At 41.5% G+C, this 546,180-nt stretch overlaps 6 protein-coding genes and 1 long non-coding RNA gene across 17 annotated transcripts; 4 read left to right on the top strand and 3 right to left on the bottom strand.

Moving 5' to 3' along the window:
* Window positions 1-59,363: 59,363 nt before the first annotated feature.
* On the bottom strand, window positions 59,364-235,107 carry MED27 (mediator complex subunit 27). Of its 7 annotated transcripts, XM_067541940.1 has the most exons (9): window positions 234,773-235,107; window positions 230,802-230,946; window positions 171,561-171,691; window positions 111,092-111,185; window positions 96,594-96,701; window positions 88,314-88,355; window positions 76,930-77,007; window positions 62,789-62,869; window positions 59,364-59,596 (listed from the first exon to the last, which is right to left on the bottom strand). In XM_067541940.1, exons 1-9 carry the CDS (start codon window positions 234,976-234,978, stop codon window positions 59,573-59,575), a joined length of 909 nt encoding a protein of 302 aa, XP_067398041.1. In that variant the 5' UTR covers window positions 234,979-235,107; the 3' UTR covers window positions 59,364-59,572. The 7 variants fall into 7 exon arrangements, with proteins under 7 accessions (XP_067398041.1, XP_067398042.1, XP_067398040.1 ...); XM_067541941.1 differs by lacking the exon at window positions 62,789-62,869; XM_067541939.1 differs by lacking the exons at window positions 59,364-59,596; window positions 62,789-62,869 and adding an exon at window positions 73,686-74,292 and having other exon boundaries at window positions 234,773-235,102.
* Window positions 235,108-269,196: 34,089 nt separating this feature from the next.
* On the top strand, window positions 269,197-338,992 carry NTNG2 (netrin G2). 2 transcript variants are annotated; one of them, XM_067541912.1, is made up of 7 exons: window positions 269,197-269,509; window positions 298,505-299,148; window positions 315,906-316,078; window positions 318,067-318,093; window positions 334,918-335,085; window positions 337,078-337,212; window positions 337,866-338,992. In XM_067541912.1, the coding sequence occupies exons 1-7, from the start codon at window positions 269,297-269,299 to the stop codon at window positions 338,087-338,089; spliced, it is 1,584 nt and encodes a 527-aa protein (XP_067398013.1). In that variant the 5' UTR covers window positions 269,197-269,296; the 3' UTR covers window positions 338,090-338,992. The 2 variants fall into 2 exon arrangements, with proteins under 2 accessions (XP_067398013.1, XP_067398014.1); XM_067541913.1 differs by lacking the exon at window positions 334,918-335,085.
* Window positions 304,085-305,528, top strand: LOC137148836 (uncharacterized). Its single transcript, XR_010918599.1, has 2 exons — window positions 304,085-304,249; window positions 305,059-305,528. It is a non-coding gene; the product is annotated as an uncharacterized lncRNA (long non-coding RNA).
* A 6,336-nt stretch (window positions 338,993-345,328) lies between the features above and the next one.
* SETX (senataxin) lies at window positions 345,329-396,378 on the bottom strand. Of its 2 annotated transcripts, none has more exons than XM_067541910.1 (25): window positions 396,214-396,378; window positions 388,144-388,324; window positions 386,723-386,933; window positions 386,399-386,508; window positions 383,310-383,529; window positions 382,074-382,193; window positions 380,010-380,181; window positions 378,275-378,362; window positions 372,554-377,224; window positions 371,377-371,479; window positions 370,445-370,621; window positions 368,332-368,561; window positions 367,635-367,802; window positions 366,542-366,698; window positions 365,596-365,697; window positions 364,908-365,023; window positions 363,970-364,041; window positions 362,838-362,987; window positions 361,439-361,546; window positions 360,425-360,612; window positions 359,922-360,014; window positions 356,272-356,436; window positions 355,620-355,718; window positions 352,347-352,434; window positions 345,329-349,306 (listed from the first exon to the last, which is right to left on the bottom strand). In XM_067541910.1, the coding sequence occupies exons 2-25, from the start codon at window positions 388,321-388,323 to the stop codon at window positions 348,500-348,502; spliced, it is 8,595 nt and encodes a 2,864-aa protein (XP_067398011.1). In that variant the 5' UTR covers window position 388,324; window positions 396,214-396,378; the 3' UTR covers window positions 345,329-348,499. The 2 variants fall into 2 exon arrangements, with proteins under 2 accessions (XP_067398011.1, XP_067398012.1); XM_067541911.1 differs by lacking the exon at window positions 396,214-396,378 and adding an exon at window positions 388,537-388,586.
* Window positions 396,379-399,781: 3,403 nt separating this feature from the next.
* On the bottom strand, window positions 399,782-420,998 carry TTF1 (transcription termination factor 1). Of its 3 annotated transcripts, none has more exons than XM_067541906.1 (11): window positions 420,918-420,998; window positions 418,063-419,019; window positions 416,832-417,082; window positions 416,070-416,255; window positions 415,027-415,105; window positions 412,783-412,913; window positions 408,051-408,264; window positions 407,117-407,206; window positions 405,810-405,875; window positions 404,958-405,043; window positions 399,782-402,941 (listed from the first exon to the last, which is right to left on the bottom strand). In XM_067541906.1, the coding sequence occupies exons 2-11, from the start codon at window positions 418,953-418,955 to the stop codon at window positions 402,808-402,810; spliced, it is 2,130 nt and encodes a 709-aa protein (XP_067398007.1). In that variant the 5' UTR covers window positions 418,956-419,019; window positions 420,918-420,998; the 3' UTR covers window positions 399,782-402,807. The 3 variants fall into 3 exon arrangements, with proteins under 3 accessions (XP_067398007.1, XP_067398009.1, XP_067398008.1); XM_067541908.1 differs by having other exon boundaries at window positions 416,070-416,171; XM_067541907.1 differs by lacking the exon at window positions 420,918-420,998 and adding an exon at window positions 419,312-419,531.
* Window positions 420,999-424,285: 3,287 nt separating this feature from the next.
* Window positions 424,286-515,927, top strand: CFAP77 (cilia and flagella associated protein 77). Its single transcript, XM_067541614.1, has 6 exons — window positions 424,286-424,471; window positions 479,141-479,240; window positions 479,702-479,930; window positions 498,830-498,932; window positions 500,996-501,097; window positions 514,815-515,927. Exons 1-6 carry the CDS (start codon window positions 424,301-424,303, stop codon window positions 514,935-514,937), a joined length of 828 nt encoding a protein of 275 aa, XP_067397715.1. The 5' UTR covers window positions 424,286-424,300; the 3' UTR covers window positions 514,938-515,927.
* Window positions 515,928-529,276: 13,349 nt separating this feature from the next.
* On the top strand, window positions 529,277-540,018 carry BARHL1 (BarH like homeobox 1). The gene is made up of 3 exons (XM_067541612.1): window positions 529,277-529,802; window positions 534,362-534,584; window positions 537,757-540,018. The coding sequence occupies exons 1-3, from the start codon at window positions 529,346-529,348 to the stop codon at window positions 538,049-538,051; spliced, it is 975 nt and encodes a 324-aa protein (XP_067397713.1). The 5' UTR covers window positions 529,277-529,345; the 3' UTR covers window positions 538,052-540,018.
* The last annotated feature ends 6,162 nt before the right edge of the window (window positions 540,019-546,180 follow it).

Genomic DNA, 546,180 nt, shown 5'->3' with positions numbered 1-546,180 from the left:
CCTGTGGGGTGCCAACGCTCCACATCTGCCCGCTTCTCTCGCCAAGCAGGAGGTCGAGGCCCGTTTACACCAGTCAGTGACATCTAGGAGATTCCGGACAGGGAGATGTAATTAGTTTTAAAAGAAACAGCCAAGGGACAATACATGGGCTGGATGCATAAAAACCAGCGGGACGGGGTGGACTGCTCTTTACAGTCCGTCTGAAATGTTTAACGTTTTTAGTCTTCCTTCCTTTCACTGTTATTCTTTAAGGGCCTAATTCTGCTCTCAGATTCATTTCAGCGGTGTCAATGCAGAGTAATTCCACTGGCTTTCGTGGCGTAATTTGAGATATTTTTACTCCACCCAGCGTGGAACTACACATTGTCTGAAGGCCACCGTAAGGAGTTCTAGAAAGCAAAGGTAGCTGCTCCAAGCCGTCAAGGTTTGCCTCCTGCAAGAGGCTGAATTCCTCAGTTCCTGATAGATTCAGTGGGAGTTGAGGATACTGTGTGTCTTCCAGCATTGGGCTTCTAAAGCTTAATCCTGCTGTCATTGAAGTCAATGGAAAAATTCCAGTTAAATACAATGGGAGCAGGTCTGTAGCTTATGCAACTTCCTGCATATTTTAAGCCTTAATTGGGCACTTGCACTGCCAGGAGACACCACAGAGCATCCAAATAACAGGTCACGCAAGCCTAAACCTTAACTCATGTTGCATTCTCAGCTACACCAGTGTCAATTCAGAACAACTCTCTGGATATCAATGGAGTTTCTTTGGATTTACACAGACGCAAATGAGATCCAAATCTGCCTCTTTTTCTTCATGATAAATAAGACCCCTTTGCTAGAACTAAATCTGCAATATCAAAAAAAAAAAAAAAAAAAAGCCTGCCGTAACACTCAGCTGTGTTAAAGCATCTAGACATTTATTTACCAAATATCGTTATGCATGCACTCATTTTAATTTCTGTTTGGGAACCATGGTGACATCAATAAGCCCTAAAGATACAATCTTTACAAAGAAAGGAGAGAAACTCTGGTGTCCTCTAGTGGAGATAACAGGATAATGTCACAGTGTTTAACAGAGGATGACACCAATTTGCACTGAAATTAATAGGATCCTATTTGAAGATGAATTCATCTATGAAATTTGGGTAGAGACAAGCATCACATAAGCACCTCCAAGTTATTGCTAATGCTTGGTATTATCAGTAAATAAATCTGTTGTGTTTTTAGACCATAGATGGTGCTTTCTACTCACATATCAAATCAGGTGTTTGGTATCTAGATATTTTTCTAGGCTTTGGGCACTTTTTAAAGAGACAGAGCCAAATTGTTGAGGCCTCACATTTCATGCACCTAGGTACAGTAATGGGAGGCAAATTCCCACTTTGCTGCTTTTTAAAAAAATTGACCCTATGACAATTATAATTTTTTTAAATTGCTGTAAGTTCCATAAACAAAGCCAGGCCCACATATAGCTTTGTCTGTGTAGAGTCTACATCCAGGGGGATGTTGTGTGTTTCATTCCCATTACTGCTCAGAATGAGAGTTCTATGCCTGCTCCAAGAGGAGAGAGAGACCCCGAGTGGGTTTTTTATTTGTTCTTTGTTTAAAAATCAGAAGAAATCACAAAATTGAGACAGATTCTCTCTTTGTTCACATTAGTGTAAACCGAGAGCAACTCTATTGATTTCAGTGAAGTTATACTGCAATTGCATTGGTCAGTAATAACAGAGGGCCCAGTCATGACCCCTAGATCTGTGCACAGAGATAGGCAGGGGTGGGGGAGAACTGTGTCTTTAGCAGCTTTCCCCCTGCATCACAATGGGTGCTCCTTGGGTCCTGGATCCTCCCCACCAGCCCTACAGAGCGCAGGTGGAAAGGTAAAACTCTGTAATGTATTATCTTTCCACAGCACTCTCTCTGTGATGAAGATTCTCTTCCACACAAGAGAGATAGATCCCTGGGCAGCTCCCAGCTGGGGGAACTTTGTCAGTGTGGCTCACCTGCAGCCCTGCTGAGATGTGATCACTCTGCAGGACTAGTAAGAGTAAGAAGTAGCAAACACATATTGTAGTCAGTACTGTAAACAGATCTGATTGTGAATACACAGAGGAATCAGGCCTACTCAGTCAGAAGGGCTATGCTTACATGATCACTTTGCAGGGGCCCCATTCAGACTTGGAATTGTCGCAGCAATGCCAGAGACCCCTCTGCTTGGTCAATGCAGGGTTTTAATGTGCTGCCTTTTCAGGCAGTGAAGATCCCTCAGGAAGAGGAAGGAAAATCAGGAGCGTGTCTCAGAGGGCTTGGGGAGCTGACTGGTGTTACGCTATGCTACTATGCAGAACAGTGTACTGACTCCGTTCACCTCTGTATCAGAATTTGAAATAGGGACTAATAGCATCAGTTCATATAACAACCTGGGACTGGTCTCTCTGGAGATCTCTTCTTCACTGGGAGAAGCACACAGGAAGCAAATTCTTCAGGGACACTTTGTCAGCTGTCATAAGCCTTCAAGAACAAGCTGTCCCAATTGCATTTGCTGCATGCTTGTCTATCTGTAATGACAACCACTAAAGAAGGTTAATAGCCAATAAACTATACCCTGTCAAGGTCATTTCCTGAAATGATTCATTGAACTTTACATCACTGAGCATGGGAAATTGGGCAAGAAATATGAAAGCACTGAGCGGACATAATTAGAAAGAGCATTGCTGCCCTCCAGCGAGCATTCAGTGTATTAATGCTGAACGTTCTAAGAGTCACACACACTTATTATCTGTGCCTGCTCTTCGTCTTGCATTCTGGAATAATGCTGCCTCTCCAGGTGCCTGCTGAAATGTGCTGAGAACACCTGCTAATCCGCCGTGGAAAGGGCAATGTGAGGAGGAGGGCTTGTGCTTGAAGACAGCTGCCCAAACTGGTTATAGAAGGAGTGCTAGACAGTAACTAGAACTATATAGTCAAATACAATCCTAGGGAGTCAGACAGCTGCGTTGTTTCCAGCCTCTCAAGATTGCTGCTGAAACAAAGACTCTCACTAGAGGGCCTACAGGAGCAGGCCAGCCACACACAAGGCATTGGCAGAGTCTGCAAAGAATGAATTACCAGTAGTTGTAATCACAACTTGGTTAGGAAACAAACAGATCCATACAAAGACTTTATATGGTGCGCACAAGCACCCAAGAGCCCAGTTACTGCTAGCTGGCATGATAGCTCCTGCTCAGTGTACTATGCCCAGCACTTCAGTTTACAAGATACAAAGCTTCCCAACTAGTATGAAATGGAAAACTTTCATGAGCTGAAAAGAAGACTAAAGACAAGGGGCCAAATCCTCATCTGATGTTAATCAGCATAGCTCATTTGATGTCATTGAAGGTATGCCAATTTACACTAGCTATGGATCTGGCTAAAAATGTTAGATGATTATAGTGGGTTCATCTGTTTATCAGTTACTCTTTGATAAATTTGTACTTTATAAGTTAAGGGCTCATGTGAGCAGCTTCCCCCGTTTCATTGTTTTATCTGAAGGATCTATAATACAATTACTTTCCAAATCAGACACCCAGAGAAGCAAATTCTCCCCCTTGGGAGGAGAGAGTGGATTCTACTGGGCATATGTGATCCAGAGTTGAATGATCACTATATGCTATGTTCGCTAGAACCTAATTCTTCTGCATGTAGGATATTACATATACACACCGATCAGGAGGTACTGATAATAGAGTAAGTATGGCAAAGGAGACACAGACATGAGCTTGGGTGTGTATAAATGCCCATTTCCCATATGAGAATACTAGGTTCGCCAGGACAAGAAACATGCTCATGTTTTCGCAGATGCCTTTATTAGACAGACAACCAGCTCATTTCTCTAAACCTGAGTGAGGTTAATGGAAAGTGCTCACATTTTTCTGTTGAAAGTTGCAAACAAAAACTACCCAGAAAGATCTCTCCATCTGCCTAGACAAAGAGATTTTTATGTCATTCCAAAAGTGCATCCTCTGCATCCCATTGCTGTGGACCACATTGCCTCTAGTTTAATGCAATGATCTATCTTCTCAAAGGAGAATTTTGTGCTGTTTTCCTTACACTGAACCAAACTCCATAGTTCTTACTCCATCAAATCTACTAAGAAGCCAATGGGAATTTTCCCTGAGTAAGCAGAGCAGGATGTGTCCCAGAGTGGTTAATAATTGACAGGATCAACTTTATATTGAGTCTTTTTGACATCAGTATAGTTGATGCCTCTAGAGGGCAGCACAGTATGATACATTGGAATGAAAATAAAGACACAGGGCCAAACCCTGCTCTTACATCCATGCCGACCTATTGAAGTCAGTGGGGCTGTTTGGGCATGCCAGTAGAACTGAGCCCACGTTCAGTTAACCCCTTTGCTGCATGCAGAAGTACCGCAAAGCACCCACTTGCATTTCTAATGACTAATGACTTGTCTAATGACTGACTTTGATTTAACATTTCTACTCTGAAAAATGGCACCTTCCCACTCCACAGATCTGCTCCGTGTGTGTGTTTGGCATCATCCTTGCTGACTTTTGAGGGATAAACGTAAGTTTGGATGACGTTTTCCCTTCATGAGCCCTGCAGATGCAACTCAGCTGTGGGAGCAGGAGCTGGTATCTATTCTAGCTTGTGCACATTCAACACAATTGTTAACTCCATTCCACATGCAGGAGAGTAGAGAGACAAGGTGGGTGAGGGAATATCTTTTATTGGACCAACTTCTGTTGGTGAGAGGGACAAGCTTTCAAGGCACATAGAGCTCTTCTTCAGGTCTGGGAAAGGAACTCCCAGCCTCACAGCAAAATTGTCTCACTTGTCTCTCTAATATCAAGGGACCAACATGGCTACTATTACACTGCATACAGCAAATACAGGATAGGTCAATGACACCCATGCAACCACAGTACTAGACAATGGAATCACACAGGGGTGAGGGCAAAATTGCCCCGCCTCTCAGTTTCAAGGTTGAATTGGGAGGGCAGGAAGATAGAAATCCCACCCTTTCACTAGGAAATGAAACCAAGTAAACATGGAGCCCTCCAATCCCATTTCTACAGTCACTGTTCAGAGGGGAGTTGTACTTTAAACCTGGAAGCTTCCAATGAGCTCAGGAAATGCAACCTCCTTCTTGTTCAAAGGGAGACTATGCTCAGAAGAGTATCTGTGGGAAAGGAGTCTGGCTGTGGACATGCAGGGCCAAATCCTGGCCTTTGGGAAAGTGGCTCGCATCACTCTGTCAGCATAAACAGCCTGAAGGCTGCCCTAATTGGGCAACTGGGGATTCCCCAGCAAAGGGGTATCCCTACATTACCCACTAATCCATATGCATACAGTGCAGGGTGTATGGCAGGGAGAATATAAGGGGAAGGATCCATGGCTGGAGCTCACGCTGCTTTGGCAATGCATGGGAAGCACGACAACCGCTTGGGGGCCTTTATAAATGTGAACCAATTAGAGCAGCCCTGAGGTTGCTCTGACTTATGCAGTGCAATGAATTGGCCCTCCCTGCTCTGGGGATCAAGGGAGATGGCAAATAGTTATATCTCTCTCCCTTCTTTTTCTCAGATCTTTTAATGAATCCAGCTTGGCTGGACCCAGCAATTTAGATCTGATCATTTAAAGCCAAAGTCTGAGTGGCTGGCTGGATCTTTTCTGATGCCCATTGGTGCATAATTGGAACCTCATTAACGTTAGGAACAAGGAGAAATCCCTGCACTCATGATGATAAATGGGTGGACATAGGGAAGCTAAAGGAAAGATAAAGATCATGAAGGCAGCCTCTGGGGATAGAGGTGTGAAAAGAGGCAGGTGTATATGCATGATAGGGCCAAATAAGGAGTAGCATTTTTTGAGTTATGAGGGGAAAGATGGTTGTGGTTAGGGCACTCGTCTGGATCTCAGGAGACTGGGTCCAACTCCCTACTCCACCACAGACTTTCTGAATGACCCTGAGCAAGTCACTTAGTCCCTCTGCACCTGAACTTCCCCACCTGTGAAATGGGGATACTGACACTTTCCAACCTCTGAAGGGTGTTGGGAGGATGAAGATATGAAAGATTGAGAGGCCTTCAGATGCTATGGCAAGGGGGGGGGCATATAAACACCTAAGAGATCTATAGTGCTTTCAGACACTTTTAACGTTTTTCTCAGTGCAAAAGTGAAACTGTTCAAAATTCTACCTTAATTTTTGTAAAAGAAAGTGAATAGAAAGTAGCTCTTGGGCTGCAAATTGCTGAAGAAGGAGCAGATGGCGTTCAGGGGAATGGGAGAAGGGAAGAGAGCTCCAAAGAATCCAGGGACCATTAAGAGAGAGAGAGAGAAAGATTAGAAACATTAGGCAAACATTTAGCTAAGGCCAAATAGGAAAGGGGTGTTATAAAGGGCTCCCTACTAATCTTATCCTTTTATTGAGAACTACTTTTCCACAGTTGGAGGATACATTGTATAAACAATTTTTGAAAAACGAAGGAGATGAAGGAGCCATATTCTAACAGCAATTCAGCATGCCAGAGACACCTGAGTCAGCTGCTGGTGCACTTCCTTTGTGGTCAAAAGCAAACAGCCTTTGTCCTTTATACCTCACAATGCAACCAAGGCACGTGCCAATGGCTCACCGTCTTGTGGCTTATTGATATAGTGGCAGCTTGTTCAATAAAGCTCCTTACTGCATCTTCAGGTCACATCTGCTGACTTTACTGACCAAAACATGTCTCTATTCCTGATAGCCTTGAAGGGCCAATACAGCTACACGTGAGCACGCTGGAGTCTGTTCTGACTGATGCATTGCCAGCTATGTTCTGGCTGTGGCATCTCTATTGCTGACGATAGAAAAGGTGAAAAGACTGAGCTTGGTTTTCAGATCCCAGGGAATGTGTAGTATTGGCAGTTCCTTTTAACGTGTAAACTCTAAGATCACTTTTCCCAAGACGCAGACGTTTGTGGAGTCCATCCCCGGAGGCTGGCACACGCCTCTTTCTCAAGGTCACTCAAAACAATCATAAAGGAAGTACACTTAGAACAAAGGGAAGCATTGTCTCACGCTATGACGAACAATCAGCCTGTGGGGTTCTGCATCGTGGAGGCCGTCAAACACAGTCACTGTAGTTGGATCTTTAAAATAGGCTGCATAATTTTACAAGACTCTCAACAAAGGTGGCCGCTCCAAAGCAGCAAGTGCTTGTCCTGTTTTTCAGTAGTCGATGCAAACCTCACAGTGGGACAGAAAGGGAAGCAACGGAAAAGGCTCGACCCAGAGGAAATAGTAACAATACATTGAATTTGTCTCCCCACTTTCAGATGTCACCAGCCTCCACTCATCACTAATAACCCGAGTTAGGCAAACAGCAATAATATAAGAGCCATCCAATTTCATGCTTGATTGACCTGCTGCAGGGGATCAGGAAGGAATTTGCCCTATATGTAGCATTGCGCAATTGGCCAGCTGCACTATATGAGGGAATTTTCCTTCTTCTGAAACATCGGGTATTGGTCACTGCTGGAGATAGGACACCAAGGATGATAGAGTGATACCTGCAGGGCAAATCCTTGGTTCTGATCAGGAATTGATTGATAGTAGAAATGGGCCTGACTGAAAACACTGGATCCAAACACCCTGGAACTCTGAGGAATATGCGGTCCAGATCTGGATGAGACCTAGGCAGCTCAGGCCCATCTTTGTTTATAGTCTGACAGGCACCTTCCATGAAGAAAGACAAGTTGTTTTGTGTATTAGTGGGTTATTCCTGGGGGTAAGAGGTTGCTATAGTGACAAGTACAGCACAGCCCATCCAGAGGCTTGTTAACACCCCCCACACAGCTACAGCTGGGGCTGGGTGAAGAGCTCTTTGCTAATCCAAGTCAGCCCAGAAATAGCAGATTTGGGCTGCTTGGATTAAACTGGAAACAGAAATGTTCAGGCTTGGCTCTTCCCTGCATAAAACCGTATGTCTTGGTGGCACTTCTGCAAAAGGCGTTTCATCCTCCTCACTTCTCTGCAAACACTCTGCCAGCCAAGTCCTGCCATGCATAGAGTTAGAGGAGTTGGAAGTTCAAATGCAGAAGCCTTATATCAGAGAGGGCCCAAACTGTGCATGGCCCCTACTGTCTTTAGTACTAGAAAACCTATTCTGCTGCCGTAGCGAGTCCACTGGTGTGATGTGGCCAACAGGAGTAGTATAATGCACACCAGGAGGCAGAAGCCTCAGGGTGGTTCTGGCAGGTCCCAGCCTACGCAAACCATCAATGGCATGTTTTGTATTCTCTGTTCTTGCTTTTGTCCTTCCTTTTGGCTCTCACTAGCTTCTCTTCCCTCTCCAGAAATGGAATAGAATGCAAACACCAAAAGTCCATGAGAAACCATCTTCCTGCCTCTGCCTGGAAGTTGGAAGGAACTTCTTGGATCATTACTAAGCACTTTCTGACAACAAAGCTAGATCTACTGATATCTACATAAAACCCACCCTCTATTGCCAGTTTCTTTGGTATTCAAGTGCTCAGTGAATGCCCAGCTTTTCTTCCAGGTTACTTTCTATGGACATGGACATGAGCTCTCACACACTGTAAGGCAGGCAGGCAGGCAGGCAGGAGAGGAAGGTGACCTTGGCTTTCTCTGCAGAAAGGAGTGAAACTAAACCAAACCAAAACTGGAAATCAAAATCAATATTCCAAAGTCAAATAATAAAAATTGTGTTATGGAAACAGAGGTCACCCAGAGAGAAACGTTATCAGACATGACAGCACTGCTCTCTGATTTCTTCTCTCTCTCTCTCTCTGCCAATCCCAGGTGAAGAGAGCTTGTTCCAAAGCCAAAATGTCATCTGTTCACAATACAGAACCACTACATGATTTGGCATGATTGACAGCAGAGACACAGACCTGGAGCGAGGGAGACAGGATTGAGATACACTAGCAGAGCTGTGGGGTGCTCTGGTTTGGAATAACATGGGGCGTTGCAGGGCAGGTTGAGCTATGCTGGCAGAGCTGCTTGGGGAAGCCAGAATTGAACAACAGGGGCTACTGCAGGTGATGACTGGGATGCACTGAACCCTGAAGACTGCAAGAGAGAAAAGGTCTGAAGTTTATGAAATACAGCACTCTCTCTGAATAGTGAGTGGCATAAAAAAAAGAATGAACAATGAAGGGAGAGAAGAGTACTGTTTGTTCAAGAAGGATAATCACATTCAATAAAAAAAAAATTACCCTTGGGTAAATGAATCACTCAATGCCTCAGTTTCCCCTTTGTAAAATGGGGGTAATAATAGTGACCTACTTTGCCGGGGCCTGGGAGACTTAATTAATTTGATCCTCAGAGGAAGTGAACATTATGAGCAGTTAAAATGTGTGTATCCTGATTTGTAGAGCCCTGCCTGGATACAAAATTTGTATCCGCATCTGATCTGCAAACATGGCCTGTGGATAAAAAGTGGATATCTGCAGATTTGCAGGGCTCTACTGATTTGGACCTTCCAAACTACATGCAGGTTCTTTAAGAAGGGACTGGCCATCTCCTATGCAGATTCCATTGTGCAAGTTCCAGCTCGCATACATTTCAAACAACATTATAAATGTGGGGCACGTAGCTCTGATAATGATACAAACGTCAAACCATTATTTCTCAGCCCAGAGCGCTTCTTCTCATCTTCAAGCCAGCATTAATGGGTTGTTTTGTGTGGTTTTTCCTTTTTCAACCTGACCTGTTTCTAGCTGGGAATTTATGTTAGATTTTTACTCAAAGTTAGCAGCAGGGAGATAAACTCTCAATAAAGTCTATTTGTCAACACAGATTTCCTTCCTTAGCAGACAGACAAGGGAAAGGCAAAAACAATGCTCTGGATGGACAAGAGATTTCCAGCACTATGGAGCCTGCAGAGGTTGCTTTCTCTGCCCTGCAGAGGCCATAGGGGTGGCCTTCAGCCCCATAAAAAGTTAAACTCACTGTCAAATTTATTTCTATATATTTGAAGAATCCCCACTGAGTCGAGCTGAAATCCTGGGGATTGTTTGGCTTTCCCCTGCCTTAGAAATTGCCTCTGGGATGTCCTATCCTTGGCTTCATTGTTTCATTTCCCTTCAGAAATAAAACTCCATTTTCACTAGGGCTCATTATCACCCTGTAGCTTGAGGATGGTTTCAGAGGCTGCTGCACATCACCTGTCTGTTTCTGGGCCTCAGTGTGCAATCTAGGGATTGGGGGGGATTTAAAGGGCAAGCAGAAGGACTGGAATTTAGGTCAGAAGAGTCTGCGTCTTGCCTGAGCTAACAAGGAAACCCCAGGGCACTGGAGGGAAGGCACAAAGCCCATTGGGCTGAATTCTCCTCTCCGTCATTCATTCTGCTTCCACCGAGCAGACCCTAGTGAAAGGCCCCAACAGTACAAGTCCAATTAGAGGGAGGGCAAAGCAGCACAAGTGAGCACCCACAATCCCCATTCCCCAGATGCTCACAGCTGGCCAACACCCCCATGGTCAGGCAGCACTGGCTGGGGAAAGGGTGCAGCCAGGGTTTGCAGATGTGCTGACTCTGTGCATCCCCAGGGCAGCCTATCCCAGTGTAGTTCCCATGGTGCCTTAGCTGCTCCCCCCCCCCCCCCCCCGAGGGAAGGCAGAGATGCAAACAGCACCTGTCCTCCCCGCCTCCCCCCGTATGGGTAAATACCCCCTGCTCCCGCACCAGTGAAGGTGAATTAAACCCAGATACTGTAATCTCGGCCAAATCCTGGTCCCCCTGAAGTCAGCAGCAAAACTCGCCTTCATTCAATAGGACCAGGATTTGGTGCCATATCCACCTCCAAGTCCTGACCCTGCCCATTTCTCTTTCCACACTTTGACATTTGTTGCTATTCCAGTCAGCTATCTTCTCACTGGTGCAATGTAGTGCATGTTACTTCCCAGTGCCAGGGAGCTGCGGGGACAGCTTGGTTTCCAGGACAATCCAAGGAGCACCTCATAAAGGGCACAATCCAGCACGGTGCTGAGCGCTTCCTGTCAGGTTCTTCAAGTCAAGGGGGGTTGAGAGCGCTCAACACCTTCCCAGGTGGGCTTCTAACTTGCCATGGCGCACACAGTCCCTGCATGGGTTAAACCCCAATTAGGGTCTCATTCCACACACATTGTTAACTATTTTAACCTCACAGCAATGCCTATTGCCTGGCCAACAGCAGGAGCAATACACAGTTTGTTTCAGTTGACCATTCAGATCCAGTCCCAGGTTTCCTTGCCACCATGACAGATGAAAAGAAATCTCTCATTAACCCAGCTACTCTACCAGAAGGCTGGGGGTAGCCAGTATCAAACATAGTTTGAAAGAAGGCAGCAGGAGTGTTTCTGGGAATTACAGACCAGTCAGTCTTACTTTAGTATCAGGAAAATTCACTGAAACAATAACTAAAGGCAGAATAATAAAGCACCCTGAGGAATACAGGATGGGGACTAACAAGCTCTGCTTCTGTAAAGGAAACTGTACCTCTCCAATCTATTAGAAATCTTTGAGAGTCACCAAAATAGTGAATAAAGGAAAACCAGGAAATACTATGGGCAATGGATCGATCCTCATTTACACCAGCTGGCTCAGTTTATTTGGACTTAGCTCCTCCACCCTTCCAAAAAACCTTTGACAAAGCCCCTAACAAGACGTTGTTGAGGAAAGTGAGGGGGTATGTCCATTGCCACTGGAGGTGTGACTACATTCAGGTAGACATACCTGTGCTAGTGCAGCCAAAAATACCAGTGAAGCTGTGGCATCCTAGACTCTGGTATGGGCTACCATTGTATGTACCCAGGGGTCCTGGGCCGCCAGGTACAGCCCATGCTAATACCCCCAACTCCCTGTCTTCATTGCTCTTTTTAGCCATGCTCATGAGATCAAAGCTAGCTCAAGGATACCTATCTAAGCGGCAATCACACCTCTGACTGCAGTGTTGACATACAGTTAGAAACTGGGTAGAACAGAATAAAGTAGGCCAAATAAATGGTCAATTCTCATCATGGAAGGAAGTTCATAGCAAGATGCTCTGAGGACCAATATTGTTTATTCTATTTATCAAAGGTCTGGAAAAGGAGAGCAAACAGCAAGGTGACAACATTTGTGGATGGCACAAAATTATTTGAGTGAGTGAAGACTAAGCGATTCTGGGGGACCTAACACAGATAAACAAGTAGGCAACATAATGGCAGATAAAATTCACTGTGGACAGTACAAGGCATGCACACTGGAAGGAACCATTTGAATTACTCCTAAACATTGATAGGATCTACATTAACTGTAATGATTCAGGAAAACAAACCTAGGCATAACTGTGAAGAGCTCAATGAAAACCTCCATGCAACATGCAGCAGCAGTTATTACAAAAAAAAATCCTCCTAAATATTAGAATGTCCAAAATTAGGTACAGAAAATAATGCTTAGAATATTTTCATGCCTTTATGTGCTTCACATTTAAACAATGCTGTAAGGACTGCAGGGTCTAGGATAACCACCACCTCCATGTCACCAGTAACAAGCAAGGCAAACCAGCACCCAACAATTACTGGAAGGTTATGTACCACCAAAAGAGGCCAGTGTGACAGAATGCCACAGTCGCCCGATTGGTCCACACCATCTTCTTAAACCAGGAAAAACAACGAGAGTCCCCTAGCACTTTAAAGACTAACAAATTTAATTTCTGCAGGCATCAGCTTTCGTGGGCTGCAACCCACTTCGTCAGATGCAAGAAATAGAAATCAGATGGGGGTATATATATACATCCAAGGGTAAGGAACAACAATGGGGAGGGCAGGTGTTAGCAAAGTCCATTCAGTTAGAGTAGTTGAGGCCTATTCACAAGCAACTGATTAGGAGATGGGAATGTGTGAACAGTGACAATTACTTCTTGTAATGAGAGAACCATTCCAAGTCCCAACAATGCAAACTTTGCCTTGCTACTGTCTCAGACCTCATCTTTCACCATCTTGCTCCTGACTCCTGCTTTTGACCCCTGCCTAGCTTGATGTTGGTACCTGTCTCCTGACTCGGCTTGGTAATGAATCTCTATTACTGCTTTCAACCCTGCTCCAGCAGATGCTACTGGTCCAGCCATCTACACCCCAGCCACTAGAAATGGATTCATTTCTGGGGTCATCACATCTCCTAAAGGATACAGAAGAAATGGAAAAGGTCCAGAGAAGTGCAACAAAAATGATCAAAATCATTGATGACAGATTAAAAATAGTAGGACTGGTCAGGTTATGAATAAAAGGGGATGGAAGTGAAGGAGGTCGTGATAGGGGCATTTAAAATAATGAGTGATGCAGAGAATGTAATTGGGCATGCTGATTTACCCTTTTTCATAATACCAGAACAAGAGACATTCAATGAAATTAGAAGGCAATACATTTAAAACTGGTAACAGGAAATGCTCTTTTTACACAATGTGTATTTAACTTGTGGAGCTCACTTCCATAAGATACCACTGAGGCCAGGAACTTAGGATCTGTAAAAGGAATGGACTTACACAGAAATAATACAAATGTCCTCTGTGGTTACATTAAACATGATACAAACCTTCCCGCTTCAGGGCATAAGCCAAACGCTAAGTGCCTGGGGTTAAAAAGAAACTTCACCTGTGGGCATGTTATTCCATGTTGTCCATTATAGGGATTTTACATCTCCTTTGAAGTCTCTGATGCTGGTCACTCTTGGAGATATGACATGGGGCTAGGTAGAACAAATGGGTAATTCCTGTGTTTGTAGGTTAGCTAACAAGACGGCCCTACTGTCCAACAGGGAGAAGGCTAGCTGGGTTAAAGTTCATCTGGAATAATAAGAGAAACATGAACTGGATTTCAGTGTCTGCCTGGACTGGACTCTGTCAGCGTCCTTTATGGATGGGGCAGTTTCAGGGCCTATAAAAATCTACATTAAACAACAACGTTTAGCATTTGCATCGTGTCCTTCATTCACGGAGCTCAAAGCTCTCTACAAAAGTGATTAAACACAATTGTCTCTGATTTACACATGGGGAAACTGAGACAGAGAGATGAATTGACTTGCCCAAGATCACAAATATTAGTGGAAGAACTCAGATGAGATCCCAGGTCTCCTGACTCCTCTGGTGTCCTATCTACTGGACCAAGCTACCTTCCTAGCGGTACACATCTTCCCCAATCAGAGGTATATGACTAGCAGATCTGGAGAAAGGAAAAAGTCCTTTGAAATCAGGACAGGTGGTGGCTCCATGCACAAAGTGTGGTTCAATCCTTTAGGGGTTTGGCTTAGAAAAGGCTCCCCATAAATTCAGCCCTGGAGGGCCTGTCCCACTAGTATCTTTGCCCCAACTTCCAAGACACAGCAACCACCATGCACACAGTATGCTCTGGCTCTGTGAACTGCAGTGTCTGACAGGAGAGGCAGTGAAGGGTGCTGGCAGCTGCTCTCCCCCCTTCCCAGGTCTTTCTTCACAGTAGGGGAGGAGGAGGAGGGAGCGGTTAGCTCTGGCTCTAAATGAGAGAAATAACTGGAACAGCAGGGACCACCCACTCCACCTGCTTCTGGTTTGTTAAGAGGGTTTTGCTGGTTTGCTGCGAGGGGCTGAAGAATGAGATTATACAGGAGCCTGTCAGGAGACCAATGACATTTATAAAATATTAATCCTCACAGCGTGTCACTCATCAGCAGGTTTGATAGTTGTTCTGGGCTGGCTCCCATGGTCTCTTGCTTCTGTGCCGTTCAGGAGCAGTTTTGTGATGCTTCAGGGGCTTGTCGGATTTTTATTTTTTTTCCCTTGTCACTTTTCCTAACAGGAATTTGCTCTCCTCTGCCCCATCCCCAATTACTCCTCTAGGGTTTATTGCTTTGGCTGTTTTAATCATCTGCTTCTTTTTCTTTTCCCCCAAGACCCTCCCCTGCTCTCCCTAGACACAATCCCAAGCGCTTTCCAGCCCTTTGCAGCTCAGCTCCATTTCATCTTTAAATGAGGCTTGAAAGATCTTTTATGGGGGAGGGGGAGAAACAAATATTCTGCCTCCGTATTTGTGTTCCCTCCTCTCCCTGGTACACCCACATTTTAATTTTAAAAGCATCCAACCAGTATAGCCTGAATACCTTTAAAATCCACTTGGGCTGAGTCTAAATGCTCTACATGTTGGTCTTGGGGTGGGTGGAAGCAAAGCAAGCAGCAACTTCAGTAGTTAATCTGCCTGCAGGGAAGAAAAAATGAGCAACTATAGCTTTAAAACAAAGATTAGATGCAATTCCCCCCTCCCCTTCTCTCCCTCCCTTTCTGTCTCTCTCTCTCTCTCCTTTTAAAGGGAACTTGTCAAGGTTTCCATCAATAATAGATAATGGTGCATCACTCTGGCAGGTTCCACCCTGAGGCTGTTTTGATATTTTCCAGAGAATTTGTCAGCAATCTTACTGCAAAGGAGGTGAGGGAGAGGTGGGGAGGGGGAGAAGGGGCCTCATTAATTTTTCGTCATTTGCATTCCTCCTGTTGAATAATGTATCGATTGCTCTCTCACTCTCTCTTTTAATTCTTCCTCTTTTGCTGCATCTCGCGTACAATGGTCCTCGCTCCATGACGGATGAGTTTGTCAGAGACACCAGACAGCTCACGCACAGCCTGAAAGTGTTGGGATGTCTCAATGTGACCCCCATGGCTATCTCCGGGATAGTTCCATGGCCTAGACAAGCCCTTTTTACAATTGCTTCTCTAGGATGGCTACAGCGGGCTCAGGCCATCTAGTCTGGGCACTCTGTGTCCAGCTGGCTTGTGAGCCAACTAGGACCTGCATCCTCACCATGCTGGAGCAGTTTCAGTTTGCACTGCAGGTTCGATCCAAAGCAGCATGGCACAGGGAAGACAGGACATTCCCCAGGCATCACTGGCAGGACGGATCTTGGAAATGGAACTAGCACCAGGAACCCACTTCCATCGCAAGCCAGTATGCCCCCCGTATATACACAGAACACGTGAGATGCAGTTTTTCAGATGAGACTAAAAGCTGAGGACCGGACCACTTGTGATCATTAGAAATCCCATAGCATTTTCATAAGACTAGGAGATCTCTATGCCAATATCCTGGCCAATTTCTGCTCTGTTCCATAAGCTCCTCATACGGTTTCTGTTAGGCATGGCATGCACTTCCTGTTCTCCACCTTCGCACAGCGCGTCTGTGCACTGTTCAGCAGCTGCCTCCTTCCGCTTCAGTGGTGGCTGCACTTCAGTGGCAGGTAGAGAAGTTTCCTGGGTACATTGGTTTTTTCAGAACTCTCCCTAATGTATTAATTGAGAAATTCTCAGAATAGAATCATAGAATCATAGGACTGGGAGGGACCTCAAGAGGTCATCTAGTCCAGTTCCCTGCACTCATGGCAGGACTAAGTATAGACCATCCCTGAAAGGTGCAGGACTGGAAGGAGAATTTTCCTTCAGACCCAAATAGATGCCACAAGCCAAAGATTTCCCAATGTTTTTCAGGCCATAAAATCTGCCATCATGCTGCTCCCAATAGCCACCTGGCCCTGTCCATTAGGCAAATGATTCTGGCCAGCTCATCACATCCCCTGTGAAACTGACTTGTGTTGGTATAAATAAAAGCCAAAAAGATCAGCAGTGGTGAAGCCAAACCGAGACACAGATAAGATGGAACAACCAGGATGACACGACTTGCTTCTTCACAGCAAATCCCCAAAAGGGATTACAACACAGTGAACCCCTCACTGCTGGACCCCCTCAGACATGCACACTGCCCATTTAAATGGACATGCCCTGAAAAGTCATCATGAAGCAACAGTGAAGTGGGGAGATAATTGTAGGATGTCAAAAAGTCAAAGACGCACATCTCTTAAAAATCAAATGAGCAACATGGTTGAAATTTGATGGGATTTAGATGCACATCTCCTATTAAGTTCAGTGGGCACTGCACCTCTAAATCCCCTCGGTGGCTCTAAAAACTTCAATCCAAATTCTTATGAAATCAAATACAAGTTCCATGGAGTCAACAGCTGAACTAAACAAGGCTTAGGGTTTTGCGCCTCTTAACGCAGCTGGCTTCCTCTTTAATTAATAAATACTTATTTACATAGTTAATATTTCAACATTCCCTTTAAAAATCTGATTTAATGGCATTCCTGCCAGTTATTTGTTTTGTGCGACTTTTATGTTTATCTTCCTTTTTTTTCTCATTTCTCCCCCACTCCCCACTGCAATCCTTGTAGTTACTTGCTGATCTTAGCAACTGAATATTAGCAATTGGGCTCCCAGCCCAAATCGAATCTGGCCTTTGAGTGTGACATGCATCACCGAAGGTGATAATGTGAGTTATTAGCACTCCGGTGTTTCACCGCACATATACAACCTCTGTGAGGGATCAAGGTGAAATGAGATGCTGCAGGGAAGACGGGGGTGGAGGGAAGGAGGGAGGGCAGAAGTGAACTAATGTAGCATGGGGGGGATGACTAAAAGAAGTCAGTGATAATGGTGAACAGAGGGTGTTGGGTACAAAGGGATGGCTTTATACTAGAGCTTTTTCTTTGCTGAAAAAGGTAGTAGCACCCCTAAATGCTGGAGGAATATGGAGCTCTGATTTTCCCTGGTAACCCAAGTCTCTCCATTAGCACACCCAGTTTGCCTACGTAATGAGGTCTGTGGGAAGCATGGGGGCATGTAGTGGCGCATGCTGGAAAGAATGGAGAATGGTTCCAGTAAAATGGAGGGGAAACCAGTACAAGAAAGGTGCTGACATATACCGCAAAGAGGCATGCAGGAACTGGGGATGGAAGAGCACCCCTGATGAAAGAGTTACACGGTGACAAGGTGGAGAGACTGGGTATGAGGAGTCCCTGGGCTCCAGATTAGTAGGGCTGAGATGGGAAGAAGTCCTGGATAATTCAGAGGTGCTGCAGAAAGCACCAGAAAAGCAGCCAAGTTTCAGAGGAAGTGAGATCTAAAATCTCTGAGAAGTACCACAAATGCGGCAAAGCAGGGCTTATAAGTTGATATACGCACCCATAGGGGAGGCAGAGCTGACCCAGTGGAACCAGTACAGCACACTGGGAGGGGGAGGCCGCTGCTGTTTCTGACCCCTCCGTTAGGGAAGATGAGGTGCATTCTAGAAAGAGCAGGCCTGAGTCTGCAGAAGAGAAGAGTGAAGGGGGATATGATAGCGGCCTTCAACTACCTGAAGGGTGGTTCCAAAGAGGATGGAGCTAGGCTGTTCTCAGTGGTGGCAGATGACAGAACAAGGAGCAACGGTCTCAAGTTGCAAGGGGGGAGATCTAGGTTGGATATTAGGAAAAACGTTTTCACTAGGAGGGTGGTGAAGCACTGGAAGGGGTTACCTAGGGAGCTGGCGGAATCTCCATCCTTAGAGGTTTTTAAGGCCCAGTTTGACAAAGCCCTGGCTGGGATGATTTACTTGGGGTTGGTCCTGCTGTGAGCAGGGGGTTGGACTAGATGATCTCCTGAGGTCCCTTCCAAGCCTCATCTTCTAGGATTCTATGATGCTTATGCTGCTGCTGATACTGGGGAATAGCAAGCTTCTGAGGATTACCACCTGCTACAGCGGTGGTTTTCAATCGTTTTTTCGTTTGTGGACTCCGCTGGAAATCTTAGTCTGTGGGCGCCAGAGCTCCGAGGACCCCGGGTTGAAAACCAACATGCTATAAAATCTACAGGGTGATGGTGTTGAAGGGCACCACCTAAAGGTTGAGTGAAGAAATAACAGCCCTGCGCTCTGGCAGGAGTTCAGGGGACTCAGAGATAGATGGGGGTTCTTGAAACCCAGTGTGGCTCTCGTGTTCAGCTGAGACTCAGAAGCACTGAATCAGAGACCATGCTTGGGTTCCTAAGAAGGGTCCTTTGGACTGGAAACTTACTAAATAAGCCACAGTGACAAGAAGAACTAAGAGTGAATGAGAGAAATCGCTAATGGGTCAGGAAAAAATTGCAAGCTGCAGACTACACATGGAATGGTTCAAAGCACTGGGGCTGAGATAAGAGTCATAGGTGGATGGTGGACAGTATTTTTCTTTGTGTAATATATGTAAGCATTTATACCATGATCATCACAATAAAGAGAGGGAGAGTTTGTCTAGGGAGATCCAGAATTAAAGCAGCTTCCCCATGCTACACTCCCCTCCTCTCCAGATGGCCCGCCTGCCTCTCCACTCAATACAAAGCACAATTTCATCTTGAATAAAACCTTCATTCAGTGAGGGACATCATCTTGGGACCTGTTTGCCTCCCAAACAAACAAGAAATTCAATCTCTACTGCTCCTCTACTCTGGAGTTCATGTTCAGAGGGGCACGGCTTGTAATCTGAGGCCGCTGTACAGGGGGATCTCCCCAGCCTGGATCCAAATGGGGTCTCATGGCCTTCTGCATGAGATGTTTTTACAGACAGAGCTCTTGTCCCTCATGGGTTTGAGAAGGGAAGGAGCGGCAGATGTTACATTTGGTGGCAATATGAGCCTTCACAAAGCAGTAGAAACAATGCTAGTATTCATCATTAACTGAGAAGGAATGGGGGCAGGAGATACAGTTTCTTAAACCCTGGGACTCTCAGAGTGGTCCTTCTCCACAGGGAGAAGCTCTCCAAGATGGGGAGGAACTAGACAAACTCTGCTAGCTATAAAAACACTAAGTCTAAGATCACTAAAACTATTTACAATATCTATTTACAGATTCTGAAAGCAGAGGAAGATTGTAATGGACACAGAGCAGTGTGAGTCACGCCATGCAGTGGGGTAAGAAGGAACTGGAGAGGCATCGGTCTGAGCCACCCTTTATTCCCTCAGTTCAGAGCACAAGGAGGGCAACCGCGCAGGTGCAGACCAACGGACACTACTTGCAACAAATCTATTGTCTCAGGTGTTTCCACATGTGGAATACACATAGGGACCAGTACTTGAAGAAGAACCAACAATATCAATTTAGACCCTGTCTACACTTACCTCTGACAATCAGCGGCAGTTGACGGGAGTTACGCAAGCTACGCAAAAAACTTGCGCAACTCCCGTCGACTTCTCTGCTCCTCTTCTGCGCGCCGTCTTCACTGCACTGCGCCACTTGTGCAGGTGGTCTTAGTACGTCAATTTCTGGATCGACTGAGCGGGTCTTCACTGACTGCTCAGTCCATCCAGAGAAATCGATCTGATGGTGGTGACTTTGCTGCCATCAGTGTAGCCATAGCCTTAGACTCAGTCTGCCAGGGAGAAGGGAGTAGAGCTCATGATTCCTGGGTGCTATTCCCAGGTCTGCCGCTGACTTGCAGTGCAACTCACTTCACTGAACCTCTCTGACCTTGTCAACATCGTACCAGTACCATGCAGCTCCACCAACGGAATCACTAGCAAAGACCAGTCTATTTCAACTACTGTGTCTCCTGGACCTGATCTGAACAAGGACAGCTGTCTTGGTGATGAAAACACCTAAGCCCTGTCTACCCTAGTATTCCCAATGGCGGAAAACACTGGTGCCAGTGAGGCATTTAAGGAAAATGCTAGTGTAGACACAGCCTCTGCGACTTAGCCTCCCATACATCAATGGATATAATGCTGATTTTAAAGGTTAAATTAGGGCTTGTCTATACTAGAAATGCTTTGTGGGCATAGTTATACCTATTATGCCAGCATAATACACACACACACACACACCCACACCCACACACATACCCACCCACCCACACACACACAATGGAGAGACAGTTCATACCAACAAATAAAGTTCTTTTGTCAGCATAGTTAAACCACCTCCCCGAGGGCTTGTTTACCCTAGAAATGCTTTGCGGGTTTGCCTATACCATCAGAGCCCCCTACCTGAGATGCAGTGTAAGCCAACAGATGGAATTCTGCTGGCATAGCTAAACCACTTCCCTGAATGACGTTAGCTATGGTGACAAAAGCACTCTTTTGTGGCATAATTGCCTCTATACCAGGGTTTTTGCTGGCATACCTATGCTGGCTGGGTGGGTGGGTGGGAGATAGTTTTTCACACTCCGTCTCCTAGTTGACATAGCTATGCCTGCAAAAATGGAGACCAGGCCTTCATGTTTGCAAAGTGCTTTGAGATCTGCAGGCAAGAGGTGCTATAGACAGGCAAAAGTACCACAACTTGGAGATGGGGCTCTGGAACAAGCCCTGCAATTAATGAAAGGGATTGTTTGCTTCAACTGAACATACAACTGGAATCTGGGGCAAAAGGGCACAGCATCAGGAAAGCAAAAGATAAAATAAGTTGGAATGCTAAATTAATGGAACTGTTAAGTGCTCCATATTCTTAGCTAATGAGGCTTCTGTATGAGAGAGGGTGAAAGAAGAAAGCCTATTGTGAGATGATAAAGCGCCGTGACTTTAACTGACTGGAGGCATTGAAGCTAATGAAGTCACCAGAGAGTTGGGATTCCTTTGGCAGATTTGACATTGTTCTGTGTAGCTGTTACTTTAATTCAGTCTGAGGAAATAACAATAATAAAAGAAAAGGCACGTGCCAATGTGACATGCCCAAGTGACAGCAGATCAGCTCTGATTTGCCTAACAGATCTGCAGAGCCCCAGGATGGGTTGTGGAGTTCAGACAAGGTGGCTTTGAACTTTTTAAGCAATGAGATAGTGGGAAAAACAACCTCCTTGAGGTGTGAGATGCACCTGCATATAGATGTGCACAGATACACACACACACAGGCAGGCATGTGTAAAAATGCACACAGACAGAGGCTTTTATTGTGTGCACAGACACACAATCAGAGGCACACATGTGCACACATACAGACTGAAGCATGCCCCCATAGAGAATAAGTGCATAGAGATTACAGCAATGGTGTTCTAGAAAAAACAATGTTAGACAGATAGATTCGGGGGTGGATGAATGGGTGGATAGATATATACCTTAGCATCTCTTATCCCAAATTGCTTCATAAACTATATATTCACAGCACCAGTGAAAGGCAGCCATCTCTGGGGTGAAAGATAACAGCCAACCAAAGCACAACAGCAAGGGAAGGGCAAATTTTGGCAAGGACACTGGCATAAATCTCTCTACTCTTCTGAACAGAGTGCCCCAGGTGCTCTAACGTCCATGCATAGCAAATAGGAGCTTGGCGTTTGGTGTCCACTAGAAAGACCCACAGCCAGTACAGTATCTGGCACTCAGGGTAGTTACCTCAGAGGGAAGAAGGGGTTGGTTAACCTTGTTATGATTTGAACCCATGATTCCAGGGAATCCAAAGGCGATGCACAGGTCACAAAGCTCTAAAATGGATAGATACACAGATGCAAATATCGACCTGAGATGGACAGAAATGCACAACTCGTCTCACATACAGATACACACATGAGAACTGCAAGACCACTTCTTTCTCCATGCTTTACCTTGACAGTTGAGATCAGATTTACAAAGGAGAGGGCTGGAGGCAGAACATTTCCTACGGATAGGGCTTCCCCCTGGGTAGTTCTAATGGAGGCCAAGTTTCATGGAATCATAAAAATGTAGGGCTAAAAGAAACCTCAAGATGTCATCTAGTCCAGCTCCCCCTGCTGAGGTGGGACCAAGTATCCCCAGACCATCCCCAACTGGTATTTATCTAACTTGTTCTTGAAACCTTCAGTGATGGGGATTCCACAACTTCCCTCAGTAACCTATTCCAGTACTCAACTATCCTTAGAGTTAGAAAAGTTCTTCCTAATATCTAACCTAAATCTCTCTTGTTGCAGATTAAGCTGATTACTTCTTGTCCTACGTTCAATGGACATGGAGAACCAATGACGACTGTCCTCTTTATAACAATCCCTAACATATTTGAAGACTTATCAGATCCCCTCTCAACCTTCTTTTCTCAAGATAGAACATGCCCAGTTTTTTAAAACTTTCCTCAAAGGTCAGGTTTTCTAAGCCTTTGGTCATATTTATTGCTCTCTTCTGGACTCTCTCCAATCTGTCCACATCTTTCTTAAAGTGTGGTGTTCAACACTGGACACAACAGTCTAGCTCACCAGTGCTCAGCAGAATGAAACAATTACCTCCTGAGTCTTACATATAACATTCCTCTTAATGCACCCCTGAATATTAGCTTTTTTTCGCAACTGCATCATGTTGTTGACTCAGATTCACATATTCAGATCCTTTTCAGTAGTACAACTGCCTAGCCAGTTATTCCCCATTTTGTAGTTGTGCATTTGATTTTTTCTTCCTAAGTATGGTATTTTGCACTTGTCTTTATTGAATTTCGTCTTGTTGATTTCAGACCTATTCTCCAACTTGTCAAAATCATTTTGATTTTTAATCCTGTCTTCCAAAGTGCTAGCAACCCCTCCCAGGTTGGTGTGATCCACAAATTTTATAAGAACACTCTCAACTCCATTATCCAAGTCATTACTGAAAAGTATTGGACCAGGACTGACTTCTGTAGGACCCCACTAGCTACATTCCCCAGTTTGACAGAAAACTATTGATAACTCGTCTTGATGTACAGGCTTCAATCAGTTTTGCACCTATCTTGTAGTAGTTTCATCTAGACCACATTTCCCTAGTTTGCTTATGAGAACGTCACGTGGGGCTGTGTCAAAAGCCTTATGAATATCAAGATATAGCACGTCTACAGCTTCCCAAATCCACTAGGTCAGTAACCCAGTTTGCAAGATTCAGGGGATGCTGCAAAGCCCTTCCAGTTTACCTAGGTATCTTTGGAGGAGGTGAACTGAATAGCAAGGGATTCTGTTTTAGTAGACGTAAGTTATGAGAGGCACATCATAAATCAGAAATAAACAGCTAATTAAGTTTGGAGAAGTAGGTGCGAACACTCATGTAGATGCACACACATACACACAGACACACATAGTCATTACATGGGAAAACCCAGCTGGCCAAAAATCTACTGATATTTCTCTTTCCACCATGAGACAGCCCAGCACATGAGCGCAAGCCATGATGCCCTGTTCAAAGGGTGACAGGACTGCACTAGGCCTGCTGAGAGCACAGCCAGGCTGACCTGGGGAGGTCACTTCCTTATCCAAGATACTCTTAATGAATCACAGCTCTCAGGCTTTCCGCCCCAGCCAGGACTTTCCTAAGATGCAAAGTGAGACGTACAGGAAAGAATTATCACTTGACTGGAAGTTTCCATTCCTTCTCCTCAAAGTCCTGGCAAAATCACCTCCATATTCATAACAAGGAGTTGGGAGCCTGCTCCCAAAGAACCCACTCCAGACCTGGCAAGGAGACTTTCACAAGCACTATCGGGAGTCAGAGACTTCACTACCAGTTATGCCTTTGAAAATCAGCCCCAGTGGGCCTGGTGCATGCTGGGGCAGACATGGGGGAATTAGTTAGTACAGTGGAGATAGCCATGCAATGCAGACATGCTCAGTAAAGTTGTTTCTATAAATAAAGTATTTCTACTACATACATAATATAACTGGTGACTTCAATAGCAAGTGTCAGTGTCTTGGTTCAAGAAACTCTCGGCCAGATGGGACGCCTTCTTCCAGAGTCCCCAAATGAAGAGCCTCTCCTATCCCAGAATGAAGGCTCCTTTGGGTTCCCCTCATCCTGCCATTTTTTTGGACATCCTTTTCTCCCAGTTCTTTCCATATCTGTTCTCCTTCCGCCATCAGCCAGCCACCATCACAGCACTCCACACTGAGGCTACCTGAAGTTCAGGAGAGAATAAAAAACTAGCACGGTCCCCTGACAAGGTAGAGGTGGGAAAGGCGAGCAGCTGGTTTCTGTAACCACACAGTTCAATGAGAATGGTGGCTCTTACACAAACCAACACAAACTCCCTTCATTCCACCTTCCCACTGGTGCTGTCCACTGAAAATTAAGGGCCTGATCCTGCAAATCCTTAGTCAAGAGAGTAGCCCCATTAACTTCACACAAGAAAGGCCTGCTCGTATGGGTAATAATTTTACAAGATGGGGCTCTGAGTCAGACAACAGCTGCATTAACTGAACTTTGGCTGGGACTTGAGACTATTTTGGGAAGCTACACAAATCTCCAATGATCCATTGATTCCCCTGCAGCTTGTTTTAGTTAATCAGAGAAGTTAACAAAAATTTCATTCCCTGCTATGGAGCTGTCCCCATTTCTCTGCTCTGGCCATCAAATTTCCAGCCAAGGAGTGGATGGAATTCCTTTCAGTGTTCTGCAGTGCTGCTCCTTAATTAGAAACCTCTTCTGTAAGTCTTACATCTTCTTCCTGCAGGTTTAGTCTCTATCACCTGCTTAATCTCGGGAGATTACTTTCTGGTCGCTAAGAAAAAACCTTCAGTTCTCTTTTAAATCTTTTAATTTCACCTCATATAATTCCTCCCCAGTTTAACAACTTGGTAATAATGAAGAAGATTAAAATTAGGCTTTATAAGTGTTAAGGAAAGAGTTTTCTTGCTGATTAAGAGTAAAGTAGAGTTCAGAGTCAGCCCAGGGATAACGCTAAACCTTGACACTGACCTTTCTTATCAACGAAAGAGAGAGACTGTGGTCTGGATAAGGGGTAGTGTGATTGGAGAGTTTCCAAGAGAATAGCAGGAGCTCGGTGTAAAAAGCACATGGCAACATGAGGAGTTGGGGACTAGAATGGATGGAATCAAATCACCTGCCTGGATCTGAATATCCTTGGCGAAGGTTTGTTCTTGGTAGCTCAGGCCCATCTAACAAACAACAATAATCATACTCTGCACTTCTATCACACCCACGTGAGGTAGGTCAGTAGTATCCCTATTCCACAGATGGAGAAACTGAGGCACAGAAAAGTGGCTTTGCCCAAGATCACACGATGAACCGGTGGCAGCTGCTAATAGAAGCCAGAAGTCCTGACCCTGCTCTGCCTATGGGAATGTCTGCACTGTGAATGGGGGTGGTGGTGTACCTTCCTGCTTGAGTAGACAATGCGAGCTAGCAGGCTAAAAACGGACGTGTGGCTGTAGTGGTGTGAGCAGCAGGAGGGGCCAATCACCTGAGTCTGAACCTAGGATGTCAGATGGGATCCTATTCAGGGCAGTTATACTCCATTTTCAGTGCGCTAGCTACATCAGAGCTAGCACGGAGAAGTCTTCTCAAGCTGCAAATTACACTTGGAGCTCAGAGTGTAAGTGTCCCCTAAAACGCTAGCTGTTCTCTCATCTTCTGGACCTGCGGGCACAGGCAACCTGCTTAGGCACAGCCAGAAAGGGAATGCTTCGCATTGTTCAGCAGTGACCCCTCTGGCCCAATAAGCAGCAGCATTGCTCCAAAGGGGGTGCCAAAGTGCTGTGACAAAGAACCCTCTTGAGTGGATAGGAAAATGAGGAGAGGAAACAGGAGGGATCTTTAAGAGATAGGATGGAAGGTCCTACCTCTAGGCTAGAGCTGTTTTCATTTATGGCTCTGAATCCCATAAGGACGGAGTCATGCGGCCGTGATGTATCAGGGCCCCATATCCACCGCATTAAAGATTGATGCACAAACTGGTGTTCTAGGGCTTCATTATTCCTGCCTGTGTGTAGAGCCCTATGCAATTATCACAGATCCAGCTCCCACTGGCAGGATGGTGTGTGTGTGTGTGTGGGGAGGGGATGGTACTCACGTGGGTGGGGGGGAGATGGGGAAGAGAGGATGGTGCTCAGGTGGGGGTGGCAGGGGAGGAGGGGATAGTGATCAGGCAGAGGTGGGGGGGCAGACAGTGGGAGATGGTGCTGAGGCAGGAGTGGGGGGGGGGCAGGGAAGAGAGAATGGGACTCAGGCAGGGGGGCAGGAGAGGAGGGGCGGACAGTAGGGGATGGGGCTCAGACCCATTATGTGGAACATGAAATGGAGAGAAGGCAAACAGACAGTTTGTTTTTTGCTAAGCACGGGGCAAACCTAGCCCCACGCTGCAAGGTGCTGGTTCCAGATGTGCCATTCCTCCCGTCTCTCTCTGTGTGAGCACATCCCACCTTGGGAGTGTTTGTATTCAGAGGTCGGCCTGTCTTTTCCTCTCCGTTACCCAATCTGGCTGGCCCGCTATTAAGAGCGGTTTGTCCGAGAGCTCCATGGCTCGTCACCCTGCTCTCTCCCTTCCCCTCACCTCCTGGTTTTGGCTGCATCAGCTGAAACGTGGTCGGAGTTCACCCCATTGGTATTCACTGGGCTCTTTTTCATGTTGATTGCTGAGGTGAAGATTTCTCTATCATCCTCTTTCTCTCCCTCCCTCCACCTCCCGGCTGCTCAACAGATCTGTCCTGAGGGCTCATGATTAATTCCTGCCCATAAACTTTCTGATGAGGCTGTATGCTCACGACAGGCAGTCCTCCAGGATCAAGGATTAGCTCACAAAGCAAATTTCTCTGCTCTGGCCCTGCTCCGTCAGGGTTTCATTACATACTGCAAGGTTCACACGGTCGCTCTCTGTTCTGCAGAACAGCTACATAACAAGCAACTCCTGCTCTGAAAAGGTCAGGGCGGCCTGAGACGGACCTGGATGGTCACCTCCATCGCTCCCAAGTCCCACCAACTAGCCTTCTTCACTGCAGTAGGACTGCACTGCCCTCCTAGGGCCTGAACAACTGTTTCTCGGACAGCTTCAGAGCTGTTATTTAACCCGTGTCTCAGTGCTATCAGAGCTGAAGACCACTTTGTTTCTGCAGCAATACAGAATTTATTTTGAACCCAGCCCCTGTGGCTGCAGTGCATAAATCAGGAGTACCAAACTCAGCTGGAACCTGACCCAGCACATGTGCTGAGTGTTGCTTGTAGAAGTGCAAGGCCAAAAGCGATGAGCAAGCACAGGGGAGGCAGAGCGCTGCTGCACAGCCACCAAATTATTCCTGCCTATAAGCTAGAGTGAGGCCTATTGGAGTGCACAGTGAAGAGCTTCCTCAGCATGATGAGAACTTAGGCTACACCCATGTCTCCTCAGATGTGTTTATTCTCTGTCCATGCCCCACCCAGCACATTTGCAGCTGAAAGCGTGGGCATGCACGTCCTCAATGCAGAGGACCATGATTAGTATTCAACCCAGTGGTTCCCAACCTGTGGCCCGTGGCTCCCCTCCCGCTGGCTGCAGTAGGGAGCTGCTGCCAAAGTACCCAGGCCGAGCCTGTTGCCGGGTGCAGGCTCCTTGCTGCAGCCAAGGGGACGGGAGATCAACACGCCCCTGCCCCTGGCTGTAGCAGGGAGCACGGCAAAGCGCTCTGCCTGGATCCCTAGGTGCTGGGATCCCTGCTGGAGCCAGAGGGAGGGGAGCACCGATCTCCCATTCCCCTGCCTGTAGAAAGGAGCCACTGCCTAGGGACCCAGATGGAGCGCACAGTTTCCCTGCTGCAGCTAGAGGGACGGGAGATCCTTGTTACTGAACTCCTTCCCTCTGGCTGCATGTGAGGGAAGCGGGGAGGGGACTGCTGGCAGAGATTGGTGGCCCTTTAGGGTTGTAAAAATTATATTTGTGGCCCTCGAGCCAAAAAGGTTGGGAATCACTGATTTAACCTAACCTGCATCCCTACCTAGCCTCCCCTTGCAATGGAGCTCTGCAATCTTGCACACCCTGGACTATGCAAGGACTTGGAGAATGAAAGCCATAGATTACACAGGAATCCTTTTATGAAGGTCAGTTCTAGCAATCCTTTGTTTCTTGATCTGTTAGGAGGGAACTACTCCATGAAAGTTCCCCCTCTCCCACCAAAAGTGATCTGCAGGATGAAATAGCTGGAGAACCACTGCTACCTGAACAATCCCCATGTAATACAGGGAACATGCTAAATCAGATGTTCTTGGAAGCAAAATCCCTACCATCTAACAAAGAACTAAGTTCCAACAGGTCTTTACCTGCAGCCAAGTAGCACCTAGAAAGGGATGAAATTCTCTGCTACCTTTGAAGATGTCAAACAAAACCCAATTGTTCGTTTCCCATTTGATCCTAACAACAAACAGCCCCATTGATCTGTTGGAGAGAAACCACCTCAATCCTGATAGGAGCTGGAGTTTGGGAAGTAGTTTGAACCCACTCTGAAACCTGTGCGTCTCTATATACAAAGGGTTCGGGGAAACTCTGCTTGGGTTTGGTATTTTGGATGCCCCACTATTTTACACTCACAGAACACTCCTGTAACACAGTGTGTTACAAGATTTGACTGCATCATGGCATGAGTGCCACACCGAACAGTGTTACTTTCAGTAACAGCTCACCTCAGCCAGTGCTGTTTGGCTGAGTTTGACGGTGTGACGTTACTCCACTAACACGCCCCAGAAGTGGGGCCTTTCTGAATTGGTATTGTAGCTTCCTGGAGATTAGACAACTGGACCAGGCACAGGCGTGCGGTCCATCCTTAATTTGGAGACGGAAATGCATTAGGCCAAATTCAGCCGAAGGGAGCCTAGTACTTAAACAAGTGCATCTGTTGGAAATCTCTGATTCCAAATTCAGAGATAACCTAAACAACTGTGTAAGTTACACTGTGTGTGTAACTTGGTCAGAAAAGTGTGTAAGCAACAAAAGTGTCACTTGCACCAGTTTAGCCTTTGGCAGATTTGCATAAAATGCATCCTTTACACCACTATTGTACCAGATTCTAGAATCCTGCATGGAGCTGCAGCGTTCTTTCAGCAAACTCACCCTGAGGTCAGACCAGGTGCCCGCAAGAGAACTAAGCAGTCCAGTCTGCCATTCCTGCACTCTAAACACGGACCCGCACTCCTCCCATTGTGCAGCGCAGCCAAGCCAGTCAGTGTTCCCTATTTCTAAGTGTTCTGAGAGAATCTCAGTCAGAGTCAAAAAGCCTCTGGACATCAAGGGAACTCTGGATAGCTGGCTGATGAAAGATACACTAACTCTGTAGGATAGTAATGTGAATTTCACCGTCCCTGCCTGAAGGAAAGGGGAAGGGACGGTTTTGCATCAACACCACAACTTTGCCCTGGCAGAGTAGTGGAGAACTCCCACACCCACACCCTGATTAACTACCGGCCTTTACAATGAAAACTGCTAATGAGAAGAGGGCAGACTGCTCACGCTGTAGCCGGGCGTATGTTTCAGTTATCAATAGATTGGTACAGACAGGGAGATTACAAAAAAGTGTGGCAATAACTGAGTTGTCAGAGGACACGTGTGACATGACTCCTGCCCCCCTACATACCTGGGTGTGTATAAAACCCTAACTAAAAAATAATTCTCTCCCCAACCATTCCTTCCCCCTCCCTCCCCTGAACGCTGATGCTCAGGGCAAGCCTGTCAGCAAGTCTGAGCCACTTGAATTGCAAGGATGAGGGCTGCGCATTGGCAGGAACGGATGCCTGACTACTGATGATACTGATGACTTCCTAATAGGGAATGAGCACCATTTCCATCTCCTTGCCATCCGCTGAATTATTCAAGAGAACATCTTCTCTATTATCTTGTTTGCAGCAGCCCTTGACCATCCCAGCACTGTAACCAACCTGTCAGAACAAGGCTGGCATCCTTTCCTCCCTTTTCAGTGCACAAAGAGTCTTTTCTCAACAATTAGTTTTTTACTTCTCCTTCGAGGCACTGTCACTTTAAAGATGCTGGTCATTTTTTAAGACATTTTTTTGCTTTCTTGATTCTTGTTCTCATTCCTTGTGGACCAGCTACACAATAAAGGGCATGATTGAGTGATACATGCTCTGGGTATGAGCCCTGATTAACTTGTTCACATTGATCCGAGAAGCGTTTTGATTGCAGCTGAGGTTAGGTGTTGAGGAGTTGGGCTGCTGTTTTTTTAAACTGCCAGAAAGCAACCAGTAGCATAACAAACTGGCTCACAATCTCAATTAACTCTAATACTTAGCACTGCTCATCTGTGCACCTCAAAGGTAGGTATCATCTCCACTTGGCAGATGCGGGGGAAACGAGGCACAAAGGGGAATTATTTTCACAGTCGCTGAGCATCTACAGCTCCCTTAATGAGTCCAGTGGGAATTGTGAATGCTCAGCACCTATGAAAATCAGGCCCTAAAGCCTCAGTTCAGCAAACCAACCCTATTCAGCAATGAACATATACATGCTTAATGTTAAGCACATGCTTAAGTCATATTGGCTTTAATAAGTCTTAAGCACATGCCTAAGTGCTGTCCTGAATAGGGATGCTTCTTTGAATCAGGGACTATGAGCTTTGAATAGGGATAGACTGATGCATAAGCCTATGTGCTTTGCTCATTCAGGGCCTTAGTGAATTGCCTATAGTCAAACAGCAAACCAGGAACAGAATCTACATGTCCTGACTCACATTCCTGGGTCCTATCCATTGGACTAACCTGCCTCCCCTAGCACACACGAAACCTGCAGTTCAGTGCTCTGACACCACTGGGTGAAAGATGCCATATATATGTGTGAAGTATTACTACTGTATTGTTAAGTATCTCTTTGAATGCACATAGCATCCCTCCTGTTACCTAGCTTAATCTCGAGCCCAGGGATGACCAAACTTTGTGATCCCATAGGATGCATCATCGATTTGGCAGGAATCCCAGGGCCACACCTACTTTACATCCATTTTATAGGCATTAAAAATAAATGCACAGCCCCATCACTTTCCAGTTTTGCTCCTCTCTTTCTGAACAGCCTAACAGAAATTCATCATGCATCTGACGAAGTGGGTGCAGCCCACGAAAGCTTATGCCCACAGAAATTTGTTAGTCTTTAAGGTGCTACAGGACTCTTGTTGTTTTTGCTGTATACAGACAAACACGGCTACCCCTCTGGAACTAGCAGAAATTGCTTATTCACCAGTTTATTGCTGCTCACCAGCAATGAACATGAGTATTTGATCCACTTTGTCCTCCCCAACAGCAGCACACTAGAAAATTGCTGTTAGGGAGTAATTCTGTACTGGGTGGAAGTGACCAGATGGGACCTTGGAGGTCTCCTCCACTCCCAGTAATCACTATCATCTACATTACCTTCCAAAATAGCGAGGCAGAATGGTGTGCTCTCACATTTGACTGAAGATTCCAAAGCTGGGGAGTATCAGGTGCATTTTCGTGAGTGAGCTCTCCTTTTGCTGACCACAGTGATTTGGGATTAAACCATTAGCTAGAGAGAACTGGGGAAACAGAGAGGAAAATGAGGGACTTTTGGAAAAAAACCATAAAACATCAATCTTCACTTTGCAACATTGCACTCCAGGGCATGCAGGGACATTGGGCTTCTGAGTGACAAAGCTCAACAGGCCGAAGTTGGGGTTGGCCCTGCTCTGAGCAGAGGGTTGGACTAGATGACTTCCTGAGGTCCCTTCCAACCCTCATCTTCAAGGATTCTATGAAAGGGGGAAGTGATGTAAATTACAGCTTGTACATGGGTGTCAGGGAGTCTGAGCTGCTGTGATTTTGGCCCAGCGTGTTGGTCTTGTGCTCCAGTATGGACCTGAGGACTGCTGGCCTCTAGGACACCTGCATGCTTACCATAGTCATTACTGACTTAGGGATCAATCCTACAGTCTGGTGAGTGTCTCTTGAGAGGTGCTGATGATTCTCAGTTCCCACAGGCCTCAGTAGGAGCAGACGGTGCTCAGCACCTTGCAGGATCCAGTTCAAGAGACAGACAGCTGTAACATCCGTCTCCTACTTCTTCCTCCTTCCCCCCCTTTCCCTCCATTGGCTCCATTTCCCCATCCTTGTTCACCTTACCCCTCCACAATTCCCACCAGCTCTTCCTGCACCTCGTCCTCTCTCCATCCTGAAATCCCCCCTCTCCCACCAGCACAAATCCAGATCCCACATCCACATCCTCCTCTGCCATCTGCTCCTCATCTCTGGTGACATTTGCCCAGCCCTGTCCTTCCCTCTATCTGCCACAACCACCGTCCCTCTCTTGTTACCATTTCTAACCTCACACCCATCACCCTCCTTCCTCCCCTTCAGTTGCTGTCTCTGGAACATTCCCTTCATCTCTAAAAAGACCTCAGTCATCCATGCCCTCTCCATATCCTGCTCCCTCAGACCTTGTCTACACTAGCACTTACGCCGTCAAAACCTTTGTGGCTCAGGGGTGCATCTCTGAGCGTCATACATTTTCCTGGCATAAGCGCTTGTGTGTAAGCGCTATGTCAGCGGGGGAGTATCTCCCACCATCATAGCTCCTGCCGCTCATTTAGGTGGTTTTATTATGTCAGTGGGAGAGCTCTCTGCCATCGATATAATGAGGCTACACAAGCACTCTTACACCAGCACAGCTGTATCGGGACTTGACTCTTTTGCCCCTTGCTCTCATCCAAGATCCCTGCACTGGCTAACCCCCAAAATCGACTTCCTCCACTCCTGCTCTCACACTACAGAGTGTCTGGTGAAAATCCCAGGACCAGGCTGACTTCCTCCACTACAAATCCATTCTCTTTTCCTTCAGTTCTGCCACCTTCCTTGCTAAACATCTTTGTTTCTCCAACTTCACTGAATCTCATGCCCACAATCCCAATGACCTTTTCGCCACCTTTGGCTCCCTCCTCAAACCCTCTTCTTCTCCTCCTGCCTCCTCTTCTCTCTCCACATAAGATCCCACCCATGTCTTCCAAGAGAAAACTGACCAAATATGTGACCTTCCCCCGCCCGTTAGCTCGCCTTCCCTTCCCCTCCTACAATTCCTTCCTCCTCCCCTCTCACAGACGCTGAAGTTTCTCATCTGCTCTCACCTTCTAATCCCTCCATTTGCCCCAGGGGCCCCATCCCATCCCCTCTCTGATCTCCCTCGCACCGATGCTTACCCCCATCTTTACTCCTCTTTTCAAACTCTCACTCACTGCTGGCTCCTTCCTTGCAGTACAAACATGGCTAGTCTTACCAGTTTTAAAAAACACCACCCTTGACCCCATGTGCCTCTGCAGCTACTGCCTTTCTGTTCATCTTAAATCTCACTGAATACATTGTTTACAATCGGTAACTGGAGTTCCTCTCCTCCGATTCCATCCTTGACCCTCTCCTGCCTGGCTTTTGCCTCTTCTGCTCCATTGACTTTCCTTGGAATGTCTAATAACTTATTCCTAGCTGAAGCTCAGAAACAGTACTCCATCCTCATCCTCCTTGGCCTGTCAGCAGTCATTGACACCATCCACCATGTTGTTCATCTTGTCCTCCTTTGGCTTCCATGACTGTCCTTTCCTGGTTCTTTTCCTTCTTCTCTCACTGCTCCTTCAGCATGTCCTTCAGAGGATCCTCTTCATCCCCCATCCCCAACTTTCTGTGAAGGTTCTCCTTCCCAAGGCTCTCTGTCTTTGGTCCCCTTCTCTTCTCCCTCTACATCTTATCTCTGGGTGATCTCATTTGCAGGTACTAATTCTCTATGCTGATGACTTCAGATTTACTTCTCTTCTCCAGATCTGTCTCTTTCTGTCCAAACTCAAAGTCTTGGTCTTCTCTCTGACTTTTCCCTGTGGATGTCTAGTGGTCAGGTCAAGCTCTGCCTGGCTAAAACAGAGCTCTTCATTCGCTCCTGCTCCAAGCCTTCCATGCTACCTCCTGTCTTGATCACTGTACAACAATACAACCATCCTCAGGCTGTAATCTGGGCACCATCTTTAACTCAGACCTCTTTTCTGCACCTTCCATGCTGTATAGGAGCCTTCCTTCAGTGGCTTCACACTTCACTAAGTGCCCAGGAACCTTTGCTCACTGCTTTGCACCTTACTAGGTTCATAAAAATCTCTTCCATCAGTCCCAGAGGTTTCTACTAATTCACAGCAACATATGTTACTACATTTTGCAATACAGAGCTAAGTTAGTCACACAAATGAGCCCAAATTCTTCTTTAGCTGCTCACTTTTTGATCACTGTACATGGTAACTATTCATGTTTGATATGTGCTTTCCAAAGGGTCATTTGGTCAAATCATAATCAATTTTCTCTGGAATAACCAAAGGAATTTCTTTCAATAAGGACTATATCCAGGCCAAATTTCAACTTCCACTCCTCAACTATTTCAGCTACAGGCCTATTCAAAGTAAGGTTTGTGGCAAACAGCCGGCTCCGCTCTAGGGGGGTCTCACACTTTTCCCTCTCGTAGTGGGTCAGGGTGTCACCAGTTACCCCATCTCTGGGGGACAGAGGGTGGGGGAATGGTTCCTCCAATGTGGTCCCATGGAGAGAGGAGGGGGAAGGGATCCGGGCCTGCCTGCTCCTCCGGTTCCCAGCCCAGGGGCCCTACAAATGGCAGCTATGTGCTGCTGACAGTGTCCAAGGCTGCACTACTTTCCCCTGGGCTATTTCCCCCCTCTGTCCCTTCAGCTCTTTGTTTCCTGCCCCTCTCTGCCTGGACAGGGCTTCTTCACTCAGGTCTCTGTGCCTGGGGTAGTATCTCAGCCTTCTTAAGCAAGTTTTCCCCCTACTGGGCCCGGTACTTTCCTCCAGACTCTTCTCTGCTCCTCCACACAACACAGACCAGTACTCCTCCTGCTCCTCCTCCAGCTCACTTCCACACGTGTCTGGAGCAGGGGTTTTTTATCAGGCACCTGGTGGGACCTTAATTGGCCTTAGGTGCTCCTAACTGCCCTGTAATAACTCCAGCTAGTCTGCAGGGAACAAAGCCCTGAGCACTCTAGTCTAGAGCATATATACCTCCCTTCTCCCACTCTCCTGCTGCCCTCGATATATCACAGGTTGCAAGAATTTTCCTTTTATTAATGAAAAATTTCCCCATTGTCAGACATGGCTGATGGGTATTCATTCAAATTTTCCAAATAAAACTTTAAGAAGAAACAAAAAATTAATCAGCATAGTGCCAAGATCAAGCCTAGAAAATTTTAGTCTGAAAGGTGAAGTTGTCAGGTTGGCTATAGTAGTTGCTGCCATCCCCATCATCAAAGGAATAATAGAAATGTACAACTGGAAGGAAGTTGGTAGGTCATCTGGTCCAGTCCTTAGCACTGAGGCAGGACTGAAGCCTGGTCTTAACTACGTTGCTCAGGGTGTGAAAAATCCATACTCCCATGTGGAGTAGTTAAACCAGCCTAAATCCAAGTATAGATAGCGCTAGGTTGACTGAGAAATTATTCTGTCGCTCTAGCTGCCACCTCCTGGAGAGGTGGTTTACCTATACCAAGGGGAGAACCCCTCCCATCGGTGTAGATAGTGACTACTCTAAAGTGTTAAAGTGGCGCAGCTGTGCCACTGTAGCATTTGAAGTGTAGAAATACCCTCAGTCTTATCTAGCTCATCCCTGACAGGTGCTTGTCTCACTTGTTCTTAAAAACCTCCAATGACGGAGATTTCACAACCTCCCTAGGTAGCTTGTTCCAATGCTTACCTACCCTTACAATTAGAAAGGGTTTCCTAATGTCCAACCTAAATCTCCCTTGCTGCAATTTAAGCCCATTGCTTCCTGTCTGTCCTCAGTAGATAACGAGAGCAATTTATCACCCTCCTCTTTATAACAACTTTTTGTGTCATTGAAGATAGTTGTGTCTCGCTCAGTCATCTCTTCTTCAGACTAAACAAACCCAGTTGTTTCACTCTTTCCTCATAGGTTATGTTTTCTAGACCTTTAATTATTTACATTGCTCTCCTCTGGACATTCTCCAATTTGTCCACATCTTTCCTGAAATGTGATGCCCAGAACAGGACACAGTACTCCAGCTGAGGCCTTATCGGTGTTGAATAGAGTGGAAGAATTATTTCTTGTGTCTAGCTTACAACACTAGTACTAATACATCCCAGAATGATGTTCACTTTTTTTGCAACAGTATTACATTGTCAACTCATATTTAGTTGGCAATCCACTATAACCCCCGGATCCTTTTCTGCCATACTCTCTCCTAAGCAGTCATTTCCCATTTTGTATTTGTGCAATTGATTATTTCTTCTAAGTGGAGTACTTTGCATTTGTCCTTATTGAATTTCATCCTATTTATTTCAGACCATTTCTCCAGTTTGTCAAGATCATTTTGAACTCTAATCCTGTCCTCCAAAGTGCTTGCAACCTCTCCCAGCTTGGTGTCATACACAGACTCTATACATGTACCCTCTATACTCTCATTGAAGAAGATATTGAATAGCACTTTGTGATGATGAATAGAACTTCATGAGGAAGTGGAAGATGCATGACAAAAATTGTCATGGTCCTGTTTAAAAGTGACTGTTTAGAGTTGTAATCCTTATCTTGGGGCTAAGAAAAGAAAGTTTCTACTTTGTATGTTCCCATTCTATAGTGCTTTACCTGTTCAAACCATTGTACAAACATTAACTCATTAATACTCTCAGCACTCTTGGGGGGGAAATATTATTATTCCCACCCCTCAGATGGAGAGAAAGGGGCTAAGTCACTTGTCCAAGGACACACCACCAGTCGTTGGTAGCGCTAGAATTGCAGGCCTCCATAGCCTCAATGTGGAGCTAGGTTCTCTAGACCTCTTCGCCCCCTCAATAAATATCAAGTTAATGGTATCTAGACAGGAGCTGATTTCCCCTGGGACTCACTTCCCAGACAACAGTTAAATCCTCTCTGGGAAATGCCTCCCAGATACCTATAGAGTCAGGCTGGGTATCCCTCCCGAGCAGCATGCTGACCTTTACAGCGTAGAATTACGGCCCACTGGATGACAGCTGTGTGATCTAGTGCCTATTAATGCTTTTGATGTATGGCTTTCAAAGAAGGCAGAGCTTAGGTCCTGTGTGTTTCCCTTTAAGACTACCCTGCTACAGCCTGTCTCTACCTCACCAGAATCACTGTCCTCTCCAAGCATGTCCAGCTCTATCCATTTGATCAGAGCCGGTGTGGGCGATGTTCTGTAATGTGGTTGATGCAGACCAGGCGCTACCAATCTGGGACAACTGAAGGAAATTTTTTATTACCAAGTATGAAGAAGATTATAAGTCTCTCAGTGGGAGATGACAGCAAAATCCTTCTTTATGTGACGGAGACACCTTAAAATGAATACAAAACGATGGAGCTTCCTTCCAGTAGGTCTGCAGATATATGCCATACAGGCTACATTATTTATTTGTAGCATTATTTCTATTACAACAGAACCTAAAGGCCCAACTGTGATCAAGACCCCACTGGGCCAGCCACTATATGAACACATAATAAGAGACCCATACTGCCATGAAATGCTTACAATTTAAATAGACAAAAGGTGGGAGGGAAAACAGTCACCAGGAGACGCAGTGACTTGTCCAAGAACGCACAGCTGCTCAGTGACAGAACTGAGAATAGAATCCAGGTCTACTAATTCCCAGTCTAGTGTCCTATCCACTGGACCCCACGGCCTCTCAATGAACCATAGGCAGCTGGCTGGAGCGGCCAGAACACATCACCTGGGATGCTCCTCCTCCCCCTCTCAGCAGATTCAAACCTGCCTTTATGGAAAAATGGGCCCAGATTGTTCTATGGCAAATTCCATGAAAAAACACTTTGTGCAGTGGACACAGAGAAGCTCTGAATCCTCTTGTCCTTGAGATCCATTAGCTTAGTGCAAAGAAGCAGTTCCACCTGGTGGCCAACTGGAAGAATGACTGAGAGGTTTGTGTGCCTATGTGATCAAGAGCATGTATGTCACTTTGCAGAGTGAGCTGTGTTATGAATGGGTGGGAACATTATTTTGAGGTGGAGCATGTCATGCAGGGAAAATAACTTACTTACATGGGGAAATGTATTCCTGCTGGCACTGCATACTATAGACTCATAAATATATAGCCCTTAAAAGCAATTGCCTGAACTAAATCAGAGAGGAACAAACATTCAAAAGCTGCTTAACTAATAAAAGAAAATTACAATGTAAAGGATCATCTGTTGCTCTCCTTTGCTTCTCCATTTCCCAACAGCTAAGAAACAAAAAACCCCAGAAGAAAGCAGTCCATCTGAAAGAAGACGCTGGCTGAGGGCCCTGCTGAAAGGTGCTTGGCTCTTAACCTCAGCTAGAGCTTACGCATGAGAAAATGTCATTGAAGGAGAAAGTGGTGCTCACCCTCCATTTCTGAGGATGCAAACATTACCCCTCTGAATCACTTCTGCAGCCGCAAGAACACAGCCTTGCTGCACACAAGACTGAGTCTCTGAACTGTGCTTTGCTGTCAGTGGTACATCATCCGGGCAAAATATTCCGTCACCAGCTTTGTGCATGTCCGCCTAATGATACCCTTTGATCTACATGCTTTGAAACATTCCAAGGGCCGAAGGAGGAGGGCCAGGGGAGGGAGCGCAGAGCTCCCTTCACAGTGTTGTACTCGTTTTGTTTCGTCCATGGTAAATTTACTCTTAGCAGTTTTACTGCTTCTCCAGGTTATTCATCTAAGCGGTGTGCTCCTTCCAAAGGCTTCACATCAGTCATTGCTGGATACAGGTTGAAGCGACAGCAGCTGTCAGCTGTACCAAGATTATTAGCCCCATCCTGCCCTGTGGAGAGCTGCAGGGCAACAGGATATAACAACAGTAATAACAGCTGACATTTTACACAGCACCTTCCATCCTGAAGGATCCCAAAGCACTCTGCAAACAGTACGCAGTGCACTGCTTTACAAGCTGCGTACCCATTGCTTCACTCCTCTGTGGGTGGAACTTGGCAGCTGTTCAATGATACACAGCAACAATATATGAGAGTAAAGGAAAGACATGAAGAATGCCAGACCCAATTTCAATTGCAGTTTGTGTGTGTATGCTGGGGGTGGGTGACGGGAGAAGCAGAGAAGCAGCACTATGTACCCATCTGGAATTTGGCCAAGCCACTGAAGTTAAGAGTCCTATTCTTGTCCCCCGCCCCTCCCAAAAAAATGCTGAGGAACTTTAATGGGGGTCTCCCATACAAACACTAACCAGGCTCCACCATGCTTTCTGCATGCTATTTGAGATCACAGCCCAGAGTGATATGACAGTAGACAATGTAGTAGCTATCTATCCTAGGGTTTTATACTACCACCCAGCACAGCAGTATCTGAGCATGGTCCACATAAAATTGATAGCAATTGTGAAATCCCTAGTGGAGAATCTCTAGAGCGTCTCCCTTTTGAGGTAAAAATTCACTTTGGGGAGGGTTTGGTTTTTCAGTTTTATGCATGTGCTTCTATTGGTTTGTTGTTGTTTTAAAGATTGGTTTGTTTCAGGGTTAGGTTTTTGTCTGTTTGCGTCTTTTCTTCCTTGGGAGTTTTGTTGTAGGGAAGTGTCAATGCTGTGAGTGTCATTCTGACAGTGGAAAGGCCGTTTCTGAGTTAAGTCTATGATTTATCATGAACTATTGTGACACACTGTCACCGAGTCATTCCATTCCAGTCAGTGGAATAAAAGATGGTTACTAACCTTCTGTAACTGTTGTTATTTGAGATGTGTTGCTCATGTCCATTCCAATTAGATGTGCGCGCACCTCATGCACCGTTGCCGGAAGATTTTTCCCCCAGTAGTACCCATAGGGTCGGCTCTAGAACCCCCTGGAATCGCGTGTCCATAGTGCTCCATATAAAGGCCTGCTGACCCTCTGCCTCCTCAGTTCCTTCTTGCCGAGAGACTCTAACAGAGGGGTGGGATTGGAATGGACATGAGCAACACATCTCGAAGAACAAGTTACAGAAGTAACAGTCTTTTCTTCTTCGAGTGCTTGCTTGTGTCGATTCCAATTAGGTGACTCACAAGCATTCCTTTAGGTGGTGGGGTTGGAGTTCAACGTAGAACTGACTGCAGGACCGCTCTGCCCACTGCTGCATCCTCTCTGGCTTGTTGGGTGATGGCGTAGTGTGCCGCAAAAGTGTGAATGGAAGACCATGTCGCTGCCCTGCAAAAATCCTGGATCAGGACCTGGGCTATGAAGGTCGTCGAGGTTGCCTGGGTCCTTGTCGAGCGGGCTGTCAAAACAGGGGCCAGCACTTTTTCCAGCTCATAACAGGTCCTAATACATGATGTAATCCACGAATAAATCATCTGGGAGGAGACCAGAAAGCCTTTCATTCTGTCCGCCACTGCCACAAAGAGCTGGGGAGTCTTCCTAAAAGGCTTTGTTCTCTCTATGTAGAAGGCTAAAGCCCTGCTAACATTGAGCGAATGAAGGCTTTGCTCATGGTTGCTAGCATGCAGCTTAGAGCAGAAGACCGGGAGGAAAACGTCCTGATTAAAATGAAACTGGGAGACTACCTTTGGGAGGAATGCCGGGTGTGGTCGCAGACGAACCTTGTTCTTGAAAAACACTGTGTAGGGAGGCTCTGACATCAGAGCCTTCAGCTCTGACTCCCTCCTAGCCAATGTAATGGCTATTAGGAAGGTCACTTTCCATGACAAGTACAAGAGGGGGTATGTCACCAGTGGTTCAAATGGTGGTCTCATCAGTGTGGACAGCACCAAATTAAGGTCCCACTGAGGAACCAGCAGACGAGTTTGAGGGAACAATCTGTTGAGGCCCTTGAGAAAACAGCTATGTGGTTTGAGAAGATTGAATGCCCCTCCACGCACGGATGGAACGCTGAGATCGCCGCTAGATGGACCGTCAGTGAGGATACTGAAAGCCATTGATGCTTAAGGTGCGAGAGATAATCCAGGATCAGTGGTATAGATGAAAACTCTGGAGAAACTCCTCTCTGCTAGGACCAGAGGAGAATCTCTTCCACTTTGCCTCATAGGTAGCTCTTGTGGAAGGTTTTCTACTACCCATTAGAATCTCCCTAACTTGTTCCAAGCATTGCAACTCCTGCTGACTTAGCCACAGAGCTTCCAAACCGTGAGATGAAGAGATTGTAGGTTCAGGTGACAAAGGCAACCCTGATCCTGAATGATCAGGTCTGGGAGCAATGGGAGACTAAAAGGGGTCTCTATGGTGAGCTCGAGCAGCATGGTGAACCAATGCTGGCATGGCCACGCTGGGGCAATCAGGATAATCACCAACTTGTCTCTTTTCACTTTCAGAAGCACCTTGTGTATCAACGGGATTGGTGGAAAAGCGTAAAACTGGCTACCTGACCAGGGAATGAGAAAGTCATCCACTAGTGAGCCTCGACTGTGTCCTTGGAACGAACAAAACCGGCCTACCTTTTAGGAAGAATGGTACCCCTTGGGTGTCTGACACACTGATGGGGTTCCACCAAGGACTGTTTAAAAGCAGGGGCGTAGCACAGATCCTGTGGATCCATGACAAACAGATCAATGGCCTCCAAAGCTGTACTGGGGTGTGTTTGCATGCATCCAGCACTCCAAACAAGACCCAAACTATATTTTTAGCTAGCATGACCAGAACCTCCCCACCCCCACCCCGTGAGCAGCTCCACACCCCCGCATATTTGATCAATCCAGGCCATATTATGCCTTAATCCATCCTTGCAAACAAGGTCTTTGAATCATTAGCAGGCCTAAGATCGACGCTTTGATTAAAGAGATGCTTCCCTCCCCCCCCGGTTTAAAGTGATTACTTGAATTCCCAGACAGCCTTCCATGCCCAGCTCTGTCATGACAATCGGGTTCAAAGTTGTCTACATTAAAACCCAGTGCTGCTCCCTCACAGCCCAAGATCAGAAACACCTGCAGTGTGGATTGATTGCCTGATTAAGGGGGGATTGATTGCCCTCTCCTCATTAGCATATCGTTAGCAATGACCCCATGGCTTGCCCAGCTCTAGCTTGCCGTGACCTGGATGGATTAGAAGGTGCAGTGCGTCTGTGAGGGATGGAAAATCAGTAAACAGGAGAGGCGGAGGGAGAGGGGGACTGGGAGCAGGCTCCTTGCAAAAACCCAGTTCAATAATATTTACATCATTAGCCCACTGAGATTTAAAGTAGCTCGGATGTCAACCAGCCCCATGGGGACTTGCATCCAGCAATTCCACCTGTGGCCTGACTCTACATTCATTGCCTTCCAGTGGGTGCACAGAGGGGCCTGATTCTCCAATGCCTCGTACCTTCTAGAGTCATTCATACCTGTGCAAGATAAGTGCATGGCGCTACTGCATCAGAATAGCAGAATTTCACACCCATTTTGCAATGATGTCAATGGATGACACAAAGTGCAAGGCAACGGAGAATGGGGCCCAAAGAGCAAAGAATCAGGGTCTTTCTGAACGGGGCACAATGGGGGAGCCACTTCTTTTGGAGGTTAGGGTAAAGAACAAAGGCTATCCTCTTTGGAGGAGCAGGGGATGGCTAGACAGAACAGTGATAGATCCATTACAGACAGACAGGGGGCCAAGCAAGTGAATGGAACAGGTAAGACTATGGCTGAACAGAGAACAAGCAGGACTGGTGTAACCCTTCTGCCAGGTGGAGTTGGCAGGAATCAGGATTAGGTTCAATCCCGAGTGGTATTGTATTTCCAACAATGCAACAGAACTGGCTCGAGCCCCCACCCAGTCACCTAGGAAATTACACAGCACCCTTGGGCGCCTCCAAAAGGCAATACTTCCCCTCTCGCAAGCACAGTGTAGAAAGAAGACCTTCGAATAAAGGAAAGAAGTAACTCAGCACTAGTTCGGGAAAACAGAGCAAGCAGGATTCAAACACAAAAAACCGTGAGCAAAACCCCAACCTCAGAGCACGTTAGTGTCCTTTGCCTCTCCCTTCTTGCTTCACCACACCTCCACTCACAATTGTTGTCCTTGGTTGGTGATGACCTAGAGTTCCAACGTGCATCTCAGTGAGTTAACCTCCCACCGTGCTAGGGGAAGAAGGCACCTTGCCTGCCCTGCTGGCCGCCACTGCTGCACCCTCACCCCTCCACCAGCCACCCTGCTGGCCGCACCGCCTGCTGCTCCGTCAGCCACTCTACTAGCTGCTGAGGCTCTGCCGACTGCCCTGCTGGCCACTTTGCCCACCATTCCGCTAGCCACCCCACCAGCCGCTCTGCCACCACCTGCTTCTACTATGACCTCTGCGGGTCGGTCTCTCAAGGTTCCATCCAACTCTCAGTGATTTCAGATCTCGGTGATTATCAGTTCATGGTGGAGAAACCTCAGTGCTGAAGCAGGCGGGAGCGCTGTCCCACAGTAGAGAATGTCAGCTATAGCACGCACTTAACAAAACCAACACCACCTAAATGGAATCTTAACTAGCTCCTTCTTTGAAGAGGGGAAGGGAAGGTTAAACCATATCCGGGGCTCTTACCAGAGTCCACACTTCCAGGCAGGAATACCTATCCCCACCTCCATCAACCTTCACAGGGCTCTGGCATCCAAGCCCTTGATTAGCCAGTTCTGTTCAGCTGAGAGCGACTCTTCCATCAGAACAGCTAAGCCCAGTTCTGCTGCCATTTGTTCATACAATAAGGGGGACAACATTCGATTACCCCTGCATTTAACACTAAAGTAATTTGTAAGCCAACACCAGACAAAATGATCATTTGGGGAAAGCAATCCCATCATGCTGCGCACCTAGGCAGGGTGGGTGTGCTCATGCAAATACAGTCTGGTCCTGAAGCCTTTTGCCTCCTCCTTCCCCAGCTGGCTCAGAAAGGGAGAGTTCATTCAGGCCCTGCTTAGACTGGCTATTGCCTAATGCAGGGGCCCAAGGAGGGCTCAGCAGGAACTGAATGTGGAATTGTTGGCAGCAGCAAATTTGTTCCCTGCCCACTACTTGATGCTTGGTACCTTCTGGCTCTGTGACCTCCCGCGGCTATTCAATAAATAAAAAAAAAAGACCAAGAGACCGCGTGTCCAATAATGACACATGGCAACAGCTCCGATTGGAAATGTTTTGTGCTAAGCTGCAGCCCTTTTGAACATTGACTAACACATTTTTTTTAGCGCAGTGAGTCAGTAGCCTCACATAGGATTTCCAGCTGCTCACTGTTAGGCCTTGCCAGGCTGTGTTTTAGGACTCTGCCAATTAAAAACTAAACGAAACTAGTTTGGTTTAATTTACTCTTGCAATAGGTGTTAAACAACGTGCCCCTCCCCCCTCCCTTCCTCCTTGCACATTCGCATTCCTCATGCACACACTCTTTTCATGCTGGCCGGTTCAAGATAAAGAACATTCGTCTGAGTTACAAGATATGTTCATGAGACAAATATGGTTCTAGGCTGTGTCTGAAATCTGCCATGGGACGTCTGAGCACAACTAACTTCAGATAAGACAGAAAAGTAAATATCTTAATCGTGAAGCTACAGCATAGCTAGCATGTTACTCTCATTGTTGGCAAACTATTGTCTCTTCACTTATATGGTCCCCATCACCACAGTATCTCGCACCTCACAATCTTTTATGTATTTATCCTCACAACACCCCTATGAGGTGGGGAAACATTATTATTCCCATTTTACAGATAGGAAAGTGAGGCACAGAGAATAAGTGACTTTCCCAAGGTCACACAGAAAGTCTGTGGAAGAGCAGGGAATTAAACTTGGGTTTCCTGCATCCCAAACTAGCACCCCAATCACTGTGTCACATTACTACCAGAAATGGTGAGAGGCAAAGCTGCCTTTGTGAAGCAAAGTCTGGATTTTTTGCAGCTCCAATAAAATAGACAGTTTTGTCGGGTGGTGGGATGTGGGGAAAAATGGACTCTGGAAATATAGGATTGAAGGACAGCGTACCTTAGTATATAGGCAAAACTTCACGGTGGCTGGGTCAGTGGTGGCTGCTGCTCTGGCCCAGAAAAATAGTGAAAGCTCAGCTCTGAAGGCATTGGTGGGAGATGGCCAAGTCTGAAGAAGCATTTTCTAACTGGCAAACAGAGGGCACAGATCTCCCTTCTCAAAGGTATTTCCCTGTTTTGTTTTGTTTTTCAGGACATGATGCTACTTGCCGGAGAGCAGTAATACACAGACAGGGCACAGGGGTGGAACGATGTTGCGCCAGTTTCAGGCTGGAAATAAATCTCCTGTTTATTCTGGTTTGTTTTCTCTTATCAGATATCTTGAGTTTTGCAACTGAGTCCAAGTTCAATTTTACAAGTCTGATGGGATGCCCAAAGCTTTCATTAAATGAAGGGAACACACACAGAGCCCTCTCTGACTGGAGGGCACCAAAGGCACTTCCACTCTTTTCTGTGAAACTGGAGGTTTCTCTGCACTGCCTTTTGCAAAATCAGGGATTCACACCCCATTAGATGCCCTTGCGCTGGGCCCAGTCCTGGCCAGCACCTCACCAGCCAACATAGGCATGCAAGACTTCCTGCTGGGCTGATTCACACCAGTTCCCCTCAGTCTCTTCTTTGCTTCTGCTGTCTGGTATTACAAACACTTCCCAACTCCCAAGACTAAAAGGAAGCAAAGAACAGGGTCATGCATTCAAACAAGCTGCACCAGCCCTGCCACTGGAAACTAATGAAATTCCATCAGCAAGCAGTGGCAGACTTGGCACTTCTCCAAGGCCACTTTAAGAGCTCAGGACTTTTACATGAAATAAAGTCCCAGTAATGAGAAGGGAGGGTTCACAACACCCTCCTGACGCAGTGGGATAGAAGAAGCAAGAGACCAGGCAGCTCTTAGTGGGAGTCTGGGAGATGTTAAATGCACATGGAGCAGGGTGTCCAACTTTTCCAAGTATATAAGAGTATCTCTAATTGGGGCAGTAGGTGCTCTCTGTTGGCAAAGCAGCTGGAGAGAAATTTGTTTCCAGTAAGAAATAGGGGTACTTGAAGAGGACCCATGTTGTCAAAAGCTCTCTTCTGTAATTCCTGTTAACAATTGAGATGTGTGGTCCAGTAGGTAGAACAGATCGGGAGGCAGGACCTTGGGTTCTGTGTTACAGCTCTGCCACTCACATCAGGTGACAGCTTGGGAAAGTTATTTTTCCTCTTTGGGCCTTAGTTTCCTCATCTGTAAAATGGAAATAATACTTCCTCACCTCACAGGATAGTAATAAGGCTTCACCAATGCATATAAAGGGCTTTCCAGATGGAAAAAGTACTAATTATTAACACCATCAAGACTACAACATTTAAAAGACATTTTACTGAATTTCCTCTACATCACTTTCTGAAAATAGTAAAGGCATGATCTTGTTTTGCTGTTGGCTAGAAAATCATCTAGCATGATGGTGAACCAAACAACACACTTTGTAACATGCTGTCCCGTTCTAAGATCTTCTTCCTGCTGAAAAAACATCCCAGCCCTGCAAGTCGATAATAGAGTCTGGCCTAGCTCTGGAATATTGCAACTGCAGCTGTAACGCTGTCTGCAGAAGTATGGAACTACACTAGTTCTACCATTAAAAGGATATTTTGCAGCAATTTATTTTTGGCTCAGGTATTCTAGGGCAGGTTCAGTCTAGTCTTTGTTGTTGTTGAAATAGCATGTTCTTAGCAAATTCTAGTTTAGGATTTGTGCCACAGAAAGGTGCTGGAATGACTAATAAACTGAGGGTGCTTTGAGTCACTTAATAAAAGAGGGAAATTATCCCACCACCACCACCCCCCAAACCTGATAGGTGCATAGGTGTTTTTAATACACTGATATTCAGATTTTGGCTTTATCAGCATAAAAGAACTAATCAGCCCTTTGCTCAGGTTTAGTTTCCTTCCTCCATAGGGTCTTCTTCAAATGTCACAATACAGTTGAGGAGCTGAAAGGTTTGTCTACCTGGCAAGTTACTGTGCTGAACACCATGATATGAATCTATAGCAGACCATTTTGCCATGTGGTAGGTAATGCCCTGTGTGGAGCCTGCTACAGCAATGTGGAAGTCCTGGAGTGTGGCTTAGCATTCTACTACTTGAAAGCGTAATATGCCAAGCTGGATTCTAGGACTTTCACAGTGCTGGAGCAGTGCCCATCAGGATAATACTACACAGAAAGCCGGTGTGCTGTAGATTCACACCCTGGTTTGTTGCCAGGTAACCTGCCATACACACAAACCCAAAGTCAATATCTGAAAAATCTGTGGTGAAAAGGTTGGACCTGCTGCCATCAGGGACAGTATTATGGAAATAGCTCCTATACAAGTTGCTGGAGATACTGGGCACAATCTCCTGTAGTCCATTCAGGCAGTACAATAACATGTAGGCCCGGTTGAAAATTCTCCACCAAAACTGTTTTGCAAAGAAATGGGGTTTTTGACTAAACAAAATTTCTCACAGTATCTGCTTTCCTTGACATTTTTGTCAGAAAACTAAAAAATTGAAAACAGAGTTTTCGGCTGAAAACCAATTTTTTTATGAAGATTCGAAACCTTCCATTTAAAAAGAAATGCAGATCAATAATAGTAGTGGACACGGATGATGCAACATTCACATTTTATGCATAAGGACACTAATCTGCCCTCAGGCCGTAGGTGCCCAATATTATTTCCCATTAGCAGATGGAGACACTGAGGCACAGAATGAGGTTAAGTGACTAGCCCAAGGTGACACAGTGTGCAAGCAGCACAGCTGGGAGGAGAACCCAAGAGTTCAGACTCGTCTGAGCTTTAGCTAAAAGACTGTCTCAGGGCAGAAGGGTGTCTCTGTCAACACTAGGTTTTGGTTTACTGTACTCCAATATCCAGTGTACAGCATTATAAATTAAACATCATTGTAACAATACAAAGGAGGAGTGTCCAAGGAGAACGCTTCAATTTTGCACATATTGTTTCGTATCAGACAGAGATTTTGGTGGGAGTTGATACTGTGTCCATTCCTGAAAGCCTGTTTTAACTAAATCACTATTCAAAAATAGACCTCCTCGGGCTTCCTAATAAGGCAGATATGCCTCTTTCAATTGCTCTTAGGAAGGAACATTGAGAGAAAGAGGGACTGTTTCCACAGGACCCTGGCATACTATTTGATGTCAAAGTCTTTGAGACAGTGCTTTGCACCACTGAATTCACATGACAAGAGGGAGAATCTTTGCAAACATTATATAAAATGTAAGAGACCATGGAAGTCCCTTGAAGATGGCCAGTTAGATGTCTTCTGGTTTCTTTAAGATAATATGAAAATAGCACGGGAAATATCTGAACACGCATCTCACTGTGTGGCGGTACTCTTTCCAGTATCCCAGCATAGTGGTAAAGGGGTGCTGTAAAATAGGAGGCATCATCTTTCAGTGAGACACAAAGCCAAAAGCCTGACAATCTGTGGTCCTTAAACTTTCATATCACTCTCAATAAAACAAGGGTGTTAGAATTTAACCAGGACACCAGGGATTAACTTTGTTAAATTCTACTTTCCTGAAGAATCCTTGCAGTTTCAGCTGGAACAGGTATTCTTCACGTCCTGTCCTGTACTGTCATATAATGTTTGCTGCTAAACAGCTGCTAAGTTCCACTTCAGAGGTGGCTGCACTGCAGTGGGGAGAGTGAGGGGAAATGATCCCTGTTTACAATTTGTCTGTCAGTATGCTAAATGTAAAGTGCTTCAGGTTGAAAGGAACTAAATCACTGTGAGATCACTGTCATTCTCTTTGAAAAGAGCCCAGGAATTCTAGTGCCAGTTTGTTTTAAACAGAAGGCAAGTTGGTGTAAGAAAAATCTGTTCAGAAGAATCCCTTGATGGGAGACATATCATAGCCCTTTGCCAGGTACACTAACCACAGCAAATTAATTAGCAGCATGTTAAGTACCTGTGAATCTCATAGATGTAATTGAGGTGCAATACTCTTGTGGGGAAAATTTACTTCGCCATCAATTAATGAAACACGTTTCCTCCTTTCTCAAGAGGTTTTGTTCCCACTAGGGTCTGAGCCACTATTGTAGAGGAGGAATAATTAGACTAAGGTTGGAAGCTGAAAGACAGAAAACACAGCTTTCAATGGTTCTACAGCGTCTGATCCTGACAAAACTTTTGATTATGCCCTTCCCAGTTTCTTGACATAATTTCATCAATGTCAGAATAAACACAGACAAGATAGACAATGGCTGAATCCTGTGGATGCTTGGGGACAAACTCACCTCTGGCATAAGAAGGAGCAACTCCACCATGGTGTGCAGTCCTGTGTATATATGGGATGGAATAGCAACCAATGCCTCTCTGTGCAAGGTTTTTAGGCCATTTGATCCATTAGCGCACCCAGGTTGCATGGATGCTCTGACTGTGCCCCTTCCTAGGGCCTCATCCATAGCCATTAAAGTCAGTGGGAATCTTTCCATTTCCTTATGTGGACGCTAGGCACCTGGGTAGATTTCACTCTGGGAGCATGTCATATTCGTCCATACATGGAGATTCATCAGGTGCTGCAAACTGGGCAGCTAAAGGATGAGTAGAGCAATGGTGCAGCAGCTGGGAAATGGGGTAGAGATTGGGGAAAACTGGTGGCTGCTGGAATGGTGACACATTGGCTTTTGTCTTTGCTCTGCAAACAGTGGCAGTTTTTTGGTAGATTCACCTCCATTCCCAATGGTTTACTGAAGCAGCCAATCAGCACAGGTTCCCTATTGCAAAGCGCTCTCTACATACCTAATGCCCATCTCCTCAGACAAGTATTGATCTATAGGGACAGTATTTCTCCCTTATATTTCCAAGAATGATCCTCTTGGGTTCTGTTGCTATTTCTCTAACTTCCAGAAGCCTACCTTGCTTAATTAAATCATCTTGAGCTTGGCCATCCTTCAGCAATAAAAAGACCTCCACTCAACATCAATATCAACAAGGATTCTTTTCAAGCAGCAGAGAAATTGAAACAGGTAAGTGTGATTGATTTGAATTGCAGTGAAAACGAAAACAACTGTGGTGCTTCTTAGGAATGGTTAGAGATTATTTTATGAATAAGTAATACAAAGCCATAGATCTCTAACTGTTCTGAGCATGTGTGATCTTTGTGGCTTTCAGAAAAGGAGCTAGAAACAGAAATAAATTTTACAGACGGCAAAGATGTTTGAAGCCGCCTTCGTTTCTTATTTCAAGTGTTTATCTTGTTCTTTCCACACAGCTGTGCCTCTTTCTTAGCAGGCTGGTGTGACTGAGTAACCCTAACACTCAAAACAAAGTTTTAACTATTGTCAGTCTACCACTCAGCCCAAAACAAAGCCAAAACAAACCCTGTTCTATGGGCAAAGAGAAGAGGGGTTGAGACTAGACATGGTTCTCATCTGTCCAAACTTGACTGGCCTCTAGACCAAGGAGTCTGTCTTTTAACCACAGGCCTAGCTATCCATGCTTCCAACATGGAAATATTTCTTCAGTTTGCAAAAGATGATCAAGCACTGGGAACATGAAGAACACTGATTTTACGTTGATAATAAACAATTTCACATACAATCAGTGTGTTTTAACATTATTGGAAGAAATTGCTCATGGACTAACCAGGGCTGAATCAGCTGACAATAAATCATCATCATTTTAATATCTTCTTTCCCTTCTATCTTAAATATAACAGGCCAGGAGTGAAAGATAATTGCTCACTAGATGCTATTTGCTACTATTACAATAATAAATAATAAGAGTACATTTCCCTCCTAAAATATCTCTCATTTGAGGAACTCAAAACACTTTATATACATTCATTCATTCTTACAGCATCCTTGTGAGAATGTATTATCCCCATTTTACAGATGGAGAAACTGAGGCACAGACAGGTCGAGTGACTTGCCCATGGTCACACAGGGAATCAGCAGTAGAGAAGGGAATAGAATAGAGCAATCCTTTTTCCTTGGCCCCTGATCTAACCACTGATGTATTGTTAATAGCAACAATGAACACTCCCAGATCTCTCCTCTGATGTAGGGGGGTAAAGGAGCTTTTAATAGGTATTTCTGTTAACTTAGAAGGAAGTGAGAGGAATCTCGCTCAGGTGGGACAAAATAATGACCACTCACCAACCCCACTGTCATATGAAATCCTGAAGGCAGAGGGATCCTGTACACCTAGGGTGAAATCCAGGACCCACTGAAGTCAGTGGAAGTTTTGTCAATGTGGATAATATCTCACCCCTTCAGTCCACTGCTTACCCTACATGAACTTACGCATCAAAAAAGAAATCTATGGAGCCAGATAAAAGATGTGAAAATAACCCCACCCAAACACTCTGCTCCTCATTTGCCATAAGAATATTTCCTCTATAAAAGGGCTTGAGTGACTGCATCTAATGAGCAGTTGTTAGCTTGGACAGGTCTCCTTTTGGTTCTTTCAGTGCCAAAATACAGAAGGAAAAACAAAAACAAAAAAATCCCAGCCCAGAAAGCATGCCATGGGATCAGTATGTTAAACAGGGAAATCCTGCCTGCTTTCTGAAGATGGGCCAATGTACTCGCAGCCACATGCAAGATCTGCAGTCAGACAGACGTCCAGACTGTTCGACAACAGCCAACTAAGCATAACTATCCCACAAGAAAAACAAAGGACCTCGTCCAGCTCCTGCTCAAACCCATGGTAAAACTCCTATTGATTTCAATGGGAGCAAAAGCAGGATAAAAGAAACAAACTACAGGTGTATTAGGTATGAAGGGTCCCAATGGACACACTTGTGTTGAGTATCTGCTCATAGGAATCTGCTCTTTCCTTGCTGCAAAAGCAACAATAGCTTAACCTTGTTTAGCTTTAAACAAGCTAAATAGCTTAGGAGGACTCTGAAAAAGAATTTGTAATGAGCTCATGCCTCTCCTTTTCCTTTTTGTTCTGGTCAGAAGCGACGTCTATGGTAGGCTTCATCTCATCTCAGGTTTATGACAATGCTGATACATACTCAGCTCAAGGGGTTTCAGTTCAGACAGTTTCAGCAGAGAGGCTGGGTTTTGTTTTCATTTTCTTAAATAAACTCTTCGGAGTGAAGATTTTTCTGAGCTGATTTTTATTAGCATTAGTAGGTCCCCACCAGATTTAGATGCAGCTGGAGGCCTCCCCAATGCACTGCCCGCTTTCCATAGCTGCCAAAACTAATCCAGGTACACAAACCTCCTTAGAATGTTGAAGCCTATAACTTCTGGCTGGCTTAAATCTGAAAACTGTTATCATTAGTTTACCACCATGACATTTTCCAAACTACACTTCACCTTCTTTGTGAGGCTGCAGGCTAACCGGGATCCCCTGTAGTTAATATGTAGGAGTGCAGTAAGATTTTATCACATGTCACTTGGCAGGGGTTATTTTTTCATCAGGTTAGGCTTGGAAGCTCTTTTTGTCACGACATTTTCAACTTCGCAGAGCTAATTGTAAACAACAATAGCTCAGGCTTTGTAAAGCTATAGTCATGGATCGCAGCAAGATTAGTACATGCTAGAAGATAACATGGAAAATGTAAGTCACTTAAATCATTGATCGATGGTCACTGATTCTCAGTGATGCCAAGGCCATAATTATGCCAATCTGGCAGGGTAAAGGGGTCTTATAGTGGGCAGAAGTTATAGTTACATTATGTTTTTAGAGGATTCTTCCCCCCAGTTTCTTGGATCGTTTTTTATGTTAATGGAAGCAGGTTTTTTTTTTTTTTTTTTTTTTAAAGCAATGGACATAGCCTAGTGTCTGTCTGCCTATCTTCCACCCTCTGTTCTGACAGTGAACGTCAGTTCTTACCTGCAAAAACACCTGCCATTCAGCGGTGTGATCGATGTGGGGGAGGCAGACACTGCTGTGTGACAGTGCTGGCAGCATGCAAGTTTGTTGGGTGTTTCTGACAACGTGCTCGTTTCACTCATTCACATGCCCCCAATGCTGCAATACCTTCCACTCCTATGGCACTTTCCAACCAAAGAATGTCAAAGAATTTTACAAAAACCAGCTAAGCCTCACAACCCTACTCTATGGCAAGTGTTATCCTCATTTTCCAGCTGGAGAAGCTGATGCATGGATTGGGGGAGTGATTTGATCTGCCTTGCAAGTCAGTAGCAGAGTTGAGATTAGAACCCATGACTTGCATTCCATTGCTGACCACTAGATAACATTCCTTTTATAGGGACAACATCTCAATTGATTGTGATTTCAGCCTAACTCCCAGATTACTGCAGTATTCTACCAAGTCACTTCTCAGCCTGGCCTGCAATAACCAGCAGCCCGAGATGAATCCGATATGCTCTCAACATGCATTAATATCTCTGAACAGTGCGTGGGCAGGTGGCCTGTCATCACAAAATGCTCCCCCTTGAAAGGGGGAATTATTTCACCACAGTCTAAGAAATCATATTGTGCTTTGGCAGGGCTCTGCCGGTGGAAATATTTCACTCATGGCAACTTTCTGGAACTGCCAAAGCAACCTGCTGAGAGCCAGATGAACAAAACAGGCCTTGGAAGAAAAGGGAGATTAGAGATTACAAACGGCAAAAGACAACAACACCACAAATATGCAGCTCTCTCCTCAAACTGCTCAATGTCTGCTGTGCGGAACTTGCTTTTCAAAATTCACAGCGGCTTAGAAAGCTCATGAATTATTTATCCTTGCTCAGATCAATCCTTCAGCAGGCTGTCAGTTAGAAATCAAAGCCCAAACAAGCCAGGCACTGGAGGAAACAGCTTTCAAACCCCCAACATGCAACCGTCAGAATGCCCGTTCACATGCGGGCGGCACCCTAACAATCCTTCCCCTCCACCCCACCGCCCCAAACACTATGTCTTCGCCGGCGGCAGACTTACAGAGCCTTAAAAAACCTCATACACACCCAATTTTGAGCTTATTCCAAGATTCTGCATATTAATAATTGATGTCAAAAGCAAATTTTAAAATGGGAAAGTCATCTTGTTTGTTTTTAAAAAAAAATCCAAATCCACTTTTGTTTCAACTAAAAACAGAACAGTGCTAAATAGAAAGGCTGCTTCATTCAGCCAATGTGCCTTTGCCACATTGTGGCTCGGTGTTACAACTGTAATCTTTTAAAATGTAAAAATATATTACCTCTCGCTGTCCCCAGCAGCCAACAGCTATTCCACTCTGAAGGTGACAAGAAAGCTAAGAGTTATTGAGGCTGATGAAAAAAGAAAATAACGCCACTCCCAACCCCCCAGCTGCCATTCAAACAAGCTCAGAGGTTTCTTGTATTTGTGTATAACTGGGTCTCAGTTGGACGTTGAAGAGGTGGGGATGACATTGGGGTAGTTATTTTCCCTGCCATAGGGTTGCAGAGCTCTGCAGTCACTGGAAAGGTACCCCTGCCCCAACTGGCTTCCAGGAAGCAGAGTTTAGGGGAGGTTACAATTTATTTTCATTTTGACCTTCAGAGACATCAGATCTTTGTACATAGAGAAAGAGGTTTGTGTAAGTGCTTTACATATATTAGCTCTAAAAACCATGTCTCAACTCATGGAAATGCCTTCTGGGGGTAAGTCCGACAAACGCAAAGGCCAGATGCTGGTCTCAGTTACACTAGTGAAGGCCCAGAGTAACCTCACTAACATCAATGGGATTATTTCAGCTTTACACAAGTACAAGCGCAATCCAGTTCTGGCCCCAAGACGCCAAGCACAACACAAGACAGCTCTAAGACACCTAACAACATATAGCAATATGTTGTCTCTCGTTATTAGCTCAAGTGCCTTCACAGGAGTGCATCACAGCTCATCATTCAGAACGATAGGTGCTCTGCTTGCAATAAAAGGCTTTTTACCTCTCCCTTAGCATGAAGATTGCCACAGAAGCAAGGTTTTTCAAAAAAGGCTAAGCACCCTTAAAAGGGAAGGTGTCATCTTACTCCCTAGATAAAAAGAAAACGAATGGCAAAAGCTTTTTTCCCTCCTCCAGATGGAAAAGTCAAGACCAAGATCTGGAAGCACAATCCTGCTCACTTGTAACCTCAGTTCTCTGAAGCTAAGGTAGCCTCTGTCTAAAGACTCTTGGGGAAGTGACACCTTGCATGTGGCCTCAGAAAAGTCAGTTCATAGCTTTCTTAATTGAGGCTTTGTGCCTTAAGGAGCTGCTCCCGGGTCTTTCAGACACTGGACTTGAGTGTACAGTACATGGCTGTGTGTATTACACCTTTTCTTGGCCCTTTCACGAGCTGGCACAAATTTGGAGAGAGCTTTACACCAGACATGTTGCTGTTTTTAATTTTTCATACTGTGCATGCACTGCAGCAGAACCAGCTGGTGCACTACACTTTTGGAGCTCACAAACTGAGCAAGGCTGACTTGGGTTAACACTTCTGTGGAAGATCTCCAGCTACCCAGCACACTGTTGGGAAGCAAGTTCATGACATGTGAACAAGCAGTAAAACCAACCATGCTGCATGGTGCTGGGGGCAAATATGCTGCTGGCATGCTGCCTTTCACATGGATAAAACAGAGGCCTGGTTTACCTGCAGTCATTAAAGATCCCATGGCAGCTTTTCTAAGAGAGAATGGGTTACTCCCAGTATCCTGACCCAATTTTAGAATGCTCTGACTGCCTCAGCAACCCCTTTGCAGTCTTCCTCACTTCCCACCCTCCACAGCTGTGTTGTACAGAGATGCCACGTTCTACCTGGAGGTGTAGCTCTCTGTTGAAATGCTACTTAGTGTTGGCAAAAGGCCCCGACCATCCATGGCTGCAAGGCCCTGTAGGAAATACGCACTATTACCAGTGCTTTTATTTCCAGTCTGGATCATGGTTGGCCACTTATGTTCCTGAAATAGGTACTCAATCTGATCTGTTTGCACATCCATGATCAAGCAAGACAGCCGTTAATGTGTGCTCCCTTTCTCTTGGATAGGATACGGTACAGCCCTGGATTCCAGCTGCAGCTCCTCCTGGTGCAAACCCATTTATCATAGCATAGAAACAGCTTGCCTGCTAAAGGCCACACTATGATAAAATGCCAGTAAGTATATTTACATTCAATATGCCCTGTTCATCTGGCCATCAGAAAGCGACTGCTGAATCTGTACTTTCATTCCTGAGCATCACCCAGCCTTTTAATCAATCCCTTGTTACTGATTACAGATTGATTCCATTTCCAGTAGCCAATAGTTTTTCTTTTAATTTTCAGCATCAGGTTTAATTAAACTGAGGTATGCCTGACCCTGTCAAATCATATCAAAATCTGTCTTGATGCTGGGTGAGTGAAAACACCGGCATAAATTATTGATTAATCTTTGTTCAAATTAATCTATCAGTGACTTTCTCTGGATAGAATGAGGACAGAGCCCATAAAAGTTTGTCTGATAACAGCTGCTATTACACTGCAGGCTGAAGAGAACAATCATAGGGTAGTTCAAGATGCAGTGACATCCTCAGCCAGGGATGTATGGCTGAAGAACCATTACCAAGTGGAGTTGAGTCACTCATTCCAGCTCTTCTGAAGAATTTGAGTTCAAAGCCAAAGTGTCAGTCTTTTAACCTCATGAGACTTAAACTTCCAGTAGGTGGCAATCAAAGTAGAGAGAGACAAAGAGTAAAAAATCCCAAGTAAATGGACCTCAGGCAGAGGTTCTCCAAAGGAGCATGAAATCTTCCCATGGCCAAGAGGCCATGGACCCTCTCTATAGCTACTTCTGTAACTGCATGGGAGCTACTGTCAATGTAGGAAGTCCTTTTCCTCCCTACCTGGCCTCCTGCAACCTCAGAAGAAACCAATTTGCAGCTGATCATATATAACACAAACTCGTATCTGCAGTTATTCTACATCCAAAGCAGCAAGGTTTAATGGCCAGAGAGGAGCAAACCAGCTCCTAGGCATTGTCTACCATTGTGTGCATGTGAGACCCCTGCTCCAAATTCAGCAAAATAAACTCTCAAGTCAGACTGAACTCCCACTCCATGACAGAACATATTTTGAAGGCAATGCTCTTGAAAGCTGGAGGCTCCATTGTGCTTGGTACTATACATATACCTGAGAGACAATAAGGCAGACAAAGCAGGGTGGGAGGAAAGAAAGCAGTATAATTGATATGAAGTGACTTGCCCAAGGTCACACAGGAATTGAATCCAACTCTCCTGAATCACAGTCCAGTGCCTTGCCCACTGGACCATCCCAACATCTGGAAGAGCTCTTTCTTCCCAATATGCCTCTTTCATTAAACTGTTTGTATTTGCCATCAAAGTCATCAGTGCTGAGGAAGCATCTTCAAATTACATAATCACATGCATCTACTTGTCAGGGAAAAAGGACCTAGAGAAAACATATCACGAGTGCTAGCCAAATCTCAGAAGGTTTGCTTTGGAAAAGCTCCTATAAAAGGGGAATGAAAATTCCCCTTTAGTGAGGTCAGGAGTGGTTGTCTGAAACAGTGGGTTGTTTTTTTTTAGTGCTCCAATAAATATATATATAAATAAAAATGCTTCTCTTGGGTTCGGAATAAAGGCCAGGAAGAGGCGCTCCCTGTTGCTCCTGTTGACACGTGGCTATCTTGAATGCATACTAATCTTTGACCAAAATTGAAGCCATTTAAAAACAGGTTAGGGGCCAAGGCAAAGAGGGATGGATGACTGTAAAGAGCAAAGTTGCATCATCATCATAAAGAGGAGGAGATTATTTTGCAGCATTTTCCAGGAGGTTCCTACTCTTTGAATAAACTTTGGGTACCACTAACTCCTGAAATGTTTTTTTTTTTCCTATTCCTATCCAGCCCCTCACTTTAAAAAGTTTGGAGGGTTTTCCAAAAGCATCAGCTCAGATTGAGTCAGCAGCATTAGCACTAACCTGCAAACGTCACAGATCTGCTTTTCACAGATCACATACCCGGCTAAACTGCCTCAATATTATAGCTTGGATGTGCCCTGGTGAAAATGACTGGAGTTAATGAACAGGTGAAAGGAGGGAGGGTAACATTTTAAAAACCCAATAGCTTTGTTTTTATATTATTTGGGTAGATTGCTTTGCCAACATGATGTCTAGGGTATATGTCACGCTGTGTTCCACTGATCTCATTTTATTATTACATCCTTAGAAACACCTGAGACAATTTTTCATCAGCAACAGTCTCCCCATGTTAGACTCTTCTGTGCATATCACATCCCCTTTCCTTTCCTATTTTGATACCTGTTTGTTTCAGCTGCCATTCCTTTCTGAACTCCTGCTGCGTGGAGGAATTTTTTGATCATATAAAGATTTCCAATCTTTTAGGATTAGAACCCTCACCTCATCAAACTTGAAACTGACAGAAGAATGGCTCTATGAAAGGAGAAGATGAAAGGCATGATGTTTCCCCTCCCACTGCAAAGTGTCAAGATCAATAAAAAGTTTTCATCAGGCCAACAGACCTGGCTCTCGTGTAAGGGAAATTGGCTGGGAAGAACGCCGAGTGAAAATGCATCAGCAAAGTATGTTGCACTAGAGTTTATCTTTAAAGTATTTTTAGCACTAGGCTTGGGAGAAAATGCTGCAACCACATAGTTCAAAGCAGGACAAATAGAGGACATTGGCATGTCACAGATACCTTTGTACAAAAGATTCCTCAAAAGTAGGGCTGTGAAACTACATAGAAGTTTAGAAGAAAAGATTAGGCTGCAACAAGTGACATTTTATTTTATTATTTTGCATTGAACTTCTGCAAAGTGTGAGAAAAAAGTATGGTGACTTTAAAGTATCTCTTGGGCTCTAACCCTTTGACTTTTAGATTTTTAAAATAAAAATCTCAGTTCTTCCTAGCTATCGTGTGTGTGTATTCTTTTATCCCCCTGCAGATGAAATCTGTTCATTTGTGATCCATTGGTGATACACTACTTGATAATCTCCACCTCTTCATCAAGTAGTACCAACATATGGCCCCTTTGATACCTCCCCATGCCCTGAGGTTGTAGTACTCTTTCTCTGCTTAGGAGCACAAATGACCATACTTCACTCCAGGACATTTTTAATGTTGACCCACACTTCATCTTGCAGGAAAAGTTTACACAGGCAGGGACAGTCAGTCATTTTTTCCCCACAGCAACCAGGTTAGGTTAATCCCCTTATAGTTCTTAATTGAAGTGGTGTTTTCTTCTGAGATGGTGCCATCTTAATGTTCCCGAACTGGTTAGTATTAATCTTGCCTCAAAAATGCACAGACCATTATAGATGAGAGAGAAAAAAAACCTGTAGGACAGAATGATCAACCAAATTACAAAAACGCAATGATGATTTATGTTTATATTACACCACACCTTAAGATAGTTCTTTAAACTTCATCTAGAGCAAAAAAAAGTATTTGTAACACATACCAGAGTATTTTGTTTACATAGCAAGTTAAAGAGACACTGAAGTTTAAATTTAATATAATTATAGACTGGTGGGAGAAATGTATTCCTACAACCATATTACATGTTTTGCTGTCATTGTCTGACAGCTTATAGATTGAGTAGTGTCAGGTTTGGCCAGTATTAGGATGAGAGACCAAAGAAAAGCCAAGATACTGCAGAAATGATGTTGGCAATGCTTCAGATGATGCTCTTTCCTCAAAATGGCTACTGGTCTAATGCCCTCTGTGGTGTTAGGTGGCATAGTGACCTGGGAAGAAGTGGTCTCTTTTTGGATGAGTCAAGCTAAGGATCTGCTGATGTATGGTCAACAATATTTTCTTAAGAGCAAGGGGTGCCAGTCCTGATGTCCCAGCCCAATTTCACTTTGGGTACCTACATTATCTACCTATATTTCTCCTACTGTTTCAACTTGATACAGTACTGTTCACTTGTAGTCCTGAACTTTATTACTTTACAGTGTTTAATAGATACTGTTTTCCACCCCAGAGATGGCTGCATTTCTGACAGATGAACTGATTACTGTTATCCAGGGGCTGATCCAAATCTCACTGAAGTAAATTGAAAGACTCCTGTTTACTGACGTTGGCAATGCTAGAGTACAGACAAGGAAATCAACAAAAAGGAGCAACCCTGCCTATAGCTTGTTTGAAATAGTGGCAAAAAAGGTCAATGTGCTTTGTAGCTGGAAACGAAGAGTGATTTGTTTGAGCTTCTAGACGGGAACATGGAAACGAAAGGTTCTTTTTAAGCTTGTAAAACACTGGAGAATTCATAGTGTTAAAAAGTAAAATGAAAAGTGGTTGTTAAGAGTTCTTTTAAGAGATATGTTTGGTCAGCCACACCAGTTTCAAACCAAGCCAAAAAATCAGTGTGCTGTAGTCCTTTCATTTATTTTTAAATTACTTTGCCTTCTGAATGCTTTATTTATTTATTTCCTACTATTTTTCTATCAAATAGTGCTTCATTTTTGTACACAGAGTTCTTATGTCACAGTAATCGGGGAAAGAAAAGTAAATGCACTTTTAATCTTAATGGCTGTAGGTGTTACTTTTTGTTTATATCACTGTTATTTAATGATAAATATTTTTAGTGTTTCTGATAACTTCTGTAAGGCATATTGATTTCTCTGCCTTCTGCTGTGAAGTGGCTCATATTAAAAAGAGACCCGACTCAGCTCTTTTTCACTGTTTGGTGACTGCGAAAAAAAAGGCACACGTTAAACTGCTTTTTAAGTGGATGGGAAAAAAGTGAGCTGTACAACAGTACAAAATGGCCAGACAATGAAGCACAGAATTATCAACATCAGCTAACAGCAGCAACAAATGACGGCAAATCTGTATGAAAATAATGTCCTGAAATAAATAGTTCTATATCATAGGAGTATATCCTAGTATTGTACCTAAACTTCAATTTTTGTTAAATATTCCAAAAATCTAGAACTGGGAAAAAAAAAGTCAAGTTTCTCATGTTAATCCTACATCACCCACATTATTTATTACTCAGTTTTGCCCTTATATATTGTAAAATAAATAATAGCATTTAAATAGCATGTTTGTTCATAATAAACATAGAAATGTAGGGCTGGAAGGGACCTTGAGAGGTCATCTATCCAGCCTTCTGCACTGAGACAGGACCAAATATACCTAGACCATACCTGACATTCATTTGTCTAACCTGTTCTTAAAAACCTTCAGTGATGGGGATTCCACAATCTCCCTTGGTAAGCTATTCCAGCACTTAAACTGCCATCTCTCCTGAACTCCTTTTCCCTTAGATTTTCTTCCCATGGGACCCCACATATCAGTTCTCTGAGTTTGTTAAAATCTGCTTTTGTGAAGTCTATTGTCTTATTCTGCTGCTCTCACTCCTTCCTTTCCTTAGAATCATGAAATCTATCATATCATGATCACTTTCTCACAAGTTTCCTTTCACCTTCAGATTCACAACCAATTCCTCTTTGTTAGTCAGAATCAAGTCTAAAATGACTGTAACCTAGTTACTTTCTCCACCTTCTGAAACAAGTTGCCCTCAACATATTCCAAGGATTTTTTGGAGATTTTGTGTTTTGCCAAATTACTTTTCCAACAGATGTCTGGGTAGTTCAAGTCCTTTTTGAATATTTCTCTTATTTGTTCTAGAAATGCCTCATCCACCTCTTTTTCTTGATTTGGTGCTCTACAATAGATCCCTATCATGACCTCACCCCGTTTTTCCCCTTTATCTACACCCAGAGACTTACAACTGGTCTGCCTTTCACCACCTTCTGGACCTCAGAACAACTGAATACATTCCTGATGTATAATGCAACACCTCTTCCTTTCCCTCCTGCCTGCCCTTCCTGTCAGCACTGAGCACCTTCAGCTGCACCTGAGGACGAGCCAGCCCAGCCCCCAGGCAAATTAATGAGCTCAGCTGGGTTGCAGTAGGAGTGTGTGATTGGCCAGCCTGCCTGAGTTACTGACAAGAACCAGCAGCCCTGGTTTTAAGCTCAGTAGCAGGTTGCTGGCTGCTCAGTGCTTCAGCCTGCATCAGTCTAAGTCCCATTCCAGCCTTGCTCACATCCTGCATCAGCACCAGTCCTGCTCCAGCCTTGGCTCTGGTTCCTGACTCCAGCTCTGACCCTTAGCCCTGCTTTCCAGTCCCCTCAGGCTGGTTCTAACCATTGAGATGGACTGCCAGTGCCCAGGCCTGATGTGGCCTGAACAAGGTATATCCCTATATGCCAATATTCCAGTCATGAGATTGATCCCACCAAGTACCTATGATGCCAATTAAATGATAACTTAGCTCGTATACTAAGGCTTCCAGTTCTTCCTGTTTATTCCCCATGCTCCTTGCATTCATGAATAGACATCTAAGATGTTGAGCAGATTCCCCTACTAGTTTCCCTCTTTTTTGCTTTTATGACCCTATTATAATTTTTCATTCCCCCCAACATCTAGCTGTCTGTCAAGGTAACTTTTTTATATACTTATCTGTGGGCTTTCGTCCCCTGCCCGCTTTGAACCTAGTTTAAAGCCCTCCTCACCTGATTGGCAAGTTGATGCATGAAAATGCTCTTCTCCTTCTTGGTCAGGTGGACTCCATCTCTTCCCAGCCATCCTTCTTCCTGGAACAGCCAAAGCTCTCCCATTGACATCATCTGCATAGCCATTATCTCCAGGATGTCTGTCCCTGTTGGGCCCCTTACCCTCAATGGGGAGGATAGACAAGAACGCCGCTGCACTCCTGACCTCTTCAACCCTTGCTACCAGAGGTCACTACTGACTTGCTCAGGGTCATACCTGGCAATACCATTAATGCCCACGTGGATGAGCAGCAGCATGGGGTAGTGGTCAGTGGGTCAGATAAGCCTTGGCAACCTTGGCAACCTTTCCTTAATGTCTGATGCGAGCTCCAGGAAGGCAGCACACTTCTTGGATTGTCAGTTTGGGTCAGCAGATGGAGGCCTCCATCACTCTCTGAAAGGAGTCCCCAACCACCACTGCTGCCCTTCCGCTTAGATAGCAGCATTGTATAGAGGCTCAGCCATTTTGTGGGCCCATTATGCAAGGCACTATAGGAACATACCATACAAAGTAAATTTAATTATCCCCAAATACCCATGCAAATCCCACTGACATCAATTAGAGTAATCTCTGAGAGCAGAATTATCCCCATTTTAATACAATTATTTTATATTTAACATCAGTGCCATCTGATTTTAACTAGAATCCCCCTTATTTACTGCAACGGGGAGTTCTTCTTAAGAACTGATGGCAATACTACAATAACCCAGAATATTCCAGGGACCTGATTCTTCACTCTGTTACATCAGTTTTACACTGATTTAACTTCATTGGTGTTGATGGAGTTATACTAGGATAACTGAGTGAAAAATCAGGACTAGATGTGCACCGTGAGTAAGTTAAGACTACTACAGCAGCTTTTACTTTTGGCATCTCTTGATGTTTGAATGTTAAAATACAAAAACTGTTGTTTTAATTAGTTCCTCAGGTTTCCATTAAAAGATGCATGAAAAGACTGAAGTTATTTCTCTGTATACTGCCACAGCTGCATACTGAAAACTTACTCTGTTACAGAAATCCACAGTGAAACAGCAGTGCAAATCTATACCACCTATGTGACCAAGATCGATATTACATATTTATGTCACTCCATAATCACAAAAATAGTATCAATTCTAAATTGACTAGAGAATCCATACTGTGCATGTGCAGAACAAGTTTTTCCATCAGTTGGTATTGGAACGCAATTGCTTCTTAGTCTGGACAAAGCTCCTTTTAACCAAAGCTGGTGTTGAGTTAGGTAAAATCCCAGTTCTGGAACTGCTTCATATTGTGAATCACCAGGGATTCCTCAAAAGACTATGATTTATTGGAGACCTAACTAACTTTTATTTTGTTTGGGAGTTTCTATGTAAACAATGAATAATAAAATCTCTATAGTAGGCTCTGTCCCTAGAAATTTTTGCTCAAAGCAGCGCCTTCATGATTCAACTCCATCTAACTAATGACAGGTTCTGAATAGACTGTATTATTCTGGTTATCCAAATTTGAAGGGTAAAGTTTATTTTCTTTTATCAGTGTTTACAATGCCCTCAAGCTCAGAAGGAAGTTTCATTATTTGCCACTTTGATCTAATCTCCAACTTCTGTTCAGATCACATGGCAGATTCCATCCTCTGTTCAGTTTTAGGAAACAACTCCTGCATTGTATTTAGTTTCCTATGCAAAAAAAATGTTTCCATGGGTCATCGCTACCTTCAGCTCCTCAGCCCTTGCTGATAGAGCTTCAACTATTCTTTTGAAGACTTTTGCTTTCCTCTGAGCATTTTAAAGAGGCCATTAAGAGCAGTGAGGCTACAAGGAAGAACCCCCCCCCCCCAAAAAAAGCCAAAATTCATGCAGATCATGGGAAACATGGACATCTTGGATCCACTCATGAACACATTTGCCCAGTGTCAATGTTATTTTTCTTCCAAAAGAGTGTAGTGAAATTTTTTGCTAATAATCCTTGGTCTATAGATTCCACATAAACAGCTTGTGAGAATTCAACAGCTGAAATCACATGCTATATTTCTGTTTAGTGACCGGATGAGGGAAACACTTAAAATCAGGTTTCCAATGCTTATGTATTCAAAATTCATTTTCCATTAATATTCTCCCATATTTGCTGTTTTTGGAAACATTCCTGAACAAATTTGCTACAGCATTTGTAGAAAATGAATACGATAATGAAGAACATAATCAAAGCAGATTTGTTTAAAAATTTAAATGACAAATTGTTTTTCAATATTTGCCCAGCTCTAATACAGATCTTTAAATCCTTAGGCTACTCAGACGATTCACAGTTGCTGCAGTAAACATTAAGGGCATTGTGCGCTAGTATGCTCGGCTTTTGAATTGGTTAAATGGGAAGTGTTAAGAAAAACAAGATGTTCACCCAGCATCAGATGTTCAGGTTCTGCATTCACCAAAGAACTTTTCAATACTCATAATAGGAGCATAATTGGCTTCTGTAGGACAAGGGAATATTTGGTCCTTTTTCTGTTGTAAGTGAATCCTGGCCTACGTACAGATTTTGTACTGCTATAACTGTGGGTTGATTCTACTGAAATAGTTATGCGGGTATTGCTTATTCCTCTGCCACCACAGGAATCAGTAATACAAGTAAAATCACATTTATATCAGTGTAATTGAGTCTATACTAGGAGACGTTGCACTACTTTAATTATTTCACTAAAGCTAAGGTGGTACGACGTTTGTGTGATGACAAGACCTTATGGTCAATAAAGGTATACTGAAGACCTTGCCCTTCTTTATATTCACCAACAAGTACAGCCTGGGCAGCAGTAATCAGTTGTCCAAGCTCTCTCAGACAACCCAGCTAAAAAACTCCAACTGTGACCTACAGGGACTGCCATTAGTGTCTTGTCTTCACAACATGATCCAACATAATAGGATTTTTCAGTGAAGACAAGCCTTAGAAGTGGAATGGTAGATAAATCTCCATGACTTTGGCTTCTGGGTAGCATGTAACAACCATGTCAGGGACAGACTGCTGTCCAGAAAGACATTCCTGTAGCCTACTTCTGATTTGGAAGCCTCCAAAAGGATAACATAGGAGATTTTTAAGGAGCTTTCTTCCTTCTTCCTCCCTGGGCTGGGTTTTGAGGAATTATTTTGGCAACAGAATTAGGTTTGCTTGCTGAAAATAAGAGAGAACCCTGTCTTTTGCCACAAGTAAAAAATTGCGTAATGACATGTCTCCTGCCTGATCCAGCAACCCCTTGTATTTTAGAGCAATGTGAACTTTTTGGTAAACTCTACACATTACTGGGTTCTCTCTTAATACAAGGTCCTACATTTCTAATTACAACAGATCCCATTATAAATTACCCTCATTATTAGTTTAAAAATTAAATTAAAATAAAGTGTATGGCTCCCACAGACATTCTGAGGATGGAATGTATAATAAAATGTAATTTATATTCCTGTAAAGATGCCTTCAATTTCTTCTCTCCCTTTATTTTTACAGTACAAATGTGGCAATTGGATGCTGCTGCAGCTGCTGTGCTTTACAGATGATAAAAAGCCAAGTGATAAAACAATCTGGTTGTTACAAAGGAACAAACCAAATGACCTCATACAGAGTTCATTGCTCTCTCCTTATTAACAAGCATCAAAACTGAAAACTTTGTTTTGATCACCCAGTTTTAAAAAGGAAGAAAAAAATCCAGATTCTAATAGCTTCACGAAAAATACTCACTTTTATGGAAATGGATTATTTTATGTCCAAACCAGATTTAGAATCCCTAAAAAGGGGGGGATGCAGGAAACCATACTAGTTTAATCTCCAGTATATCACTCACAAAGCAGTAGACTGTAACCCTACCCCACACATCTTTGGGCCACTGAAATGCCTACATGCAGAACAGAATGTTTTTCATGATGGAACCCCCCACCCCCAAAACAACAAACCACTCAGTTTCTCCATTTCCTTGTGGAGAATCATCTCTTCTGAAGAACACCAGGTGAATGCTGAAGACAGAAATCCCTGCCTAGCAATAACACATTAGCAATAGACATAGGAAATTCAACAGTTCCACAAGAAATGCTACACTCAATCTGGATCAAGGAAACAGTTGCCATACGTAAGCCAGGGGAGGAGTCCAGAAAATGGCTTGCGGTGTTAACACTGATGAAACCAGCATTTAGAGCAGGCTTTGAGATTAATCTGTCACCTCCCTGCGTATATTTGAACTAAATCCATAGCATGAATCCATAATAAGGTCACACAGGTAGAGATGCAGACTGCAATGAGAGCATTTAAGGTTTGCACTTTATTTACCATGATAACCCAGCTATTAAATCAAACAACCAAGCTGTCTGACAGATCCTAATTATAGGCATATAAAGCCATACCTTCTCAGCCATACCTGATCTACCCCCTATTTTTGTACTATGTCAGTTACGGGTTACCAAAATACTTATAGTGGTACAATCTAGAGTGGACACAGTTATATTGGTATAAAATTGCTTATTCCCCTTCCTGTACAGTAATAAGCTATACCAGTATAATGGGATCTACACTAACAGGATTGTATATGTAGGCTTGACAGAATTCCATTTTTTAAATATAATTGATGAATATTATCGATTTTACTTTTATGCATTTTTTCAATTTTTATCTATTTACATTTTCAAAGTTGTGCAAAATTATGGGTTTTTAAGCACTCTCTCCCTGCCCACATCTCCCTGAGTTTTTAAATCAGTTTTCGTAGTTGTGGGAAATTATGGAGGGGGTCAGACAATAATTGTTTAATGACAGTAGAGCTTTCGAACCATTAAAACACAAACTGCCAACATCACATGTCAAAATATACAAAGTAAATATCCTTAAATAGAGCTCTAATAAGTTCTCAAATTCTTACTTGGCCTATCTGTAAATCTCAATCATCATCAATGGAAATTTTTTTCATTGGTTTGTTTATGTATGGTGAAATCGACATTTCCTGATAAAAATCTAATTCTGGTAAAAAGTGCTACATCTTGCAAGTGTAGACAAGCCCTAAGTACTTATGCACCCAGTTCCTCCAGGATTCTCATATTCTACCATACTGCTGTAGCTTATATCTTTTTAAAAAGTATGAAGTTGGCTGGCTAGATAGACTAGAGCCAGCAGCCGATTCACAACCACAGTTTGAAATTACTATCTTGCTCTCTACCCTAAATCCTTCAGTAACTCCACAAACCAGCACTTGTGCCATCACAATCTATTGCCATTAAGGACAGCAACATCTCAAACAGTGGACTGCAGTATCATTACCAAGCTCAGAGATGTGAGGGTTTCCACTTAGACATAAACACATTCCTATTTAACCTGCATTATTACCCTTAAAAGTGGTTGTAAAAACTGCACTGTGGGTTTGCAGAACCACTATCTCCATTGAACTCTAAATAATATCTGACCAGTTTACAAACAAAAAAGATGCTCTTTCCCAAAGCCATTCTTTAAAAGTCACCTGGGGAGGGTTATCTGATAGTTAAACTGAACTCCTTCTATCTCACATATCAACATCAACAATAGACACTCTTTAAGCTAAACTGTAATCCCAAATCGTGTGGGAGGAAAAACATTTTAATTTGCATATTGAGCAAATCTGATATGGAAATTCATGAGACAGTTACTCAGTGCCATTTTTACAGTCTTTTGGGGGGGGGGGGGGCTGTATAGCATTTTAAAGTGACAATGAGATGGAGAAGAAATAAAGAAAAAGGATTCAATGAAGCCCCTGGGGGGGACAGGAGATGTCTTTTTGCTCTGTGTTTGTACAGCACCTAGCACAATGGGGTTTTAGTCCATGATTAGGACTCTTAGACACTATAGGAATTAGACAGACATACAGGATTTCTGCAAGCTTAATTTCTTTTAAGTGTATCCAATGCTCAAAGTTGATTCTGTTCGAAGATGAACCCCCCCTTCTGCCATCCTGGAGCCCTAATGAATGGCTGCCACCAAAACAGAGGTCTGATTATGAGTATGTGGGCAGGGGAGATGTGTGACATGAGGGGCTGTTTGGGGTAATACATAATGACATTCTTATTATGTCAACTCAGCACTATGAACTTTAGCTGCTCTGGGTGTAGGAGTTATTGGTAAGGTTTGTCAGAATATGTGGCCTCAGTCAAAAACTAAGTAATTTTTATCACAATCTGTATTTGATACTCCTGAGTACTATAAAAGCAACTGAAATCACTTTTACCCATACAGGTATAATTTAATTGGCTCCTGCCCCTGAACTGGTTTGAAATAAAACCCCAGTGCTACATATTTTTAAAGGCTGTTAAAGACTTCAAAAAGCAGCTCTAAATTTGAGCCTCACACTGTTCTTTTACCAATCCCTATGGCTAATTTTGAAACACTGCTAGCAGACTCCATGGCAGGTCCCATGCAGTTCTGCAAAGCTGGAACTTGTAAGCTTTAATGGGTTCTCATCCCAGGACAGTAATCTCTCAGACACGTCTGCCAAAGCAAAGTCTGAATCAAACAATCCTGATCTATTGTAACACATGGGTATCACATGTGAAATACTTGGACAGGATGAGTCGTATTACACTCCTGCTCTGTCCTTCATCTTCTTCACTAAATACCCATTGCTTTGGGGCTGGTAGCCTCTTTGGAAGAGAGCAACGAGAACAGGAAAGCACTACTCCTACTGTTCAGGCCTCCCAAAATGCTTGGGTAGGAGAGATCCAGAGTTTCTCTGAATCAGGTGAAATGATGATCAGGTGATCTCGCATCCCCAGCTTTAGCTTTCGATGTTTCATTGGTTGATATTTTAATTGGCATGAGTAGGGCATAAGCCCTTCTGGTAGCCTACAGCATATTTAAAAAAAACAAAAAACTTGTTAGTAAAGAAAAATGAAAAACTCGATACGAGGGTAACAGCTATACAAGAAAAGCAAGAGAACTAAAAGGCTTTGGTCAGAAAATTAAAGTTGTTTGCCATGGCTTGATGGCTTAATCAGTCGATCAATACTGTTCACAGGGCAGGCAGGGAAAGAGCTGTGAGTTGTGATGAAAAATGTATGAGGGGACAAAGGAGACCTGGGAGTAGAAAATTAAAAAGTCAGCCTGTTACATTTGTCCAATATCGGCAGAAAAATTAAAGTGGTTTGGGTGTTTGCATGCTGGTAGGGAAGAGGAGAGCTGGCTGCAATATGTACTGCATATCTGCTGAGGGTTTCCTTCATGAGAGAAATTCACATTAATTAAGTTGCTTTCTTAGTGAAAAGATGGATTTTGTAACCTTTAGAATTTACAAGCTACATGAGAATAGGAGGGGGGGGTTGCATATGAGACAGAAAGGGAGATCTCTTCACATCAGGCATTCTATTGAACGCTGAACAGCTCTGACCTAGGGTAAAGGCAACAATAGGTACGATGGACAGTGTGTTTTCTTTGCAATATCAGGTTAGACTAAAGTATCACAGTGTGCTGTAGTCTGAATGCCGGTATAATACAGCTTCATAACACAAAACCTGCCTTACCTTCTGATTTACCATAGAAAGCCATTGCAGCAGTGTTATTTGATAGCATAAGTAATTTCCACCTCTCTCTCACTCCCATTGCTGAATTTGACTGCCGACCCATTCCACAAAGCATTTTGTCTTGCTGAAGTAAGGAATCATGAAATATGCAGTTCTGACTTTTCTCCAACGTTAAATATTCTAGAGGGGAAAATGGCCAACCATTCCCCAAGAGACACCTTCATTATCATTTTTATTATCAATTTATTTTTGCCTTAAATAATTTGAATGGTTTTGTGAAGGCTGCAACAAACGCAGATTGTGATAAAATGCAAGGTGACACAAACTGCAAAAAAGCCACATCTTGCTGCCCATTTCTTCACCTAGGTCTGAACAAGAAGAGCAACATTCATTGCCTAAAGCAGTGGTTCTCAACCAGGGGTACGCATATCCCTTGGGATACACGCAGAGGTCTTTCAGGGGGTACGTCAACTCATCTAGATATTTGCCTAGTTTTACAACAGACTACATAAAAAGCACTAGTGAAATCAGTACAAACTAAAATTTCACACAGATCATTACTTGTTTGTACTGCTCTATATACTATACACTGAAAGGTAAGTAAAATATTTATATTCCAATTGGTTTATTTTATAATTAAATGGCAACAATAAGAAAATAAGCAATTTTTCAATAATAATGAGCTGTGACACTTTTGTATTTTTATGTCTGATTTTGTAAGCAAGTAGTTTTTAAGTGAGGTGAAACTTGGGGGTACGCAAGACAAATCAGACTCATGAAAGGATTATTATAGTCTGGAAAGGTTAAGAGCCACTGGCCTATCGAATAAGGTTGGCAGATGCAGCAATGAAAAATTTCCACCATAAGAATGTAATTTTGATTAGAGTTGACCTGAGGCTTCAATTCCTCAAATTCAAAACAGTAAACTAGTTTCTCCATATCATAGGGGATTCATGACCTAGTGATTAGCAGCAGGTGAACAAAGAGCAAGCCAAATTTTTAGGGACAAATTCTGAGGTAAGATTAAGTGGAGTCTAAACTATTGTATTTTACACCTTTTTCCAGTCCCTCAGATCATAAGTTGGACCAATTTAGACAGTTATGTTCCATTTTCCCTTAATGCAAATATTATAATGCTTCCACTTCACCTCTGAAACTGGCTTTATATTTCATTCCCTGGAGTCTTGTCGACAAGACATGATCTGCCAGGTAATATGGTAGATCCTTTGCGTATGGGAGAACATCCCATCTACCTTGGACTTTTTGAAAGAGTTATGCAAACTGAATTTGCATTAAATGTCCACGAGCAAGACAATTATTCTTCCGCTCAGGTACCTACACTAAAATGTTATGACTTGGCACCAGGATAGCCAATTACAGGCTTAAAATTTCAAACTCAATTAACATACAGACTGGCTGAGTCAGTTTTCTGCAACTAATTATCTGTAAGTGCCAATATGTTATTTTACATGCAATCTTCGTGTGAACTTTGGGATTTGCTTTCTACAGTATTATCAAAGTATAAATAAAATGGACTAGATAGAAGCCTCCAAAGCCTGCTGAAAACCATATCATGATATTTAAAAAAAGCTGACAGCATAAGAAAATTAAGCCATCTAATTATTCACAGGCCAGGTGCAGTGATGGCAGGACCACTTCTCTCTCACACTACAATGTTCACTCTCATCTGGGATGCACATACTGTTCTGCCCTGGATGATCTTTGCACCCAGAATGCTAGATGGGTCAAATAGTAGCAAGTGAGCAGGAGCATGTGCAATGGGAACAGTTTCACTAAGCAAATCAACTGTACTGACATTGACAGAGCCTTTAAATCCAATTTGGCAATCTCATGTTTGGGGTCATTTGTAGAGGTTTTAAAAATTAAAAGGTAAGCTAAAACGTATACAATTTCACTCCTATTCATCAATGTCATCAATCAAATGTGCATTCACGCCTCACAAGTAGGTATGTTGTTGCTTTAAAAGGAGTAGCAGGGTTAGAGATGTATATCTTCTTTGAAGCCTCTGTCTCCTCTCTAAGGTGGGCTGGCCCGAAAAAGTTCCAGATATAGAATCACATCTGGAATTCTTAAATTCTAAACAAAGACCCTGTTTTTACATTAACACTGAAAGGTTAATATTGTAATGTTTAGTCCTTCACATTAGGAACAGACTGTAAGAATGTTTCACTCAGTGCTATACCGGTATACAATGACAGCTAGAACAAGCTGAACCTCTCCATGTTTCAGTTTCCATATTTATTTCAATAATACTATCTTGCAGAGCTGGATTGTAGACTGAATCCACTGATATCTGGAGAGTGCTTTAAACTCTTTGCATAGAACAGATAATGTGCAATACCTTTTTTAACATGGCCACATACAGCTGGTAACGTTACTCAATAGTTTTCCCTAAAAACAAAATCCTCAGGAAGAAATTTCTCACTTTTTAGCAAGAGGCACTTTCCACACAACTGAAGGAGCTACAAAACTGAGTTTTCAGCATTAGGTTTCAACATCAAATCTGCTGAAAAATAAACTATTAACAGAGTGGCAGCCCTTCTCTAGCCTTTCCGCTACTGGCTTCATTAGATATCCAATACTGATATATCATTACTCTCTGTGGTTTGTGAAGGTAACTAAAGGTGCAATAAAGAGAAGCACAGCCAAATGACTGATATGGACAAATACAGTGTATGATCCTCCAGAAAAGTATGAGAGGCTACCTACACTCAATCAGCATTTGTTTGCAACGACCCCACCCTTAGTTATCAGTGAAGACTGAACCAGAGACTTTCAGTTCAGGCTTATTAGTTGTGCTATTAGCTGATAGCAGAAACAGCTCTTATGCACTATGTGGATCAGCCACTATAGGTGGACATGTTACACTTAGCTAGAGTGTTACAGGAAAATACACATCCACACAAGTTTTAAATCACCACAGTGCTGAATGTGTCTGCACTACAGAAACTGTGCTTCAAGCCTAAATTTATTTTAGAACGTTTAATACTAAAACAGGGCAAATGAATTAGACACACTGTGACTGCTCATCACATATTTTCTAACCATTCAATACATGAAGATTTTAATAACATTTTTCATTATAATTTTAGTAAAGGGAAACATCTGTTTCTTCTCTCCAAAAGTACAATTCATCTTCCAAGCTGCCACATGCCTTTGAAATTTCATGTTTATCAACACTGTAATCTCTTCCAGAAGAGCACCAGAGAGAAGGAGCCATGCAAAGAAAAAAATTCTAACAGCGTATTTAAAAAAAAAATTATTCCAGTGTTTTAAAATGTCAAAAACTGTGAAACATACGCTGAACCTGAAGTGCATTATAGGGTAACAAAGTAAATGACACGTGGTCTTTGAATACAAAGTTATTTATAGTTCATAAAAATAAGTTCTCCTCCATTGTGAATTTTGTAGCAAAATGTACATGGATAGTCTCATTACAATACCAGTTACTCGTGACAACAACTACAACTGACAAATCCCAGAGAATGACTTCAGCACAGATGCCCCAATTCAACCACATATGATCTGCCTATAACAATAGCTTTTCCCCACCTTTTCCCTTGTGCATTAGTTGAAGTAAAAAAGAAAAAGCCTCATCAGTACCTCCGTCAGAGACTTCTTTTTTAATGGCCAAATGCATAATGCAGCTTTTTTACTACTCAGTAAAGAAGCTTCAGTAAAGGAGGGAATGTTCATATTGATGTTCACAAAGGGAATCAACTAATGAACAATCAGCATTCTTCAGAGCTTATCTGAAGGCCTGTTATGTCCATAAGTCCCAACTGCTTTCCATCTCACAAGACCAGTGACTGGTTGTGCTACTACTGTCTGCAGGTGTCGTGAAAAGCCTCAAGTGTTCGGAAATCTCTCCACGTGGGTGGAAGGCCATCCTGCAAAAACTTTCCGCAGCGCTGGCATGGAGCCTGAAACAGCTTTATGTAACTTCTTAGCCAGGTCTAAAAAGAAAAGTGTAGAGAGAAATTAAAGAAACTGGATATGGATGCTCCCCAATGTCATCATTCCTGTCAAACACAATGATACAGAGGACAGAGAACATACCTTGGCTTGGGCCCAGCAAGATAGACAGTGATTTTATAGAAATAGAAGCATGCAGAAAATCACAAGGTCACAAGATAGCTGATTTTCCATTTTGCTGGAATCCCTATTCTCTCTCATTAAGCAACTTTGTAAACAGAAATTCATCCTGCGAGAAGAAGGTATTTGTAGCTAACAGGCCACCATGGACAACCAATGCGCCTCACATTCCAACTGGCAGGATTATGCTTGACCATTCTCTGATACTTGTGCCTTGGTTTCTTTCTTTCTGGCATTCCTCTACCACACCTCTGCTGCAGTCACAGTGCAGAAACCTGAATTCTTAATAGATGAAGATACAGTATATGACTTTCACAACCATGTTAACTAATTTTTTTTCTAATGTGATTTGAAGATAATACTCATTGGTCATAAAAATACTATAAAAATCTTATATTTGATGACACTGATGCAAAAGAAAAAATGTTGTCAAGTGATAAAACAACAACTTAAAACATTCCCAGGTAAAGGTTTGTCTCTTAACTGGGTGTCATATATAAGAATGAGCATTGCATAACTCAATTCCAAACTCAAAGAGATATGCAACTAAAAAACTCAGACAAGCAGATTCACGCTGTGAAGGATGCACATGAATCTTGTCATTTAAAGTCCTATTGAATTACATCAATAAGAGAAAATTGTTCTCTGAAGAAGAGGTCAGGTGAATTTATTGAAACAAATCCTTCCATCTTCATCAGAGCCTTCTCTATAGCAGCAGAATTTAAGGCAGTCAATAACTCTACTCCAAAAGAACTAGATCATCTCTGGGTTAAGCAGTAACTATAGGGACATGGGCAACAGAACACTATAGTTAAGCTGCTGTTACTTACTTCAGCTCCGATGGCCTTAGCCTGAGTCAGAGAAAATTGAATTTTCAGAACCATAATATAGAAATAAGCAAATGAAGTTAAATTGCGCCCTTAAGAAACAGCTTTTGAAAGGAAAATAATGTTCTTCATTCCTGTTGGAAAATTAAGACTTCACTGCATTCTCTCAAATAGACCGCACACCTGACACGTGAAAGGACCGACATATTGACGCTTGTGATGAGCATCTGCTTTTGCTTTGTTAAAGTTTTCAGTAGTGTTTTATCAAATCAATATGGCAGGTCCATGGAATAGGCAAATGTGTTACCAGTTCTCTAAACATTAATCTTCAGGCACATGCTGCAACATGGAGTGGACCAGTAAGGTCTGCTTCCGCCAATTGGCGGCTGAAGACTCTCATTGTAAGATGTCCCCTAAGAGAAAAGTGCTTTACACAAGCATTTTAGCTTAGTGGCCTTTTTATGAATTAATTAAATAAATGCAACAGGTAATAGAGTTCAACTGTTTTGAAATCCGACTCCTAACAACAGGAACATGAAAGAGCAAATTTCACCTTCTGACAGGTGAATCTTTAAGTTTTCTCCAGGAGTGGTGGAGACTGATGGTGGACAAAGCAAACCAGATTTTGATTTTAAAAAATGCCCATGTCTCTATCACTTATTCTGGACAGTTATAAATAAGTTGAAATACATTTTGTGAGCAATGCAAAAGTGTTTCTCCAATAGGAGGTGGGGTAGATTGGGCCCTAACTGTTTTCCACTGCTAAACTATATTCTGCCAGAAAAAGTACTGAATAAGGAACCATTGTTCTCACTCACCAGATAGCAGGATAGTTTATACTGAAATCTGTTTTTACAAATGAAGTTATAAATCTATTCAAAATTATATACGGTGAATTGAAATCTGTATATTGAGCCTGAGAGATTGTTTTAAATAAATTCGATAATTCTTAATAAATACTACTACTTAATAATTAAGAAAAAATTCTTTCTGATAAAAACTGTGGAACAGGTTTGTGTGTGCACGTGCATGGGTGTGTGCTTCACCCCCTCCCCCTGGATTCTGAGAGCCAGCCTGTGCCAGCTATGGCAAGGGTTATACCAGAGGTATGTGGTCTCATAGGAAACAGGTGTGAACTGAAGACTGATGTACCCTCAACATGTACCCCATACCAGAGGGTACAATTGTTGAAAGACATGGCTCTGCTGGTTTTATGCCTGTTGGGAGTTCTCCTCAAAGGGGAATTCTCAGCTGGCCAATTACAGCCAGAATCCAGTGCTTTTACACTGTTTGAGTTCAGAGAATGCATCATAACTGAGAAGAGGGCCTCATTTGCATGTTAGTTTCAGAACTGACCCCAGACCAGCTTCACAGATAAGTTTTAGCAAGCAAATATTGAGAGCTATAATCAGTTATACATTTGTATATATAGGAACCTTTGAATACCACCCATCTCAGAGTACTGGGGATGGCACTGTTTACTTTAAAGAATATTAATTACAAATAACATTGGCTACTTTCTTCAGTTGTGAGACCAGAGGGAATTTACTAAATACTTATTTTTAACCATTTTAAATATGGGATATTACACTCTCTAATAAACTGCCTGGTATCAATCACTCTCACCAGGCTGAAGTCAAGCTGGAAGAATTTCTTCAAAAATAAGCTTACCATGAAGGATCTGACCACCACATCTGGCATCTGGGGCAGCTGGTAATGCAATAAAGCAGTGGTTGCATGATCTGTCACCTGTGTCAAAGACAGAAGACAAAAACCTCTTTATTAATTCATTATTTCAGACAAAAATGTGTCACTTTAAATGTAAACAGCATAACATCTCAAAGGGAAGATGTGAAGAAAGAATTACATAACACCCAAGATATTAGATAGCAACACAAAGATGTTTGTGTGGCTTTCTCAAAAACGGTGCCATCTTCTACTCTCTATGCAAGCGAACTCATTAAGATACAAATGTAATCATTGTTTTCATGCACAAATACTAAAAACTAAAAGCACCTTTAAAATGCATTAGCATGGTGATAGCTAATAATATAGGGAGGAAGCACAGTTTAAATCATGAAAGCAGGGGACTGGAAGCCAAAAGTAGGTTGTATTCCTAACTCTGCTAATGATTCACTGAGTGACACTGGGCAATCGCTTACTTTTTCTGTGCCTCAGATTACTGACCCATCTTTTAAGGCATTTTGAGATCTTTAGGTGGAAAGCACTATAGAGGTCCTCTATATAACTTATTATGATAGGCAGAATTCTGGAGAAAACAACAGTGTAATACTAAAAAAATAGCTACATCAAGAAATTTGCCTAATTTGTATTTTAGCCTTCTACAGTGAAGAAGAGTAGAATAATTCCCTCTTGGCTGTGACTCTACGAATGAAATGCAGTGTAGCACTAGAGAATCGTTAACAAGCTGAATCACTAGCAAACTGCTTCAGAGGAAAATCTTAAGTGTTCTCATCTTTATAGGCCTGCCTTTCCTTTTTGCCATTTTTCCTATGTTTTATGTTCCCTTAAGTCATGCTGATGTGCTCTATGGAGGAACAGATCCATAGCGATGTAGCAGAGAATTCTCTAATGTTATTCATTCCACAATAAATTATTTTCCCTTCTCTGGATGAAGGAAATTATTTTCAAGTTTCAATTCCAATACCAAATTAAAATTGTCCAGGCAGACAAACTTGTGGGAAAAGGTTGGAAGACCTCTTAAAAATCAAGCTATTTTATACTATTTTAAAAAATGATTCCACTCTTCCCCACAAAGATTTCATATTTGACAGAACTATTTATCTGTATAGTACCACATTTTAATGAAAAAATGGATGCCCTCCTCTAACTGGAAAGGAAAGAAAATATAATTATTGAAATCCCATTTAAGGTTATTTACATCAAACCAATACAGATTTAGCGTTCTTCTTCGTCTTCTCTGTAACCAAGAGCCCACAAATATGTTCACGGTCTATAAGAACGTACATAAATAGAAGGTTTCTGATAGTAGAAGGCTTTTCAATCTACCAGACAAAGGCCTAACAATAACCAAATGCTGAAAGTAGAAGACAGACATATTCAGACTGAAAAGAAAGTGCAATTTTTTTTTTTAATTTTTTTTTTTTTTAAAACAGTGATGGTAATTAACCATTGGGACAATTTACCAGGGCTACAGTAGACACTCCATCACTGAAGTCTTTACATCAAGACTAAGGGGCTTTCTAAAAGATATGCTGTAGCTCAACCAGAAGTTATGGACTTACAGGAATTACTGGTCGAATTCTCCTGCTTATGTTATGCAAGAAGTCAAACAAGATAATCACACTGATTCCTTCTGACCTTAAAAATCTATGATTATGATCTTATGGTGCTCATTAGCATCACCACAGATATATGAATATCAAACTATATTATTGCCTAGGGGTTAGCAGTATTCTTGTAGCTTTTCAAGAAAGAGACGAGCTCCTCTCTAATTCACACTGCAGTTGGTTGCCTCAAACTTCCTATATTGTTTGTTGGACCAATTTAGTCTATTTTTCATCAAGCCCAGTTTTAACACATTTAATTTCATTTAAACTAATACCATGAAAATACCAATTTCTTTGGGCCAGATTCTGCCATAAATTATTCATGTAGACCAATACCTTATTCTGAAAGTAGTCCCATTTAAATCAGTGGGTAACTGTGGAGTAAATTACTGCTAACTCTGAATAGAATCTGGCCTTTAGAGTGTAATCTCTTTAGGGCAGGGACTATATCATCCCATGAATGTGTACTGTGCCCAGCACAATAAGTCCCTGAGCCTAACTGGGGTGTTTGGGAGCTTCCATGATATAATAATGATTAGCAATAAAAATAGTTAATTATTAATAACGAACAATAGCAATTTACAGCTTCCTAATTTAAACCAGTCAGTCATTTCTTTAATTAAATCTCATGGATTTAAATAACCTCATCACACTTCAAATCCTACCAGCTATTTGATTTTTTTTTTATTCTCATTTTTTGTAAAATAGCACTTAGATTTATAGGATAGTACCAGACTTTTAAAAACAGGCGGTTCTAAAGATATTTATGAGTAACAGTTCCCCTTCTGCTGATATTTGTACCTCTAACGAACAGTATTTTTCTCCCTGAAAAACAAAGCTATTTTCTCTTGACATTGAAGATGTGGGAAAAGTTGCTTGAAAAAAAATATTGCCATTAACAAATTCAAATTGACCAGCTACTTCGGCATAGCTGCACATATGCTGTTCCTATTGTGATGTAAAGCTAATGAGATTCCACAGGGAGATAAAAGCCATCCCAGCACTGCTGGAACACTAATAATGTTTTCTGAACAAAAAGGAGGGGCTTCATACCGTAAGCAAGTGCTGATAAAGAAAAAAAAAGCTTCTAAAAAGATCAAAGTGGGTGTCAATCTTTGGTAAGAAGAGGGGGAATAACACCCCACAAAAGTAGCAACAAACACTGTGATGCTGAACAGAGCTAAGAAGAGAGATGGAAAAATGTCAAACTGGCTAGTGGGGGGGGGGGGCGCGGCGGCGGCGGCGAACCAAACAAAACACAACAAAACAGAGATGAAAAGACAAAGCGCAAACTGTCCAAGATAATAAAAACATTTAAAAGGAAGGTAAGAGATCAATACAAAAGGCATTACTAATGGAAATATCATTTCACGCCAAAGCAAGGCAAAATAACACATGTAGCAGCTCATTTTTGGGATATATTTTTCTTCCATTCAAGTTGGAATTGCAAGATAATTTATTTTGTGTATTGGATGACACTTTGTATATAACAGGACTTGTTTTATTAACTTCTCTTTTACAGTTCTCTCTTCTCTACACTATCTAACCAAATTCCTGTTCCCCTCAGTTGTTCCCCCATCCCTTTTTTCATGGTTAGGTAGAAGAGTGTCCTCTAGCGCACAAACTGATTAGACAACTACTGCTCTGGGTTACAGAAAAAACTCTTCCAAGAGATTTTGCAGAAAAGCTTAAATTGTTACAATTCACCTACTGAAAATTACCTACACAAGTTTTTCCAAATAAAATGTAAGCCTCACCATGGAAGTTAAAGACAAGCTTTGCTTAAATGAAATACCAGTCACTTAACTAAATATATTCACATTTTATAGCTGAGTCTCAAAGCAAAAAGAACGCTAGTTGCAATAAAAAAATTTGACTGGTAGAGACATGCTTTTGGCCCTGTCTTCTGAATGAATTCACATTTCTGCTGGACTGGATAAGCATATTTTGGTTTATCAAAATACAATCGTGTTTAAATTTGAACAGAATCATTTTCCCTTGCTAGCAGTTATTTAGCCTGTTCTCTGGCACCAAAGTTAACATTTTTTGCTCATTTCTGTTTCCTAACTGCTTATAAATGTGCACTTCTTGAATTAATCTTTCTTCCAGTCTAGAGATATGCCTGCATTCTGAGTTCAAATTGCAGATCACCAGGCTTCTGTAGGATCAAACCTAATCTTTAATATGACTTTGTGCGAATGAAATTTTAAATACTTTTTTTCTAAGAGTAACAATTAGGTCCCAGCAAGACAGTAGGGTTGTCTGGGTATTTGCCCACTTTGAGAAACTACATGCTGAGCCCACATTGCTGCTCAGCAGTAGAGTGGAAAGACAGGTACTCCTTAGTTCCTTATTACATCTGACTGCTCAGCTTGCTTGCTTGGTTAGGTTATATAAATAGCTCATGAGATCAACATACCTGAGTAGCAAAAAAATCCTTGCTGTTTGCCTGAACCAACCCATCCTCAGGGTGTCCCTAAAAGTTCTTATCATTCAATGGTACTATAAATGGCAGTACTACAGTATTATTCCTGTAGGTTCCACTTTTCAGAAGGGGGCAGTATCCAGAAATGACAAAATGTTAATCAGAATTTCCAGTGTTGCAGATTCATTCAAATGCACAGTCTTGCTAATGGGTGGGTAAAGGTAAATGAGTGCTTCCACAAATTGTGACAAAAAGCACAAAGCAGGGGTGTAGGGGTATTACACTGAACTATCATGAAGGGACCTGTTCCATAGTCTGGTTTCTTACTATTGAGGCTGACAGGGGCTATAAATAACAATAACTAATCAGGTAAGATGTTGGAGTATAGGAATTGCTATATTGGATTATACCAGTTGGTCTTCTGTTCTAGTATCCTGTCTCATAATGGCAAATAAGAAAGGTTTCAAATGTACGTGCAACATCCCTGTAGTGGACATAATTTTTCAACCTAGTGGTTGGTTTATGCCCTCAAGTATAAGGGCTAACATCCCAATCTAATATAACTGTGAAAGTTCTCAAGATCCATATAAAGGTCTATTGTTTTAAAATCCTACTAAGCTCTTGTCCTCCATGAGATACTGTGGCAATGAGTTCCACAGGTTAATTATGCCGTGTAAAAAAAATCTATCAGTTTTTAACATGCTGTCTTTCAATTTAATTTAATGCCCCTTAGCTCTTTTATTATATAAAAGAGTGAAGAAGAATACTCAGAGATTAATGAGAAGCAAACAGCCCCTATCTTCTCAATCTCTCTTCAAGGAAAAAGCCTGAGAGTCCCTGTCTTTAATAAAACAGGGGAGCAAAAGCACTTTGGCCAGGTCACAAAACACAGCAAAGAAGAAATAACGTATTCATACATAAGCTTGCATTCTTAGCAGCTCAGATTTTCACACAGCTCACTTGATATGCTTCATATGAAACATTCAGCTTGGCAGAGAGAAAGACCACTTCATCATGGAACTAGAGCCTGGAGGCAGCTCTGAACAAGAAAAACATAACAAATGATTGAAGTTTCTTAAGTAACTGCTTCCTCAATATAGCATGGCAGAATACAGGAGTTTTCCTAAATGGTAAGATTTGGTGGGTGTGTCCAAAACCTTTGAGAGAATCAGAAATATTTAATTTGCTTGGTTCTCTTATTTGGACTTGTTCAGACATTTTATCTTTACTTAACCAGCTGCTTAAATACAAACAAATGCTGATCATGCAAACAAGCAATCATTTAGGTGACCGTGGAACAGTCCATCTCCTCTCTTTGAGCAGCATCATCAATAGCCCAGTATTCATCTCATGCATGCATTCATCCCACACATTATTTTATTTAGAGATTATTGACAAGACCACATCTTCACACATTACAATATTTATGTGTCCTTGTAATGGTGAAAATTGTGCACTGAACTTCATCAGTTTGGGACTGCAAACCTCAGAGACAAGGACCTGGATGCACAGCAAGAAATGCAAATAGCATCAAGCACTGTCAATGATGTACTAATTTGTCTGCTCCCGGAAAGAAATTAGCATTAGAAAATTTGGAGAAATAGAACCCCAAACATTAAGATATATATGACTACTCAAAGTACTCTTTTGTGGAAAGTATATTTTATTTCATACGTTCAGTTCTCCTGTGGTTGCATCTTGCTTGTCTTACTCATAGACTTTAAGATCAGATGGGACCATCATGATGATCTAGTTTTGTTGTTGCACGATTTTGTACATTGTAATTTTTAGACTGTGATCATCTTCATACATTACAAACAGCTTGTTGAATAAAATATAGAAGCATGACTCGCCTTATAAAACATGTACACATGCATACATGTCTACATGCTTTATTTTATCATCCATAATCTCCTCCTACCTCTAGATATTTTAAAGATCATAACTAACTGCACAAAGAAAAAATCTAAGCAACCGTTTAACCATTAACCAGAAAATGATGGAACTACCTGGTTTGCTGGTTTTGCCAACCATCTTTTAATCTCTGGAAACTTGGGTTCAAATGTAGGTTTGATCTCAACGAAGTAGTCTAGAGCAGTGTTTCTCAATTGGTGTTCCGAGAGCAGCTGTTCTCCGCGCCGCCGAGAGCAGCTGTTCTCCGCGCCGCCGAGAGCAGCTGTTCTCCGCGCCGCCAAAAAAGGGAAGATGTCTCAGATTTTCTGGCGGAGGGTATCCAGTGTAAGTGTAATTTAAATGAGAAATGCTGACCTTTGCTTATTTTGACATTTGAAGACTGCTAAGAGTTTGGGGGGTTCCGCAATTATTTATGGAGTTCAAAAGGGTTCCATGGCCAAATTTAATTGAGAAACACTGGTCTAGAGGATTGTTTAGTCCCTGCTGTACATGTGAAACCGTCACATAACCAACTTGCAGTCTGACATTTGGGCATCTCTGTTTAGGGGTAACACACTATTAGGCTACCAGTTTTGCCATAGGTCAAGACTGAATTGGCAGGAATACATGGGAGTTTATGGATCAAATAGCTAATTTGGAGGGTAGAGGGATAAATTACATTAGATAGAAAATCTAAATCTTGTTACTGAAGGGCTCAACTGATATAGTTCAGGCTTGAAGCTAGCTGCTGGTAGAATGTTTGATTCACCGCACTATGATAAAGACAGCCACTGTACCATCTTTTATTCTTCTACTTTCCCTTTGAATGAGAAGCTATGAAGCTTGCTCCAATCACTACAATATTGTCTTTCACTTTTCTGCCCACCAATTTGGTGTTCTATACCCCTCACCTCTATTTTTTAGATTTCACAGCAAAATTTAAACACAGTAAATATTTTTAAATTTCTTATCTTATTCTTCTCTGATGTGAGGTGTTAAAATAGAGAGGTTGTCTTATTCCTCCTCTTACGTGAGGTGTTAAAATAGAAAGGTTAAGGATTAAACAGTCACCGCACCTGCAGAGTCTAAATGTCAGAAAAATATGGAAACATGTAAACCTTTTCTTTACTCCTTATGGTTTTGCTCTTTCAGATATTCCTCCCTTATTTTTAAGTTTCATTCTCTGAGACTAACCCTGCTGGTACATTTGATGGCTATAAAAGCTTATTCACCCCAGGACGAAGTTCAAGAAGTCTCCAGGGAACCTTAGTAAATGACTGTACACTCTAGCAGTAATGGGTCCACTGGGAGCTCTCCCCTTGATATTATACACACATGGGTATCCTGTCTAATAAGGAGGAGAGAAAGGGCTTGCTGACACTGCCAATGGTTGCAAACAAAAGTCAGGACAAATTTAGCTTCATTTGACAGGGTTGGATAAAGGATCACAGGTCTCTGGTCCTTAACCTAGAAAGTCGTGCTGCAGTCCTGTGAGAATTTGACAGGTTTGCAGCTTCCATGAGAAGATATCTTGCGAGCTCCAGGTGTTGTTATATTGTCATTGAAGAGAATTTGGGAAGTAGGTCTGGCTTTTAAAAAATAAATGTCCCTGCCCTTCAAAGCAATAATGGATTCTGCAGTGTTAAAGGAAACAGACACAGTCAAAGGGCTTCCCAGTCTCCTTGTGCAAGTTATTGTGCTTTTCTGAGAAGGAGAAAACAGCCATTTCCACAGAGGGTCAATGATTGCACATAGAGAAAGATTTCATGGACATACAAGATATGCTGTGACATGTTGAGATAAATTCAAAAAATGGTGGGGAAACATTTACTTTGGAGATTTAGGAGTATCAGAGCACTGCCAGAATAAAATCATTTCTCCAACACTACTTTATCTGATACCCTTTAGCTCATGCTGCTATATCACTATTCCAAGGTATTTAAAAGAATTTCATGTGAACATATCATCAGAGAACAAAACCACAAAACCACAATAAGAGCTGAATATGCAGAATCACAGCATTTTCCACCATCTGTTTTGAAATGTTGACTATATTTTTCGTAGGTCCTGGATTTAACTTTTTTCACTGTTAGTGCACAGGTTATCTGACCTCCTACTAGTCAGACTCAGGAAGTAATAATATCTTGCATTTCTATAATGGAACTCACAGCAAGGCAACCAAGATGCAGAGCTCCTGTGAGGTAAGAAAGTACAATCCCTTTCTAAACATGGGGAAATTGATCCAGAGGGAGGTTAAGTGATTACGCAAGGTAGCACAGTGAGTAAGTGGCAAAGCTGGGAACAAAACTAAAAAAACCCCGTGTAACAGATGGTTACTCAAACCATTAGACAATCCTTCCTCTCTCCAGCAGCCATGTGTTTCTTATTTGAAACTAATCTGTTTTATATTATTTGATTAGTTTTCCTGGATAGGAATGATAAACAGTAATTTAATATTCAGATCATATAATGCTATTTCAAATATGCATGAAAAGTGGTAGATTATTTGCAGTGAAAAATGAACGTAAGAACAGCCATACTGGGTCAGACCAAAGGTTCATCTGGCCCAGTATCCTGTCTTCCGACAGGGGCCAACGCCAGGTGCTTCAGAGGGAATGAACAGAAAAGGCAATCGGCAAGTGATCCATCCCTTCTCGTTCACTCCCTGGCTAATGGCAGTAAGAAGCTATAGATATCCAGAGCATGAGCTTGCATCCCTGACCATCTTGGCTAATGGTCATTGATGGACCTATCCTCCATGAATTTATCTAATTCTTTTTTTAATCCAGTTATACTTTTGGCCTTACAACAAGTTCCACAGATTGATTGTGTATTGTGTGAAAAAGTACTTCCTTTTGTTTGTTTGTTTTAAACCTACTGCCTATTATTTTCACTGGGTGACCCATGGTTCTTGTGTTATGTGAAGGAGTAAATTACATTTCCTTATTCGCTTTCTCCACACCATTCATGATTTTATAAACCTCTATCATATCTCCCCTTAGTTGTCTCTCTTCCAAGCTGAAAAGTCCAAGTCTTTTTAATTTTTATTCACATGGAAACTGTTCCATACCCTTAATCATTTTTGTTGCCATTCTCTGTACCTTTTCCAACTCTAATATATCCTTTATGATATGGGGCGACCAGAACTGCACGCAGTATTCAAGGTGTGAGCATACCATAGATGTATATGCCAGTTTTGGTGGGTTTGTGTATATCATGTGCACTTGTGCTTTGAGAACTGGGAAGAGAGACCAATAACTTATTTCATATACAGCCCCTAAACAGGTATAAGACAGTTAAAGCTTCTTTTCACTACCGATCTGTACTCAAACCAGCATTCTAGATATTTTACTGAATGTAATTAACTTAATATTTTAAAAGAGAACCTAGCAAATTAAATGTGCTGCAATGACAGTACTAGAAAACAAAGACTTCCCGTTACCCATAGGCGAGTGGTACAGGGGCAAAGGTAGTACAGGCTTCTCCCATACTTTCTCACCACACTACCTCAGTTCTCACCTGCAGGGCTACCACTTAAGAGTGAGGGGAAGTTCACTGTACTTAAGGTTATGCTTATGCTTAAGCCTCTGGATTCTCAACTGAGACTGGCAAACTAATTTTTATGCTCACTTTGCACCTAGATATTTCTATGATTATTGCCCTACAAATATCTTCGTTAGAAGCTAGCTAAAATTATAGGGCCAACTAGCATCCAGTGTGATGGTGGCTAGTGTGTAGATTCTTAAAAAGTAAAAACTGGACTGAGATCTCCAACATGCTTCACTAATTATTATGCAGCCATTGGGCTGGTTTTGAACTGGTGGCATAAAAATTAAAGGATTCCTCATCTTCTTTATCAATTATAATTACGTTTTAGAATGTGTAGCTGCTACTTCTACCCATTTGTTAACCTAAGGTGAGAACTATTAAGTATGTTGGTTGGTCCCTTTTAAATAGGAACACCTTTTATGATCATTTGTGATAGATTTATGCCCAAAATGTGGTAGGCACTGTACAAACATATAGGAGGACCTCTCCCTCGTGAGATTGTAGTATAAAACACACACATGGAGAATATTTCAGAAGATACACTTAGTTACAAAAACCTTAACCTGTTCCATGGCAATAATTACTTCAAGGTGTTATTGATAAAGGATTATTAAGGTTAATTTTGCACTAAATTACTTTCCACTATATTCTTCTCTACCTGACACAATAAAGAAAATATTTTTGTGGAGAGAGAAGAATTAACAGATTAAAGAATCCTTTACCTGTCTCTGGAATAAAGAAAGAATTATACTGGCATTCTTTCTGTCTTAATGCTAGTCAGGGAAGGACTGCTACCCACCTCCCCCAAAGCTGTGCCTTTGATCTTTAGCAGGTTAATATCAATAAGTCAAAACTTCTTTTCTTTTGACTGCACATGATATCCTGGGAGGGAGTTCTGAATCTTGAAAACATTATTCACAAATACAGGTGATATACCTTTAGTTTTGACCCCTGCTTTTATGCCCTTTAGAGTCCCTGACCCATAGGTGTTATATAAACTACAGAAGTAGATGAAAGAAATATAGTAGCTTGAGCCTTAAATTCCTTGAACTGTGGTTTAAATATAATAAAATTGGAATTTAAAGCCAGTTCAGTTTGAACTTACAGCATTTTGACCAGAGATCTTAATGGAGACATTTTATTTCACTTGCCTTGAAAAAAAAACGCTATGTCTAAAAGTATCTTTAAACTCTTAGGAGGCTTATACTTAGTAGGCTTATCGTCTTCTCATACCATTCTTATGTTCAAGGAATGCCACTGATTTCAGTGGAATTACCCTAGTTTACAAGAGCATGAGAGGACAAGCAGGCCCAATAGCTAGCTTTAGGGTAAAATTTTCAAAAATGCACAAGTCCCATTGATTTATTCAAATTAAACCCCAGGAAGTGGAAGGTGTGGAATTTGTTTCAGAGCAGCTTGGAAAAGGGACCTGTTGACTTCCCTCCCCATAAAGGGTACACTTTCCCCCTTCAACTGTAAAAAGCAAAATAATAGATTTTTATACAAACTACTTAGAAAGAATTACTCAAACTAAATCTCAAAAGTAACTAAGGAGAAAGTCCCATAGTTTGGTCTCAAATCACCTTGGCTGGGGTCAGAGATGTGATGGGATATATGTGTAAAGTAATCTGTGAACAACAAAAAAGTATGTCCTATTTTTGTCTTACTTACTATCTTGAATCATTGGAGATCATATTTTGTTCTTTGCAAATTGCAGTGGAAGTTTTATAATCACATTAAAGACAGCTGACAAATAATACAAGACGTAATTGTTTTTGCAAAGTCTTTGTCTATTCAAAAACAAGAAGTTCTGCAAGTCACAGAATCCACATTTCTTTTATAGGCATTGGGTAAAAAATAAATAGTGTGGGATTTACCTTCTGAAAAACCTGGTAGTTGGATTTGGACCATATGTCAACCTGTAGTAAGAAAAAAAAAAGTTATATATTACCACACATGGATTCATATGAACATTTTATTAGACTAACATTTGTCTTGAAAAATCTATAATCCCCGAAAACCAGAAATGGGCCATCTAAACAAAGAGACAGAGGAGCAAATGGGTTTCTTAACATTAGCAGAGACCCAATCTCTACCTTGTTTTCCAGTGTGCAGTCTGATTGTGACTACTCTTATTTAACCTCAACAGAATGTTTTAGGATTTCTCCGTTGCATTCATTCACTGGACTTTACTGGATTAAATTGAGTTAATTGCTCCACAAACTAGTCTATAAAGCCATTCTGATGTCCTCTAATTCATCAAGACCCACCTAAATTGCCTAAAGGATATTGACAACTGATAATGGCTAGGTGGAGGACCAGTAGAGACTTCCAATATTTATTTCTATATATCTATAGAGACTTTTTATTTACATTTTAAAAGTGCCAGGTGCATCTATGTTTTGTAATGGGAAATCCCAACAACAGTTTTAGAATTTGACATTTGTTTAGACTCAAAGCCAAATTCTATTTGCATTCTGTCCCCTTTGTGCCACTGACGTGGAGAGATTCTGGTCACAGCTGTCATGCCCCTATGTCTGAATGATGCAAAAGGGATGGAATGCAAGCTAGACTCTCGCCTTAAGTTTAAAAAGATGTCCAAACTTCAGCCAGTTGTTGGGATTTCCAATTACTAATAGCAGATGGCCTGGCACACAAAATTTATACATTTAGCACTATTAATTGAAGTGAAGAGGATATCAGCTCATATTAATAAAGGAAGTCAAGTTTTGTGTATTTCATGCTGAAGATATACTTGAATCCTTGGCACTAAGAATTTAACACAAGAAAACTCGTCATCCTTAGTCACATGACTATCTAAGGTATTATATGATCCCATTACTGTAGTATCTTTGTGACTCACTATCTTTACTATATCTGATCATGTATTTAAAGACTACTCGTGCAAGCAGGGTCTTTCAAGATATGGTACAGCTCAAACAGAAGTTTGATGTGGGAATTACTGGGTGAGGGTCTATGACCTGCATCATGCTTAAGATGAGACAATCACAATGGTCCCTTCCAGCCTTAAAAAAAAAAAAAAAAACTTGTTATCTTCTCAGACTCTCCTGAGAAATGGGTATATATTAACCCCATTTCACAAGTGGCAAAACTCAGGCACAAAGAAGTTAAGTGACTTGCCCAAGTTCACAGAACTGCAAAAGATTTCCAGGGTCCTGACTCTCTACTGTGTTGACCACTAGACAACACAGCTGCAACCTGGACACACATCTAAGAAATGGATTTAATGAAATAAAACAGTCCTTGTTTTGCAGTGAAAAAGGCATATGGTGTTTAAGTTTGATTTTATTAATGCTATACAATGAAATCTCATAAATGAGTCCTGTTGAACCAGTGTGCCTCCTCAGAGCCAGCAAGATCTGCTAAATTCATTTGTAGGAGATTGTGCTGATCTATGCGAATATTTATCAGCTTCAACCTGTCTCTATAACAAGGGCATTTCTTCTAAGCTTTTGCTGGTCTTGTGTCCATGAATAAGTAATTCAGCAACAACTGACACAAAATACACTTCGCTGAATTAAGACCTGGTCTACAGAGACCAAATAAAATGCCCCTCTGTATACTGTACTTAGATTTCCAAATAGGGGAGGGGGTTGTTTGTTTGTTTTTTGTTAAGATAGATACTGTACCCACAACCTTAAATACATCTGTGGTTTCAACACATTTTACTTTTTAAGAACACAGGAGCTAAAAATACCAAACAAATAGGAGTAAAGATTGCACTTTTCAAACAAGGGATTGACTCTCACATTTACAAAAGCACAACTGATGTGCTCATGCAATTTTAACACAGCCTTCAGAATATACTATCTTAGGGAGAGGGTAGCAAAGATGGCAACTTCCTCCCTCCTTTCCTGACCTCCAGCTTATTTTCTTATTACTTACAAGGCCCGTATATTCACACTTTCTCATCTGTAAATCTTACCATGGAAATTCCTCTGACTGCAAAATTGTGCTGCAGATACTTAGCTTTCATTTAAAAAAAATTGTTTCCAACATTTAAGGTTGGGTAAAAAACATCAATAACATGAATCAAAAGTAAACTGCTGCAGCGCATCTGTACAGTATCTGAAATGATATTTGTTTGGCCTGATCCATTCATTTCAGTTGAGCACTGTGGACTCCCATGTTTCTGCAGCCACAAACACTGGCATTTTCCCCAAATGCTATGGAATTCAGCATTTCTGCCACAGAATGCATTACTTTGTTGCAGCTATGTGTCCAGCATTTTGTCTTGTCTTTCTGCCCTTCTGGGACCTACCTGGAGCTATCTCTTGCCCTCCAACTTTCCCCCTAAGGGGGAGTCAACTGGATTAAAGTGCATGCTCCTCCATGGAGCCAGGCAGCAGGAAGTAAAAGGAGTCAGAGTGGGCATGTCCAGATTGTAGCCAGGGAGTGGAAGGAGCTAAAAGGTTAGGCTGCTGCATGGACAACAGCATACCAGCAGAAGCCCAGTGAGCTGGAGAGATGAACCGCTGAAGTCAGCTATAAAAACTCCACACTCCTGGGAAGGAATGAGGTTCTGGGCTGGATTATTTGACATTATGGGAGCCAAGAAATGGAGCCAGGCCACCTCAAGAGAATAAGGAAAAATCCATCCTCAAAAATAAGCACCATCTAAAGTAAAAGAATTTTACATCAATGAGTTTTTTCAGCTATGAGCGAGCCAGAGATGTGTTTGATTGTATATGGGTGGAAGATGGGAATTAAGGGCATATTATGGCAGTAGAATAAACTATGCTGGTACCTGAGTTAGCTAGATTAAAGGTAACTCAGCTATATCAACATGAGCTGCAAATCACACCCTGTGACAAAAGGGGAGGGGACTGAGAAGAGGAGAGGAAGAGAAGTTGTGGGTAACAGTAAAATTCACATGGTTACATAGGTTAGCAATGTATTTAAGTTAATAGTTCCCAATCATTTAAGAGTATTGTTTGGACGTTTTGGCCCCAGACCTAGACATTTTTAACTGGCCTACTTCTTGTAGACGTCAGAGCAGAAGGGTGTCTTGAGGAGGAATTTGGAGGGAGGAAAATCTAGAGTGGCCTTCTGGATCAGTTCACGGAGGATGTTTCATGCTTGAAAGGTGGCATGGAGTCAGTTGTCGGAGAATGGGACAGCTTGGCAGTCAAGGCTAGCATTACTGACAGAGCAATGAAGCGACATGATGACATACAAGAACGAAGAGATACAGCGGGCATTCTCAAACTTTTTTTGCTGGGACCCCCTCTGAAAATATTTCAGGCCATTATGACCCCTCCCCCCACACCATACCACCCTCATTGGCATGCATGAGGACTGACAACTGGCAACTCCTCCATCATAACCTTGTGACCCCTTGAGGGGTCATGACCCCCAGTTTGAGAACCTGAGAGAGAGTCATAAAGGACATTCAAGGTCAGGTTGGGAAACTAACTTGATTTGGTGGTGGTGGTGGGGGGGGGGTGTGAGATATCGGATTGCAAGATTTGGTGGGGAACATGAGTGAGAAAGATAACCTTGGGAGATCTCTTTTGTACGACTGGAGAGAGGCAACACTGGAACAGGGAAATGCATTCTTACATTTTAGTAACAAATATGCATGGTTGTAAAGCTAAATCTACAATTTAAGACACACAAAAATTAGGGTTTATTTTCTAGCTATTTTCATCCAGCTGAAGGTTGGTTGATTGATTGCAAAGGATATGCTATAATTGGACAGTATATTTGTTAGTCAGTTTTAAACTCCAGTGATGATCATTCTCCAAGCCAAATATATGATCCTCTCCAGTTTGATTCAAAATTTAAAAAAAAATTCTATTTAAGATGCTGCATTTGGATGAATTCAACAGGTACAGAGTGTTCATTATTTGGCATGAAGACTCAAAAGCAGCACAAGTAATGAATGTCTTATAGACTTGATGTCATCCAAGTTTAAAAATAAAAAAAAACACATGCAGGCATTTTTAATGACTGCCCACTTTTCTCCAGGAAAACAGAAGAATAAGGCAGGCGGAGTAAAGAATGCATTGTTACAGATCTATTATTCTTCAACTTTTCACTTTCAATCAAGACACACATTTGTATCTAAAAAACTGCTGAAAACACAATTTCAGGGCATCCTCTGCATCTGAATTAAACTGGGGCTCTTTTTCCCAGTGCCCCACTCTCCCCACCCATCCCTAGCATAAGTAACAAGAGACCATTTTCTGAAGGTCGTCTGAACAATTTCAAAGGCGATAACAAATCAAAATGTTCCCTGCATCTAATATCAAACACGGCTGGTGCCAACACTTATTAGAGAAATCGGATTCAGCCCCCCCTCCTTTCACCCAAACACACACACATCTGGCTTTGAAGTGGAAAGAATGCAGGGATCAGAAATTACCCAAGAGACAGTTCTGGCTGTCTTTGAAGCTTTCCTTTGATACTACTATTTCTTTTCCTCTCTTATGCTAGGAGGCTAAAAGCTGCCTTTTCTTATTGATATGGAGTAATTAATGGAGCCATAGCATTAACATAACCCAAGTTCCTTAACATGATAATTCAACTGAGACGCTTATGTTTCTTTAAGTAAGTCTAACTAATGCAGAATTAGGAATTTGGCTATGCAGTAATGTTAAATACCCACTCCAAATATGCCATGTCATGGTTCTTCCCCATCTCTGTATTTACAGAAAAGCAGTCTGTCAGCACGCCAGCCAAACCTGAAGAAGAGCTCTATGTAAGCTCAAAAGCTTGTCTCTCTCGCCAACAGAAGCGGGTACAATAAAAGATATTACCTCACCTACTTTGTGTCTCTAAACAAATCTTAAGACAGTTTTATTTCTATTAGCATACTAAATAATGGCTCAGTTCATGAAAGCCTGCCCTGCAAGGATGAGCTGCATGGATTTATTTTTTCAGGAATCTGGATGGCACTACTACTAATTACTTCCCATGTTTGGATTCCATTGCAGAATGAGTATGTCAAAGTTTGAAATTAAAGGTGGCACAATGCCACCACTACAGCTACAGGGCCAATTAAAATGCATCAGTATGTGGCAGATGTAATGGTCTAGTAGTAAAGCAGAGGAGACTGCTCAACCATCAAAATATAGAATATACTGTGTGGTAAAAGCTGTCAGGTCTCACCTATTGTTTTTCCAAAAATTCCAACAAAAAGGTCTATGTCATATTGTTTACAATCTTGCAAAGGCAAGTTCTGCAGATCTTTTGAATGATTCGTAATACAAATACTATCAGTCCTTCTCTACACTTTTCGGAAAATTATTGGTTCATATTTATTTGCCGGTATGCAAAAACATTTTTAAAAATTCCAAAACCGCAAAACAAACATTGTCCAATTTCTCCCCAGGCTAGGTTAAGACCATCTGCTAGATTTATTTTTCCTCTTCATTTTGAATATGGTATTATTTCTTTCTCATATAAAAAAAATGATTGACTAATTGCATTTGCTGCATTCTGATAGAGAAGCTGACTATTTGGAAGCTTCTTCATTCAGCACTGCCAATGTATTTCCATAATGATCTGTAACAACTTGGCTATTGTAATCTTGATTCTTTTCTGCATCCGCCAATTGTTACTAACTATGCCAATCTGTGTGGTTCAACAGTGTCCATAATCAGCCACCAAGCTCACTGAAGCTACAAATGTAAGACTTGTCTCAACTTTTAAGGTTAAAAGAATCAATATCTACCCCACTCCATCTCTCTTAATTTCTCTCATATCAAGCTTCTCAGCATTTGATATAACATTCTTCCTCTCAAAGATCAAAACCACATTAAAAACTTATTCACACCCCTGACCCACCCACATTTGCCTGCATGTCTCTCTTCTGATTCACCTTCCCCCCCAGCCTCAATCATCTCCTGTCCCTATCTTCACACTTTATTCTCCAGTTTGGTTCCTGTCTTGGAACTCTCCAGCCATGGGTTCCTCTTACTATGTCTTCTGTCTGAAACCTTCCCCACCCTTTCCTCCAAACCACTTTATGTGCACATTTCACCTTAAACTGTTACTGTACCTGCCTCACCAGGATGTTGGGAAAATTAAGTGAATGATGATCGTACAACTTTTGAAACACATAAAGCACAATGTAACTATTACTAGTCTAACTTCTCTTTCCTGTTTGGCTTATGATAAAGACAGAAACATAGGACATAGTAGATGAAAACCATTGGTACATTTAGTCAAGAATTTTCTCTCTCTCACAGTGGTGGTGAGTACTAGATACTGCCAAGAAACATGCAAGACATCATGAAATGGGCATGGGTGAAATAACTTGCTCATAAGGAAAATGTCTTCCTAACTCCTTTTGCATTCATAAATACTGACACTCACTCTCTCTCTCTCTCTCTCCACACACGCACGCACACGCACGCTGTTGGCTGAAATCTCTCCACAATTCTCTCCATTTCCTTCTATTCCTCTGTTTCTTCTGAATGCCTTATTTCTTAGTTCAGGCTGGGAGTTGAAGAGCTGGAGTAGCACTATGCAACTGCTCTAAAATACTTTACCCACAGCGTCTCTCGTGAGGGAAAAGAAAATGGAATTTACTATAATCACTCCTTCCCAGCAGACACAATAAGTAAAGAGCATTGCTGCAAGAGTTCAGCCCTACTCTTCCTCTATAATTACCAAAAAATTAAATTAGGGCTGCTTGTCAATATGCATTCCAGTTGGGCAAACTAGCAAGCTACATCATTTATTCACCCAGCATTTTTTAAGTTAAATATGCTGCTGGTTTAAGGGAATGCAACTCCATCAAACTGAAAGGAGATATGCCTGCTTATACCTGCAACTAATTTGGGCCTTCAGGTTTGGGATTGGTAAAGTCCTGGGCTAGCTTAGTGGAATAGTGAGCTGACAAGTGAGTGATACAGGTTCAGACAGTCTCATGCACATGTTGGCAAAGGCTGGAAGTGCCGTTGAAATGGTACACTCCTCTCATCAAGTTACCAATGCTTTTTAAGAAGAGTAAGATTATTATTTTACTTGCATGCAAAACCAGGCATTCTATGGCGTATAAAAGTCTGCTTTTATTCACTAAGATCCAGAATATCTCCTGTTCCAATGTGTATCTGTTGGATAAGTGAGGTTGTACCTAATCTGCAATACTAGGCATGCAGATTTAAAACTAGTGCGCTCTCAAGCAATTTCCATTCTTCCCACTCCATAAGAAAGAATTTTTCACCTGGAAAATACAGTTGTACTTCCCTTTAACAGACAGCTCCTAACCTCTTCTGTGGAAGAAAGGTTCAAACTCAGAACCACTACATTCCAGGGTCAGTACATAACATGCTGCTGTGTGCTAAAACACTGTTACATCTTTGAATGAAAAATCTCTCCTCATTATAACATGGCCTATGGGTGCTGAGTACTCATCTAGCTATAAAGAACTTTGTATTTTAATGGGATTCATAATAAGGGGAGAAAGCTCCAGAGAGAATGGGAACAACAGAGGTGCTCAGTACTTGTTACTGGCAAGGGTGAGTCATGATGGGTGTCTCAGCAAGAGAGCCTACTCTACTCTGAAAAGAGAAAAAAACCTAAGCTGAAGGCTGTCAAGACCCATTAACATCTGCCGATGCTCTACAAAGAGCTATATCGAGTGTGTGCAGTCAAAAGAAATTAGGGGTTCAAGCAGGGTGAATTTTTCATAAAGCAAATCACTCACAGAAACACAGGTTACACTTTCTTTAATAGCTGCTGTTCAAGACACACTATTACCAACAAGCAACTTATTGAGGGCTACCAATGATTTTCATAGCAGAGTTTATCAACTTGAGTATAAAACTAGCCCAAGATTTCCCAGTGGCTCTTAGAGAAGAGAAATGCTGAACCCTGGGCTATTGATGTGCTGGTACACTGAAAAAATTTTTCCTCAGTAGACACTATTAATGAGGCAACTGTGGTCTAAGGTGATAAATTAGAAATTCAGGCAAGGGCATCAGGGCTTAGAGAAAAATCACACGTTTGGGTATGAAAAATCTGAGTGAAGTGTGCTAAATTTAAAGCTGAATGCTTTGCAAAACATCAGCCCAGCTTTTTGCGATGGTTTCTTGTTCACAAACATATTTGTGATGAGACTTCTTTTTTGTAGTTTCTCAAAACCCAGGTATCAGATGTGAGTGCTAGAGATGTGAAAACCCTACCTTGCCATCTTCAGTGTAGACATTTTCATTATATCCTTTTACTATTGTCCGGTCAATGAAGAGACTCCGCATCACCACTATCACTTTTAGCACTTTTCCTAGCGTAACCTGTCAATAACAAGACAAGGACAAAAACAAAGCTGAAAGAGAGTTGGGTGAAGTGTGCATTCACAAGGTCATGAAGTTAATTGCTTACATTTGTGGGAATTTCAGTTTGCAACATTTTACAGGAAGATGAAAATAAAGATCTAAAACACTGTGTGCGTGTGTAAGGAAGAGAGGCAGATTATAAAATACAGAATAAGTAAATAGTGTAGACCATGTGTGTCTGAAAATGTCTGAGATCATGAAATTCACTTGTACAGATACGACACTGCCAAACAACTCTCTCCCCCTTAAATTAACAAAACTCAGTATGTCAAAAATACTGGGCAAATGTGGTTGTTTTTAATATATTTTATGCTCCCCAACATAACTGCACGCATAAAAAATACATTTTAAAGAAGCATCTGACTTTTCTAATTCTACCCCTGAAATGCATGTTGAGGGTTTAAAGCAAAACATTTTCACTTTAACAAAAATGTAAAAGGATAAAAAACATTTAAATGAGTGGGGAATCTTTTTTACTGTTAGCAGCAAAACTTTGTATCGCACATTATTAGAAATACATGACTTCTCCTATGCAATTGTGATGTACAAAAACATGGGCAGTCCTTGTAATGGAAAAAATGTCATGCTGTGACATTTTGGGGTTCACCCAGCCCAGTAAGGGGTTCCGCTCACTGTCTGCCTTGAACCCCTGGCTGTCTTGTGGTTGTGCAGCATTGGTCCAGAGTTCTGATCTCAACAGCTTGCCAACTAGGGTGGCCACTCTCATTCCTGGAATACCACACACTCTAGTACTTCCAGAATGGCGTGGGCTTGGCACTGCTGACATGACCCTGTCTCCCTCAATGTGACCTCGCGTGCACCATGTGTGCAAGGTCATAGTGCATTGGGGGTGCTATAATGAATAATTTTTGTTGCCCTTTTTTGTACCCTTTCCAACTCTAATATATATTTTTTGAGATGGGATGACCAAATCTGCAAGCGGTATTCAAGGTGTGGGCATAGCATGGATTTATAAAGTGGCAATACGATATTTTCTGTCTTATTATCTATTCCTTTCCTAATGATTTGCAACGTTCTGTTAGCTTTTTTTGACTGCCACTGCACATTGGGTGCATGTTTTCAGAGAACTATCCACAATGATTTTAGAATTTCGTTCTTGAGTGGTAACAGCTAATTTAGACTCCTATCATTTTATATGGTTAGGTCATAGGATCCACACTGACAATAACATCTTGAAGAACCACTATTACTGTAGTGTAAGCAATTGTTCTTTCTTCATCCAGTATATGTCAGTGAGGATCCCACTGTAGATGAATGGCAAATGATATCTCCTCAGGATAGTGGGAAGGAGGAATTTCAGCTGCAGCTGTCAAAAAGTGATTGTAGTGCTCTCTCAGACTTGGCATCTGACCTGGCTGCTAAGTCTAAGGTATAATATTAGACGAAGGTCAGCAGGTTAGTCCATGTTGCTCCTTAACAGATTTCCAGTATTGGTATATTTCTGAAGCAGGGAACACTGTCCAACCTCTGATAGAGTGACCTTTGATGTTCAGTGGGAGAGGCACACCAGCCTACAGGTAACACAGCAAATACATTGTATTATCCATTTTGATATTCTCTGCAATGAGATGGCCTGACCTTCAGAATGGCTGGCTACCACCAGAAATAAATGGGGAGACAATCTGAATGGTTTGTTTCTGTCAATGTAACAAACCAAGGTGCTGGAAAACATTGTGAGTGTGAAACTTCCTTTCCCCCAGACTTTGGGAAGAAGACAGCTCTGATGGATTGAGTCAGATGAAATTCCAAGATCACCAAGAACATCATGTAGGGAGGATCAGCTGTAAGTGTCTAAAGTTCACTCACTCTTCTGACTGAAGTGATGACAACTAGGAAGAGTGCGATGATGTGAAGACTATTCCAAAAGAAGTCCAAAGGGCGGGGCTCAATAAGCCTTAGTGGAACTATATTGAGGTCCTAGGCAGGAGTCGGTTCTCTGACCGGTAGGTAAGCATGTAATAACCTTTTCAGAAATGAAATAGTCAGATGGGAAGAGACTGAGCACACTGATCTGTTCTGTGGCTGAAGAGCTCTGTCCCTTTGACAGGCAGGTCCCCTATGGCGGTTTGCACCTCTTTTGGTATACCAGATGCTAAAAGCCATGAAACCCACCTCATTGTGACTGCAGTGGCCATTGATCTGACAGCCGTGTATGATGTGTTTATGGACACCTGCAATACTGTTCTAGTGACCATTTGGCTCTCTGATGATTTCTTTTAGTTCCTCCCTGTTCTCCTGTAGGATCTTAGGAGGGGAGTGATCCTTCCTCAGGGGATTTATTTATATTTTATGAACAGGGTCTGGTAAATTCACAATCCACATCTGCAATGAGGCAGAGTAGTACGCTTTGCAGAAAGAGAGATCCAATTTCTTAGGATCTTCATCCATAGGCATGCCCTTTATGGACTTGAACTTCTGCACTGCCAGTACCATCAGGGCCCCTGAATTTGGATGGTCATAGAAATGTTCAAAGCTCTTCAGAGTTACCTGGTATCTCCTTTACACTCATTTAGATGTGGGAGGAAGAGTGGCTGGGGTTTGCCAAAATCCCTTTGCAGGCTCAAGTATAAGCTTGCTGACAGGAAGAATGATCTTGGCTGCAGTTGTAGAGATTAGTATATGTTAAAGCTTAACTTTAAATTCTGATATATATTCCAGGGATCGAAGTAAGTGCTGAGTCTCTATAGAGAGGATTCCCAGGTCCTGATTCCAATTGTATAAACCTGCCATTTCTAGCCCCACAGGGTCACAATATAACAGCATTCAAAACTATGAAACTGCAATGTATTCAAAAGCTATCACTGACCCAGGACTGAATCTTGCCTGTTCTGAGCCTTGAGCAAGATGATTGCATATGAAATTTAATGTAAACAAGTGCCAGGTACCATTCACTGGAAGAGAGACTATAAACTACTCACACATACTGATGATGGGTTTTGAGTTAACTGTAAACTTCTAAGAAAGAGATGCATGTGTCATTATGGACAGCATAATGAAGATGTCTACTCCAGCCACAGACGTGGGCAAATAAATTAGTAAGAGTTTAGTCACACACACACACACACACACACACACACACACACACACACACACCCCCCATGTGCTCATAATGGGTAGTGTGTGGCACTTTGGCTACTTCACCTAAAAAAAGATGACTTGGCAGAAACAAAAGAGCCAAAAAGTCACGAGGCTTCCATTCCAGAAGAGATTAAATGGACCAAGGCTAGGTATTTTCTGTAAAGAATGAGGTAAATTAAAAAAAGAATAATATGGATAAGGCCAGTGTGGAGCTCCTGTTTTCCCTACCGTAAACCAAGAAGAAATTAAAAGGCAACAAGTTTTACACTGATAAAAGGAAACACTTATGCAAAGTACTAGCCGCCTGCAGAATTTACTGTGGCAAATATTCAGTAAGATTTAATATAGGAATTAGATATTTATATGAATAATTATGGCACCTGCAGATGTATTAACTAGAATAAAAGCACAAGGTGTCTCAGTGCTGTCGTCTCTGGTCAGAAGTAGATCACCACCTTGTGACCACCATCTGGAATCAGGAATCTGTTTCTCCCATGATTGTATAATTGATCCAGTTTATTATGGGGATATACAGTTAGTTTGAAAGAGGTCATAGTCTCTTCTGTCCAGTTTTTGCCATTCTGGCTAGTTAGACTGGCAATTTACTATTATATACAACAGCTGTGAGAAATAACTCTTAGAACTTTATCCAGACATGAGCTAGGAAGGGCAAACTGAAAAGAGCAGAGGAAAAATTTAAAAACGTGTGAAAGAAAAAAAAACCCAACCAAACATAAATATCTTCATGACAGAGTGCCTAGGAATCAAGCAGCAAGTGACCAGTACAAATACTTTTCCATCTAGATCCACATTTAGGGATCCCCACCACTTTCTCTCTCCATTAAGACCTCTGTTTATGATGTCTCACGTTGCTCTCAGATCAAAGAGAGTTGGATGAGGCTGACTTTGAATCCTGTACATGATGTGCCTTAAATTGCTTGGAATGGAGACTGGGATGGAGAGAAAAAACTTGTAGCTGAAAAGAACAGGCCAAATTTATCATCAACCAGGGGGCACAGAAGACAAAGTCCTGAAATCTACCCTGGGTCTTTTACCCAGTCTAACAGAGGCCACCTGCCCTCTTTTATAAATGATTTATCTATATACATGAATCTAATAAATAAAGGAAAGAACCCATTTATGTAATATATGCTGAAAGTTCTGAATTTTAGCACGTAAGTACACTGCAACTTTCACTCTCTCTAATGTTAGGTGTTAAGAACTATCATTCTAGGTTCTTCATAGCTGCTAGGTGTTGGAATATTAAGTTTCCTATTTCACACCAATGTTTTTTGACAGTGGAGTTTCAGCAGCTTTTATGATTGAAAAAAGAAGGAGTGGAGGTTTCAGCAGTTGATTTATTCTAGGAGTATAGTAATCCCAAAACTGGAGGGGTTGTGGCTCCTGTCAGGCAGATTAGGGAATGGAACAGAACTAGAGGCAGAAATTTTGGAAAGGTCAGTGTGGTAAAGAATGATTAATCATAATTTCTGTAGTGTCACTGAAAGAATGAGGCTAATAATACTGCAGTCAGCAATGGCTGTACAACAGCCTGCCACCTAAGTAGGGAATGCTGTGATATTTGAAAGCCACAAGAGCTCCTATAGCTCCTTTCAGTGTGGAACAGAGTCCATATTATTTACAAATATAAATACTTTTATTTTGTCTATAATGATCAAATGTCATAAATATCATAAGAAGTCATAAATTGCTTTACAGGTCTCTCTTGATCTCAACAGTGTTTTACAAACTGTGTTCTCCTACAGACAATCCTCAGAGGAATACGTTTTGTTCTTGCACACGTGGGGCTAACTTGGCCCACCCTATAAGAGTTCATGCTTGGAAAAGATCTCGCTATGGAGTATAATTTACATTTTCAGGCATATAGTTGTAGCCTCACAGCTCACCTGATAGTAGGGAATAAAACACTAATGGTCCTTACAGAGGGAGTAATTTGATAATACTACTCTGAGCTCCAGCAGTGTAGGTCTCTTCTTTTGAAGGTCAGGCCCCACCTGGCCAATCCTTTATTAATGAACACTCAATGTGCCCCCTGACCTCTACAGATGATAATCACAAGGAGCTACTGTCAGTGTAGAGATATGCTACTTTTCAATTTAATTAAAGCGGGCAACATTTTTTCCCTTCTAAAGCAAACTTTTCCCATTAAACTTCAACATCTTCTGTCGATACCCTGTTAGACAGCACTTGGCTTTTTAATATTTCGCCTGTAGGATATGTGCCAACTTGCCCTTGATGTAGAAAATTTTAATTCAAATCAATACATGTACAAGGTCACTTTAAAATTCAATTAATATGAATGGAAAAATATGCCCCACAGTTCTGTGAGCTGAAAATGGAACAGCTGCAAGTTAAACACTCATGTAGCTCCTGTTCTGGTTCTGTGTCTACTAACAATGCTGTTTTAACTTGGTTTTAAACACTATGTGCTCAGTCTGACAGTTGAGATATTCAGAGTGCCGTTTCCTAAAATGGAAGCTCCAGGATAAGGTAGTAGTTTTAAGGAGAGACAATGTACTGAAACATGTAACTTTACTGACAAAAATAGGGGTAAAATAAAAATCCCTTTGTAATATCCTAGATTTAAAAATATTTTGTCTACCACTATTAGAACTTTGAGAGCAGATGATTAACATTTTAAGTCAAGGATGAGGGACACTTATGAGAGGCAATCGGAACATTTGATTTGGTTATGCATAGATTCCCATAAAAGCTCACTTTAATTAATTTACTGATAGAAAAGGAAGCAAACAGTTTTCCTCACTCCAAACAAGGTCAAAATTTAGCTTTAATAATCAAACTTCTGTCTGGAGAAAATATCTTTAAAACTCTTCTTTGTAACTTTGTTACTCTACTGAAAATTATGACAATATGGGCTCTTATATGCACTAATTAAATACTATTATAAAAATCCTCTCAGATTTATTTTATATTTTTATATGAGGAGAGAGGTTGCTGAAGGCACCAATCTCCAATACTATGTAGGAAAATTCCCTAAACTCCAGATTGCCTCTCAGCATCCAAGGGAATTCTCTGTGAATTTGAAATGCAGATGCTCTGCAATGCAGAGCTAAATGGAAGAAACAGTATTTTCAGTCAACTTGCATACCTCACTGCTAATGTCACAAGAAATGTGAGTGTGTGTGTGTATATGCATGTGGGTGTTTTCATTCACCTTAGGAGATAGTAATGCATCAACAAATTAACAACAAATTAAAAGTATAACCAAGCTGTGCATGTTCACTATCAAAAGGCCAGCCCACCTGCTCCTTGCAAAATAGGCAGACAGTCTTTTTTCTCTTGCATCTTGATAATCAGCAGAAGAGCCACGAATCATATGGTACATGTATTGAGAATACAAGCATTAGTAAAGTAACAGACTTTCTATTAGTTATTTTTTCCCTCCATTTCTCTCTTTCATCAGAGGCTGGTATGAATGCTGCAATTCCCTTCACACACTCATTATTCTTTAATGATGCCTATTTGTAAATAGCATGATAGGATGCAATTAAGCCATTAGAGGCTAAATAAACCGACATGCTAATTAGGTTCTTTACAAGGATTTTTTTCTTGTTTTTAAATGTTGAGGCTGGAATTTACCTTTCATTAATCTAACTTAATTGCAGTAGCGCACGTTAAAAAGTCAACACAAATTAAGGTCTTTAAATGATTTTCCCATATTAAGGATGAGTTGGTGATCTTTTCCTTCAGTAACAAGGCACATTCTGTTAATAAGGAGACCAAACTGGCAAACAATATGACTAAAAGGTTAGAAGACCGGTATTGCCAGTGGGCCAGTTACATTTATGGTATAATTATCCCAGTCCAATGAAGATTAATTTGCTACTGAAGACAAATACATTCTTAAGTTTTGCTTTCCTCATTCTAAATTTTAATACCCCAGTAATATTACTGGGATGGGAAGGATGTCTGATTTCCATCAACAGATAAGAAACTCTACTAAAACGTCAAGATGGATTGGTGACACTCTGGAATCCGATGAATATTCATATATACTGAGGAACTGAAGCTGAGTGAACTCATCTCCAGCTTCTCTCCACCTCTCCCTGGCTCCTTTCCTTCACCTCCTGACCTTACTATCTCCTACCCACTAACAGCAAGGCAGAGAGCAACACACTAATCACCCAGGGCTCTACTGCTCAGATTACGCTGGTTCCATAGAAGTTCTTCCCTCCCTACAATCCACGATGTGACCTGCCCTCCACCACTGACTGCACAGGTTGTCCCTGACCTGAGGAGACAGTCATGTACCAGCTGTAGAGGGAGATAGGTCATACTGTGATGGTCAAAGAAGGTGGGGTTTGTTGCAGGGAGAAGGTTTTGAGACTGGTTTCTCTAGTTCTGATTTAGCAAAGGACCATCTAACTCAATGGCCCAGATAAATGCTGGAAACTGGACAAGTCTCCAAGATATTAAACATTTCATAATTAACCAGTGCCTTATTAAAGGCTTTCTGACATTTGGTTGATTATTCCCATCTTGCTTATGCACCACATAAAGTTCAATGTAAATACATAGGGGAGTTACTTACAAGTCACTTTTAAAATTTGCTAATTTTTCTTTCGATAAATAGAAGAGGGACTACTACAAATGCTGAGAGCATGTTAGTTATCAAGAACAACTGGCAGGCTTTAAGGATGAGGACTTATACCGATTAGCATTTGGGAAAATAGGGATTTTTTTTTAAGTCAAACATTAAATTGTTCCAACCAATCAGTGGATAATGAAATACAGAAAAATGTTTAACTTCTTTCAGGATAAAGATCCTATATACAACAAGATTCAATTTGATGTCTTTTTTAATGATCAAATTATAAACCTCAAAATGTGTGTTTCCAGTAGAAAATGGTAGCAATTTTAACTAAAGCACTGTAGTTACAATACATATAAAAACAAAAACTGAGCCCCCAAAAAGTCTTCCTTCTTAGTGAACAGATATCTAGCCCATGTGCAATTAATATGACCCATTTCCATACAATCAGACTGTTTAAAATGCCTGGAACAAGATTTAAAAGTTAAAATGCAAATTATCTGCTTTTAATGAGAATGAACAGAAACTATGTCAAAAATCTATCTACTTTTCATGCCCAAAAAGGAGAGGAGGAAAGGAGAAGGCAAAAATCTAGCTAGCAGTATAAATGTATACAATGAATTTATCATCAAAAAGGCTACTTGATAACACAACGTGAAAAGCAAATGCTATTTCTGAAATGAGCTTTGTTTTGGCAGAAAGTATTTTCCAAAATTAGAATTCAGTTATACAAATCATTATCTGCTAGAAAAAGCTTAAAACAATAAAACTCTTCCAGTGTCTTTTCTTTTATTATTAATTATTATTATTATTATTATTATTGACGAAAACACATTTTCCCTAGTGTTTCTAGCTGCTGTAGTGTTCCTTTATGTGCCTTTATAACATTAGAAGGTAGTCAGTCCTATGAAGCGTGGCGGCTGAGAGAGACAGAATGATCTAGTGCCATGGTTCCCAACCTTTCTGAGTGAAAGTCCCACTAGTTAACACTAGGTAAAACATATGCCTCCCTCCTCTTCCCCTCACTGGCCATAAATACATATAACCCCTATAAACACAAATAATGATGATGATGATAACACTAAATTACATAAATAAATAAATAATAATAATAAATTGGGGCAGGAGGGGGTTGCTCCTCCGCTCTAGCCAGTATGGAGCTCAGGGCTGTTGCACCTGGCTGGTGTGGGGCTTGGGGGAGGCCTGCTCCTTCACTCTGGCTGGTGCAGAGCTCGAGGTTGCTGCACCCAGCTGGCGCAGGGTTCAGGTGGCTAAATGAGCTCAATATTACTGAAGCCTCTTGGATCCCTTGTAATATTTGGCACCCCCCTGAGAGGATCGTGCATCTTAGGTTGGGAACCGCTGGTCTAGCGGTTGAAAGCAGAAGAACTTGGTTCCATTCCTGATTCCAGTACTGGCTTGCTGTGTGACTTTGAACAAGTCACAACTTTCCTGTGCCTCATCTGTAAAATGGAGAGAATGCTTACCTTAATTTGTAAAGCCCTTTATGATGATTGAATAAAAATGCTACTATACATTGGAATTATCATTAAAATGTTACACAACAAGATTTTGAATTTTGATAATGGTCACAAGATAGCTGAAAAAGAACCATTCTATGAAACGTCTTTATAGACACAGGGCAATTGCAATAGTTAAATTTTTAGACACTTCACCTTAAAACCAAAGATGACATTTACAATGGCAATCCTACTATTTCTAATATTGATATTCTCTTTTCCTAGTCTTATAATGATAGTATAAATTTAGGAAATGGTTAGTTTGCAAAGAATGAAAGGACAAATGATATTCTGTGGGTCTGCCAAATTCTGTGGGTTCTACTGCAAAGAAAAAAATCCTATCTGCTTAATCTGTATTACACCTACTGCAAATAAAGCCATACTAGTTTTGATCACCCCAGTAATACAAAAGCCAATAGGGAAAAAAGCTCTGATTATTTTGAAATACACTGTGCATTTCACAATTTATTAAAATTTTAGGGTATGAACCATTGATTTTTATTGGCGCTACACTGATTTACACAAGCTGAGGATCTGACTCAATGTACAACTGCATTCTGAAGTAATCTGTTGACTGTAAAACTTGTTAAAAAGAGACTTTGCATGTAATCCTGACATTATGGAAGCCCAGATGGGAGAGTACCTAAAAATGTCTATCTGCTCTGAGTCACACTAACTGGTTCACTACAGTCATAAAAAGGGATTTAAGTAAAGTGTGTGTGTTTTAACATTCAAAATTGAAGGTTTTCTTCTGATTTTTAAAACCAGCATTAAGGCAAACTGGAGAATGGTTAACAGTGACTTAGTGCGCTCACTCTGCAAGGGTTTTCCCATTTCAGCATGGCTACTGCCACCACAAGGAAGTTTGCCTGATATAATCTCTGAGGGTGCTCTAAATTACACTGAGGGCAGGGCACGTCCCTTCACAGCCCAGGATACAAGGAGCGCAAAGGTGGCTTTCATTCAATCACAGGAACAGAACTGAGAATCAATCCCACCCAGTATGTTTATTAAGATAGGGTCCATGCTCTGAAAAAGTTTGATTTAGGGAGATGAATACTTTCCCAGAAATGTGATTACCATGAATATAACAAAGAATATAATTGATATACACCAGCTTCACAAAGAATGTTGTGTATCCAGATATCTAACAGGTTAAATAATCAAAGAAACAACAAAAAGTCTAAGGCAATTCATGTATTCTGAACATAGTAGGGAAAGTTTATATGTTTACCATCCAAATTCAAATACTGCAAGCTCCTGGAAGTTGAGTAAAAGAAAAGTCAAAGAAAAAACCTTAGAGAGTCCTCTGTTCACGCCACTGCCACAGAAAATTAATTTTGCATAGCACTTATATTAAAAATGATATAAAGTGATTGTTTGTCTTCTTTCATGCATAGATACAAGTAAAAGATTAATTGAAAAATCAATAGTGTAGATTGGGATTAAACTGCACACTGAAATATGCTTTTAAAAGCAGTTTAGGATTTCACACAGCTCTGAAAGATTTCAAAGATTTATGCATTTGATCTATGCAGCGTAAATCCAAGCTAACAAGGTACAATTGCTGTATATAAATCTGAAACAGAGAAAGACTCAGTTGTCTGTAGGACGCAACAGCCACATAGGATTGCATGTAGCAATCTTTCAGAACCAACATTTATGCTTCTAGGAATAGTTTAGTATCTGACCCACAGGTTTTGTCCCTTCCACTCACAAAAAGGGAGGACACAATCTAGTTCAATGTTTGAAAAGATGGGCTTTCAAGGTCACAATAATTTGGGCCTTCTTAATATACTTATTCCTCGTTCCAAAAGCTTTATTAGTAAGTATATACTTTTCTTGGTCAACTGACTTATCATAGAGTGTGCTGGATGCCTTACAGTACAAAAGCAAAACACAGCCCCTTGCCTCAGAGAGCTTACAATATAATTTCACACATAACGTAAAGCTGAGGGGGGACAAAACAGTAGGGAAGGGATGGACAAAGATTGCATCTATGAGATTATATAACTGCTTAATAAAGACTAGTTGGTAAACAGTTTGGTGGTACAATTTTTAAATAAAATAAAACATGTCTTTTGAATCACTATTTGAAGTAAGAGAATGAACCAATAGTGTTGTGTCAAGGCAAAGGGTTCCTGTGCAGAAATTTTGAACTGTCTGACTTGGGACTCTCACTCACAGACTGACAAGTCACAAGTATTAGGGAAGACTCACTTTTCTCTAATGGCACAAGTACCAGTCTCACTGCCCATCACAGAGCATCTTTCACGGACTGATTGTGACTGAAACCAGCAAAAAGCTTTAGTGGCAGTCAGGGGCAGATGGAACATGCCATCACGGAGACAGACGGGAAATAGAGGGAATAGCGGCCCGAAAGGAAAAATGATCATTACACGACCACATACAACAAATAATGTTAAAACAAAGTTTCATGATCTCTGATTGTGGATTATGTGAATACCAACTGAAAGGTGAATACCACTGCCTTAGTACAAGTGCAGTAATCTGGTACCAGTAATTCCTTGATTTAGTCGTGGTACACAGAGGACAATTTAGTCATGCAATTCAGCAAGTTATTACTTATTGCAAAAAAGAGTCTCTTCCAACAACTCTTCCAACCTACTTACCTCTACTCCTTCAATGTGCCCAAATCACAGTGTATGTTTGGGACTTGATCCTAAACAGTGCTGAGTATCCTCAACTCCCACTACAATAATAAAAACTGAGGGCACTCAGGCTTTAGCAGGAGCTGCTCTGAAACCAGACGAGTTGGATTCAAAGTAAAAATAGCAACAAATATTTTCCCCTACAGAAACTATAATAAATAAATAAACCTAGAGCAACTTTAAAAGCATCATGACAACTCCCAATCTATGGCTCCTTAGATGTTATGTTGTTCCACTTGATTAATCAAACAATTGCAATTTACATGTTTTAATGCTAGTGAAAGCCAGCTATTTAACCTCTGACTCAGTTAATCTCTTATAATTTTTTGTCTGTTCAAGTAAAATTAATAATGGGATGTTAGGCACTTGATTACCTGAAACTAACTAACTATCAACACAGCTAGACTTATGGATAAATGAACTCATCCCTTTTAAGAATGTACAGGGAATCTACCCATATTGAGGATTTTGAAGTCTACAAATGCTACAGAAACAATCCAAATTCTAGATGGCAACTGAGTCACAAATAGGTTTACAGTGTGGTTTAGCTTTGGCTCAGACTGGACATTAAATGAAAGCTTGAATTCTTTTCTACATCTGATTAATTGAAGTTTCCAACAAAGTGACCAAAAAAGATAAGAATGACTACCAGGATATTATCATTATATATCAGCACAGCTTGTGCAAGTCTTTCCTTTCCCCTGTTGAGAAATACAAATGAAATCATCCGTGTAAAAATGGATTAAATGATCGAACATCTGAAACTGAAAGGCCAGTGTATTAAGTTGACTCCATAACTTCTTGTTCAATTTTGTCAAAGATTCTGATTTTAGATTCGTTTTAATATTCACTAAAACTATCTAGGATGAAATACTTTTAATAAGGTGCTAGGAAGCAAATTTGTAAATAAACCAAGAAAGGTGTTCTGTAACCTGAACAAGTGTACCTTTTTCTGGCCCCATATTCTATGTCTCCTGGGGACTATTTCCCACATGGATATCAATCTATCTAACACGCACAGTACCATCAGCACAGTATCCAAGGGTTAACGTTGTATGCCCTTGTAGAAGTTCTCTCTGAGGCCTTTTATGATAGTGTTTTAAAATATATACACATACCTACACACACAGCTGTTATATCCAATCTCCCCATAGTTGTGTATGTGGCAATGAAAAATTAATCATAAAAGGAAATGGAATGAGAAGTTAAATGAAAAAGACTGATGGGACCTAATCAGTCTCTCTCCCACATATAGTATATATTTTTCTGATTTTATTTTAAATGTGCCAAACGATGGATCTTTTATCACTCACCTAAGAGAGCAAAAGTAGCTAAATACATTAGAAGTGTCATACAGCCACTGCTCAACACCCTTCAACAGGTTAATCGTCTACACTAAACATTTTAAAAGCTTTCTTCTTGCCATTAACACAGCAGCTGCATATGAAAATTGATGTGGCTGATAGGTCCTTGGGGAATAAAAGCTTGTTCGCTCAGACAGAAGTAACTCTAATATCTTGGACCTATTTATCAATAATCCAGTCTTTAAAGCTTATTCACTCTGATGCCAAATTCCTGACTTCATCATAGAACAGAAACTCGCTGACCCAGAAATAATTTGAACAAACCTATTTCACGGAGAATATTTTCCCCCATTAAACTCTCCCTCCTTGATAATACTGCTGAAGGCATGGTTAATGTGTCTGAGCCTGGGTGAATTCATAGTCTTCCAAAATCTTATCTGATATTCTGGGTATTAAAGTAGCAAATCAATCCCTTTAAATGGAGGTGCTATATTTGACCATTTACGTTTCTTTTCAAAACAAAAAACCCTCTAAATTAAAAGATTAACCCATACACTACATCAAATTAAGAGAATATGGATGATCGGGAAGATTTTAATACTAAAAATATTTTCTTTTCCATTTAAGAAACAGCAACAAGATTGGATCCTGCTCGCACTGAAATCAATGACGAAACTTCCTTTCACTTCAATGCTGCAGGATCAGGGCCATACTCAAGATGGCAAAATCTTTTTACTGTGTCTGTTATTTATCAAACTTTTTATCAGTGCAAAAACACATCAATTAAAATAATTTCCCCCTCAAACTTATCTAATGATTTTTGCTTTTGTTTTAATTAATAATCTTTCGTGCAACTCCTCCAACAGAAATGCAAAGTGGTCCGGGGAATCACATTTTGTAATATCCATGGGCTGATTCTGACAAGTCCTCCTGATTCTGAACTCTGCCAACACGTCTCTCAGGACTGGATCAATATTTTTTGCTTTTGGACTTTTTCAAATATATTTTCCAATCTTCCTACCAAGAGGAAGAAATGAACTACATTATTGTACAGCCTCAGGAACACCACTACTCTGAAATGTACTTGAGTCTTTAGTAATGTTCATTTTAAAAAGAGCAAATTAGTCTGTTAAGCAATCAACCCCACTGGATTACCTCAAAATCAAATGGTAGAACTTACCAGAAGCATTGCAGAGGTTCCATTTGGCCTGGATAAATGGATAGACATTTCAGGGAACATCCTATCAATGCGGCTGATCACATCATCAACATACCTACCAAACAACAAGAAAAAAATCTCTAAAAATTGTAGACGTACAGATTTCAAAATATGTCATGACAAATCATACAGCAGGTAACAAGCCAGAAGTTTTATTCTAGCCAATGCATGCAAGGAATGATGGGGGAAAGGAAGAAGAGGTAGATGGCTAATTCCTTTCTGTCTTTCTAATTAGCTCCTGCATTTCCAAAGGTGAGAGACTTCCTCGTTCTACAGAGCACCTGATCTCAGCATACTCCCCCTGCACCCTTAAGGCAGATCTCCTCTAGAGTTTTCTAACATTGTAAGACTGTGCTTCTGACATATTTTTTTAAGTACTTGCCTATCATACCACTTGCCATCTGTGATTGGTCAAGGATTGTTCCATGACATTATGTAAACTGACTTTGTATTATATTGTGAGCATCAGCATCACTAATTCAGCTATCATCCTTCCACTCATCACTCAGAGCTGGGTGCACTTTATAAGCTTTTTACATTCCATTCAACCATCGACACACACCAGCAAAGCTCAATGCTAGAAGCGCAGTAAACTGGAAGATCACTTTGGGACAACATGAAAGTCTACAGCTCACAAATGCAATCTTTGAATAATATGCTAGAATGCACCAGGAAACAGAAGTTCAGCACTGAATTCCTAGCAACATGTTCTCATTGAACTCCATTCATACCAATGACAGCCAGGTTTACTTAGTAACTAACATACTTCAAAGAGTCACACAAGTTTAATATATTGTGGTAAACAAGGCAACCCAATGTAAAAGCAGAGAGAGGCTATAAAGAAATAAAAGTAAACTAAATGAGAATAAGTGATTGTTTTCAAAAATAAATTCCCTCTGCAAAATTTGATTGAATATGTAACACAATATGTGGGATCATGAAGCGCTATAAAGTTTAAATTGCCTCTTGTTTGAGAAGACCTACATAATTCAGTCATGGATTTACAATGCTGGAGTAATATAGCTATTCTGAAGTGTTGGTAATAAGATTTTATATCACCCCACATACATACACTATTTCAGAATGCAAACCCTTTGTACTTCATGGAATTTTAGATTATAAACACCTCAGGTCAGGAACTTGTAATTTTTGTCTGTAAAGCACTATGAACACTTATGGTGCATTAAATAATAATTATTAATAATAAATAAATATATCAACCCAACGGCACACTAAAAATGATGCAAAAGATATGATGCAAAATTATACTATCATTATACAGATGAATGCAAACATATACTAAAAATGCTCATGAAAATAGTTACTGCTTATGAGAAAAGTCAATATAACATGAATATTAAATATATACATATATGTTCAAAATACAAAACTGATTAGACTATTTTTTATACTAATAACTTTAAAGTATATTTACAAGAGTGAACTGAAATATTTTAAACAAAATCACTTTAGTAACCATCAAATTGCTTTAACTAGTTTTTCCAGAGTCCCTATACCCACATATTGATTGTTTTTACTTCTGAAGTGGTGAGCAAATTTATCTTTGATTTTTAAAAAAAATCAGTGTTTAAAACTAATCCAAATATCTTCTTATACCATTCCATGACTCAAAAAAGTTTGAAACAAAAGTCTGAGACCACATTTGCTAAGTAACAGCCTGGAGGGATTTACATCAAAGTTATTAGCCACTGACAACAAAGGTTTATAGAAAAGCTTAACTCTAGGTGGTGTGAAGTGTGACACTGGAATAATAAAAACTCCACAAAAAATCTTTGTATTCTGAAAAGTTTACAAACCTGCTCACTCCCTGGATAAGGACAGGATCAGAAGGGGTGCTACTAGATTACTGATGAACACACCTACAAGTAACATGACTTGGTTATAGAGCTACAAAGAGAAGAAGGTATATAGATGGACATGTTTTCATGTTAGCACACGGTTAGGCTTTGAAAGAGTTTTCAGAATATTAGTTGCCCACCGCAAAAGTGAAAGTAAAACATATTTGCATCTAAAACTACTTTTCACATGGAATTATTTGAATTATTTGAAGAGGATCCAGTGGTTCTTAACCTTTCCAAACTTCTGTACCCCTGAAGCCTGAGTCCCACCCCCATGGGGCTGAGGCATGTAACTTAGTTTCATGGCGCCCCTGTGGCTCCAGGCAATTGCCTTTCTTGCCACCCCCAATACCAGCTCTGCACTTGCGACCCGTCTAAAACCCCAGGTTAAGAAACACTGGGATAAGCAATCTTGAGATCTTGCTTTTTAAACTATTTTTTTATTATTATTCTTTTTAGTCTTACTTGTTTAAAAAAACCCAAAGGAATCTTTTCACTGGGGACATTTAAGCTCTGACTGCTATCTTGCAAAGCAGTAACCCAAATTCACTGTGGCATCATCAGTAAGTCAATGGAGTTGTATTTTCTCATGCAATTCATGAACTTGGCCATTTATTGCAAGTAACAAAGAATGGAACTACTGTTACAATTTCACATAAAAAACTGCTCCATCCTTCCTGTTAGAAGGAGGAAGATGGAAATGAATGGTTTTTTATCCATGCAGATGAAACTGACTCTCAACTTGCGAGCTGATAGTGGAGTCAGAATCAGTGTAAGTAAGGAACTTCTTCCTTAAGATGGTGGAAGAGGAGAAATGCATGACAAAGAAGCTCCAGGATAAATAGTCTACATATCAACAATATGTATCACTGTCACTTTAAACATTCCTGCATCTCATATATTTATATTCTAAGCATATATGTCTGTGTGACTTGAATCCAGTTACGACAGACTCAGCAAAAAGCAAATTCAGCTGTCACTTGTGTGTGAATAAAGAGGTCATTGCTAATCAAGAAACATGGAGTTTCTCCTAAACTGATTCTCAATCAATACACATCATAGCCTTGGATACAACAATGCAAATTATTGCAGAATTTAAATAAAAAGCTATGGCAACAGATTTTAAAGTTTAATGATAATTAAAACTGAATGAAAAATGAACTTTTGGAAATATTATGCCACTTGTCTGGCATATATAAAGCCAGGCCCACACTAACGTTGACATATTCTGTATTTTGCTATGTAAAAAAAGTTAAAAGAACACTAAATCTTATACCAGAAAAATCAGATTTTTCTTTGTTTTTAAGCACAGATTCAAATCATAACTAGTCTCTTTAGAACACAAACACAGTGGTTTGCATTAAAAAGAAGCAATTAGTTTACTGTGCTATTATAGCTCACCATGATATCATATTCCAGATATAGGAAATTGTCCCAATTTCTGACAAAGTCAATATACATTTAAGATAAATGTTGCCTACTAAATGTTTTCTCTTGTACATGCCTTGAAACCTCAATATAACAGTTAGTAAAAGATAAAAACTGAATATACATCAATTCTTGCAATCCACAATCTGACAGGAAAGGCCAGAGGTGGATTAAAAAAGGATCTTAAAAAAAAAAAATCAGACTTTATAAAATGTGAATACCTTTTTCAAACATCTGTTTAAAATTAAATTTGAAATTACCATAACCTATCATTAAGGCCTAAATTTACCAGAACATAATTTAAATAAATAAAAACACTGAATCTTTGAGTATGTCTACACGGCAATCAGACACCAGTAGCTGGCCTGTGCCAGCTGATTCTGGGCTCACAGGACTGTTTAACTGAGATGTAGACATTCCAGCTCATTCCGGTTTGGGCTGCTGCAGCCTGAGCTCAGATGTCTACACTGCAGTTAAACAGCTCTTTAGCCCAAGCCCCACGAGCTTGAGTCAGCTGGCATGGGCCAGCCACAAGTCTTCTATTGCAGCATAGACATACCCAATGAGATCTCCTGAAATTCTAATGAGTTAAAGAGCGATGATTTTTTAAGAAGATACAGAATCAGGGGAAAACATCTAACTTTTGAGGTCAACTCAAACTTTATAAATTCATCAGAATGCCACATACTGCATTAAGTATCTATATTATTTTCAGTCTTTACAATTGAGCAAATGCTGGTATCTTGCGCAAAATCTCACGGCTCCTTCTTTTTCGGCGGCAGCTCGATGTGTCCACCGAGAAAACGCGTGCCCTCCACTCTTTCAGCGGCAGCTCTACCCTCCACCAAAAAACACAGCGAGATGGCGCCGCGGGAAACATCAAAAAGGTACGCAGGCCGGATAGTTTGACACCCGTGCTTCAGGATGTGCCCGGGCATACCCAGTGCGCACGCCTATGATCTTGTGCGGAAAAGTTTTTGCCTTAATAACATTTGGGTTCAGTTTAGATAACAGGTGCGGAAATACTATTTTCTTCACTTGCACTAATTCGTTCAAATTTGAGAAATCAATTGGGTGTTGTAAAAGCAGGAAATCTTGTTTCCTCTTCCAATCTATGAATGAAAAACAGGTGGGAGAGGATCAGAGCTACTCAGTTTAAAAACTTGAGGCATGACGATGGATTTTCAAAGGTATTTAGGCACTTAAAGATGCAGCTAGGCACATGATGGGGTTTTCAAATGTGCCTAAGCAGACGTTAGGCACTTAACTTCCATTGATTTCAACTCTCATTGATTTCAGGGGGTGTTAGTAGGAGCATAGGAGCTTTTGAAAAATCCCGCTAGGCACCTGTCTGCATGTTTAGGTGCCTAAATACCTTTGAAAATCTGGCCCACAGAAACCAAAACAGTTAATTCACTAACTACGGTCTCTTTTCCTGGTTAACAAAAATAAGTATCAAATTTAGTGTAAAGACTGTATTTGGTTACAAATCAACATATTTTAATGGTTACCAACCAATGAGAATGAACCTTTCTTTAGGAAAATAACTAATTACAAAAGTAAAAATAAGATTTTAATCCATGATTTAAATCAAGGTTTCCTGCTTGCTGATTTAAATCACGATTGAAACTAATTAAAATAACTGATTTAAATCAATCCACTCCAAAAGGTCATGTTTGCATGTTGCTTGTTAACGAAAAGATAATTTAAACTCAATCCTATATGAACCTCAGTTGGCTCCTCTGAGTTCTCAGGTGTGGCTGCTCCTAGGGGTCACTTACCCCAGCCTAAGCCTTTGCACTCCTCACTTGTCTGCCCCGATGGCTCCTTCCTTTGGGATTTACTCTATCCCGCTTCTTCTGCTAGGGAGCTACTCCCACCTCCCTTATATTCTACTCTGTGCTGCAGAGGTATTGAATTAGTCTAGAGCTTGAGTTCCCAGTTTCCCACTTCTATAAGATTAAAGCAGAAGATAGTCAGTCATTTTCCCATCTCAAGGCCCTACTCTTGTACTATTGGCTAAAATGAGCAATGAGTCATAAATTGCACATTTCTGTCAACCTGTTGTAATTTAGAAAGATTACAGTTCCTATTTATATTTCAGAGAACCTCATGCAGCCTCAGAGAGACACATTACTAAAGGATGAAAAGAAGTCAATTCTGCTTTTGTAACTGCTATCTTACATATTCACAAACCAGAAAGGAACTGTTCTAATTTACTTACTGTTTCTCTCAACTTTCTCCAGTTTATAGATTTAAAAGCTTCAGGTGCTTATAAACATGGGTTAGAGAAAACATGGGTTGAGAAAAATACAAGAGGGAATAATGGAAAGGAGAAAAAAAAAGTGATGAAAAATTGGGCATCTTTTGATATAAGGGAAGAGGTCAGAGAATCCAGAGGTTTTGGAGCTATACACAGATTGAAATAATTTGGTAATAAATGCCCCCCAATAGACGTTGCCCCTGTGCCAAGTGGAAACAGATTTTGGTGTCTTGAGGTCTGTCTCCAATGTTGAGTAGATGTCAGTGGTGTGGAGCTAAGTATTTTCCTTGTGCCATTTGTTTAGTTACAAAATGTATACAAGTCCTATTTCCTTGCACAGAGGTAGTAATAACCTGCACACAGGCAACTCCCTTTTGCAGAAACCTTAGGTCAGGCACCTTTGCGCTGTCCCAAAAACAACTGCTTTGGGTCTCTGTCTCTCTTTAAGACTCACAAAACTCAAAAAAGATCCAAATGGCTTAAAAAGAGACATACAACTACAGTGCATCCAACTGCTTAAACATACTCTGTGCTCCTTTTCCTCCCTCAGCCTCTGCACTATCCATCTGGGAGTGGGAAACACTTGGTCCAAAGCTCTCCTTGAACCACACTGTCTGGACAAAGTGGTGGTCTTGCCTTTAACCCTCCTTTTCTAAAGGTACTCTGCAACACAAGAAAAGCTCAGAAAGGTCTAGAGATACAGACAATGTGGTTTAACCCACACAACATCTAACACTATCGAGGTATGGTTACTGCATGGTGCTCGGAGAGTTTTATTCTCGGTGCTTATACATGAATGCTTTACTGGGAAAGCCATTAGCACCTTCCAACGTGACAATAACTCCCTTTTTCACTTTGTTCCATCTTCCGCAAAGGAACCTAGAGCTTCTTCACAAATATCCGCATCTTCATCCAGATTTGTACACATTCCAGACAGAGAAGAAAAACAGACCCACAGGACTTTCAATTTTCAAATCTTATCGAATACTAATGCAAATTCAGCCAGTCAGTCAAATGGTGGATTTTCTAATGAAGCTGTAACAATAGGTTTTAAATACTGTTCCCAAACCTTACAAGTTTTCTTTTGGTTTTAAATCAAATTCCCTGCTACACACATATTGTACCATATTTGTTTCCCCATTGGCTTTAGATACATCTTCCTGCTCTTTTCACTGCACTTGTCCTTCTGCCTCTTCCCCCACTACCTCACTCTTCTCAACACTTCTCCACTCCATTAAAACATAGCTTTTTCATCCAAGAGTAAAGTTGATTTGTTTCTGCATTTAATTTACAGATGGGCCGAATAAGACCAATTCTGAAATCAACAGGAACTTCAAGTTCCCAGCACATCTGAGGATCATGCCTTGAAGTGACAGCAGTGTGAGACTCCCAACTTCACAACAAAAGGACATACACCTTTTAAAGAATATCCTCAACAGAAAATCCTATAGTCTAAATGGTGAATAGTAATTATTCATTAACATGCATTTAAACATGCAGTAAAATTCAGCAAACAAAATTAGGTCTGAGTTGGAGTGCTGTGCCCAGATTATTACCATTGCTGGCTGTTATTCTGAATCTATACTCTGTTTTCAGGTGATGAAATGGTTTTCCCACATACATGTGTTGTATTAATATCAGTGAAGTTAAAGGCAGCCATCTACTTCATAAACATTAGCAGAGACTCCAAAGGTAATTCTAAATGCTATAATCTTTTTGTTATAAAAATTCATAAAAATCAGTTTCTGGGAAGGCAAAACAGAGAGTTAAGAGTTCTTTGAAAACCTCTGTAGTGTTGCCAATAAGCATATAAAAATCCTGTAGCTTGTATTAGAAGAGCAATGCCTGGAACACACAGTAGATACTTCTGAAGCCATGCATTATGTTATTACCAAGCCAGTTACAAAATGTTGTTTCTAATGCACTAATTAGTTCTGCAGAACAATGAGAGAGAGTTTTTTGCTAGAAAGATTAAGTTTACAACGTAGGAGTTATTCAGAAGCCAGATTTGCAGCAACAGGTCCTGTAATGCTCTTTGATTCCCTCCTAGCTATCCCACTTCCCCAAAAAGAGAGTAATAGGGACAAGTAATTCATTATAAAAGCCTTTCAAATTCTACACTGGACAGATGGCTTAGTTTTCTAACATGACCTCTCTTTTTTACTAGATTAGAGCCAGTGCTAGTGTGATGTTTAGCAACTCAGGCAAGATTTAAACAGTATTTATCTCATATAGTGTTTAAGATGCATGATGTTCATTTTTTCCACTCAGTCAAAAAATCTAAAAATTAAGAATGTTTGTATTGATAATCAGCATTTTAGGGCTGTGGCTGGGATTTGGGGGAGAAGGGAGGGAGAACAGATATTACCCAAAACATGTTAGAAAAAAAGATACATTTGTAAGACTTGTTAAACTCTGAATATTGCTCCACCCCTGCCCAGACGACAGGGTTTAATCATACAGTAGAACCTCAGGAACACCATAGTTACAAACTGACCGGTCAACCACACACCTCAACTGGAATCAGAAGTATGAATTCAGGCAGCAGCAGACACCAAAAAAAAAAAAAAAAAAAAAAGAAAAAAGCAAATGTAAACTACAGTACTAAAAATAAAGGGAAAGAAGCATTTTTCTTCTGCACAGTAAAGTTTCAAAGCTGTATGATGTCAATATTCAGTTGCAAACTTCTGAAAGAACAACCAAAATGTTTTGTTCAGAGTTATGAACATTTCAGAACAACCACCAACCTCTATTCCCAATGTGTTCGCAACTCTGAGGTTTTACTGTATTTGTATAGTGGGTGGAAAACTGTACTGCATGGCATAAAGAAACTGTGCTGCTGTCCTTCCAGAACAGTGATTCAGTGTGTTCTGGAGACCAGTAGAGAAAACTCTCCCAAAATAAAATCACCTGTGTATTAAAGGAGCTTTTTTGTTTGTTTAAATTAACCTATTCTTCTAGGTTCTGTTTTTTTATTGATTAAATATTGCCAAAGTTATTTCTAACCAAGCTTCGCTCTAAGTTTTTCTTCAGCACAAGTTTTGGTCCCTTTTCCTCAGGCTGATTAAACCAGAGTCAGCTTTCAGGGTGAGTAATAACTCAGCGTATCAAAAATTAAAACGTCTCTTTAGAGCTATGGAACAGTATTTATCCAAATTACTTATACAGCAGGAGGCACCAGATTCTGGTTCATTCAGGGTGCTGGAGATGCTTGACCTCAGACCAGACCAGACCTCAGACTAGTCAGACTGAGCCTGGATTTACTGGCTTTCAAGTGAAGCTGTATGGACTATTTATTTTTTCAGTCTTTTTCTGATGGGTGGGCTCACTGAGGAGTAAGTTAGATGAGGAGGTGAAAGTCTTATTTATGGTGAATTAGATATTTAGTGGACATTCATTCAACAGAATTCTCTACTGATTTTTTTTAAAAAATAAGTAAATGTATAAGAATCTATAGTGTGGTATAAGTACTTTTATTACATCTAGACAAAGACTTTTATTACATCTACACAATGACGTTCAAAATAATACTTTTAAAAGGTAAAACAAAATAGGTATTCGTTAGAGGTCCAGCCATGAATGCATTGGAGTTTTTAATATATTCTACCCATTTTCCACTTGCTTTCATCAAAAAGATTATGAGTATTAGCAAAAGATTTTAAATGGAGGGGCCTGATCCTGCTAAATTTATTACCAAACACCATGCTCATTAGCATAAGTAGTCATTAGACTGCACACTATTTGTAATTGTAAGCAATGTACCCAGGTAGTAAGTGTATGTGATTGAAAGTTATTAATAGTGGTGGAGTTTTAATTACAGTTCTGATAAAGAGAATAAGCAGATGTCAGGCATTATGTGTACTAAAGACAGTTTTAAAAATAGGATAACCACGGTTCTAGTGTATTTTTTTTTATACTGAATATAATTTTTTATTCTTGGAGTGACAATTATAAATTAATTCAACAGTTATCTGCTGCGCAAGCCTCTGCATGTAGCAAATTCAACTCCATAGCAGGCTTTCCAGCAGTACCCATTAACAATAATTATTAAACCAGTGATCTCTGCCAGCTCTCGTGAAATGACACTGTATGCTCAGATGGGCAGTGGAGAGAGCCTGAAGGGAGACGCACTACATTTACACATTGAGAAAGCAACTCCCAGACTTGAAACATTCAATTAGACAGCTGGCATGAGCAGAGGATTTGTGCTTTGAAGCTGGAAACACACCTCAGTCCCGTTCCCAAAATTCCAGAAGATTTTGGCTCTTATCAGAATTTCAACTATATCTCTAAAATCCACCCTTCATTTTCTGACTCTACTGATAAAACCCTTTACTATGCCTTGATCATTACACACCAGCTACTGCAACCTCCTTGCTCCTCTCCTCTTCATTCTGTAGCCCCTTTCAGCTGCTCCAATGTTATCTTCCCCTTTTTTAATACCTTCACTGGGTTCTTCTCTTTTTCCATATCTTCATCCTCAGAGCAACTCAACTCTGGTTCTGCCTTCATTTCAGCTTGTTTCATCCTATTCCCTCTGTCACACTGCCTAATTCTTTCACTGCTCCCTTCAGACTCTAATTCTTGCTGCATCATAGGAGAGAACAGCATTTCCCTCAAGCAGCCATCCAAAGCACATCATTGTCTCAATGAGGACAGGTAGATCATGTCGAGAGGCAAACGGAATTTTTTCCCCATGTCAAAAGTCCAATTTTGCTGTGTATGTTCACCTGAGTAATCAAGGGTGCAAACTCTGGTCAACCAAGCACCATGGTATGGTCTGCACTGAAAAGTTTAACGGTTAAAAGTTCAGTAAGGAGTATGATTTTTATTTTATCTTACTAAAATAATTAATCTACTAAAAGTCCTGGTGTGGACACACTGAATTAGACCAGTATAAGTTATTCCCCTTACCCTACAGGAATAGATGTATGGAACAAAGCACTTTTACACCAACATAACCAAATCCGCACTGGAGGATGAACTGCTTTAACTGTACAAGCATAGATAAAGTAGTGCAACTTTCTATAGTGCAGACAAGCCGCAGTGCAACATTTAAGTCATCAGAACATTCACCTACTCCAGGAACTAATTGCAGGATTAAAGCCCAAACTGAACTACAAATTTAAGATACATCCAACTTTTCATTTATCTCTTCCAGGAGAGGAAGCTCTGAAGAATTTTGAGTAGGTGACCCACGTGCCACTGAGAATTCTCACTCATTTCTCTTTTACACCTTCGCAAAATGATGTTTCTGAAGGCCTGGAAGAAGGAGGTGTCACAGGGCAAATTCAAAAGAAATCTTTTCTGCAGATTTACTTTCAGGCTTCTCTGGCAGTATCACCCTCAGGTAAGTGATTTGTAAAATAAGCACTGAAGTCAAAAGGCAATTTAAAAAAATGCAGCAAAGAACTGCAAATTTCAAATAGCTGAACCATCATGCATCTAAAAAGCCAAAAGGCTAACTTACAAACCCTAAGGGGTAGGAGTTTTTAATTGTTTCCCTTAGCTTGTTTGGACTCTACTGGCAGTGCTATTCTGGCTGTTAAGGAAAAGACAGTTACTTAACTGTACCGTAACTGTTCTTTGAAATGTGGTTGCAGATGTGTATTCCACTCATGTACACACCCAGCAAACTGAAGCCAGAGAACTTTACCTAGTAGTATCCATGGGGCGGCACTTGGGCTCTGTGGCCTTAGCCCCTCCCCTGACTATATAAGGACAGTGCCATCCTGACTTCCCTCAGTTCCTTCACACAGAAATCAAAGGCTGAAGACTCTGATAGAGGGACAGAGGGTGGGTTGTTGAATACATGTCGGCACCCAATCTTGAACAATACAGATAAATAACCATCTTTTCTTTTTCAAGTGGTTGCAAATGTGTATTCCACTCAGATAATTCCCAAGCATTTTTGGTGGATAGTGAGGCTTGGATTCTATTTAAACAGTGACTGCTGAATAGCTTTCTCAAAGTTCACATCTGATCTAGATGCTATGGTATTAGCATAATGTCTAGCCAAAGTACATATGGAAGACCATAGAGCAGCCGGGCAAACGTCTAACATTGAGACATTGCTGAGAAATATGATTGATTGTCACTTATGCACCTGTCAAATGGGCCTCTAATGTCTATGGGGGCATAGTCTGAGCTACTGTATAAACTATGATAATATAGGAATTATCCGCCTGGAGAACATGTGAGCAGAGGCAGGCTGACCTTTCATCTGATCTGCACAGGAGACAAAAAGTTAAGATGACAAACAAAATGGTTTAGTCTTCTCCAAGTAGAATGCCAAGCACTGCCTCACATCTAACATAGGAAGATGCTGCTAATCCACATTTGAGTGTAGCTTGGGAAAAGATATAGGTAAGAAAATAACTTGGTTAAGGTGAAACCTATTTAGACAAGAACTTTGGTTGTGGCCCAAAGGACACCTTGTCTTTGAAGAACTGAATATAAGGAGATTCTGCCAATAAGGCCTTAAATTTGCTGATTCTTCTCGCAGATGTTATAGCCACCAGAAAGGCTCTCTTCTGGGAAAAGATAGACAAAAGGCAGATTACTATTAGCTCAAACAGAGGACCCATAACGGCAGCCAGCACAATATGGCACAATTTCCTACACCAGTGAACAGAGGCAAACAATACCCTTCAGAAATGGAGTTTGAGAAAACAGATTTTTCTTGGATAGGAAGATGGAAAACTGAGATCACTGGCAAGTGAACTCTCAAGGAGCTAATACCTGGGTCTGAAGACTAACCGACAATCCAAAATATCCTGAACTTGAGCTAATAATACGGGTTGAAATCCCTTTGATATCGCCCAAGTTGAAAAACACTTCTATTTAGTCAAATAAGTGCCTAGTACATGGCTTTCTACTATTTAACAGGACTTCCCAAACGGCATCTGAGCATTGGCCTTCCTCTTCATTTAGCCATGGTCCATCCCTTCTACGAGGAGTAGATTGCCCAATACAGGATAACCTGACCATTGTGCTAAGTCAGCAGGTTGGACAGGAGAGGGAGAGACTTGGGTGGCTGAGGTGACAGACTGAGAACGTCTGAGAACCTGCTTCAGCCAAGCCAGTGCAATAAGAATCTGCCTGGCACATTCCAGCTTGAGTTTTAGGATAACCTAAGGAATCAGAGGGATAGGGGAAAAAGTATACATCAGGGCCTGTTCAGCATTGGATAGGGACCATGGAGCAAGTCCAGTTTGGGAACAAAACCGACAACATTCCTTGTTGTCCTTTGTGACAAAAAGTTTGATCGAAGGAGTGCTTCATTCCCTGAAAATGGACCTCACTGCACTGCTCTTCAGAGACCACTCAGTCTGTACAATGAATGGACTGGCACAATAGACCAACCTTCACAGCTGAAGAAAGTGAAGACGCAACCTCACATACTGCACCATGTAAATACACACAGCCATACTGTCCAGTAGTGGCAGGCATACATGGACCATGGTCGATGGATGTGACTGGAAGTCAAGATAAAGATGCCAAATTATCTGGAATTGTTTGCCTAGGAGAAAAAGTTTGAATTCATAGCCTAATGGGGCCCCAAAGAAATTGATTTTTTGAGTTGTGTTCAGTGTTGATTTTTCTTTGTTCAAGGCAACTGAAAATGTCCAGCATGAACTGGATCTGACTGAGGACTCAGTGGGATACTGAGAGAGGGGGCAACCCAGGCCCCCAGGTGCTGGCCAGGGAGGGCGGGCGGCTGGGCTGGGCTGTCCCTTCACAATGCGCAGGAGGCACAAGAGGCTCAGACCCCTGTGCCCCCTGCATGTCGTGAAGGGTCGGGGGTGAGGCCACCCCCGTCTGAGCCAGCATTGGGCTGCGGGGCTGGAGCGGGAGAGGCGGGTGCTGCGCAGCGGGTAAGTGCGAGGGGTGGAGGACGGCAGATCCAAGCCTGCATTTGCACCTCTTCCCCAGGCCTCCCCCACTGCATATACAGAACCCCCCCTGGAGTTCCCACAGGGACAGAAGGGGAAGCGCAAATGTAGGCTTGGCCTCTGGGTGCCAGAGACCCCTGGTATGCCACTGTGAGGACATGTTCCCTGGATCTGCCTCTCACCAGCCAATTGTACAAGTCTGGAAAGACACGATTTCCCCTCCTTCTGAGGTAGGCCGCTACCACTGTTATGCATTTGGTAAAGACGCTTGGGGACAGACCATGGGGGAGAATCCTGTACTGGTAGTGCTGGCCAGAAACAAGGAATTTCTTGTGGCCTGGGAAAATCGCCATGTAGAAATAATCTTCAAGATGCTTGAGAGCAGAAAAGCAGCTATAGTGATTCATTCAATCCAGGAAACAAAGTTGCCAAGATAACCATGAGGAATTTCATATGCTTGGTGAACCTGTTCAGACCATGGAGACTGAGGATAGGTCTCTCGGACTTCGAGATCAGGAAGTACTGGGAGTAAAATCTCTTCTCTTATGATGATGATGAGGAGGAACTTCTTCTATAGCTCCCAGAGCACATAGAGTTTGGACCTGCTGAAGGAGCAGTAACTTGAGAGGGGTCCCTGAAAAGAACAGGGTAGAGAGATAAGATGGAGGGGGAATAGAGAGGAACTGTACAATGTAAACCAATCCCAAAGTACTTAGGACCCATCTGTCCATCACTACTGAGATCCAAGTGCTGTAGAAGCAAGCATGTCTGACTCTGAACTGAGGAGATGGGATTGAAATGTCCACAACTGGTATGCTGCTCTCACTGCACAATCAAATCGGCTCCCTGCACAAAGGTGGAGGGGGACATGCTGGATGGATGAAAGTAGATCCAGAAGACCTCCTCCTGCGGGACTTTTTCTCCTTTCTGGAGAAGTCCTGGTGACTCAACTGATATGGTGCCTGTCTAAAATACTGTTGAGGGTGATATTGCTGCTGCTGACCTGAGAAATGACACATTTTCATAGCTGGGATGTAAATTTCGAAAAAGCACATGGGATTTACACCTGCAAGTCCTTAAACAAATGAAGTCTCATCCATTTTATCAGGAAAAGAAATGGACCAACAAACGGCAGGTCTTCCACACACTGATGGCTATCTGGCACTATTACAGAGTTCTGCAACCATGATGACCTTCTGTTTGTAACCACTTATGGCATAACTCGGGCAGCTGCATCAGCTATGTCCAATGCTGACTGGAAAAACATCCTCGAGGTCAGATGGCCTTTTGTGATAAATGCCCTAACCTCCTCCCCTGGAGGATTCAGGATGTCAGAGAATTTGGCTAGAGTCCCAATTCACAAAACTGTATTTGGACAGCAGGGTTTGCAATGCACTTCTGCAAGGAGAAGGTCAATATATTTTCCTGCCCCTGAGATTCAACCTCTTTGCTTCCTTGTCTTGGGCACAGTGTTGAACCTCTCTTGTTGTGACCTTTTTTTGGTGGCTGTCACAATAAGCAAGTTAGGGACAGAACACGACTCAACTCCTGCAAAGGAACAGAACACTTGTCCATATAATTTGCCATAGATGTCAAAGAAACTAGGGTATGCCATGCAGCTGTGGCAGGTTCCAGCACTGCTTTGTTTATGGGGAGAACAACTCTCCCCAGGGTCGAAGACTGAAGAAGTCTACCAATGTGCACGTTTCCTTGCACAAAATCAGACTGCAATACAAGGCACTGAAATCATTTTTCTGAGGAACTTTTGATGCTCCTTAAAATCTTCAGGCACTGGGGAGGAAGACTCCAGCACTGTACAGTCATCTGACGATGAGGACAAAGGAAGAGGAGCTACTGGAACATCTTGCTGCAGTACTGGTACCTGTATAGTAACTGCGCAGTGTGCACATGCTCCAAGGTAGCTGCCTCTGCATGAGCTTGCAACATAGCTGGCTGAGGAGCTGATACCCCAGGTAGTTGGGTGGAGTGGATGTAGGATCAGGATTCTAAAGAACAAGGAACCTCTCATGGATTCCACAGAGGCCACTGAGTATGGCATTAGTGGCTAGCAGGCACCAGACCAACAGGCCATCTCTATTGTGGAAACACTACCAATCCTGGTACCAATCTGGCTACAAAGAAGGTCTTGACCACCTTCTAGACCAATGTCTCAAGAACAAAAGTGAGGAGGAGGATGACCGCCAGCTTGATCCCAATGGACCCTCAAAGTAATCCAGATTTCATATGGAAGCTCCCCCAGATAAGCGAGCAAACATACAGCCTCATCCAAAGTCCAATATCTTGGCCACACCACCACCAAGATAGGTACCAAAGTTGGTGACCTGAAGACTAGTAAGGGATCACACTCTCATTCGGTACCAACACCAAGTCTGGTACCAATCCTGACAACGTGATCTGCCCTGCAGTCACCATTGGTGCTGAAGATAGAGAGGACAGGTTATTCAGCACAGTGGCTAAGGGGTTATTGCAGAGTTCCTTCCTGAAGCGCCCTCTCATGCTCTACTTTCTGTTTTATATTAGCTCAGACTGTGCCTGCCCAGCTGTGCATCATTGTCCATCAGACCTCAGCTGCCCTGACTCTCCTCCAGGTGCAGCCTGTCATGGGTTTAACTGGCCCTTTTTAACAAATCACGACTTGTGTGGGGTGAACAATCCATCACACGTGTGAAGAGACTCACAAAAATAAAGAAAGCATCTCAAAAACTACAGTAACACAGTCACACACATATCCTGACATCTCTGCATTCTCAGTTGTAACATTCTTTAACAGCTATTTATGCTGAATTGTCTTGGGGCGGGAAGTTGGGTTTTTTATTTTTAAATATAAAGCAAAAAGATTCCTGATCACAGCGTTAAAAAAATCCATAATGCTACCATGTACATAAGTGATATAAAGTAACGACATGTATAAGTTAGAGAGAAGGACCCTGCAGTAAAATTCACATAGAGGATTTTAATAGTACTGAAAACACTTTCTTTCTAACTAGCATGGAATCTTCTTCCAGAACTCCTTAGCTCCACAATAATAATCAAAAGAGGGTTGTGGACATTAGAATGTGTGAATGTGCTTAGCAAAATAAGCATGTGTCTGTTTTACAGTCATTACTGGATTCCTGTCTAAGCCTGTTTACTACTCTTAATATGTTTTGTGAAAATTGTCAATAATTCCTTTATACATACCTTGAAAGGAAAAACAACCCTCCCCTAAATGTGCAGCATCAGTGGTAATAGGATTCCAGAACCAATACTTCACAGCACACAAACTCATTGTTTAAACTCTCCATATGTTTGTAAAAGTAGAACTTACTTCACAATCTAACAATAAACGCTAGCAGTAGTCATTTACTCCACATAAAAATAGACTACACATACAACACACTGCTGTTTCAGCCACTTTCCTTTAAAACAATTTCAGAGTACAAATGTTAGCTTTTTATATTGGAGAACATAAGGGGCAAATATTCATAAACAAATACATTTATATGGATTTTCTGGCATGAAAATCTTTACTACAGTTTCTTCAGTTTCACTAAATACCACTGAGCAAACTGCTTATGAGTCTTCTCACAGTCCAAAGATTTGATACCAGAACACTAAGAGACAATCAAAATACAATCCAATAAATCAGTATGAAGAACCAAGCTGGAGTAACCTAACTTTAAACTGTAACTTTATCATGGAGACGATGGTTAAAAGTTTTCTGTAGTAGCTACTGCTGAATTTTATACGTAAAGGACTGGAGAATGGGTTTGATTAGTGTGTGTAAACAACATGAATGCAATTACATTTGAACATTAGGCTAATACTTACATTACGGTATGTAATACAACTATCATTTCTGTGTACATTTTGGTTTTACGCATAAAATGGAGGGAAGAGGAATAAAAAAGACTGTATGAATGCGTACTTACACAATGGTTGGCATTATAATGGAATTCTGAAGTCTTCATGTGTTAGACATAACTGGATAACTCATGAGCAGAGACAGGAGAAAACTGCAGGCATGAAAAATTCAATGCCTGTATTGTCTGTAATTTTTCACAAAAAGAAAATACCTGAAATTCCTGTTCTCCAAGGCCCTGACCCTGCAATCAGATCCACGCAAGCAGGTCTTTGTGCCCACACATAGTCCTAATGAAGTCTGTGAGGCTCTGCCTAGGTGCAAAAATCCACCCCTGTTGGACGGTTTTTGCAGGACTGGGGCCTAAATTGTAACATTCTAAAACAAGAATAGCATGAAAAGTATCTGTATTCAGTATCAGGCAAATTGATTGAAAGTACGGTAAAGAACAGCAACAAGAGAAAGTCACCCCACCTCCCTCTCTGTGCTTCATTTCTCCCTCTGTAAAACAGGAATCATGATAACAACCTGCTTTTGTGAAGGGCTTGGAGATCTATGGATGAAGTGTGTTACCTATTATGCATTCTATACCCATTACAGGCCAACGAGATTTTACCCTTGGGTGGAAAGACTGATGCATAGCAAGCATACCAAGTTTTCATTGTTATACTTTTTTTTATGCACTATACTTGACCACATTATTAAGACTGCTGGAAGAAAGAGAACCCAGTGATCATTTATGTTATGAACAGAAGATTCAAAAAACCAAAAAAAACCCAAAAGACAAATGGGGGGAGGGAGAATTAGGAATATAATTCCCCTGACAGTTACTAGCAACATCATAAACCAGCAGAATACAGCTTTCACCAGACTCACAAGATTAGATTCTATTAAATTCAAATTTTGCAGTTTGCCTTATTTTACATAAGCATAGATCTGTTTCTGGCATCATTTTCTGTTTAAAAAAATGCCCTTTACTTTCGTTTGGATTAAGTTAGACTCTAATTACATGCACACAGTGTTTTGTAGATTAAATGCATTCTTTTAGCTATTATGAATGTAATGTTTGAAGTTTCCTGAAATTTGTTTTTCGGTTCTATGGAATTTCTCTTGCTCACAGGGTGTCTTTTTCACATTTAGCTATAAATATGACAATTCATTTGTCTTCACCATCTAATAAGGCACCAACATGCACGTGAGAACTTCTATTTTCATTATCAAGTGGATGGGTTTTGTATTTTGCAGTTATTCACCCTACCATTTCTAATATTTCATAACCTTTTAACACCTTTTGGGATGAAGATACTGAACTTTGATAAAAGGCTGACTCTTTTATCCCTATAGATATAAACTGAAAGTTAGCGTTACATAAATATCCATCTATTATTCTTCTCATATGACAATTTAGAGGAAGTAGAAGTGCAGATTCTACTTCTCAAGTATTTTCCAAGTTTCTGGAGAGTTATGAGACATATTCCCTTTGAATCTGTGCTGTGCTTCCTGATGTATTTTCCACATAGACCTCTAAAGCTTGCTTGCCCTCTTAGTTTTATATCAAAGTTTCACTTAGAAGGAAGCCAAACAATGCAAACACCAGAAATTAAAGAAATGGAAGAAGCAACACAGATAGTAGGAAAAACAAAACAAAACCTCCTAGATTTTAAAGGACAGACAAAGGAATAGCTACCAAAGGAATATCCTTTATCATCACTGCATTCAAGCCACAAGCAACTCACAATGATGGAATGTTACATTTGTAATCTGTTCCTTTACCAAGGTATTTTTCTCTCTTTTTAATAGAATACTTTATTGGGACATATAATTGGTAAAGTTAAAACAATAAAGATCCATTTGTTAGTACAAATTTCTGGGTAAAGTGATACATTTCAAGCAGCCACCCAAAACATCTTTTACTTTAAGCTCTAGTACACATTAAATTTATTTGAATTGGGAGCTAAGCTAAACTGGTTAATTTGCAGCATCAACATTTTTAAGGTTCAATACTTTTTAAAGATAAACATGTTTCTGATTATAAGAGAAATGTGTGTGGAATAATAAAGATTCAATATACTTGGACAAGGAATACTGAACTGTATTATAGCTCAGTATGTGTCATGACGTACGTGGTATTTCATCATTTGACTAATTATCAGTGATTCATAAATTGTGCTTTCTTTATACACCTTCAAAATCTGGAATAGAATTTTGAAAACAAATATATGTATTTAAAAGTTTTGGCTAAAAATATCCAGTAAGCCACTAAACCATAATATCCAACTACAGAATTCCCATCTATTTCTGTTTGGGTCCTAATGTGACTGCTTCAAAAAAATACATATTTATAGTATGTATGGGTAACGGCAAACATTATTAGTCACATGAACCAGTCAGTTTGCTCAGATTGTGAATGGAAATTTTCCAAAATGAATTATGTTTTTTATGACACATGAAGTCCCCAAGAGACTGCCATTTTGAAAAGCAATAGTCAACTGTATATACAAACTCACACACAGCTGTATACCCTCATTCTTTACAGAGACATTAGGCTCATATGACAAGGCCAAAATCTGAAAAATGTATTATTATTTAAGGTGACAATTTAGCTGTTTAAAGTCTTCTGATGCCGAAAGGGAATTAAAAACAGCCCTCCCAAGAAAAGGATGCAACAATGCTAAAATCTCAATACCTGTTTGGTGGCCCATCAGCAAACACCAACCAGCTGGGTTCACTAGAATTATGAGTGCTCACAAACACAGAACCAGCTATCCAAACTTCCTGTCTGCTTGTTTCTTTTGACTGGAATGGATGAGAACCTAGCTCTCCAAATGATTTTGAAAGCAGGGTGCTTGTAAATTTCAGTCTCCTATCAGCTCATTCAGACAGTATGAATGGATGGACGGCACAATAAGTACATTCATAATTTCAACAAACCAAGTCTTAGGTTTGCTGGGGGTGGGGAAAGGGAAAGGGGTGTCAAAGAAAAAATTAAGTTTCACAGCCCCCATTTCAGAATGCTAGTTTTCCACTGTGACACACTATGTCTCAAAGCAGCACCCTGAAACCCCTATATTCAGCACTGTCATAATTTTGATATGTTTGTGCAGAATATGCCTTGTGAAGTATCATTTTTTAAAAGTTCTGATCTGTTGAACATCAATATGCTGTTGGATTATATGTGCTAGTTATGTGAAGTTATGAAGTTTTGCTATGCATGTGCTACTGAAATATATTGTGGGGTCAGAAACGCCGATAACTAGCCTTTCAGGTATAACAGTGGAGTAGCCAGACAGCGTTAATGGCTCACAAAGACCCATCAAGGAGAGAATCCACTTCTCTCAGGAACTGTATTCAATGGAGGCTTCTCAGAGAAAGCACAGAGACAATGGAAACTGCTTGACCAATGGGGGTGAACCCCCATGTCACATGCAAAGGATCTTTCCAGCAAGTGGGAAGATGTTATAAAGGGAAATGGGGGCACCCAACACTTGAACAGTAGAAGGAAAGTCTGGAAGACAAAGATTTTTGGACTAGGGAAGGGTGGTCCTGGGCTGGAATGCAGTTGCAGGACTGTGTACTAAGGATGTATACCTGACTGTACCATCTGTCAGGGTGAGACATTGCTTGATTTAAATCTTTAGTTTATAAGAACTTAAACTGCAAATTTTACTTTGATTTCTTAAAGTAACCTTCTCTGATCTTTTATGCCTACCACTTATAATCACTTAAAATCTATCTTTCTGTAGTTAATAAATCTGTTTTATATTTTACCTTAAAACAGTGTGTCTTGGTTGAAGTGCTGGGGAAATCTTAGCTCGGTTAACAAGGGTTTGTGCATATCCTCGTCACATTGAGGGAGCAGCAGACGGTATAATTCTGGGATACAGTGCTGGAAAACTGGGGGAGTTGGCTGGTGCCTCTCTACTGCTGGTCCATGAGTGGCTAGGGAAAGCCTTCATGTAACTCAGTTGGGTGTGTCTCTGCCTGTGAATGTCTGTGCAAGTGCTGTGCCTGCCAGAGGTTTGCAGCAAAGGATACAGCACCACAGTGTGAGAGAGAGCCCAGAGGGCTCAGTGGTCCCACAGTTTCCAAGCTGCCCCCTGGGGGATCCCGTCACATCCACCTCCCCCTTTTCTCCATTCAATGGAAATTAAAAAACTATTTTTTATGATTATTTTGCAAAGGAAGGTTTTATGGGGTATATAAACTCTGCACTGGACAGGAAGGGGTTAAAGAGCAGCGCTCAGTTAACTTCACCCTACTACACCTGTGCTAGGTGTTAGGCTAGGGAAGGAAAGCCCAGTAACTGGAGTCTGGCTGGGAAGAAGAGTAGACTGGCCACTCCCACATGCTGCAAGAAGCCTGGCAAGAACCACAGAGCTGTCTGAAAAATGCAGTCTGCACGAGCCTCTCTGTGGGAGGGTAGACCTGGCCTCATCTGTAGGCCCATTGCTAGGCTTTAGAATAGGCTATTATAGTCAACGGCTTCCTCCTAGGAGGAAGCTAAACCCAGATAGGCTGAAGATCATTCTTTTGTCTGGTGTTTCTGCTGGACGTAGACTATTAACCCAGACGAGGCTGAACTCTCAGAAGTGACAGTCATACCACTATATAATACCACTATATAAATCCATGGTATGCCCACACCTTGAACACTGCATGCAGTTCTGGTTGACCCATCTCAAAAAGAGATATATTAGAATTGGAAAAGGATACAGAGAAGAGCAATAAAAACTATCAGATGTATGAAATAGCTTCCATATAAGGAGAGATTAAAAAGACTTGAAATGTTCATTTTAAAAAGGAGACAACTAAGGGGGTATGAATGGTGTGGAGAAAGTGAATAGGGAAGTCCCAAATTACCGCTTTAACCATCCTTCCTCTTTGAGCACTAGAGAAATGCACAAGGGGGAATGGAGAAATCCTTCCTACCTCCTCTACCCCCCTCTTCCTCACCAGACTATGCAGCAGTTGCAGAGTTCCTGTGTGGAAGCTACTTCAACCCAGTCTCTGAAGTTCACAGCATTAAATAGAGGGTGCTTGCACTCCCAAATAGTAGAACTGCACTGGTTCCACTCCACATTTGCAGGGGAGAGGACAAGATTTTCCTCTTAACATTCCAAGCTTTATGCTGAAATTCTATATTTATATACATTTTGACTTATAAAATAACTGAACAGACTTCTTGTTTGACCTTGGACAAGTCATAGTTCTCTGTGCCTCAGTTTCCCATCAATAAAATGGGGATAGGGATATAGTACTCTTCCACCTCACAGGGGTGTTGTGGTTATATGTACATTAAAATAAAAGCAAACCGCTCATACTACAGTAAAATGGGGGGCATACACATATGTAAGACAGACTGATAACAGCCTGGATTTAGGCCTCGATGCACCACTCATATGAAGTAGAGCACTTTATAAATGATATGCTAAAAAGCAGTTTACGAGAGTCAAGAGCTGGGTTTGTTACAAAAGACTAAACATTCGAAATCTAAAGAGTTAAAGCAATCAATGTGTTTAATTCAAGATTTGTTAATTTCAAATTGTAAGTGCACTCATCATTTGCGTAGTGATCAGTATTCTAGTCACAGCCTTGGAAACATTTCTGGTCTGCACACTTGTTAGGGGCCAAGTACTACACTCACTTAGACCCAATGCAGCCCTGTCAATTTAGGGGGCAGAATCTGACCCGACATGCTTTACAAAGGAATATTTCAGGCAACGAATTCAATGCAGAGCCACGTTCAGTCATTTAGACTATCAATATTTGCAGACCATCTTTGGAAGTGAAGAGCTGAATGAATACATAAATGTAAAGCTCAGTTTCTTGCCTATTTAAAATAATGAACGTGACTAGCCACCTGTTACCTTACCCAAAACCAATATGCTTCACCCAATAATATATGAGATGGCAGGATTGATACCAACCATAGATACCATTGATGTTTCTTGGTAAGAAACATAACAAAAAAAGAATGACTAAATACATAACATATGTACTTTACCTATAGAACTCAACGTAGCCAAATTTCTGGAGAAACTTTTAATTAACATAATAAAAATCTGTCTATTTTAAGCTACATGAGCTTCTACTTTAAAAGTTTTCTGATGGGATTTTGCAATCAACCCATGAAGTTTCTCTTCAGGATTATGTTTTTACTAAATATTTCAATTTAACTGTGATGTATCAGGCCTGAGAAATCTCATCTTAAAACACTAAGAAGCCAGAGAGTTCTTTTCCCAGGTGTGTGTGTGGTGTGGTTTTGTTGGCTGATTTTTTTTTTTTTATGGGGGTTTGAATACACCAAATAGGCAATTAGGCGTTAATAAACTGGATTTCCCTCTAATGCCAGAAAGCATGATATACAATTCAAAATTTCAATTTTGCTTCATAAATCCCACACTTTATATCTGTGTTACTTATTTCTCCAATGCAACTTTATACAAGAGTTTCACTATTGTACAGTATATTAGATCAGGCTGGAATTTTCAGAAGGCATGAGGGAGTTAGTCACTTAGCTTCCACTGAAAGTCTATGTGAGTTGGGTGACTAAGTCCCTCAAACGGATTACTTCTGGCACTTATACATCTCAGTTTGTTTCATTTTAAAAAATGGGATTTGGTAAGAAAATGGTCTACATTGCCATTTACTCCTGGGCTTGCCAAGTACAGCTCACAAACTTATGCAAAGTAACTTAGTAGAAACTGACAAAAAATGTTTGGCTGTTTTCCCACTCTTGCGGTCAGGTTCCTTCTCACCTGATGTTCTGCCCCCTGACATCACAAGAAATCAGTCTGTAGTCACAGCAGAGGTCAGGAAAGACAATGTAGTAATACTGCTTTTCTGACATTCAGGTCCCTGTATCCCTTCCCTTTTTTCTTCCCCCACATGCTGAACAGCTGTAGTACAGTTAAAGCATATGGAGAGGAAAAGCATGTCAGAAAAAATTCCTCTAAAAATAACAAAATATCATAGCTAGAACCTTTAAGTATATTTCTATACCTGCTCTACATTACCTGTAGCATTTTCAAAAAAAGGAAAAAAAACAACAATAGAAAGCTGAACTGCATTATTACTCCTAGGTCCAGTGGAGTTACATCAGAGATGAATTAGGTGACTCAAGTAATATATAAATCCAACATTTAAAAATTTTTAAGATAAATGAAAAGCTAGTTCAACTGACTGTTTAAAAAATAAACTTGTATTTATAAAGGTAAGTTAACAGAAAAAATATTTTTTCTGAATACTAAACTAAAATGGAAAACCATGCCATTATTGTTTCCTAAATGAATAGAGCTAAGATTTTCAAAAGTGGCTAGTGATTTTGGGTTCCTCCATTTCTGAGTGCCCAATCTGAAACACCTTATGGTTTTCAGAGAGTGGGCACTCAGTTCTTTCTAAGACCCTGTTAAGGTACCAAAAAGTAGAAAACTCAAACATAATGCATCCAAATCACCAATCACTTTTGAAAATCTTGGCCTACTTGTTTTTGTAAATGTTTTTCTATGCAATGATATTCCATATTTCAACTGTTCTTGTGCTGCAAATGCCGCCTGCTCCTGTTGCTGCACCATAGATAAATAACTGAACGGGAGATATTCTTTCTGGACATACAGTGACATTTCTAGAGTGGCAAATAGAGCTACATACATGCTAAGAAGTACTGAAAATGTTGCAGCGATGCAGATGGGGATTTTTCGCCTTCCTCTGTAGCATGGGGCACAGGTCACTTGCAGGTTTAAACTAGTGGATTCTCTGTAACTTGACATCTTTAAATCATGATTTGAGGACTTCAGGAACTCAGACAGAAGTTATGGGTCTATTATGGGAGTGGATGGGCAAGGTTCTGTGGCCTGCAATGTGCAGGAGGGCAGACTAGATGATCATGATAGTCCCCTCTAGCCTTAAAGTCTATATCAGTGGTTCCCAACCTTTTTGGCTCGAGGGCCACAAGTATCATTTTTACAACCCTGAAGGGGCACCAGTCTATCAACTCATAAAATGTATTGACTGATACACCATTAAGGACTACAAACCACTACATATTTAAAGTAAACATTTTGATGCTACTGTGCTCATTTTTACATTCACTATTTTACACCTACAAATTACTTACAGTATGTCACACACTGACAGACAAAGCACTAGCGTAGATGAGTGACTGTCACTACACACTGAAGCACTTGGCCTGGCAGCTAAGTCAAGGTGGGTGGCCTGCGAAGGCATTGATTTTTAGAGTCCCGCCCCTCTCCTCAAGCATGGTGGGTCCCAGTTGCTCTGCCAGCAGCCCGCTCCTTCCCCCCACTGCAACCAGACAGAAGGAATTCAGCAAGGAGGCTGCCTCCTTGCTGATCTCCCATCCCCCTGGCAGCAGCAGGGAAACATCACATGTCCTGTAGTCCCTTGTGTTCCACCTGGGTACTTATAGAATGGCTCTCTTCTGCAGCCAGGGGGACAGGAGATCAGTGCTCCCCTCCCTCTGGCTCCAGGTGAGTGCTGATCTCCCGTTCCCCTGGCTGCAGCAAGGAGCCTACACTGGTCTTGTAGCCCCGCAGCAAAGCACTCTGCCTGGGTCCTTAGGAAGCAGCTCCCTTCTGCAGCCAGCAAGGGGGGAGCGGTGGGCCACTTTGAAAGACCCCACAGGCCACTTTTGGTCCCCGGGTGACAGGTTGGGAACCACTGTCTATATGAACCAAGTCTTAAATGCACCATAACCAGATACCAATAGGACAGTAAATACAAAGCCAATAGGGACAATTCTGTGCATTATAACACACCAACTACTCCTGTTTAGTATTCTTATGTAGTAAAGAAGCACCAGAAGTGACCACATATAGTTGCACCAACAATCCTGATCCCCTTCCAAATAGTCTCTCAGAAGTCCTGCTTACTCTGTAGCAAGAGCAATAAAGGACTTCTTTTAGACTCTGAAAGCACCACCAGCCCAATCAATGTTTTCCTAGTCATCAGTCCAAGGGTTGACTGCAGTCTCTCTCTCTCTTGTCTGCCAGTAACAATGTCTCTCAGCAGGGAGTGGTTTATTATTCTAATAGGATGACCCAATAAAGAGAGGGTCAGCTGCAAATCATTATCATAGAAGATTTAATTACACTTGTGCTCTGGCTAAGGACACTCCCTGAACAAAGATGAGACATTCAATATGTAGATGATTGACAGTGTATTTTAATGCAAGGTTACCTCAGCTTCCTTCATATTAAACACACATCTTATGCTCGGCTATTTTTCTTTTTTTGCTGCCTGTATTTGTAGTTACATTTTTCAGCTCAAAACCTCTCTGTAAGAAGAGGCCATGAACATAAGAGATTTTTTTTTAATAATTAAAAGCTTTTTGGGTAAACCTTTCAAAATGTAAATCCCAACAAACAGCTCTATTTTTCCCCCCCCAAAGAAAGATCTTAGGTTAGCCTAAATATCCATGTTCCATCATGTAGCACATCTACAAGCTGTAAAGAGAGGGTCAGCTGCAAATCATTATCATTAGAAGATTTAATTACACTTGTGCCCCAGCTAAGGATACCCCGTGCACAAAGATGAGACATTCTATATGTAGATGATTACACATATGCACCACGCTCTCAGGCTACATGCAACAAGCTTTCTTGTGTTATTTTTAATGTGTCGTGTATAAGAAAACAACAATAAATTAATATGTAGTTGGAAACCAAGCAAAGCAGATAAGACTTCTGTTAGGAGCAACCTTATAATTAAAAACAGTTACTTACCTTCTTGTTGTTCAAGACACATTGCATATGTCCATTATGCTGCAAGCATGCACGCATCTTGTGCATCAGCGTCAGGGAGTTTTCCCTAGCAGTAGCCAGGGACAGTGATAAGAGCATGGTGACTATTAAATGTGTGGACAGAAGAGCATATCACTGCTCTGTAAGTGGTCGTAACAGGGATGTGCCCCACAAATGCTGCTGAAGCTTCATATGCTCTGCTAGTGTGCGCTGTCAACCTTCCAGGTAGCATCCTGCTCACTGATATATAAGACAGAGATGCAACTGATAATCCATTTTGAGGATGTGAGTCATATTTGGGTAACCTTTTAAGCATTCTGCGTAGGAAATCAATAACTGGATAGAGACTCTAAAAGGTTTTGTTCTATTCAAATAAAAAAAAACAAAGCTTGATGCACATCTAGGATGTGCAACTTTTGTTCACCCTTGTGAGGCTTTGGGAAAAAAAGGGTAAGTATACAGGTTGATTAAGGTGGAAACTGGAAACCACCTTTGGCAGACATTTAGGATGAGGTTTGAGCTAGATGTTGCCCTTACAAAAAACAGTGCACTACATATCAATGAAAAGCACCTGCAATTCCCCCACTCTCCTGGCTGGTCAACAGGAGAGATGCAAAAACATGCAAGATACTAGAAGGGGGGCCTCATAAGAGCAGACTACGCTAAATTTAAAGTCCCAGTGGCCACTGGGTGACCAGGGACAGAAGGGAATATCTATCTAGACTTTTAAGAAACCTGGTTTTGATAGGATTAGTGAACCCAGTTTTACTATTGATTTTAGGATGAAATATTGAAATTGCAGCCAAATGAACCCTGAGAGAACTGAGGGACAGCCTGGATTGCTTGATGTGCAAGAGATAGTTTAAAATTTTTTGAATCAACATGTGTCAAGGTGACAGGCTGCAGGTAATTGCCCAGAAAGAGAAACATTTCCACTTATACAGGTAAGTGGCCCTTGTAGAAGGCTTCCAGCTATTAAGTAGGACATCTTGGACTGCCATAAAGCAATGTGCCTTTTCCACATCTAACCACTGATGAACCATCTGAGATGCAGCATCTGAAAATTTTGGTGCAGCACATGCCCATGATTCTGTGCGATCAAGTCCTTCACTATTGGAAGAAGCAGAAGTTCCCTTGTGGATAGCTGACAGAGCTCAGAATACAATACTTGTCTCAGCCAGGTTGGAGCTACATTGTTTTAGCTTGAGGATGACCCTGGGAATTAGGGGCACTAACAGGTAAGCATATAGTAAGACCTTACTACAGGAAAGAAGAAATGCAACTGAAATTGACCCAAGGCTATGACCTGCCCTGGAGCAAAATTGGGGACATTTCCTGTTCTGTGGGGTTGCAAATAGGTACACCTTCAGAAATCCCCCTATACAAAATCTCCCCTTCATAGCCAGGATGTCTGAACTGAGTGACCATCTGTTGTTTGAGATGAAAGATCTGCTCAAATGGTGTGCCAGAGCATTATGAATTATCTATAAGTGAGATCCCTGAAAGCTATAGAGTTCTGAATGCAGAAATTCTACAATTTGGTTGCCTCCTGGCAAACTCTGTTTGATCTGGCACTCCTTGCCTGTTCATGTAAAACACCTCTGTGATGCTGTCAATGAATACCTGGAGAATCTTGCCACATACATGAGATAGGAAATGTTGGCATGTATAGAAAATGTCTCTTAGTTTAAGATTTTGCTTCTTAGGGAGACCAAAGCCCCTGGGCTTTGAAGATGTCCTGATGAGCTCTCCACCCCATGGTTAAAGCATCCTTTACCAGAGCCATGGATCAAGTAGAGGGAGCGAATGGGACTCCACAACATATATTGTCCTGGTTCATCTACCAATCTAGTGCTGAATTTGGGGGTGACAGACTGAGCTGAGCCTAGCTTGCATTGCTCTGACGTGCAGTCTGGAATGATCGGTCATCATGTGGCCCAGAAACCTAAGGCAATTCCTCACAGTAGATACTGAGTGATCTTTGAGGGATCCACAGATGTCCTGAATAGCCTGGAACGTGGGAAGGGATAGGACAACTCTGGAGATAGTGGAATCCAGAGTCACTCCAACTAACTCTATTCTCTGTATGGGAGATAATGTTGACTTTTTTTTTATTTATTTTCAGGCTTAAAACACTGAACAATCAGAGAGTTTGATAAATAGCAATCTCTACATATTGCTTGGAATGACCTTGAACCAACCAATCATTCAGGTAAGGATACATCTGAATATCCTTGTGTTGAAAGTAGGCTACTACTATGGCCATATATGTGGTAAGAACCCTCAGTGACAATGACAGACCACAGGGCAGAACAGTGAATTGGCACTGATCGTGATCTATCATGGACTTTAGGAACCTTCTGTGGTTAGGATGGATTGCCACATGTAAGTAGGCATCCTGCAAGCTGACAACAACATACCAGCGTTCTGAATCAAGGACGGGATACCATGTAGAACTTCAGCTTCTTGATGTATTTGTTTAAGTTCTGAAGGTTTAGTATGGATCTGAGACCTGCTCTGGCCTTGGACGTTAGGAAATATTGAGAATAGAAACCTCTTCCTTGATGAAGCTACAGCAATTTTTCTACCAAACCCAAAGAATGTAGAATCTGCACTTGATGTTTTAGGCTTGTGAGAGGGGTCCCTGAAAAGGGACAAGAAGGAGGGTGGGATAGGGAGAAACTGCAGGGTATAACCCTATTCTACCATGTTTAGCACCTAGTTGTCTGACATTATGGCCTACCATGCATGTGGGAAGTGGGATAACCTGTCCAGAAAGGGAGGGAAGGGGCAAGCAGAATCCAGGTTGCTAAGTACACAGTCCTTGACAGAGCAGTCAAACCTGTTGTTTTGAGGCCTAGGCCTCATCTATTTGATGAAAATGAGAAGGCAAGAGTCACCAAAGATAACTATGTCCTCTTAGACTGGTTGAGCTGTCAAAAGGGGAAAAGCTGCTACCTTAGCTGCTGCTGAAGATTTGATCCTTCTTGTAGAAGATAGAGAGCCCTAAGGATTTCAGAACAGCTCTAGAATCTTTTAATGTGTGCAGGGCTTCATCTGTCTTGGATGCCAGGCATCAAGGGAAGCACTGAAGGCTTTGTTGCTGCTGATGTCGTAAGAGAAATCATTGTTGGCATAAATGCAGAGGTTGATTGAGCTACCAGGGAAGGCAGCAGTGGGGCTACATTAGAAAGTACTGAAGCTGAGGCATGAAGTACCTGCATTGGTGCCAGACAAGAGCTCTTGCCTTGAATGAGAGGCAACAGTCACAACAAGAGATACAAAAGGTCTCTTGACAGCATAAGCTCCTGATGTAGTCTATACCAAGAGAGATGGTTGCTCCAAGATCAGCAAAGACTATTGCAATATCTCAGCCCCAGGAAGAGCAGGTCTCAGTAGCCTCTCAAAGGGCACCGGAGTCAATGTCTCAGAGTCAAGAGAGACCACATGAGCTGATACCAGGGAGCAGGGTGAAGGGCACACTTCAAATAAAAAACAAAACAGTAAGAGGACCCCCCAAAAAAATGCCACCATAGGTAAACAGCGTAAAAGAGGCGTTTAGAAGCTATTTATTCAACTGGGTGTTCTGTGAGGCTTTTGAGAACAAATTCAGGTCCCAACCCGGAGTAGGAATCTTTATCTGTGGGAAAAGATTCCCCAAGTTTTTCATAAATCTCATGGCTGTGGAGTAAGCAAAGAGAGAGGATCCCTCAATAGTAATATGAAAGGCTATTAGAGCCACCAGGTGAATATTGATGGAACTGACACTCAGTCCTTATTTCTTAAGCTGTAGCAGGTACTCCCAAATGACAGGAAGCAGGGAGATTCAGGAGCTGCATTGTGGAGTTCATGCCAGAGGCCAAATCTTGTCCACTTTTGGAGGTAAGTAGTTCTAGTGGAAACTTTTCTACTATTTAATAGTATGTGTTATACCTCCACACAGCAGGAAGACTCTAGCCCCACAAATCATCTAAGAACCATGTCTCATTTGCCCTGGACTCCTGCTCCTCAAATGTTTCCTCTTGATGCTGGGGAGGAGAAGCTTGGGTCTCCCTATCATCCAGATGGATTAGGGTTGGGGACCTAGAGAACTGCTGACAATAGGCTGTCCAAGGATCCCAATTTGGCTATTGAGGCCAAACACGGGAAGGGGTGGCATCCAGTGCTGCTCCCACAAGGAATGAGGAGGTGACTCCTCTAAAGAAAAATGAAACCAATTTGTGATTCAACTTCTCAGAAAAGTTGGTGGGGGATGAAAAGGAAAGAGGAAAAATGACTCAGTAGCATACAACAGCCCCATGGTGCCCATGGTCAAAACCAACCAACAAAAAAAACCAACCCCAATGAACTATACAGCCTATTAACATCAACGGAAATGTACAACCACTCAGTTTTCAACTTATATTTATTTGGATAAGTGAGTGGAACAAAGAAGTGTATGGTTGGAAAACCAATGAGGGATCCAGCAAAAAACGGAAGGAAAGGAAAGGATATAACATAATAAAAGCAACAAAAAGCAGGATGTGCTGAAGTCAACAAGAATACTCAAGTGCTTAAGTGTCTTCAGCACTTTACAGAATTGAGCCCTTCGTGACAAAGCTACCTCAGTAGTGAAGGCAGAAGTAGCACAATTTACTTCAAATGCAAAAGAGGCAATTTAAGAATGCCTGGATCTTGACAGATGTAATGATGCATAGGAGATATGCTTCTATCCTGGCTATGTAGGTTGCCAAGAGTCCCTCTACTTCCTCACACTTTACAAGTGAGATTAAGTACCGGATTTTGCTCTCAAAGTCAATAATAAAATTCTTGTTGACTTAAATTGGAGCAAAAGTAAGCCTTGAGAAAGCCTGAGAAAAGGAGGTCATGGAAGAAAGCATATGCTTAAACTTAGGCATATATTTAAATGCTTTCCTAAGTAGGGATGAATTTAAACACATTTCAATTGTCTCCTGAATTAGGGCCCTACTTAAATGGTAAATGATCTAAAAAGTGTTAAACAGCTGACATTGCTATACAGCTGTACCAGCATGATGAATGGCAGAAAAGCAGAGGCTGGGGGCCAAAGCAGCATTACACACACCTAGAGCACTAGGTTTCAATATAAGAATTTCCATCCACATCAACAAATGAATTACAAACAAAAGGAAGTGAGTGATTGTAGAACAACAAAAATGAATTAGCTGTTGAAGATAATATTTTAGCTGCACTAGCAAAAATTTATAATTGATTTTCTGTCTATGGTACTGGAGTAGCTACTTTTACAATGAAAATAAATTTTCTTTTTAAAGTACAATCACACATTAATGAAGTTCCACTTGGTATTTTCTGCAAACGAGCAGGCTTTTAAAATGGACATGGAACAACCACATTGTTTCTACATGTCAAGAAATTAGTTTCACTTCCTGAAGTGCCTCTTGAAAATATCCAAGATTAGACTATCAACTTTTATACTAGCAATTAAAAAGTTCTCTATGAAAATAGGCCATTGATGTTGCGAAGCTACTAGGGTCTGAATTAACACTGGCAAAGTGAGGGTCAGATCAACCATCTGTTCCTAAATTTAGGGATCAGCAAGAAAAACTGCAATTCTCCAGAAATCATGATTTGTAATAGAAGTGCTAACAGATCTCTAACCCAGAAAAATAACACACCCAGGCACCACTGATCTAAAAAGAATTCACTGAAAAAGACAACTTCATTACCACAGAGATACGGTTGCCTGGTGGTATCTCAGAAAGATCAGCAAGCTTCACAGACAAAGTACCATCAGAAAAAGGAAAAGTTGCATGAACAGGAAGAGACTATTGCACGTTTGCAGAAGGAGCTCCACAAGGTTGGGATGGAAGAGCACAGCGAGTTGCCACACAGAACAAAATGTTCTCCCAGTTTTGCAAGCAAGCCCCAAAGTCTCTCTTGGATCAACAGTTTCTTAGTCTAATTGATTATTATGAATCTCAGATTAATCAAATGAAAAAGGAGCTAAGATATGAAAAAGATACAAATCATGTACAAGGAGAAGGAAAAGGCAAAGAAGAATTCTTAAATCTAGAGGCCACACTAACTATAGAGCACTGCTTAAGTCTTTCCAGAATCAGCCAGAACATCAAGTTCATCAAACCACAAGCTGTTAAAAACCAGGAAATTAAGAGTTAAGATACACGCCTGCACAATCTTAATTCAGCCCCACCGCTCCTGGCAATGAACACTGGGAATTACCTGCATTTACTGTGTTAGGTGTAGCTGTATTGAAGGATGGAGGGATTAGTAGGGAGCAGTTTGGCAGAGTTGTGACTGTGATGTGAGGTGATATGGGGGCTTATGCCATTTCAGAGGCGTGGGGGGGGGCGCGCCCCCCCCTAATCCCGTGTGATCAAATGAAAGAGGGGCTTATGTTCCTTGAGAGATTCAGTATGCCTCATTTCAGCATTATGTTATGTAGGTTGTCAGTAGCAGAGCACAGGGGTTACCTTGCCATAGCTATTGTCAGCAGTTAGGTGGGAGATGAGTGTGATCTGTGGGTGTAATGAAGAGTAAGTGAAAATACATTGTTAGATGGCAGTGCATGCACAATGGTGAAAGGGTCATAACATTTAGGAAACAATGTTATTTTGGTGAAGTAGGCTAGTGTTTGAGCGTAAAGCAGTTGTAGATCGATCCTTTTCAGTACTGCGCAAAGGCAGAGTGCAAACATGTGTTATGGACCTACTCGGGCATGTCTCAAAAGGGTCCATTAATCTCAGTGTGGTGTCTCAGATGAACAAAAACACCTCAAAGAGATGAATACAGCCTGAAACAATAGCTATAAGATACATGAATTGCTCCCTTCCTCTATATGGGTGTGTGTCGTCCCCTCTACAGTTCTTGAGAACCTGTGATATCCATCAAGCATGCCCATTCTCAACTTCTCAGCCCTGTATCAGGCGTGTTTTCTTGGTTCATGCCTGTTCTCAGGTCCCCCTCCAGGGGGGGCAAAGCTTCCCAGATGCTGGCTCACATGAGGGGCAGAGGAAGGGCTCAGACCCCTTCAGAGGGAAGAGGGTCCCCCAGATCCTGGCTCACATAGAGAGCAGGGAGAGAGGCTCAGATACCTTAGAGGGGAAGGGACCTCCCCCAGATCCTAGCACACACATGGGAGGGGATAGATAGGTGCCCTGTGCCCCATAACCCTCCCACTTGCCCTTCCACTCACCTCCATGTCACCCCTCGCAGTTTTCCACTCCTCACCTCCTACTCGCTCTAACTGCCATCCTGTCCTTCTGGCCTGAGCCTCCAAGCCTCCTCTCCTATCCCCTACGACCCATCCCCATTGATCCCCCTCCCCCACAATTCCCCCTCCCTTCGCTGCAGCCCCAAATCTCCTACCCACCTCCTAATTTCCCCTCCCCTCAGCAAGCACTCACATGTAATTTCTTTTTAAAAATAGTTTGAATGCCATCTGAATTTTTTGCTGTACTCAGATTACATTTGCCCAAAATAAAAAAAAAACTCTGAAAGAGGCAGATTGTAGCAATATACGTACTCCTTGCCCCTGCTTCCCAATCTTTATTGAGGGTTTACAGTGTCGATAGTCCCTTGAGAGAGACAGGTCTTGTGAGTCATGGCTCGCTAGCAAAACTGATGGGCACTCAGTTTGCACATGCACAGCGTAATCTGTTAGGCATGTGAAGCACATACTCATCTAGAGTACACCTTAACAGAGCCAAACTCTTCTTTTAACATTGTTTTCAATGTTGCTCCTGGCAAAGGGCTAGTAGATGCCAAGCACGAACTGGATAAATGTTAAGCGACAGACCATTTTGAGCATATCAGAGCCATGTTTTTATCCCTAGGTTTTCGGGGGAGGAGCACCCCACTGGTAGAATCTGTCAACCTTAAGAAAAGCTGTTTTGTAGCGAGGGCTATATGTCAGGAACTCCTTGGTCAAATGACCCCAAATTTAGGCCATTAACCCTACCCCTTACCACATTAGAAGGCAGATTTTAGACCACTACTAACTAGTGCAGATTTTAGAGCACTCAAAGTTGACTTTTAAACATAGAAGTTTTTAATCTTACCCTATAGCGGAGCTGGCATGCTGCTATAATTTAAAATGTCAGAAGTTGTAATATTTGGAAATCCAAATGCTGATTTTTATTATGGTCTTCTTCAGAGGACTGGATATCTACGTTATGTTTATTTTTCTTAATATCTCAACATTCATCTTTAAGTTGGAAGTTTTCTATGCTTATTCTCCATCCAAAGATGAACAGAAACACTGGACTATTTACTGGATTTTAATTTACGGAGACATGCCATTGTAACTGGATTATTCTATATTCCATGCATTTACAGCATTCTTCAATTTTAGTCTCAAAACAATGTGTTAGTCCTGGCTTATTTTCCAATATGTACAATAAGATACATTATTGAAAAGATAGCTTTCTGACTGACAGACGGACGACATAAAAACTTGGATATGCTGTTTACCCCAGTGAAACTACTAAATGGAGTGGGCACTGAGTCAGCCAGAGACAACTTTAGACAGAGGTACATGTGATTGGAGGACATCCTAACCTCCTCCATAGGACACACAAATAGAGATCCATTTCCTGGGAAACTTTGTTTTGTTTTCAAAGGGTGAGGAAGGACACATTCTTTCTATAATGTGTGGCACAGCAGTAGGAGAACTATTAAAGAAGTCAGCCAAAAAATTAAAAGAGGAGTGAACCACTCAGTTTGTTCAGTCTCTGGCAGAGGAAGCGAAGTAGGCTAGAAACAGAGTCAGAGGTCACAGAAGTCTGTATTGCCAAATATCTTGGCCACTACTTCTTTGCTGTTGTAGATTGTTGAACTAAGGGAAGAAAAGTTCAATAAAGCATGCCAAATTGACTCATCCAAGGATGCAACATTTATTTTTTTTAGTGTGCCCCCTCCACCTCAATCCCTAATAAATCAGATAAGAATCAAAGTTCGTAATTTTAGCAGCAACAGAGACCATCTTTAACATTTATATGGCTAGCAAACCTGGAAAACTTTAGCAGTCTGAGGGTTAACAGATATAGTGTTTGAAAGATAAACATCTACAGACACACACCAGTGAATTAAAAGCACAGCTCTATTATGAATGAGCTCATTATGAATGGAAGCCATGGTCTAGAATATTTACTCATTCATACTTAGACCAGACAGCTCACAATTAGAAAAGAGCAGGAGCTCTATAACCTGTACTATAAAGCCATCAGAGTGTGGCCGATGCAGTTACTCATTTGCTAACCACCAGGAAACATTCAATTTTTCAACTACGATAGGCTATACTAGCCAACACTGAGAGGAAAAAAATGCAACTGTTAATCACAAAAACACACTGTACAACACCTACTTATTCACAAAATCAGTTATTCTGCTATTTATTATTGGCCAATTTGCAGCAGTTATTTGTCTATGGCTGTACCTCAATACAGTAACTAAGAAACAAACCATTACCAGTTAATCATGACTAATTAGTTAGGGATTATTCCTTGAGCTCACTTGGTCACTGTAAATCTAGTTGATGTCTAGGTAATCAAGCTGCAACCTATTTTTGGTTTAAAGGGACACTAACAACATAAAATCTAATCAATTTTTTAAAATGTTAAGAGCAGTTTCTGGCAGAACACCCATCCTGTCTATTTTCATACATTTTTTTAAAATGTTTTTCTTATTCTTCTTGTCACATGAAAAATTCACAAACAAAAATGGAAACTGAGTAATTCACTATACAAGGATAACTATGAAATTGATTACACAGAGTGCTGTTAAATTCACAAAGTCAATCTGAAAGAATATGCTTTGTTTCCACACTGATCTTTTTCTGTTATATTGTTAGATGTTTCTTGTAACAATTGTAAATAAATTCTTTTGAGATACAAATGTGATTTTTCAGGTTGATCGTTCCCATTAACTAATTAGTCCCCAAACCCAGAACTAAGTTTAATTTTTATTTTAGGATATGTCTACCCAGGGATCGATGCAGCAGGATCGACTGAGTGGGCTGTGGAGACCTGCTCAATCTATCCCGGAAGTGCTCTCTGGTCGATGCCATTAATCCACCCCTGCTGAAAAGAGTAAGGCTGCGTCAACCAGAGGGCATCTCCAGTCGACACAGCTCAGTGAAGACGCTGCGGTGTGGCAACATAAATAAGTCAACAGGAAATACGCAAGCTACAATATGTAGTTTGTTTATCTCCCATCAACGGCAGAATAGACCAGGCCTTAGTCCTTCAGAAATAGTTCTTTTAAGATTCTCTGGTCTATAAGACACATATAAATTTGTCACGAACAAAAGCATCATCTTTGCTGAACCACAGTCAAAAATCTGAGAGCTACAAAAATGAAGTGAATAAGGATCTACATGTAAAAGATACAAAAGTAGATTAAAATAAGCATGCTTGATGGTAGCTTAGTTTTATAGTGCTTTTTTGGGACAGAACTCTTCTATTTTTTAAAAAATACATCACACACCAAGATACTTCTTGCATTTTAGTACACACTTGTTTTTAACACCAAACACTGAATGTAATAACCAGAAAAAGAGCTCAATGATTATGAGACTCAGGTAGTCTAGGGAGCTTGAAATAGACTCCCAGGTTCCATTCAAGCTTGCTGTGCAAGAATTTCATGCATCTGCACTTTGTCTTTCTATAACTGAAATGGTACCTAAAAGCATGGAGACAAGGGGTACAAAATAATACATCACTCTTCAATAAGAATCCTGGCAGAGGGAAGTTAGGCCTCCCAATTAGGTCTTGAAAACAGGATGATATGGTCATTCATTTCTTAGGATGTATCTCTAATGCACTTTGAATTTAAAAAAATCTAATTGATTTTGAATGTTACCTGACAATGTGACACAAAAACCAAGACTCTTTCCTAGTGAGGAAGCATCCTCCTAATATTAGTGCTTTGTCTCATTAAAGCTCTGTACAAATACTATCTAATTCATTTTCAACATCCTTGTAAAAATGGTACTATTCACATTTTGCAGGTGGGGAAACTGAGGTACCAAGTGGTTCAATAAATTAATAATCATTTGAATTTATATAGTGCTTTCATTTGTAGATCTCAAAGTGCTTTTATAAAAGGTATTATTATCCCCATTCTACAAATGGCATAACTAAGGTAGAAGGGTTAAATGAAACAAAACAAGTCAGTGGCAAAGTATGACTAGAACTCAGTAGAATGGTTCTCAGACCTGTTCGCAGTCCCTTAGCCCAGATATGCTGCCTCTAAATCTGCCATCATCATTCCCTATAAATGTGGAGGTAAAGTTTCTGAATGGTTTGCCCTTTTAATACCACCATTTAGAACAGACATCTATCTTGCTTTCAAATGCAGGAACAGGGTACTGGATGAGTGTGCTGTCCAACATTCTGCAGTGAAGCTTTGTGAGGGATTAAACAGTTTATTAGAAGGAACCATGAGGCAGACTGAGGATGCCAGACAGACATAAACTGTATCTTTTCTATACCTATCATTCAGGAGATATCAGTGGATTTAGCTAAAATTAAACAAAATGAATGATCCAGTCTTCTCCCATAAATCAAGTGGACAGTTTGAAACAGAAAGATTCCTAAGAACAAACACCAAAGAGCAGTGTATTTGCAACACAAAAGAGAAACATAATTTCAGAGTTGAACATTCTACATGAACATACAAGGATCCTTAGAGTTTGAGAGTTGAGGAAAAGAAAATGCCTGAGCTTTAGCACAATAAAATTAATCTGCACTCCACATTACATTGGTGCAATGAAGCTTTGTAGATTTGTTTTAAAATTATTTTTAAATAAGCACAATGTCTAGCACAAGTAAAAGAGTCACATGCTATAGCCAACACATTCAGGTGACCCGTGGTGAACTGCAGAAGGTTGCTGAGGAGACAGGGAATGTCAGTGAGAGCCAGGAATTTAAATTTTGATATATCAGCACGTTGATGGGTGACAACATGGTCAGTACCAGAACTCTGGTATACAACAATACTGTGAAACGATGTAGGATCAAGAAAAAAGGCTCCTTCAAAAAGGAAGCCGAGATGGAAATTATAGTGGAGCAGCTTTTCTAAGAAGTATACAAGGATTAAGTCACATCATATAACAAACCAACTAATCATCTAGGAGAGTTCCAGAGAGGTACCCGTGTTAGTCTATATACAGCAAAAACAACGAGAATTCTGTAGCACTTTAAAGACTAACAAATTTAATTTCAGCAGGCATAAGCTTTTGTGAGCTTCAGCTCACTTCCTCAGATGCAGTTAGTTAATCATCTGGGGTTGCCTATAGCCCCACGCAGCACACTTAAAATATATTCCTAGTTTGTATAAAAAGCTTCTTTTCTACGGAATGTATTGGTATGTCACTCCCCGCCCTTCCCTCCTTGGGGTGTAGGGAGGGCAGAACATGAAAAAGCAAAGGATGTGTACCAAAAATGTTTTAAAAACAGTTGAAGAGTGATCATCTAAGAACTGTGTTTAAAAGACAGCTCCCATGCAATCATGGACTAGAATGCTTCTCCAAGCTTTTTTATTTAACCCAACCACAAGGTCCCTTGTAAACAAATGAATGCACAGAGTAGTAGTAAAATAAAAAAATAATGGTTATTTTTAATGTTGAGTAACGGAAGCACAGCAAAGTAATTTGACAACCCTATACCCTTTCTTATTAAAAGGATATTAAACATTCTTTCTGTAACTATATAAATACAGTTATTACTTAAGTGGGTTTTCCTTTTATTTAGAGTTGTTGTTCAAACTGCAAAGAACTCTCCTTACAATAGGGCTCAAAATTGACTTTGCCTTGGTGCAAGACTAAGATATCTAAGTTTATTACAAAGATAAATCTAAAACTTTCTCCCATCACATTAACAATCATATTTTAAGCATCTAAAATGTGTAACTATTTAGTACTATGCTTTTGAAACTCTTTAGTATTACATTTTTGAAACAACTAGCTTTCATTTTAATTAATGCAGAAGTGTTTAAGTGTATTCATCAATAAATAACTTCATTATGTAATATAATTCTGTTCTGTACATAGGAAGAAGAATTTTGCTAAGCCACATTTGCTAAACCACAAAATAAAAATTGATGGCTTTTTTTATGTCATTAGTATGAATTAGTGAGGACCTACTCTTTTTTGTTTATTATATTTGACAGCATAATATACTGTGGGTGGAGAGGGAAGATTTGCTCACATGCATTATATCTCCTGGTTAGTATGTAATGGTTTTAATTTAACCCATTCAAAATTCTCTCCCCCGTTAGCAAAACAACCTCTTACTAAAACAGCAACTACAAACACTCATGATTAAAAGGGTTAAAACACTCACATGATGAAATCACAGGCTAAGAGAAAAATTTGATTTGATTAATTCCTAATAAATTTCTCTAGCCAATTATCTCAATCACCATTTTTTGATAACCAAACAAGCAGTGAAACTAGAACTTGCAATCTTTAATTATATATCTTTATCCCAACTTCCTTTTTTACTGAAAATACAGGGATTCCCTACAGTGTGTTATTAGTGTACCACTTAACTGCTGCAAAGGCATGTTTTAACAGTTGGGCCATGGAACAACTTTTAATTAATTGCTACCTCTTAATGGTGTTGTTCTCACACAAACATTACCTTTAAGGCAAACATACATCAAAGAACCAGAAACTTGCTTCTTTACAATATAGCTACAATTCCCAGGACACTAACGCTCACTAAGGGCCATGCAGTTCACTTGGTCTGTGTGCATAAGAGGAGACATATATGCAGGCTGAAGACAATATATGGCCTAAAATTTAGCTCTCTTTTTTCCAAAACCTCTGTCTAGCTATTAAGTCTTCCAGACAGTCTCCAGTCAAGCAGATGGGAGTTATGTCGAAGTACTTTGTGGATATGTCTTCACTGCCGAGGCAGCAGGGATCGATCCCAGAAGTGCTCTCTGATCGACGTCATTAATCCATCTTCCCGAGAGGAGTAAGGCTGTGTTGACCAGAGGGCATCTCCCATCGATGCAACACAGTGAAGACGCCATGGCATGACAACGTCACTACATTGACGGGAGATACGCAAGCTACATAATGTGCTGCCGGTGGCAGTGTAGAGCAGGTCACAGTCACATACAGCTGCACATCAGACTCAGAGTGATCTTATTTGCTGGATTAATCTGTAGAATGTGGATCTAAATACCAACAGCAATCATTAATCCCCTCATGTAGCTAGCTGTGATTTAACAACATTGAGGACTTCATTTTCTGAGTGTCCAAAACAAGAAGAATGTGTGTTCACCTAGTATCCAAACAAAGACAGCAGAGTCAGGGCCATCCTACCCATGAATTAAGCACACATACTACACAAGTAGTAAAGATATGTAATTGTGGCAAAAATGGAGCTGATATATAATAATTTTATGAGATGAAGTTACTGTATAGTTCCAATGAGTTATTAAGACTTAATGGGGAGCTGTTCAAAAAACCAGCAGGAAGGCAACACAATGAAACATCTCCACACACACTTGAAAGATAATGAGGATCCTATATATCCTGTCTTTTAACAAGTCGTAAACCTAGTTTGTCAGTGCTGGGAGCTAACAGATCAAAGGGCTATAGACATTAAAAATGTGACCTATTATCTGAGAAGGGAGGTGATCAAAGGACTGGGCAAGTTTTTAAGTGACACTCCCTGAAGCCATGGTGACTGAATTGGTTGTGAGTTAAGGGAAGAGATTGTGACCCAGGACTAGCAGTCTCAGGGGGTCTATAAAAAGCTTAGCCAGTGGTTCTCAACCTGCAGCCCAATCAGCACATAGCTGTGTCCCATGTGACATCCTCAGGGCCATACAGGTAGTATATATATTGTGTAGATGCGGCCCACAATGGTAAATAGGTTAAGAACCACTGGCTTAGACCTATCACACTTCCCACGTGGAAGATAGATACCTGATAAGCTTGACATTATATAGTCTGTTTTATTGTTTTAAGATCTCTTTCTCTTATAGTTTTGTTTTAAATAAATACTACTTTACTTAAAGAAGGTTTTTTGGCTAATAGCTGGCATTGCTCCCTGAGTGAAAAAGAACTGAAAGTACTGAAAATAAGTCAGGACTGCTGAGGTAATTATGGTTGATCAGATGGGATTGCAGGCCAGGGCCTGGTCTGAAAGTGGTAATATCAAGTGATTCCTCCATAAGAGAAGTGACAGCTTAAAGCTGAAGACCTGAGGAGGATGCACTTGAAGAGAGCTGGAGGGATCAGAGGTACAATAAGACTGGTAATTCTGAAAGTAATGAACATCCATCCATTTAAAAGAAGGGAGAGGCTGTATAATTACTATGGTTGACCTCTATTATCTATCCAGTACAGCTCCAGCAATCACAGTTAAGTATACGCATACACAAATGATCTGATTACACAAAGGACAGTTTATTATTTCTAATTACTAGGTACTGTGCCACAAGCATACAAGATGCTTTACAGACACAAAAGACACATGGCTGATAGGGTTTAATTTGTAAATAGGCAAATATATATGGGTCCAAAAAAAAAAAACCCCAAACAAGATGGTATACTACTGGCATGGAGATCAAAATTAGAAAGCTTCAGAAAATACATGGGAGATCTGAGGAATAATATCAAGGGAAAAAAGGGCATGATTTTGTAAAGTGCTGAGGACCACCAGCTCTTACTGATATTAATGGGAGCTGAGGGTGCTTGGCACCTCACAAACTGGACCCTGGATGGACCAGAACAGGGATGACATTTTAAGTATTCAGGATCACAGAATCAGAGTTTAGGGCTGACCAGATCATCTAGTCTGACCTCCTGTACATCACAGGCCACCAACATGATCCAGTACCCTCACATTAAACTCAAAAAACAAAATTAGACCAAAGTCTTACAATCCACAGGAGACCAGACTATTATCTGCCTCAAGCAGAGAATAGAAGGGACTGAAGTACAAAAGCACCTGAGACCCCAATAATGGCAGGGAAATGGTTAACTAAAACATACCCAAATAATCCTGGCACGAGACGTGCAGCCACACACTGCAAAGGAAGGTGAAAAACCTCCAAGGTCACTGTCAATCTGACCTGGGGGAAAATTCCTTCCCAACCTCATATATGGCAATCAGGCTCCAAGCACATGAGCAAGAACCAGCCAGAGAAAGAATGCTCAGTGTCACCTCAGAGCCCTGGCTCTCTCTATCCAATGTTCCATCTCCAGTTGTTGCCATCCCTGATGCTTCAGAGGAAGGATATAGATATTACAGGGAAAACCCTTCCTGACACCTGCAGATGGCTAGCTGAAACCCTAAAACATAAAACATAAGCCAGAAGTGAACGACAAGACTTTTGAGCTCTGCCTCCTAAAAATCAGACAACCCTATCAAACAATTGCATTCATAAGTCTGTTCAGCTCTCTTAAAAGTAATTTAATTGTTTGCCCTCAAAACCCCTACTGGGGGGCTGTTCATAATTTTACCCTGCTAATGTTTAGAAATCTTCTAATTTCTGTCTTGAATTTGTTCATGGCCAGTTTATAGTCATTTGTTCTTATACCAACATTGTCCTTCATCTTAAATAGCTCTTCACTCTCCCTAGTATTTATCCTCCTAACATGTTTTATAAGAAAGCAATCATATCCTCTCTCAGCCTTCTTTTTGTTAGAGTAAACAAGCCAACCCCTTCCAGTCTCTTCTCATAATATAGCCCCTCCATCTCCCTGACCATCCTAGTAGCTCTTCTCTTCACCTGTTCCAGTGTAAATGCATCTTGGAATGAAACAATGTGAAATATTAATAGTAACATGAAAAGCAATATATCATCATGTGCTAGCAATTAGGTAGTAATACAAACATTTCACTATTGTTTAAATATTGTTAAATTTTATTAAAAACCTAAGCAATAGAACTTCACTAATTTGCACTAACGATCAGGAGACCCATTGTGATTTACTGAATTTTACAAGTTAGCAAAAATAAAAAGAAAGGATAACGTGTCACATGATGTACTTGAATTTTGTTTGATACACAGATTATTAATTATTTATAATACTGCATAACATACTAGTAAATGTAAATTGTAAAACTAGTGTTTATACACACACACACACACACACACACTTAATTAGTTTTACTATAATGTGAATCCCTCATTACACTGCTGCCTGTTATGAAATAGTTGAAGAGCGGAGAGACAAGGCCAATTTTTTGAGCAGGTTATAAGATGCAGAGAAATTCTACCACACCATGAATAAAATACAAGTTTCTATATTTTATTGGAACTAAAGCAACTTTTAGTTGTCTTGTCTTTTTGTAATATATACAAATATAAATGACTATCATAAGCAATATTTGGTGTGGAATAGTCAAAACCTTCTATTTGGTCAGTCTGTGTTGATCAATGCCTGCTGATTTTTTGTAATTGGTTTTGTAAGAAAATGCACAATTGTGCAATTCTTGAATGGGAGTGAAAAAAAATTCAGCGTAGGACTACAGCAAAAAACAATCAGTATTGTTCTGGAGTCACAATATAAAGAGTATTAGTAGAGGGACTCCTGCTGCCAGATACATCAACACATTAGAAGATTAGATCAAGATTGAAATAAAAATATCATACCCCTAAAGTTGCACAGAACTGCAAAGCAGATAATTACTTCCTCTTCTCTTCTAACCACTCACCAGTGAAACACACATCTGGGATAAACTTCCCAGCCAGTTTAGGGAATTGTTCCCCTGACAGAATCATTCATTGGGATACAAGTCCTATTTGGATCTTGCACACCTCCCTGACAATTCACACAGCTCAGAATGGGATATGTACACTCTCCTCAAGACATACACAACAAATGCACATTGTGACTAACTCTTACCCAGGCTTATAATAAATTACTACATTTTTTAACTGTAACCGAGATGTGTTCAAACCTTCAAATGGAACGTGTCTTCTCTGATAGTTAAAAGTATGAAAAAGTGTACATTTCTCAAAGCAAGCACTGGTTTGAGTTACCAGCTGCCATAAATGTCTCCCTCACACACAGTTCTAAAACTCAAATGATTCTTTTGATTTTTATTTTTTCAATCAGTAAAAAAATTCTCTCTTTAGGCTTGAGACTAAGCATTAGAAATTTTATGCCAAAGAAAGTTTGTACTTTTATTTCAAGAAAGTAAAAAGGGATTAAAAATAAGGTTTTCCAGAAGGACAGGATTCTTGAATTCTTAACTATGGAGTTGCTATGACTCCATAATATGCAACTGAGTACATAAAAAAATTCTCTGGTTCAGACTATTAGGAATTACTATATTTAAGTAAATTATCAAATACTTACGTTTGCCACATATAGAGTTCAGTTTTATGCACACCACTTCATATTATCTTAGTAAACATACTATAGTTTAGTATAGTTACAGTATAGAATAACAAACTTAGAAACAAGAGACATCACTCTGTCATGCTACTAATTATGAGTTTGATTGTACCAATTGTTCATGGTCCAGAATACATTGTGCTTTCGCTCCACATTGCCCTGGGAAAGGTCAGTGAGGCAGAATTAATCTCAGAGTTCCCAGTACTGCAGAGGTGTGTATTTCTTACTACATCCCTTAAAAGGGTGCAATATCTCCCCAGCCCCTTGCTGTCCCTCTTTATCCCCTTGGGGGTAAAACTACATCCCAAAGAGCACACAGAAGGCCCTTTTCTGCTCCTTGTTCCACATCCCATTCCCAGTTTTCTTAGGTAAAGGCCAGCCACAATCTGGCTCTAAATCTCAGTTGAAAAGTGTATTGATATAGCCAGAATTTTTGCCAGAAGTATCAGGTTTGTGGATTAACAATGTAAATGAGAATTAGGTTTGATTGTATTATACTGTGCTACCTAAACTCAGAAGTCAGTGATGGAGAAGACCTACTTGGTCACAGGGTATATCTACACAGCAAAGAAAAACTTACTGCTGGCCTGTGCCAGTCAACTCAGGCTTGTGGGGCTCAGGCTAGGGCTGTTTCATTGCTGTGCAGACTGCTGGGCTCAAAACTCTGGGATCCTCCAGCCTGAGCCCAGATGTCTACACAGCAATGAAACAGCCCGACAGCCCTGTTGACTGGCACAGGCCAGCCGCAAGTTTTTCTTTGCTGTGTAGACATATCCACAGCATCCAGTACCAGCCAATACAAGACTTGGTCCTTACACAGTACATTTTCTAGTGTTTTGCAAATTTTAAAACTGGAACACACTATTTTCTATTATTTCACATCTGCTCTTTAAAGCATGTTATGACCATCTAATCATAGCAAGATTAGACTAAAAAAATTAACATGCAGTCTTAACTGAAAAAGAATAGTCAACGACCATAGCAGTCTCTGGTCAGAAAATTTCCTTTGGTCTCTCAGACAGCTCTAATTACGTTGCACAAGCCATGTGTGGTTTCTGAGTTAAATGTGATGAGTATGAACCAACTAGAAAAATCATTGACATTTGATATGACAAACGAAGTACAGCTGATTTCAAAATGTACTTCTTATTTACTATGAAATCAAAGTAATTAATTTAGGTGGAGCTTTTCTTCTCTCCTTTTTGTTGTAGCTGTTGGTGGCGGGGGTGTTAAACATACTCAAGCAACTGATAATCAGAAAAATATATATTAGACCTGTAATACAGAAAAGGAGTTAATGGGTAACCCTGATTAAGCCAAATCCACTAAAATCCCTCATGAATCAGAACAAAATTGTTTTTTCTTTCCACTGAAATAATACTGATTGCTTAGTAATACCAATTAACTCAAAGGAAAAGTTTGTGGTTACTATATATAAAATATATAGGCTGATTTTCATTATTTAAATAATAATGAAAAAAAATCACTTCAAGAAGCACACAATAGACTGTTAGCAGATCCATATTCCCTGTTAGGCCTCTGAACAATGGACTGTTTTCAGCTGTCGGGAACAGAACAGAGAGGAAGCAGAGATTAAAGAATTAGGAAGAGTAGAACAAAAAGGACAAATACTTATTGCACTAGAGGCAGTTAAGAAAAAGTTTGAGAACACTTATCTAAGACTATTTGAAAAAGCTGATTTCACAGGACAGGATCAAAGATATAGAAATTAACCTCAAAACTTAAAACTCTCATATTTTCAGTGGTTGTGAATGGTATTTGAATATTTTCAGTCCTAATTTACTTCATGAAACTATCAGAATGGTGGCTTCCTGTCTGCTTGTTAATTAGTTTTTATTATATTTCAGACACTGTAGAAGTATTCACTTAGTGACTCACTCCTCAATGAGCAGTGGTTAGGTTTGTTTTCCTTTAATGAAATAATATAAAACTTTCAAAAGTGATTCTTGGAGTCCCTTAATAAACTGAAGTACTCAACCATTATAATTTCATTACAGACTCCTATTTAGAGTGCAACCTCTCTAATCTCCTAAAAGCTATTTGATAATAGTGATAATTTCCCAGATTTAACAAGTATGAAATCAATGATATGAAGGTATACTAAGGATATGTATATTCCCTTCTGACTACTGAAAGATGTATATGTGAAACATGACTCAATGAGGAAAATGTCTTTGTTCCATTTGCCATATGTACAGTAGTGTATAGACACATGGACATAGTAAGTCTGAAATTCCTAAATTATTTCCCTCTCCCCACCCCCCCACCCACAGAAAGGTCACAGATACGAGGTTACACCACACATACACACATGTCCACCAATTAGAAAGTCTAACGGACACAACAAAATCTGAAATTCACAGTTCTGCTTTCTATGCATCTGGTGGCAGATTTTTCTCTAGCCCAGTAGAAGCCTACAATGCCAATTCAAACAGCCTTTTAGCAGAGGTTACTAGGTACTTACAAAAGCCACAGTAAAACTAGATAATATTTCAGTTTATTTTTCAAAACACTTGCAGATCTTATTTCAAAGCAAATGAAACAAATATTTAAAATAATTACTAGTTATTATAATGCTCTGGATAGAAACAGTGCAAACCCATCGGATAGTAACAGCTCTCTTGGTGAAAGTAAAAGGTATTTAACAAGTTGATGATGTCAAATAGTCAACACAGAAAGATTTGCAGTCACTTTCTATTTAGGCTTCTCCAGAGTAGATTTAGGAATCTAATTAGCAGAATTTATAATAAAGGTGCACAAATATTTGTGAACACACTAATATCAGCATACCAATTAATGATTAATAAAGTGTGCCCTCATCCTATGTTACTGCACTGCAATTCGCACAAAAATAGCTCCACACAAAACCATCTGAAGGAAAGCTAGTTGTTAATAAGTTTGTTTACCAAAGAGAATGAGAAAGAAAAAAAGTTTAATATGATGCAAACCATGCATACTCATGAAGACACCAAATATTAAAGTAAATGACATAGCTACATAGTGCAAGAATTATACACTGAAAGGTAACTAAATCTTTCCATGTAAATCACTGCCATCTTGCACTACAAGGACCTAACTTTTAATATTTTTCATATTAAAAAAAGATTAATTTAGAAGCAAAAGGGTCACTGAATTGGAGCAGCATATATCCTTCTACAGTTGCTGTTTCACTGTCTTGCAAGAGTAAAGCTAAAGGAATACCGTGAGAAACTTAAACATCACTGAGGATATTAAATGAGCTCCTAGTATTGAAAGTTATTGGAAACTGATCTCTTCCTTATTAATGCAATTCCCCATCATGTACAAAAAGGAATCTCCATGTTCCAGAATGCAAACAATGTTTTAATCTTTAATTACTTTCTCAACTTTAACTCTTCTGGAGAGAAGAATAGACATGGGCCCGAGGATTATTTCTTTATTGCATATAATCTATGTGGTATTTAATGAATATTGTCACTTAATACAACCCTGACAGTAGGGGCAAAGCAGAAGTTTAGAAGTGCACAAAGAAGTTTGGATGACTTTTCCAAAATAGCAACAGAAGTTACTGCCACAGACTTTTAGCTCTTTCCTTCTTGAATAGTTTTAAGAGAAACCTTTCCAAAAATTAAACTTGAGACTAAATACCCAACTCCTCTTTATAGGATATAAGTGGTGGAGGACTCTTCATGCTATTAGTTAGGATTATGTAAGGCCTTCCATTATAAATCTTCCTTTTCCCAAGTATTTATAAATTAGCTGTCACAAGTAGCAGGGAATCTAAAATTATTGAGCTTAATCCAGGAATTACTGAGAGCAATTTTATGACCTGTATAATGGAAGAGGTCAGATGATCATAGTGGTCTCTTCTGTCCTTAAAACCCTATAAAAGTTTATCAGCTTAGACAATCTTTATCATGTAGGAAAGAATCTGTTTTTGAAATACAAAAAAATTTTTTAGAATATATATGGAACAAGAAAAGATCAAGAGTGGCTGCATATACTTGTACAGACCCATTAAGCAGCTGGGCTAGCTGTTCCAAATATTCTGTATCTTTAAGATATTCTTTCAATGATACTTCACATCAGTCACCACAAAATAGAGCAAGAGACTGAATGGAGATAAATGTTGGAGAAATTGTCTAAAAGAAGAGATTTTATGCATAGATGTTGGGCATGTCCACTCAGAGTGTATTGCGATGCAATCTATAATCAAATATCACAAATTGCTGCCTACTGTGGCTTCCTAGTGGAAATGGTAACACATGAGAAAATAAAGAATTAATCTCTCATCTGCTAGTAGCTGCTTGGCTATTGGTAGCTTCTCACTGGAAAAAAGTAAAATAGCCCAACTGTGGAGGAATGGTTCAGAAAGAAATAGGAAAGTTATGGTTATGGAAAAATTAAAACACCAACCACTTACCCAGCAAAACAGGCGGAAGACAGAAAGCTCTAATGACTACATTACTGTATGAAGTATCTAAACAAAAGGTAACTCTTGTAATTATTGATTTGTTTCTGATATTTACATATGATTTGTAAACTTGTTAAAACTTCTTAAACAAATAAATAAAAAAATCAGCTGCTTTTTATTTCAGTAAGGAAGGCCCCAAGTTTATGAAGTAAACAAGACAATGTTTATGCTGTAAAATAATGAAAGAAGTCACTAACTTGCCCCTCAAGAAACACTGGCAGAACTGACCATTAGAATTTTTCATAGTCATGTCACTAATAACTAGGTTAGAAAATAAAGATTTACACATGATAGGTTCCATTTAATCTATTCTGGCACATTTAATCACTACGAACACAGTTTATATGTGCAGACACTTTTTAGTTAACAGATAAAAACACAGTAATGCGTTTTAGTATATTACATACAAATTATTGACTATTTAAAAATATATATTTAAGCATTTAAAATGTATCTCCTCAAGACAGAAATGGTTCAAATGAGCCATTTGAAGCCTGAATAAATAAGATAAAATGTTATAACTTTCAAATATATATAAAAATATAAAGGCTATGCTTTGATAAGAACATAAGAACTGCCATATTAGGTTAGACCAATGTTCCACCAAGTTTATCCTGTCTCTGACAGTACCAGAGCTTCAGAAGAATGTACAGAACAAGGTAGTTGGAGTGACCTACCCTCGTCTTCCTTCCCAGCTTCTGACAGTGAAAGGTTCAGGGCTGCCCTGAGCAAGGGGTTGCCTCTCTGACTATAATGGCTATTAGCCATTGACGAACCTACCTCCATGAATTTATCTAATTGGTTTTTTGAACCTAGTTATACTTTTGGCTAACACAACATTCCATTGCAGTGAGTTCCACAGCTTAATTGTGCATTGTGTGAAAAAATAAATACAATTAAAGCTGATAAAAACACTGACACACTGAAAGAAGAACTGGCATGTCAATAAGTGATATGTAATACGGAACAAAGGAAAGGTAAAAACTGAGTTATGGATATCTGTAAGTTTATTTTTCTAAGCCCAGACAAAGAGATCTCTGCTGAGCCAGTGAATTAAGCGTTTGAAAGAAAGCTGCATAACATCAAAGGACCTTCTTCTCCCTAGATTCATTGAGGATGCAGGAATGCATGTACACCTATTGCATGCAGATACCTGAAAAGGATTACTTGGGAATAAGGCAGGATGGGGAGAAAGACTGTCTGATATGATGATGAACTTTGGAAACCATCCTAAGACTTGCCATGGGCACAAGGGCTTAAATAGCCAGTTAGGTGGGAGATGGGCAACTCCCAAAATCTCCAAGACAGAGAATACTCAGGCTGAGCAGTAAGTGATGAAAGAGGAATGATTTCAAAGATATTCAAGGTTTTATTTTCATTTTTATGTAACAAAGTGAGAATGCCTTATATAGTTTAGTTTATGAGAAAATTAAATCTAAATCTGATAGGCAAACCACTTCTTTTGGCTTACAAAAACATTAATGTTGCCTGTTTGAATGGTGGGCTGTTGATTGTTCAATTTCATGCAGAGGGCCCCACAGACATGAACTCCTCAACCTTTAAGGAGAGGCAGTGAAGGAGTTTCTAGAGCCTCCATCCCCCAACTGACATCTTAGTTGGAGGGGCCCACACAGAGGTGTTTTCTCCTATTAATGTGTGTACAAAGTGCTGCAGTTATGCACCCACAGGAGAAAAGTTTAAGGAGGAGCAGACATTAGTGAGAAAGGGTGTAACTGACAGATCCCACTGGGCCATGTTCTTTCTACAATTCCCTGAATTAAGACAAAGATTAAAGAAACTATTTTCATGGCTTTTGGTTGTGCACGTTAGATTTCTTGAGCAATTTTATAGATGTCTTTTTTTATTTAAAGGAGTCATTTTCCTGGTCCTGTTTCATACAAAACATATTAAAGGCCTGAATTTAGATTCACAGGAACTTTCACCTAATTAGTTCAGATGCTTTTTTTGTCAGTTTAGGAAATATATCGGAAACTTTTATATTCTAGTGTAACATAAAAAGCCCTAACGCAAAAAACAAAACAAAAAACACACACACAAAAACTTTACTCCTCATTTATACTCAGGCCTCTCTGTCAATTGAGTCATGAGCCAAAGTTCTGAGAAAATAAAAACCTATTTCCCAATATTATGAATGTCATAATGGAAGACTCTAAACGCCCAAAATGGTGAGAATCTCAATCCCTATATTAGGAATAATTTTAAAACTTTAGCTACTGTTCCAGTTCTAGGAAAGAACTAAAGTGGAGTACTGAGAAACTATTATCTATAAAGCTATACAAACTACTGGATCTAGTCTGCACTTGATACCTTTAAAAAAAATCTCACTAATACTAATAGACCACCCTGTGTTTGCCAACAAGTATAACTCCAAGAACAAATTAAGTGAGCTCACTGTGGTTACCCTGTTCTGTCTTCACCATATCAGAGTTTTTCATGCTGATCTTGTTTCTCAGCTGTGCAATAACACATCAGAGAGTCTGCTGTGCTCTCAGCAGGGCTGTGCATTGGCATGGAGTGCCTTCCTAAGGCTAACTACTTTCAGCAGTACTGAATTCCACATGCCAAGGCGTGCAGATTCCAGGACTATGGAGCCTTGGAGCCAATTTAATGAGTGAAAATTTACTTTCAACATATGATGCCAAAAGAAAGAATACAAAATAAGTTCTTATATTAACCACATCAAGTATTATTTTAAATGTCAAGAGAACTCAGAACAAGAGTCACTGTTTTCTGTTAGATTTTTAAAAACCAGACTTGTGGTCCTAGTTTTCAGAGGTGTTGAGTACATCTTACTTCCTGTTGTCTTCCTGGAGCTGACGGTGTTCAGCACTTCTGAAAATCGGGTCCATAATTTCTTCAGGGGAAGGAAGGAGAAAGATAGTAAGTTTGTTAAGTAAATGTGTCTCCTTAGTGAAAACAAGGAGAAACACTGTTAGAACTGAGGAGAGGAGAAAGAAGCATATCACTAGCCATGTTATTTTGTAGATCTCTACTATCAGAAGAGAGATGGACCACCATCATAACATTCCTCCCCCCCTCAACTGCCAAGGAAATTTGCTACTGGAAAGCAAACCAAAGTAGAGGTCTCTTGTCAAGAATGAACCTATAGCAGAACAAAAGCATTACCTGCACTGTAATTATTGTTCTTTGAGACATGGGTGCAGATGTGCATTCCACTCAGGGGTTCATACATCAAGTGCGCCCAAGTCAGGTAACTTTGCTTAACAGCAAAAGAGAGGCACACACATCCTTTCGCCCTGTAGCCCTTTCCCTGGCTATGTAAAGGTAGCGCTTCACCAACCCCCCCGCCCCCCTCACTTCCTTCACACCAGAATCCAAGACTAATGATGCCAATACAGAGGGAACGGTGGATAGAATACGCAACTGCACCCACATCTTGAACAGCAAAAGTTACAGTACAGGTAAGTAACCATTTTTTTCCTTCTTCAAGTTGTTGCAGAAGTGGAGTCCACTCAAATGGCTCACAAGCAGCACTTGGAAGAGGTGGGGCCTGGAGACTCACTCAAGAACGATCGTAAAACCACCTTCCCAAAGTTTGCATAATGTTTGGTAAAAGTATTCACTGAAGACCAGGTAACTGCTCTGCAAATATCTAATATAGGAACAGCACTGAGGAATGAGACCAAAGCAGCTTAGGCCCTTGCTGAATGAGCTAGCAGTCTCTGAGGTGGTGTAGACTGAGGTACTCTATATGCTGCTGTAACGGAGGAAGTAATCAACCTAAAAATTGTCCACTGCCTTTACTTGATCTGCATAAGAAAGAGTTGAGATGAATGACTAAAGAGTTTAGTCCTCTCTGAGTAGAGCCCAAACTTTGTCTCACATTCAGTGTAGGAAGGAGCTGTTCCATGGTATTGCAGTTCAGGAAAGAATACAGGTTAATACATTGTTTGGTTAAGGTGAAGTCATGATACCAGTTTAGACAAATTTTGGATGATGCCTTAGGATCACCCTTATCCTTGAAAAACTGTGTATAGGTAAGTCCTGCCATGAGAGCCTGCAACTCCACTCACCCTGCTTGAGGAAGTTCTGGCTATAAGAAAAGGTACATTTTGGAAAAAAAGGCCTAGAGAGCAGGTTGCCAAGGGCTCAAATGGAAAACCCATGAAGGCAGCTAATGCTGTATTAAGGGCCAACAATGGTGCTGTTTCTGTAACAAGAAGCAAGAGATGGACTATCCCCTTAAAAAAATATACTCACCAGGAAATTAGAAAAATGGATGGAACACCCATTTCACACACCTGAGTGGAATAAATATTTGCAACCATTCAAAGAACTGGCAACACTTACATGCCACTTCATTTTGTATGTAGCCTGCCTTTTAAGTGTAGGGACTACTGGAAGTTTGTACAAGCACATGCTTTTCATTTAAGAAATAAATGATGGCTGCATGGTTGTTTCTCCTTTTAAACAGATAAGAAACCTTCACCTTCTGACAATAATACCCATCCTCAGTCAAATTCATAAACCCATCACATATAAGTAATACTGATGCTTCAATATGTGCATCTGTTAAGAGTAATTAAGAATAACCCCTCTCTGCCCAAACACTTTATGTTGTCAAAAATTATGAATAATCTACCAATTCTGTTTTCCTTGCACTTGTTTGTTCCACTAGGAAAAATATTTTAGATTACTACTGCTTTCTACTGGCAGTTTTCTAATAACATTTACTCAAACAAATGAAATATTCTATATTTTAATCAGCTAAATTTAAGAACATAAACATAAGAATGGCCATACTAGGTCATATCCATTGATTATCCTCATTCTACCAAGTTTCTGTGATGCCTATTATATCAGTATCCTCATTTGATATGAGGCACTCAAGTTCACCCATCTTAGTATTTAGACTATAGCATTTGTATATAAGCACTTAAAAATTGTCACTTTTTAGCTGTCTGCCATTATGTGATGTAATTGAATGGGACAGTTTTTCATTTGACTGTTTCGCACCAGATTCTACCCATATTTTATCCTCTTCCATCGTCTCCTCCTTACTAGGATATAGAGAATCTCCATTAATAGACCCTCCCCTAACGGACGTCTCTGTCCAAACCACATGCTTCTCTGCACGTCAACTTTCCCCCAGCGCTTAGTTTAAAAAATGCTCTACGACCTTTTTAATTTTACGAGCCAGCAACCCGGTCTCATTCTGGTTTAGGTCGAGCCCATCCTTCCCATATAGGCTCCCACTTTCCCAAAAGGTTTTCCAGTTCCTAATAAATCTAAACTTTCTTTCCTATATCATCATCTCATCCACGCATTGAGACCTTGCAGTTCTGCCTATCTAACTGGCCTGCACTAGAGAGGCATATTCAGAAGCTTCCTGATATGCAGTTCAGAACGGAAAGGATTTAAAAGACTTAAGGGGTTATTGAGTAAATATATTGGTGCTAGGTATAAGAGCATGTGTAATAGGTTCTGGTTGAAAAATAGCTTCCTAAAATAGTTTAGAAACCCTGAGATAATAGTGAGGCTATTTGTGATGTGCTGTAGTGCATTGCACCACCACATCTGGGAGACTCAAGTTTTGAATTGCCAACTTCACAAGGGAAGGTAACTGCTCTATTTGCTACTAACTAATTGGATGTAATTCATCTTTAGGATACGTCAGCCTCGCCATCACAACAGTGAATTGCAGATATAGACTACAAAGGTGATTTCTTAAAATGCAAGATTCCTGTTAAAAGCATAACATGAACAAATATCAACCCCAAAAATGTTACACACAGTTTTCTCCAGAAAAAAAACTTCAGTGGTATTCTCTATTCCCTATTAGTGACTGAACTGAAGGCCATTTGTTTAAATAATGAAATGTCAATCTGGGAAATCTGCATGAAAGGCCTTCAGAAGATTCTTTACCCATGTCATTATCCGTGTTACTTCTTGAGACGTACGGAGATAGTTTCCTAGAATTCCTTTTCAGTCTGACATCAATTACTGCATCAGGTACTGCTCCAAAGTATGATAGAGTTGCACCTGAATTCATGAAACATCTGGGCTCTCGCGCTTGGGAATGGCTTTTGTTTGGTTTTTCAACACAGTTTTGCAGGAATCCAGACTGCCTAGAATCTGGCACCAAGCAAATGTCATTGCCTTGTTGAAACCTGGGAAAGAGCCACAATTGCCTTCAAGGTACAGACCAATTTCACTCCTAAGTCTTCTAAGTGTCTGCTTTAAGGTGCTTGAGCATCTGATTTTGCAAAAAAGTTCATCATCTGTGGAAGGCATGCTGGCACATAGCAAGCTGGTTTTCGCCACAGTCGTAGTACATGTGAGGAAATGCTGGCACTTACAACTTTAATCGAAAATGGATTCCAACATAAGCTGAAGACCGGTTCAGTTTTCCTTGACCTGAACACAGCGTATGATACAGTTGGCACACAGCCTTTTGGTGAACTTTCAACAACTATACCAAGTTGGGTAGTATGTACAATGGCTCTGTTTTTGAGAAATTGCCATTTCCGCATGCATATTCATACTAGAACAAGGGCTTGGAGGCATCAGAAAAACGGCCTCCTGCAAGGATCAGTATTATACCCAACATTATTCAACTTGTCTTCGAATGACCTACCATATACCGGGTCTTGCAAGTTTGTTTATGCAAACGACATATGCCTCAGCACTCAGTCACACTCCTTTGACATACCTGAGAGTGTTCTGAATACAGATATGGTGGCTATGGCCCATTATTGTCGTCAGTGATGCTTGATATCAAGAGGAAGACTGAGTATTGCATTACAGTATGGGCTCATACGTTTCACACAAAGATGATTGACAACTTAATTCCACCATGCACATTATTTCAGGCACACTTAAATCTACTCCTCTACCATGGTTCCTGGTTCTCTGCAATATTGCTCTGCCCAGTGTCCACAGAGAGGAAAGCACAGCAAAGTTCGTGATGAAATTAGATGACATGCCACATCTACCATTAAATAAAGACTTGTTTAATCCACCACATGGTCATCTACCTTCACATCAGCCATTGTGGATAAGTTTACTGAATGAGGGATTTATGGTAAAGGATGCATTCCAAGCTTCATGGTCCTCAGAGAAAGTGACAAATAATTATCTTGTCTCAGACCCGCACTCAACATCAACCTGGGTTAGATTTACCTTGAAAGCAATGGAGCCTTCTGAACCAGTTTTGTACTGGATATGAAATTTGTGCTGCAGCAGAATTTCAATGGCATTTTAGAGACAGTCCACTATGCCAATGCAGGCAGCCACAAACCATGACACTGATATTGTTGAGGGCTGCAAAATGACAACCTTCCTGGAGGTTTTCATGCCTTGAACATCGTTGATAAGCACTGTGGCTTGGCTTGACCGAATTGCATATGCCAAATAAACAAACTGCTGTGCTACTGTTTGTTCCAATTTAGACTTGCTGCCCTGAAACAACATGCTGAAGTGCAGAGCTAGTTTTATCTCCCCTTGCTCTAAGAAAATCTTTAGGTAATGCTACTGCGCTGAACAACATTTAATTGATACTGAAACCATAAAGACAATGCTACTAAAGACCTGCAACTTAATTTAATATTTTTGATGAAACAAGAATATTTGCCAAACTAAAAATACACTCATTATTTTCAGATACACAATAGATCCAAGATATCTGAATTTCCATGCCATAAATGATAGCAAAGAGGTGGAAGAGTTCTTCACTCCCTAAAAAGCCTTTTCAAGGGCACATCTTGTTTGTGCTGAAGATTCTTCTCATGTTGCTTCTGCTGTTATGAGGAATGAGGAAAAATGAGAAGGGAGAGCTCATCATTATTGCCATGAAACTGTAGTACCATTGGGACAATATAATTCATTTGTCACTCCATTTTTATACTTTGATACAAGATGTCAGACTAAACATAACAATGGGATTGTCAAATACAAAAATATCAGACAGAACAAGCGGATCAAATATTGATTAATTAATGTAGCCCAACATGTAGTCATCTTAAGCCATGGAAATGCAATTATGTGTTCACTATTAAAGAAGCCAGGACTACTGCCGATTGTCTGCAACAGCACCACAGCATGTGCTTATACAATATGCATACAACAACTGAGGCATCAACTGATCTCCAAACAAGCAACATAGTTTTGCAAAAAAAGCTTACTCAAAATGAACATTTGGGCACCTGGAAAGCTAGTTTCCTCTGTGTGCTTTCTCACCGCAACTGGAAAATATTAATAATGTACCCTTTTATCTCAATAATCCTTCAATTGCTGCAATCTATTTTGTTGGCCCTGAATCACTAATCACAAGCAGGAAGGAACCTGAATAAGAGATGTTCCCAGGGTGATATTTTTATGCCAGCCGCATTTTCAAACAACTGCATCTTTCAAATTGCCAACAATTCAGACATGTCTTAATCTGCCACAATTCTATTTTCATCACTGGCCAAAGGAGTTAGACATTCAGCCTACTGGACAGATCCCACCCTTGTCATGAATTTATGTGGTTAATATGAAATGCTTAGAAACTGCATACACCCAGCATCCACTAAAAATGTTTCTAGCCCTCATGATTAAAGCCCTGCAAATCTGCAGATATCTGTGGACCATATTTGCAGATCAGATGCAGATACAAGTTTTGTACCCGCGCAGGGCTCTACTCATGATTGAGAAGAAAACCTTCCAAACATGCATCAAATATAACTGATGCAGTACTATCTGAGTGTGGCAGACAGCCCGCAAGAGGTGAACTTCTTCCCCCTGCCTACCAATAATCTCATTGGCATGTTGATTCTAAAGCCTAATGATAGAAAGAGTAAACATTAACTTTTTCACTGCTTATTTAGTGATAGCATGGGGTAGAAATGGGAGTAAAGCCTAAGGGTAAGAAAGTGGGAATTACAGATTGATGCAGGGAAGGAAATTCAAAAAGAAGAAAGGAGAAGTGACACAAGAACAGGGAAAAGGGAGAGAACAGAAAGGTGAATGAAGAAGAAAGAAGGGGTGTGTTGGGGAAGGGAGGGGGAAGAGATATACAGCTGATCCTTAAAGTGAGCATATTTTCCACTTGAGTGATGATGAACGTGGCAATAAGGTACTGAACAAACAACAAGTAATGACAGTAACTAGAAGTTAAGTTACTACACTAAAGCTCTATTCTACCAATGATATATTTTGGTCACATTTTCAGGCTTTCCTCTGCAACCATAAAGGTTAGAAACATGATTTTAAAAAAGTAAGCTGAGATTCTCCCAATCATAGGATTTCAGAAGCTGGAGCTTTGAGGAAAAACACCAAATATCACATGACCCACAATAAAATTGTGCGAATTGGCAACACAATATTCTGGCCCATGAACCATGATTAAAAATTGAATTTGTCTCTCTCTACCAAATAAATTTGACACCTCTGCCAAAGAAATACACACATTCAACCAAACTCTATCCACGTTACCACCGCAGTCCAAAGTCAGTGCTGTTATACAGATATAACAGAGTAATATTTGGCCCTAAATCGTGCAATTTTGCTAAAGCAGCCTTTTCAATCATCTTACCTTTGCTATATTGGTAAGGAGATACTACAGTTTATAGATTTTTGAATTAACAACTGTTTAAAGTTACTATATAAGGAAAAATCTCTTCTGATTGCATTCTGTTCTCATTTCATTTTATCTTTAAAAAGCTTGGATTTCCTTTGTGTCCAGCGCAGACTCTGTGCCGCAGACTCTAGTGACAACAGGGACACTGATTATACTAAAAACTCCACAGTCAGTAAAGGATTTATACGTCAATGGATCTTGTTCTACGTAAAAGGCAGTAGTCCATTTATACCAGCTACAAGGATGTTCAGTATCCTGAATAACTGCTTAACACTTCATTTCCTACTATAATAAGAATTTTCTTATATGTAACTAAATATTTTAAGCAGTTTACTTATTTATAAGCCTAGTTGTGGGTGTCTCTATGTTTCTGGCATCACAACACAGATTGCCTAGAGTGCTGTTGTTTATGTCCTTAAACATTTTCTAGGTGTCCTCATAATTGTTTGTCACCTGTAAAGGAGGTTTCAATCCAATGAAAAATTAACATATGGTGAACAGATGGACTCAGAACAGGCATTTGTCAGGAAAATACTCGCACCAAAGACTTTTTGGCTCCAGTTATTTAGGACTTTCTGAAAAGACCTACACAAAACTCCTACCTAGTCACTGATCAGTTAGTGAATAATCTTGCTTCAATGTCAATTTGATCTTGTAAAAAAGACTTTCAAGGCCAACTGGAAAGGAGAATTCATGTAATTCAGATTTTGTTGTTGAGTCCAAAGTAACATTCTCCAAGAACAAAAGGCAGCAATACATTGTTTTCAGGGTACCAACAGTCCCAATCCAATCACTGGTATCACTCCTCTACAAAGCAAGCCCACAGCAAAAGCCTCTTAAAATCACATGGTTAATTTTTTTAAATTAAAAATAAAAAACACTATGCAATAGGAACTCTCAAAAAATGTTCCATTACTTACTGAGGTGGTAAAACCAGGGTTGTAGGTTGGGCTTTCGGTCTCCGTTTTGCAGATACTCCCATCTGGTTGGCAGAACGTTTCAAGGACTGTTGATTCAAAAGGCCAGATGCTAGCCCTGCATGGTACTGCAACTAGAGAGCAAAGAGAATCAGCAAAGAGACTGTATATTAAAAATCCTCCCCTTTGCCCAACTCCAATATTCTATACCTCTCAGACTTTCATCACACACATTCTTAGTAACACAATAGCTACTTGCTGCTAGTGAGACAGCAACTAATTCATTGCACTTTATAGCACCTTCCATACAAATACTTTGTAAAGTATAAATTGTATTTAATGTTTATAATAGGCTTATGAGGAAGGTAGATATTCTCGTTTTATAGACAAGTAAACTAAGACAGAGAGATAATGTAACATGACCAAAATAACACAGCAGTTCTGCAGGTGAGCCAGTTACAGAACCAATGTTTCCTAAAACCCTGTATTGTTCATAAAATCCTAGAACATTCTTCCTCTCTAACAACCAAGCATTCTGATTTTTTTTTTCCTATTTGAAGTTACCATGCTAGTTTTATAGGAGGCTCCATCTATGTGAATGATCTGTGAACAATATTGTAATTTCTGCTAGAATACACTTTTAGGCTTGGAAGAGGAGCCTACACTACATTAAAAACTGTAATATTTAATAAGCTACAGATATAAACTGATTAAGGACAGCATGCTAATCTTATAAAGACAGTCAATTTCTCTTAAATATATATTACAGGTGCCAGGAAAAGTGACTCCATAATCTGCTGCTCTATCCAAAATAACTTTGTGAACCTGTACATTTCAGAGGCCTGTACCAAAAGAATTTTAACAAAACCCCAAAACTTACAACCTTGATTCCATGGTCTATAAATACCTGCACGATTTCACTGATAGCATTAATTAATTTAAGGAAGCAATGTTTTACTATATAAACAGATTTTTAATGAACAAGACAGGACAAAAATTATTTGTGAATGGGTAACAGATCATACACAATAAGCCAACAGATTCAGGGATTCTTAAAAGAAGAGGATCAGGAAGCTGTCTACATTAGGAAAATCTAGGGTTTTGAGGTTTTTTCCCCCTCAATTGCTTGCACCTGCTTGTTTTGCAAATTAAAATTTCATCTAAAGTAGTGATCTTCCCCATGAATTTATTTTAGTTGCCAGTGAAAGACAATATGTGAACATGCAAGAAAATTTTACTCTGAGCACATTCTCAGATAGACATAAGAAAACATTCATAGTGGTGTCCTTATGTTGAAACCAATTATGAAAAGGATAAGAAGTTACAAATTAACCTTAACACTTCTTAAAGCATCCTGCTCAAGGAGGTTCACTCCGTTCCAGATTCTGAAGTAAAAAGCACCAAATATTTATTCAATGTTAGCCAAGTGGAATTCCTTCCATATCTGTAGCCCTGTATCTGTTTTGCCAAAGTGTCTATACATTTGCTTTGAAAAGGTCAGCTATTTTACAATTTAGGGAAACTAATCCCATGACCACCACGTAATAAAGTTATAGCTTCCTGGGCATAACCTAACAATGTTCAGAACATAAAATCCACTTAACAAACCACCATTCCACAGTGTACTGACTGAAAATGAGGGAAACAAAACCAACTGAAATTATCTCCTTGAAAATAGCCATAAAAATGAATGAAGCTATCCAGTGAGCCAATAAGACTTAAATGTCAGTGTTTAGAGCATCCATATTGCTTTTTAACAGGTTCCTGATTTACTTGGTCCATTTGCCATGTGATTTATACAGCTCTATGACACAGAGAAAGATGTATAGCATTCTTAATAAAAGCAGAACTACTCTCACCTAAGGAAAGGGAGGGGTATTATATTGCTCTAACAACTCATCTTAGCCCAATGAATTTTACTCAAATTTGTTTTTCTCCTACAAATTTCTTAAATGGGAAATCAATGAATGAAAGGGACACAACAAGTTTCAAAGACAATATTTCAAAATGTCACGTACTTAGTTTTCTATCTCCACTTCCAGAATTTGCAATGAGTGCAATATGCAGTGTTTTATGGAATTAAAGGGAAAGACAGCTTGGCAGGAGACCCCTATCTGACTCTAGGAACATTCTCTTCCTCCTTCTTCATTGCATCTTATTAAGACCACTGCAAACTCAGCCTTTTTGTCCCTGCTGACACCACTCTGGAAGAGTTATGTTCACTGTGCAGAGTGGCATGACAGGTATTTTACCCAAATGGCATCATTTTGGCCACTTGCTCAAAAGACAGAAAAGAAAATGGTACTATTACAGATGAATTCTTAATATTACCATTTTAAAATGTGATACTATTTGAAGACCTACTAGTGTATTTCACACTAGGGGCCACGTACAAGTAAAGTATGTATGATTTTTTTAAAATTACTATTCCAGAAAACAAACTATGTCCTTGAAGGCTGACTCCCAGTAACTCAGTGACTTTTGTTAATTAGGTATATAACACACACACACACACACACACACACACACACACACACACACACAACCTACCTACCTACCTACCTACCTACCTACGCTTCCAGGAACCCAACTGTCAAAAATCTATAAGGGCCAATTAAATATTTATCAAACCATCTTTATAATGAGAGAAAGGGTCAAAGTTAATAAATCTGACAGACAGCTCCTGTCCAATCTAATTTATACATTATTTAAGCATCACATACTGCATTGTACACAACGCATTTTTGAACGAAGAAGACTGGGAAATGTTTCCTTAGTCACAGGTTCTGAAGAACAAAACCAAGTCTGAAGGTAATTCAGAAATTATTACTATTTACAAACACAGACGTAAGATTTACTACATACAGATAGATAATGTTGAATATGCACAAATGTATGCTTACAATGCACACACTTATCTCCCAATGTTCCAAGAGAGCAACTCTTGTTTCAAAAAGGAGGACCATGAAAAGTTCTGTAATAGTTCTCTACTTTACAAAATAATATATTAATTTTATGTCAATGTGAAATGTGAGTACAATAAAGAATGGAGAAGGTGGTAATACACCTTTTCATAACATCTGGTTACTCTAGGTTTTCTGTTCTGTTACTCCATTTGTAGTTACTTTTTCTATTGTTCCAGTTTCATAGGCTTTTTAGTAAACATTAAATTATCACAGTATAGTTATTATGGGAGCTAATAAATAACTGCTAGCCATTCTATTATCAAATTTCCTGTACAGGAATTATCTTACAGATGGGATATACAACCGATATTGCCAACCTCAACTATTCAAAAGTAATGAGTCAGACCTTAAATTTTGTTTGTTTTTTGGGGTTTTTTTGTTGTTGTTTTTTTAAAGAAAATAAAAGTGTGGGTTTTTTTTTTATTTGCCTTTTAGTCTCTGTGCCTTTAAGGTGCTTTCAAGGTTTCTCTGCAACCATGAGGGTTAGAAATTCTCTTTAAATTCTCAGTTGCCCAACTCCAAGAAAACAACATTTAAAAAAAGACATCAAACATGAGATTTGCAACAAATTTGTGAGTAGCCAACATCAGGTAACTAGGATGACTTTAATAACAGGCTGCAATTATGTTTAAAATAATGCAAAATATATATAATTTCACACAGTATAATTCCATTGTTTTACTGATTGCCCTATCTCTGCTTTTTCACTTTAGCATGCAATAATTCAACGCCTTTATTTTGTTCTCAGTAGTACTACTATATATGGTGATACAGGTTACAAGCACATCTGTTGACATACATCCTCCATTTCTTGAAAAAAAAAGTCCTTTGAAACATTTTTATCAATAGTAATTATTAGTATTATTTAAAAACAAAACTTTGAAAGAATCATAGCCTTCACATTAAAATTTTTTTAAATACTTGCTATTATTTTTATTCAGTTCAAAGGCCAATTCTCGGTCTCCTGAATGGTGAAAAAATATTTGGCTTCTGTAGTTCGAGCCAACCTGGGATGTTTAACAGAAGGCATTGGTCAAAAATGGATGCAGTACAAGTAGGAAAAGGAGTGGAACCAGTTCAAGAAGTCTATGACTTAGTCCAGTGGTTCTCAACCAGGGATACGCCTAGTCCTGGGGGTACTCAGAGGTCTTCAAGGGGGTACATCAACTCATCTAGATATTTGCCTGGTTTTACAACAGGCTACAAAAAAAGCACTGGTAAAATCAGTACAAACTAAAATTTCATACAGACAATTACTTGTTTATACTACTCTTATCTACTATACACTGAAATGTAAGTACAATATTTATATTCCAATTGATTTATTTTATTATATGGTAAAAATGAGAAAGTAGGCAATTATTCAGTAATATGTGCTGTGATACTTTTGTATTTTTATGTTCGATTTCATGAGCAAGTAGTTTTTAAGTGAAGTGAAACTTGGGGATACGCAAAACAAATCAAACTCCTGAAAGGGGTACAGTAGTCTGGAAAAGTTCAGCACCACTGACTTAGTCCATCCCCTCCTTCAGAGCATAATTCAGAGAGTTTGTCATGTGACTGAAAAGATTTCTGCCTTCATTACTCAGGAAAGAGCAGCACAGCCTGGTCCAATCAGATGAGGTGTCAGCATCTACTGTGAGATTAGGAGTGCTTTCAACTCATTAATTTCAATTGATGCTGAGCATCCTGAAAAAGCAGACCTATAAACCATCTCCATGAGTAACTTAACTTTCCACATCAAAGATGTGACTCAGACTGATTTGTCACAGACATTCTAAACATTTCATTAAGGTATTTTGCGTAGATACCAATATCACATTGCTCCAAATAATATGTTCTCCAATTGTAACCAGAATTTTTCAATAAAAATGTATGTCCCAGAAATCAGATGCTATGGTTAGACTGTTTCTTGTATTCTGATATTTTCAGTGATCATCATTCTCAAGCTGCTGTTGACAGTTGTACACATTTAATTGGCAAAACAATAAATGGAAACAGTTGTCAGATTAAAATATGCAAATACCTGTTGTACCTGAATGTTGACAAATTGGACAGTATTATAAATCATCATCATATGAGCCACTCAGGATTCCCCATTATTTAGAAGTGCTATTACAGTAACTCATGCACGTAACTTTCAATTCTTTCAATTCTTCAATTTTCAATTCCAACTGGCTGGTGAGAAGCTAAGCTCTTTACCACCAGTGAAATGCTAAGAACATAAGATTGGCGATACAGGGTCAGACGAATGGTCCATCTAGCCCAATATCCTGTCTTCCGACCATGGCTGGAGCCAAATGCTTCAGAGGGAATGAAAAGAACAAGCAATTATCCAATGATTCATTCCCAATTGTCTAAGCCCAGGTTCTGGCAGTCAGAGATATAGGGACACCTAGAGCATAGGGCTACATCCCTGACCATCTTGGCTAAAAGACATTGATGGACTATCCCATGAATTTATCTAATTCCTTTTTTAATCCAATTATATTTTTGGCCCTCACAACATCCCCGGGCAACAAGTTCCACAGGTTGACTGTGTGTTGTATGAAGAAGTAGTTGCTTATGTTTGTTTTAAGTCTGCTGCCTATTCATTTCATTGGGTTACACCTGGCTCTTGAGGTATGAGAAGGGGTAAATAACACTTATTCACTTTTGCCACATCATTCTTGATTTTATAGACCGCTATCATATCTCCCCCTTAGTCATCTCTTTTTCAAGATGAACAGTCCTAGTCTCTTTAATATCTCTTCATATGGAAGCTGTTCCATGCCCCTAATCTTTTTATTGCCTTTCTCTGTACTTTTTCCAATTCTAATACATTTTTCTGAGATGGGGCAACCAGAACTGCACACCATATTCAAAATGTGGGTGTACCATGAACTTATACAGTGGCATTATTATATTTTCCATCTTATTATCTATCCCCTTCCTAATGGTTCCTAACATTCTGTTAGCTTTTTGACTGCTGGTGAACATTGAGCAGATGTTTTCAGAGAACTATTCACAATGACTCTAAGATCTCTATCTTGAGTGATAACAGCTAATTTAGACCCTACCATTTTGTACATATAGTTGGAATTATACTTTCCACTGTGCATCACTTTACATTAATCAACAATGAATTTCATCTGCCATTTTATTGCCGTCACCCATTCTTGTGAGATCCCTTTGTAACTCTATGCAGTCAGACTTAACTATTTTGAATAATTTTGTATCATCTGCAAACTTTGCCACCTCACTGTTTACCCTTTTTTCCAGATCATTTATGATGTTCCACTGAACAGTTCCAGCAAAATCTATCCTTTCCCAACACCCACGGATTAAACATCTTAAAAGCTAATTCAGAAAACTAAGTTACTAACTTAAAATACTTGGCAGCACTGTGTACCCCAGCTTCTAACTCTCACAATTTTATAAAAAAAATCTCACATTACTTGGTATTTCACTTTTTATGATGAGAACTTGAGCTCCAATTCTGTATTTTACCTACTTCAATTTTGCTCTTCACTATTGACCAGGAGTGCAATGCAAGGTCAGTAGACATTTTTCTTAAAATTTCAATTTCTGAAGTCATGTGAAAGCTCAGATTTTTACATTAACATTTTTCCCCATTACCATGAGGACTAGAAACAAGCATAAAAAGTCACCGGAGCATACCCAAAATGTTTATCTGGACTTTTTTTTTTTTTTTTTAAACTAAAGACGACGATTGTTTTTATCTCATAATTTTTGAGGGCCTGATTCATTATTTTTGAATGCTTGGTGTTGGCTATACTATGTACATCTTCAGGTATAAAACATCATCTCTAGTGTTGTATGGTTGTCAAAATAGCTTTTTCATAATCTCACTGCCCATGAGAAGACATTTATACTTCGTACATTGGTTCCCAGACATCTTCATATTGTAAGCCACATCACAACAGAGATGTTGTCTTACGAATACTTCCTCTGGTGGCTGCAAATGTACAGACCCATCACCCCTCACATTCAGAATCACACAACATGCCTTAACAACTACAAGAACTACTTACATGGAAAATGAGTATTAGGAAAGTATGTATGTAGTTTTGCCCATGCACAGTGCATTTTGTCCTTTAAAAAAATAAGTTGATTACGTTATCTTACCTCTCAATCCATTCTGTGCTAGACACAAGGAGAACTAGTGCAATATATGGTCTATGGAACATTGCTTGGGAATCCCTGCTCTGAAAGTTTTCTACTTCCAAGTTACCTATTGACTTATTGCTCTCTTCAGCAGCAATATACTGATGTCAAACTCATTGTGTTACTTTATCCTATAAAATTACTTCAATGCAAGTTATGGAAATTTATTTTAACAATTTTACCATTAGGATCATACTAGATGAAATAGCCGTTTGCTTATAGCATTCATTCATTGGAGATTCTGAACGTGTTGATGGCTGACCAAACAAGCCATTACACTCCACTGACTGAAGATATTATTTAGCTTGCAGAAATCGAAAAAGCACCTGGAGCATTCACTGTTTCTGATCATGTCAGTTCGCTGGCGGGCATGGATCAGCATGCATGTCATACTCCCAGTCAGTACCCAGCCCAAGCCAGGGAGAGCTAATGATCCAACCAACGGACCAAATTCGGTGATGAATCCTGGTCACGTGCCACCTGAGGCAAGTTGTGTATATGCTAAGATTATGTTAGTTCACAGAGTTCACTAAATTCACATATTAACATTCCCTAAATTTCTTTTTTGAGCAGTAATCACTTTGTTTAAAGAACTTTTAAAACCAGAAATCTAGTGCGTGTGTTCATTCATATAACCCAAGGTGACTTTTTCTAAAATCTTAATTGTAAATATTACAGGAACACAGATGTATATAAATATTTTAAATAAATATTTATTTATGTATTTTATTTAAATACTTAAATATTTAAAATAAATTTAAAAAATTTTAAATTTTTCAGGGTGGGGAGAAAGGGAAGCGAGAGGAAATTGTTTTTAAAAAGTATCTGGTTACAACCTCCCTGAGAATAGGGGCTTCCTAGAAGCAGTGATATAAATCCTTATCCATCACAGGACTTTCCAAGACCACTATAACATTAGCAAAAACATGCACATTTATCTCCTTTTAAGATGCACAGTACTTTGCCCCTCATTAAAATACTTTTCCCTTTCAGCTAATGAGGGAGTCTGTTATGATAAAGCTGTAGTAGTTCTTTTGAACTGAGTTATGAGCAAGCTAACAGAACACTCCCTCGGTTTCATCTTTGCAGACAAATGCAGGCAAGAGAGAAGTTACATTACTTTAATTGATATTTTTAAAAGCGTCTCTCAGATAATGAGGCCAGTTTGGAAATTCTTTCCCCCCCCAAACAATGTTTGATCATTTTAGGATAGCTGAATTCTCAACTTGGTCAAAACAGCATCAATAGACCAAAAGAGCAAGTTCTCCAATTTATTTACTTATTTATTTTCTCTTGCTGAACTAAGTTTCAGGCCTTTCAATTAATAGAAAGGCAAGACACCATGTATTTGCTCTAGGTTTTCAATTTAATTAGAACACTTTGATTTTTTTTTTTTTTAAATGTATCCCCCACACTCTTTCCAACTTGCTAGGTTGCCTAAGCACCAAGTATTGTACCCCATCTATGGAGGTAACAGAAGTTATCCCATTGCTTTTCTTCCCTCAAATCCCTGTATTACAGTTGTCCTTTTTTCCTGCAATCTCTGCTTCAGCAAGGCTGTAGAATTAAAAAGCTCACATTTATATTAAAAATCTCTTCCATACAACTGCTCCTATTTGTATTGAAGCCATATGCATAGTGCCACTGCCTCAGTTCCAAATGGAATATTTTTAAGATACCCACATTTGCTCCCCCAGTCCTGTAGAGAAGAGGTTTGAGTGGGTCCTTTCCGCTCTCTTTGAGATGCCATACTAGGGAAACAAAGTTTGTATTTTCCTCAGATGGTGTAGTTTTTAAACATTGTTTATTTTAGCATTTCTCTCCTTCATTATGTCTATTTTATTCCATTCTCTCTAAGCCCACTATTTATGCTGTAAGTGCTGTTTTAATTAGTGTCAGACTGCAACTGTCAAGTATGGTCTTGTTTCATATTTTCTTTCAAAAAAAAAAAAAAAATTCCAGTATGGAACTCTTGACTGTAAATCAGTGAACTGATCAACCTTTTCCTCGCTTACTGCTTTCAGAGAAGGGTTATGGTTTTGGAAAAAAGGAGGGAAAATTTATGGCACAACATAATTTTGGAACCCACCTTTATGAAAGAAATGAAAGGCTTGCAAAATCAAATAAAACAGTATATTCCTAATAGCAAGAGCTAATTAGATTAGCAAAGGAATTCCAGTATAATTTCTTCCAGTATTTAATTGTTGACTGGAATGTCTTTTTATTTTAAGTCTAATGGGATCAGGTAGTTATTTTCCTTCCATTTAAAGCGAAAATAAATAAAGAACTTCCTTTATGCGAACTGAAGAAGTGCAAGTCCCTCCTGATGAGCTGTAATTGGGAAATTTTGGATTTTAATCTGTGCAATAAATTGGCCTACAGCAGTTTTTTGAAGAGACTGAAAAACAAGAGCCAGGTAACAAAAACCTTATGTAAAGTCACCATGGTGGTGAACAACAGGAGAATTTCCTATCCTTTTCTACACTTAAATGTTCATATGTAATCTGGAAAGCTTGCTAACAGGTGTTTTCAAGATAAAATGTGAATAGCCACCACTGGTCTTGCAATTAAAGCACTGGATTGGGACTCAGGTGGTCTTGATTCAGTTTTCAGCTCTATCAAATACTTCTTGTATGCTCTTAATTGCTGTGTAAAAAGGGGACAATACTTCCCTTTCTTGACTAGGTTATTGTGAAAGGCTCATACAGGAAGACAATAAAGCCCATATAACATGGTAGATTATCCAAGGGTAGGCTCCTATCCAAAATTAAAACTGCAACATCATCCTAAAAGAGTGTTGGACCAATAAAGGTTCTGTCCTTCAGATGAGATATTACACCAAGGCCACCCTCTGCTGATCTTTGGTTTCTGTCCAGGTAGAAGTTAACAAATCCATCGCACATTCATAGAATCATAGAATATTAGAGTTGGAAGGGACCTCAGGAGGCCATCTAGTCCAACCCCCTGCTCAAAGCAGGACTAACCTCAGCTATATCATCCCAGCCAGGGCTTTGTCAAGCCTCAGCTTAAAAACCTCTAAAGATGGAGATTCCACCACCTCCCTAGGTAACCCATTCCAATGCTTCACCACCCTCCTAGTGAAAAACGTTTTCCTAATGTCCAACCTAGACCTCCCCCCCTGCAACTTGAGACCGTTGCTCCTTGTTCTTTCATCTGCCACCACTGAGAAGAGCCTAGCCCCATCCTCCCCTGGAACCCCCTTTCAGGTAGTTAAAGGCCGCTATCAAATCCCCCCTCATTCTTCTCTTTTGCAGACTAAACAAGCCCAGTTCCCTTAGCCTCTCCTCATAAGTCCTGTGCTCCAGCCCCCTAATAATTTTTGTTGCCCTCTGCTGGACTCTCTCCAACTTGTCTACATCCTTTTTGTAGTGGGGGGCCCAAAACTAGACACAATACTCTAAATGCAGCCTCACCAATGCCGAATAGAGGGGAATAATCACTTCCCACGTCCTGCTGGCAATGCCCATCCTAATGCAGCCCAATATGCTATTAGCCTTCTTGACAACCAGGGCACACTGCTGACTCATATCCCGCTTTTTATCCACGGTTACCCCCAGGTCCTTTTCTGCAGAACTGCTGCCTAGCTCATCGGTCCCCAGTCTATAGCTGTGCATGGGATTCTTCCTTCCTAAGTGGAGGACTCTGCACTTTTCTTTGTTGAACCTCATTAGATTTCTTTTGGCCCAATCTTCCAGTTTGTTTAGGTCCTTCTGTATCCTATCCCTACCTTCCAGGGTATCTACCACTCCCCCCAGCTTAGTGTCATCCGCAAACTTGTTGAGGGTGCAATCTACCCCATCCTCCAGATCATTAATGAAGATGTTGAACAAAACCAGCCCCAGGAACGACCCCTGGGGCACTCCTGAAAACGTTGGTCATAGGCCCACTAACTGAGCCTACATTCGGTCCCCCTCTTGTCCCCAATAAAATTGGTTGCAGTGTCCAAGTCTGTGCAAGACTCATTGCTGATCATGCAGGTTTGTAAAGTATTTTAAAATGTACTTGGTCATTATATTAGTAAAATTTAACTGCACTTTAGGATAATTTCAGCCTGAAGGGACTATATCAAAATCAAACCATTCCCTAGCCTAAAAAACCTAATATTTATGTAACCTCTTTGGGGTTTAAAGGGTATGGCCCCTTTAAAAGCTCATACACAGGTAGAGAAAGTGTTCGTTGTTCCAGAAACAGGAATTGCTGGTTGTTCCAGGAAGAGGAGAGCGGAGAGAGGGAGAAGACAGGATGTGTGTGTCTGAAGTTCCAGACAGGAGGGCCTACAGCGAGCAGGCCCTTACGCAATGAATCAGCAGAGAACCAGCCTGAAGCACAGGACAGAGCAGTTGACTAGTGACATTCTAGGACAGGAGCCAGAAGAAGCACTATAAGAAGGACAAACCGGATCCAGACCCAGTATCACTGTCACCAGAACTGTATGGGGCCGTGAGTACTGGGGCTTGTGACTTTGCATTGGGAGTAAAGAGTGAAGCTGTAGCTACTTAAGTGGGAAGGTTTTCACTCTGTGTGGGTTTGCAGAGAGTGTCAGAAGAGGGCACAGGAGGCATTTGTTGGGGAAAGTTTACTAGCGCTGAAGATGACCAGGAGCACCCAAGACTCACTGTTGGACAGGAACTCTGCCCAGGAGTCCTGAACTCTGAATCTAGATGCATTGCTCAACATCTATCTTTTCATGTTGTGGAATCACTGGACACGTGGGTCTTGTGTTGGATGTAAATCTTGTTTTGCTGCTCTCCCTATTGTCTTCCCCTGTTGTTTTTCTCCATTCATCCATCTATAAATAAATATTTCCCTTTCCTATATTCATTGTACTATTCTGGCGTGTGTAAATTTACTCTGGGAAGGATGTTGGAATATATGCCCTAGGGGTGGAAAGGAGTTTCCCTGCTGCATTGCTGCACGCGCCTTTTTTTGGGCCAGAGCTGCTATTGCTACATTTATATTGTACGTAAACAGCATAGGGAACTGCATATGGTGACGATATCCCATATTTTAGACATGGATCTCTGAAATCATTTTGAAAAAAAATCAATCATACAGTCCTCAAAACTGTCAAGTTGTCTGATACTGAAACTGATACTTACCTAGATATACAAGTACAATCCAAATGCATAAACAAAAATCCCTGGAGGGTCACAAATGCAAAAAAGGGGAGTGAAGCTATCACAATCATCTCCAGAATTCAAGGGATAGGCTAGAGACATATTCAGCAACAAAGGAAAGAAGATGTTTGGTACAGAGGGTGTCACATCCACCACTCCTTAGCTAAATAGTCTGGAAAGGGTACCATTTTTAATTGCTGCTTTTATATATAGTACGTTTATATTTGGATGTTATTCTTCATGGATAACGCTACTATCTGCTGGGCTAAAAATCAGACTCATACACAAAGCCATCTTCCCTTTTTGACAAAGGGATTCTTCTTGAAGGGGAAAAAAGGATCAGTAGCAGAGAAAACAGGTTTTTAAAACTTAAAACTGGATAAGGACACAATTAGCATCAGCCCCCATTGCTACTATGGTTCCTTAAAAGGCCACTGGAACTCGGAACTGAAGACTCCGCTCTTGTGCCCTGAAAGACTAAGATAAAATTTCCAAAGCTCTAGAATGAATCTTTGAAGTCACAGGCTCAGGTGGCAACTGTGGAGGTATATATGTGTATATAATGTCCCGAGTAGACAAGCCCAGACAGTAAATAAAACCAGGGTGTCCTAATCTTAGTGACAGACAACACAGGTCACTGAAAACATATGAAACACTGAAAACTCCTCATTCCTCTTAGCCTACCAGAATCTGGATCTGTTGATCTTCATGGCACATTTCAAAGCTCATCTAATTTTTTTCCTCTTGGAGGTTTAGGGGGTCTGTGTGGATAAGGGCTATAGGGTGGTTGCTTATTTTGCTGAAAGATCATTGTCTGTGTTCTGGGTTTTATTCTTGAGTATTGTGCATTTTATTATTGTGAAAGCAATCAGAGAGAAGCACTTTAAAGAAGTTAAAATAATCATTAAAGTATTATTAAATCACTAAAAATATAGTAGCAATAAAGGTACCCACTAGACCTGTTACAGGTAGGACTTTTTAAATGTATTACAAACACACATTATTATATTAGTTAATATAATTATTCAGGAATAACTCCCTGTATCGACACACTTTTTCTGGAGGAAGAGTGGCTTTTTCTGGTTTCACTTATATCACTATTGGTTACATCTGCAGGTCTCTACTTCTTGAGTAAATAAAATTTTCAGTTAAGCATTAAGTTTCTCTATTCTTCAACATAGACAGGTTCTACAATGGAATTACAGAGAATATGTTAGCCCTCACTGAGTACTACTGTGTATAGCACCCTTTGGCCAAACACATGTATGGATGATCACGTGGCTGCCCTGCATATTTCTTCATAGGGAGCACAAATTTCTCTGCCTCCACCTAAGACACCTCTACTAGTTTCAGAAAACATGCTCCAAACAGCTCAGCTTTATAGCTTCTATGCACCAGAGAAATTCATCTTGAGATAATAGATTTTGATGCTTTCTTACATTTCATGGCAGAGTTCCCTGGACTTACGGGTTACCTGGTTTATTTTAAGTGTCCTTCTCACTTCCAGTATGTTCCATGCCTCTTCCTTTGGATGAGACAGCCTGAGACATAATAATGGCAATACAATCTCTTGAAATTAATGAAAAATTAAGATGACTTTGGGAATAAAAGCTGGATTCAGTATTCACATCCCTTTATCAGCAAGTACAGTGCAGAATTATGACTCAATAGAGAGAGTTTCCAACTCCAAGATTTATCTGGTTATACATATCAACAATGCCACTCAAGTGAACCTTTCTACATCTTTGTGTTACATGATCATTTTTCTTCATACTGACTCCTGATACTGGCTATGACTGATATCAGTCCATTTTTGTGCAGATCTGTAAGCCCATAGCAAGACTGACTTTCACAAATCCCAGGATGTGTTGTGCCTTTCCACTCATCATTGGTGTATGCACAATGCGCCCAGCCATTTAATGGCATCATCATCAGCCAGGTGGAGAGCCAGTAGCCTGCCATCAAAATAGTGGGCACTTAACGATATACAACATAGCCTGAAGTTGACCCCAGCTGCATCGCTGGTCATTAGAAAAACCCCATTTAAAAAGATTGGCCACACAATTTCCTTTTCCTGTTCAAAACTGTTCAGAAATGACCACAGGTGCCTTGGCAAATCAAAACCTGGTGGACAGATAGTTGGTCAGTGATGAGAGAGTGATTAACAACTGTCAACAGTGACCACTCATTGCACCAAGCAGATTCCACTGTCATGTCCTGTGGTGGCATAAATGACCATAAAGGGCATCTAAAAGATAAGTGAGCTGGTGGGTGGCTGAAGAGGACTGTGTATAATGCCAGGTCGTTATTCTCACAGACCTTAGCCAGCAGCAAAACAGGCCTTTTCCTGGAGAATATGGGACGGTGTTATGTTGCTAAATATCGGTAGCCATGGCAATCAAATTGCCCGTAAAGTCCCGGTAACAATACACATAGTTGTTAAGCTCTACATCGACCAGCTTCATGTGAGACGAGCGACACCAGACAGGAGCACAGTAGTCTGCTGTTGAATAGCAGAGAGCAAGGGCTGATGATCTAAGCGTCCGGGCGCTCGCACCCCCAGTTGAACCAGTCAATTTTCGGAGCAGGTTATTCCGAGTGCCATCTTCTTCAGCTGGTTTCTGTACGTTAGTGACTTATCTAATGTAACACTATGGTAAACTGGGTTTGGATCACGTTGCAGGCGTTGGCCATTGAGGAAAATGTTTAATTCGTGGCTTGCGTTTGCATTATGCAGATGGCATACACAAGAAAAAGTCTTAGAAAAGCTCAGATGAAGGCACCATCAACTATATTAGTTTTCTATGAGATTCATATCTTCATTCAAAACCTTGCAATTTCTGAGAAGCACTGAGCTTGATAGCTGTAACAGATACCATCAGGACAGATAAACTTGCGTGAGTGTAGCTGGCAGATCGTTGATGTACACAGTGCCTTTGCACTGAAAGAGGCCTATTAACATGAGAAAAAATAATGCTTTGCACTTAATTAGGACATTAAAGATTAGAATTTGAGAGAACCAATTATAAAACTGCAAAACTATTGTCATTTGGATACATTCTAATGAAAACTCATTTTCATCCATTTACAATCTAAATTCCTCAGGATTAAAATATACTGTTGTATAATAATGTTTGTGTAACACTAATTTAGACTGTATATAACAGGAGAAAAACATGGCCAAGGTTTTCAGAAATACACAGTAATTTGGGGTGCCTCAATTTTTAGAAGCATAACCTGAGATGACATAAAGGGTCTTTATTTTCAAAAAGTGCTAAGTACCCTACCTCTAAAAGTTAGGGCGTTTAAAGGTGTCTCAAAATTGAGTACCCAGAAATCTGTAGTCATTTTTTAAAATCTTGGCCAAAATATTTCTCAAGCCTTCAAAGAGTTAAGTTATGAATGCTTTTAGAAAGGAAAACAAAATTCATCAGGTTTGATTGATAAAAGTGTAGTTTTTAACTAAAACTGAAAAAAGTGAAGATTGGCAACATTTTTCCACAGTATAATTTGCTTCCTTTGCTTTTTTTCCACCGGGCTGCACATAAATCAAAAAAATGTTAAAGAGGCCCATATATCACAAACTGGCATTTCAAAACTATTTACGAAGTCTGTAATAGAGGATGGAACATATAAAAGTGTGACCAGGAAACCAGAATATAAGTGAAAAGGCAGTTCCCATCTTCCATTTGGGGTTAATTAAATTTGGAAATAACTCTTCATTGAGAAGTTAGGATATTTAATAAGAATGCTGATAACGCAGGGTTACAAAAAACGTTAATATGTGCCCCCAAACAAAAACAACATGGGTTTGAACAACTTACTGCTCCATGATTAAGCACACAAATCTGAAAACTAAAGAAGGAAAAGATGCTTTAATAAGGTTTGAAATAAGTGTGCAAGTAAAGCTGGCATTACACTTGCAGAAAGATTGTAGTCCAAAATCATGATTCTGAAGAAACTCCAATGCTTAACTGTATAGCTGAACTAAATTCTTGAATCCTGAGACCTAAATGCGCAACATCCTACTTACATAGATGAGGCTTTCTTAACAGCAGAAAGTTAAACAAATAAGATTCTCATCTCCTAATTTGAAAGGATAAACCAGGATTATAAAAAATTTTAGCTGTCCATCTGTTAAAATATCACACACAGACTAGAGAGTGCAAAAAGCACAGACATGTTTTACAAGCAAATCCAAAAAGTACAGTACTCTGAACTGGTGTAATAAAGACATATGCTTTGGGGGAAAAAAAAACCTCTTTCACTACAGATTTCTTTCACCATAGCACAAAGAGTAACAGCTATGAATGATGTAATCCTTACTTCTGAAAAAAGATTACGTATTCTTACCCTCATCTGCAACACTTGGGTAAGCTAAATGATCGGAGAAACTAGAAAAAATAAGGACATACAACAGTGCAATTTAAACTAAGAAATGTATACTCAATATTCATTCACTAGCTGACTGAAGTTATCAGTATCTCATACGTAAAGAGCTCAGATGCCATAGCAATGGGTACAGTCCAAGACATTAAACAAACAGAAATAGAAGACAGTCACACCAGCACCTTTTGTGGGAGGGAATCAAAACATTTTTTTTCTGCTACTACACAAGATTTGCTGCAGGTGCTCATAATGATATTTGTGAGTATATAAAGCGTGTTCCTTTTGTATTATTTTCCTTGGGAAATTACAATGGTATTATAGGGTAACACAATTAGCCCACAAGATTAGGGGCCTTTAAAATGCCCTGAGTCACTCACGGGTCTAATGAAAATCTGCTTTATTGCTGAGTAAGTAACATATAAGAAACCACTAGCTATACAAAAAACGTGTTATATCTAGTCTGCCATTTGCTTTCAGGGTTTCTATTTAGCAAGCAAATTTATGTTTCAAATGACAGAAAGCAGTATTAAAGAAAGTAAGCATGCAAGTCAGTCACAACGTGAGGAAAATGGGTCAAGTTAGTCTGGAGGCCACACCACCTGTAACTACATATCAGTTTACTATAGTCAACCAATTTTATTTCTAGTTTTACTGCAATAGTTAAAGGTTTTTACAATAACAGATGCCTTTCCTCCCACACATCAATTAATTTGCAAATGCACTCAGGTTGTAGAAATAATGAAGTGCTGAATGCTTTTCTATTGGCAAGTTTTGCTATCAGGAGGTGGATGCTGTAGGCGAGGTGTTAAATGTGCTGCTGCTATATGCATGCCAAAGGAGAGATCTGCCACATGAAACCTGGTCGACAGCTAACAGTGCACATCAATTATTTCATTTACCCCTTCCCCACCATCAAGAGAAAGAAACATGATCCAAAAAAAGCTTATTACTATATTTATCTAGATATTTATAACATGCTCTTTATAGTGACATCTGAGATTTTTTTGCTGTCCTAAGAAAAGTTTCAAATTTGGACACCAACATACAGAGGGAGAGTGAAGTACTCAATTTCAAAACATATATTGTTAATTACATGCAAAAAAAGCTTACCTTAAAAAAATACTAAAGGTTGAAAAATCAAGCACTAAAGTTAGGAAATGCCTGAAATAAGGTTGCCCGTGCAACCAAACAAGCTGATGATATTTGAATGAACCTGTCATTGAACTGAACTTGTTGAATAGTCTGAAATAAATATAATATTTTCTCTGAACCTGCAGAAGAGGCTACTGCTGTCAAAAGCTGGTTTAGCACTTCAACAAATTCTGATTCCAGGTGTTCAGTCAGTGACTTGCACACCGCTGAACTTCTGTGAGCTTCTTTAAAACTTAAGCAGCAAACATACTGCTTAATATTATTTCCTTTATTTAACTGAAATTATTTTAATAGATTAAAGTAAATGTTAGGCCTTAACATAGGTTGTTCTAATTTCAAATATAAATACATTTTTCTTTTTTAAAAATAAACCTAATTAAAACCTAATTTAAATAAAAAATCCAATTTTTTCTAATCGATTTTTATCCGCCCTGCTTCTGTTGCAATGCATTGTTTGTCTTCTGAAATATGGAGCCTTCTCTTCCTAGTTCTTCTCTTACCTTGGTTGCACTGTCCCCTCCCCTCCCATCACCTCCTCTTCTATGCCCAGTGCTTCTTGGGTGGTTCCTTGAGTATTTCCCACAAATCCTTTCTAAATCCCTGCTTTACCACCTCCATTTCTTTTTTGGGAATTTTCCACTGTCCATTCCCCACTGCCTGCAGGACAAGTAGGAGGAAGTAGCTACTCCTAGGCTCCAACCAGCAAACCCATTGTCCCAAGGTACTTCTCCCTGAATAGGCAATCATTAATGACTCACCGTAGTACCCTGTCTGCATGTGACATGCTTAAAGCCTTGTCAGCCACAGTGTACACAGAGAGACATATAGCATTTCATAATAACTTCACAATATTAACCAGAATACATAAATTGTACAAACAAATTCCCCGCAATGTCTCAAACACCATAGTATCTTAGTTCTTCCCCATTTTACAGATAAAGAACTGAGGCACAGAGGTTTAAGCCAAAAGTATTAAAAGTATCCACTAATTTCAGATCCCCAATCTGAGAATCCAAGAGCCAGATTTTTCAGAGTACTTGGCATTTTATAGAACTTTTAAATTCAAACTGGAGCTCCCACTGACCTCAGTTGCAGTTACAAGTGCTCAGCACTTCTCCATAGATGTCTCAAGTTGGGTAGCCAAAAAGTGAGCAACACAAAGTGGCCACCTATGAAAATTTTTGTTTACATGACTGCCCAGCATCACATAGGAACTCTATGGCAGAGGCATGTATAAAATCCAATTCTCCAGCGTGGCATTCAACTGCCTTAACCATGAAACAAACTTTTCTTCTTCCAGTTCTCCACCTCATTCTCTACACACCTTGCTACTTTGGCAACAAATGAAGAAGGGATCCTACAGACAGCAGCCTCATTCACGACAAACCCTGATGTATGGCCAGAGCAAGATCCAGCCTATGCACTGAATGAGGCAGGGGTCGTGTGGATAACATAGTATGGGTTCATGCAATTGAAGACTATTAAAATGCACAAAGGAGCCAAATTAAGGTTGCCTCTCAAATTTTGGTGATTTTTTTCTGGGACAACAAAAGGCACCAGGGTGATTCCCCACCAAATATTTTATATATATAATATATAATATATATAATATAATATAATAATATATAATAATATAATAATAATATAATATATATATATATAATATATATAAAATATATATATATATAGGCCTAGACAAAACACCTATATGTATTTCCCTGCCTCAGTTTCCTGACCACTCTTGAGCATTCTTTGGGCTTTGGTCAGAGTCCAAGATCCCCACCAACAACTACACTTCGTTTTTCCAACAAATCATGGATTGTCTCTCTCCCTCTTAGTTTCCTTCTTTGTAGCACTTATATGCTACTGTGATGTGTATTGTAAAAAAGACCATGAAGAAAAATAATTCTGTGTTCAGTGCAGTGTTTGGCTGATGTGTGTAAATAAGGCATGTGGTAACACACTGAAAGTTGAAAATAAAATGAAATATTGAACAGCTATTCATTCAGCGAGCACTGTCCATCCTATATACTGAATGGGGGGGTGAGGGGGGGAATAACCTGGTGATCAAGTTTTTTAAGACATTTTACACACACCCACAAGGGGGCCAATTTAAGGTTACATGTCCAACTTTGATTCTGGCATTTCCTAACTTCTGAGTACTTGACTTTGCAACTTTTGTTTTTGATATAACTATTAATAATGGAATTTTAACACAGTTTTCAGTTTTTGAACTTAAAATTAGTCTCAAAATGGCAAAGACGCAAGAAAATACATTGGTAAGATTATCATTCCATTTTAGATCAACTTAATGTGCTGTACTATTTCAGCACGATTCTATATATAAAATCTCCAAAAGTTCTAAGATTTCTGTATTATTCAGGCAAAATATTTCCATAATTTAAAAAAATACCACAAAAACTTTTTGGAAGTAAACATTCCTCTATAGTGTTTATAAGGAAGCACTGAACCTTCTACTAATGCAAAGAAGCTAAGAAATGAAAATGGCTAGAAATAGTCTATTATCGTTGTTTACTTTCTTTACTTCTCTCAGCTTGGACAAACAGCATGACGTACTAAAAACCATAAGCAATCCAAATGCTTAAAACCATGTCACTTTTAATAGGCAAAAATGACTTTAGTAATACAAGTAAGGGAATTTATATTTTAAAAATGCATGATTTTCAAGCTGACCTTGTCCCTTTAAAATTTTTATAGCATCTTCCGTTTCAATTTGAGATTTTTATATGGGGCAAGTGAACCTTCTTTCTATATTAAATGAAAGACTCTTTCTTGGTACAATCAGTAATATTAATAATGGAATAGTAGCAATTTCAGAAGCAGTAATGTAGCATCATCACACGCATACCTACATGAATGGAAATGAAACCATTTATATCCCTGGAACTTTTAATACATTAGGGGGAAAAAAAGATCCTATAAAGCTCAAGTATTTGAATTTTCCTCTTTGTACCCTACAAGCACATGACGTTGTCACAACACACAAACTAACACCAGCATATCTGATGCTAGACAATGTGCGCTCCACTTTATTGGAATCAGAGGAGTGGAGGGGAAGAGAGAATGCTTCTCAAGGCCAAATCCAAGTTGATAAATACTAGATTTTCCCTGTCACAGTGTTCAGCTCACTGAAGAAGCACCCAAAAACACAAAACCCCAAAACACACAAATGGCCTGTACTATCCTATTTACAACAAAATGATCTGAAATAATGCAAACTCCCCATTTAACTAGTAGTTCACTCAGATGTCCTCAGAAGAGGTTTAGCTTAGAGACTCAGCCTGCTTTAAATTACAATGTCACAGAGTTAAAAACAAAGGGAAATCCTAAATGATTAATTTTACTGGATTTCAAAGCAACTGATATGCATTTGATTTTTCATGCATAAGCCATCTTGCAGTATCAAGGAACATCCAACCACTTTTCAATAACCTAATTATCACTTAAGTATCTTCCACCTGAGCCATAGACATTTTAGCTCTTCATTTAAAAGGGAGCCCTTCTTTTATCTCACACTATACAACTAGCAAATTCTGAGAAAATCTTAAAAGGAGCAAGAAACATTAATTCATCAGTGTACCAATTTAAAAGACTGAGCCTTCTTGCCTTCTGTTCTTAATTATTAATGACATAAATAAAGACCATTTATCTTTTGCTTCAAGTATCAGTAGTGACCATAGCAAAAGAAAGAAAAAATTCAATTACATTAATGTGGCTACCCACATTAGCTTCTTTGGCACACTCACTAGAAGGTAAATCACGTGTACTAACAATCAACAATTACTCCAGTAATACTGAACAATTGTATAGGCACCTAGTGAGTTTTGCTTCTGCAACTTTGTGCTCCGTTCCAGGCCAAAGTTATAGTCCTTCCTTCCATCAGACAGGAAATGGCAAGTCACAGTGGTTTCCGCTACCTATTCTCCCTTCCTTACTGGAAGTAGTATTCCTTTCAGAATATCACAGCCACCTTCACAGAAATGTCTTTGGCACCTAGAGGGCCACACACATCGTAATAGAAGAAAAGGTCCCATAGGTGAGAAAATTACTGGACATCACCAGAAACTTTTCTACCCTGCTCTCTGCCACAGACTTAGCGTGACCTTTCACAAGTCACTTAGGCCCACATTTGCAAGAGGCCACTGATTTTGGGTGACCATCTTGAAACACATTAGGCCTGATTTTCAGAAGTGTTATGTGAACACAGCCTCTACTGACTTCAGCTGGAGTTTTGGGTGTTCTGAAAACCAGACCCAAGTTATCTCAAGTTGGGAAAGAAAAACAAAACAAAACAAAACAAAACCAACCCCAAAGTGGTCTCTTTTGAAAGTATGAGTAAGTGACTTGTCAAGGGTTATAGTAAGCCTTTTTGCACTTTTGAAAGTGTGTACTCCTATTTCCTTACCTGTAAAGCAGGTATGATGTTATAACAGTGTTGTAAGGTTAAATTTATTAATGTGTATAAATGCTTAGAGATACTTGGCTGGAATATTCTATTATAACTGCAAAGTAGCATTATCCAACAAATGAAACATATACACGTAACTCCTCCTTGCACAAAGCTCCCATTCTGAGTGCCACTGGCAATGACAGCCCAATCTGAAGGCGTTCATTCAAGGCTTAGGAAGTAGAAAACCTCCAGCAACCACATTTTAGATAGCAATGGAAATAAACTTAGAAACAGCTGTCTTGGAAGCTCTCTCTTCACTTTCTCAAGTAAATTAAGTTTTCCTAATATACTAAACTCTTACTTTTATCTAAATAACCCACCTAATACCAGAAAGTAAAGCTTTCTCTCCTTTACATTCCCAGGAGACACAAAAGGCCTGTACATGCTAGGATTCCCCCTCCCCCTCATCTTAAAATCCCCCCTTGTTGCTATCACCAGTTCAGCTCCCCCAGTTGCAACAATGGTGGGAGTGCTACAGCCACTGATGTTTTGAGCACTATATCACACAGACCCTACTGAGCAGGGGGAGATGAAAAGGGGCTTAAAATGCTAACAGCTGCCTGGAGCAATGTCTATACTGGAGCTCCTATCATTGCTACCACTGATGGAATTGAAAAAGCAGTAGCAAGAGTGGAAAATCTAGTGTAGATACCCTTCAGTCTCTCTGACAATCCCTTAATGCTGTCACTAAGGGCTGCAATAATGGCAATAATAATCTATAAATGACTATCACCAGGCTTCATGGAACGTTTCTGCAAAAATCAGCAGAGATGTCATTAGTTGAAAATCTTCCAGATGGGGGGGGGGGGGGGGGGCGACGACGGGGACGGGACGGACACCCAAAAAACAAAACTATAAGGAGGAGTCCAGCCTTCCCTAGATTTCAGCTAAGTTTTAATTACTACATGTTGGGAGTTGTCTGTTAATCATTGCCTTTCAGTAGCCATGATGTAAGGAAGAGAATCAACAAACTGCAGAGTCAAATCTGCTTCTATGAGATCTGGCCTGTGCGGGAGCAACCCAGGACTGGCCATCATTTTAGGTGCCAACTCCTCCTTCAAAAAGCTGTAGTCAGTAGGATTAGGACACTCTTCTCTCCCCTTATTTGCTGTAGTAACCATGAAAAGTAATAGCAAAACACAGAAGGCATATACCAAGGTTTCTCCATGGTTCCAACAGCATCAGGCTTGTTTCACCAAAAATTGACTGACGGAGTTGTCCTAACTGTAATTTCATACTGATGTGGAGGCAACTGAAACAGGGACATCCTACCTTCTGCATAAATGCTGAAATATCTCTGGCTTTAAAGAAAATTGCCCAGAATTTAGTTGATGCCATATCAAAATTCAGGCAGATTTACCAAGTATGACGCAGTAACAGCAAGTAGTAATTTCTCTACCAAATGCAATAGCCAAAGCAACACCCAGAACAATAAATTGACAGCAGTATCCTTCACATTTCTCTGCGTAACGTGTGCCACTGCATTATTTCCATGCACAGACAGCTATAGCCTTCTCTCCTTCCTAGACAGACCAAGTACACTGCTTTGGTATCCAACATATTTATAGTAAGATGTTTCTCTTGTTGTCCATTTTCCTTGTACAATAGATTTTCCAAACAACTCCTGTAACCCGACAAGTGCATCTGTAAGTCCAATCAATATGGTGGGACTACAATGATCTCCCTTCCTGAAACATTTTATGCTTCTGCCACAATTTCAGTGTTGCTTTACTGTAGGCTGTATCCACTCAGATGCACACATGACTGTGAGCTAAAGTATCAAGTGGTTCTGATATAACACCCATGCACCTGATGTAGCAAAAAATAAGTACATGGCTTCTGAGAGGTACTAGTCCTGAAAAGCTACAAGGGCTCTTCTGTGTTCTAAGGAAAGGCTGACCTGTCATTGACAATCCTACTTCCCACCCACAAAAAATAAACAACAAAAAACCCACATCTCTCTGAACCACACAAAAAGCAGACCCCTCATGCAGATAAGCACACTATCCATTTGCATCACTTCCCACCCAGCTACTACACAAGCACATGTACCTGAGAATTACAAGAAATGGCTGGCGCATCCGGACCAGTGAACTGGAATGTATTTTTCTTGTATGTACATTATTCTTTTATAAAAAAATTTTAGATCTTAAAAGAAAAACAAGAAAATTAAATGTAAGAAGATACTATACATTATGTGACATTAAATTTAATGTTTTAAAAACATGCACAGGCTGGTAAATTCAGTGTTAAGGTTTCCCATGGTGACCTTAATTTTACCCCTTTGTGTATATGAAGCTATTGTAGGATTTGTCTCTATATGATCAAAAGGAGACAATGTGATACCAAAAAAAGTGTGTGTTTTGGGGAACATGAAGGGAGGGAATTTTAAAAAAATGCAAACAAAGAACAAGTTTATGGGTTGTAAAGTGTGAAGTTTTAATTTACTGTTTAAGCTAATAATTTCTATTACATCTCTAGCTAGGAAGCTTTGACTCTAACTACATGCCTCCCAATAGCTGATTTCTTACCATAGCCACAGTTCAGCAACATGGATATTTAACAGCTCATTCAACTACATTTACTGCCTAAGGCATTAAAAAAATAAAGAGACTAAGATCTGGTCTATATTACAAAGTTAGGTTGAGGTAAGCCGCCTTGCTTTGATCTAGCTGTGCATGTGGCTACAGTTAAATTTGTTTCCCATCAATATAAGTGCCCCATTACAGCAGTGCAGTATCACCACCTACCCAAGCGGCACTGAGGTCAACACAGTGAAAGTGTGCATTACTTATGTTGACCCTAACAGTCCTCCAGCAGCTGTCCCACACTGCCCAACACTGACTGCTCTGGTAACAACTGTGAACTGCACTGCTCAGCAGTCATGAAGACCAGAAGGCTGCCCTGTCCTTTAAAACCCTGTGAATTTTTCAAATGCCTGTTCCTGATTGTCCAGCTTGGTAAGCACACCTAGTAGCTCTCCAGTGTTGTGTGCAACTGCCCAGCTGACCATGCTGGGTATGCATTCCAGCTTGGAGTAGACAGGAGGTATTGGATCTTCTGGGCCTATGTGGAGAAGAGGCTGTGTAAGCGAAGCTACAGACCAGCTGTAGAAACCTGGACATCTAAGAGCAGATTGCAGAGGGGATGCAGGAGAAGGGGTATGAGAGGGACCAGCAGTAGTACCGTGAGAAAGTGAAGTAACTTTGTCAGGCACATCAGAGCCAGGCCGCAGATCTGCCACTTTTACAAAGAGCCACACGCCATGCTTGGTGGAGACCCCACTAGCACCCCACAGACCACTGTGGCTATCTCCTAGGAGCCCGAGTCACAGGCCCCTGACATGAACAATGAGAACGAGACAGATGATGGGGCACATGTGACCGGGGGTCCAGTTACACCACAAGCCAGGATCTGTTTGAGACTCCACCTCCATCCAGTCAATCCCGGCAGTCAAGCATGGGCAAACTCAATGCAAGGAAATGAACCTCAGGTAAGTGCAGAATTGTATTTCCCATTACAATGTTGTACTGAGGGCACCCCAACTGGACACAGCTATTGACTTTTCATTTATTCATACTAGCATCATTATCTGCTTTTCATTCACCAGCAGAGTTAGGCAAGGGGGAGGGCACGCCAAGCCATTTGTTTATATACTCAGGGATGTCCCTTGAATCCTCCTGAAAAATATCAATGAAAAACTTTTATGGAGGTAATTCTTCAATCCTCTCCCAAAATTATTTCTTCCTCCACAGTAGGACACTTTTCCACACCAGTCAGCAAAACGTCGGCTGGCGTCTTTGCAGCACACAGGTTAGCAGCACACAGACCCAGGCAGCTTTGGGATGCCAACAGCAGCTATGCTCTCAGTGTCTTTATTAACCTCAGGAGTGAGATATCAGCTAAAATACCTGCTGCCTGTGGAAAATGATGCCAGTATTCAGTGCCATTGCCCTATATTCATAGTTTCATGCAGTTGAGTAATTCCCTCATTTCCCTCACTCCTTGCAGGCCATATTCACCATGGCTGATACGGTGAGTGGTACCATGCACAAGCACTTCGAAGCAGTACTGTCAATAAGCATGTTCTGTTTAGAACATATGGGGAGTAAGGGAAGGGCATTCAGAACCTTAATTTTCACTTTCTATAGACTATATACTGACAATGGTATCGCTGTGTGTTTTATCTGTAGATGCTGCTGTTGCAGTCTTGAGAGGTTCCCCCTTTACACTTGTGGAACACCTGAGCCAGACAAGGAGAAAGAGGAATACTCAGGATGACATGTTCAGTGAGATCCTACACTGCATCCGATTGTGAGTAAAGGGCCTGGAGAATCAATACTGCAGACAAGAGACAAGTCCAGGAGCCTCAGCAGGAAAAGGAGAGAGAGTTGCATCAGGACATAATAGGGTTTCTCCAGCAGCAAACAGAGATGCTACAGACTCTTGTGGCAATCACGGGCTCACCTCCCTTTTCAGTCCATGGAGAACTCCATTACAGTACCTCCCTACACCCTTCTCTCTACACCCCCTCAACACTCCATGTGACCACTTCCCTATTCCTGCCATTCCACCGCAGGGGACATGAAGACAACCACAGCTTCACATACAGCAACTGTGGCTTTCACAGGTCAGTGTATGTGTAGGTAAAATGGACATATTCTTTCCTTGTTAAATTCTGTTCAATTAATTTATTATTAAGTTTTTAATGTGTTTGCTTTTAAATTGCACAGATTTTTCTTTGCACTGGCTTTGTTACTGAATACAATTCTATTATCTGGAAAACAATTAATCTTTATTAGTTCACAACATATGCTTCAAAGCACCTAAAAATTCTGAAAGGACTCACTTATTTGTTACTGTACAGTGTAACACAACTCATACGATCAGTGACAGTGTAATAATCATAAACTTAACAGCAAGCTTCACAAAATTAAAATGTGCATGGACTATTATATTCAGAAATGTACACCACGCACCACACAATTCCTAGCAGGCTCCAAAACACCAGAGGCAGGTGGAGAACAACATATCACAATGCATTACTCTGTCTCACTGTTAAAGTGCCCTTTCAAAGCCTCCCTGAGCTATATAGCTCCTTGTGGAGCTCTTCTAATAGCCCTGGCGTTTGGCTGCTCAAACTCAGCAAATAGGAACTCCACCTCCACCCTCTGCCCTGGAAGCAACTTTTCCCCCTTTGCTTCACAGATATTATGCAGCAGACAACATGCAGCTATAACCATGAGGGTATTTTTTTCATTGACATTCAGTCTTGTATGTGAACAATGACAAAAGCGCATTCAACTGTCCTGCAACTGCTCCGCTGGTAGTTGATTTTCCTTGGTGCTGTAAGGTGGCCGGCTTCATGAGCCACAGTAACAAGGAGTGGGCTGTGTCCCTCAAGATCACTATTGGCATTTCCACATCACCAATGGAAAGGAAGTCAAAAAAGGAAGTCCTTGCTTGTAGCTCTCTGAACACTCCAGTGTTCTTAGAGATGCAAGCATCATGCAACATCCCTCACCAGCGAACACTGATGTAGGCGATGTATCCCTGATGATCCACCAGTGCTTGCATAACTATAGAAAAGTAGCTCTTTCTGTTGACGTACTCCATGGCAAGGTGTTCTGGTGCCAAAGTAGGGATGTGTATGCCATCTATTGCTCCACCATAGTTTGGGAACCCCATTGTTGCAAATCCATCCACTACATCCTGCACATTGCTGAGAGTCATAGTCCTGCATAGCAGAAGGCGATTAATGACCCTGCACACTTGCAAGACCACAGCCCCCACAGTGGATTTGCCAACTCCAGAATGATTTCCCACTGACCGGTAGCAATCCAATGTTGCCAGTTTCCACTGTGTGATGGCCACTTGCTTCTCCACTGTCAGTTCAGCTCCTATCTTAGAGTCTCTGAGCTGGAGGGCTGGGGCAAGCTCAGCATGCTGATGCAGGAATGGGGCCTTAGGCATCTAAAAGTTCTTCAGCCAATGCTCGTCATCACTGCCTGAATTACAAGGTGATCCTACCTGTCAGTGCTTGTTTCTTGGGCCCAGAAACATCATTCCAACATCTGTACCTGCTCTGTAAATGCCACCAACAACTTTGAACTGATTCTCACTATGTCCCTCAGCAATCTGTCCTCCAAGAAAATGGTCATGTTACCCCTGATTCAAGATCTTCTTACAAGCCCTATCCATGGTGCACCACACTGCATCAACAAAGGCACTCCTGGTAAGTATGTACAGCACCAACACAAGGAGCCAAGTACACACATGCACAAGTGATGATATACTAACTGCAGTTGCTTTATGCCGACACAACTTGTATCACCTGAAGTTTGTAGTGTAGACAATGCCTAAGAGACTTTTAAATGGTGCTAAAAACAGTTGAAGACTTGCTCCTGGCACACTAAACAAACAGGAACAATTTAAAACCACGTAGCAGTTAATAATTTATGCTACTGAGCCTAATGCTTGGACAGTAAGGAGAACAGATGGCTATGGAAATAGATACATGAAAAACAATGGACACAGGGATGCAGCAGTAGCGAGCTGGAGTTGTCACGACAGCCATCGTGAGCAAAGTTGTATCATTTCAAGACAGTATCAAGAGAGGAGGAGAATACACAGAAGATACAGGCAGTAGATAATAATGTACTAAGAAGAATGGCAGGCAGATGGAGGGTAGACAGAGTATGCATGGAAGAAATTAGGGGGAAGACAAACTTGCAACTCTCAGCAATCAATAGGCTGGAGAGCATATTTAAGGTAGGCTGGACATGTGACACAAATGAGAGAAGAATGACCACAAAGAGAGCCTTCGAGGAAGAGGACAGCAAGAAAGATGTGGAAGACAAAGGATAAAGACTATGGAAAAACTGGGTCAAGAGAAGTTTGAAGAGAAAAGGACTGGAACTCTAAGATCTATGAACCCATGCTGTGGAATGGAAGGAGTGATGAAAAATTGTGGGAACTTCCAACCCCATGTAAATGGGAAAAGTAGTCAAGAAGTGAAGTGATCAAGAGAGAGAGAGAACATTACAATATAAGAGACTACTATATTGTGAATTTATTTCCAGCACATAAGTACGGTTTATTCAGGCTTTTTGGAACATAATGGCTATCCCACCACAATTTTGCACAAGTAAATGAGTTTACATGCCCAGTACTAGTAGTTTTCCCTTGTTGATTCTGCAATATGCAGAATGCCTATGAACATCAACTATTTAGGGATACTTTTAGCTCAGCTTTAGATGAGAAGACTCTTCAAAGCATACAGTGCATAGTGAGCACTCAAAATGGTGGATATGGCACAGACTGCAACTGGGCAGCATTAGCACACTGTGGGTTTTTCAATTTTTGTTTTTAATTCTGGCAGACTTATTTAATTGGATGGAACACAAACAACATTTGCCGAGGAACATTTCCAACTGCATTCTGGAGCAGACAAGCAGCTGGCTGATTTCAGATGTAATGTTTCAGACCTTGAGAACCTAAACAGATACAATGGGCTTTCTCAATGCAGAAGAGCAAGGGCATGCACACACACAAGCAGGATATGGGTTCCATGGCACATGTGTAAGAAGGTCAAACGAATTTAATTTTTGAAAACTCTGAATTTCCCAGATCACCGTAACTGAAAGCCAAACATTTAAAAATTCTCAAAACTTAAAATCTGCAACCTTTGGGAAAGGCTGAATCATTTGAATCTTCTGACCAAAGGGATACCTTAAAATAAATGTACAACATCTCCTAATAATGGTACATCTTGGATGAAAACCTGGGTTTAGAAGCAAGCATAAGACCCTTTCCCCTCTGCAGTTCCAATACAATACAAAAATGATATAAATGAGGGGAATAGCATTGAGTTGGATGGAGGAAGTGAGTGCAGCCTCCTTATCTGCACCCCAATCCAGCTGAAACATGAAGCATCAGAGTAGACACAGAGGACTAAGATGTGTTCTGTTTTCTCACAGAAGAAGAAACAGATTTTAAAAAAATCTGCAGTGAGAAAGGATGTTCTAGTTATTAGGACACTAGTCTAGGAATTGGGAAATTCGGGTTCGATTCCCTGTTATGGCAGGCTTCCTGTGACCTTGTGCAAGTTGCTTAGTCATTTTATGCCTCGAATCCTCATCTGTAAAATGAGGATACCACTACTTCACAGGCTCTTGTGGGGGAGGATAAACACATAAATACATTCAGATTGTGAGGTGCTCAGGTATTGTCAGGAGCTCAACTAGCTCCAGGCACGGTCACCTAGCAACCCAATGAGCTCAGCTGGACCCTATAAACCCTCACTGGACAGAAGGGTCAAGAGATCCCTATTTAAGCCTAGCAGCAGCTGCAGCACAGTGGTTGCTCAATGCGTTCTATGCCCACAGTTGTGCCAGATATGCTTCCCTGTCCCTTGCCTGCTCTGATCCAGCCCTAGTCCCCTCTGACTTTCTGATTCCTAACTCCTGGCTCTGACCAATAGCTTATCTACTGACCACTACTCCAGCTCTGTCCTCTGATTCTGCTCCAACCTCTAGGTCACACTGTCTACACCTTGGTGTATGACAGATATTATGGTAATGGGAGCCACATAAAAGAGAGATAGGAGAAGGGAAGCAACCATTAATGCAGTCAAGCTTTTTTCCAAGCAACGGTTAAGTACACAAGTCTCACAATCTTACAGCAACATCCATCAGACAGGAAAACAATCTTCATCAGGGTTAAACTGGTCTACTAAACAAAGCCAATCAAGTAAACCTTTATCAGAAAAAATTAATAAAATTGTTAGGGAATAAAATCTCTCCTTTCTCCCATCTTCCACATGAGTATGGAAAGTTTGAATGCCAAAGTCAAGACTGAAATAGGACTGTCTTCTTTAAAACAATCGTATACCCTTTATTTCTCCACCATTAAAGGAAATATTACTTATCAAAATGCCCTTATGAAGCAGCACCAATTTATGGATAGAAAATCTTCCACCTCAGCTCAAGACAGATTTTAGAGACAGATGAAGGAAATTAATCTGGTTAAGAGTGCATATTCTAGCATATGACTGTAGAGTGGTGAGGGATATCAATCAGAGGCTGTTACAATTCAAAATGCAAAGGATAAACTGATAAGTTTCTAAAGTGCCATGATAAAATACTATCTGAATTTTGCTACAGATTTAAAGTGAACAACAAGGGAGCCACTTTAAAAAACACACTCTACTTGTGCAGGAAGCAACAGTACTAATTTTTAATTTGCAATGAAAATGCATATAGCACTAAAGTAGAAAGTGTATTTTTATATCCACTAACCAGGGAGAGATAAGTTTTGTTCCTGAAAGAGCAACAACCAAATAAGAAAATATTAAATCAAATTAATCATAAGCAAGATGCTTTCAAAATACAATTCATTTTTTCTGGACTTAAACTTTGATTGGTACACTATGCAAGAAGAATTAAAACAGATCCTACAATAATTACCAGTAGGCATATTCATAGGGCTTGGCCTGCAATGACAGCTGCTACTGGTATCGTTCGTCTCAAGAATACAAATGATTAAGAAAGATAAAATACCTATTTTCGTTAAATACTCTTGATAATTAGTTTCTTTCCTTTTTGTAAAGGGTGTTTCATGTTGGCAACTAACGGATTTTGCGTTAAATTGTTTTAATTCGAAAACAGCACCATCTGTTGTTAGGATTACCAAACTCAAGAGAGGAAAAAAGCTGAAGAGAGGAGTGAAGGGAAGATGATGGAAAAAAAGAAAGGTACAGATTTATATATACTGAACATTCTTTCAGTGTTATATTCCTGCTGTCAATTTCTTACTTTGGAAAAGGTTGCAAATAGATCTCCATCCAACACAGGAAAATTCATTTACAATCAGAAAAGTCCCTGTAGTCTGGAAACTTAGTGAAGATATAATTGCACTCAGTGATATGTTCTAGCTTTTAAGTTACTGTAAAACAGTAGATTTGTAATATATTGATCAGAGTAACATACAACAACTTGTAATTAAAGAGTAACCACATTTCCAGTATTTTTATATATCCTTAAAAATTGTCACAGTTTTGACAAATAGCTTTTAAATGAAAATGGACCTCAACAAGGGATAAAAAACAAAGGTGTAAACATATTGCAAGAACTGGTCTTTCAAGTCACTGCTTGAATTCATCAGCCACAGGGAAATCACAAAGGACTTGCTGCCACTCTGATCTGATCATGCAAATTTCTGTGAAGACCTTGCCTGGTCCATTATTTATTAAAACTATATATTCTTTCCACATTTACTGCAAAGCGTGGCAAACATGAGACATTAGTTCTTCAGATCTCATGTTGTGGCTGTCACAGCAAAACATACACAAAGAAGCTAGAAGGCCATCAGAGCAATGTAAGATTCACTTTGAAAGGAATGCTCAATAAGTGTACCCTCAGTCCATTCAAGCACACACTTCTACCACTACTGTATGTCAGTGTCAATTTTAAAAGCGGGTCACTGATGTTTTGGGTAAAGTCACAGCAAAAATTGTACTTTATTTCTCTACACTGCTTCAGCATAAGCCAAAACAAAAAGCGGACAATGAAAAAAGCAAGGCCTGTCATTTTTCTATGTCATATTATATATTTACACATACTAGATATGCACAAAATGAAAGCATTACAGGGTACAAATGGCATAAGAGGACAAGGCAAACTTCATGAAAGGAGAGCTATGCAGCTATTTTAGAAAAACTGGTAAATCACAAAGGATTTGATAATAGTCTCGAGACAGTAGGGACGTGGTTAAATTAGGAGTGAAATACTAGAAATCCCACTTAATCCCTTTACCTATATCCTACTTTTCTAATTCCTCTGCAGGACAATCCCACACAGCCTCCAGAATTTGTGCTTCTAGTTAGCCACCCAGCATTTTTCCAGTGACACCAACAGCAGCAGAATTAAAAGAACCTTAATCCAGGAGCAAAAAGCAACCTACTAATTTCTTTTATTCATTATTATAAGTACATTTTAAATGTGAAGTTACCTCACACATATTCAGTGAAGGAGGAAGGAAATTAAAACAAAAACAACAGGAATAAAGAACTTAAAAAGTTATAACTTAAAACAAAAAGAAAAAACGAAATCTAACTCTGAGGTTGGCAGTGCAGCAGCTTAAATGGAACATGTAATGAATGTTCTCCTTCTTTGCTGCTCTTCTCGGTAGGTCCAAAAGCCAGTGACTAGAGACTGGACTACCCACCTGCAGTCACATCTTGTGCCAGCCCAAATTGGGCACCAAGCACAAAGTGGGGAGAGGGAGAGGAGGTCCGGTGCAATCCAGGGGAATTCTGACTATGAAGGGCATCTGGTGTTCATCCACTCAAAGCAAATTAAAAGAAAAGCCTGAAATTGCAGAGCTGCCAGCAGAAGTTCTTCCCTCCTGCTGGAGATAAGTACTGGAACAAGCAAACCCCTTTATATAAGGACAATGACATCTCCAAAAGCTTTGTTTTCCTGTTTCCACCTGCTAGAAACAAGAAACAGTCTGGAATACCAGACAGAAAGAACCCCAAACAATGAAAAGAGTGTGGAATTTAAAAAAAAAATTAACTAACTCCATTTTAACTTTAAATCCAACCTGTTTTTGTCCTATCCAGAGTCAGCCACCAGCATTGGTTCAAGATGGCTGAAGTCATACTGTGTTGTTATACTCTTTACATAATGGAACATCACTAATTCCTACTAATGATTTAATGTGAATTACTAATACACTTTAAAGCGTACTAATCTAAACCAAAACCACATTTAATGCACAGTAAGTGTGTCCACACAGGGAGCAAGTACAGAGTAGCTAGTTTCCTATAAATCCACAGCCTAGCTTGATACACACTAATTTCCCCATTCAGACAAGCCATAGATTTGCAAATTTGCATATAAGCAAACCAATAAGCTTAAAGGATACTGCAAATTAAAGTGCACTTTGTTCAATTATGTATAGAACTGTAGTTTTACTAAGGATACTATAATTAATATACCCTATAGCATATTTTAGGAGAAGAACTAAGTTTGAATACGAGACTTCATTAGAGCACTCTCTCTGCCATTGGGAAGTTACGCAACTCTTCCTTTGGTAAAATGATTCTATGTACTGACTAACAAAAGGTAAAATTAGTGAGGTACTACTAAAGTATGACAGACAGCACTCTTGCTCTAGACCATCATCAGCTCATATTCACTGCTGTCTGAGGGTTTGTAATTGTATCTGATACTTAAATGGACATTGTCAACTTTAAATTTTATCAATCTTTAAAATAAGTAATAAGCAAATCTATACCTGTCCCAAGACCCCTGCCAAATTTTGTAGTTTTAAAATTCCATTTTTCAATTTAAAATTTTTTCTCTTCCCACTGTGCCATGGAAGACCAACACAGGAATTCAGTTTAATACATACCGTGGAAATAGTGAAACATACTATATACAAGTATCATCAAATACATAAAGCTACAAAATGCTAATGAAAAAGATATTTTTTCTTAACATCTTCCAGTTACAGAAATCATAGCAGTAGGTTAAAAAAACTCTGATGGAAGTGTAATTTTTTTTTTTTAAGTTGAAAGCATCTCTAAATTTCATTGTGGTCAGTGAACCTAAATTTGATTTCCTCCCATCAAATCCTTTTTTATTTTTGCTGTTGCACCAGACTAAACTATATTAAACTATTTTCTCAGTCCTCCAATATCTGTTTTTCTTGGTCATTACTCCTTTCAGTTGATGCAATCTTCAGTGGGGAAGCAGTTTTCTCATTCTTGATGGTTGCAGAAAACAACAAGGAATTTATTCAGAGCTGTATATACATGTGGTTCTCTTTTAAATAGAAACATGATCCTGAAACATCATGCTTACAAAACTTAACATTCCAAAGCAGGTTGGTGTCTATGGACAACTACAGAGTACTAAGCTGTCACATAAACCACCACTAATAAACTGTGCTTTTGATTCCCTACAACCAAAAAGGCCCCACCTGCCAAAGACAAGTCATGCAGTCTCTCCCTTCCATCTGTTCTGCAGCAGCACACTCTGAATCAGAAGCCCTCTGAATTTGATAACTCCAGCAACTGTAAGGATGAGTTAACAAAAATGAGCCTGCACCCTTCCTCACACACTCCCACACAAAGGGAGGTATAACCTTCATTTCTACAGGAAATGAGAGAATCCTCTCATCTACCTTAAAAGTCCTCTAAAAGGCAGCTAATTGTGTCTCCAAGTCACTAACAGGCTCCCTCATTTATAAGAGGGAAAAAAACATGTTGGCTTGTGCTCTTTAGGCACTGATACTCCATCTGAGTAAATAAAGAGGTATACTGTGAAAAGCAAATCGCACCAAAGGAAGGTACATAGCCAAGTAAGGCATAGTAGCAATTTTATATCTTCTTCAATCTTCCTGAAATGTGATTAAGCTTGACCTTTAAATCTACTGGCTCAACCAATCAATTCTGCTAAAAAAAAAACTTGCATGTGATGTAAGTCCATACCCTGTATAAGGAGCAACCTTCAATGGCTGCCTGGCCTAGCCACTTCATTTTCACTGGAAAAGTTACCAAGATTTGTCTCAATTGATTTAACTTGCAAGAAAAACACAACATCAAAACTGCAGCATCAGCAGACATTAAAGGTCTTAGTTTCTTGCAGGATGAATGCAATATCAATAGTTATTAGGACGTATTCATACAGGGTACACAAGAGGAATGGAGAGAAGATGCTAGTAATCCACCTTAATCCTAAAGCAGCCCCAAATCAACCTCTTTAGACTGTGTGTGGAGAGGGGGGGGTGTAAAAAAGTCAAGGAAAAATTTAAATATTCCTGAGACTCTGCTGTGCAAAATGCTGGATCATAATATTCTGACATTTAAAGAAAGGAAGGACACACACAGATGTTAAGGAGTCAAGCACGCACCTCCTTCCCTTTATCCCTTAACATATAAGCACTTGAGAGGGGGCAGTACTGAGGTGTTTTGCGGAAGTATAATTTAATCTGTGACACTGTCACACAATAGAAATTCTTGCTAGGTCTGTGAGTTTTTGTTTTGTTTTGTTTTTTTCAAATGTATTCTGTATCTTCTGAATACGTCTTCCCTCAGAATGCATACTACAAAAAGCAATTCCAGTTTACCCCATTTCATATCTCTAAAATACAGCTTCCGATTTAAATTAGTTCTGGTACTACACAGCTCAAGCCAACATTGTTTCCAAGATGAAAAACAAACTACAATTTGAAAGATGAAGGAAGACTTTAACAAATCAAATAAATAATTGTATTACCTTGTATAGTGCTTATAACAAAGAGAAGAGGCAATGTACAAGAGTATTAAAATGTCCAAAAATCAAAGCAATACAAAATGTAAGTTGTAAAATGCCCACGTATACTTCAGTTTAATAATAATATAACCCAACTCTTCTATAGAGCTTTTCCTCAGTAGCTCTCAAAGCACGTTATAAACAAAGGAAATATATAAAGATGAAGAAGCTGAGACTGAGAAGTGAACGGATTTGCCCAAAGTCACCCAACAAGCTAGCTAAAGGACTAGGAATAAAACCCAGATCTCCAAAATCCCAATCTAGTGCCCAATCAGCAAGGCCATACATCCTTTCCCCCAGAATTATTTTTCCCCTTGTTAGAGAGCATTCAAAAGTCCCACACTGAGTATCATTATCCGCTTTTTGTTCACACAGTCAACTAGGTAGCAGACAGTTTACAAATTCTTTACATTAAGGGTCACTAGCAGACACTTTTCTTCTTTAAGAGTTCTTCACAAGCCTTCTGTCTTCCTTGTAAAGGCAAACAGAATTTCCTGATGGCATTCAGGACATCCTGCTCCAAGGCTGATCACTGGCAAAACAGAAAATACTGCATTCTTGGATGTCTGAGTGACACCAATAAATTGGAACTATCATGCTGTAAACCATAGGAGATCCTGCAATTCTGATCAGCTCTGTGAACTATTCATTACTACACAAGGCTTTACAGGATACACCAGGTAATCTAGCTGTAACAGGGTGCCTGGCCATTAAAAGGGAGATGGGTCCAGCCCAACCTGTAACACATTTAGCTCACCTCCTCAGATGGAGAAAACTAGCAGTCATATGACAGGCAGGTCACATGGCTAAATCAGGCCATCTTGGGTGGGGGGAAAGAGATTAAAAAAACAGGCCTGTGGACAGCCAGGAAGGAAAGGCTCCACTTAGAAAAGCTGGTTGATAGAGAGTAGAGCGAGACTAAAAAAAAGCAGAAGGGCTGCACTAAATTCTCTATGCAGAGAGACACTTCCTTGCTCCCAGGCAGAGGGCCTTGAGAGTGCAAGCCAGCAGAGATAGCTGGAGGAAAGCCACAGCAAAGACAGGACTAAAAACCCAGCATGGCGTGTCATGAGCTGGCTAGGAAAGGTTGAGGTGAAGTGTTTATGTTTCTTGTGAACTTTGTTAATAAACTTAGATCCCAAGAAATGGCATTACTCAACACATGAAATCCTTCGTCAAAGTTACTGGAGAGTCCAAAGGGGAGAAACTGAGGGAGCAGCTAGCCGAAAGCCAGACTAGGTAAGCAGCACTGCTATACTAGTCAACTCAATCCAAATGGCATAACCAAGTTTAAGATACATTCTCTGAAATTCTGGAAATGCAGGTTCTGCTCTGAATAAAACTGAACCATAAGGCAGGTCAGAAATCTTGTTAAATCTCAACATGTTGACAATTGCAGAGAAAACTATAAAGAGAATATAACTGAAAGCCCACGGGTAGGGCAATGAATGTTAGAATAAAAACCTAACCATTGTGAAACACGGATTTTTTTTTTCTTAAAGGAGCAATGAAGTCTCATCAGCAAGGCTAAAAAATCCCATCAACATTGGATATAACAGTAGAAGAACAACGTTTTTAATAAATCACACTTATTAGGTCTAAGTTAAAAAGTGACATTTCCTCTAACTGGGTTGTTCTTTTAACACAAGGAAAAGCCAACTTCTGAAATAGAGCGCAGAAGCACTGCTATAGTTGAGAATGTCATCATTTCCATCATAAAACTGTTTTGCAGAGATCAGTAGCAGCTGTTTCAAACTGAATTAGACTAAAACTGGAAACAAGCTGTCAAGACCCAACAAATTAAATCAGCTGTTTTTATTGTAACGGTCAGCCAAAAACACAAATATAGTAACATTCTATTATTTCAGATACTGAGAACCTCAAATAACACACTTTTTTTTTTCCTTTCCTTTTCTTTTTTTTTAAGTTCTGTTGGCATAAATTTATTGCTTCAGGCTTTTAGGATACAGAAAAATGTCAAATTGTGTATATCAGGGATTCTCAAATGTTTTCATATGTTAGAAAGCTTAAAGCAGAGACTCTCTTGGTGACTGTCTCGCCTAGATACTTCATCTTACCTGTAGCAGCTACAGGTGAAAAAATAATGTATTGTAATGCAGTGGGTGTGGCTGATAGGATATAGCCTAAAATTGCTTGTGTGCTGTTTGTTTCCTCTTCTCATGTAAAGGATGATAAAAAAGTAAAGCTCTTAGGGCACAGAGTGTGTGCGTGCATGTGTAGATGTGTGCATGTGTGCACACGCACACACCAGAAACAATGAGAAATATTTGTGCCATTGATTTCAATGAGACTTCATATGCAAAGGTAAAGTTCTATGTTCGGAAAAGTAAAGCACAGTATTGCTGCAGCTGCATATTATCTAATCACACATTCAATGAAAAGTTCATATTTTTAATTTAATTTAAATACATATTCGAGAGAGACGTCTAGATAGGACTAAAGTAACTATCATAAAAGCAAGGAAATTCACAAATGTGGTTGCCATTCAATCCTTAAATAATTCCTTTGTGTCTGCATACCTCAGATGGTAAACACAGATCACTACATTGTTCCATTGCAGGGATAGAAGAAAACTTATTAGATTCTCTAAGCACAATGGGGCAAACAAAGAAGACTGGTAGCTTAGCTTTGAATTTTACCTATTTTTGTAAGTGTAAAAAACAGTTTTGTATTTGTATTTCATATTTTAAAAGGTAAACTATTTGCAATCATGCTCTGCTTTCCAATCAAACCTTAGAATGTCTCTAAAAACACTCAATTTCAATGTTTTAACAGAGCTTATATCTCTTTTTCAGGTATAATGATAAACACTAATTCTACCCAATAAGTATCTTAGTTATTTTGTCAGATAGTCAATGTACAAACTTTTGAAGAAAGAGACAATAGCAATAATTCTTCATGAAACATACATGTTTTGGGTGAGGGGGGTTAAAGAAAGAATTTTTTTAAAAACCACTCAGACACCAAGCAAATGAATATGTACAATGATCTGAGATTATACTTTGTGTTCATTGAGAACATGCTTCTTTGTCTTAATGAATCAGTGTACAGATGAGACATAACTGTGCACACTTAGTTTCACGAGCTCTTTATAGAAACAGGTCTTTGTTTAACAAGCACAAAGTAACCTCTAATGCTCTTCTCACTTCTTGACATGGGATATGTTTTGTGAACACAAAATAAAGCTGCCTACAAATTCTTACCAACAAGTCATTTACCTGCTCTTATTTGTAAATGAACAGTAGACAAATTAATTTTTAGCTCTCCCAAACACATTCACAAAGCAAAGATGGAAGAATTCTTCTGTCAATGTAACTACCACCTCACAGGGAGGTGGTTTACCTACCCCAACGGGAGAACCTCTCCTACCATCTAGATAGTGTCTACACTGAAGTGCTGCAGTGGTGCAGCTGCGCCTCTGTATCATTTCAAATACAAGCGCTAAGACTTGAGAACATTAACCAAAACACTATGGATGTCATTTTTGTTTTGGTTGCAGCAAAGGTTAGCTATTGATATAGGGCATAGGTCAATTTCTGATGAAAATCAAAACTTTTATTATTTCAGGCAACTGAGTGGCACCCATCAATGTAGTATCAATGCATTGTGTGTATCTGTGTGTGTTTGTTTTATTAAGACAAATAAATATTCCCATGCTTGGGAAACTAATAATCTATACTTGCCCTTGGCATCAAGATTCCAAGAGAATATACATAGATGATAGGGGAGACTGACCAAACTTTTTGGAAAAGCCTGGCCAAAAAGAAGAGTCCTGCAGTGTTTTCCTAAACTGGCCAGATTCTTGGGTAAATTTCTGGAAGAAGGAAGATAATTATTTTTTTTTACCTTTCTAAATCAAAGCTGCCATATATGCAGAGCACATAAGTTACATCAAATGTTAAGATATAGCAATCAAAGTATTGGAGCTGTTTAAAAAATTGTAATAAACATAAATTAGCTTATTAGTAATTTTCTAACAGATAAAAGTACCATACATTTATTCATAGCACTGTACCTGCTTATTTCATAAGTTTTTTAGAACAAGTGTAAAACAGGAATATTTGACTGGTGAACCTACTTCATTCCTGCTAAATATAATTAGCCAGTAGTGATTAGGTACCACTGCCTCGTTCTATGAATGTACGTACATGCACTACAATAATAGCTTTAAACATTTCATCTACAGCCTAATGTCATCAAGCCAAGCCTTCAATCAGAGTTCACCTTACAAAGGGGTTAATGGCAGAAATACAATTATTGATCTCTTCAGGATGCTTCAGGAGTCTGTAAAACTTGTTATTTTTTATAAGAGGTCAAATAATGGCCAAGAAAAAGTACATGGAAGAGTGAGTCAGCTTAAAGGCCTTTATTAAACCTACTTTTATTATTACAGAAGATTTTACCAGAGCATGCTATAACTGCACTAATGTCACAGACAAAGGATTTTGTTTATGTCTTGTTGTTTTTTTCTGCAAGTGGAAGTCTTATAATTCAGGACATTTAAAATTAGACCGGATAAAGCACTAAAGTATCCTGCATTGGCAGGGAAATTAACTATATGCTTTATTCTACAATTCATTCAAGCACAAGCTCTCCCATGGTCACTTGAAAGCAAGAGTAAGTATGCAAAAGCACTTATGCAAAAGTAAGTATCACCATTGCAATGCAAAGATTTAGGAATCAAGTAATTCTGAGTAAGATGTTCACATTTTTACCTGTCCATTCAGTCTCAGTTTACCAGTCCCTTATCCCTGTCTATAAAATACCAAGAGGTGTACTGTGGCACCAATTATGCTGCCATGGAGTTAAGAAACGTCTTTCTGACCAAAATACCCTGGCAGTCAGTCATAAAGTGTTATGTCTGGTATTCTGCAGTCTTCAACCCCGTACGTAGAGCACTGACTTCCACCACGTCTCCAATCTAACTGGCCCAAGATACAAAAATACAACGAGGGAGAAAAATCAAGCGCCCGTCTCCCAAGAGACGGCACTCTGCACTAAAAGTCAAGTCAGCTCTTGGTTTTCTATGAAAGAAGAGTTATTTCTAAGACTCCTTTCCACAAAGCTTGATAACTCTTATAAAGAAATATATAATGAACCGCGTTAGATTAATGTATATTAAATAATGTTAGAGAAATAAATATATTTAATATTGTTATAAAAAAATGTAAAAGGGGACTTTTCTGCTTTCTGTATGAGACTTGTTCACATAGCTTTTAAATCTTCACTAAAACAATTTCAAAAGGTTGTAAAAATCAGAAGTTGGTTTGTGTTTAATCTACAGTAGATTCCTGGTCTGTATATATATTAAGGCAAAGCAAACCAGTCAAATGTGTGATTTACTAGTCAGGTGCAGATCCCCCCAATCCAACAGATTAGGGAGGATGGATACTGACTGAACAGAACTAGCCAACCAGCAACTACAAAACCACAAGCAGCAGATAAGAATAAGACAATTGTTGTAAGAAATAATGAAATGCATGAAAGCAATGGAAAGACAGTTGGACTGAGTGAGAAGGATTATAATTACTATAAAAAATAGACAAGGAGGTACCCGTTAGATTTTTAGCAAGATAAGGTATAAAGGATGTGTGTTTAACAAACTGGGGATGGAGCACTGCAGGATCTTCACCAGACAGTACCAGCACAGATCAGATGATGACAAAAAAACAGCTTACCTTACCTGCACCCCAGGACTGGGTAACTGATCAATTTACACTATCCAGCTCTGCTTTATTTAAGTATTATTCTTAATTAAGATGGCAATGTATTGTCCTAAAATTTCTTATTAAAGCTTTAAACTAGTTTAAGCTTAGCAATTGGCATAGCCTATGCTTTTCACCCAACACTCTAGACTGCAAGGTTCCAAAGTCTGTAAAATCCAGACTTCATGTGTCCCTGACTGTTGGACTACCTATTTATCCATCCCTCCAGCAAAATCCACCAATAAAAATTAAGCAATGCCTTTCCTCACTTAGAAAGATTAAAAGAAACTATACTGTGAATAAACGACTGCAAATTGTGAACTCACTGCCAAGTATTTCTAATGCAACTTTACAACTTTTCCACCTAAAGTAACCAACCCTCTCCTACAGTGCAAACAAACATTGTGTTACAAAGAAATAACAAGGGCATTTGGTTAAACATAACATTTTAAAAGGTCGCACTTGAGATCAACTACCAGGTTCTTTTTGCCTATCTTTGTAAAGGTGAACATTTTAAAAAGAACAAACCTACATCACTTTGTGACATACCGGGGTGTAGTCCAAACCAGTGAGGGGCTGTATCACCCCTGTCCTGCAACCAGGGTGTTTTTTGCTCCCAGCAAGGTATTGTCTCCCAACTGAGCCACTCACAAACAGCCTTCCAGCACACAATTCACACCCTGAGTGTCTCTGTGTAACTGAATCCTGCCAGCCACGCTGGGATTACACTCAGGCTCTCACCATCCTGGGTTATACTTCAGGGTGACCATAAAACACTCCCAGTGCTGGATTTTCCCTCAAATTGCATGTCTTGTACTGCTCAGCCCTCTCCTGGACTGTCCAAATATATTAAGTGTTATTCCTTTAAGGTAATAATATACTCCATCTTACCATTTTCAATGGAGTTACCCATACACTAAGTCAAACACACTGGATTAGATAAAACAATAAAACAAGTTTATTAACTAAAGAGTCATATTTTAAGTGAGTACAAGCAATGAAGCATAAGAGTCAGAAATGGTTACCAGAAAAATAAAGATATAACACTTTCTAACAAACTATATTAGTTTAAAACAAAGTTTCTCACCACATGCTTCTGACAGCATTACTGGCCAAACTCTTCAGGCCAGGACTGCTCCTCCAGAGTTCAATAGTTGCTTCTTGTGTTCTCAGACGCAAAGAATGAGATGGACAGGGGGAGAGAAGAAGGGTGTCTTGGGGTGTTTGCCCCTCCTTTTTTTGGGTTCAGTCCCTTTTTGAAAAGCCTTTCCAGCTGAGAATCAAGAGACAGAGGAAGGAGATCTCATGTCATTTCTTTGCTAAGATGCAGATCTCTTTGTCCCTGCTTCCCTTTCTGGCTAAAGAATGGTCATTTTACAGGTGATAGCCCATCAGCTTTGCTGACACGTGGCTGGGGCATCAGCTTGCCTTTTGTCTTGAGAAACTTGTTTAGCCACTCCCCATACTTAACTGGGAAACACACTTCAATCATGATTTCAGTTTACATTCATAAGTTTATATATAAAGTTGCTAAATGCATTTTAGCATGATATTACTGATCAGCAAATTATGAGTTCTCAAAATGATATCTCACAAGGCATGTCTTGTACAGAAATTACTACAATAGTGTGTAGGGTATGAGTGAATACAGGGGTGCATTCTGTCATTATCTTCTTTCACTAATAAGTGTATGTTGATGTCATTGTGAACAAGAAACTGTTGACCTTTTCCATTGGTCATAATACAGGTTCAACATTGTCAGAGCAGTAAAATTCCACCTCTCCCTTAGAGAATAACTGCCCTTTTCTTTCTTAAAACAGGGCTCAGCTTTATTAACAGAAACGACCTTCAAAGATGGGAAATCCTGTAAATGAAGTGGATTTTTAGGTTCCAAGTCTGTAATATTGTATTAATATTAATAATATTTGTATTAACTATTGCTGAGCATATAATGCTTGTGTCATTTTCCCATAGTCGCTGCACCAAAAAGAGTGTCTAATCCACTGGTTTGCAAAGTATTTTGAGTGTGTAAGGAACTATATAAAAACTAATTTCTGCTCTATGACGCTTTATGTTATTGGCATGATTTGTAGCCTAACTAGTTACCAGCAATATCTGACTGATTTAAAATGTCTGGAAAGAATTACTTCATTTTTCATATGTGGTTCAGCTGTGGTTCAGCTTGTTGCTCTGAAAGAAAAATCCAATGATGATTAGGAAGACAAGCTGCCCTCCTGCACAGATGACAAACACTAACATCTATTAACAACAACAATGGGGTAGGCAGTGGGGAAGGTTATTAAAACTTCCATTTTATTTGAAGACCTCAAGAAGTTATCACCAAGGTATTCCATGTAAAGCATATGCTAAACTTACATCAGTTATACTTTATAATAATGTTTGCACTTCTTAGATTCCTTTCATCTGAAGATCTGAGAGCACTTTACAAACACCTCCAATGTCCCCCCATGAGAGAGACAGACAGACATACATAACTATCCCCATTTTAGAGATGAGAAAATGAGGCACATACCACAAGGATCTGTGGGGTAAAAAAGGATGTTTTAAAAAAGTCTTGAGTGCCAAGTAATTTTATCCCAAAAATTACTAAAATTTCTAGTCTAGAGAAAAAAGAATCAGAAGCCCAAATCTTAACAGTGGTCTCTTTTAATACAAGGGAACAGGATTATATATAGTTACATACAGATGTGAAAGGGCAGGGGGTATCCCTTTCCTAATAGTTACAGCGAAGAATCCTCATCTACCAAAAGCAGCATCTGACAGCAACTGCATGACCAGACTGTAAAATTTCAAGACGGTATGAACGGATGAACAGGTGGCTGCTTTACAGATGCCCTCATATGAGGCATATGATTTTTCTGCCTCTGACACTGACGTAGCTCTGACAGAGTGAGCTCTGATTTTGGAGGACGGAATTACACTTTTGGACTTGGATGCTTCTGAGATACAAAAGCTTAGCCATGTGGAATTGGAAGATTTTGAAGCCTTCTTTCCCTCTGACCACCAAATGATGAAACAAAAACAAAGCATTTGTTTTTCTAACCTGAACTGTACTGTGAATATACACTCTGAGTGCTCTGCCAACATTCAAAGCATGCCACAATTTCCTTTTGGGGTGCGATAGAGTGGAGTAGAAGGATGGAAGGACAATTTCCTGTGCCTTTCGGATCCTGGAGTAAATCTTTGGTATGATGGCACAGTCAGTTTTGAGTACCACTTAATCTTTATGGAAGGTACAGTACTGAGGTTCCAGGAAGAGAGCTCCCAGCTTAGATATCCTTCAAACTGATGTGATTGCTATAAAAAAGATCACTTTAAACATTAGAAAGTAATTAGATACCTTTATGAGTGGTTCAAATAGGGGACCTGAAATATCACTGAGAACCAGGTTCACAGCAGAGCTCATGAAAGAACTCGATGCACTTCAAGAGGATGTAGAAGAAACAGAAGTTGGACATCTGGGTAATATTAAATCCCCTACTTGTCTGCTGCAGCTAAGGATGCTAGACAAAGCTTAGTGTGGTTTCCATTCTGAACGATCTAATTTTTGCCTGCTGAGCCAGTTGACCACAACTTTCATTTTCACTCAGATGCAAAGAGAGCGAATTGACTGTAAATTCTCCTCTGCCAAAGTCATCAGGAGGTGACTTCTCTTTGAAGGACTGTAGACATTGTTCTCCTTTGTCTATTGACATATGACATGGTTAAGGTGTTATCTGTTATGATCAGCCTGAGGGGAGCCCAGGCAGAGCGTTGGCAGGCTATTGGCAATATATTTAGCTTTGTGCCTCAGACTGTCTACCAGAGGAATCTTCTAAATCAGACTCTTCAGAGAATGAAGGGGATCAAAGATCTTTTTCTTCCCTTGGTATTTTTTGTTGGGGGGGGACTAGAGGGTTGTAAATGTCTGAGAGACTTCTTTTTCTTATGCCTCCTCTGATCCTCCTCTTCCTCAAGTGAGGAGAGAGAAATTTCAGACAAACTCCCCTGGAGAGAGAGGAATAATATTGTGGTTACTCTTTGGAGCTGTTTTCTTGACCTGAGAAGGAAAGGTTTCGCACCGGAGATTTGCACAGGACTGGGTTCAGAATGAGGCTTCCCAGAGTCCCACACTTTATTCAAGGAAAATCCCAGATGTGATCTGGACATAGGATGTCCCCCTCCTGGAGGCACCAGGCTCCAACCCTAGAGAATCAAAGGGTCCACTTGCTACAATGGAAGACTGTGGGGGGCTGACGCTGGAAGAGAATAGCCATGAAATACGTCAAGGCTGGGAGGGGAAGGACATATCATGGAAAGGATTCCTTGTTTCCCCTGTTCCATGTGGGTGAACAGGGGACATGGAGAGTCCCAGTTACTATGGGGAGAAAGGAAATCCTCCGCCGGTAAAGTGCTGGGGGATTTAAGCCAACTTTTACCCGTCTTTTTTTTTTGGACGGGATGGGTGTCCCTCTCTGTAGTAGGGAGGAGTTGGTCTGCCTGAGTGCAGCTGAAAAGGCAGGTAAAAAACTGCCAGTTTCTCAGAGGCAGAGGCACACCTCCTCTACCAGTGACTCACAAGTTTGCCTTGCCTCCAAGGCTGTATAGAACAGAGACCCCAACGTCATGGATCTGTGGACCTCATTACAAATACTAAATATCTTACAAAGTTTGTTTTCTTGAGATAAACATCTTGTTTATTCCAAACTGCTGTCTTGTACAAAGGTGGAGGTCCTGTTTGACACTCTTATTGACTTGATTTTGACAAAATACTTCCTAGATTTACAACCTACCATTCACAGTACATTTACAACTTGCAATTCAAATTCCTATCAAGTACTCTATATATACCATAAATCATAAACTAACGCTTATATTATTCTTTTTTATACTGTTTTGAAAGATGTGTTTATGTAATAAAGCAACGTTCCCATATCTGTGTAAACGCACCTGGAGATAATAAATATGGTTATGACAAAGGAGGTGTCATCCTCTGACATTTTTGGTGCTTGTCACTGGTTGACAGAAAGCAGAGATTTTGGAGGAGTTTCCTTAGTTAGCTTGACAATATCAAATAAATAAGTAACCAAAAACATAAGCATGTGAGCTATCATAATCTCTAAGTTTCGTGTGCATGAAAGTATCTCCTAAAATTCAATAAAGATGCAGGCAAGTTTGTAAATATCTAACATTATACAAATAAAATAATTTTACTAATAGTCATTTTTGCAGCAATACTGAGGTTTACCCCCTACATATTACTCCCATTAACAGGCACCACACGTGGCAAGGTTAAGTAACTTGCCCAAGGTCACATGGTGAATCAATGACCGTGCTAGGAATAAAAGCAGCAGGAACAGAACCCAGGAGTCCTGTTTCAGACTCTTCAGTTAACCCCTAAACAACAATGCCTTCCAGTTATACTTTGTCATACTGCATTTATAACTTTCTATAAATGTTAGTCTTCATTATTTTACAGCTCCAATGCGATACGTAGATGAGCAAGATGCCATACAAATCACACATTTCTGTAAATGTACATGACTCAATTTAGTTCAAATTGTATTTTTAACACGAATTAAATTAAGGCATTTTAACCAGCTACATGCAATGACTATACTATGTAAATTAAAGTGGAGCTAGAAAGGAAGAGAGGTCTCACTGGCTTAATAAACAGTCAAAAATGAACGGTTCATGGGGCTCTTGCAAAGGAAGGAGAGAAGAAGAGAGAAGAGTAAGAATTGAAGGGGATGGGGGAGAGGAGGAGTGTTCTGGTGAGTACAGCAACATCAATCATATCCACGCTGAGATGTGCTAACAGCTAGGACATTAATACTTAGCAGAGACATATGAAACATCACGCATTAAAAAATAAAGGTGTTTCAAACCTTTTAACAATTCACAACCACCTTATCAGCTGCTGGGGTTTATGATTCACTTTATATTAGTGTATTACTTCTCAATTAAGGAAAGTAAGAGCTGTACTGCTCCTGGCATTATTTTAATCATAGCCCTGAAAAATACTACAGCATTACAGAGACACAAGCTACTACAATAAAACCACACACACAAGAAGAGTATATTTGTGTGCTGTATCAGATTTTATAAAGCATTTTATAAAGCATTCTAATTTTAATTCTTCTTAGAGTTTAAAGAGGATGTTCCACTTTCACCCTACAGAAGTGAAAACACAGTTGACGCTGAAGAACATAGGAACTGCCATACTGCATCAGACCAACAATGCCTCTAATCCAGTATCCTTTCTCCAACAGTGGCTGGCACCAGAAGATTCAGAGGAAGATGCAAGAGACCCCACAATGAATAGCCAGCCTATAAAGAAGATTTCTTCCTACTCTGAAGCAGTTGGGGGTGTCTAATTGCCCTGATGCCTGAGGGTTTATAGTCCTTATCAATTTTAATGCTATCTAATGTAACGGTGAATGTTCTTATTATCCATGTAAGGGGGTGATGTGTAAAAATGGCACTTTACACAAATGCAAGAAAATCAGACTCATTTTCAAAATTAAACATTTAACACTAACGTTATTATAAATATTGTATTCAAGTTTTTTGATAAATGCTAGAATTTTAATTTCTAAACCAGTGTTGTTGCTGTAACATTCTCACTCTCTCATGCGCACACCTGTTTAACAAATAATATGGATATTCTGTAAAGAATCAACAGGGTGCTTATCTGAGAGACTCCTTTAAGTTTTAAAGAGTAATTTGTGAATAAGTTACCCTCTCAAGTTGTTAACAGGATAGTTAGATAAGATTGATTAATTTAATTTAAGATTAATTTTGATACTGGCAAGCACCAAAGACTCTCCATTCTTAAGGCCACACTGAAGTCAGCCCTGAGAAAGCATTTTAGAGAACACAAAATATAGCTAGCAGGTCCTGTGCGCAGAGGAAGAGCACCGTGGTGCACACATTACAAAAGCATGATATCTGTGGGAGATCAAGGTGTCTACTGAACTGCAACAACAGACTCTTTAAGACAGAGTACAATAAACTCACTATAAGAGGATATGAGAACCTTAATGTTAATAAAAAAAAAAAACAGATCTCCAGGAAGGCAAGACAGTTCTGAGTTATGGCTGCTATTAACTCATTCTCATTGTGCCTAAATACTGCAACATAGGTGATCCCTCTGCAGCAGACAACCACAGAATAACTCGTTAATGAGACCTGGACTAGGTGATTCCTATTCTACTATAAGTAAAATACAAAATATTTATACCTACTTACATATTTAGTTCATACAGATTAAATACATTTTCCTATGATATTAACCAATGCTGTGAACATTATTGTTCTGAAATGCTCAGAGACAAAAGGCTCTTTTAAGAAGTTTCTTGGTTTTGTGGGTAGTTACCTCCTGGAAATTTTCATTACAATGCATTGTCCTACTGAGCAGGAACTTGCAGGAATACTTCTGTGCACTTTTCAACAGTAGCCACCATGTATCTCAACCTTCATATGAATTTAGGAATTATCTCCCTTTACATTTGTTTCCTTTTGTTTAAAATTATTTTATCAGATGTCAGAGACTGATATATTGTAGTTATATACACTCCTGTATATATACACAGCTGATTGTCTCAAAGTGCCTTACAAAGATTAATTAAGCCTCAGTGCCAGTGAAGTAGGTAGGTAACAGGACCACAGACAGATTAAGTGATTTGCTCAAGATCACACAGCAATCTCCTGTACAAACCACTAAAAAAATAGTTTCTCACAAAGGAGAGATGGACATAATAGATGTAGTCCTACTCTTCCTACTTGTCTCTTTCTTCCTCAACTGCTGCTCTAGGTTTTTCTATGAAGAGTAAATACTGCACTATACTCAGCAGTTTCCCGCTCCACCCTCCCTCTTGAATGATCATTACAGTAATTTTTTAAGATAATTTTCTCATTTTTATAAAATCCCTTTAGAAGCTTGATGACCCTTTAAGCCAATGATTTTTCTGTCCTCCGGTGACGTATTTTTATTGCAAAGTTAGTCTCAATTTCTGGCATAAACACATTTGATGGTCTTCCCTCCATGCTACCCACTAGCACAGAAATCACCTAGAGAATTTATGCTCCACCTGAATTTTGCCACCACTCTGTTGGTCACTGAGTCAAATCTAGAAATAATGGCACTAACTATCCCACAGGAAGAACACAAAAGAACAATTAACACCTATGGCAGTTGGATGTGATTAAGTAATCATCTCTTCCCTAAACCTTTCAAAGTCAAAATATTTGGAGAATGGAATTTAGAAGACAAAAGGCATTTCACCAAAAGATTTGCCTAAAATTAGAGAGTTAGAAACCTAGAAGGGCATTTTTCAAGGTGCCAGACAAATTAACAGGATTAGTGACCAACTGGATAATACTTCATATCCATATAGTGGCTTCTACCCAAGGATCTCAATGCAGTATAGACACATTCAGACTCAAAACTCTCCAAGGAAGTAAGCTAAGTATTATTATATCATTTTACACTAGCGTAAATTGAGGCACAGAAAGAAAGGTCACAATGTCAAAGGTTACAAAGAAAATTACTAAGCAAGGCATCCAAGTGCCCAAACTCCCACAAGATCACCAACAGAAGTGTTTAAACTCTACTGCTGTTATTATCAACTGCTCCTCCATTGACTGGAGTGCCAACTCTAAAGCTTGATCATTTAAAATCTTTCCCCTAAACAGGCACTTCTGTAGACCACCCTCCTGCTCATCAAGTACGTCAAGATCCAAAAACCTACTAGAGCCATTATCATTTTTATCCTGAACAGCAAAGATAGCTCTCCAAGAGTAACCTTCAGAAGCACTGGACTACAGCAATTAGTTTCCAGACAGTCAAGCTATCATAATAAAGTTTTCTCAATAAGCCCTGCACATGTATTACCCCAGCTGATGTTACAATAGGTTTGAAAGGAAAATGTTTCCCCTTTGGATGAATGAATCTCTACAGAAAAACCTGGCCCCCCTGTAACAGCATGTCAAAATATTACGACACTGCATTATTACAGGATGAAGTCCCTAAAGGATAAAAATCTTGACTACATGCCAGAGTTTCCAAAGAACTGCCAACATAATAATTCAGTTACACTGTCCATGCTTCTGTAAAACTGCATTAAATTCAAAATGTTTGAGCGCATCCAGCAATTAAAATTAATGTTCTTTGGAATGAGTGCTTCACTTCACAATCAAGAAGAAAAAAAATTACTTCAACAGTGCTCCTCTAATATTATGGTTAACATTTAATGGCATTTTATTGCCGTTAAACCCAATATTTGTGTCTAATCAATACTAAGCTACCAAGGACAGCCTAACAAGTCTGGAATATCTCTATAAGGCTCTATTGATTTCCTTTTTGAGGCCTGTAACAAACACAATCTACACAAATAATTCAGAAGGAAACATATCACGATAATTTAATAAATAGAAAAGGAACATGTAATTTCTCTTTTTTTCAAGTGACAAAATCATTTAAACTCATTGATGGGTAATTAATTCTAAAGTTAGATATTTAAATTTCTGTAAAATACTGTGGATAAAATAATGTAAGCATTTTACAAACAAAATTATCTATCAAATAAATATTTAACCTACAACGTGTCTAATTTCTCAAGTCCAACACATAGATTAACAATAATATTTTCTATCTTGGTTCAGTTTAACTTCACACTCTATATTAGAGAATCTGGTGTTTTAAAAATGAATTCCTAACATTTTGCACATGCACAACACCCTTCATTTAAGGATCTTAAAATGTTTTACACATATCAATTATGTCTCAAGGTCTGTGTAAGAAATTATAATCTTCTTTATTCAGATGGTTAAACTGAGCAATTAAGTAATTTGCCTTATGTCATGCAGCCAATCAGTGGTAGACTCCAGAACCCTAATTTCAAGTCATTTGCTCTAACTACTACATAATATTGCCTCCCCGAGTATCCCATTAGCAGAATTTTCTAATGTAACTTTGATTCTATTCTAAATTCTGCCATCATCACCCATCGTTGTATATGTCCCAGGAATGAAAATTTGGAAGCATCATTTTAGACATAATAAAATATTTACTATATAACAACTGTAGAACAGTATAGTGCTTTATTTCTGTGTTTTAATTCAAAGTAAATAATGTAATTATTGTCTTGAATATATGCTATGTTTTATTCACAATATTTCACACCACACACACTACTTACTGTATGTAATATCCTACTGAAGGTTTGAAAATTCAACTTCTTTCCCTATTGAACATCCTTTTCCATTTATTTGTAAAGGGCTTACAAGACTTTGTTCTTGTTTGTGCATTAGGAATTTTGTTATTAGCAAAATTAATGTTAATAACTCCAAGAATTAAGTTTGCTGCTACAGAGCAGTCATACAACTTTAAGACCACCAGGAATAGAGGTGATTAGGAGCTTGTTAGACATAGTGCCTCTCCATACTCCCTTTAAAGCAGCAAAAATTCTTTACCAGATGATTAATTTTTAAAAAGTCAAATCTTTCCATTAACTACTTGAAAGTGTCCCTTTAAGATAAGAAGCATTTTTCCTATGAAAGTGTTCATCTAGCACCATCGGCATACAGCATGCAGCACATTTACTGTTCCACTGGAATCAATGGATACACCTTAACAGGCATTGCCTCAGGCATGCACAGGGCTAGGGTACACAAATGACATGCCAAGGGCAAGGAGGATGGATGAATATACAGAACAAGCAATAACCTCACAGAAGCAACAGATGAAGGAACAAAGGTACATCCAGCTCAAAGAATGAGTTGGAGTCAAGTGTTCAGAGATGATAAATTTAATCCAAATTCAAACATTGCTATAGCTGGCATGATAGCTGTTATATTACAAGCTTTAATGGATTAAAAATTAAATTAGCCTAGATGTCATGTATCCAATATAACTGTATATACTTTATAAAACAGACTTGCATTACACCATTGCCTTCTTTTTTTCCCACAAGACCACAGCATCATTCAGTGCACAAAATGGGCAGAGAAAAAAGGCAGAATTGCTTAGTGAATGAAGCTGTTATCTATAAGACCCTGGCCTCATTTGCAGCAGAAAGTGAAAGGTGTTCAACAGTAAGACAGGGACATAAAGGTCTTGTGGTTAAGGCACTGGACTGAGATCCAGGAGAGCTGAGTTCTGTCATTGATTCTATCACATATGTGATGTTAGATTAGTCATTTAAAACAAAATTTTCAGAGGTGATCACTGATTGTTCATTTTTGGAGAGCTCAACCTAACTAGTATCTGATTTTCAAGACTGCTGAGCGCTCAATTCCAGCTGAAGTCAATGGGAGCTGCAGGTGCTCTGCACCTCTGAAAACCCAGGCTATAAGCATCTCAACTTGGGCACGTAAATCAATGAAGTACCCAAAGTCAGTGGGCCTTTTGTAAATTTTGGCCTAAATTTCAGTGTGCTTCAGTTCCCTACTTGTAAAATGGGGATAACAATACTTCCGTTCTTCACAGGGATGTGGTGAAGATAAATTCATTAACATCTGAGAGCACAACAGAAAAAGCCATGGAAATATTCCATACTCAGTGCAGCGTTTCAACAGCATGCAGTAAATAAGATATGGGGGAACAAATGAATTAATAAAAGTAAGTATTAAACAGTTGCCTCAGTCTCTGAACCCCTTCATCCTATGCACTGAATGAGGTGGGGTGCTTTGTAAAAAATAGTACATGATCAATCATATAATTAAAGGCTAATATAATGCATACAAGGAGTCAGAGTTAAGGTTGCAAAGGCAACCTTCAATCTGGCATTTCCTAACTTTTAAATGCTTGGCTTTGCCACCTTAATGTAATTTTAATATAATTTTTGTATGACACATATATGGATATAAACTGTCTGTATTAGTCAGTATTTCAGTCTATCTTAATTGATCTTTAACCAGTTTCTCAACTGTATGCTTATTATCAAGATACTATCTTCCCATAAGACTTTTCTGTGAATTCTAACATAATGCAGGGGATGCATACTGTATAACATGAAAACAATTAAAAGTATTATTCTGCAGATGAAGTGCTGATTGGTCTAAGTCAGTGGTTCTCAACCTGTGGCCCACTTGCAGCCCAATCAGCAAATCCATGTGACATCCTCAGGGCCATATAAGTAGTATATATACTGTGTGGATGCGAGCCACATAATACATAGAGAGCTGCATATGCGGCCCACAATGGTAAATAGGTTGAGAACCACTGATCTAAGTAATATCAGACTACACATGCACATGCCAGGATCCTTGCAACCTTTACTGTAATCTTGAATTTCTAAACTGTTTGGCAGAGCAAAGTACAAAAATGCAATTATACATAGATACACAATTTACTGAAACAGAAAACAATTTGTAACCATTAGATAGAGCTCAGTGAGTGTTAAAAAGATAACTACTGGCTCCAAGGAGCACCAGAACTTACGAACTCCCAATCAACATTTCACCTACAGGAAGATAAATAACAAGAAAACAATGAGGTAATACACATCTTCAGCTTTACAACAAAATGCACAGGAAGATCAATTTGGGAAACGGTACTTCAATTATAACTAAAAACTTCGCTTCCATTCTTAAAGAAATGGTTAAAAAAAAAAAAAAAAACCCTCCACATATTAGACCTAAATACTGACTAATGAAGACATGTCATGTTTCCATGTGCTTTAGGACCAGGAATTAACCCAATTTGCCTATATGATTTCTTCCAGTACTTAAAACAATAAGTCATTTAGCCAAAGCAAATAAAAAGCCATCTAATTCCTCCTTTATAAATGATCAGCTTCAACTTTCAGCATTTATACCAGCTAAAATCTGTGAGCTCTGCCAGGCAACACCTGTAAAAGTAAAGTTCTTTTGCAGATTCATGTGCATGTTTAATCAATACATTTAACAAGCTGTTTTGTGTTCTCAAAGAACACAGCTGTCTCTATTACATGGACAACTTTACCATCTGCAAAAACTACAATAAGTAAATATCAAGATAGCAGGTGTTAATAAAGAACAGCCAAGATAACTCTTCTCTAGAGAGAGAATTAGTTCTTTCACTATAATCTTCTGTAGCCCTGGAGCAGGCAAACCATAGCTGTTGAGGTCTAGAAGGAACTGGTTTTGTGGTTCATGGGAACAATAAAGTAAGTTCTTGGGGTAAATCTCTGCAAAACCACAACTATTAAGTATAAACTAAATACATGGCCTTAGGCCAAAGCCTTAAGACACTAATTGCCACTTGAAATGTGGGCCTACACATAATATTCATTAACCACAGTTATACACATTCACATGTGATGGATAAAACTAATCTAAAATTGTCAAGGGAGCCCTTAATTTTCCATGTTAATATTTAGATTTTAAAAAGAGAACTTTCTATTAAGGTCTATAAAATAAAACCTTCCCATACACAAAATATTGCAAAGCTATTTATTTAAAATGTCTTAAGATACAGCGTATTTACACTACTTTTCTCCCAAAAGGTATCTCACTTATTATTGAACTTTTCTATCATACATATTAGTCTACTACCTAAACCGCTATCATTTTAAAAGTTAAACAGGTATATATGGCTCCATGCAACTGTAGAAGGCTTTTACAAGTGCTTTCCCTATGTTTCATGACGTCTTTTTGGAATCCTGCCCTTGCCGTACCCCACCCTTTCTTTATCATCCACAGGCAACCATGTGGTTATTCAGGCAATCAGTAATGCATGAACCATCAAAGAGAGAAAGGGAGAGGGAAATGCCCTTATCTCAGCTCATCAAAAATACAACAAACAAGCCACAAAGAGGTCACAAATTAAAAATTAAATGCAGAGTGAGAGAAAGTACATCCACACATTACTGCTACTGAATCTTCCCTTTCAAACAAGAGATATCTACAGTAGGAAGAGGAGGTGGCCAAAGACATATTTTAAAATAATGCTTATTACATTTATTCACAACACATGTTTAGCAAGGAAGAAAAATTAAGCACCAGCATGCTTGAACACCACTAGAATATTTGCTGCTACAGGCAAAGCCGCTGGATGGCTGAAGCCGTCACACGGATGAAAGATCTGCTATTAGCAAATAAGGTAATCTATCTATTGGCAAGTGCTGCAAAGACTACAAGATGTGACTACAGATTACAAGAAACTCAGGAAAGGAGATTAGTAATCTTTAGAGATTCATCGAGCAGACAGTAGCTAGTTAAATGCAAATTAACCAATTTATTACTCGTAGTCATAATGGCAAAAAATCAATTACAGAGGATATAGAATAAATGTTAATTATTTCTCCCCTAGAACAATTAAATGGGTCTGTGTGTGCACAGAAGACTTAAGTAACATGCTTTCTGAAGTCAGAATGGACTATCACAAACAAAATAAGAAAGCCACTTGTCATAGCTCTGCCTATTTTTACTAATTTAAGTTTTAAAATGTTTCATTACAATTTGGTCAATTACTATCTAATTATCAAATGAATTTACTTTGTTAATTACCTAAAGAAATAACTATTTAATCTAGGTAACTGAATTACTCATTCAGGAGCATTTGTGCACAAAGGTGAGGTTTTTAATGCTACTTTCAAGCATGAAGTGTATCTAAACAAATTATTTTTCCATCATTTGATAGACGACCAATGGCAAGAAATAAAGTAAAAATTAGTAATTTTTTAATAGGCTGGATCTTTACACTATGTTTCCACTGAAAAAAATCCTCTCATTAAACAAACAAGTATCTATTAGCACTAAATTCCACCTGATTTATAAAATGTTGACATACATTTGCACTCTGAAAAATGGTTGCAAAAATGGTAGTGTGGGGTTCTGTGTTTGGGTCTTAATAAGATTGGATCAATTTGCTCAGTTTACAAATGAAAAGTTGCCTTCCAAATTCATCCTGAAATATGAAAATCTTTCTTGCTCAGGCATCATCAGTAAGAAATAGTCTATTCCTGATACTGCTGCAGAACCTATACAACTGTATCAGAGAGGATTCTGCTCTGTCTTGTGCATCATCATCAGAATTATTAGCTAAATTCCAGCTGCAGAATCTCTTACTAGTAATGAACAATGAGCCAGAAACAAATCCCCCTCACACTCTCCCATAGTTGTACTGGCTTTAGAGTGCTCACAAGGGTACAAAGTAGTCTTTCTTTAAAAAAAAAACAAAAAACTTTTAAAGTAGGTGTGTGTAATAGGTTGGCAACCTTTGCTTGAAAATCCCACTGGAAGCAGCCAAGCCTGGGGAGAGGGGTTGGGCTTGAATTTGTGTTTTATTTTGAATTTCTTTTATCAATAAAACAAAACCCAACAAGGCGGTTTTACGTCTCTGAATACAGCCAGGGAGTAGGTCTGCTGAGTAAGAAAGTCAGTTGAGGGAAAAAAAGAAAAATCACACTTTATATTAAACTAATACTGTGTTCTGCATCAGAATAGAATTTCTGCAGCACTACAGGTAAATTAAAATAGAAGATTGTATTGAATTAAAAATAAAAATTCACAATGTGATGAGTAGAGTATTCCTTGTGGGGTTTATTTTGCTATTAAACTCAATTTAATTTATGAAGTCCAGAAATGGTAAATACACAACAGATTTTTATATTTACAGGACAGAGCTACACACTGATAATTATCAGGGAGGTAGGAAGTTTCAGCTGCAAGACAAGGGACAGTTTTGGCCACTGGGAAGGGATGGGAGGCTTTTGGCAATGGAGAAGGGATGCATCTCCAGCTCTCTCTTGCAAGCAGTTTTGGAGGAGAGTTGAATGCTAAGTTCTCCACCTCAGCAACCCACAGCCCTCTGCCACAAATTCTGCTACTTCATCCAAGGACAAATAAGAACATTAGCAGCTATATGTTTGTGCTAAAATGACCAACAACAGACAACACCAAGTTATTAGATTTCAGAGTTATCCCTCACCAGGAGAAATGAGGGCAGTTCTGCAGATAGCAGACGACTGTGAAGAAATGAAGAAACTGTCCACTAGCTGGGAAGGGGTTAAAGAGAGCTTTTGGGCCTAGTTAGCCCCATCCCATTGTACCTGCAGCCAATGTCAGGCCTGGAGGAGGAAGTAAAGAAGAGAACAGAACCAATCTGGTTCAGTTCGGGGCTGACAGGCAAAGAGGCAGGAGCTAGCTGCCTCCCTACCTAAGATGGAAGGATCACTGGCCTGCCAGCAAAGGCAGCCACCAGGAAATAAGCACAGTCTCTCTGGCTAAAGGAGACTATGGAAGAGACTTCAGAGCACCTAGCCTAAGAGATAACTGGGTGACTGAAGCAGAGACTTTGTGGGATGCTGGTCCCACCAAACTTATGGCTGTCCTGCCCTATGGAACCTGCAACGACAGCAGGACACCAACAAAAGTTCATGAGGGGCGCTACTACAGACAAGCCACCACAGTGACTTGGTTTATAAGATCCCCCCCACACACCACAAAACTAAAGGGACAGCAGTAGGAAGTAGCCCGGGGCAATGGATGTAGACTCCCCTTTGGGGGGTCCCATGTTTAAGGGCTGACTCACCTAGTGCTCTGGGCTGGGACCCAATGGAGTGAGAAGGCCTAGGTCCTCCTACCCCACTACCTTAAAAACTGAGGCACCTTGACCAGGGAAGCAAGGGACTGGTGGTCAAGTATTCCAACCACTAGGCCACTCAGTCCTCCATGCCCTATTACAATGACAACACAACATCAGTTCACATTTGGAAGATTATCTTCTCAAACAAGAACTAAAAACTTTTTTAAAATTAATTAAAGCTTAAATTCTGTTTCACAAGTTCTGCAGCCTTGACACTGTGATGTACATAGGATTCTGCCTTTGTAGCAGACCAAACATTATCAATGCACACCAAATACCCCATTTATCATTTAATTACTTCAAAAGATCTATTCATTAGCATTTTGATACACATCTTTTACCTTATTTGACCATTTATAGGCCTGAAGTAGTTGACTGTAGAGAGGAGTTTTGTCCTGTACAGGATCTAGGCTCAACAATCCACTATTATGGAGAGGATGGTTCTCAGAGGGTTTGCCTACTAGATTGCTCAGACGTTCCAGTTCACTACAAGTAGAAAAAACAACACCTTTTATATAAGATCTGTAGACAATGTGCAGTGACAATCAAGTGTGCATGTAAGATATGGTCCTTACACATCTCACGATTTTAAAAAACAAAAGAAAATTTTTTCAATTTATACATAAAACTTTAAAAATGCTTGTCTAGAACACAAGGCAATTTTGACAAGCATTTAATCACCAATATTATCAAATCACAAATTCCCCTCACCCCAGCTTGAGCACCTCCCTCACTGTAACTGCTGCAGTACAACATGCAGACAAAGAAGTGGTCTTTTTCAAGTAGGCAGGTCCCACACCATTTAATTAAGATATTGGAACCTAACTGTTCTTTCCCTCAGATAAACAGAGGTAATAATTTAGGATCTGATTCCACAACATATCCTGAAAAGCTTATTAATGCATGGATCAAGTCTCGAATTCATCAGTTCACAGGGCAGGGATGTGTCACAATTTTACAAGCACCATGCATATTTCTAGATCTGTATAAAATACTACTTAACTGAAACACTATGGATTATTATTGTTGCCCCCCCAAAATTCCTACTATAGTGCTTGTTTAGTTTTTGTTGCTTACATCTCGTTAATCAAACATCACATTTAGAGATAAAAAGTTAATGTGTATTTTAAAAATCCCATAATCTTTAGAAACTTTCCATAATGCTGAAATACAATATTTCAAATGACAGCCATAATCAGGTCCTTTTTCCTTTGATGCCTGAAAGCCGAATCCTGCTATCACTGAAGTCAACAGCAAAACTCCCACTGAATTAAGAGCAGGATTCAGGTCCTACTGCAGCAATTTGTGAAATTCTTAGCAGGAGAGAAGCCAAATGAAGGATTCAAAGCTGAAGACCAAGGTGAAGAATCATATACTTGAAAATATTAAAATTAAAAAGGGAAAATACAAAAAGGGTGGGGGAATATTGCCTTTGCATTCCTTTTCCTCTTTGTCTGTATTCGGTCCATTTATGTTGTCAGCTTTTTAGGGCAGGGACCTGTTGTCATATATGCCTATAAAGCACCTCCCTCACTTTTGGATACTATATAAAAAATAAATTACATACAAAAGCCTTCATTAAACATCAGTTGAGGGTGTTTATTAACATAAATTGAAAAATTAAAGAACTAAGGGATTCAAACAGTTTCCCTGCTGCTACATAATCCTTCATAAACTATCACTCCCTGACTTACATGTCCCACACTACCTTTAGGTCCCATTCCTGCAAACATTTATGCATGTGCTGACATTATTACTGTAAGTAGACACACAAATAAATGTGACACACTCACAGTAGTAACATCAAGAATGTGTTTTTGAAGTATTTGCAGGAGGCCTAAGTTGCCTTCTTACAGCATTATCCAAAGTCCATTGACTTCAACAGGTTTTTTACCAGACCCTTGTTTCTCGTTCAGTAATTGAAATATGCTATTACATGTCTAAAGCACCTCTCTCACTTTTGGTTGTTATATACATAATAAAAATAATATTTACCCAATTATATTGCAGCCTTTAGAAAAAATAATTAAATATTTACAGAAATAGGTGAGAACACATTCCCTAGCTGAGATGCACAACAGGAAAATATTTAAGGTAACTTATTCACGGACACTTTGTTGTCAAATTTGGTTGACTTATTTAAAAAAAAAAAAAAAAAAAAAAAAAAAGGTTTGGCACAATTTTGGAACCATGTGCAAACTTCCCAAAGTGCAGTTTGCGTGTGTGGAGGGGGAAGAAAAAAAATCAGCTGAATAGAATCAGAATAGAAATTTAGCAAAGTAGTGGAGAAAGTCCTCCAGTTCATCTGCACCTTTAATTTTCTTGTGTTTACAAGGAATCAAGTAGGAAGCTAGTTACCTTCATAGCCTCACTATGGATCATGTTGGTTTATGTGCAAGGCAGCAGCTTGTATGGAGGGCAGTAAGTAATAAAATGTCAATTATCTGGACTGAGTTGTTGGTTACCCTACGTTTCAGAATTATGTTATATTTCCTAGTCTACTGAGAAGTTTCTGAACATTTAGAGTCAGTAAAGTGATTTATAACTTACCACAGACACTTTACATAACAAATAAAGATAGAATATCTGCCCAAAACAGTTTATAGTCTGAAGCCTTATCTTGCAAAGAGATCTGTTCAGGTAGCCCCTTACTATACAAGAAAGTTAGAGTTATAATAAATAATAATACCACCTATTGATCCCCTTGCAGTATAAGGTCCTGTGTTAAAATGAAAACAGAAGGCACACAGGAGCACAAAGGTAAAGACAGGACAAGCAGTCACTTAGGAGATTAATGTACACTCATTCAGAATTATATTTTTATACAAACTACAAAAGTAAGATTAGGTGGGGCAAAATAATTTCTATGGCTTCCTATCCTACAAACACATCTTAGCATCACTGTAAAACTAGTGCATCCCACAAATTCTTCCTCTTTCACCTAGTCGGTAAGGCAATGTTTTTCTATAAATCAAACCAGCAGCTGAAAATGAAAAATGGGATATTTTCATGTCTTATTTATCTAAAATGTCATACACTTATGTCACTGCAGTAAACATCATCATAGTGATAGAAGCCACAGTCATGGATCAGGAGTCCAGTGTGCTAGGCGCTGTACAAACAGAACAAAAAGACAGTCTTGCCCAAATGAGTTGATAAATATCTTTGAGGATCTGGGCCTTGGTTTAGGTACCTAACTTGAATTCAGTGGACATTAAGTCAATTAGGAATCTAAATACCCCTGAGAACCTGGGCTTAAGTATAAAACAAGAGACAACAGTTGAATACAGACATATGGGGAATACAATGAAACAAAAATATCCCTTGCTGATGAGCTGTTAGAAGTCTACCTGAGCAAGCCAGGCAACTGATAACTGGGCTCCACACCTGTTAGTTCTAATGCACCCTATCAAAAAAATGAATCCCAAAGACTGAGTAAGGGTAGCTTTTAGAAGTGCTGTTAACTTCAAAATCAGATACTGTACACAGTCACTAACAGCTATTAAAACTGAAAGAATTCTAAAATCCAATCTACTTCTATTTATCCTCGTCTTTTACTTTTCCCATGGTCCAAACCCAAAAATGGGTTAAACGTCAGTTAAATCAGTGTCAACCGTTTCGTGTCAGTGTCACTCTGAGGTTCCTTAATGGCCCGAGGTTTTTTTTTTTAATTTCACATGCTGCAGGGGAAACGTTTGTGCCTGTAACATCGGACTGGTCCCAGCCCTGACATAAGCTTGTTTCCACAAAATTAAGGGGACGCTCAACTTCGTCAAGTCCATTTCAAGACAGGAGTGAAAGGGAGTGGCCAGCCCTCCACCCACTCTGCTAGTTGTGGGGCTTGTCGAAATCACATTTCCTATTTGTAAAGCTCTCTGCCCCCTTTTTCCACGCCAAGGACAGGGGGGAGAGGACACAAGGCAGGGGGAGAAGTGACACGGCCGGTGCAGCGCTGTCAAACGCCCATAGCGGGAGCCCAAAGCGCTCCCAGGGGCTCGCTGGGTCACGGGAGGGTTCCAGCTGAGGGTGCCCCCTCCAAGCTTGGATACACCCGGCCCGGCCCGGCCTCCCTTCCCGGAAGCCAGGCTCTCCCCTCAGGCCCCAGCTCCCCTCCGAGCGCAGGGCACCGCTTCGCCCCCGCGCCCACCCCTGAGCGCCGGCTCCCCCAAGGCGGCCGCTCGCACCGGCCTCCGAGCCTCTGGCACCCCCACCCCCAGTGGGCGGGTTCCCCTCACGTGAGGTCCCGCCGCCCCCAGCCCCAGCCCCCGCCTCGGCCCCAAACCCAGCCTCCCCCCCCCGGCCCCGCACTCGCCTCAGGTCCCGGCTGACCGAGTGCAGGCTCTCCTGGAAGCACGAAACGAAGCCCTTCTCGCGGCCCTCCAGCGTCTCCTTATTCCGCATCCCGTCCTTCAGGCAGTCAAACACCCGCGTGACGCTGGAGCGCAGCGCCTGGATGGCAGCGATGGCCTGGGAGAAGGCCTCCAGGTTCACCCCGGGGCTCAACACCCCCTCCGCCATCTTACCCCGCAGCCACCAGCTACACGGGCCTCCCGGTCCCCCCGAGCGGGGCAACGACGAGTAGCGCCGGGAACACCACGGGGCCGCGTCGGCCAAGGGCAGCCTGGGAAATGTAGTCCCGTGGGGGGAGTCCGTGCGCGTGAGGCGGGAGAAGGGGGCGGGGAGTCAGTGTGTGGCGGCGGGGGGGGGGGGTGTACAGCGGTCTGTGGGGGGATGGGGAGTGTGGGGGTGAGGCTGAGGTGGGGGTGAGAGAGGGCTGTCTGTGAGGGGGGGGGGGAGTCTGTGCGTTTGTGGGTAAGAGAGATAGAGAGAGTGTGTGTGTGTTGGGAGAAGGGTAAATCCTGTGTGTGTGTCTCCAGGAGATTATGTGTGAGTCTGTCTAGTGTGTGGTGTGTGTGTGCACACGAGTGAGAGTCTGTATCTGCTGTTTCTGAGGGGAAGGAGTGGTTCAGGGAGATTGTGTCTGTGTAGGTAACTGTTTGTGTGAGACAATGAATCTTTCATTCTGCTTCTATGACAGCAAGAGTATTTCAGGTAAACTTGCTCATTTCCCCTTATCTTGGCCACTCCACTCCACCCCGCCCAACTCAGTGTATAAAATAACAAGCTATGCAGGAATCGTTGTATGCTGGCTCTGAAATATGTGATGATTAAGGGCACATAGATAGTAGGGGAGCCTAAAATCTGCTTTACACTAGATAATGAGGTTAGTTTAACTACGTTGGACAGGCATTTGAAAAATCCACCCCCCTTGAGCGGTGTAGTTAACTGACCTAAGTCTTCTTATAGACAGCACTAGGTCAACTGAAGAATTCTTCTGTCAAGGTAACTATCGCCTCTTGGTCAAGTGGATTGCCTACGCCGTGGGAGAATCCCTCCCATCTGCGTAGGTAAGTGAAACAGCTGTGCCACTGTAGCATTTTAAATGTATACAAGCCCTTAAAAATACACACAGACAGGCTAGGTCTACACTATAAACGTACATTGGCATAACTGTCACTCAGGGGTGTAAAAACACCCGAGTGACGTAGTTATACTGACCTAATCCTCTGTGTAGGACTAGTAGTCCATCCATGCAGAGTCAATTGTAGGATTGTGGGCTACAGATTCCTTAGTTTCTCAGCCTCTTCAAGAAATAATAACTGTTTCATAAAGGTATTAATTCCATTCAAAAACCACAATTCACAGACAAATAAATACACATCTTCTACTTTGTTAGGTATCTTTCTTTTATTAAATAGAAATTATTACCACAAGGAACAGCAGAAGTGCCATTGCCGAGTGTTAGGTATGTTTAACTGTGTCACTCGGGGATGTGAATTGTTCACACCCCTGAATGACCTAACTTTTTTAGTGTATATCTGACCTGAGAACTGAGTGGCATAGGCAGTGATTTGCTCTATTTAGTCTGAAATCCCAAAGTAAAGGGATGCTTTTAGAATGGTCCCAGGAACGAAATAGAGATTTGTTAGAGAATAAAGAAAGATACACAGTTAGAAAATGGTGCTGAGCTCTGCTCTTCACAAGCGATCCTTGTCACCTGACAGGACAGGATTCATTATTTGGAATAAATGACAGTATTAGAATTCTAACATTACTATTGAATCATCAAGTGTTAATTGCCTACATGTAAACCAAATTTATACCTGTTGTAACTAAACCTGTAGATTCAAAGCCTCATGTATCCTGTGGCAAGCTGGATATTCTATGACAAGGCTACCAAGTTTCTTCACACTACATAGTTGAATTTGATGGCAGTTTGGAAATTCTGCACAGCTTCAGGTAAATGAACAAATTGAAGTTTTTGCTGAATTAAGTATGTAGCTGAGTAATACAATCAGTACAGAATTCCTCCTATTTTTTATTTTGATATTAAATTATTTTATACAGCTCCAAAAATGTCAATCTTCAGTTTGCCACACATTTTTGTGCTGACAATGCATAACAGCTTTATAGAAATAATAGTATTACCTAAAATAGTCAGGAAAACAACTGGTAGTTTTCTCAACTCAGTAAGGGGCAGCTGGGACTTTTGTCACCTAGGAAATAAAGCAGACTGTGGAGGAGTGAGGATTTTAGCAATGGGAAGAAAATGCATCTCTTTTTTTCTTCCTTTTTTCGGCAAGATTGGAGTTGTCAAGAAATTTTCTGGGATGTGGGGAAGGCCTGAATTTCAGATTCAATACTCTTGTTTCCTTGCTATTGCCTGCCCCAAAATATCTCACTTCATTCAACTATGATGGATAAGTATTTAATCTAAATGTGTCCACTAAAATGATAGGTGGTGAAATAATCAACAGTGTTGAGAATGAAATAGTCAAACTGCGTTTCAGAGTTAAACATTCCTATTCAGATGAATGGGGGCAGTTTAACTATTGTTTCAGGCTGTCTGCAAACTCAGAAAAACAAAACTGGGTCAGTTCACACTTGGTTCACATTTGGAATGATTTCTCCCAAGGCTAGAAACCTTTTTTTCTAGTGAAGTCCTCATGTCTGCTTCATGTTTCTGTGGCAGAGGATACAATTTGTGACAAATTCTGCAACTGCAATCATAGGATACATGGAAACTGCATTCAAGCTTCATTTGTTACTTATTGAGTCCTACTGAAGTCAACAGGATGTTTTTATTGAGGAAAAATTGTAGGATTGATCCCATTAACTAATTCTTCCTCACAACACCCATGCAATATAGATAAGTATTATCCATTTTACAGCTGGGGGAAACTGAGACTCCAGCTATGCTACAATTTATGCTAAAACTTAATCAAGTTTGTAACCAGTCAGTGACATGGTTGGGTTTAAATGTGGTTTGAATCATTACTCAGTATGGCTAATACACTATGACAGAGAGCATGTTTCACTGTTCATAGTGGTCTAATTTTGATGTAAGATTGTTTTCCTGTAACCAGTATGTCACACTTTCTGCAGCGTAGACAGAACCCCTAACCATGCTTGTGTAATGGGTTTGGCTTGGTCCTCGTACCTCTCAGGTCTTTGTGCCGTGGGTTATTGCCCCTTCTTCTGCTGGTGTTGGCTTGAGTGATTGTATTCCAGGCATTCTCTCTTGCTGAGGCACTATGGAATACCTGCCCAGATTTTCCCAGAATGCACTGATAAAACCATGGTTATAGAGTGTGGACATGGATAGGCACACTTGGCTGACACATGGTTGTTATGAAAATAGCTGCTGTATGGATACAACTCTACCATGTTTGTTAAAAATGAGTCAGATAAGAGTTCACAAACTAGATATAAAAGCTTAGTTGTACTTGTAATGTAGACAGGTCTGAGAAGTTAAGTGACATGCTGACAACTACACAGCAAATCAATGACAGAACTGGGATCAGAATGTACACTAAAAAGTTCTGTCTGTCTGAATAGAAATATACAATATCATAACCAATATCATAAAAAGATTGTGGAAGAGAAGCATGATGAAAGAAACAATACTAGGAAGTAGAAAACTAAGTACTAAACAGTTTATGCAAGCATATAGAATTAGATTAGATCCTCAAGAGCGCTACCTTTTCTTATAAACGCTTACATGGCTTCAGTTGAAATACTCACGCTATTAAGCGTGCATAAGTATTGCAAGTTCAGGCCCATAGCTAGTAACAAAGAATATGACTAGCTAATGAGAACTGAATACCTAGTTCTCTAGCTATCTATCTGAGGGTGTCTCTTTACAACACACTTCCCTACACTTGAAGCTGGGGGTACGATTCCCCGCTTAAGGAGACACACTCATTGAGCTAACACAGTAAAAATAGAGTATAGCCATGCTAGATACATATTCGGAGCAGCTAGCCCCTTCTGCCGCTCATGCTGCTGTGACTACACTATTTTTAGCATGCTAGCTTGATCAGAGCTAGCACAAGAATGTCTCCTCAAGCTGGGAATCAGACCCCCAGCTAGAAGGTTTGGCATATCCACAGTTAACTCAAATGCACTAACTCGAGCTAGCCTAGCTGAAGTGAGAGCATCCACACTTCAAAACAACACCTGAGCTATGCGGAATGATATGATTAGCAGCACAGAGACATTGGACTAGCAGAGTGATTGGACTGGCTGCTGATGAATTGTGACTCGAGCTGTTGCATCTCCACTGCATTACAAAGTTTGAGTGCTGCTGAAGCTAAAGCTAAAGTTGCTCACCCTGTGACGGACCAGCTAGCTCTAGCTTAAAGCAGCACTCAACTCAAACTAGAGATTGTGTGTGGATGGGAGTAACATGAGTTACTCAACCTAAATGTGCTGTGAAGACACACTCTAAGTTACTTGCCCAAGCTATGACAGGAAGTCTGTGGTGGATAGGATATTGGCCTTGAATCTCCTGAGTCCCCTGGCTGACCTATCCACTTGACCATACCTCCTTCCTATCAAACCTCAATCATTTAAGTTGTCCATGGTTTTTGTTTAGCACCAGCAGTGAGCTTGGTGCTGTATAATACACAAAATAAAAATTGTCCCAGTCCTAAAAGGGCTACCATAAGTGATGGCTGTTCATTTGCCCATGCAGAATAGCTAGGGGTCTTAGTCCAGCTTCCAGTGAAGAAATCTCCATATCACAAAATCCCCCAGCCTATACCTATTTGGTATCCTTGCACTATGCAGAATGGCCAAAGACTGAGCAGGCTATGGATATTGAACTGCCTTTTGCCCCCTGAAGGTGGCCCCTCTGAGGTCAGGTTTAAGGCAATATGGGGAAACCTGCTGTGGTCACGTTCTGTGGAGAAATAGAGGACTTCAGTCTCCAGAGCTGCCAACTTCACACTTTATACCAGCACTGAATTCAAATGAAAATTTAAAGCAAAATGCAAAAATAAACTTTCCCCAGTCAACCTAGTTGTGTTATTTTATGCATGTAATATTCTGTCCCAAAAATATGTCAAATTTTACTTGCAAAAATAAAAGGCTGCTGTTTTATTCCATACGCAATCTGTAGAGCAATACGCTCAGCCACTTTTTTTTTCCGCTCAAAGATCAAGTGCAGAATCTGGTATAAAACTGAACAGGAAGAATATATCATTATTCAAAAGCTAAATAACTGCTTAAAATTAGATCTGTGAAGGCATCGAAAAATACCAGAATTCACAGATGGTTTGTAGATAAATTCATACTGTATTCAGTCCACTCAACATCTAAAAAAAATATATACGCTTTTTCCTCTCTCTCTCTCTTCAGTCTGAATGCTGATGTCTGCTCAAAACATATGTGCTTCTTTCTTTAAATTGAGCTCTGAGTCACGTTCTATTGCACTATTATATTCAAACAGTGCTCTCTGAAAATTTGCACCAATATATTTATTTTTAAAATATGTAAAAATATATATTTAAATTTTGTACATATTTTTTGCATACTTTCAAATGGACAGCTATCATGAACAGGTTAGATATGATGTTAGCATAAATGATAATATAGTGGGAATAATGTAGATAAGCAGAGCTGCAACATGCAGTGGGATGACTGAATGATTTAATTGTTTCTTCATGGCTCATTCACTCATCCTGATCCTGCAGTTACTGTGCAAGCAGAATTCCAGTTGAATTCACTAGGAGTTTTGCCAGAGAGCTACAGGGTTAGGCTCTTTGATGTGTTTCTGTGATCTTCCTATGTTCAGTATGCACTGTGATTAAACTAGGGTTTCCTTCTAGATTCTGTCATATTATTTTAAATCTTAATGTATTGTAGTACATCTGACTGGTGTTTCAAGTGGTTACAGCAGGCAACTAAAAGTTAAGACTCCTGGGATATGTTTCTGCCACTGTTTCATGTGAGGCAAATCCTACTTCCATGGAGGTGGAGAGTCCAGATTCAGCAGAAATGCTGCAGCTTCACTCCTTAATGGAATGAGCAGTATTTGGGGAAGAGGTACATAACATACAGCTCATCTCTGTGGGGTACCCTGTTCATTGTTGTGCAGGGAAGATTTGGGATGGAAAAGGAAAGGGCTAGGACATAGTCACTCAATGTACTACTGTGCAAATCCACTAGCCTTGATAGTCATGGAGCATGGGAACAAGAGGCTCAGAAGCTACTGAATTCTTAGGTCTGTGGTAGCATCTGTTATGTTGATTTGATTACTCTCGCCCTACCAGAGCCCAGTGCACAGCCTAGATACACAGGCTGTGCTCTGCTTTCTAGGATTTGACCCTGTGACAATAGTTACACTTTGTCTCTCTGTATCCAACTTTCCCCAACTGTTCTTTTAAAAAATAGCCACCTGTCAGGGGTAGTTTTAGGTTTCAATAATTAACAAATGTCTATAAAGTACTTTGAGGTCCTTGAATGGCAAGTACAAGGTAAGAGCAAGGTTTTATTATTCTTTACACCACAGCCTTTCTTGTATGCACATGTCACTGAAGGTCTCTTTTTTAATCCAGCCATTTCATTAGTTTTGTCTGTTTTAAAAGAGAGATTACAACAGTAAAAATGAAGTCAATAAAATCTGTTTATGGTTGAAAAAAAGCTATGAAAATTTGGGATTCCCAGATTACACTATCAATTTTGAATAAGTTTTCTAACAGTTTCACAGGTCAGGTTTTTTCAGACTGCTTCAGACGCATCAATTCATCAAGGAGGACAGCCTGGATGAGCTTAAACATCAAGTTAGCATAGAAAAATCTTCCAGACAACAGATATAATAAATAGAGGCTCAGTGAGCAATTCAGAGTCTACTTCACTCTGGTCCTGATTCAGAAAAACATCCCTGTTCAGGAAAGCATCTAGGCACATACTTAAAGTTAAGCACATACAACCTTTAAGTGGGTTCTTGAACTGGATTCTCTTTCCACAAGGGTTGCTTTCTCTTTCCTGATGTAGGTCTACATACATGTGTGACTGTAGTTAAAGATAAACTCCAGTGTAATGTAAAAGATATTTTAATCTCTAGACGTGATTATAAAGAATAAATGAATCATAAATATCCATAATGAAAAATAATATAACTCTCAATCAGAAGAGAAGCTGCCATCTTATAGAACTGAATCTGCTTTGCAGAAAGTTTCAAAATTTTTGTAGGACAAGTTCTGTAATTTCTATGAAATACTTTTGTTTCAGTTGAATTGCACTTAACTCAATTGTTAGATTACCTTGAATTAATTTACGACTGCTTTTCAAGACTCTGATTTCTATTGCTCTCATACAGGCTAGTTGAATCCTTCAATTCAACTGTGCATCATCAAACTGAAGCTTGATTGGGAAGCATAATTAAAATTGCACCCCAGACTGTGATATTCACCCCACTGCTAGGGTGGCCAGACCACAACAGTAAAATATCAGAATGGTGGGGGAGGGAGGCATCTGGAGCTCCCAGCCTGCCGTGGGCAGCGGGCGGACCCCCGAACTCCCAGCCTGCCGCCTGGGCTCCCAAATGCTACGGGTGGCAGGATCTGGAGCTCTCAGCCGCCACGGATGGCAGGATGGGTGCGGATCTGGAGCTCCTGAGCTCCCAGCCACCATAAGCAGGACCCGGTATAGATTCTGTAAGGGCCTTATTTATTTGTCTCCTGCTTCAGGATCCACCTCCTCCTTGGCACCTACAATACAGTAACAGATTTGATGGGTCTCCCCTTTGAGCTCTTAACACCCTGTTCCTGTCAGTGAAGACTGCCTTTTCAGTAAGACATCCTGGTTCACAGTTGCTAAGCAAGAATACTTGATAAAAAGAACGCTAGTATTTGGACCCAGATGACATAACTTTGTCCAGGTAGATATCTCAGGAAAAGGTCACCTTTCATAAGCTAAGAAAGTCCATCTCTGGCAGTTGTGTCAAATTGAGAGAGAGACATTAGCCCCAGAAGAACGTGAGAATTAAGGTCCTTGTTTACTGTAGTTTTGCTAGGCCACATTGTGCTCTCAGTTACCCAGATGCTATCCCATTCAATTCAGGGGGGTTGCACTATGGTACCTGAAAACATAGTTTGTCCAGCTATCTGTAATCCCAATAGTAAAATGGAGTTAAAATATTTAAAGTGTCCTTATTAAGTCAGAGAGAAGGCTAGGCAGCCAATAGCCGTAAGAGATTTGTAGGGCTAATTTCATGCTCCAGTATTTAAGGTCTCCAAAAAGGCAACATCCATCTTCTGTGGGGAAAAAAAAATCTTCCTGCTATCTAGAGATTATTTAGTGTTCTGATATTGACACTACTTCTGTTGAAAGATTTAAAGATAAAAATGCAGTGCATTCAAGTACTGATCATTTTTCATAGTCACTTAGTGACAGTACAGCCTGTAGTCAATTGCAGCAGATTTATCTGTTCTGATATTGATCGTGCATGTGGCTAAGCTGTTTGCAGATACCTTGCTACATCCATCCTAAACTGCACCAGGAGGTGTAAAAGGGAGGGGACCAGCATGGTGCCAAGCTATCTTGTTTTTATTCCAAAGCAGTTTAATTATTTTGATTTAAGTGGGGAGATAAACTGCTATAAGACATTGTGTGTGTGCATGGAAATAAAGCACTTTCTGCCAGAAAAAGGAAAGTCATAGCAGTGTAACATTCCAGTGTAGACAAGCCTCTATTGTGCCAAGAGGACCTGGGTTCAAGTCAGTGAACAACAGTAAATTGCAAGTACAGCACAAGTTGAAACTTCAGATAGCTGCGGCCAGACCTCCATAATCTGTATCGGGGTGGGGGCTGAAACTCACTTTCCTGAAGAATACTTGCCAAATGTTGGAGATTCTATCTGGATACTCCCTTTGTTGGGATCCTCTCTGGACTCCTACCTTGTGGAAGACGTCTTCTTTTTCTGCAGCTCCTGGTCTGGAAATTGCAGTCTCTAGTGTTTGCAGAGTTCCAAGTTAGCAGATGTATCAGTGTTCTAAACTCCATGCACAATTCTTACATTGAATAAAGAAGAGTCACTTTCATACTGAAGATTTCTGATTTGCAGAAGGAGTCATCTGATGCTGAATTCCACTCGGTCCAGCCAGCAGATGCCCTCTTAGCTCACATTAAAGATGAGTCTGAGACAAAGTGTTTAAGCATGGATTAGAATCTGAATTGTCTGAAAGTTCAGTGTCAGATCCTAGTTTTTGTTCTGAATCCATCTCTAATTTAAATAGAACCAGACTGCCATAGGTACTCCCCTTCACTTAAGCCAAACTATATCTCTAAGTGCTGATACAGAGGCTGTGAATTTGATGGCTGGATAATTCTTGTGGCAATCCTTGAGACCAGGAAACCTTTATGTAGGGCTGTCATGCACCTCCCTGATGGATCACAGTTCACAAACCATAAATGCACTTAATATGGACAGAAGTCAGGACTAGGCTTCCAGCTTTCCAAGCAACTGCTCTGTCACTGAACTAAAAGGAGCATCTGTGCTTGGTCCTCTTGCCAGGTACTTTCTGAAACTCAACCCAACCATCCTTAAAGCCTCATTATAACAGGTGTAGGCTTGAAACTTAAGGTTGCAAGAGGGATGGGAAGCACAGAAAAGGTCCCCATCATTGAAGGGAGAAACCATAGTGTTATAGTGCTATTTGCAGCTTCCCCATTTATGTGAGAGTCAGTGATCTGTGAGCTACTGCTCTCTGTACTCAGTGAAATACTATTGGATGGTAAGAAAACCAAAGAAAAACTCTTCTTTTATTCCCCACTTAGTTCATGTTTTTTCTTGGGACATTTATTAACTGTTGCTCTAAACACAAGTGCTAAATGAAATAAGAGCTTCACTGAATTGCCTGAGCAGAAGATCTTCTTGGAGCTTTCTCAGGAACCACACCTTCCCTGCCCACTCTCAGTAAGATACCAAGTGGCAATGTACTCAACCAATGAAGCAAAAGTTAGAAGCATTATATAGAACAAATATATTGGCTACTCTCATCCTGAGAGGTTGATGCTATTTCTACCAGCTCCAAATTAAACCTTTCATGGGTGTCACATAACCACAATACTCACTGGGACTTTGGAGTCACAAAACAAACTTGTAAATCCCTTGAGTTTAACTAGGAACATAATATTAATTGTTAGGCATGAGCATTATCATTCAAACTTTAGAATTTACATTACAGACTATGAAAACAACAAACTGCAGCCCTGATATTATGGTGATGGTACATTAGAAATACTTGATTTTAATTTTAAAAAATCCACAGTGGCTTTACATTTCTACCTATCCTGTTTTTTCATTGGAATGAATACAGCCCCACTTTTTTTCTGGCTATTGTCAGGTACTATAAAGCAAGGAGCCTGAGAAGTGCCAGCAGAATTGATCATAAAACATTAAAATGGTCAGAGAACTTTAGCAAATCTACAGAAACTAGGTGGAGGTGAAATTTAGATATTTTATTCTTCAGATGAAGACTGGACCAAGAACAAATAAGCTAAGAAAGACTAATGTATGTCACTTGGCTCCATTGCTGGCTCCTGAGCACAGATTCTTCAAGGTGTTCTACCCTTCCTCTCCACTCTTACTGTAGTCATCCTGTTCCTGGACAGATTTTTTAATCATTCCTACAGTAGACATTTCGCACCTGCAGAAACCTCCCAGTCCTCACTCAGTCTTTCTGCAGGCAGAGCCAATTCTCTGATCCTCTCCTGATCCCACCCCATTTCATCTCTTCCCTAGACAGATTTATCAATCTGTTCCCAAACCTGCCTTCTTCTGAATATAAACATTTCCTAAATAGACTCTAATCTGGTCCCTGCTCCACTGCAATCATCCATCCCCTGCACAGACATCCTGGTTCACAGTTGTTAAGAAAGTAGTATGCTGTTCTTTATATATAGTAAATGGGATAATTGTGGAAAGACTGGAGACTGCTCATAAACTCAATAATAGACTACAAGCATTATTGCACTCACTTACCCTTGCTGTTCACAGATCTGGGAGGTGTGAAACAACCCTGGTAGATGTGGACATTTAATGCACAAATGGAAAATCAAAGACTCCCCAGTGTGCGAGTGTGGCTCCCCACGACAAACCATCAAACATATCACCACCTACTGCCCAATTTATAAATATGAAGGTGGCATCACTGCAATAAATTCTGCCACTCCTGAAGTAGCCATCTGGCTTGATCAACTTCAGGTGAAATTGTAGTTGCTTCTCTATATCAGCCATACGAAAGAAAAAGGAGATGTGATACTAAGACCTTGTCTACACTAGAAAGGGTTTGCCAGTATAAGTTATACTGTATATATAAACTATACTAAATGATATAGTTTATACTGGCAAACTCTCCTTGTGGAGACACAGCTTATACCAGCAAAAGAATTATTTTGCCAGTATAACTTATACCAGTTCCCTGAACAAGCTAAGCTGTGCTGGCAAAATATAATTTTTGCTGTTATAACTGTGTCACCATTAGGGCTTTTGCTGGCATAGCTATGTCAGTCAGGGGTGTGATTTTTTTCCACACTCCTAACCGACATTGCTATGATGGCAAAACTTTTACATGAAGATGAGGCCTAAGTCATTTTCCTATCAGCATTCACCAAACAGGGAGTACTATGCTTTCATAATATAAAAAGTGGCTTAATTCTGTTCCCATGTATCACCTGCTCTGATCTATTCCTGGTTCTTTTTTTGGAAGCCTGTCCCGCACAGATAACCAGATCCAAATTTAACAAATTAGCAAAGTGTTTCCCCAGAAGAAGCCATATCATATTTCACCATCTGAGACTGAGCCTCATTTTAGTTTGTGTGAAAATAAACCCACAATAATAGTATTTGCTATCATTCATGTTTCAAACACTCTGTCTTAACATAATGTTTCACTTTGTTGCATTTAATACTGCAACTTTCCAATTTAAATAATGTCAATAACTGACATTGCTGATTTTATTTTTAAAGTACTTTTCTTGTGAAATGAAGGCAGTATTTCTGAAAATGCGGGCAACAACAGGACTGCAGAAAGCATAAGACGACAATTGAGCTTTCCTACAAATGGCACAAAGGAAAAATATTAATTAGCAGGAAAGTATGACATAAAGAGGAAGAGGTAAAGAAGTTCCTAATTTTCATCCTTTGTTTAAAACAAAAAGAGAGAGAGAGGTATACTACAGTAACAGTGCAAAACACTACAGTATCACTATGGTATTCTCTAGTGTTTTAGAGGATTATTGGAGGATACTACAGTACTTTATTTAAAATAAGGGATTGCACTCTGAAGTCTGCAATCTGGTGCTCCTTCTGGGATGTTGTACCTGATCTGGGACAGAACCACCCCTATAAGGAATATTGATCCAATCTTGTCTGTTCTGCCATTTCAAAAATAGCCTTTGATATGCAAACAAAAGTCTATCCACAAAACAAAAAGCTGTTACAAATATTTCCCCCCCATGTTCTTACAGATTTGTTGTTGTTGATTTATAATCAGAATATTTTGTGAAATATTTGAAGGACACCCAAATCTATCCACCTCCCACTTCATAAAGAATTATAAGATTTCTTTTGTCCGTTGCATAAAACAAAGGCCTTTTCCAGCCCATTAGAAATTCACTTCATTCATTTATAATAGACCATCAAAGAAACCCTTTCTCATTAAACTTTACAATTCATTTCCTTAGGGAAATCCCATTCACTTAGAGTAGCTGGACTTGATCAGAAATGGGATGAGTAAAGGCTGCAGGTGTAGTAAAATTCATGTTCAAAACTTTTTTTAAAACTATATTAGGCATATTAAAATCTTTAAACTTGCTGGTTTGCAAACTAAAGCTATCAAAGTTCTGGCAGAAGAATAGACTGGTAAAGGAAAAACTTGTGGAGTCCTTCAAAGCCTGATGCTTAAGACACAGCTTTTTAATGCTATTGATTCCTTTAAAAAAAACAACAACAACAACAACAAAAAGCCCCCAAAATACCACACTGTATTATTTCTCCCCACAATAATAAAGTCTCATATTACACCATTCTCTCCACAATGAACCTCTTTAGGATGAAAAAAAGCACATAATGGATTTCTTTTTGCTTTTTTTCCCCCCATGTTTCATTACAGTCTGGTTTTCCTTACAAGGATATCCTTCCCCATCCCTACTGACTGATAAATCAGTATTAGGGTAGTGGGCCAAAATCATCTCTGGTGTAACAACTTCACTGGACCTACATCAGGCTTTAATTTGGCACAAGACTGATTCCTTTGCATTTAATAAAAGGTGCCAGCCAAGTCAGCCTACTGGTTTTATGGTGATTTGCTTACGTTCTAGCTTGGAAAGCAAATATAGGAAAGACTTGTGCTGGTTCTTCATTCACGCTGCATATATATGAATAATTCAGCTAACACTGCTTTCCATGGACAAGGCATTTACGTATCTTTAAGTCCTCTCTTGCCACTAAACCTTAATTGTATCAATCATTTCTGTTGGAGTGCTGCAAGTGGAACTGTCAAGCATAGGTTTGCTTTTTGGGTTTTTTTTCGTCACTTGATGGGAAATCTAGGGGTTTTTTTTGTCAATGATAAACTAAAATTCTCTTATTTTAGTGATAGAATAGGGGCCTTGACTACTTCCACCTAAATTTGTCTAAGCACTGAGCTTCCTGGCTTACCAATATCAAAGTGGTCTCCTTTGGAAAGCACTACTGGATAACATCTGTAGAGTCATCCACACTGGATGAGTGGTACTACTGAAGTTTGTCTGTGCAGTAGCCCATACTTGGGAGCTACAGTGTAAATACTGTAGGCCCTGTGCTTCCTTCTGGGATGGGGAATACACGTGTGAAAATAGAAAGTTTTACTTCTACTTAATGACATCCTAGCCTGATGTTAATAAGAAGCTCTTACAAAGTATGTTGCAGAGTCTTTAACAAGAAGCTTCACTTTCTTAAAAGAAGCAGCATTCCCTGATTTATTATTTCACTGCTTATCATTGATTAAACTGCACCTGGGTGTGTTTGTGTGTGTATTATATATATATAGGCAGAGTTTGGTAAGCCTAGTTATCAGACTATATACAATAAGTAGTTATCCAACTATGTACATAGTTATACATGTACACTGGTAAATGTTTTGTATATTATTGCTGTGCAGACTAAGTAAACAGATAAATATTTGTTATAGTATTTTTACATGTAGGTGTGCCCTCAGATAGCAATACTGTATAAAATAAGCTATTTAGATTAAAAAAAAAATTAGCTGTATTGGTATAGTTAGTTAAATTAGGTAGAAATGGTCATTGCATTGTGAGTAAAAAAAATACAAAACAAATACTAGCCCTCCATATAGCATCTCCCCTTCCAACTTAGCCCCAAAGCACAAGGCATATTTTATGCCTATGCTAAGGTGTTAAAATGGACTTTTTGGTAATACTTGATAGCACAGTGTGCGACCACTGCAAAAAGGAAAGTCTTCACAGGAAGCACTGAGAATGTACTAATTCCCCTGTAGGGCTGCAACTCATCCTCTGTTAGGCTGTCTTTGGTTTGTTTCCAGAAATGGAGATGGTGTACTCTTTGACAAATAATATTTATCATGGCTTGTAGTGCAGTAATAATTTTATACCAGAGCCAACTCTGTTTCAGAAAGGATCCTCATTATAGCATGAGGTTCCTGTCTACAAGGATTTTCTTTCTCTGTATAAACAAACTTTTTACTAGAGTCTCTGTACATTGAAAATTCCTTGTGCAGCTATTACTGCATTTATAATGACAAATGGCCTTCATCACCTGAGTATCTTTCTAAGAACAGTTTATGGAGCTCTGAACTTTGCTCTTAGTTAAGATTTTTCACACATGCATGGAAAACAATTACGTATGTGTATTGCTTGGCTCCATTTTTTCTGGCACATTAGCCAAAGCCAAACCATGTTAGGCAGGAGTATTTCATACCAGAGGGGAGGAAGTGGATGGCTAAGGAGGTTGACAATGCAATGTAAAATATTAAATTTCTAATTCATTGGTTTAAATGTGGCCTATGGTGTTAAGGAATCCTAAAGTGTTACCATCACATAGCTGTTCTATGATAGCCTATGGGAAAGGAAATGGTGGTGTTAGTGTCAGGACTTAATGGATACTAGTTGACCGTATCTCAAAACACGCTGTCACAATTAATCTCTGTTGCAGAACCTGACCCTCTCCTCCTCCCCAAAATACTAAACCAAAAAAAAACAAAAAACCAGCCAACCTTCCCCATCTACATCCACATCAATTTGCAGTGTTTTTTTTAAAAGCGTGCACTGACTTTTTAACAATATGCCTTCTGAAAATTAACAATCCCCTGCCCCCGAAGTCTCTAGTACTGCTGCTTACTGCTATTGCTTTCTTCTCTATAACCTCAAGTGATTTTTTTGAAAATGTGTAGGCATTGCCTTTGTGGCAATTTCAGTAGAGTGGCCAAGGACTGATAGAGCTAGAGACGGAGCAACCTTCTCACCCTGGAAGTGAGTCAGAAATTAGGCATGTTAGTGAATCAGCATTGGGGAAATTGGCACTGCTGTGGACTGTTTTACCTGCTCCGAGGATTTCAGTCTGCAGGGCTTGTCAGTTCAATGCTTTTCCTGAACTCTGAATTAATTGTTAATGACATAAAAAGAGAGAAACAGGTATGAGTCATACAAAACCACCTTAATTACAGCCAAGAAAGCTTGAGAAATATAAAACCAAAGCCAAAAATGTAATTTAGATTTCAGTCCAGTTATGTTCATAGAAATGGACATTTAAAATGACGTTCATGTCTCAGATCTTTATGAACCTTGTAACTTTTCTGACATAAACAAGATCTTTTACTTCTATTGACCCTGCAGAGCTGGTGCAGCTATGAGAAAGTGTGATGGATTCTGTTCTGCCTCATAGATATCACCCTCAGAATGGTTAGCCAGATTCTACCTACAGAATCTTTGTCTTGGTGATGAAAGAAGAGAGGAAGCCACCTTTAATTCCTGATCCCAGGGTGAACATTACTGCCAGTTTGGGAAAAAACCCAACAACACCTTTTGTTTGGTGACCTAAGCAAATGTGGAAATTGCAGAACAAGGCTAACATTGACACCTTCAATGTCACTTTGACCATATCACTTTTCAGACTGTATCTGTACTTGGAAGAATTAAGAGAAGGAAAGGAAAGGAAAGAGAAAGTGGCAAGGACACTGAATTGGTCTCTCTCTCCCATACCCCTTCAGGTTGTGTTGTTCCTTCCACCTCATCAAACTGGGCAAGCTTTTAAACACATCAGCCAGCATGTGCTGTACCCTATCAGAGAACCAACTCCTCTGGCTCCCTTCCAAAGTAGGGTTTCTCTTTCTCCTTTTCCCACTTCCGTTTCCATTGACTGACTGGTAAGATTCTGCCTGACTTCATTGAGAGGCTTTTAAAATCTTACTCTTTGCTATTAGTATTGATTAGCCTCTTAAATGGATTTTTTCTTTTCCTGGCTTGTGGCATCAAGTCATATATTCCTCTTCAGGGTTCTTTGTTTAGATTCACAAAGGTGAATACAGCTGTGGCCCAGCTCTGCTAAGAGGTGCTAATCTATTGTACAGTAAAAAATAGACATTGCATTTCAGTGTTTGAAAGACCATGCCTAATGATCTGGTCATTTTGTTTGCATGAAATATTCAGGTTTAAAAAAAATGTAATTTGCTAGGCTTCTGCAGATGAGGATTTGATAACCCAGTGAGCTAATGCACGAACTTTCTATCTCTAGAGACTTGAGTTCTAAATTAGTTTAGGACACCAAATGTAGTAATTATTATCTTGCATTTATTTATATAGCAGTTTACAAGCTAATACCCTCTACTCTCCCCAAGAAATAATCCAACACTAATTGTAAACACTTTTGTGGTGGAACATAGCAGCAGTTTAATAGTGCATAGCACTACTGAGCAGCTTAAGATAGGAAGTGAAAAAATGCTACATTCAAAAATGAAAAATGTAGGCAAAGTCTTATGTAGAGACAATGCAGTTAAGCAGGTTACAATTTGGCCAAAATACCCTTGGTGTTACAAAATTGCAATGGAACTGCCACAAGGTGGTCCCTCCTGGGATACCTTCCTGCTGCAGGCTGCAGCATAACAGGTGTAACTGCCTCAGTTTCCTTTTTTCAGAGTCCCCAGTAGCTCCATGCCAGGCTCTCTTGCCTCAGTAAATACCCCTCCTTGGGGCCAATTTATTACAAAAACATAGTGCAAATAGTCCATAACAAAAATCACAAAACGTAGTCCATTTATCACTCCCAATCATATCATCCTTAAAATCCCAAGACATCTAGTCCCTTGACACCCCACATACCCCACTCCAGTATCTTCCATCACACCTGGTCTCTTCATTGGTCCTTTTTCTGTCATTTTACCAGGGCAGCCACCCCAGCCCTCCCAGCAGAAACCCTACAATCACTCTTTGCTATGAGGTCATTCTCATCAGGGAAGCATCCCCCATGTCCCTTTGTCCATAAACACCTCATGTCCCAGAGAGGCCAACAGCTAGGCCTTTCTACTCTTCGTCAGGCTCCAGCATTCCAGTAGAGATGTCAGCAGGTAAGCCCCTCCACTGCTGCTCTGCCTTCAGTCCTCTCCAGCCCTCTGCTTCCACCCTCCAGCTCAGGTAGCTAGCAGGCAGCTCCTTCTGAGGCTCTTTGGCTTGTGGAAGTCAGCTGGCCAACCCCCTTGCTGCTCTCTGCCTGCCCTCTTGCTTGCTTCTTTCAGCCTTCTGCCAGGAACCCCCTACAGCTTCCTTCATAGACCTCCTACAGTCTCTTGCCTCTGGCAGCTCTCACTTGCCAATCTCCTGACTTACAGGCTCCTCTCACTTTTAAGGCCCAGGGGCCCCTGTGAAGTCCAGTTGGGGGTCAGCTAACCTGTCACAAGTGCACTAGCCTCTTCCCTTTTAAAGGACAGTATTACTCTATAACATAGATCTTTAAATATTACAGGTAGACAGCACCTTAATTTTACATCTCACCTGAAAGTCAGCACTTCTAGAAGCACAGCACCCCTGACACACTACTGCAACATTGGTTCAGTATGAATTCAGAAGAAACTGTGCTGTTCTGAATCACCAGCACAACCTCCTTTTCGTGGAGGTCCCATCCATGCTCTGACCCCGCAGCCTAACTCTGTTTTGCTTGTGAGTGTTGCAAGATCACAGCCTGAGGTGGTATGGCTACAGACTGTTAATCTGATGGTCTCATTCTTGTTCTTGGTGGAATTTATCCATTATATGATTGAGCTCTTTTCTCAGAAATTTAATTTTGGAGTGGAAAATTGTCTCTGAAACAGATTATAAAGTTCTCTTGTTTTTGTCTACTACTGTGTCTGAAAATGCTAGTTGCTATTTCCTTGCCTACATCCAAAGCTCCCAGTCTTCAGAATTGTTTGGTTACAGTTTGTTGCCATGAAATAGGAATTTGATGCAACTTTTAACCCTCTTCGTTGGCTCTGCTGCCTGGGGTTTGACATTCATTTGCGTCATTTACATCAGCTCTCTGATACCACTTGTGGTGTTTGTTTAACAGCATCCATTATTATACAACATGCAGCTCAAAGCAGCATATACTTTAGACCTTGTATTTCAGTAAGGATGTCTACACAGTGCACCTCTTGTGAGAGGTGAACGAATAGCTAGAAAATGTTGTTCATGACACACTGAGTTGCAACTCATGAGGAATTGATTGTACTAGGTACGAAATAATTTATGTGATAGTTGAGACCCCAATATTTCTTTCTAGAGGGGTGGATCTAATCAAGTTGACCTAGGCTTTCAGCCAGTCTGGGATAATATCAGTAAAATTGGAGTCTTAGAATGTAACCTGAAAAGTTTCCATGATGAGTTTACAATTTTTAAACTTCAAGAAAAAAATAGGTTTGCAGCAGAAAGTTTCTCAACTGGGAATACAAGGTATAATAGAAGAAACAAAAAGAGGGAGAAAATATGCTGAAGAACATTGCAACATAGCCTGAACATGAATATCCAGTACAAGAGGTTTTCTCTGATGAAAGCTGTTTCAGGTAATTTTACTGCAAAGGCATTTTCCTCTGAAAATGAAATCTAGACAGGATGTTACTGATGGTCCACATCATATTTTCAATAAATGATAAACCTTCATGTCCCATGAAATATGAAAGTAGAAAGCTGCACTCTATTATATTCAGGAAAGGTTTTCCCCCTCCCTTTTGTTTAAATGTATTCATTATCAAAGGGATAGTGCCCTTGAGAAGCTGAGGCAGTTGGTTGTATTGCTGTGCAAGGAATTTAAGATACTTAACTCAAGTTTTCACAAATGATGATGCAGAGATGTGTAGTGCTGTCTTTCAAGAAACCCACAATCCATCTATTCAGTGCTGACACTCAGGCTGTAAGGAGACATCCTTGTGCAATGACTTACATATTGCTTACGTGATGAGGTAGCTCTCCATTTCCAGCATGTTTAGTTGGAGGAGTTAGAAATTAAAACAGAAGGGCTTAGGACCTCTTATTACAGACTTCGAATCTCATGACTCATGTATGGAAATCCTATTGACAATAATAAAAGTTCTGAATTTGGAGTGAAGGCAGAGGATATTAGAGAGAAAATGCAGACCTGTTGATGAGAAAGGAGAATTTGGCTTTATAAAGTTTCCTTCATGCTACCTTTCACGTCATTAATGTTCTAGGGATTTTTTTAGGGTTAGTTGTTTGGGATGTGAATTATTCTCCACAACTCCTTTATGCTTCACTCTGCCATTCCTGAGTAACACTTATGAAAATAAATACAATGAAATGTATAATATAGACCACCTCCAAAATGGAACCACGCTGTTTCAAGTGACCAATTTAACTGCAGGGTTGCCAGAATGATTATTTAACCTTTAGTTAAATACCCAGCTCTGTTACTGGTTTCACTTTACTATTCCATATTTCACCACTTTATAGTCTCTCTCTCTCTCTCTCTCTCTGTCTCATGTATAAAGGTAAATATTATGCATAGTACTTATTTTAATATAAGTAAATGTTATTTTCTCACATGAAAACAGTTACTGCACTATATATAAAAATAAATAATTAGTTCTCATCAAAAATAACACTAGTTACTATAAGTTATCAGTAAATGTGTCTTTTTACAGTTGTTACACGTTCCAAATAATGAGATCCTGTTAACATGACACTGTATTGTCACAACCATAGTATAGTACAAAGTAAATAAGAGATTGTGATGGCATTATCCATGATGATCTCTCAGAGGAAGTCTCAGGAAATCTTATGAAATATATGAAACTGTGTGTCACCACTGTATTTTTTAATTTGTCTAGTTCTCACTTGGTAATTCCAGCTTGCCAACTACTGATGGAAATGACCATGCCATTTGAAATTCACTAGTTATCTTTCCCTCGTATTGGTGAAATATCTCAACAAATTGCATGAGCATATTCTGAATTAACCAATGTATTGCCAGGCTTTGCTACATTTTTTCCTAGGGTTTTATATGACCCAAAGGAGCTAGCTGGGCTCCTTTCTTATCTAATCAATCACTTTAGTACAATCTATGCCTATTGAAGGTAAAAGGATGGTTTATTTGTCTAATATACAGATTTGGACCATCTTAATTCTTTAGAATTACAGGTGCAGATCCCAGCGGGATCGATATAGTCCTTCATTCATGTGAAGCAGTTAAAATAAATCCCATATAGCTTATAGAGAGTGGGTCTTTCAGATGAGACTTTATCAACTCTGCTAGTGATCCACAGCCAGGAGCCCCTCTCCTGGAGTCAGGTGGTTGAGGCATTGAAGTTGGTTTTTCTGAGAATGAGTTAGGTGTCATTCCTGCAGCTTTGTACTTAGGTGCCTACCCTCTCATCGGCATCTCCCATTGACTACATAGGTGCAACTAGGGTTACTGGAGGTGTTGCTGCATCCCCTGGCTTGAAGTGGATTCCGTTATACACAGGGTTAAATGTATGGTTCAATGGCTCTTAGCACCCCTCCATAAAAATTGTTTTTGACTAGCTTAGGCAACTCCCCACCTTGCATGCTGGCTTTTGTGGATCACATTCTAAGGTGCTTATCTCTCTCCAATCATTGTATAGGGAGATGAGGGACCTAATTCAGGCTTTGTGGATCCAACTGTTGTTTCTGTGATTTTCTAGGCACCTAAAGTTAGATGTTGCAATGCTCAGCATCACAACAACAAAATCTCTTTGTGAATTTGAGCATAGAGATATCAGGCTCCAAAACACAACTTTTGAACACCCAGTGATAGGTCATCGCTTTATTAAATTATAGATGAACTCTTCTTCCCACAAAATCTGAACATGTGAATTTTGGGTTGCTTGGAATCTGAACCTGGATCAAAATCTGAATTTTGGGTAGGCCCTAATTTCATAGTAGGCTGGAGCAAACCCCCTGATTTGACCATTCTCAAACTGTGGAGTCTTCACAATCCAGATCTAAATACTGTGTTTTGGGCTTGTCTCCATTATTCAATAATATTACGTATCTCAAGTATTTACAAAGTACCCATCTTAACAGTATCTAAGAGCCCAGTCCAATTGCATTGGAAATCAGTGGAAGACTTTCATTTGACTTCAGTGGGAGTTGGATTGAGCTGTGATTATTAATATGAGAAACTGGGTTCCTAGCACTTTTTGGGTTCCTAAACCAACATCCTTTCACCTCTTCATTAATCTCATGCTATTGTGTTTATACCAGCCTTGTTTACCCCATGTGTACTTAATGCCATCTTGTTATGAATATGAAATATGCAAATTTGGGGGATACACTTTAATAGTGGGTCCATCTGCTAGGATATTTTATTATAGAGATGTGTGAATGCAGTTGCCATGCAATACACTTTTACACACAGCGACCATGAGTTACAAAAACAAGGGAAAACATCTCGTGCTTCTTCCCTTATTTGTATTTCACATTCATTGTTTATGCAGCGGATTTTAATTTTAGTTTATACATTTTCACAAAAATTAAATTTGAGTGAAAACGACCAACACAGTCAGCACTGGTTCTCTGTGTGTGTAGACACACACACATACACCCCTCTCCTAAGTAGACAAGGCAGCTATTACTTTCCCACTGTGTATGAAAATAATGCCCTAAATGTGAGGAAAAACATGTAAGCCTCAGCCCTTAGGCTCTCACTTGCACCATTGAAAATCAGGAGTTTATGTATTGAAGTTAATTAAGTTAAACCAGTGTAACTGAGTGGAGAGTCAAACCTTAGTAATTTATATTTACATAGTGCCTTTCATCCCAAAGAATTCCAATGTGCTTTACAAACACTGAACCAGATCCTGAACCCACTAATAGTAATACTTATAGCATTTACATCCCTATGGGATCTCACAAAAACAAAAAAACACATAAGGCTGACTGATTAAAATTATGAGCCTGATTCTGCAACCATTATTTATACAAGTAGCCCCAATGAGTTGTAAGGATTGCACAATCGGTTGCTACTGTCCATGGTTTTTCATTCACAATAGTTAACTCCATGTGATTGTCTCCTTCCATCTGAAGTTGGTAGAGAGATGTTACAGTTGTTTCTGAAATCTACCAGACAAGTGAAATATGTTACACCACTGAAACATCTTAACCACACAAGTAAATTGAATTAGCCAATCCCATAGACACACCAACACAGCTGACCTCATGGAGATAGGAAAAACGTAGCAAAAGACTATTTCTTCCTCAAAATGTATTCCCTGTCAAATCACATATATAGATACAGATATTTTACCGAGAACGAATATTTTACATATAAATATAAAAGAAACTTACATTTTGCCCATATAATCTTGATGACTTGGGTCTGATATGATCCTGACCTTATCTAAAGACACTTGATAATTATGCATTAAGCATTATGTATTCTCTCTCTTTCTAGATATGCACATACACACACAAAGAGAACTTTTCTTTGGGTACAAAACTCAACTCAACTTTAAGTATGGATTCCAGGCCCTTAATGCATTGCTATTTCATGTGTTGCTATTTCTCCTCTTTTGCGCTAACCAATTCTTTGAGTTTTTTCCAGGATGAAAAGTTCACATTCATTTTATTTCTATGAAATTGTTATCCTCCTTACTTTTGCCTTTTCCTCTGTGTGTGTGTAGGTGTGCATGCACATGTGTGCGCAAGTGCAGTTATTCATCAATAATTAAGAAAAAAATGTTTTCATTACATAAAAGTTAAGACTTAGTTAATATAACAACTTGTAGGTTAAATCTAGACATCCTACACAGTAGGCTAGTGAACTGAACATGGCACAGAGACTGCAAAAATGTATGGTGTTCTCCTGGTTACTGTTAAAGTTGAGGCATCCATGCTGATATTTTCAGATTTGTTGGCTGCTTTTGATATCATTGTTCATGAGATATTGTTTATATGCTTGCAAACATCGGGGAGGTGAGAGTGGGGTGACTCTGCTTAATGGCTTAATTCTTAACTCTGAAAGAGATCCCAAAAGATTGGATTGTCAATTGCTCCTTTTATCCCAACATGTGGACCTCCCCAGGAATCCATCTTATCTTCCCTCTTGTGTAGCAGATATAGGAGGCAGTCAGGAAGATTAGTGAGAAGGCCTGGGCTACCATGTCTTCAGTTTGCAGATATGTTGATGACACTCAGCTTTGTGATTCTCTCTTCCAGCTTAGATGGTCCAGATAAAACAGAGGTGACACTAGGTTGGGAAAATCAACTGGAATATGCACTGAAGATTATGTTGGCCCCCTCTAACTGAGAGGTTTGTCCACAATTTATTTATTGCAATCAGGCAATCTAGTTAGACTTGCAGTTATTACTGGATGATCAACTTTCACTGGTACCTGCTAGGATGGACTCTTTTTCATTTTTGTCTAGCCAGGAGATTATGATCTTTACATAAGAACATCAGACCAATGGTCGGTCTAGCCTAGTATCCTGTCTTCCGACAGTGGCCAATGCCAGTTACGTCAGAGGGAATGAAGAGAACAGATAATCATCAAGTGATCCATCTCCTGTCACCCATTCCCAGCTTCTGGCAAGCAGAGGCTAGGGACACTTCAGAATATGATTTTGCATCTCTGCCCATCCTGGCTAATAGCCACTGATGGACCTATTCTCCATGAACTTATCTAGTTCTTTTTTGAACCCTGTTATAGTTTTAGCCTTCATAACATCCTCTGGCAAAGAGTTCCATAGGTTGATTGTGCATTGTGTGAAGAAATACTTCCTTTTGTTTGTTTTAAACCTGCTGCCTATTAATTTCATTTGGTTACTCCTAGTTCTTGTGTTATGAGAAGGAGTAAATAACACTTCCTTATTTATTTTCTCCACACCAGTCATGATTTTATAGACCTCTATCATAGTCCTCCTTACAAAAGTCTCAGTCTTATTAATCTCTCCTCATATGGAAGCTGTTCCATACCCCTAATAATTTTTGTTGCCCTTTTCTGTACCTTTTCCAATTCCAATATATCTTTTTTGAGATAGGGCAACCAGTTCAGCATGCAGTATTCTGACCTTTATTTCCTATATGGACATTACTGCCACGATTGGTGATAGAATTGGGCAAAGTATTGACTGGATTATTCAATCAGGATTTACCTAGAGAGAAAGTGGAAAATTGGCATGGGTTATCTATGTAGTTATTAAGCTCCAATGACGCGAGTTCAATATTTGCATAACTGGGTCAATTATTTAGCAATCAGCATGCGCATGTGCTGCATTTGTACAGCTGAACAGATCACCTGCTTGGTAAAAAATAAATATGTTTATTCCAGTGTAAAGGAGAGAGAGAAAAAGTACAACTCAACCTTCTAGAGCTAGCTGATCATGCATTTTCCATATCAAATTGTCAGCATTTATTCAATTACTTCACTCATTACAAGTGTGTTCTTCAACCACTAACCTAAAAACCCTTGCTGCTGCTGTCAACTCCATTAGAAGTGACGTGCACCTGGCCACAAACACTGTGGGTTAAAAAGAATCCATGGAAAACTTCTAGTTCAAGACTAAGATCACAGTCTCTTGCTTTCCAAGGCCAACAATGGCTGGAAGTACTGCAAAGGAAATGCACACAGCCCTGAGGTACTAGTCACATCATTCAGCCATGAGCCGTATGGAGGGTAGAGGAGCAGTACTGATGGGCTTCAGAGGGAATACCTTCCGTTCTTAGCCCGAAGGATGGTTGACACTAGCCCTCAGTGGGGAGAGGGGTGGTAGGGAATTGTTTTAAAACATGTATGGTGATGGTGGGAGGGGGAGAGAGTAGGGAATAGAAGAATCTTCGGGGCTCCATCAAGGATGCATAGAAGCCCCTGGAGCAAAAAAGATACACTCTCAAACAAATGCCTCCATTTAAATAATAAGCTGAAAGGCAAATTCCCTTTCTGATGGGATGTTAATTATAGATTCCTTCTCTAAAAGCTCCTCCTGCTTTATCCTTACCTCTTCCTCCAGAGCTGATCTTCCTAAAAGTCAACTAAATCTTAAACACTTCCTGAGCCATGCTGCTTGGCTATACTGTGATTTGATATATAAAACAGAAGACAAGGGAATGAGAGTGACTTATTTTCCCTGATGTGTTACCTCCCATCACCTGGCTGAACTTTTCTGGAGTTAATGTGCATTAATAATGTTTAACTGATCAAAGTTTTTCAGAGAAGATAGTGGAGAAAACATTTTTTTAACTTGTGATGATTCTTTCCCTTAAAGAGGCAATGACCTGTCATGGTTAAGGTTTGCAGTTTGGCTTGCACAAGCATTTTGAGAAGCATTATCACCCTAACAGAACAGCAGCTTCATGTTTCCCTGCACAACCTTTCATAGCTAAAATGCTTTGCATCCCAGTTTCCCTGATCTGTCTAAGTGCTTGCATACTGAACTCCTCCCCCGCCTCCCAGGTGTCCCTCTGGCAGGAAATACATAGCATCTTCCCTCTAGAGAGCACAGTCACTGCTCCTTTGGTTATTTAATTAGTGAGGATTCACTAAGAGCCCATGTAAAGCCCTCTGAGCTGCAGAAACACCAGATCCACACTTACATACATCCAGTGACTGGGAATTCCCCCCTATGAGGCCCTACTTACTACCCCACCTCTTCTGAGTAAAGACTGTCCATTGACTTCATTCATGCAGCATTAGGCCCTGCTAATAGTGGCTGGATAGTAACTGTTATTCTAGCCCGCAGGTCAGAGCAGCAGTGGGGCCAGGACTAGAATAGTAAGAGTGTTGCAGGCTGTGATTGAGGTACGTTAGCTGAGCTGTGTTTGAAATTCAGCACAACTGCCTTTCACACCATCCCTGGCTCAGGTCACTATCATTAGCCCTACATTTTTGTGAGTGCTAAATTCACCCAATAAGAAATAATAGAAATATTTATTTCTGTAAAATGGGAATAACAACGCTTAGCCACCTTTATAAAGCACTTTTGAGATCCTTGGCCGCAAAGAGCTATAAATACAGAGTGTTACTTATAGACTATATAGGTCTTTGTATCTTCAGATGAAACATCCTTTTTAAGTACAATTATTATTACATCAGTAATTTTGAATAGCTCTCTGGGCTAAGTTCACCTCTGGTTTAGCAAGTATCGCTCCATTGAAGTCAGGGAGATGGCATCTGCTCACACCAGCTCAGAATTTATGTACACACACCATGCATAGTGTTTAACTTTTTTGTACTTCAAATTATTTTCTATTACTTTAGGTCACGGAATGTAGAATTGGGTAAACATATCACCTCTACATTTTTCAACCTCTTCAACCTGTCAAAACCACATTCAACCATTTGAACTACTCTGCTGAAGTCAGTGCAGTCACACCTGCTTACACGGGTGCTGCTTTTGGCCCCTAAACTCTGTGGACTAATCCTTTCTGGAGCAAAAACTGAATTAAATATTAAGTGCCTTATTCGTCACACGGTAGTAATTAAATATCAAAGTAGTCTCATTGATTTTCAGTTGGGGACTACTTGTGTAGTTAGGTACTATTCAGTCTGAGTAAGCATGCCATAACTGGACCTTAAGGGAAAATTGCACCTATTTTCATAAGACAGGAAACAATTCTCAAAATTAACAATCATCTAAATGTATTTTTAGAAAGAATGCAACTTTTAAAAAATTAAATATTTTTTATTAACCATTTTTTTTCTTCTGGGTTGTAAAGCTAGAATTGCAGCAAGTTGGAAACCGGGTAATAATTTCTTCCTCTGGGTTCTCCTTTTTGTTAGTCTCACAAATAATCTATTTGAATCAAAAGAAAGTTCAGAAATACCATTCTGTAATTAAGACCTTTCTCCTCAAATATTTCTGATTATTCTTGAAGTGACGACAGTATAGTCCCATTCTTGAGACTGTTACTGGATTGTTGTTTCCTTGGACAAGTCACTTCTCTGTACCTCATTTTGTCATGTGAAATGAGTATAGCAATATTTAGCTGTCTCTACCGGGAGTTGTGATGTTTAGTTAATGCTTGTAAAGTGTTTTGAGATAGCACATTTTATATGTGTGTTTTTAAAAACTGGCTTTGGAACTTTACAGGGCTGACCAACATGACTGGAGTTTTCCTTAAACACAGAGCAGTTTAGAAGTGTGACTTCTCCTATAACTGTTTTTGTTTTCAGTTGAAACCTAATAATGCATACATAACACTTAACTCTGATGTCAATAAATAGCACATCATTCAGTCCTTGCCATAACTATTAGAAGAATGAAAATAAAATACCAACTCATTTTTATCCTGTGACTATACCATCAAATTTAATAAAGCAATAATAGGTAAGACACAGGGAATTTCCAAGGGAATAATGACCAGGGAGAGGAGCTGATGGTACACAGTGAAGCCTAGGACATTAGCCAATCATGAATCCCCAGGCAATGCCCTATATCTAAGTAATATTGCTATTAGGAAATAAACATTACAATACAAATGGTATATGGAGAGTAGTAATCTGTTTACTGGCCAGCAAATTGGAGGGATGGAGGTGGGGCCACATTTCTCGCACCACAACCCCTCTAATGGTTCCCAGACCCAAAGTCAAGGGGGTCTTGCAATGAACTCCTCTTTATATCCTGTGCTGGCACATAGTTTGGACCGACAACCTAGCCTTAAGACATTGTTTTTTATATTTCCCCTTTTATATTACCCTTTCCCTGGGATAGTTCTAAATAACATCCACCTAGTTTCAGGATGGAGGGATCCCTATGTATGTATTTATGGAATTCCTAGATGGGGAAAGCCATATCAAGGTCTCAGAGTCGTGGAGCAAGGCAAATGGTACGACCTAATATAGTTAGTAAATGACCATGAAGCCACAGAAACATATAAGAGATGAATAATGCTTTTTCTGGTTGGGAAGTTATTAAAGGTTTGTTTAGAAAAAGGGAACAGATATGTCTATTTAGGTGGGGCAGGTTCTCTGGTTTTCCTCCTATAAATCCCTCATCCTCTGTTTTTATATACATCAAGAATCTGCCAATCTCTTTGGACCCTTCTCTGTCTCTTTTTGTTTAGGAATGATCCCTCCTTTCAGTAAATACCCATCTATGTTGAGGCCTTACATCAGAATTATGGGACCTGATGCAGAGAGGGGTTTAACACCTTCACCTGCCCTTGAGTTAAGCACTAGTTCATAGCTGGAATCTGCATATTCTTCTCCCTGGCCTCTCTTGGTCCCAGCAGAATTGCTCTCACTCTCAACACCTACAGCTCCTGCTTCCTGGTGCTGGGAAGGTGTTATCACACATTACAGATTTGCATGATAATCCCCAGTCTCATATAAAAAAATCTGGTTTGGTTAAATCCAAAAGCACATCCCATCATTATCAAGGCATTTCTTTACCATCTGATAAACAGACTCAGGAGCTTCTGCTTGGTTCCTCCCCCTTAACTCCAACCTCCCCTACCCAAATACACACCCACACACCAGAATCTTATTTGTACCATGGCTTCAGAGTAAAGGAGAAGCATCCCAAGATTTGTGGGTGCAGAGCCCACGGCACACATGCTGAATCACAAAGGGCTGGCCATATGGATTCTCTATCCACCAGCTAGTATCTTTAAAACAAAAACAGAACAACACAACAAACCAACCAAAAAAAAAAAAAAACCCAAATCCAAAAAACTCAAAAAAAAACTAACCACCCAACCAACTTATGAAGAGGGGCACACCCAGATCTTCAGACCCTTTGTTATCTGATCAGAGGCAGTGAAACTTACCCAGAAAGGAGAACTGCTTATATTCCTGCAATAACATTATACAAACCTAACCGTGCGCATTATTCAGTTGATTTAGGTATGCACATTAATCACATGGGGGGGTCGGTCCCTTGGGACTGGGCAGAAGATGCTTTGTCTGCATGCTCCGAGTGTCCAACAGCGTGGTGCTGAAAGCCTGAGGACGCTCTGCAGCCCAAGACATCCTCTGTCTGCTGCCTTTTCTTCCTTGGCGCTGCTCCCCAGCCCCTGCATTTCCTTCCTGCACCTTTAAGAAGCACATTGCTCGGTGGTGGGATGGCGTGCTAAAGCACCACAGAGGAAGTTACGCAGCCTGGATCAGGCACTGAGATAAAAGCAACGACTGTGATTGAAAGTGATGGCAAAAGGATTTTAGCCTCAGTATTAACTTGCAAGCGGAGCGAGGGGAGTAAAGCGGGGGGGAGGAAGGGAGATTTCATAAAGCTCCCTGCCATCTGCCCTTGAGCTCAGCTGGGGGAATCTGATCGTCCTGGCTGAGAAGAGGTGAACCCAGCCAGGCGCGCTGATGAGCATTTTGATTTGTATTTATTTTGGGGTGGGGGTGGGGCTGGGGAGGGAATTGCGGGGGTGTTTTTGTAAGAAAAAGTAAACTTCTTTCGCCCTGCTCTGCTCTGCTCTGCGTTCCCGAGCTCCCCTGGCCCGTGGGGAGGGAAGGCGTTTGAAATTCTCCACTGATCCCCCCCCCTCCCCAGTCCCCCAGCCGCCCGCACCGCGAAGCTCTGGGGCGCTCCCCGCCCGGGCAGGTTGGCTATTCAAGAGCTAGCGAGTGGGTGGGGGAGAAGCCTTCCCCACCCAGCAAGGAGGCGAGAAAGCGTGTGCGTCCGCCGCCTGGCGCGGGGGTCCGGCGGAACCCTCCCTCGCTGCACCGGCTGGAGGAGCGCCGAGCCCCGGTAAGGAACCCCCGGGGGTGCGCCCGAGGTGGGGAGGCGAAGGGGTAGGGAAGGAATTGGGAGGAGGGGAGCGGGCCCCCCCCCCGATATCCAGCAGTAGCGCTCTGCCACGCCATGGGTTTGTCCAGAGCCGCCGGGCTGGCAGAAGCACCCACCCCACTGGGCAGGAGCCGAGGCAAAAGTTAGTTCACAGGATGGTGCCAGCGGCGGAGATGCCCTTCCCGCTGCTTTAATTCCCCCCTCCCCCCAATGCTGCTATTAATGGAAAGGAGTGTTTTAAGAGGATGATCTGTTGTTACCCACCCTTCGCTCCCACGGCGGCTTTCTTGGGGTGTTTGGGCCAGAGAATAATAGTCAAGCCGTTTGTAAGGTGTGAAGTTGCACTTCAGTCTTGTCTGTAAAACTTCTCTGGCCTCCCTGCCTGCCCATCCTCCCTTTAACTGTACTTGACTGGCTGCTTTGCATGCTCACATTATAAAAATAAAATAAAATAACAGAGCTACAGTTTGTTTGGAAAACAGGCAAAGTGTCAGGAAACAAATACAATCTCTCTTAGATTTCACCCTGCGGGTCTCTTCCTGGCTTTTGTGAATAAAGTGCACCTATGCAATAATTTGTTTGCCTGCATATATTTAGGAAGCTGTTAAATTGTTTACTCTTCTCTGCCTATTGTAAGGAGACGATGCATAGATTATTCTGATTAAGAAAGGCTTTGCAAAACTATAAGAACACACAAATCCCAAGTGCAGTGTTGTCTGGACAAATATTATTTTTAAAAGCCTCACATTATTATTGATTGCACCTAACTTTCTGCAGGAAAACTATCATGAAATTAACCAGTACTGTATCTTAGAATTTGCAGTGCCTGCAATTTTCCCTAACTGACAGAGATGTAAAGTACAGACTAACAACAACTCCCCTGGTAACAAACTCTAATTTTCAAACAAATTGTTTGCATCTTTTTTTGTTCTGTCTCCAAAGTTAGTTGTAAGATCCTTGCAAAATATACTCTCAATTATTTCTCAGGCTTTCATCCTTCTTGTGCCAAGGAAGTGGTGTTCTCCCCAATTAAACTTTCTTTTAGAGTTTCAGAATAAGTGATGCAATGCTAGAGATCATCATATTACACTGACATCTAATTTCCTGCTTTGCCTGCTTTCTAACATTAGTCCTTGAATGATCTCAAAATCCTTATGTAAAAGAAACCTTACAAGGGGTAAGAAAGGGGGAAAAAAGCAGTATCACTTTAACTGGAACCACAAATGCATTAAGGATAGCAGCTAAATGTGAGTGAGATTTGCAATCTTTCTGTTGGGAATATGGTTCTCCTCTGAGCTTTGCAACATCATGTGCCTGCCATATTACATGCTGGGGGTATATTTTCTAACTTTACTTTTTAGGATGAATTAAAAGGGGGGTATCACCTGAAAAAGAGAAAAGAGATAAAAACATTTCATTACACGCAGTATTTGTCAGTCTTTTATTTTTATAGTTTGAGGCAACACTTCCTGAAAGAAAACTCCATCAAGTTTACTTTCTGTACTTAATTCCAGAGCAGTGTGTTGTAACTCAAAGTGTTGTCTCTTTATTTCAATAAGGGGTTGATCCAATAAAAAAAGAGAGAGCTAAGTCCAGATATCAGATAAAATCTAATTTTGTGTTTTTAATACTTTGGCTATCAGTCCCTTGTGATTGCTGAGTACTCTTAAAGGAAAATAAAGAGCACTGATTCTATTTGTTCCCACGAACTACAGTTTCTTAATAATATCGGGTGAAGATTTATTTTTCAAGGACAAAACAAAATTGACCAGGGTGAAACCTATAGTTTCAAAAGATTTTTTCCTCATTTACTTTGTGCCATGTTATTTCAGAGCAACATTGTGCAACTATTTCTGCAAAACATCTGTAATGTTAAAATCTTGACCCTGCAACTATAACAAGGAGACAATATGCCTATTTGATTGACTAATTGCAAATAAATTCTCAGGCAGATTTTTAATTCCTTGAGAATATGTGACATTTAGCAAACACAATAACAAGCAACTAATAGATATTATAGATTCTTTCCTCCTTAAACTTCTCTCTCAACCATTCAAGTGCAAAATGTATTATTTTTAAGGTTATGAAAATAGTTTCTTAAAGATAACAGCATGAAGTGCCCATCTACAGAAAATTATCTTACTTGTTTTATGTGTTCTACTAAAATTTCTACTTCTCTGTAATGTTAACAGTTGGCAGTGACCAAATTGATGTAATAATTAGGCACTGACTTTTGTAATCAAAAAGACTACTCTGATGTCAGTACAGCTTATAGACACTTCTGTGTCACACCATTTTATTTTTACTAAATTTACTCATAATGTAAAAATAGCAGCCAGACTATTCTTTTTTTGGGAGTTTATTCAGGGCCAATGAAGCTATAATGGGCTCCCCCTTGAACAGCTAGAGATGAAATGAAAGATGGGTTTTCTTTTCTGCATTCATTCATCTCAGTCAGAAATCCTTCAGTCTAAAAAAGGGGGGGGGGAATGGGAGATGTTAACATAGATGTATGAATGCCTCTAATATGGATCAATGCATCTGTAACCTAGAGTTTCACATAGTAACCAAGATTTATGAGAAAGCAAATAGTGACCACACTATATAGGCAAAGTCATCTTTAAATTCCGGGGGGGAAGTTGTAGACTCAGGTGGAAGGAGAATTAATCATTACTCAAGTTTTTGTTCTTAAAACACACTTCACACCTTTTCTCATTATAGAACTATCTTGGGATTAATGCTGAGAGAAGTTTGCCTTTTTTGCTATTTTGTTTTGTGATTACTTGCGATTTTTATACTCTAGTGGCAAGAGATGAAAAGATTACAAAATTTTTTGTTTAATCTGAAATGAATACTGGGAGAGGTCATTGCTCTTTGTGTATTAGGAGAACCTTAAATGTTATTAGTACTTTAAATTGTTTTCATTAAATGTTATTGTGCAAATAAATCCTGTCTGTGGATACTGGACTGTGTATCTGTCTGCCTAGCTATCTTATTTACTTGCTTATTTTGTAAACTATCAATTTGTCTGTCTGTCCCTCGTCTGTGTCTACCTATTCATGTTCCATTCTCAATCTCTAATGACCTATCATTTCTTCTTGATATAATTTAGAGACCCATTAATGCTATTGTTTTTCAGATACTGTTAAAAATCAGATATCCTTAAATGGGGCAGCACTGACACAAACCTTCTAAACAATAGAACACCCATAAGTATTTTAATATGGATTTTTTTTATTAAAGTTGTATATCTCACTAGCTTTTTAAAAATTCTCATGACTCCTAGAAAGCTCAGCCTAATTTTTGTATATTTCATGGGAGAGCTGTGTTCTTGCAAACCTCCTTTCACCTTCTCCCTCTTTTCTTCCAGCTAATCTGTCTTTTAATTTGTTGCAGGTGGTGCTTGCTAATGAGCTCTCCCTTTTCCCTTATAATGAACAAGAAACCAGACCTCAGGTAGTTGGATGGTTGGTAGCTGAAGCTTTGGAAACTTGGCATTATCAGCCAGACATTGTCTTATATGCGTGCCTCATCACCAGTGCAAGAAGCAAAATAAAAACAAACAAGTAAATGGTCATATTTTCAATAAAGTGGCCCTAGGACAATCTGTTTAGATGGCTTGCAAAATTTACCACCCAAATTATGTTGTCAGAAAGGTTATCCTTTAAAAGAAGTAAAGTTTAGTTCCAAAGAGTCTCCCATTTCAAGATTACAGAGATAATAATGACACTTAAATATTTTTTAGATAAAAAATAATTATTTAAGGTATGCCACAGTTTAAGGCACTTGAAAAAGCTATATATTTGTAGCAGATGAAAAGGTTAAAGAAAACTTGATATAGCCTCATCACACAGCCTCTCCAGTTTTTCTCCTATCAAATTTCATCACCGAATCAGAACTTGATAGCTCTATTGATTGAGTAGAGTCACCTCTAGATATTTTCACACTGATTTAGAAGATCTTTTATGCAAAATAAACAAAACAAAAAACCAAAACAAAATGAAGTTAAGGAAGACTTTTGACCGCTGATCAGCAGTTCTGGAAGGGCTGTCCAAAATTCTCCAAATCAAGTGATTGCAAACTTGGCTTCTGTACTAAGAGACTTTCCTTGTCTGAACACAGCATACAGAGCTGGGCCATTGTTGTCATCCGGATCTCCTTAGGCTATGTAATTTTTTAGATGAGGCGTTTCCATGCTGATCCTGACAGTAACCCCTAATCCAGTAGCTGCCTTTCTCAGGACTCTAGGCATTTCCTTTGCCCAGGGACCCTGCGCTTGGTCTCAGCTGCCATGCTGCACCTGGCTGCTTTTCTGTTGCACTATCTCCCTCTGGCCATGGGACACTATGACATTTGCAAATCCTGGGTGACCACAGATGATGGCCCATCATGGGAGTTTTATGCTTGCCAGCCCAAGGCCATGCGAATGAAGGACTATGTGACAGTGAGAGTGGATCCATCAGGAATCACCTGTGGAGACCCCCCTGAGAGATTCTGTACTCATGTAAGTAGTCAGTTTTATTTGTTTTCCTAGTTGACATGTGGTAATTAACTATGCTTATGTCATCAGGGACAGAATACTGTCAGCCTGAGACAATGTGTAATAAGGTTACCTGAGATCAGGGTGGCACTGTTTTCTGGTAGTTAGAACAAGGAACTTGAAATCAGCTCTTCTATCTAGGTTCTTATATTGTTCTTGTTGTTCTTTCTAAACACCTTAGTTTCATTCCCAACTGTCACTGCTTCACTGTGAGATCTTGGCGACATCACTTTAACCTTCCTAGGATCTCAGTTTCCCCATCTGTGGCATGGGGAGAATGCTTACCACCTCACAGGGGTGGTAACTGTTTGCAAAATGCTTTTGAGGACTGTGGATGAAATATGCTATAGAAGTGCAAAGTATTAATACTACATGTCTGGTTCTCAACACCATTCATCTTTCTTAGAAACTCCCCTGTCGTATCTTTTGCTACTACTGTAAATACTAGCAGAACAGCCTAAGAGTGGGAGATAGTGCTGTCTCACACAACAGAATAATGAAGACAGTCCCAAACCAAAGGAAGACTCAGAGAAGCTGAAGATCAGTTGGTTTGTTATCTGTTTGGGATTGATGATGATTTTACGTCACTAGGACCAGATATTCAAAACTCTCACAATTGGGGCCAGATTTTCAAAATCACTCAGCGCCCATGTGCATCCATCTTTTGAAAATATCCACTTATTTAATGCCTAAATGGGAGCAGAACGTTTTTCAAAAATCTGGATCCAGAGGCCTGTGTAGTCCAGTGTACTCCTATGTCAATGGCACAGGTATAATTCTAATCTCAGGAGCCCTGTTTTATCAGTGATGCGTAGATGTTCAGTAAGTGTGCACAAGAGTGTTGAATAGAGAGGAAGGGTATATTGTGGTCCGTGTAGACTGGGGCTTAGATGGAAGGCTCCTGCATCTCAAAACAGCCTCAGTGAGAAATCTCAAAAACCTAGCCCTTTTCTTTCTTCCATCTTCAACATGAAGAAGCCCTATAGACAGACATTCGCTCTTATATTTAAAATCTTTAACCTATTTTCCCTTAAATATTAATCATTGCCTTTTATTCAGTGCACCACAAAGCTTGGCAGGACCATTTGATTTATAATTCACAAGGATTACTTTGTTTAAAGAGTTCAGAGGTCAAAATCAACAGCAGAACAATATAGTTTAAAAGTCCTTTCCTAACTATACAATGTTAGAACCATGGTGAGTCAAAAAAAAATCGCATTTTTAAGGAAAATTGACAAAATCAAACTGTACTGAAGAGACTTCCATCTTAATGGCATAGAAAGGGGAAGTTTCTTCTTTACAGATTCTAAATCACCAATTATTTGTGATGGAAAGGGAGTATTGGTAGTGCAACTGGCTTGGGGTGAGGATTCTCAGTTTCTGTTCTCTACTCTGCCACTGACTTGTTTTTCATTATTAAAGTCACTTGAACTCTGTGCCTCAGTTTCCCTTTCCCCATCTGTAAAATAGGCAAAATAAGCAGATCATCACTTCTCTTGAGAACATCAAGATTTGTTGTCCCAAGCGGAATATATTGTCCTAAAGCTAACTGATGTTAATCTTTATGTTCACCCAAAATATGAAGACAATATTTGTATTGTTACATATGTTCAGAGTGTTTTCATTAGAAACATCTAGAAATTAAGTCTACTAATTCCAAATGTTTAATGATTTTCCCTTTTAAACTATCATTCTTACAGGACAGATGAAGCTATAGGTCCATAAGAAAACAGTTAACTATTGATAAGTCAGTCTAGAAGCATAGATTTCCATTTATCTGATTGTCTGCAAAGGGATTAAAAGGTGAATAACAGATTTCACTTAATTCATCAGGAAGCAGTTACTTGCCAGTGCACTCTGGTTAACACTGCGTCAGACCTTGATGTTGTTGATCTATCAGTAGGTAACTGTTAGATATTTACTGACTCATTACATCATTTTTTTTAGCCAGTTATGAGCCAGGATCTTTCTATTATGTGTAACAATAATACTTCCTATCTTTTGTGGTTATTTGGTCTTAAAATAATGCAGCTGAAGTGCTTGGAGAACCTCAAAAGAAAGGGTTCAAGAAAAGCAAAATATTATTAATGGATTTGGCTATACTTCCATTGCTAACTCCAGAATAAGCATATCAGTCCCATTGTAGATAATAATTGCACTGTACAACAGTCATAATTTGTTGTGTTGTTAACGTTTGAACTTGTATTGCACCAAAGCACACCCAAGTGCATTCCCTGAAGAAGAAACAAATTTAGAACAAAAGTGTTTAATTGTAAATCAGTTTCTGATCATGGGACAAATTCTGCTTCCAGACCCATGTGTGCAACTCTTGTTGCAATTCATGGGAGTTAAGCCTGCATAGCTGAAGGTGGAATTATGGTCCCATGTGTGTATGCTACCGGTGCTGTTAAATAAGTACCTGGCAGAGCTGTGAACTCCCCCAGAAGTAACAATAACTCCCCCAACACAACACAATGGTAAAATATAATATCATGAGGGTAGGGCAGGACACCTGAGAAGCCTCTTCAGTTAACGAATCTATACATCCTGTGCATTTGATTTTTATAGCCACTTTCTCAAACTCCTGGTGCATAACATAATTCAAAACAGCAGAGATCCAATCTAGAAAAATTGTTAACCAGTCAAACGGCCTTATAAAACCGCAGCTCAAACTGCCATTCCCCCTTCTTGTGCCATCACCACCAAACCCCTCACCTCTCCCTATGCTGAATAAGTTCTAAAGGCAGAAAGAGGTATATGATGATACTGCCTATCACAGTAGATAGAAATGTAAATAATAAAAATTGAGCAGAATAGACAACCAGCCCAATATTCAGTGGGTAGAACAGTGTGTTGCTAGGAGAGAAACCTAGGATAGAGTCTAACCCTGTGGCCTTCTACTCCTCTGACTGGAAGGCCACCATGGTATCTTTTCACAGCTTCTATCATGGAGAATGGCATATGCTCCCTTACCCTTGAGCAGCCCCTTGTGGTCAGCACCAAGAGAACCAGCCTTACAAGAGGTGGCTGGTTCAATCCACACAGAGAGAAGACAGTCTAAAGTGGGGGACGTGAGCAAAGAATACTGGCCCTGTATAAAGGAGCTGGTGAGCAAAATCCCAGAGCTCCTTGGCAGTCATTATTGCTTCCGATCCTTAGTCTCTGTATTCAACAGGTGTAGGTTTAGCAACTCCTACAAACATTGTCTTAGATACTGTATAGCAAAGCTAACTATTTCTGCTGTATGATCACAGTCTCCACATTTTTTCCCTCTCCTGTTGAGCTGGTTGAATATTTTACTATGTTTTGCTCTCCTCCTTAGTTTTTAATTACCTGTGTGGAACAAGTAGACACTCCTAAGAGCATGATTTTCTAGCAGAGTAAATTTTATGTCTGTATTGATCTCTCTTCTCTCAGGCGTCTTCTCTAATGGCAGGCTGCTATGCATATAGTTAAAATAATAATTTTATTACTTATTAAGTATTCAGTGCCAAGGGGTGCAGGGCACTGCACAGACAACTGAAATAAAAATAAAATTACACACAAGCATCATAAATATATGATTAAAAATCTCCAAAGTAGATAAAGAGGAAATTATGATCTGAACACCTGGCATTATTAAAAATGGATGTAGGAGGGGAGTCCTACACAGGCGCTCACATTAAGATGCCCATCCTGCAAGATGATTGATGCCTTCTGTGTGGGACTGAACATCCCCAACTCGCATTGATGTTAAGGAGACCCTCTATCCTCCAGAATCAGGCTCTAAAACTGTAACAACTTTGAAATAGGAGTATTTTCAGATGATATTTGAAAAGTGGGGGATGATAGGCTGAGGCGGATGTCGGGGGGATTGCAAAAACTACCGAGTACTGTACCTTCTTAGCTCTAAAACAATTTCTATTCACATCTGGCTGCTCTTTCCACTCCGTAGAGCATTCCTGATGCTTGTTAAATCAGGGGTTTTGTTTTCACAGTTCTTGAACTTTCTCCTGTTTATGTCAGTACCCTTCTGGCAGGGTCACCTGAAAAATGAATTGTGAATTTCACGGTGGCTGGAAAGGGGGGAAGGAAGATGGATGGATGAATAAATAAGAACCTGAATGAATCTAAAAGTGAGACTGGAAATTAATAGGAAACCGATCTCTTAACCCAGGCTGCTTGGGGGAAGGGTGAAATTTCAAAGACAAGATGCAGTGTGCTGCATACAACAGCTAAAACCAGATTTCAAATGAGGGGCTTTGGAAAGTAAGAATTGCTGCTGTATAGTAGATCTCTCTATGGGTTTGCGTGGGTGCAGTCGTATGTTCTACATTACCTGCTACAAAGCTATTTGTCATTGAGTTGTTGTATTGGGGGTGAGGGGCAGAATATGGCCTGACGAATAAAAGACTCCCAGGTATGCAGACATTTTGGACCAAATTCTCCTTTGTGATATACCGAGGCAGCCCCTACTGAGGATGAACTGATGTAATTGAGAAGAGAATTTGATATTTGTACTTTATTTCCAAGTTTGCAAAAGACTAATTATTTCCTGTTAACACAGTGTGTAGGTTTACAGTGCAACTCACACCTCCACACTCCCCGAAAAGACACATTCTCTGCCCCAGACACAGGCAACGGTTAGGGTTCCCGACTAGCTATAACAAATGCCCTGTGACCAAGGTGGAAAGCCCTCAGGTAGAGAGAGGTGCTACAGTAATCCAAAGTCCAAAACTGTAATTCACATAATTATTTAGTTGTTGATTAATGCTACAGAGCCTGGTCATCGTGCCATAATAGCCCCGTGGTGCATTTAGCTCATCCTTCCATTGTGAACTAGCCTTTGTTTGTTGAGGTTTTGGGGCGCTATTCCTCATTCACATGGTGCTCTTTGATGCAGGGCAGTACTCTTAGACCGTATTGATGGGTCATAGGGTATTTTTTACAGCATCAGCATGTTTCATCAGTAAATATAGCTTGTTGATTTTGACAGGAGTATGTGAAAGGAAAGAGCTTCACTTATTTGTTACACCTTCAGCTACCTATGACTTGTGTTGATTCCTAGCTAACTTCTCTGAATGACTCCTCGGCTTAGGGATTTACACCATTTATTACTTTTTTTCTGAAAGTTTCCCTTTGTTTTAAAGCCAGACAAAAATGGGGATTATTTAAAAAATGCTCTGTCAAAGGCACTCTCACAGATGCCTTGACACAGCATATCTAGTGGTTAGAATGACAGATGGTTTCACCCTTCTTGTTATCCTGAGCCAAGACTAAAATGTGCCCCGCCCTAGCTCAGACTACCTACTGGCAGGAAATAACCCAATCCCACTATCTGTTTTATAATACTTAGGTTACTGGAGCTGAATCCAGAAATCTGGTAAAACTTCAAGTGTGACCCTGCCTACCATGTGGTGTCTCAGTGATCTCAGAGCATCTATTAGGCCAGAGCAGAATACACGAGCAATGACAAATATATGTATCCACTTTCCCTCTTTCTTTTTATAAGTTCAAGGCTACCTTCTGCTGGCTTAAAACATCACTGGTTGGACTAAGTGACTGGGAGGCAGGGCTCCTGGCAGTTCTATTTACAGCTCTTCCACTGACTTGTTGCATGACCTTGGGAAAGTCATTTCACTGTTTATGCCAACATTTACCAGCCAAGGCACAAAATCTAGCCTCATCCTTTAATATGATGGTGCTGATGAAATTGTGAATATTTTACTCAGCTGTCAAAAACCTAAAGTAGCTACTTGGTTGTGGGGTGGGCATTAACATTTTGTCAAGGTGTTTCCTCCCCTTTTGTCATCTTGGAATCACCATATTTACTGACATCGCAAGGTGTTGTGATGCTGAATTAATGTTTAAAATGGTTTGAGTTCCTCTGAGGAAAGTGGTTGGAGAAAGGCAAGCAACAAAGCATTATTATTTCTTTAAATTAGGGGTGAAAGAAGTTGTCTAAAACACTGATTCCATCCATTGATCAGAATTCCAAACTTGGGAGGAAGGGCTGGGTGGGACTCAGGCCTGGTCTACACTGCCACTAGTGCTCGACGGGAGATATGCAAGCTACGTTCACGTAGTGCGGCATCTTCAGGGTGCTGCGTCAGTGTGAGATGCCCTCCTGTCAGTGCAGCCTTACTACTTTTGGGGAGGTCCGGAGAGACCATCTGGGATCGATTGAGCAGGTCATGGAGACCTGCTCAGTTGATCTCACTGCATCGATTACTGCAGAGCTGGCAGTGTAGACATACCCTCAGAGTTAGGTTCCTATTCCGAATTACCTTCATCAACATCACTGGCATTCACTGCTGCATTTGAAATTAAAGTTGAGGACTCCTTGCCTGCTGCCAGACCCCAATATGTATTAACATTTTCCATCTCCGGCTGCAAAGGCAATCTATAGACCAACAGTCCCCAACCTGGGGTGTGTAACCCCCTTGGGGGTGCCAAAGATTACAGGCAGTCTGTGAGGCTTCAGTAATATTGTGGTCATTTAGTCCCCTGAGCCCCATGGCATCTGGGCACGGCAGCCCCAAGCTCCGCGCCAGCTGGAGCGGAAGAGCAGCCCTCCCCAGCCCCATGCCAGCCGGGTGCCTTGCTGGAGCGGAGCAGCCCCATGCCGGTGGGGGCCTGGAGCAGCCCTGGCCAGCCTGCCAGCACCCGCCACCTCCATTACCCTCAGTCCATGAGGGACGGGAAGAGGCGGGGCCACACAGGGCGTATGGTGATGGCTGCGCCAGGGAAGCCTTCACTTCTTAATCAGGTAAGAGTCATTTATTATTATTATTTATGTCATTTAGTGTTTGTGTTTGTAGGGGTTATATGTATTTATGGCCAGTGAAGAGGTGGGTTGGGGGTGCGTGTTTTGCCTAAGGTTTACTAGTAGGGCTTTCATCAAAAAGGTTGGGAACCACTGATGGTCTTCAACCCCAAAGGTTATTCTTGTGTACCATCGCATTTGAATGATCTAATAATCTGAGGACTGGTCTACACCACAAAGTTAGGTTGACTTAACTACACCGCTTGGGGTTGTGAAAAATGTCATGCCCTATGCGAAGTCATAAAACCAACCTAAGCTTCAGCATAGACACCGCCACATTGAATTCTTCCATCGACCTAGCTCCTGCCTTTTGGAGAGGTGGATTTACTACAGCGATGGAAGAACCCCTTTCGCTGCTGTTGTAAGTGTCTACCCTACAGAGCTACAGCTGTGTTGCTGTAGTGTTTCTAGTGTAGGCATACCCCCAGGCTCTTTTGTACAGTCTCAGGGTATGTCTACACAGCCTCTGGGAGGCATGATTCCCAGTGCTGGTAGACATACACGTGCTAGCTCTGCTTGAGCTAGTGCCTAGTAACAGTGATGTAGCCCCTGCAGCATGGGCAGCAGCTCGGGTTAGTCACACAAGTACAAACCAGCCCAGCCTGCTACGCACCTGAGCAGCTAGCTCAAGCCATTGTCAGCGTTGCTGCAGCCATGCTGCTATTTTTAACACTCTAGCTTAGGCAGAGCTAGTCCATGTCTGTCGGCCCATGCTAGGAATCACGCCTCCCAAGATGCTGTGTAGCTAAGACGGAGTGCAGCTCCAACCTTAAATTGGAAGTTACTGTGTAGATTGAGTGTCTCACACAAGCTGTAATCAGTTCAATGACCTGTTTAAATGCATTAAGTGGGATTCATCTTGTTATGAGAATTATGTCCCACTGTACCATCAAGTCTTCTCACAATGTTGATGGAAAAGACATGGTGATACAAAATTAAGCTGCCAAGTAGATTTAAGTGAGACAGTGAACTTTCAGCTAACCCCTCTGTGAAGGATATGGGAGAGGGAATGAACTTTTTAAAGAATAGGATTGCTCTTCCCATGGAGCTACACTGTTGTGGAAGAATCCGATAGAATTTAATAGCGCTCTGCAGCAATTACTCCAAAGACTTGCATAGGAAGCATTATGATCCAGTGGGAAGAGCACAGGACTGGAAGTCAAGAGACATGGGTTTTACTAGCTGTTCTGCCACTGTGGAGCTTGGTGACCTTGGGGAAGTCATTTCATAATTCTGTGCCTCAGGTTCCCAATCTGTAAAATGGAAATGATATATTTGTACAATGCTTTGATATTAATGGACAAAAAGCTAAGAATTTTATTATTCTGTAAAATTACTCTTAAAACCTAAAGGATTCAATAGAGATGGAAGTCCTTCCTATATAGGTTTTTAACTATATTTATGGTATTCTATACCAGGGATATGTTTTTCTATTAAATTCTATGGGACTTTTCCATAATTGAATATATTAAAATATTATTAAAAGTAACAAATACAAGTAAATTCTATAGTTATTTATGGTGTTTTATGTACCAAACCGGTCTGTTCTGCACTTGTGAAAGTTTTTGTGTTAATCTGAGATGATCTTGAACTACAATTTCAGATCCCAAATCAAACGTCTCTAAAGTTCTGAATCTGGATCTCTGGATCTGGGGCTCTAGTTTGGTCCATTATAATTACATTAGTACTTTACATTTCTCTAGAGTCTCCGATCCAAGTGTCCCAAAGTACATTACAAACGTTCCTTCATGTGATGAATATGTATCCCATTCTATATTTGGAGAAACTAATGCAGAAAGACATTTAGAACCAGATGTTTAAAGGTATTTATGTTTTGCAGTGCTCAGCGTTGCAACGTTTAACTGGGCTAGAAGCCTAAATCTCATTTTCAAAAGAGACTTAGACTGCAGCACTTAGGAGCCAAAATTTCGTTGACTGTCAATGGGATTTTGGCTCCTAAATGCTTAAGTTCTCCTTAATCAGTTAGGCATTGCAATGCTGAGTGCAGCAATACCTAAATACCTTTAAAAATCTGGTCCTAAGTGATTTGCCCAAGGACAAAATTGAGAAATAGAATCCACCCAAATCCCAGCCCTGTGCCTTAATCTCAACGCCACAGAGATAAGGTCCAGTTACAAAATGTGGATCCTGATTCTAACTTTCCCCCAAAGTTCAGAGGTGTTTGGATCCGGGATTTTGTTTCTATCCATCTCTTAGTGCTTATATTCTTTCCCTAGGTAGGCTGCAGCAATGTGTGTTACTGTTAGGCTCTTCAGATAAAATTCATGGAGTTCATATTAAGGTGAAAGTATTGGGGAGAATTCAGTTAGTAGATTTTTAAAAGTAAAAGCAAGAGGTTATTTCTTTCTTTGTCAGTGGTATGGTGTGTCCTCTAAGTGGAACACACACAGACCCGGGCACAGAATAATGCAAGGAACTAGAGAACTTTTTTCTTTTATTGGTATTATTATTTATAGATTATTGTGCATGGCACTTTACAGATAAGCAATAAGTGACAGGTTTCTGCTCTGAGGAATTTACAATCTAAATTAGATTTATCTAGGCTAGAAACTCATCCGTTTTGATCCTAGCTCTGCAACTGGCTCACTTGGGCTGATCAAGTTTCTTAGAGTCATTTTGAATCAGAAAACAGGAATTTTTCCATATAGAAAATACTGAAACAAAATGTTGTGACAATTTAGAAACTTTTTTCAAAACATTTTCAAGCCGAGAAATGTGTTGTAACCCCGATCCTTTGCAGCAAAAAGGGTATGTTTAGACACATTGACTGGGAATTCCCAGTCCGTTCTAATGGAAAACTACTGGTTCCCTCCGTGCCGCACTGTCTCTTGTCTGAGATGACAGATGCAAATGATTGAGAGAGCAGGAGCAACTGCCCCAGTCATGTCTGACCACCGCAAAAAAGGTGCAGATCTTATGCCAACAAATGTAAGGCCATAGGGTTTCTTAGGTTAACGAATTCATTTTCTGACCTAGTTTGTGAGCTCACTCATGTGTATACAACAGCAACTGAGTTCAAGTAAAAGAGCCCAAATTTCAGACTTGTCAAACTTATTATGCACGTGGGGTTTTCAGTGACCTCATTAGCAGGAGTTCTTTAGCTAGATGATGAGAGCACCATTCTATACCCCCTTTCAAATTAGTGTCTTTCCTTAAATATGAGGCGACTCACAGGTTTTGTGCAGTTCAGATTTATTAATGGAGAAGTCCCTTGTTTATATTCAAACAGTTTTACCTGGTACGCATTTTCCTCTGCTGGGAAATCCATCCATGGGGAAATGGAGGCACTGAGATTTTTTTTTTAAAGTGACTTGCTCAAGAAGAGTAGCATTGTCATGATGATTCATCAGAACATAATGTTAGCCTGAAGGTATTTAGAGAGGCATCAAGGTCTAATGGACTGAGTATTGGAAAGGAAACCAGGAACTCTTTTTAGTTCTAATCCTGATATTGACTCAGTCTCTGGCATTGGGCAAGTTCTTAGATTCTCTGAGTTTTCCCCATCTCTAAAATGGGGACATTGATACTTCCTTCACAGTGCAGCTGTTGTGCTTAATTTATTAAGGTTTACAAAGTGCTTTGAGATCCTCTATAGAGGGATGTTAGTATTAAAGGATTATTATAACTACTCTATGAAGATGAAAAAATTTTTCTTGATCACAGGATACTGGTATTTTCACACTCACTCACTTCCTCTAGTTAGAAGATCTTATCCTCCTGTCCCTTGAGAAGACATTCTCTAGTATTTTATAGCACACTCATGGGCATTTGTTTATATACTTAGCTTGATATTTAGCATTCAGATGGCTCTGCCAAAAAGGAAAGAATCTGATGTTTAGGGAAAGGAAATGGGGAGGAAGTAAAAAAGGAATAATAGGATTTAAAGTGGCAGAGAGGCATAAGATGCCTTGGATTTATTTCCAACATGATCAGCTACAAAGACAAAGTTCTTTCAGAGTGTGGGGTACAGAAAGTGCTGCTAACCTGTGGCTTCACCTGGCATACATATTCATAGGTCCAGATGGATTGAACCACAGGAAGGCAGCATTTTGCATGGTTGGTCTTCCAACCCCAAGAAGTTGCAGATAATGTTAGCCTATTCGTAAATATCACTCTCATACAGACAGTAATCTGTGTTTACTCCACAGCATTCTACACATGTATATCTACTCAGTTATTTCTGTGCCTACAAATAGACAGGTTTGGGAGGGGAATTGAATTTGTTTTTCATGGGATAGCCCTAGCTCCAATGGTACTCAACTTTATTCTTTAGCTTTCCCTGAGCAGATTCCAGATTCAATACAGAGGTAAAGGGGTGGGGAAGAGACAGAACTAAGTATAGAGAGTGCATTCAGGGATATATAGCTGTGCAAACTCTATGGATCAGATTCATCACACCTCGTGCTCTCACTTAAACCTGTGCAAAATTGGTTTAAATTACAACCATTCTGTTCTATTTATTTTTACATACAATTTGAACGCACTTGACATGGGTGTGACTTGCTATGCAAGGCATACGTTTATGAAGAATCAGGCCCTATGTGTAGTACAGTGGTGGCATAAAACAGTGATATGTCAATGTATGTTTGCATGGGAATAGTGTATGTGCATCTGGATTGACCCGGGAGATGAAGAGGCGGGGGAGGTTGCAGCAGAGGGGGAAGTGGGTGGGTTTGTATATTTTAATGGAAAACAATTATGCATGTTTCCATCTGCACAGATGCAAATTCCTTTTAAACACAAACTAGAAAAGAATCTTCCATTGCCAGTATTCAGTACTAAGCAAGCACATTTAAAGTGGGAATGCTCCCCCACACCTGAGTCCCTGGGTACTTTACAGCTGTGTGTTACTGTAAATTTGCAGAAGTGTGTTTGTCTCTATGGAGAGGCAGAAAAGTCACTTTCTGCTCAGGTCATTCTTCAACCACATCGGTACTGCCTAATGTACCAGGTAAAGTACATGAAACCATCATCATCTTTCGTGTTACCTTTTGTACTAGACATGTCCTTTTTGGAATGCTAATGTTCTAGAGGAATAGCCAGTGCCTCACAGAATGCATCTACTCCCTGCACAGAGGTTGGACTGGAGAGGGCAACTAAATGGTTAAAGAAAGACATTTGTATTGAACTAGTTAGAGCTACACCCCTGCCCTCTAATGGACATAATCAGAACTGCTCTACTGTGTCAACAGCCCTGTACTGCTAGCAGCTAATGAAAATTCAAATGATAGTAATCTAGAAAAGGAGGATCTCCATTCAGTCCCCTATTGTTGTTAAGTTGCTGTGACCTTGGTGTGCAGTGTAGTGACTAGCGTTGAGCAGATCGTTGATTTTTCAATTCAGTGGCTGAACCAAAAATAAATTGTTTAATTTCAAATTTTTTTAATTTTTTGAATTTAAAAAAAAAAAACTAAATGGTTTGTCTAGAAAATGTTAAAACAAAGAGTTTGACTTTAAAAAAAATCTGCTATGATTGTTCAGAAGAAATAATTTGCCTAATTCATTAATAATTTCGGTCGCCCTGAAACTGCATTTTTTGATGAATTTACTATTCACCAAAAAAAAGATCATCAGGGCCTAGTAGTAACAACTCTGAAGTCCTAGATGGCCATGAATTTGTGTTAATACTTTGCCTTTTAAAGAGCAATATAATAGCTATGTGATTCTGCTGGAATATTTCTTACATAAGACAGGCAAATGGAGTACGTGCTAAAGTGCCATACACAGAAGCCATGATACTAAGCCAAGGGGTAAAAGTGGTGGTCACTCCTGTATCCATCATCTTGATACAAGTTACGTTCCCTGCATGAAGGCTTGCAGAGAGAATCCCTGCCAGCCTTTTTAGGAATTCCATATCACTTTCAGCTTACCTCTGCTACCCTTTTCCGCCCCTACCTCTGTGTCCTGCCCTCCCCCCCACTGAAATTACCTAGGCCTTTTTTACATAATAAAATATTAATGTCAGCATAGACAGTCTCTCTGCAAAAGCTGCATGTATTGAGCTTACGAGGCGTATAAGCTTTTAAAGAGCAGGACACTTTTCCTACTTCCTAAGCATTTTCTTAGTCCTGAATCAATAATGCACTTACGATACAGTATGTGGGTCATTTTTATTGTGTTCTTTCTCATGCTGTGTGTGCGCATGTGTGCACGTGCACATGCACACACATGATTTCTCTCCATAGCAAGATCCAGGCCGCAAATCTGTCAGGGGAGTGATTGGGGAGAGAGGCCAAGAAGCTATTTCTTGGACACACAAGCTTTAGTGAAGGGAAGAGGGGAGATAGAGTAGGAATAATTCCCACAGCTCTGTGTCAATGCAAGAAGAGAGAACCAGATAACAGATGAACAAAAGGTGCTGAGAACAGTGGGTTAAACTTCCCTTGGCTTTGAATATAGACATATAGTTTTCTCTGACACTGTTTCTGATCATTTTGCTTCCTGTTTGAAGGATCTTGGACTCTAGTCACTCTGTTAATCCACAATCAAATTCATAAAACAAATGGTTGCTGCTAGCAATCTGTATCTGAGATCTTAGTGCGCTCTCTCTCTCTCTCCCCCGCCCACTCCTGGTGGGTAAAGAGGTAAGGTGAGGCTGTGGAGGGAAAGGGACTATATCCGATGGTGATGGGATTATCGGTTCAGAAAAAGGGAGCGGTTCAAAAATTATTCCATAGAAGCCAGGGAGTGTGTGATGCATGTATATGCTTGGTGCAAAGAGGAGATTATCTTCTTAAGAATGGAATTTTCAGCACAGAGAACTGTTAACCCCTGCCTCACCAATGCGTAATATAGAGCTCTGCCCAGACTGCTGATGGTGTGGGGGAAAACACTAACTGCATATCTCTGAACAGTCAGCAGACAGAGGGTCAATTCTGGGGCTCCCAAAGCTGCAGCCCAGCTATTCAGGGCCCTAGAAATATCAGTGCCAAACTTCCTTTAAAATGACATTTCTAGCCCTTTTTACTATGAAGATAACACTTTAAGATGTAAATTGTTCACTAGGGTTGAAAGAAAGTTTGTGAAACTCCGCCCCTGTGTAAATCACTAGGTAGGGTGTCCTAGTAGGTAGAACACTAAACTGGGATTCAAGAGACCTGGCATCTATTCCCAGCTCAAACACTGACCTGCTGGGTGACTTTGGGAAAACTCACTTCACAGCTCTGTGCCTCGGTTTAGTAAAAGCCTCAGCCATTAGTAAAGTGGGGATGAGACTGCCCTCCTTTGTAAAGCATTTTGAGATCGACTGATGAAAAGAACTATATTGGAGCTGCGACAGACCTGTCAGCCTGTTGGTTAAACTCCTTGTGCCACCATGGTAAGTGCAGATTTAAGAGCAAAGGTGAAAGGGTTTTATTCCGTACTCGAGGGACAGGCAGTCCTGTGATGGCAGAAATGTGACCGTCCATCTGGGAATATGAAGACTCTGAATCACTCCTTTATTGCCAATGGGGAGAGCAAACTTTTTATTTCTAGTGTGTCACATAGAAATGGTGGCTGTGTTCTCTGCCTTAGCTAGTTTAATTTACTGGAGGGGGTGGTTTAAATATCAAATTCCCTGGAACCAAGGGTCATATAAGCCTGGTAGGGTCAGCTCATCTCTTTACCCTTATAAGGTGGATGTGCTGAGTTCTAGGGGAATGTTGTCCCTCGGTTAGAGCAGGAGCTGAGATTGCAGGGTTCTGTTACCAGCTCTGACCCTGACTCACTCTTTGTTTGTACTAGTCACTTCTGCCAGAATCTTCAACAGTAGCCACAGATTCTTGGATGCTTCAATATTTGGGTGCCCTGCTGTAGACCTTTTAAGGGGACAGACCTTCAGAAATTCTGAGCACCCAAAAATCCAGCTGAAGTGTCACAGCAGTGCGTGCTGAGCAACTCTGAAAATGAGAGCCCAAAGTGTCTTGAGTTGGATATCCAAGATTAGTGGCTGCTTCTGTAATGTTGGGCCTTAAGTCTTCTCTGCCTCAGTTTCTCCAGCTGTAAAATGGATATTGTGTGTCTCTACCACCCCAGGGTGTTGATAATTTTGAAGCTTAATTATAGTTTGTAACGTAGTTAGAGATGCTGGGCTGAAAAGAGTGCATAGTATCAGCAGTAGCAGTCTAATGTCACTGGACTGCTAATAAAGTCCTAACAAGATCCTTCTAGAATTTACTAGATTGGAGGCAGAGGAAAGAACAAGTAGCCAGGAAACATAGGCTGAGTCTCTTCTATTTCTTGCCACAGTAAGACAGGCCCAGGGGAGCACATGGGGCTTGGATGAACGGCGTGCTGTTGACTGAATAAGTGTCTACTTCAAGCCAAAAGGAAAATAAAATTAAAAAAAGAAAAGCAAGATGTCTTACCAAACATATCCCAGTTTATGATTACTAAGGGCTCCTTGTTCAGACAGTGGTGTCTGTTTCTGCTGACTCATAGTATCCTGAACAAGCACACAGACAAAATGTTTCCTAATGCCCCTCGCTGAGGAGCGACCTTGCACTCAGACAACCTTTGATGGGGAAGAAATAGAAGAAATGGGTGGGGGGGAGCAGAGTGCAATCAATTGCCAAAACCACAGGAGCAGGGGAGGAGAGAAGAAGAATGACATTAGGGTAAGCCAGAATTAGAAGCTCCTCTGTACAGGAACCCCATTTCTGCTGTGTTAATAATTCATACCAGCTCTGACTTTTCTTACCAACAAACAGGAAACAGCTTATTAGTAAGGACATTTTCTCCTCTTTGCTTTTTCTGCCCAGAGATGAGCCCCTAGTGGCTCGTACAGAGGTGGAAGGGGGGTATGGGGAAGGGCAGAAAGACTGTGCCTCATCCTCCTCCCATCTGCCTATCTCTTCCTTAGAGCCCATCGCCTTAGGGAGAAGTCCAGATACTTTCCTATGAGGATGCAACTTTTAAAAATATCACTTGACAGCTGACATCTCACCAGAATCTTTTCCCATGTAGATGGCCATTTCAGAATTTCTCCTCAGAATGTTTTTTTTAAACCATGAAAACAAATAAGGCAATTTCTCCTGTCTCCAGCTGTGCAGCTCAGATTTTCTCATCTTTAGGAGGTGAATTAGGCTCTTGGAGCTACAAGATCATTTACAGGTGCACCTAGTGGACAGAGTTTTCTGGGTTTTGCCAGATTTTTCAGGGTTTTGTATTCTCACCCACCCCCAAGCCTTACAGCAGAGATGGTTGGAACATGGTAAGTATCTTCTCACAATTTGGTGTTTTGTTTTTCCAAAAACTTGCAAAATTTTTCAGTTTCCTATGGCAAGCTGGATAACTTCAAAAGAAAAAGGACAATTTTCCACAGAAGTTTCCATTTAGAAAAAAAGGCCATTTTCCATAAAAAGATTTTGAATGAAAAACTTCTGCCAGCTGGGCACACACATGCACTGCACACAGCCCTGGCTTCCATGTAATAATTTGTGAACAGCTTCATCTTTCCAAACCGCTAATCCCATCACCATCTGATATAGCTGCGGTTCCTTCCATGGCCTCATTACCCATCTAACCCAGCCATGGATAGGAGAGAGCACAGAGAGTCAGCATCACCATGCTCTAATTCTGTTACCTCAACCAATTCCCTGCCCCCCAAATTTTCCTCCTTGATTCTGAGAGCATCTGAGATGATACCAACATAAGATAGTTGTTTTGTGTTTTCATAAATTTGATGGTTTAGGCTAATTTCCTTCCTAAAAATCTTGCGGTGCTAATCCTGGTATACATTTGTGTCTGATAAATCAAGGAGGGAGGGAGTGTTAGCTCGTGCAGAAGTCTGAAACTGGTCTCTGGAGAGCTGGTGGGTCATATAGTGGTGGATCTTAGTTTTTAGCTGCTAAAATGCATTCAAAGTTAACTAGAGGGTTGCACACTTTGTTGCTTCAGTAGGCCAAGCTCATTGCACACACCAGTGACTCCTTGCATCCCTCCATTTCCCTCTATGCTCCAAGCTCCCTGTGTTACCCTCCCATCCTCCTCCTCCTCTTCATGAACTCCTTGCAACTTCCCCCCCATGCCAGGGTGTGCCACCTTTCCCCCCAACTCAGGGTCCCATTCTCTCCCCATCCCAGGGGCTATGTCCCCCCACCCATTTGTGCCCCTTTTACTTTCTGTCTGGGAGATAGTCAGGGTATCAACATTAGACATCATGGGCAGACCTAAAATGGGCAGTGTTATGGTGGAAGGTGTTAATGGCTGCCATCTACTGGCTCTTTGATCTCTAAATAGTTTCAGAATTGGTTAAAGATAATGGGCATGCTAAACAGATGCTAGGGGCTGTGTTTCCTCTAAATTTTGGAACCGGTTGGATGCAATGTTGCAAAGTTACTGCATTACATCCAGACAAACCGAGAAATGCCATCAAGTTGAGCATAGGTGCTCAGTTTACTCTATCAAAAATACCTTATTTACCTAACATTCCTCCAGTTAAGCATCAGCTTGACACGTGATTATGAAAGAAGAGAGTGGATTTATGTCTGTTAATGGGAGAGGATGAGCCCATGAGACATTGTCTGTAAAGATGTGTCCCACTCTGGAAATGTTTGAAAATCCCTGATGTAGTGGTTATAGTAGGAAGCGGGATTTACGAATCTATATTGACTCACTATTTGGCATTGGGACGGTCACTTTCCCTCTCTATAAAAGGATAACTGAGGTAGAGAGAGCAATGATCCTAAATTGCTGTACAAGGTAATGAGAGACTTGTTTAGGTAAGGATGGAGATCCCCTCTGCTAGCATTTATTTAGTGCTCAAAAGTTTGCCTGCAGTTTTAGACTTGCATGAAGACATTTCCCTGACCCAAGAAGCTCAAAGTCTAAACAGACAGCATACAGAATGAAATACTATTGCTGTTAAATACAGAGCCAGAATCTGAACTGTTACACTGAAGTAAATCCAAAGTAATCCCACTATCTTAAATAGAATTACTCCAGGTATAGCCTAGTGTATCTAAAACCAGAATCTGCCACACTGTGTGGGCATGGATGCCAATTCTATAAAGTTTAATAGTTGCAGCAGAGTTGTTTGATACACGCTATGACCTGTCCGTGCCTAGGGTAGCCACCTGAAAATGCCAAGGTCAGGGCAGGCTGTAAAAGGAGAGCAGGTTCTCCCAGCACTGCTGGGTGACACTGAAGTCAGACTTCCCAACCAGCCACAAACAGTGCTTCTGATTCCCCACACTGGTTATCAAGAAGCCAAAATAAATATACACACAGCCCCCTTTACTGCATTTCAGTGTCTGGCTCCCAATCGGCCACTAGGTCTAGTAAAGAGATCAGTTATTTAAAACTCTATGCTCTTTACCAAAAAGGTTTCTCCTGACCCCAAACGGTCAGCCACAGTACCAGATCAATATAAGTTTGGATCTTACCCAAAATACCACGCTGCCAGCCACTTCTTTAGTAACTAAAACTAAAGGTTTATTATAAAAGGAAATAAAAACTATAAGAGAAATGTTAAAGGATTAAATCAATCAGATACATACAATTGATTTCAAAGTCCATATATATCAGGTTTCTAGTAGAATTGTGGAGTTTGCAGGCTTGTATAGTCCCTCTGGTATATATCCAGTACCTGGATGAGTCTCAGTCCTTTGTTTCACAGCTTCAGTTCAGTTGTAGATGAGTTGATCCAGAGGTAGACTGAAGACAGACTAAAGACAAAATGAATGTTGTGCAGCTGCCTTTTATGTCCTTTAGCTTTTGCCATGCTGCTTGTGGAATTTTACAGGAATAAGATGGGAGTCCAGGGTCAAATGAGTAAGTCCTGGTGACCCATCAGGTACATCCCTGGCTTCTCCCCCTGGGCCCATTGTACCCATGCATTTCCTTAATGGGCCATTAAGCAAGCTAATGCTGCAACCATCCTGTCTGGGGTGTCACCCAGACACAGCACAATTTGTAATACAGATATAGTAAACATATCCATAACGTCTGTTACACATATAACACATGAACATAAACATCATCTTACTTAGCACATTATAGCCTTTCTAACAGTACCTGACATGGCATATCTCACATGAATTACTATGATTTTGACATATGGATGTTAAACATAATAATAAATGCGCCCCCTCCTTCAATCTAGCTAGCATGACACACGCAATGTAAGAGGATGGAGATTGGGTAGCAGATAACCCCCACTCCACAGCCTATGCTGTGCACTCTATAATGAAGTGCTGTCATTCCCATTATAAACACGGATATACAGGGCTTTCTAACTCAAGTGACTTGAAATCAGATTTGGCTGAAACCTTGCAATGGAGCTGTCAGCCCAGACCAGTTGGTTGCCATTTTTTTCTTCTCCTCCCCCCCAATAGCCTTTCGTTTGTGGGCTGCTTCATTTGTGGGCTGTTTCTAAACTAATCTAGTTAAGATAGTACAAAAGCTTATAAGTGAGGTAAGACTTTAAAAGATGTCATGTATGGAATGTGGTGCAAGACTCAGGATAGCAGAATCTCACTTGTCTGGCACTAACTAGACCATGCTTTCTGACCTGATTCAGAACAGTGGTATAAGACTCAGTTCATACTGTTTTAAGCTACTTCTGTTTCAGGCATGTGTTTTGATAAATGGTACCTTTAAAAAGGGCAATGATTTGAAGACTAGTGGTCTGTCAAGTCTGCTAGCACTCTCCAATACTTGATGGTTCAGAGGAAGGTGCAAATATCTGTAGGATGCACTTGGTGAATTGGGCAACTTTGTATATTGGGAGAGGGGGAGTGTAGTACTGCAGAATTGTTTGTTTAGTAGGAAAGAGGTTGGCCACATATATGTGTTAGATTATTTTCATGTTTCCAGGTGCCTTTGCTGGTGAGTTATACTGCTTGCCAGCTGTTAGAAATAATCGCTGTAAATTAATTATGGCTGTTTCACCCCTCTCTTCCCTCCCAAATTTTTGCCTAGAGCAAAAATTGTCAGTGAATATTTCCATTTCTCTGAGATTTCCATCCTGACCACTGGCAGGTTATCAGTTTATGCCCTGAAGCATGATATTTAATTACCTATAAATGTTATTTTTGGTTATAAAAGTCACCTTGTCCTTTCTTAAACCCAGATAGAACATTTGACCCTATGAGTAAAAACAGCAAAAATAAAAATATTTAAACAGGGTATTTGGGTGTGGGCGTGTGTTTTTTAAAAACCTCTGAGGAGCCCTAAAGACCTTTTGTCTTTTGGAAAAAACTTCTTTAATCAAACTCCACTGAAGACAGTGGAATAGTTTTTGATGTAACAATCTCTGAATTTGGCATTTGTTAACTATTCACATTTTCTAAGATTGTCCTAAATAGAGCTGAGTGAATAATTGATTTGTCAATTCAGGGGCTGACCCCCCAAAATTTTTAAACAAGGACAAATCATAAGATTTTTTTTCCTTGCCAAAAATGTAAAAACAGAAAAATTCATTTGGGTTCAAGTGAAATATTTCTGAGGACCTGAAATGAAATTTGTTGTGTGTTTTTGGGCATTTTTACTTGTTTTTCAAAATGAAAAGCCAAAACATTTCATTTCAAAAGGGACAAAACCAACCATTTCAACTTCTTTGAAAAATAATTTTTTTGGCTAAAACTATTCACTGATTTCACCCCAAGTTTGAGAATAGTTTTGGTGCCCCTGAGACTGCATTTTTTGGCAAATTTAGTATTCATCCCCCAAAAGTTTCCCAGCTAAACCATCATTGCAGAAGTGTCTGACCTGCAGCCCTGATGCTGAATTGAAATCCCCTAGTCTCATGATTCCTATTTTGGGGCTGGGACAAGGAGTTTAGAGAAAGGAAAGTCAAGCCCAAACTTGTTACTAAACTAAAGCATCTCCTGGGTACTTGAAGCTTCAAGAACAAAAAGAAAAAAAAAAGTGGAGGCGTGTGTTTTAAAAAAACAAGTTGGTGTTTGGGCAAGGTAGCAGCTTGATTGCCCAGATAACCAATGTTGTCAGTTTTCTCCACAAAAGAGGGACAGCCCAGGCAATGACATTTCAGACTTCCTCCTCCACACTGTTCCACTAACTTACCTCAGACCTGATTGGGGGGTGGGGTGGGCCGGGCCATCTGGAAGGATGATGGAGTTCAGGCTTCATGACCTACTCAGTATTTTGCTCTCTCGCTGTTGAGACTGTCAATTATGTTGCTAGATATGGTGATTTTTGTAATATCTGCCTGCTAGGAACTGGCCCGAGGCATACCTCTTACTGCACAAAGGCCATCAAGTGCTAACAACTGTTGGTTGTTCACTATGGACCTGTGCCAGCTCCCCATCAGTGGTTCAGAGAGGGAAGTCCCCATCATCCAGTATTCATCACCTTGATTTAGCCAGTCTTCCAACTTTCTACACCACAAATTGTTATAATCCTTCACAATTAGGGTCTTATAACAAAAGTGATAAGAGAACCTTCATTATAATGGAGGTCAGACGCCCTATTCTAATTACAGGTATATGACACCAGGAGTCAGATTCATCCCTGATGTAATTACATTGAGGCCAATGGAGTTTTATTTTGCCCTGCATACTATGTTACTATATGCACTATTAATGTGAGGCTCCATCCCCAACTAATGGAGGAGGGGAAAACCAAAGATCTGCATTAGGACCTAGCAAAGGCAAATAACTCCTTTGCCTCCAAAAGGGGGTGGAAAATAAAGAGAATGAGGCACCTGTTGAACACATACAATATAATCAGCTGCGGTGAAGAGCACTTGGGGTTGGCAGAATATTAGTGGCAATAGAGCCTCTAATCCTAGGATTAATCTGGGGAACTCGGCTAAGTGTAAAGAAGAGAAATAGAACATCAAATGCACTGGAATGTTAATTTCAGCTTTATCCTGCAGCCTCCTAGACAAACAAATCCAACTTCGTGCTTTAAAGAAACAAACAGTAACCAACTGTATTAAATATAATATCTCCATGCTTGTGAGCATCTGGGTGAGAGACAGAAGGAGACAGGAGGTTGTTATGGGCGCTGTGTGTTTAAAACCTTTCCGCAGCAGGAGCAGGCACAGTAAATACACAGACTGATTCATTAGTGCTCCTGACCATCTGTTCCTCAGAGCTTGGAGCTGGGGCTGAGCTCCGACTCTACAGGTCGGGTCAGAATGGGGGTTTGACAGCAATGAGGTTAGAGATTTACACATCTCCTGTGGCTGTTGGGTGTCAATCTTCTCAGTGATGGACAGATTGTTTGCGTTGGGGGTAGGAGGAAAGAGGACTAGAAGACACCCATGATTCATCGGAGCTTTGCTTGGTAGAGTAGAATGTGCTTTTGTAATGTCTGCTGCTTCTTGTGGCACTAATTGCAGGAAATACAGTAATCAGGTGCAAATGAATAATGTCCGTGGTTGCTTTTGCAGTGTTTTGCAGGATCTGAATAAAATTTGATGCTAACTTAAGCACTTTGTTACTGTCGTAGGCAAAACAGGGATTTTGTAGACTAATCAGCTAATCGTTAAGCTGAAAATCAAAGTCAGGGTCATATGGCACCGTACTAGAAGCATAAGGAGCTCTCAAGTGTGTCACAAGGTCCTTAAGATACCTGAAGTGCGATCAGCATGGGCTAGTGTTAAGGAGAGAGAGATTGCAACCTGGTCAGGTTGTGGGTGAATTCAAGCCATGGTTAGCTAGCCACCAATATCCACAGGTGGAGGAAATTGCATGGAAATTTCCATCTGTGCCCACCTCTGAACTTGCCTCGAATTGGAAAAACTTGAAGGCCACAGAAATTCCAGTTCCTCCCAGTGATCTTTTTCCTGCAAAGCTTTTCCAAGTATTATCTACCCAGAAACCTCCAGATCGGTCCCTGATAAACCAAGAATCTTAGATCATAGCAATCATTCAATAAAAAGTCCCTGCTTTAATCTAAAGTCTTAACTTTACCTGCTTCCATAAACAGGATCTGATCCTGATCTACCATCAGTTGTCATTAGCCTTGGCTATTTTTTTCCTCTGAGCTTCCTGAGGGGAGCCAAGCACCTGCAATTCCCATTAGCTTCAGTGAGAAGGATGGGTGCTAAGCATCTCATGGAATCGGGCCCTGATATGGAGACACTGCCAAACCTCTTCTTTTCTTGCTGTCAATCTTTTGTCACTTACTTATGGCCTTATGGTGTTCAGTTTGAAATCAATTGGAGTTTTGCCACCGACTTCCAAGGGAACAAAGTCAGACTTTTAGTCAAGTTCCTTCTAAACCTGCAGCCGATGTCAGCTGCAGTAAGTGTGACTGAAGTGCCTTTAATCCTAGCACCTCTGTACCAGAGCTGTTTGCAGTACTTTGCAACAAAATCTGAAAACCCTCCAAAAATCTGAGATTCTTGCTTTGTGTGTCAGTCTTGTGACATGGGTCTAGCTTTTTAGGGGAGGGGAGAAGAGGGGGAATCACTGAGGTTTGTGTTTTATTTTTGTCAAACAATGTGTTTTCATTTAAAAATGGTCCTATTTTTCTAACAAAATCTTCAGTTTCTAAAACTCAAAACTTATTTCAATTTTAGTATCAAACGGTGAGATTTTATGTCGAGGCAAAAATCTTTCATTTGTTTTAGTCAAATTTCTTTACTGTTACAATACTTTTGTGAAAAGCAAAACATGTGCCCCATAAAATGGCCAGGTTGACAATAATCCTAGCAATCTGACCCAGGCAAGCAAAACCATTACTGCAAGGAGTTCCACTAACTCCAGTCACATTCTCTGTGCAGGCTGTAGGGTCCAACAAAATCAGATTGCAAGAACAGGACCACAATTAATATTTTTGGATGAAATGTCACAAATATTAGCATCACCCCATTTTTATTGTATTTTTCACAGCCCAGCTTAGAATGTATTTGATTTTTTTTTTTTAAATAGGCTATTTTTTCCCCCCAACTAGACTGTTAGTGTTTTTCTTTCCTGGCATGGAGATCCACTGAGGGTTACATTTGTATTTCTGTGCAGCTTTTGTTGTTCATAACAGATGTCTAGTTTATTTAAAATATTCATCATCTTAACAGTTAATAAAGTAATTTCACCTACAAAAATATATATAGTTTGTGATATAATACACAAAAGTGGTTTTTATCTGCCAGAAAAAAAGCAAACTTCCCATATTCACTTAGGGCCAAATTCTGCTCATATTAAAGTCAACTGCAAAATTTCCACTGACTTTACTGGGAGAAGAATCAGACCCTAGAAACTAACTAGTTTTATAGAGTTGTAGGGCTTTCATTTTTGTATCCAGATTTTTTTTTTTTAATACCTTCCTTCTCCCTTCACCCCCACTGAACTACCAGCCAGCTACAGCATCTTGTATTTATATTATTTTGTTTTGCCAAACTTTAATATCTTTTTTCTCTCATGTAGCCTCTCTCAGTAAGCCTGTAACTGGTTCTCTGACCAGCATGCCCTTATTCCCTTTTGTATTTCAATTCCTAAGCAGTTTTGTGTCTGATGCTCAAGGTCATCTGCCTATCGGTGACTAACTTGGATCATGTTCCCTCTCAATGGGTATGGTGTGAGGACCCAATTCTGCAAGATGTTATAAGCACCATGAACTCTAGTGTATTAAGCACCACTTAATAGTTTCTCAGCACCTTACAGGATTAGACCACAAGTGAGGTTATCAGCCCCAGAGGGTAATTGTTAGAGATGGATCCCAAACACAAACCATGGAACTCTACACCCTTAAATTTGTGGTAAATATTTATCAGGCTTTGAACATTGCATCAGGCACCATCTCTATATTGGCCTGAAGCAAAACCTTGGATCTAAGCTCACTGGACTTTGGGGAGGTTCAGATGTGGATTTGAACAAAGTCACTTAGCCCATTTCTAGACAGTTCATGCTCTCAAGTAGATCTACCAGATAAATTATAATAGCACAAGCGTGCCTCTGTCATTGTAAAAGAGCTGTACTCAAATTAGACAACTGCAATTTGCTCTGCCACTTTGGGCTGTGATCTCACAAGCTATGCAAGGTTGGTATCATATCACTACACAACAGAAAAAATAGGGACCAAATTATAGCATGCAAAAAGAACAAGAAAATGGAAACATCCGATTGCCATGAAAATAAATCAAGCAAGTCATGAATGGTAGCGTGTGACTTGAAATGAGCAGTTTTGATTAAGGTGATTTTTTATATTGCAAATGTAAATATCTTGCATCTTAAAAACAATCTGCCGAGGGTCTCTCGGCTTGCCTGAGGGAACAGATATAGAAATGACACCTGGAATTGTTTCAGTAGCACTTTTTAACTGATCTTCCCAGGACCAACAAAGGAAAGCCATCTGGTTCTGCTCTCCCCCCTCCCTCCATCCTGAGCTGCAACCCCCCTCGCCCACCACCACCATTTGGAAATGTGAGTGTCCCAAGAGATGAGCATCTTAATGAGCTTTAAAAAGCTAAGAGTTCGTTACAGGAGAGGAAGGGAGAGAGTCACTGTGAGGTTGTACCCTATGGTATGAGTTTACTCACCACTGGAGTGCCCCTCTCATGGCTGGGCATGGAAAAGCAGTTCTCTCCTCTCTAACAGCCCCTGTGGACAGTTGCTGTAGGCCTCTGGTGATCTGCCTCTTTTCATGCCTCAGCCTCTGGCCAGGTCACGTTTAAGACCAACCCTTCCAGGGTAACAGAAAGTCCAACAGAAACAAATGTCCAATTCCTCCATCCAGGATGCTGTCCTCTACACCAGTTTCCACTCCAGAGACCCTAAGACAGGCAGTCAAGGCTCACTCCACCAGATTACTTACTGCCATCTCTGCTAAGCCTTTTGCCAGGGTTCTCTCTTCACCTGGAAAGAGCCTTCTTGTTCCCTATAAGTCCCTTCACTCCCAACTGAGTGACTACAGAGCCTCTTTCAAAACTTCCTCTGTTTGTAGCATCACCCAGCCCCTCCCCAGCTGGGTTTCATCATTAATTAGGCCTGACTCACTGCCAGGTGTAACCAGATAGACTAATTGGCCTCTGCAGCCCATATTAACCCTTTCATCACCTGTGTGGGGTCAGCATCCCATCCCACCAACTTCCATCTTCTCACATGTTCATTTTTCTTTAAATTACGTCTGCACTTGTCCTGTTACAGCATTTAATGTGCAATTAATAAACCTTATTGTATCTTCTACAGCTAGACTGTGCCCTGCACTGGGTTCCCATTATGGGGCATAAGGTGAAATATGGACCTCCTTCACACCCCTGCGTGGGCTATGCAGACTTTGGGTTCAGATGTATAGGAGTGAGCAGGCGCTGCACATCCGCTACTCCCCTCCCTTCAGAACAGGTGTGTGGGAAGTGGGTAGAGCCTTGCTCTTCTTCCTCCTGCCCTAAACACACCAGCCTACATATCCAGCGAGATGGGCATCCTAATTTGCCGCTAGCTTATCCCAGCAGTAAATTGCTACCCCCTAGAAGAAGGGGGAAGCAGGAAGAGAATTATGCCTATCAGAGACACCATTCTTTCCTTGCAGTGCTCCTGGGGCAAGATTGTTGTGTGCCACTCCATACAAAGTGCTTTATCCCATGTATCTGTTTTGCAGTGATTTCATTGGTGCTGTTTTTGCATATTGTGTTTTCACGTGCATTGTCCATATCCCTTGTTATGTTTTGATTGTGATGTTCTTACCCCATGATGTTTGTCCCCTGTGTGAACCTGCCTGGTCACTACTTAGAAAGGAAGCCTCTCCAGGGAAAACCCAGATGAAAGTGATCCACTGAGGCCTAGTCTACAGTGAAAAGGTTTACTGGTATAGCTACAGCAGAAAGCCTTCCTAGTGCAATGCATTTTATAGCGGCAAACAAGGGCTTTTGTCACATTGCTTATAGAGATCCCCTGAACAAAAGAAGGCATACTGGCAAAATCCCGTTTTTACCAATATAACTTGCATCTACACCAGGCATTTGCTAGTACGGAACATCCCTAACTGATATAAAAAGACAAAAGTTTCTAGTGTAGACCCGTCCTTAGTGGCACTTTCTCCTCTTAGTTCTGAACCAATGGTTTACCCTTGTGTTAAGAGGCACTTTGCTGCTGTTTGTGCCATCTTTCAGATGAGAGGCAGAACCAAGGTACCAGGACTATAAACTTTTTGTGTTTGTCCCAGTAAGATAAATTAACTGTTTTAGACTCATAGACTTTAAAGCCAGAAAGGATCATCATGATTTAGTCTGACCTCCTGCACATTGCAGACCACAGACTCTCATCCACCCCTTCCTATAATAGACCCATAACCTCTGGCTGAGGTACTGAAGCACTCAAATCATGATTTAAAACTTCAATTTACAGAGAATCCACCATGTACTGTATTTTACACCAGAAAGTGTCATGGTATCATGATGACCAAGTTGTGAGTGTACTTCAGCAGTACAATGACATAAGTTTTGTCAAAACATGAGAATGACCCAATACTAAATTTCTCCTATAGTTTCTATTGGATATGGATTTCTCCTTTATTTTCTCTCAGAAACGTTCATATAGTGTGGCTGTGTATTGTTAAAATAACTCCTACTTTCTATCCAATAGGTGCCTGCATTTCAGTAGTGGATACAAGTAATTCCTCTTTATAGAGAGTAGGGAGTTGGATAATTGCTCTGTATTGTATCTTAAATTATATACCAGTATGTCAAATACTTTTATAGATCTTAAATCTAGCATTCTTTCACATCATACACATCACAATGAAACATAAAGCTTACCATATGGGATCAGGCCACAGGTCCATCCAATCTAATAGTGGCCAACGTATTTCTCTCCTTCATAGGAAGATGGGGGAAACCATCATAAAACACTTGGCCAATTGCACTGTGTTCTAAATTCAGACCTGACCTCTGCAACTGAGTCTGAAGTATAGCACTGATTCTCCTTATTCTGCTTGTATAACTGCAAGTGTTGTTAAAAGGCAATACAATTATTTAGCCTCCTTTGTTTTAAAGATTAGTTGAAGTGTCAGTTTAATATCCAATGTCTTCTACCAGGAGACGAGTTTGCTAATTTGGCAATTTTGTTCCATCTCTAACTAGCACTGTTCTCCTTCTGTGGTTGCAGAGGCCTCTGGTTCTTTACACACAACTATATTAAAACAATATTACTGAAGTTACAAAGTCAAGCACGCCAAAGTTAAGAAATCCCAGAATTAAGGTTGCCTGTGCAATCTGAATTCAACTCCCTTGGGCACGTGCCTTATGACACAGTCTTCAATTACACAGGCAACCTTAATTCTGGCATTTCCTAACCTTTGAGTGCTTGATTAGCAACTTTAATAATGCTCATTGTAGGTTGTGTGTGTGTAATGTTTAAAAAACAAACAAATTCCATCATGTGACATCATTGACACCCACATGGTTCATCAACAGAGTTGGAACTGTTCCACTGCACAGACCTTTGCCACTTGAGCTAATGGAGTCAATGCTAGCAATAGCAGATTCTCAGCCACTGGGTGGACCAACACTTTGCAAGTGAGTTTCACTGATATATGCTAACAGCAGAGGAACCTTGAGACTCAGGAATCTTGGGTTTCATTCCTGGCTCTGGAAGGGAGTGTGCTGTCATGGGCACAGAGCCCCCTCCCCCCCCTTACCTGTTCCCATCTCCACAAGCTTGACCCTTTCTTCTCCATCCCCACCATCCAGTCCCTGTCACAGTCCTCTAGCTTCCCAACCTCTGGCTCCTTGTCTCAGTCCCAGGCTCCACTCCTCAGGTTTCTCATCCTCGTCTCCTGGCCCAGCCAGTCCTAGTCTCTCTCTCCAGTTTTACTGTCTGAGTCCCAATCCTCCCTCTTCCCCCCCACCCAGTTCCAGTCTCCCTGCCCTGTCAGTCCCAGTTCCCCTTTCCTGGCTGCTCATCTGATCTGTCTCTCCCCTCCTCAGTCTTGGTCTCATTTGCTGGGCTTTTCATCCAATCTGAGTCAGTGTTTTAACATGGGCAAAACATCCACCTTTTTCCTTAGCCTTATCTCGAAAATGGCTGAACCATTTTGGCTGAAATTTTCCAAAAATTTCAGCCTGAGACACATCCAGCATGTAAATTTTCACCCTGAAGGGTTAAAATTTGGTAACGTTATAAGCAGCTGAAAACAGGAGGTTGTAATGGGAAGTGTGGGAAACCTTAAAAATAGGTGGCATTGCCAGCCCCACCTTTAATAACACTACAGTTCACCTTCTTCTCTTATTATTGTTCATTTTCCAGGAGAACCCATACCTGTGCAGTGATGAGTGTGACGCTTCCAACCCTGACCTGGCGCACCCACCAAAGCTGATGTTTGACAGAGAGGACGAAGGGTTGGCCACCTACTGGCAGAGCGTGACCTGGAGCCGCTACCCAGAACCACTGCTGGCTAACATCACGCTTTCCTGGAACAAGAGCATCGAGCTGACAGATGACATTGTGGTGACCTTCGAGTATGGACGCCCCACCATCATGATGCTGGAGAAGTCTCTGGATAATGGGAGGACTTGGCACCCATACCAGTACTATGCAGATGACTGCATGGAAGCCTTTGGCATGACAGCACGGCGGGGCAGAGACCTTTCCACCACCAGTGCCAACAGGGTCATCTGCACGGAGGAGTACTCCCGCTGGGCGGGGTCCAAGAAGGAGAAGAACGTGCGGTTTGAGGTGAGGGATCGCTTTGCCATCTTTGCTGGCCAGGACCTCAGGAACATGGACAACCTGTATACCAGGCTGGAGAGTGCCAAGGGCCTGAAGGACTTCTTCACCGTGACCGACCTGCGGATGAGGTTGCTGAGACCGGCACTTGGGGGAACCTATGTACAGAGGGAGAACTTGTACAAATACTTCTATGCTGTCTCCAACATTGAAGTCACTGGCAGGTAACAGCAGCTATCTCTGGTTTTGTCTCTTTTCTTGGAAGGATGGGGATGTGGACCTAGTGTTAATATTAGAAAGAACCAAGCTATAAGCCTGTGTTGACCCATCAGATAATCAACTTGGTATTTCTCCCCTTCCTCTCCACTCTTCCAATTCAAGACAATATCAACATTAGAGCAGTTGGGTGACATGTTCCCTAACGAGATTACAAGTGGGACTCCTGAAGGGAGTTAGAGACTCTGCAATGAAGATTTACTGAATCCCCACACTCAAACACAATAGCCAAGCTAGTGGCAAAAGCAGGGGATTTAGGAGTTGGGAAATGGGTATTCTGAGTTCTATTCCCAGGTCTGCCACCAACTTGCTCTTTGTCCTTGACCAAGTCACTCAGCTCCACATATCTCCACTCCCCCCACTAATAAAATGGAGGTAATAATACCTGTATTATTAGAGTGTTTTGAGGTTTAATTAATGTTTAAAGCACTTTGAAATGAAAAGCAGCGTAGACGTATAGGAGGTTCTCTAGGTATGTAAACACAGGCTTTCCTTTGCCCCAACCAGAGGGATGGCATAAAATATGCCAGAAAGTTGATCATCTTCACCCTGGAGCAAGGGCTGCCTCTGAATCTTGGGTAAGTTTGAGTTAGGTCAACAGCTTTCCCCAACCCCTTCACTGATCTCCCTTCCCCTTAGCACTGCTGTTCTTCTGCCCATCAAACTCTCTGACCCTAACCCCATTTAGCAGCACAGTCTATCAGGTAGCCCAGCAGATTGTCGTAAATGCCAGGCACCCACTCTGATCTGACCAGAGATTTAGTTGTGCTAATTCAAGAGGTCACAAATAAGAGATTCATCTCACAGGCTGGAGGTCTGGAATAGCATCCATTGAGAACCTACTTTGCCCTGCCGCTACATGCACACAACTCAGTCCTGACCTTCATTACCTGCTGCTATTATAGTCCTGGGCTCCAACACGGCTCTGCCAATTCACCTCATCCTGACACCTACTCTGCTGCTATTCCAGCCCTTGACCTCTCCTGAGGTAGTCACGTATAGACACATAGGATGACACAATCTCACAGTCTAAGCTGATGAATGATGACACAATGAAGGCTGGTGAAGAAGGATACTAGGTTCCAACCAATGAACTCCATTTCATTTGTAATGTAAGTCAAGATTTGAGTATGGGTCTTCAGAGATGATGGTCTACCCCACTGAGCCCCACACCGCAGGCTGTCATTGGTTTAGTCATATGGGGCCTTTGTGAAGTTTAATCCCACTAGCAGTTTTTTTGTTTCTTCGTTTCAATGCTTATTTCTCTGTGCAATGCCATATGTTATGTTATGACATCAACCGAAAAAGCAAAGCAAGGTGGAAAAGTGCCGAGACGACTAATTTCCCATACAGCATGTGGATTCAGCTTGTGTGAGACTTGCAAGCAAGAGGGAAAAAATCCCACCCAACTAGCAAGGCTCTCAACGATCACCACAGTGACAGAAGAGCATCTTGTATCATTTCCAAACTGCTTGCTTCCAAGACTTGCAAGTAGAAATGTTTGGGAGGTGTCAGCATGATTGGGCTTTCTGAATTCATGCCAAGGAAAAGGAAACCATGCAAAGAAATTAAAGGGTCCCTCTCTTTGGGGGGACAGGGTGATGTAGGGAGCACAGTGGGTGCACTGTATGGGGGGAGAGACTTGGCTCCCAGGCTCATAGCTGCCCTGCTTCAGCAGTGGGCTGCCAGTTTATTAGCAGGGGCTCCCACAAAAGTTTTCCCCTTTAACTGGTGATGCACCCAGGTAACCACATGTGTTTCTGCTCACAGGGAGAAATTGTGAGGGGTTGGGGAACCTGTGTATTTGTTTTTCCCTTTAAACAAAGATACATTCTCAAAACTATAACCCAGGACAGAGGCAGCATCACTTGAGACAAGCTTCCAGGGTGTCCTTGCTGGGTGCAATCTGCTCTGTTCCAAAGGCCAAAAAATTAAAATAAAATAAATCTGCCCTTCAGAAGTATTATTAGGAGCCTGAGGGAAAAAGTTGCCTCTGGCAGGGATGACTAAGCAGACAGTGGGTGACTCCATCAGAGACAGGTAAGTCACCCCAAGCCTCCCTTCTGTTTGGTGGTGGAATTTTAACCAGGCGAGACCCATCTGAGTGGCACAGCCCTGCCCTGCCCTGCCCTGTGCACTAGCTGCTTTCCAGAGCGGCAGCATGGCTGTCCCTGTGGGAGAGTGTGCCCTGCTCTCCTCCGTGTTAGGCTTGTGGTGTAGAACACATAGGCTTTTTGGCATACGTTGTGGGGAGGAGGGAAAAGAACAGAGCAAGAGATAGAGGAAAGAAAGGGCCGGGGGGGGGAGGGCGGGGAGTGTGAAGAAGAATGGGAAGTCAAGTGATGAGAAGAGATGAGGAAAGAGCCTAGACCCTCTTCTCTTTTCCTTGCCCTTATTTTCTCCCTGAAAGCAGTGAGTGCCTTCACTCTCTGCTCCATCTCCTGCCAGGTTCTCCCTTTCCTCCTTCAGCCCACTCAGGGGTCCACTTCTCCCACATTGCGCTCACTGAAAGCTTGGTGTAGAAGCAGCCAGAGTGGGGGGTGGGTGGTTATTGACAGCAGTGGCAAAGCCACAGTGATCGATTTGCAGCTACAGTAAGCACACTCTGAATTACTGTGTTGGCAGGAGAGTCGTAGGTGGTGTATCAATTCATTAGGTCTGGTTAGACTGTGTGGCCATGATGACCAGAGGGGGTCTCATCTCAGAAAGAGGTAAATTAGGATCAAATACTTGGTGCCTTTGCATAATGACCTTTGGATTTCAAACATGGGTAACACTTCTACCTATTGTGTGGGGAACCCAAGATCTGGTTCCAGAGGGGTAGCCATGTTAGTCTGCATACAGCAAAAACAACGAGAGATCTAGTGTTATGTATACGGTACCACTAGAGCCAGCACACTAGGCATGAGCAGACTAAGCAATTGCTTAGGGTCCTGAGCAGCTCACGGGGGCCCCCTATTAATTATAAGTATGTGTTGGAGTGAGAGGGGGCAAAACTATTCCTGCTTTAGGCCCCCAATGGGCTACCACCGGCACTGCATCAAGATATGTAGTGCTCAGTAGTCCAGCCAGAATGATTTTTCCCCATGGAGCAGACAGTCCAGGTGAGTCCAGACTGTCCAACTATTCATCATAAAAATGCTATAACAAAACAATGTATGTTAATGTTTACACACATTAAACTATCTATGCCTCAAACCCCTCTACGAGGCAGTGAAGGATTAGTAGCCCCATTTTACAGAGGTGGAGACCCAGCTAGAGAGGTTGTGTAACTTGCCCAAGGTCACAGAGGAAGCTGGTGTCATAGCTGAGATTTGAACCCAGTGGTCCCCTGCTCCCAATTCTATGCTTAGGCCAACTTGAGCCCCTCTGCATGACTAAGAAGGGTGAGGAGTAACTGTGACTGTGTGGGGCATGTCAAGGACAAAGGGCAGCTTTCACAAATGTCTGAGAGGTTCCACTGTTTTACTTACTTGAGCAGGACTGCGTGCAAATGCTTTGGGAGCAATGTGTTTTTGTGAACCCTGAGCCCCCCCGGTAATCATCGGGCAGCGTAATTTAAGAGGCACTGAAGATACACTCTGAGCAGGGCTCACATTAAAGCAGAAGGGATTAGACACCCCTCCCCACCCACCCACCCACTGTCCTTGTTAAAATGAAGTAATTGCTATAGAATATAAATGCATTGGTGCTTTTTTTTCCACATGAAATGGAATTGCTGTATCTGTTGAGACTTCCGCCTTTTGTGCACTGCACTGGGTACTTCATTTGAAATGTCCCCCTCCTTCCTGTGCTGGGAAGGGTTCTCCACTATGATATTTTTCACTCTCTTATTAAGAGGAAAGTAAATGAGACCTTCACAGCACAGAAGGTTTAAAACAAAATCCTAGCCCTCTTGTTTGTGCAGAGTTCCACTTACTCAATATTTGCCATTCAAGTCTTGGCTTGTGAGCAAGGCGCCTCAGAAGCTAAAGCCAGCTCTGACCCCAAACTTAATGAGATTATCTTTTGATTTATTTATTTGTTCTTTCCTCAAACAAGTAGAAGCCGCAGTGGGTTGTGTAATGTGTCTCTAGGGCCCACGGGGGAGGGGAGGGAAGGGGGAAGGGAAGGGTAGACTACAAATGACCAGTGGAAACTGCAGCACTTTTTTAAGTAGAGGGGGACAATTATGTGTGTTTTTGTTTTTGCTTTTTAATGTCTGAAGAGCTCCCTCCTGCCAGAGCTGGCAGGGTGCCCCATGTGGCAGGCTGCCTATGGTTGCTGCTGAAAACAGTGGCATCTCTGCTCTGCCAGTCTCTCCACTCAGCTCCAGTTAACATTTCAGCTGTGTATGGTGATTTCACACGCACACTGGTGTGGGTGCTTTCTGAGTGCTATGAGTTTTCCCTGGGTGGGGAGAGAGAATGGGCTGAAATTGGAACTGTGTAGGCAGCCTTTTCACTGCTCCCAAAGTTTAGGCACGTTGATAAAATGAGACCCAGCTTTGAGCTATCTTTGTTTTCCCCTTGTCTCAAGCTAGCAATTGTTCTGACCTTGTCCCAAGAGGACAGGCTCTTCATGGACCAGATCAAGGGGGGGAGAGGCAGAGGTGTCCGCTGCCTGGATTTCCCACAGCTGCTAACCCTGCAATTGAAATGCCAAGAGAGTGGTGGGAGGAATTTTTGCCTGTTGGAGAGGAGCCATAGATGGGTGGTGGGTAGGCAGGGGGAGGATGGGAGAGAGGTTAATCTGAATTGACTCCCCCCCATCCTGTGATTATTTCAGGTCCAGCCAGCAGTTTTTCACGGGAAATTAATCTAATTCTGACTGTAAGTGAAGCTAATTAGGATGCAGGTATTTAAAACCAAATCAAATCCTGTGTACAGCTCAGAAAGGAAGGGTCACCAGGTACAAGTAAGGGGGAAATCAATGTGAGACTGATATAAACACTGCACTGGAAAGAGAGATGAAGCTAAGAATACCCAGGACTGCTTCAGTGGGCCAGGAGGAGGGGAGGCTATCGAGTGATTCCTGAGCGAGAAAATTAACACTTGTGTGCAGAAAGAGGCAAGTGCATAGATAAGCTGCTGTATCATGTTGGGGATCAGGAAGGGAGATGACGAAGAGGGAGAATATAATTACAAAGATTTTAAAAACCAGAATAAAAAAAAACCCAAACCCTTTGCTGCAAAGCGACCAGCAGCTCCAGCCAGCCACTTGGATGAAGGTGGAAGAGTGCAGGCTAGAAAAGCAGTCTCCGTAGGCTGCTCCTCCATATTGCAAATGGAGGCAGCTGCAGTGGGTGTGGTTCTCAGGCTTCGGTTGCTTGGGTGGCTTTTAGGTGGGCAAAATTTACACACACCTCTTTTAATTAATAGTCCACTGCCAAGTTTCAGGCTGAGTGGCCTCCTATCAGTTAATTAAAACTGGCAACTTTACCTCCTGCAGACTTCCAGCCGCTTGGTATAACTTGACCTCATTTGTGATACTGACAAGATTGGAGTACAGATGTGGCTCGCCAGTTTCCAGTGGGCTTTAACAGTTAGGAGAAGAATTTGATCATTACTTCAACAAAACCCTTTGTCACCAATACGTGCGTGTGTCACTGGAGCTTTCATAGATTCCAAGGCCAGAAGGCACCATTGTGATCATAGTTTGACCTCCTGTATAACAGAGGCCATAGAACTTCCTAAAATAATTCCCAGAGTAGATCTTTTAGAAAAACATCCAATCTTGAGTTAAAAATTGTCAGTGATGGAGACTTCACCACTGTTCCAGTGGTTAATTATGAACACTCTTAAAAACGTACACCTCTGTACTTCTGTCACATGACCTTAGCTCATGAATTCAGTGCAGTTTATCTAATTCCTCCACAGGACAGTGCGTTCCTGTTATAGATACTGTGATGCTGTTGGATGGGGCACCCTAGAACCCATAGTACTGCTGGTAGATTACACAAAGCCTCCATCGATCAGGGTGGCATTTCTGCAAGCCCCTGGGCTCTCCCAGCAATTGCAGCCCTCCACGTTCCAGCTTCTGTAGAAGAAAAATCACCACAGGAACCTGACAAAACTTCCAGGAAAGAGAGCAGGGCAGAGATTAAAAGGACTCAGGCTAATGGAAGATGTTTGTGTTCTCACATGTGAGGTGTTCTCACATCCCCATTGTATAGGCCACACTTTTCTGGGAACCATATGTATCTTGGAGCAGAATTTGGGGCAATCCATGGAAGCTCTGGGGAGTCTTGGAGGGCTTCATTTTGTGGGTGATAAATGTGCTGTTGGCTGTGGCATACCACGGCCTCTCCTCTTCCCCCAAGTGCACACACACGTGTACATGCACCCTTCTCTGATTGCACTTTCACTTCACACTAGTTCAGCTAGGTCTGTTTCTCAGTTTACGTCTGGCAGTTTATTTTTACTTTCTCACTCTTCCTTGGTGTTCTTTTTCTTCTTCTATCCTGTCCCTATTGATCTGCTGAGTAACTGGAGATGCACAGAACTCAGGACAGGAATAGAAACGAGAAAGCCCTTGGTCGGTGTGTGTGTGTGTATGCGCGTGCGTCAGACAGGGTAGTGAAGGAGAGGGAAACGGAAAGACCTTTCCACACTGTTCTCTGTTCATAGCTTAGTTCTCTGCTCAGGACAGCAACCAGCCCAGTTAACCATGTGAAATTAAATTGAAGGAGGCTCCTTGTATCTTTTCCTGTGTGCAGTGTCACACTGGGCTTGTCAGGCAGGTGAGATAGAAAAGACCACTCTCTGTTCCCATCATGCAGTGTCTCTGTGGAGTAATTTTCTCCTCTCTTTAATGTCAGGCACAGCAGCGTTCACTAGGGCACACTCCATCACAGAGGTATTAATAAGCAGTAATTGAAGTTAATGTGGCGTAGCCAGGACACATGGATCCAGTTATGAGAAATCAGATTTGAGAGAAGTGAATCAATTTCAGATTAATTAACAGATTCCTCCCTTTCTTCCTCTCTTCCCTGTTCTCTTTCTTTCCAGCCCTAAGTAATCCTCTGAGAAAAATGTGGAATGTGAGCTCAGAGAAATTATTTATATTGCAAAATGTACATGTGAAATAGGCTTAGAGAATAATAATACCTCGGCTGCTGGGCCTTTGTCAGGCCAAGGATTAAATAATTAGAAGAGATGATTTTCAGTTTTGTAGCTTGTTTATTTTAGGTTCTTCCCCCCCTCCCCCTTCACAATCTGTTTTCTTTCTGTGAAGGTTTTTTGGTGTTGATGGTTTTTGTCATCTTCTTTTTTTTTTTTTTTTTAATTTTCTACCTCCCAGTGGTTTGGTTCCTAATTTTTTATCCTGCTGTTTCATGCTGCTGTTACAGGCTTCTATACATGTATTCCCTACCAGGGCTGCACTGCTTTATGTATGAATAAGAGCATAGAGTTTGCCATTGCAGACCAGAACACTAGTCCATCCAGTCCATTAGACTCAAAGGAACATGACTCTCCCCAAACAGCCTCATAATGCATCTGGTTAATTGTCCAATGTTGCTCACGTGCAGGGGAGTATTTTTTGCTGCCCTCCCAATCATCCTGTGCCCCAAAACATGACATGTCTTACTGAAAGAGATACAATTACCACCTCTGCTCAGCTGAGCTGCAGCCTCTGGATGGCGCAGTGGCCACAGCCCTTTGTGTTTTCATGTTTAGTACCCAGATTGGATGTTGGGGTAATTGGCTCCCAATAAGCAATAGTATCTGGGTCTTGAGGATTGCCAGTTAGCTAGTGAGAGTCTGTTCTGATGCTGTGATGCTTCTCTCTGTGTACTTCACTGACTGACTGTGTTCTCTTTCACTGCAGCAACATTGAATGGGTGGAGTTTCTTTGGAACTGGTCTGAACTGGAATTAGCTCTAGTTTAAGAGAAATCTTGCTCCTGGTCAGATAGTTAAATTAAGTTACTAACTCACATCAGCTGTTTGCTTATATTTGCCCAAGACTCTTAGATGCTATTACTCTAAATGCTGCAAAATAGAGGAGAGTCATTGCAGGCTTGCAGTCAGGGGGAGAGAGCGAGAGACCCAGAAAGCTGTTCCTTTGTCCAAGCACTAGTGACAGTTCATCAATACCAGCAAAGAGATGCCCAAGGTCCTATTACCTGCCTCTGGCTTTGTTTTGTGCAGGCTTTTTTCCTTTTGTTGCCGAGTTGTGTCCGGTCCTGAGCAGATAATAGAATTTCATCGATAGACTGAGGAGGTGATGTATGTTAAAGCACTTAATATAAAGAGACTTCTACAGGAGCCCAAATTAAATTTGGCCAATGAACTCAATTGCAGGCATTATTGCGTTCCAGGAGAAAGGCCAGAGAGCATTTATACACATTACTCTGCAAATATTTATGTTAGTATATCCGTGCTACATCCTTTTCACCCTTCCTCCTCGTCTGTCCCTGATCCCCTACCTAGGAAGGTTTTTAAAAAGACTGCTCTGAATGTAAATAATGATAAGGGGAAATCCTTTCCAAAGTTCAGCAGTATTTTGACTGCTGCTGAGTGGCAATTTATTTAAAATGAATTGCTGCACCCAGTAGAGTGGCTATCCACTATGCTCATCATCTTGGCATCTTTTAGATGGTCTTCTCTTGATAACCCAACTGCAGATGAATTTCTAAGGGTAGCACAAATAGTTTTCTTTTCCCTCAGGGGGTCCAGTAGAATTCACCAGTCCATAACAACACTGTGTCGCCGTGGAATCTCTGTGGAGAGTATTTGCTCATGGAGGCTGGGAGGAGAAAAACTTCTCGGGGATGCGCTTGGTCAGTGTATTGCTTAGCTCTGTCAGGCTGTGTGCAGTGAGTGCAGTATGTGAAGTGTCCTGCACGCTGAGGCAGTGTGGCACATGACTTGTTCCACAGTATGAGGCCACAGGACATTAGACTGTCTTGTGCCAAGCTGCCAAGTTCGGATCAGGAGCTGAACTTCCCAACAGTTTAGCCTGTTTTCAGACCTGGAGTGGTGATTTGTGGTTTGAGGCTGAAATTGGGACATTTCGATCAGGATCTGGATTTCCCCAGGACTCAGAGGGGGCAGTGCTGGGGATTCGGATCCCATGTAATCAGTTCAGGTCTATCTCTAGTCATATGATGCAGTGGGAGGTGCGCCTCATGTTGACACCACATGACGTCGACGTGACAAGTTCTCTTTATGTGTTCTGCACTTTGAGGTTACCTGGGCTGACTTACCATATAATGTTTTCCATCTCTCTATCCTGAATAGTGAGGAACCCAGACTGCATTATTTTTTCCAGGAATTTGAATCCAAATATAACTCACCTTTCTTAGAAAGCAGGGAGCCTCCTACATTCTGTATTCATTGGGAACTGTTTCACTAGCTTCTGGGTGCACAAATGGAGCAGAAAGTGCCACCGCTGTATTTTGTATTTACAGACTTGCTGTGATGTTAGTGAAATATTTGCTTTGTGCTTTGCTGAGCTGTCAGAACAGCTGCAGAGATTTAGGTAGAAATGGGTTAATCGTCAGAGAACTGCCTTAGCGTTGTGTGTAAGCACAGGCTGTGGATGACAATAGTGGGAAGGGGGGAAATAGTTATTCATGTATCCATGAGAGCCAAGATCAGTTGAAATAGGGACTTTCTCAGAGACAGAGAGAAAAGAGCTCCCTTCAAACACATCCTCCCGTGTGACTCATTAAAGGTTCATCAGTTACAGTGAGAGCAAACAATTCAGTGGAAAGTCATCGTAATCCATCCTTTGGATGGCAGACAATAGCAGCTTTCCACTCCTGTGTTGAGTTTTCCTGACACCAGCTGTGATTAGCAGGGTGGAAAGAGGGATTTTAACTAGGAGGGATTCCCTCGCTGGGCTCTAGGATTAATGGATTTTGAGCAAGGTCTGGTGGTGGTAGGGTGACCAGATAGCTAGTATGAAAAATCAAGAAAGAGGGTGAGGGGAAATAAGCATCTATATAAGAAAAAGCCCTGAATATTAAGACTGTCCCTATAAAATCAGGACATCTGGTCACCCCAGCTGATGGGGCAGGGGAAAAAGAAAAGCCAGATGGTCTCCGACCCAGAATCAGTGGGGACTGGGGAATAGGAGCACTCTCCATCTCTAGCTTGAGAGGCAATCTGCATTGCTGAGAAGACGGTGGCAAAGTCATTGGCTTTGAAGTATATGCTGGCCTTACTCCCAAGTGTGAAGTGGGTGATGGGGGAGGGAAGGGAGGATCGATGGAGGCTGAGAGAAGTTGGTGGATAGAAGAAGCCCTGGTCCCAAGCCCCTCCATCTAAGTCAGACACACACACAGTACATGCAAGCAGCTTGGGGGCTCCAGAATTTCCACATAGGCCTGCGGCCAGCATACAAGAGAGTGGAGGAAGGGGGAAAGCTGGGTTCCTCCAGTTCTTCCTTCTACACCATTGGAGGGGCTTGGGACCAGGGTTCCTTCTTTAGTTCAGAGAAATTCTCCGGCCTGCGTTATACTGGGAGTCAGACTAGGTGAACACAATGGGCCCTTCTGGCCTTGGAATCTATGATTCCAAAGCTCTGTGAGGCTGAGTATGGAGGACACAAAGGTTTCAGGTCTGATGAGTGTGAGGAAAGTGAGCAGGGATTGCAACTTATCCACTTACTGAGCATTTTCCCATCCCTAGAGCAGCGTTACAGTGCGGTCTAGTGGTTAGAAGAGGAGCCTGGGAATCAGGGTTTCTGAGTTCTGTTTCTGCAGCTGAAGGTTCCCGATGTGATTTTCAGGGAGTGAGGAGATAGTCATTAAACTTTTCTCGCTGTCTCAGTTTCTTGATCTGTAAAATGGGGATAAGGATCCTTAGTTAGCTGCCAGGGGCATTGTGAAACTGAATTCAGTGACTGTAACACACACAGATCATTGGAATGAAATCGACTATCGGTGGATTTAAAAAAAAAAGTCTATTTGTTTTAATTTTATGATTAATGAAAGACCAAGGTGGTGGCTGCCTTTTTCACTCTTTCAGCTATGCTGGAGGTCTTCTGCACTTGCCTTATTCTCGACTGCTCCTCATTTAGAAACCTTAAGTGTGCTGTCCCTCCATCTCTCACACGGAGACCTTGCACTGACGCATCTCTCTCACTGACAGCTGCTGCCGGCCTCCGGAATGCTGACTCACAGAAATGGAGGTGACTTGGAAACGTTCTTCATGGCTGCAAAATGATGCCTACATGCCTCTAAACTCTCCCCAGGGCTCTGCGGTTCTCCTCATGTCCCTGGCGTAGGCCTTGGCAGAGCAGGCCACGCCATGTTGTTTCAAAAGGGAATGGGAGGACTGCTAAAGGATCTGCACTAAAAATAAATAAATACTCCAATTGCATTTGGAGCCAATACTACAGTGTTACTACAGCATTCAGGCCGCTTACTAGGGCATACTGTTTGACATTCTTCTATGTATCCACAGCACAGACAAGCCACGTATGTTTTCCCTATATTGCCCTGAGGCTGGGGATGAGAGAGAAGTTGAGACTCCATGGGCTATTTAGTACTTGGCTTCTTGGCTGATGCCATGTCCTCTGCTGGTTTTTGTGTTAGACAAGCTCATCCACAGGAAACTTGACTGAGACCCACCACCCTCATTTCACACAAAGGTCACTGGATAATTATCAAATGGTAACTGCTGTTACCTGGACTAGACTTGAACCAGTGACTGAAGGGTGAAAGGCGCTCTCTCTCCCCTGACCAGCCCTTGGGCCAGACAGACCTTACTAGAATAATCCTTTTATAATGAGAGAAAGGGAGAGGTGCTGTGGCTGCCCTGAGAATGGAAAGGTGCACAATAGCTTGTTCTAAGACACGTGGCATTATCCACCTCTCTAATATCGTAGCACCATCATTGCTTAGATCCTAAACTCTTGCCTTTGTCCTGCCTTGGCTCAGACAGTTGGGTACCTGATAAAGAGGAATAGAGAGAAGCAGGATTTGCAGCCTCAGCCCGTGGGACTGGACTAAATCTATTTTCTCCATTCTCCACCAGCTGGATCTTGGCTAGAGAAAGGTGCCTCCCCTATGGTGCAAGCTAAAGCGTGTCCTTGGACTGAGGGCATAGTTGGCGGTGGAAGGAGGAGAGTTGTTTTTACCCAGCAAAGCCTGATGAAGGAGTTAAAGCAGAATAAAAGATGGGGTGGCAGTTGGGAGGACGGGAGTGGAAAGTTTTTTGCTCAAGGCAGCAGCAGCGCGACGGGATCAGCAGCCTGGGCCATTTGAAGCTGCTCCGTTGTTCATTATTAAATAATGCATCCTGATTGATTGGCCTGAAAAGTGCTGTGTTGTGGGGTCAGGCTGCTCAAGTTAGAGTTTTCTGGTTAGATTGATGATTCTCAAAGGTCGAATTCAGAAAGCAATTCCCTGGTAAAATTGATCCTTTGGACGAGGTAACTTTTGTGCTATGGATAGGATCGGGCAGCGAGAAATAGCTGACCTGCGACTGAGTGGGGAGGGTGGCGGGCTGTCTCTGCTGCTGCTTGCTCTTTATTTAATTTTCCTTGTTTACACTGATTAGAGAGCGAGATCCCTCTCTGGGAAGCACGGTGCCCAGTCATCTCTACGTGCTCCGACATCCAGACAGATTGGAGCGTTTCGTGGCGGATCCAGGAAGCCTGTCCTTCCTCCGCCATGCCCTGCAGATTTGACGGGACTGCATGACCACTGCCCTAGGGGCTGAGAGTAGCTGCAGGTACTGACCTGGTAGCCTGTGCTTGGCTTGGCTGCTGTGCATCGGCGGCAGTAAGACAGCTGTAGGTGCGTGCACACAGGACCATGCACGTATACCCGCATCCGGCAGAGACCCTCATTTCATGCTCCTTGTAGCTGTAGGAAGCTCTGGCTGAGATTTGGTATCTGAGGCCTAGTAGCCACACGTAGGTGCAGCACCTCAGCTCTTTGAGGGAACCCCATAGTTGGTTGGGGTTTTTTGACATTTCTAAAGGCAGATACGGGCAGATGAGAGAGCGACGCTAGCCCAGAAAACTGCAGAGAACTTGGGGAGCTTCTCCACCCCCATCAGGGTGCCATGCTACTGTGGATGAAGTTGAGAGAAATGTTTAGTAAAATGCACCATGCAGCCTGAAGTTCAGACACCCATGCTCCTTTCTGTGGTAAGAGCTGCCCAAGCCCTTCCTAAGGAGTTACAGGCCATGACTGAATAACCCTTGTTAGCTCTGGGAATGCAGCGGACGGTGAACAGTCCCGCTCGAGGAAGGCCTGCGAGCATGAAGAGGCTGTCGCATTTCAAACCTGATCTGACTCAGTTGCCTGGTCATTACGGTAGTGTAGCTCTAGTGACTGTGAAAGGTGCAAGAGGGCTATGCCCAGGAGTGGCTTCTGGTCCCCTTGTCAGGTGGTGGCTGAGTGCATGGCTGAGTGGGTGAGCTATAATACTTTCCCCTTCTTTGGAACCTCCTATCTGACGATCTCAAAGCAGCTGGCAAATATGAATCAGTTAAGCATGATCCACCTGGTATTGGGAGGTATTAGTCCCGTTTTCCAGATAAGGAATTGGAGGCACAAAGAGGTGAAGTAACTTGCCTAGGGTAACATCATGAGTCTGTGGCAGAGCCAGGAGCAGAACCAAGACCCCCGTCACCCAGTCCTTTATTCTGACCATGCTTACAGGTCCAGGTTTGAACTAAGGAGGGGGAGTTGCCCTTTGCTGCACTCCGCTCTACTGGACTGAACACCATTTGGCACACAACAGTGCTTGGGTTCCCTCTGCCTTAGGCCCATGTGCCCACTGGTCATGCTTTAAGCTTCCATCTGGTCTCCATCCCTTGAGCTGGAGCTAATAATTCTGCCGGGAGAGAGGACAACTTGTCCTTCCTGACAGTGTCCCTTCAGGAGCATCAGGAATCCATCTCTCCTCCGCTGAGAAAACAAGAATAGGAACACATGGCCTTGGCCAGTGGAGTGTCTGTCAGAAGGGGAGTGAGGAGATAGAGGAAGTTCACCTGTGTGATCAAGGCTTCTGGCTGCCTCCCATGCGTAGAACCGCTGGCTCCAGGTGTGTCAGCTTTTAAAGGATGGATCCCAGGGTCGAATCATGCACTTAACTGTCCGTTTTAGCGAAGAGTGAGTAGTGCTGTACCTCCCCGCAGCCTTTGCTCTCCGACTCAAGCCTGGACCAGCTCAGCAGTGGTGATGCTCTGACCTGCCTTAACCTGCTATTTTGCTTGTTTTCCCTCACCCTTTCTTCTTCTTTTGTTAATTTTATAGCAAGCGAGGGAGCCAGTGCTCTGTGGCCTCTAAATAATTCACAGAGTCAGGCTCCCTGGCACCAGAGTGCTGGTCTTGCCTATTCAAAGGGGTTAGGACATCAGAGCAGAAGCTTTTCTCAATCAGAGGCAAAAGGAAGAAACCATCACAGCTGAGATATGAAGACCCTTTTTTCTAAGTACCAGCTAAAGCCACCTCCCTTTTCCAGACTCGCTGATTTACAAGCTGCTCCCAGCATATTTAAATTCTCTGGTTTTTAGCTCTTTCAGCTGTTACCTGCCATTGCCAGCCTTCAGTAACACAGACACTCAAACATAATTTGCTGTGTTTGGCAGCTCCTGCTTGAGAGAGAAATTTGCTCCCTGATGGAGTGTGTATTTCCTTCCCTGCCTGGATCATGAGATGAGCAAGGATTGTATGATGGGGAGGAGGGACTCTTTGCCCAGCTTCTGCATGGCATGTGCGTAAATAGTTTGCTGGAAATAAGAATAAGGAAACAAAAATAGCTTACGAGTGAAATCTTCCAGCCATGCACAAATGGGATCACAGCCAGGGCAGACTCAGTGGATCAGAAACATGGGGATGGGACTCTTTGGAGATTTTAAAGAAACTTCTGCTCCTGGAATATTCACAACCTCTTGCGGAGATTTCTCTCTTGACTGGGTACAGTGCAGGTGAACAGCACCAGGTTGACAGCTCTTGAGAATGACATCCTCTGTTTATTCCCAGAACAGATGCAGCACAGTAAGCAGCCAGGCAAGTTTCCCCTATGCACTGTCCCATCAATAACCCTGACTCTCCACTGCTATGCACCCGGTGGTCATTTATACCTGTAAAAACTGAGTACCACCCAGTCAGACTTCTCCACTCACTTATATGGGTGGTTACATTCTACACCCACTTTGCACAGATATAAATGATGACACAAGGTGCAAGGTAGTAATGAATCAGGCTCATTGTACCTCAACCCTAACCTAGAGGATCTACTTCTAAGATAAGCAGGGTACTCAGTCTCTGTGGCCTGTAGGGCTAATGGGCTGAGTATAGGCCTGGGAGCCAGGAGTTTTATTCTCAGCTCTGACTTTGTAGGCGTCACCTAAACCCTCTTCTTCAGAGTCCTTATATGTAAAATAGGGATATTTAATATCTTCCAACCTTACAGTGGTGCATTAAAAAGTTATTCATTAATATTTGCAAAGTGCTTAGTGCTATTTTCATTCTTTGCTTTCTCGGATGACACTGCCAGAAAGAGAGCAAGGTGTGGTGATGATTTTTTTGGGGGATGGGGGGGGGGGGGTGAAGTAGACTTTTGTCCACTAGGAACTGACTGAGACTGACTATACTAATTTCACACAGGGCACCAAATAGCCATCGGTTGGTCATAACTTTCAAGTCATCACGGATCAGGGCTGGATTGCCAATGGTGGCCTCAGGGTGAAAGGTTCCATATCCCATCACTACTCCATCCTCTGGCAGAAAGGCTCTTAATTTTAACAACCTGCTTGGGGATTGAGGGCCATGACTCTCATTAATATAAACATGAGCTATTTCTATAAAATCCGGTGTGTCCAACAGCTCAAAATAGTTCAGTAGAAGAAGATGGAGAGAGAGTGTGTGTCAAGGTGATCTCCTCAATGATTCCCATAGTCAGCCCTCCCCTGTCTTATCCCCAAAGGATTTCAGCATGGGAAGAACACATGAATCTTATCTGGGGTCTGGGTGGTGCATTGGATTGATATGGAGGGTTTATTTAACATCGGTTTGCCTTGGATCACATGGGAAAGGAACTTGCTGATCTCCACCTAAGACTTGGTGATGGATTGTCAGCTTCACCTGTAGTAATAAGTTAGGGTTAACTTTGGCTCTGACTTATGCCTCCTGCGTTTGCATTGAATTCAGTGGTGTTGCACAAATGGTGAGTCAGCACAGAATTTAGACCTTAGCATTTATATAACGCCTTTCATCCAAGGATCTCAAAGCACTTTATAAATAAACCCCGTAACACCAGCTGTGAAGTAGTTGTTATTACTCCCATTTTACTGATGGGAAAAGAGAGGCACAGTGTTAGAAATTAAAGCCAAAATTTTCAAACCTGGTTGCCTAAAAATCAGGCACTTAAATCAATATTTAGGCACCAAAATAAAAGTGGCCTGAACTGCAGTTGCTCAAAGAGTCTTCTGTCTCCTAGACCCTTAATCTTACCAGGCTAGGGTTTGCCATTTACTACGAATGTTTATAAACTGGGATAGCTCTGTGCTATTGCAGTCACACAGGTAAAGGAGGATACCTCTCACCTTGGAAGAGGGAATACAGATCCAGCCTAAACAGGTGAATGAATCCTCATAACACAGATGCCAGCCATAATAGGAACATGGTTGAGTGCTATGAAACTCTCTGGATCCACTTATGTATGTTCAGTTATGCAGGATGTCCCTCTCAGCTAGGAGCAGATGGCTTACATTCCTGAGCACCACCATTTCTCTCTCTCATTTTCCTCTTACAGGTGTAAATGCAACCTTCATGCCAACCTGTGCTCCTTTAAGGAGGGCAGCCTGCAGTGTGAGTGCGAACACAACACCACTGGCCAGGACTGCGGCAAGTGCAAGAAGAACTTTCGCACCAGATCTTGGCGGGCAGGCTCCTACCTGCCTCTCCCCAACGGATCCCCTAATGCATGTAAGTTCCTGTACTGAATTGGTGCTCTGCACAATGTCTGCATGTTTAAATGAGCACCATTTGGAAGGGTCGTCACTTCAGGATGCCTCCGTCTGGAGTCAATGCACAGGGCTGCAGGATAGGATGGTTTGGTTTTACAATGGAGATGAATATTTAAAAATCTCTCAGTGTGCAGAGGAATGGATTGCAGCACGTTGGATGGAAGGGGAGCTTGATAACTATTTGTAGTGGAGTAGCTGGGCTGAATGGATGTGGATTGACAGGAAGGTATCCTGGTTCTCAGATGGATAGGTGTAGGCCATCAGATTGGTTCATGGACTTGGCTAGGTATTGTACTCTGAATTACTCCGTGTCCCTTAAAGAAAATGTCAGGTAGCTGTGGAAATGTGTTTCCTTTCCATCCTCCTGTTCTTCATTCTTCTGTGCAATTATTGTGCATGGAATGAAAGGAGTTTTGGGTGTCAGAGTATTTGGCCACCCCGAATAAGACAAAAGTATCCATGTCCTTCAGCACAGGGACTGTCCTATGTAATTTATTCTCCGCTACATTCATGTTGTGGTACATGCTTACCTGAAACAAAATACATCATCTGTAAACCATCATCATCTGAACATGGAAAAGTTGGTGGAGGAGAACACCAGATACAGACCAATCTCTCCAGGATTACATCCAGTTTGCATCAGCAGGCTTGCTTAAGTGTCACAGAGCACCAGTAACCACTCCAGCCTTTTAAGCAGCAGCCTTGAGTGTTACCAAAGAGAATCCTTTTTTCTCTCCCCCTCCATTTCTGAAAGATTTATGCGCTTTAAGATGATCAAAGCTGAAATACAGGCTCTGAAGGCCATGACAGGAATGTTGTGCGTGTGCCAGGGATGGTAGATGAGTGGGTTCTCAGAAAGGGAACAAGCCTGTCAGCTACCGCCAAGCGCCTGTGTTCCTTCAAAGGAGCTTAGAAGAGCTTTTTGGTGTTGACAGGGGCAAGGACATGCTATTCTCTCTTTCCCTTCCTTCCAGTCCATCTGTCTCTCTCCCATTTCTCTATTTCCCCTTTCTTTTCTCTCTCTTCCCATTTCCCTTCCCTCCATTTCTCTCTCTTTTTCACATTTGTCACTCATTCTTCCTTCTCTATAACCCTTCCCTCCACCTAATCCTTTGCTCCCTTCAACTCTCTCTCTGACAGAGATATATCCTTGCCAACCTCTGGAGTAGAAGCAATTCTCCAAAGTCCTTTCTTACCAGTAGGACTAGCATTTTCATTGCTGGCCACTTTCTTTATGGTTGAGTAAACCTAACTGCTGGGTGTTTATCTCCACTGTAACATCTGGATTGAATGTGACCTTTAATCCCTTAAGTGGTCTTCAAACATTATCCCACCTATGACCAATAATAAACTGGCAGTGTTGAAAGCTGGCACCCTCAGCCTCACCCCACTGAATACACAACTTGGAGGGAAAGGTTTTAGGCAATTTCTTCTGACCAAAAACTCCAAGCCTCAGGTTACGTGTGGTTCCCCCCCACCTGCCCCATCATCCTTTTCTGTTATTCTGTTCCACCCTGAAGAATCCCAATCCCAACACAGTTCATTCACGTGTCAGGGCCTGCACCTTGGGAATCCAGCAGGTGAAGGGGGAACTAATGCCATAGCAGCATGATAGTGTTCATATCACTTGAAGGGAATATGGCAAATCTCGAAAGCGTATATGGCCCTTACTGGGCATAATGGCATATCAGGAAAAGGGTTAAGAAGAAATTCTGTTAGCAGTAGGCAAGCTGGCTTTCCTCCCCCAGGTCACTGCAGGTAGATTTCAGCCTGTGCCTCAGGACCCAAACATTTCCAGAGCCACTACTGTCTGGTCACCTCTGTAGTTTGCTATAGGCTGCTTTCAAGATGTGGTGGCAAGCTGGAGCGACTGTCGACAAGGCCCTTGTTAATTAGCACAACAGCTTCTCGGCTTCTGCTGACCCTGTTTCTTTTTGTTTCCTCCAGGTGCAGCTGCAGGCTCGGCCTTTGGCAGTAAGTAAAAATGTAACTGAACTGCTGGGCATGTGACATCTTCAGCGCATGGGCCCTGTGCACGTCATTTGGGAGACAAATGGTTCTTTTTTGCTCATTATTATCTACCAGACAATAAGTAGTCTCCTCTAATGGTCTCTCATTTTCTGTCCCATCAAAGAGCTTTCTATTTACTTTCTTTGTCTTCAGTAACCTCATTGTTTCTTTCTCTGGCATGGTTTCTCCCCATGAGGTTCGTTAGAATGGCAGCAGAAAAGGAAATAAAACACACTTCTTCAAAAACACCAATGATCGCAGTGAACTTTCCCCCCCAGTATCACAGACTCCTGCTCCAAGTAGCTGTTTTTGAATTCTTTGATATACCAGCCAGTTTGAATCACCTTGGGCCATATCATGCCATCCATTTAAAAATAAAATTATATATAATGTAATATTTTAGGCACAAGCTATTGATTTCGGTGGGAATTTCTGCAGACCAAACATCTTCAAACTTTGGGTCATCTGGAATCTAGATCTGAATTTTATGGCTCAGGTTAATCTCTAAAATAAACATAAGGTGAAGCTGGAAAGAACACAGTGGAAGGCAATGAAAATGTGATGATGAATGGGATAGATGAGCTTGTTTATGAGTAGAGGCCAGCTAAAGAGGGATTATTTAGCCTTCACAGAAGACAAGAGGTGACCTGAATTAAGTATTTAAACTAGCTAAGGGTTATTATGAAATTAAGCATGATAATCTACAGGAGATTGTGGGACAAACAAGGACTCGGGGACATAGGCTGAATAAGAATTTATATTAAAAATGTGAGGGATTATTATATTACTCGTGGTCAGAGAAATGAGAACTGGAATAGAATGAATATTGTAACCAAGTCATTATCGAATAGTATTCCTGGGACGATGTCATCCCTGGGGTAACTCCATTGACTTTGCAGGAGTTACACCAGTGATTAATTTGGCCTATTGTATTAAATTCATCCAATATTTGCTTTTTTGGAATTTAATAAATGAAAGAGATATCTGTCAATTTTATGACCACCTTTTGGTAGGCTGGAGGGAATTGTTTTGCTGATTAGGAGGTTTGCATTGGAGTATCTTTGCCATCACAGACCTCAAATGTATACGAGAGAGATGGCACAGCTATTGTCAAGCTTTCAGACGGGGAAAGGCTTGTGGCCTGTTTCGGATCCCATGGGACCATTGAACTCCTACCTCTCTTTATCATGATGAGCTAGATAAAGGCACAGACACGCTCATTCTCTCTTGTCCTTTTTAGGCTTCATTAACAGTGGAGTTAATGATAAAGTTGGCAATATTTAAACTAGCAGCTGTGCCAACAAAGTAAAGTTGTGTAGTAACCCAGCTGAAACATGCGCACACACAGACACACACACACACACGCCAGACTGGAATCTTCCTAGATTCTCATCACATTTGTTACACTGTCCCTGCGCTAACTTCTCTCTGAAACTAGGTACTCACCCACCCAAACCCAACAGCTTCTTCTGTACATGTCCTGCAGCTGGGGTCTTCAGTTTTTCCTGTCTCTCTCTCTCTCTGATTAAAAAGAAACCAACAGTAAAGATTTTTGGTCATCAGTGTTCCCAGTTCCTGGTAGGTGGCGTAATTTCAGAAGTGGGGCTGTCCTTGTGTTCTGTACCCAGCAGCTGGAGGCTGGTTTGTAGTGGTCACTATTAGCCCCCTGGGTAGTGTACTGGACAAAGTCTGCAGGACAGCATGTTGGTGTAGTTTCTATAGAGTGCTTGTTGGTGACTGCAGAATATGAACCTCTGGGGCCAGGCGAGAATCATTCCCACAGGCAGGAGCATGCGCAGGAATTTAAATTTGACTGCTTTTGGAGGGGCACATTTTGTGCCCCTGCCATGGTCCCGGGGCTGGAGAAGTTCTGTGCCCCAGCTGATTATTGGGGGCTTGCTGTTCTTTGTGCACCTCCCCACCCACAGGCATGCTTTCAGGGTTCGAAGATGACTTGAGTTAGGAGGGGGAAAATGAGCATCTTTGGATACTCCGTTACATGAATAGTAATGGCTGGAGGTTACAGGGACTTAGGCAAATTCTCTGCCATTAGAGTCAGTGGGATTTTTGGCATTGACTTGAGTGGGAGCAGGTCCTTACTGTGTGTTCCCTTCACCATAAAAAAAGATCATGGCGGTGCGGTAAGAAGCAACAGCGAGACACCCTCCAGCCTCCTAGGTGCCTTCTTTCCACTTCTTTTCTTTGTTTCTTGTTAGTTTATGAGCGACCACAGCGAATTTCCACTACAAATCCCACCCCCACAACAACACCCACAACAACCACCACCCAGCCCGTCACCACCCAGGAGCCAGGTGGGTGCCAACCTCCACCCCGCAAGGCAGATCCTACGTTTGCTAGTACAGACAGGTCCCCTAGCTGGTTCCACTGCCCTATTCCTCTGCCAGCTTTGCTTCCTGCTGCAGCTCCTCGAATGGCAATGATGAGCTTTAAAAGGAAGATTATCTCCTCTGGCTCCCTGTTCGTCCACCTGGTAGGAGTTTCTGGGGACATGGATAAAAATCACACTGGATGGGTTCAGATCATCCCAGCCAGCGGAATGCCTGATAAATATATGTTCATTCCTAATTTAGTTCAAGGAAAGGGTATCTGGACCTGACCATTAATAATATATGTATTCTTCCCTCCTCAGCAACAGCAGTCACAATCCCAATCCCAAAGTTGACTCCTTAAAAGAGCCAGGTTGTGGCATGACTTTTCATCTGTCTGTCTGTCCTTTGCTGCTACCCGGATGTTATCAGAATATCATTTTCCCTGGTCTCAGACCAGGAAGTGGAGGTCAGGGCTGGAATTTGCGGGAGTCTCAAGATATTATCTAAAGGTATAATTTAGAGTTTTTACTTTGAGAGCAGCCTTTCAAAGTCCTTCTGAGAATGAATAGCCGAAGCACAAAAGTTACTCTTTATGCACTATAATAAGGAAGAGGATTGGAGGGGAGGGGGGAATCTGAGGTTCTCTTTGCCTATTTCTTTACAAAAAAGCAACAACAAACGTGACTTGCCCCAAGCAGAGGGGCACCCAGAATTTGGAAGGCTGGTTTTGTCTCTCTTCCCTGTGCACAACTCTAATAAGGAGTTTTCAAAATTCAGGGGCAGGTCTTCCACACTTCTACTTCTGCTTTGACCTTCCAGCAGAATGATGAAAATTGGTCTTAGCAGCTAACTGAGGATTTTCCTTGCATCCAGGAATTCTCCATAGCACAAGGGGCATGGTCAGGGAAAGAGGGCATGGCCTGAGCACTGTTGCATTCTGGTGATTCCGTAGCTAATAGAGTGCCCCCTTAGGGCCCATTGAGGTGGATATAATTTAGAGCAGCCTTGAGGGTGCTCTAAGCTGGGCCAGAAACCGAATCAGATATCTTTGCTCTGCTTCTCAGCCTCTTAGGTCCTGTACCAAGCTCCTCTTGGCCAAACCTAAGGAAATAATCTATGAAGTCTTACATTTGGAAAAGTGGGCTGAACACATACACCGGAAGTCCCAGGACATTATTTCTTAATTCCTAAATTGCCCAGTAGAGAGAACTTATGTCACTTTGGCGGGCCGGGGTTGGAGGTGGGGGGGAAGTGAGGGTGTTTTTTTTGTTTATTTGGTATTTTTACTACATGTAGGCATGGTCTGTCTCTTCTTTTGGAGAAGAGGAAATGTAAACTAACAGCAGAAACATTTCAAGTGTCATGCACTTATTCAGCTGCTGTGCTGTCTGGATCTGATTTTCCCATGGGGAAATTTTCCACCCACAATACATTAGTAGCAGTCAGTCTTCTACAGGAGTTGCTAGAAGCCAGTTGAGGAAAAGGCAAAGCTTGATTTTGTGTGAGCTGGTGGAGTCTTATCAGCTGTGGGGGATTTGGCAGATGATCACTAACATGACCTGGCCCTGGGGCTAAGCCCCAAATCCCTCAGCTCTAAATGTCACCATTGCCTGGTGGGCCAGGAGGTCCTGACCACCACAGAAGGCGGGCAGTGGGGGAAGAGCACCAGAGAGAATGTAGGAGTACATATAAAGCAGTTGTACCTGTATTTAGTTTATCATGATCTACAGCCAAAGTCTTCAGTCTCATTTCCCCATGAGCTCTTTGACCTCTCCGGCAAGTCCACAGTTTCCTAGGGAGGCAGGCCCCAGCCTGTGCCCAGCTGTCCCCAAACTCGGTACCTTAGCTTTCCCCTGAGGCTGATAGTTTCTCCTCTGACCCCTTTCTGGAGCTGTTTTTCCCCCACATAGCACACTTCTAGTCTCTTTAGGCATTACCTCTCCTCCTTTCACACCTGGAATGAGTTTATATAGAACCCAGGCCCTGCCCACTCCCAGCAGCCTCTGAGCAGAGTGATTAATTGGAGTCAGCTGCTTAGTTGTCCCCTCCCACCCTCATGTGACAGTTCACATGACCACAGTGTGTTTATGCAAATATAGATATGCTCATGGAGGCACCATGGTTTAGTGGTTAGAACAAGGTGTTTGGATGGCTCAGGAAACCTGAGTTCTATTTCCCATGTCCACTAAGTCATTGTGTAACCCTGGGCTAGTCACTTCAGTTTCTCCATCTGTAAACTGGAAATAATACTTGCCCGCTAAACTAATATTTATAGTGAGTGGGTATTTACAGCGCACACTTGACGATTATATGATCTCGGAGAATGTGTGTATATTATCTACACACCTGTAATAAAGAAACTTGGGTTTCATGTACATGACACCCACCCAGTCATGTGATTTTTATCCATGTTTGACCATAGCAGTGTTTTTGCAAGCTTGTGTGTGTGCGTGAGTGAACATCCTGCTGAGCATCTGTCTCTTATGATCTGCTGTCCTGGCTCCCTGGTATGTTTGGGGCCTGTTGGGGGGGTGGGGGTGGGGGAACAGAATGGCTGCATGCTTATCTTCGAGATGGGTGAACAGATCTGAGAGAAGAATTAGACCGTCTCCCCCTGAACACAGGGCCTTTGTCATTCTTTAGGATGAAAACCACCCCTCTCTGAAGATTCTGGTTTACAACATTCACTTTTTGGTTCATTATTTCTCATTTCCAAGGCAGTATCTGTATCTCGAAGGGTCTAGCCCAGAACAAGAACAGATGAAATGCCAGCAATAAAACCTGGTCTCATGGCCTTTCTAGATCCACAAGACCCAGATGGTTCTGGGTGACTCCAAAGCTTTTGAAGAACAACATCTGGGACTGGAGGTTGCTGGAAAGATAGTCTTAACGTATGATCCCAAGGGCTGCCTGGGACTCCCAGCTGTTCTTGAACGTGACCCTTCCAGATAGTTGCCCATCTGTTGATGGACTATCAAAAAGAGCAGGTGACCTGGGAGCCACTTTCAGTGCAAAACCAGTTTCTTCTGTTGCATTAACTGGTGGCAAGGTGCAAAATTTGCAGCACGATGGCAAATTTCTAGTGTGGGTTGGGCAGGGCTGAGCTTTGAGCCTCTTGTTCCCCCATTTTGTTCCTCCAGTGACTTAATGTGTGTCATTGTGTCTTCATCTAGTGGTTGGTCTTGATGAGAAAAACAGCCTGCTACTTATTGACAGCGAACTGAGTTACTCCTCTTGCTGACATGGCAAGGGGTAATGATTTTGGTGCTGAATGTCCTGGCTACGGCCTCTGTACAATGTACACAATACATTGTGTGTACATGACCATGCCCACGTTGGAATCAAGGATGAGGCCCTAATTCTGAGCGATCCCACGATGTAGGTTTAAAATCAGTACAACTCCATTGACTTCAGTGGCGTGACTCCTAGAGATGGGTCGGACCCCAGCATTCTCCCCCTGCCCCTTCTTGAATTTACGATTGGTTCAAAAGCTAGGGCTGAATTTTGCTGCTCAGGTCCCATCTGTACTTCAAACACTGCTCTAACCGGAAAGAAAATTTTAAAATTCCTTTAAAATCTCTGTGCTGTTTGTCCTGCTTTTAGCATGTGTACAGTTTTTACCCTCTGAATTTTTGCTTTCTACCATGAGCAGTCACTGCCAAGCAGCCAGCTGAGCTCCCTGCTTCTGTGCTTATCCAAGAGACGCAGAAAAAAACAGGTATTTAAAACTAGACTGATTTTTTCCCCTTCCCCATTGTACTAGCCAGCAGCAGTCAGGAGAAGAATATGGAACATAGACTAGAAGCGCAGATTAGATTTGGTTTTGATCTTTACATTGCATAGATCCACTAGATGACTGGTCCTTTTAGCTGCTTGTAGTGTTCTTTATGGTCAAGGTGGAGCTGTGGTCATGTGTTAGTATGAACCTCTTCTGCCTTTCATGTTACCAAGGAGCAAATCCAAGGTGGGAGGGGGAATAGAGGGCACTTAAAAACATAGGGACTTGGCCGAAATTTACCCAAGAGACACTGAAAAGAAGCGACAGCTAAAGGAAATTGAGGAACCATGATAAAGAGAAATTAATCAAGTGTTTTTCTTAATCTGTTAATTTCCCTTCCCCATTTCTGATATTTGTCAAATCCTCTTAGAAACTTGGCATATTCTGTCAGACTTTGTGTTTTTCCATTTGTCAGACAGAGACATTCTTTCCCCAAATTTGGGGTGACCAAAAAAAAACGCCCATCTCTCTCTTGCTCTTTTTTTTTTTTGGTTCAATGGTGTCAGCTCAGCTTTGGGAAAAGCAATTTGTTGGTTAACTGCTCTGACAGAGCCAACAGAAGGAGCACAGAAGTGGAGTGCAAACCATGAGTTTTGTATAGGTCCTATATAAATATTAGCTATTCCAGTTACATATGTATTTATTTTCTGTTGGTTTCCTTATGTTTGAACAATCCAGTTTCAGCCTTTTCTCAATGGGAAGCTCATGTGCACTTATCAAATGCTTCTCACAACCAGGAGAGGGAAAGGAACACCTCAACCTGGAGTTTTACACCGCCTTCCCCTCTGCTCCCCTGCTGTTTCTAGGGCATTGTCTAAACTGGTGCGTTTTTGCACTGAAGTAGCTACTACACCAGTGCAAATCTCTAATGTAGACATGATGCATTGGTACAAACCATCGTTTGCATAGACGCAGCTAACTCCAATTTACTGGAACCCTCTTTCCGTAGGATAGCAAGACCTAGGACACCTCTTGTCTGTATTGAAAAAGTTCAGTAATGGGACCTTCGTGATTTTTGCCATACTCCAGTTCTAACTGAGTGGGCCTTGAGGAAAAATTTGTGTCTTTATCTTACACCCACCCCTGAAACGTAAAACCATCTGTGAATGTCACAAAGCTACAAGGGAAAAGTTCTCGGGATAACGAGCATTAATAATTTTCCTTACTCTGTAAAGACTAACAAGTGGAGGTGTGTGTGAATGACTAAAAAGCAAAATGCCTCTAGGGGTGTTTTTTATTGTGACTCTAATTAAACCCTTGCCAATTAGTGAAGGGCTTTTTTTCATATTCTTTTTAACACTGTATTAATATCAATTGGCTTCCATTTTCCAGTTGAAAAGGACACTATCACCTATTTTAGAGCGTGTTATATTTTCTTAATTCTGCATTGTTTATAATCTCCTACTAGATGTTGGGAAATCACATTTCTCTCCTTCTTGGGTTTGTCTTTTTAATTTTGGCAAAGATTGAGGGTTTTTTCCCCCGTCCTCTTCCTTATGTTACTCAATTGAAGCTTGAAATTAACAAGACAGCTTTTTCATTTTACTTCCTGGTTTGCACACTATCAAGAATGAAGATTGTCAACAAAATTGTGGTGATAGGATTTGCTGCAGACCCGGGGGGGGGCACACATTGAATTATTTGCAATAGGAGCTACACAAATGGGCAGCCCCCTTGTTTTTATGTCTTTGCAATGGTTTGCTGAGTTCCTTCACTGATTTTTAGGAAGAAAGGCATGGCCTGAGAGCTAGGAACCCCTGCATTCTAATCCCTGCCTCCAACTTGAACAGCCTCTGGTTGTTGTCAAGATACTGAGTCCAAAAATGTCAAATGTGGGTGTGTAAAATTAGACGCCTAAATCCCTAAAGACTCCTAAACACGTGGCCTAACTTTCAGAGGGGCCGAACACCTGCAGTGCCCAGACTTTGTGTTGCACTCGATCGCGACACTTGTAGCTCTGGGCTCTGCACTCAGCCAGCATCCCACAGTACTTCTACTGGTGAAGGCCACAGAAGCTAAGGAATGCCTGTGGCGGCACACACGTAACATGGGTGGGGTTTGTAACATTGTGAGCTGCACAGTTATAGGTGCAGGAATAAGTCAGCGTCCCTCCATTGAAGACAGTGGGGTTACACCAATTTATATCAGCAGGAGATCTGGCCCTTCATCTCCTAAATCCAAGGCTAATAGCTGACACTTCCATTTGCCTCCACCCCCTTTGTAATGTGACTTTCCTATATTACCTCTGCAAGAATACACCAGCTCATCGGCGGCTGCCCCACTGCAGGTGGGCTTCCCCCCGTCCAAGGCTGATGCTGGAAAAGAAGGTAGGAGACATGCTGCTGAACTGGCGTAGCTGGCTAGTACGTCTTGCGCCCAAGTAGGAACTGAGCCTTAGAAATTGCTTTAGTTACTAGAATTACAGCTCTGCTTTCCATACATCTCTCACTCATCCAGCTGGGAAAGACGCTACTTTTGTCTATGCCCTACACACAACTGGTAATCTGGAGAGGCTGGACTGAGCCTCACGGTTTAGTCATATACATGAAAGATGAAGATGATAGAAGGTAGAAGAGATTGTTCTCAACTTGGTACTGGGGTGAACGGAGAGGGTTATGGAAATCTAGTTGACCCCTGAGATTAGAGTGTGTTTGTAAAATGGAGTAACTTTGTAAACTGACAGAAATGTGTTTAGGGCATCAACTCTGTATGTTTCCTTGGTTTCTTGCCCTGTGCTTAGGTGGCCAAGGTGTGCTGTATACACAAGAAGGAACCTCAGCAGATGGCATGCTGGGCTGTGAAGGTTGAGACTCAGTTTACCTGTCTAGTGCCCCTCCTCCCTAGTTCACATTGATACACTCGGTGCTGGCATCAGATTGGCAATATTCAGCCCTGTTTCCCAGTCGCTGTGCCCTTCGCAAGTTCCTGCTGTATAAATTAGCATCCCTTTTAATATAGAATCTGATATGAATCAGAGCTGGGCCCACACTAAAACCCTGGATCTGGAAATCTGGGGGGGATGGAGGGCTGGAATTTGTATTTAAATCTGGAATTCACTGTTGGTCCCTGTCTCCAAGCCAAAAACCGGAAGCCAAACACTGCCCAACTTTGGGGCAGTTGAAATCTTTGTGGCTTGGGCCTGTCTCTAAACTACATGTCGATATGATACTGTATGGGGAGAGAGAGATCTATATCATCCATATATGCTAGATTGTGCTGATTGGAAGGGTGTCAGATTTGTAGGGGGCACCACAGTCGTTATAATGGCCTTTATGGGATAACTGAGATCCCAAGTTCTAGTTTTGCCTCTGAATCAGACCTTGATTGAGTCATTTCCCCTCCTGCTGTCTCAGTTGCTCTCTCTGTAAAATAGGTCTAATGCTGCCCACCTTTGCCGAGTGCTTTGAGATCTCTGGATGAAAAAGCACTAAGTGCTAAGACTTACTATCATCTATGAGTGAGAACATACATTAGAGGCGGGCTGCCAGTGATATCTGACCACATGAGGGGGGTTTTTTCAGACCTGTGTTCTCACATAATCCATGGGCAGCTTGTTCATCGGGTTTTGAGTTGCTTACATGAAACCCAGCTGATTCGGAGCAGAAGACATTTAAACAAAACAACAAGAAGTCCTTCAAGAAAATAATTGTCTCACATTTGGTCAATTCACAGGGACAGGTGCTTTTTTCTCTGGGTGGAGTTTAAAGCATCTCAAGACCAGCCTAAGTTTCTACCATTTTGATGGTTGCCAAACTGAGCTAATGGGCATCCCTTGTGTTTAAGGAAAGAGCTAGAAAGGGTAGTTAGAGGATCCTCAGAAGCTGGTGAGTTTCCAGCCACAGGGTTTTCTTTCCTGTATAGTTAGGCTGTAGAATAGCCATATGCTGGCAGGAGTTCCTTGCGTGAGGAAGGATAGTTTGACTACCTCTAATCATTGTTGAAGACCCTAATTTCCATGGCGCCTTGATGGTTTTTAGAAATTGGGAAGGGAAGGCTGAGGGAGAAATTTGATATGGCTCCACCATCCCAGCCAATGTCTGACTAAAGCTCCCTGCAGCCTTTGGGAGGAACAAATACAGTGACGACATTAAATTGATGTTCTCTCTGTTGGTGCCATTTCAAGCTGTTCAGCGTCCAGCAAACCCAACAGTGCTTGGACCCAAACCTGTTCCACGGGAGCCTCCTGAAAACATCCGAGGTAAGGAGGTGCTCTTGGGCTGGGTGCCTGTGTCAAAGGGAAGTGAGGAGAGAGCAAGGGGGTTCTCTTCACACGTCAGTAAAATGCCAAAGCAGAGCAGTCGCTCTGTATTATAACGATTCACCAGGAGGAGCTGATCCCCAGGCAGATAAGGGATTCAGGCTGGACTAGCCCCTTGAGGCTATGAACTCTCTTCAGCCTACAGCAGGGAACGCTTTCTTTGTAAGCTTGTAGGACCAGTGGATGACAGACAGACAGGGATGGTCTTGAGGAATTGTGAGAGCTAGATTCTATCTCTGGCTATGCCACTGACTCAGGGTGACCTTGTTCAAGTCACTTCCCTCTTCTAGGCCTTCAGTTTGCCCTTTGTAAAGCAGGGGATGCAGCATACCTTGCAGCGGTGTCTGTGAATATAAATCCACGCGTGCTGGTGACTCACTTGGAGCTCCTTGGCTGGAAGAGGCCAGACCCAGAAGTAGACAACGTCCCTTTTTTTTTCCAATGAGACTAAAGTTGTTGACCTTTAAACAAGCTTATTTAGAATCAGTTGCGGGCAGAGGGAAGATCCTTGCTCAGGTCCTCATGATGGCTGCCAATAACATGCAGAAAATGGTTTCCTCAACCAGCCAAATGCACTTTTGGATAGAGCTTTGCCTTCCTAGCTAGAAGCTGTGGAATCACACCCCAGTTAACTGAAAAGACACCAGCCAGGAATGCCCTATTTAGCAGAGCTTTCACCTGGTGCAGCTGAGCAGGCCACACACCCCTCCCCCTGACCAATCAAAGGGCTAGTTTAATTAGGCTAATCAGCCACCCTGGACTGACATAGTTAAGCCTAATTAGCTGATCCCTTGATTCTTGAACCTCCTTCCCCCAGAGAATTTTTTTTCCCTGCAGGTTTGTAAGCTGGTGGGAGACACCAACAGCTTCCTGGCAGCCACAGGCACCTAATAAAAGCCTGACTCCTTGCACAGCTGCAGCTGCTCTTGCTCCATTTCCCTCAGTCCCTTACTGTGGGTTAGCAGGGACCAGCTCCTGCTATTTGCCTTACCTCTGCAGCCTCCACAGGCTCAAATTAAATTCAGAACTGTCCTGTCAAATGCACCCCCCCCCCCCCCATCAACCCTAGTGTCTGCTGATCCTAAATGCCTCAGAGTTGGGGTGTCACGGCCCGGGGGACTGGCACGAAGGCGAGCAGGTGTGCCCGGAGGCGGGGGGGGGTGCTGCGTGCTGCTGGATACACACACTGCATTATGTGCTGCCCTTCATCCTGTGCCAGCCCCTCGGGCCTGGTGAGCAGTGGCAGTGGGAGAAAAGGCAAGACAGAGGCGCTGAGCGGAACAGCTCTGATCACAGCTGATCAAAAAGAACATACAGACAGGATTGGGGAATCTGTCACCATGGAAACTTTGGCTTAGCGAGGCTTCCCCCCAGGCTAAAGCCACCTGGCTAGGGGCTAGCAAACCACCCACCTTTTCACAGGCTGTCAGTGGCCTAAGGGCTAGCAATCGCTTGGGCTGCCTGCTGGTTTAATTTGTCACTGATGGGGCTGCAGTTGAAAGTCAGGATGGAAACGCAGGCCCGCGGCACTAAGTGACCAAACGCAGGAGCAGCTGCACCTGGGAGCCTCTGGTGACTGTCACTTGCTTTGTTCACTGCAGGGACCAAAGGACCACAGACGGAACTGCAACAAACATGCTGCCGGCCGGGGCCTGTGTACTCTCATTGCGTTTCTTAGCCTTTATCCTAGTCCCGGCTCACCCTAGCGTTGGTCTCCAGAGGGGGGTATTGGAAAGCACTGGAGAAGGTGGCCTGGCTGCATGCTCCTTTGCTGTCATTGAGCTCAATGAATAACACTTTGCCACTGGTCGAGTGCTTTACTAAGGCGAGTGAGTTCTCACTTAAAAGTTGCTACAGCTAGGGAAACTGAGGCACAGGGCATTGAAGTGACTTGCCCAAGTTTTACACAAGTGTGTAGAATAGGGCAAAGAACCCAGGCGACCTGGCTCCCAGCCGCCTCCTCTAATTACTAGCCCGTCCCCAATGTAGACATTTCCCCCAGCAGATGGCAGGCTGGCCTCTTCCTCGCCATTCCCTGCCAATTGTTCCCTACCGCCTTAGTATGATGATATAGATTGTGGCCGTGCCTAGAGTCCCCAGGTAGCCGGCAGGCCCTGTTGTGCTTGGCATCATCTAGCCACACAGCTAGTAGTGCTTCAGAACACGGCCTGTCTCTTCCTAAGCACAGGCCCTGGGTTGTGAAAGCTGGTTGTTACAGTCTATGACGCTGCCAGTGGAGACAAAGACCCTGCTTGGGGTTGTCTGTGACCCAAGCAATTGTGGGGACCCACTTTTGGCTACAGGCAGCCTAGATGTCTGGCCATGCCTGCTGGGTCATCCCCTCCCGCTGTCTCTTGGGCTGGCAGCCTGCCCTGTCTGTGACACCTACCTGTGGCACCTCATCCCTGCCAGTGCAGCACCCAGTGTCTCTTCACATCCAACCCGCTGAGCTAAACTGAGAACAAAGGCTCTGGGAGGTGCATGGCCCCCCCGTGCTGTTTGGAGATGGCAGCTGAGAGGCGCTAAGCAGATGTAGCCGTGATATGCTGTTGGGACCATGCCTCTGAAGATCTTGGGCTTGGCTGCCATTCTAGCAAGACAGCGAAACAAACAAACCCCCACCCTCTCAGGAAGACGCACATCTGCTGTCAGACAAAGCTTCTCCCAGGGATGGGGGAAATAAAGGGAAGCTCATCGATCCATTCAGCTGACAGCCCTGGGGACAGGATGGGGTGTTACGCATGCAGCGGCAGGAGGTTTACAAAATAAGGCTCTCTGGTGATTTCATGTGCTTCCATCACTGGCCATTTTACCTGGCGTCGCAGCGAGTCACCTTAGAACCTAGCTAGGTGGGAGACTGATGGGTCGTAAGTGCAACAACAGCGGTTGGGGGGGGGGGGGGTCGTCTATTGGTTAGCACAAGAGGTTGGGTATCAGGCCTCCTAGAGGCTATTTCCAGCTCTAGATCTGCTGCACACTGTGCCTGTGGGCTAATCACATAACTGCCTTGTGCCTCAGTTTCCCCATTGTAAAGGAGAACTACCACCACCCACAATATCACCCAGGGACTTTGGGAGGCTTTGCCAATGAATGTTTGTAAAGCTCTTGGAGCTCCTCAAATGAAAGCCAGCTATGAAACCACTACATGCAGGAAAAACACAGAGCTGGAACATGTGAGGCTGGGTTTTTTTTTTAAACTAGCGATCCGTTTGTAATTTGAGAGGGGTTAGATTGTTTACTGGAAAATGAAAGCGGCGTGTCTCATCTGCTTACCACTCCCTCAGGAAACACTTTATCTGGGTTCATTTTACTCTATTTCAAGCATATTTGAAACTGCACCTCACAGGGAATCCTGCCCCAGATCGCCTTGGCTGATTGACTGTGCTTCCTACACAGAAATTAAGCGTGAAATTCATCCCTGTGCAGAGGGTCTGCATAAGGTCTTGAATCTCGCAGACACCTTTGCACTGGGGTGACCTTTCCCCTTGGAGAACATGAGTTTGGAGGGGCTTTGTTCGGCGTAAGAACCCCTAGGGGGCAGGTCAGCCATGAGTAGCCACTCAGCCCACGGATGTCAGCAGAGTGAGGGGGCAGCCCTGGGATAATTGCAGCTCCATGTTAGGATTATATAATGCTTTCAATGGGTGGTCAGTCCATTGATCACATGGACAATAGGGACCATCAGGGTGTGGCCTGAATTAGTGATTAGAATAGGTGACTGGGCCTTGGGATTCCTGGCTTCTGTTCCTCACTCTTACACTGACCCATTCCAGCAAATTACTGCCCCCGTGACTCAGTTTCCCCACCTGTAAAGGGGGGATAACTGACACTTTCCTGCAGTCTGGGAGCTGTGAAGTTTAATGTTGGAAAATGGAATCCATAGCTAGGAAGCTCTATCGCTGTGTTCACACGGGAAGCTCCTTGGGATGAAAACATGCCCTGTTCAGCCTTGTGCCGCACTGAGCTTTGGGAGCGCTTGAACTAACACAGCAGCGTGAAGTATTGTTACCTGAGTCTTTGTTATAGCTGTGCACCCCAGGCAAGACGGGCTGGCAGCCTCCCCCTCTCATCCCTGCTAGGGTTTGAAAAGCACAAAGCCTTCCAGGCACTGAAACCCATTAGACCTCATCTGAAGTAAAGGACACTAATGTAATCACCATGGTAATTTACTGAAGTGCTGCTGTAATGTGCATGTTAGCAGCAAAGGTTGCTCTCTCGTGGGATAGCTCCGAGTAAGTCCCTTCTTGGTTGGGGCAGCTACTTATCCTGATGAATTTCCCAGATGGCCATGCTCCGCTGGTGTTGGGAATTCTCTCTTCCATAGCATTGAGCTGTATTTTTTTTTCCCATCTCATATGCAGCTGCTCCAAAGAGCAAACCAGGACACACAGCACACTCTGCTGGCAAGAAGCATGCCAAGAAGCCAGGTACTTCCTGCTGTAGTGTGTTTAGCTGGCTGGTGTGGTGAGTTCGTGCGCTATGTTAGGAGAACCCTGTCTCCTACTAGGCCTTAGAGCTGCGGCTCTTTCAGCCATAATTGCTCTAGATAAAACTTAGTCCTGCCTTGAGTGCAGGGGACTGCACTAGAAGACTTCTCAAGGTCTCTTCCAGTCCTACAGTTCTATGATTCTGTGAAGTGCTAGCAGTGTTTGTGTGCTATTTGGTGTGACTTATAGTAAAAGGAGTCCAAGGCAAAATAGATTTTTAAAATTGTCAGACTATCTTTAGCCTGCTTGTCTAACCTGATTCATTTCTCTACACACGTGCAAAGCAGGGGGCAGGATCCATGAGAACTACCTCTGCTTTTTCACTAATCTCTCTGCAATACAACACATTTGTGTGTGTGTGTAGAATTTCTTATGCATCAAACTTTAGGGGGGAAAAACATGAGAAATGTAGAAAGGCACCAGCTGTCTTGTGCAGAAATAGATTTCAGCAATGCCAACGTGATGTTCTTGGCTTACTCCGTTATTGTTCTAGCACTAGAGCTGCTCTCCCGTAGTGTAGGAAGTGAATGTGTGTTAAGTGATGAGAAAAAGCATGTTTTTAATTTTTCAAAGCAGCTTCAAAGAGCTCCAAACTCATCAGGCTCAAATCTGGCTCTGGCCCAGTGACACCTGTTGAAACGTTTAGAGGTAAGAGGGAGAAATGATGCTAGTATGAAAACAGAAAACAAACTAAGAAGCTGAGAGCTTTGGAAGTCTCTTCCTAAGCCGGTGATCAAGGTTTTCCTTGCCTTTAAAAACACAATCCAAAAACACCACCTACCTGGGTCAGGGAGGTGTCAAACACCTAGAAAACGAGCAGTTATACTTGTCTGAATGCATCTATTTATCATCATAAGACAGAATCCTTATGATAAAATAACCTTCACATGAATACAACAGCCAGCGATAGCCAATCAGAAGATTCCTTGAACATTAACGCAACAGGCAAAGTTTATTTTAGTGACAATTCAGTCACAATTCCTCTCAAAGCCACTGTGAACTGTGGGGAAAAACCCTGCCTGGCTCCATGTCATCTGAGCTTTATTTCATAGAAGCAGATCTCACTCCTCATCCCCATCAGCCTCCCATGTGCATGTCAGCTCATGTCTCTTGCATTCTGTCTCCCTGCCATCCTTCCTGTTACACTAACAGTTGAGATGGGCTTGAACCAAATCTCCAGATTCCCCCAACTTCTGGGAAAGTTCAGACCTGATCTGACCTTTGCAGCTTGGATCTGTTTCTAAGGCACCTTCTGCTCCTATCAGCCTCTTTGTTCTTCTGCTGGTGACTAGGCACAAATGAACTCTTGCCTGTAACAGCAGACCTTTGAAACGGGGTGGCACTAGCAATGTGAAATAGACACACAACGGCCCATCTTTTTCACCTGTCCTGTCCCCATTAGCCCTTCAAGCTCCCCAGGCAAACATGTTATCCTGACCCATGATGCTGCCAGTGCAGCAAGACAGAAGTTTCTAGACATCTTATCCCTTGTGTCTCTAACGGAGAACAAGGACAAAAACCCTCACTAGCTGGCATTATAAAAACCATGCTCCTGGAAATAAAACTGCGGGGCTGCAGCTTAGTAGGGGGTGTACTCCCCTACATCCCCTGCCTTAGAAACAAGGTCTTATAAACAGCCTTTTCTTGCCAGATGAGCAACGTAGTTCTCTCCAACCCTGATCACCCACATGCCAGCACAGAACAGCAACCGACCCAGCTGGCTGGCACCTGAGCTGGGGTTTTGTTTTGTTTTGTTTTTTTTCGGGGGGAGGGGAAGGGACAATTGTATTTTGTCAAACGAAAAACGCCCTGAGTCCCATGGATTCATATCTGTGCCTTTTTGTCTCCGATGGAGCGTGGCTGTTTCGGCCCATGAGTGGCTGCCCTTGCTAGGGAAGGCATGCCAGGGCCTTCTCTCTCTTCTCCTCCCAACAGACTGCGAGTGTTACGGCCACTCCAACCGTTGCAGCTACATCGACTTCCTGAATGTGGTGACCTGTGTCAGCTGCAAACACAACACCAGGGGGCAGCACTGCCAGCACTGCCGCCTGGGGTTTTACCGGAACGGCTCGGCAGAGCTCGACGACGAGAATGTGTGCATAGGTGAGTAGCTGTGCCTCACGGTGGGCAGGCCTCTCCAGGGAGGTTCACGGAGTCGCTACTTCACAGCTGGCTGAAATTAGTAGTGGCTGAAAGTAGTTACCAGCCGCTGGATGTTTGGTGGCCAGCCTGGTGGCCCAGTATCTACATTCGCCCTAAATGCCACCCCCTTGTCCACAATTTTAGCCAAGAGCCCAGGAGGCGAATGGGCCTCAAAGACTAAATAATTCTCTCTCCTAACAAGATACATCAGCTCCAGCTCAAATTCAGGTGCATTGGTAGCCCAGGATAGGGGAAGCTTACAGTGCCATAGAAAGGAGCCCTGGATTTGAACGAGAAACTTGAGATAACCGTTATCCTATCCCCATTTCCTTCATCCAGCCTAGCCTCCAGCCCCTCTGCCCCCAGCTGTTCGGCTCTTGCTGGATTATCCCCACCAATAACATTGTCCGGAGTTGGAGGTAGTTGTTGCAGCTTTGCTATGCTCTTCCCCCTGTCCATGTCCAGCAGTCAGCACGCTGCACACACGCTGAGATATCCCTGGGCTGTTGCCACCCTGGGCACTAATTCATTCAGCCTTGAAAAAGAGAGGACAAACCATGCTTGCCCACCTCCTGCCAGTCCCTGGGAGCAAAGCGGCGCTGCAGCGGGGTCTGACCCATGTGATCCACTCAAGATGGACTCCCCTCTCCCCATGCCACTGGTGTTGCCCAAGCCCTGGTTAAAAAGTCTCTCCTAGGAGACTTACAGCAGCTCACAGCTGGGAGGCTCTGAGTCGCACCTTGGAGGACTGATGTGAATTAATCAAGGTGCAGACTGGCACTGGGCCTTGTTTTCCTCCTGTCATTTTCCTCTTTGCGCCATTAGAGAAAGCAGAGTCTGACACCCATTATACTAACATCACCCCATTAACTTCAGGGGCAAACAGAATCCAGGCCCTCACACTCCTGCCTCCCCCTCTCGGAGGGGGAACAGGTTAAGCTGCAGCAGCCCCACGTGCTCCATGCAGCAAATTTACAGCGTTAGTAATCCAAAGCAATACCCCATCTACTTCCTCCACCACCTCCTTGCCCACCTTCAAGAAACTGCTCTCCCAGCAGTCAGGCCCCCTCCCACCTGGCCTCCAATGCGTACAAAAGGACGGCTGACGCCCATTCCCCATTAGAGTGAAATGCCGCAGAGCAGAACTCTGGGTCAGGCTGGCCTTCATTCAAGGCCGTTCCGCCAAACCGGAGCGGCACATCCAACTCTCTAGCCGTCGGAAGGACGTCACGGACGTCGGAACAGGCGGAGGGGGTCGGGGTGGAGCGGAGTCCTGCTTCTAGGATTTGTAATACCCTACACGGCATCTCACGTGAGCCAGTGCACAGTGCCTGGCATAATAAGGTCCTGGGAGCTGCTAGGCACGCTGGTAACACAAATCAATAATACCCAACCCTCTGGTGCAGAGGATTGAGTATCCATGTAGAAACACCTGGTCTCCCTCCAAATGACAAAGATTCCAGCAGGCTCGGCGCACCTCTTCACTTCTGAATTAAATGCAGTGCCAGGGAGTTTGTTGGGGTTGACCTTTCAGCTCCCATCCTGAGACCCAAGAGCGTGTGTGGACATTGAGCCCGTGGCATGTTGCACAAGGGGAGGAGCTTGGCCAGAATATGCTCTCCCTTCCCACCTCCTTCCCCCTACTTCTGAGGAGCTGTGTGCTTGGCTGCTGCCCTCCAGCCCAGAACAAGCTGCATTTTAGTAGTAGACAGAGCAGTCTGTGTATAAATAGCTGCGGCCGGAAAGGCAGCCCAGAGATGCAGGATGGGATTAATAAGGACAACGTACCTTTAAAAGTTCACTCCAAAAGCCAAGGATTAAATGGGCAGCTCCCACAGCCAGCCCTGCTCCAGGCCGGCAGTGTGCAGAGCCCTTTGGGAAAGGCACGGAGAGCGCCCTGGCACTCGGAGTGCACAGTCTGATGTGGTAACTAGCTTCCATGTCTTTGGACAGAATGTAACTGCAATCAAATTGGGTCGATGCACGACCGCTGTAATGAGACCGGCTACTGTGAATGCAGAGAAGGTGCCACTGGGTCCAAGTGTGACGACTGCCTTCCCAACTACTACTGGAGACAGGGGTGTTTTCGTAAGTACCGCGGGCCAGGGGGTAGCAGCAGCTTAACAAATGCACAGCGGCAGCCACAAAGCCACTGTCCTTGCCAGTTGTGCAATGAGCTGGAGAGTCCTGGCCCAAGAACCTGCAGGCAGGGAAACGTGCTGCTGTGGACAAGACCAGCTTTCAAAGCCCTTACTCCAGAGAGCAGGAACGATGCAGTGGGCCAGCAGGAAGGAGCTGTCTTTAGTGACATCCACTCAGCTGCCAGGCTGAGGTAGCTGCAGAGAGCTCAGCAGTTCATAAGGCTGTTAAGAGAGCAGCAGTGGAATGCCACGTCCCGCCCCCAACAAATCCTAATTCATGTAATGCCATGACACATTAAAGGGCAGTTTGCAGCTACCGTTTGTTCCTATGAGTCTGGAGCCTTAGATTTGCATTGGTGCTGCAGGGTCTGGATGATTGGATTAATACCAAGGGCTTGAAAAAAGAACCGAGCAAAAGCCAGCCAGGTTTTTTCAGCTATCTTGTTCCCTACGACAGCCCAGTGACGTGGCGTCCAACACCCCTTAATTAACTGAAGCCAACAAGCCTTTGCTGTAGCACAGGACAGCATCTTAAGGCCCCGGGGCTGTGGGTGTCCCGCAGTAACTCCCCATGTTCTTTCCTCCCTCCTTGCCTTGCAGCCAACGTCTGTGACGAGGAGCTCTTGATTTGCCAGAATGGTGGCACCTGCTACCAGAACCAGAGATGCATCTGCCCTGCTGGCTACAAAGGCGTCCTGTGCGAGCAGTCCAAGTGTGACTCTGACAACAAGGCCTGCAATTCTGCCTCCAGCACATACCTCAGCCTAACCCCCTTCCTCATCGGTGCACTCATCCTCAAGCTGGGACGCTTGGTGGACTTTTGAATGGCAAACACAAGGGAGTCAAGTCAAGGCACGTCACCAGGGGGACCTAGGAGACTAAGGTCCTAGGTAGCCCTCCCCAGCGCCGCATCCTCAGCCTTCCTTTACTCCAGGATTTCCATGACGTCATTCAGTCCCCTGTCCACAAAGAGGTACAGCATCACAGGGGCTGACTCCTATCCTTCCACCACCAGCAGCCTTGCTCAAACATCTGGCCGGAGGTAGCTGCAGGGAGAGAACTGAGACAGCCATCGTGCGAAAGCTGCAGTACCTTGGTGTCATTAGAAAGGACTCCTGTCACACACACTTCCTTAAAAGCAGTGACTCTTTCCCCACTTTGCACAGGGGCTCTGACCCTGCCAAAACAGTGCCGCAATCCAAGGAATTTCTTTTGAACTTTCCATTTGTTTCATTTTCTTTCCTCTCTCATGTTGAAAGAGCCAGTCCTAATCGCTCCAGTGCCCCATGGCACTGGAGACTGGAGTCCCAGGCATCTCTGGGGGACTATTTGGCCCATCCTTGCTGCATAGTCCCATGTTCCATTGTTGACCTGGCCTGGCCATAGAGATACTGTTGCCTACGAACCTAGTTGCTGAATTTATTAAGTTTTGTATTTTTGTTGTTGGATTTTGATTTCCTTTTCTTGCACTTGACCGGAACAAAAAGGCCCTTGTGTGCATGGTATATCAGAGGAGTGCAATGTCTTATCCAGGCGTTTCCGTATAGTGTACAGGTCAAATACTTTTTTGGTAGAGAATTATTTTTGTTTGGATTAAATGTTATAAAAGAACCACAACTTAAAGGGACATTTTACCATGAGCATTTGATTATGGCCTATAATCCTACAGTAAAGCAACTATTAATTTCTGCTTGAACACCATGTTTTCCTTCGTCCACACAGTTAATTACAGGTAAAGACTTATTTTTTTGATTCATGATGTCCTCTTGTGTTTTCTGACTCAAGTGCCAAGGGGCAACCTCGGGGGGTTTCGTTCATCTTTAAGATCTAAGGAATTTTTAAATCACATTGTGAACCAAGGTCAGCTTATCTGAAGTCAGGGGATTGGTTAACAGCTATGAGCAGAGACTGGTTTTTATTTGGCATCTACAGAGACTGTTGAGCTCTGCTTGAGATGCCTTCTTAAAGTGATGCTGTGGCAGGAAGTGCTGTTGATTGGCACCATTGGGAAGCTTTTCCAAAGGGAACCAAACTCTATTTTGAATAGTAACTTTAAGCAGCCACAAACTTGGACTTTAATGTAAACTCCCAAGTGTTAGTTCAAATATGGAAAGGGGTTTAAAGCTCATGAACTTGCTACAATGGGAGGAAGTGTTTTAAGCCATTCACATGGAAGGTGACTGGAGAATTCTGAAGCAATACATGATATAACTTGCAAACTGAGCAATCAAGTTTGTCAACCAGCTGAACGCTTTAGCTCTCTCGCTCCCTGGGCAGCTACAATGCTATGGTTTTAGCCTGAGAGGTATACCAAAACTTGTTTTTCCACCAGCCCTCCATTTTCCATTTCTGGTATCCTTACCCAAAGTATCACGCTACTTGTCCTTTCCAACATCAACATCTCTTCCTTTTTGATACTCTTCATATAGAAACTGCCCCTCCTCCCCACTTCACAGCACTCAGCCATAGCCTGTGCCCAGCACTGGGAGTATTCCAGGTCTGAAAACACCACACAAAACATCTTTCAACCCCACATATTTCAGAAACTATAGACATCTAGAACCACTGAAATGCAGCCACTCTGCAGAGGAGGATGGCGAAGGACCACTACTTTGTACAAGAAAGGGAAAACTTGAGTAGACACAGGACAAATTCTCTCCCTCAATAAAAAGAGTATCATAGGATCATTAAATCCAGAGGTCCTGTTTGCTTTGAAAGCACATTACTGTTTCATATGAAAGATCCACATTTGAAGAGCTTGGAACTTGATTCAACCCAAGCATGGAAGGGGGGAAGTGTTGAACTGACCCTGCTGGGATTTGAACCTGTAGGTACAGGGAGTTTAAGTACTACCAACTTCATGAACTTGTTGGCAGAAGCATTCGCTCACTTTCTTTCGTGTACTTTGTCTAAAATTGGCAAGATGCTTGTTGTTGCTTCCATTCTTTCTTGCTCTCCCAGATAAAGTCCCCATGAGTTACACAATTCTTGCAAGTAGTTTTTATAGGAGAGACTATAACTAAATCAAGACCTTAAAGGCAGTTCTGGAGGGAGTAAATACCCATTTCCCTTTCCAAGCACTACTATTTCTCTAGGAAATTAGATTATAAGCAACAGCAAATAATTTACTACTTCATAAAGCCATTTCCCCAGACACACTCTGCAGCCACATGAGCTGCGCTCTGTACTCAAATGGCCTTTATTGTAGTGGAAGTCAGAACATTTATAACAGCAACACAAAACTTCCATAGGGGGAAAAGCAATCAAGTATGGCAATGTTGGGAACTGATCAGCTAGAGACTGTGCAAATGCCTGCTGTATAGGAGGCAGTACTGCACTAGACAGCATTGTTGAAAAGATGTCACTGGCTTCCTTGCATGGCTTTAGAGAAATAAGCAGTAATGATGTTACAGCCCCCTCACCACGGGCTGGCAGCAGGGTTTAGACCATGGACCCTCAGTACCAACACACAGGCTTCTACAACTTAAGCTAAAGCAGTTCCACCTTAGCTAGTAACAAAAGTAGACTGTTATCCTTTAGAGTAGCCACAAGGGGGATATGACACACTCTGCAGCTGCTGAAGTCATAGTGCAAAACCAAATGGAAAAAACATGGTACTCATAACCCAGTATTGGACTCTATAAATACCCACCTAGATAGAAGTGGATGCCACTCTAAAGTAATCTAACCACAGGACACAGAGATACCGGGGAATTGTTTAAAAGGCAAATTAAATGATCTGTGGACGTTGGTTTGGATAACGCCAAGTAGCCCAGTTTGAAAGCAAGGGGAGGTGTTCTGGTCCCATCATAAAGACAGACTCAAGGCTGGCACAGTTGATCCTGTTTTAGAAAGACCATCTGCATTTAAAATTTAGTAGTCATGCAGCCAGAAAGGAGACAACTGAAAATGCTTCTCCCCAACCTCTTAAATTCAGTGTTTAAAAAAGGAAATGCTTTTAAAAGCTTTGAGAATGTCAATGTTTCGAGCAAATTAACAAAAGGTAACGTGCAAGACAGGTACCCATTCAGAGGAAAAAGCTTTACAGTAATACAAAAAGAAGTAATATCCTTCACCTTATGTACATGCCATTTATGAACATTCACCTTCTGGGAGACCTATACTAAAGCTGCAGTCATTTATGCAGCAACAGTTCATGCTTTTCAATGGAGGGGGAGGAGGGAATGTACATTGAACCTAATATTAGTTGTGGGAAGGCTAACAAAAAAAATCCTTAAAAGGCACCAGCACTCTCCTGGAAAATCTCCTGACACTAACGTTTTCAGTTGGTTTGCACGTTTATACTCAATGCACAACCCAGGCTGTGCTCAACTTTTGTTTGAAAAAGAAAACTTTAAAAACTGTACCTCTGTCTGCAAAATGCCGACCTCTGTAAACAAGCATTGAGAAAGGCCTTTGTTTTTCCTATTTACCTCAAATTGTACTCCAACTTTAACTATTTAGTGGCGTCATAACAAATCTGTTTACTCAAACAAAAGCCACCGAAAAATCTGCAATCCTAGACCAGTTGTCTGGCATGATTAAATAGCACAGCCAGTATGAATCTATCGCCACAGCTACAGAAAAGAAAAAAATTAACGGAAGTTTGGCTTTATGCACAAATTCACTCACCCAATAAAGGTTTTAACCCATATTCATTCTCAGCTGAAGACAGGGAAAATCTACATCTGCTGGAATTTGGTAGAGCTGCAGGGGCCAGTTCTTTTTTAATTGGTTAGGAAACAAACAGTTCATCTGAAAGGTTGATCCTTAAAGGGGAAAGTGCAGACCATTAAAGGGAAAGAGACTCAGCACATTCTATCAGCACTTTTTCCCTTCGGCCAAATGCTGCACTTTAATTGGCTTTCATGAAATGCCTCAAGTGTAAATAAAAGCAGGAGCTCAGTGTTTTCTTAGTTCTAAGTAAGATAAGAGTTAGGCACTAAAGCAGCATCTTCTAGGAAATGTTCCTACTCCATGGCCAGAGCTGGAGTGCTGTGCTGGGGCCATGTAAGCATTGGCTGAGTATGGCATATTTAAGGACCAGAGACAGAGTTTGAAGTTGCTCTAAAGTAGACTTAAGCCTGGTCTACACTGGCCACAGATTTCGGCAGCAATCGACGGGAGATACGCCAGCTACGTAGAGTAACTTGCATATCTCCCGTCGACTTCCTAACGTCTGCTTACCACAGCACCTCCACTGTGCTGCACTACTTGCCGGGGTGGATGTACAGAGTCGACTTCTGGGTTCGACTGAGCGAGTCTTTACTGCCGCTCAATCGAACCTGCAAAATCGGTCCTGCACTGCCGGTGGTGCTGCCGGTAGGGTAGACATAGCCTTACACACTTTTGGTTGTCCAGGGAAAGCTTTGATGGTTTGGTTTTTTTTGGGAGAGGAGGCAGGGAGGAATCTGAAAATCTGTTGTCATGGGATATAATGGTGGGGAAATCTAAGGATTCCTGAGAATTTTGCAAGATGGCTCTAAAGAGGCCCTCTGTTAGCCAGGAGTAGGAGTGATGGACTCTGAAGACAGGTCCATGTAGCTTTGCAGTGATTTGGGAGTTTAAAGGGAGGAGGGAGTGGAAATCAATGAGGACCTCAGTTCCCAAGTGCATTGAATCCCACTGGAGAAGAGCTAATTCTCTACTTGATACAGCAATGAAACGAATAAGAGTGCATTGGATAGTGTCACATCTGTAGCCTTGCCAGTCCAGAAAGCAATGCAACAAGTGTACGTACATGAGTTATATTCACCTATCACTCCCACCTCTTCCTGGCCACTAATGGGAGGGGAGTCCACGGCTAACAGACTTCACAGTTCAGAGGCATTTGATGTACAAGACTCTGCTTAGTTTAGATTTATTTGCACTGAAAACGGGGCAGTGGGTTTTTCCAGGGATTTAGAAAGGACAAGAAGGGAAGCTTTATATATGACTCAGGAATGGAGCCTTTGTGGATAGAAGTTGTATTCTGTTGTTCAGCACCATAAATCCCAATTACAATACAGCAAAATTTGTTTCATCTCTGAATTATTTATTCATGCAGAGTAGAGGAGATGTCTTGCAATTTTAGAAACATGGCTCTGCTTACTGTGGTATTGCTACAGTAAATATAGTCTGCAAATGACCAACTAGCCTTCAGCTGTCAACTACTAGAACAATGTTGTACCCTAATTTTAAAGTGTGGACATCAGCCTGTACATTCAAATGGTTGGTTTTTTTTTTTTTTTTAATTGACTCTGAAGTCCCTGGGTTTTTAACACTTAAAAAAAAGTAACTACAACATACTTACAAATCTAGCTTTACCCTTATTTTACTCGTACGCACTCTATAGCCTAACCACTTTTTTTTTTGGCCTGATAATACACAATACTTGGCATATACATGGCATCAGTAGAGATCAAGACCCTTTATAAAGAAAGGGAACTATTACTTCCATTTTAGACATTGGACAACAGGAACAGAGGATAAGTGACTTACCCTAGGTTGCCCTCTGTATCAGTCAACCCAGATCTCCCAATACCGAGTCCTTTGTTTTGTCCACTGGACCAAACTGCCTTCAGATCAGCAAGCCACATGCGACTTGTCTACAACAGAGTTTTCTTTTGAAAATTCTTCCACTACTTTCCCAGTTTTAGTAGCAATGAGAACTCTAAAGCAGACAAGGCCCTGGGGGCTGCTGCTGTTTTTAACGCCCTGTGGTTTAGATCTAGTTCATGAAAAGTTAGACAGAAAATGTTAAAAATATGGGTGGCCAGGAGAGCTTCGTCTACTCTAGAACATTGCTACCATCAGTGAAGTTGGACCTGTGTTGCTGACAGTGGAAGACTTTTGCAGGGGATGGGACAAGGAAGCTTCATGTGGACCCCCCTAAGTTTAGTTAAGAAGGTTTTGGATGCACTTGAAACAGTCAAATGCCAAGCACGTCACACAAGTGATGAAAAGTGAAGGTACCAAGTACGACTACATTTTCTGAAATGGATTATTGCTTTTATGAACTGATGGCTTATAGCTGGCTAGTAAATCTGACCTGAGTATAGGTACCATGAAGGGAGGTATCTTGAGTGCCAGACTGAGGTTATGGTGCTGTCCTGTATAACTGCAGTGAAATCTGCAAAAGGAAGACACTCATATTAGGCAATCATCTGTTTGGATACTATCTTAATAGACAGTGTCTGATTCTCCTCTGACTTCAGCAAGAATCAGGAGTAACTATGCTGAAGTCAATGAAGTTAAACCATAAATGAGAGGGGACTAAGTGCAATTCTGTTCCACCTTTAGTAGAAGGCCACCTACTCTGAACAAAGTATATTTCAGCACTGACAAGAACAAGGGATTCCCATTCCGTTAGTCAGAGATATCAAATGACAAGTAGCATCACAGAGGAGCTGCTATTGCACTGAATATTAAGCCAATGAGCTGGAAAAAACTGAAGGCACTGAAATAAAAATATTTAAATTTTTATCCTCCAACCTTATTTGGGCCAAAGACCAAATCAAACGGCTTTACATTGAAATATGTGCAGTCAGTCTTTCGTACATTCATTGATGATTCTTCAAGGCCATACACATGCAAGAGGGCAGCTCTTCCACTGGCTATTCTGCTATTGATTAGCTCCGAAACCGGAATACATGAGAATGAACAGCACAAGGCTACTTTAATAATTTAGAGAGTGGTCAGATCGCTCAAAGTAGGAGGAAACAAAATGATAGCATAATGTAGATCGCATATACGGTCATCTGTCTCTACTAAAAGCTTGATTACATGATGCATGGGCAAAGGAAACAGTTGAGGCAAATATACATTAGAACTGCACCATATCAATCTGTATCTTAGCACAGGTTTTGAGGGTTTTTTAAATACATTTAATTTAAATTCTCTAGGTGAAGGAAGTGCCTTGGATCACAGTTTGCCTGCTTGCTACACTAAATGTTATGTATATCGCTGGAAGAAAAATACTAATTAAAACTACTTATCTACTCCACACGAACTCTCATTTTTACTAAAACCAACTCATTCTGGGCTATGCATAGAGAGAAAAATGTTTAACATAAGGGGCAAACTCAACCCAAACATTTTTTATTCAAAAACAAAATACAACATTAACAGACTGATATGGCAGGAATGAGCTAAAGCAGAGAAAAGATGGACAAACAGTGACAGATGCAAGTCCTAAACCACACATTTCTCCAGTGGCAATAAAACCTTGTATCAGCTGAGAGAGTAAATTGAGAGACTGCAGTACCATTCCCTATCAAACAGGGTTTATTAAAAGTTATGCATCTCACAACCCACCCTGGTGTAACTACACTAAGCGACAGTCTGTGTAATAGAGAATTTATTGGGTACAGATAGGTATGCACAAGACACTTATCCATATGTATTGAAAATGGCACAGCTCATCATTTCTCCATATATATATATATATATATATATATATATATATATGGCAATGTAAGACATCAGAAAAAAATTCCTTCTAGCACCTGACAACTGTAGCTATCAGGCTAGAACTTATGTTCTGGAATGTGATTTGACAAAAAAGAGACTGGAATAGTTCTAAGATTCACTAGACAAACAGATTTCTGGTTAATCGTTAGAAAAAGCATTGCCTGATTCAGATAGGTTTTATCTTCAGTTTATTTACATAAATATACACTACATGGTTTCCATAGCTTTAGGAACTACAGCAGTTTGCCGGATAACTCCGCCTTTTTAACTCTTACTGAGCTGACAGCAGGCAAACGGATATTGTGGAGGCAAAAAGAGGCACAAGGTTTATAAGGAAGACAATATTTCAGGCTTTGTCTACACTAGCACTTTTGTCAGTAAAACTTTGTCGGTCAGAGTGTGACAAAAGCACTGGTGTGGACAGCCCTATGCTGGCGGGAGATGCTCTCCTGCCAACATAGCTACTGCTACCCGTTGAGGGTGATTTAATCACGCCGGCGGGAGAGCTCTCTCCCGTCAGAATACAGCGGCTACACAGGAGACCTGACAGTGGCCCAGCTGCAGCGGTACCGCTGTGCTGCTGTAAGGTCTGTAGCGTACATGCATAGATACATAAATACATCGCCTCAAAGTGTTCCTCTTTAGTCTAGATGTTGATACGCTCAGGGCATGAATCTCAACTGAGAGTTATGTAAAGATCACTAACATATGACAAGTGTCATTCCAACAGTTCTATTCCCTGCAAACCCATGTTAGATCACACACGACTCTGAATCATTTCATGACAGTCTACGGTGCATTCACTGCTGGCAATTAATGGAAGATACATGTTAAACCAAGTTCTGGGGTTAAATTCTGCCCTCAAGCTGTAAGCCAGCATCTGTTATTGGCTTCATTTCATGTGCTTACCTACGGGCAGAATTTAGCCCTTTTATTTTCTTTACCATCGCTAACAGGTAACAGCAGGCCATGAGCTGTGCCATGCAGATACTGGAGATATAGCTTTCCAATATATCTATCTATCACAAGCTGTCACTAGCAAAGTTCATCTATTTCCTACCTGGATAGATTAATTCATACCAGTACAATTTACAGTTTATCATATAGGCTACTGTCCTGTTATTTTTACAGTAGTTACATCATCTATTTTGCTGTGACATCTCCACCATGCAGCTGTTTTTCAGTATGAAAGGAACAAGGCAATCAATCACTGCAATGCAAACGTCAGGAGGGAGACCTAAATAAAACCACTGGCACAACTGTTTAGCCCATGGCAGGGAAGCCTTGAGGAGTTCATTTTCTTATGTTGTGATGAAATTGGAAAGACCATCATGGTAATGGAATCCAAATGACTCATGTATGGTGGAGGACATAAGGCATTCAGCAGATGTGCTAAGAACCTGCTCCCAATAATTTAATGGAGCTAGGTCTTAATTTTGCATCTTAAGAAAGCTGGGTTCAATCTTACCAGAGCTCACATATAAAAGCAAGTTTGATGGCTTCCTCCTAGTCCTGAGAGGTCACTTGTCCACAACACAAAATGATTTGGCATACCATGGTAATCTCTTTTCAGGTTAGACTTAGAACAGCAATAGTAGGGCTATTTGCAAGTTGAAAATGAGCTGCATTATCACCTAAGGTACACTGAGAAAATCTGCACCTTGCCTGCCCACATTACTTCTGGCTACAGCCAGTGACAGATCTTCTAAGTGTTAAATAAACACACAAACAAAATAGGAGCTCTGTAGTGTCTCTATGCAAAACAGATAGTATGCCTAATAGATGTTATTCACTTGCTTTATACACTTAGAAATCACCATATTCCTACAAGAGCCTTATGGGAACCTGAACACATTCTTTTTAGAAACCACTCCATTTGCAATTTCTTTTTGCTCTGTTATGAAAACATGCACAGGGGAGTAGGGCTTGTTTTTTTTAAAAATTAGTTATTGCAGTTTTATTCATTTACCAATTAAATATTCCACAGTTAGTGCCATCAGTCTAGTCTCTGCCACTGCAATAAACTGATGTCACAATCAGAGGACTAAGGACAACAGTTGAGGAATAAGGAGCAAGAGTAAGACTCAAGGCACAGCTGCATGAACTCAGGATAATTTTGTTCCTATGAAAAAATGGGGAAGTGAAATAAAAAAATATATATATAGACACACAGACACAACATAAGTAGAATTCTCTCTGTTGAACATTCATCCCCCTCTCATCATGTTCCATGAGGCACCAGTGGAATTTCAGAAAGAATCAAAAGCCATTTGACCTGTTACCACCTTCTCAGCCTCTTCAAAATGTCCCATTTGCTATTAAAGAAACTAGACTTACCAAAAATCTCTGGTGAGGTTCTCTCTCTCTTTTTTTTTTTTTTTTTAATAAAAAAATGTGCTCCACTCTGAAATTAGCTTTTGGGCATGGAAACAAGCAGCAATATACTTGCTGAATTAAATCTTAAAATAATTTTGTACGCTATACAAATGTACATCAATTCAACATTTACAGCACTTCACTTCCTAGGATCATAGTTCAAACTTACTGCCATTACAGATAGAGCAATTACCAAACTCTTCAGTTCAAAAGCTCCACAGATATAATCTGTCAGGCATGAATTCACTCTATAGTCAGTGATGGGATGGAAGAAACTGGATTTGTTAGAGAAAAGTAGCAATATAAAGGTACTTGGTACTTGATACTTGGTTTTTAATATGGTCCATATTTTTAAGGGCTGGGGGCAGGTTTTGGAGGGGCTACAGCTGATCCTAGAAAGAGTTCAACTAATAAGAGACCTTCCGCCTCTTGGCCTCACTCAAGTCTTTTTTCCCTGGGGGTTGTTCTGACGTTCTCCTGCTTGCAGGGTTCCGATAGTCCTCATTCTGACTTTTCTGGTCTTCTTCACTGACAGTTCTTGCTTCTTTTGAGGGAACAGAAACTCTCCAGTCATGGTCCTGCCTGGGGGCGTGGGAAGCAGTGAAAGGCACATCCGTCTGTCTAACAGTTTTGTTGGGCTTGTTGGAATCTTCCGCCTTGGAGACAGTGGGCTGCACAGTGTTCATCTGACTCCAGTGGGCTGTAGGTGTATCAGGGGCCCATGACAACGCCACTCCTGGATTACTCAGGGCTGATGAGGAATTGCTATTCTTGGAGGCCTGCTCCTTCTCTGTTGCTTCTGCCCTCCTCGCCAGTCTTGGATCCCGTGGTCTCTCTCGAACAGCAGGCTGCACTGCAGCCTTCACCGGCGTGGGAATGGTGATTCCTTTGGAACCCACAGCCTGAGACTCTGATGGCTGTCGGACTGCGCCACTACCTTGTGCTGAGGGGCCAGCACCGGCAGAGTGTTTTCTAGAGTCACTGCTGCTTTTTCTGTTGGTGATCTCATTCCGCCCATCACTGCCCGGACAAGCCGGCGCTCGAGTGGCTCTCTCTGACAGTGCAGCAACAGGAGGATAGGAGAATGGCCGCTGTAACGTTGGTTTGAGCTTCAGAATTTTAACAGCATCCTTTTTATAGCTTTTGTCACAAGTCTTGATGATAGCGCCTCTTCTCTGAGCATCCTGAATCAGCTCATTCCAGTCTTTATTTTCCTTCAAAGAAGAAAAATAGTTAATAAAAAGAAACATGCACACACAGGAGTCTCAGGATGCATGTGGTCCCATTTTTAATCCATGCAACCTCACTCCAGCCAGCCATCAGAGGAACTGTATTTACACTTGCTCCGGGATGAAAGGATTTTTAGTAAAGTTTCATTTAAAAGCAAAAAGCACTAAAGCATCCAACCGCTATAGCACAGAGGATACTTTAAGCCATCATTGTATAAACTCATTTAAAATGACAGCTCTTATAACTATGAGTGTCCGGACAGCAGTACTCCCATGTTGTCCAAGTACAACACAAGAATATGGTGTGATTGCCCCCTAGTGGTGCAGTAGACACAGTAACAGAATATGATTTTTGAACGTTTAAGGAAGTGCTTTGCAAACTCGGAGCGGGGGGGGAGCAGGGATGCTAAGAAACTGTCAATATCACTTTTCACAGCAGACTTACTTGTGCCCAACTGCCATCCTTACGTCTGCTGCTGCTGGCAATGGGGTATTAACTCTGCTGTGAAAAGTGATATTGACAGATTTCACTTTTCACATTGCCACCCCTTATTTCTGCGCAAAAAAAAAAGTTTCAGATTACAAGTAATGGGGGGGAGACAACAAATTCCATGAACAGTGGGGGTGGAGGGAGGTGTGACTGGAAAAGTTTGCACACCACTGGTTTAAGGGACAGCATGAACTTCAAATGTAGGCAATTTTTAAAAGGTGAATTTAAGCAGTTTCAGGTACTACAGCTGCTCCAAATTCTCCCTACCAATTTCTGTGGTTGTTCAGCCACATTTTCTTGTTTAATAAAAACTTTTTCTCCACTATTTCTGTGTGAAAGAACTTAAGAACAGCCATACTGAGTCAAACCAATGGTCCATCTAGCCCAGTATCCTGTCTTTTGACAGCGGCCAATGCCAGATGTTTCAGAGGGAATGAATAGAACAGGTAATCATCAAATGATCCATCCCATAGGGCATTCCCAACTCTGGAAAACAGCAATCCCTGCCTATCCTGGCCATTGATGGACCTACCCTCCAAGAACTTATCTAGCTCTTTTTTAAACCCAGTTATAGCCTTGGCCTTCACAACATCCTCTGGCAAGGAGTTCCACAGATCACTCTTGTCCACATGCTTGTTGACCCCTCCCTCAAAGAATTATAGTAGATTGGTGAGGCATGATTTCCCTTTACAAAAACCATGTTGACTCTTCCTCAACAAATTGTATTCACCTTTGTCTCTGATAATTCTGTTCTTTACTATAGTTTCAACCAATTTGCCTGATACTGAAGTTAGGCTACCGTTCTGTAATTGCTGGGATCGCCTCTGGAGTCTTTTTTAAAAATTAGCGTCACATTAGCTATCCTCCAGTCATCTGGTACAGAAGGTGATTTAAATAATAGGTTACATACCACAGTTAGTTGTTCTACAGTTTCACATTTGAGTTCCTTCAGAATTCTTGGGTGAATACCATTTGGTCCTGGTGACTTATTACTGTTTAATTTATCAATTTACTCCAAAACCTCCTCTAATGACACCCCAATCTTGGACAGTTCCTCAGATTTGTCACCTAAAAAGAATGGCTCAGGTTTGGGAATCCTCCTCACATCCTCAGCTGTGAAGACCGCTGCAAAGAATTCATTTAGTTTCTCTGCAATAGCCTTATCTTCCTTGAGTGCTCCTTTAGCATCTCGACTATCAGGTGGCCCCATTGGTTGTTTAACAGGCTTCCTGCTTCTGATGTACTTAAACATTTTTTTTTGCTATTACTTTTTGAGTCTTTGGCTGGCTGTTCTTCAAATTCTTTTTTGGCTTTCCTAATTATGTTTTTACCCTTCACTGTAGACCCATGTGCAGGGAAGACTGTGACACTGATAAAATGCTGTCAAATACACAAAATAAACAAACGGAAGTAATAGAAAAATATTCTTTTTTTTTTTCAGTTGGTTATCTTAGGTATTATTTGAAATGTGTCAGTAAAAGTTCAGACAAAAGTGATTTTTTTAAATTTGAAAGCGTTCCTTTAAAAATCTCAAATTCAAAAAGACATATTAGCTTCCTAAATGAGTAAGATTTAATGGTTTCTTAGGTTTATTGTATTAAAAACAAGTTGCTATATGCAAGGACAAGGATATCATGAGATATTTACTGACTCTCTGCTGAATGAGACACGCACTTCCAGAGTGACTTAACAATACAGGAGGGAAGTGACAGCTACAGTAGTTAAATTGTCCCAGCAGTCCTGATTCCTACGCTAATGCTAACTAGTAAGCTCAAAACTGGTCAAGTGCAGCACACTTCACCTCAGTGAAATAAGCTAAAATCTTCTCCCCCTACGAGCTAATAAATTCTGCAAACACGGGGACGAACAGGACAACATCAATAAACCAGTGTCTGGAACTAACCTGGTCCCTTTTTATGCTTACTTTGCATTCTCAGCACATGCTACAGAGCAAAAGGCCAACTCTTCCTCAAGCCCTGTCAGGAAATACTGTGCAGTTCTGCTATAAAGGGAAAGGGGAGCAACTCTGGGGAATATCTGGGGCTGTGCGGGTCCCTCTGGTTTTTGCCCTACGTGATGGTAGAAGGCAGCTTCTCTCTTTTGGGGCTGAAGAGGGGGGTGCCAGGAAGGAAGAAAGGGGAGGATTCTGACCCTCTGGCTGTGGAGCTTGTCAGTGCCAGCTCTCGCTCAGGCTGCTATGGGGGGAAAGATTTACCCCCTTGTATTTTCAGTATTTTTTATTGTTAAATTTTATTACAAGCCTTTTTAGAGAGCAACATCTCACCTGACTGGTTTGAAACATTGGATACAGCTCTCCCTTCGGAAAGCCTTCTGTGGCAGTGCATTATACAAGGACAACTGACCCTGCCCAAGAACAGCCTTCAAACCACTGGATGGCTTTAACTGAGCAACTTTATTCCAGCAGCGACTCTTGCTTCATAACAGGGATGGGTTGGGAATGGCTCTCACTCTCTCATCCCTGACCTGAACTAGCAGGGAGAACAGGCAGTCACCAGCATACAACACTGCACCTACCATTAGTGTTGTCAGTCTTCCAAGGACGAAGAGGCTGAATTTGGCTCGGGTAATTGTAACATTCAGACGCTGAAGACTTGCCAGAAATCTAAATAATGAAACAAAATTAAGTTGCTGGACTATTTCTTCCAAGACACTTCACGGCACTTTAGTTCTCATTTCTAAGAGGTGACAATCGCTGAAATAAAAACAAATGCTAGCTACAAAGAAGGTAGGTATTCCTCCATCCCCAGTTCCCACTACAGCAGCCCTCCCCTGAAGGAGGGACCCTGATTGTTACCCATACTCCCTTTGCTACTTCAATCCCCTGTAGAAAATCCCCCTGGCTTCTGCTGCTGCTTCCCTTCCAAATGGAATCTCCATCCCTCCTGGCACCCACTACTGTTTCTTTCAGCTTAGAACAGTCTCCAAAGTCTTCCTACTCCCTCTGCCACTTCCCTTCCCTGCAGACTCACAGATGGAAGAGATCAACCTTATTTCTCCTGTCAAGACTTTGAGCATCCTTTAGACTTGAACTGAAATAGATTAATAATATTTGGTATGATTAATGTGAAAACGTTCTATTTAATAATTCAAAACTGTGCTTGAATATTTTATTTATTTTTAAGGTGACCTGCAAAGGAGAAACACACTGGTTTGTGCCGTTTTTGCTTTATCATGGTGTTTGAGATCTGACGTTTTTATTCCTTGCCAAAAAAGTTTTCACGTTGGAAATATCAGGTCCTGTCTACCTTTTTTTTTGCCAGAGGACTCTACAGATAACAATTACATCATTATAAAAGAAGATACTGAAACGTGAGCAGGGCAGGAAGGTTTTACTTATTATTTAAAGTTCCATTTTTGTTAGCACCTACTTAATTCAAACTCCTGACATACCTTGCAGAAAAAAGCTCTTTGTGAAAGACCAGCACCCACCCACTCCTCCCATGAGGACTGAGAAAGCTCCCAACTCTAGAGTCTACTCTAGATGAGGGAATTTGCAAAAGAAAGCCTCATCAGTGCTGACACCAATTTAGCGGAACAGGTCCCACAGCAATATCTGGTGTTACCACCATGCTAATGAGACCTATTTTTCAGAAGTTTCACACACATGGTAGTAAAAACACTGAAACCCAGAGAATAGTCTATGTTAGAGCTCCCACTAGTGGAATTTCTGGGGTAAAAATTCCCTAATGTGAACACCATGCAGTGTTGTAGGCCCAGGACAACTTGAAAAAACGAGAGTTCTGTAGCACTTTAAAGACTAACAAATTTAATTTCTGCAGGCATAAGTTTTCGTGGGCTATAACCCACTTCGTCAGATGTAAGGAACAGAAATCAGACTGGGGGTATATATACACATCTAAGGTTAAAGAACAACAATGGGGAAGTTAGGTATAAGCAAAGTCCATTCAGTTAGAGTAGTTGAGGCCTATTCACAACCAACTGATTAGGAGATGGGAATGTGTGAACAGTGACAATTACTTCTTGTAATGATATAACCATTCCAAGTCCCGAACTTAGTACAATTTGAGTTGCTTGAACACTGTCCTACAGGCCTAGCATAGCTTCAGTTGCTTGCTTGGCTATTCTGACCCCTGTAGCATGACATCTTCCAGTTGGCAGAGACTGAATAACTTTACAGATGTCTCGGTTTCTGCAGAGCACAGCAAATAAGACAAAATACAGATACTGTATGCTTGCAGCTGCACATAGATAACGGTGATGGGAACGACAAGTTATCCTTGAACATCTGGGGGTACACTGTTTTATTGCCAAGGGGCATACTTTTACTCTGCCCCTCCTATCACCAGATGTTGTTTTGACGACCCCAATTATTACAGTGAGAATGGAATGTAGTTAAGGGTGGAAACCCAATGTATGTAATTAGCATATATGAATGAGAAAAAGATAATTAGGTGAAGGTTGTTTATGGAAGGGTATAAGAAGTCACCACTTAGACAAAGGGGGGCGACTCCATCAACACCTGACTCCACGGGAGGTGATGCTGGTTGGACCAGAGGATCCACTGACTCCCTGGCGGGGCCCCTGAAGAAAGACGTTCCTGTATACAGCCTTCTGAGTGACTGCTTAGCTCTCCAGGCTTAGTGAGTATGATATATTATAGTTAATTTTAGGCTTTGTATATAACTAGTATATTTATAGAAAACCTTGCACATTAAACCTTATTGATCTGCAAATCAGGCGTGCCGTGTCTCACTGGTATCCACCCTGATCACAAAGTGTCCAGAATTAACATGCAGTTCTCCAGCAAAAAATGGGAAGACAACTTGATATTCCTGATATTTTAAGGTAAAAAATCTAAATGGGTCCCTTCTCCCCCAATTAAAATATTTTTTCAGTGCTACTTCTTGGACAGTTTTCTCCCTTTGCAGGTCATCTTTCCAGTGAATTTAGTGCTGGACTGTTAGCCCTGGAGATCACTATAAAATAATCTACAGCACAGGCAGCGGTGGTGCAAATTTTCCTTTAACATCTTGCCAATGTGGTTGGACCCTGCTTGGAAGAGATCAAAGTGATTAATACTTAGGTCTTGTCTACATGAACAATTAGACTACAGAAAGCTGGGGTGTGAATTTATCTCATACCAGCCTGCCATGGTCTGTCCACCTGCACCCTCCCTGATGCATATTAACAGTTCATTAGAGCACTTTTGAGTTAGTCCCATTTCAAAGAGGGCTAGATCAAAGTGGTCTAATGAACTGTTAATGTGTGTCAACAGTTACAGCTATATAGACAGGTAGGTCTGGTCTACACTAGAGAGTTTTGTCAACCAAAGTCAGCATAATTCTCTGCTCCACTACAGACTGTGTGTGTGACCGTGGGCAGGTCACTAAGCTTCACTGTGCTTCAGTTTCCTGTATACTGTACAATGAGGATAATACTTCTGTACCTCACAGGGGTGCTGAGAGAATAAATACATGAAAGATTGTGAAGTGCTTGGAAATCTACTGAAAAAAAGCACTACGTAAGAGTTAGGTATTTCTATAGCACAGTCTGTCCAGAGATCTAAAACCACTTTCAGGAGATCAATGGGGTAGAGTAGGGGCAAACTGACCATTAGGATGCTTAAGTTGGCTGGTAGAAATGAAAGAACATCAGCTACAGATATTATCTCCCTGATATTCTCTTAATGATGTTATTCTGCAGAGAACACAAGTCAGTAAAGTCTCTACTTGTGTGCAGACTATTTCTAGGGTATCACTGGAAAAGAGACTTCAAGTCACCATGCCTTTTTAAAAAAAAAAAAGCAAAAGAAAAAGTAAGACATACCCAATTGACCCTTGTGTGCTGTTCGCTCTTACACACGTCACTATAATGCAGTCTTTCTGTCGACCCTGGAACCCGTCAACTGTGTCTACTTCCCCCATTCTAGGAGAAAGAGGAATTGTGAGCTGTTCGAATTTTCATCTTTGGTTTTTAGCAAAGTGTTTATCCCAATAACCTAAGCACTTTTATCGAAGGTTAACATTTTAAAATAATCCATGCTGTAAATTAATCTGTTTCTAACAAAAAAAAGATATATTGCGTGATCCTTCCTTCTGAAAACATTTGCTTTCTTTTTCTGACACCAAAATTATGCTAGAATACTGTCCAGGTTCACTGTAGTTCAGGAATCATTTGAAGTATGCTAATTAATCAGCTTTATTCTGAACAGCTGCATAAATTAGAGAACATAAAGAGATACACACTAGAGAATGGTACCCAAGACCTCACTAGTACTATTAAGAGAAAAAGCTTTGAACGCTGCTCTATGCTTGTAATAGCTTAAGCAGTTGCAGCCAATTGTCTTTGCTTTTTCTCAGCACAAAAAAATTTAACTATTACAATTTCTACCCTATTGCAATATTTGACAGAGGAAAAAGCAAAGATGACTCCCATCCAGAGGATCTAGTCCTAGTTAGAACCTTTAAGGTACTTTTACCTATTCTTTCCAAACTCTCTCTCCAGTTCTTGTTGAATCATCTTTTTCTGTGCACTGTAAGGGGTGATTATTCCTATTTGACGAAAACCAATATCATTCTTTTTTTCTTTAATCAATTTCATTATTTCCATCACCAGTTTCACTTCCTGGGGATTAGCAAAAGAGCTGAACAAGACAAAGAGGAAGAAAAACAATGTCAAAATCATGTATATATTGTTAGCTATCCTTCAAACTCACTCCTTTAGTACAACTTATGTGCTATGATTTACTGTGCCTCTTCATGCTTTAGCCTTTTGAGATCTCTGGATGAACAACGTTGCAATGCACTTGCAAGCAAACACCAAGGTAGGACTGACATACACCCATGGGGAACATCTCCTATGAAGGGGCTCGGTTATTGGTTCCACGTGAGCTCTAATGTCTGGGGACATTGTAGACGAGGGGAGTGAGTGTGTCTTATGACGGCAGAACCTGAGAATTCAGTGTCAGAGATCCTAGGGGCCTGCAGAAATGGTTCTAGAGTTAACAGTGTGAGCTGGCAGCTAGTGGGACACCAAAACAGGTTGCAAGGGACTCAACTCTATACTGTCACAAAGTGAATACTTATTTATACTGGTGTCCATGAATCACAGAAATGTAGAGCTGGAAGGAGCCTCAAGAAGTCATCAGTGCAGCCCCCTGTGCTGTGGCAGGACCAAGTATACCCAGACCAATCCTGACAGGACTTTGTCCAACCTGTTTTTAAAAATCTCCAGTGATGGGGATTCAACAGCCTCCCTTGGAAGCCTATTCCAGTGTAATTATCCTTATAGTTAGAAAGTTTTCCCTAATATCTAACCTATATTCCCCTTGCTGCAGATTAAGCCCATTAGTTCTTGCCTTACCTTCAGTGGACATAGAAAACAATTGATCATTGCCCTCTTTATAACAGCCCTTACCATATCTGAAGACTTATTAGATCTCCCCTCAGTCTTCTTTTTTCAGGATTAAATATGCCCAGTTTTTGTAACCTTTCTTCACAGATTAATTTTTCTAAACCTTTTATCATTTTAGTTGCTCTCCTCTGGACTCTCCCCAATTTGTCCAAATCTTTCCTAAAACGGAAAGCTCAGAATTGGACACAGTACTCTAGCTGAGGCCTCACCAGCGTCAAGTAGAATGGGAGAATTACCACCTATGCCTTACATAGGACACTCCTGTTAATACAACCCAGAATGATAATAGTCTTTATCGCAGCTGGATCACACTGTTGACTTTCTTTCAGTTTTTGATCCACTAGCTCCCAGATGCTTTTCAGCAGTACTACCCCCTCGCCAGTTATTCCGTGTTTAGTAGTTGTGTATTTGATTCTTCCTTCCTAAGTGACGTACTTAGCACTTGTCTTTATTGAATTTCATCTTGTTGCATTCAGATCAATTCTCCAATTTGTCAAGGTCGTTTGAATTCTAATCCTGCCCTCCAAAGTGCTTGCATGCCTCTCAGCTTGGTGTCATCTGCAGATTTTATAAGCATACTCTCACTCCATTATCCAAGTCATTAACAACAATATTGAATAGTACCAGACCCAGGACTAATCCCTCCCTGCAAGACCCCACTAGGTATGTCCTTCCAGTTTGACAGCAAACCATTGATAACTACTCTGAGTATGGTCTTTCAAGCAGTTGTGCACCCATCTTATAGCAATTCCATATAGACCACATTTTGCTAGTTTGCTTATGAGAATTTCATGTGGGACTGTGTCAAGATATATTATGTCTACTGCTTCTCCTCATCCATTAGGTGAGTAATCCTGTCAAAGAAGGAAATTAGGTTGGTTTGGCATTATTTGCTTTGACAAATCCCTGTTGGCTATTCCTTATAACCCTATTATCCTCCAGGTGCTTACAAATGGATTGTTTAATCATTTGTATCAGTATCTTGCCAGGTATCAAAGTTAGGCTGACTGGTCTATAATTCCTCAGGTCCTCTTTGTTCCCCTTTTCAAAGATAAGTACTATGTTTGCTCTTCTCCAGTCTTCTGGGACCTCACCCATCCTCCAGGAGTTCTCAATGATAATAACTGTTCCCAGATGGTTTCAGCTAGTTTATTAAGTGTCCTAGGATGAATTTCTTCATGCCCTGCTAACTTAAATATGAATTAGCCTGTTCTTTCCCTATTTTGGCTTGCATTCCCTTCCCCTTTGTTGTTAATATTACTTGTGCTGATTATCTGGTTCCAATTAACCTTTAGTGAAGACTGACAAAAAATAGGCATTAAACATCTCAGCTTTCTTGATGTCATCAGTTATTAGCTCTCCCTGATAAGTAGAGGACCTACACTTTCCTTTGTCTTTCTCTTGCTCCTAATGTATTTAAAGAACCTCTTATTGCTTTTTGTGTCCCTTGCTAGGTGTAACCTTAAGCCTTTCTGATTTTGTTCCCACATGCTTGTGCTATTTTTTTGTTCTCCTCCTCAGCAACTGGTCAACTTTTCCATTTTTTGCAAGATTCCTTTTTGATATTCAGATCATTGAAGAGCTTCTGATGGAGCCATATTGTTCTTCCTGTCTTTCCTTCCCATTGAGATATTGAAGACAACTGCAAACTATTATCTCCCTGAGAAAGTGCCAGCTCTCCTGAACTCCTTTTCCCCTTAGATTTTCTTCCCAGGGACCTGACCTACCAGTTCTGAATTTGTTCTCTGAGAATGATACAAATAGTGAAGATACCAGTCTGGACACTTGCATGAAGAAAACATAAGGAACAAGACAAAGCAGAGTTAAGCGCAAATAGTTAGTGCTACATGCATTTTGTGTAATTTTATTTAGAAGACAGTAAAACTTTAAACGGAAAGTGAGTTGAGATTTCTCTATTCACATTGTTTGCTCAACCAAAATAACACAGCCATGTGACAATCAGACACTAGCACTCTCTGTCACAACTACTCAGTTCCAGACAATAGCCCTTTGAACCACACTCAAACAGCTCAGGATTCAGCACAAACCACAGTGGAAGAGCTAAGTGCCAGCAAACTTTATATGGAGAAGTCTAAAGGTCTGGGTTGAGCACAGCCAGAATTAATCTGAGGGAAGCACTTTGGAACTCCCATGCCCCCCCCACCGACTAAGTGGGAGGAACTGGAACCATTCAAATGTTATTATGGATTGACCTTGGACAGTCATGGAAAGCCCTGGGGACTAGCAGAGGGAAGGAGAAAGGGCAGATGACCTTTACTAACATCAACATTAGACTTAAAGACTTGTGAAACACTACCTTGTACCCACAGCAAAGAACGTGGGTTCCAAACTGGACATGAAAAGAGTTAGAAGAAAAAAAACTGACTCAAAGTGTGTGGAGTGATACTCATTCCAGGTGGTAAACAAGCTGCTCAGAGGATCTCTGGTTCATTGCAAGGTAAATACACCAGGTAGGAAGCCTTGAATCTACTCAGATATACAGTCTGTAACACCCAAGCCCTTTTATAAAGGCAAGATAATATATTTACTTCAGATTCATGCCCTGAGTAATGACATTCTCTCATTGCTGAATGTTAAAGACAGGTCTTTAGTTCAGAATGGAGCTTTGTCTACGTTCCGTGTGTGAAAAATCATTCTGCAGTCAATCATCCCAATAGATTTAGAATTTAGTGGAGAAGAGAATGAAGAACTTACTCATTATCCCGTTTCTCATGACCATCTGCTACATCGAAGACCAGATATGGCTGGAATAGCCAATCTGAAGAACACCTGATCTCTTCTGTTGCTCTGTAAATAATTATAATTATCACCATTGCAACCAGAAAGAAGAATTCTGAGGATTGATACATCACTTATTTACTATGGGTAAAAAAATGAAAGACTTTCAGCTTCTCTTCTACATTCCATAATTCCTTGTTTCATCAATATATACACCAAGGCATGAAATTCAGCTCTCGGTGATAGAGAATTAGACCAGTTTTTGAAATAGTGATCTAGTTAATTCATGCACCCAAGTCAACAGCTGGAAGAAGGATATGGGCGTTTCCACTCTAGGTATGCAAACATCTGTTTTCCTCTTTTGGAAAGAAATCCTCAGGGCAAAGAAATACACTGACTGATATGTGGGGAAGTAACTCAGTGCTGTTTAGTTTACACTGGAATACCACTTACTATAAAGCAAACAGAATGCTACCCACCTGTCAGTCTTTAAAGTCCTGCCATAAATGTAATTGGATGGGAAGAGGCAGATATCAGGATGCATCCTATATTGTACAGTCAGCTGCATAACTGGCAGCTTCCCTATAACATTCTGCTGCACCTGTTCCTCCAGGTGTTTGTGTAGGCGAGCCATCATAGACTGATCATAGCCATACTCTTGAGCTTTCTGCCAGAAGGAAGACACAGGATTGACTTCTGTGGAGTTAGGTACATTTTTAACTTCATCATAAGAAATCCCACAGAACTTAAATGTGGAGTTTAGACATTTGTTTCACACCTCTAACTCACCAACAAGACACTGAGTTTGAGAGCGATACAGATATTTATCTTTACGTTTTCACAGTTTGTATTTGTCAATAAATCTGCAACTTTATTTCAGCAGAATTTTACTAGCATTAATCTGAGTTCATCTCAAACCGGAAGCTTATACTTAGTGGAACTTTTGAAAAAAAATAGATTATGTTTTTTATTAATCTACCCAACAAGAAAAGTTTCCAACCTGCAGCTTCAGGTTGAAAGAAAGCTGCGTGCTGTATGAATTATATTTACATTTTTTCCTTTCTTGGCTCATATAGATAGGAATATAAAAAGCTCCCCTCGGCTTGAGTGCCCAAACTCCAGCCTGAGCCACAATGTCCATGCTGCTATTTTTAGCGAACTAGCATAAGCCCTGCCAGAGTGAGTTTGTCTACCTGCGCTAGGAAGCTCACTCCCAGCTGCAATAAAGACATACCCTAAGCAACTTACTTGACCAACATCACACAGGAAGTCTAGGGCACAGCAGAGCATCGAACTGGTCACCTGAGTCCCAGGCTAGTGCCCTGCACACTAGACTATCCCTTTCCTCCTTTTATATTTTATATGTTCAGATGGTCAGACCGAGCCTCAGTTACATACTTTGTGCAGTGTGTGCTCTAGATGTTACTGTCCGGTTTCTATTTCCATTATACAACTCCATTACCAGAGGGTACAAATTCAGTTTCAGTGCTTACCATAGATATTACAGTAGGAGGCAGTTGCTTGGGATCTCCAACAAGGACAAGTTTACTACAGCGATGAGTCAGTGGAATTAGAGTTTCAACCTCACATGACTGCCCTGCCTTTCATATCCACAAGCAGGAATAAATGAATTAGGAGTTGTAAGCCAAAAAGAAGAAAAGTAAGTGTTACATTCCTTGTAACATACCCAGAATAACCCAACTCAGACACATTCGTTTTTCAAGTTTTTTTTAAAAAAGGAAAGATTGCTTTGCTTAAGAAATCTGATTGAAGAAAACCAAAACAGATTGCTTTCAATATTAAATTACATGCAAAGCAAATATTCCTTGTTCTTTATAACAGATACATTTATAACCCATCGAACAGGAAGGTTCCTAAATTTTTTTTTTATTTATTTTTTTTTTTGCTGTGCCCACCTTCAGAGATTCACGTCCCATGTGTGTCCCCCTCTTTCTAAGGAACAGTATTTCTGCGGATGTCTGTGGTCCAGGCGGCCATCCTAGTCAGAGAAACCTGCTGCTCCATGGCCCAGGAGCATTGCATTCCAGGGATATACACACAGCCAGGTCCCCACCCCCGCGGACTCTCAAATTCACTCACAGGCCAGGCCACAGGCTCCTTTGGCCCTGGCACAATCTCAAGTACACATGTGCAAGGGGCCTGTGGAGGCAGGTAGGAAAGAACTACCTCGCAAGAGGGCGCATGCACTTCAGCCTCTGCAGAGGTGAGCAAGCTGAATACCCCCTTCCACCTCCTGCACACAGAGCAGCCACGCTCCCTTGGTCCTCCTTCCTCCTTGTTCTTATAGCCTTGCGGCAGCAGCTGAACCAACAAACCCAGCTAGTGAGAGGAACTCTTATTCTATTAACATTTTGAAGAAAAGACAAAATTCTGAACCATTCAGGTCCTTGTGCCCTTAATAACCTTGTTGTGTTGCCACAGAGGGGGGAAAACCAGTGGTTTAGATTAATTTAAAGAAACATCCCACCTGAATAACAGATACATTACAGCAGTAATGAATTTTGACACTGTCCTCACCGTCTATAGGTCTGGGATCTAAGTGGTAGAACACAGACTCAGATGGTTACTACTATTAACTAGGACAAAAAAGGCATATCTAAAGAAGGCCTCAGACCACTGGTTGAGCCACAGTGTGTGTAGCCTTATCATTCTTCTTCCTTAAGCAGATAAGGATATAGTTTTGGGATCTGAGTCTGGCTCTGGCACTGAGAAGGAGAGCCTATCACCAGAAGCCGCAAAGCAGTGTGCTGAAGAAAGGCTGTGACAAAAAACATTAGCTGATAATGGATATTTCCCCATCCTTCCAAATACTGTGCTGCAGCTGTTGCCATCAATAATAAACTGATTATAGTTACTAATAGCTTTGCTGACCTCATCCACAATGACACAGCTGAAAGGGTCATGTCCTTGCCGGCGAAAAGCAGACTCCAGCAGAAAGCCTCCACTTGTGCTCAACGTGCAACAGATAATGTGGGACTCCAAGATGATGCTAGCCTGCACTTCCTGAGGGCGCCCTCGGACCTTGGAATACAAGGGCAGGACTCTTAATATCATGTCTCTTTTAGACAGATTTCAAATATTCTTAATCATCTGTTTTGACTTTCTGATCCACTTCTACCAGTTTGGCCAATTCAAACAGCTAAACATATGGTTACACTGAAGTCAGCTCCTTTGGAGGGAAATTAGCTCATACCAAAAGAAACTGAACATGAAACAAATATTTCAAATCCGCTTGACCAAGGTTTTATTCTCTTTAATTCCCAAACACAACATCTCTGTGCAGTTCACAGGACACTGCAGTACAGGATGTAAACTTCACTGAAAGTGTATTTTTATGTCTCTATGCTACACAATCCAGACTTTACAGTTGTTGTATTAGAATTAGTTCACCATTACCACATTCCTCAAGTCCTTAGGACAAAGTAGGGAGTCATGGAGAGCCTATATCTGTTACAGGACAAACATTCATGATGCCTTGGACAGTTGCCTATATTTTGGCCCTATTTTCTGCTTTCTATAAAAGAGCTCTGCATCAGAGCATGTTTCCACCTCCAAGGGCACATAAAATAACTTTACGTAACTCCATAAGCCAGGTAATTTCCCCAGTTCCTGTGTACTGACTTGCTTAAAAATGTTTAAGTGTATTTTGCTTTTGACCAGATGTTTAAGAGCAGGCAGGTGAAGGGAAAGAGTTCATATATAATAAATGTCTCCCCTCTCCCCAAATATTCTGTTGCTCCTAATAATACTAAAGTGGACAGATTAATTATTTTAAATTCACCCTAAACTAATGATGTTATACTTTTAACACATTTCCCATCTGTTTCTTTGTAAAATTCTGCCAGCAGAATGTACCTGGATTTTCACTAAAAGTTATTTTTAAATCCTCCCAGCTACATCAAAACCAAGAATCACCACTTTTGTAAGAAATGAAAAGATGATGTATCTATACAAGTTAACTAAGAATGTTTTAAAAAGAGTTGCACTGAGGAAAGATTCCTACCTTCTTCAGTTGAGAAGTGAGCTGTTGCCGCTCTTTTGAAAGTCTGCCAATTTCATCATCTAACTGTTGACGCTGAAAGAAAAATCTGAACTACATATTTGTATCAAGAGTAATTAACAATGCACATTTCCTATGGTCCTTTGTTCTCCTATGCCCTCAAGGTTTTCTAAACATCTAAACATATTCAACTTACAGCCTTCTAATATCTAAGTGTATCTGTATACACTGACCACAGTTTCTTAGAAAAGATACACAATTGTTAGCTGTCTACAACACAAGATATTTAGATTCCTAAACACACTATGTTGGCTTCTTTGTCTCCATGAAGCTAAGCGTCGTCACTTACCATCAATGCAGGGATGCCAAATGTTTAAAGCAACAACTGATGGGAGACTTATAAATGTAACAAGCATAGTCACAAAAACGTGTCTTGTCTGACTGCTTGATATGTAAAAGGACAAGGTGGATGAGATTGTTTAGGGTAACACTGTTCAATAGGTATCCATTTCCAGGGTTAACGTAAAAGAGAAAATCTAAGTTTTAAAACACACATTGAAATGAATTCATGAAAGTTTAAAAGCACCAGTTAAAGTTAGCTAGAAAGGACTGTTCTCTAGCTGGCAACAAAGTAAATGAAGGATCCTGCAAACTGCCTCAGAGTTCCAGGTCTGTATATTATCTTATCTATAACTTTGACACAATTTAATGACAGAGATAAGCATCTCTGTTGTGGAAGACTGTTAGTTCCTGGCTTATTCTAACAGTACAGGTCAACAAGTGCCAGGTGGTTGGAAGGATAAGAGAAAATGTTGCTTCCAGTTACAATTGAGTAAGATATACTAGGTTTAGAAAGCAGAACTCCTTGGATTCAGTTATGAGCCTCCACTGAAATGATGTATGAAAAAAAATTACACAGCTAAAAAGCGAAGTTAAACTACCTTCTCTCTCTTCTCCCATCTGTTCATGGCACGCTGCCGAGCGAGCATGTCCAGCTGACGATCCAGGGCTTCTTTTTTCCTGTGAATATCCTGGTCACGGCCAGGTTGTCCGCCATCTACAAAAATAAAATGAGGAAGAAATTAAAGGAGAAATTGAAATGTTTTAAACTATGTAATTAATATCAACTTAGATTATTAAGAATGAAAGGACTGACACCCAGTTTACTTGTCACTATTTACACTCCTTTTACTTTCTGCATTTCTCACCTTAGACAACGAAAATCAATGAAGTCAGTATCCCTTTTGTTTAGTAATCAGGTTCTTAAATGCCACAGTGTCTAGATTTCAAACACTACAGAAGGGTTTGTTTAAAAACAACTCTTCTTGCTAAAATCCATTTTTATTTGTAGAAAAAAATCTATTGGCCTTATAAAAACTGGGTAATTTTTTTAAAATACAAAATTTAAGTTTTAGGCCAAATTTACGTTGACTGTATCCGCCTTTTAGGCCCTTAGAGAAAACAAGTCACTTATAAAAGCACTGCGGCATGATATAGGCTGTTCTATAAATACCTGCCTTCACTATGCTGCTCCTTTGTGTCCAGTGGAACTGAGCACATACCATAACCAGTCTCAAGACCATACTCTTATAAAGGAAACGGAAGAAGTCTTTTTTGCCTGTTACTTACCCATTCTGTGTTTAACTTGGCTGTCCAGGCTGAATCTCTGGACATCACTGCTTATTGACTTTTCTGGACCCAGTCTCACTAAGTTTATATCTCCACAATTTCCTGTATATAAACCACACTTTCAGATTATAAATTCAAGATAGAAGCTAGTTATGCTAGACTTCATTGTCTGAATTTACAGTATTTCTAATTTAAAAGGGCATTTTCTGATGCACATCTACTACAAGACCACTGTAGCAGGCACATGAATATGGAGTTAACATCAGCTATATGGAAGAATCCTTGAGAGCTTTAGTAAAGACACATTTAATAAAAAAGCACATGCAGTTCTGACAGCAGTATTTTGACCTTATACTAGAATATTTCCCCGCTAGTAATTCACTGCTCCTAACATTGACCCACCAAAGTAGAGAACAATCTCTCCCCTTGTTTAGACGTTGTCAATTTCACACAAGCACAAACAGTGAGAGAAAAACAGAACATCAAAGTGAACTGACTCCAGAATATACTGCAAAAGAGTTTTACCCTGAACTTTAACTCAAACTTGTATGAGCTGGAAATTCCAATAGTTTTAGTATAAGGATAGTCTTCCACCCAAAGCTTTGAGCCATACTGAGAAAGAAGTATACTTATATTTTAACACAAGAGGAGGAAAAGGGTCAATGATATTGATTTCAAACTGCAAACTTTTTATGTGCTTGCCATTAAAGTCACTGATGAACAAGTTATACCATGCACATTTTAGAGAAATATGTGAAAGCAATCAATACTGAGTGTGAGGTCATACTGATTATGTTCTTCTATTGGGAGAACATATCTTAATCTTATCTGTATAGCACTGTGCTTTATGAATAAGTGATGATATGAAGGGATTGCATCCTGATTAAGCAGTTTCTATTTCTCCTTCAATGTTACCCATTTTATATATATTAATAAACATTCATACCCAAAGGTCTGTTTATGTTTTGGCATTTTTCTTTGAATTCCACAATTATCTTTTTCATTAGTTCGTCAACAGCAGCATTGGATGGTGCACAAACTAGAACACGGTTTCGCTTGATCTTGGCATTCAAGTTTTGAGCTGGATTCTCATTCCCAGACCTCTGCAGGTTAATGAACAAGAAATCATAACCAGCAGTTTAGTCCACATTTTTAATTTCAAAAGTTAGACAGTACACTCCTCGTAAACAGGATATGCTTAATTTGGAGGGCTGCTTTATTGGGACCTCTCAGGGAACACACAATCTTAACAATGAATAGCAATGACTTCTGCTTAAACTGGACAGTACTGGCATTAATTCTATTTAATGGTGATACATACAGGGGGTTAACATGAAGACTAACAGGTGTGATGTTTCAAATTCCAGTATTCTAATACATAAGTGGTCAAATAAAGATTCAGATTTTTAATTTTAGTGTGATAGATGACTCAAGGTACGTCTACACGACCTATCTGGATCGATTGAGTGATCAGTGAAGACCCACTCAATCGATCCAGAAGTCGCCAGAAGTCAATGCAGTAAAACCACCCCCTCAAGTGGCGTAGTACTGCGTCGACGGGAACACGGTTCCCATCCGCGCAGTGCAGTGAAGACGCTGTGCAGAAGAGGAGCACAGCGGTCGACGGGAGTTACGCAAGCTACTCTGTGTAGCTTGAGTAACTCCTGTCGACTGCCGCCAAATCGCTAGGTAAGTATAGACCGGGCCTTAGGTTTCTTACCTTGCTAGCTACGCAACAGCTAGACAAAATAATTTTATGCATTTTTTTTTCAAGCACTGCTGGAATTAATATATTTATTTTCCAGAATGCAAGCAGTATTTCAATACCAGAGTCACAGCTAGTATCCAATTAAATTCACAGCCTCTTATTCAGTACCAAACAAATCAAAGTGAATGAGTTATATTCCGTAGTAGTTACTACAATAAATACTTTAAGAATAATTACATTTAGTTCATGTCACCAATTACTTCATTTTACTGCTTCTCTTGGATAAGCAAAAGTGAAATGCCTGATGGAATATGTAACCATATTCACCTACCTCTGTCAGAATACGGTACAGGAGTCCAACAATAGTTTTCGATTTCCCTGTCCCAGGTGGCCCATGGATCAGGCAGATTCTGGGAAGCCGTGGATGCTCCTTCACCATAGCGTAAGCAGTTTCAATAGCTTTCTTCTGATCTGCATTGTATTCTCTCATGTAGGAAGTCTACAGGGAAAAAAAGGAGTGTACTATTAACTGAAGTCATCAATACAACTTTCTGTGCTTTCAGTTTATTTCTTCTAGTGCCCTCAGTTTGGAGAGCTTATAGAGCATGCAGGCTTCTGAGACGGAGTTTTCTCTCTGTGCAGCACACCCCGACCCGAAAGCTGGTACTGAGAAGATTTTAGGTTTCCCATGCCTTCATTTGGTTTTACTTTTCTACCACCACCCCCTCAGCTCCTAAGCAAATATTCCTCCACTATACAGCAGACAGTTGAGTGCTTCTTGATTAAAACATACGAATACACAGTGCCATAAATCAAAACAAAAAAGGGGCACCTGAACATATGTTCAGTCCCTTATCTAGATACAAAGTTCATCAACTTCAACAAGCTGGCATGCAGTTTGAGACTCGAAGATGCTTTTGAACCTGACTCAGCTGCTCAATGCTACATTCAGCCAGCACCCAACTACTGGGCTGGCTTTTCTAACAATTTAGCATCACCATCATATACTACTTAGTGACAGAACTTACAGTGCTCTCAGAAGCTACATTCAAATCCCTGGGACAGAAGTCAGCATAACCTGGATTTATGATGGGTTTAGCCAGAGGACTCCTGCTTAACAGCAGCAGACCTTTGAACTTTCGTTGCGTGGTCACTAGAGAGCTGATCACTACACATTTCACTTGCTGGTTTATGTAGTATGACAAATTGCCTCGAGTTTGGACGGAAAGGTGACAGGCAACATGCTGTTCATTTTGCCCTGTTAAAAGAAAGAAGATCACAGTAACTTTGAAATGGTCAATCCAAACTACATGGGGCAGCCAAAACCAGATGCTGCTTGATATAAGAATATCAGCTATCAATTCTCTTGTGCTCATTATCTTTATAAATGTTATTTCCCAGGTGAAGCAAAGCAACCATACATTTTATTTTTCTCACATTAACGTTTCAACAAGTTGGATGGTTACATTTCCTTTCAAATACAAATTTAACTACTCCTGAAACTCTTCATTCCAACACATTTTGGTGCACTGCAGCCTGATTCTGGGAGATGTTGAACATCTTCCAGCTGACATTATTAGGACACTCAGCACCTTCCAGGACAGGGCCCAAAGAGTTTACACAGCACTTATTAACCATCAATCTTGACTTGGACAGAATACCAGGGCTTCAACCAATTTTATATAAAAATGTTATACACCTATGACAGGTCTGCACTTCTAGGTTACACACTGAAGAGTCTTACAACTAGGCCCAAAAAACAAAGTCTAGGTCAGCTACATGGGAGGCACATGTGGGTTAGATTCTTGGTCTATTACTTCCCAGCAGTAAGTGCCGTAAAAGAATTGCATTCAATTTCTGTGTGGGGAAAAAAGCATGTAACATAATTTTCAGCCAGCTAAGGAACAGTGTTGTGTGGTTCTAAAGGGAGTCCTATTTTCAGGGTAGCAGCTACCCATGACCTTGAGAGAGGGAGAAAATAAAAAACCACGAACAGAGATAGAGAAACCCATACTTAATAACAATTATACAGCCCACTATTGCTGAAATTTGATTCTGGGGGTCTCCATGACTTTTTTTAAAATAGAAAAAGATAGTATCTGTAAAAGGTTTTGTTGACACTTCAGATAGACCAAGAAAGATTTTGAGGCTTGCCTGAGAGCAAGACTCCCATGATGTTTCACAGGTAAGATGAAGCTAACTTTACAGAGTGGAATTTTACTGAGCAGTAACCCTTAGCATATTTTGAAAACTGCTGTAGGAGATATTTTATCAATGTACTACCCGTAAGACACAAAAGGAATAATTGTCTAAAAAAGGGCATAATGACTAACCAACAGAGGTCGAGACAATTTGAAAGTTGCAATGGAATGAGGAATCTTGGAAATAGACTAAGATAAGAAATTTGTATCAAAACAGAGGAACTATATAAGGACAAGATACATGACAAGGGTAACAATAATTGCCCTTAGAAATCAGGGAGAAGTAGAGACCATCTGCAGACTGAATGTAGGCTGTCAGTGAAATACAGGGAAAGGTCTGCCACACCTGTTGTGCTATATTTACTAGCTGTTAATCAATAAATCCAATCAAGCTGACTTATTAAAGGTTTGTTATTATTAAATTAACCTGGACTTGAGATCTCCCCCACCCAATAAACATATAATCACAGTTAATTTTATTATTGTTAATCAATTAATTGGTTATTGATTACTGACAAATTGTTAATTATTGATTAATTAACAACACTTTGGAAAATCTAAATTAAGGGACAGGCCCAAATAAAGGTAACATTTTAATTCTGGAAATACAAAGATTAAAGGTCTGATCAAATACTAACAGTGGCACTGTTATAACCTTTACTGTTATAACCTATAAGCCATATTGGTTGGAAATGTTTAAGAGGGTCCTCAATTGTATATTCAGATGATTAGACAATAGAGACTCTTGCTAAACTGGCCACTGGAGACAAGCACTGAAAAGAAAACAAATACAAATAAAATTGAAAATGTACCAATAGGAATGGATTTTGAAAAATATAACTTTGGAGGGAATAAAAACATATGGTGTCATCACGCAAAAAGGACCAGCTCCTATCCTAAAGGACTAATATTGTAACTTCTCTCTACCACTTTTACTTACTTGTTTCACGGAGTGATGCACGGGAGAAGCGAGTCACAAAACCTACATGATACACTAGACGGCTATCCTTCTTAATTTCCTCTGCAAAGGTGTTTTGTTTTTCAGGCACCACCAGAAAGATCAAGTCATCATCCTTTGGATGAAACTGTTTTGCCAGATCACTGTCCCGAATGTAAGCTACAAGGAACAAGATAAAAATTAAAATAGGCACAGCTAGTCATATTTGGGTAACCACCGAATTATTCATTTATTGCAGGCACTTCTGAAATATGCATCTATGTTTTAAAATGGTTAAAAATTACAGAAACGCAGTCTTTACAGTGCATGACCTGCCCAAGACCATAAGAGGAACCTATGTAAGAAGCTCAGGAGTCACTGATTGCCAATCTTGGACTCAGTTCAGACACATGAAACCAAAGTAAGCCAAAAAGCTACTTCATTCCCTTCTCCTTTTCCAGGAAATTTGTCATCAAACAATTCTAAATGGGTGACATCTGATATAGTAAAATATTTAGAAAACAGCTGGTACAGTGAGCAATTTTGAAGAATGAATTCCTTGCAAGAGGTACTTTTCACTGACATGTATTTTGTATCTTTTTTCAGATAAACAATGGAAAAGTCTTATAAATCTGGGCAGTCTCCACGTCAGATGCAAACTGCTCCTACATAATTATGAGCAATAGTTATTCCATATCCGACTGGCATGATGTGTTTTCTCTAAATTGGCAATGAGGTACCTTTCTTTCTAGACGTTTATACCAAGCTCAACACTATATTTGTAACAAGGCCTTAGGGTGGTCTGTAACCACAACATGAATTTGAGACTCTAATGTGTGCATCTCCTATACCTATTTCTACCACTCAGTTTTAATTCAATTCATTGTATTTTTGCCTATTTTCCAAGAGACCTGGGTGTTTTCATAAATACTCACCAGTAAAATCTGCTTGATTCAAGTCAGCGCAGAAATTTTGTAAGTGCAAATGGTAACTGTTTTTCTCTTTTGTTTTCTGGTTTTCTATCCATTCCTGTGCAAGCTACATGTAATAAAAGCGGAAGTTATATGAAAACATTTTAGGAGGCTGTTTTTCATAAGGATAAATTACACATTCTAAAACTACATCATGCTTAGCAAAGAGCACTAGCACTAAGGTGAACTGGCTGAAATGAAGTGAAACAGATGATACTGTTTCAGGTCAAGATATAAGGTGACCTTCAAAGTGGAACAAAATTTATATTTGTGCATATAATAAAGAAGCCTGAAAGGATTTTTCTTATCAGTCCGCTCCAAAAACAGTTTTTCTGGTTGGTTTTTTGCTTTAGAAATATCAGGAATGTCAAGTCTTATCTGCCCTGTTTCTGCTAAGGAACATTTTGGAGGATGCAGAGGTGGGGCTTGAAAGCACTCAGCCTTTAACTGAAGGGACAAGGTGGGTGAGGTAATATCTTTTATTGGATCAGCTTTTGCTGGTGAAAGAGACAAGCTTTTGAGCTTACACAGAGCTCTTCCTTAACTGAAGGGGCAGGGATTCTGACTCTTTAACAGAACACTTTTCTATCAAGTGTGTTTGTTAAACTGATGTTAAAGTTTTAAGCAGTCAGAACTAAGATCATTTCCCATATCAATCAGATCTCTTTTGCAAAGTTTCTTGATGTCAGAAGCCTGACTGATCCATTCATTCTTAAGGTGTTTTTGGAAAACAAAATAGGAAAACAAAAAAGGCCATGTAAAAAGACATTGAGATTTTCCCTTTTAGGCCTTTATACATTACATAGAAAAAGGGGCACAAACCCAATTTTTCCCTTTGCGGGTCACCTTTTAAAGTGCACTGAAAGAGCTTTGTTGTAATGGATGGGAGTGGAGAGGGCATAGCAACAGTGCTCATGGGCCCTCTTTATTTGAGCACTTAATTTATAACATTTTAAGGTTTTTAACCCTCTCCTTCCCACAGAGATGTACAAATACCGGTTTTTTTTAATCAAGGCTCAATGACATTTTCAGAAGTTAAGATGAGAAGCACTCTTTTGCTCTTCCTAATATTTTCTGTGCCTGATAAAAACAGAAACTTAAAGTGGCAAGAGTTTCATAAAAAGGCAGGTAAGTTACTTACGGTTTCAAATGCATTTAGCATCATCAAGGGGAAAAATGTATTAAAATAGTCATTGTATCCCTGAAATTTGACAGGAACAGAGACCATAATTGATTGAAGGAGGATATGTGGAAGTCCAAACTGACTGAAGTTGACAAACATTTCATAATTCCATTTCAGGATTTCGGTAACAAAAATACTATGATCACGCTGCTGAGTGACAAGAGCATTTGCTTGTGGAAAGGAAGGGAAACCTCTTTCTTGCCCTGAATGAACCCCTGAGGCAGACCTGTTGGGAAAACTTGAAGTACTGTTTATCTGCATGTTTTGGGGCCGGAGGACATTGCTGGAATTCTGGGGCCGAAGACTACTGCTGAAACTTGGGGTCCGGTTCTCTGCGGATACAGACTTTGGATTCTCTGTCTTGGACACTGTGGATTTTATCAAACTTGATTTGGCTTTTGATGGCAATGAATGCTTTGAAATATTTTCAAGATCCTTGGAGAATCTGGCACTCCGTGAAGAGCTGTTTGAACTGAAAATTTTAGCAGTGGAAGGTTTTGCAGGCTTAGACGGTAGTGGTAAACCTGGCTTGACAAAGAGATGATCTGAAGAATCAGTGGCAGAATGCTTACTGCAGTACTCCCCCGCCTTTTCCACCTCTTCAGTACAATCTTTGTATTTACACTTCACAATACCTAAGGGTTCATTCTGCAGCAAACTTTCAGCAGCATCTACTTCCATGTCTACTGACTCTTTTTCATTAGCTATTGTATCTCCAACACTTTCCATCTGTGAACACAGTTCCATATCCACAGGATCTAACTGAGTTAAAAATAAATCATCTTCATCGCTGTTTTCATTTAATTTAGGCTTGCTCTCTTCCAAAGTTGCCCCCTCAAGGTTAGATGTAGATGGGAAATCTAGGGGGACAACATATTCTCTCTCTGCAGGTTCATTTTTGCCATCTCCAGTTAAAGATGAAGAGAAACGTGATTCTATCTGTAACACAGGAACTGCCATATTGTTTTCTTCTATTTTCATGTTAGATTCTGTAGAACCATATGGAGCTATTATTTTAGAGATATGTGTGGTTTGAACTTCCTCTCTCTCAGTTGAGATGCTTTTTCCCACTTTTTTTCCATCATTGCTTGAACGATAGGATATCTGCTTGGCTATCCTCTCTTTTTGTTTTCCACTGGTTCCTGCAGCAGATGCTGGGTCAAAAGCCACAGGTTGTTGCACAGGAAGCTTTGGATCAGACTTTTTAGTTATTTTTTTGCTTCTGCCTTCAGAGCTTCCTACTCGGTTTTTCCCTCTCCCCCCTTGTTTGGGTCTCATCTGCCTTAAAAACTGACGATCTTGGCAGGATAACATTTTTCTATTATGTTTTACAACTAGATACTGTGGAGCAATTAATTTAGTTTTTTGTTTCTGTGAAGTCTGAACTGCTCCAGCAGCTTTACCGTAGCTGCGCAATTCAGCCAGACTATCTAAGGATCGCTGGGAATACTCAAATGCTTTTCGGGGAGCCTTTTTTAGACCAAGTTTTACCACAGTTGAAGTTGGCTCAGGACACTGGCGAACTTTCTTCGGAGGAACTACAGCAGGGGTTGACCTGCAAGGCTCAGTATTTCTAGAACTACTCTGAGGAAATTTTTTGTTTTGTACAGTTTTGAGGCTCATTCTTCTGGGACTTCTAAGAGCAGTTCTTACCAACTTGTATTTTGCTAAACTTTTGCCTGGGCTTAAAGTGTTTTTTTTAATAACCAGCTTTGAAGATAATGGTATGCTGGATGTAGATGCTTTGGGTTCCATCAAGCCTGTGTTTTTGGCATGGTCTTTAGCAACAGCATTTAGCTGAGTAAAGTACTCAGACTGATCAGTTGCATTTCCTTTGATAACAGGCTCTTGAAAAGTTGCCTCAGCTTTTGTGTCAGTTTTACTAACTTTCTTATGATCAGAGATAGAATCTACCTGCCTTTCAACAGCCTCTGCTGCTTTTTCAATTATATCATCACTAATGTAATCTGTATCATAACCCCAGTCGTTTGTATGATCTACCGACTGTAAACTATCTGAAGCATCGTTGCTTGCTGATATCAAGTTAGAGTCTTGTTCCTGAGCCTGATTCACTTTCTCATCATCTATCTGAGAATCTTGCCAGACTGAAAAAATATCATCTTCAGTTTCAAACTCAAAATACTGAGAACTATATTCCTCACAAAGCAAAAGGGAACTATGAGTCTTCAACTGCTCTTTCTTGTTCACACTATCAGAAACATAGCCAGATGTTAAAGGTTGCTTTTCTGGACATACACACTCAAGTTTTTTTTTAATTTGTTTCTTAATATCCAACTTTTTTTCCTCATCAGAAGAAGAATCTGAAATGATAATTATTTCATTGTTGGGACAATCTGTATCAGAAGAGGACTCATTATTTTGGCCCTTGATGGATGATCTAACAGCACCTTTTACTTTCCTTTTAATGTCACACAGATGTATTGAGCTTTCTTGACTTAAATCAACAGGCAAATTGACATCTTTGGCATAAGCAGCTGAAGATAATTTATCAAGGTCTCTATCAACTTTAGAGTCTGTTAAGGGGCTCGCTCCAGATTTCTTTTTTATCGAATCACATGCAATTGCTGCATTATCTTCATTGTTGCTTTTTTCCCCTGAATCATTTTCTCTTTTAAAATATCTTGAAAAATCAAACAGTCTGTCAGTTGATTCACACTTAATCGGACTGATTAGAGGAACATTCCTTAATATCTCTGCTTTATCTTCAGAACTAGATGGAGTGTTAACATTTGGTGAAGTTTCACCTGTACATAGTGTGCTCACTTTTTGATCTTTGCGGTCACCTCTGCTTGGACATAAAATACCAGAATTAGACTGCCTTTGATCTGGTATCTCTGTGTTAAGGTCTTTATTCAGTAGAGACTTTGGCAAAGAACTTGATCTTCCTGAAAGGGATCTCTTTTTCTTTAAATCATGCCTAATTATAGCAAGTGGAATATTGTCTTCTTCACCACCACTTTCACTTTCTTCCAAGCCAACCTCTTTTTTAAAGGAATTTGAAATGTCTAGCATGGTGCCATTTGATTCCTGCTTAATAGAGAGCAGCTTGGTTTGAAAAGTACTGTTCATGCTTTTCTCCTGTTTATTTTCAGAACCATTTGAAGTATTAAAGTTAACTGAGGTTTCACCTTCATTCAAAATATTCACTCCCTGATCTCTGCTGCCATCTTTATTTGTACACAGACTTTCAGAGCGAGACTGTATTTGGTCTACTTCTGAAGTTGAAGCTGATTGCTTCATTAACTGTAGTAGTTTTGTGGCCCAATCAGTTTTCTGTACTTTGGCTTTGAAATTTGTGAGTTTACCAGCCTCTATCTTAAACTTTGGACAGGAATTAGGGGAGCCACATCCATCCTTTCCAATTGAGCTGTGAATGTCTTCATGTGAATTGGAACAAGGCTGAGCACTCAGACACTCTGGCATCCTTACTTCTGTTTCATCTCCCTCCAATATAGCATGGCTTTTGAAATCAGAGACCTGAGGACTTGTGTTAAAGCACTGTTTAAGTATGGAGCCTTTCTTATTTTGGTTCCCCTGCACTTCGTGGTTGTTTCCATTTTTATGGCTATCCTTATGTATTTTTGTTGCTCCAGAGTTTTCAGGATGTTCACACTTCTGAAATGACCTATCATGAGGTTCTTTTTTAATATTTGTCAAAAGGTATTCTGCAGTTGCACATACTTTTGTATCATTAAAAGACATTTCCCTATATTCCTCTTTCCAGATACCTCTTCTTCTAGGGGACGGACCCTCTTGACAAACCTCATCTCTCCCAGACGATAAAGAAAATGATGGACTGAGGCTATTCCTGTGTTGTATATTCATTTGACCCCTGTCACCGGCTGTCACTTTTTCTTGCTTTATAGGAATGGTTGGCAAATTTGTACAGATCATGCTGTTTTCCACAGGCATGGAAGCATTTGGTGATCTGTCTTTTATATTTCTTATTACCTGCTTCAAACACATTTGCAATTCCTGAGTTTCCCGGCTGCTCAGCTGCCAACCCAGAGATAGGTTTCCACGCAAAAGCAGATTGAGTTTATCTAGAAACTGTTTGCAAACAATTTGCTGCCCCAGTTGGTAGCCTTCTCGAAGAAGGCTGCGTATCAACTGCACACAAGCATGCTGTACAGAGTTAAAAGCTGGTGAAGATATTGTTGATGTAACTCTAGGACAATTTCCAGGTGCTTTTTCAAAGCAGCGCATAAATGCTATGGATGGAAGTTTAGTACATTTCACTACTGCTTCCACCCATTCCTGTGAGCTAACCCACAGCAAATGCAGGCACTTTTTATTTCTGTGTAGTTCCACAACTGACACCAAGATCAGGATGAAAAATTCTGAGACTGTGTCACACTGCTGGACTCTCTCATTGAGAAAGTTTTTGATTTCTGAGCACAGGTAGTGAATGACCTCTACTATATAAGCCACACCCAAGTCCTTGAGGTCCATTAGGGACTGAACAAAAGGGATAAACCATAGAAACGTGCTGTTATGGACACGCATATCTTGGCCAATATCAGACTGAAGCACATTTGCCAATGTCTGCATATCTTCATACATGTTGGGGAAATAATCTGGACAAATGGCTGTCCTCCATCCAGTATCCTGAAATAGAAAATGACAAATCAACTATACATGAGGTATTTTTGCACAATATCACTTTTATTATTCATTTGGATTGCTTTGATTTACCATACAATATTTTTAGCCAAAAGGTTTTTTAGCTTCCACCTCTACAAACAGTGCTTATTTACTATTTATGGGCACTGAATTGATACAGCAGTTCTGTTGCATCCTAGAAATCAATTAACCATTTTAGCTCTACAGACTAAACAAGACCAAACCTCTACCATACACAAGGAACTTCTCCTCCTATTCCCAAAGAGTAAACAATGAGATTAAAATACTGGAAACAGATCATTTAAAGTAATTTAGAAACCCAAAGAACTAGTCACAGTATGCTAGCATGAGTTTCCATCTCAGAAGGTCAAATATTTAATTTTAAATGTTTAGACTTTGTACTATTTTGATATCTGATAGACATAGCACTTCTGCTTGAGACCAATGTTCACTGATAGTTATGATATCTAAGTGTGTTTCTTATAAACATAATTTTTTTTTAAATTATGTTATGTATGGGTCCAAAACAATCAGCAGATCAAACATTTAATGGCATGTCACTTCAATACTTCAGTATTCCATACTTAGCACAGTAGCTGAAAAATATCCATAAAGCAACAAAAAGTATATTAAAGGGACACTGTCAAGTAAAATCTCAGAAACTTAAAGATGGGTTAAAAGTATTTTCAAGTACAAATACCTATCTCTTAGTTTCCTTGCCAATTTTTGTTTTTCCACCACACATGCCCATTTTATAAAATGTTTCTCTCTCCCTTGTTGCTGTATGAAAGACCAACACAAACAGGAAGAAAAATAACTGACTATACAGAGTAAACAGTGAATGTGACTAAAGATAAACTTTTGTCCAGTGCACACAATAAACTACAAACAGAGAAAAATTATTTATCTAAACTCTGTTATATCTGAAAAAACCTACCTAAGCACACTATGTGATTTAAGTTGATAGTGTCCTTTAATGACTGAATCAGAAAACTACCTAAGAAAATAAAGACAAAGCTTTTTTTTTTTAATTACCTTTTTGGGCTTTTCTGTATTATAATTATACACAATCTGGCTGCAAGTAACCATGTCCTCATAGTCTGACTCTAGTTCAGATTTTGTCCTAAAGAAAAAAAATACACGATGTTCCAAGCCATGTACAAATAATTCATGATCTAAGTGAAATAAGAGTCAGAGAGAAGATTTCACAGTTTCAGATGCCATATTACAACTACCAACTGAGGCAAATGATAAAATATGTGTGGGAAAACATTAATGTGGTACGTTAGAACGTGTATTTGTTTTCTAGTTCTATTATTTCATGGTGCCCACAAGTGTAGGGCTGCCAATTTTGGTTGGACATATTCCTGGAGGTTTCATCACGACAATCTAATTAAAAATTAATCTTTAATTCCTGGAGACTTCAGGACAATCCTGGAGGGCTGGCAACCCTAGTTAAATAAATTGCCTAAAAGAAAGGTGCTGGCTTCGGAGAGACATTACTACTACGTGATAAACTTGACTAAGAGGTTGAGGATTTAACATATGCTAGGAAGAAATACAATGTGATAATTATTTGCATATAACAATTTTTAAACACCTTGTTTAACTGAATAAGATCTTTTTTGAAATGATCTTCCTTAGTTGTGTTACTAACATATCCTTTGATTTTTAAAAATTCTGTTTTAATAATCTAATTTACCTCTATGCCATTTACTTTTTTCTCTTCACTCATTTAGGACAGTGAAAACAGACTGATCAGTTGCACTTACTGGTTCTCTTTCAATAGAACAATGTGGCAATTTTGGCCCATAGACTACCATAGAAAAACATTTAAGTCCTACATTCCTTCCCCCCCACCCACAATTGCCACTTTTTGAAGTATGTTTTTATGGAAAGTTTTAATTTAAGATTTTGTAATTAAGAGAAAAAGGTTTACAAAGCCTAAATCTGGGGCTGAAGGACCTGTTAGCACCCTCTTAAAACAACTGTGTATGGTAAAGCAGACTGTTTAAAAGTTAGAACCCAACTATGCTTTCCAAATTTCTCTGCACAGAGAATTCACTTCCATAACCTGAGAGCTGTTTGCTAACAGATTACTTTTGCATTGAATGAATGACTTAACTAATCTGCTGGTTGCTTAATTTTGACTGTCTAATATATGGTTACTTCAAAAAGATGTGCCTCAAACAGTCCGTTAAATTTGAATACCAAAGCTTCCAGAAGGCATTTGATACCTATTACCTGCTTTGAAACGCTTTCCTTAAAAAATCTAACATACAATGTTTTGTTTTTAAATATGATTTTGTGATTTTTACCATCTCTAGTGGAAGAATCATATCCAAAAAAGGAATAAAACATGGAAAGACCTTTGATGAGATTTTCTTGAAGAAGCTCATAAGAAATACTCAGAAGACTTTACATATGATTTGCCAGTAAGTTAACAGTTAGCCAAAAATGCAATAAAAAGCTGTAGTTGTAATGTCTCATTGTCAACTCTCAGGATACCAGGTGTTTTTCTGAAAACCGCAGCTCAAGTCTCAGTGCTACTATAAAAACAATGGTTCTAATTTTCATGGCTGAAGAAAAAAGTTTGAAAACATGAATCCAAAAGGGGGCACCTGCCTCATGATTTTTGATTGCTTAAGGTTGGTAACTCTGCTTTGCTCCGTGCCATTTCCCCAACACTATTATAGCAATACTGACAAGAGGCACTGAGATCAGAGCTTTGATCTACTAAAGCTCTATTTTTAAAACTTGAATAACTCACCTCCTTGAACTATTGCGTATATTTTTTATTTCGTTGTTGTAGCTGGCATTGTTGATAATCGTTTGAAATGCCTGGACTGGATCGATGAGTTGACCCCACACTTTAGAGCCGAGCAGATCCAAAATCACCATGAAACAGTGCAGCGCTGGCCAGAAGGGATCAGCACTTACATCTGAAATATAACATTCTAAGATCATGAAGAGTTGAGGGAAAAGTGTCCTGAGCTTTCCTACAGCAAGCTGAATACAAAGTGAATTTAATTCTGCATTTCAGTGCTTTTATTAGTTTATACATTGAAACAAGGTGAATTATAAAGTTTTTTTAAAATGTTTACATCTAGAAAATGCCCTTTTTTACACAGAGGAAGAGGAGAGGGAAGAATTTAAAATCCCCTCATCTGCAAACCAGTGTTGTTCTTAAGATCTGAGATCAGCCACGCTTTCCCTCTACAGTCAAAAGTAACCTAGAGGAGCGAGAGGAAGTAGGGGGTGTAAGATGGATGACAATTTTTAAAGATTCCCCTCACTGCGAAGCTATGTCATTCCTACCTTTTCCCCTTTTTGTTCAGGTTGCTGATATTTTGAGAGGCAGGTAAGAGGTAGGTATATTATTGAGAGTAGTTATTATGCCTGCAGCTGCCCAGGAAAGAAGTGTCATGTCTGAGAAGGAGCTCTCTTTTTCTTCAGTTATTTCACATTTCAGCTTTTGCAGTTCCTGTGCCCTTCTGTTGTGCCTGCTTCCCCTGGGTGGGAGGGCTGGGTGCACGGGGGACAGTCCCTAGTTGGGGGGGCATACCGGACCTGGCATGGTTCCCCATCTTTGCAGGCAGGCTCCGCAACCACTCTGTCTGGGCACTCAGCCCTGTCATGCCGCCAGGAGCAGCGCAGAGTGATGGTGACAATACACCATGCCATATCACCCTTACAGTAAATTAATTAATTTTAACAGTTAATGTTTTAACTTATTTTGCTCATTTAAAATGCTCTTGGTGGACATTTGCCTGTGTTGAAATGAAAGGTACTATATCAATTTGAATTGTATTGGTGTCATAACAAATACAAAAAAAACTTTTGTAGATGTACAGGTAGTATATATATTGTGTGAATAGAGCCCACAAACACAAAGAGCTGCATATGGGGCCCATAATGGTAAATATGTTGAGAACCACTGAACTAGATGATAGATTATTCTATTTTAATTAGCAACTACTGATAGGGTATTTCCTTTTAAAGCTCATTCAGTTCTGAGATAATGATATAACAGGGTCTGCTAGGGGAAAAAAGGTTCCGGAATCCAGTCACCTATATTGGAATGGATACGAACAATCACTTGAAGTAGAATGTACATTTTCTTGTGTGTGTGTTTTTCCTTCTTCATGTAAGATTATAAACTTTTTGTTTAATGCAAATATTGCCCTTATGAGAAGAGAAATATTGGATCTTAATATTACAAAGATAAAGTTCCAAATAAAAACATTTAAGTCTTAGAAAAAGGAGCTAAAAATAATTAGCAGGAACTACAAAGTTTTAAGTGTTACTTTTGCAAATTAAAATAGTTACTACACAACCATGAACTTTCCATTTTCACTGAATTGTCTCACACATCACTAATCAGGATGATATGGAAATACAGCTTCCAGGAAAAGTGAAAACAATCCTGGAAGAAAGACTTTTCACTTTTAGGATGCAAGAGCCAGACTACACACCACATGGAAAAAACTGCACCGTCTTTTCTAAGTGGAAATCACCCAGTAACTGAGGGAGAAGAGGAGGGGTGTCTGCCCTCTCCTAACACTTTACATATGCCTCCATAAAGCCCCAAGGGGAACCTTTTCTCCACTGTTCAGAGTCCCTATGAACCTTGTTTTTCAGGGTTGGCCCCCGGTATGTCCAAATGTCAAGGTTTGAGAAAACCTGTTTTTGACATTACACTACTATATCAAAAATAATTTATTCAACGAAAGTAGTAAGTTCTATAAGGAATGATATCACAACCAGAATATGACTATACATAATCCATTTATCATCTCTATTTATCATTGCCTCATCAGTTAAAATTAGTTACCATCTGTTTGTTTCTCCATGGTGTGAAGTATAGACTGCATGAAATCATTCTGTTTATCTGGCCCCAGCAACAAGGAATCCATAGCTTGTTCTTCCAGCACTGTTAGCAACATACAGATACCTACAATGAAAGCAATCTGTCTTTATATTTGTGTATGAGATTTTTTTTATTTTTATTTTTTTTAAGTTTTGGCAAACCCAACAGTACTGTTTTCCAGAGCTCCCTGCAATTAAAGCTCTTGGAGGAAGTGATCAACATCAGAGGAACCTGAAGCGGATGAATTTAAATAGCTACTCAGTCTCCTGGATAGATGCAGTTAGAATTCTTCTATTTGACAACTCCCAAAATGCATTATACACATTTCAAGAACTTTGATTGCACTGACCTAGGGCTTGAGACAAGATCCAAAGAGAATTCACTGCAATTTCAATAACTCTAACTTTGCAGAATGAATATTCCTGTGAAGAACATGGATATACCTGTAGGTCTGGTGATTACTGTATTGCTGGCTAAAAGGTGACTAAAGATTAAATCCTGCATGAACCCAAAACAATATCTGTAGATAGAATTCAGTTGCCTGGCCCACCAATGGACAATACCAAGAAATGGATGAAGGTGCCTCCTAACCCCTGAAGTTTGGTTAGGTTCAGGAGCCCTGCTCCAAACCTTACGAGATCTTCAGATGGGAACTTTCAAACAAACCTCTGAAGTGGATAAAAGCCAGCCTGTCCCCTGTGGGGGAGACATTGTCTGGGGTTCAGATTGTCAGAGAGGCAGCAGCTGCAGAAGTACACTGAGCTCCAAGGATTGAGGGGTGTCTGGGTGAAGTGCAATCTACTTAAACTAGCAAGGAAAGGCGATGTGCGTTTAGGCTTTTTGTAACCCCTTTCTTTCTGCTTGTACTGTTCCTAAGGGTAAATAAATCATACTCTGTTTTGAAAAAACTGTTCTATGTTACTGCATTTATTAGCTGGTTCAATTCCTGGAAAGGATTCTGTAGCAGGGGCAAAATCCAGTTGGACTCGTTGGAGGTAATATTCTTGGGAAACAAAAGGCACCGTAACCTGGGAGTCCAGTTAGAAGTGGGATGAATCACAGGATTCCACTCAGAGAAGAGTGCAAGCGTTGGCCAGCCACTTGAAAGAAATGTCCCCGGGGGTGGGAGGAAGGGGAGAGGAGAGGAAGAGTGGGGAGATAGAGAGCACGGATACAGCTCATTACTAAACTAACACTCACCAAGCCAGTAGTTTTTGTAGTTGGTGGTATCATATAAATGGGATGGCAGAAGAATGAGTTTCCCCTTCTCAATCATTGAAGAGCTATAAATATCAGGGCTGTCAAACAGCCCCAACTCAATGACTTTAAATAAGCAAGTGAACACTTCCTGTAAGTCATAGTAATCATCCCTGTCAACTTTCCCTAAGTTTCTTGCTGTCAGAATGGCCCATCGACGAATCTATAGATAAAAAAATACTTGATTATTAGAAGGAATATAAATAGGAATCACAGACAAAGCTGAAAGCTTAGCAACTATATTCCTAATAAAATGTGGTAAAATATATTTGTACTAAGAGCAAGTTCTTGTAAATGAGAATCAAGTATTCTTCCTGCATAAACGGAAACATTTCTCCATGCACATTACAAACTGTGTGCAATGCAATCTAAAAAACCCCAGAAGTTAAGAAAGAATACATTTAAGGGCAAAAACTCACTGGAGGCACAAAATAAGGGGCACCCTTTATCTCTAGACTTGCTTGATATCATCCTTTGAAACTTTGCTGATCAACTTTCAACACAGCCATAGGTACAATTAAGGAACAGCAACCATAAGTTAATGCTGTATGTGAAGGATGACTGTATACTTATTACCCAGCCAGAATCCATCTTTTGACTCATTTGAAGGGCTACATTATATTATCAGATTATAAAACAGGGTAATATTATATCTACTATGCATTTCTCAGGACCAACTTAAACACCAATTTGAACAGCAGAATTTTCAATGGGCAGCCTCCATCTCTTGCACACCATCCACACCAGCTCTCTAACTTTGTCAAGTAAAATCTGGATCCGCAGTTAAAAGCAATATCAAACAATTTGAAAAAATGACAATTCATCTCTTCCTGTGGAATAAAAAGAATATTGAGATGAATATCCTGCCTGGGTTACTATAAACTTTTATATCCCTCCTGATCTACACACCAAAAGTTTCTTTATTCATATCAAACTATTCACTGACTTTCTCTGAGATGAGGTAAGGAGGACATTCTGTCCCTCCTCAGTCTTAAGGTGTACTATGAATCCTTCATGATACACAGCAGGCCCGTCAATGGTACTAGGACTTAGATCCTAAGATCCAGTTGTTCTGTGGACTCTATATAACCACCCTCCTCAATCCTTCCATTAGCTACTGAAGCTACCAGGAAGATCAGGGCAGTCTAGCTGGGATCCAACAGTTTCACACTATGCTGCATGCAGAGACAGTTTTATGGGATAATCTAAGTCTCCTTGTAGGGTTAAACATATGATGTCAAAGGAGTGCATGAATAGGGGCATTCTCACACTTACCCAACTCTGTACCAATTACACCCTGAGGCCTTTTTCTGGCCTTACAATGCTATTTGGCTTGCAAAAGTCACAATTTTGATAATACCTATAACTTTCAATTCAAATGCACTTGGTACCCCAGAAATTCCCACTTTGTTACCATTTCTTAAGGAGAAAAGCTACCATTATGAATGCTACCAAGGTCAGCTTTGAGCAGGAACATAATGGCAGAGACCTCCCATTTATAGTCTCAAATGGATTGTGGTCTAGGATTGGCCTTAATATTAAAATATCCTCCCTGAACTCATACATAAACATACAACTAAAAATACTGTCTAGCCTTCGCTGGTCTCTTAACAGAATGAAGACTAAAGTAAAGGAAAACTGTGCTTGCTGCTGCTGTCAGAATCGGAGTGATATGTCACGACATATGCTATGGGAACACTCTGTAATTAAAGGATTTTGGGAGGATGTGTGTTCCTGACTGTCTCTTATTCCAACTGACAGTGCCACTCTCACCATAGCTATTTCACATTGGAGGCAATTCCAAAGTTTTGGAACCACAGACTACCCAGGATATAGCTTTTTAGTGACTAAAAACAAATGATGCAGAGATGGAAAGCATCAACATCCTAGCACAAAAAAGACTGGATTAGGAACATTGTGTTTGACTATCTTGGAAAGAGTAGCATACAAATATGTTCAGGTTCAGTTTGAAAGCATGTAGAGCCTTATTTTCACAGATGATAAACACCTGGCAACTCCTATTGACGTTAACTGGGCTTTTAAGTTCTCAACACTTCTGAAAACAAGGCCCCATAGCCCTTATTCCTTGATGGGTATCAGTGATCCATTGTTGCACATTGTGAGCTTCTGCATCACACTTCCACTTTATATGAACTTCATTTACTGAATACATCATGCATTGCCCTTCTCTCCTTCATTTCTGACTCCCCCCTTCACTAGTCTCAGTCATTCTTTTCTTTACAGGCAGCAGAATTACCTTTTCTTTGGATTGACAGTATAGTTATATTCCTATACCAATTTTCATCAAACAACTCACTGTGCCAAAAAATGACAGAGTGAAGAATCATGCTGAATTTTGAACTTTCATTTTGATTTTATTTTGAATCACAAGAATTTGGAAAAACAATCTTCATGTTATTTAAACTCAGTCTATGTAGTGGAATTGCTTTTGGGTACATTTTTATTTTGAAAAACAAATGTTTTTTTAGGTTCTCAATTTAGTATGAGGCTCAATCGCCTGAACTAGTGAAATTAGAAGACTCAGTAGAAATTAAATGCTTTAAACTGTTAGGTGCTCCTATTATCCACCTTGAGAAAAGCCACCTTAATGCCCAAAATGTTAACAATGTTACATATGGCCCAAATTAAACAGCAAACCCTGATTAGTCTGCTAACTTTAATGTGCTTTTTCACTGATTTTTTTTTTCTTGCATGCTCTTGAATAATGCTGAGAACAGCTGTTTTTGCAAAACAACTACTTTCTATAACTGACAGGAATACTGTGTACCCAGACATATCTGTTTGTTCCACAATCCCATTACTAATCAAGGTTACATGCCTCTATGGATTGTTTATATGTGGAGGATACAGTAGCAATGTTTGAACCTTGAAACAGTAGGCTTGTTCACTTTTGGCAAGAGTAATAAGGGGAGACTTACACAATCAAATCCCTGAAACAGAAATGCCCAGTAAAAGCTTAGAGTTAACTTTTCTGATTGTACTGTATTTTCATTATAGGAGAAAGAACTCACCACTTCATTGGGGTGTACCAACAACAGATAAATGCCTGGATGTTTGTCAAAGACCTGAAAGGAGAAGTTAACTTGCTCCATTTTACAAAGAGCCTCAACACAATGCTCACCTAAACAAGAGGAGACATGAATGGTAGAGATTAACCTATGTACCAACAAAACTAAGGCAAGCTAACTTATTTTAGTCCTTAAAGAAATGTTACCGTTATTTTAGTAGGGCAACTAAACATTTCACTAATGTTTGTTTAAAATAATTATTTTCACCTTCTGCAATACTGAGAATACTGGATCCTTCCAAGTGTAAGCCATGAGAGAGATACTCACTGATTTGCTCATGTAGGAGCAGGTACGGGTATTTCAGTATTTCTAGAAGAGGTACACGCAGGTTGTTCTCAAAATCTGGGCCTGTGTAACCAGACAGTTTAGTTTCCCCTTCATCATCCACTATAAATAGTTCATCATCTTCCTCAATATCTGTCTTCATGAATTTCTCAAAGTGGTCAATGAGACGGGAGGTTTCCAACTCCCATAAGATCTATTCCGGGAAAAGGAAACAATAAGACAATAGTCTGCACAGGGTGCTGAGATTAAGGATGTTTAACATCATGTGGAAATTCTGATGAGATTCTAAAATTTACTTTGTTTTTGGAAAGTTACTTTCCAGACATGGTAAGAAAACATTAAAAGTTGGGCATGGAACTCAGCTGACACAGATCATCAGCAACATTTTCAATTTGGAATTGACTGATTATAGAATCATTAGATTAACTTTGTGGCAGTGAGAAACTGTAGGTACTTAATGAATAAAGTTATGAATAAAGTTAATAGCTTCATAATTATTTTAAGCAGAAGACTGATACTGCGACAAATTTCTGTATTTAAATACAGGAGTAGAGCATATTGTGTAGTGTAAATTACTGATTTTAGGGTCTACTCTTGTGACTACTAAGCACTATGCTCAGATCAAAGAAAGATGCAAATTGCCAGATAAGGCTCCTACTTAGAAAATATTCAAAAAATGTTAAATATAGAATTGTAGCTTGTTGTATACTATGTATTAAGTTCTCAAAGAGGTAAGAAGTACTATTGTCTAATTAAAATGAATCATACAAGACAGTTTTAAAATACTGAAATAATTGAAAGTAGATATTCACTGAAATACTCATATACAAACTTTAAAAAACATTCAATTTTATTTTAATAAGCCAATAACATATGGAAGATTGTAACATGTATATAATAAAAATGGAGTTTTAAACATTTTTGTTCTTGCATAATAAAACCTTCAAAGCTTAAGAAAAAGGAGGAAAGTATGGAGGAGAAATGAAAGGGCTGGAAACAAAGAGGGGAACACAGAGGGTTGGAAAAGAAAAAAGAAAACCGAGGAAGTTTGAGGTTGTTTTGATTTTTTTAAACCTAATGTTCTGATGACATGAAAAAAACACAAACTTCATTTTCATGATAGCTCTCGCCAGCTTTTCACTACCATTTTGTTTATTTTTCACTCATTTATTTGAATTTATACCAAATAAAAAGGGGTGCCTATGCACGGCTCTAGACACCTCAATACATTACAAGAACTTACAGTTAAAATGGCAGCGTACCCCCTCCTGCAACAGTCAGCTAAACACAGTGCCCCCACAAAATTCCTCTGCCACAGTCAGACCTAACCAGCATCGAATCCCACCCTCTGAGGCACCCCAATTAAACTTTTTATGCTGTACACCTCAGTAGGAGACACTTACCTCCTGCAAGCAGGGCAATTCATCCCTTGCCTTATGGTATTCAACCACACATTCCAGGCAGTAACAGAGATCATCATTGGCTGCTGCAAGATCTTCAGGGGACAAAGTCTTGGAAGCATAGCTCCTTAGGAACTGGGTGGTGGAGGAACCACCAGGCGTACACCACCGACATGTGCTCATTCTTCAGATACACACATAGAAAGAAGGAGGGAGTTATTAGAAATCAAAACACTGAAAGTAGTAATAAGATCCAATTTCACCAAGATCTCTTAAGTGCTCAGAACTAGAGATTTCTGAAATGCACAGATGCAGTACATAATTTTTAAAACTGTATGATCAAAACCGTCAAATTTAATTGCCCAAATTTAAGCATATAGATCCATAATTATGCACCTAATAAAAGTGGCCTCATTTTCAGAGCATCTGAACACTTACAACTCCCCTTGAAATACAAAAAAAAAAAAAAAAAAAATTAACTAATCATTAAAGAATAAGTATTCTATTACTCTTACAGTTAATATATTTGGATAACATTGACAAGCAAAATTTCACCTTGCATGTAGCAAAAGAATCCATAACTAACCCACAAAACACTTGTGAACTTTTTCAAATATACAACACTAATATATGTATGCATCAGAACAGCTGTTTGTGAAAACTAGGATTCATTGATACAAAGATTGATTAGTTCTGCTTCACCTCCCTAAGATTCTCATAATTCAGTGAAGGCCTGTCAATTAAAGGTAATTAAATGGATTTAAGATTTTTCAGTTTATACATTTTATTAGTCATCCTTGACGTTCAACAAACAAAATCACAAATCATTCTCATATGTGGCTCTCTCTACATTCAGAATAATGGCGCAGTCTAAGATAAATTCTATCACTTCTACCAAGCTAATAACAAATAAACAAGAATAGATTCTAATGAATAATTGTGTAAGTATAGATGCTCGATTTTATTAATGCCAATACTAAAGATATACACCGGCTATGAATCAAACATTTTCATTCTCCTCACTTTGCATCAGTTAAGGTGACAACCTAATTTATTAGTATCACTTCCTAAAAAGCATCTGCTTCATGAAAAAGGGTGTGTGCACTTGGTTTTTATAGTTACTTAACCCCACAGGAATGGTACGGAAAGGGAAAGTACTCCAATTTGCAGGACACAGTCTTGAATTTGGCAAATATTATACAACTTTATGAAGCTTGGAAAGTGCAGGTACATGCATGGATTAGAAATTGAATATTTAATGCCTTGAGGAAATATTTAGTAAACTATGGCCTAAAATTGTGTGTCAGTTTCAATTGTTATGGGTTTTTCATAAACTGCATCAGTAATACCTGTTGTGTTGAGTGAGGAGCAATTATTTATATGACCACTGGCTTTTGGAAAGGAGGCCTCGGTGAACTAGCACTCCATGAGCAACAGTCTACATATTAATGGCTTTAAAATTGAGAATAAAGTCCAGATAATTTCTATTGTGTTTATGAGTCCCCTAATGAAACAACAGACTATTACTCAAAGCTGTGCACTAATTAAATTTCATATTCTGTCACTATAATCAAAATTATAAAAGTCTCCAAAATTAGCAATCCTTGTCAGCATTTCAAAATATTTTCACAAATCCACAGTATCCTAAACATTCTAAGGACCAGACTTTGACTTAATCTTCCTGACCAAATATTCCAATAAATCATTTGGTTAATGTCTATTAATAAACATACTTCTGCATAATACTGGCCTACAACTGGATCAGCATGTATCCTCACTAATACCATACAACAAAGCAGCTATATTTAAAACAAGCAGACTTTTCTTAATGATTTTACTTTTGTATTAAAAAGACAGATTGGTTCTTTCCTAGATTAATTTTAAGCTAGCTCACCTGTTCTTAAAAACTGGGTGAAATATCAAAAATTAGCTAGCGTATTTTACAGGGATCTAAAAACTTCAAAAACTTTAACACCCCTATGCCTTCCACTGGTGCTCAAATGTGTCAGTAGACCACTGCTTTTCACTAAAGCATTTGCTGGTGGTCCTTGCTTCCAGATGCTAAACTGCATTACAATGCAATTAAAAACATTTTCCTAATTTTTTGTCTGAAATCAGTTTCTGTACTTGCCACTGAGACCTTACATAACCATAAATGGAAAGTAAGTGTGGTCTATGAGAATTTCTCTAATAGGATGTAGGCCACACTGAAAAGTTTCAGGATCCGTGTATTAGGCTATGTAAACTGAGAGTCAAATTCTAACACCCTTATCCACACACTGGGGTGTACATTGCTTGTCAAGCAGCCCTATTGAAATGAATGGGATTAAGCACATAATAAGGGACCACTCAGGAAGTAAGGGTGAGGAAATATGGTCCTATGACATATATGTTAAATACTTAACTTCAGTAAGTAGAAAACCTAAGATTAAAGGGCTACCACCACCAAGTGAAAAGAGTCAGAAGGGTGGCCAAATCATGACAGAAATTAATTCAGGGTCAGTCTATACCATCAATATCTCCAAATCTGGAGACCCAATTTACAGCTTGTGTTAGTTATGCAACTTAGACAAGACCTTGCATTTCAGTTAACTGAATTCCATTATCAGGTGCAGTCGTTGAACAGATCTCCATTACAAAATGGAATTATGTTGTACCTGAGCCAAAGAACAGCACTACTGAACCCTGACAAGTTCATTTCTGTAAACGGAAATGGCTTTGTTGGAATATGTTTAAACAGGGTTCTGTAATAGTGAAGGCCAGCACTGATATGTGAGCCCTGCCTGGATACACAAATGTGGATCCGCATCCGCCCCAATCAACATACCTCTGACCACCATCCACACTCGCAGTTCTGGGGCCCCCAGTCAGCTGTTTGGAGGTCAGTCCTGTTGCAGCTCCATCACTGATCAGCTTTCGGGGACCAAACTCTCCAAGCAGCTGCCCAACAGCTCACTGGTGGCCCACAGTAGAGCCCCATGGAACAACTGCTTGATTGGCGGCCTGCAGGACAGCCCTGCCGAAGAGCTGATCTGCGAGGCAAGCAGCTGTTCCATGGGGCTCCCCTGCAGGCCACCAAGCAGCTGTTCCTCAAGGCTCCCCTGCAGGCTGACATGCCTAAGTGCCGTGTTTTGAATTCACCCAAGTCTTTCTGGAGACAACAAGGTCGCCAGGGGCAAATGGCCTCCGAAATTACGGGGGCGGTTTGAAGTGCGCCCCAAGACACTAAGGCAGTTCATATATATCCCTTTTAAGACAGAATGTGAGGCTTGGAAATGCTAACTCGGAAAAACTTGGCAAACTTCCTGGAAAAACTTGGCAAACTACTTAAATAAAAACTATTAAATGGTTAAGAATCTATCAGCTCACTAGTACAACTATTAACGTTTTCTTTTACTGATTCACTTTTATATAAATACAAACAACAATTAATTACACCGATTACAATTTAAGACACAAAACTTACACCCAAGTCTTTCGAGAGTTACAAGAACTCCCACAGCAATTTACCCTTTTGGGACAAATCAAAGGGTGCCCGCAAAATGTTACCACAAATTGTCTTCTCTAATTCATTTACAAATTCTTAACACACAAATGAAACTTAAGAAACAACTAATAATTGCAAAGCAAGAGCAAAAAGCAATTATTCCAACAGTTATAGCCACAATTACTCCTGGAATACAAGCAGAATTATTGTTAGTTTACATTTACATTCACTACTCACCACATGTAGAGATGAACTTAGTAGTAGCAAAGATAACAAATATTTCATGACCTGGTCTTTCTTATTTAGCACTGATTTTCATCCAGGTGGAACCTCTATCGTATTCACACCCAGGTTATCATCCGTGAGACAAGTCCCAACGGGTTATCAGCCCAGTTACCTGACTATTTTAATGCAATGTCGAGGCAACAGGCCAGAGAGGCATGATGGTTGATCAGACCCTCTACACAGTGCGATTCTGGTGCACCCCTTTCTTGATGTGTGGCTCTCTGATTTGGGCTTACCTGACAACCCCTTTCATCTCTACTCTTGCCTATACATCCGTCAAATCAATTATGGGCATTTTCTACGTCACTTTGTCGGTCCCTCCTTGGGGAGTCCCCAGGCCAGAAGTTCATCCCTGACCAGGTGTAACTTACCAAATAAAAGTTGCAGAGACTGCAAATTTCCAAATTTGGGCCTAGGAACTGCTGTGCTTGCAAGCTCCCCCTATTTTTACTTCAACCGGTTACTTTTTGGTCAGGGTTTTTGCCACCTCTGAGTTCCTCTCCCCATGGGGCATACAACTCCTACCTCCTTATCTATTACACAAGATTAACAACTTCCCTTTATCCATTACAAAAATAACTAGGAACAATTATAAGAACAGATGGTTACAAAACCTTGAAACACAATTAACAATCTTCAATGAATTTTTCTATGTCTCTTTCTCAACATGGCCTCGGGGCACACACATAATACAATGATTTTAACCCTTTACGACACAGGCCAGCAGGGAAGGCCAGCCGAACAGCTGACTGGCAGCCCATAGGGGAGCCCTGCCATAGAGCTGATTGGCGGCCAGTCTCTACCCTCATTTCAAAGGCGGGGAAGCAGCCTTAAAGGCTATGGAGCTGCAGAAAACTGCTTCCCCGCCTTTGAGATCCGCATCTGATCCACTATCTGCAAAAAATGATCCTTGGATATAAAGTGGATATCTAAGGGTTTACAGAGCTTGATTGATATGGACTTTGAGAGAACGTGAGGAGTGAGTGAAAAAGAAAAACTTAGTAAGATTCTCCAGATAACAAACAAAACTGTTTTGCATAGGTGTTTTTTATCTTGCTGACTTTGTCGGATAGGTCCATTGGCTTAAAAATGAATTAGTTTCCCTCATTTTATGCCATTTCATATGAACATTAATTAACATGCATACTGGAGAAAGTTTTAATTATCTTAAATATAAGCCCACTTTCTATCATGTTTTTCTATCAATTGCATCACTGGCTTGTTAATAATACAAGAGTTATGTGTCTAAACAAAAGGCAATTCTCTCAACTCATCCTCTCCGATTTGATGCTGCAATTAAGTAATATGGATTTGTTTATGACATCATCAAAATATTTTCCATAGCAATATAATGATGACAACACAGGTTGGCGGAGTAAAAAATAAAAACCATCTTAAACAGCAGCAAAGGGAGACCAGGCGAAGTATATTTTTTAAAATGTTCTCTCTCACAAGTTAGCTTTTGCACTAAATAATCCAAGCAAGACCTATTTTTACTGAAATATTAAGATGAAAAATAAAGCAAAAAATTCAGAAAATTCTATAAATCATTAGTGACCATTTCACTTTAATTCTGTGCCATATGCATAACCAAAACATTCTTCATTGCATTCACATACTTTTCCTCAACAGTATAACAACACATTTGCAGCGTCTTCTACTCTATATTTCTCTGGGATTAATAGACAAAGACAGATCAATGAAAATTGTTGATATACAAAAGTGTGCCCCATTCACTTAGCCTTTCCAAGGTTATAGAAAAACCATACACTATTTGAAAAATAGTATGCAATCATGTAATCAAAGATATTATATTATAATAGTATATAATATTCTTATATAATAATATATGTCCAAGAAGATCCAACATTTCCTAACTTCTGAGAGCTTAACTGCAAGTTTAACACTCTCATGAAGGTTTTGTTCAAGGAATTATCTAGATTTTTTTAAATTATCATCTGAAACTATTTGTGTCTAAACACCACCAAAATGTCTTCTCCTGGGCAAGTTGCACAATCAATAAAGCAAGGCCTCCGATGGAGTCTTGCTTCATTCACTGCATACCTTATCCAATGAGGCAAGGGCACATCCTTGACTGTTAAACTTAATTTGCTAGACACACTATAAAATATTTAATATTGTTATTACACTAGTGCCCAAAAGCCCCAATCAATGTTGAAGCCCTCTGTTGGGTGCTGTACAATGTCTTCTGAACTCAGATGTCTTAACCGCCACCACCTTTCAAATGTGAAAGTCAAAACTCAAAGCCACCTCAAATTCTGCACCATTTTTAACACTACACCTTCTGAGATTTTAGATAGTCTAAAACTGAACTCGTAACAGAAACTATCAGTGATATTATATGTCAAATAACCATAGCTCATGCAAGTTCAGTAATCAGAAGATCATTAGTCAAAGATTGAGCAGCACAATACAGAAAAGATTGAGTTAATACTTTACCAATCTGGAGAGCAGGTTTTGCAGAAGCTACATCTTAACTCTGTTCCAAAGCATTAATTCACTTCTACTTATATTTCTATCCCTGTTTATCATGGACAGGAAATGCCCCCAAATTCCTTTATTTCAGGACATATCCTAATTTTCCTTTTCCATGCAGGTTGCACCTACTCTCCAAGGTTTTTGGATAGCTGTATCCAGTTAGCTTAATCTTGCAACAATTAGAATAGTTGCTTATTACTTTACAAAGCTCAAGCAAAACTGCAGGAGAACACTACCTTGTCCTTGATGAGCTCTACATATGCCAAAAATAAAAGATTACAGACAATTTTTAATACATTTCCAGCACAAATGTGCTGAAAATATAATATACTATAATATGCTGAAAGCGATATATTAAGCATAGGTGTACAGCTTTCAATAATACATTAACTTTGGCTATGTAATTTTGACTAATACCTCCAATTCAAAATACTTCAGCGCCCCCCCAATCTTTTTGGATCAATCTGTCAAGACATATAGCAAAATTCTACTAAGCATGCATGAAGTTTCCCAATTTAAATGCTTTTAACTTTAAAATTACTGAACCAATTTTCTTCCAACTTGTTCTCTTCCTTCTAGGTCAATGAGATCTACAAATCATGCCAAGTTTGTTATATTTTAAGTCATTAAATTAGCCCATGTGCAAAATTTTTGATTGAAAACTTAAAAATAATGCACCCAATTTTGTTCAGTTTTCCCAACAACAGATTCATTCACCTCCAGGTTGACATCAAGCAACGAAAATTTCAGCACTTCAGGAATTAGTTTTAAAAAAAATTACAGACAACCAAACAAAATGGATTAGAATAGAAAACAAAATTCAACCATAACTATATATAAAAAACTTAACACATACAGTGCACTTCATGTTTAAGTCACTATAAAAGTACTGACTGATTGATTCTCAGATTCCTGTAAGACAGATGTTACCCCCACTGCAAGTTGTTTATGTGCAAGTGGCCTCCTTTTTACAACCTAACCAACTGCTCCACATCACTGGACAAAACAGGAGACACTGACTGACAGTTAAGGGTACTTCAGCAACATTTGTACAATATACTTCAAAATAAATAGATGCCTCCATTTAACAGTAAGCCTTCCAAAGGCTTAAGACTACTCCTGTGGGGCAAGACAGGCGCATTACTGTTTTTAAAATGTCATGTCTGCATGAACAGAGTAAGTGTGTTTGCTCCTATTGTGTGATGAGGTCAGGGGAAGAAGAATTTACTTTCTAACTCTGTAGGTCGGGGGGAAGTGGCTGGGGAGGGAAGAGAATAAGAGAGAAGGGGGAGGTTTCCATGCTGCAGGTGGGTAATGAACTGCAGAAGAGGGTGGCTGGGGTGGTGGAAGCAGTCTCAATGCTTGGTGAGCACGGGCCAGAGGGGCTGGGGCAGAAGAGTCTCCGTGCAAGAGGAGCACCGGCCGGGGGTTGAGGTAGGGCAGTCTCCAGGCTCAGCAGGGCACTAGTGGGGGAGGGGACGCTGCAGAGGGGGCGGAGGCGGCAGTTCAGTCCCCCTGACCGGAGGGAAGGGAGGCTGGGGGGAGGGCAGTCTCCAGGCTCGGAGGGGGGAGCACGGACCGGGAGGGGCAGGGGGGCAGTCTCCAGGCTCGGAGGGGGGAGCACGGAGTGGGGAGGGGGCAGGGGGCAGTCTCCAGGCTCGGAAGAAGGGGGCAGGGAGGCCAGTCTCCAGGCACGGGGGGGGGCACAGGGGCCAGTCTCCAGGCACAGGGTGGGGGGGGCAGTCTCCAAGCGGGGGGGACTTCTCCTCTTCCCCTCCCGCTGGGCTGCCCCCCCTCCTCACCTCCTCCCACCGCCGCCAGCCTCTGCATGCGGGCCCCGGCTCTACTCCGCCGCCATGGCCCCGCTGGGCATCCGGCGCGCGTCCCTCAGGCGGCCGGGCCGAGCCCCGCTGGGCACATCCCCCTCCCCGTGTTCGCGCCACTTCCGGCCCGCCGCCACCGCCGGGTTTCTCTCTGTGCCGGAAGTGAGTTTGTTTTTCCTCCTGGGCGGGGCGGGGCCTGGCCGGAAGCGCGCCACTCTAACCTGGAGGAGGCCCGGCCTCGGGCCCCGCCCCTGGGTGTGCGTCTTAAAGGGCCAGCGCCGGCTGGAGGGGCAGAGCCAAGGTTCGGTTCGGTTCAGAGATCCAGACACTAGCTTAGGAATTGGGAGACTCGGGTTCAGTTGAGGTCGGCAGCAGCCTGCCTGGGTGAACCTGGGCCAGGCAGTCCCTGGAAATCAATGGAAACGAGGCGCATAAAAGCTTGTGTGGGGCTGCGCCTTAACCTCTCCGTGCCTCAGTTTCCCCTCTGTGCCGTAGGGGTAACAGCCCAGCCCTGCCCTGCCCCGCGGGCGTGGGGTGAGGATTGTGAGGTGCTCAGGTACTAAGGCGATAGGGCCACAGGTGCCGTTTTCTACCCGACCGTCCCCTTTTGGGCACGTTTGCCCCCGTATCACCAACCCCAAATGTCCAGAACTCATGACGGGCTTGCCAAACACCACGAGGCTGGCTTTAAACTCATGCGATTACGTAAGAACAACACATGCTGGTGTTCTTTTTGTTTGCCTTCCGCTCTCTGCGCCTGTAGGGTGCCCTGGGGTCACAGTGGGAAGCTTTCTCCACAGCCACAAGGGCGAGACACTTACTTTTTCTGTAAGAATGAAGGCTGAAATCATCCCATAGCCACCTGACTCCAGGAGCTGGGGGCTTAAGGAAAACAATAATTAATTATGAGACTCAGGACATAATCATGAGAGATGGCAACACTGCGGTCCCTCATCCAGTCCGGGGACAAAACCAGACATGGTTTTAACAGGCCGCAGACAGGGGAATGCCATTTTGAACAGCGCACTGCTCCACCCCCACCCATGCGACCTCCTACACATGGTGCATTTGAGGTCATGACAGTGCAGGTGGGTTGTCACATTCTTGAAAATGGTGCCCTACTTGTGGCAGGACCTTACACGCACCATGTGCACAAGGTCTTGCTGGCTGGGGTGGGGTCCCACTGGCTGGGGTGGGCCCACACTATTCCCAGAAGTGCTGGAATGACCACTATTCCAGGAACATGCAAGCGGCCACGCTAGGTAACTAGGCAGGAAGAAGTGGATGAGACTGCAGCGGAAGGTACAAGGGGGAGGGGGATGAAGGAGAAGTGGAGCAGGAGAATTAAAAACACGTATTGGCAGAGCAATTGGAAAGGAAAAGGAGAGTAGACAGTAGCTTGGCTGGGCAGGTAACCACATCACTGCCACTATCTCCTACCTAGCCTGTTTCTAGCTTCTGCCACCCCAGCAACATAGAGCCCTTCTTGCAATCTTGCCTTTCATCCTTATGAGACAGAGCAGAATCATTTTGCCTCCACTATACAGATGGGGAAATTGAGGAACTTGCTCAGAGGCAGTCAGTCAGTGGCAGTGCCAGGCAGATAACATTCCCCTCTGTCATGGGACTCCTGTGAGGTTTAACATCGATGCTAGAGCTGAGTATAGCCAAATCAGAGGCCAAATCTTAAAATCTTGAGATTGGCTAAAATTCATGAGATCTGAATAAAAAAAATATCATTCCACTTTGTATTTAGCAGTGACACTTGGAGTTAGTTCCCCAGAACTGAAGAACACTGTGTAAGTTCAAAAGCTTGTCTTTCTCACCAACAGAAGTTGGTTAAATAAAATATATTACCTCACCTACCTTGTCTCTCTAAATCACATTGGTTGGTTCTTTTTTATCTGATTTTCAAGTCTGCTCCTTATTTGTGTGTGATCATTTGTGAAGTCAATGGCAGCTGAGGGAACTCACTGCCTCAAATGACAAGGCCTGTGGGAACGATTTATCTTGGGGTCCAACATGTCACCATGGAGCATGATTGATGTGTTCTGAAGGAATAATAATAATTACAATGCTGTCTGGATTAGGGGTGAATATTATTGCTATCAATATTGCAAAATTACAGTAATTCAGATGAGATGCCCCATGTCAGGTACCATTGAAAGGTCGTAATTTGCTAAATATGATGATTTTGTTTATGCGAATGTAACATCTTGGTACTTGGTAACTTATGGCTAGGTGTAATATATCTGTATTCAAAAACTTGTGAGGTGCTACTGGGTTATACCCACCAGGCAGCTTGGTGTCTGCCTTGATGACTCATCGAGAGCCATTACCTTTACAGTAAACCAAGGGAGAGGAGCCAGGAGGGCACCTATGAGTCATCAGGACATGTGTAGGGACATACCTGTGGTCAGGGGGGCTGCAAGTGCTTTTTCATGCCATGTGCTGCGTTTGGGGCAAGCAAGATGGCAAAGGAACATAAAAGGCAGCTACACCATCCCCATCATGTCTTCATTCCTGCTTCCTCTCTGGATCAACTCATCTACAACTGAAGCTCTGAAACAAAGGACTGAGGCCCATCCAGGTATTGGATGTACACCAGAGGAACTGTACAAGCCTGCAAACTCCACAATTCAGCTGAGAATCGGATATATATGGATTTTAATGTCACTTGTATGTATCTGATTGCTTTGACCATTTTTCTTCCAATTTGTTTCTTTCTTTTTATAATAAACCTTTGGTTTCAGTTACTAAAGGATTGGCTAGCAGCATGGTATTTTGGGTAAGATCGAACTTAAATTGATCTGGCAATGTGGCTGACCCTTTGGGGTCAGGAGAACATTTTGGGAAAGGGAATAGAGTTTAAAATAACTTCTCTCTTTACTGGACCTAGTTGTTGACTGGGAACCAGAGACTGAAATGCAGTAAAAGTGCGGTGTAATTTTTTGTTTTAGCTTCTTGATAACCAGTGTGGGGAATCAGAAGCAGTGTTTGTTACTGGTTGGGGAATTTAACTGCAGTTTTACCACCAGTTTAGGAGAATCTGCTCTCCTTTTTGCAGCCTGCTATGACCTTGGCATTTTCAGCTGGGCTACCCTAAGTATGGATGGGTCAACGATAATATCCAGCTGTTATCTTCTTTATCTGCAGATTTCAAACCGTTCTACAGAGGAGGCTAAGTATCATTATTCCCATTTTACAGATAGGGAAACAGACACAGAGCTAAAGCAATTTGCCCACTGTCTGTGTCCCAGTCTAGCATTCTGCCCACTAGACTGCACTAATTCAAGTAAAAGATGCTTCTGTGGGTGACTAATGGAAGCTACACCTAGCATTAGGAGAGCTCCATTAAGTTTAACAGCCTTTCCCAGTAGCTGTACTATGCACATTTAGACGCTTACTGATAAAGAGCCGCTATCCCCTTTTGCTCTTTAGCTGCTGCCACTGTAACACTTCCCCAACTTTGGGGTCTTTCTTTTGGCTGATGAGTCTTTATAGAAAATGTAATGAACAAACTATACAAAACAAACTTTACTTGCAGTCACATCTCAATTTATAGAAAATTGCCACCACTTTACAATAATCAGATAAAATTAAGACATGTACAATTTTTGTCTTGTCCTTCAACATTCTTAATATTTACATAGAAATACTTCCATAAGAAAAAGGAATGTATGGTCTGTTTGACTATTTTTTCTCTTCATTGATTGTATTAAAATAATTAAGAAAATCTTAAATATATCACTTCAGTTTTCATAGAACATAAAAAAAGTCCAAGTAAAAGGCACAATGTGCCCTTCTTTGATGTAAAAAAGATGCAAACACACTACACCATATCCAAAACTAGTAAAAGTTTATGCACAACACATTACAGCTGTTTTTAAAACAAAATAGCTGCTAAAACTACAATTCATGCTTCTGCAATTTCCCTGCAGCAACACATCTCACAAGCATCTAAAACAGTGCAGCTCCCTGGTTTCTTTTAGTTGTTATTGGGTCATCAACTGTTGCTGGAGAAATAATCATATCCCAGATCTCCTAGGGTTGCCAACTTTCTAACTGCTGAAAACCAGATGCCCCTACCCCACTCCTCCTTCCCCCAAAGTCCCGCCTTTTCTCCCACCCTTCCTCCAAGCCCCATCCCTGGTCACTATACTCCCTCCTCCCAGGACTCACCTGTTGAGCTGGCCTGGGAGAAGCTGATGCGGAGCCTAGCTACCTGCCCAATTGGGGCATGGCAGGATGGGGTCAGTCCTCAAAGTGAGGGGCTGGAGCAATCAGGGCATGGCAGGGGTCGGTCCCTGGAGTGTGCTGCTAGGGGCAATCGGGACATGGCAGGGCAGAGGGGGGTGGTTGGTCTCCGGAGCAAGGGGCTGGGGCAATCAGGACACAGTGGGGCAGGAGGGGGCACTCTCCAGAGCGAGGGGCAGGTAAATCAAGTCACAGCAGGGGTCGGTTCCCAGAGTGAGGAGCCAGGAAAATCAGGGCATGGTAAGGCAGGTCAGGGGTCAGTCCCCAGAGTGAGGGGCTGGGGGGGTTAAGGGGTCAGTCCGTGGAGCAAGGCACCAGGGGGGGAAACTGAGGCATGGCAGGGGTCAATTCCTGTAGTAAGGGGCCACGGTACGGAAATCAGGGCACAGTGGGGCAGGGTGGGGGGCCAGGTCCTGGAGCAAGGGGCCAGGGCAATTGGGGCACAGCAGGGGAGGGTGGGGGTCAGTCCCAGGGGCAAGTAAGCGGCCAGTAAGCAAGCAAAGACACATCCGGAAGTGGGGGGAGGGTTGGGAGCGCACACACCCTGGAGCAAGAGCCTGGGGTGGGAAAATCAGGACAGCGGGCAGAAGTCGGTCCCCAGAGCCAGGGAAATCAGAGCCTGGTGGGACGGGATGGGAAGTCAGTCCCCAGAGCAAGAGTCTGGGCCAACTGAGGCACAGCAGGAGGGCAGACAGGATTCCTCCCACACCCGAGGAGGCCGACGGCGATGCCTACCTCTCTGCCAGAGCTGGGTTCTCTGAGTCAGCAGCTAAGCCAAGCAGCTGCTCCAGCTCGTCACACCCCCCAGTGGTGAAGGCCAGTTACTGTGGCTAACTGGACTTTTAGTGTGCTGACCGGACACTGGTTTCCTTTTTGACCAGAGTTTCTGGTCAAAAACCGGACACCTGGCAACCCTAGACTCTCAGCAGCTCAATAGCTTTCTAAACTGAATTCACAGAAGTCCTGTGGCCTGTATTATGCTGGAGGTCTGACTAGATGGTCACAATGGTATTGTCTGGTCTTAAAATCTATGAATAAATCATTTTAATATTAAAATTAAAGAACTGGCAACATATCACATTCAGCATAAATTCGGAGTTTGACATTAGACTAAGCAGTCTTACCTACACAGCTTTCTGAACTAAATTTACACCTTTCTTATTCTGGAACAGCTTTCAACTGCAGATAAGCCCTTAGGAAACAACCTAAGAGTTTTTACTCACAAAAGTTAATATTTTTTTATTAAAAAGATATGAAACGCACAGGCCAATAAAACATATGAGGTACCTAAGAGACCACTATGGCTCATTTGAATTTGGATATTTTATAAACTGATACTATTTAACCAGAGGCCCAGAAATGCTCCAAAATTAATCAAAAATATATTACTGTAATACCTCTACAATACCTAACATGGGCTATGTAATAAAGATTCTTAAGTATAGTTTTCTGAAAAAGTTGTTCAGCTCAAGAGAGTCTATTTATAAACTTAAGTTATTTGACCATTTGTATAGTATCAAGATCAATTTGGTCATATAAATGATTATATTGAAATGAATTTATATTAGCTAGGTCAGAGCAAAGGGGGGTAAGAATGAAGGGGGCAACTATGCAGTTACTGACTTGCCAGTGTAACCGCTTTAATTAACCATATAGCAATCAATTCTCCGCAGTCTGGCTAACAGTACGCTAGTTTCATGAATATTCCAATGTCTCAATTCAGTGGAAAATGTTTAACAGCCAGTATCTACAAAATTATTACATTTCACATTGTTTTATCTCTAGTTGTTGTTTTCTCTAAAAACTGGTGGTACACTCTACTTACCTAAACAGTTGGTTGCATTTTTTAAATAAATACTGAACAGAGCAAATTAACATTCTCCTTACACAGATTTAAAATAAATGGATTTTTTTTTTTTTAAAAGGCAGATTTTTAAAAAAAGATCCTAATTTGACATTAGAATGCTGAAAACCTAAATTCAGTCAGACAGGCTTACACAGGACTGTTACCAAATTTGTAATGAAGTAGTAAGAAAAAAATATTGTTTTTTAGTTTTCCCATAAGTCCAGTACAACATGACCTTTAGCTTCTCAAAACAATCTGAAGGTAAGGTTAAAAGTCTCTAACAAAGCTATTGCAAAAAATAATCTATGTTTTCTTTACTCTTCAATAAAGAATAATAGAAACAGGCTTGTGTGTCTTCCTTCTTCTCATTATTTCATGGTCGTGTACATGCAGTTTCTGATTTAACCCGTTTCAGCAGAATTCATTGTTCATTTTGGGGGTGTGCAGAGAGGGAGCATTTTAGATGATAATCAGTTATTGTCATCATTTTCACTGTCATCAACAACGTTGCTGAGCCTGTCACGACTCCGAATCCTCTTCTGCCTTTTTTCTAATCTTTTCTCAAGCAATGGACGTGTCTCATCATAAAGATAATCGATTATTTCTTTAAAAATGAACAGAACTTTCAGTTTATTTTTCATTGCATTTTGGTCTTTTCATTAGCAAACTGTGTTCTCTCATAAAGGTTTACAAAACTGAACTTACTGTTAATTTCACCAGCAAAAAAAAGTAACAATTGCATTTGTGTGTACTAAAAGTATATGGTGCACTTTTTGCAGACATGCACAAGAAACCTTACCACCATTAATGTTTGCAATGTATCCAGAAGCATGGTATCCGTTTTAGTGATCTCAGAACTTTAACAAAGAGATGTTAATTGTCTAAGCTTAGGGAGCAAGTCAGCAAGCTGGAAATAGAACCAAGAAATCCTGAGACTCTTAAGTCTTCTGTTCTAACCATGAGTTCATTCTGTACAGTCTTTATGACAGACCCAAAAAGGAAGTTTATCTTTTTTAATATCAGAAAGGTATTAAGTGATGGATGCTGTTTAGTGGCAGATTAGGGGACTAGGAACTCAGATTCCTGGGTCCTCTGACTTGCTGTCAATGATTTACCGTGTGACCTTGAGTAAATCCCTTAACCATATGTAAAATGGGGATGATAATACAATCTTACAAGTATTTTGTAAGGCTTAATTATGGTAAGTGCTTTAAGAATGTTGGTTTAAAGGGGTAATGGAAGCATATATTACTGTACTATAAAAATGTTGCAAAAATCTCCACTTAAATGTCTGACGGGTTAAAAAGAAATAATTTAAAATAATCTTTTAATGGCAAACCTCAATGACCTACACCTTTAGGAATTTGGTATCACACCACTGTAATTTGTTTGTACCAATCAGGGCTCAAATTACTTACCAACACCTTTTTTTTCATGCTGTTTCCTTGTTCTCCAGAATCTAGGCTTTTTTTTTTTTTTTTTTCTTTTTAATTAAGTTTCTAGCTGTTAAGTTTGCTGAATTAGCCTTGAAAATGTGACCTTAGTACATGACTGATAGGACTAGTCTACACTTAAAACTTACAGTGACACAGCTGTATTGGTAGAGCTGTGCTGCTGTAAGAATGCTTGTGTAACCGCATTGTGTTGATGGGAGAGAGCTCTCCCGCCGACATAATAAAATCACCTAAACGAGCAGCGGTAGCTGTCTCAGTCGGCGAACGTCTTCCACCGACGTAGTGCTGTCCACACAAACACTTATGATGGCAAAACCTGTTGCTCAGGGTTTGTTTTTTTCACATCCCTGAGCGACAAAAGTTTTGCCAGCATAAGTGCTAGTGTAGACATGGCCATACACTGATGTCTGACTGCATTTGCAGTACTCAAAACGATAACTCTGAGAAGTGTGACCAGCCCTGTTTATCTCATACAGTGGGTGCTAACTCAGATGCCCAGTGATAATACTTTAAAAGCCAACATTGTTAACAGGTTCATGGCTCCTCAAAGCATGCCAGAAAGGAATGGGAAAAGAATATATGAAGATCTGCAAAACGTATGACGACAGCTCATCTTGGCACCATGAGCAAGTTGACTTGGAAAAGTACCACTTCTTCCCACCTCAAGTCAAGAAAGAACCAAGTCCAGGGAGACTAGAAGAGCTCTAGGGAGCATAAACCACATTGCTACCCCTTATGAGAGCCAAGTTCAAGAAACTCAGTGGGGGCATGCATGTTTCATACAGGGCAAGCCAAGCCAACATTGCCCAGTTGAGCCCAGGGGCACATTTGGACTGACTAAGAGGAAGCCAAGCACAGAGACCATGCATGATCATATTTTGAATATCTAGTAGGAGCAGTATCTCCAATGGGTAGAGCTTGGACTGGTAATCATATCAGTGTGCACACATATATATGCTTTCTAAGGAAAGTAGTATTAAAAAGTTCCAAGCCTAAGTCAGCTGGGCGATGCAGACTGATGTTATGAAATGCATCAGTGAATTGGGTGCTATTGTGTAACAATAAATACAAAAATATTAAACAATGATAGAATTTGACTAAGATCATGCACATTCTATAGGGAAAACTGACAGACTGACACACAATGCAACCATAAATACACTAACCGGGAAAAGTCTTTGTGTGCCAAGAAGGGACATTAGTAGCTTTTAACTTGTAAAATTTGGCTTGAACATAGGCTTCAGGAACATCTCTGAAAAGAGAAAGATTCAAAATTAGTGACACAAAATACAGTTGGGAAGTTTCACTATTATAATGGTTTCCATTCATGGGAATGGCCCTTTTCGCTCCAATTAACCAACATCTCTGTGTTAGCTAAGTGTCCTTAAAATCCTTTTGGTCTTTAGAACACTCAATACAGATCCCAAATGAATAAAAATTGTCCAAGACACTTGTCCCTTTAGCGTTAGTACATCAAGGCAAACATGGTATGTTATGAATGTGTACTAAAACAGTAAGTGGGGTTTATAGTGGAAAGCATTTGCCCTTCAAATCCACTGTTGTATGATCTGGAATATACAGTATATGAAGTCCACAGTACTGGGTAATTTTACACACACAGCATCCATTCTGTTCTAATGAAAGACTGCAAAATTACAACTCAATTATCCAATAATTATACTACAATGGTGAAATAAAAATGTCCCCAGTATTACTCATCACAGGCCTTCACATAGAGAACAGCAACTCAGCCTCAGAAAGTAGGCAGTCTTTGTATGCCAATAAAATGGGCTGATGGAAGAAATAGCTTTCTCGCATCTTAAATTTCAACACTGATTCCCAAAGTTTTAGGTTCCAATGCTGCGGAGATCTCTGCAACTGCAGAATCCTATTGAATTTAATAGGACTACAGGAGGCAATATGGGTCTAAACCTGTGGATTCCTTTGTAGCACAAGCCAGATAACCAGTCTGATAAATATTACTTGTATGTGGCCAAATACTGAAAAAATGTTTTTACCCAATTATCTCACGAAGCTCTTCCCAGTTCACTTCGTTAGCATCTTCCACCTTCATTTCATACAATCTGAAAGTCAAAATACAGAAGGAATTTATAGGGAGATCTGAGAAAGCAATTAAATCAATTCTGAGTCTATGTTCCTCTCCCCCATTACAAGTCACAGCACATTTTGGGTTGGTAAAATCTGTGTGCAAGTGTGCTTGTATGTGGAGAGCATAAAACTATGTTAATGCAACATTAAGGTTGCCAAATTAAAACAAAGTTATATAAAAACCTTTACTCCTGCTCACAATAGCATTTTCAAATACTGTTTCATGTGCATTAGCAAAGCTATAGCACTGTCTGTCTATATCCATCTGTTGTCTCTTGTATTACAGATTTAAGGCCCCAGGGGCAGGGACCATCATTTTGTTTTAAGGTGTTTGTACAGTGCCTAGCACAATGGGGTCCTAGTCTGTAGCTAGGTGCTACGGAAATACAAATAATACATGACAATAATAAGAAGTTACGGTGCTAAAGTAGAAGCACTTTATTTAAAGTCCTTCTTTTGAATTGCTCAGATCTCTGTGAAAATTTAATCTATTTGGGCTGAAATTTTCCAGATTGCATGTGCTCTGTTTACAAGAGTAAAAACATATTTCTCCAAGTGCCAGCCACGAAGATTCAGCCTAGGCTCTTTCTGTCTTATGCTTTATTACTGGTAGATAAAGGTGTTGCAAGCCAAATTAGGTCCTCAATAATAATTAACATGCATGCAACTGCCTGTCTTCAGATCATGCTCTCATTCACCTGTGGCAAACCCACTGACGGCACTAGGATTACACAGTTGTTACTGATTGGAATTTAAATAATTCTCTTGATGATGCATGAGATGGAAAAGAACATACAACTTTCTCAGTTTGAGCGGACTGGCTCTGTAGGACTAACAAGAGTAAAAGGAATGGAGAACAAATATGAATCTGAACACACACAAGGAGCAGCTCTGCTGAGCATGAAAGTACTGCTTTTACATAATCAATGCACACTCTAAGTCCCAAGGATAATTATTAGGATGCTTTATAACTGTTTTTCTGTTACAAAATGCCTGTATAAACATTACAGAAACCTAAGTGGGGAACCCAACACCATGGAGTTTACTGTCCTTCGAGTTTAACAATCCAGAAACCTCCCACCTCTTCATTTTTCCTTTACCACATGTACGCCCAATTTTTACTTTACTAGCAGGTTCTTGTCAACCAGGACACTTTAATAACAACCCATGATCCCTAGACAAAAGCTACAGAACACTGCACAAATATGATCCGTACCTTTTAATAAGATTGATTTTGGCTTGTAAACCTTTAGTCCCTCCATATATCTTCTGCCCCTTGGACATCTTCTTTGTTACAACTGAAATCCTTGGGAAAATAAAGACAAGAAAAGAACAATTTCCTATCATGTCAGGAAAAAAAAATCAGGTTTAGGGTTTAAAAAAACATCTATTTTTGTTCCCTGCTAAAATAGAGAGTTATGTGTTTTGTTCATTGTCTTATATAGAACTATAAGCTTTGCTTTTCCCTCTAAGACCCTTTCTCCCCTACCTTTCAAAGGTTTTACCTCTCTTATGAGCTTGCTAACATGTTCTGTAGAGTGAAATTGCTCAGATCTGAGAGGCTCAGTCTAATGCAACATTCAGATCTAGGGGTTTGAATCTCGTCACTTACATCAATGTAATTCCACTCACTACAATGGAATTACTCCAGATTTGCGCTAGCGTAAGGGCAAACTTTGGTTCTAGATCTTCTATTTCTTACAACTTTTACTTCTCCATAATTTCACTAGCAATTTATTTTCATTACTATGATGAAAACAACCAATTGTGCCCTCTGAAGTTGCCTCCTTTCTCTAAAAAAATAATTCAAAATATGTAACACCGCACTGTCACGGACAATAATAGAATAGGCCCGGACCATGCAAAGAATTATGCATGTGTTAACTTTACACGTGAAAGTAGCCCCATTTTTAATTACACATTCTTATGTCTGCAAAATTGGGGCCTCAGTTTGTGCACAGATAAACATAAGGTTTGGAACTGAAAAAGAAGCAAGTCTTTATACACCAACTGATGTGACATCTATTATCACCAGTTATTTAATCAAGCAAACATATGACAGTACATCTAGCTTGGGAAAAGGGGACAGGCAGGAAAGAGAAGTAACCCCAGAAGTGTGTATTCGTACCCAAATCCAAAATAAACCTTACCATTTCTGTTTACACTGTCTCCAATATCTGGTTCCCACTTTAGCTTCTACCTCAGTCCAAGGTATGTTCTTGTAGAGCTTTTCACATTCATCTGAGTTCTCTGCCTGTAGCAAGGAGTCTATTTCTTCCAAATCAGTCCCCTTCCAAACTGTCTCCTGCACGGCTTGAATTAGCTTCTGGGTCTCCTCCTTACTCCAAGGACCAGAATTAACCTCTACATTATTAAATAAAGTTATTGATTTATATAGTACCTCTCACAAGTGAGTAAAATAAAGAGACAGGGGAAAAAAGTGCCTGAACCTGCAACACAGGTGGACAAAGGACAGGTACCAGGAGCCAGGAGCTCCAGACCCATCACTAACTATGTCAGTGGACTTTGGCTAAATTACCTAAACTTTTTGGCTGAAGTTTTCGAAAAGGATACCAAAAATTAGAAGCCTAAATCCATATTCAGGCACACAAATAAATGGCCTGATTTTCAAAAGTGCCAAGCACCCTAGCAATGCCCACTGACTTCAGTAGATGTTGTTGGATACTTGGCATTTTTTAAAAGTTGGGCCACTTTCCATATTTTAAATGCATGTCTTAGGCTCCTGACTTTAGGCATCCATTTTTGATAACTGGCCTCTGTATCAATTTCCCTGTCTGACGAATGCAGATGATACTTGCCTACTCCACACAGGTGTGTTGTGAGGCTTACTTATTGTTTATATAGCACATTATATTGTCAAAGTGCGGTGCAAAGAGATAATTAGGCAAACAAGAAAAAACTGTTATAAGCTAATGCCATCTGTTTCTTGTAGTAACAGCTGGAAAAACAGAAATGGACCTATTACAGAATACTGATTTTTCTTCTCAATATTTGCTGATGAATAAAGTTAAAATTTTGTCACAGTTATTTTTAGTAGAAGTCAGAGACAGGTCAAAGGCAATAAACAAAAATTTGAGGAAGTCCACGACGTGTCTGTGATTTTTACTAAAAATAATGGGGGAAGGGAGCCTGACAGAAGGATGACAGAAGCCTGAGCCCCTTGGGGGGGGATGAGAGGCTGAGCCCCATTGTGGGGGCGTGCCAGCATTCACTGCCGCAGTGGCTGACAGTTCCAGAGCTGGTGGCTCAGAGCTCTGGGGTCTTGGAGCTCTGGGGCCCCTGCTGGCTGACAGCTCTAGTCCCGCCATCCTAGGCACAGAGCTGAAGCTGAAGGGAAAATGCCACACAGGCATTCGGTGACAAAATCTTATCCTTACTGATGAATTACAGTGCAGTTTCAAACAATGGCAACTCCTCAAACATTCTGCATGAGAATATGGGAACTAGAGTGTACGAGTGTGAAGGTGTATATATGTGGAGGGGGAGAGAGATTCAATTATTGCACTGTTTGGGTTTCAATCTCAATTTAATTTCTCCAGAAAATAGGTTTACTTGACTTTTCATTAGTACTAAATTGAAAACATAACTGGAACACTTGTACAGTAGCTAGTGTATACATAATTACCTATTTGTGCTAACTGGAGATAGGGTCCCATTTTTGCAATGGACAAACGGGGGGAGTGACACACACTAATGTATCTCCTTTTTAACATCAGCCACTGTGTTACAAAAGCTTCCTAGTGAACATTTTTATTGCTATCCCATGAAGCAAGGAAAATCTTTCCACTTTCCAGGTTAGAGGTACCAAAAAAATAATTCTTCTCATTTCTGGGAAACAGCTAACCAAAAAAATATACTTAGCCATTTCTTTGGCTAAAGGAACTACAGCCAGCTGAATCTGTATTAAGTATAATGTGAAAGTGCAAATGCTATACTTCCCTGTATATGGAAATTACAGCTATTCCATAGCTCAGGAATACCATTATATACATTATGCAATAAAACGGTTGATTATGTTTAGTTAGTCCTGTGAACAGTTGATTAAAATAAATAGTTCATGGGTCATTCCATGCCAGGTAATGCTCTGTTTCACATATAGTGTGGCAACCTGTGACTCCTGAGTAAGCAGGTGAACAGATAAGAGGAATCTGATACACCAACAGATTACTATTTTAGCCACACTATTTCCTTCCATTTCTTTCTTCCTCATCAGATCCGGAAACTCTACACAAAACCCTTGGCAGAGAACAGTGCGACAGCAAAAGAAATTTGGCGCACTAAATTGTATTCTTTTGCTATTTGCTCGCCTGTCAGAACGGTGGCCTTGTACATGAACATTTAGGCGGGGTTAGTCAAAGGAGCCTAAAATGGTAGGTGACCCAAGGCCCATTGAAAGTCCATGAGAGGCCTTGTCTACACTAGAAAAATAAGTTGACAGAAGAGATGTCGACTTCCAGCCACCGCTATAATTACAGCAGTGGCTCATGTCCACACTGCTCTCCTTGGGTCGGTGGAGTGCGTCCTCACCAGGAGCACTTCCACCGATCCAAGGGGCAGCTGAGAGACCCATCTTTCTACATGGATATTGCATCACCCTAGCTCTGCCGACAAAAGCCCTACATCGCTCGTTGAGGTGGTTTTATTTTGTTGAAAAAACAGCAGTTTTGTCGGGGGAGGAATGAGGGGATGACTGTAGTGTGTACACCACCACTGCTTTTGTCGACAAAACTCTCTAGTGTAGACCAGGCCAGAGTTAGGCAATGAGGGCCAAATTGTCACAGGTATTGACGTACCTAATAATGCAGATAGGTAAACTGTGAAAATCTTACTTAGGCACCTATCTGCATTTTTAGGCATCTATATACCTTTGACAATCTGGCCCAACTGCCTTAGACTCCTTTGGTTTTCTGGTTTAAGTCTATCTAAATCAAAAGCCCGTCAATCCAGACTTTGGTCTCATTTATTCAATAAATGTCCAAAACAAAGCTGAAAACTGAAGGTTAAAATCTTGCATCACTTTATCTCTGTGCCTCTTATTAGATGTGCTTGTTCTTATCAATTTCATAAGAAAATTTAGTTAGATATATTCATGTAGGCAGGGACTGATGAAATTCATCCTAGGATATTTAAAGAACTAGCCAAAGCAATCTGCGTGAGGTCCCAGAGGACTGGAGAAGAACAAACGTAGCACCTACCTTTAAAATAAGGGAAAAAAAGGACCAGAGAATTATGACTGGTCACCCTAACTTCGATTCCTGGAAAGATACTTGAACAAATTATTAAACAAGCAATTTGTAAGCATCTAGAGGATAATAGGGCTAAAAGGAATGGCCAATGTGGATTTGTCAAAAATAAGTAATGCCAAGCCAACCTAATATCCTTCTTTAACAAGGTTACTAATTAGTGGATGGGGGGGAAGCAGTAGACATATCTTTATTTTAGTAAAACTTTTGTTACAGTCCTACATGACATTCTCATAAATAAACTAGGAAAATGTGGTCTAATGAAATACATACAAGGTGGGTGGCACAACTGATTGAAAGACCAAACTCAAAGAGTAGTTATCAATGGTTTGCTGTCAAACTGGAAGGACATATCTAGTAGGGTCCCACAGGAGTTAGTCTGTTCTGGACTACTATTTAATAGTTTCATTAATGACTTGGATAATGGCATGGAGAATATGCTTATAAAACCTGCAGGTAAAATCAACTTGGGAGGGTTTGAAAACACTTTGGAGGATAGGATTATAATTCAAAAATTTACTTATCAAAACTGGAGAAGTGGTCTGAAATCAACAAGATAAAATTCAGTAAAGCCAAGTGCAAAATACTACACTTAGGAAGGAAAAATCAAATGCACAACTACAAAATGAGGAATAAATGGTTAGGTGGTAGTACTGCTGAAAAGGATCTCGGGGTTATAATATATCAAAAACTGAATATGAGTCAATAATGTGATGCAGTTGTGAAAATGGCTAATTATCATTCTGGAATGCATTAACAGGAGCGTCATATGTAAAACAAGGGAAGTAACTGTCCCACTCTGGTCAGGCCTAAGCTGGAGTACTGTGTCCAATTCTGGCACTTCAGGAAAGATGTGGACAAATTGGAGAGGGTCCAGAGGACAGCAACAAAAATGTTAAAAGGTTTAGAAAAGCTGACCTATTGGGAAAGGTTGAGAAAAGAAGACTGAGGGGGGACCTGATAACAGTCTTCTGATATGTCAAGAGCTGTTATAAGGAGAGTGGTGATCAATATTCTCCATGTCCACTGAACGTAGGACAAAAAGTTAAGTGTTTAATCTGTAGCAAGAGAGATTTAGGTTAGAATAGATATTAGGAAAATCTTTCCAGTCAAGCTGTGGAATAGGCTTCCAAGGGACGTAGTGGAATCCCCATCACTGGAGGATTTAAAACAGGTTAAAAAAACACCTGTCAGGGACGGTCCATCCAGTGTTGTTGTAGCTATGGTCCCAGGATATTAGAGAGACAAAGTGGGTGAGGTAATATCTTATATTGGACCACTTCTGTTGGTGAGAGAAACAAGCTTTCGATCTTATACAGAGCTCTTCTTCAGATCTGGGAAATGTTCTAGGGTGGTCTAGATTTACTTGGTTCTGCATCAGAGCAGGGGGCTGGACTTGATGACCTTTTGAGGTCCCCTCTAGCTCTACATTTCTAAGATTCTGTGCACCTAAAAGAGTGATTTTGAAAAGCAAGAACCCATGCAACCCACAGAAAAAAGCAAACAACCCCCTGAACTGTTCAATGCATAGCATCCAAAACAGAGACTAAAAATACTTGCTAGAATAGTAGCTTAAAACGTGAATAGTTATTTTTAAATGATGCATATTATGTCTTACGGGACTTAATCTGAGAATACTTCATAGCAACCGAGAGGGTACTGCGGGACATCAACTCAGAAATTTTCTTCCAGTTGTTGCCATGTATAGCATGGTACTTCTTTAATTTTTCTTTTTCCTCTTCAGAATACCTAAGATAGCAAAAAGTAAGCAGCTTCAAATCACAAATCCAAACCACCCCAGGTTGCTTTAGAGGAACATCAACTTTAAAAAGTCTGAAAAGATACCTGCTATTGTTATAAGCAGTATTTTGAAACAGACACACTCTCTCTCTAGTCTTACACTTACAGGAATATTAGTTTATTTATTCTGTGCATTTGACCGTACTGAGAATAAAGACATTCCCCTGTACAGTCAGTCTCCACTGTTCGTGTGAATGAAGCAACAAGGTAGAAAAAAATATTTTAGAGTAGAAAACGTGATTGTAAAACCACAGAATTGGCAGAGGAACTTGGACAGAGGCAGTACTCAGAGATTACACCTTATTCACGCAGTCATTATGAGACATGGAATTTTCAGACTACAGAACTCAACCTTTTTTTTAAAAAAAAAAGGAAAAATCCAATCAGCAACAAATTATACATGCCACATTTTGTTTTTGAATGAATCCAAACTGACTGCAACTATAAGAGAGATTCTTCTAATGCAATATCAAACCCATCAAAAGATGTGTGCTGTCTAAGATACCCCCCTCTCTTCTTGTTCACACAAACAGAGTAGCAATCACAACAGAAATTCCGGAGTCCAAACTCATAACAGGGCATTCTCCGAGAGACCCTGTGATGCTGTATGATTGAATATGACCATTTAGATCATTGATATTACCACTGTTACACAATTGCAACCTACTTGTACAAAGTATATCATGTAAGATGTCAATGGAAAAGTTATGATTTGCTAAGAACGATTATCTTTGTATCATCTTTGTATCTCAAGTTATGAATATTGGCCATGGACTTATATCTTACATGTGTCATATTCCTGGATAACATCCACCGGATAAGTTTTATATCAAGACCAGACAGCTATGTGTTGATGGTCCATTAAGGACACTTCACTCTAACAATGGTCTGGAGAAGAAACTCATCCGACCAGTAAGCCTTCCTGTGGACACCTCAGCAAGAATATGGGCAATGGCTGCCCCTGTGAATCATAAAAGCATGTAAGGACATATGATATGCTCATGTGACCCTGGGCTCCATCTTGGGCCACTAATTTTCCACAAACAGAAGTGTTGAGCTTTGGGACAGTAAAATTCCATGGATATGGTAGAGGATACAAAAGGATCCTTGAGAGCGCTTCATTTTTGTCTTCATTTCCCTGGACTGGATTTCTAACAAACCCTATACAAAAAAAAATGATGACTCACAACCTGTTTGGGTAATTCCAGAGAGATTTTTGCAAGATAGCATTTTATTCCATCACTGCTATTATCCTGAGCTATGAACACTGAAATATCACTTGTATGTTTATGATCTATTAACCATTTATAACTCTTTTTTTCTTTTCTTTTCTTATTAAAGTTTTAGTCTTAGTTACTAAAGGATTGGCATCAGCAGGATTACTGGGTAAAATCTAAATTATATACTGACCTGGCTAAGTGTCTGATCCTTTGGGATTAGAAGGACCCTATATTTGATTAAATTGGTTTTCAGTAACCACTCATCATAGAGTCTAGTGTCTTGGTGATGAGCCCAGGCTGGCATGCCTAAGGAGACTGCATTTTTTACTTCTTGTAGTGAGATGAAAGTTCTCTTTGCTACTGGCTTGGTATAATTTAATGACAGAATAATCACCAGTTTGAGGTGAGTCTGCCTTATTTCTCAGTCGTGTGTCCTGAATTTGGCATTCTCAACTGTGACCCACTGAGACACGGTGACAGACCCTCAATTCTGAGATGCACTTCTTCCCATTCTGCCAAAACCCCAGATTTTGTAGCCTTCCATACATGCTGCAAGACCCAACTTTTTGCTCAGATATTTGTGTAGGGGTTAGATTTATGGCAGGACAGGGTGTTTCATTACTTGGGAGTTACAATATAATAGTCATGGGATAGGAATTAATTAGGACTGGTCAGCAGAACAGTGTAAATTCATTATTGTGTATTAGTTACTGGAAAGTTCTCTCACATCAGGGGAGGGTAGGGGCCCTCTTAGTAAATATGTTTTAAAAACTGAAATAAATTAGTGTGTGAATAGCTGAGACAATTTATGAATTCAGACACTGCCTGTTTTATTTTCTTACCTCCCTTTATAGTTGTTTGGGTCAAACATCTTCCTTGCCCGAAAATATACCAGTTTCCAGGGCCGTGGAATCCCCTCAGCTGCAAGACAAATAAAACGGTTTTAAAATGTACTTCACATAGAGAAAAAGCTACTGAGGAAAGTAACATAACATAGTAAAGAAAAAGGTATCAGTGATTTTATACAATCAGTGTACAAACACATTCTATGGTGCTGAAGAAAATGGAAGAAAAAAGGAGTAGGGACCAACTTGAATTGAATCTCCTGAATAGTTTCATCAAACAGTAAATACAAGATAAATGTAGCATGAAAAATCATTTAGAAAAGCATTAAGTAAAGAGATAAAAAAGACAAATATGAATAAGTATGTTATTTGAAGCATCCACTTTTTGAAGAGAAAATGTGGTTTGACCCTGTTTTCTAGAACACATGAAAGAGGGGCTTAAGCAAGTAATTTGGGAAATCATCTACTGCGCTGTATATAAAAGTTCAATAGTTAATTTTCCAAGATGTGAACAAAGCAAAGAAATTAGATACACAAACATTTTGACTATCTTCCTCTTTTAGTAATCTAATTCCTTCTGTTTTAGGCCAATACTGTGCATGGAATTTGCCATCTTATCATTTGCACTGAGAACAATACACTGCGAACAATGGTTAAGATTTTCAAAGCAGTCTAAGGGATTTAGACTCGTATCTACCATTAATAAGCCTTCTAGATTGCTTTGAAAATTTCAACCAGTTAATCTTGGCACAAATTGCACTTTTAATCATAATGGCCTTAAAAATCAGTCAACCTTGCTAGCTGGGATGAAGCTGAATCCTAACCTCCAACCCCATCATCAATCAACACAGGTATTCACAACTGCATAAAAGATATTTTACTAACTATATTTAAGTTCAGAATTGTGTTTGCATCATTTTAATCAGATTTACAATTGAACATTTTTAAACAACAGATCATTTTACAAGACATGCAAATGATGCCGCCATATACTGGAGGGCAGAATCCATCTACCTAAAGGGGGACTATAATTAACTCACCAATCTTCATACAGAAAGCGTATTTTATTTTCAAATTGGAGATGGCTACTTTCTCTTCTGGGTACCGGTAGGTAAATAATAGTTTCTCTGCATTCTCTATTCCTGTAAGTGATAAAAAGTCTTCAACATTCTTCCGTATCTGACTATTTTCCTTCTCAGAAAACCTGCCAAACTTGATAGGCATACCTAGAATAAACAACAAGTTATATTTAGGAAAACAAAACTCAATCAACTCCTCATTTGTATTACATCTTGAAAAGACAAGTTTAGAGTAAATTTTGGCAATCAAATGATAAGATAGAAATTCACAGAGAAAGGGAGCAATGATGGATGTTTTAGATGTATCCTCTTAATTATAATTTCGGTGCTAGGTTAATGTGCACCAAGAAAGACTGAAATAAGAGAAAAATGGAACTGGGGAATAAGCATATGACAGAGCTATGTATAGATAGAATGCAACTATCATTTTCAATAGAATATAATGCAGAACAAGGAAACAATATTCAGACAGTAAATGTTTTAACATCCTAAAGAAATAATCTAGCTGGAGTTAAGTCAGGTTTTTTCATCTTTCTGTTAAATAATTTAAATCTGCTGCTATTACACTGGAATGTGAAGCTGTGATTGAGTCTCTTGCATTTCAATTTCTAGAAGCCAGATACTCTGGACATGAAAGGCTCTGTATAAAATCTTATTTTTTATTCTCCTCTATCCAATTACTTTCAGTCCCCCATTCAGTACAGTGTCCTCCTGGGAGCTCACCTTGTTCTTTAAACCTTTTAAACCTGCTCAGGTCTCTCGTAATCATCTTTAGGACTGATTTTTCTGACATTGTCCACACTTTAGGAATAAACTCCTCCAGTTCCCGTTTTGCAGTCTCCAAATCCATTGCTGAACACATGGAAGTTTCAAAGGACTCTTCATCATCCATCATAGAAATCTCAGATTCTGCAAATCCAAGGGAGCAAACATCCAGGTCTTCCTCATTTTCAATTGCTACAGACTCTGGTAACCTGGTAAAGAGAACAATATATAGCTCAATGGTGCAGATGATTATCAGCCTCTTCTTCAAGCAAAGAGTAAGGCCTGCTTATCACTAGAGTGTTTTGTCGAAAAAAAGTCAGCTTTTTTTGACAAAATATTGCTGGTGTACACGAAATCATCCTCCCCCGCCAACAAAAGTGCCATTGTTTTGGACAAAAACAAACCACCTCGACAGAGGTTTAGGGCTTTTGTTGGCATAGTTAAGGTGACGCAATGTCAATTTCTCAGCTGTGTAATTGACAAGGCTGCCCCGGTGGAGAGCAGGTAGAAAAGCTCCCTGACTTCTTGCCCTGCTTCTAGCCGGGACCAGGAACCAGCTGACCCGGCTTGCAGCAGCCTAGGCTTCTCACCCCTGCTCTCCACTATGAGCCAGTGTCAGAAGTCTGGGAGCTTCTCCAGGAGCTCCTGCTGGGGGCAGCCTTGTCAATTACATGGCTGAGCCAGGGCTCTCAGCTCCACACATTGTCCCTTAGGTCGGTGGAAGTGCTCCTGGTGAGGACACACTCCACCAACCAAGGACAGCAGTGTGGACATCAGCCACTGCTAGCGGTGGCTGTAAGTCAATATATATTATGTTGACCTATTTTTTTAGTATGGATAAGGCCGAAGGAACTATATTTCAAGCCTCATCCCAACCCTATCCAACCTTACAATATTGCTGTAATTCCATTAAGGAATTCTGATAACAAAGCTTGATCAAATCGTTTGTCAAGGTCATCAGAATCCCCAACACATAAATGTAGCTTATATCCATAGACATTTTGAAGGAGGTACTAAGAGAGATGCTGTAGACTTAAAATGTTTCCCTTTCTTTCTGTTACTAATACCTTTGATTATTTATAGTGAAAGAATTTTTAGAACATATTTTACTTCACTGAATGCAGAAGCTCAGTTAACATGGTGATGGAAAGCAGTAGAAATAATGAGACAGAGAAATTTCAAGCCTTACTTTCTCTTAGCTTCTAAGGTTGCTTGTTCAGAGTGTGATTGACTTCCCTTTTTAATCTTTCTAACTGGTGCCATGGTTTCTTCAGAACAGCCATTATTACCCTCTGAAGTAACCTTAGAAACATCAGCAGCCACATCCAGAGGATTTTCATCCAATACTACAGAAATCTTTGTCATATCAGTCTTGTCTTTTTTGGAAGATTTTCTATTTTTATGGGGGTTTTTGGGCACTACTGAGGTGCTCCTTTTAGTAGGTGAATCTAACATCGTAACCTCATCTTTTGTCTTTTGAGAGGAGGTAGAATTTTGTTCTGAATAAGACAAAAACGATGATGCAAAAGTTTCATCTGTGGATTCTTGTGTATCACAGGGGCTAGTCTCTTTTCTCTTTTTTTGGCTTCTGCAGTCATTTCCAAATGCATACAAGTCAGGCAGTTCATTTACCTCATCCTGCTTTTCTGACAAATTCTTTTTTCTTTTTTTCTTCTTAGCAGCTATATTTACATAAACACAATCAACACTCTCCAAAGAAGTGTCCATCTTTTGCAGGTTATCAGCATTATCTTGGTTCACATGGATACAAAACAAATTATTTTGCTCCTCCTCATTATCACTATGTTTCCGTTTCTTTTTTTTCTTTTTCTTTTTGGAAGTATTTATTACAGTTTCATTATTAATTTCACAATTCACACCAATACAAGAATCATCTAGCCAGGTGTCTTGTTTCTCTTGCTCGGTTTTCTTTTTTTTTGATTTCTTTACATGAACATCAATGTCCTGGGAAGCTTGATCTTCAAAGAGCAAAGGAGAACGAGGGCAAACTTCCACACTCTGCATGCATATCTTTTTGTTGCTTTCAAGGCTCTCACTATGTTCTCTGTTTTTCTTCTTCATCTTTAATATAGAGTCCAGGACACAAAAATAAGTTGTGCTTGCTTCTTATGTCTGCTTCACTTTCCTTTAATAAAAAGAAAAGGTTTACTTAAGTGTTATAATTTACACAAGTAAACTTCATGAAAGTCAACAACATGCAATGAGATGCTATCTTGATAAATCTTCACATCACCACCATTTAATAGAGTTACATGGAGAAAAACAAGGATATTTAAAATTACCACTGGCACAACTTCAGAGTCATTCAGTTTACCTAAAGAACCAAAACATTTAAGCTGTTATGCTTTCAAGTGCAATTTTACTTTGAAAAGTGACTAGGTAAAAATTGGTCCAATAAAAGATATTACCTCACCCACCTTGTCTCTTTAGGTAAAAGTAGTACATTCTTATTCAACAGATGTGCTCCCAGCTTGTATTCATTTCATGTTATATCTCCTTACTATAGTGACAAAAATAATTTTTATTGATAATTACTATCAGCCCTAACTTGACCAACAGAGTTATGGAAAAGAGCTGAATTCTATCCTGGCTCAAGCATCATTAAAAGAAATCTAAATCAGAAAAGTAAACCAAATTCTGCCCTCAGTCACATCTCTGACTGCTTTTGTCTGGGCTAGGAAAAGTGGTGGAGCTTGGCTTACACACGCCAGCTAAACTCGACCTAAACTTGACTATTTTTACCAGAGAAGACAAATTCATTGGTGAAGACCAAAAAATGACACATTATCGAAGGCAGACTTTGGATTACCAAATTTCCATTGCTGGTAATGATGTGCCCACATGCACGCATATACCACAAAACCCAGGTGGATAAAAATAGTTGAATTTTGTATTTAAATTGAATTGCTTTAATTTGTTATTTAAATTATAATAAGTTTTCTTCTTAAAACTACATCGGTTTAAAATGAAATCTGAATTTAATAAAAAATATGTTACGGCCTAAACCTTTTATAATATGGTTGTAAATATGAAATATGTTTTGAGAAGAGAAATTATTGTATTCCAAACATTTAAGATTGTTTTGTTTAATAAAAATAAATGTTATATGCTGTTTTGTCTGTTTAATTAAAATCCACTTACCATCCTAATGCAGCCTGACACAAATCATGAACAAAAAGTTAATTATCTAGTAAATAAGCAATATATAAGCAATATATCATTCACCATTTTCTAACATAATAAATATGTACAGTTAATAAGAATCTGAAAACATTAAGCTACATAATTGCTTAAATAAATTTATATAGTTATAGTGTACTCTCCTAGGTACCAAAAAAGATGTACCAAATCTATTGTAAAAGCTCTATCTAGTTGTAAATCAACACTGATACCTTACATGGCATATCTTGTAAGATTCACTGCAATCTTGTAATATTGGTATCAATGTTACAAATGGTCACACCTATTCCACACAGCCACCATTCTGTGGCAGGCGGCAGCCAGGGAGAATGGCAGGGCTGAACCACATGCCCACCCTAGTGAAGCAAGTTACTGTGTTAAAGCTAGTGCTGATTCCTCCCATAGTTCCATCCCCAGCTGCATTTACCTCCACATCAAGGACCTCGGGTCTGGTGTCCCAATAACATTCCGCCCCGGACTCATTATGCTTTCTGCCCACATCCCTTGCCCCCCACTCACCCCGATTCCTCCCTTCTCCCCCACTTGCTCCCCCCGCCCCAACCCTCCCTCCATCCCTCCCCCACTGCCCTCAACCCTCCCTCCTTCCCCCCACTCGCCCACCTCACTGCCCCCAACCCTCCATCCCTGCCTCCCTCCCCCCACTCACCCCAACCCTTCATCCATCCATCCCGCCCTCCCCCCTCCACTCGTCCTGTTCACTCCCCGCCTCCCCACCCCACTGCCTCCAACCCTCTCGTTCCCCCCAATCCTCCCTCCCGCATCGCCGTCCCGCCTCCTACCAATCACCTCGCCCCTAGCCCTATTGCAGGCCCCAGCCCGTACCTGGCCGGCTCAGCCGACGGCAGGACACACACCGGGCACCTCTCCGCCCCGAACCCTCACGCTCCCTCCCGGAAGCGTCCGTCACCATCGCACTTCCCCCGGGCCTGCGGGGCCGGAAGTGTTCTCACCGAGTTCCGCTGCCCCCCACCCCGACCGGAAGTGTCCGCTGCCGGAGCCGGACCTGAGGAGGACCGGAGCCGAGTCTCCCAGTCGTGCGGACGTGGGCCGGCAGGGCGCTGGCAGGGTCCTGCCGCCGCACCTGCTCCCTAGCGAGCTGGGCCCGGCCTGCGGGGCTCCCCCTGGGCCCTTCCCCCGAAACCGGGTGAGCTCGGGCCGCGCCAGGGTTCCCTTCCCCCGTGGCAAGCCAAGCCCACCGTGGTCCCGCCTGGGGCGCTGCTGCCAGGGGCTGGCTGCGGTCGGTGGCCGTCGGCTTGGTTCCAGGGGAAACCTGCACAGCCCCAGTCCCACCGAGTCCTTGGTACGCCTGCCTCCCCCCCCCCCCCACACACACACCCCGCCCCTTCGATTGGCATGAGCCTAACAACCGGCCTGGGGAACTGCCTGCAGACAGACTGGGACACGGACTCGTCTGCTTTTAGTGGCCCAAAAGCTGTGCTTAACCATTTCCGTTCTAGGGCTGTGTCAGCAACTCAGGTGAGAAAATGGGTAGTGACGTGTACATTGGCCAAACCAGACTGTCACTACGCAAAAGAATAAATGGACACAGATCAGACATAAAAAATAGAAACATCCATAGACCAGTTGGAGAGCACTTCAGTCTCCCAGGACACTCTGTAAATGACTTGAACGTTGCCATGCTTTTACAAAAAAACTTCAAAAACAGACTTCAGAGAGAAACTGCTGAGCTTGAACTGATCTGCAAACTTGACACTATTAAACTGGGTTTAAACAGGGATTTGGAATGGCTATCTCATTACAAGAAGTAATTCTCACCTCCTAATCAGTGGTTGTGAATAGACCTCAACTACTTCCCCATTGTTGTTCCTTAAACTTGGATGTATATATATACCTGTCTTTTGATTCCTATTTCTTACATCTGAAGAAGTGGGTTACAGCCCACGAAAGCTTATGCCTACAAAAATTAAATTTGTTAGTCTTTAAAGTGCTACAGGACTCTAATTTGTTTTTGTTTGTTTGTTTGTTTGTTTTTTAATAAGAGATGTTAAGTTGTCAGAGCAATCAGATACATGCAAATGATTTGAAAGTCTGTATATATCAGGTTTTCAGTAGAATTGTGGAGTATGCAGGCTTGTATATTTCCTCTGGTGTACATCCAGTACCTGGTCCTGGATGGGTCTTAGTCCTTTGTTTCACAGCTTCAGTTGCAGATAAATTGATCAGAGGTAGGAAGCAGGAATGAAGAAAGACTGAAGGACAGGATGGTGAAGGTGTGGGGTGCAGCTGCCTTTTATAGTGGATTACCACGTGTCTTGTTCTTTCAAACACAAGTAGTCAGCAGCATATGATATGGCATGAAAAAGCTGCAGAAAATTCAGAGAGAGTCCCTGTCCATAGTGCATGTTCTTACATGTCCTCTTGACTCATCAGGTGTGGCCCTGGCTTCTTTCCCTGGCCCACTGTACCTGTGAGTTTCCTTAATGGGCCATTAAGCAGGCTAGTGCGGCAGCCATCCCGTCTGGGGTGTCACCCAGAAAAACACAGCACAAGTTGAAATATAGATATGCCATACATATGTATAACCTACATTACAAATATTACACATACATATAAACAATACAATCATACTTAGTAAATTATAATCTTTTTAACGGTACCTGACATGGCATATCTCAGATGAATTACTGTAATTTTGACATGTTGATGGTAGATAATATCATAAATGGTTCCCCTAATCCAGCCAGCATCTCAGATGCATCATCCTATACAGGTGTGTTGAGGGATATTACAAGAGGTCAAACGTCATCAATGAGTAACAAGTAAAATCTCTCTGTTTCCTGCACTGCACCAACTATCCAAATACTAAAATACTGAGCTACTTAGTTTACAGTTTGGAACTTCCAAAACGACAACAAAACCTCACTGCAATTATAGCTTACCCATGTTGCAAGTGCAGAGTGTTGTGAATTAGCAATTACATTCTTAGACAGTCAATTAAAAAAAAAAAAGTCTGTGACAATAGAATGAAAATACTGTCACAGGTAACTCCTAAGCTTTCTATAACAAAGAATTGGGATGGGGAAAGTCCCCAGTTTCTTTCCTTTGTGCAGTTGACAGCACTCTTATGCAGTGTTGTTGCAGCCTTGTTGGGCCAAGCCATCCTCTCTTGAGTGAGGCAAACTTTCCGTTTTAGGAAGAAGAGCTCTGTTTAGCGCCAATGCTCTTCTCCCACCAACAGAAGTCGGTTTCAATAAAAGATATTACCTCAGCCATCATGCCTCTCTAACATCCAACAAGACTACAACAACACTGCAAAAGACAAAGTGCTGTCAACTGCACAAAGCAGCGAAATGGGGGGGACTTTCCCTATCCCAAAGCTTTGTTACAGCAAGCTTAGGAATTACTTGTAACAGTATTTTCACAGACTTTTTTTCTTAAAAAAAATAAATAAATCACTATCTAAGATATACTGCTGAATGTAAAGACAGCGTTGAAAAAAGGGGATTATAAAAATACCAGAGTTTTGGGGGGGGGGGGGGGGGGGGGGGAACACAGCTGCATTACAGGTTTCTGGTAGTGCCTGAAACGTTCTCCCCTCGCCACCCCCCCATTGGCTAGGTTTCAGGGGGGCAGTGCCCCCTGTAACGCTGAGCTAAGGCGGCCTTTTCAGCTTTTGTCTTGGAGGAAGAAAATTGTTACTTTGGGGACCCAGGTTTCCTCCTCCACCCGCTGCTGCTGCTGCTTTGTAACAGACAAAGACCTGCGAGAAGGCCACCAGCAGCTCCCCAGCAGGGCAAGAGCGGGGCTAGAACCTGCTCGGAGGAGGGAGGACGGGCTAGTTAGTGACCCCTCCAGCTCCGCTCCGCTCCGCTCCCCCCGCCCGGCCGCTCCACCAACCCTAAGCCCTTGGTTACTCTATACCCACTACAGAGCCTTTTAGCGTCCTTCGTTGTCCTGACAACGGGCCGCTCCATCCTCTACATGGGGGGGTGTCCCCTCACAGCGGTCTCTGCGGGACCCAGAGAGCTGTAGTCGCAGTGAGGTGGGTCCCGGGGCCGGGGTCTCTGGCTTTCTTCTCCTCCTGCGCCCGCGGGGCTGCCCCTGCCCGAGGTGGGGGTGTGTGTCCCCTTTCCCCCTCTCCCTCCTGCCCCCCCCGCCCGAGTGGTGTGGTCCAGAAGGCGGCGAGCCAGCGGCACCGCGTTCCTGACTCTGAGCCCAGGCAGGGACTCCCCCCCGCACGGGCCATGGCGGCGGCCACCAGCGGCCCCAAGGAGCTCCCCCGGCGCCGTAGCGCGGGCCAGATCTGCCCCCCGCCCCGGCGGCCCATGACCCTGGCCGAAGTGCAGCCGGGCAGCGAGAACGAGCGGCTGGGGGTGGCCCGAGACAGCATGGTGCAGAACCCGCTCATAGCCAAGGTGAGAGGCATCCCCCCGGGAGAGATCCCCCCTAGAAATCCCCGTGCAAAGGGAGACCCCCCCAGCCGGTGGGGGGACCTCTACCCCAAATACCAACCTTCCCTGGACAGCATGGTGCAGAACCCGCTCATAGCCACGGTGAAGGACCCCCCACGGAGAGACCCCCCTAGATATCCTGGGCAAGGAGAACCCCCCAGCTTGGGGGGGACCCGTACCCCAAACATCCACCTGCCCCAGACAGCCCAGTGAAGACCACACTCATAGCCAGGGAGCGGGGCGACCGTCCCTAGGAGCCTCCAGATACAACCCTCCCCTGGCATAAAGCGTCTAGGAGCCTTCCCACTCCTTCCTTCACTCTAAGTGAGCCATTCCTCCCCCAAAAGATTTCACAATTCCCGGGAAGAGCATGGCACAGAACCCACTTGTTTTCAAGGTGAGGTACTCGAGAGCCATCTCCTTGGAAGACCTCTATCCACATCCCCCAGGGATAAGAAAGAGCCCCTGAACCACACACCTCTCCCTGGGGAACAGAGAGCTAAGCTAGTACCTGAACTTCCACTCCTGGAGGGGAGGCTCCATGGATCCCTAGTCCCACTGAGGAGTCCCCACTCAGCAGAAAATGCTCCAGAACCCAAGTACTCTCTTTCTCTTCCCCCTCCCAAGAAAGGGTAAACAGAAATGCCAGATTATGTAGTAGCATCATAAATTTACTATATGACTGTGATAAAGACCAGTGACCTTGATCTCCCTGACTTGCTAAAGTTGTTGAGCAGTGACTGTTACCTGATCAACTGGGATCTGATATTAGTGCATTCCAGAATTGACACAACACTCATTCGATAATGACAGAAAGGCTTTAATTACTACACTTATAAAATGAGCCCCCAAACCAAAAGTCCAGTATGTATCAGCTGGAAAAGCAACTTTCCCCACCAATGCAGGCAAGAGGCAGCAGTTTCAATTCTGAAGAAAGCTGGGTGAGATGACAGTTCTGTGTCAGGATCTCAAAGCATTTTACATATATTAACTAACTGAGCCTCAACATCCCTGAGAGACAAGGGACAGACAGAGATCATACACTACTGAAATGCAGGTGCCGGATATGGGAGTTGTTTATCAGCACCTGGCAACTCTAAACAACAATGGAGGACCGGAGATGAAGAAGAATCCTGCATCCAGTTATAAATTTAGATGATGGATTTAGGTTGGCCAGGTATAACAGCCTAAGTTAAATTTTAGCCAAAGCACTAGAGTTAAAACTTCTGAGACCTCCCAGACTTCTTGGCTATGTCAGCTCAACTTATGTCTTTCTGAGGTGGATAAATTGAGCATCATGCAGTTTACTGAGGGTGCCTTTCAGACTAGACCTTAGAAATGGAGGTTCTGTGTGGATACTAGAGAGCCTAAGGTGCTTTTTTGTGACAAGGTTTGCCCCAGTGTCCTTGGACAAAGTATCATTTCCCCTACTTTTGTGCCTTGTGTTGTGTGTCTGTTATTTATCTTCCATCCTAGAATTGGCTGCATTTCAGTACTCTTGTACATAATTTGTGCTTTGGGTTCCCCCAGTACCTTAAAATAGAAATAAGCCAGAAGGACATCCACAAAGCTTGTCCCAATGGTCAGATCCTACACTGTGCCTCAGGCATCTCTTTAGAGCAACTGTAAAAAGAGAGAGAGATCATTCATTTAAAAAGCAATTTAACTTTGCCAATGATAGCAGAGAAATGGATTACGAGGGGGGTAGGGGAAATAATCAATTGGGAGTGAGAGGTGTTAGAAAATGAAAACTTGGCAAGGTTGCAGCTGTTCAGGGCTTGTGGGACAGTGGAGAGGGGAATCCCACAGTAAATATCAAATAGTGTAAAAACATCTTAATCTGGGGTTTATAAGGTAGGAATGTGCTTATGGAGAGAAGGGTCGTGAACTGTTACTTCTCATTTAAAAGCAATAGAATGAAGAAGGGCACAGCATTTCACATCCCCACCTATGTTGCAAGTGGAAATGGGCCCAAATCAAAATTCCAGAGCAGAGCACTCCCCAAGCTCAGATTTTCCCTAGTTACAAGTGAAAAATGATGATGACATCTTACTTACATATCCATATAAGTTGCCACAACGTTGTGCATGGCTGGCATGCTGTCAAGACCAAGACTAGAATAAAAATGGGTGCAGGCGGTATGCCAGGACTGAGGTAAAGCACCCCTGGGAATTAGCTCAGGGAATGACAGAGATCACACACTACTAAGATACAGCCATCGGATGTTGTAGCTGTTTATCAATACCCAGCAATGCAGCAATCTTCTTGTAGGATGTTTGTACAGTTAGGCTCTTGCTTTCCTGGTTACTAAGTTCACTCCAATTTAAAATTATTAAAAATGATGCGTGTGATATTTTTCTAGTCTCTGGCTTCTAGGCTTCTCTGTTAGCACAGTATTTGGGAAAAGTTTGGCACCCAGACTTCATCCATCAAATATTCAAAGGACTTGGGGCTGTTTTTAATTCATCTCCTGTTATTGCTGAAGAACAAATCTCTTGCTAAATATACATTTGCGTATCTGTATACACACTCATCACTGTCATATCTGAGAAACTTGTAAACCTTCCTGCGTGTCCCTTCTTTTGAAAGAGACATTTCAGACTAGCCTTTTTCTGTCACCTTTTTCTTCAGCCGTATTCATGTTGGTAACGTACTGCTTGAGCACAGAAATCACCAAAGCCTGACTTCTTGGGGCGCTCCAAGTCTTTCAGCATTTTCGTAGTCACTGTTTGTATTACTGTTGTGCCTTTAAAAAAGTGATTTCAGTGAGCGTCTGCTCCATTCCTCATCCTGTTGTGCATCTAATTTAAGTGGAAGTTAAATATAACATCTTCAAGGTGGTATGAATAAATTGAAACCTTGTCATAAACATAAGCAAACAGCAGCTCTGGGACTCTGCTCTTGAGGGACTCCTGCAACCCATGTGAGTTTAGCAATTCACAGACCAGATCTTTCTCCCCTTTGACAGTGGATTCAGAGCTGAAGGAAATGAATTACCAGCAAATGCCCAGGCACACTTCAGGACTGGGGCATGTAGCCTGATTTCTCCCTACAGTCTTTCTGGAACTTTGGCGCACTGCACATCCTAAGGTCAGCCCTGAGCAGACCTCAGTTTTGTAGGTATGAAAAAGTAACTCTGATTTGCTTCCCCCCTGCTCCCCCCGGCAGCCACTTCAACTACAGTGTTTGTCCTCTTGATGGCACTAGCAGAATAGCTTCAAGGATCAACCAGCTCCTCTATTCCCAATCCTCAGCCAAGGGCTAGAAAAAATGCTGACCTATTAGTGTTCCTTCTGCAGTACTATGGGGCTGTGATTGCTTCTTGTTAGAGGATGAAGAGGAGAAGCAAGGTCTACCTCAGTCAATGCCAAGACACTCTTGAGTCAGCAGCATTGAGGCAAGCAGTTTGACTGTGTCTGTGTTTTTAGCTCTCTCCTCTTGGGGGCAGCCTCTCCTGCTTAATTTCTTCATTTTACTACACAAGGGTGCCATTCACACTAATATGGTTCAGGTTGTGTCACTGTAGTTAGGGCTTGAGTTCCTTGTATAATCTCTCCTGCTCCCTTCCATTGGGGTTTACAGTTTAGCCACAAAAAGTCAGAGTTTTAAACATGACATAAAAACTTCCAGCCTAGAAGCACTTAATTTTTTTTCTTTAAAAATCAATTTTGTGATTTTATAGTGGGAGTACAATGAAAAAAATCATTTTGTTTTGTTGCTTGTATCTCTAAACCAACTTCCTTTTATAACCTGCAAATCTGAAGGCTGTTAACTCCCTGGATCCTTCAGATATGTTGTCAAATGTCATAACAAAAGGAACTAAGTGGAATTTGTTGGGGACATTGCACTACATTCCTTCCCTTCCCCCCCACTATCCCAACTAAAATTTTAGAAGGATTTTTATATGGACAGATGTTTACAGATTACTATGATTTTTCTGTCACTACAATGAATCAATATCCCCCCGCCCTTTATTTAAAAAGGAGTGTAAAGAATTATGTATTTATTTGCGAGTTAGGGTCATGCTCAGCTAAGGAATAGCTACAGCAGTGGTTCCCAACCTGGGGCCTGTAGGCCAAAAGTGGCCCGCCATTCCCCTCTCTCTGGTTGCAGAAGGGAGCTACTGCCTAAGGACCCAGGTGGAGCGCGTTGCTGTGGGGCTAAAAGACCAGTGCAGGCTTCTTGCTGCATCTAAGGGGACTGGAGATCAGTGCTCCCCTCCCCCTGGCTGTAGCAGGGACACAGCAAAGCGCTCTGCCTGGGTCCATAGGCGCTGCCTGGTATCCCCGCTGGAGCCAAGGGAGAGGAGCACTGATCATCCGTCCCCCTGGCTGCAGAAGGGAGCCACTGCCTAGGGTCCCAGGTGGAGCGCACCGGGCTACAAGACGTGTGCAGTTTTCCCTGCTGCCGCCAGGGGGACAGGAGATCAGTGAGGAGGGAGGCAGCCTCCTCACTGAACTCCTTCTGTCTGGCTGCAGTGGGGGGAGGTGGGAGGGCTGCTGGCAGAGACTGGTGGCCCTTCAGGCTTGTAACAATGATATCTGTGGCCCTCAAGCCAAAAAGGTTGGGCACCACTGAGCTACAGTGTATTGGGTACAAACACTTCTTTTCACAGTTAATGCACATGCTTTACATTTAAACATTTATCCAGTCTACTGGATAAATTGCATGTTTACAAAAAATATAAATTGGGATCAGCCTGCCATGTATGTATCATTCATATATCATAACTGATATGCCTTTGTTACCTTGTACACAACATTATTACAGAGACAAAGCTTCCATTGAAGTCAATTTAAGAACTGAGGAAATGGGCTTAGAGTTACAAGTGTCACTATTGCTCAGTTGTTAGTGTTCTCATGGCTCCTCCTGGAGGTCATTTGTTCAAATCTAGCTCCAGGACCTGAGTTTATGCCAGTACTGTCACTGCAGAGGAGCATGGTGATGGGATTCCTGAACTGGTGAAGGAGCAAGCTTTTGCCTGAGCCATTTTAAAACAGTGTTCTCTTTGTCTATGTCTCTGATATCTTTGCAGGTGGAAGTTAAAGATCCTACAGCACTCTTTAAAAAGAGTAGGTGATAATTTTGGTATCTGGCCAACATTCCTTCAGTCAAAGCTCTAAGGCTGATCCTGGGAGTTGAGGTTGTGTAGCACCTAGCATGATCAAGTCTTTCAGTCTAAACCTATTGTACTACCAGTATGTAATTTGACAGAGACCTAGAGTATGAAGTGCACTATATAAAAATCACATTTTGTCCCATGATATGGGTACCAAAGCATGTGCTCTTAAAGGGATGCTTCCAAGAAAGGAGGCCCCAAACTTGATTACACCAGGGATGAATGTGACCTGGGATATACTAGTTTGCCTCCACTGAGTCTCATAAAATCAGTAAAACCAGATCCTATTTTTTAAAAAAAAAGTTATTTCAGCATCAGCAACCAGCAGCTTGCAAAACAAAGGTGGAAAGAATCCAAAAGGATGTCAGAGTTGCCACCCAGGAGTTCTTTTTATTTGCCTTATGTTGTTGTTGCATTTAGGGTTCACGTTTACAAGTTTTTCACCATGGCCACAAAGGCTAGAAACGGTCTTTAAAAAAAAAAAGCTGCAATACTCAGACAATAACTTAATTCCAACAGCCGAGGCTTTGAAAACAAGCAAAAAAATATCATGAAACTCATGATAAAATTGTGAGAGATGGCAATGCTGATCCCATTACCATTAGCCCTCTTTTTGGCAGAGAAATAAAGGATTAAATAGGCCGGTGGGACTGAACTTTCATTCCTTCCAAGTCAAGTTGAGATATGGTGGGAAAAGCTAGCCCTGCTTTAACTGTCTAGCCTTTGCTCTGGCACTTGTGTGGATACTTCAGAGTAGCTTCAGTTTCCAGGGCCATCAGTCCAGAATCTTTCACCGCGGTTCCACCTGGTAGGTAGGTATCTAATAGGCTGGAACCTTTCCCCAAACTGGCATTCAGATTTATTTTTTTTCAAAAAGCCTCAATAATATTGATATCAAATACTCCTAAACAATCTCATTTGTTATAGACCAAGGCAACATGGATATTCCAGGAAGTAATTTTGTTTCCACAGCAGAAGGGGTAGGGAAGAAGAGGGCAAGAAAAAAAAAATAAAGCAAAGCCGAATTACATGAAGTTAAAGTTATAGCACACCCTGCAGAAATCCAGGAAACTAAGTTAAGGGAAAGACGTTAGTCATAGATAAGTGTGTGTGATCGGAGGGAAAGGCTATTTATTTCAACTTATAAAAATGCACTAATCAAAACTCTTTCTAAGCACACCTGTAAGATACTGATGGGTTGCCCACCGTCATTTGTAATTCAGGCCTCTGTTAGCACACCTGCATCATAACATCATCTTAACAGTTTCTTAAGCACTCACTGAACAGTTCTATCCATGTCCCAAGGTGAAACTGGAACTGTAATCTAGTCTCGCCAACACCCTTTTTCTTTGCATGAGCAAGTGTTACAGAGCCAAGGTGCTCTGCTTAACCTTTGGCCACTTGGTTTTTTTACTATTTTCTTGGCGTGAGCAACCACCCTAATAAGCCAGTCATGCCTATTTAGTGCATCAAGATTCAAAACTACATTGCTTTTCTTTGTGACACTAATAGATTTACACCTTCACAATATTATTTATTTTAGAAATTTCCCTATAGTTGTATCAGGGCACATTTACAAAAATTATAAAACAGTATTACTGGCAAATGGTAAAATAAACAGATCCCTGTTTCTCCGCCTCCCTCCTCAGAACAACCTAGGGTGGAATCTCATGTAGAGAATTTGTACACAGCTTAGTGAGAGTAGGAGTTGGAGGACTGGGCCGTAAGTTACTAAAATAAGGGCTTCCTTTTAAAAAGGATCATCACTACTGAAATTTACCAAGATGTTCATAAACAATAACACAGCACATTAAAGTTCATAGGCATGTTAAAAAATGGTGTGAACTTAGTGTCTTTGTGAAAGGTGACAGATTGGAATATAGTAAAATCATCACTCTAGCCACTGAACTGGTATAGCATATGCAGCAACAGTTCACCGGTCTACACACTGACTTGTGTATGTTCCTCACCCCTGACCTGGAGGGACCAAATCTAGGGGTGAAAGGATAGTTAACCTAGGAACATAAGAACAACCAAACTGGGTCAGACCAATGGGCCATCTAGCCCAGTATCCTATCTTCTAACAGTGCCAGATGCTTCAGAAGGAAAGAACAGTACAGGGCAATTATCAAGGGATCCATTCCCTGTTGTTCAGTCCCAGCTTCTGGTAGTGAGAGGGTTAGGGATACCCTGAGCATGAGATTGTGTCCCTGACCATCCTGGCTAATGGCCATTGATGGATCTATCCTCCATGAACTTTAGTTCTTTTTTGAACCCAGTTATACTTTTGACCTTCACAACACCCTGTGGCAGTGAGTTCCACAGGTTGACTGTGCATTGTGTGAAATAGTACTTCTTTATGGTTGTTTTAAACCTGCTGTTTATTAATTTCATTAAGTGACCCCTGGTTCTTGTGTTATGTGAAGGGGTAAATAACACTTCCCTACTTGCTTTTTCCAACCCATTCATGAGTTTATGGACATCTATCATTTCCCTCCTTAGTTGTCTCTTTTCCAAGCTGAACAGTCCCCGTCTTTTTAATCTCTCCTCATATGGAAGGTGTTCCATACCCCTAATCATTTTTGTTTCTCTTCTCTATACCTCTTCCAGTTCTAATATATGTTTTTTGAGATGGGGCAACCAAACCTTCATGCAATAGTTAAGGGCATATCATGGATTTATATAGTGGTGTTATATTTTCTGTCTTATTATCTATACATTTCTTAATGATTCCTAACATGTTGTTAGCTGTTTTGACTGCTGCTGCACACTGAACAGATGTTCAAGACTTCAGAGCCCATTCAGCCCTTCACCTCTCTGTGGAGGTTGCCATTATAAGAGCCAAATGTGGCTATGGCAGTTGCTTATCCACCATGATCTGGAATCCATAGGCGCTCTAAGTAACTCCCCCTTAGTTATCAGTTTTGTTAGTTTAAGTTATTCTCTTTCCCAATTCATGTATTGAGTCAGTTATTCAGAACCAAGAAATCTCCTGTTCAAAACATCTTAAGGGGCCAAATCTTAGTTTGTTTTACTGATGTGAGCACTCCCACAGACTAAATGAGACTACATGCATGAGTGAAGTGAGCAGGGTTTGGCCCAAAGTCTTTGTTTATTTGATGTTAATTATTCTGTTTAACCAAATTTTCTGCACGTGGTGCCTTCTGTACTTATCACTCTGGGACACTGAGGATTAATTAGCATTTGTGCAGCACTTTGAGTGCAAAGTATATTATATTATTGCCAGCACTGTGTTTTTAAAAGTGTGTTCCAAGAAATCTATGGAGTGTAGTTCAATAATGAATTAGATAAATACATTAATGTAGGGGTGGGTAGCTGAGTAATCATCAAACTGGTTTCTGAGCTTTGTTTCACCAGTCCACTGACTTCTAAGGGTTCCCTTCTCAGCATGAACTGATCTAAGATTTAAAACATAAATTATTTGGTAAACAAGAAGTTAAACTCCCAGTGTGCGTCAGTGCCATCCCACAGCTTACACTGTCACTGTTGAGATAAGATATTTCAAAGTAGTAAATAAATACTCTTTATAAATGAAAATGCTGCATTTTTCTCATAATAATTTAAAGGCCCATCAGTATTCAGGTTAGAAATTGACAAATGTGGGTCAGTGGACAGAGGGGTCAGTTACTAGTAGCACATTAAATGGATAGTTGCTCATCCAAAAGGACTGCATGGAGTAAATAAAAGAGTGAGCAAGAGGGAGTTTTGATCCTTTATGTGAACTAAACAATACAAATTGGTGAGACCAATAGACCCATACACATTACAAGGTGAAAGCCTTTATATTGATGAAAATCTCTAGTGTTTATCTATGTAATACAATGAAAATAAAGACTCAAAGGCGCTTTGATTTAAAGGTAGGCAGTACAATAATAACCATTAGACTGGATTGTTGTAATAGTGTAACCCTAATGGCAATGTTGTCATAGCAGAGAACATCTACACTGCCTCTTGTGAGAACCTTCAGTGCTGGGAAATCTCAAAGAAATTAAGCTAAAGGAGGACAAAACATAGAAGAGAAAAAAGGTCACAAATGGAACCATGCATAAAATGAGGCTGTAATGCCACTAAGTGAAGCTGGAGTGGTATCAAACTTTAAAGTTTTGTGACAAACCTGAGACTTGGGCTGTGTTGTTTGAAAGCTTCAAGAAGCTTTTGGGCTAACCTAAGCCAGTTTATGGTGTGGACCCAACACAGTACCAAACCAGGGTGGTTTTTTTTCCTTGGTGTTCTCAGATTAATTCAAATTCCAAATGAAACTCAGAGGGAATGAGCCCCTTTTAAATAAAGGGCAGAGGTCTTCAAAAAACCCCAATGGCCAGAGCCACTCAGTTTCTCTCAGTTCTTTTTAAAGTTTATTCTCCTCTGCTATTTCAACTAAATACTTGGTAACGCCACCTCATCCACAAGTCTGTCTCCAGAGGCAGTGAATCCAGAAGCTTGAGAGCAATACCTTTAGACTCCACTAAAAGTTTACTTATAAGAACACAACGACAATCCTACCTTCTGGAACAAAACCCCAGCACTTCTGGAAGAGCTGGAAGGAAGGAGGCCTGCACATACAGTAAAAGACACTGAAGAGGCTTAAACATCCAGAAGAAATAAGAACTACGCAATGGGGAAGGCAAGAAAAATTCTCAAGCACACAGGTATATTTCTATTTCCTGGAGGAAAGTCATAGAGCATCTCTTTATTTTTAGAGGATTTACTACAGTGGAAATAATTTGTCCATCTTTCCATGTACTGGATGGCAGAACATAGATCAGACCAAATGCCATTACAAAGGTCTTAGGGACCAATTTTTTATTTCAACATTTTGTGAGTGAATCACACTTTCTTAAAAGGCAAAAACCCGTTACCATGCCAATTCCCTTAGGATAGGCATTAAGCTGATTTATTGTATCTAAAATTTTTGTAATCTTTCAGTAATGATTTAGTTCTCACCTTGGCCACCTGTTCTATATATATATTAGACAAAAATCCTGAATTTTCAAGGATGTTTTGACTATAACGTTTAAAATTCTTTAAAATAAAGTACATCACACTGTAACTTTTTTGTTTGCATTTGTTTTGATATAGAATTGATTAAAGCAACACTGCCAAATGAAATTTGGACCAAATTTTTAGATAAATAGATCAGCAGAAATATATATTGCATGCCATATTTATTTTACATATACATATATTTTAATAGCATTGGAAATATTTATATTTAAACAGACATCCCCTTGTGTGGTTGCAAACCAAAATCAGACCACTTAGAACCTGCAAGTAAAACTTGATTAAAGTAAGAGTGAAACAGCCTTCACCAAATTCTCAAGCTGAGAATGGCAAATATTCAAAGTAAACTAAAGACTATTTAGTGAAGAGCAATTAAAAAAAATCCAAAAAATTTTTCATTATGTGTTTTGGGTAACATAGATAAAGAGCTTTCTTTGTTTGCAGTATGATTTTTAAGCTGGCGATGTCCCTTTAAATTTGCTCTGCTATGACTCATTCAGCTTGCCTCCATGGTTGCTATTTATCCCCTTCCATAGTCCCATGAGACACCAATCAGCTGGCCAGGAGGAGATTGTAAGATAATAATTACCATGTATTATGGTGTGTTAAAGTACTAATATACACTGAAATGTAAGTTTTTCTCACTGCCAAAAAAATGCTGTGTCTTCTTCTATTTCTCTATCTTACCCTTCTCTTCCTTTCCTTTTCCACCCATAGTCACTGTTATGGGCTCCCTCGCCAGTTCTGCTTCCATAATCAGAGACATAAAATTGTTATCAGATTAGCCCCAGCAATGAAAAGCACAGTCCCAGATCACACTCGCAGTTAGTTAGCATTTAGATAGGCTGGGACAGGGGTCTGTACAATAGGCATCAAAGCTGAACTCTTGGTGCAGCAAGAGGGATTAATTTCTTTAACCAACATGCCTGATCTGGCCTATCTCATTACCCTGCCTTGTCAGTGTCGATGTTAGATTTGATTGAAGATTATACCATTTAGGCCTTTCCCCTGTATTCCACAGAAATCAAGCCTATTGAATTGCACATTCTTCCATGGGCCCCCATCAATACTCAGTGGCCTGAGCCTCTAATTCTGCTTCATTTAAACTTCATCAACTTTTCCAATCAAGTGGAAGGATCTGAAATAGGCTCCGTAAGCAGAAAGGCCCTTTTTCCTTTTGTCAGATAATTTATTCTGTTCTCTCTTTTCCCCCCTCTCGCTCTTCCCCCCTCTCTCTTTTTCTTCTTTTCACTCCCCTTCCCTGATGCTGAAAATGAGATTACAGTATTTAAATGACTATGATAATCAATCGGGGGACCTTGAGCCAAGATTGAGGTTAATTTTTCTTAGCAGAACAAAGAAGCGTGATGCCTTTGGGGATTTGAAGGTGCAATCTGTGTTTCATGCTTGTGTTTTTCCCTCCCTGAAATTGCAGTTTTAGGAGTCTTTTCTTGTTACTAACTAGACAGTTGTTGTGATTTTTAACAGAGGCAACCCCTGAGAGAAGAAATGTAATTTTGAGCTGATAAACAGCTAACGGCCTTCAATCAACAATTTTAATAGGAAAAAAAGTCACTCACATGGTGTGACTACAGATCTAATGAAAGTGCTATCATTTACCTTACTTATTTTTAAACTTACTTTGGATAATGTGCCACAGCGTTCTAACTAGTAATTACAGCCTGCACTGTGCAAGTGTAACTTTTGAATGAATAACCCTTTCATTCAGCTGTACACTAGACTTAGCAACTTTTTGATACCTGGAAAAAGTTGAGACTTCGTCATGTTTTTGCTAATTGAAGATGGGATCACTATGATATTCCTTAAAACCTGCACAGAAATGGCTTATTAAATCATTAGATAATGTATTTTTAGTTGTAACAAGTGGCCTTTCACTTCTATGGATCTTTCCCCTATCTTTCTTAAGAAAAAGAAAAGAGAAACACGTATTTCGTTGCTTCTAGCCCAGCGGTCTTGTCAGGACTGTTTTACATGCTGCCACCCAATGTTATCTTTTATTTGTGTCAGGAGAGAGGATTTGACAAGTTCAGTACACAATGTTCATTTGGCAAAGCAAATTTGTCATACCAATTTTGAGTAGAAAATGAAACCATCTTTCAACAGAATGAGCAACATCATTTTTGGACAGACTTATTATGAGAGGAAGGATAGCAAAACTTTATTTCCCTACACAATTGTGAAAATAATACATTTTTTTAAAATGTACCGTTGTTTCTTGAGGCCATCAATTTGTTTTAGAAATAAAAAATCATCCCAAAATGTTGTCAGGAAACTGCAGCCCCTCTATGCTAATCAGATGCTGCTGAAATTGGTTGCATCATAGATAAACTGACTTTGTTTCAAATCTTTTAAATTGTCAAAAGGTTGGGAAAGGCAGCCTGACTTTAGACGTTTGTCAGCATTCACCAAGCAGAACGTTCATTAATCAATAGCAGCGTAAGATGAGAGTTTCAAAGATGCCTACGGGAGTTAGGTGCCACCTCCCATAGGATTTCAATGGAAGAGAGTCCTTTGAGAATCCCAATTGTCTTTTTTGGCTGTGGTAAGAACTGTGAACAATACCATAAGAAAAGTCTTGTGATTAGTTATAAGTTCTATTGTCTCATTGTTTTCCATGTGCTCCCCCATCTGTCTGTATCCACCTGTTGTATTTTAGACTGTAAGCTCTATGGGACAGGGACTGTCCTATTGGTCTGTGTTTGTACAGCATGTAGCACAATGGCATCCAGGACTGGGACTCCTAGATGCTGCTGAACCAGGAATCATAAATAATAGGACTTTAGATAGCGAAATACTTACTCAAGACAAATGTGACTTTAAAAAGGAATTTTCAGACCCATATTTTGGAAACACCTCTCAGCGTTTAAATAGCTCTAGTGAGGTTTAGATTCATCCCAGTGCACTGGTCCCACACCAGGTCCTCCTTTCCATTGAAGTGCCACATAAAGAGCTTAGGAGCACATCCTGTATGAGCTACGCGTGGGCACAGGACTCCACCTTTGGATGGCATGTAGGGCCTTGAATGAGCCCTCTGCACGGAGGTTAGTTTCACCCTCTGTAAATAGGTCTGTCATCTTGGTCACTGTGGGGATTGTCATTTAAAGGCAGGGATCCTTTGATGCATGCAAGGCAGAAAGGAAGGAACATGCTTTCCCATTAGAAAGTAGCGGAAATCGGAACAATTCGATGTTGGTGCAAAGTCAGTTAGTAAATTAACCAATATACTTATTTAAAAAGTTAAAGAAAACATTTTACAACCACCTTTAATCTTTCAAATTTCCAGTATTTTCTAATGGAATAAGCCAATTATTTCAGTGCTATCCTGCATCCTCATATTGCCAAGGTGATGGCATCCTGTTTGATGATGATTCTTTAAGGTTTTTTTTTTTTCAACAGCAATGTGGCATGTGCTCCTGCCACCATTGAAGAAAATGGGAAACCTATTGCTTTCACTGGGAACAGGACTGGGGTCTCGCCCTTCTTTTTAATTAGGGTTATGGTGACATTCACTACACCTGTGTAAGAGCACGGTTAGTTGGGTTTTTTCAGGAGTGGAGGGAGGGAGAGAACAATAGTGATGTGAAATGCACCTTCCTAACCCAGAGTCAGGGTGTAGGGCTGCAACAGAGCCTTCCCTCAACCAGTACAGCCACTGGCCCACAGGAGTAACCACAGCCCTACTGGGTTACTTGTGAGGGAAGGATACGGCCGCTGGATCTTTGTAATTGCTGATTCAGTGGCCCAGTCCCAACATTGCCTCTTATGGGGAAGCACAGAGACCACTTCCCCTGTGTATCACAGATTGTCTCACTTTGGTGACAGCCCACGCAGCCCCAATGTGGGACTTAAACAGTAATAAGAGCCCTCTGTGGGCTTTCTCCACACCAGGAAAAATGTCACCCTTTGAGATTCCAATCTCTCCTCTTGTACTGGAATTTTCTCCAATGTACACTTGCATGCATGTGACGATTCCTCCGTACTGGGCCCTCTGCACTTGTAAGCCTTTAAGGCCCAACTGCTCCTGGGAAATCCCAAGTGCCACACCTCCTACAGTGTTCAATGGGAGTTGGGAGCGCTTGGCACATCCCAGGATAGGGCCCTTAATGAATTTCACCCATAATAAAAAAGGAAGTGGCCCATGGGTCCCCCTTTTCAGTCACTGTGTATCTGAAAGTGAGCCTCACTTAGCCTTTCAGTTACCAAACTCATCTGGGGCAATGGTTTGGAATGATATTTTCCTCTCTAAGCAAATATTGACTCACCATGGGGGAATTAAAACTCCATTAGACGTTGCCACATTGTATTGCAGACTCCATTACAGTGGTCGAGTTGCAATTAATTGGTTTCCTCAGATATTACTTAATTCAGAGAAGGCAGGGATGGAAGGGAAAGACAAGACTGATCTAAACCATAATTTCCTAAAATGACACAATCTAAATAAACTAATGAGGTGATTACATAGTTATTAATCTCAATATAAAGCGGAGTCAGAAAAAATATTGGGTGCATAACAATTTAAAAAATACAGTAGAGTTAGTATCCATTCTGATTATAGGCATCATAAAGCAATCAGGCTGTGTATATAAAAATGGATGATGTCTCAGCACATTAATTACATTTTATGTGAGAATCTGCCACTTCAGAGACTAACCAGAACCTACTTTTGCTTAGCTTTATTGTTTGTGTTGCTGTACTATAACTTTCTAACATCTGAGTTTAAGGTGGCATCTGCAGATCTGTTGACTTCAAAAAGTTGTGTTTAAAAAAAAAAATCAGAAAACTAACAGCAAATGGAGACAGTGTAAAAATGTGGTGTCATTAGTAGTCGTTTTGTAACCATCTGTAACACATGCCATGGTGTGGTAGCCATGTCAGTCCCAGGATATTAGAGAGACAAGGTGATTGCCGTAATATCTTGTATTGGACCAACTTCTGTTGGTGAAAGAGACAAGCTTTCAAAAGCTTCTCTCTCACCAACAGAAGTTGGTCCAATACAAGATATTACCTCATCCAGCTTGTCTCTCTAATATATGCCATGAGTCAAATGCCACTCACTACATCATCACTGGTATGAATGGACCCCAAAGCACAGCATCTTTAGGTACATGGGAGGGAGGCAGATCAGAGAAGAGCCATGCAAGAGTGATTCTGTGGTGTCATTCATTGAGGACTTAAGAAAAAGGGGCCAAATTGTGTGGCCAGTGGATCTCCCATAATTTGTCCATCCAGTGTCCCATATACTCCATACAAATGGGCATTCAGGAGCTGTTACTCTCTAAAGCGCCTATCTCCCAATTATCTGAGCACTCATGGATTATAGTAGTGGCTGCAGAGCAGCTTTCTCACATCCTGCTGCCAGGTAAGGGAGAGGATTTTGTCTCTTCCAGCTCCTATGTTATTCCTCTGTGCGAGGCTCATTTATTGAGGATGTGGGGACAGGAACAGCATTTGACTCTATAAGTAAAGCATTTGATAATAAATAAATAGGCATATAATGTTTTAAAAGATACTATAGGAAAATTAGAGTGAATGTATGTAATTTTTAAATGTAATGCTTTTAGACAAAGTGATTTATCATCACCCCCAGTTTTCAGGTGAATTTAGCACTTGTACTCATTGGAAATGGACAGCCCTTGAAATTGTAGGCCTGCAGCTTGGGCAGCTTCCCCTGCAAATATACCTTAATTTTGATGATCAACTTCTAGTGCCAATAGTTCAGGTTGTGTGACCTATTCAGTCCTTGGTCTGTCTCCAGAGATTGCCAATTAGTGCAAGCTGAGGTGGGGGTGTTTGTGGTGTGATCGCTGACCACTAGGAAGCAGATCAAGACCAAACTTGCCTTTTTTTTTTTTTTTTCCTTTAAGGAAAATAATTTATTTATTGCTATTTCAGGTCATTTATGAGAACATATTTCAATTACAGTGTCTTGACACATAAATACATATTTTATGACAACATGAAAAATAACAGCATATTGTATGTTGACTGTACATTGCTGTATTATTATTTGTTGCCTTTTTCAAATTATTTAAAGACAACCATAGCTTGATACAGGTGTATTTTAACCATTCCTATTCACTTTTTTAAACCTTTTATTGGGGAGCTGAACATTTTCTGGGGTTGGAGTAGTTTTGGGAGATAGAAAGTGTGGAAAATTAGAGGAAGGAGGGGATGTAATTCAGTTATTGTCCTCTTTGTATGTCCTTCTTGATTGATCAAACTCATTTCACAGAGACTGTTGAACAACCATCAGGTGGTCACCTCTTTTAGCCACTACTGATCTGGAGCTGGAAGGTTTTATTATCCTACTCCCAATCCTTTGAGCCATCATGTCCTCTAGAAAAAGTACTGGTTTTATATAACAAACCTCAAAATGCATTGACTGAAGTGGGAGCAGAATTGGGTTCAAACAGACCAAACTCACTCAACACAGCCTCTTCTGGGTGAAACTCATTGCTCGCAGTACTCATTCCTTGTGCCTTGAAAACTCCACAGTGTCCCTGTGTGAAAGGATGTCTTCACAGCATCCACCCTGGGGGCACCAGACCCGCCACTTCATGGAAGTTGGTTCTTTGGCCAGATCTACATTTAAAACATATACTGGCATAGCTACGTCAGTCAGGGGTGTGGAAGAACCCCACCCCACTGACATAGTTATGCCAACAAAATCCCCAGTGTAGATGCATCTATGCTGACAGAAGAATTGTTGTGAGGGGCATCGCTAGCTTTGTCTGGAAAGGTGGTGTTGGTATGCTGGTAGAATTCTTCCTCCTGTCAGTGTACACTGTGTCTACACTAGCTAAGCCAACACAGACTCTGTAGTTTTGACATAGCCTTTGTCAGCACACAAGAAAGCGTTGGGGGAAGGACATATGCAAATCCAGTGGCCTATAACCTTGCATATGGAACACAGAAGCAGCCATAGAGGCCCATGTGGCTTCCCTGGGGTAGATATCCCTTCATCCACCATGTAGGGCAATGCACAAAGGCCGGTTGGCTGAGCTTTATGTGGGTGAAGTGCATTGCACCCAGTAATCAACAAATGTCAATCACACCTGCTAAGCATCACTTCATTGATATGAAGGCTTGATCTACACTTAAAACTTATACCGGCATAGCTATGTTGGTCAGGGATGTGAAAAAAACCATACCCTTGCCCAACATATCTATGCCAACAAAACCCCAGTGTAGACACAGCTATGCCAACAGGGTGCTGCGGTCAACACAGCTAATGTCATTGAAGGCGATGGTGTTCCTACACAGGCAGAAGAACTCCTGTCAGCATACCTTGCATCTACACTAGGGGGTTATGGGAGCATAGGCCTTGTAGCGTCAACATAGCTTAACTGAATGTGTCCCCATTAAGCAGAATTTTTGGTAACTGTCCCACTTAAACACTGCCATTTACTATCGTTATCTTAAATATGTTCCCTAGGGCATTGACTCAGTTAAACTGATTTCCCAATTAATCACACCCAAATTAAGCAGAGTATATTGTGTAGGCTCAGGACAAACCTTATAGTTAATGTACAAGGGCAATTTCCAATATAGTAAGTATAGAAATGCTACATAAATTGTATAGGTTTTATCTTCCTTACAGGGAGGTACTTTTTTGTATTAACCAGGCTGTCAGTATCATTTTAGTATCTGAAGAGGATCCATTGGTGACTGGCAAGGGATATCAAACAAGAAGGAAGCTGATATATATTTCCGAGTGACACATCTAGTTAGATCATGTTAATTAGAGTAGATTTTCTAGAGATAAGCCAAAAGCATGCCAAAGCTTGGACAAAAAATCATTTATGCCCAGTGTCAATCATTCCCTCTGCCACCCCAGAGCATCTCTTTCCAGGTCCAGGTTGCTGTTTTGAAGCACCTGAAATACAGAAAACAGTGTCAATAGCAAGAAATGCTATAGACAAAGGCAAGGCATCATGGGAAATGCCAAACTGAAGTTCCAGGATACAGATTATCGATGGCTATTCCACTAGTGTCATTCTGGAACTAATGCCTCAGTGTATTTAATTTTCACCTGTGTTCTTCCTTTTCTTCCGCATCACAGTGTAATTGCTTCAGTTGTTTTTCTGAGACCATTAGATTACATCTCATTATGTATGTGTAGTCAAATCTCATTTACCAAATGAGCTGGGGGATATGAAATAATTCAGATAACAGAATTTCAGATAAGCAAGTCATTTTTCAGCATATGTTATACACAGAAACGTAACTTTGGTTCAAATAAATTAGTTTTATGGATACCCGTGATTTGGCTAGCTAAGGTTTAACTGTATTTGTTTTCCTTAGCATCATTGTAGTAAGATGAATCACCATTTTAAGGGACTGGGTATTTCACACATCCTTGTCCTCATACTCACTCCTCATTAAAATATTGGTCTACCCATGCTGTGACTGAAGTCAGTGGAAGTTTGACTAATGATGTCAGTAGAGGCAGAATTGGACTGCATGTTTTCTATTGTAAACATTCTTAAATATTTGAAGCCACTAGATGAAGTCCAATGATTTTTGTTCATCTTACCATGAGATGTAATCGCTGCAAACTCTGGCAAAAACATTTGTGAAACTTTCCACCAAACCAAAGATGATTTCAGATTTTCAATTAACTTCACCTGTTTGATGTTATATCTCTGAGAATCTAAACTAAGACTCCAAAAATGACAGGCATTGATGCTTAAAACTGCACAGTGAAGTATTAAGAATTGCTTAAGAATTCATATGTAAACAATGTTTCTCTTCAAGGAAAATGCTGGGCAACTCTGTGGTTCAGTGATGAACCGTTAGAGATAATGTTTGAATTAACAGGTTTACTGACGAATCTAAATTTAGATATTCAGGTCAAGAAAAGTAGGGCACAGGTCGGAATGATGAATCTTAATGGTATAATACAATTTCTTTAATATGAGGTTTTTGTGCAGTTTCCATTTCAAGAAATGCACTGTTTGTAATGTACAGGACATTGATGCAAGAGACAGACTGCGACAGTATGGCCCAAAGGAAGGGGGACTTGTCTTGGTTAGTAAAAATTAGAGATGGTCCTGAGTTGGAACATAGCAACTGAATTCCCCCCAACTTTGGGGAAGTTTAGAGGTGGATCCAGACATCACTGCTCAGGTCTGTCTATAAGGTGCTGAACAAGAACATTTCCCAGAGCATGAGGACGTTTGGATTTGGCTCTGATTCCAGGTCAGTATTTAATGACTTGGACCCATCTCTTGTTTACAAATAAGAGTCTGCAGGTCAGTTACAGCTTTCATTTACAGCTGCACAACTCCATTGGCTTCAGTGAAGATTGCATAAGTGTAACAGAGAGCAGAATTTGTCCTTTTATTTTTGCGTTAGCTCTGAGACCAAATTCCGGTTAGCTGTTTCAATATTGGTGAAATGTTAACTTATGATTTTGTGACAAACTGTGTTACCTGAGGTCATTTCTGTACAAAAATGAAATGCACCAAGTGATGACTAGAGAAAGAGAATTGCCTATTCATATGATCTGCGTAAATTGTTTATTTTTATCAACCAGTTTTATGCCACCATAATTCATAAGAGCCTGTTTATGAAACTGTGCCACACTATACAAACCAGCACAGGTTTCTTTTCTTCTCCCCACATGGCTGTTTGTGTGCCTCAGTCCTTTTGATTTGAGAATTTAACAAGTAATTCTAATTTGGGAGTTTGGAAAACCTGTGATCCTATTTGGCATCGTGGATCCTATCAGATGTGGCTCTGTGCTTTTACTGCATTGAAAACAAAAGGGAAGAAAGTGAACACATGGCAGCCTCAAACTAGAAAGGGCTTTGCTGTAAGAGGATATTGAGGGTTTTTTTAATAAAGCCCAATATTATGCTTGAATTATGCCTGAATAAGGAGAAAGGACATTGTTAAAGAGCTCTAAATGCTGACCGTAGTGGATCCCCTTTCTTTCAAACCCTTCAGTGATGTTGTTTTTGGCTGTAATGATTTGGTATTGTATTTATAAGCCGACAGGGTAATCCAGAGAGCAGCAGGAGGGACGGCTGCCTTAAATAAAGCTTTACAATGCTGCTAATTAAAATGATCCTTCCTCTCTCTAATGGCTAATGAGACAGAAAGAAGAACTAGGGAGGGTTAATGAAAATGTTGCCATGAGATTCCTTTCTTTAATTGGTCTTTTTAATGTTTTAATCTCCTTTTGGAGGATGGATTGAGAAGAATTTTCTTTAAACCTTTCTTGTACAGTGCCTGATAGGTTTAAAATCTTAGTGCCTGGCCTTTGAAGTGTGTGTTTCTGTATGTATTAAGTGCCAACAACAAAAACTCTGTCTCTCTGTGTGTGTGGTGGTAGTGTTGTTGTTGTTGTTGGGGATATAGGGGACAGGTTTTAAATTTGAACTGAAAAGAGAATAAAGAAATTTGAAATCGATTTTAATACACTGCTTCCAAGATTTCAAGGGAGCTATTTTCAATGCATCCTCACCCCAAAGGCTGAGCCGAGCCTATACCTCATCTTGAAGAATTGGTACTGATGCTTGATGGTATTTAGAGGCTTGATGCTCTATTAAATGCAATGTTTATCCCATGAATGTGTCACAGGTCAGCTAAGATGTCAAGAATTCAATTAATATTCCATTTAATAGAACTCACCATGCCCTAATCTTTTAATACTATTAGCATGTCCCAGGACTCTTCCTTGTTAGGGTCAGTCCTCTGACTTTCTGTCCCAGCTAATGCTTCTAGCAACGACAGGCATGAGGAAATTAACACACACTAAACATTAAATTACTGTAGAACCTAATGGACCCAGATTTCTGCACAATGTGTGGATTCACCAACATTCAACTCTTGCAAAACTCAGCAATTTGATTCATAGGGGTTTCTGTCCAAACTCCTTCCCCACCCCCTATTTTTCAGCTTGTCTGGGGCTTGCATTCCATGAATTTCAAGTCTGGATGCACCCAAAAACTCAGAAACTCAACTAAAACCATCAATTTTACATAATTGTAGGCCAGTGATTTCCACCTGAAACCATTTATCTCCTCTCTGGTATCTAAAACTCACTCAGAAATAGAGACTGCTCACTAATTGGATGATTACTGTGTGTAAGGCTTACTCACAAAAGTAACCATTTACAGAATCAGATCTTTAGTTTGGGACACAGGCAGTTTAGCTGGATGGTGGGTTTAAAGCTATTTTCAATTGTACATCAACTGGGATTCACTGTTTTAAAGGATACCTACACTACTTCTCCCTTCCAGCGTGCTCATGTTACCCAGTTTTAATGCGGACAAACGTTTAAGAGAATGAAACCAGTACCAAACAGTATCAGAATAATCTGTTCAAGCTTCAAGCATGCATCTACTTTGAAAATCGACTCTGTAAAAGTGATATCAGCTCCTCAGCAGATGTAAATTGACATAGCTGTATTAAAGTCAATGTAGTTATACCCATTTACATCAGCTAAGGATCTGGCCCATTTTTTCCCAAATGGCGGTTCTCTGAACGAGTACTGAAAGGAAGCTAATATTGTGCCAGTATTTTTAAAGGGTAAATGGATGACCTGGATAATTATAGACCTGTCAGCCTGACATCGATTGCAGGCAAAATAATGGAACAGCTGATCAGGGACTCTATTAATAAACAATTTATGGGGATAATATGATTCATGCTAATCAACGTGGGTTTATTGAAAATAGATCTTGTCTAACTTTGGGTTTTTAAATGAGATTACATGTTTTGTTGATAAAGGTAATAGCATTGATGTAATAGACCTACTAATCTATAAGGTTAGAAATCTAATAGAGGGTTCTTCAGTCTAGCAGGTAAAGGTGTAAATCCAGTGGCTGGAAGTTGAAGATAGAAAAATACAGACTGGAAATAAGTTGCAAATTTTTAACACTGAGTAGAACTCGGACAATTTGCCAAGGGTTGTGATGGATTCTCCATTACTGGAAATATTTTAGTAAAATATCTGATCTTGATTTAAAGAGAGGCTTTAGTTTAACCACAGTTATTGGACTTGAAACAGGAATTAATTCATGGAAGTCCTATGGCCTGTGTTATGCTGGAGCTCAGATTATATGATCACAGTGGTCCCTTCTGGCGTTATAATCTATGTATCTATGAATAAACTCAGGAATCTGAAGGTTGAGATGGGTTCTTTCATGTTCAAGCACCACCAGCAATAAAGATTCTGCACTTGGAACCTAAGTTAACAATTCTCTAGTTAATACAAGAGCCAGAGTAGAATCCAGGTTCCCCCATCTTTGTGTTGTCTCTGGTGTGCTGACAGGAGTGAAAAGTAGTAAAATCTTAGGCAAGTAAGCAGATCTGGCTACACAGAGAGAAGATCTGCAGAGCAAGCAGATGCTTTTCTTAGCCTACGTCTATACTGACAGTGGCACAGTCGGTGCTGCCGGATCGATTCTTTGGGATGGATTGAGTGGAAGTGGAGACCCGCTCAATCGATCCAGAAGTCAACGCCACTAATCCACCCCCACCAAAAAGAGTAACGCTGTGTTGACAGGAGGACGTTTCCTGTCAGCGCAGCAAAGTGGGGACACTGTGGTAAGTAGAAGTTAGGAAGTCAACGGGAGATCTCCCGTCGACTGTCGCCAAAATTCAGCGGCAACGTAGACCTAGCCTTACATAGTCACTTTTAAAAATTAACTCCATTTTAAGCACTCCTCAAGAGAGCGTGATTGATCTAGGCTGTGTGAGGGAATCCAGAACTCCATAATGCAGTAAAAATGAAAGTCTATTCAAAGGAAACAAATGTTCTAAATTGTTCTTTACCCACCTAATCTTTACATTTCCAGTACTAAATGGAACAGGTCCTTTTCAGGCAGCATTTATGGTAACTTAAAACAGACAGGTACAATATGGGTTATTACCGTAGGTAAGAACACCTGCATGCAGGTGGTTGCAGGGACTGTGCTATCACCACATCTGTAACTTCAATGAGATTTGTAAGAAGATCAACCAATAAATTCAGAGTCGGCACAGCAGCTCCTTAGAGTGGAATGAAAATCAGACTTTGTGCCAGTTATTTTCATGCAACAACATTCATTATTTATGCAGAAGTGGAGATATTTCAGGAAAACAGCATTGAACCATGAATGACAGGATATCTTTCCACAGTGCGGGGTGCAGGAAAATTGCAGTGAAGTTGACAGCTTTTTAATGTAGAGTCGCTATTTCACTGAAATACTGCATGTTGGCATTTCCAAAGTACAAGATGACCTATTTATTAGCTGTGAATCAAAAGAAATTACATGCTAGAAAATAAAAAAGAGAAAGTTACATGTTTCTTCCTGCTGGTAGGGTCTTTATCCCTCAAAAACAAAGCAAAACCAAAATCATAAACAAAGGACCAGCAATTGCCAAGCATTAAAAGAGGCAACTTATTTTAATGTTGTATGATCAACGTTCATCTGGTAATATTGGGATCACTTGTATTTGTTCCCTTACATGCCATGTAACACTAAATATAAGTGTGGTCATTATACTTGGAGTTTCACTATCATGACCTCGCTTAGGCTCAGATCATCCTCTCCCCCATAGAAAGGGGAAAGTGCCTCGAAATCACCGGCTTCAACAGAGCTGCCCGTAACCTGCATTTAAACTTGTATGATTCTCAGGTCAGGTGTCATCCCCTCCACAGGAAGGCATTGGGGAGAATGGCTCTCCAATGGCATGGATATCCCAGGATACATGAGGATCTCAAGGCATTTATGTGTAGAGACAGTTCCTCTGTACTCTGTCCTCTGTACTACTGAGGCTCTTCTTTTGATCCTAAAGAGTCTTAGCCATGCCAGAACACTAGACCCCCAAAACTACCAGAGGGTATGGAAGGTGCAAGGTTAATAAATGAGGATATTAATTGTCATGGCCAGAACTATTGAGTCAGAATTTCTGTTAGATTGAAGAGGGATAATGCCATGGCCGATAAAGCAGCCGTATTGCCAACTCCATTACTGAACACTTTACCCCATGTCCTCTTGGAATCCCAGTCCTGAACAGTTTATTTGGAGGGGCATCTGTGGCATATTGGGAAGAAGGGGAAATGTCACTGGGAATTCTCTCCCCAACTTGCTTATGTAGGTCTGTTATCCTCTCCATGCACAAAAGCAGCAGAATGTGATGGACCCCTAGTTTTCATTTATCACTGGCGATCATAATTAATTATTTCTATACAGACAATCACTTTGTGGATTTCAACCAATGTTTGTAATTCAGCCATAGTCAATGAACTGCAAGACCCCAAGTTTTGCTGTAATGTCTTTCATGTCCTGCAACCAGAAAAATGCACAATTTTTTATGCTGTGCAGAGACTAGATTACCTCTCTGATTTACAAAAATAAGACAGAGCTGGCCACTGGATCCATCCACGCCATTTCAGGGCCAGCAGGAATTTGTCTGCAGTTTCCCCATTTCATTACATGGGAAGCAGAAGGCTGAGACCCTCATACAAGTGATGAATATCAACGTGTAAGTGAAATTACATCCAGTGTAATGAGCACTTATTTGAATATGGGAAAAGGTGTCTTTTCCTAATCTCATCTCCTACAGCTAGTTAACGGACTACACCGAAATCTTAAATTTTGCTTAAATTCCTCCTGCATGTAAAAGAGGGCGCTGAATACTACAAACCAAAGAGGATTCAATGGAAGAATGGGGTGTTAAAAGATACGGCAACTCAGGAGGAGTTTTTCCTTATACTGAACCACCATATACTGAACAAAGGCATATATCCAAAGCCACCTGAATAACTGCTTTACTCTCTGCCAAGAAGGGAAATGCCACATCTGGAGGAACATCCATGTAATCCACAGCTTGTCATTTGGAGAGTTTTGCTAATTGCAATTTGAACAAATGCCAGCAATAAAATAAAATAAAAATGTATTAAAAATAAAATTGTTGGGCTTGGCAACTGACATTCAAATGAAGGAGGAACAAGTTGCAACCATCTCTTTCATGACTTTAGTGTTTTATTTTAAGAAATGGGGAGGGGTAATTATTATATGAGTCCAAATCAGATAGGATGTTAAATGGAGCCTTATGAATCCACACCTGTGCATATGCAGTTGCGTTTCAAGCATCTTATAACTCTCAAGGCAGCAGATCTCTATCCAGTAGGGTTTGTTTGTAATTGTTTCCCAGTTTTTACTTTAAGAATAGACTTTACAACCAGTTTACATGAAATCTAATCCCCACAGAAAAAAGGGAAAAGCATGTAGTACAAAAGCATGTGCCAAATCGTTAAATGTATATATACAGTAATATATATTACTATCCATGTGCAAGTACTGGAGTAAAAATCTGATCTACGGACCTCAAGGGTTTGTAAATATCTGAATCTGCAGGATCATAGCTAGTTTATGGCATCATCTCATGGTTTAACCAATCTATCCATTTTCCCCCTGCTTCTTTAGTAAGATGGCGAGGTCTTGTTGTCCTGTATGACTTGGATGTTGTTTTCAAGATCAGGGTGGCAGACTTCGTAGGAAAGATGAAGTGATTGCTGACTCTTTTCTTCTTCTTAAGTTTGTTTACATTTTGGACCACTGAGGTTTAGCTGGATTTCTATCTCATGAACTCTGCTGTGAGAATACCCAGCGTTCATAAAAGTGAAGCTGTCTAAACCCACATGATTGTTTTTTTTAAGAATTTTGTGTTTGTGATACAAAATTCATATTCTACCTTTCAAAGTAAGTAATATAACAATTGGCTGAATAGATGGCTAGAGGTAGACGGAGTGTAGGGGAGACACAGTGCAAACTTCAACACACAGGCCTCTCAATGCGCTCTAGTTTTGCGCTGACACATCCCTTTATATCTGCATTTCAGCCCTTTCCTGAGCAGAGAATATCAGCTGTGTCCAACTGTGTAGCAGACTAGCGATGTGGATGTATATCCCTTAGGTCATGATCACCAAATTCACTGACTCTGCCATGACCTAATAAGGATTTTAACCTATGTCTCCACAAGTGGATAGTGGGTATTGCACAATAAACCATCCTGTATAGTTTTCACCTCTGCTAATCCATCTTTGCATCAGGTAAGGAAAGAATTTCATTTCGAATCTTAAGAAAGGAAAGCCTCCCTTTGGTTGCTCAGTTGTTTCTGTATCCAAAGTATGTGAACAGTTTTGTTTTTCAGCTGCGCTAACTACATTAAAAAAAGGTAATTAAGAGGAGGAAAGATGATAGGAAACTCCTATTGACTTCAGTGGGAGCAAGATCAAATGGAGCACCCATGCTATTATTGACAGACTTCTCTCCTATTTTGGCTTATGTTCCTTCCTCATTGTCATTAACACTGATTGTGTTAAGTATCTGGCTACAGTCAACCTTTTAGTGAAGACTGAAGCAAAATAGACATTAAACACCTCAACCGTTGCAATGTCATCTGTTATTAACTCTCCTTTTCTGCTAAGTAGAGAACCTAGACTTTGCTTCATCTATTTCTTGCTCCTAATATATTTATAGAACATGTGTCTTGCTAGGTGTAACTCATTTTGTGCCTTAGGCGTGGTCTACACTGCCGGTGGCCATTGACAGGAGATATGCAAGCTATGTACTGAAACTTGCACATCTTCCATCGACTTACTAACTTTCACTTACTGCGGCATCTCCACTGTGCTGCATCGACAGAAAACGTCCTCCGGTCAACACAGTGTCACTCTTCTCGCAGGGGTGGATTAACTGCGTTGGCCGGGTAGCACTTTCAGGATCAACTCAGTGGGTCTCCACTGCCTGCTCAGTTGATCCCACTACATCAATCCGTAGAGCCCTACGCAGTGCCCACAATGTAGACATACCCTTAGTCTTTCTGATTTTGTCCTTACATTTTTGTGCTATTCTTTTGTACTCATCCTTAGAGATTTATTCATGTTTGTACTTTTTGTAGGATTTCTTTTTATTTTTAGTTCATTAAAGAGCTCCTGATGGAGTCATATTGGCCTCTTACTACTCTTCCTATCTTCCCTTCTCGTTGGGATACATATTCCATCAGTATAATATCCAGTCATATCAGTATAATATCTACCTCCCTGCAACAGCTGGTTTAAAGTTGTTTTAAAATAGATGTAGAATCATGACACATTTGAAATACAAATAAGGTAGGTATTTCAACAATATGTACATTCATTTATGCAAAGTTAACATATACACTTTTCTAAATATAATAATCAGTACATAAAAAAATACCTAATTGACCTTTTGACACTTATTCAAGTCCCTCGGTGTGGAATTCTGAATGGTAAAACTTAACACAACTCCATCTTTTTTGGTTAAATTATCTTTCTACGCTTGCATATATACGAACACCACACTGTAATATAAGATGCATACATTCATCTTAGTAATTTATCTCATTTTCTTTGGAATGGTGTCCCTCAGTGGCTCAGAGAAAGTGGAGCTGTTTTAATAGATTTGAATTTTATCTGCCTCTGTATTTGCAGCAGGGCATAATAATAATAAATTATTATACTAATAAGTAAGTTGTACTGAATGGTAACAGTAGTACCATTCTCCCCTCCAAAAAAGTAATTTATGGGTAAATTCTTGTGACTTTAGGGGTATAATAAATTATCAGGGTTCATTTTTTCATCCAATTTGAGATGGTGCAGCTGTGTTTTGTAAGCAATAAACTCTCTTGTTGTATTTCTTAGCTAAGCACTGAAAAACAGTGTGATTTTTCTCCTCCCTTTCCAATTATTATAGCAATGCCTGGTAGCTTCACTGTAGTTAAGAATTTGCCAGTATTTCCATGATAAGCCCCAATTTTCAGGGGTCTATAACTCTGCTTTTTTAAATCACATTGACCTGGGACTTGACATACAACTTTGTCAACCCAGATACATTTTTAAAAACTAAAACCTGGCCCCAGCCACAAAGTCTTTCAGAGTCGAAAACTCCCCTGGAATTTAGAGATATATAATCTAGAGCTCAGAGGCATGTAAGTGTGTGTGAGAGAATCTATACTCTTTCAATTTGCTCTTCTGTATTTGTGGCTGCCATACAGTGGCTGAGTGCCCCTTGACATGGACACAACTTGGGATAGGATTTAGTCCTGAAAACGTAAGATTTTTGTAATAAGCTACTGCACAGTTGATATGCAAGGCCTGATTTAGCCATGCAGTATGCCACTTTGCACCACACCGCTGGTGGATTCTGGGGGCAAAGCTCACTCAGCACTCCCCTCAAGGCAGGGTGATTCTCTGGTGCTGCAGAGCTGACAACAGTTCCCACACCTGCCTGAAAGCAACATCAAGGGCAGAGACCAATATATCCCCATGCCCAACTAGTGCCCAGCTGCCATGTCAGCCTCTTGGTGCTGTTGGGAGACAGAGTAACTTAGAGCAGCCTTCAGCCAGCCTAGAATCTAGGGGTTGTCAAAGCGAGGTTTGCACACATCCCTCTTCAGCTGCAGCATGCAGTCTTTGGATGTAGCTGAGGATCAGAGCAATATTATCAGTATCAATTATTTAAAAACAGTCGCTGCCCGGTTACACATATGGTCTAAATTGAACATAAGTCAAACAGAAAAAAAAGGGGGAGAGAGAGCAGGGAAAATGAGGTACAATGGTGATAGTGACATCGTAGGGTAACTTTGGTAAGGCAATTTTGGTGGTCCAGTTGCTGGGGTGTCTTGCCTGATTAGAGCATGGCTCTGCCAGGCAGTGATATACCACGATGTATTATTTTGACTATGCAAAGTCTTCCTGAAATAAAAATGCATTGATTTTTTCAGTGGGATTTTGTCCAGATAAGTATCATAGACTTGCTGTGCTGTCTTGGTGATGCTCTGTGACAGGGGTCCAAGTAGGCTGTAATTTCTAGCACAATGGGATGAATGAAAAGTGGAATAAAAATCACCCAAGCTTTCAGGACCTCTCTTGGGGAGCATCTGACCATGCTAGAAAACAAGCATTTCACAGCACCTTTGTACAACATGCCATTCAATCTGATTTCACATCAGACCTTAACAGCATTACTAGACTAATGCTTTTGCTAAACCAGCCTTCTACGTGATCAGCAATTAAGCTGTGAAGTCAGTTCCTTAATATTATGTTAGTATAGTTCAGTATATTAAAGGTAAAACAAGTTGTAATTTATAAAGGCACCTTGGCTTACTGAGTTTCCATGAAGGCAGCCGTAGGGCTATCACAGCCATATGCAAATCACCTGCATTTTAAAGCTAACAATAGATTTTGCTTTATTGTTTTGGCATTTAACCACTGGGAAAATAATAAATTAAGCCACATGGGGAATCCCTGGTGCTTTTGCAAAGTGGAGCACTGCCTGTTTGGAGAGAGAACATTCCCCATGTTTTCCCCTAGCTGCATTTCTCTTAACCTACCACCTTGCTGAAGTTTATAGGACAAAATACTCCTCTCACATCCACCTGGCAGATCTCAACTCTGAGATTCTTTTCACCCTACATACATTGTACAGCCATGGATGAAAGTGAGAGTTCTCTGCATGTGCAGGTAGCAGAACATCAGGGTCAAGTTCTGCCAGGCCACAAGGATCTGAGAGCAGAATATTGTTCATGGTGCGGGAACTCTTAAAATACCCGTAAGTCATCTCTGTACAGTTCATTGTCACCTATCTCCTCTTGTTGTAATAGGGAGTGTTGTGGTCAAGTGACTAGAGTAAGGGGGACTTCACAGTTGTCACCATGCTGCACACCATGGTCATTCCAAACTTCATGGTGCCAGGAAGGATAGAATTCAGATCCTCCTGCTTCCAGGCAGAGGCCACTTCAGCTAAAGAAGAATCTCCTTTAATTACTCTCAGTACAGGGCCTATGGCACAACTGAGCAGTTCAGATTCCATCCAGTGCTACGGATATGTATAGAATCTTATAGGTATCTATGGAAGTAAAAATGTGTTTGCTGAATCTGTCTTTCATGCTGCAGAGCATCTAAATATTAATTATATTACTGCTGTTCTTGTGCTCAACAGACAAGCACATGGTGGAAGTGCTTTAGATGGGGTAGGGAGAGAAAACAGGTGATTGCTTATGTCATTAATGTTACTTCTCCACTGGATTAAAAGGTACATGGAGGAGGGAGATAGGATTGTTCAGGGCATGGAGGGGGAGGGGGGGAAATAAACTTTTACTTCTGATACTGATTCAGATCTGGTCCAGGTCAGTAAAAGCTGCAAATTATTCCCACCTGGGGGCTCTTTCACAAGCACTTACTTAATTCACCAATGTACATAAATACATGAAATGGCATGAATGGTCTATCTCTCAGGGAGGGTGACTGGTACCAAGGCCTACTTGGAAATGGGGAAAACAAGGCAGCCTAGAGACTGCAACAGAGAGGAGCTCGAGTAAGATAGTCACCCTGGAGTTACTGAGACATTAGGCAGTAATATTAATTAGCAACAGGAAATTGCCTGAAAACCCACAAAAAACAAAATGCATAAGAAATGTAAAGAAAATATTCTGAATGCAAACATTCAAACGCCACAAAACTGACAAATACACACCTACAGGATGCAACAACATTCCATCTTGAGGGTCCTCCTTAAACAACCCCCTTAAAGTCTTCCTACATGTGTCTGTTTCACATCAATGCTGCTGTTTGCCCTAGTTCACTACATTTCATCCATTGTCCTACCATTTGCACTTATGGATGTGCCATATGGGATAATTGAAGATATCAATTAATGTTTGTGCAGCACTTATACAGCATTTTGTATGTTCAGAGTGCTAAGGATTATGATTATTTTTATAATAATTCTCTACAGTTACCTCTGTTTGAAATAAAGGATGTCTGGTGAGTACATATGGTTGAACCAGTCAAGCAGAACACACAAAGAGCCCCAATTAGTTTTATATCTCCAAAGCTCTTACAAATATTAATGCACTAAATAATCATTGCAACAGAGTGAGTACTGGTATGCATTTTGGACATTCCTGATGTCTCTTGCTAGAAATTGATAGTTACACTATCAATTAATCTAGTCCATTCTCCCCATTTGTAAAATGGGGAGGCTGAAGCAGAGAGAGTAAGTGACAAGCCAAGCCACAAAGCAAAGTAGTGTCAGAGCTAGGATTTGACACACTGCCATTCCTGGGTCCCAGTCCTTCACTCAGATCACTAAACTCTGTCCCTTGCAACATGCAGTCCCAACCTTCTGTCTGTTTTCAAGGTTCAGATTCAGCTATAGCGTGAGCTTAGGATTCACTGGAAATCTGATCCTATATCTGCTATTTACAGAGAACTGAAAACTGGATGTTGATCAAAATGTGGAAGGTATCAAAAATAGAGATAAATGTTTAGAGGGGCTAAAATGTTGGAATAAATGTTTGATTTAATAATATAGACGTGAGTACATATTTAAGCAAGCTTTAGAATGAGCTTTAAAGAACTGAGTGTCTTTAGAAGAGCAGAGTAAAATACAGATGCCCCTATTATTTTTCTATAATAAAAGTGCAACGCAGAACAGTTCGCTTGTGCCACAAACTATTTTTTCATTTGTGTTTTTGTTTCATGCTTCAATATCTTCCTCCAGCGGCTCGTGTCTCCTTTGCCGTCTCCTCACTTTGATCTATTAGTTTTCTACAGAAATGGGGTTTATAAATCATCGTAATGCAGCCCTGGGAAAGACGGTGCTTAGTGCAGGGAGAAATACATTGCAGCTAACAGCCACGGCAGGGAGGAAAACTCTCGCCTCGTAGCAGGGCTTTGGCGACAGGTTACTGATGTTGTTTGGTTATTTTATGTCTGCATTCGTGCCATCGAGGGCAGGGCCACAGGGAGCTCTGCCGGCACCCCTTTGTAATATTTCAAAACCTCCTTCCACAGGCTAACACAAACTGCTCGTGGGCTTGCAAGGGAAGGGGAAGCCAGCAGTATAGCGGGAGAGAAGGCAGGACCAGGGGATGAATCGCTTTTGCTCTGGCTTTTTCTGATATAGTCTTTTTAAAAAGAAAATATTTTCTTCATGTCTGAAATACGTGTTGGAAACATGCAGATTCCAGCAAAAGTCTAATCTCTTGTGGGTGACAGTAGAGTCCAGCTCTCCCAGGATCATTTAGGGGCCTAACAGCTTTGATCCCTTCCACACAAAACTTTGCGATGGTGCCTCATTTTTGTTCTGTGTTTGTACGGTGCCTAGCACAATGCGAGTCCTGGTCTGTGACTGGGGATCCTAGGTGCTACAGTAATAGAGATAATCGATCATCAATATTTCCCCCCTATGATTCTGTCCTCTGTAAAGTGATCTTGCTGAGGAAGAACCAGACCTGCTGCTGGTCTCACTCCTGACTGCTACATGAGACTGAGTAATGAAAAAGCAGGCCCTCCACCAAGATTTAGAACTTGACTAAATAGCCCCCGTCTAAGTCCGTGTCACATTCAGCCCCTGTGAAAGCAGGTACAACTCCACTAACTTCAGTGGAGCAGTGCTTGCTTATTTGTTCTCTCACCTACTGTTCTCTGTATATCAGAGCTAGGGATGATGCTCTTTTGTTTTCTACTTTGGCTTTTGACAAAAAAAGAAAAAGCTAAGAAGTTGAGAATACTAGTAATAGCAAGTGACCTAACATTTATCAATCAGCAGCATGCTTATGCCCAGTAGTGAATTGAGATTAACGATTCCAGGCCAAATCCCACTTGCCTTATTCATATTTGCAGCGTCCCTGATTTCAGTTGGATTACTTGCATGAGTAAGGTTAACAGGATTTGGGCGTCTGTCTACAGATCACATAATGCAGGAAACAAGCTCTTCTCTGTCCTATTTGTAAGATTAGAAAATGATGCTCTCCTACATGTCTTGTTGCTAGTTAGCTCTGCAATGGCTGGACACCAGTTCAGTGAGCAATCTCAGGAGGCTGCACAGGGTCAAGATAGTTCAAGAGCTACTGCAGATTTTCTCACGGCAGAGCTCTGGTTGTACCAGACAGGAAACAGAGACAAAGAACATTTTCCAGTTTATCTGCTTCTTCCTGCATTTCCACTCTCTCTCCTCCCTCTCCCCCGTTATTACTGATATAACCTCTGCTGGCCAAATCCTTCACCTTCCTCTGCAGTCATGGCAGACCCACGGGTCTGATTCTCCTTCAGAATGGGATGGCGGAATGTCAGTATCCTCAATCCCCACCCATGTGTGCTGTGAAGTGCTGATCTGTGGGGGGGACCCTATGCTCCCTGGTGCAGGATCAGCATACCCTTGACTGCGTAGATCCACCAACCATTTTCCCCTACAGAGGTGGTATGCGCTAGTCACAGCTGAGTCACACCCGAGGCTGCAGTAGCCATTCTGAAGCACAAGATGGAGGTTTCCAAGTCCCCAGCCCAAGAGGAGATCTCCTGATTCTGGCTGCTGGGAATAAAGATTTTGTCCTAAATGCATGAAAACCAATACAGTAAATCAAATCCTCCTTAGCTATGTGACTTTTAGCTATTAATATGTGGGAGGGTTTTCCTAACTTCCTAAAGGAAACCCACATAGCTTTGTAAATACTTGCTGCATTCTTAGGATCCTGACTACTAATGCAATTACACACACACATGCACACAATTGGTCACCATACTGTATATTTACCTATCTTTGCCAAAGTACTTGACCCGCCCCACCCTCCTTCCCCATAATTGCCTTGTTATTGTCATTGTTCATCAGCTGGCCCCTAGAGAGGCCCATGGGAGCAGTTCTGCCTTAGCTAAACCAATATCTCCTGCAATAACCCTCTGCAGTTTCCTCTTTGCTGTCCCACGTTGAATAAATCCTCCATCTGTGTTTGCTGAACGATCATAAAGACATGACTGAAGTTTCAGATTTGTGGTTTCCTTTGGATTTAAGTGCAACACTGATAATGCCAGAGCCTGTTTTGTGACTGCATTTGACAAGGTGTAGGTGAGGGGGATGTGTAAGAGCAGAAATAGGAGTGCAAAGATTAAAATGATATTTTATATCTAAAGTATGTACACACGTGTGTTTAATTCACATGCGTTTCCATAGCACCTTGCACCCAAGGACCATAATGCACTTTACAAACATTCCTGAGGGTAGGTGTGGATGTGGGTGTAATATTTGACATTACCAGTGAAACCTGTCTCAAGTAACCACATAAGGGACGTCCAAGAATTGGTTGCCTAATAAAGGTGGTCTTTAACTAAAGCAGAAACACGATTGGACTGTTAACTACACTAGAATCATTGCAACTGAGTGTGGTACTTAGTGCAGGTTTCATTATCTATGTATCCATGCGTTCCTTCTAGATTCCATTGTTCAATGGAGGTGGCTGCTAAGGGAGTGACGCAAAGCACTCCTACTTGCATCGGAGCGGAGCGTGTTGCAACCTTTTTGTGATCAAAGCACTAGCAACCAAAAAGGGTGAAATTCCTAACCTCAGCAAGTGGCCAAAGCTATGTTGTGCTCCATGAAAACGGCGACTGACTTTGTAAATACAATGAATATTTCATCCTCCTGTTTGTGGTAACAAGTTACTTTTGAAAATGTGGGGTATCGGTTGTTTGGAGGTTTGGCAAGGTGTATGGCTGGTATCTTGATAGTCACAGTTTTTCAGAGCAGCTGTGCATGCTGCCATGTGTTGAGACCGGTCCTGCGCATTCGGCCCTAGCCCAGCAGCATTTTATGGACTATTACAGGTGATTGACTGTCACCATAACTGGAAACACTGAAACAGTTACTCTATAGTTGTCCCTGTACACACTTATGCACCCCAAAATACATGGAACTACATGTATTTTGGGATGGATAAGTATTTTAATTCTGGTCAGTGTTTGCCCTTAAGAACAAAGAGTCACCACTCAACCTTGCTGAGATTTACATTTTCAACTTTGGTACCAAAAACCAAATGGAGCTTCCCAAATATAATCTGCTCCCAAATATGTTGAGCCACCATTCTGCACAATTTTGTGGTCATGGTAAATTTACTCTTCTCTGATTCATGGCCATTTATATTAGTTCTAATTTCAGCAGAAACCTATAAAATTCATACAACACAATGCAGCCCTAAATTAAATGCATTTCAGCATCCCTATATAACCAGTGAGTCTTTGCTCTTTAAATTACTGTGTGTGGCTGAGAAGAGAACCTCTCTCTGGGAAAATTTATTCCACCTTATTTGGAAGGGAAAAGAAACTCTCCCCCACCTTCTTCAGGAACAAAGATATTGTGTGTGTTATAATGAGGTATTTATAATAATGAAAGCACTGTGTGTTTGACTGGCTATAAGGCAGACAGAAAAGGAATAGTAGACTTCTGTGAGCAGCAGCGTTTGTGTGATGCATGGTAATATTTTTCCTTAGTCCATTATCAAAAGAAAAAGGCAAGATAAAAATATCTTCCATTTTCCCCTAATTTGTAGTTTTCTGGTGTTAGCAGGGCTTATAAGACACATGCTCCCAATTAGCTGCTCCTCTTAATTTAAATGCTTCATAAATTATCTCCTGCGCTTGTGGATTATCACTTCATAATGTGAGTTAGCATTTAAATAAATAGCTGCAATGTAGGAAATTAGAGAGGTTTACTGTCTGAGGCACCAGAATAATGAAGGAAAATACCACGGCAGCTGAACAGGGGCTGGGGGAGATATGAAGAGATGCATATATCTTTACCTTTTAGCAACCAAATTTGGATGGCTGCAGTGAAAATATGGGTCAGAACTCCAACAGAGCAGAATCCTTTTGTAAGAGTCGAGTAATAAGGGAACATACAGAATTCTGAAGCACGTAAAACATCTGATTTAGCAAATACTGGCTTTTTAGGGTCAACTCTTGCTGGTCTTACTCACATGAGAAGTCCCTTTGTAAACTGATGGCTTTACTCATGTAGGATGAGCAGTGTGACCCACAGTGTTTAGATTGTCAAAAAAAACCATGAATAAAGACAAAGTGATAGACATGAGTAGGGCTAGTATTTTATTGTAGTGATTTAATAAAGAAAGGAACAAGGAAATCATGAGCAGGACTAAAGGAAACATTAAAATAAAGTCAGAAATTACTGACATTAATATGTACCCCACATAACTTATTTTTTCCACGTTTTTAGTTTAAGTAATGTTCTTATGTAATAAGGGTTTTCTGTGGGTTTCAATGGCAGTTTTGACCATATCAGAGCTACCTGGGTAAACCCAACCTGGCTTTCCAATTATTGCTTCAATTGTAAAAATTTAGCAGGGTAAAACAGGACAGGAAGAAAACTCAGGAGGATCCCTTGGGGAATTAAAGATCTCACCAAATATTCACTGCTCTGGCCCTTGGTGTCTCTGCAGTTTTTCTGCATGAGCTCCTGGGCAAGATTGTGCAAGGTGTCAAGGGTGCTCTGCTTCCTTTGACTGACCTCATGGGGGAACTGAAGGCACTCAGTCCCTTGTGGGATCAACTCCTCCATTTGCCTCCTGTACAGCCCAAGGTTTGACACTGCAGCTCTCCATGAAGTTTGGTCAGCTGTTATGTTTCCCAACCCACATGCCCACACACATGCATGAGTCCCAACATGTCAAAATCATGGATATTTTGCAAAAAATCATAGACTCTGTGACAGTCGTGACCAAAATCCAGCCGTATGCAGGAGGAAAGTTATTAGTCACATCATTGTCCAGAGGAAGTTTGATAACTGTAGTTACTGTGAACGTTTAAGGTAAGTGTAATGAGGAGGGTATGATTTTGCTCGCCAGGTTTTGCAGTTAAATTTCCATGTGCCGAATACATTTTGCTGTGGAACTGAGCAAATGAGATGGGCCAGAATCTTCTCTCAGTTACAAATGTGCAAGCCATGCTGAGTTTAATGGACTGCCTACCTATAAATAACAGCACAATTTGGGCCCATTATGTTTTGTATACTCAAAGGCATGAGGCCAAATTCTGTCATTTATTTCTACGCAACCCTACTGATTTCAATGGAATTGCACAGATGTAACTCAGGGCAAAATTCTGTCTGAAGAGAGACATTTAACGGACTTGATTTCCCCTATGTTTGGTTAGTAATTTTTATTTATTTTGTCTAAATCTGGGCCGAAATCTGCTCTTGGTTACACATGCAAAGGTTTTGATGTCTGTGCGGGTGGCACATGTGTAATGGAGTTGAATATGGCCCATTATATACACAGATACACACCCCGGCATTCATATGGTGATAATGAAGCGTACAATTGTTATAGGATATATTTCTCCCTGGAGTAATATTGCAGTTCTCACATGACAAAAAGTGGAGTCAGTATTGTGATACACTTCAGAACAGCAAATCCTGCCTTGTTCATATCATGAAAACATATTAGTGGAAAAAGCCAAACTTGGAAGCTGACAAGAAAGACATTTACTGGTTTAGGGCATCATTAGGAAGGCGAGACAAGCCCACACTTTAAGCTCTTGTACACAGACACAGGGTGAATATTAGTGAAGATACTTCATTGCATGTTTTCTGACACAGCTATCTTTAGATTGAGTGCTACCAAGTCAATTTGTGATGTACCTGAAGGGTTTAAAGTTTACATTCCTGACCTTACAAATAACATCAGTGCTTCCTATGGCATTTCTTCTTTCAGGAAGCTGCAACATCCAATACATTTCAAATTCTGGGAATGAAATCAGTGGGGCCAGAATTTCTTCCTCGACCTTTTGGAGGAGCCGATTGCACCCTTTGCTTTAAAGTGCAGTTTTACCCGGAGATGTAATTCTGTAGAAATTGTGTTGTGGGATTTCCTGATTGTCTCCTAATAATTTCCATAGCAACCATGCTCCACTTACAAATAAAAAGATATTTGTTGTTCCCCTCCCCACACCTCAGAATCTGAAAGTCAAGATGGGTTCTTGTCTTCTCACTCACCACCAGCAGGCCAAACTGACTGTAGGCCAAACTGTACCCTCATTGACATCTGGGAAACCCCACTGTACACTGTGACATAGCTGCATCCCCACTATCTTCATATTATGTCCTCTGTGACATCCAATGTGTCTGCCCAAGTGTAACTGATTTGTCCCCTAACTGGAAGTTAATAAGCATTTATTTTGGTGATACACAAAGAGCAGAATCTAGCTCTTTTTCCTTTAGCTGTGTTAGCTCTGCAGGTCTAAGAGTAAGAGCTTAAAGCACCAAAGGGAGCTGATCTGACTAAAGAGACACAGGGACCAGAGTCATGTAGTAAGAAGGTGCCATCTTTACAGTAATTTCTGATGTAAAATGGCACTTTAAATAGTAAAATTGGAACCTGCTGCCTGTCTTTCCAACTGATCTACTAATCATATTTCTTCAAATTTTATATCTCTGACCCTTGTAAAGGGATTGCAGTGAAGACGTTTTTTAAGCTGCATTTTAATAAGTCAATATGAAAGCTCAAAATTATTTAAAGCTTCTTAAATAGGATTATATTTGATTTCTTATGGGAATTGTGGGGGATAGTCTAGTAAAGATGTTCTGTCCTGCTGAGGTTTTATTACATTCAAGAAACAGCATCCTTTTAAATAGCAAAAACTTTTAACTGTTCCATTATGAAAAATGGAAATTATTCAGTCCAAGAAATACCAGAAGTTGTTAACTTGTTGTTGCAATTATCACGGCCTGTGGGAAGCCTCAGAGCCTTAACCAAGGAGGGGCTGCCTAAATGTAACAAATTGCTTGCCAATCTCTGATCTTGGATTATTTTGCTCTGGAAGTTACTGTGAACGTATTGACTAACAGCGAAATGCCAGTTCCCCTGAATGAACGTGCGCAACCCTCAATGCCGCCAACATATGTATCTGAGGGTCACCTTTTGGCTCCAAGACTGAGTTCATAGAATCATAGAATATTAGAGTTGGAAGGGACCTCAGGAGGTCATCTAGTCCAACCCCCTGCTCAAAGCAGGACTAACCTCAGCTATATCATCCCAATCAGGGCTTTGTCAAGCCTCACCTTAAAAACCTCTAAGGATGAAGATTCCACCACCTCCCTAGGTAACCCATTCCAATGCTTCACCACCCTCCTAGTAAAAAACTTTTTCCTAATGTCCAACCTAGACCTCCCGCCCTGCAACTTGAGACCGTTGCTCCTTGTTCTGTCATCTGCCACCACCGAGAACAGCCTAGCCCCATCCTCCCTGGAACCCCCTTTCAGGTAGTTAAAAGCCGCTATCAAATCCCCCTCACTCTTCTCTTTTGCAGACTAAACAAGCCCAGTTCCCTCAGCCTCTCCTCATAAATCCTGTGCTCCAGCCCCCTAATCATTTTGGTTGCCCTCCGCTGCACTCTCTCCAAATTGTCCACATCTTTTTTGTAGTGGGGGGCCCAAAACTGGACACAGTATTCTAAATGCGGCCTCACCAATGCCGAATAGAGGGGAATAATCACTTCCCGTGACCTGCTGGCAATGCCCCTCCTAATGCAGCCCAATATGCCATTAGCCTTCTTGACAACCAGGGCACACTGCTGACTCATATCCAGCTTTTTATCCACCGTTACCCCCAGGTCCTTTTCTGCAGAGCTGCTGCCCAGCTCGTCGGTCCCCAGTCTATAGCTGTGCATGGGATTCTTCCTTCCTAAGTGGAGGACTCTGCACTTGTCCTTGTTGAACCTCATTAGATTTCTTTTGGCCCAATCCTCCAGTTTGTTTAGTTCCATGCCAATGGAAGTCTGCTTCGGAATGTATCCACTGCATAGTAGCATTAGCTCCACAGTGGGGCACCGAGCCAGATTCTGGCCTTTGTTACACCTTTCAACTCCCTTGGCCTCAGGGCAGTTGCATGGACACCAAGGGCAGCATCAGGTCCACTGTATTCTACTGAGCCCCAAGTGATTGATGAAGAATCGAAAATGCAAAATGTGTAGCATGGCTACAGCAGGGGATGAGCATCTGCAAGGTGTGAACACCAAGGACTTAATTCTGGCCTGATTCATTGGGCTCACATTGGATGTAAATCTGGACAAAATTTGGCCTCAGTGTTCCTAGGGATTATATCGGGTGGCAAGAGGTAGATTCATGAGGAATAGTGAAGTCGGTAAGTATTATAAATCTCAGAGTAAAGATAAAACCCAGAACTCTTGACATCCAGTCCCATACGATAACCATTAGACAATGTTCCCCCTCTAAGAACACCACATAATGAGTCATATTCAACCTTCATGGAGTTGAGCACAAGTATCTGAGGGCAGAATTGGGCTTAAAAGGCTTTTAATCAGGTAAACATTCCCAAATCTCTGGTTGTTTTGGGAACAATGACCCAATTATGGCTAACCTTCCCATCCTCTCTTTTCTACTTAAAGAAAATAGAGTGCCAAATGCAGATATTAATACTAGTAGCTGCCAGTATGGGAATGCATGTGCAGTATTTTGCCCACATTCTTGCCTATAGGTTCTAGGGTCTGATAATATGTTGAGAGTTAGAACAGTTCAAGCCACTTTTCTCCCTTCCCTCACCTCTAAAGGTATCTCTGTGCTGTGCTCTGCCATGCTGTCTACATGGCTCACATGGGGATACAATTCAGAGTTGTCCCTCTTGAGTGTTACCCAACATCAACAGAGGCTGCTCTGGGAACCACTTCAACGTAGCCAGCAGAGCAGAAGCACGCCCATATCAAGCCCCTCTATATCATTTCCCCTGTTCACCTCCCACCTTTGCCAGACTTATTTCACCTCTTAGGGAGGAGTGATTGGTGTATGCTGAGATATTCAGAAGAGTAAGTGACTTAGGAGCATAAATCCTATTGAAAAACAATAGGGACTTATACTCCTAAATCACTTTAGGCTCTTTTGAAAATTCCACCTACAGTGTCTATGTTGTTTTAGGAGTCAAGCACACGAGTAGCATGAATTTGGGCATCCTTGATTAGAGATGGGCTCAAGCCAAAGCCATGGATCCGAATACCCCTCAAACTTTGGAAAGTTCAGATCTGAACTTCGTAGCTCAAGCCCACTTCTATCCACACCCACTTTTGCTCTGACCATATGCCCCCTTTCCTTCCTGCCTAGTAGCCTTGCATAATAAGTACAGTCCAATGCCTACCTTTTCTTGCTGGTGTGCTAGCTCTGGGGCAGAATTGCTCTGGTGTGCACTTCACCAACTATACCACCATTACCGAGAATAGATTTGCTTTTTGGGCCCAATACATTGGAACAAGACTCATGTTTGGCCTAAAGTCAAGAGCAGATTTAATAATAAAGGGAAGTCCATTTTCAATATTTCCTTTTTGATTCAAATTAAACACTTAAGAACTTTCAATTTTCAGGTGTGTACCTGATATACTTAATACCAACTTAGCAGAATCAGCAGAAAGAGCAAAACTGAGCAGGATGTTGTTGATTTATCAGTGATAAAATAATTCACATTGTAGATAGCAAGATAAATGTATAAATACTGATGAGAAGCCCAGAATCCATTAAGGAACCCCCATAGACCTCCAGGATTACCTGACACTAGGCAGGCTGGAGCATACGTAAATTGGAATTTCATTCCCTGGCAAAACACATCTTCTTTCCTTGTTATATGAAAAAAACAATTTTGTGTTTGTGGTATTCTGGTGCTGAATTGTCCACCTAGCAAATATTGTATTCTAAGTCAAGAAACAGAAATGCAATAAGCATTTATAAATGACCAGAAGTTGGGGGCAAAATGTAGTTTTCAAGTGAAAAGTAAGAGGCTGGTAAATACTCCCCTGAAGAATGAAAATAGTGTGTGCGTAAATACTTTAATATCTAGTTGGCCCTTTAAAACCAAAATGATAGAGTTCATTTGCATTTAGATCTCTTTGGCTCCGTCTTTTCATCTAAAGACAAATCCTCACAAAGGCTGCTTAATTAGACCAAATTAGATTTCCACCTAGTGGCTTGTCATTCATTAGGAAATGCTGTTCTTTTTCTCTATTTTGGTAATTATAAGCTGGTCTATACTAGCTTCACAGTATTTGCTTCAGACTCGAAGTATGACTAGCATTCATGATTTTGTGCAGAAGAGAAAAAAATTATTCAATCCCACCAAGTCTGCCCATTTTACAAGTTGGATAAAGAGCATCACTGGAGTCTTTTATATAATGGGGTAGCCTCTTTCTTAAGACTTTAATAATTAATTGTAATAGCATATCTCATGGTAATTTTCAAGACTAAAAGCTAAGCACAAACAGTTCTTGCATGTACCAGAGTCTCACATGGTCTAGCTACAGTACCAGACAGTGGATTTCTTTCCCTTGCACTCACATTCCATCTAAGAAACCTCCTATTCAATCTTTCATCGTTATTTGTATCACAGTCAGGCTTAAAGGCAGCAGTGGAGGCCAGGGTGCTAGATGCTGTACATATGCATAGTAAGAGACACTCCTTGCCCTTGAAGAATTGACAACTAAATAAACAAGAGACACAAAAAGTTTGGAAGGGGAAGTATCATCATCCCCATTATTACAGATGGGGAACTGGGATACATCCTTTAATCTCGGAGTGAAATCCTGGCCCCAGTGAAGTTGATAGCAAAACTCCCATTTCACCCTCTGTGGCTCAGGTTACACAGGCAGTATGAGGCAGAATAGAGAATTGAACCCAGTTCTCCTGAGTCCCACTCCAATGTCATAAGCACAGGAACTTCCTCCCTTTTAACATATCCCGTCAACCATATTTTTGGACTGGGCAGTTCACAGCTATACTTTTAGACAATGCTGAAAAACCCAGCAAAGTCAGTCACCTTTTAGAGCAACTGAAATAAGTTTCCAACCGAGCCTCTTCCATGCTCTACAGCAGCAAAGAGAGTGTTGTTTTTTTAATTGTAAACCTCTTTGGTCACATATTGAGGCCCCATGCCCCAACTCTGCTATATCAAATGGTCAGTTGCCATTGTGTTATTAAATTCACTTTAGAGCTCAGTCATCTGGGAGCACAGTAGGATGAGCTGTAGCATAAAGCATGTCACTATAAAGAGGAATTTTTGTTTCAGAAAAATAGTTCTAACTGTGCCCCGCCCCCGCCTGGTTAAATGTGCACTTTGCCATACAAGGAGCCAGGGTTGCATTCCTCAATCCCTATCCAAGCTTGGAGATCATTCCTTCCCGAGTTGGGACAAGTATTATCTGTCTCTGTGCCCCCTCACGTGACACCAATTTTAAAATCCACCTCAATAGCTAATGCAACCCAAGCGTACAAGTCTTTTAAATCAGGTCAGTTATTTTTCAGCACAGAACAGTCAATCTGCAAGGGTGTCTGGTGATTTCAGATGTGTGGAGTGACAACTTCATCTTAAATGCTGACAGTTTGCCAGCACACAATCTTTAGTGTGGGGCAGAGACCTTTCGCTCAGTGGAGGCTGGTGACATCTGACAGTGTAGGCAAAACTGAGGCATGAATGCCAGTTTACAGCCGTGGGTAAAGACCACGCCAGAGAGCAGATGGTGCCCATCTGGCTTACCCTCACCAGCCTCTGCTACTTTTATTATTTAAACAGCATTTTAAATGGGGAAAATCTTTCAAATGAAATAATGACACACAGCACTTCAATAGCACCTTCAAATTCTACAAACATTGGTTAAACCTTGCAACCGCCACCTGTGAAGCTGCTAAATATTATCCTTAGTTTACAAATGGGGAAATGAAAGCACTGGGGTTGCGTGTCTCATCTTTGATGGCTACAGGCGTCTGTTTCAGAGCTAGTACTCAAGAGTTGCTGACTCCCCATCCAGGACTCAAGCCTCTTGTGCTCTGCCTGTGGCTAACCACCATAAAATGATGCGGCAACAACAATTTAAAAAGCCGACCACCACCACGATGAAATATGTCAAAGTAAAAGTCATTGGAGCTGATGTTTTCATCTCGTCTTTGGTAGGAAAGAGCCAGGAGTATGCACAGGAGCTAACACATTAATCATGTTCCCTTCCATCTTACATGGAGGGATTTTCAATGAATCTGTAAAGAAATGGAAAAAACCCACAGATAATGACCCCTGCACCTGTCAAAACTTAAAACAGTTCAGTAGCTTTGATTTCTTTTTTTGAAGCACTGCTGTCATGGTTTTATTTACTCAAGAGTCTCTCCCAACTTGCTAACTTTGCTGTCCAGTATATTTGACCCTTATCTGATTATCAGGCATAATCTGATCATCCAGCCAAATGAGCGTGCCACAGATCTGCTAGTTATTTATTATTTCATCCCATTTTTATATCCAAGATATCACATGTGCTACAGGAGCCAGGGGCTATGGCACCAAATGGGGCTCTAGTCTCTTGCAGAGTGACCTTGAACAAGCCACTTTTCTCTGGCACAGCATCCCCATCGGTACAGGGGGGTTAGTGTAAGTCACTTGGAGATCTACAGCATTTTGTTACTCGTTTTCAGTGCTACGAAAGCACCGTGTCATCCTTTGGGAAACAGCATAAGCCAAATTCTTATCCACAGTCCCACCCCCATACTCTCCAATAAAGTCAATGGCATGAATGCAGCTGCAAGATTTAGCACAAAATGTATTGATTTTAGGGCAAATTGTTACAGTATAGAAAGGCTATTGAAATCTAATGAGCAATACCTCTTTCCCCCATCCCACACTTTGTAAACTAGGGGCCAGATTCTGTCCCTCACTGTAATGGCATAAAAGAGCTGGAAAGGCCTTCTGGGGAATACCCCCAGAGTAGGGCCAGTGTAGGACTGACATTGGTAGCCAAACCCATTCAGCCCCTGGCGTAGAATTGCAATGGAGGCACGGGGGTTGGAGGAGAAATGATCAGAGTGCTTTGCACTACCACTATTCTGGACTACAGAGCAGCTGTGGGGATAGTCCTGGAGCTGCTCCAATTTACAATGGGCCCCTTACAGTAGCCCAGAACTTCAGGAAGGACAAAGGTGTCAAAGCCACTCCTCCCCCAGCCAGCCCGTGTTTATGTGCTGCATCTTCAAATTCATCCCCAGAGTAACTTCAGTGAAAACAGCGGAGTCACATCAGGGCCCAAGGTCTGAGGAAAAACAGAACAGTATTCTCAGACACTGTAATACCTATACCTAAAAACTCCTCACCAGAACTCCTGTTGTATTAACCTAGATGGAATACATGGACTAAAGGTGTTAAAATAATCCAATTACTGTCCAACATCAAGTAGTTTTAAACAAGGTTTTGTACACAGAGACCTCAGGCTGTTTAGTACTATGGCAAACACCATTAACATTCTTTTAACCTTTCACTAAAGATAAAGAAAAAAGGGAAAACAGTTAAAGCATTTGAAATGTAAAGTTTTAAATAAGGTTTTCATTTTAACAACAGCCCTTGTTCCCTTTCCCTTTAGCTGGAGAGAGCTTTTAGACAGAAAAATTCCTTCAGGTGATGTCCCTTTGACTGTCCTTTTGGGGAAAAGAGAAGATAGTTAAGATGGGCTGGAGCTGTTTTTGTTAAAGTCTGATCCCCTTTCATCCCAGATGGTGTTTGCCAGGTCTATTGGCTCCAGGAGAATCCCAGTGTCATCTGGGTCCCTCTCTCTGGCTGGGTTTGGTCAAGACGTCTCTCAGGATTAGGATGAAGAAGGTCCAGGGTCCCAGAGAGGTGGGGGTGACAGCCATGATGACAAAGCTTGCTCCAGTAGCCAACTTCTCTCTCCAAAGGCTCTTTCTTTAAGGACCCATAAAGGGGATAGCCCATCCCCTCATTATTGCGTCCACCAATTAGGCCTAGTTTCCAACACACCAATTTTTCTGGTTCCTCACTGATTTCTGGTTCCACACTTTTTGCTTTAGATTAATTCAGACTCCCTTTTGTACCTGTTCCCATCAGTTTTTGTTATGATAGGTTATTATGACATCTTATGAACTTTCACATACTTTTTACAGTTGAATTCACAATCAGGGTAAATCTATAGGCCCAATTATTGCACGCCCCCATACTACTGCTCTTTATCCATGTATGATCATGGTCTATTTTGTTTTTGTTAATTTTATACTCTGCAAAATGAAGTGATCAGTGAATGGTTCCTAAGACTTAAGGATGCTTTTCAATAATATATAATAGTGGATCCCAAATTTTATTAGTTACCCCATCATTTGTTTCTGCACCATAGATTACAACATCTCTTATGAGCCAGGCACATAAAATGCACTTTATAAATTCTTTTATAATTCATTCTCTTTCCAGTATCTTTAGCACTATTCTTTTTGCAATCATTAAACAACCTAATCTCAGTCCATGGTGTCTCAGTTTCTTTCTATGGTGCTTATTAGACCTGGTGAAAGTTTTTCATTCTAAAGCAAAATGGACAAAAATGGCTTTTTGTAAACAATTTTTTTTGTTTGTTTCCCTCAAAGTTTTCTGTTTTTTTAAACAAAGAATAAAAACTAAAAATTTTGGTTTTGATTTTTCAGTTATTCGCTTTCTTGTCCCTTTACTACCCACTTTTTTATTCTTTTGCCATTTTGTCTCAGAAAAGACAGGGGAGTGAAAAAAACTAAAACCAGTGGTTTGGGATTTCTCTTTTTTTATTTAAAGCAAAAGCTGGAAAAAAATTTACTGATCTTTTAATGAAAAAAAATTAATATTTTTCAACCAGCTCTAGTGTTTATAGAATACCAGCACCATAGTATCTAAGCCCTGAATTACAGCGAGAAAAGAGACATAAAATGAAAACAGACGTGGTTTCCGCTCTAGAGTTTGGTCACTTGCTGGATTATTTTAGTCTCATATTATGCACAGACTTTGTGAAAAGCTGAGGTTTGCGCCAGGCTTTGAGAGTGCTAAACTTGGACACCTTCTGATCTCCTCCGGCACAGTGTTCTATAGCCCAGGACCCAGCCCCAAAACTAAACATATTGCCCCTCATTATCCTTTCAGTGATGGCTGGTATTTACCATCTCCTCGATCCCAGGTACCGGCCAGAGGGCTTCATCTGCAGTCCTTATCTGGGAAAGACTCATCATAACCTCAGGAGATTTCCCTGCATAAGGTTGAGGAGGAACATAAGGCATAGAACCCCAAACAAGTCAGTGGGTCAAATTCATGGTTGAGGTGCTCTGTTGCCAATTCACACCAGCAGAAAATTGGTGCAATGAGTTGAACATGGGTGTAACTTCAGGGGGGAGGTTGGCCTCTTGTGTAAATAAGTGCAGCTCCCGTGCACCGCTTCGGACTTCACTGGGTATGTGAAATGAGTGTAATTTACACAGTGAGGGAGTATAGCACAGAAAGCAACAGGAAGGTGTAAGAGGAGCCACTCTTCCACCCCTTAATTTATCATTTCCTCTTAGTTGCTTGTCTGCCACATGCTTCTGCTTCTTCATCTTGTAACTTACATTTGTTTTGCACAGTCATCCAAGGGCAAACTGATGCGAGTTACACTATTCTACAACTTATACCAACGTGTAAAATTTTCCCCCAATTTAGGGTACAGTTCTCAGACTTTTTGTGCAAGGCATAATTCAAAACTGGGTGAACTTTAGAAGAAGTTCATGGAAGACTAGTCAGTCTCTAGGCTAATTTATGAAATAATGTATTTTGAAAATGAAGTTAGATTGATTGAAAATTTGTTTCCAAATGCACAATATGAAATATCCACCACAGATTTACAATACTATTGATGGGGTACTGTAGAATCATGGATTTATCCTGGCCCAGAGGAGCATTTAGCCTTTAATCTCATTTTTAAAAAAAGGACAAAAATTAAATAAAAAAAAATCTTACTTTATGTAACATTAAGATTCCAGTTTTGAGTACTCAAAAATCAGAAGTGCAAAAATTAGGATTTGCACATTATTGGATTAGCAGCTATTCCATCGAGTGCAATAGCTTAATCCATAATATGTGCAATGTGGGTGAATTTAAGCTTATTATGAGAATACTAGCCATTGCATTTCTTGATTTTGAGTACGTAACACTCACGCACACAAGTCACTTTATTCACCACAGTAGTTTAATTGAATTCAGTGGACTACTCAGTAAGTAACTTTATTGACATGTGAAAGTGTTTGCAAGGTTGGGGTCCTAACATGCTATCTTTGATGTTGAGTGTAAGTAGATTTTTGCATTTAACATTAATTTGACATTGTATTGCATCTAATGTACCAACATGTATAGCTCATTCTCCCACTGGCATCGTCTTATGAATAACAGGTTCATAGACATTGTAGCACACCCAAGCAATCCTTTAGGATACAACACCCATTGATACACAGCCCTGTAATTTCACTTTCTCTGACTCACCTCTCTGGCAGTAGTCTGTGGTCTGGTGATCTGACCATAAGACTGTGAACCAGGAACCAATAAATTCTATTTCCTGCTAGGTCCCTGATTTCCTCTTCAGTCTTGCACAAGATAATGAGCTTCTCTGCCTCCCTTTTTCTAGCTGTAATATAGGGATTATTACTTAAGGACATGTTGTGAGGATTAATAAATTAGGGTCAAATTTTGGGGTCTTTCAGCAAGCGATACTCCCATTGAATTTGACCTTTCATGTTTTTGAAAAGTTTTGAAGATGGTAGGTTCTGCGTATTATTATTCCTATGCTCAAGAATGGAAATTATAGGGAGCAACTCCTTGTAGCTAGCTGCCAGCCACTGATAGCTCCAGGTTTGTTAGCTCTGGAGAAATGCTGTCTTTAGAAAACTGCATCCACATTTTACTAATCATTTTTGGGCAGGAGGGGAACAAACAAGTTTTCCCCCTTTTTTTTTTTTTTTTTAAGCTCACCAAATTTGCCTCCTTCAAAACATTCCTATTCTCATCTACCTAAACCTGATGTTGAGTTACTGTCCCCCAGAGGCTCTCAGTAGCTCAGATCTGATGTATCCCTGCACTTTGTAGCTCACTGCCTTCTTAGAGTGTAATCAAACATCAAGCTAAGTAGCAAATAAATCTCCCGATCTCATAAGCTGCACAGCAAGATCATGTAAATGCAAATGAGGGGCTTGATTTCAAGCTGTCGCAGGGGGAAGAGGGGAAAAATGCTGGGCCTTGTCACTGCAATCACTTCACTCTGTAAGTGCAGTAAATCAGCAATAATAATAGTAATGGCAGCATGATGGGAGGCTTTACTGTACAAGGGGGTGTAATGAAAAGTAGAACAGAAGGTAGCGAAAGAAGTAGGGTCATATGGTTTGAAAATGCACAGGCATGGAGTTTGCAGGCTTCCAAAGACCACAGAATCATCTAGGAAGGAGCAGGGCATCCCCAGCTGAATAAAAGCACAGAGAGAATTCATGAATTTCCAGAGCATCTCCTCCCAGTGAAGAGCTGTGTTAGATATGGGGATTAAAAATACATGCCTTCGTCTCTCTCTAGCTCTCTTTGCAGGCTTTTTCTATCTTTCTATCCATCTCACATTCTAAATCTCCCTAGATGAGAGAATGCAAGGAGTGTGTTGGGAAGCTATAAGTATATATGAAATGTTAGGTGCACAATATATTTGCAACAAAATATGAAGTGCTTGAAATTTTTGCCTTTTGTTGAAAATTTGAAATCAGCCCCATTTTCACACTAAAATGGGCCCATTTCCAAGCAGATTTATTTTCTTTGACACAGAAAATCGCCTTGAGCTATTAGGAGTATATGGTTTATGACATGCAGCTGAGCAGTTCTGATTCTATCCAGCAGAGGGCAGTGAGGCACATACACAATAGTCATTTTCAAAACAACCCCCCCCCCCACACACACACACACACACACAGCACAACAGCCCATTTGAGAGTCTTATTAACAAAAAAAATGGACACATGTACTCAGATATAAATAGAATTCATTGTTTCTTAACCACCCTTTTAAATGCACCCTTAATGAATAAATGGAAAGAGTTAGTTATGGCATGGGTCTCGAGGTGACATCTCTTTCTCATTCCTGAAAGAATGTGATCTCTGAGGCAGGATGATTAAATGTACTGGGAATGCATCAGAAAAAAAACCCAGGGTAGTCTTTTCTGAATGGGCTGTATCAACAATATTTAAGATGCCTGATTTTTCTCACTAATGTTATAAAGGGAGAAAACTTGCAGAAGGTACCAAGAGAAAATTAGGGCCACCTGGGATGCAGAGCGAGATGGTTTTAATTAGAGCGGAGAGGTGGGAAATAAGGCAGAGAGATGACATCTTAATGAGGTTTAATGAAGTTGTCTGCTGATGGGGACAGCTGTCAGACAGATCTGTATTCCAGCCAAGCAGCTTTGTGACAGGCTAAAGCTGAAAAGAGGCAGTCCTAGTGGGGCGGAGGAAGAAACAGGAGGCTTTGCATCAACTTTGGGTGCCTCTCTGAAACACTCGGTAATGCAGCACATCTAATCACTGGATGAACAACAACTTAAACTGGATGATGAAGTTATAACAGCTTTTACTAATTCATGAATGAGGCAAACTTTAATCCTTGATGACTGTGACAAAGATTGCCTTCCTCATATAGCCGGGAAGAAGCCATCCTTACATAAGCAATCAATTGGGTGGAAGGGAGCATCTGACCAAATTCTGAAAGGTATTCAGAACCGTCCCAGTTCCATTGATTCCAGTGTCAGTCATGGGTTCTCTCAGGATTTGGTCTAGTTGGCCAGATTCTCCGGTGCCCTGCATCTTGTGTAGTCAATTACACCAAGGGGCTGTAGAACGCTCCCAGATCAGAATGGGCGCACTGTGCACTCACTGAGCAGTGGTGTGAATGACTACACAACGAGCAAAGCAAAAAGAGAATCAGGCGGCCCTTGACTTTGAAATAAATGTGCTCCATTTGTGGAAAAATTCAAATCCTATCCGTTCCCCCATGCTAAACATCTCACTTAAGTTGTTTCAGATAGATTTGCAACCATGTTACAGACCTCTGCTTTTGCAGGCATTTGGATGGGGTTTCTCTCCCACACCACACACACCTCCTTCATTTTAATAACTAATTTCTGACCCCAGATCATCATTTGCAGTGAGATCAGGATAGGATCCCAGGGAAAAGCCTGTTCTCATGTATTTGAAAAATGCTACAAAACCACAATTTGCCTTCTATAGCAACTGTTTCCTGCTGCTCAGAAGGAGGCTGTTTATTGGTTCTGGGTTATACGTCATCACATGGAGGTGGCACCATGTACAAACTCCCTGCAGACACTTTGAAAAGGCAGTTTCTGAAATCAGGGTGCATATTAGTAAACCTTGCAGTAACCTGCAGTATCTAATGCAATTTCTCTCTAAAGCTGCTACTCTGGAGTTCTTATAAAAGGTAGGAAACGTATTGCTTTTGTGGAGCCATTTTCAATAGCAAAGAAAACTGGTACTAGTTCCAGCCTTATTCATTGCTAACATTTCCCTCCCTCCGTTCATTGTAACTTCTCACAAGTCCTGGTTATTTACTAGAAATATACCTAAAATCACTAACATATGGAACAACAGATAAAGGGGAGGCTTATCTTGCAGTTAAAACTCAAGGCTGGGTTTCAGGAGACTTACGGTCTATTCTCAACCCTGCCACTGATGCACCATGTGACCTTAGGCAAGTCATTTCTCCTCTCAGTGCTTTTATTTCCCCATCTGTAAAATAGGAATAATGCTACTCAGGGGCTGAATAGAGCTTACAGTTCCTCGGTGCAGCAGGATTTCTCTGATGCTCCCTCCCCCCCGTGTCTGAACTTAAACTTTCATTTTAAAAAATGATTTTTAGCTCTTTCATTTGTCAAGATTTTGTTCTGAATAAGAATGGATTCAGGGCCGAATCTGTTTGCAGAATGAAACAATATTCAAATGGCAAAATCCTGTCTCCTTCACGGGCACAGGATATTAAATCAGGGGTGTCAAACGCATTCCATGTGGCAGGCCTGGTCCAATACCACAGTCGGCCTTCACCTTTTGGCTTATGTTAAGTTTCTTTTTCTTTGACTTGCCAGGTTGGGGTGTCCACTCTCCCGCTGGTGGATAAGCACTCTTCAGTACCATTTCCCCTCGCCTGGACACACAAGCAGTTTCCACCAGACTTCCGTCTCTCCAGCACCTCTTAAATGCAACCAGGCCTGTATGCGAGGTTTTGCTGGATTGCCGTGCTGGAGTCTGGACTACAGAGGGGTGATTTGTAGAGCACACCAGTGTCTTGCACTCTAACTCCCTCATACGGACCCTGCTGCCACATACTAAATGTTCCTTAGTGTGCGCTGATGTAATCCTGTTTGGAACAGGACTACGTCAGTCCATGCTAGCAGGGTCTACACAGGGGAGTTAGAATGCAGCGCATTGGTGTGCTCTACAAATCACCTTCCTGTAGTGTGAACTATGGGGCTGGGTAGACAAGCCCAAAGATTCTTAGGAAGTCTGCAGGCCCGATCAAACCGTTCTGCAGGCGGGATGCAGCCCACACATTTGACACACCTGCTCTCAATGCCTCACAGCCTGTCTTATTCCACTGAGCTGGAGGGAGACTGCACAGGAAGATGGGTTTGTTGGCAGGGCACAAGGTATCTGCCACTCTGCCAATTCAAGGACTAAATCCTCATACTAAGGGTGCACAGCAGCTACTGAGCTATTGTAGGAGCACTAGAGTCTCTATAGAGCCGCTCCATGCCAAGGTGTTAGGTTAGTGTGGGGATGGTTTTATTGCCCCCCCTCCCCCCCAAAAAAACAAAAAAACAACTTTCATCCTGCTGACTCAGGCTTTGGGACTAGGACAGCGTTTGGTCAGAGAGGTGCGAATTGGCCAGTACATCTCAAAAGGATGTTGACCCTGGAGTTTAACAGCAGCCATTTGAATATCAATGTGTCACTGCTGATGATTTTGAAATATCCATGTTAAGAATTTCCACACTCGTCCCTGCCCACCTGACCCCTTGGTACACACAACATGCCCACTTCAAATTTATACCCTCTCTGTACTGAAAATAATTTGTCCCAAGCCGCACAGAAAGAACAAGGTCCCCTCCAGAGGGTTTGGGAGCTCACTGCCTAATCTTGCTCCAGCCCTCCGAGAGCAGAACCTCACTAGACATAAGCTTTCGGACAGCCAGCCATCAACCCTTTCCCCCTTTCCTCCCTCCCTTCCAAAAGCCAATAAGGTTTCAAGACACACAAATCTCAGAGTGACTTCACCATGGAGATCATGGTCCAAAGATAAAGGAGTGAACTGAGGTCAGTTAATCCCACAGATACCACAAAGCTGGGATACACACAGAAGAGCAAAAGGGAGTTAATTTTAAAACTAAATAAAAACAGAGTTATTGTGTTCATGCTCTTTTTCGAGCCAGGAACACCAGTCTCTGATATTTTTCCTTTTCTTTTCCCACTTGGTTGCCTAAATTTGGCTTCCCAGAGATTATCGATCATTCCTGGGCATAACAGAGTATGAGCAGGGGGTTAGTTCCAAATTTCGAAAGGGGTACACAACTTGTAAATGAAAGACACACAAACTGAGCTGAAGGAAATTTAAGGAGTTTTAGCCACTGAAAAGATATAATCTGCAGAAGTAGCCCTCCAATAACCTTGTTCAAACAGATGGATTTACTCAGAATTAACCAAGCAGATTTGAACTATACTATTTTAATATTTCAAATCCCTGTATTCTTAAACAAGTCTAGGTCCACTTTTCTATGTAAATCTTGGTTGGTTTATGATTTTGGAACAAACCCCTGCAAAATTCGGTTTCTCCTGGATTTGATTTGGTGAAACTTGATAGTTTTGACTGAGTTTTGTTTTGAGATTTGGGGTTCATTTGAATCTGGGAGAGGCAGCTTCAAACACACATGGATCAAAACTAAAGCAAAGGTTGGCACAAACCCCTCTGGAGTAATGTTTTTCTCTGACAAAATGTAAGAATGGTCAGTTTGCTTCCCCTCACTCCCATCATACCCATCCACCAGTCCGAACCGATTTACAACTGCAACCAACACTTGAAGAAGAGAGAGGTCAAATGTAAGTAAGGACCAGGAGAGTTTAGGTAATTTTCATAAGCAAATGCTGAAGAAAACCCCTTATTGGTGCAATACAAAATAATGGTGCATGGATGAAAAATTAAAGCATGAAAATATAAAGCATTTCCATGTGCAGAAGTTCTGCTCTTGCATCCTTGAACAAAACAAAAGCCTCTCCTTTCTAAAGGTGCCACTTTTATAGAGTCACATTTCAGGCAATAGCCACAATTAAAGGAACCCATCTACACTAGGAAATGACCCATTGCTGAAAAAAGATGGTCACCAACAGGCCCTCCTAGCCCAGCTTCCTCTGGAAGAGACAACAATTTAGCTGCTGGCATAGATGGGACAAACCTATTTCCATACCATTCCAGAGAGCGTAATACGTCTTGTCTTGTTGTGAAGACTAGTCGAGCTCCATCTTTGTTAACAACATGAAGACAAGGCTTCAAGCAGGTGCTGTCATTTTAGGCACTGTGTTGCCTAACTCTCCTCAGGGTAAGTTGAACTAACACCAGCGAATCATCTACACTAGAATTCCCAGCATTGCTGGCACTAGTGGAACCAAATTGGTGTTAGCAACAAGGGCAACTTTTTGAGAAGCTTCCCTAGTGTAAACAGGGCCTGTGAGAGTTTTTATTACAAATTCTTATTTTCAGGGGATTTAACTGGTTAAGTGACATTTTTACTTTTCTCACCCCCTGACTCCCAATCCTTTCCCTTGCAGGCAGAACTAGGAAAACCTCGGAGAAGCTGCTGTACTCTTCCAGGCCATGATTTTGCATATGGATTATACATTCATGGGACTGATGGAGGAGTACCTGAAGGTATGGCCCAAATCCAACCAAAGATGGGCACACGTTGGCCCACTTTCACAAGCAGAGCTGGCTTTTGCATTGGACACTTGTGAAAATTCCCATAACTTTCACAGTGAGGAAAAAATGGATAGCTTTGTCAAAACTGCTGATCATTCCAAACTGAAGAGGGAGAAATTGTGGGAAACAGGCACAATCTACTTCAGAAACTCTGTGCTTGAGATTTATGGATTTTCTCCAGCTCTTGCATTAGTGTAGTTCACATGGAGAACGACAAATGTGGTGTGAGAATATCAGAATTTCACCCTGAGAAAAGGACTAGCAAAAGGCTTATGTACCAGTTAAGTCCCACTGATATAGTGCATAGGACTTGAGCTGGCCCTGCGCACTGGAATGAGATTCACCCAGGAGGAGTTATTTAAAATGATTTCTAATGACTTTCTTTGTATTCTTGTATTCCTTTCTATCCTCAGCAATAGGCCACTGGCACGCAATGAAACCCACGCCCCCTTCCCCAAGGGAGATGCGACGGGATTACATAGCCATGAACCGTGGCGCTCTTAAGGCTGGTTATGTCACAGCACGTGAATACAACCTGTACCGCCAACTCAAGGACACCCGCTGCAATGAAGACGATGAGAATCGTTTTAAGAGAGCTCCCCCAAAAGTACCTCCAGACATGACCTATGGGATTCTAGCACGGTAAGAGGGAGAAACCTCAGGCTTCTCTAAGGCCTAGATTCTCTACTCAGCTCTGATCCTCATCTCTGCATCTCCAAACAGTCACTTAAGTGAAATGTGCTGTGAGCTGAAGTGCTCCAGCACAGGAGTCTCCCAAAACATGCTCAAATCCAACACGCACGTCTCCTGCATTTCAGATATCAGAATCCCCAGAAGGGGAGTGGCCAGATCCAGGACAAAACATAAATCAGTCACATCAGCCTTCAGGTGTTTTGCTGTCTGATCGCACTCAGATAGTTAGATATCTAGTGCTAGCCTGTGTGCCCAACTATGCCCCCAATAAGCTGATGGTGCAAAATTTCATCCACAAAACAAATGGCAGGACAGAAGCCCCTTTAAAAATATATTTGGCCCTAAACCTTTAACTCATGTAATTGACTCCAAGTAATTGAAGCGCTGAGATTATAGACTAGATTTTCCAGAGCCCGTGTGTTGTCATTTACATCACTAGAAAGAGGATGTAAATATGCTACCTAACTATCTATCAGACAGAAAGACACAAACGCTGCTGTGGCTAATCATGCTTTGTCTAGACTCAGGCTTTGTCCTTTTTGCAATTCTGATATCTGAAATGCTGGTGATGTGCATGACGGAGGTCAGCATGTTCCAGGAGACTCCTATGCTGGACCACTTCAGTTCACAGCAAAAAACATAGGGCCTGATTCTCCATCACCCTGCACCTGTGTAACCATTTACACCAGTACAAAATAGGGATAAAATCCAGATTTGGTAGCATTTGACACCCACTTTGCACTGATGTAAATGACAACACAAGGTGCTGGGCAACGGAGAATCTAGTCCATAATCTCGGGGAGCCTCAATTACTTGGACTCAGTTATGTGAGTTAAGGGATGAGGGCTAAATGTATCTTTTAAAGGGGCTTCAGTCCTGCCACTCATTTTGTGGATGCAGTGTTGCACCAGCAGTTAGAGGCATTGCTAATTGCAGGCATGCAGGATAGTATTAGAGATCTAGCTACCTATTTTCTACTTGTATAAATGATTACACAGGTGCAAGGCATTAAAGAATCAGGCCCTATGTACTTTATTCATCCATATGTGATGACTTCTATATTTGGAGATATACATCCAAATATATAGATCATCAAACAGTCATCGTATATGCATGAATAAAGAACATAGGGCCTGAATCTCCATTCCTCTGCACCTGTGTAACAACCATATATGTCTATAAATAAAATCAGGAATAAAACATATAATATTTAGAGGTTTAACAACAAAGCAAAATAACTCAGGGTCTCGGTTAAAAGAGCTGAGAGATTAAAAAGCTCGATTTAAAAGTCATCCAGGGAGAGAGACAAAGCAGCTGCAGACTGGGTCAGCCCCTACTAACACACAAATCATAACAGCCTATTGCAGAGGGTTTTAATTTATTGGGTTTTTTAATGAACAATAAAAATCATGCAAATAATAATGTATGGAGCAACACAGAACATTTTCTTTGCATCCCTTTCACATATGCTTCTTTGTTTATTCATTTAGTACATGTACAGTCTTCTATTTAGTACTTTGAGTGGCCTGTTTTAAAATGTGTGTTTTGTCTTTGGCGACTGAGACGCTAATGGCTTGGGTTGCAGTCTCTCCACTTGACTCCCATATTACTATGCTACTAATACTTAACACTTGCATTCCTTTTTGTCTCCAAAGCAGTTCACATACTGATGATTTTATCATAAGTCTCGCAATACTGGGTGTTTTTCTTAAAGTGCCAGCTCCCAGAATCATGTGAATGTGTGAGAATCTCAGCTTCCATTTATTTAAAAAAAGGGTTTCTAGCCTTTGTAGTTGGAGAAAAGCTGGAAAACATGACTCCTAAAGGCTCAAACACCAGAAGGGAAATAAAAAGAACCCAACATTTTAAATCTTTCATATTTAAACCAGTCTCATGATTTGGGGGAAGGGGGGGGGCTGACTCATGATTTCTGGAGGCTGGCAATACTGTATGATGGGGTTGGGGGACCCTGCTGGTCAGCCAGTCCTTCTCCATTCCATTTAGGATTGTTCCCATTTTCTAATGTGTTTGTGCAATTTGTTCTCACCAGTGGGGCATCCACCGTTTCCCTTACACGACTATTCAACAGCCCAACACATCTCATTACCATCAAATTTTTCCTATTATTCATCCTAAATTGTCTCAGTCTTACTTTCATCCCATGCCTCTATTATACTTCCAACTACCACCTTATATAATTCCCTCTTCCTTCTTGGTATTTGTGTTTCTCCTTAGCCACTTTTCACTTTTGTAACTCTTCTCCAAACAGCCTCCAATTCATTAGTATCTTTGTGATTTTGCATTGACCAGAATTGACTACAATATCTCAGAGCAGTTGCATCAGAGTTGAATGGAGGGGGATAAATACCTCCCTGCACTGTAACATGATGCTTCTGCACATGCAGCCCAGCAGTTGTTTCAGTCAAATCCAGAACTTAGAGCAGGAGTTTAATACTCGTACATTGTCAGTAATTATGAGACTATGATCCATGTGTTTCTCTCCTCTGCAAAAATGCTGGATGCACACAAGAACTATGTGGCCCAGAAAGAGTTGCAGAATCAGCATATTCTCCACCATGGGATAATGTTGTATGGAGCAGCTGGCTCACAAACGTGCAGAGAGCCAGAAATCTGCAGGACAGCAGTGCCCCAACTCTAGGGATCCTGGCCAGCTGCATGCATGCATGCATGCAGGGACCCTCCCTATGTGCTTTCCCTGGACCCTGCTCATCCACATCAGCATGGCTCGGCCCAGGAACGGCTTAAAGCATATGCCCAATAGGCTCATGCCTAAGGCCCCAGCTCCCTGAGTCAGGTGATTATATCAGACTCTCATCTTTCATTTAAAAAAAAAAAAAGTAAACTTCTAGCCCTCATGGATGCAAAGCAATCTTTGAAAATGTGACCCAAGTGTGACCGATGCAATAATTCCTGCCTGAGTCTGCAGACAGCCTGAAACAATAGCTGTCAGGTGCAAACCAGCCCTGGTCTCTCAATGGGGAGTTAATACCAAGACCCACTGCTTTAAAGAGACCCACCAACCTCCCCCCCACAGAGCTCTGCTTGCAGCAGGAGGAGAAGCATGCAGACATACTGGCTACTGGGGTAAATACTCAGGTGCCCCCCTGCTGCTACTCCTGCCTGTCTGGAGGGGAAGTGGAGCTCTGCTGCTGTCCCTGCCCCCACTCCTGGGGGAGAGAAAGGGACTCGTACCTCTGCTTCTATAGGAAGGGAGGGGACTACCTTGCCATTGCCACTCCAGTTGTGGCACAGGGCCACAGCATGGGAAGGGGGCCATGGGGTGGAGCCACAGGCAGCCCAAATCACCTTATTCAGTCCCCAGCTGGGCCACTGGCTGTACTTCCATTGGCTGGAGAGCTGTCCATTGCACTCTGTGACGCAGTCAAAAAGCAGGAGTTAACACTGCCTTAATGTGCTACCTGTTTTACTGTGTGAGGTGTGCAGGGCACAAGGGCGGAGAAAGCCCACAGCTTCATGTGGCTCTTCCCTTTGCATCCTGGCCATGCTGATTTCCCCTTCCACCTCTTGCAGATGGAAGTTAGGCAGTCACGAGGAAGAGTGGAAAGCATCCTGCCTCCCTTTGCCATCAGCCCTGTCCTGCTGTGGTCTTCACCACATCTCTCTCCCCTCCACTGGAGAGGTGGGATGAGGGAGGCTGGACAGCATGGGAGCCTTTAACAGCCAGCACAACAGAATGTCATAAGCATTCAGGTGCATCAAAAGCACCTGAAACACCTTCAGAACCCGGCCCAGAGCAGACTCTGTTGTTGTATCTTGTAGGATTTCTGTGCTCTGCCAGGGGCTGGGCTAGACATTAGTATCTAGCTTTTAAAATGAAATCTAATCACTAACAAAAGAAATAAATAGCAGCCATAAATTCAAGGGAAAAGACATGATGAATGGCAGTGTGTATTTTACGTGATAGTAAATGGGCTTTGCATATGCAAATTGAATGGATTTTAAAATGGTATTTAATGACAATTTTCGTAGCGGACATTAACATTAATTGCATCAAAATGAAAATGCAGCATTAGCTTGCTGTTAGCGGCAAATGCCCGGCTATAAAGCTTTATCTTTATCAGCACCAGCCCTTGCTGATGTGACAGGGCTGCTCTGCAAATTGCAGGCAAAAGGGCTTTTATGTTGCAAAAGTATCCCCTAACGCAGACCAAAATCAACATCAATTTTGCTTTATTTCTTCATAAACCAAGGTCAAATGGCTGCTTGAGAGAGATCTAGGCCTGGTTCAAAAGTTTTACTGAAAATCCGCAGACCCCACAGTATCAGTGAAAGAGGCATCCGTATTTTAATTTAAAGTTATTGTAGCACATCTTGCCTGTTCTTTAATAGCCACCTTTTATGCAGCCTGATTGTATTTATCCCCTTACTTTAAAAGCATGTTATAGACCAAATCAAATTACTAGGATTATTAAGGAGTTGTTATGGCCACTTTGGTAAAAGCGGGGTATTTAACTCACCAGTTGTGAGCAGTGAGTTAAAGATATCACCAGCAAAGGCAAAAGCTATTGGATTCGATTCTGTCTCAGTATGCACTTAGTTTCAGCAGGGCTACAAAAGTTGTAAATCAGGCTGGAATTGGGCCTGTCATTAATTTATTCTAGGTCTGGAAGTTCTGCTTTAGCAGCCTCCTGGTTTAGTGGATTATGGCTTGGAAAGTTACAATTTAGCATGGCTAGTATATTTGTAATGTCTGCTAATGTTTACTTACAGACCCCGGTCAGCAGGCTTTAAGCAGGTGCAAAATGCACGGGCCAGAATTCATGCATGTTGGGGATTTCTGGGCCTTGATAGGTCAGGCAGCCAAAACTACACTGATTAAAAAAAAAGCACTTGATCATTGGTACATTTAAGTAACTTCTGTTGGCAGATTCAAAGCTACCACCCAACACATCTCAGCTGTGGCTGATGATCATTGAGAGAGCACGGTCAGTTCAGAGGTGTGTGTGTGTGTGTGTGTGTCTGCGGGGAGGGGGGCGGAGATATCAACATATGGTACCAGTCATGGATTCCAGGAGCTGGAACTGAAATGCCTTTAGAAAAAAATCTGCTTGAGTGAACATCATATTCAAATGAAGCAAAGTTCCATCATAGACCATCTAGGCCATGCCCTGTGCCTTGTCTCCAGACAGCACAGCTCAGGAGGAGTAGGGGCAAAGATGACTATGTCACCCTAGTGTCTTCTGGTTTCTGGGCTGCTGCAGGGCTGATTCTGTGAGCACTCGAAGGCAGTGAGAGGAGGCAGCACAGGGCCACTTATGCTGACCCTGCTCTGCGTCCACACTGGGTAATCTCCCATGGCCTGTCATGGTCCCTTTATGCCACCAGAGTTGCACATAGGGGCCAGAATCCAGCTCTCTCATTCCTATTTCAGGACAGCAGCTGGAGTTATAAGGGCAAATTCATGTGGCGGAAGCAGATTTACTGTCACGGGCATATATTCTGTATTAGACTATTATGGTTAATGCACAGACTCCTTTTCAAAATACAGAAGCGTTTCTCTGGCCTCCTACATTTCAAGAATCAGCCCCACTGCTCTGACATAGGCCCACATGCCTCTCTCTACATGCCACTACTGTCAGGCGTTCTCAAAGGGAACGCAGAGCAGACTTCCCTACCATTTTGGCTCATCCAGAATAGAAATAAATTGAGACATAATGCTTTGGTTGCTATCAATGTCTTATTAATCATGCCCGATCTGTACGTTCTCCATAGTAAGACACATCTTCTTATGCTTTTGAGAATAGCACCTTCCAATCCTGGTGGATGCATATTCCACAGTTCATTTCATCTGCACAGAGTTGTGAGCATTCGGTGAGGCTGATGTTACAGGGCCTGTTTGTTCCACTGGATGTTTACCTTGGAAGGTCATGAGGGCTTTATACTAGTTTACTACGGGCTGGGTAGATCAGCCACTCTGCTTTTTGCTGATTACACCCTTCCCCCTCCCTGAGAATTGTTTTCTACAAACCATGTGGCCAGCTTTGTTGTAAGAGTCATAAAAAGGACATTTTTCATCTCCTTTTTCCTTCTCTCTCTCCCTCTTTCTTTTAGTATCAGACATAGATTTATTCTCTCCCTGATGCCTGTGGCATTCAGAGCTGGGAGGGGTCAGGGGAGGCGCTGATGGGACAATAATAGATAATACAGTGGTTCCCCAGGGTCTTGTCCAGCTCCATAGCCTATCCATCAGCAGACAGTGCTTATGCCAAGGTCAGCACTAACGAGGATGTGGTAGGGTCCCGGCCTCCCCCATGGGGCATCCTCCAATCAGATTTCTCGGATTCATGCTCCAGCTTCTGATCTTTACAAGAGCTACCTTGTGTGAACCAGGATTTGCAACAGAGAGTGTGTCCGCTGAGTACAAGCACTGAAGTAATGGCGGGGCTGCTGTTTGCACATGTACCGACCCCTCTCCATTGTAAACAGGTTTCTGTGCTTTCTCTAAAGGAAACCTGCAGTCTTCAGTGTTACCTCCTGCAATAGCTAAATACACCCTTGCTAGATGAGAATCTCTTGCACATAAAGTGTAACAAACAGTGTTTGCAAATTACGGTTACCGTTTTCTTTGCATTCATACCCCTGGTGCTTTCATTTGAAATAAAACCTGGCTCTGTGGTGTCAGCACTGAAAGATGGACCTATCTAACATCTCTGTCTACCTACGTTACTTATCTTGCCCCCCTCCCTGTAGTATCTGAGCATTTTTCACATGGTTATCCTCACAGCACCCCTGTGTGGTAGGAAAGTGCTATTATCCCCATGTTACAGGAGATAGAGGGGAGATTTTTAAAGGAAATGTAAAGATGCAGTTGAAGATGCAGATAGGACCTAGTGGGATTTTCATTTAAATCAGTAGACGGCACCAGATGCTTTTGAAAATCCCAGTAGGCACCTACCCGCATTTTTAGGCACCCAAGTATCTTTAAAAAATCTGACTGTGAGTGACTTGCCCAAGGTCATGCAAGAAGTTTGTGGCAGAACAGGGAGACCTGGGTTCAATTCTCAAGTCCCAGCCAGTATCCTAACCATATGGCCACATGTCTGCAGGTTTTAGTGACAAGTGTGTCTGTGACCATTTCTGTGACTGGTGCCAGTTTCTCCCTTAGTGAATGCTCACACTTCACCAATGCTCCACTAGACTCAACCTTCCTGCCAGGAAGTAGATTGAGACACAGGAAATGCATTTCACTATTGGACTCAATAGGAAATTAGGAATTTCCAGAGTTGATGTAAGATAAATATGATCACTCTGGTTAGCTATTGTGAAATCAATCAAATTCTTAAAAATTAGGACTAGCCTCCAACTGGACAATCAGTTTTCCAATCCAGTCCAATAGCAACTGTGTCCTGACCACCATCCTCACGTTGTCAAGATAGAAATTTCTGTTTGAAGAATTATTCTTTTATTATATTGGAAACATTTTAATTTTTTATACCCATTCACATTTCCTTCTAACTAGCTATAGTGTAGCTAGAGGCTGAATCTCTTTTATATCACACTGCAGTTCTCCTAATCGTTTGCAGTGCTTTGAACGTGCAAAATGTTCTATAAAAGCTAAGTATTTTTATTGCTTTTAAATAATTTTGAGTGTACTCAAGCAAACATTGGTTTTGGTAAAATATGGATATTTACTGCAATCGGTATGGTTTCTACTCAGCTTCTTCAGACTCTTGGATATTTTTCCTTTTAAGAGGAAATGAGCTGTCATATCCTAGTTAACATACGAACAAGCCTTGCTCAACTTACTTACAGAAGTTATGATGAGTAAGGAAAGCACCATATGGCCTTAAGTGTTAAACTTAAGATCTAGATTGCTTATCATCAAATAGCTTGTTACTGGTGAGCTAGAACTAGGATTCCTATTCCTATCCTGAATAGGAAAAGAAAGGGAAAAGAATTTGCCCTCACACACATGTGTAATCCCTTTAATGTGGTTTGTGTGGGCTTTAATTGTATATAGATTAGAGCTGGTTGAAAATTTCCTACCGATTTTTTTTTGGGGGGTTGGAAGGGGGAGTTGGCCAGAAAATGGCTTTTTGGATAAAATGGAAATTTTCACCACAAATATTCTGGTTGTCAAAAAAAATATGGTTGTATGATGAAAACATGGAAGTTTTAGAAGAAAAAAAATGGATGGGAAAAAAGAGTTTTTGTTAAAAGTTTTCACAGAAAAATTCCCTACCAGCTCTAGTATAGATATTCAAGCATTTTAGTTTGACATTAACTCTGCGTTTGCTGTAACTATTCTTTCAGTGATGAGTGAAAGTAAAGGACACTACAACTGATTTCCTCAACTCTTCTTTCACTTGTTGATTTTGATGGCTGCCCATTGAATGCGGGAGCTCTTAGCTGGTTAAGGCTCAGCCAGAGCAGAGCACTCCATCCTCCATTTCAAACTGTGCTTTAGGAAGAGGGCCAACTGGTTTGTAATGGCTGGCTTCTAGAATCATCATTTCCTGACTTAGTTTTTCCAGAGAGTAAGACACTGAGGCTTTCAAACAACTATGAAGGAGAAATATGGATATTTCGCTTTATCATACCCTCTGTAAAAATCCAAAGGTTAAATTGGCACCAATTTCAACTGAGCTGCCTAACAGCCAATACTCAACTTCCAACATGTGAAGCCAGTTATTTAATGGACAGTAAGAGCTGGACTTAGTACCTTGTATATGAGGTATGTGCTTCTGTGTGTGCTTATGACTATTATGAGGGTCTCTCTCATATTCTGGGCTTGGGAGAGAACAGTAAAGCAAATCGGTGCTCTTGTAACTATGTGTACTCCTAAGTACAGCTATGAGCATCTGATAAATCTTTTAAAGTCTGTGTTTACAGTAGATTTTATTCTTTTTACTGTTCTATATGTACTAGCCCTCTGAGCAAAATAACAGATCGTCCAACACTTAGTAAGAGCAGTTCTCTCATTGGCTGCCCACAATGAAATCATTTATGTTATTTCCTCATCCAGATTCCAAAGGATAATATAGAAACATTGGAAATTCAGAGTAATCTGCAGCAGCAGCACAGATCCAGCAGTCACTTTGTAGGCAAAACACCCACTGATTTCACTGAGAGATTTCCCAGCATAAGGACTACAAAAAATCGGTCCCAATTTTTTTTTAAACCAAATTGTCTCATTCTTTTCTTCAGTGGTTAATGGAAAGTGAGGACAAGTGGAGATCATTTAAAAATGATCTTTCAGGCTTCTCAGTGAATTTATTGCCAGGGCCCACATAGAGTACTATAAAGCTGTAAAGGTAATTTTACTGTATGTCCTGCAAGCTCCTTTGGAAAACGAAGAGGCTTGTTTTTCCATCTCTCTCTCGTTATGAATACGTGTGCATATGTGTAGGGACTTTTGGAGCTGCTAATTGAATTCACCCTTGTGAAAATGTTAACAAATTGTAAATGACCTTTTATACAAATTTAGAAGTCGAGAATTTGCGGTTAAATATATGTCCCTCCTCTGCCATTAGCTTTTATGCATAAACCACAAACAATTAAAAAAATAACAAAAAGCCCAGCGGCCCTCTCTCCTAATTAGCTGCAGAAGTCAACGCTTGTGAGTGTGGTTAAGTGCCTCAATTACTTCCCCCTCCTCTTGACTGTCCTTGTTAGAACAGACAGGTCTGCTGGCCAAAGGGGAACAATTAGAACAAGCAAAAGGCAGGCTGTGCTGGGGGATGGCTGGGCAATACCTGCCTTCCAAGCAAGGGCCATAGTTGCTGTAATCATGCCCCAGATTCCTGCTGGGCTACACAGAGACACAAATTAATGGTGGATAGATAGCTAGTTCTAGCTCATCAGTAACAAAGAAGTGTGGGGAGACAGCATAATAATACAGTTACTGTAATCAGCATTTTCCTATGCTGTACACCCCTCCTGGGACAGCCTGGCATAAAGCATTATTAGCTCTTTACTATTATTTCAATTGGGGTAGTACCCAGAGGCTTCAATCAGGACCAGATCCCATTGTGCTAGGTGCTGTACAGACCCACTGCGTGTCTGTGGCCAAGGGCCCAGCATATGATGAACTGTAGTCATGAAATTCTGATAACTGTCAGTGTTGGATCACATTTTTACATCACCATGTCCGGACTGTTAGAGAGCAAGTGTCTGTCTCTGTGTCCCTTCCCCATCTCCTGATTTCATAGTCGTTATTCTAGGCTCACCCTAATGGCAAGAAAATAAAGTTCCATCTATTTTCAGAAAAAGAAAAAACAGAACGAGGAGTTCAACAGAAAACTCTATTTGCTTAAGCCAATCTACTGCTGTCTAGGGCCGTGCTAAGGAAACTTTTGCTTTGGGGAGTTCCAGGAAATAAACTGGATTTCTCATCAAGCATAAGGTAGCATCAGTTCCCCAGTTAACATTCCAAAGCCACCTACAGATCACAAGTTCTTGGACAGTCAATGGACACAGAGAGACAAGTTCAGTAGGGAGAAAGTTTTTCAGCCAATATCCAGATGGATATAGGAATATGAGGATAAAGAAGTAAATCCAGGCATCTTGCTAAGAGGCCATTCTTTAAATGTATTACTTTCTCTCCCAGTGGGAGGAACAGCTACTTCTCTGCAGACTGAAGTTCCCAACGATAAGCACCCTGGGAGCCATACTAGAGGTATGGAGGCTGATATTTAAGCCAATCTGACAATATCATGGTCTTATAGCATCTGCATAGCACTGTTGTGACCATGACATTTTCCTGGCTGGTGAGATGCAGCAAGATTTTAACATGGCATGTCACGCCATGCAACCAGAAATGATTGTTTCCAAAAAACCAGTTGCCACCAGATATTTACACTGGCTCGATATGGAGGATAACTCATCTCACTGCAATGCAAACAAACGCTTCCTGTAACAAGGAGAACATTTAAGGAAAGGATACAAGAAAAGGCTTATATGGTGCTATTCACACTTATTGTCTCACAGCACTTTGCAACAAAAACAACTAATCAGGAAGCTAAACAAACAGTAACCCAAAGCCTGTCCAATTAAAACTGAGACTACAGTCTTCTGAGACGTTGTCTACAAAGGCAGCGAGAAATTCAAAGTTCCTGATATCAGCAGGAAACAAATTCCACAAAATGGGGACAGCATCAAAAAAATGGCTCTATTGGACTCCTACTTATGGGATTAACAGCAGCCCCAGGTCAGAGAATCACAAAGAATGGGGTTAAGAATAAATGGATAGCACATCTAGGATATAGAAGGGGCCTAAACCATGCCAAATTTTAACAGTCACAACCAAGATCTTAATGTAAATATTGACTGCTACTAAAAGTCAGTGCATGCTCCAGGGCAGGGATTCTATATTGTCCTTGAGAAGCTGTAACATAGCACATATGGTACAGCAAGTGAAGTCAGCCATTGTTTGGAGACATGAGTTTATGGATAAAGTTTCAACCTTAACTCATCTCTTGGGCTTTGGTTTTATCAAACCAGTCCCCTTAGGGCTGAATTTTCAGAAAATCTGTGAGTACACCCTCTATTACAAACCGTTTTGCACGCCCTATGCGTAAAAAAAATGCCTGAGTTTGTCCTTGCCAAGTTTGCATTTGTAGCTGTGTTTGGAAATTTGGCCTTTACTGTGATCTTTGCCATTTGGATTGTTCCTTCTCTAGAGGGAGGAAACGCAATGCTCAGTTCTAAAGGGAGAAGAACTGGTTTGAAAAAGATTTTTCCAGTAAGTGTCAAACTTTGTGGAACTTTTGGAACTTATTGGAACTATTGGTCAAACTTTCCAATAAGTGTCAAATCTATTCATGCACCAAACTACTGCAGCAAAACAGCAGTTAGGGTCTGACAAACCAATACAAACCAAAAATGATAGGACTGGGCCTGCATTTTTTGCCTGCCCCTGTTGTCCTGATGGCATCTAAACAGGACATTGTTTTATGTAGCTGTTGTGCTACAACTCTCATCCCTAAATCTAAGTTTTCCTGGCTTTTGTGCATTTAACTCCTTTACATCCTAAATCAGTTGTGCTGATAAGACATCTGTGAATAAAAGCAGCAACACAGCCCCACAAAAACTCAGCTAAACTCAGTGTTAATCTTAAAGAACCTGTTCTGTAGACATTTCCATTTTAAAAAAATTAATTGATGAAGCCCTCAGGATAGCTCATCTAATGGTTTGGCGCTATTATGGTCTATTGTATAAATTCCATGTAGGGCTATGCCATGTACTGTTTTTACAATACATCCAATCAGCTGCACCCTAAATATGGGTGAATCCAGTGGCAAATTCTGTCATTCTCCTCTCCCTGCCAGTGAAGATCTTATTGATTATCAGTGGGTGACCTGTAATGTAGGAAATGTTGGAGCTCAGTTCTACCAGGAAAATTCAAGAGCTCAGTTTTGCCCTAAATGTTTATATCTGATCTGCTTTTGACTTACACAAGCACAGAAAAGCATCTACAGGTATAGCTTTTACCCTCTTACAGCACTGATCAAACCAATTGTATCTTAAATGCCTCCTATGCAGAGTCCTTTACACCAACTTTTTGCCAAACGTGTTTTGTTTTTATTTATGGTCGATATTTAAATCTTTGAAAATAAGTTTGAGGGGAAACTGACACAACCTTGGCTACAGTGATGACACGGCCTGGTGCCACTCTCAGAGTTGAGTATTGTGGCTAGATTTAAATTTCATCTTAACAAAATAGCTGCCTCCAGTGGAAGGAGCATCAAGAGCTAAATGAGGACCCGTCTTGAGCTGAATCACGTTGAACAGACCTCTGCGCTGTCATTGATTTTCTGGGAAGAAAAAAAATGCCTCTGGCTACTAAACCAAATTAGTAGTCACTGATGACCAATTATTTTGCCCCACTGTGAACGGAGAGGCGTACTAAAATTCCAGTTTGTCAGACCCAAGGCTCTCTTCTCAAACACCTTTCAACAAGCGTGTACCAAAAGTCCCTCAGAAGGTTCTGACGGCTTCCTATTTTCTGCAAAACTTCTCCACAAAGTTTTAATGAGCTGCAGATATTATGATGGCCTGCCGTAAAAGGATCCATTCTAATCTCAGTAGAGCATTATTTGGCAGAACAGACGAATCACAGCTGTCAGAATTTATACACTCATACACAAAGAAAGTGTCAGACTAATATTTGCAAATTATAATTACCATTTCTCTTGCATGTCCCCGGTGCCTTCATTTTAGATAAATCCTGGCTCTGTGGTATCATTTGCAAAGCATTGAAGGATCACATTGAGTGGAATAGATTTAACTAGTTTGTAGCTCATTTAAGAGCGACACCATTTTATTTTAATATGGTTAATACTTTATTATCGTTAACATTTTTACAGTAAAAAGAACCCATTAAAAGGCTGAAAGTTTCTTTTCCAAGAGATTTCTGGCAGGAGAGTACCACATTGTATAACCAAGTTAGCAGGAGCCTGTCATTTCTATTGACTGTAGTTATAAATCCTGTCTCTTGAAAATAATTTAGCAGAAGAGTCTATTAAAGACACATAAAATGTTCCAAGGGTAATAGTTTTGAAAATGTGCATAAATAAATTTTAAACTATTTAGGAAATGTCAACATTAAAAATGGCTCAAACAATGTGACTATAAAAGGAAGAGTCTGATTTTTTCCCCTCACAGGTATAAATAATGTGTTGCATCATATCAAAACTTCTCTCTCCTCTCCTTCCTGTGGCAGGGCCCTTGTGCCAAAACAAAAAAGATCTCAGTCGTTCTGAAGGACTTTGTTTTAATCCATAATAAATGTGTTAACTGGCAGCTCCCAACCACCCACAGTGTCTGCAAAACAGCAAAAAAAACATCTGCCTGATTTAGAACAACGGCATCTGGTTCCCTACATTGTGATCAGGGCAACAGGACAAGAGAAACTCAGAACACAAGCTTGGCTCTTGTACTTCAGTAACACTAATGTAAGAGTAAATTTCCCCTTAGGTCTGCTGCAGGTGAGAATTACTGCATTAATACCAAATCCTGGGCCCATTGACATCAACGGCAAAACGCCCATCCACTTCAGTGAGACCAGGATTTGACCCACAAAGTGGGTTTTCCCTCTGAAGTTTCTTTGGTAAGTTATCGTAGCAGAACTGTTCTTTTTTTCTTTTCTCTCTCTCCCTCCTTCCCCCCCTTTTCCACATTTAGCTCATAGAGGATCTTGGAGAAATGAGGTGGAACATCCACAGTAAAGAAGTATATTAAGGTCCTGCTCCAGCCAAGCACTTGAGCACGTGTGTAACTTGGAGCATGCGAGTCATCCCATTGATGACTTAAAGTTACACATGTGCTCAATTGCCTTGTGGGATCAGGAGTCGGACCTACATGTGATTAATCACAACAGGGAAGGATCTCTGAAGAAGAGGATCAAACCCAAATTCATCTTTAAACCACCAAGTTCAACACAATTCAATAGTCACCGTCATGGAGCTATGAAACATGCCTCTATTGCAAAATGAATAATCACAATCCGTATTCAAAGCTTAGTTGAACACCTACTGCACTTACACCTTTACCCTTTATGCACCACATGGAAGTGCAATTAGTGCTGGTAAAAGGTGCAGCCTTGGAGAGACTGTTTCTCGACAAAACATGTAGAGCAGGGGTGCTGGCAGGACAAGATTTCTCCCACCCTAACCATTGGGCTTTGACCCTAACCTGGATTTCATATCCAGGCTGAGAGGAGTTGAATGTGCAGTGGGGCAGCACCCTCAGTCCATGGTGGGGGGGAGGATTGACATCACAGAGCAGCAACCCTTCTAAATAATTAATGCGGGGAAGGAATCCCAGTCAGCCAGGAAGAGGGTGGCCATCAAGTGACGCACCTGGGGGAGCAGGAATGTAAATTGGCAGAGAGGATGCTGGATTAGCTGGGTCATTGCTCTGTCCCAGTTTGATCATTTCCATGTTCCAAATGTATCTTTCTGCATGCTGCAAGCAAATGTGATCAGGGATGCTTTCTGTCCCTCTGCCCATCCTATTGTCATACTGGTGGGTACCGTATCAGCAGCTTTCTGATGACACAACATGCAAGCACCGCACACTGGGACAGTGACATGCACTATCCCATCCAAACACTAAATAAAGGGTGATCAGCCAAGCAGCAAACGTGTTAACGTGTGGGGCTTTGTATTGTGTTTTTGCCAGGGTTAAACAAACGTACCCAGATAGACTGAATTACTAAACCAAGCTGTCAAACTTGTCACCTGCTCAAGAGCTGCCGATTTTCCCACAGGGGCCTACTCCTGTGAATAAAGGGTGCCCAGCACTTTACTCATTTTACACTGTTCAGCCCCCAGTTTTGCATTTCCTTTTAGTAAATTATTTTAGTATCTAATTTGCCCAGCTCCCTGATCAGAATGTAGATTCAAATCAGAGGGAAAAAGGGAAACCAAGGGACAAGTCAGTGTAATCTTTTGTGTCCTGGTGTCCCCATGCTAGCCAGCTGGTGAATGGTCAGAGTCAGCAGCTGGTTTGTAAGCAAATGCTTGAAAAGCCCGACCCCTGCAGCATGCGATCTATGAAATGGCAGATTTGTAGAAAGATGTCTCTTCTCATACAAATGGCCTCTGGGGGTATATATTGCTAGATTGGGCATCCAGTATCATTAGAAAACACAACTATAGATTAGGCTGTTCTGAAGCATGTGGCGTGCAATAATTAAGTAATAAAAGTCACCACAGGGGTGAAGGAACCAGAAACAGAAGAGTTACTATTTGCATATGCACTGCTGGCATCCTTCTGCACTATTAAAAGATTCTCCAAGCATGAGTGGCATTTAAAAGCTGGTTACTACTGATTTCAGAAAGAATATACTGACTTCTGGAAGCTTAGAAGCACAAGAAAGAAGTGCTTTTTGAGGATCAGAAGAGGATACAGAAGTAGTCCTGGTTGCTAGCCAGTGGTGGTAGTTTCTTGCTGTTAATCACATCTAGCAGTTGGCCTGGACAGGCGGGGAAGAGAGCATTTCTGTTGCAGTTGTGGCAACTAAAGGCTTTGTATGCTACAGGTGAAGGCAGAGCCGGGTGTCAGGTGGCTACATATTGTAATAGGCTGCTGCTGCCATGGAAGAATTCCTCATCAGAAAGGTGTTGGGGGGAGGAGAATTTATAAAAGCATTAAAATCGAGACACCTTCACTTCTTCAGCGTTCGGGATTTTTAGTTTAACATTTGCTGCTAGAAAAACCATCATGAAACTCACGCTGAGGAAACAAGCTGTATTCACAGGAAGGGTGTTTTCTGATTTATTGCTACTGCTCTGGCTCTCCCCATCCTTCACACTGGCTGTTGAAATTAAACCTGCCCTGCCGCCTCAGAGCAAAGACACAAAGAGGCAAGAGCACGCATATGCACACACAGTGTGTTCCGATTCTAACAGCTCACCACTCTGGCTTCTATCCGTTTAGTTTGGTTAGCCAGGATACTGGTTAAGAAGCAGCTGCCTTTTTATTTTTTATTCCACTGTTGCTCTAGGCTTAGCTGTGCAACATGCACGGGCACATTGCCTCTAGCATCATACAGGCACTGTACATACAGTATTTCCTCCTGGCTGGGGGTTCTCCCATTACTTTGCCAACTTTCAGAACTTCATTTTAAATGAGGCAGGATGTTTTTGGTGCACATGGAGAAGGCATTGGAATAGGAACCAGGAGATCACCGATTGCCATCTCTGCGACAGACTCCCTATGTAACATTGAATGAGTCCATTTAATCTTGTGCCTCAGTTCCTCCTTTGTAAAATGGGGATAATAATCCTTCCCTGCTCCCACACTTTGTCTTGTCTATTAAGTGGTTTCTGGAAGATCTCTCTTTTATGTGTCCCCGTACAGGGCCTAGCACAATGGGGCCTTGATTTCAGTGAAGGCCTACAGTCATTAGTTATACAAATAAAAATTCTGTACGCCCTTCAGAGCAGAGCCCTGCAACCCAACCCAAAGCCGACAGGACCCAACTGCAAGAGTCGGGTTCGAGCTGGCTCTCCTCCTCCTGCCTCTGGGGTTGGAGTTGGGGCAGCTTTGTACCTTGCTCTTGTCAGCCACCATCCCCTTGCTGTGTTCACTGTGGAACGAATGTGCTGAGGAGTGGCAATGCCTCTCGCTTCACAACACACACAGCCCAGCAGGAGGCAGCAGCCAGCAGCAGCAGCAGGGCATGGAGCCACCGCTGTACTGACCCTATGGACGGGAGAAGGCAATGGCACCAACTCAGGTTTGAGGGGGAAGGGTCGGGTCAGAAAACAACTCAACCCTTGTGGGCTCGGCTCAGGCGGGCTTGGGTCTAGTCTGGGTCCGCGTCAGGCTTAGACCTGACCTGAGCACACCACACACCACAACACCTTAGATCTGAGCACACCACCACGTCAAAAATCGTCACTTCTAATGATCGCTAAACTGCAGTATCAGTGATACCATGATAAAGTTCTCTCATTTTTAATTTTATTTCCTTACCCATATAGTTGTTTTGAAGTGGGGGGGGGGCGCGTGGTAAAAAAGAGGAAACAAAAAAAAACCCCAAAGCAGAACAAAAAACTAAAAGAGCACCTAAAATGCTAGGCATGAGGGTGTGAAACTCTATGCAAAGCTCGGGATTGTAGTCATAGAGGTGGCAGCTTTGCCATCACTAGAAATTTTTAAATAAAAAGTGGATGTTTTTCTAAAAGATCTGCTCTAGTTCAAACAGGAATTCAGTCAGGGAAGCCCTATGGCCTGTGCTATACAGGAGGTCAGGCTGGGTGATCACAGTGGTCCCCCTTCTGGCCTTGGAATCTGTGAATCTTTGTGCAGCTTGTGTGATGAGTTCTGGCTCCTCGGTATTCTGATTGCAAGGGTCGAGGTCGGTGAAAGATTAGATGAGGTTTGAAGGATCTTGGCTTGCATGTCTATTTTATTCATCAGTGAAGAGGAATCCACTGGTTTTGCTTTTAAAGACCTTCCTCTCTAAGCACAAATGAGTCATTTTTGTGATGGCGCATTTCAACTCTAGTTTAAGTTGCTTAATGGGTAAGGTGTTGAGCAGGATCTTCCCTCTGTCCCACTATAGTGGAAAGCCTCTTCCAGGCCCAGTCTGCCATGCCTTCAACTCAGCCCTTCTTTTGCCTGGTTCAGCTTCCTTGAAATATGGGAGCTCTGATGGACTTCAGATCCTTTTCTCACAAAACCTCACTCTTTGTGCCCCTCTGTTAACTCAGAGGCAACCACCGTGTTGTCAGTTTGATGGAGAATGTACAGACAAAGGCAGGACTTCTAGAGGCTTGTCAGGGCCTGAGTGTGCTCAGAGCTCTCGGATATTGATGTTAAGGCTCAGCACCGTCTTTGATCATTTTTCACTGAGCTACTTAGTGGCCTACATGGGTGTTTCAAGTCCAGAAGGCTAGAATGGGATGTCTCTAAGTTTTAGTTGGGTCCCAGATTGAGTTGTCATGCAAGATACTGCTGCGATCCTTCCACCATGCCAGAGACCTTTACTGCTGGAAATCAAGCTATGCCAATATTGCAGGTGGTGCAGAAAGGCACATTTGGTGTTTGGAGTGTGGCGAATGCACTAGGAAAGCTTACGCTATATATTGCCTGGTTATCTTGAGCACATACGGAACACGGGGCATTTAGGGTTGTGTGAGGGTACACAGTACTGTATTTCTTTCCGCAGCAGGGCTCTCTCATCAAAACAGATTTTCATTTTTCCAACAGGGATGATCTATCCAGAGCATTCTCACCAGTCACATTTTCCATCCTCTGCAGACATAAATCAAAGTCTTTTCAGAGATACCAAATGGGTGCATCCAGGAGGATGCTTTGGCCCATTGTGACATTGTCTTCTGAATGTTTTATAGGCCTTCCACTCCCTTCTTCGACCTTCTCCAGCACAGGTACAAGGAGGCGTGGATGGAGCAACAGAGGGCAATAGCCGTGGCCCAGCAAGTGGAAAAAAAAAAGGTAACAGCACTTGGGATGTAGTATCCCTCACTTCCTGTCCTAAACTTGTGTAGTAGCATTGCTGCCCACTATTAAACAACTGCTTTGCTCCTCCCCAGAGTTGGAAACATTTCAGTAACTGGTGAGATGATGCTGGCTGAAGGATGCAGGGCTTTGATAGCCTCCCTCCCTTAGAACGTAGGGTCTGAGGGATACGCATCAGCCCTGGCTGCTCACAAATGGTTGGGCAGGGACTCCGCCTCCAGCATGACTTTATGCATGCAGTGCATTTGGAGAACAAGGCCCCCCACACCCTCTTTTTATTTTTATAAATACCTTTGGGATTCTTCAGGGCAAAAGACAATGCCCTAAATGTCAGTTGCTATAAGATCAATGGTAAGTTTAAAGAGGGCACTTCGGTTCCCTGGCTGCTAATAGTGCTATCAAAACAAAACCAGAAGATCTGAAAGAACTGCATTTTCTGTGGCAAAGCATTTTCCCTCTGCAGAAATGTCTGTATTTCTCTCTTTCTTCCTGTCCATTAAAGTCAGCCTGGCTCCAGCTAGCAGGGCCCAGGGCATTGCTGTATGTCAGTATGCAGTGCATACCATCGCTGTAGAGTGCAAAGCTCAAGCGTTGTACAACGGAATATATGTTTTAGGGATGGGAGTCAGATTTTTAGAGATATTTAGGCATTTAAAGGGGCAGATAGAGACTTAATGGGATTTTCAAAAGCCCCTTGACATCTAACTCCCAATGACTCAATAGGAATTAGGAATCTAACCTGCCTAGGCAGTTTTGAAAATCCTACTATGCACCTATCTGCATCTTTAGATGCCTAAATACCTTTAAAAATCTGGCTCCCACTGTGATTAAAAACCCTCATATCAGTTAAAGTGAATGGGCTCCATTTTCATTAACAGTAAGGCCCCTTTATCGCCGCTGCAGTGTGAAGGGGCTTTTTTGTAAACGACAATTTGCCCCAAAGTCCTCTTACGTTCAGGAGTTTTAGGCAGCGTCCGCCAAGGAATTTTATCTTCACCCAGGGTGTCCCAGTGAAAGATCTCAGAACAACGTCACCCCTGGAGACTGACTCTCTGCTAGTTACTTGGTACCAGTGTCCTAACATACTTTCCAACACGCATGATAATTAGTAAAGGCACCAGCCCTGATGTAGGCATTGCTGGTCTGTCTCCAGCCCTGGTAGTTAGTGTGTGAAACACAGTGCCATTATATGCATCAATATTGTAATAACATTTAAAAGCAGCCAATGACTGGTTTATTAGTTAATGGCTCAAGGAAGAGTTGAGTTAATATGGTAATGACCAATTTCAGGGTATTATTATTGCCATTACAAAGTATGCTTTATAGTTGAAGTGCAAGAATACAGTGTTTGTAATTACCAGCTATTTTATGGCCGCACGGCCAGGAATGTTGGAAAATACATTGCTACCTGATCTATTAATGATGGATTTTTTTTAATCATTGCGAGAGACACTATTGTGTCTGCAGGCATCTCCTATGAATTAAGGGATGCAAACCTAAATATTAGACTGCTCTTAGGTGATACAGAATCCCTTGAGTTTCATCATATAGTCAAAAGTGTACAAGCTAAGCATGGTCATACGAGGGTAATACTTGAATGGGCAACAGTCAAGAAACAAATATGGATAATTTTCTCTTCAGAACAGATGCCCCCTTTCACTCCAGCGGTGGCTGCATCTCAGTGATGAGGAAAACAATGCTTCTGCATAGTTTTATCAGTTTATTACATTTGTTGAACATGGAGGTTTCCCTGAGCAAAATGTTCCCTATATAAATGTCAGCTATAATTAAAAGTTAATATGAGAGAAAGACAGATCAATTAAATCAGTATCCGCTTTACCCAAAGACGGACTCTAAGACCATCGATCCAAAAATGATTTATTATCAAGAAATGTATTTAATTCACACAATTATAATTCTGTCGTGATGAGGTCTAAATTGCCACTGCAGATTGGTGATAGCCTTATCCATTAAGGCATCGATTCACTGGAGGTGGCTTGTTTCTAGGTGGTTATTTCCCACATCTTATTTGCCTTTAGTTGCAGAAAAGGAAAGTCTATGAAACTCGGACCACGCTTCTCAGAAAACAGCAACCACCTGCGAAACTGGATTCCCTTTGGCACATGCCCCACTTTCAGAAGGTATGATCGAGCACTTGTATAGTGTTAAATGGGGTATACATGTATCTATGCAACAGTGTGCTTAGCATTGTACAAAGCAAGCAGCCCTTGCCCTCAAGAACATGCAGTCTAAAGCCCTAATTCTGCAAAAACCTGTTTAATTTTAAGCATGTGAATGACCCCACTGACTTCAATTGTACTACTCACACAGATAAAGTTAAGAATGTGCGAGTTTGCTGCATGGGGGCCCAGAAGACAGATATAGAGGAGATAGTAGAAACCTTCAGGCGCTCCCTCCTTTAGGCTATTTGTTTGCCAACTTGGCCATATTAGAAATGTATCTTTTTATGCCTCACTCTTAATACTAGCCAGATCTTTTAATCTTCATTAATATCTGAACTTCAAACGTATTCCTGAAACAAGTAAGCAAGACTGTACAGAAAACTGGAATTTACAAAACATGCCATCTTGTTGCTTTGTTCTATAAAAAAAAAACTCATGCCACGCTGGATAAATTTGGTTCAAGAAGTATTGTTACGCTGAGAATTAAAGGTTTCCAGAAAGTCTGCACTCTTGGTGTTTCTCTAAACTGTCTGACAATATTCTCCTTGAGATTGAATGGAGGGTCTATTGAGAGTTGTAGACGTACATGACACTTACCTAAATTGATCCAGATAAGAGTCAAGGTTAAGGTTTCACATTCTAGCCTGGGATATAAATACCTTGTTGTATTAATCTAGGCACCCTGTTGCACTCTTAGGTGTTTTTTTGAATTCTGGGATCTTTGTTTGTGGTGTAAATTACAGAGAAGCTGCAAGTACAGAGCCAGGGGCATTTTACAAAGAGAGGGAAGAAGGGAACTGAGTTGAAGGGAGGAAACAACAGAGACTGAGCATCCAAAACCTGTGGGGAGTTTACATGGCCACAACCACACCTAGCATTGATAGATACTATTGTAAAGGACACCTCATCCTGGGCCGACATTTGGGGAGTTAGTTTTTGCCACTATGTTGATTTAAACTGCAGTTTAAACAACGGAGAGGATTCATGGCTTCCTGAAGCTAATCTACTGGAACAAGTTGCAGAGTTTCAACCAGGAAATATGTTTTGCACCACCTTGATGTATTCCTCTTTCGTCCTGCCTAAGTCTGTCCTATTAGCATATGTCAGTAATCATTTATCCCAGCTGCCTGTCAGCACAGAGCTGCTGCTGCAGCTAATGTCAGGGAAAGAACATGACCGATCGCTGTTAAACAGATTGTGTAAGTCACACGAGATACTGGGGCGAGAAACGTTGCTTTATAGCTCCTCTCACCCTGGACCTTTCCATCACTATTCATTTTTCAATGCTGTTTTTCTTTTTCACGCGCTCCCTTTTGTTTTGTCTGTGATAGTAGTTGGGTTTTTATATATACACATCTCTCTTTTGTGCCCACACTGGCAGTCTCAGGCATTCTCTTTTCCCAGCTCTTCTCTATCCGCTGTTCCCTTAGTCCTCTGGGACTGTTCCATCTGTGGAATCCAGGAAAGGAGGGCTTAGCCAATTTTCTATAGAGGCACATCATTTCCATAATCCTTCTATTTCTTACTATGTTAATCTGGAAAGCATCGCTTCCCCCCACCTGCACATATGATTTGGTATCGCTCTATATTCGAACTTAGACTGGGAAAGGCAATGCTCAACAGGGTTGCAGAGCACGGTTTCCACAAAGGGAAATTAAATATTTCCATTGTGCAGCCACGAAACTATTTACGTAGTTAGTAGAGCAATAATAATAAAACAAAGGCAATGCACTCTCATACTGCTGACAGTTTCATGGGTTCCTATGGAGTGTTCCTCTACTCAAAGGTTTCCAAGCTGTAATACATATCTTTATTATATGAGGTTATAACAGAATGGTGATGAACCGGTCCAATCCTTGAACCACACTGAACCCAAGCATTTGTTGAGATTTAAAGATGTTGAATGAACTTCAGTGGTGCCCTCTGCACCAGAATCACACAAAAAAGGCTATTCTCCTGGTATTTCAGAGTAGGGCAGAATCAGGAGGTATAATCCAACCTTCTGTACATGGTGCAAGATATCTTTTTCCTCAAGCACTTTCTTGGTGGTGGGTAACTGGCTGTGGGCTTGTTGAAAACTGAATATGATGGTTCAGGGAGGGGAGTGAATAGTGCTGTCCATTGTAGGCAGTTTAACACGATGCTGCCTTTAATCTTATCTAAGATGTCTCAATGCTTCGGTGATGGAGTAAAAAAAAAAAAAAATCAACCAGTTAATAAACAATGTAAATCTCAAGTGTCTGTCGTCATTAGATTTCCAACCCATAAGAGGTTAGGAGAATCTTCTCATAAGGCTTAAATGGCATCTGGATCAGTTAATGCAAGAAACTCTGTGCCCTCAGAACTGTTTGAAGACTAGTTTAAACTCTAAATAGCTCCCCTTCTCCCAGGCTTCCTACTTCTGTCAAGAGACCCTCTCCCAAGCACCATCTCCTGCAATCTTCCTCACTGCTCCTTAGCCAGCCCACCCTGGCCTCACTAGGGCATATCTCCCAATGTTCGGAGAGGAAGCCCCACTCCTGCACACCAGAACTCGGCTCTTGGAGCAGGAGCCAGCCCTGCATGCAGAGCAGGAAGGTGCTCCAGCAGGGGTGAGGAGCTCCACAAGTCAGACAGCTCCTCTTGCAAGCTTCTCCCCACAAATGGATTTTAACTGTAATGACTCTCCAGCTCCAACTTCAGTTCTTGGGGGCCTCTGAATTACCCAGGGGAAACTCAAAAGAACCCCCTACACCTCCTGGTCACTGCTACGTGTTTCCCAAAGGAGGAGGAGCACTTAAAGCCAGTTTATGGCAGCTGCCTAGACTGTAAGAATAAGGTGTGTTCTTCTCGCCACACTAGCCCAGGGAATGGCAGGGAGAGAGGGTGATGGCAGGGCAGCTGCTGGTTCTTGGCCTTGGAGCATAATGTTTTGGTCTAATGCTCCCCCTAACACAGAGGGCACCTTATATATTGTCTTGCGTTATTTAACTGTGAAGGGTAATTTAGGATTCAGGAGAAGGGTTGTTACAACTCAGGACGGGAAGTCAGGAGAGCCTGGTTCCACCCCAGGTCTGCCACAGGCTTGCTGAGACACCTTGGGCAAATTCCATGCTGCAGTTTCCCCATAGGTCAAATGGGGACAAGAACACTTTCTCATCTCAGTGAGGGGGGGAGAAGAAGGGGGAGAGGGTTGTATGGTTCAGCTGATGTTTGCAAAAGGTCTTCAGGCATCAGGAATGGACACTGGTATTGCATTAATACTTAGTGCTCACATAGAATTGAAGAAGTATGAATCAGGCCTCAGCAATGCTATGAGGTGGATATTATTCCTACGGCAAAGCTGGGACACGGAAGAGGAGGAGATTGAACAGCGGCAGTGAGGAAACAAGTGATGTGAAGCTTCCTCACTCTTAATCGTCAGACTTAGTCCTTGCATGTCATCTGCAAGGTGCCTTACAAACGTCGGGCCTGATCTCACGTTGATTTCCATGGGAAGTGAGAGGGCTGAGTGCCCTGTCGGGTTAGGCAGATCTTGTAATGGAAGAATAAACTCCTATGGTAATGATATTATTCTTTTAAGCCTGTAAAGTCAGAGGAGAATTTCTTATACGTTTTGCCCTGGTCACTTGCAGAGAGCTGCAGAAATTGGGCGCACAGATCTTCAACAGCCCTTAGACTGGAGTCAACATTGCATCCACCTAGGACTTTCACCTGACCTCAAACTAGTGCCTGGTGGGAGAGAGGGGGAGGTGGAGAAAATGAAGTAGCTTTGCTCTTTCCCACTAATTGCCTCTGTCCAGTCTCTACAGCTCCACGGCTCTGACATTACATAGTCATTCAGTCACTAAAGTATAGACAAATTGACTATATTTTCATTTGGATTTAGGTTTCAGCCCCACTGCTTTAGAATAATGGCACATGCTATTAAGCTAACCATTTGATTTACAAGCTTTCATGCACTGTACAGTTTGTTCTTACTTAACAGCTCTTTGTGGAAGACTAACCCTGATTCCTGTCTCCTGGGCCCCCCGGCTCTGCAGTCACTGCCTGGCTTGCTGATATAACAGGGTAGCGGGGAGCCAGTGACACACCAAGGTGCAGTTCATTAGTGAAAGTTGCTGATTTGTGATATTTTTACAAGACACAACAGGCAGTTGCTCTAGGCTTAACCCCTTATTGATCCCAATAGGAAGCCCCTACCCACCCACCCACCCAAAGAAGGGAAGGACACTTTTCAGTTGATTTGTTTTAATTTCATTTCAGTTCCTGAGTTCCGGTTTTGCTAAGCAGCTCTCATGCATCCAAGAATTTATCTGTGACCCATTTTACTTCTCCTTGCTAAAACTTACTAGAAATTGAAGGGGCCACATTCTAGCTAATGCAGGGATAGTGACATAATCCTGCACACTGAAAAACAAACGTGTGTGATGAGATACAACTACGTACATACACTGCAGAATGCAGGGGAATTCCAGCTGTGAACAGCTCAGAGAAATGCACCTTGCCCCCTTTAGACAATCAGTCCCTTCTAGAAGGGAGACTAAATTCACAGGGGGTTGTAATCAATGGCCAGCCACTCAGAAAGGGCATGTACATAAATATACAGACCACCTCCCTTACTCACTAGTATCGTCCATTATGCTCCACTGCAAGGCTGATCATACGGGACAGAACCTGCAGCGTGAACAGTCATGTAACTTATCAGAGGAGCCGGGACCGGGGGTGATCTGAGCTGAGTCGGTGGCAAGCCCATACATGCCCATGACCACCCAGAAATCTGGCCATGAATTTGTTTTGCCCTTTAAATTAACCAAATTCATTTTTTATTAGGATGTTTTTCCTCATAGGCCTGAAGGACTCCAGCAATGCCCTTTTTACAAACCCTGTCTGTAGCAGCATGTATAAGGAGGAAATTTGGGGCCCAAGCCAAAATCCCAGATCCAAACATTCCCACACTTTAAAGAAGTTTGGCACCAATTCACGCTTTGCAGTGCAGACCTAACAAACTCAAAGAAACAGAACCAAACAGTTACTGCGTGTCCTTCATGTACAAATCAACCTTCTACTCCCACATTAGGAGCACAGAGTGATAGGCTGAGCAGTCCTGGGGGAGGCACCCTGGAGAAGCCAGAACTGGAGAGAAGGATTTGGCTTTGATTTTTGGTGTTTCATTTTAAATTTCTTTTGCAAGTAAAACCAAACTCTACGAAAGGGCTAAATTTTGACCCACTACAATTTGTGTGGACTGTGTTCAAAGAAGAGTGGGAAAAGCTGCCTGTTCACACACGCCTTCCTAATATGTCTCTTCTGCTCATGATCTATAAAAGGAAGATGTAAAACAAGTATAAAAATTTCACAGCGGGCCAAAATCATCTGTGGTGTAATTCTGCCAAAGGCAATAGAGGAGCAGACCCAGGATGCTCAAGTTGACAGAAAAATCAAAATGTAAAATGGTTAAGAAAAGTCAGCTTGAAGGTGGGATATTATATTTTGAAACACTCAAGCAAGCAAAATGGCCTGTCTTTAAATATATATATATATGAATGGGTAATTTAATTGAACATTTTGGTTACATCGTCTGAGGACAACATGGGGTTAAAGTCTGGGGCATGACTAGTGTCTAGCCAAACAGTGAAATCAAAAGATTAGCAGGTCTGGGTTGACCAGTTTGTTTGGAAAAGGAGCCTTTGCAATTCCTCAACAATCAAACACGTGGGTGGTAAAACCAAAGCTCACAATGGTCCCACAAATATATTGTTGATTCCAAAAGCTAAACCTTGGCTGTGCCTGGGCTGGTGTGCAAGGAAGAGAAGGGACATAAAATAGCTCAAATCCTGCACGCAGCCACCTTTATGCATAGTTTGAAAGTAAAGATAGGCTCCAGTCATTGTGCACGAAGGTGTGTTAGCAGTTATGCACTGCAAACACATCAGGACATGAACAGCCACTAGAGAGGCTACGGTTTGATGGACATAGAGCCCAGTTGGTGCAAAATCTAGCACGAGCATAAATTGATCCTCACAGCAATCTGTAATCAGTGACAACTCCAAAGGTGACTAGCTCTCCACAATGCATTGGGCCAGCCGGGCTTCTGATCTCATATCTCAATCACTGAGCCTTTATCTGATTAAGGGTCAGAATTTGCCTGCTTTGGTTTAAGCAGAATTTAGTCCTAGGTGTCCATTCTGATTCTGGCAGGAAGCTGCTGTTGAAATATTGCATTCGTACAGCACCTAACACAGTGAGTGCCAGTCCTAATTAGGGCCTTTTGGCTGTACTTTAACATAAATATTTAATAATCATAAGCTAGCATTTCAGGAAGCCAAAGCTGGACAGCCTGGACTAGCTTCTAGTCTCAGCTGTACTGGTATAAATCCAGAATGGTTGTCAACTTGAGTGGAGTTACTCCAGATTTGCATTGATATAAAAGAGAAGAATTGGCCCCTGTCAGATTAAATATAGCTCCACACTGTCTGACACACATTAGTGTCTCTTTGCTCATTCGAGGTTTAGATTCTCATAGGAATGCAGACTCGCTTTCCAGGGAAAATATTCTTGTTTATTTGGGCACAAAAGAAAAGAAAATGAAAAAAGAAAAATCCCACAACAACTTTGGACAAAACATTTGTCAACATGCACTGCTTTTCCAAACAGATAAAACAAGCTGCACTCAATACGCTATATGAATAAGCGATAAGCAATTGACGAGCAAGTGTTAGGATACCTTGGCAAAAGACTTAATTTGCAACCTAGCACAAAATCAAAGACTCTGTCAACGGATGAGCGGTTCTCCTCGAATATGCCTTGCATTACCTGAGAAAGCCCTGTCAGGTAAATTTCCAGTGAAAGTAATTAAGGAATCCCCACTGTATAAACTTTACAGCAAAATTCTGGGCTCCAGAATTTGATTCTCACCAGGGATCTGATATCTGCTCACCGCCAGATCCTTCACAGAAATTAACAGCTGAGGTTTAATAAAAAAGGAGTTTGGTTTTTTTATGCTGCACCTCTATTTTTGTTTAAGGAACTGAACTGACAAGCACAACTCATGTAATTTTGTAATTGTTGTTTTGTCAGAAAAGCCTTAGACCGTGCTTTAATAACCAGTGTGTGATACATGTAATACACAGTGGGCTAACTGTTTAGATATGGCATTTATCGTCAGAGGTTTGAGGAGGACAGCAAAAAAATTCACATTCAGGGTGTTATAAAACTCGTCTCCTGAGGATCTAGATTATGCTTAGAGAACAGAGTAATGGCCAAGAGAGCTTTCCATTGCTAATTTGCCAGTTGAAATCTAGCTCGGGTCAGGATATTGACTGATCAAGAGTCAATATCATCTGATGGTTGTTCTGTGGCCTATGTGAAATGAATTGGTGGGTTTCAGTCCAGCTACTAGTGGACAGAGGTCTACATCAACTACCACTTTGGGGTTTAATTGGCACCCTTGTAGTCAGTTTAGATGCCACAGTGATGACACTATATAAAAACCTAAAGGCAGCTAATCTCAGCAGCGGCACCAAAGATTGAATGGGCAATGGAAAAAAGAACTATCATTTTTCCTGGAGAGGTGATCCTTCCAGATTTGGGTTGGGGTGATGTGAGGGAATCTTACTACTGCCTGTGCTATTCTTGTTTTGTGGCTAAATTGAGAACTTCAATCTCCAGTGTTGTCACCGGCACTAAAATCACATCGTTTAAATATGGTTTCCTCCCACACTTTTGCACAATGGTGGCCAACAATTCACTGAGCATGGCAGCTCTGATCACAGCCAGTGGTGCTCTCCTTCCCCTACATTTAATAACCTCAGCAATCCTATTTTCACCACTGTCCCTTTCCATGTCTACAGTGTGATTAATACCTTCTCCATTGCATCTCTAAGCCCTCCTCAGTAATGCTCAGTTTACCCTTCCTTCCCAGTACGCTGATAGCCCTCTGTACTTTTCCCTCCGACCTTCTCCACTGCTCTTTCAATTCCTTCCACTTCTCCTGATTTACACTGTTGTAAGGGAAAGTAGAATTGGGTCCAGAAGTTCTCTGTTAAAAAGGGTTATTTTCTGATCAGAGATAGGCCCCAATCCAAAACTCAAACCTCTTTGAACCACATGGAGGTTGACTTGCAAGTGATCCACCTCCCCTGTACGTTCAATGAGCCATGCCAAAATCTGGGATCCAGACATACCCATTGAACTTTGCAACTCAGACTAGTTCTTGTTTGTGTTGAAAAATAAACTGTTTTAAATTGCTTTCCCCCACATTTTGTTTTTAAAATGTGAGTGATTTTAAGCCTGGTGGAGATTGAGGCCTTCAGTCTCCAGGGCTGTCAAAGTGTTCATAGGATAAGGAAGAGCACAGGAAGTGTGTAATCTTCCCCATACTAACACCTCCAAGGTGGAGGAGGTAAGCTTAGTATCCATGTTCATTCAAACCCTGGTCCCCCCATGGGCTACCAACAAGGGTTGGCAGTTGATGTCTGTTCTGATGGTGTTTCCTGCACAATGGACACTTATCGATGAGCAAATGACTCAGACCAGTTTGCTTTCAACGTATTTTTGAAAATGTAATGAAAATCGTATCCTCCTTAATATGCATTGTAGGGTACATCCATCCTACTTTCACTATGAGCTACGCATACGCAAATGATTGTAAAAATCATCTGAGGTTTCATACCGTGGATCCCTTTCTGCCTTCAACACCACATTCACCAACAGATTTGTTGGTCTAGAGACTAGGCTCTTATTTAGCGTGCACGAGGTCTTGGCTTAAATCCCCAGGATGCTCTGATGGCCAATGTGAAAGTTATCTGATCCAGTGAGATCACTTGTCAAGGTGAACTTGATGGAGGTCCAAGTGAGTGAATTCCTCTATACCAGTGGTTTTCAACCTGTGATCGCTAAGATTTCCAAAGGGATCCACACCTCCATTTGAAATTTTTGTAGGGGTCTGCAAATGAAAAAAAGTTGAAAACCACTGCCCTAGACCTTTTAAGTTGTTGCCCAAGGCCAAGTGACAATTGACTTTTGGTGCTCAAATTAAGACATCGTAAAGGGCCTTAATTTTCAGAAAGTGCGGAGCCCCTGCACTCTGATAATCAGGCCTCTTTAAAGTATCTCAAGACAGTCAAACAATCACCAGTCACTTTTGAAAATCTTCAAGTTTTTTGATGCAAAAAAAGAATTATTTCCCTCCCTCCCACCACCTAGTGGGTCTTTTCATCTCTTTAATTTTTCCTTTTAATTAGAAAAGAAAACATGGAGTGCGAGGAGGGAAATGACCCTCCATTTGTTGAACTTGCTAACCTCTCTACCTACAGTAATAGCCACAGTATTTATAACGCTGATAATCCAGACACACACCCTCCCAGTTTGGTTCAGCGGTGGACAGAATAACATCTGCTTTAAAAATACCTACCGTTCTGTAACTTGTCATGGCATTTGTTGACAACCCTATTGAAAGCAGCTCTCAATGTGACTGTGAAGGATCTTTCAGTCTCTCTCTCTCTTTCCCAGACAGTTTTTGAAAGGGAAGGAGGGGGGGAAAAAAAACCATCAATACAGGGGGAAAAGGCATCAGCAGCCAGCATCGGCTGATGAGGCTCCTCACCTGGGCCCCCAGCGCACCGCCTCCAATTAAATCAAAATGGTTTGTTTTTAATGGTCTTTTACACTGACAAGTGGGCTATCATTCCAGGCCCAGATAGCTGTCAGGGAGCTGAGGCAAATCCTCCGTTGATAATGCCCAATGCTTCCAATTAGGAGCTGAGGCTGCTCCTGGCGCGCTAACGATTCCCCAGCCTCCCCCTAGGCCCCTTCGGCGTTGGCTGTTTCGTCTTCACTCCTCCTCCGCCGCAAATTACTGACACAAAACGGAGGCGCCCCGGCGTCTCCTCACCACGCCAGGCCCGGGCCCTGTTGGGTTTAATGAGGCGATGGAAGTTTTTGCGGCTCTTTCGCTAAATTCTTTTCTTGTTTGACAGCTGCTCGAGTGTTGACCTTATAAAAGATTTAGTGTTTCTCATTATTTTCTGTCAAGCTTCACAAGTGATGGCTTCACGGAAATCATTTGCATCCATATATGTGTGTGTGTGTGTGTTTGTCTGCATGGGCATATAGTGGATATAGGTGGGAGAGTGTGAATGTGTGTACTTGTCTCCCATATTGTGTGTTATTTTCCACTGGGAAGAAATCTACAACTATGACAGGGATGTTGTGTTGATTTTTTTTTTTTTAAGAAAACTTAAAAGGGCCCGCATTTGTTAGGCTCCTGTAAATGAGGGTTGCTTTGGAAAGGGAGTAAAGATTGTTTTCCTGTGATGGAAGCTTAAGAAAGTGTTTTGTCACCTGCTAAAGGGATTAAATCAAATGGGTGATGGGGAAAAGTAGGGTGAGTCTGGGGGCATCCTTGTTGTTAAAATGAAAAGCCATAGAAGGGTCGGAAGCTACCTCCCCCTACATGTGTAGCATGGGGTAGAGTTTACAGAAGGAAGTGGTAAAGCTACGTTTCTTTGCAGCTGAATGCAGGTTCTTTCACAGAGGAGATAAATCCTACCTAGCATCCCTCAACAGGTTCATTCTCAATAGCAAAGCATATCAAATAATTTAATCCAGTTATGTCAATCAAACATTCTGCCACTCTCCCCTGCAGCCCTAGTTCACCTCTTCATTAATAAATAAATTACTACCACTAATCACTTGATACATTCAAAGGGCTAAACATAGGCACTGGAACTATGGGCGCTGGGTGTTACCACACCCACTGGCTTAAAGTGGATCCCATCATACACAGGGTTTACAGTTTGGTTCAATGGTTCTCAGCACCCCCCCGTGGCACAAATTGTTCCAGCACTTCTGGGGCTAAACTGATATTATAAAGGTAAATATTGAGTAAGCAAACATTTCTAACAAACAAATTTATTTCCTATTGGAACAAAATAAAAATCTCAGGGGCCAATCCTCAGCATCGCTCTATTGACGTCAGTAGAGCTCTGCTAATTTTCACCAGGTGAGGATCAGCCCCTCACACTCTGTATTTATGGACTTTTTGAGTCTTGCATGCTATTTATGCACACTCCATTAAAAAACAGACCTGCCTTTACTTGCTATGACTTTTGCACACCAATCCTAGATGATTCTTTATATTTTTTCCCTTCTCAACTAAAAGGACTTTGTGTAACTGAGAAATGTATGTGAAAGTAACCCACAAATATGCATCTTTAATTTTTAGTAATAAGGGATTTCCCCTGTAATTCTTGGATGTGAGGTCAGATGTTAAACGCAATCCAGCTGCAAAAGTCTTGTATAGATTCTTGATGTGATCTGACATTAAAATACAGTTTCTAGTTAAAACAGTTGCTTTTAATGAGCAAAGCTGAAAATGATTACAACTATAAAACCCTACAGCATGTGAAATTCAAAAAGCACTTTGTACGTTAGCACCCTCTCACATGATTTGCTTTAATTTATGTATCAGATGTGAGACTTCGGCATTCCAGTTCAAACACCATCAGAATAATGGTTTAGATTATCAGAGGTCTCTAGAGAAAATGTTATTTGGTTCATCATTTAAAATGAGAATTAGAAGTGGAACAACCAGAGATTAGGATTTACCAGTTTAGCATTGACTTCTTGTACCAACCTCTGTCATATCATGACCTCTGACCTAAAGCCATCCCAGTCTTGACTATAATTACTGTCCTGGGACTAATCCATACTTCTCAAATGACCCTTGTTAACAGAGGACTTCTCATTTTTTAAAACAAAATTTGCCCCCTAGTTTACAGCTGGTGCTTACCACTTATTCAGACTGAGGTCAGCAGCCTTGAGCTATACATAAGTTTGTGGAGGGCTCTAATTTTTCTTATTGCCCATTGTTCCTACATTTGGGCGTCGGTAGGGTGCGATCTCAGTGCAACGTTCCCAGGTGAGCTAGTGAATGAGCAGCCAGCCTCCCTCACTGAGGCCTCAAACGCAGCCAGGCGTTGACATGTTAGAGGTCAGGAGGGGTTAGCTCAATGTCCACCACACTGCAACATGTTCAGAGATGCACAATAGAGCTCAGGAAGCTGCCAAGCGTGAACTATTACCCCTGTGAAGAGTCGCCTTCGAAGTTTAGGGGTTAGCCTGTGCCAGGAAGTTAATGGAGGAATTTTGAATCTAGGACAACTAATCTCATTCAACCATAATTAGTATTTACCATAGGTAATAGAATTCATCCGCTGTACTGTAGTTTATAAACAGGACAGGAGAGTGCTGCTGTGAACTTGCAGGAGATCCTTACAAACAGGAACAATTCTGTTTAAATAACATTTTATTTCTCACCTGTCATCTTTATTATTTCTGAACAAAGAACCCTGCATGAAAAGAGGGATTTCTCTTTCCCTTTATGCATTCCTCTGGCTCCTGATAGTCACTCTCAGAGCATACAATGCCAACGTCACAAATTATATCATGACTTCAGCTAGGGAATAAGGAGCTGGAGTAGAGGAAGTCAAGTCGTGAGTCTGAGCTTCTGGACTTCAAATCGGGTGGGAGAGAACTACAACAAATATTTATAGATCAACTAGAATTGTGGCCAAATGTATACTTTTGTCCAGTTCCCCACAGTGTGACAGAAAATGAATGCCCTTGTATGTGAAACAACAAGTACATTAAAGTGATGCCATTGACCTAAAGTATTTGAGGTGGAACTTTCAAAAGCACTCAGCCTTGGTTTAATGCTGCTCCCATTCAAGTCAGTGGTAAAACGCCCATCATTTTCAATAGGAATAGAGTTAGCCCAACAGTAAACGCGTTTGAGAATCCCAACCTCTGACTCTGAAAAAGAGATTGAAAAAAATCGATCAAATAATTTTAAGAGAAGTTACATTAGCTTCTTGGATCGCTCGCTCTCACACACTTATTTTCTTCTCATGGAGAGATTTATTGTGTTATAACTGCTACGCTGAGACAGTTACTATAGCCAAATTTTTCAAATTTGAGTGTCTACAGTTACGCACTTAAATCCACATTTAAGCCCCTAAATACCATATTTTCAGAGCTGCTGACAATCTAAACTCACCTTTGAATGTCTTAGTCTCTGCCCAGAAGAATTTACAATATAAATAGACAATTTCATATGTACACACACACCCCACCTCTTCAAAAAAATGTCATGGGAATTAACATCATGTTTGCCAACTATCAAGCTTATCACTTTTTTTATATGTCCCATCCCTTTCCCCCACTCTGTCTTCTTGCCTATTTAGATTGTAAGCTCTTCATGGCAGCAGCCGTCTCTTACGTGTGTTTGTACAGCACCTTGTCCAAGGAGGCCCTGATCCTGACTATGTTTTCTATGTGCTACCCTAACAACAACATTGTTTCCTCTTGTCTTCAGTGTGAAGTGAGGGGGGGCATCAGCATCTCTGAAAATGAACCCACATATGCAGGTGCCCACCTACAGCTGTGCACATTTGAAAATATCAGCTTAAATGACTGATTTGTTGTAATGAGGTTATAGGATTTGTTTCTGAAATGTTAACAAGATTATCTCCATGATAATCAGCCAATCAGAGAGTTAGTCTTAATTTTAAAGTTCCAAAATAGACTGAAGCTGATGAGCTAAATTGTGATTTGTTTTCAGTTCATATTACAAGATTCTTCTCCTTGAATTTCTGCTCACTGTAACCAGTCATATATCTGCTTTTCACCATAGGTTGGTCCTCATCTCAGTACCTTTCCAGACCGTGATGCTCGTAAAAAGGCGTTCAGTATCTACCGCTCAGAAATACCCGTGAAATGTGGTCCCCTTGCCCAAGGCATTTATACAGCTGCCTGAAAGCTCCACAGAAGTAATTTACTGAGTGGCATAACATGTTAGAACATGATGTTAGCAACACAAGAGAGATTTTTATTCTAGTGCACAACTATTTTTTCAAGTTTAGAAAAGCTACAGTGATGTTGATGTAACTGAATAAATCAGTGAATTTACCATAGTTTCTGTCTTGCCATATACATTTTTTCACTTGCAGGATACACAAGCATTTTAACCAGACTTAATGTATCAAATCCATTACTGTGTTCAGGTTAATAATGCTACAGTGCATTTCCCCCTTGAATTCAGACTGGTAGCACAAAGCCATCCTTACCAGCTTGATTAAATAGCATGACTACACTGAAGATAGCACTATTTTCCTTCATAGTACATTGCACGTGAGTAACAGTCCCTGGTTTATATTTTATCATTTATATCATATTTTCCAATATGTTCTGATTGATAAATAAATCCTCCAGTAGGCCCAGCCTCAGCAAAACACCTAACATCAATGGGACTTAAGTACGTGCTTAAGTACTTTGCTGAATTGGGGCCTTAGTGCAAATTAATTCTTTACATGAAGCCAGACAATAGTGATGACATTTGTACTTGATCAACTCTTAGCTCCTTGTACCATTCAGACCTGGCCATTTTCCACACAGTTGCCAAATGACTTTACAAGCTCAACCAACTCCAATATGAGTTATGACTATTATTATTTCCTGTGCACAGTACAGTAACGCACATAGCTTCCCCGTTGCAGTAGACATTGTGCGAACACATATGAAGACCTGGACCTGTCCCAAAGAGCAGGATTTACACTAGCAAGTTAAAAAAAAAGACTACTCCCAGAGGAATGTATCACTTTAAGAAAATCCCTCTGAATAATGGTTCTGATCACTTTAATTGTTCTTCTGAAAAATTGTTAGTTGAATAATGAATTACTCCTGTGTGTTCTGCTTCTCAGAGCTATTAACATGTCTCATATTGTACCAGATATATTGAAATAGAATGTTTGAAACATTTGTTTGCATCATGCCTGTCTCATTGAGTGGCCCTATTAACTTACATACTTACATAGCCCTTATCATTGTAGTATCTTAGCGCCTCACAATCATTTAAGGGGTTTAGCCTCACAGTGCCCACGTACAATTTTAATAGAGAGCCAGGTGTGCTTGTAGCCAGCCAAGAGATCAAACTGGCGGTTCAAGAACTGGGGCCAAGCACAGGACTTCCACCTAGGAACATTAGGCTTTCCAGCCAGACCTTTTGAATCCACATGCAATAAATAGGACAAAGTCCTGCATAAATAGTGAGTATTTTGAGCCAGATATTGGGACAAACAGGCACTTTTCTTACCTTGGAGAAGGAATGACTCTATTCTGCTGGCAGCTCCCAGGGGCAAGTTAAGCCTGGTGTGTTCTGTCTGAGATTTCTGAGTGGCCTGGCCCCTAGGGGCAGCTGCTGCTTAATTACCCATTTATATAAGGGAGTGTCTGATGCACTGCTCCACCCTGAGCACACCTGAGCCCAGCTAAGCCTGGAGAGAGGTATAAAAGGCCAGTTCCTAAAACAGATGCACTATGTATTTCTTTCTCTCTCTTGTGTAGGTCTCTTAATGGAGCAAATTTGAAATAACTGGCAGGAGACTAGTAAGAAGTGATGTGCTGGGTGTAATAAGGGACTTTTTCCTATTACAGTGGGAAGAAAAAAGTCTGGTCCCTAAATGTCTTGTTTTGCTAAAAAGTGAATTGGCTTCTAACCTTAATTCTGGAGCCAAGCAACTGCACATCTAATATACCCTCGCAACAGGCTCCCACCTCTACACCAGGATTAGGGTCACATGCAACCTTCACTCCAGTAACAGAAAAATAACTTCCATGGCCATGTAGTGACCCTTCAGATCATTGGAGGGCTGGGTGCAAAGGGAAAGGACTGTGGTAATAAAAATCTCTCTCCCCAGAAGGACTTCATTAGAACAGGGCTAAAAAACTTTCTATGGCCCTAATGAATGCCCCGTGAGTGCCATGGACTTACAAAAAGTCAATGCAATGAACAGGATACTTCAACTTAGCTCCAGGGGTCTGATCCTACATGCTGAGTGCTCTCAGTTCCTATTGATGTTAATAGGATTTGGGCTGTGTCAAATGAAATTATGAAAAGAAAGGGGTTTAGGTACCTCTCCCTAATACAATACTAAGGGTCCCTACCAGCTGGAATGCTGAGGTTGTTACATGGTGGGTGCCAGATGCCAGAAACAGAATACAAGGATAAAAATGAATGGGTGAGTCAAATAAAAGGGACTGGCTGGTAGCGGACTATGGAGCCTTTCACCTCTAGAGTGCCAGCAGGGCAATTCAGGGCAAAAAGTTGCTGCAAGCTGATGGCTGTTTGGTAGGCCTGCTTGAAAGACGATTGGTGCACGTCACTCCAGGTCCTACTAGACACATATCCACATCACTTCCGTTTGAACCAGTTCATACTCTGACCCCTTTATTTTTAGTCTCTGCAGAGAGGCCAAGACCTGAATGGGCCATGGAGCCTTCCCTCCCCTTACACTGCAGGTTGTGGCACATTGGCAGGGCAGTGCAGGAGAAGCTTGCCCAGCTGCCGCCCATCCAGCACCAAATTCACTAAGAAGAAAATTAGGGTCCCCCCTTCTGTAGATCATGATGCAATGTGCTATGTAGCTGGCTTTACAAGCTGTTTTAGTCATCAGTTAATTTGCACTGCACAAAGGGGGAGTGTAGGTTAACAGACTATGCAAATGTCTCGCCTATTCACATGGTTTTTCCAGGTCTGCATCCTGTTTTTCAGATCCATTTTCCCCACCCCTTCTTTACAGGATGCTGCTTGTCCTGCAGTGACACCCACTGGTAACTCTAAGATTTTGATGATGTTTCAGGTTCCCCAGAGCTGGGCCCCCCTTGCGAACACCTCCTAGTTAATGATTCCTGCAAGCACAAAGCTGCAGGTTAACTCTAATTCCCCCTTCCCATCATATCATCTTCCCAGAACCCACTCCCCCTCTATCTGTGCTCTGCAGTCCTGCCTACCAGTTAATAAGATCTTCATTTAGTTACTAAAATGCCCTGAGTACAGCAGCAGCTGCACATCACACCTTGCTGCATTCCCTCCTCTGCATCTGCTGGAGCTACATGTCCCTTGCAGTAAATGCAGCATTTACATGTCATCATATAACTATGAATTTAGCATCATAGAGTCTACCGGGATTTTTTTTTTTAGGTTAGCCTCTCAATAATTCCAGATGTAGTTTAAAGACCTTTTAAGGCAAGAGTTACACAAGAAATAGCTGCTAATTAAAAAAAAAAAGTATCACCCATTTAAAACAGCACCAGGATGACCTGAAATCTCCTTGCACTAAATATCTGCATGCATCCACCCTAACTGACTCAGATTATTTACATTTCACAGCCCATGCCCTGTTGTAGGGGCTCTCTTTGCCAGCTCACATTCTCCCAGGAGCATGCAGGGCTGGTTCTACCACACAAAACAGGACAGTGATCACTTACAGGGCAGTAAGAGCCAAATCCTCAGAACTGATGAGTTCTTACAACTCCCGTTGAAATCAATGGGAGTTTGAGCTGTCCTGTGCCTCTGAGGACGTGGCCAAAATATATGGAGGAGTGTGATTCAGTGTCAGTTGCATAGGACATCAAAACTCCTAGCATTGGCCCTGGGTGTGTGGTATAAGCGTATGAGGACACTGCAGGAGACACAGTTCAAAGTCAGGTTTTTTGTTCTTACAGAGTACACCCCTGGTGTTTTATGAACAAAAATGCTTCGGGCACATGGGTTTTAACAGCGGTTATCTTTGTGTTGCATAAAATCACTGGACAACAAGCTTATAATAAAGACCAGATCCTACACAGGTGCTGGATCCCCCCTACTCCAGCTTCAGTCAATGGGGTGGGGGAGTATGTATCACCTCATAGGATCAGGCCCTAAATAACTAAAACCTGTAATAAGGCACTTCTTAACTAAAGGACTTGGGCCCAGATCCTCAAAGGTAACTAGGCACCAACATGCCTTTGAAAGCTTTAGTGCCTTGGACTTGATAATAGAACACACAGCCTTTCGTTTCTTGATCAGTAGTTCAACGCCACCCCAGATGAGTAGTGTCCCCAAGTTGCTGCTGGCTGCATGGTGGCATGCTGTGAAAGGAGTTGAAGGGTCTCATTCCATTTGCTCCTGGACAAGTATGTACATTACAAAAGAAACCTGCATGTTTGACACTGGAGATCCAACCGTGCATGCTACATGCAGACAAAACTCCTGCTGAAATCAGGGACCATCTGGTGTGTGCAAGGAATACAATAGTGACCTCCCGACATTCTTAACAGAATGCCCAATGAGCAAATGGGCCATGAAAACTGAACTACTTGACAGCCTCTCCCCTAGAACGGGGCCCTTTGCTCAGGTCTGAGACAGGTTTTACGCACCTGGAGGGTAACAGAGTTATAAGGAATAGCCAGCATGGATTTGTCAAGAACAAATCATGCCAAACCAACCTACTTTGAAAAGGTTACTGGCCATATTCCTGTTAGAGAGGAAGCAGTAAACATGAACTAGCATGATTTTACTAAGGCTTTTGACACAGTCCCACGTGACATTCTCATAAACAAACTAGAGAAATGTGGTCTAGATAAAATTATTATAAGGTAGGTGGACAATTGGTTGAAAGACCAAACTCAAAGCATAGTTATCTGGGGGCTCCTCCATAGCCGGAGGAGAGGGGCACATCCAGATATTTTCACTAGATATACAGTTACTTAACGTGATGATAGTCCAATTTACACCATTCCACCCTCCCCATCTATCTCCCAGTTGTTCCCAACACACTCCTCCTTCCCTTGTTACTCCCATAGACCTCAGGGCGATAACCTTAGTTGAATTCTCTTCCCACGGTATCATAGTAACTATTATACAAGTGCTGGCCCCACAAGTTGGGGATGTTACCTTCCAAGTGGACGGGTATGTTTTTGCAAGTGTGGATAAATATGGACTAGCCTCACGGTTTAACACGGAAGGCCATCGTTCTGACCAAGCATCCTTCATAACACTCAGTAACATGGTTAACTGAGCATTTTGTATGCCCACACACACCTCTCCCCAGGTTAGCCTTCTGAAACCATCCCCCACCCATGTCACAAGATCTCCTGCCCAATGAGTTAACCGCAGGTTTACCTCTGCTGCCTTCCCTCATCCTGTGGCAATTGCCGATCATTGCTGTGCTATTAATTCATCTATTTGTTTTTGAAATTTTACCTTTTGGTTTATCGATGGTTTGGTTACCCACTCACCCCCTAGATTCCATGTACCCAGTGCTGTGTTCCCAGCTTCCCACAATTCCCTTTTCCGGCGATGGTCCCAAATACGTCCCGTCACCCACCAATCAAACTGTTGTTTTAACCCTTCTTTGTATACACTACTGTTGGGATGAATTTGGTCCATTCATCCTTCTTTAGGGTGTACCATCCATGTAATAGATCAACAAGACACATTGAAAAGCGCTGACTACACCCGCTCCCACAATGGCTCCCACACGTTTGCTCGTTGGGGATTAGATAGGACCAGATAGGTGCCCCTCCATTTGGGAACCAGGAATGGATGGTGCTGTCCTGGAATCCGGTACATCACTCGATCTCCCACTGTGGGTAGATCGTGCTCTCCAGGCAGGTCATACCACGCTTTGACCTTTGCTGCTCCTTGCTCATCTTGCCAGGCCACTGCCTGCTGTACTTGTCTCACATGGTCAATTAGGGTTAAAATCCCCTCTTGCGTTAGGGTGTGTGCTGACCTCCCCAGGTACTGGGGTAAGTAGGTTTTCCCACCATTCTATGGACCTTCCCATGAGAGCCTCGTATGGAGAGAATCCCGTGCCCTTTGATTCCTGGGCCTTTATTCTCATTAAGACAAAGGGCAGTAACTGAGACCAGTTGCCCCGCCCCCAATCTCCACCCCCTTTCTCAGTTCACTTTTGATAGTACGGTTCATGCATTCCACCTGCCCAGCAGCGGTTGGGTGATAAGAAATTTGGAACAATTGTGTGATTCCAGTGAGGGCTGAGAGCTCCCCCAACAGGTCTGACCAGAACGCAGCTCCTTGGTCCGAGACAATCACCTTCGGGACCCCGCAATGAGTGAATACCTCATTTACCAATTTTTCAGCAGTTACCTGGGCAGTTTGATGCCTTGTGGGGAACGCCTCCACCCACCTGCTGAAAGCATCTACCACCACTACCATGAATCGATTTCCCCTTTGACCTGGTGGTAGGGCTCCTGTGTAGTCAATTTGTATTCTTTCCCAAGGTCCCATTGGGGCTTGCCTCATTAAATCTTCCCTTAGCGCCTTGTGAAGTGGATTCTCTAAACAACGTTCCAAGTCTGACTTTAAGTCGGCTGCCTTTCCTGGCCACCAGCACAACCTTTTCAAAGTTCCCAATGCCTCTTCAAACCCAGGGTGTCCCCCTGCCAAGCTCCCGTGCACCCAACCTAAGAAATCCCCCGGCACAGCATTACTGGCCCCTCGGTTGTTAAGACACACCAAATACCTTCCCTTAGTTCCACTTTTGGCACATGGTTGTCCCCGAGTTTTGTGATGCCTTTCAGTCTTGGGCCAGATTCCTGCAATTCCCGAATTCGCCCTCCCTGATCTGTGTCCACCCCACTTCTTGTTAACACTGCTACAAGCACATGGGGGTGCCTCTGTTACAGCCCGCTTTGCCTCTGCATCAGCCAGGTGATTCCCTTTGCCTAAGGGCCCTGCCTTCTTGTGTGCCTTTACCTTTACCACATGGATTTGTGTAAAACGGTGACTGAGCTCCTCCACCCGTTTCCACCAGCTAGCATGCTTGACTGCGGAGCGGTCTGTTGCCCTGAAGTGATTATCTGCCCACCATCTCAGCATCAGTGCGGCCCCACGAAATACATAATCTGACTCCACCACCACCCAGCATTCTGGCTCAAACTGGGGATCTACTTCATTTAAAACTGTCCGCAAGGCTGCCAGGTCTGCCTCCTGAGCTGACCTTGCTTCTAGTGAGAAACCCATGGCGCTGACTGGCTCAGTTCCTCACTCCAACAACAGCTAAGCCTGCAGTTTTTGTACCCCCTCCCCCACCCCCCGATACATACAACTTCCATCCAAAAACCAGACCAGTGTTCCTTCCTTTACCTGACTGTGGTTAGCCGCCCCAACACCTGGTGTTGGGTTTTACCTGGGCTGGCTTCACATTGGTGTGGGGTACCGGCCAGGTGTAATCTGCCTACCCAGACTACAGATTCCTTCAATACTTCCGCTTTAATGTTTTCAGCTTGTAAAGCCAGCAACCATTTTGCAATATGCTGCTTCATTCACTTGTCCCTGTAAAATAGTATGCATGTTTAACAGCCGGAGGGGGTCATGATGGGACCAGACTACTACCATCGGCATACCTGTGAGGTATTTGAATTTCCCCACCCCCCAGTAGGTACAGAACAGCACCTTCTCACACCTCACATACTTAAGCTCCAAGGCACTCAAAAGTCGGGAGGCAAAGGCCACAGGTTGGTCCTCTGCCCCATACACCTGTGTTAAAGCACACCCAATGGTGGTGTCAGATACCAAGGGGCACAGGTAAAAGGGTTGCTCCCCATCCAGGGATGCCAGTACTGGGGCGCTGGCCAGGTGCTCCTTTAGTACCCTCACTGCCTCAGTACACTCTTCCGACCACTCCCAAGCTGAGGCTCAGGTTCGGCCGGACATAGGCCGGGCTATTTCTGCCTAATTGGCCACAAAATCCCTGCAAAATCCAGCCAGGCCTAGAAAACTTTGCAAGCTTTTAACATCAGTGGGCAGCGGCAGCGACTGGGTTAATTGCACCCGTCCCTTAGCAATCTCCCTTCCTGCCTGGAACAACTCCACCCCTAGGTAGATCACCCTTGTCTGTCCCATTTGAGCCTTTTTCCCCCATCAACTTTTAACCCCGCTTTCGCCAAAGCCTGCAGAACTTGCTCAGTTACTTCCCTGTCTTCCTCCTCTGTCCCAACATTAGCAACAGGTCGTCTACATATTGTATGAACCTTGCTGAATCCACCCCCTCCAGAGCTTGTTTCATGTATCTGTGGAAGACTGAAGGGGAATCCGAGTCACGGCACCAAGATGTTAGGACTCCCCAAGTCCTTTCCGTTCTTAGTTCACTGACAGAAGCAGAAGTCCAGAGTCCAGCAGCAGGCAATACGACCGGTGTATTGGGATCTTTTCAAGCAAGCATCCATTAGGACCCCCCGTCCTTTACACCAATAAATCTTCCCCTCTACTTCCTGTTTTACCTCAGTTTTTATAATGTATCTTAACCAATCATTTCTCTAACAATATTACAAGATGATTATTTAACCAATCCTAATGTATTGTAACATAATTCTTTAACCACTTATATTCCACCACCTTAACTGATCAAACTTAATTATGCAACAGACAGAAACAATCAAAGAACCAGACAGAAATCATTCAAATAGATAATAGAGAATTGGGTACCATAAAGACAAAACACTAAGGAGTGTAGATTTTACAGCCATAACTATTGATAAGGAGTTCTTTTGCCAGACAGAATGCTAGCAAACCAAGTTCTCTTTAAACATTATAGGATCTTTTCTTTATCTGGAGGTGTTAGACTGGATCACTGTCTTAACAGCCTGGTATTAAATGTTATGTTGGAATGTGCATATGTGGCTGTACGCTTCCCAGCTTATGACCTTCACTCCTGCATCTGAGCCAAAGTACAAGGCCTCAGACTGTCGCATTGAGAGAAGGCCTGTGGTTTTGATTCTTTGTTTTATACCCCTATAACCAGCTACATCATAAGGATATATTTACAAAACATGGGCTTTTACAGGCAGGCCTCAATATCTATATTCTATATACTAACAGTGCTGAGTTATCTCAACATCTGCTGATGGCAAAGGAAAATGAAGACAGTCTACACCCAGTAAGAGGTGCTCAGTACTTCATGGGATTACATCCTTAAACTACCCTTCTATATGGCAAAGCTGACTGAAGTCCACCTACCTCACAAAGGAGGGGCTGAGTGCCACACTAATTGGTTGGAAAGTGCTTTGAGATCCTCAGATGGAAGAGACACTAGAAGGGCAAAGTATATTATATTTATTATATTATTCTTCCATCTGCTGTTCAGTCCTTCTAAATATATTTCACAGCATTAGTTCCCCCAGTGCCAGATTCAGCTAGAAGGTAGAGCCAGTGAAAAGTCCAGATCCTACAAAAACTTAAGCACATGCCCATAGTGATTAGTTTTATTGAAATCAAAATCCTAATTAACTAATACTCAATTGAAGTCAATAGGACTACTGACATGGGCCAAGTTAGGCAGGTGCTTAAATCGTTGGGAGACTAAATCTGGCATAACATTACATTCACTCTTCATGTATATTAATTCACTAATAACAACATTTATTTATTATGTATTTATTTATTTATGATATAGCAGCCTGGAGATCCAGCAACAGACTAGAACCCCTTTGTGCTTGCTCAGTCCATTCCCCACATAACTTATTTACCGAGAGTACAATTTATCATAAATGACTGTTTAGGGGAAGGTAAAGGAAGAGGTCAACAAACCCAGACATAAATCTAATCCATTAATTAAAAACCTTAGACACAACTTGCTCCAAACTGCTTAAAAATCAACTCTCTTAATTCCAGTGAGACTGCAGAATATCCGTTTTCCTAGTGTACTGTTTAAAAACTCTGGAAAGGATGAAAATAAATCTGCATGTAGTAATTTCCTCCCACAGTGCAATGAAAGGTATATGACAGATTATGCCGGATTTTGAAAGACTCCTGTCTTGCATTACCATGGAACCTTACCAGAGCATTTTAATGTTGGTATTTTACCAGTAAATACAACGTGAAAAAGTGAGACCCGAATGTCACAATTTTCCGTACAATTAATTTCCTTCCCCCCCTACACTGTGCATTAATATGTTGGTATTAATTAATGATACGTTGTTGTTGTTATTATTAGTATCAACATTAGATTTAGAGCCATTGGAGAATTGCTTTATCATGTGCCCTGTCACATCTGAAAAGAAAATTACCTACTGCATTGTCCTGACACCTAAACTGAAGCAAAACCAAAACTGTCTTGCCTCCTAAATGCTGTTGGGAAGAACTGGCTGGAGCCGCGCTGTTCTCTGTCTAAAGGGGAACCCAGCGAGTGGGAAATAATCAGAAGAAGGTGAAAATGGCAAATCACTGGAAGGGTCCGACTCGGTTTTCATTTCATTCACCCTTCGTGGTTTGTCTAAAGAATTAAGAAACGAGGCGATAACGATTTTTCTAATCAAACCGATCAAGGTAAGGTGATTACTAAATAAAAATACAAAGAGAATCTGTCCAACCCGATTCTGTCCAGGAGAGGCTGAACTCCTGCCTACACACTGAGCACAGACATTAGGCGGCAGTGGAGTGGGAGGGATGTGATATCAGCTAATAATATCTGATTACCCGGGCCTAGCCAGAGCTTTTATAACCCACCTTCGTCTATTTCATCCCAGTTTAAAATTCGGAAAAATGTGACCAAATTGTTCTTATTTATTTACACGGTTTCAAACGCCGCTTCCTCGGGGAAGGTTGAACTCGGCAGAGACTTCCCCAAACTTGGGCTCTGCGCCGTGTTAAAAAGGCGAAGGACGCCAAACACCCCCCCCGTCCCTCACTGCCCTTCACAGCCCGCAGGAGGAACTGCACGGTCCCAGACCTGCATCACCCCAAACTCCCCCGGCAGAGAGATGCGGGCAATGCTCCAGGGGGCTGCAGTTAGCAGGGGTTGAGCCAGGCGCCTGATGAAGTCAAGTGGAGCCTTTGCCTTGACTTCTCTGGGCTTTGGATCAGGCCCGTTGATCTCTGGGTGGGCGAAAGAGGGCTTTTAAAAAAAAAAACCAACTTCGGATGTACGGTGAGGGTTGAAACGTGTCACATGGAGCCCTGAGAAACGCCGCCGCCTATGTCTGACCCGGGCTTTGGGCGATGCGGCGTCGCTCTGGTTAGAAGGATGCAAAGGGAGCAGGAGCCGCCACTGGAAACATCGCCTGTGCGCGGGGAGCAGTAAAACTCCCCAACTTTCTGTTAAACGGGGCGGGGGGGGGGATAAATGAAGCCGATGAACCACAAGATTTGCTTGGCTAACTTCGGGGGAGCGCGTACCTTGCCCAGGTCGGCGTGCAGCGCCTGGCCCGGAGGGAGGCAAGGTGGCTAGCATCAGAGCGGGGGGGTGGGAGGGGAATAATACGAAGCGAGAACAGGTAAGTCTCTACACTCCCGGAGCCTGTGGGCAGAGGAATCTCGAGGGCCCGGTCACGGCTAAAGGCAGCCGGTAGCGAGCCCCAGACCAGGCTGGAGGAGCCGGGGGGGGAAGGAAGGGTTGGGGCGGACCCTGCGGGAGAACGGGTCCGTTTCAGAGGTGGCCCGAACGGGTGGGGCTCGGACTCGGCGTGGTGCTAACCCGGGTCAAGGGGGGCCGAGCGCGGCGGAAGAGCTTGAACCGGAGCTCCAAGGGGAAAGGACCGCCCGCAGGGAACGGACGAGCGAAGACTCGCCCCTGGATCTGTGGCGGTGTTCTTGTAAGCGGAGGAGCAGGAAAACCTTTAACCTGGAGCCGGGCCGCGTGTGTGGAGGGGAGAACTCGGCTCCCAGCCCGACCCGCACCGCTCGGGGCAGCTCCTGGACCTGCGGCAGGGCGGGGTCGCCCCTTCCCGGACAGCTGGCAGCCGCGCGGGGTCCCCCCGGGGGGGTATGTCTGCAGTCCCGCAGCTCGGGGCTTTGCCCGCTTCCAAGCTGCCGGCCGAGGGGATCCTGGGCAGAGGGACAAGCTCCAGCCGCCGGGACGGAAGGAGAAGAGGAAAAGAAACAAACAAACAAAATGAGAGAGAGAAAAAGGTTTTCGAAATAACCAAACTTCGCACCCACAGACGCAGGCAGTGCCCGGCCTTCCTGGGAAGGGCCCCGCTCCCCGCTCCCCGCTCGGCCTGCCACAGCCGGCTGGGGTGAAAGGCCGGTCAGAATCCACACCCACTGCCACGTGGGAGCGGCGGGGTGCATGGACAGACCGACAGATTGGTCCGCAAACCTTTCAACGGTGTAGACCCGGTCAAAGCACTGGGGAACTCGCCCCGCTGTATTGCCGGGGAGTCACCGGAACGAAGTACAATTCGGTTCCAGTGCGGATTCTTCGCCCCGTTAAACTACAGGCAGCGACGTGCAGATCTTAGGAACTCTGTAGGGTTTGTTTTTTTTAAGAGCTCCACAATGTAAGACAAGATCCGTTCGTTCCTCTGGGAGCACTAGGAAGGGAAACGGCTCCAGAAAAGGGGGGAGGGACTCGCCTTTAGCGTTCACCCCGAAACGCTCCCACTAACCCTTTATTTCCTCTGCATTTCTGGGAGAGTTTGGGCGGCTGAAACGGAGCAGCTTCGCCTCCCCCGAACTGAGAGACCGGGAAAGGAGAGACAGAGAGCGGGCCAGCGCTCGGCCAGGGAGATGGTTTCTAGGCGTTTAACGAGAACGGGGGTTTGTAGAACGAGTTCGCCCGGCAGGAGAAAAGCCCGTCCAGCGAAATCCTTTCGCATGTACAGTGCTGAGCATCCCCCCAACTCGATTGTATCGAGCATTACAGGTACTTCATGGCAGGGTAATACCTGCCCCGGGCGTTATTTCGTCCTATCGGACGGATCGGATAAAGTATCTCATTAGAATCCGGATCATCCTGCTCCGGATCCGGGTCCTACTCTGTCATTATCGCCTCCTCCCGCGGCCAGTGGCTGGGAGGTGCGGGTCTGTCCCCGGGGTGACGTTAGTCTAACTTTGAAACCTTTCGCTCCAGCTTATTTAAAAACCCACCCAAACCGAATCGCCCGTTCGCACGGATTTTTACACTCAGTAATAATGCTGCCATCGGTTTAAGGAAGAGAGGGGGAGGGTCGCCAAGCCCAGAAAAACAAACCAATAAATCAAACTTTGTCCTCGTTAAGAGCATTTTTAAAGAGGGGGAAAAAAATCATTCTTACTTCGCCTGCCTTGTCCTCGGCATTTACCGCACATTTAAATCACTCGCCGGGGGGCGGGGGGGGTTGCTGCTGCGGTTTTGTTTTTAAACACGCAGGGGGGAAAAAACTTTCTCGGCGTGGGAGGAACTCATGATTCAGCTAATTGTGGGGAAAGCAGAAGTTTAAAAACACCAGCCAAACCCAACCCACCCACATCAACCCAGCCCGACCCCCCCCCCCCCCGTGGGTAATAACCCCATTAACAGCTCCATCAGCGGCGCAATGAAAGCGAAGGGGGCGGCGACGGCCCGGGAAGAGCCGGATCCGGGCTGTAATTAATTCAGTGTCGCTTCCCATCGAACGGAAAGGCGATCAGGTTCCTCGGGCCGCGCGTGACATCACCCAAAAAAGCCGGGCAGCCAATGAGGCGGGCGGAGGTTCAGCCACGTGGCCGGGGCACCTTAAAAAAGAAGACGGCGAAGAAACCCAAACTGGAGTGACACGAGTTCGCTTTTTTTTTTTTTTTTTTTTTTTTTGTTGATTGGTTTTTTTTTGTTGTTGTTGCATTCTTCGATTTTTTTTTTAAAGGGGGTGACGGTGTCTGGAGCGCAGGCGGGCCGCGGTCCCTGTCCGAGGTGCTGAAGCCGAGCCGCCGCTCAGACCTGGGCCCCCCCTCCCGCCCCACTTTGCGCCCCCGGGAGCCGCGCCGCTTCGGTACCATGGGCGCCGCCGCAGCCACCCTTCCCACCGCCGCAGCCCGGCGCTTTCGGAGGTGCTGAAATCTCCACCCAGCCTTTGGGGGGGCCGGACCCCCCCCGCCCCGACTGTCGAGCTCCAAACCCGGGTGGGCCCGAGGGGCAGGCAGGGCCCCCCTTCCCCCCCCCGTTGATTTCTGAACCATTAACTAGTGCAGGCGCTGAAAACCTGGTTGCATCGATTCCTCCCCCACCCCTCACTCCGCTTCCCCTTCCACCCTGCAGCCGCTGGAGTCCCAGCGCTGATGTATGTACGGGGGGTGGGGGCGAGCGGGTTTAGATTAAATCCAGGGGGCAGGGGAGGGTCCCCAAGCGAAGTTGGACTTTTTAATCCTTTCTCTGTCTGTCTGTCTGTCTGTCTGTCTGTCTGTCTCCCCCCCCCCCCCCGCACGCAGCTGGCTGGGATGCTGAAGAAGAAGGGCTGAGCCTTGGATATCTAATGCCCAGCGCCAGAGGGGATCGTGGGTCCACTCGCTGCCCGGATCCCAGCCTGAACTTGCTCTTGTGCCGGTCCCACCCTACCCCGCCCGGTCCGGACCGCCGGCCAATGCCTGCCTGAAGGGCGCCGGGGGCGAGCGAGCGCTGGGGCTGGGGCTGGTGGAGAAGCCCGGCCATGGAAGGCGCCAACGGATTTGGGATCGACTCCATCCTGTCCCACAGAGCCGGGAGCCCGGCGGTGCCCAAAGGAGACCCTCTGACGGGGGAGTGCAGGTCCCCGCAGGCGCTCAGCCCCGGCTCCAAAGTCAGCAGCGGCTGCCCGTCTCCCCACTCGCCGGGGAAGGACTGTCTGGAGGCGGTGGCCGCCCGGCAAGGAGTGGCCGGCAGCTTGGAAGCTCACCTCCAGCCGGGGCAGGTCTCGGCTCCTTCCCAATCCCGCACCGTCACCTCGTCTTTCCTCATCAGGGACATCCTCGCCGATTGCAAGCCGCTGGCCGCTTGTGCGCCTTACTCCAGCACCCATGAGAGCGCCTCGGAGCCGGCGGGGCGAATCCCCGCCAAAGCCGGGGAGGACTTTCGCGAGAAAATGGACAAAAGTAGCAGCAACGCCTCGTCCGACTCGGAGTACAAAGGTAAGAGCCGAGGGGCGGCGAGATCCCCAACTCCAGAGCGGCTGCCCCCAGCCACATGCCCGGCTTTAAAACCAACAACAACAACAAACCCTCCAGCCTTTATCTCCGCTCCTTGCTCCGCTGTGAAGGCATTTTAAAGACATTTCCTACACACCCGAACTTCCTACCCAGCAGAGCCATTGCCCTCTGTCGCTGGGAAAATAACCAGACGGGGGCTGATTTGATTCCCGGTTATTTCTAGCGGGAATAGCCTTAATTCGCTATTGATCGGTCAGGTTCTGTCTGGGAGGAAGCCTGGTTCTTTATACCTGCCGCAGACAGGCCGGAAACCGGGGATAAATAATGCAAACTTCACAAAGCTGGGGCTGAAAATAGCCAGGCCGGACTCTAAATAGTGGGGGGCGGATAGGGGGATTTATCGCATCGGATTGGGGGATATTGGAGAACTGGGGCGAAAAATACAAATTAATCCGCTCCTTCGATTTAAACCCGCAGAATTTCCGCACCCTGCAAAGATCGGAATAATTATTCCTCCCAGGAGCGGGATATGCCAAAGAACTGCATCCATACATTTCATTTGAGCGATTTCATTGCGCGAGGCGGTGTATTTTCAGCGGGCAATTGGTTACTACACCGCGCACCCTTTAAGGCTCTTGGAATTTTGCTTTCGATCTACTGACAAACGAAAAGAGCCCGCCGGAAATGGTTGCCCCACGCTTTAGATTTATCCCTTGCCTTTTAGATAAGCGGGGGAGCGGTGAGGTTTTTACAAAGAACAGTGTTCTTTAAATAGCTTCAGGGTGCTCAGAATGAATTTGACCTCCAACCAATTCGCGAGGGCACCTCTGCTCTGTTACAAAACTTTGCAAACGTGGATAAAAGTCATAATGAAAAGCGAGATTCTTCTCCTTCGAGTTAGTGAAATGAACTAGCAGGAGAATGGCATTTAAATTTCACGTGCTTGAGAGGGACTTTCTATAAACCCGCTGCTTTTTCCCCCCGGTGTGTCTGATTTGAGTGTATCCGGGCAAGTGTGTTCAGCCTCTCGCTATTTCTTTTAAAACTTTACAAATGGCTATTTCGCACCTCTGCCAAAAAAAAAGTCCATAAGGGATCAAATAATTTTAAAGCGAAGGTTTGAAGTCTGCGCGACTCTGGTTGCAGTAATGCATATTGGCACATCAGGCAGAATAAGATTTCTGCTGCATTCCTAAATTATGCATATTGTATTTCTGGGTGACTGAAAGAAAGAGCGAATGAGGGAGATGGTAAAAATAGGCCTGAATTTCCTTGGAAGTAGATACATTTGATATTCTCTGGCTGCTTCGTTATTTGTATCTTTCTTAATATTATTTTTACCTACTGACCTCACAATTTTAATTACAACTAATTCCCAACCTCTACTTTACATCAGATAAGTTACCAAAACCAAACAAAAAACAACAACTAACCATTAAATTCATTCACATGGAAGCGAGGGGGAAATGTGCCTATTTAAAAATGTATTTTAGGCAGAAAACTATTTGCCAAGCAGATCTTGGAATCTCACGACCCCAGCCTTTTCGAATATGTCCAGATGAATCTGCATTTTATATTTTCATCCCTCTCACAATAAACCTGAGCTTTCAATGAACGAAATGAAAGTTATCTCGGTGGGCAGGAACAGAGATTGGCTCCCGTCTTTTGAAGGAATGTGATCAAATGGAAGTCAACATTACAAGCTTTTAAAAAAAAAATTAAATCCTGTTAGCCTGTCTCTCTTTTCAAAACTGCCAAGCTGCGAAAGAAACTAAGTAGAAAAATAAAATGCAGGCTTGTTACTACATGAAAGCAGTTAATACAAGCTATAGATATTTTTGATACTCAATAGGAAGTTTTTCAAACAAATCTTTAACATTTAGTATTTCTTAGCAAAGCAATGCACAACCAGGCCGCCTGCAAGTGGGAGCGGAGACATTGCATTTCATAGTAAGCAATTAAATAATGATGATAATAATAATAAAAGGCAACCAGCGCTAACCAGCCATTCCCCAGTGCAAGCAAAAGACAGTTTTCCTCTTTCCTACGAGGAGAAACTCGAATAAAAGCAGAGGTGGAGGGAAATAAATTGAACGCATCAAATGATAACAAGCAATCCTCGAATTGTTTAAAAATATAAGGCCCAGTCCCAAACTTAGGGTCCCTTACTCCGATTTTAAGTCAGGCTTTCCACGCGTTTAAATAAGGAGCTCGCCTGAAGAAGAGCTGAAGGCTACAGGATGCCCTGGATTTACAGGCAGAGTTTACCGAGTTCAGTGGGGGGTTTTGTTTTAAAAGTGCTGGAACATGCTGCGCCTAACTCAGGATTTCAGGATTTAGCCCAGATCAAAAATAAACGCCTCCCCCGCGTTTCTATGTAGCCAAAACATGAACTTTTTTTTTTTTAAGTCAGGAAAAAAAAACTCTGAGTTGTATCAGAAAAACTCCCTTCATCACGGCTCGAGCTGTCCAAAGAAAGCGCTTTTAAGGAAGGTGTTTAATTTTATTTGAATCGGCTAAACACCTTTTGGAGCTGGGCTGACTAGTGGTAGGGAAAGCGGAGAAACTGTCTGTTTTGTATTCAACTGGCTTGAAATCCAAAGGGGCGGTCAGTGGCTAATCGGGACTTGCAGCGAATCGGGGAGAACACTCCGTATTAGCCCATCGTGTTCCAAACTCGGGCATTTCTCTCTCGCTCGCTCTTTTTCCCGATTAACTTTTTTCCAAGTCCAAACTTTAATAATGTTTAAGTGTTTGGATCAGAGCCTGCTTCCCAAATTCCCAGGGACGTCTAAGGCAATACATCTACATCTGCAATCGTTTAAATGACCAGTCTAATAATGCCTCCCCACCCCCAGTTTCTCCCGGATCGATTTACCCTAAGAACTGAAATAAACATCATGAAGAGTCCATTGAAAGGGTGTTTTCCAAACTATCATCTCTGCAGAAGCCACAGGCCATCTTTTATTTTATTTGGGGGGCGGGGGAGAGACGATCAGGGGTTGTTTGTTTCGCCATTAAATGAAACAGAAGCTCATGTTTAAGAGCTATTCCACGGGTTTGGTCTCTATCTGGTCTGCTAGATTCTGGATTTCTGGTTGAAGGGTTTTCGTTCCCTGGTGGCTCAATTAACCGGATTATTGTCTTCCTACAGAGAGAAATCAACTCGCATTCAACTATAGCCCTGTCACTTCTAAAACCTTTCACAATGAAATTTACCAGAAACCCCCGTAAAAACCTAATGCGGCCAATTTATATAAACTGAAGCTTTTTGTTATATAATCTCTTTAAGGAGGGGGGGGGGGGAACCAGATCTTTTCTTGCTTAGAATTTCCAATCTAGTACAGATGTTTTCTGGTGTAAATCATTCTTTCCAGCTATCACCATCTCTGTGTGTCTGCGATATACCGATCTGCTTGTGTGTATATTATAGGAACACACCGACTTTCCTGCATTAATGAACCATCAATACAACATCTCATTAGGCACTTTAAAAGTTAAATCATAGCAAAAGCAGCGTCTCGCGGCACCACTTCTCAAATGTTTCCGTCTAGACCTTTAAGAACTCTGTTTGTTTTATGCCCGTGGGCCATATGCCCTCCGCAGATATACAGGCATTTCTTTACAGTGTATTAACAATAACTTGCCAGTGAAAAGTGGCTCTTTTAAAGCATGCGATGAATGAAATGTACGCGCTGCTAAGAATCTGCTAACACTAACTAAGATCCGCACCGACTAAGAATCTTCAGCCCCTCAACTTTATGGTCAGCCAATCCAGATTCCCCCCCCCCCCCCACACACACTTTTATTTTTCCTGTACAAAAATAAACTAATCAAGACATGCGGTAAAATTGGTAGGGTTGATTGGGGTACATCCGGAGCAGATGGAGAAACTCCGCTGTCAGGCATGCCAGCGGAGGAAGACAGGCAAAGGAACCCAATCATTCACTCCAAGAGTTCGCAGAATTTGGGGGGTAAGGGGGGGGGGGGCAAATGGAAACTTCTACTAAAAGATACGGCTCAATCCTGTGTGTGTCCTATGCATACTCTATGGATCTGTTAGCCTCCCCCCCCAGGGATTCTCTCTCTCCACACACACACACACACACACACACAAACACACAATCACTATTTGAACTGCATCTCTGGCAGGTGCCATTGGCTGTTATTCCCATATCCGGTCATGCCCAGCCTTTGCTTTTCTTTTCCCACTTCTTCTGCATTCCCTCCTTGCCTTCCTTCCGCGAGGCAGGGCATTTGAATCCCATCGCGCTAATGCAGCGCGAACCACAGAACGTCAGGGGCCGGGAGGGAAGGCAAAACTCCGGGCTGGCCTTTGCATTTGCAAAACAATGGGCGGGTGTGTATGTGTGTGTGTGTGTGTGTATGTGTGTGTGTGTGAGAGCGAGTGAGACAGATTTCTTGCTCCGCCACCCATTGCTTTGTATCACCTCTCTTTCTTTCTTTCTTTCTTTCTTTCTTTCTCTCTTTCTGTCCTGACCTGATTTCGCCTTCTTTCTCCCTCTCCCTGCCGGCCCCAGTGAAAGAAGAAGGGGACCGAGAAATCTCCAGCTCCAGGGACAGCCCCCCAGTGAGGCTGAAAAAGCCGCGGAAAGCCCGCACCGCCTTCACAGATCACCAGCTGGCGCAGCTGGAGCGGAGCTTCGAGAGACAGAAGTACCTGAGTGTGCAGGACAGGATGGAGCTGGCGGCCTCCCTCAACCTCACTGACACCCAGGTGAAAACGTGGTACCAGAACAGAAGGTAAACACACTGCAGCGCACACCTCCCGGGGGACACCCCCCCCCCCAGCCTGGGGGAGTCCCGAGGGCAGCATCTGGGCCCCCCCACATAACCAACTCCAGCCGTAGGCAGCGGCTCGGAGCGAGTCCCTGCACACCCCCGTGTTTCCAAGCGCCTCCGAAGGGGACGTTTTGCAGGGAAGGGGGGGCGGGGGGGGCAGGTCCTGGACTCGAACAGCCCCAGGTCAGCAGCGGTGAGTCAGGACCCCCGGTGAAGGCGCTGCCGGCCGGTTTTCGCTGGAGACGGAGCGGGCTGTGCCGGAAGGCGGGGTGCCTGGAAAGTGTCCCCCCCACCCCCCGTTTGCTGCGAGCTGGCAGCGAACCGCAGGGATTTGCCGGGCTGCAAATGCAGCCGAGCCCCCTCCCGTCTGGCAGGTTTCCAGAGAGCAACAGCGGACGATCGGCCCGGGCCTTTCCAATAAACCCGGGGCGAGGGAGAGCGCAGGAAATCTGGCCATGAACCAAGCCGCCCCCCGCCTGGCGGGGCGCCAAGGGGGGGGGGGGACCTGACCTGACCTGACCTGACCTGGACCGAATCGCTAAGCCAGGTGCTGACAGAGCAGCTCCCCCAGTCACTTCGCTGCTCAGGAACTCTGCTCCCCAAACGTAGCCCCAGGGTCACCCCGCATCAGCCCCCCCCGCTGACTCGAAGGGGTCCCTAAAGCACCGCGGGATCGGGGCCCCAGACGCTGAGAACCAGCAGCAGATTGGGGGGGGGGGGGAGAGGAGCTTGGAAACCGCTCCTAGAACCGAATCGCGGTGAGAGAGGCACCCGGGGCAGCCCTGCCCGAGCCCGGAGTGGGTGACAAATACCTGGGTGTGCGGCAAACACAGACACACTCGGGATAATGAGGGCGAAGATGCGCAGCCCAGTCATCTGCACCCGGGGCTAACCAGGGCGAGCAGATCTTGAGCCCCTTCCGCAGCAGGCTGGGACAGGGGAGCAACACGTGCCTCCGAGTCTCTTTTTAAAGTGAACTTGCTTAAAAAAACCTCAACCCCCCCCCCACAGCAATTGTCTCCCCCTCCCCAGCGCGGTCCTGCGCTCAGCCCCGCATCCACGTCCCCCGGGCTCCCAGGAATCACAACCAGACCCGTTCAGGCCAAAAGGCGGCCCGCACTTTTAGAGCAACACCACAGCATAACACACCGGCCCCATGAATAATAAATCCCGGGCATCAATAATTAACACCCGTTACAGTAATTACACAATTATTATTATGATGAATAATTTACTGGGGGAAATAGGTCTGGCGCTTCAGCGACAAACCTGCCAAAGGCTCGAGCCGTTTGCTGGGCTCAGCTGATGGATGGCAGCACGTCCCGACACCCGCATCTCGCCGGCCCGGGGCTCTGACCCTCCTGCCCCGCTTTAGCAACTGGTTTTAGAACAATCCTCCTCAGAACAAACCGAGCAGCACGCCTGGTTTTCGGGGTTACCACCCCCCGAGGACATGTCCTCCCTCCTTCACCCTCTGTGGCTTTAAGAGCGTGATTCTTGAAGGTGCTGTGCTTGTCTTACATCAAAAGGAAAAATACAATCTTCCAAATACGATGTTGCCCCTTTGAATCGGTTTATTTCCCACCCCCCCGGCAGAAAGCGATGTCGGTCTGTCCCAGGTCAGTTCTGGGCAATGCTTTCATAGTATCACTTAGAAATCGCTCACAACATTTGCTTTTTTATATTTTTTGGGAAAAAAGAAAACAAACAAACAAAAAAAGGAACCAGAACAAATCTTGTGAGAATAATTTGCATGGACCGATCTCTTCAGTTTTGAGGGAACCAAGTCTGTGTGGACTAGGCGCGGGCACGTCAGAGTTTATTTTCCCCGTTTAGGGTTTTTTTTAATTTGGTTTCAACTAAAGTCTAATGGTGCTATAAAAATTTCAGGTGCTATTTCTCTCCCCCCCTCTCCCAAGTCTAACCACCAGATTCCTAAAGACTTTGCATGAATTCCATCCTTCTAGCTTCATCTGAAATCTGAGCTTTGTCACAGAGCTTTAATTTGGGTTAAGTGATTTTCAGATGCTTGTGTGAAAGTTTTAACAACACAAGCGCATCGATTAGAAATGAACAAGATTCCAAACGTAAAGTAGTGCAGATAATGCCGAACTATTAATGAGTGTGTGTAATCATATGTCAGCATGTGATCATCATACACTATTACATTAGATTAGATTATACAGATAGACAGACAGATAGATAGATAGATAATCATCTGCCTGAGCTGGGAAATTAGAGATGCAGGTTTCCAAGCACTATATATCTGCGTCTGTGCAATTACATGTTATCCTGTGTTGTGATCGCATATTATTATTACACAAACACACAATACAGCAGATAGCATGTTGTGTTGTGATCGCATATTATTATTACACAAACACACAATACAGCAGATAGCATGTCTGATACCAGTTGTCTGAATATATTTTTTCCAGCTCAGGCAAATGGCATCAGAGACACCAGCTGACACATTAGATACCTGTTCCTAACAATAATATAATAATCACACCTAGTTCTGATGATCACAACACACGATAAAATATTCACCGCAGCTCATGCGTCCTAGTTCGCATTACACTGATGACACTGTTCTCGTGTGCACGCATAGACAGAGGGCAAGGAATAGTCTTGTCAATTTCCCTTTCTCTCCCCCACGTCCTCCCCGCGCTCAACATCCATGTTCTCACGGTGAACATCCGGAGAGCGCCGCCTCATTCAGTCCTGGCAGCTGGGAAAATCCGTAGCTGCAGGGAGAGGCTTTTGGTCCGCAAAGAACAGGAAAACAAATGATGTTGTTGTTCCGCGGTTCAGCAAAAAAAAAAAAAAGTGTGTGTGTGTTTGTGTGAGAGATCCCACAGCTCGCCACGCAGGCTAGACCTCAGGTGTGCTGCACTTCTACCCACCTGTGGCTGCAGTGGGGCGGGGGGAGCTCCAGGGGCTCGGCTGCTTCTGCGATAACCGGGGCTGAAGAGTTGCAAACTCCGAAGTAGCTGGGGGGGTTCAGGTGACTTGCACAGGGCAGGCCAGGCGTTTGGCTACCTCTGCTCAGTCCAGGGTGGAGGGGGCGGGTTTTTTTGTGTGTAGCATGTTGGCTCCCTCCTGACCCGGGTATCTTGGCTTCCCTCCCCAGGACCAAGTGGAAGAGGCAGACAGCCGTGGGGCTGGAGCTGCTGGCGGAAGCGGGGAATTACTCAGCCCTCCAGCGCATGTTCCCGTCTCCTTATTTCTACCCGCAGAGTTTGGTCTCCAACCTGGATCCCGGAGCGGCCCTATACCTGTACCGGGGTCCCAGCGCCCCTCCCCCGGCTTTGCAGAGACCTTTAGTACCCAGGATCCTCATCCACGGACTGCAGGGGGGGAGCGAGCCGCCCCCACCCTTGCCCCCTTTGGCAGGCGTCCTCCCCCGGGCGGCTCAGCCGCGGTGAAGCGCCAACTCCCCGCGCGGCCAAGGACGCCCAGGTGCCCCGCCTCGGCTCCCTGGCGCAGACCGTCCCTAGCCGCAGAAACTGTGCGCCGAGCCGCACGGGACGATGGAGGGAGAGAGGCGGACCAGGTCCTTGGTACTTCGACACCGGCACCCACCCACCAGAACAGTCATTCACCCTGCAGAAGCCAGAGAAACTTGGCCGGGGGGGGGGGGAACCCAGCTAAAATCTTGTGCGCACTCGCGGTGCCCCTCTCCGGCTCCGCACCCCGTTAGCGAGCAGCCCCTGGCAGGAGGCGAGACGTCGCCTGCCCAGAGCCGGAGAAAGGGGAACCCACAAACCAAACTTCAACGCAAGCACGTGGAAAGCGTCTCTGTAAATCACAACTGGGGGGGGGGGGGGACAGACAGAGGCGCTACAAGGAAAGAAACAAACAAACACATAGGAACAAAGGCTCCGTGGTCGCCCACCGCACAGACACAGGCACCGTTAGCTCCCTCCTGGAAGAGCTTTCAATACAGTTCACAACCCTGCTCAGAAACACCGGGGGGACAACATTAGAACGCTCCGCAGTATATAAACCACCCCCCCAAGATGTTTTCGGCATTTTTCCCTCTTTTTGCCACTGAGGCTTTCCTACCCCGCTCTCCCACTGTCTAGCACTAAAGTTTGCCGCACACACAAAGGGGATTTCAGGCCAGAGACGCCCCCCAGATCGAATCAATATTTAAGGAATGGCCACACGGGGCAGGATTCAGAAACGTGCCTCCCTCAGGTGGCCTGAGTTTGAAGAGAGAAAGGGAATTAATCTGATGATCAAAGCTATTAAGAGAGGTGTTAATTTTTCAAAGATCAATAATAACAAAACGACATTTATGCCCAAGCATCGTGTGGGTCGGAGACACACGGTTTAAAAAGATCCTTGGTTTCGGTTCCCTTTAAAGAATTTACGGCGTTCCACTTCTAGAGCCGCTCGAAGGTTTGTTGCACCAACAGGACTAGCGCCTTGCTCATTCCAGGCTGGAGTTTCGAGTTCCTAGCAGACGCTTTTCGCGCCGTGGTCACGGTGAATTAACCCTTTCCTGTTTCCCTGCAACGAGCCCAGCGCGAGTGTGTGTGTCCAGAACGGCGAACGCCAGGTCTAAATAGCTCGGATTATTATTATTTTGAGTGAGCCTAATTTTAAAAAAATGACCTGTGACCCATCGGTGCGTCTGTCACAAACACACTCACTGGAAAGACAGACAGACAGACTTCCCACAGGCTCAATACTCCACTGACTTCAGTGGGAGTTCTGCCTGAGCAAGGATTGGAGGAGTAAGGCAAAGATAATTGCAAATTAAACTAGGGCACCGGAGCATCGTTTCTAATTGTTGTTTGTTTGTTCCCGAGGGCGTATTCGCCCTTCTCCTCCCTGCCACCCCCCATGCCGTGCTTCGTGCTCGGGCGGCAATTCCTGGCCTTTGTACATAACAGTGTACAGGAATTGGGGTGGGGGGTGGCAGGGACGTGAAATATACAATGCCTGCACCCTAATTGGATCCGTAATTATTCAATATCTGTACCCGAATTAGACCCATAAGGAACAGCTCGGCAGCCATCGACACGGCACCAGCGTCGGCTTGCTGGGGAGTGTAAGAAAAGCCCTTTGATGCTAAACCAAGAGTTTTCAAAAGTATGTAACTAACAAAAAATGTAAATACGGTGTGCAAAAATGTATATGAATTATTTATTCGTGAACCCTGAGGCCGTATTTGTGTAAGTGATTCTTGTGAGTCTGTATCCCGGCTTCTCCTTTCTGGACTTCGCAAGGAAAAGCAGCGAAGGAGAATTTCTGCTTTCAGGAGATCAGAACAACTCTGGCTCTTTCTCTTTTTTAAATGTGGAAAATAAACTTCTTTACAAACGAGCAGATCCAGTCATTCGCGGGCGGGTCTGGGTTTTTTATGCTGTTTACTCTGGCAGAATCAAAGTAGCCAAAGAGGAGAAGGGGGGGGGGGAGAGAAGTTTGCACGGCTCTGAGCCCGAGATTTTGGCCACTCAAAGAGAGGGGCCTGATTCTGCTGGGTTGTAACTCCCTCCACTCAAGGGAAGTCACTGCTGATTGACACCAGTGGAAGAGAGAGGAGAACCACCACTGACGGAAACGGAGTCACTCCTGATTTCCACCCCCCGGGGGAAGAAAATCAGGCCCTCTGACTCCAGCAGGATCAGTCCCCAGAGAAACAGGCAACCCCAGCAGGCAGCGAGCTGCACCCACAGTGCTGGCATGTGGGGAGCAGAGCTGGTCGCCCAGCCCCCCCGGATCCCAGGCAGCCCCATTGTCTCTGCCCCTCGCACCTGGGGGGGGGGGGGTAACCCTGGCGCAGCGAGCGCCGCGGTGCTGGTGAATTATTAACGCTAATCTTAAGTGTGTAATTGCCTAAGTGCTTTAAATGATCGCTTTGGAAAATGGATTGTTTCCACCCTTGAAAAGTGTCGCTCATCTGGCTGCAGCCAGCTCGGCCAGCAGCTGGTCCCCGGGACAGACAGCGAGCGGCTACCCGGCCCGGGGACCCGACAGATGGGCTGCGAGGCTTAGCCCTTTACCGCCCCCGCCCCGCCCCTCTCTCCAACCTGTGGGCCAGGGCTCCTGCCACACAGCTCCAGTCCGAGCGCACGCTGCCCTCCCGGCGCAGAGCGGGGAGATGGGAAGCACATTGGGGGGGGGGGGGGAGAAATCCTGTTCTGCAGCATGTCCCAACTCCCACCTGCCATCTCCTCCCCCAGCTCAGCTCTGCAAACTTCTCAGCACGCCCCCCAGAGAACCAGGACACCGTACAGCACCCATCGTCTGTCCTCCTCCTCCTCCTCGCCTTCCTGGCTCCTCCACTAAGGATCCCAGCGTCCCAACTTGCGTTGCCCCCACGAGCCCCTTCTTTACCAGCAGGAGTGACTGATCACCACAGCCAGGGACGCTGGGAAAGGGGGGCCCGGCGAGGTTAGGGTCCGGGATATACATTTAAAGAGCAACAATAGAAAACTGAGAACGAATTAGGGGACGGTGGGGGTGGAAAAAGCCTTCCGAGAAACATCGCCCAGAATCTCCCCAGCCCAGGGAAAGCCAGACCCAGAGCTGACCCTGTTCCCAGTCCATTTTTATTTAAAAAAAAAAAAAAAATTCTTCCTGACAGTATGTCGGCATTGTTATCATTTTGCAAAATGCACAGCCACTCATTAAGTCAAGCAGGGCCCTTGCCTTTGTGGAGGGTGCTGTTTCTTTGCATGTGAATGGTGGGGTTTGGTAAATCCTCGCTCTGGCTGGGAGGGATTGTCCCCCAGCTCAGGGTTAATGAAGTGGGAAAGAAGTCTCTCAGAGCAGCATGCAAACAAAACCCCCCCATGAAACAAACCCAGTCCAAAATCCTACATGGATTGACTTAAACCCAGGGGATAAGTGCTTTAAATTAATCTCATTGAATAAGAATGAGGCCAAAGAACACTCTTTAAAATCATATTAAAAATCTATCAAAGGACAACTTGCACTGGGTGTGCTTTTCATTTTGTGAGAGTGAAAGCAGAGAGAATACAGCAACCGGCCTTCCATTTACACAGCAGGAATGTAAATCAAAGACATTCTCTAATTGTCCTTGTACCTCCTAGCAGATTCCATCTCTTACATTAATGAAGTACAACGCTCCCCTACAAGTTTAGAATGGCAATATTTAAATTTGTTTGGCTAATTCACAACTGGAAGATGCTGAAAACCTCCATGGTAAAGTGGATTTTAACCAGCATTTTAAAATATTAACTAGAATTAGTTTGTGTTAAAATTACTGCAGTAGGAGAAAGCAGGGCTATAGTCCAAAAGAAATATCAAGCTTAGCAAATAGGGAGTGACCACACTAGAGTCTTTCTGCTAAAGAAAGAGAGTGGAGAGGTGGTGAAATTTAGAGCTGTCTCCTTCGGGGAGCTTTAATAGTCACAGTAAAAGAAAGTGGTGTGTTTTTTTAAAAATCACAATTTGGTGAAAACACCACACTATGTGCCACTTATAATTAAAAAAACATATTTCCCCTGTAAATAGCACCTTCTGTAGGAGGATCCCAAAGTGCTTTGAAACCATTAAAACATTTAACTTCACAACATCCTTCTGAGGTAGGGTCTTATCTCCGTTTAACACATGGGGAAACTGAGGCATAAAGAGGGGAAAGACTGCCCAAAGTCATACAGCAAGTTTGTGTCAGAGGTGGACATAGAACTCAGCTGCCTTAACTCTTAGCTCTTTGCTTTAGCCACAAGATTATCTTTCCCCCCATGCACTGAAAATTGAAATGTGTTGGTCTTCAGGATAGGCGTGTTTTACCACTAGCTGTTTCTACAGCATCTTGCCAAGCGCAGCCGAGATTCTGGGCTCTCCTCTAAAGCAAAGAATGAAAAAAACCTGGAGCAGTCTCAGTGGAATTATACCTGGTGCAATGGCTTTAAAGCCAAACAAAAAATAATGGAAATCAGATGCAAGACAACTGTTCTAGTCCAAGGATTATTTTTTCCAAGGGTCTAGATTTTCTTTGACAAATATTTCATTAATGTTTTGCTTTCTGTTAACAATTTGGGTTCTGAAACATCAACAAATTAGTACAATTTGCCAAGCCTAGTATAAAAGGCAATCTAGGTCTCCAACCACAGAAAGAATCTTTTGTCCAACTTTGTGGTCCATCTTCATTCTTTGCTCTTTTGATTTTAACAATTGTTGTTGTAGGAACGACAGACAAGGGACCAATCCCAGCTCTCCTTTACAAAATAGAAATCTGAAGCAACTCCATTAAAGGCAGTAGAATTATTCTGCCTTCCAGCCAGTCTATATGAGATCAGACTCTGGCCCATTGTTTATACTGAATCAGCAGAGATTCAGTTAAGAACATATACATGCCCATGGATCTCTAGTCTGTTCCTTTCTCAATGCAGGGACTGGCAATGATCCTTCCTAACAGTTGTGACTTCAGATGTAATCAGTTCCTACCCTTGGGCCAAATGCTGGAACCAGGTCACAGACTGAGTGGTCAGGCAGAGGCTGAAGGAATTCCCCCTCTAAACCCCCCATGCCAGACCATGGATCAGCAGAACTATTTTCTGGAGCCACGTTCCATCAAAGGTATTTATAAGGCACCTACTACCTTGGCATCTAAGCACTGAATAATATTATGGTGATGCATGAGTCCAGAACAAATGGTGTGTTTTTTTCTCTGCTCTCCTGGGTTACAAAGGAACAAGAATTTGGATGGGCAGGGACATTTTGCTTTTTTTGTTTTTAATGACAGGCACTGTCCCCAGGGAAAGGTTTTATGGCAAAGATTTGTCTTCAACTTGGATCTGAGCATGCTCAGCCTGATCTCTTCTGGAAAAGAAGCCCCAAGTGGAGCCCTATCATTGATACCTCCCCCTGCCAGCACCTGAGAGGTGAAACCCAGGGACATTTCAAATATCTGTGGAGTCTAGCTCTCTTGGAGGGTCTCAGATGCAGTCTCTGTCGTAAACAGGCCCCAATCCAAAGGTACATTAGGAGCCGGACCTTGAATTCTCTTCTGAAGTGAATGGGGAGTCAGTGGAGATCAAAAGCACCCATGGGATGATGCACCAATGTCAGCTTTCTTGGGATGGTTTTATTCAGCCTCTGGGAGAGCAAGGATTGCAACAGGCTAACCTGGGACTAAACCAGAAGACAGTACAACCCCTCAGGTCAGAGGCCCAATCCTGCACTACTGAAGTCAATGAGGGCATGGTAGGTTCCTGGTGTTCTTAGCCTACGGAAGGAACAATGTCGGATGCCTCAGCATAGTTGCCCATCCATTGATCCCACCCCTAACCTACCACACTCCCCTTTGCATAGGGCCGTATCTGCCTCAATCGTGCAGCACAATTGTACGGCTCCTGCCAAGGCAGGGCCCTTTCTGACCCCACAGTAGGGTCTGGTCCCTTGTTTTTGATGAAGCACAGGCGGCGTTCTTGGCCCTACGCCAGAGACAGACAAAGATGTGGTGTCTGCCTCACGGATCTTACAATCTAAATAAACATGAGTCTAAAGACATAAGTGAGAAGTTGCAGGAGTGTTTCCTAGGAGAGTGAGAATTCCAGACTGCAGCCGTTCAACATGAACACGACTCCTTGAGTGTAAGGGTATATATGAACGCAGCATATCAGACCAGGTAGGATTAACTGGATGTTAAAAACAAGAGGCTTTGTCACACCATCACTTTATAAACCACCAAACTCTGCTCTGAAATCAAACTAAAAGTCAATGGTCAAACTAAAAGTCAACTGAGACGCACTTTAAAATGTAAAAACCAGACAAATATACAGTAGAATTATGCTTAGATTTTCACACAGCAGAGGGAGGATATCTATCCCAAGACCAACACTCAGATACTGATTTATTTTAAATGTGGCTTAGGTTTAGCTAAAATTAGCTAAAGTTGCTACATCTTCCTTCCTGTACTAGCTGGGCAGTAAAGTGATAAATTAGATCAGAGTACAGATTCTGGGACAGGCAATGCAATCAATTGGATTGCACAGGTGTAACTGAGAGCAGAATTTAACTCTATGTATAAGCACACCCAGCCATAAATCCAGAGATTTGCAGAAGGGACATCAAGATCATTATCAGATAAGTTTGGCTTTTCTTTAAATGTACATCTATTTCCTTTAACGTTTTGTCTGTTGATGATCTCCTTCTCAGAATCACTCAGCATTAATCCGGAGCTTCCAGCTAAAAGATGATGAGGCTCACACAGAAAGGAATGCAGGTAAAAAAGCTTAATTGCTCACTATTTCATCAAACCCACTACATGCCCCAGCAACACACAGAGTGATGAGATTTCCTAATGTCTCACTGACGTGCTGTCGGGTTTTTAGAATTATATTATAAATTCACCAACGGTCCCTATTAATTCTCATGTGACAGTCAGCGTGGAGAAGGTCATACTTTTTTTCCCCCCCTTCATGCACAGGATCAATTCTCCCCATGCTTACACTTGCAGCGTCACAGTCTGAGTCATTTTCATCCTCAGGTTATTTTTTAAACCTGATTCCCCATCTGCCCCTCCTTCCTCCAAAAAAATCAGGAAGGTGGTTTCTTTCTTTAATTTTAATCTAATAAATGCTAATAACCCTCCTACCCTCTGCTCCTCACTTTATTTTATATCGGAGCATCTTTTCACATTCTTCTTTCTCAAAAAGCTACTGCTTTAAAAACATGAAGTCAGGAAGTTGCTGTTCAGTAATTGCCTGGGAGGAAGGAGGAAAGAATTGTTCTGATTCTCAAGAGTTATATTCACTTGACAATATAAACATTTTTGGATTGATTGCTCCCCTTCTGCAACAACAGACCCAATTCATGGTTACTCAGCCTCATGTCATCACTTATATCAGTGCCAAGATGATACCATACTGATCTGGTCACATTTGGTTACACACCACTTTGCATTGCTGTGAATTCTGTTTCATATATGTTCTTATACCACCCTCATTGCTGTTCCATCTGAGAGCCTTCTTGTAGTACATTAAGTGACATGACTAACATCTGTTATATGTAGTTTGTTCTCTCTCTCTCTCTCTCTCTCTCTCTCATCCTCTCGTCAAGTGGAGAACTATGTGTGCAGTGGAGTGTTCTGTTTTGGTAGGGTTTCTTTTTGGGTTGGGGTTTATTTAGTTTTTGAGCATGTGTGTTTGCTCTGTGTTTCTGTTAGAGAAGGCAGACTGAAGAAGTGAGCCTTGCACTCAGAAAGGAAGGTGGTGAAGTTTGTGAAGGTCTGTAATTCCACTGGGAGCTCATTCAACAATCTCAGACCAGGCCTTGAGAAAGCGCTCTCCTGCTCAGAATAACACAGTGGAATTCTGGTCTTGCTGACGTCACCAGGAGTTTTGCCATTGATTTCAAAGGGCCTAGGATTTCACTGTACGTGTAAGGCCAAGATGAACAAGGCCCAATCACAGCCTCTTTCAGATCACACCACAAAGAACTCAAAGGAATCCCCTCCCTCATGGGATCTGATGAGGAATAAAATAAATAAATGATGGAAGCAATTCAAACTATCGGTGTCTTTCCACTTCAAAGGCAAACAAAGGAACACAAGGAGACAAATCAATTAGCC

Source organism: Emydura macquarii, unplaced genomic scaffold (genome assembly GCF_026122565.2).
Source record: "Emydura macquarii macquarii isolate MOO-44397 ecotype Brisbane River unplaced genomic scaffold, CSIRO-AGI_Emac_v2 contig_691, whole genome shotgun sequence".
NCBI lineage: Eukaryota > Metazoa > Chordata > Testudines > Chelidae > Emydura > Emydura macquarii.
The sequence above is the reverse complement of the archived record's forward strand: the minus strand, read 5'-3'. Positions and strand labels throughout refer to the sequence as shown.

What these genes read in the sequence shown, in the direction of transcription:
- BARHL1 (XM_067541612.1), top strand. Translation starts at nt 529,346, where the DNA reads ATGGAAGGCGCCAACGGATTTGGGATCGACTCCATCCTGTCCCACAGA. An exon ending in GTCCGACTCGGAGTACAAAG is followed by an intron (nt 529,803 to 534,361) that starts GTAAGAGCCGAG and finishes TGCCGGCCCCAG; the next exon opens with TGAAAGAAGAAGGGGACCGA. An exon ending in ACGTGGTACCAGAACAGAAG is followed by an intron (nt 534,585 to 537,756) that starts GTAAACACACTG and finishes TTCCCTCCCCAG; the next exon opens with GACCAAGTGGAAGAGGCAGA.
- SETX (XM_067541910.1), bottom strand. Translation starts at nt 388,323, where the DNA reads ATGAGCACATGTCGGTGGTGTACGCCTGGTGGTTCCTCCACCACCCAG. An exon ending in AATTGCCCTGCTTGCAGGAG is followed by an intron (nt 386,934 to 388,143) that starts GTAAGTGTCTCC and finishes TTCCCGGAATAG; the next exon opens with ATCTTATGGGAGTTGGAAAC. An exon ending in ATGTAGCTTCTGAGAGCACT is followed by an intron (nt 367,803 to 368,331) that starts GTAAGTTCTGTC and finishes TTTTCCCTGTAG; the next exon opens with ACTTCCTACATGAGAGAATA.
- MED27 (XM_067541939.1), bottom strand. Translation starts at nt 234,978, where the DNA reads ATGGCGGAGGGGGTGTTGAGCCCCGGGGTGAACCTGGAGGCCTTCTCC. An exon ending in CCTATAAATGGTCAAATAAG is followed by an intron (nt 171,692 to 230,801) that starts GTAAAAGATGTG and finishes TTTGCTCTCTAG; the next exon opens with TTGCAGTACCATGCAGGGCT. An exon ending in TGGTGGTCAGATCCTTCATG is followed by an intron (nt 74,293 to 76,929) that starts GTAAGCTTATTT and finishes TTTTCTTTTTAG; the next exon opens with ACCTGGCTAAGAAGTTACAT.
- CFAP77 (XM_067541614.1), top strand. Translation starts at nt 424,301, where the DNA reads ATGGCGGCGGCCACCAGCGGCCCCAAGGAGCTCCCCCGGCGCCGTAGC. An exon ending in AGAACCCGCTCATAGCCAAG is followed by an intron (nt 424,472 to 479,140) that starts GTGAGAGGCATC and finishes TTTCCCTTGCAG; the next exon opens with GCAGAACTAGGAAAACCTCG. An exon ending in TGATGGAGGAGTACCTGAAG is followed by an intron (nt 479,241 to 479,701) that starts GTATGGCCCAAA and finishes TTCTATCCTCAG; the next exon opens with CAATAGGCCACTGGCACGCA.
- TTF1 (XM_067541906.1), bottom strand. Translation starts at nt 418,955, where the DNA reads ATGAAGAAGAAAAACAGAGAACATAGTGAGAGCCTTGAAAGCAACAAA. An exon ending in AGACAGTGTAAACAGAAATG is followed by an intron (nt 407,207 to 408,050) that starts GTAAGGTTTATT and finishes TATTTTCCCAAG; the next exon opens with GATTTCAGTTGTAACAAAGA. An exon ending in AAAATCAATCTTATTAAAAG is followed by an intron (nt 405,876 to 407,116) that starts GTACGGATCATA and finishes TTTGACTTTCAG; the next exon opens with ATTGTATGAAATGAAGGTGG.
- NTNG2 (XM_067541912.1), top strand. Translation starts at nt 269,297, where the DNA reads ATGCTGCACCTGGCTGCTTTTCTGTTGCACTATCTCCCTCTGGCCATG. An exon ending in CTGAGAGATTCTGTACTCAT is followed by an intron (nt 269,510 to 298,504) that starts GTAAGTAGTCAG and finishes TTCATTTTCCAG; the next exon opens with GAGAACCCATACCTGTGCAG. An exon ending in CTGGAGACAGGGGTGTTTTC is followed by an intron (nt 337,213 to 337,865) that starts GTAAGTACCGCG and finishes CTTGCCTTGCAG; the next exon opens with CCAACGTCTGTGACGAGGAG.